The sequence below is a fragment of the Euleptes europaea genome, chromosome 7 (genome assembly GCF_029931775.1).
Source record: "Euleptes europaea isolate rEulEur1 chromosome 7, rEulEur1.hap1, whole genome shotgun sequence".
Lineage (NCBI taxonomy): Eukaryota > Metazoa > Chordata > Lepidosauria > Squamata > Sphaerodactylidae > Euleptes > Euleptes europaea.
This window is the reverse complement of record NC_079318.1, coordinates 67,881,837-68,430,093: the sequence shown is the minus strand read 5'-3', so window position 1 is coordinate 68,430,093 and position 548,257 is coordinate 67,881,837. Positions and strand designations below refer to the sequence as shown.

General features: G+C 43.6%; 4 protein-coding genes and 1 pseudogene across 11 annotated transcripts; 2 read left to right on the top strand and 3 right to left on the bottom strand.

Moving 5' to 3' along the window:
* Positions 1 to 3,633: 3,633 nt before the first annotated feature.
* Positions 3,634 to 23,134, top strand: CLHC1 (clathrin heavy chain linker domain containing 1). Its single transcript, XM_056853290.1, has 11 exons — positions 3,634 to 3,816; positions 4,989 to 5,176; positions 8,170 to 8,303; positions 9,434 to 9,635; positions 11,149 to 11,270; positions 12,403 to 12,490; positions 13,589 to 13,695; positions 14,279 to 14,453; positions 16,628 to 16,830; positions 18,798 to 18,977; positions 22,916 to 23,134. The coding sequence occupies exons 1-11, from the start codon at positions 3,634 to 3,636 to the stop codon at positions 23,110 to 23,112; spliced, it is 1,779 nt and encodes a 592-aa protein (XP_056709268.1). The 3' UTR covers positions 23,113 to 23,134.
* A 73,089-nt stretch (positions 23,135 to 96,223) lies between these two features.
* RTN4 (reticulon 4) lies at positions 96,224 to 152,519 on the top strand. 4 transcript variants are annotated; one of them, XM_056853919.1, is made up of 9 exons: positions 96,224 to 96,683; positions 111,243 to 111,299; positions 112,334 to 114,727; positions 138,542 to 138,749; positions 140,330 to 140,468; positions 145,604 to 145,673; positions 148,561 to 148,607; positions 150,147 to 150,205; positions 151,360 to 152,519. In XM_056853919.1, exons 1-9 carry the CDS (start codon positions 96,224 to 96,226, stop codon positions 151,400 to 151,402), a joined length of 3,477 nt encoding a protein of 1,158 aa, XP_056709897.1. In that variant the 3' UTR covers positions 151,403 to 152,519. The 4 variants fall into 4 exon arrangements, with proteins under 4 accessions (XP_056709897.1, XP_056709894.1, XP_056709895.1 ...); XM_056853916.1 differs by lacking the exons at positions 96,224 to 96,683; positions 111,243 to 111,299 and having other exon boundaries at positions 112,337 to 114,298; XM_056853917.1 differs by lacking the exons at positions 96,224 to 96,683; positions 111,243 to 111,299; positions 112,334 to 114,727 and adding an exon at positions 128,728 to 128,921.
* A 3,138-nt stretch (positions 152,520 to 155,657) lies between these two features.
* Positions 155,658 to 313,036, bottom strand: EML6 (EMAP like 6). 4 transcript variants are annotated; one of them, XM_056852697.1, is made up of 43 exons: positions 312,830 to 313,036; positions 268,102 to 268,261; positions 263,654 to 263,752; positions 262,104 to 262,172; positions 257,109 to 257,294; positions 253,933 to 254,068; positions 249,377 to 249,578; positions 246,918 to 247,055; positions 243,518 to 243,774; positions 241,055 to 241,267; positions 236,812 to 236,979; positions 235,282 to 235,388; positions 232,199 to 232,317; positions 229,721 to 229,907; positions 227,750 to 227,855; positions 225,304 to 225,397; positions 221,861 to 221,961; positions 217,531 to 217,733; positions 215,319 to 215,430; positions 214,468 to 214,595; positions 213,506 to 213,647; positions 212,401 to 212,553; positions 211,321 to 211,452; positions 209,944 to 210,032; positions 207,698 to 207,874; positions 207,152 to 207,353; positions 206,311 to 206,437; positions 194,014 to 194,139; positions 179,351 to 179,429; positions 178,471 to 178,600; positions 177,346 to 177,444; positions 175,375 to 175,395; positions 174,806 to 174,979; positions 173,494 to 173,702; positions 171,443 to 171,600; positions 169,726 to 169,840; positions 169,171 to 169,359; positions 167,463 to 167,635; positions 165,549 to 165,711; positions 162,599 to 162,702; positions 160,518 to 160,671; positions 160,207 to 160,307; positions 155,658 to 155,910 (listed from the first exon to the last, which is right to left on the bottom strand). In XM_056852697.1, the coding sequence occupies exons 1-43, from the start codon at positions 313,024 to 313,026 to the stop codon at positions 155,886 to 155,888; spliced, it is 6,024 nt and encodes a 2,007-aa protein (XP_056708675.1). In that variant the 5' UTR covers positions 313,027 to 313,036; the 3' UTR covers positions 155,658 to 155,885. The 4 variants fall into 4 exon arrangements, with proteins under 4 accessions (XP_056708675.1, XP_056708676.1, XP_056708677.1 ...); XM_056852698.1 differs by lacking the exon at positions 175,375 to 175,395; XM_056852699.1 differs by lacking the exon at positions 194,014 to 194,139.
* A 10,801-nt stretch (positions 313,037 to 323,837) lies between these two features.
* Positions 323,838 to 500,720, bottom strand: SPTBN1 (spectrin beta, non-erythrocytic 1). Of its 2 annotated transcripts, none has more exons than XM_056852636.1 (35): positions 500,525 to 500,720; positions 422,128 to 422,279; positions 399,316 to 399,489; positions 397,587 to 397,678; positions 396,093 to 396,173; positions 393,986 to 394,101; positions 392,439 to 392,551; positions 390,643 to 390,830; positions 389,505 to 389,622; positions 385,597 to 385,755; positions 379,911 to 380,213; positions 378,616 to 378,769; positions 375,261 to 376,131; positions 375,012 to 375,149; positions 373,621 to 374,377; positions 372,554 to 372,756; positions 369,382 to 369,472; positions 365,398 to 365,544; positions 363,202 to 363,465; positions 360,709 to 360,933; positions 360,257 to 360,346; positions 359,370 to 359,648; positions 357,197 to 357,327; positions 351,693 to 351,897; positions 350,462 to 350,836; positions 349,109 to 349,353; positions 346,115 to 346,253; positions 345,480 to 345,564; positions 343,269 to 343,465; positions 341,547 to 341,650; positions 338,922 to 338,985; positions 331,266 to 331,504; positions 329,272 to 329,445; positions 326,314 to 326,356; positions 323,838 to 324,377 (listed from the first exon to the last, which is right to left on the bottom strand). In XM_056852636.1, exons 1-35 carry the CDS (start codon positions 500,670 to 500,672, stop codon positions 324,165 to 324,167), a joined length of 7,077 nt encoding a protein of 2,358 aa, XP_056708614.1. In that variant the 5' UTR covers positions 500,673 to 500,720; the 3' UTR covers positions 323,838 to 324,164. The 2 variants fall into 2 exon arrangements, with proteins under 2 accessions (XP_056708614.1, XP_056708615.1); XM_056852637.1 differs by lacking the exon at positions 500,525 to 500,720 and adding an exon at positions 464,561 to 464,707.
* On the bottom strand, positions 432,165 to 432,605 carry LOC130480196 (fatty acid-binding protein, adipocyte-like; annotated as a pseudogene).
* Positions 500,721 to 548,257: the final 47,537 nt, after the last annotated feature.

The following is a 548,257-nucleotide window of genomic DNA, read 5'->3' as shown; positions in this document are numbered from 1 at the left end:
GAAAAGGCGGGGCCTTGAAGTCGGCGGCAGGACTACAACCTCCGGCGTGCATTGGCGCGAACGCTCATGGGAAGGCATGATGGGAGTGGTAGTTCTTCTAGGAGGCGACGCGCGCGGGCGGTGGACCACGCCCACGCCCGCCGGATAATGTTTGAAAGGCTCCTCGGGAGTTGTAGTCCGGCAAGGGACAAAAGAAGCAAGAAACCACATTTCCCACAAGGCACCGGCTCTGCCTCCCCACCCCCCCCATTGGCCTGATTCGTCTTGGTTACGACCAACAGCGACCCCCTGGGTGAGTCTACGGGGGAGGGAGAGGAGGGGGAGCTTCTCCGGTGGCCGCAAACTCTGGCGGGCTTTCGATTCAGAACCGATTTCCGGTGTCATGTCGAGGCCTCCTTTTTTTTCCTTCCGCACTCAGCCCGGTGTTGTTATACCCGATTGTTAGCGGCTCAGGCTAAACAGGCGATGCCCAGGATCATCCGTGTAGCAGCAAAAACCAACAGGCGTCTGGCAACGCCTGAAAGGCGAGCCAAACTTTATCTCCCGCATCAGCTTCAGTCCACAAGAAATCCGTTACTCTTGAAGGAGCCCCAAGACGCCCTTTTGTTTCTATAGAAAGCTACGGGGAAGAAGAAGCATCTCGCCATCTAGTCCAACCCGAGATAATTCACATTGGGTAGCTGTGTTAGTCTGTTTGCAGTAGTCAAAAAGGGCAAGAGTCCAGTAGCACCTTAAAGACTAACAAAAATATTTTCTGGTAGGGTAGGAGCTTTCGTGAGCCACGGCTCACGAAAGCTCATACCCTACCAGAAAATAATTTTGTTAGTCTTTAAGGTGCTACTGGACTCTTGCCCTTTCTGACTAGTCCAACCCGCTGCCTGAAGCATCGATTTACCCAAAGGCTTAGTTTTTCTGGGAGGGTAATTGAGAAGATGAGGAGAGGTCGGGGCCTTCTGGGCCAACGCTGTTGTTCTCTGTTTCTTGCATTCACAGCTCATGACCAATGCTGATTTCTCCACACCCATCTCTCCCCTGGACATCACAGACTCTTCTGTGTACCACACCTCATCCCATCACACCTGCTATTCACATTTACATACTGTTAACATTTACATACTAATGCTTGTCTGAATTCACTCTCCTCTACTTAGACAGATGGACTCACATTCTAGCTGTGTCTGAAGAAGTGAGCTGTGGCTCACGAAAGCTCATACACCTTACCAGGAAATATTGTTGTTAGTCTTTAAGGTGCTCCTGGACTCTTGCCCTTTTCTACTACTGCAGACAGACTAACACGGCTACCCACTGTGAGTTCTCTGTTCCTTACATTATTCCCTTTCAAGGCCAGAGAAGAAATTAGGGGAGGGAAGTAGATGGCTAATGCCAACTGGAGTGCCCGATATCCGCTCCCATGGATGCAACGTTGGGGCCTGGCACCACTGATCTGTCATCTGAAGTATTTCTGGCAATCCTAAACAGGTCTGCTTGGAAGTAAGTCCCATTATATTCAGCGGAGCTTACTCCCTGGAAAGGGTCTTCAGGACTTCCATCTGAATCTCTCATATTTATCCCATTTATCTCTCCTATACCCAAGTAGTACTGTTGCCATACCAAAGGCCTTTAATTCTAACTGTTTCTATGTAAGTAGTCACCTTATTGCTGTGTGCATATCTGCTTGGGAAAGTTATTTGTTTGTTTAATTTGGAAAATGTCTATGTCATGTCTGCAAGGAGTCTGCCCGGATTTAGTGACATTCCCTTACCAATGCTTAGCTCAAAATGGTTCTGATGCATTAACTCAGTAAGCTTTAATATAAGCATGTAAAGTAGGCCAGTATTATTATCTCCATAATTAGGACAGGGAATGTAAAATTCAGGATTCTGGGGGCATGTAGAATTTTTTTCTTCTTCATCTGACTCAGTCAAGGACCCAAACTTATTAAAACCTCTGTAGTATTGCTGTTACCTTAGGTCACTAGTCTGCTGAGGGTTTCTTGTTTTTTTAAAAAAAACAAAGAACACTATTATCTAAGAAAAATGACCGACACATGGCATGAGCAGGTGGAAGGTGCGATTTCTTAAAAAAAAAAACAGAATGAAAAGGTCAGAAGTGATTTATTATAAAAAGGAATTGGAATTTGCATGGCATTTGCCCAAAATTAAAAAGCGCATTAAAGAGCTTGATTATAACAGCACTACTTTTCGTTCTCGCCGCGTTTGTTCATCCCAGTTCTTCAGAATACCACCACCACATGGTTTGTCTGCTTATACATATTATTTGACAACTCATCTTTCTAGAGCCTTCTGTTTAGCGAGATTGAATGCTAACCCCTCTATGGTTATGCAGGGCAGAATTTTGAATATACCATATCCAGACAGGACCTGTCCTTGCTCTTCTGGCTCTATCGATTCACTAGCTCATGCCCTTTTGGAATGCCGCTTTTACGAGGAACTTCGATCACATTATATCTCCCCCCTTTTAACATACAAATCTAATGCCTCTGTGTCTGACATAATTCCTTTTCTACTAAGCGATAGGGATCCCAAGGCTACATTGTCAGTGGCAAGATTTGTTTCAGTCCTTATATCCCTCAAACACTAGATATATGCTGCTCAAGATCAATGGATCAAGGCGCTTCTAAGGGATAAAAGGAAAGGCATGGCATTTGCAGGTAAAAATCAGGAAACATGTACATCTGAAAGATTAAAATGCAAGTTCCCTACACAGTGACTGCTGCTGAATCTTAAAGTCTGACCAGGAACAAACTTTACATTCAGTTCTAGCCATTTTGAAAGCTCTCTCAGAACAAAGAAGTAAGAAACAGAAATTTATTCTACCTATGCTCAGGTCTAAATAATATAGAACATGTCTTCCTTCCAACACTGAAAAGCTACTGAAATCTCCAACTAGAGCTTGAGTCTAGGCTCTTTCCCTTGAGTGGGAATACAAGGTTTTGTGAGGGAAAGAATGACAGCTAGTTAGATGAAGTATCCAATGTTTAAATGTTTCAATCTGATGCAGATTAAAGCAGTTTTGAACACAGTCCCTTAGAAATGGTGCACCTTTATAAGCCACTTCACATTCCTTATGAAAGCATCTGGGCACACCTCGAGAAATTTTCAAACCTTTATCTTCTTAGCATACCATGGAGGAGGAGAGGAATTTAAAGCTTCTGCTAGACAAGAGGGAATTCTAAATTTTCACATTAGCAAGCTGAGACTAGAAGGGGAAATATAGTGCATAACAGACAAAATAGAGCTGTTCTGGTTAACTGCCCAAACTTTAAAAAAACTAAAACTAATAAAAGTTATGTCTCTGCACTGCCTCATTCCCCTGTGGGCTTCCTGAAGGCCATGTAATGGATTTATGGCAGTGCTGAGGTTTAACTCTTCCTAGTTTGTAGCATAGTCCATTATCCACTATTTTAACTAGCTCTCTTAATCTACATTGTATTCAATATGATTCTCCTAGAATAGAGCTGGAGAATTGCCTCCAACTATTTTGATGTTTCCAAATATCTTAACAGTGACATCTTTCTATTAGGCAATGACTGAAGTATTGCTTCCATTCAGAGGAGACTGACCGAGGCCTACACTTTCTGCCTGCAATGGAAACCTAGCTGGCTTCTCTACTATGTCGACAGCCAGCATCGGAGTGAGCAGGCATTCAGTACTGCCTCCCATCATCCCTGAGAGTGAGAAGGAGTTTCTGGAGAGCGTCCAGAGATATATCATTTCAGAAATTGGGAAAGTGGGCTGTACCGAGGCAGGGCCTGCTGAGGAGTATTACGTCATATACCGAAATGTGTTTGAAATGGTAACTGACCATTGCCGCAAATATTACACTTCTCTGAATTAATGGATGCAATCTTTGTGGCCCTGGGATACTAGTTTTGTTCTCGCTGAAACTTAAGGTTGATGTAGCATTCGAATGCGCAAAACTCTTTTCATAAGTGATATCATTAATCCTAATCCTGCAGAGTTGACTGCTATTGTTATCCCCACATTGCAGGCAGGGAGGCAAATCGCTTAAGGCCACCTAGTGGGGTCAGAACTGAGGCATAATTTGGGGAGGGGCTATGGCTCAGCAGTAGAGCATCTGCTTGGTGTGCAGAAGGTCCCAGGTTCAATCCCCGACATCTCCAGTAAGGAGCAGGTTGTAGGTGATACTAAAGTTCTCAGCCTGAGAGCCAGTGCCAGTCTGCCACTGCCAGTCTGAATAATGGCCGCTTTGGCAATTGGACTCTATGGCATTGAAGGCCCTCCCCAAACCCTGCCCTCCTCAGGCTCCGCCCCAAAAAATCTCCAGGTATTTCCCAACCTGGAGCTGGCAACTCTAACTATATAATGCTTGTGATTAGTACCATCAATGGTAAAGTAGGCAGTCTGTTTGAAGTGTGTCAATTTGAATGAGTTCGTTGTATTTGGGGTTAGATCCAGAGTAAATTGAATATTTCTACCCATTCCACCTACCTCCTGCAGACCCCCTCCATGTCATTACTCAGGAGCAGTATTTAATAGTGGACTGTAGTGGGAGGGGGGAGGCAGGAAAGTTTAATTCTGCCACTGGAAAATTTAGTCTGGGTCCAACTCTTTGTCTTTTATAAAATTTAAAATAAGGATAACTGTTGCTTTTAAAAAAATGAATGTGTAAACTTCCATGAAGTCTCCATGCAGTTAGAGGACTAGTGGAAGGCAGCAGTCCTAGGCATAATTATTTGGAAGTCAGACCCATTGAACAGTTAAGGCTTACTTCTGAGTAAACACGCATAGGATTGGGCAGCATTCATTTAACATACTAGGATTTACTTCTGACTAAATATGCATGGGGTTATGCTATTGGGCCCTTGGAGAGGTGAATTTTTGGTCTGCCCCTTCAAGAGTTTAGCATCTGCTCAGAGATTTTGGAATGGACAGTTTGTTATTTTGTTTCTGATGTTGTTATAAATCAGCACTGGCAAATATCCAGTCTCCCTGTTATCGACCCAGATAATTGAACACGTCAAGGCATATAAGAACATCCTGATTACAATCAAGCAGGAATACGATGCCTTTATAGAAGCAATAAAGAAAGGCCAGAGAACTGCATTCTATCTTCATGGGAAATTAAAAGTGCTAGCATGTGAATCTACAACTCTCATGTATTATATGAAGAGAATTACTCAACTGGAAGAGAAGTAAGGGACCCCTTCTCTTATTTTTAACTTTGAGAGACTTGTATTATATTTTATACTCATATGCAATATGTATACTCATATGCAATATGCATACTCATATGCAATATGTGATTATGATCAAATGGTACGATCGCCCCATGAACCTGGGAATAAAAGCGTCTTTTTATAAGTACTGTTTTAACTGCTGAAAGCCATTCATGTTTTATAAAGAAGGGCCGAATAGAAATATTTTAAATGAATCACAAAACATTTTGAAAGCACCACAGCTTAGTAGGGGAGTACCTTCTGTGCATGGAAAACTCCCCAGATCCCCCCTCCCCCATTTCCTATGAAAAAAGTTTTTGAGTAACAGGGCTGGAAAAGATCCTCTTACTTGGAGAACCATTGCCAGTCAGAGCAGACAGTCCTGCACTAGATGGACCCATGCATTGACTAACTGCGCAATCCTAAGAACACTTTCTTGGGAGTAAACCCCATTGAATGGACCTGAGCAGGATTCTGAGTATTGCTGTCTAAGGCAGCTTCATGTGTTCAAAGAGAAGGGCACTAGTGTTTCTTTACAGGGTGCTTTCACACAAGCTGAACAATGCACTTTTAACCCACTTTCAATGCATTTTGCAGTTGGATTTTACTGTGTGAAATGGCAAAATCCACTTGCAAATTATCATTAAAGTGCATTGAAGGTGCATTATTCAGTATGTGTGAAAGCACCCCCGAAATGACTTGGTATGTTTACGACTAGCATCAAAAAGATTAGAAAGATAACTTCTGTTTCCCTTAAGATAGTTTGGGGTATTGTTTATATTTTTAAATTTAATTTTGGTTGTATTTATTTTGCTTGCTTGGCTATTGTCAGCAGCCTTGAGCCACCCTTGTTGGTGAGAAAGGTGGGATATTAATGGTTTAATAGATAATTTCTTTAAACAACTAAATGCAGCTTTTCTGCTCCAAGGAGCATTTGTGGCAGCTTACAAAATATAAAAGGAAATAATTTATTTATGTAATTCATATGTATCTTGCCTTTCTCCCAATTGGGGACCCAAAGTGGCCTCTATCCTTCTAATCTTTCCATTTTATCCTCAACAATTGTGAGGTAGGTGAACTGTGAGAATGTAACTGGCCCAGAGCTTCCACGGCAGAAGTGGGGATTTGAACCCAGGTCTCCAAGAAACTAGTCCAACACTTTTAAGCTCTACACCATGCTGGCTCTCCAATTTATTTCTACAAGTTAGAAATTATGTACATGATAAGAACAGCAGCAATAAAAACTCCAGCTCGTAAAAACTACAGTGCTAGGAACATAAAACAACACAAGCCAACTAAATAAGCATATTGAATGTAGGCTTTGTGTTTTAAAAAGCACAGGATGACTGCCTGTGGAAAGATGCATACAGTTGTAGTGTCTGACTGGACTGGTTCTTCAAGAGAACTGTGAACTGCAGCTTTCCCAAATGGATTAACTGGGAAAGAAAAAGAAACAGACAGGATATTTTGTTGCTGCTGCTGAGAGTTTTATTTTTCCCCATTTGAAACACTAAAGTTACATTATACCATGCCTCTAATAGGTAGAGCGGTAACAACTTTTCAGATCTTTTTGCTCAGTTTAAAACAACACTCCCTTCCTTGTGAACCATAACTTCAGTGAATCAATTAAGTAAGAAACAACCCTTCCAATCCTATCCCCTTGAAGGATGTATTCATTAATACTCCCCTTCTGACCCAATATTTTAATTCCAAATGCCTAGTGAATGGTACCAAAAACTAAATAATCCCCATAAGAAATGCAAGGTTAAGAGACAGTGTGGTGTAGTGGTTAAGAACGATGGATTTATATACTTTTCTAAAACTGGAGAACCGGTTTTGAATTCCCACTCCTGCACATGAGCGGTGGACTCTAATCTGGAGAACCAGGTTTGATTCCACATGAAGCCTACTGGAAGCCTTGAGCCAGTCACAGTTCTCTCAGAACTCCCTCAGCCCCACCTTCCTCATATAAGAACATAAGAAAGGCCCTGCTGGATCAGACCAAGGCCCATCAAGTCCAGCAGTCTGTTCACACAGTGGCCAACCAGGTGCCTCTAGGAAGCCACAAACAAGACAAGCGCAGCAGCACCATCCTGCCTGTGTTCCACCACACCCAAAATAATAGGCATGCTCCTCTGATACTAAAGAGAATAGGTATGCAGCATGACCAGTATCCATTCTAACTAATAGCCATGAATACCCCTCTCCTCCGTGAATATGTCCACTCCCCTCTTAAAGCCCTCCAAGCTGGCAGCCATCACCACATCTTGGGGCAGGGAGCTCCACAATTTAACTATGTGTTGTGTGAAAAAATACTTCCTTTTATCTGTTTTGAATCTCTCACCCTCCAGCTTTAGCAGATGACCCCGTGTTCTAGTATAATTGGAGAGGGAGAAAAACTTCTCCCTGTCCACTCTCTCCAAACCGTGCATAATTTTATAGACCTCTATCATGTTTCCCCTCAGCCGCCTTCTTTCCAAGCTAAACAGCCCTAAGCGTCTTAACTGCTTCCCATAGGACAGTTGCTCTAGTCCCCTAATCATTTTGGTTGCTCTTTTCTGCACCTTCTCAAGCTCTGTAATATCCTTTTTTAGGTATGATGACCAGAACTGTACACAGTATTCCAAGTGTGGTCTCACCATAGATTTGTACGATATCAGCAGTTTTATTCTCTATTCCTCGTCTAATTATGGCCAGCATGGAATTTGCCTCTTTTACAGCAGCCACATGTTGTGAGAGGGAGGGAAAGGAAGGTGATTGTAAGCCTCTTTGAGGCTCCATATGGTAGAGAAAAGCGGGGTATAAAAACCACCTCTTCTTAAAATAAGAACAACTGCAAGAAACAAAGATATCAGAGCCCCTCACAAGCCCCCTACTTCAAAAGCCAGTCTCCTTAGGCACCCGCCTGCATGAGTGAGGCAGGATTATCCTGAAGCAATTCTAACTTTAAATAACTCTTCTTTTTTTAGGATAAGGACAATTCAGAGAAATTCTGAAAGAACTGAGAAGTTGATACGAAAAATAAGAACTTTGAGAACATCACCTGCTGCTGAAGCTCCTCGACCCCCACGCAAAAAATATGACCCTTCTAAGGCCATACCAGGTAGGTCCTCCATAATGGAACATTGATTTTGTCCGAGTTTAGATAAGGGCCATCCAGTCCGTCTTCCTGCTTCCCCGGCACCCAGCTCGTTGCCTGCAGGGAAGCTTGCAAGCAAGCAGAAGACAACCGTTCTCTCCTGCTTTTGTCTCCCAGCAAGTTGTATTCTGCAGAATTCTCTGAACATGGAGCATTAATTTAGGATGATCCTCATATAGCTAGACTGTAGCTTGGGGATAGTTCCTCTTTGGCTGCGGGGCCGTGCGTTGTTGTCTCAAGTAAAACTGTGGCAAGCCATTTTGAGGAAGCCCTGGGGGTGGGGGTAGAGATGGGGAGAAGCAAGTCAAACCTTTCCCGTTCTCAAGATAGCCTGCTGGTGTCACCTCTCAGCTCTCCTTCCCTACTTTCTTCCTTCTACACTCTCACCTGCTGTCTGTAATGCTGTTCTCTCATCCTACCCCTGCCTTTCTCCCCCATGTGGAGCCAAAGGGGCTTTCAGCATTCTCCCCTTCTTCATTTTATCCTCATAACCTTGTGAGAGGTAGGTTAGGCTGAGAGTGTGTGACTGGCCCACGGTCACCCAGAAAACTACCGTGGGAGAGCGGAGATTCAAACCTGTGTCTCCCAGATTCTAATCCAACAGTCTGTCACAGGGTTGCCGACTCTGGGTTGGGTGGAGCCTGGGGAGGGAAGGGACCTCAGCAGGATATAATGAAGAAGAAGAGTTGGTTTTTATACCCCACTTTTCTCTACCTTCAAGGATTCTCAAAGCAGCTTACAATCACCTTCCCTCCCCCCCCACAACAGACACCTTGTGAGGTAGGTGGGGCTGAGAGAGTTCTGAGAGAACTGTGACTACCCCATGTGTGAATGCTGAGCTGTTACATAGCATGTGCGATATGCCAGAAGACTGAGTATGTGAGCATGCCTTTCAGCATTGTGATATACTTGGGCTTTTCTCTTTAAGAAGCGGCAGGATCCTAGGATTACCTTCAATGTTGATAATAAAAGCTATTATGACTTTGGTTTTTATTTTAATCACAGTTTGTTCTCAGCTTGAATTCTCTAAAATAGCTGGTGTGCTGATTGCAGTCTCAAGTTTGCGGAAAGTTTTGCTCTCCCTTCCTCGATAGGTCTCAGCCATAAAGATTCCTTGGACATGGATGCCCTTGCTAAGCACCTTGCCCATCTGCAAAAGCGGGTGCGAGAGCTGAAAGATGACATGTTGACAAAATATGTCCCCATGGAGAACATGACTGTTATTGAAGAGAAGCTGAATCGTGCCCAGAGCCGGCGAGATACGTCTGAGGAAGAGAATGAGAAGCTGAAGCTTTGGTACAGTGATTCCATTTGCAACATACATTTGTAGGGTTGCCAACCTCCAGGTACCAGCTGACGATCGCCCGCTATTACAACTGATCTCCAGCCGATAGAGATCAGTTCACCTGGAGAAAATGGCCGCTTTGGCAATTGGACTCTATGGCATTGAATTCCCTCCCCAAACCCCACCCTCTGCAGGCTCCGCCCCAAAAATCTCCAGGTATTTCTCAACCCGGAGTTGGCAACCTTATACATTTGCCTTTTTTTAAGGTGGGCTCTGTGGGTATCCTCCCACCCACCCATGCTAGTGTATAACTTGAATTGCCATACTGATACAATTCTCTCTGCTTACGTGAGAAGAAGCCAAAGCGTAGTGGTGTCTGAAGTTCTGTGTTTAACCATTGGTACCTCAAATTAGAGAATCTCGTGAAGCCCAACTAGGGAAAGACTCTTGGCCAAGGCACTAGACAGATGGAATCCTCAGCAACCAGTGGTCTCACCCAGAACATAGTCACTTTTATTCAATGGGAAGGGCCCACAACTTAGTAGTAGAGCTTTCCTTTCATGAGTAAGGATTCAGTCCCCAGTCTGTCATGTTGAGAATGTTGTTGTTAGACAATACATTGCTGTGAAATTGCTTATTAGGTAGCAGTACTAGAAACCCCAAACTTTAGGGGATGTTTTAAAAGTTAACTCAGACAGGATAGTTTTACAGAAATTGTACCTATTCCCCCATCTTTATATTCAAGTTATATGAGTTTACTGATACATTTGTTTGATTAATCACCAACTGTCCTGTGGAATCTAGAATTCCTAGTCCAGTCTTGAAAAATGCTCTCCTTTCTCAGAGCCATAGATTCAGACATTTATTTGTTTTTTTGTTTGTTTAATTCGATTTATACCCTGCTCTCAATTCCCAGCCAAAACCGGGCTCCGGGCAGCTAACAACATGTAAAACCATACAAATTCATTTGAATACAATAAAAACAATCTCAATAAAATCACATACAAATTCAAAAATATTAAAACCAGTTAATTAACAATAGATGGCTCTAAATCTTAAGATTGCTGTGGCCCGCGGGCAACCAGGGCCCCAGTTCTGTCAATGGTACAACCACAGTACAAAAATAATGGGTGGGGGGGAGAGGAGCACTGATGTAAAACTGTAGCTAGTGTATCTCTGTATAGAAAAGGCTTGCAAATCTACCAGAACACAATAAATGAATTTATCCTGAGGCAATAAATTGTGAGTCCTTTGATGAATCAGGGCAGAGAAATTCAGTGGGAAAGTTTGTTGCACAGAAGATGTCCTTAAGGTTTGAAGACTGGAGCTTGGAGGGGGCAAAAAGAAATGGAACAAAATTCTAAGGATCAAGGAAGTCAGGAAGGCCAACGCCACAGTCCTAAACAGAGATGCACCCTAAGTCAGCGGACTTAGACGGGTGTAACTCTGTTTAGGATTTCACGGCAGGTCTTGTGAACAGTCGGATGAGCCAGCTTGTTCACCCAGTATTCCCTTTTTTTGTAGCTATTACCGAAAAGCACAGTTTGCGAATGCAGTGAATATGTGGGAGAATACAGACAGGAGTGTTGAAGCCCTGAAGCAAATAGTGGTTCAAATGAGAGAAAATGAACAAAGAGTTGGAGAAGGTAAAATTTTGTTTAGAATATCACTACTCCACAGCAGCCCCTCCCCCCCCATAACAGGCAAGCAGCTACGCAAAAATGTGCATTTGGTCAGGATTTATTCATATATGAATATATCTCCTCCCTTTCCTTTAGTCCTCAACACCTCTGTTCTACACCATCTCATTAATTGTAATTCATCTTGTTTTCAAAATTTACATCTCAGTGATTTTTGCCTGGGGCAGCTTCCACCCTGACTTCATATTTCCTGCTTCTCTGTTGCCAACTGACTCCACAATCCATCTCCATGACTTCTTTGCCAGTCCCTCTGCCTTCCTGTATGTTTGTACAGACCATAAACCCTCTGGGCAGGGGCAGCGTTGCTTGGTGCACAGTAGGTCATATGTTAACATATTTATTTATCTAAAATATTTATGGCCAGCCTCTGCGTATAAATATTTGGCTTTATTGCAATATGAATTCTAAAAACAGAAAAAACAATAAGATGATAAGATAAAAAAATGCAGCAAAAGCACCACAGGAAAAGGAGGCCTGAAAGTATAAAAGCATCTTTGCTTGGCTTGTACATTTATTACCACGCAAATCTTAGTGGGGAGGGAGTTCCAATGCTTTAGTGCCTAGGGTTGCCAACTTCCAGGTGATGGGTGGAGATCTCCCGCTATTACAATTGATCTCCAGGCATCAGAGATCAATTCCCCTGGAGAAAATGGCCGCTTTGGCAATTGGACTCTATGACATTGAAGTCCCTCCTGTCTCCAAACCCCGCTCTCCTCTGGCTCCACTCCCAAAATCTCCAGGTATTTCTCAACCTGGAGCTGGCAACCCTATTAGTGCCACCGCAGAAGAGGCCCTGCCTCTGGTGTTCACTCATGTAGTACAGCCATACAGAGCAGGGCCTATGATTTTTTTTTTAAGCAAAACTAATTGTCAAGAACCTAACTTTCCCCAGAGGACTCGAGGAACTACAGTTCTGCCCAGTGTGCTAGGCGTTTCTAACAGCGTTCTCAGCACCCTTAGCAAACGACCATCCCCAGATTGCTTTGGGGGAAGCCCAGTCTAAATTTATATTCTTCCATGGTTCCTAGTTTGGGTAACATTACTGTTGATTTTGTTTTCCAATTGACCAATCTTTCAGGTTCAGTTATCACCAGCAGCTCTTGCTTATTTGAACGTGATGCCAACCAAGCCAAAGAGGCGGCAGCCTTGCTTGAATATATTGAAAGGTAAGGTGAGCAGGTGCCCAGAGAGCCCTCTGGTCTGTGCTCCCTCATCTTCCCTTTTCTTCTCTGTGTGGGTGCATGAAGTGCCACCAAGTCGTAGTTGACTTATGGTGGCCCCAGCAAGGGGCTTTCAAGGCAAGTGAGAAGCAGAGGTGGTCTGCCATTGCCTTCCTCTGCAAAGTCTTCCTTGGAGGTCACCCTTTCCAAGTATTGACCCTGCTTAGCTTCCGAGATCTCATGAGATCGGCCTGTACCATGCCGCTTCCCACCCACCCCCGCAGACCTCTGTATTAGACACTCCATTTATTTATTAAAAATATGTCAAGACCTGTATTTTTCCTGTGGGGGCTGGCACCAACGACATCAATTCATACTGGGACCCAAGACAGGTAACAACATAAAAACAAAACAATAAATCATTGTGATACATTAAAGGCTTTGTTAACTGTAATCCATGGGAACTGGGATTGCTGGTTAACCAAATATGCTGGATAACCAAGCTTTTACTGAGCTTGCACCCAAGTCACTTAGCAAGTCCCCACTCAGTTAAGTGAGCTGCCCAGTTAGCCAGGTACCAGTTAGCAAAACTTTTACTGTATACTGTATTTAAAAGGAAAATGTAACCACAAACTATATAGCCAGCCAGTTTATAATTCTGGAATATACCCGGTATCAACAACTTCATCTGCAAAACACTGCTTTAAACCAAAACAATATTCAGCTTACCCCAAATGACCTCTTAAACAACACAGGGTGTTGGTCTGGTCTCTCTGATGCATCTATTGTACTGGTCAAATGGGGAAGCCTGCACAGAGGCGCAGAGCTCCCCTTCTCGTTTCCCTGCAACCTCACCGTCATTCCCACCCACTGACTAAGACACCTCAGGAAGATGTGATTTGCTTCCTACTGCAGCCAGCCTAATGAAGTCTGCTTCAAGTCAGGAACATGGAAGAAGATAGACTTTCCACATTGGAGTCTCCTCCTTGCTCTCTGCAATGTGGCTGCAAGGTCGGACCTAGCTAATGCGGCCCTGTTGCCAAAAATTCAGTTCTTGTATCTAGCCATTTCCACTTAAAATTGTGTGTACTTTAATTTGTCTAGATTCAATGAATTATTTTCCCGTGGCCAGTATGAATCTGCAGCAGTATTTGCAGCAAACTGCCCGAGAGGTGTTCTACGGAATGAAGAGACCATGGAGAAATTTAAGGGTATGGCGATCCTCAGACATGAGCGTTTCTCTTTTTAGCTTCTCTGATTGGCTGAGGCAGCACTGTCTAATATCATCCATTTGCCAGGTGAACATTACACGGAATGCGGAGGGATGTTCTTAGGGCTGCCACTCAAAGCTTGTAAATTCTTCAAAAGCATTTATCTGTGCCATGTTTCTAGTTTGTCTGCATTTTGCATTTGGACCTGTTGCTGCTGTTTTATCTCCTCTGTGCTTGGGCTGTCAGTAAATGTCCATAAATACTGTTTTTTTCAGTCCCCACTTCTCATTATTCCACTCACCCCTTTTCATCTTTTCACCCCATTTACATCTTTTATCTCCCAAACCTGCATCCCTTTCCATTAATGTCCAAATTCTTTGACTCTTCTGAACCGAAATAGTAATGTAAGGTAAGCAATTGCTTGCCCCTTCCCTGAATTTCAACAATTTACTCTGAAATCAGAATTGGGGCTCCTTTGATGGAATCCAAATTGGGAAGGAGGGAAGGTACAAACAGCCACAGGCAGAAGCGTGCTTTTTTTCAAGCTTTTCCTCTCCACCCCCTTCCCAACTTTTCTCTTTAGAGGTCAGAGGTGTTAAAGGGAAGATGCTCCCTCAGCTTATGTACTGTGAAGCTCTTGTAAGCACAAGCACAGCTGTCAAGCATCCTCTTCCTGAAAATTTGACAACAGAAGCCATCAAATGCGCCTTATCTGAGAAACGGTTAGATCTGGTGATGTACTGGATCACCCAGCAAAAGTAAGTGGTCCCTTGGGGCCATTCCTGATGATCCTTCAAAAAAAAAATGCCAAGTGTATTTCACTGGACAATAATTTTCAAAATGTGAAGTGCAGTTGCTCAGAAACCGAGGCAGCCTGGCTCTATCTGACTGGTTGCTATGAAAGTCAGGGCAGTGGAAGGTCAAGCAATAGAGAGAACAGCAAAGGCAATCTGTTAGCTGCACAAAGCAGCCAAGCCAAAACAGAATCGATCCTGGCATGGGTAGTAGTGAAAGCTCTGGACTGCACAAGAAGCATTCACAACATGACTCTCTTCCACTTTGGCACTGCCTCAGTTATAAGAACATAAGAAAAGCCATTCTGGACCAGACCAAGGCCCATCAAGTCCAGCAGTCTATTCACACAGTGGCCAAACAGGTGCCTCTGGGAAACCCACTAACAAGTCGACTGCAGCAGCATCCTGCCTGTGTTCCACATCACCTAATATAGTAGGCATGCTCCTCTGATCCTGGAGAGAATAGGTATGCATCATGACTAGTATTCATTTTGACTTGTAGCCATGGATAACCCTCTCCTCCATGAACATGTCCACTCCTCTCTTAAAGCCTTCCAAGCTGGCATGTATGAATGGACCCCTAGTTGCTCTGACCAGCAAGCATGCCCAACTGGCAGGCTTTGAACAGAATTAGGGGAGGGGTCCCCAATATTGTAGAGTCTGTGGGTGCTTTTGGAAATTTGAGAACATCAAGTGGGCAGGGCACCACCACAGAATGGCTTGATATGGGGGCTGGGGCTAATGACATCAATCCATACTGGGAGGTCCCAAGCATCTTGTTTCCAAACGGACGCTCTTTGCTGTCAGCAAGGTGATGCCTTCTGTGCTCTAGAGATGAAGGAAGGTCAGGGTTGACTCTTTGCTCTTGGGAAAGAGATGTTTGGGGGAAGAAGAAAACACCCCAGCAGATGCCATGACACCTATGAGCTCCCCTATTGGGAATCACTGGATTTGAGAATTCCTTGACCAGCCTTGGCCTATGGGTGTGACAAGGCTTCTGTGCAGATGTGGCGAGCCTTGCTGCAGTTTCCATCCTTTGACCAACAGTTGAGTGGTAGCAGGCAGGCTCAATTCCTGCAGGAGAGCACTTTCGTCCTGTGTGCCACCCCCTTCTTTGGACTCTGGCCAAAGGAGGGAGACTGCAGCAAGACCAGCCACAACTGCACAGAAGCCTTGCGGCGCGAATAGGTCAAGGTATTCTCAGGGCCAAGATTGCCAGTTCAACCTCCTGGGGGCTTCAATAATGAGTGGCTGGAGAGCTGAGAATAATATGGGCCCCAGCCCCCGAGAATACGTTCCCCAACCCACACGCACGTCTGCACCAATAAGCCCCCTTCTAACAGGAGCCTCTGGAGGGCTCAACAAGCCACTCACCAAACTCCGATGCAGCACAAGGGGTTGTCAGTAACCAGAGAAATCCCAGTGAGCGTAATTGAAAGAGTTCTCTGGATCACAGCCGTGGATCTCAGAGATGGGCAGGAGTGGGTATAACGAACAGAGAGTCTGGCATACACGCCCATGTGGGTGCTATCTTGTTGCGTGCTGACATGTGGAACTTTTCCAGGGTGTGTCCTTGGTTCCAGCTGACAGACTTGGTCTGGGACTTCCATGCTTTCTAGGCATGTGCGGACCCAACTTTGGATCAGGGCTGCAGCACACCCTGAGGAGCTGCCATTTGCCCTGCTGAAGAAAATTAACATGTAACTGGGGTTGCCAGCAGGCCTGGAGAAAAATGTCCTGCCTCTTTAATAGAGGCTTAATGTGTGAAAACGGCAGCTGAAGAGTATAGGGTTAGGTGGGCCTTTAGTTGGATCTAGCAGTGCTCTTCCTATTGTTCTGATGAATGTTTCATCTTAAATGAAATGAAAATGCATCCTAGAATGCACCCCTCAGTGTCTGTCCATTGTAGTGTACAGTAGTAATGGATAAAGTGTCTTGCAGGCAAGCTTGTCCACCAGAACTGACCTGCAAACTGAGGAACAATTGGTATGCTTCCAGAGAATCTCAACGTTCTCTGGAACACAGTTTGAAAAGGGCTTCTCCGAAACATAGAAATGCTAAGTGTTATTGTGTCCTTTGAAATTCTTCATAATGCCCCAAAGTCCAGCAGTTTATCATCCTGCCTTTGTTTCCTGTAGTCTGTCACTCAGCGAGGAAGCAGGTGATGCCATCTATGCCTATGGGGAGGAGGATAAACACAACACGTCCAAGTGTCTCGCTTTGGCTCAGATTGCCTACAGCCGGTGCAGGGCTCACAAGAAAGCTGCTCTGTGCTTGTGCAAGCAGGGCCAGGTCACTGGAGCCATGGACTACATCAACCAGCTCAAGAGCTTCTCCACAGGTAGATTCCAAAGGCTTATTCGTTGGTAATTTTTGCATTCTGCACGGTTAGCTTTCTCAAGGCAGTTGTCAGTCCCATTGATTGTATACTGTAATTTTAAACTAAAACAGCAATGATGCCCTAGATCAGTGGTTCTCAGATCTTAGCCATCAGAGGACTCCACTTTGCTTAAATTTTTTCATATGCACCCCCCACAAGCACTCTCCTCCTCTCTTGCCAGCACACATCAGATGCCAAGTGGCCTCTTTTCAGAGCATGTGCAACAAGTCACATATGCCCCATGGATGATTCCATCCTCAAAACAGTCCAGTAAGATGCTTTATCAGTTTCACTTTAGAAGTCAGCTGAAGAAAATGTTTTTATTTTCTATAATGGTGTAGTGGTTAAGAGCAGTGGACTCTAATCTGGAGAACCGGGTTTGATTCCCCACTCCTCCACAGGAGCAGTGGACTCTAATCTGGTGAACCGGGTTGGTTTCCCCACTCCTACACATGAAGCCAGCTGGGTGACCTTGGGCTAGTCACAGTTCTCAGTCTCACCTCCCTCACAAGATGTCTGTTGTGGGGAGAGGAAGGGAAGGAGATTGTAAGCCAGTTTGATTCTCCTTAAAAGGTAGAGAAAATTGGCATATAAAAACCAACTCTTCCTCTTCTTCTTTGTCTAAAGTCAGAGCTCTCTCTCCCTTCCTCCTTTCCCCCATGCATGGGTTGAGGAGCTACATTGGGGGAGGGAAGTTTTCCCCACTCCACTTTAGTTCACTGATTGGCATAGCTGTTACTCCACACAGGACTTCCTGGGGTCTAAAAAAAACTGCTGCAGGGAGGGGAACACACATGAACACATGAAGCTGCCTTATACTGAATCAGACCCTTAGTCCATCAAAGTCAGTATTGTCTACTCAGGCCGGCAGTGTCTCTCCAGCGTCTCAGGCAGGGGTCTTTCACATCACCTTCCTGCCTAGTCCCTTTAACTGGAGATGCCAGGGATTGAACCTGGGACCTTCTGCATGCCAGGCAGATGCTCTACCACTGAGCCAAAGCCCCTCCCAAAGCTGTGAAGATGTGCAACCATCAGCACCTTCTTCTGACAGATCACTGGATCCAGCTGCATAAGGACCGATCCTCTTTGGCACCACTCAACTCATTAGAGTTCCCGGGATTGAGGTATTGGTTCAACCGCAACCAATCAGCATATTTTCTAGCTAGCACTGAGGTCACCTGGAAACTAGGTGACTGGAGCGGGGAGGTAGTAGCTCTGTGAGCTGCTGCCCTTCAAAGAGGAGAAACTTGATTCCATCCCTTTCCCCTTGCGGCAGAGAGTTGCTGCTCCCATTCCTAAAAAAAAAACGTGGGGGGGGGATCTGTTTTCACATGACCTGGGAAGCGTAAGAAGGACTCATCCTCTGTCTGTACAAACTATTGCCAGACACCCTGGATTACCCTCACGGATCCCCAGGCGCCAAAACCCTCCCCCCAGTTCGCTGCTCTAGAGAAAATCAAGACTGCTGTGAAATGAATCATAGATTGTTCTGAAGAGGAAGCTCTTAAACAGACCCCCACCCCAAAGCCTGACAGGCCTCTTTGAGTAAGGAGTTCCACTAGGAGAGGTGCCACTGTTGAGGAGGCCCATTCCTTGTAGCTTCCTACTCTCTCACCAATAGCCTCAGCGATCTCAGTTCACAAGTTCACAAGGTTGGAAGAGACCACAAGGGCCATCCAGTCCAACCCCCTGTCATGCAGGATCCCACAATCAAAGCCATCCCGACAGATGGCCATCCAGCCTCTACTTAAAGACCTCCAAAGACGGAGACTCCACTACCCTCCGAAAAGGGTTAAAAGCTAGATGGAGAGGGGCAACGTATCTGCTTACCACATCTTAGAGATGGAGTACAAGAGACAGAGAGCACCATCCTGTTCTACTTGCATACTTCCTGGTTTTCAGATGTCCTTTCTGCTGCTTGGTTTCAGGTGATTATATCTACCTACTGAAGAACTGTCCTAGCATACAACTCATCCGCCACCTAACTCAAGGGTGGAATGGGAAACCGCCAGCCTTGTCCCTTGGGACAACAGTGCTCTTTCTCTCCAACATGGAAGAAAAACTGTATTGCATACGGGTATTGGAGGAAATTGCCAAGGAAGGCAAAGGTGAGTGCAGCCAGGGTTTGCGGATGTTTTCACTGGAAGGATAACAGTGTTTGCTCACACCGATCCCTTTTTACCTTTGTCCCTCTCATCCCACCCTCTGTCGTTTTGTTACCTGTCTCTCATGGGCATTTACAGAGAATAAGTTGCTCAATGGTTACTAGCTAAAAGGATCACATGGCAACCCAGCAGGAGTTCCGAAGCATCTGAGAGGCTTAGAAAACGTATTCTAGCATAAGTTTTCACAGGCCAATATACCTGAGTCGCAGATTCTGGGAAGAAACAATAGGGAGAGTCCGCACCCTGTTTTTGAACTGGAACATAGATAGAACTGTTGGCCCACCTAGCCGAGCACTGTCTGCTCTGACTGGCAGCGGCTGTTCCGGGCAATGGTCTTTCCCAGCTCTGTATCTGAGATCCTTTTAGCTGCCAATCTCACTGAGCAAGGGCCTGTCCCTGGAGCGTCCAGCTAATCTGTGTTGGAAGCAAAATACTGGACCAGTTGGGCCCTTTGGTCTGGCTCAGCAGGGCTCATCTTATACCTTTTTCTTTCCCGTTGGCACACTTTGGATTCTGAACTCCCTGGGGTGAGAATCAGGTGTTGTTTTTACTTAACTTCTTCTGTAAAGCACCATCCGCGTTGGTGGCATTCTTTGTTGTTTATAGTGAAGATAACAATGGTGATGACTAGGGCTTGTAGCCTATCCACACGAGATAGACTTTGCCATGGATTGTGCTTCCTAGTGGGCTAAAACCTCTGGTTGCACGTAGGCCCATTGAAAACCATTGGTCTTGCTCAAATGTAAGGTTTTGAGGAAGCACAATCTGTGACAGCATAGAACTTGTTTTCTTTCTTTCTTTCTTTCTTTCTTTCTTTCTTTCTTTCTTTCTTTCTTTCTTTCTTTCTTTCTTTCTTTCTTTCTTTCTTTCTTTCTTTCTTTCTTTCTTTCTTTCTTTCTTTCTTTCTTTCCCGCCCTCCCCCGCAATAGCAGGCCTCAGGGCAGTTTACAGCATGACATAAAAACATCAATCCATTGACACACTGAGCAATAATAAAACACAATCAGTGAATTGCATAAAAAGTCTAACCACGATGGTGTCTAAGGTTACATAATAGTTCCCGATATTAAAACAATCATAAGTTTAAGTGCAATAAAATTAGGAGGGAAAAATCTAACATACATTGCTTAATTGGTGGCTAGAGAGGAAGACTGGCGAGGGGTGGGGCTGGGGAGAGGAAGAAAGGAAGGGAGATTCGGGTCCAGGCCAGCAGATGTAACCGTCACAGATGGATAATCATCGCTGTCCTCAACCATTAGCCTGGCGGAACATCTCCGTCTTGCAGGCCCTTTGGAATTGTGCGAGATCTTTCAGGGGCCGGGTTTCCCTAGACAGAGAATTCCACCAGGCAGGGGCCACAGTCAAGAAGGCTCTGGCCCTGGTTGAGGACAGCCAGATGGTCTTTGGGCCAGGGATTACCAGGAGATTATCAGATGAAGAATGCAACGCTCTCTGGGGGATATATTGAAGGAGGTGGTCCCTTCAATTGGATCCAAGCCATTATTGCCAGCATCAAACTGTCATCAGAGGCAGAACAGTGGCACAGCACAGCAGAGCTAGTAACAAAGTGCCACACAAAGAATTTTGAAATGTGTGTGTTTCTGGATGAGGTAGCTATAAAACAGACTTCAGCAGATGTTTGTTCTGTGGCATTAATGCTCTGGCTATGTTTTCCCAGTTTGCAGAGATAACGTTCAGTAAAGCTCTGGAGGCGACACAAGGGAAGGGCCTTGGCCTCTGTGTGCTGTTTGTTGGCACTCCAGGGCAATTTCTTCTGGGCATGGAGTAGGGGTCACTGGAGTCATGGGGGTGGGGAGTAGTTGTGAATTTCCTGCATTGTGCAGGGGGTTGGACTAGATGACCCTTGAGGTCCCTTCCAACTCTATGATTCTTATTCTATGAACTAGCTGGTCACTGTGTGAAGCAGGGTGCTGAACTACATGGGCCAGGGCTCTTCTTATGGTCTTGATCGATAACTTACCAGCAAGCACCTGTTGAAAGTTCATTTTTATTGCAAACACATAGGAATTTTGAGTCAGGACAGCGAAAAGAGTTATTAGAACATAAGAAGAGCCTTGCTGGATCAGACCAGTGGTCCATCTAGTCCAGCATTCTGTTTTACACAATGGCCAACCAGTTCCTCTGGAGGTCCGGCAACAACAATAGAAGAAGAAGGGTTGGTTTTCATATGCTGATTTTCTCTACCACTTAAGGAAGAATCAAACTGGCTTACAATCACCTTCCCTTCCCCTCCCCATGACAGACACCCTGCGAGTTAGGTGGGGCTGAGAGAGTTCAGAGAGAACTGTGACTAGGCCAAGGTCATCCAGCTGGCTTCATATGTAGGATTGGGGAAACCAACCCAGTTCACCAGATTAGTATCCCCCGCTCATGTGGAGGAGTGGGGAATCAAACCCAGTTCTCTGGGTTAGAGTCCACTGCTCCAAACCACCCGCTGTTAACTACTACACCACGCTGGCTCTCAGGGCACAGAGGTTGAGGCCTTCTGCTAATGTTGCCTCCTGGCACTGGTATTCAGAGGTTTACTGCCTCTGAACGTGGAGGTTTCCTTTAGTCACCAAAGCATAAGAACACAAGAAGGGAATGGAGATCAAGAAGAGCAATCACAATAGGAACATATATTTTTGGTTTTAAAAAAGGGAAGTAGATTAGCTTGGGCTTGTTGAATATTCATCATAACAGGTTTCCACATCTGCGTAAAGTGCAGCAAGTTGTGTTTTGCTCCCACAAATGGTAGACAATTCTTCTGGTCAAGTTTTGAGGCCATTGGATGGCCTTAACACTTCTTCTCAGCACAGCACCAGCATGGTCCAAGAAGATGGGTGATAGCTAGGAATGCTTTTGGGATGTGTCCAGTGATGGAGTTTGAAGGTTGTGGCAGATCAGCAACAGATTTTTACGCAGGAAACATCCACTCCTCAAGAGAGGTTTATTTTTGCAGATACTGCCCACACTTTAGCCGGATACTTTTCCATGACTTTTTTTTAATCAGAAACCTGCCTCTCTAACATTATATCTGGAATTTCCAGACTGTTGCATTACAGCCCCATTTTTAAAGAGCCTCTTCTGTGGATCCTGAACTAGGGCCCCAATGGCACCCAATCCTGTCTGCCATGCTCTGCGCAGCCTCTGCAGATGACATGGGTCCATTGTGCTAATAGAGTGACATACATGAGGCCCATTTACAGACTTCATGGTTAAAACAGGATTTGAACTGGGGGGGTTTATTGGCTCATAAGAACGAGTGAGAGCTTTACTGGCCGTAAACCAGTTTAAAGTTGTTTGAGTTGAACAACTGATGGAATGTGTTTCTTTTATGCATGCTAAATGACCAGTTAATGGTCCCTTTCACAAGAGGCATTCTGACTAAACATCACTGTGCCTAGTCTGGGCATACCCATGACTTGATTTATGTTTTTATTCCTACTTTTATTCATTCTTGAAAAGTAACACAAACATTGATATCATTAGGGTTGCCAGGCCCTTCTTCGCCACCGGCAGGAGGTTTTTGGGGTGGAGCCTGAGGAGGGTGGGGTTTGGGGAGGGGAGGGACTTCAATGCCATAGAGGCCAATTGCCAAAGTGGCCATTTTCTCCAGGTGAACTGATCTCTATCAGCTGGAGATTAGGTGTAATAGCAGGAGATCTCCAGCTACTACCTGGAGGTTGGCAACCCTAGATATCATTATTCTAAAATTTTCTTTGCATGTTGCATGTCTATCTGTTGAGAATCTAGTAGTAGATTAATTATTCCTTCTTTTAACATTCACCAAAATCTATGTAAGCTTCTGTTTAAGATGGATCTCCAACCAGTAAGGTAATGCATTAAAATGTTGTTTCACTTTCTTTTTTCAAATTTAGGTGTGATGGAACAGATGATGATAAATGACTCTCACTGTGATGTGGAGGAGTGGAAAGAGATAGCCGAAATATGCTTCCAAAGCAGGAAAATAAAACTGGGCAAACTTCTCATCTCAATCCTGACTGCGCAGGCAGGAGTGGTTGAACTCCCTCCAGACGATGATGGTGCCAAGATAATGGAACATGTTTTCTTGTAATTTCCCTGCCAAGCGCGTGAGGGAGCTCTTTGCCCTCAGAATTGCTTCAGCTGGGTTGAATGAGCCACAAAAGGCTCTGTGGTTTTTCTCCCTTTTTGAAACCATAAAGTATTTAATACCTGAGTGTCTGTTTTAAATGGAAAATAGCAAGATGTGGCCATTGTACGTGAAGAACACTATCCGGGCATGAATATTTAACCACAGTAACCCTTGTCTCAGATAAAAGCTCTTTGTTTTGTTTTTCATCATAATGGAATTGGGTTGGTGCCGGCAATCTTTTTTCATTTTGCTTCTCTTTTCATTTCATATTTTTTCCTCCTGTTCCTGAAATGGTTTCTTTTCCCACAGTTTTGTTCCTCCTAAAAATTGCATGTTTTCTTTTAAAATGGAAAAATGCTGTATTATACAATTATACCTATGCGCTTAGGTGCAAAGGTAGGGATTTTGTCCCCTTCTCCAGAGCCCCAGTTTAAACTTGTGTGGTCGTCAATCTCCTCTCCCCAGGCAAACCTGGGAGCTGTAGTTCTCGGAGAGGGGTTAGCAACTTGCCATAGAATCCCTAGCACTCCAAACGGTCCAACTCCAAAGGGTCAGAAAGGGGTGGGTCATTTGCCTAGGAAGAGCCACAGAACAAACACTGTGTCTGCCCCTCTTCTCCTGCAAAGCATTTGTTCCCTTTTTCGAAGAACCTGGTTTTACATGACCAATGCAGGAAGTAGCTCCGGTCCCAGAATATGCTGGAAACTGGGCAGCTTCCTTGTGCAAAGACTAGCTACAGAGGGTGCAAAAAGCTACTGGTACAAACATGTTTATGGAGTTGGGGGTGGGAAGAGAAGAAGGCAATCCAATCCAGGCCTCTATTCCAAGACCAGATCATTCATCTATAATCCTCCTCGCTCTGGCTGGGGCCACTGGGTTTATTTCCACTCTTCGGTGCCACAGCTAACCTTCCTGTGATCTCCTGTTTTTTCTGTTACTAGTTTTTATATTATTTGAGACTGGGGTGTAATGTTAGAGGAAGAAAGAAAGATCTTCCAGGTGGAGGGTATGATCGTAAAAAGTGACTCCCACAACCACCCATTCATCCCACATCTGTTTTCTAAGCATTTCATGCAATGTGCCCACGTATGGGATGTATGTATTTTGTTTTGCATATAGCCATAAGGACCAAAAACGTGTGTTCGCTTGTTCGGTAAGTTGGCGCTCAGGTTTTGCAGCACTGGCCTATTGTTACATTTGTGACCAGGCACTTTCCTTTCCTCCTGTTTTCAACTATTCTCCCAGCTCTGGTTGAAATGAATATTGTCAGAGCTTCTTGTGCGGTGGGTCCCAGGGTATGGTTAAGCAGTCTTTCTGATGGTACTCAAGTATGTGTCTGGTTTGTGCCTAGAGGGGAGATTTCTTAGGAAATCTATGTTAAGTTGTCTTTTGTTCCTTGAAAAAAGAAAGTTGGCATATAAATGCAATAAATCATTTCATTAATCTCTACAAGAACCCTACAAGGCAGACCGGTATTATTATCCCCCCATTTTACAGAAGGGATTGGAGAAGGAAACCATCCAGGTGATTCACACTTGAGCAGAGGATTTGGACTGGGGGCTTATGGGTATGAGGTTTTTTGGTTCTGTCCCCCCGCCCAATTGTGCTAGACTAGTTCTCAGTTCAGCCTTAAAAGGACTCCATCAATACAGCCAACCCAGTGACATAGTGCCACTCTGAGGTCAAATATCAGTTAAACAGCATTGAATTTCATAGTGAGAGGGGATTTTTGTAAGAAAACACAGCCAAGGTCATTCATTTGTGAACAGGATGTTTGGTGGGTGGGTGTTTTTTTTTTAGCAGCCAAGTAAACTTAATATCTTTAGATCTATAAAGCCATCAAACTATAGCTGTCACTTGGCCAAAAACAAAGCTTGATAGTTGTTTCCTAAGGGCTTAAATCTGCTTTGGGACTCTATATATACAACTCCTACCTCTCCTCTACCCTACCCCTGAGACTTGCCAGTGGATATTTGAATTACAGCTTGTGAAGCAACTGTTGGCGTTTTGCTTGGCTGGCGTTGCCGGTTTACACACAAGGCGTTGCATCCTTGGGAACGAGAACATGCTCAGATACAAAGCCACTGGCCTCTGACAGATTTGGACATGCTCTGGCAGAATCTTCCAAAAGTGAGGGTGTGAGAGCGGGGAAAACACAATGCTAGCATGAACAGGAAATATCACAATACAGTTGATCAAAGTTAAATTGTGGAACTCCCTGCCCCAGGATATGGTGATGGCTGCCAACTTGGAAGGCTTTAAGAGGGGAGTGGACATGTTCATGGAGGAGAGGGATATTCATCACTACTAGTAAAAATGGATACTGGTCATGATGCATCCAGGATCAGATGAGCATGCCTATTATATTAGGTGGTTTAGAACACAGGCAGGATAATGCTGCCGCAGTTGTCTTGTTTGTGGGCTTCCCAGAGGCACCTGGTTGGCCACTGTGTGAACAGACTGCTGGACTTGATGGGCCTTCGTCTGATCCAGCATGGCGTTTCTTATGTTCTTATCAAGTAGGTTCAGAATACTGTCCATAAGCAGGTTCCTTTTTATGGCCGTAGGACACATCCTAAAGTCCTCAGTAGAATATAAGCTAATTCAATTGCCATGATTTTGTTAGGGCCAGGCGATGGCCATACCCAAATCTAGATGACTGGCATGTGTTCTCTCCAGGCCAGGATATTTGTTGTCAGTGGCTGGAGTTGGAAAACTGATGTTCAGCAGGAATAAAGTACTGCTTTCAGGAGAGCCCTGGCTCAGTGGTAGAGCACCTGCTTCACATCCAGAAGCCCCCAGGTTCATTCTCCAGCATCTGCAGTTAAAAAGATCAGGCAGTAGTTGATGTGAAAAACCCGAGGTCCTAGAGAACTGTCGCCAGTCAAAGCAGATAATACTGAAACAAGATAAACCAATGTAACAGAAAGTTACAGACATACAGCAGAACTAGCTAATCTTCCATCATATTCTTTTGCTGATTTAAAGGACACTGTTCTTGTACAAAGAAACAACAAAGGAAGAATCCAATATGAAACTGCTGAATTAGAATTCATTAATAAAGTCAAGACTATTCACAGTGGGTAGCCGTGTTAGTCTGTTTGCAGTAGTCAGAAAGGGCAAGAGTCCAGTAGCACCTTAAAGACTAACAAAAATATTTTCTGGTAGGGTATGAGCTTTCGTGAGCCACAGCTCACTTCTTCAGATACAGCTAGAATGTGAATCCATCGGTCTTTAAGTAGAGGAACAGTATGTAAATGTGAATAGCAGGCGTGATGGGATTAGGTGTGATATGCAGAAGAGTCTGTGATGTCCAGGGGAGAGATGGGTGTGGAGAAATCAGCATTGGTAATGGGCCATGAATGCAAGGTCTTTATTCAGCCCAGGTAAATGCATTGACTTTAGTTTGAATATCAACTGTAATTCAGCAGTTTCTCTTTCCAATCTCCCTTTAAAATTCCTTTGTAAGAGAACTGCTACTCTTAAATCTGCAACAGAATGTCCTGGAAGGTTGAAATGTTCTCCCACTGGTTTTTGAATATTGTAGTTTCTGATGTCAGACTTATGTCCATTTAATCTTTGTCTAAGAGACTGACCTGTTTGTCCAATGTAGATTGTGGAAGGGCATTGCTGGCATGTGATGGCATAAATCACATTAGAAGATGAGCAGGAATATGAACCTGAGATAGTATGGCTGACATTGGTGGGTCCAGAGATGGTGTTCCTAGAATCTATATGAGGGCAAAGTTGGCACCTTGGTTTGTTGTGCCAGAGTCCATGTTCTTGTTAAGTAGTTTATCATCATGGGTGAGAAGTTGTTTTAGGTTAGCCGGCTGTCTGTAAGCAAGAAAGGGACACCCCCCCCAGTGCTTCAGCGAGGGAAGTGTCACAATTCAGCATTGGTTGTAGGTCCTTAATAATACGTTGGACTGGTTTTAGTTGGGAGCTATAAGTGACAACCAGAGGTGTTCTGTTGTCATTCTCTCTGGGCTTATCTTGTAGTAAGTTGTGCCTGGGTATCATTCTGGCCTTCTCAATCATCTTTCACACCATATCTGCAGGATATTGTAGTTGCAAAAATGTTTGCTGTAGGTCTCTCAAGTGTGTATCTCTGAAGGATTGGAGCAGATGCGACTATAGCGTAGGGCTTGGCTATAGACAATGGATTGTCTGATATGGTTGGGGTGGTGGCTGGACGCATGTAGATACGTTTGCCGATCTGTCTGTTTCCGGTACAATGTGGTGCTTGTGTGTCCCCCATGGATCCGTACTGTGGTGTCTAGGAAGTTGATTTCTTGTTCGGAATAATTCATAGTTAGATTGATGGTGGGGTGGAAGTCATTGAAAGCCTGGTGAAATCTTTCAAGGGCTTCTTTGCCATGAGTCCAGACAAAGAAAATGTCATCAATGAATCTCAAGTAAAGGAGAGGTGCCAGTGGGTATGAGTTCAGAAAACGTTGTACTAGATCTGCCATGAAAATGTTGGCATATTGTGGAGCCATGCGAGTGCCCATGGCAGTGCCATTGATTTGAAGGTATAAGTCCTTACCAAACCGGAAGTAGTTGTGAGTGAGAACAAACCTGCAGAGTTGTGTAGCCAGATCTGCAGTGTTGTTGTCAGGGATAATTTGAACTGTACTATCATTAGGTCAAAATATTTATATACATAATCATTAAGTCAATGTATCCGTTTTACTTTTTCATCCTGCACTAGATTTTAATCCTATTTTCTCTGTCTAACAACAGTTGAGTGTGCTGCTTACTCACTGTGAGTTAACTTTTGCTTTAAACCATCTTCCTCCCACCTTTCTGTTGTGTATATAAATGTGTTAAACTAATGGGTTTAACATTTTGTGCATCTACTGAAGTGAGCTCACAAAAGCTTATGCTGGAATAAATTATGTTAGTCCATTTATTAAAATATTTATACTTCACCTTTCTTCTTGGCACAAGTGCTAGGAGATTGGTTGAATAACTATTTGCAAAGCAGATTCTGAAAAGAATTACAACTGATCTCCAGACTAGAGATAACTTCCCCTGGAGGAAAGAAATACAAGCTTTGAACAGCTGACTCTGGCTTCACATTCCTGCCGAGCTCCCTTTCCTTTCCCCAAACTCTAGCCTCCCCCCAGGTACCATCCACAAATCTCCAGCAATTTCCCAAGTTGGAGCTGGCAACTCTCGGTCGGAGTGTCAGGCTTTACAAGTTCCCAAATGCGTCACTATTTGAGGTTTACAATAATTGATCCCTCTTTGATTTGGATTTTAATTTTCAGTTTAAACTAGCAGTGCCAAACATAAGGTAGTTCATAAGCAAATACAGGGGGGAAAGCCTTATTTGGAAGAGTTGTTTACTGTGGACGTAAACAAGCACGTGTTTTACAAGGCTAAGTAAGCTGGGCGTTTTTTTTAAAGGATCAGCATGTTATCGGCGAAGGAGATTATACAGACATGCTTTACAGTCCTGCAATCTCTTAGGGCTGCCAATTCTGAGTTGGAAAATTCCTGGAGAGTTGGGGTGGAACCTGAGGAAGGCAGGTTTGGAGAAGATATGGACCTAAGTAGAGCATAATGCCATAGAGCCCACCCTCCCAAGCAGCCCTTTTCTCTGTTGTCTGGAGATCAGTTGTAATTCCAGGAGATCTCCAGGCTCCACCTTGAGGTTGGTAACCCTACTGGTAATCTGGAATCCTTTACTCATTTTTCTGATCTACTACATGCTGAGACTTCAGGGCAGACTCCAGTTCAAGAGCACACACAAGCCAAACATCAGAGGCAAGAAAATATAGAATAATAAACCAGACCTGTAAATCTTATTTTATTGTTTTATTTATACCCCACTTTTCTCCCCATGTGCGTCCCAAAGTGGCTTACGACACTGTTCCTTTCTCCATTTTATTCTCATAACAACCTTGTAAGGTAGGTTAGGCAGAGTGTGTGACTGGCGCAAGGTCACCCAGCCAGCTTCCATGGCAGAGTGGAAATCTGAACCTGGGTTTCCCACATCCCAGCCCAACATTATAATTACTACCCTACACCAGCTCCTACCAAGAGAAACATGGCCCATATACTGTTGCCTGCCAGGGCCATGGCATCTGAATTCTGCTCACCTAATATCCCCTCCCTAAGAATATTCCGTATTCATCGGTGTCATTTGTATTAGATGCTGATTCCTGTGAGCTGCTTGAGGGGAGAGTCAATGGTTGGCTGAAAAGTGAGATGAAAATATAATTGGGGTGTCAGAAAATGTGAGCACGAATTTCCAGTGCCAAACGAGACAAGCCATTCTGCTACTCCAGAGCTCTGCTTCCTGATTCCCAACTTATTCTGCTGTGTGTGAAGGTCCAGGTCTTCCTGAGGGTTATAACAGTGCAGGAGAAGGCAGAGGAATTAATACAGCTTTGTGTTGTGGCAACCCCTCTCTATCAGAAGATCCACAGTCACTTCCCATCGTGCTGGAAGTATACTCTTGGGGGGCAGGGTGCTTTCTTTTCTCTGCCTTGGTAATAACTATTGCAATGCAAAACACAGAATGAGCCAGCCAGAATTGTATGTGGTGGAAGATTAGGGTTGCCAACCTCCAGGTGATGGCTGGAGATCTGGTGTTAAAACTGATCTCCAGGCAACAGAGATCAGTTCGCCTGGAGAAAATGGCCACTGTGGAAGGTGGACTCTATGGCATTATACCCTGCTGAGGTCCCTCCCTTCCCCCAAACCCTCCCTTTTTCATAGGGTTGCCAACCTCCAGGAACTAGCTGGAGATCTCCTGCTATTACAACTGATCTCCAGCCAATAGACATCAGTTCACCTGGAGAAAATGGCTGCTTTGGCAATTGGACTCTATGGCATTGAGGTCCCTCTCCTACCAAACCCCACCCACGTCAGGCTTCTCCCAAAAAACCTCCAGGTATTTCCCAACCCAGAGCTGGCAACTCTATTTCTTCAAGATCCACCCCAAAAAACTTTCTCAACACGGAGCTGGCAACCCTAGGAAAATGGGACCTGCAAGTAGTCTGGGAAGAGGGCACCTTGTCATTGCTCAACAACAAAAAAGGGGTAATATACTATGGTGTAGTCATTTTGGTATCAGACTAAGATCTGGAAGACCAGATTCAAATCCTCACTCTTCCATGGAAGCTTGCTGAGTGACCTTGAGCCTGTCACACACACACACTCTCTCTCTCATCTTAACCTTCCTCATAGGCTGGTTGTAAGGGTAAAATGAGAGTATGGGCCTGGGCAATGATGTTATAAACCACTTTGACTTCCCATAGAAGAGCAAAGAAGAGTGTAGCTATCCAAATAAATATATTAAATTTTGTAAACAAATGAATGAAATGTAAACACTGATGCTAAGACACTGGGACAATTAACAAGCAACTAGGCACTTAATTGGGCAGAACAATGGTAGATGGGTAATCAATTGAGTAGAATGCTGTCTGCTTGATTTCTCTTATGTCTCCATGAATAATGGGGCTTGAAGTTTGGTTTTTTTTTTTTTTTTTTTTGAAAATGAAATTAAAAGGGAAGGGTCCTGTGATATATCTGAGGGGCCTGGCCTTTATGGAACCACTCACCCCCTATTTCCAGCCCATATCCACAGCCCTGTATAGAACATGAAGACAAGAACAGTAAAGCTGTCTTCTTTATTCGGAGGAACTGGGAGAATGTCTTCTCTGTTTTGCAACCTGTAACAGCTTTAGTAGGGGAAAAAGCTCCCCTCTGGGTACAGCAACCAATGAAAAAGCAGCCTCAGTTGTTACGCTGGCTCGGCTGATGTGTATACTGACTTTGCCACTGGCTAGGTCTAAATACAAGTCAATGTCTCAGAGTGATGATTTGAAATTAAGCTGCTCAGCCAAAAAGGGGGGGGGGGAGGAAGCCATAGCAACCGAAGGCAGACTGAAGTGTTTTAATCTCTGTCTTGTCTCTGTCAAGACTGAACTCGCCATTGAGTGCTCAGTTGCAGCAACGATTGTCTAAATCTTACAGCAGAAGAAAAGACTACCCAGTAAAACGCATGCTACTCTAAATGCAACCCATCAAGAAAGCCCCTAGTCCTGTGAAGCTGGTTTAGTTGTTTGCATTTGGCACAATATAGATTTGCAAAATTATAAATGGTACAATTATAAATGGTCTGGAGTAGAGAGAGAGAGAGAGAGAGATTTTTCTCCATCCTCAGTATTAGAACCTGGGATCCCCTAAGAGGAAATGGATTGGCAGTAGCATCATGACCGGCAAAGGAGGCATTTTCTTCACACCTCATGTAGTTAACTTGTGAAATTCAGCACCACCAGATGTGGCCACCACATACAGCTGGAGGCTGTTCTCCAAGTCCTGTCCTGTCCTTGCATCTGAAATGGGATAGAGAGACTTATGTGTGTGAATAAAGTGCCATCAAGTCGCAGCTGACTTATGGCGACCCCTTATGGGGTTTTCATGGCAAGAGACTAACAGAGGTGGTTTGCCAGTGCCTTCCTCTGCACAGCAACCCTGGTATTCCTTGGTGGTCTCCCATCCAAATACTAACCAGGGCTGACCCTGTTTAGCTTCCGAAATCTGACGAGATCGGGCTGTACCATGCTGCCTTCCCTCCTATAGACTTATACCATGGGTCTTATATCTTCCTATAACATATTGTCCTTCCACCTTCAAGGGCATAGACATGGTGTTTAGATTCCATTTGGTTTTACTGTCAGGCTGTTGCAGTGTCAAACTGATGAAAAACCATTCTAATAAAGTGTGTCAAAAAGCTTGACAATCAAACAGGCTGTTTGTGTTTTTGTTCTCTTCTGCAACGAGGGTAAAGTATTGCCATTTCTTGTTAGCTGTTTCACCCAGCGGGAGCCTTTTGATAATGTGACTGCCAAATCTATACGAACAAGAAGAGACTATTTGTCACCTGTTTTTGCTTCAAAGAAATGTGCTGACTGGACTTTCCCCCTCCTGATACTGTATTGATTTTCTTTTAAATTGGTGTCTTTCATTAGCCTGCATTCAGCATATTTCTTATTAATAAACAATATATTTTCTGAGAATCCTTTGAAATGTGCTGATACCCGAATTGCTCTGTGTGTGATCAGAAAAGGAGACTTTTATATTGTACATAAAATAAATTAGCACTCAGCATTTGGCAAGGCAGTCCATTGATTTAGCAAAGTCATTTTAAACCTAGCAGCTGCACAGAAATAGCAGTGATTTTTCTCTTTGATTCTCAGCCTTTTTAGTCACGAAACACCCATTTATAACTTCCTCCATGACCAGAGGTGTCAAATTGGTGAGAGGACCACATTATTCCCCATGCCCAAGGAGAGCATACATCATTTTTCACACATATACACTTTTTTTGTCATAGAATAACAGCCTCCGCGCTGCCTTGAGAGCATTGCTGATGAGACGAGCTATAAATATTTTTAATTTAAAAAATAAAAATCAGGCAGGGTAGGTGAGTGACTGAGATATAAATAAATCCAGTCTGCAGAAACAAAAGACAGCTTGAGCAAATACAGTAAGTATAGTAAAGTTTCAGAGCCTGAATACTTTGCTTTAGAAAATAATTGTGTGTTACCAAGAAATTATTCTTCTTTATGGCGTTTAATGATAATGTCCATTACTTTTGCCATCAGAAAAATCAGATCTGAACTGTTCCTGAGAATCTTAACTTGGAAAGGGTAGATAGAAGGAGAAACAAAGGCAGACCAAATCAGAATTCTCGTCATCAAGCAAGCTTAGACAGTTCGATTAAATTCTGTTTAATTATTATCTTCATAAAATCAGTAATTTCCCTCATTTATCTCTATGTCTAATTACTTCTTGTTCAAACAGTCATGAATTGCATCAAGCATCCCTAATCTGATTAAAAACCTAAAAAACCCTGAGAAATCTAGCAGGGAAAGGGGTCTATTCTACATAAATCTAGAGCCAACTTGATGGAAGGGCTGAAATACCAGCCACCTGTGGTCAGAACTCCGCTCAGACACAAACCTTCTTGGATGGCCTTGGGTCTATTATGAGAATAAAATGGAGGGAAACACCTGATATACCACCCTAAACTCCTTGGAGGAAGGATGAAATATCAATGTGATATGTATATACATTCTTCATAGCTTAAACTTGTCACAGAGTTAATGAGAACTAAGGCAGCTGCCTCACTAAAATAGATCTCATCTGCTAAATCTATGGCATACAAATCATGTCAATTGATACTGAGATGGCATGTGCCCTTATAGACCACACACATGGTCATTATGGCACACTTGGCATAATTCCTGTTTCGTTAAGGCTGCTGTATCCAGATGTTATGTTTGATGGACACACTGCCTACGTGCAGTATGTGAGCGGGGCTTTCCCCCTGGGCGTTGCGTTTGTGCAGAGCCAGCATTTGGAAGTCTCTCATCTGTACAGTTTATACACCAGAAAATCAGAGTATTGGGATTGCACATGTGGGACAATGGGGAAGATATACTCTTGCATTAGATTTCAGACATATCAGACAATGCAAAAATATCACAGAGAAGAACATCATAAATCCAAGAAACAAAAAGAAACATTCCTACAGGAGCAAGGCAATGGCTTAAACACAATGCAAGTCCCAATATATTTCAACAGTCTGTCTTTCTCTGGGGCGATTTTTTGAATTTGTCTTTTAGCTTGCTCCAGAAGGAGCTGTTAATACTCCTTCACTCTAAGTCAGCAATTGGTTGAAGCAAAGTTAGGGCATCTGTACCTGGGGCAGGATAGATGAGCTCTCCCAAGATGCACTGGCTCTCCCCATGAAATGTAACATCTGCAGAGGGAAAACCAATCTATCAGCATCCATTTCAGAGAACCAAAGTGTAAACAGTCATATATCTCTATCTAAATGAGCATTTTGGCCAGCTAAGTGGGGGAGGGCCATGGTGAGTGGTAGCACACCTGCTTTGCATGCAGAAGGTCCCAGGTTCAATTTGGGCTCCTCTATTAAAAAGGATCAGGTAGTGGGTGTCGATGCGGAAGACCCTGGAGAGCCCGTGCCAGTCCAAAATAGACACTTCTGGCCTTGACAGACAATGGTCCGACTCAATATTCGGCAGTTTCATATACTGAGGTCACAAGCATAGATGGCTTTTAAAAGGGGATTAGACAAATTCATAGATACTAGCTAGGGTTGCCAGCTCCGGGTTGGAAAATACCTGGAGATTTTGGGGGCAGAGCCTGAGGAGAGCAGGTTTGGGGAGTGGAGGGACTTCAATGCCATAGAGTCCAATTGCCAAAGCAGCCATTTTCTCCAGGTGAACTGATGTCTATTGGCTGGAGATCAGTTGTAGCAGGAGATCTCCAGCTAGTTACCTGGAGGGTGGCAACTACTAGCTGTGGTGATTAAAGGGAACCTCCTTGTAAAGAGGCAGCAAGCCTCTGAATACTAGTGCTAGCAAGCAACACCATGGGAAGGACTTGGTCTCTCTGACCAGTTGTTTGCCCTCTAGAGTAACTGGTTGGCTACTATGTGAAACAAGATGCTGGACTAGCTGGACCATTGGTCCAAGATGGCTTTTCTTAGGCATGCAAATAGCTAGCTGAAAAAGGCCTGACAAATCTGAATGAGGGATTAGCCGTAAAATGCCCTTTCTTGTCTCTTAGTCCTTCATTGCTTTAGTTTAACACAACACATGATTCATCAAGCTGAGCAAAAGCCAGAGGTGTCAGATTGCCAGAGGGTCAATTTTGCTACCTACCCAGAATTTCTGAAAACAGGAAAGTTGTTAAACTACTAGCATGCTCTGATATGTGGCTGGTACTTGGTTTGATATGATGGTCTCAAGTTGTTCAGGCCAGCTTTAGATAGGGGCACTGGGGATGCTCCCAGTGAATGAACTGGAAGTCATGTGGAGGGGTTTCAACAGCTGGAAGCCCACCAGTCCACTCCCACTCAGTTTGCTTTTCAAGCGTTTTGGTTAAATCATCGACAAATTCTAATCAACTGAGCCAAATGCAGCCCATTAACCACTGAGAACTCAGTACATGTTCTGGTTTTGCTGCCTGCCTGGTACTGAAAGCCAAAATCTTTGGCTGGCAGGCTGCATTTTTCTTGACGGATCCCAAGTAGTGCAGCCTTATTTTATGCAACCTGTGCACAAGAGCAGCTGAAGGATGTCTTGGGGACTAGCCCATAGGTGCCAATAAGCCTTTTGAACTCCAATGGCTGTGATACATGGATGTTGGTTGCATGGTGGAGGGATAAAAACACTACATATCACAGCCAATACCTGCACATGTGGAAGAATTGCTGATGGATCTGAAGGGTCATCAGAACTCACCTTCTGGATCACAGCCTGCCTTCTTTGTTAAGTACGACTGCCACCTTTCAAAATGGAGCTGTAGAGAGATTAATGGAAAATCAATGAATTACCAGTACAAACCTCTGTAACTAGGGTTGCCAACCTCCAAGTGATGGCAGGAAATCTCCTGCTATAACAACTGATCTCCAGCAGATAGAGATCAGTTCACCTGGAGAAAATGGCTACTTTGGCAATTGGAGCCTATGGCATTGAAGTCCCTCCCCTCTCCAAACCCCTCCCTCCTCAGGCTCCACCCCAAAAACCTCCCGCCGTGGCGATAAGGGACCTGGCAACCCTATCTATAACTGGCAGTTTATGAGCTCAAGTGCCTTTGTGTATTTTAGTAAGGATGAAGTGTTATAAGCACAGTTATAAGAAATAAGAACTGTTATAAGAAATAAGAACCATTATTTTTAAGAACCTTTTGCTCATTTATAATTAACACCTTTTTCAATAAGTAATTACCTCCTTCAGTTTTTCCGCTCAGCTTCTTTCAACATCCTTCTAGTCATAGTTGCTAGAAGGCAATTTCATTCTGGATCACCTTAATGAGATCAAAACAATGGTAATCTTTAAAATTCCCCCTGAACCAGAGGTAGTTTGGGATAAGCACAATTGGGTGGGCTGGGCAGATGCAGTCTTTCTGGAGCTCTATCATCTTTTCAGGGCACCACCTACCACTTATGTTTCTAAATGAGAGAGGTTCCTATCCTAAAAATCAGTTCTCCTTCTTTAAATGGAAGCATTAGATGCCGGTTTTTAAAAAAGTTATTTAAGTGGGGCTAACTGGTGCCTTGGGAGGGGTAATGCCCCCTACCACTCCTACGGTATCTGTGCTGTAGCTCTTTACGGACTCTGAATTATCACCATCGTCATTTTTTATAGATTTGTTTATTTATTGAATGGATTTATATCCCACTTTTCTTGCATTCCAGGATCCTAACTTCAATCAATTTTTAAAAATCCAGTAAAACAGCAAAGCAACAGTACATAAATATAAAAGCACTCAAAACTGAACCACATTTAAACCAGCCCAATTTAAAAAACAACACCTGATTAAGCACCAGCAGTTCAGAGACCTGTCCTAAAAGTTCATACTGCCCAAATCATTGATTTAACAGCAAACTGAAAAAAGGGAAAACCTTCAAAGTCCCTGCAAAAGCTCAGAAAATAATTTGCCTCTCTCTTCGGGGAAGTAATCCCACACTACTGACAGAGCTCTATTCCTTGGGCCCATTGACCTCAATCAATAGCGGGAAGATGCCAGAGGAGGATGACTTCCGTTCAGTGATCCTGTGGGCTCACCTGAAGTGATCTTTTAGTATGCATGATGCTTTGCAGCTTGACAGAAGGAGCTTGCATGTAACAACAGAATGGAAAAACAACAATGGAAAAACAAAAGAAAGGGGGAACAAAAGATAAATATGAATCAGTGGCGTTATAATGCAATTCATCACATAAACCAGAAAGCACTGTTACAAAAGAAAATACATTATGTTTGTGTAGGCTGATATAGAAAGTTGCATTTCCGCATATTCTGGCATTTCAACAAGAGTCTCTCAGTTTATAAGGGCAGGGCACTGTTCAAGGCACCCTGAATTATGTGTGTTCAATAATAGGAATGTACATTCATTCTAAGATATTGGGATACAAATCAGATGTCTCTGTCTAGAAAATCCCTTTATCAGATAGTTCCAAAAGGGCAACAAGAGTGCATTTAACCAAAGGATTTGTAAAGCATGACTAACTAGAAATGCCACACCAAAAGCCATTCATCATTGTGATGTGCTGTTTACTCAAAAGTCAGCTCTCTGCTCTGGTGCAGAAGGGCTACCTGTTATTATAGTGTTGTTAGGTAAACATTTGGCATATATGTCTGCAGGGATCTCACCAGCTCACATTTCTAGTTTTGGTCATATGTATTACCGTACAAACATAAGAAGTGCCATGTTGGAGACGGTCTAGAGATCAATTGAGTCCAATATTCTGTTTCCAACAGGAGTCAATCTGATGCCCTCAGGAAGCTCTCAAGCAAGGCAAGAACATGATGGCCAGATCCCATTTGCCTCTAGCATCTGGTATACTGCTCCTGAACATGGAGGTTTCATTTAGCTAACATGGAATATCATATAGTTACTAGTTGCTAAATGGGCTTGCAACAGTCAGTCACATGAAGCAGTGTTATATTGAGACCACTGGTTGATCATGGTCAGTATTGTCGATTCAGACTGTCAGTAAACAGGGATTGAACCTGGGGCTTTCTGCAGATTTTCCACCCCAAACCACAGACCCTCCCAAACTCAGTCAACTCATACCATTGATATGTGATGACTATTTATTTCTCACAGCCAATTTCATAAAGCCCAACTCTGTTCTGAGGCAGGCCACTATATAGCAAGATTCTTGCCACCCCTGACTTGCAACAGTTATCTGAGGTTTGAGTAGGGACAAAATGGCTGCTTTAGAAGGGGAATATATATCTAGCTGAGGTGTCTTCAAACCCCACCTTCCCTAGACTTAAACCCCTCATCTCCTAGAATTACCCAATCCAGAGTTAGCAACCCTAGGTCTGAGACTATAGGTTAACCCTGCTCCCCCATAATGTCTGATTTTGACAAGGTTCCTTTTCCTTGGTCATCCCTCAGACCAAAACACAGGACTTTATTGACATGAGTAGCCTATTCCACAAGAAAGATATGTACTGGAATTAAGGTTGCCAGCTCCAGGTTGGGAAAGACCTGGAGATTTTTGGGGTGGAGCCTGAGGAGGGTGGTGTTAACTCCGAGTGGGGAGGACACACGAGATCGAGACAGAGTTCCCAACAACAACGCTTTTATTGTGGTACAGACAGTAAAGAACTCTATAACCAGGTCCTGCTTAAATGCTCCCCTGGCCCCTGGTGGCTGCTCCCCCCCGATCCGTGATAGGGGAAAAACAACCCCCGGGTCACCAATGGCATGACCTGGCTTAGGGCCAATGGGATGCGTTGGCTTGACCAATAGCGCGAGCAGGTTTTAGGAGCCTTCGCCCGGGACTCAAGCTCCTAGGTTTTCCCTTGCCACGATCCTCGCTATTCACATACATTACAGGTGGGGTTTGGGGAGTGGAGGGACTTCAATGGGATACAGTGCCATTGAATCTACCTTCTGAAGTGGCCATTTTCTCCAGGTGAACTGATCTCTGTCAGCTGATCTCTATCAGTTGTAATAGCGGGAGATCTCCAGCAAGTACCTGAAGGATGGCAACCCTAACTGGAAATAGGTTTCCATGCATGGATCCTTTTAGTGGACTGTGTTCTGCATGTATGGGCTCAAGCGGTTTGTGTAGACCTGGGATTCCGTCTGGATCCCCACATCAGGCAACAGGGCTTGTGTGACGAAATGCTCCCTTCCATTAGCGTCTTGAGCCAGAATTAGGAAGACTGCAAATTGTCCTACAAGTAATGGATGGACTATTGACACATGGGATGTTCCTTAAAATAAGAGACATCCAGTAACCCCAGCAGGAGCTGGCATTCCTGAGTCATCTCCACACAGCAGTCGTGGGGACAACCCTGGTGCCAAGCGGTTACAAGTAGGTCTAATGTTCTGGGAATGCATTCAGTTGTGAGACACACACATATGGCAGGAGGTAATTAGCGGTGGATCATTACACTTAAAATAGGCTGCAGTTCAGCATACGCATCAGTGGAAGAAACAGAAACTCGGCTCCTCTATTGTGATGACATCAATTTATTTTAAACCTATCCTAGATACAACTAGTCAATACAATGCAGAGCTCCCCCTCCCCCAGCCGCGGCCTTTAAAAATCCTCGGTGGTTGGAGCAATCCATGTGTACCAACCTGGGGCGAAGCTGTGCTTTATGCAGCAAATACAATTGCTGTAGGTATCCTGATGTTACTTCAATATTTCTGTCAGCAACCAGGTTTGGATGACATTTGTACATTTTTAAATACCCATAGACACATGGTGAAGAGCATCAGTCCAACTGGGGGCTGGCAGGCATGTGAAGAAGAAGAGTTGGTTTTCATACCCATATTTTCTCTACCTTTAAGGAGTCTCAAACTGGCGTACAACCGTCTTCCCTTCCTCTCCCCACAATGGACACCTTGTGAGGTAGTTGGGGCTGGGAGAGTTCGGAGAGAACTGTGACTAGCTCACAGTCACCCAGCAGGCTTCATGTGGAGGAGCGGGGAACCAACCTGGTTCACCAAATTAGAACCCGCCGCTCATGTGGAGCAGTGGGGAATCAAACCCGGTTCTCCAGGTTAGAGCCCACTGCTCTTAACCATTCACCACGCTGTACACAACCTAAACCAGCTGCAGTCTAAAGCAAAAGATCCACATGGGAAAAAAGTTTTAGCCCTTTCCTTTCCGGTGTTGTCCCCACTAAAAATTACACACTTAACACATGCTGAGCTTTTTCTCCGTGGGTGTTAAGTCCGCGTGGGGAGGACACACGAAGTCGAGACGGAGTTCCAACAACAACCGCGTTTATTGAGAACGAGAACAGAACTAAGGAATACAGTGAACCGGCCCTGCTTATATGCCCCCCTGGCCGCCCGCGGCCACTCCCCCCCTGATCCGTGATAGCGGGGGAACAACCCCCGGGTCGCCAATGGCACGTGTTGGCTTAGGGCCAATGGCGCGTGAAGGTTTAGGAGCCTTCATTGGGGACTCAAGCTCCTAGGTTTTCCCCTGCTTACCGGCCTAACTATCTACATACATAACAGTGGGTATCTCGTATCTTTCCATTTGAAAAAGCACATGGAAAAGTGTATGTGTGTGTGTGGGGGGGGGGGGAGGAACCACTCCAGAGAGTATTAAGTGCTAAGGAGTCACATTCCTGTACAAGCCTCTGAAACGGAAGCCGTTTTTATCTTTCTAAAAGGAAAAAAAAATACTAAGATAGCACTACGTAACTACACAGCTACACAAAATACTACTACTTAAAAAAAACACTACATGTGACTGAGGCTGACGTGGGCCAAAACGCCACATCATGTTTCCTAAGAAGTTGGGTCCGGGTTCCCGCATGCCATGGTCCCAAGCTGAATCAGTCCCCGACTCCCCACAAGACCTTTAAAACCCTGATTGTGTAGTGTGGCCCTGATTCACACATGCAGGGGAATGAGGTGGCAAATGGACTTCACCAGACTATAGGGCGAGTTTTGGAATACTCCCCTGTTATAGTCAGTAAAAAACAGAAACAGAAAACCAGCACGGCAAGGAAAGCGCAGGATTAGAATCTGTCTGTCTGCTGTGCTAATTTCCTGTTTGCACGGTGTTTTGTATGCAAAGGAACACCCGGTGCTGGAATCTGCCACCTGCTGTCTGAAATCCATTCTACCACCTCTTCATATGTGACACTTTACATGCTTGTTGCAAGAAACAATGAGCGGCCGGCAACAAGAAGGCTAGCAGCCCACAGCGTCACCCTGCTGGCCTGAGCATGTAGATCCTGGCAAGGAGGGAACATGGGGACACCTCCTTTCTAGGGATACCCTCTCGGTCCTGGGAAATTTCTGGAGAACTCCAGGCCGCAGCTGGAGGTTGGCAACCGTATGACTTTTCCTCAAGCTAGTTCTCCATCAGGTGAGAGGTAATGCAAGCAGGCAGGGCCCTTTTCAAGGGCCATTTAGAAATGTTTCATTTTTACTTTTTAGATTTCTTGTAATATTATTCCTAGAAATGAAGCAAGTCTCAAAAACAGTGATGAGGAACTGCTAACGTGAAAGAAAAAAAATATTGAGTCCAGTAGGACAGGTGGGGATAGGCAATTTATTTAATAAATTTTTATCCCACAAAGGCATGCATAGTACCCCCTCCTTCTTTTTATTCTCAGAACACCCCTGTGAGGTAGGTAGGTAGCAAGCAACACATCAGAGTGTCTGACATTCTAACCATGATACCACACTGACTATTGTAAATATACAGACTAAAGCCTGCAATGTCAAAGTATTTAGACAGGTATACATAGTCTAACAATCAGTTGTAAATAGACCATATATATTTAGGTGGATCAGAGTCATCCCAACCTTTCACAGAAGGCCTTGGTAGAAAGGAGCAATTTTTTTCCTACAGAAAATTGTTATTCTAAAAACGACTTGCTGCTTGCTTGAGCCAAGAAAAAAAAATCCATTATTAATAATTTTCATTTTTTTTTTCATACCAACTTTGGGTGGAAGGAGGTTCTTTGTTTCTGCATCTTTTTGTTAACTGAAATTTCAGTGCTGCTAACAGATGAACTATCAGTTTGCTCTGAGTCTGGGAGATATAATTAGCATCCAGGCCAAATATACAAGTAGGACAGTTTTATACAGTCGTGAATGGTATATCTTGTATAAAGGTGATTTCAAGTATAATAGTAGTCAAATAGGAGGAACTGCTGAATGCCTCCCCCCACCAAAAAAAAACCCAACCCATTTGTCCCATCTATTTTCCTCACAGATGGGATCACTGCTAGTCTTGGAGATACCCAATCTGGAGGGAGAAAGAACCAGGGAGAGACAGTTTGGGAGGACAGCTGGGAGCAGAGAGACAATTTAACCGCTCCATCTACCCACTCCCAGTGAATGTTAACAGTGCAATTCTGAGCAGAGTTACACCCTTGTAAACCTATTTACTTCCAAGGACATAGAAGGGCATACCTCAACATAAGATTGCACTCTAAACCACCGCCTACATTTGCTACGTTATATTGATTCAATATTGGTTTAATTCTGATAGGCACCAGTCTCCATTATTTCTAGTTTTGACAGCATTTAATAGGAACTAATGGCCACCACAAACCTTATTTCTGATCAGCTTTATTTGCAGGAATATTTCCATTCAAGGCCTTGTCCCCTTGGGCTTGTTGACACAATACTTCTCTTATGCTGAATTAATTTTTAAAAACACACACACACAACGGCAGCTGATCTGTCATGGAAGTAGAAGGTGAGTTACGCTGCTAACGCATACGTGAATAGCCCTGTTCCATTTGAATAAGGAAGAGAGCGCCACAAACAGGGTGCCCTCTGTGCTCGCCAATTAAAAGTTTGTTGCTGTTTTCCGGCCCTCTCCTGTCACTTGTTCATTATAAAAAGTGGGGGAGGAAACTGTTTCTGTCCGGTTTTTTTAAGTTGCTAATGAAGGAGTTATGAATGAACTGATTGTGTTGCACTTTGCATAGGTTTCTCTCCCCCACCCCGCCCCCCTTTTCATTTGCATCCGTACCAGGCACGGATTCCAAGAGTCGGTTTTTTCCCTGGCCTTCATTGTCCTTTCTTCTCCCTGAGCTGACCCATGCTAGCACATTGATCATAGGCTTCAATAACAAAGAGCAATGCTTTTTTTATTCTCACTTTGTTTTGCAGAATAATACACTTTGAGGAGATGTCAGTCAGTGTCCCCTGATGGCAATAGCCAGTTTTGAACACAAAAGACATGGGTTCAAATGACCTGCCACCATTCATCCTCTTGGGCAAGTCCATTTCAGCCTCGGTCTTGGCCAAGTTAATCTTGGTCAAATCCATTTCAACCTCGGTTCTACCACAAGTGAAATGAGAACAATAACCCCTTACAACATGGTTGGAAAAGGCTGATCAAAATCATGTCTGTTGCATAATTACTTTTCACATAATATATTCAGTTTCACTGACTTACGTTTACAGACAATCTGGAATGTTGTGCCCAGAAAAAGTATTAAATAGTCTATGGAGGGCACAGAGATATTTTCACTGCCAAGAGGACTAGAAATTTTATTCACTGTAATATTAAACTAAGATTCATAGAATCATAGAGTTGGAAGGGACCCAGGAGTCATCTAGTCCAACCCCCGGCACAATGCAGGAATTTAACAACTACCTCCTCCACACTACCTCCCTCCTATGATGCTAAGTTGTAGAATTCCATACCAAACAGTTAATTTAATTGACCACAGTAACATTAGAAAATGATAGACATGATGCAGATTGCAGTGGGTTTGGGAACTGCTGACTGTCTTGTTTTCCAAAGTGATTTGATTTCTTTAAATCAGCCTTTAAACAAACACATGTGATGTTGTTGTTGTTGATGACAATATCATTCCCATCATCATCTTTAAAAGAAAATGTCTTCTGTATTCAGGGAAGAAATCTCACGTCTTTCAATGCCAGTGGGTGCCCCTTTGCCCTGCTTACATTCTTTTCTAGGGCTACAGCGCAAGTCGCTGCCATTGAACACTGTCAACATTGCCCGCTGCTATGCCAGCCGATGACTTCATCGTGACTCCGCATGTCAGCGCCAAGTCTTTCTTCCTCTTCTGTTAACGCACGGCTGTTCCACACTTTCCCAATTCAACAGCACAGGAACAACAGAGGCTCCCTTGGCATAAACAGAATCAGCTGCCTAAACCCACTCCAGGAGCATTCAGAATGGCAGGAATACAGTACTGTGAAAATCTGTTTTGGTCTACCTAACATTGGATGAACCCTAGGCGCCCTACCTAATTTCCTGAAATTGGAGAAACCAGCTCAAACATGCCCTAGAACTCTAGTTACTGCACCAGACATTGCAACCAAAACAAAATAGGTGCTCAGGCTGCATTAATCAGTTTGGGCTAGAAAAGTTGGAACTTTACCTCATATCCCAAACATACGACATGAGGAAAGCCCTTCTTGGTGTAGGACCACTGAGACAGTGACTAGAGGGACAAAATTCCAGGTTCCCTGGTCACTTTAGGGGGCCAATAGAGCTGGGTGAGTCATGTGATTCGTTTACATATCATGTGGGTTATGATAGGGGACCCACAGAAGGCCAACAGATAAGGCCAGGGAAACCTAATGTTGCCTCCTAGCACTGGTATTTATAGGCTTATAAACATGAATTGTGGTGGCTTCTTTTCTCTGGGTCTCCCAGACACTAGTCTAACACTCTAACCACTACACCACACTGGCTCCCAGCATCTGGTTTCAGGCTCAGTTCTGAAAAGAAGAAGAAGAAGAAGAAGAAGAAGAAGGTTTTTATATGCTGACTTTCTCTACCACTTAAGGGAGACTCAAACCGGCTTACAATCGCCTTCCCTTCCCCTCCCTACAACAGATACCCTGGCTGTTACCGCACTAGGTATTCCCAGCAATGTATTAAGAGTTTGGAAATGTTATAAAAAATACTGTTCGCACTTTCTATGTATTCCCACCGATGTATTAAGAGTTTGAAACTGTTATAAAAAATACTGTTCGCACTTTGTTTGGCCCCTTTAGCTGTGAAGACGTCTTCCAACCATTTTTTAACGGTGGCATCCAAAAACCCTTTTAAAGCGATGTTTTTTATAACATTTCCAAACTCTTGATACATCGCTGGGAATACCTAGTGTACCTCACTACCTCACAGGCCCTGTGAGGTAGGTGGGGCTGAGAGAGCTGTGACTAGCCCAAGGTCACCCAGCTGGCTTCGTGTGTAGGAGTGGGGAAACCAATCCGGTTCACCAGATTAGCCTCCGCTGCTCATGTGGAGGAGTGGGGAATCAAACCCAGTTCTCCAGATCAGACTCCACCGCTCCAAACCACCGCTCTTAACCACTATACCACGCTGGCTCCCATAACCACGCCAATCAATATCGAATTGCAATTCTGCCATCCTGCACATTACCATGCATGTGTGATTTCAATCTCAGTTTCTAAAAAACATGATAGGCGAGGCATCCATGGTGCTGCCAGGCGTGGGAAGCAGTTTCACAGCCATACCAGCCCAGGGAAGAGCAATTAGAATCTCAATCAAACCAGCTTAAGTTTTGCAACATGGGATTCGTTGTTTATGCTGGATGCTGAGGAGTTGGACATTTATTATGTAATAGGTTTTCCTCTGCATTTCTGAACATTACATCCAATCTGCAGGCTCTGGTTTATTTGTTCAATAACCTTATGCAGCCTGCTGAGGGCAAATGTCACTGTACATGCAGTTGCCTGCTTTTCTGCATGTTTCTTTTCCCAGACCCCTCTCTCTCCCTCTCTCTCTTGCTCCCTCCCTTTCCTACTCCCTCTGTCTTTTAACTGAAGAGCAATCAGTTTCAAGTAGGGTTGCCAGCTCCAAGTTGGGAAATATCTGGAGATTTTTGGGGCAGAGCCTGAGGAGGGCAGGGTTTGGGGAGGGGAGGGACTTCAACGCCATAGAGTCCAATTGCCAAAGCAGCCATTTTCTCCAGTTGAACTGATCTCTATGGGCTGGAGATCAGTTGTAATAGCAGGAGATGCCCAGGTAGTACCTGGAGATTGGCAACCCTAGCTTCAAGGGAACCAGTCTCTGCATTCTGGAGATCAGTTGTAACTCTGGGAGAGGCCCCCACCTTGAGGTGGCTCTCCTCCACCCATTATTATCTGTGAACTGAATATTGCAGCTCTTTTGTGTTTGGGGCTATTCATTCCCTGACCATCTGCTTAGTTATGGTTACCACCTGTAAGGTGGGGCCTGGAGTACTCCCAGAATTACAGCTGATGTCCAAAGATCAGTTCTCTTGGCAAAAATGTCAGCTTCAGAGGATAGATTCTATGATATCACATCCCTACTGAGCTTCCTCCCCACCTCAACCTCTGAGCTCCCTATGCTACACACCCAGATCTGCAGGAATTTCCCAACCTGGAGTTGGCAACCCTAAAATAAACCCTGAGATATCCTGTTTGGGATATACACTCTTCCATTTTGGGATTATGGTAAAGTATATCATAATTTATGCCAATTTAAACCGGAAAGGTACAGAATGTTAAGCTGATTTAACATATGTCAGCATTTGAAATCCCTCAGGGCATTTTCTGACATAATGTTTACTTCTATTGCAGGACTTTTGGATTATTCTCATGACAAAAGGTTCATTGGAACTAGGAACTAGCCATCCACACAGATATTTCTGGAATGACCTTGAGAACAAACTGACAGAAATCTTTCTTCCTGGTTTTCTCCCTTCTTGAGAAATCCATGTTGATGACACTTTTTAAGCTCTGAGTTATTAATCAAAGGAATGAACTATTATACCATATATCCATTTCCCTATGTGAATTATTCCAATCTACCACAATACGTTTTTGGCACACACAGTTCAATAACCTTTGAGTAGCTGTTTCAGCTTGGAATTGAAATTAGATTTATTTTTATATTACATTCTTATTAACCTTTTGTATCCAGACAGCTCTGGGCTTTCAACCAGAGTTCGGTACACAGTATAGTCCTAAACATACACCCTTCTGAAGTCAACAGGATTCGAAAAATATAAATTGGAACCCTCAAGGACTTGCAGGAGGCATCTCATTTCCCCCCTTCCCCACTATTTCCTCTTTCCCTTTCCTTAAATTCCCCATGGGTACTCACGTTTTCCTGGTTCTTTCCCTCCTTCTAGGGTGGGGAGGAAGACTGAATCTGGAAGAATCTTGTTAGCTTAATTAGCCAGTGGATGTGGGTTTACTTCAAAGAGAAGGTACAGAATTTCTGAGAATAGTTTCCATATACATTCAGAGCCCTGGGGAGCTCAGCTATTATCGCTATTCAGGAATTACATCAAGAATCTCTAGAAAATGAACATGCAGTGGGTGTGTGTAAAGTGCCTTCAAGTCGCAGCCGACTTATGGCGACCCCTTTTGGGGTTTTCATGGCAAGAGACTAACAGAGGTGGTTTGCCAGTGCCTTCCTCTGTATAGCAACCCTGGACTTCCTTGGTGGTCTCCCATCCAAATACTAACCAGGGCTGACCCTGCTTAGCTTCTGAGATCTGACGAGATCAGGCTAGCCTGGGCCATCCAGGTCAGGGCGAACATGCAGTACCTGCATGTTATTAATTCTGTTGCAATGTATAAAATTGAAATCCTGTGTATGTTTTCTTAGAAGTATGTCTCAACATGCTCAGTGGGGATTACTCCCAGGTGAGGGCACAGGATTATAATTTCAGAGTGAAACTGATTGGTTATGTTGGTCAAGAATGAGGGTTCATTTTGTGGAGATGATTTAATCCATCTCTGTATGTTAATTGTTGGTGCTACGTCTATCAAAATGGTGACAAGCCATTCCAGTGGCAAAACCATGAAAAAGAATCTTGAAGGGGGAAAGACACTTCACGGCAGGTACACAGAAGACACCCTTCTTCCAGATTCATTGTTAGAGACACAGCTAATAATGTTGGGGGGGAAATGTTGCCTCATACATTACAGATAAAGGAGACTGCCAACTCCATGACAGACTTGTACAATGTTCTTCAAAGGCAAGGACATTTTTACTGTAAGAGTCAAAGGTACTGGTAGGTACTTAATGCTAAGGCAGAACTGGAAACCTCTCCCCCATTGAATTCATTTCTTTAGGTCATATGTACACTACCTTTCCACAGATTCTGGGACACCACTGGGAGGAACAAAGATGTCCTGCTGACTCACATCGCCAACAATTCCTTCCTGAAGATGAGAAGGACCTGTCGGCCATCACAAGAGTGTAGTGTTGATGTTACAGTTGTTTGGAGCCAATGATCTTAATCCACATCTTCCTGGAGGACCAAAACCAAATTCTGGCTCCTCAGACACTGTCACACACAGCCATGGTGCAAAAAAGCAGTATACTCTCTTTGGCTTCAAGAAACTCCTGGTTTCCCAAAACAGTGATGGATGAAGTATCTTCTATGAACTCAAGTGTCACCCAGAATATGGCAATAGTGATAAAACCTGACAAGGCCTCCAAGGAGCAAGGTACAGACAGGGAGAAGAAGAATGTGCCATCATAGGTCTCTGTGGCTAGAGAAGAGGGAGTGCTTCCCCCCTCAGAATCCTAAATTTACTGATCTGCAGTTATAATTTAGCCCCTGTTGAAGTGGCTGTGGCTCAGTGGAAGAGCCTCTGCTTTGCATGCAGAAGGTTCCAGGTTCAATTTCTGGCATTTCCAGTTAAAAGGATTAGGCAGCAGGTGAGGTGAAAGGCCTCTATCTGGGATATTGCCAGTCTGAATAGATAGTACTGACCTTGATGGACCAATGGTCTGATTCAGTATAAGACAGCTTTGTGTGTGTTCAGATCTTGCTGCCCCTGCCCCCCACCACTAGAACTATGTCTGCATACACCCTTGTGCGCCATCATTCATTAAGTTAGAGCTGAACAAGTGGAGTTTGCCATAGTGGAGAGGTTCCACCTCCTTGTGGAATGAAGACACCTCTTCCACCAAAACTTAGTCACACCTGTTGCTGGAGCACTATCCATAAATAGACCTGGGGCCTGCCTGGAGGGGATTCTACTAAATCCTGAAATTTAAAGAACAGGACACTTCTGTGTTTTCAGGTGAATGATGGTAAAATACATGTTGATGGTTCCAAAACAAACTTAAAATATTGCACATGTCCCACCACTTGGCTTTTAATTCTTTGGGGGTTCATATGTGAAAGTCATCAGGGTTTGAGATTACTGGATATGTATTAACGTGCTACCGGTATTTGGATTTGAGCGGGAGGATGATTATTTTATTCGATGCTTATTGGAGTATGTCAGTCAATTCAAAGCCAGAGTTGTAGCAAATGTAGAAATGAGGTATCTCATGGAAAGAGGAGTTGGCACGTAGGGAAGAGGGTTATCAACCTCCAAGTGGGACCTGGAATTCTCCTAGAATTACAATAGATCTCCAAACCACAGAGATCAGTTCCCCAGGAGAAAATGGCAGCTTTGGAAGATAGACTCTATAGCCTCACATCCTTGTTGAGCTCCCTCCCCTCCCCAAACTCTGCCTTCCCCAGGCACCACCACCAAATTTGCAGAGGTTTCCCGAGCTGGAGTTGGCAACCCTAGTAGGGAGACAGGAGAGTTAAAAATGGTTTCATAGAAATGCTGAATCATTTCCCCCTCCCAACCCAGCAGCATTTTGGGAGCTGCTGTCAAAAACTGACCTCATCAGTGTCCCATGGCTGTCTAGCAGAATGGGAATGCTAGCAGCAAACTGTTCTATAAATATCTCAAAGAGATGAAGATATTGTAGGATGCGGTGGTTGTTTTTTTGCCTTGCATTGCACATTGATGAAACCTCTCCTACATCTGCTATTTTCCATTTGTTTAAAAGCCAAGATGGTGTTTGTTCTTTTGTTGAAAGATATATAATTTTAAAAACATAGTTGTCCACTAATACGTTGTCACAGTTCAAAATATAGACTGGCATCTGCAGTGTGTGAAATAAAATGCTGGGCTTTGCATGGCACCTTAGAGTTCATGTGAATATATGCCAGAGATAACATTTATCCTGTCCTGCACTTGGAGATTTAACTTCTAGACACGCTGGTGTCATGGCTTGTCCCTAGGGTTGCCAACCTCCAGGTTGCGCCTGTTGATCTCCCAGAATTTCAACTGATCTCCAGATGTCAGAGATCATAGAATCATACAGTTGGAAGGGACCACCAGAGTCATCTAGTCCAACCGCCTGCACAATACAGGAAATTCACAACTACCTCCCCCCCACCCACCCCAATGACCCCTACTCCATACCCAGAAGATGGGGGAAAACCCTCCAGGATCCCTGGGCAATCTGGCCTGGAGGAAAGTTGCTTCCTGGCGATCAGCATTACCCTGGGCATGTAAGAAAGGGATGTGATAGCCAAACACTGAAGCAACCCTTCCTGCCATCCCTCTCATGGTCTGCCTAAGTTCACAGAATCAGCATTGCTGTCAGATGGCCATCTAACCTCTGCTTAAAAACCTCCAAAAACCAGATCAGTTCATTTGGAGAAAATGGTTGTCCTCCCCAGGCTCCTCTCCCAAAATCTCCAGGAATTTCCCAACTCAGAGTTGGCAACCCTACTTGTCCCAGTTCCACTGAGGCAGACTCTTTGGATGACAGCAAGTCCCTCTCAGGCCCTGAGATCTCTGGGGCACAGCTCCCCCAAAACACTCTACAGATGGACCCCGTAAACCCCCCGCCCCCAGCAATCAGGTCTGGACTATGTCCCCAGAGAGCCAGCAGACCAAGAACCACTTGAGGAATCCTGAACCCCTTTGGCACCCTCCGACAACCATTGCAGGAGTCCCGTGGCCACAAAGTCTTCCCCAGAGCATCAGGATCAGAGATGGAGGAGGAGGACGGAGGCAGGAACCCACCGAAGGAACCTATGATGAACAGCCAAGGATCTGCCTCATTCCAGCCTCTCCCATGAAAGAGATGAGGTGCCGTAGTTCTTGACAAGAGCTGGGACTCTGTCACACTGGTGGGGATTCCAGCCACTTATATAAGCCTGCAGAAGTTTGGAAGCTTTGCTGTTGTTGCCTGGTTTGCTGGCCACAAAGCAGGACATCTGGGGAGAGAATAGAACCCTGAGGAATGATGGCATAAGAAACTCCCACTAGCAAAAATGTAACAAGGCAGCCCTCAAAGGCAAAAACAGGGTCAAAATATGTATGATGCCTTATCAGAGGGAAGTAACAAATGATTGGGATTGTCCCTAGTATGCAGAGACCATTGGAATATAGGAGCCACTTGAAGCTTTGTAACAATGGTGAAGGAAAGTGCAGTCAAGTCATAGCTGACTTATGGCCACCCTGTAGGGTTTTCAAGGCAAGAGATGTTCGGAGGTGGTTTGCCATTGCCTGCCTCCGCGTGGGCTGAGAGTTTGAGAGAACTGGTCACCCAGCAGGCTTCATGTGGAGGAGTGGGGGATCAAACCCGGTTCTCCAGATTAGAGTCCGCTGCTCTTAACCACTACACCACTCTGGTGTAGAATTAATAACAAGCTCCAAATCCAGGGGCTTCTGTCTGACAGGTGCCCCATCCATCCATCCATCCATCCTCCAAAGTATAGTTTCCACCCATGGATATGTGTCTGCATTTAGAATGACTATACACAAAAGAGCCCCTAAATGTCCAACATCTGTATAGAAAAGACAGAATTTGGGAAGGTGCACCTTAGAGCAGGGGGCCAGAAAAACTGCACCTATTTTCCTATGTAACTATTACAAATAAAGAAGACCTTTCTTCCTTTATACCTGGTCACCCTGTGTGTACAAGCTACATGGTTTTGTTCATTTATTTATTGAGAAAGCTTTTATGCCACCAATCCGGGAACTTGCCTGAGGTGGCTTTCAAAATAAAAATAATAAAAACAAAACATAATGGTCATTTATGCATGGCCGCTTTAACCTCCTTTATTCCCTGTTTCAGCCAGGATCAAATTTTTCAGTATGCACGTTACCTCATTCCTTGTCTGCTCAACCCTGTTTCAACGCAAAATGAACCCGGCTTTTCCCATTCCTCTTCTTGCTCGAATTAAACCATTCATCCTGGCTCATTCCGGAGTCACAGAGCGAGCATACAACTTTCTTAGGTTGAGTTCGCCCCACCCTTTCCCAAACCCCTCTTCAAGGCAGCATGCAGATAGCCAAACAAGGGAAGCACAGAAGATTGGCTTCTCTCACAGCCAATCACGAAGCAGTGTGTAAAGAGGAAGGGATTCAAGTGCTTACTGCTACCTCAGAGCTCTTTCTGAGCAAAAGAAAGGCTTTTTAAAAACGAGGCTTGGATTTCTCCCCCCACCCTTCTTTCAGATTGCTCCGTTTTTTGTTTTTTGTTCTTAAAATGCTTTTTTATGAGGCAGTTGGGTCTGGGGGGAAGGAAATCTTCTCTTGCAAGGTAAGCCAATTACAGACCAGCATTTAAAGGGGTGGGACTTGATTTGAACTTGTGAGACTGCTTTTCTGTATTCACGCCTCCATTAGCACACAGTTTTGTCCCTGATCATTCCAGCCAATACAAACAGTTTTCCCCAACCCGGGTTACTTTGATCCTGGCTGAAATGGGGAATAAAGGAGGTTAAAGCTACCATGCACAAATGACCCAAGAGATATTTATTAAAATTCAGCCAGCAATAGAGTTGCATTGTATTAAATGATTCACAAAGTTACTTAGAATAATTATTAGGAACTGTGGTCCTTACTACTATGTATAGCTTGCTGAAACTAGGATCCTACTATGGAATTTTACATAATTTAATGTGTCATGTTAATACTTACGCTTTGTTTCAGTTTTGGTTTTAGACTTCTGGTTGGCTCTACGACCCTAATCTGATCGCACTGTTTATTGAATGTCCCATCCATCATTTGTATTGACTCACTGTGTAATCTGCCTTGACTCCAAGTCAGAAAGGCAGACTATAAATTATGTAAATAAAATAAATAAAAATAAAAACCCAGCCCAGCATAAAAAACATAGGCCATTAAAACAGACCAGAGACAGCTTATAATAAATTTCCAGACTAACAAGAACATTTTAAAAATCTACCCCTTAATTACAAGCCTGGGTGAACAGCAGTGTTTTGGCCTGGCACTTAAAGAAAGTAACATAGGTGCCAAGCCAGCCTCAAGGGGAAGGGCATTACACAAGTGAGGAGCCACTACTGAAAAAGCCCTGTCTTTGGTCACCACCCACCTCACCCCTGAAGTCAGGGAGACAGAGAGCAGGGCTTGCGAGGCAAATCTTAACTGGTGGGCTGGACAATATGAGGGGAGGGTGTCCTTCAAGTACCCTGGCCTCAAGGCATTTAGGGCTTTGAAGGTAAGAACCATCACTTTGAATTGTGCCCAGAAACAGATGGACAGCTGACACAGATCTTTCAGCACTGAACTGATACAATCCCTGTATCCTGCCCCTGACAATTGCCTGGCTGCTGCATTTTGACCAGTTGAAGTATCAACACTGTATTCAAAGGCATCCTGACATAAAGCAAGCTGGATGTAATAGCTCCAAGCTGGATGTGATAGCTATGGCCAGATCCTGTTTTCCAAGTAACAGCCATAGCCGGTGTATCATCCAAATCTGTTAAAAGGCACTGTGTGCCACAGAGGAGATCTGGGCCTCCAACTGTAGGCCAGGCGCCAGTAGTACCCCCCAAGTACTCTCAAGTTACATCTCCACATAGTCACTGCACCTGAAGACTGGTCCATTCGTTTTCTCACCCTGTTGTGTGCTTTGCTCACCCACTAGTAATGGTCATCACAGCAGCTCAAGAGTAGAAATGTGAATGTTTTCCATTCCTTCACCGCATGCCTTTTGTGGTGGCACGGCTTTAAGAGTGCTCTGAGTGTGTGTCGTATGACATTAATACGTTTACCAGGGAATGAGGACGGATTGTTATGTGAGGAGCCTTGAGCCAGTTACTGGTTGAATGCACCCTTTCTCTCTCTTGCATCTACCTTCTGATGTTGCCTTTTTCAGCACAGATCGTTATCTATTGGCAAGCAGCAGGACTTCTAGGGAGTGTGGTGTAGGGTAACCAAGTGCAAAGGAGGACACAAATTGACTCACATTTTTTCAGGAGGAAGAGTCTGGGGGAAATGCAATACCCTTAGGGTTGCCAACCTCCAGATAGTAGCTGGGGATCTCCTGCTATTACAACTGATCTCCAGCCGATAGAGATCAGTTCCCCTGGAGAAAATGGCTGCTTTGGCAATTGGACTCTACGGCATTGAAGCTCCTCCCCTCCCCAACCCCGCCCTCCTCAGGCTCTGCCCCAAAAACCTCCCGCTGGTGGCGAAGAGGGACCTGGTAACCCTAAATACCTTTGCAATTTAATGGAAAACACATATGGCCAGGTCCAGCAGGAGAAAATACACAAGCACAAGGAGGCACCGCGGGATGTGTATCTCCCACTAGATATTTTACACAGCCTGACTGCCACTCTGCTCCTAGATCTGTGTTTTATCCCAGGAAAGCATGTACTGAGTACACTCTCTGAGTGCACATGTTTACATTCCAACAAACGCCCCACTGAAAACAGAACATCAACACTGTATGAAAAGGCACTAGGATGACAGTATAGATCTGGACTAGAAGAAGAAGAACGTGCTGTTGAGTGGCAACTGACTCATTCGGCTAGCACATTAAAGTCTTCGTATAATATAATCCTGGAAGAGTACTTGAACGCCCTGGGCATTCACCAAAGACATGTCTGCACCTTGTCATGAAACTTGCTAATAACAAAACAAAACAAAGTTGTTCATCATCATCATCATCATCATTATTCCTTTATTGGCATAAAAACATAATACAAAGAGGGTACAAAAGGAATGGAGATATTAAAAAATGCCCTTTATGGCATAGTTAAAAGACAGTTACATCAAATAGCGCTGTTTGTTGATACTGCCATCTAATTAACCGTTTGGTGGGCTATTAAAACAAACTTTAAAAACCGTGCCACCGTCTCCAATATATGGGGCGAACGACTGTTCAATAAATAGGAAATGTTAAAAGAATCTGAGACTTTCTGTCTATTAACCAACAGGGGGCTTAAAAGTTCGTCACAAGATTCTGTGTAGAAACTACAATAAAATAAGACATGAGCAACTGTTTCAGTACAATTGTTGCCACAAGGGCAAAGCCTGTCAGACAGAGGAATTTTCCGAAATCTGCCTTCAAGTAGCGCAGATGGCAAAACATTAAATCTGGCCAGAGAAATGGCTCTACATTGAGAAGGATCACACAGGTGAGATAAGTATGAGGGGGGCTGATAAACATCAAAAGGTACCCCTAAATTTGATGGGGAGCATGTTTTATTAGCAGCGCTGTCTAGGTCTTGAAGTCCTACATCTAAGAGTCTTCATTTTATCCTTTGAAAAGCTTCTGCCTTGGTAAGCATAAACAAGGATTCGAGGTTAAAGCCAGTAGATTTAATTTTGCTCTCAATATGTTGAAGCCACTTAGAAGCATGTGACTCCATGAGCATATAGTAGATAAGGGAAGAGGAATCTGCCTTAAAATGGAGGTGTAACCAGAATTTTACAGTCATGAGGCACGCTCTTGTTTCAAGTAGCATTTGGCCAGTTTCCAAGCACAATGTGGCATATGGGACACAACAGGGCATACCCATTATTTTTCTGAGGAATTTGGCTTGGGTGCGTTCCAGTGGATAACCTAGTGCACTAATCCAGACAGGAATACCATACAGCAATTGCGTGTTGACTTTGGCGTTAAAGACCTTAAGGGCAGCAGGAATATATTGATTTCCTCTATTGAAAAAAACCCAAATAATTGCTAATGAGCTAAGTTCTGCTGACTTAGTTGCAAATTGATAATGGGTTTTCCAAGATGGATTATGATGGAAATAAATGCCTAAATATTTAAAATATTTGACCTGCTCAAGTGAGTTGCCACCAATTATCCATTTAAGTGGTTTCCAGGACTTTGAGAATACCAGGACCTTAGATTTTGCATAGTTCCACATCAGACCATTTGTAGTACAGTACTCATGGCACCAGTTTAGTAATCTCTTTAAGCCAACCCTTGAATATGACAATAGCACAGCATCATCAGTGTAAAGTAACAGGGGAGTATGTATGGAGCTGAGTTTGGGACAATGGTCCTCAGCCTCTCTTAACGCAGTAGCCAGATCATTTAGGAAGTGGTTGAAAAGAGTCGGGGCCAGGATACAGCCCTGCTTAACTCCTTTATTGATGTTGATTTTCTGGGATAGTTTTCCTAGCGGTGTGCACTTGACTTGACAACTTGTGTTGGTATACAAACTTCTGATTAGGAATACTAATCTCTTGTCGAATACTAACCTCTTGTCGAGACAAAATTGTTAAAAACTGTGAATGAATAGCTAGCTCTAGCCCAAATTAGTTGTGATCCTTATATGTTCTTGGACCTCATGAAATTGACCCATCAGGGGAACTGCAGCAATGGCCATTTATGCAGGGCTGTTTCCCCACAGTCATCCCAACCGACTGCCTCTGGGCTTTCTTTTGATTATGCATGCCTTTCCCAACCATCAGAGGTCGCCTCGCGCTCCCCGCACATTTCCGCATGTTTTGCCTGTGTCTTCTGGATTCTGGCTAAAACAGCATCCGGAAAACACGGGCAAAACATGTGGAAATGCACAGGGAGAGAGAGGCAACACAGTTCACCAGTGAAACCCATGGGAATGAATAGGAAGCTGCGGGCAAACATTACCAATCATTTCAAAAGGGACTGTGCAGGAGATGTTCTGTTAGTGTCCTTCACCACACAAAAATATTTTGCAGTTGTAAATGTATTCCCCCACCCCTTCCCTATCTGGATTCTAGCCCTGACCTGGATGGCCCAGGCTAGCCTGATCTCGTCAGATCTCAGAAGCTAAGCAGGGTCAGCCCTGGTTAGTATTTGGATGGGAGACCACCAAGGAATACCAGGGTTGCTGTGCAGAGGAAGGGACTGGCAAACCACCTGTTAGTCGCTTGCCATGAAAACCCCAAAAGGGGTCGCCATAAGTCAGCTGCGACTTGAAGGCACTTTACACACACACACACATCCGGATTCCAGGGTTTGTTTGAACCAGGAACTTCATGTGCCATCCTCAGAGTTCAGTTCAATGAATTTAGGAGGCTATAACACTGATTATTAATTCATTAATAATTAACTCATTAATTCACAGGGACACCATTAGTCAGAAGTGATTTGACAGCACTTAACACGGGCACACACACAGCTCTTTTTAGGATGACATGGTGAGTCCAGTAAGCCATCTGGGATTTCAGGTGCTCTGTCCTCAACCCTCTTCAGGCTCCAAAAATAGTAGGGATGTACATTATTGGGCCCTGTGATTGCACATGCTATTAAATAGGGGCAATTTGTGTTTTCTGGAAGTCCCTGGTAAATTATGATCCCTATTTTGTCCTGATTTTTGTTTTTTGAGTAGGCACGGGGAGAGTAAGTCGACCTCTGTCGGGTGGAAAAGGCATCATCATCAAAAGGAAGCCCAGTCAGTGAAACGTCCCTGCATAAAAGGCCTTAGAGACCAACAAGATTTTCAGGGTATAGGTTTTCAAGAGTCAAAGCTCCCTTCATCAGACTGGTGACTGGAGAGGGTAAAAGTGAGGTGATGTAATAGGGAGGCCTTCGACCACTGCAGTCATTTCTCAGGTCTTGCCACATGAGGGTGTGTTGTTGAACTGCAGAGGCTGGGAATGGTAGCCATGCCTATGGATTAGCCTGGAATTGGGACAGATTCTGAAAACAATACAAGTTGCTTTCAAAGTCTGGGAAGACAACACTCTTCTGGCTTCATCATGAAGTGATAGTTCGACCAAGAATTTAGTTTGTGGCCATTTTTAAAAAAATTGCTGGATGTGTTCCTGGCCTTGCAGCAACAGCCTAATATGAAGACCTGAGCTAAATTCTCTGGGTTGGATCCAACCAGCTTTTCCACTGCTGAAAAGGGAAGGAAGTGGTCCCTTTGACCAGTGAAAATGCTATGCTGTTGATTGTGTGACCTACATGGGCAAAAGCCATGTGTGAGGTGGCTGTAAGAAGGAGGGGAATTAGATGAGACTGAATGGAAGAGTTGGCTGGATCCAACCTTCTGTGTTGAGCTGATGTTCAAAGCAGCAGAGCTAGAGTAAGAGCCCTGGCAATCCCAGAAAGGATACCAGTTTCTTGTTTCTAAGCTGCATGCATCCATCTGTGTATCAGCAGAGCTGGTATTTAGCAGTGGAGGGGGTTGTGTGTGTGTGTGTGTGTACATATGCACTACTTAACTTCAAAACAAGGAACATATTGCAAGACTGGTACAAAATGACATATTATGTGTATCACCCCACACATTGCTGGTACTTTTATTTAAGGTATGACAAGGAAGCTGTAAAGGTAAGGTAAAGGTCCCCTGTGCAAGCACCAGGTCCTTCCTGACCCATGGGGTGACATCACATCCCGACGTTTCCAAGGCAGACTTTGTTTGCAGGGTGGTTTGCCAGTGCCTTCCCCAGTCATCTTCCCTTTACCCCCAGCAAGCTGGGCACTCATTTTACCGACCTCGGAAGGATGGGAGGCTGAGTCGACCTTGAGCCGGCTACCTGAAAGCGACTTCCGTCGGGATCGAACTCAGGTCGTGAGCAGAGCTTTTGACTGCAGTACTGTAGCTTAACACTGCGCCACGGGGCTCCTCAAGGAAGCTGTATACTAATACAATTCCTTTGTGGCATAGTAGTGCATCATCAATGGTGTAAATATTATTGATTATATTTTTTATACTTCATAATGACTAGTGGTCTGAAACCCAGAACAATTCACCACCTTTTGCCTTTCTCTAAATGGGACTCCTAAATAGACACCTTTAACTTTTTTTTTTACTTCATGGGGGAACCCCCCCCCCCACACACACACAGTGGTAGAATTTCCAGTTTAGAAACATTGCCTTATATTTTACAGTATTAAGGAATTGGTAATTTGGTGACTTGCCCTAAGATCACATGACCATAGTTTCTTCTAGAACAAGGCTTAAAGCCTGCTGTGCAAACGGAAATACAACAGTATCTATTCGCTGACCTTGCCAGCCTTGATAATAAAACTCTACTCTGGCCAGGACTTTACTTATCTTATATTTAGAAACCTTCTCTCGATCTCTCTAATGCATTAGTCTCCCGCCCCCTTGAGCTGGTACACTTTAAAACATACAGATTGCCTCCAAGCTTTCATTGAATAGCTTATAAGGCGTACAGTTTTAAAATGGAGCTTCTGGCTCTAGCACACTGCAACTGCGCACTGCACTCATTCAATAAATGTGGCCAGCAGTGGGAATGCTGGCTTGTTACAAGGCTTTTTTATCTGTGCTGAGCATGACTGACAATCTCAGAACACTCCCGTATCTGGCTGGCTTGAATATTTGACCTCATTCCTGAAATATTAGCACTTCAACAGGACCTGTGCCTAAAAATAAAAATTAAAGCCCTGCAGGGTTTGCTCTCCTGCAGAAGGTATTCCAGAACCCCATGTCAAGAGCAAAATAAATTGCACCCTTATTGGGTGTTTTCACAGCCCTCGAAGTGATTGGTGGTATTTTGACGGCTATACCCAGTTTTTATAGCTTGTATTTGTTTTGAAGTCAGTTTCCTATTAATGTCCCCATGTTGTGCTGATGGGGGTTGTGGGAAAAGTCTGCTTTAAAGACATGGAAATGGACACTGTGACAGAAATGGTAAAGCACAGGATCAATCTGACTTAAAACCAGAATTGGCTGTTTCATGAAGCTGGCTTGATCACAAATAGCTAAACATGGGGACAATTGAAACTGAGCTAGATTTTTCGGGCAGAAACTGAAGTAGTTGGCACAAAGATAATACTTTAGAACAATCCAGAGGTATCTTGAAAATTCCAGAGACAAAATGTCCCCCCCTTAACTCCTCAACTAAATGGGAAAGAAAGAAAGAAAGAAAGAAAGAAAGAAAGAAAGAAAGAAAGAAAGAAAGAAAGAAAGAAAGAAAGAAAGAAAGAAAGAAAGAAAGAAAGAAAGAAAGAAAAGGGTTGGAAGCTAGTACATTCCTACAGTAGATTGTTGCAATATAACACTATATTGATCTAGCAATTCTGGGTTTATTTTAACCCATGGGAAGGAGATGGTGGCTGTGGGAACTGAGAAATGATGGTGAAGGGTTGCCAACTAGCCGGGATACATTTTAGAGGCTTAATATATGGAAATGGATGATTGAAGCTTTTCATGGCATGGAGCTAAGTAACATCACCTGATAAATAACATCCCATTAAGGCTCTATTAAAGGGACGGGACGTTTTCCTCCACCCCAGTTGGCAACCCTATGTGAGCAGGCCACGGAGGTTTATAAAATTATTCATTGGGGTGGAGAAATGAATAGAGAAAGCTTTTCTCCTTCTTCCATAATACCAGAACTCAAGGGCACACAGTGAAGTTGATGGGCAATAGGTTCAGGACTAAGGTTGCCAACTCTGAGTTGGGAAATACTTGCAGATTTTTGGGGCAGAGAATGGGAGGCAGGGTTTAGGGATGAGCAGAACCTCGGTGGGCTGTAATGCCATAGAGTCCAACCTGCAAAAGCTGCCATTTTCTCCAGGAGAACGGATCCCTGTTGCCTGATGTCTCTGGCTGTTCAACGGTGAACTGGCTGTGTACCATTGGACCAGCTCCTTCCTTTCCTGCCTCTCAATGCATCAGTGTTGCTACCTTCTGCAGTTCACTTTGGAAAGAATCAGTCGGCTGTGCTGTTGCCATCCTCCCACTTCTTGCCATTCTGCCTCTTGTACAAACACAGGTGCGAGACTTGCCTCTTCCACGTGTCTCTGGCAACCTTTCCAGAGGCTACTCCTCAACCATGGATGTACTTGAGTTTGAGGAATGCTCTGAAGGAGCGCAGTCTTCTGGTTCCATTTGTGCCACATACCCTCCATTTTCAGATTCAACGTGATCAGTTTCTGAGTCACTATTCAAGATCATTCTGAGAGCCTCTTCAGGATTCCAACGTGCACAATAGGTGGCACCTTTATCTTGCAATGCAAACATAACACCAGCTATAGACTGGAATACTGAGTGTTACTCTGTTCCCACATCCTCCCACCACCCATCTCAAAACAACTGCCCATTTGAAGGTATGCCACCCTTCTCTGTGCACACACAGAGCACCAACTCACAAACGCTGGGGTGGGGTGACAGTTGCCATGAAGCAACTAGCTCAGCAACTTCCAAAAAGTGCCCTGCAGATTTCTAATGTCCAAGAATTTCACATCCCTAAAACAATGTGATTTTCTTTTGAATTAGTGGGGGGATTTTTCCGATAGTCAAACATATACCAATGCAGTGGAGAGAAGCATATATTGAGGGGAATGTTTGACTGTGAGGATTTTGTTGCTCTTTCACATACTTAAATCAGCCGTGGGGGTTGGGTGGGGGATCCAGTAGTAACTAGAAATGTGTGTCGATACTTGCAGAATGCAAGCTTTATGTAGTTCCATAGATCAGTCTATCAGATCAGTTTAATACGGTGCTTAATTTATTAGTGACAAAAAATGCCCCGGGGTTAATTTTGCTTTGTTTCAGTTTTAGCAGCTCTTCCCTTCCTCGTTGTGATCTCAGCGCCATTTCTTCATGCCTATGCCTTGTTCCACCCAGCAGGCTTGCCTGAAAGCCAAATCTATCCTGCTGAGCAAGAGAAGGATTTAAGAAGCTTCATCTGCTGCTGCAGAAAGGGGATGCTGCCAGGATTCCTCTTGGCACCAGCTGCAGTGAGCACATAATTCCCTTCCCGGCTTAGTTACCCTGGACTGCCAGACAGTTTCCATATTAGCTTCAAGGTGCTTCCTCTTGACACACAAAGCCGGGTGGAATCTTGAGCTGAAACTGCCGCTTGAATGCTGCTGCAGCCCCAAGTACCAAAATTGCTTCTCCCATTGATACTTACGATCCTATAAAATATGTCATGTTGTTAAAATGATTAGTATTTTGGTGGCTGGATAAAAGAACCTGGCGTGGCACGTTGAGACAAATCCAGGGCACAGACAGCCTTTATTGCTGGGCAGCTGAAGGCCATTTTTTTGGCCTTTGCCCTTTATCTCTGGTTGCCAGCATGTCGTTACAGAAAGCATTTCAATGACAGATTGCTTTGAACAGTGCTCCAAAGTGACTCAGCATGGCCAAGTAAGTAGTGGCGCTGTCAGATCCTGTAAAATCAAAGACGTTTTAGGTATAAAGCAATCCTTCCCCATCAACACTGGTTTAATTCAGGTGCAACACTGAACCCAGGGTTGCCAGCCTCCAGGTGGGACCTGGAGATCTCCCAGAATTACAGTTGCTCTCCAAACTACAGAGATGAGTTGCCCTGGAGAAAATGACTGCTTTGATGGATGGACTATATGGCATTATACACCATTGAAGTCCCTACCCTCCCAAAACACTGCCGTGCCCAGGATCCACTCCAAATCTCTGAGAATTTTTGAACCTAGAATTGGCAACCCTAAATCAGCAGTACTGCACTAGCTTTGTGTACAGGTTCCCCTCTCCACTAATGATAGTTTGCCAGTTCAGATGTTGTGGCAAACTATAGCTTTCAAACCCTCTTGTTTACCAGGACATCTAAACTGGCAAACTATAGTTAGCGCCAAGCTCCAAACTTTCTTTAAACTATGGTTTCAGATCATGATTTGAAAGCAAAATGCTACTCATTGTCTGTCAAATCAGACATCAGGGCGAAGTATGGTTAGTGAAAACCAGGAAGCAGTGATGAGAACCACCTGACAGTGGATAGGCACATGAACCTATACGGAGATGCTACCTGTCTCTACACCACAGTTGGTATCATGTCTGAATTGAGCCAAAGTGCAGAACTCAGGGTTTATATATTTAGAAAATGTATATGCCACCTCTCCAGAGACCTGCTCAAGGCAGCTCACTAACTAAAAACAATACAATTATATCTAATTTTGTACTGGGCTTTAGAGAATGGATCAAAAATCCACACAGTCGGGTCAAAGACAGACAAGGGAGCTTTTTCTACAAACTTGTGGCAAGCAAGAAAAATCTGAAATCTAAAAAAAGGAGGTCATTATGGATAGCGGCTATTGATGGACCTTGTACAGACAGAATGCATCATTTAAAGGTTTTTCTTTATATTTACCAGTGTTAAGATAATGGTAATTTAAAAGAATAAGAAGAGTCCAGCTGGATCAGACCAGTGGGACATCTAGTCCAGTATCCTGCTGCACACAGTGGCCCATCAGTTGCCAGGGAAGGCCAACAACTTAGAGGTCTTCCCCTGATGATGCTCCCTAGCTGTGGTATTCTGAATTTTTTGCATTATGATGCAAAACATTTTGCATTATAAGCTCATACCCTGCCAGAAAATATTTTTGTTAGTCTTTAAGGTGCTACTGGACTCTTGCTCTTTTCTACTACTGGTATTCTGAATGTTCAGGTTCCTTTTAGTCACCACAGCTAGTAGTAACCATTGACAGACCTATCCTCAATCAGATTGTATAACCCTCATTTCACACCATAAATGCTGGTGTTCAACACTGTCCACTGCCAGCGAAGTCCACAATTTAATTACTCTTTGAGGGAAGAAGTCTTTCCTTTTGTCTGTCCTGAGAGAGCCACCATGGTGTAGTGGTTAGGCGCAGTGGACTTTAATCTGGAGAACCGGGTTTGATTCCCCACTGCTACACATGAGCAGCAGACGCTAATCTGGTGAAGCGGGTTGGTTTCCCCACTCCTCCACATGAAGCCAGCTGGGTGACCTTGGGCTAGTCACAGTTCTCTCTGAACTCTCTCAGCCTCACCTACCTCACAAGGTGTCTGTTGTGGGGAGAGGAAGGGAAGGAGATTGTAAGCCACTTTGAGACTCCTTAAAGGTAGAGAAAATTGGAGTATCAAAACTAACTCTTCTTCTTCAACTTCTGCTTCTGGCAAGGGTGTATCATGCATGTCATGAATCCCTGGAGGAAATGTGGATGCATCATAAGGGCGATTCTGCTTCAGAGTAATGATGAGCCTGGGGAGATTTCGTGCCATTACAAAGCACATGAGATTTCACAATAAACATAGAAGAGAGGAATGAAGAGCTGTGGATAAACTAGCTGCCTTCTGTGTCATCTAGACTATGTTTATCGATTAGCTTTCAAAGTGATACACACCAGGAATGGGCCTTACCATAGATGAGCAGGTGGTCAAGTTCAAAGGCCATTCTCCATTCAAGCAATATATGATAGGTAAACCTGACAAATATGGGCTAAAATATAGTGTTGTTGTAATGCTAAGACATTGTATCCTCTCAAAGGAGAAGTTTACCTGGGCAGGCAGCCTGAAACACTGTGTGAATCCCAGCTGTTGTAACATGTAGTAACAACACCGGTTGAACCTCGGAACCACAGGGGGAGAAATGTAACGGGGCACAATTTTTTCTCAAGTCTAGAGGTGGCAGGAGCTTTGTTAAGTAAAAACCTGGCATATGTTTGCACCCTAACAAGCCATACATCCTCCCTGAAATGCAGCCACATTTACCCAGAGACCCACTATGTGTACTGGTTTAGCAAAGCTAAACTTCTCCTGTACACCATGTCTCCATGACCTGGTTGAACAAGGGGAGAAAAGGAAACCAGACATAATTGCATATTATAATGGGGGGAAAAATGGGGTGGATAGTCTTGCCCACTTTGTTGCAAATTATACATGCATGAGTAAAATCATTGGGTGGCTGATGGTGCTGTTTTTCAGTGCTTTTGATGTTGCTACCATGGCCACTTACATTTTGTAAGTACCACTTACATTACTTGCTGCCATAGCCATTTACATATTCTATGTGCCACTTACATTACTTACCCAGCCTGACTGGGAGAAGGATTCAGGTCAGAAAAGGTGCATGTATACCATATCCAGAAGGATGGAAGAAATGCCAAGACTCATCCAGAGCAACAAGTCATCTCTAGTTTGTCTAGGATTGGGGTTGCCAACTTCCAGGTGGTGCCTGGAGATCTCCTACTATTACAACTGATCTCCAGGTGATCTTTAGCTCAGTTCACTTGGACAGACTGGTCACTTTGGAAGGTGGGCTTTATGGCATTATGCCCCATTTAAGTCCCTCCCCTCCCTAAACCCCACCCTCCTCAGTCTCCACCCCCCAAATCTCCAGGTATTTCCCAACCCAGAGCTGGCAACCCTATCTAGGATACATTGTACCACAAGTACCTGGAGAAGATCCTACATCAACAAATGGATGATATTTCACTTGTCCTAAGACAGCAGTTTATAAAGAAAGAAAGCAGAAAGTATGCCAGCTGTAGGAAATTGCTGCCATTAGCTTTACCAGGAAATGAAGTAAAGTGTCAGGATTGCCTGTAGGTTCGTACAGCCAAAGAGCTTTCAAATCTCTCATCACAGAAGGATATGCTAAATGGGGAGAAAAACACCCCAGATGGAAACATCGTTTTAAGGGTTAAAAAAAATGGTCCAGGGATTTTGAGACAAATGGATACAAACTAGGCAGAATTAGACATTTTTGTTAAAAAGAATTATGGCAGTTTGTGATGGCTTTCTAATAACTTAGTTTTTGTAAGCTCAAACTGAAAAGAAAAATGACAGGTTTATAAGGGAGCAAAACTGGTGTGAGTTATTCAGTATGCAAAAAAGTTGCAGTATATACCGAAAGGAAAAATTCTGCCCTGTATGAAATTGTTTTCAAGCGGTGGATATTTTGATGTTGTCAAATACAATGACGTCTGTTGCCACAACCATTGGTTTTGCAGGACATTTTGCACCCCAATATACACTGGGACTTGGCTTGGGGTGGAAATGACACCCCAAATGCAATATGCATTATTCTTTTTTATTTTGTTTTTTTACAAAATGTTTGAGGGTTAAACCATGGGAATCCTCACCTGCAGTCTTAAGTGACAGAGTTCAAAAACAGTTATACATGAGAATGGGTGAATGTAGTTTTGTGTAAAGTCGTTTTCAGATGAAGTGGGGGAAGAGGAAATAATGACTAGGATGTGTCAATAGAAGAATTCTATCCACAAAAGTATAGGAAAACATTGGTGTGTGCTACAATTTAGTGGTTGCATGAAATGCCCTGAGCATTTCAGGGACAGGTGGAGTACCAATGGTGTTAAACAAATATTTGATCCAGGGATTTTGAGACAAATGGATACAAACTAGGTATATCTTAAGCTCTCTCAAGATTCTGAGGACAGATAATAAATGCATGTGGGGGAGGGGAGCAGTGTAGTGTTGAGACAAAAAAGATGAAACCTGGTTTGCTTTTTAAACTATTACTCATGCTAGGAACTTTGATAATTTTATCATTCATCTTTACAGAGATTGTAGGGTTATTTTTTATTTTCTTGTATTTTCTTCTATCTTGTTTAATAAAGAAAATTATTCTTTTCTCAATAAAAGATAAAAGTTTCTACAGGCTTTCTGTTTGCTGGATAAAGTTCAAAGAAATGAACTCACCCCCTTATTCTTTTGAATTATCAGAATTAAAGGTTGATAATCATCCTTTAATGGATAAATGCTGGAGAACTGCTGCTAAATGGTTAACAGAGGCAAAGCCTTTGGGAAGTGTTTAGTTCAAATCCTCTAATTGGATGTGGGAGGGAATCTCTCAGTACAGCAGCTCTGCCCCCTATCCTATGGATATGCATGAAACCGCCTATGCACATACATGTATACGCATGTACAACCCTCTCCTGCTTCATGGATCCCTGGTTACACAGAGAGACCCTCTCTGTACAATAACTTGGATGCACGTAGAGTCTAGGCAAATGCTCCAAAAGTTATACATAAATCAGGGGTGGAGCTTCTTGTTGAGATCCAGCAAGTTCCTTTTCCCTCCTTAGAATAGTTAAAAAGGGCTTCAGATTCCACTGAATCTCTCCTGGTTTGTGTTAATTTGTCTCCCAAAGCTTCATGTTGCACATAGCTGGACATAACGTTCCAACCAGCTTTTAAATTGCACAAAGTAATAATGTTATCTTGCAGATTCTTGGATAGGAGACTTCTGCTGATGTATCTCAAAATAGCAATTTGCTTTGTTTTAGTACGGTAGCATCATTTAGCGTTTCACGAAGTAAGCATGAGTCAGCACTAATGATTCCCACCCTATTCTTCTTGGAGGTGCTGCTGCTTAGTCAGAAATTATGTGCAAGAGTGATGTTTTCATTTCATTTTTTTATAGAACTAGCAGTAGGTGCAGATCATTCTTCACCACAGACGGAACAGGAAAGTATTAGTCAGGAAAAACCCTCTTGAGCTACCATTTAAAATAGTAATTCCCAAACATGGTACCATGACTCCATGTGAGTCACTGCTGTGGAGATATCTCCAGCCAATAACTTCCTGCATTGATTGGCCATTTTGCTATATATTTGCATTGCAAGAGACAGACCGAAACAATTGCTTTGGATGCAGATATGGAGCAGAATCACCCATCTTCAGAGGATGTTACCATTTGAGTCTCTGTGTGAGTTATTAGGAACACCAAGATCTGTGATTCATACAGAACAATATTCTTATTCTTTAAAAAAAAACACAAAAGTAAACAATTTTTGTTTTAAGGATTAAGGGAGCCTCTGGTATTTTATTTATTGATGTTATTTATAGTCTGCAGGATTGGACAGACTGAGTCAATACAATCAACCGGATGAGACATTCAATGAACAATGAAATAGGATTTGGGTTGTAGAACCAGTCAGCAATCTAAAAAAAAACAGAACTGAGGCAAAGCATAAGTGTTAGCATGACACATGAAACGATGCAAAATTACATAGTAGGATCCAACTGACACAGTAGTATAGACCACAGTCCCAAATAATATGTCCAAGTAACTTTGTGAAGCACTTTGTGCAGTGCTACCCTATTGCCTGCATAGAAAAGCCCTCTTGAATAATTCAGTTTTGCATAGTTTGCGAACAGCCACGAGAGTGAGAGCCTTCTTGACCTCCTCAGGCAGGTAGGGGCCCCAACGGAGAAGGCACGTGTACGCGCAATTGTTGATTTTTCCTATTTGTAGGTTGGCACCTGCAGAAAGCCCTGCTCAGATGAGTGAAGCTACCGTATTAATGCTACCAGCGATTAGAAGTTGGGAGCATGGGTTTTCATGGTTTAAACGCTGCCCTTTTAATTTCGGCACATTTCACAGAACTACCTTTCGTCTGAATTCAACCATTGAATTCTCCTGGGTTGCTTTTGCAAGTTTCATGTCGTCCCTTCTATAAAAGATGGATTATTATGCCTCTTGCACAGGAACTGCATTAAGCATATTCACATCTTTTTCTTTCTTTCTTGTTTCTCTGTGTGCAACTGCAGGAGAAAATCTTGAAAGGCATTTGAGAACTCACAAAAGGGGGGGATTGTATTCTTTGAAGAGGATTGGTAGTGTCTCAGCTATGCCTCTGTAGGCATCTGTTGGATCACAGTACTACAAAAATGTGTATTGTTTGCAGAGGTGGGGGTGGAGGGATTACTTCTCAAATAGACACAGTTGGCTTTCCACCCGTCAGAGCCACTTAAGGTGGAAATCTTGGATAGAAGGCTTGGAAAGAAGGCGGTTAAAGGGAGACATGATAGAGGTCTATAAGATTATGCATAGTGTGACGAGGGTGAAGAGGGAGAATCCCTCTCATAATACTAGAAAGCGGGGTCATCTGCTGAAGCTGGAGGGTGACAGATTCAAAACAGATAAAAGGAAGTATTTCTTCACACAACACATAGTTAAATTGTGGAACTCCCTGCTCCAGGATGTGGGGATGGCTGCCAACTTGGAAGGCTTTAAGAAGGGAGTGAACATGTTCATGGAGGAGAGGGCTATTCATGGCTGCTAGTCAAAATGGCTACTAGTCATGATGCATACCTATTCTCTCCAGGATCAGATGAGCATGCCTATTATATTAGGAGCTGTGGAACACAGGCAGGATAATTCTGCTGCAGTTGTCTTGATTGTGGGCTTTCTAGAGGCATCTGGTTGGACACTGTGTGAACAGACTGCTGGACTTGATGGACCTTGGTCTGATCCAGCATGGCCTGTCTTATGTTCTTAAATCTTACCCAGTCTGACCATGTGGACATGATCCCCTGCACAGGAGCAACTGTGCATGAGAAAGGAGATTGGTACATGGCTCAGTGCAGTCCTCCCCCTCACTGCTCCCCCACAGCTAGCTATCCCCAATGCGCATGGAGAAGTCACATAAACACAATGGTATGCTCTTCATTGAGAGCCAGTGTGGTATAGTGGTTAAGGTGTTGGATTAAAACCTGGGAAACGCAGGTTCAAATCCCCACTCGCACCATGGACGTTTGCTGGGTGACCTTGGGCAAGACACACACTCTCAGCACTGACCCTGGCTAGTATTTGGATGGGAGACCTGCAAGGAATACTAGGGTCATGACGCGGAGGCAGGCAATGGCAAACCACCTCCAAAAGTCTCTTTCCTTGAAAACCCTACAGGGTTGCCATAAATCAGCTGTTATTTGATGGCAAAAAAAATGCCCTTCATTGGCTGGACCTGGATAGCCCAGGCTAGCCTGATCTCAGACGCTAAGTAGGGTCAGCCTGGGTTTGTATTTGGATGGGAGACCACCAAGGAACACTAGGGTCGCTACGCAGAGGCAGGCAATGGCAAACCACCTCTGTTAGTCTCTTGCCTTGAAACCCCCCCAGGATTGCCATGAGTCAGCTGGGACTTGACGGCCAAAAAAGGTCAGTGCTAGATAAGTGGGGGGTTTAAATCGAGTGACCTGTGCCAGTGTCATTATGTGCTCCCCACCTCCCCCATGAGTCTGATGTTCCAGGATCAAAGGTGCAGTTTTTAATTTCTTCTAGATGAGAGAACAAGGGATAGTGACAGCATCTTTGCAATATTTGCTCTCTTTACAAACATTAAAACAGTCAGGGACTACTGGAAGCAAGGAGATGCTTCAATTGAGGCAGTAGATCCCAGATGTGTCCCCCAATTTCAGCCAGATCCAGATAGAAACTCAGATCACTCTTTCTCTTTTCTCTCTCTCTCATGCACACACATATTCTGTTTTCTCCTATCCAACCTGCTGTTTCTTTCTCCTTCTCTCACCCACACATCCTGCAGAGCCCTCATCTCTAATTAGACACCATGCTTGGGAGATTCCGGTCAGCTCTTCCCAGCAAGCTTTTTCAAAAGCAAGTAATAGCCTGCTCTGGTTTGGATTGGGACCATAGGGCAGCGGGAAGAGAATCTTCACTGTTCTACACGTGGTTTCATACAGGGTTGGAGAAAAATGACCTGTACCTTGAATAGGGGCGTAGTGTGTGGAAGTAGGCAGCTGAAGCTTTTCATGGCATGGAGATAAGTAACATCACCTGATAAATAACATCTCAATAAGACCCCATTAAAGGGGTAGAAGCTCTTTCTCCAGACCTGTTGGCAACATCATGCAATTACGGACAACTGAATGTGTAAATGGACTTAATTGAAAAGTGTGTCTCGGACTGTGTGAACATTCTTCCACGGTGTTACATCTGTCCTAAATCTTACTGCTTCTGCAAAGGATGGATGTTATGGGATTCCAATAGTGATGTGGTCCATCAGTGGTCCAGCAAACACTTGATAGCTCCACGTTCTTGCTGGAGGCTTGCTTGGGAGCTCATATTAGCCACAGTCAATGACCAGCCATTTATGTAGAATTTTTCAGCTGCTGGTAAGAATGCAGCCTTGCTGGAGTTGAAAGTGTACCTTTAATGCACACAAGCTATTATAAAGAGCAATGTTGCTTGTATTGAAAAAATTCCATCGATCTCTTAGAACAATGCAAGTCTGTGCTGGACTGTAATGTGTTCTGTTTTTTGTTAAAGTGTTTTTGTGTGCGTATGAAGTGCCATGAAGTCATTTCTGACTTATGCATACATATGAATTAATGCCCTCCAAAACATCCTATCATTGGGGAGGGGTTATGGCTCAGTGGGAGCTTGGCATGCAGAAGGTCCCCAGTTCAATCCCCAGCATCTCCAGTTAAAGGGACTAGGAAAGTAGGTGATGTGAAAGGCCTCTACCTGAGACCCTGGAGAGCCACTGCTGGTCTGAGTAGACAATACTGACTTTGATGGACCAAGGGTCTGATTCAGTATAAGGCAGCTTCATATGTGTTCAGGTCTTGCAAACTGAGGGCCATAATGGCTGAATTTATTAAGTCAATCCATCTCATGTAGGGTCTTATTCGTTTCCTTCTGCCTTCAACTTTTCCTAGCCTTATTGTCTTTTCCAGTGAGTCTTGCCTTCTGATAATGTGACCGCAGTATGGTTAGCCTCAATTTAGTCATTTGCGCTTCTAGGGAGAGTTCAGACTTGATTTGATCTAGAACCCATTTATTTGTCTTTTTGGTGGTCCATGGTATCCGTTAAACTCTCCTCCAACACCTCATTTCAAATGAATCAACTTTCTTCCTATTTGTTTTCTTCATAGTCCAACTTTCACACCAATACATAGTACAGGGGAATACTTGAGTCTGAATTATTTTGATCTTGATTGCCAGCAACACAACCTTACACTTGATCTTTTATAGCTCTTTCACGGCTGCCCTTCCCAATCTCCTTCTGATTTCTTGTTTGCAGTCTCCCTTTTGGATGATGATTGAGCCAAGGAATAGAAATCTTGAACAATTTCAATTTCTTAATTGTCAACCTTGAAGTTGTGTAATTCCCCAGTAGTCTTCTTGATGTTCAGCTGTGATCCTGCTTTGGCACTTTCCGCTTTAACTTTCATCAGTAGTCATCTCAAGATATTGTTTATTTACTTAAACCATCTCTGTCCCATATCCAAGGCAGCAAACAATAATAAAAATACAATACCATAAAACTACAATATTAAAATACAAAAGCTGATTTTTAAAAATAGCAGCAAAAACAGATTGGGTAGTGTAGAAATGTGGATAACATAAAAACCAACATTTAAACTCTATGAGAGCAGTAAGGATAACTAATAACAGCAAATAACAGATGAAACCATTCATAGCCACAGGAATAAAGGTGTGTGCAGTGGTGTGTGTGTGATGGACAAATACAATACCATAAAACTACAATATTAAAATACAAAAGCTGATTTTTAAAAATAGCAGCAAAAACAGATTGGGTAGTGTAGAAATGTGGATAATATAAAAACCAACATTTAAACTCTATGAGAGCAGTAAGGATAACTCATAACAGCAAATAACAGATGAAACCATTCATAGCCGCAGGAATAAAGGTGTGTGCAGTGGTGTGTGTGTGATGGACAAATGCATCTCCATGGGTAATGTCACAGTCACACCAGGCAAAGATGGGCTGCAGTTGTCACATGGAAAGCACCCTACCTGGTCCTTGCATTGCATGCTGGCTCACCTATACATGTGCATTGTTAACTTTCACATTGCTTTGATGATGACTGGCTGAGCATATGAACTGATCCCACTGACAAATATTGCATCGGGTGGATAGGACCATTCTTAACTATTGTGGTGTATCGGTGTGGCTTGTTCGCACATTGGGCCTTGTCCCTTGATGATGCAGTCATCGTCTGACTGGAGTTCAAAAAGCTGTCAGCCACTATAAACCCTGGGCAAAAGGCTGCATCATGTGCTTGAAGTACTTAATGCGGAATCTGCTATTGCTAAGCTGCAGGGCTGGACTACTATAGGCATGTCGTCACTGGATCAAAATCAGGCAGTGCCTAATTCTGAGTCACAGCCAGGAATAACTAATGGGAAAACAGTAATATGGGAATGACATCCAAACTGCTATAGCTACACCTCAGTTCCTCTGTTTGTGCTGTTTGTAATCCTTATAAGCCAAAGGAGGATCTAGGATGGTTAATATGCAATTAAATAGTCACCTAAAACATCCAATTATTGTTTTACTCAGCCACAAATATACTCTGGGAGCTGAAAAGAAAAACAGGAATAAGGTCACTGCTTCTAGGCTACAGCAGTGATCTCATTTGGTCAGTGCACTTTGCAGGGGAAGAACTTGTTGTCAGATTTATTTCTAGGTCCAATTCAAAATGCTGGTATTGGCCATTAAAGCCTTCGTATCTTAGGCTCAAGGCAGTCCTCCCATAGGAGTAGGGTTGCCAGCCTCCTGGTGGGGTCTGGCGATCTCCCGGCATCACAGCTGATCTCCAAATGATGAGATCAGTTCTTCTGGAGAAAATGGCTTCTTCGAAGTGTGGACTCTAAGGCATTATACCCCACTGAGGTTCCTCCTCTCCCCAAACCCCATACTCTTTAGGTTAGGATGTACCCCAAATCGACAAGAATTTTCAACCATAGAGTTGGCAGCCCTAGGAGACTCCCTATGACCTAAGACTAGCTGTTGCTGCTTTGTTTCCCCACAATAACTGAGGAAACTCTGGTGGGCTCATGAGTGAGAGGGCTTTTTAGCTGTGGCCCCCAGGCTTTGGAACCCACTGCCCCGGGACACTCATCTTGCCCCCTTCCTGAAATCTCATCATCATCATCACCATTATTATTATATTATTAATAATAATAATATTTAAATGAGAGATACAAAGAATAGCAAAAATAAACAAAAATATAGATAACACTGCGATTTCTACTACACATGAAATTGATCTAATGCTTAAAACAAGATAACTAACTACCATCATCTATACAGTCATTGATGTAGTTAAGTCGTAGCATTGGAAAATATTTCATTTCGGGACAAATTATATATTAGATATTGTAATGCCTGAAATCATTATATTCTATGGGAAATGTATTAGAAATGGATTCTTTGATTTGAAATATATTCTTTGTAATCAATAAAGTATAATCTGCACTTATGAATATGCCAGACTCAGCATATAAGAGTTGGCATCCATTATAGTCACACCAAGCACACATATGTTAAAGGCCTTGAGTATAAGAGGCCCAGCTTTGCTTGTTAGAAGTTAATTAGAGAAACTATAGAAGATCTTAGTATGCTCTCATAAGCTGCCCCCCCCTTCCCTCTTCGGGCCAGCTAGGAACACTCCCTTAGTTAGCCTTGGCAAGTGCAAGGATCCAAGATAAGAACTTCAGTAGCTTAGGATCAAAACATAGCAGCACCTGACACTGAAAACTCTTCTTGCTCATTAGTGGACATGAGATCATAACTTTCTCTGCTTCAATGCTGTTATAGGCTATTCTAATTTAGAGGTCCCAAGTATTGGGCAGTTGGGTCTTACGTGTGTATTACGCCTCTGTAACCACCCATTATCGAAGTCTATATCCATGCTTGCAACCCTTTGATGTGTGTGGAAATTGCTCTGCGCTTTAGGCAATTTTCACCAGGCTTTTTGTGTATTGGCCAATAAAAACAAACTGCTTTGAATCATCAACTTCCGACTGTTTTATTGTGATTGAATATTGATACGATGAGACAGACATATCAATATATAAGCCATCATATTTCTGCAGTAATTTCTATATTTGACTCCTGTAATTTCTAGATAATCTATATCCAAAACCTTGAAATCTCTTTTGTTCAGCTGAACTGATCCCTTGATAAGGTGCTGGTGTTGTTTCTAGTAGTGTTTAGCTGCTGACTGCTTGTTTTTATTGCTTGGTCCTAATACACTCTCCCATGTTAATGTCGCATACTTTTAGTTTACATGCATAGGATTGGGCTTTACGGACAGTAGGCGGAGGACACAATATGACAGAAAGGTTTCCTGTCCAAGTCTCGTTGAAATGAATGGGAGTCGCCCACAGCATATTCTCTCATGACTCCCATTAATGTTAGTTGGACTAGGGTGGAACTGCGCATGAGGTAAACATCCCAGCCCTTTGTTTGCCCTGCAACATTTAACTGCAGGGACAAAGAAGCAATTTGGAGGAGGAGCGAACAGTCAGGGGTGTGTGTGTGTGTGTGTGTGTGTGTGCGCGGTGTGCGTGCTAACCTCTCTCCCACAGCTTGATATTTGCCCGCAAAAGCCTACCTCCGGGCCAAACCTCAGGACCTTAAGCAAAATTAGCAGGGGAAAGAAGGGGCGAAAACGCATGGTCGCTTTATCCTCCTTTAATCCCTGTTTTAGCCAGGATCGAATGCATTCGGTGAAACGCATGCATTCGATCCTGGCTGAATCCTGGCTGAAACAGGGATTAAAGGAGGATAAAGTGACCGTGCGTTTTCGCCTGAAGAGTCTGGAGTGGGGCACATTTGCAGGGGAAAGCTGTCAGCTGGGGAAGAGTTAAGTTCTTCAAGTACTGACTCCTCCCATATGCTTTTAACCCAACTTATATCATTCTCTGAGGTTCTGCTTCACATATCCATAATGGGAAGGATAGGAAACAGGGAATTTTCAGAGACTCGGTAATGCTCTACCTCATTCATGGTTGTTCTGTCTCCTGATTTCTCCCTTCCTGATGTCTGGTTAAGACTCCTCCTTCAAGAGGGTGTTGTGGGATGTGAGGGTTGCTGAGCTTGCTGCATTTCTTGAATCTTTTCTGCTGCTTTAGTTACTTCTATGTTAACATTGTGTCTATTTATTAATATCTGATGCTGCTGTTTTGCTATTCAGTAACTGATGATTCTGAACTGGTTTCTTGCTCATTTTATAATATTGCCACTTTAATGTTTTGTAAGCAAGTACTATTTATTTAAAGGACAGGCACTGTATATGTGTTCCAAATAAATAAAATAATGCCTGGGGCTCTTTATTTGGAAACAAAATTATTGTTAGGGACAAACACTAGTGCTAGGATCTTGGCAGAGAGGGAGGAGATTTTGGAAGGAAGAACTGCAGGCCCAAAAGGGATCCACTTTGAGTTTCACACCCAAGGTGCTGAGGCTGCTGGGACAGTGTAGCAGAACTATTATTACTAGGGTTGCCAGGTCCCTCTTTGCCACTGGCAGGAGGTTTTTGGGGTGTAGCCTGAGAAGGGCGGGGTTTGGGGAGGGGAGGGACTTCAATGCTATAGAGTCCAATTGCTAAAGCGGCCATTTTCTCCAGGTAAACTGATCTCTATCAGCTGGAGATCAGCTGTAATAGCAGGAGATCTCCAGCTAGTATCTGGAGGTTGGCAACCCTAATTATTACGGATGTTCACAGAACAGATTCTCAGCTATCCAGGAGTATTTAATTCAGCTCATTTAATATGGTGATATGTCTTTACAAACAGAAGCTGGGGAAATGGGCATCTCTTCAACAAACAGCACTGACTCTGTAGAGCAGCATCAGTTCCCAAAAGCAATAGCACATAATCCCTTAAGGCTGCTTCTTGGCAGCCAGCTTCAAGATTCAGGCTACATTTGAAACATCCCAGACTGGAATGATGAAGGCCTTGATCTTATCACTGCCCCAGTGTTAGGACATAACATCTTCCCACCCCACCTCATTGGCATGCCAGTGCCACTCCCAAATCCACTGTGGGTGTAATGTTTGAGCAGAGTGTACGCATGTGAAATCCAATCTCCATATGCATAGAGGGTAGGGTTGCCAGTCTTTCTTCACCACCAGCGAGAGGTATTTGGGGCGGAGCCTGAGGAGGGCGGGGTTTGGAGAGGGACTTCAATGCCATAGAGTCCAATGGCCAAAGCGGCCATTTTCTCCAGGTGACCTGATCTCTATTGGATGGAGATCAGTTGTAATAGCAGGAGATCTCCAGCTAGTACCTAGTGGTTGGCAACCCTAATGAAGGGAGTTATCAACATCTCACACAATCCCAGAAGTGATCACACTATTGGGGGCCTACACATGTTGAATTTCATATGCATATACACCACTGAAATGTGATACCCATGTGTGGAAGCCTGGGAGTGTTACTAGGGTTGTGAACATATAGTTTACAAGTTGCTTACTCAGGCTGGCTGATGTGTGATGTATTGCGGACCAAATAGGCTCCAAGCTTTTTCAGGAGACATGTCCAGATAGTAGGGTTGTCAGGTACCTCTTCGCTATCAGCGGGAGATTTTTGGGGCAGAGCCTGAGGAGGGTGGGGTTTGGGAAGGGGAGGGACAAGAGTCCAATTGGCAAAACGGCCATTTTCTCCAGGTGAACTGATCTCTATCGGCCGGAGATCAGTTGTAATAGCAGGAGACCTTCTGCTATTACCTGGAGGTTGGCAACCCTACCAGGTAGTGTTCTGTTATAAAACTACTGCAGTAATGGAGCTGCAATCAATCCAACTCTGTTGGGACTACAGATTCTGATAACTGACTCCATTGTACGTTTCATTTTATTGCTGTGTGAATTGTTTGGTGCCCCCCCCCTTCCCTGAGTGGTAGGAATTTTCAAGGCAATCTTCCACAGAACTTATTCCCTTTGGAGGAAAAATACTGGATTTCTATCATAGCTGTTTTATTTCTAAATATGCTAGGTGAACTAGGAGGAGCAGGCAGGCAGGCACCCAAACAGGTAATACTAGTTTTTGAAAAGCTGACAGTCCCACTCCCACCCTCCAAAACCAGCAGCACGTGCTTGCAGCTCCTCAAGACTGCTTCTTGCTGGTGGGCTCCAGAAATTCAAATCTGTTCATCTGCCTCTTCTGTTCCTTTTACCCTTTGCACACTTCCCAGTCAAAGCACCGGGCCCAACCCCACTTCGCTTTTGGCAAGTAGCTGTGACCTGCATTCCAGGGTGACTTTGGACTGGCTACTGATTAGCATCTATTGTTACTGGTCCAGCCCTTCAGCAGGAACTGAAGGATAGCACATTTCATTCTGGATCTCCTTGTACAATACAGACAACAATAATTATTCCAGGCCTTTGTCACACTCCCCGTAACAAGGGAGGGTGCTTTGCGAATGGGGCAAGAAATACTTCCCATCGTCTTCAGAAAGCACTTGTGTGGATTCAGAGTTGTTACATGAAGATCGGGTTTCAACAAAGAAACTGGGCAAATGCAAGATAAATGGCCGAGGCTGTTAGCGACCACAGAAACCTGATCTTGAAACAGCACACGGCTGTGGAAGGTTAGGTTACAGGCTGCATTCTCTGACAGGAGAGCGGCTTTTTTTTTTTTTTTTGTAGGCAGGAGATACAAATCAGAAATAGCTCATCTGATCTCTGGGAGAGCATCTGCATTCTTTCCAGCATGTGCTTATTTATTTTCAGGATAATGCTTTAAAGCTCCACCATGTAAGGGCCTGAATGCACATTGCATGTAAAGGTGTTTAAGGCAACAACTGGGTTTATTTTAAAGGAAAAGCACCCCTTTCCCTATTGAATTTGGTTCCCAGTTACCCTCTCCTGAAGATGCTCTTCCCTAAAAACAAACAGTCACAGAAGTTCTGTTACTTGCACTTGTGTGTAATATGTAGCTAGACTTTCCCCCTGGATAGAGATGCCAGCCTCCAGGAGGAACCTGGGGATCCTCCAGAATTACAGCTTATCTCGACACTATCTCGTTCACCTGGAGGATGGACTCTATGGCATTGTGACCCACTAAGGTCCCTGTAGGGGCCCCATGATGCAGAGTGGTAAGCTGCAGTACTGCAATCCAAGCTCTGCTCACGACCTGAGTTTGATCCCAACGGAAGTTGGTTTCAGGTAGCCGGCTCAAGGTTGACTCAGCCTTCCATCCTTCCGAGGTTAGTAAAATGAGTACCAAGCTTGCTGGGGGTAAAGGGAAAATGACTGGGGAAGGCACTGACAAACCACCCCATAAACAAAGTCTGCCTAGTAAACGTTAATTCTGCCCTTGGAGTCATAATAGAAACCTGGGTTTTTAAAATATGAATGAAACAGAGATACTCAAAATGCTTCAGCCAATATAAAATTATATATTTTTGTTGTGTGGAAGTGCATGCACAGGCACAGCTATGCTTACAAGCAGTGTCAGAGGATGGGATAGATTGGCCATTAAACTTACAGAGAAATTTCCTGGTGATCTGCTAGCGTAGCGAGCCACTGATGGGAAGGGCAAGCAGAGCCAAGCTGTAGGCATTCAGCCGGTGCCTCTGTTGGCAGAGTAATTAACACAGCAAAGGTGCACAACCTGATTAAAGTGTAGATAACGGTTTATTCAGAACTAACATACTTGATAGTAAAGAGGAGAAAGAGGGATGGGGTCCTAACTACATGACTAGCTAAGAGAGAGAGAGAGAGAGCAAGAGTGAGAATGTAACTTCCAAGGAGGATATTGCCCGAAGAGTAGCAATCTGGAGACAGACAAGGAAAGACACTTGGTGCTGACCTCACTATTCTACCTAGCAATGAGTAATTCCGAGTCTGGGGAGAAAGTATTGTTTTCATCTGGTGTCCAACAGTGTAATCCTAAAGTCACCCCCTTCTAAATCCAGGGTCTTAAAAGGGTTAGCTTTGCTCAGTATTGTGCTGTAAAGCTGAAGGGATGTATCTAAATGACTGTATGAAGCCATGTACCAAGCCATGTGCTTCTCTCATCACCTCTGTGTGCAGTACTAACCTCCTATAAGAGTACTGTCTTCTTTGGCTTTGCTTGTAGCTCTGGCTCTGTGGAATCGCATGCCAGAGGAGCTGAGAAGGGCATGGTCTTTAATGACTTTTTAGGAAGAAAAGCGAAACGGCATGGCTCAAACATGCATTTCTTGGATATTTTGACAGTGTTAATTATGGAATGCCAGGAGGTCTACCTGTTGGGCTGGTGAGTCACTATATATTCTGTTGTAAATGTGTTTGGTGTTAGCTTTTTAATAAAAAATACAAATTTAGTCTCTTTCGTATGCTGCCTTGAGTCCTTCTAAGTGAAAGGGGAAGATCTAAACATTTCAAATAAGTAAATAGAGGCTTGTTTCAGGAAAAACTGATACCTGAACAGAATTCTATTATTTAGGTACTACAGCAGGGGGGGGAAAAACCAACCCTGTATCTAGCACCTACTCAGCTTTCTTCAGACAGTGGGGGCCAGGGGATTTGTGGCAGGATCTCTATAAAGATTATCTTAGCAGTTGACGGACAGGTTCCTTTGTGGGGACCTTTTTGTCTTGTACACTTGCAAAGAAATATTTGCATCTGGTTGTTCTCTGTTGTGTGAACATGGCTTTGGGACTATCGGGACTACAAAATGAGACTTATAGGAGTGGTTAAACTCCCCTGCTTTATACCGGACCCTCTTTACTAGACGACTTTGTGGGATTATAGAAGCTTGCAGCCTGGAGAACGATATAGAGTTGCTAAAAAAAGGCCCAGCAACAGTAAGAATTGCATCACCTGTTGGAACTTTGTTGTTCATTTTCTTGGCATTTAACATTGTTGTTTGTTGGTTCACAATCCAGGGGACATGAAAGTAGAAGACCGGATACTTTTTCCTTTATTGTGTAGCTCATTCCTATTTAGATTCCAATCAGGCTGCCTCTCCCTTGATTGGAATCTGATCTTGCTGTGAATTCCTATTCATGTTTTTTTGCAAATTACTTCTTGAGTGACAGGCTGTGGTATTCTACGACTTTGGTATATGATTAAGCAGAAAGTGGTGTGTGTGTGTAGACACGCACCTTGTAGAAATATAAACATCTTTGATCCAGAAATGTTACATGAGTAGGGGGCAGGAAGCAGCTGCAGTGTACACTGTATCCCAAGTCAATGTAAAACACAACCCCCTAAACAGAAATAGTTTGAAATAATTAATTTAAAAAAAAGTCTATTCCACTTTTCTCCCTGATTGGGGATCCAGAGCAGCTTTCCCATTGCTATCACCTCTGCAATAATTGTGCAAGTAGCATGTCTGTGCAACTCAAAATTGAGGCAAGTGCTGAAGGCGCTTCAGGGCTAGCAACCTCTTCTCAACACTGGAGGATTCCAGCAACTGCACTAATACTTAACTGTACAAAACAGGAACTTTAATGTAGAAGCTAATCCAAAGGGGAAGTGGTGGAAATAGTAATTGGGATCTCTAAGTCCCTTTCAGTGCTTGCCAGACAACTAATGAGTGTTCACTGGTTCCTTCTTTCCAGGGCTCGCCTGACAGTGTCCAACAACAAGGTCTGTGCCTGGAGCTTCAGTCCTGCAGCAGGAATCCCTTTTTCCAGCTTTCCACCAGCCTGTTTCTCCTCGTTGGCCTGTTCACTGCCAGCCTGCTCCTGCCTGACTAGGCCCACTAGGGTTGCCAACCCCCAGGTAACAGCTGGAGATCTCCTGCTATTACAACTGAGCCGACAGAGATCAGATCACCTGGAGAAAATGGACGCTATGGCATTGAAGTCCTTCCCCTCCCCAAACCCCGCCCTCCTCAGGCTCCACCCCCAAAACCCTAAGGCCCACCAACCCCCTCTCTCCTCCCCTAGGGAAAAAGGAAGGCCAGACTCTTCAGAGCCAGGGCTGCTTAGAGATGTAGTCTCTCTGAAATCCCATTATGGTTCCTTCTAGGGTTGCCAGGTCCCTCTTTGCCACCGGTGGGAGGTTTTTGGGATGGAGCCTGAGGAGGACGGGGTTTGGGGAGGGGAGGGACTTCAATGCCATAGAGTCCAATTGCCAAAGCAGCCATTTTCTCCAGGTGAACTGATCCCTATTGGCTGGAGATCAGTTGTAATAGCAGTAGAGCCTCAGCTAGTACCTGGAGGTTGGCAACCCTACTACCTTCACTTAATCCTCAGAATAACAACCTTGTGAAGGTAGGTTAGGCTGAGAGACTGATGGCTTAAGATAGGGTTGCCCGGAGATGGGCCTGGAGATGTCCCAGAATTAGAATTGATTTCCAGGTAACAGAGATCAGTTCCTGCTTTGGATGGTGGACTCTAAGGCATTATACCCCATTGAGGTCCCATCCTCCCCAGACCTCTCACCATCAAGCTCCACCCCAAAATCTCCAGGAATTTCTTAACCCAGAGTTGACAAGGCCACCTGACAGGCTTCCATGGTTGTGCAAGGTATTTGAACCCAGTTATTGCAGGTTCTAGTCCCACACGCTAACCACTACTCCGAATTGTACCTCAATTTGTTTAATGGACTAAATATTGTAATTACAATTATGATTTATTGTACTGAAATTGTTCTTCTTTGTAATGTGCCCAAGTGCTTGTCAGTTATTCCAGTAGTGTACACTCACTGAAGGTGGGAGCAGGTAGATTACCTACTGAGCAGTTGGACTGAATCCCACCTACACAGAGAGGCAGAATATAAAGACACTGAATGAATGAATGTTTTCAGATCAGTTGCTCTAAAACTTTTTGGTATAGTGACCCACAAGTCCAAATTTACTTGGTATGGTGACTTGCTTAAAAAACAACCCAAGAGTATGCACAAATCAATAAAACTGCAAAAGACTGGGTCCCACTTTCAGAGGCTTTGTGACTTAGTTTTGGGTTGGGACCTTCAGGCTTGGAAATACTGCCTTAGATCCCCTAAGTAAAATATATTTTAAAAAAAAGGCCACAAACCATCATCACACGACTCCTTCCTACATTAAGAGGTTCATTCTTACATTAAGAGGTATGTATAAATATCCAGCCCTCCCTCCCCTCCTTGTGGCACCAAGCCCCAGAATTATTCGTGGCTAGAGCGCAATAACTTTTGAGCATGAAGCATGGGAAGAATGGAGACGGCTGAATGAGTACATGAGAAATGTGCACAGACTTCTCATTAAAAACCATAACCAGTACACTGTGATATGAGCATGCCCAAAGGCCAACTGGGGAACGGAGAGGGAGAAAAGAACACTCTTTGGGGCCCTATAACAATCCCTGCACATACGCTTGAGTAGGCATGGATCATGCTTTTAAGGTTTGGGTTGGTTTTTTTTAATTGATAAAAGCTGAATATTTAGAGAAGGACCCTGAAGAGGCCAGACACACTTCAGATCTTCCTGAGGCCACAACCTGCATTGAACTCTCCAAAGGAAGGAATTTAGTACGAATGGATGACAACGGGGACTAGCTGCATGCCTGCTTCTCTGAACTCAGTCCCTATTGCTGGCTATGAATTGGGCTGAATGTGCTTCATGCGTTTCTTTTTAAAGCTGCAACAAAATAATTTCAGCTGTTCATAATATAAGCTGTTTTTTTCTAGCCTGTATATATTAAGCAAATATTGTCTTTATGTGCATAAGATTTGCTTTCCATTAGTTAGGGTAGGGGTCCCCAACATGTTGCCCACGGTGCCCTTCTGCATGTAGGTAGGAAATGAGTCACAGTCTACTTTCTTAAACAGGAAAGAAGCTTTACTACTAAAGATTAAACTAAAGCACAAACATGGAAAATAGCTATCATAGTTAGGAGACACAGATCTAATGAAAATGAAAATAAACATGAGTCTCGCTAAGCTACAATACAAGATGGTTCCCTTAGATCACTGGTTCCCAACCGGGGGTCCATGGACCCCCAGGGGTCCGCGAGAACTAAATTAGGGTCTGTGAAACAAAGTTATAAACCCATAATAAATAAATATTTTCAATTAAATTAAATTCTCTATTATAAAATATATATTCAAATATTATTCTAATGTTTAACTAACAGTTATGATTAAAGTTTATTTTCAAATTCTCGGAATTTTTATTTTGAACCTTGGGGTCCCTGCACCGAACAAAAAAGTCCTAGTGGTCCCTGGTCAAAAAAAGGCTGGGAACCACTGCCTTAGATGGAGCAAACACCCCCTCAGCCTCCCTACTGCCCCCTTGATAGAGGAGGATGTGTCCCACAGGTCACAGCATTTGGGATAAGTGACTGAACCCAGAACAAAGGAAAACTCCACCTTTAAAAACTTCTGCCTGCTTAGGTGAATATAACCCCCTCCAACCCAGAGTTAGGACTCCTGCCCCTCGCAGGAGATACTCTAAGCTCTGCCAGTGAGGTCCCTTGGCACGTAGCCTGCGTCTCCCCCCTCCCCCAGATCAGGTTTTTATGATGTTCATTCTTCTCCTCCTTTGGCAGGTAGGCCAAATGGGCTGTTTTCCCACTGAAAACCAGTCCCAGTTTTCCCTGACTCTCCCTCTCTTGGGAAAAGAAACAGTTGCCATGGTTTCAGGGTTCCCAATCATAACAAGACTACCCTGGATAGATAAAAGAATACCATTATACCATACTATCTAGTGCACACCTGTACCTGATGTCTTCAAATCCTCGTTGCCACTTAGCAGGATGGCACAAATGAACAGGAGACCAATGTCTGTATACATGCTCCACCGAGCAAAGCCTTTTGAAGGAGCGAGGAAGGTGGAGAGGTCTGTGTGGTGGGGAGGGACCGGGGACCCACCCAGCCAAGGAGAATACCTGAAGCCTCTCTGCTCCAGCTTGTTTGTGGATGTTGTCTGTGTCCTCTTTAGGAAAACAGCCTCTCTTGACAAAGATGTACTACAGTCTACATTTCACAGTGGAGCAAACAAAGGCTAATAAATCCCCCCTCAACAGCCTGTATGCTAACATTGATCAACACACTCCGAAAATCAATTTGGGGACATCTGCATATGAAAGGTGCGCCAATTGTGTGCAGACCGCAATGGCAGCTTCATTCCACAACACGTTTACCCAACGTTGAGGCTGGACTTATTTGCATGTTGCAGGATTGCCAACTCTGGGTTCAGAATTACTGGAGATTTGAAGGTGGAGCCTGGGACGGTGGGCTTTAGGGAGGGGAGGGACCCCAGTGGGATAGAAAGCCACCTTCCAAAGCAGCCATTTTCTCCAGGAGAAGTGGAATAAATGTTTGAAATAAATAAATACAGTCTGGAAATCAGTTGTAATTCCAGGAGATCTCCAGCCCCCACCTGGAGACAAGGAAGGCAGAGATGACACACTCCCTCCCCCTGTGCATGCCAGTTATCTGACACCATCTTGCCCTCTTCTTAAAGCAAGCAGGGATTTTCTGACTTTCCAAGTTTTTAACTGCCGTGGCTCTTCCTCTACAGTCTTTAGCCGGTGATATTTATTTCTATACCATGCAGCTGATTTCTAGACATTAAGCAACAGCACAGGAGCTAGGATTCCCAGCAGGCCTGGAGAAAAATGCCCTGTCCTTTTAATGGGATGTTATTTTCCAGGTGATGCTATTTACTGACATGCCATGAAAACATTAGTCCATTTCTTTTAACAGGACAGGAAATTTTCCTTCAGGCCTGTCAGCAATATTAACAGAAGCACATCAGTTTACCAGCTGTCATTAAACAGATCCATAAACAGTCATGGGATTAGGTGATGCAAGATCCATGTGGGCTCGTTTTATTAATTTAGATGGATTGCCTACCCTTTCTTTCCTATTCATTATTCCAAGTACAACATGATCTAGGCAACTGGTCAAGGCAACATAGTTATCAGGACAAGGGCTTTGAACAATTCAGGAGCACACAAAGAATTTAATGACAATTTATATAGTTCTCCTTTCCTTCATTTTGTCCTCACAGTAACTTGCGGAGGTAGGTTAGGCTGAGAGTATATGGTCACCCTGCAAGGTCACCCAGCAAACTTCCATGGAAGATTTGGGATTTGAACTTGGGTCTCCCAGATCCTAGTCCAGCAGTCTAACCACTACCTCATGCTAGCAAGATCTATTCATGAATACCAAATACATTTCAGATATTTAAATAAGGAAACAGAAGTTTGCATTCTAACTAACAATATGACTTTAGCCTATATATTAAAATATTAAAAATAATGAGCCTATGCATATTTACTCAGACATCAACTTTACTGCAATCTGTGGGGCTTACTCTCAATTAAATGTGCCTAGGATTACAGGCCAATACATAACAGGGTTAGTCAGGCCTGTTAATTGCAATAGGGCTTTTCTCCAAGTAACTGAGATTAGAATTGTGACATGATCCTATGCATGTAAAGCTCATTCAGTGGGTCTTACTTCCCTGCAAGTGTATGCCTAGGATTGCAGGCTGTAATACTATGCATACTTACCCAGGAGTAATTCCCATTTAGCTCAGTGGGTCTTCTGAGTAAACATGTATAGAAGTGTGCAGTTAGTCTATCTCTGTCTTGGTTATCCCATTAACTAGATTCTTTTTGATGATAATGATTTCACAACAATAATTCTTAGAAAGCAAAGTTCTGTCTGTTTCAGCCCTGAAGAGTCTGGCAATAGTGTGTATCCATGGAAACAGGTCAGTCAAGTAGACAAAAGACTAGTCTGATTTAAAAAAACACACACAACCTTTTTATCAAGGGGGAAAACTCTTTGAAGTAGATGACATCTACAGATTCTTTTGAATTTCCCATTTATTCAGTGGTTGGTGAATTCAAGCTTACCTGGAGAGAGGAGATTACATTTTAGAAGTCCCCTTATTCATATTGGGCACAATCTGGACAAGATTGTTTCCCTCCTATTGATGTATATGGGTAACGTGCTTAAGCCTCTGTTAAGTAAACGAATGGGACTTCAGATGTGTTCAGCCTGACTGCAGCTTTCCCATAATTATGAAGTACGCCAATATAACACTGATAAGCAAGCACAGGGTTATATCAAGGGGAATGCAGAGAATAAGGCTGTATCTACATTATACACCGTTGTTTAATTTTTACAATATTTTTATCCCACTTTCCTCCTCACTGGAGACAGTGGCTTACCAAGGAACACATAAATATAATTTAAACAACCAACAAACCACAACAACAATACAGTTGCTCTCTCTGATTTCTACTGGTTTCTGTCCAAATTTCCGCCAAGGAATCCTGGCTACTGTAAGATGAGGATACTAAGAATTCTCTGTAAGAGATCACTAGTGACTTCAATCAGTTTAGAAGGGTGTATATCTGCTTAGGACAGCACTGTAAGGCTACACTGTTAACTATTCCTACCTGGAAGTAAACACCGTTGAAACCAGCAGGCTTTACTTCTGAGTAAATGTGCATAAGACTGGGCTGCATATTAGTATCAATGTGTGTGTGTGTATATGTGTATATGTGTATATATGTGTATATATATATATATATATATATATATATATATATATATATATATATATATTACACACACACACACACACACACACATATATATATATATATATATATATATATATATATATTACACACACACACAGATATATCAATGTATCTGATGGTCAACACAACCCCATCTGTGAATACCTAAATCTGCTTATTGGTGCCACGTTGACAGAAGGGAGATCGTTCTCCAAACGTGAGGGACCCCCCCCCACAACCAGGTTCTCAGAAAACTCTGAGATCTTTAAAAAAGTTTTTCCACAACCCCCCCCCCCCATTACATAGAGAATGTAGGTGAGGACGGCAACAGGGAATAGGATTGTCAAGTGTCAAGCTGCCTAGTAAGTGGCTTGCCTATGGGGGAGGGAAGTAATGGATCCCCTCTCCTGCAATTATTGCGGGTCCTCGCTTTTGTGTGTGTGTTTGCATATTCATATACATACATGTATATCTGCTGAAACCCCTTTTCTGCCAAATGTATTCTGTATTCATTTACTGTTGCTTCTGAAATGTTGGTATACAGACCATAAATGTTTTCTTTAAAAATATTAAAATGTTAAATATTCAGTTTGTGAATCTGGCTGTAGTTACAGAATAGCTACTGTTCAGATACATTCAGTATCATTCACTGGGTTGAATCCAATTAGTTTTGCTGATGAAAAAAGGAAGGAGACGACCTCTTTGACCACGTAAAAAGTCTATGCTGAAAATCATGGGAACTGCTGGCACACTAGCCATATGGGATGGGGCCTATAGCATGGAGGAGAACTGGGTGAGATTTGAGTGGAAAAGTTGGCTGGATCCACCCCAGTATCTAGAGAGGCAGTGTGGGTGGCTAGATTTAAATCTAGCTTAATCTTTCTCCTTTTTATGTGAGTAGATGTTCTTTTCATGTATAAATATATTTGGTTTACCTTAACGATGATTACCTTTAGAGAAATTGACCATGGTTTATCTTTAATGCTATTTCTTTCTTTACTCTCTTTCCCCCCCCCTCTCTCTCATGTTAGTGGCTGTCCATTATGTTTAAGAATATTTCCAATTGCTTCTTTATCAAGTAAAAATAGGATAGAAACCAATATTTTGGATCAATTGTAGCAAGTATAATCTTTGTATTACGTGTGTATATTATTGATTGAGATAACATTGTTTATTGCAAACGGATGCAAAACTTCCCCCTTCCCCTTTTTTCCTTTCTGTATTCCTTAAAAAACAATAAAAACTTAAAAAAAAAAAGAGAGAGAAGATGGGTGGGAAGCCATGAACTGGTCTTTTGTGTCATGTGCATGCCATTGCATGCATATACCCTGGAGTCAAGACACAGCTTCCCCACTCAGAGATCTGAGTTCTAGAAATGTGTTTGAAAGTAATGGAAATTGAAAAAATTCCATTGTATAGGTTTATGATTTTTAAAAGGCACCTTCAAAACCTCCTCAGTATAGGTTATTTACAAGGGGAAAGTACTGGAAAATAGGGAGTCCCTTTAGTAAATAAGGACAGCTGAAGGATATATTTCAAGCATTTAGCACAAAGGGCTACCTTCGTCTTGAAAGCACAACCTTTGATTCTAAGGGCTTTTTTTTAACAGTCAAACTGGTTTTAGAATTAATATACAAGCTAAGAATATTCTATTTCCATATATACACTTTCAACAACTCATTTTGAAAGAAGAAGGGAAGTCTAACAGCAGTGCTGCTGATCTGATTTTCAAGTGTGGTATTTGTCTGAAGGAAATGAACTTATCTGCAAAGGGAAGAAACAAATGCAGCCAAGAGAATCTGAAGGCCACTGTGTCTTTGCCAGACACTGACAAGCTGGTGCAGTTCTTCCATTACTTCTGGATGAAGTAATGACATAAAGAATTGCATCCCTTTATTTTCATTATGACGGCCTGCACTAAGTTTTATAAATAGTGGAATGAGGCAGTCACATGAATGACACCGCTAAAAAAATGTTCTCCTAGGGAAAGCATCACAATATCTCTGGCGACAAAGATTAGTATTATTATGTGTACCTCATTTTCCCGAGCGATGAGAAGATTCAGGGGTATGCTCACCTGGGATGCTTCCCTTTTGAGGAAAGAGCACAGGAGAGTTGGCGGAGTTTTTGTAGTGTTTGCTTTATTTACAAATATGCAGGGAGAGCACAGGGAAGAAGAGATACTCCTGCAAGAAAGCAGACCTGTCCCACATCCAATTCCCAGCAAGAGAGATCCTGCACCCCGAAGATGCTTCAATCAACTCACTGCAATGTCTGCTTCTCTCTGACACTTTCAGCATCTCAGCTGCTGTTTCTTCATACAGACACGCCTCTGCCTTCTCCCTTCAACTTTGACGGTGGTGTGGAATCAACTCTTCCAAGCTTTGATGAATTTTTAGCCAGAACTATTTCCTAACCCACTGTCCTCGAGTAATACTTCCATTCCTTTTATCATGAACTCTGTTATCTCTCAGGTATGCCACTTTAGGCCAAGCCTGTAGTGTAGACTGATTCCCAGGAGTCAGAATCCAAGGTACAGTCTCATAATCAAGATCAGTGATACTCAGTGACTCAGGAACCATATGTGGCACTTTGAAATGCCTCCTGTAGCTCTTCTGAGCACTGTTCCCCAGTGTTGGAAAAGTGGACAAGGCCCTTACCTGGTTGGCCTTGTGGTAGGCAGTTGGTTCCCACCTTGAAACAGCTGTTGCTAGAGCAATGGGTAAACTGCAAATAGGGTTGCCATGCCTCTTACCTCCTGCTGGCAGTGATGGTGGAAGAACCCCCCCGCCCCAAAGTGTCTGCATTCTGTGTGGCCCTATGTCATTCTAGGGAAAATATGAAGTGATCTAGGGTAGCTGTAGGAAGTGCTGAAACCTTTCATCCTTTTCTGAGGTTTCCCTGGAAGTGAAATAGTAGCACACAGGACATTGCCATCTCCCTGCCCCGGAACCTCTCACCAGTTGACAGGCACAGTCAGGCAACCCTAGCTGTGAGCCTCCGTAAGGTGCAGGCCTCATGCCAGGGACTGAAGTAAATGGGGCATTTTTTTACTGAGGATCATTGCTAATGTGACATCTTCAAGCCATGGAGTGAGCACCACTGATTTAGACATTTAAGAATTGGCCACAATATTATTTTGCTCCCTCAAAGCAGGAACACAACGGCCGCTTCTCTATCACTAGGTGGAGAAACAAACCCCCCCACTACCATAAAAAAAAATCCCCCCACATAAACATAAAGAAAACGTGTCACTCTCACTGGTTAACATGGAAGATCACGAACAAGAATGAGTTCTGTCAAACTGTTCCATCCCTCAATGAGAACTGGGTATGTTGAGGGAGGTGCCTACTTCATAGAAATATTACATTTTGGATGGGAGAATTGGTAGGTGATTCCTCCCTCTCATAGACAAAAGGAAGCGCTACTTACACAATGTAGAATCACTGCAATGAGATGTGGAGAGGATCACTGATAGAACAGGACCTCCAAGTGTAGAGACAAAATGCATCTGTGTCAGATGCTGGGGAGCAGTCAGTAGGTGCAGGGTACCACTGGCACCTGCCACAGGACTTCCCTGTGGCATCTGACTGGACACTGCTGGAAATGGGATGCTGGAGTAGATGGGCTGTTGGCCTTATCCAACATGGCTGCTTCTGTATGTTCTTACTTAACATACTTCCAGGGGTGGCTATGGGGGATGTTCACAGAGAGGGTAATATCTTGGGGAAAGAGTGAAAACACTATGCAAAAAACAGTTCTCTCTCTCTCTCTCTCTCTCTCTCTCTCTGTGTGTGTGTGTGTGTGTGAAATACGTTGCGTTGTATACCAGTATGAGTCTCTAAAACTAAATCTGTGTATATGAGGTGGGGCCAGAGGGTGTATGTTTTTAATATGTTGTAAAGGTTGTACCAAAGGTGATGAGGGGATTAATATCTGGGTGGAGGGTAGAGGAGTGTGTGTATAATGTGTGTGTGTGTGTTCAAAAATAACTGTGGGAAAAGGGAAGAAGACTCTAAAGTAAGGGGATTGGAGAAGACAATGGGAAAAAAGGACCCTTTCTAAAAGAGATAGAAAAGATGTAGATGAGTTTTAATTGCATATTTCAAAAGATTTATTTTAATAGTTTGAATAGTTTCATTGAAAAACATACATTTCTATCCTGCTTTTCAAACCAGAAGGATCCCTGAAATAACAAACATAAAAGGGCAGCAGCCTAAACTCTGAAGCCTTTACCGTTGCCACCACTGCATACAATGGCATGCTGTTATTCTGAAAGAGGTCAACACAATTAGCTGGACAGGCCATACTTAATAAAAACACATGTTCAAAAGAAGAGTACTGCTTCAAAGGTTCCTGCAGAGAGGTGCCCTCCACCTAGAGATCACATTTGTATTCCAATAACTGGAACTGTGCCAGAGCCCAGCTTCAGGTTTGTAACTGGCAAAGAGAAAAAGTACAGGAGATTAGTCATTAATCCCCCAAGTGCCAAGCACTCCAGTGCTTAGAAAGTCAAATGGCTCTGGCCAGAGTGAGCCAAAAGGCTTACCATCTAACTCCTCTACTAGAGTGTCACACCTAAAAGACAAAGAGTGAGAAAGCTAGCTGATATTTCTTCTTCTTGGGCCAGGAAGATCAGAACTGACCCCAGAAGGGGACAGACTCTCAAAGGGAGATTATTTATATAAATAAAGCTTTCTTTTCTTTAGTTGCCTTTCTTGGATGGGTGAAAGCCACAAAAAGTTAAGCCTTTACCTAGAGAATCCATCTTGCCCAGGTATCAAGGGACGGGAGAAGTCCCAACTCTGAGAACAAAGGTACTGATGGACTTTTAAATGCTGCAACCTCAAGAATCAGCCTATCCTAGCAACAACATTGGGGGGGGGGTTACCGCACTTGTATTCCCAGCGATGTATTAAGAGTTTGAAAACGTTATAAAAAATACTGTTCGCACTTTGTTTGGCCCCTTTAGCTGTGAAGACGTCTTCCAACCATTTATTAGCCGTGGTATCCAAAAACCCTTTTAAAGCGATGTTTTTTTTATAACATTTTCAAACTATTAATACGTTGCTGGGAATACAAAGTGCGGTAACCCCCACTGTTAGGATAACTATAGTGTTTAGAGGCCTGCATGTCTTCATTGTTTCTTTTTATCCTTGTTCAACTTGATACTTTACAGACCATGTGTCCTCTTTGTAGTTATTTATTAGCCTTTCTGGTACTTTGAATGAGAAGAGCCTGACCTCTTTAAACACATATGCCTTTTTGGTTCCATTTTTGAAAGAGTGATAAAGAAGAGGGGCAGTGGCTGGGCTCTCTATACCTAAAGTGCAAAATTGTGATAGATCATCCCCTTGCTATCCAATATAAGCGAAGCAGGAGGGGCGACAACTAAATGGAGCCTATAAATGGCAACACAGATACAGAGTGCTAAATGTACGCATCTGTCTAGCCGGAGATACTCTTTTAGATCTGTTGTTGGCAGTGGTCATTACCCAGAGAGAAGCTAGTAACCCCTGGAAGTAAGGGAAGAGTTGGGCTTGCTGGGCAGAGACCCGAGATGGCCGTGGGACTTGTCCGAGCTCCCACACCAAGAGGGAGCAGCACTTGTAAGACTGTTTTCTCACAGTCCCCTACTTTACAATACAGGTTTATAGGCCAATCAATCCCATAAAGATTTAAACCAAAATTCAAACTTTTCCTGAGCTGTGGATGCTGCCATGAGGAAATCAAGTGTAAACTGTTTTGAGTGTATGACAGAAAAACGATACATAAATATTTGAAACAATGCCTAAAGGAATATAAGCTGTGGCAGAAATAAACTTGGCATTTTCATTTCCAAATAAACTAGAATGAAATAGAGATGTCTAATGTGTGTATTTTCCTAGTAAATCTATGGCATGGAAGTGCACAGCTTATCGGTCTTTGTCTGTCAAAACAAGCTAGCCAAAAGGAATGTCTTGGGGCCAATCTAGATGTTATAGTGTCCATGGGTCAAGCGTGAGGACCCAACATCATGTTAGAAAAGAATTTGGCCAGGGGTAGCCAAGGGGGCAGCCAGACCAGGTGATCTTGCTTCTCACCTGTTCCTTTTCAAGTGCCAAAACGGAAAGGGGGGGGGAGCTGGTTCAGCACTTGAAAAAGCACACAGGGTGGGAACAAAACCAACTGGTCTTGCTGTGCTATTCAATGCTTGTAGCATTTTCAAATAGCCATGTTCTTCTCTAAAATAGCATCTGTGTCCATGGGCTGGACCCATGGTTGCTGTAAAGTCTAGTTTGGCCCTTAGTCAATAATGTTATGTTCTGTAGTAAATACAAGTAGGTTGTTGCTCCTCTTTATCTTCTAAATATTGTAATATTTATTTTTAAGAGCATGCATTTACAAACAACAACAAACAGCTGTTAGACAGAAGTACTGGAGGATAACCAACCGGAACATAAGCTTGTAGTCTCCAGTTAAAAATGCATACAAAGGAACAGAGACACGTCTGGAATTTACTAACAGTTCTCGTTAGGTAAGTTGATGGGGGTATATATGTTATCTAATGGACTTTTAGTACTACCTTAAGCAGTAATACCCTTCTGTCCATTGAAATAAAAGTCTTGAAATGAAGGGAAAATAAGTCTGAAGTGAGTCACTAAGCGGGGTGGGGGGAGACATCAAATGTACTATTAAAGATGAAATGAAGCAATAATTCATGTGGAGCAGTGGGTCCTGGCACGTATCTCACCATACCACTGAGCAAAACTATCACCTTCCCCCAACCTACGGAGCCTTCCTTCAACTTAAGTGGCTCTTCCTCCAATGGAAGAGCCACTTAAGTCAGAGGAAGTTTACTTAGGCTGGAGGAACTTTGTCCAGCATAAGGTAGGATACATGCCCTTATCTCTGGAATGTCCAAAACAAGGTGCCACGCCTGTCACAGAAAGCAAAGTCTCACCGGAAAAGGGAGGCTGAGTTGAGAAGAGCTTCAGATATTACGGATTAGCCCCTCATGGCTCCCGTTTTCCAAACGTAGCCTCACTTGAAATACAACTTTGTTGTCTCATCTCTAATAAACGAGTAGACAAACCCCAAGTAGGCCTATTAATGAAATAGCCACGGGCAAGTCATTGTCTCTCTCAGCCTAATCTAGCTATTACCGTAGTTGTGAGGAAGTCTGAAATGGGAGCATGACCAGATTGGAAGCAAGGACCATTTAAATTACTTCCAGGTAAATGCGGTTAGGACTGGTCTAACAATGAGACAAACAGTAATTTGCCTTATAGCATACAGCTCAATCCTGTGCATGTTTACTTAGAAGTAAGCAAGTCTCTGATTTCAATGTGGCTTCACTTTAGGCTGTAGAAGTTATTCATATTGATAATAAGGGATATCAAGCAAATATATTTGTTCCCCGCTCATACTTCATTGGTATGGTGAGCATTGCCAACATGTTGAAGAAGTATAGCAGTACACACCACTGTACCCAGGGGCTGGGTGCTAGGGCTATGACCATTCTTTATGACTATATGTGACTGATCCAAAGGAGATGTGGCTATATTGCTTTATGCCAACTCTGCCATGTGTTAGGATTATGCAGGCAGGGTTCCATTATCTTCCATTATCTTAGCTTTTCACTTGGAAGATACCTACAAGCTTTGACCACTTGAAGTTACACCTTGCATACTTCCTCATAGTTGGAACATTGGAAGGAAAAAGATTCAAAGACATGGGTCTTAGTTGCATAGCAGAGGGCTACAGAGTCCAGGATTCTATGCAGCTTCTTAGTTAAATTGAAGAACTCCCTGCCCCAGGATATGGTGATGGCTGCCAACTTGGAAGGCTTTAAGAGGAGAGTGGACATGTTCATGGAGGAGAGGGCTATTCATGCCTACTAGTCAAAATGGATACTAGTTATGACGCATATCTATTCTCCCCAGGATCAGAGGAGCATGCCTATTTTATTAGGTGCTGGGGAACACAGGCAGGATAATGCTGCCGCAGTCGTCTTGTTTGTGGGCTTCCTAGAGGCACCTGGTTGGCCACTGTGTGAACAGACTGCTGGACTCGATGGACCTTGGTTTTATCCAGCATGGCCTTTCTTATGTTTTTATGAAAAGGATGTGATGATAGCCATGCCCCTCCCCCAACCCAGGGGCTGGCTAGCAAGTACTGTTGCCACAAGCCTGGCTTTCCCCAGACCTTCCTTTCAGTTAGACTGGGAAGTGTCAGATGTGGCTCAGAGGGTTTGCAAATTAGCCTTTCAGAAGAGCCCTGCTGGATCAGATCAATGGCCCATCTAGTCCAGAGTCCTGGTTCTCACAGTGCCAAGGCCTTCCACCTGATGTTGCTACCTACCACTAGAATTCAGAGTGTACTGCTTCTGGATGTGGAAATTCCTTTAAGTCATTATGGCTAGTAGCCACTGATGAACCTATCCACCAAGAAACTGGCTATTTGCTGTCCTTGAGTCTAGGGTTGAGCCCTGATGAGATCTCTGCTCATCATTTATCTACCATTTTAAGGCTGCAATCTTAGACACTGGAGAATAAGTCCTACTGAGCCTGTGGTACTTCTGGGCAAACGTGCTTAATCAGCAAGGTTGCAATTCTCTTATATGGGAACAAGACTCATCTGAATTTAGCGAGAGTGGCTTATAAATGCTTAGGATAACACCACACATTTTAAACCAGTGTGGTGTAGTGGCTTGGGTGTTAGGCTAGGATCTGGGAGAGCCAGGTTCTAATCCCCACTCTGCCATTGAAGCTTGCTGGGTGACCTTGGCCAGTCACATCCTCTCAGCCTAACCTACCTCACAGGGTTGTTGTGAGGATAAAACGAAAGACGGGACAATGACGTAAGCGGCTTTGGGTCCCATTGAAGGTGGAGTATAAAGGAAGTCAATAAATAAAGGTTCTTTAGCTGTCCCTGCCGTGTTCACACCCACACGAACCCTGTTGATACTAACCATGCTTTCTCACACACGTCTGTCTACTCGCACCATCTCAATCAGGGCTCTCTCCTAAACAGGCTCGCAGTCTTGCACTCCTCCGCCAGGCCATGAAGCGGCGTCCTCGGGACTCGCCCAACGGCCGGCAACGGCGCCCGCAACATTCGAACCCAGAACTCTGCGAACCATCCAATAACAGGAGGCGCCCAGAAGCATTTGGGGAGGGGGGGCTGCTGTTCCTGCAGAGCTCTTTCCCGACCCCTCCCTTTCCACGCTGCCCGAACTTTCCCTTCCTCCCAACCCTCGCAGCTCAGCCAAGCGGCGACAGCCTAGCCGCAAAAACCCTCACCCGACCACGCCTTCTTCTTTGCCGGATAATAGGGAAGCGGGGCGGGGGGGGAGATTGTCCTCCACTGCTTCTTTCTAATTGGCAGCGCCCCCCTTCCTCCCCCGTCCTCATTGGACGCTTCCATGTCTCTCCGCTGCCGGACGCCAATCGCGAGGCCCGGCTCGGCTTCTGCCCGCCTCGCTTCAGCGGCAAGTTGCGCGGCGGCCTATCTGTGACTCAACAGGGCGTGGAGGAGGCGGCGGCGGCGGCTCCCCCCCCCCCCGCGGCATCACACCGGCTCCTCCAGCGGCGGCTGCAGCTGCGCAGCCTCCCTCCTCCTTTCTTGCCTGCCTCCTTCCCTCCCTCGCCTCCTGCTTCCCACCCGCCCCGCCCGCGCTAGCCGGCCAGCCCCAGCCTATCTGCTTTTTAATCGGCGGTCGCTCCCATTGTTCCTGCAGACGAGCTTCCAGCAGCAGCAGCAGTAGTTTGCCAGCCAGCCAGGGAGCGACCATGGACGACCCAGACCAATCGCCCCTGGTCTCTTCCTCCGCCGCGGAGCAGGACCGGTGGCAGCCGCCGCAGAAGCCCCTCTTCCAGTACCAGTTCGCGAGAGACCCCGACGAGGCGGAGGAAGAGGAGGAGGAGGAGGAGGAGGAGGAAGAAGTGGACGACGAGCGGCTGGAAGTGAGGGAGAGGAAGCCGGCCGCCCCGCCCCTGCTGGACCTGGGCGCCTCCGGGGAGCGGCCCCCGACGGCCTGGGCCGGCCCCCCCTTCGCCGCCGCCGCCGCCCAGCCCTCCCCGCCCAAGGAGGAGCCGCCCCGCAGCTCCCCGCTGCCGCCGCCCCCGGCCCCCCCGCACCGGGACGAGCCGCCCGCCATCCCCCCGCGCAGCGCCCCCCCGCCCCCCAAGAGGCAGCAGGAGCCCCCCGCCCCCGCCCACAAGGGCGCCGCCTCAGCCGCAGCCTCGCCTGGTGAGTGGGGAGGGGGAGGGGCGTGGTGGCCAGGCGTGGTGGCGCGGGAGGGGGGGCTGTGCGGGAAGGAGAGGGGCGGGGGGGGGAAGGCGTCCAAGTCTGGGGGGGGGCAAGAGAAGTGGGGGAGAAGGGCCGGGCAGGCGTCAATGGGGGAAAGAGGCCGAGTCTGTGGGGAGGAACAGGTGGCAGTAGGCATTTTGGAAGGGTGAGGGGGAATTCTGCAGTTTGGGGGTTTTGGGGCGGGGCTGAGTTTGGGGGGGTAGTTCTGGCAGGAATGGACCTGGAAGCAGGGATTTTGGGTGAGGGGGAATTCTGCAGTTCTGGGGCTCACTTGGGGCGGGGCTGAGTTGGGGAGTCCTGGCAGGAAGGGGCGTGAGGCATTCAGACGTGTTAATGGGGGGTGAGGATGCTGGGGTGAGGAGTTCCAGGGTGTCTGGGTGAGGAGAAGGGAGTGGCTGGCAGTGTGCCTGAGGGGAGGGGTCTTCTGGCGAGTCACTGCTCTGGTATGATGGACCGGGGCCACTTAAAGTGGGAGTGGCTTGATAGAGGTGTGGGGAGGTTGTAGGGGGATGTGTTGGAAATGTAGTGAGGAAGGGTAGGAGGGGGGGTCTTTGCAAGGGGGAAGATGGGAGTGGGGGGTACACATGTGCTTGGACTGAGTAGTTGGATGCAGGAGTGTGTAACTGACAGACACATTACATTCTCCGTTGCCCCATGCGCTGAACAATGGTGTGGTGTAAAGACAGAGTTTTGCCTTTGTGTGTGGAGATTGCCCCTCCCCATCTCGCCCTTGATACAGGCTGTCTGCAGGGTTTCAAATGCCAGCACAGTGGGAAAAAAACCCGAGGGTGTTAACAGGAATAGTTCTTGTCTGCCACAGTGGTGTGGTGCAGTAGGGAGCTCTGGGAGGAATTTCTGTGCTCACAGATGGTGGGGTGGGGTTGCTGCCATTTTTCCCCTCTTTGACTTTTTGATGCTGTCAGTTTCATTAGGCGGGGTTGTGAGAAACTGGTGCCTTTCATCATGTTCTCCTCTCTTTTTATGTACCGTTTCTTTTCTGCTCCTCCTTAAAAAAATTCTTTTCACCCTTTTGTTTAGTTTCCTAGCAGAAATAGTGATTCTTTAATATTAGCAAAAAGGGAATGAAAGGGTCTGGGTGGAGAACTCCCCTTTTTGCAGCTTGTCTCTTTTAAGCAGTGTAGCTCTACTACTCTTTTTTCTCTGCAGGCAGTTTTAAGCTTCACACACCCCACTAGTCTATTGTCACTGAGAGCCCGCCTTCTCTGTGCTCACACTGGATCAAGGATATATGAGTGATGGCTCTGGTCCTCCTACAGCAGCAGTATGTGAAATGAGGACCGCCTTTCCCCTGTACAGAGCTAGCAAACTGGCCCGGCCCTCTGCCACCACCCAGCTTCAACAACAGACGGACTATTATGCAGAATTTTTAAAAGCGTCTTTTAATATTTCTGTGCTGTCAGAAATTCCAAGGCAGCTAACAGAATCTGTAGAACATCAGTACAGATCAAGGCATACTGCATCATAAAAAAACAACTGTCAGGAACATCATGCTGCTCACTTAATCATCGTGAGACATGCTGAGCATTATCTTCTGAAGAATGATAGGGAGTCACATGAATTCAGCAAGAAATGGTAGCTACACAATAGTAATGAAACAAAATTTCCGCCAAGTTCCCTGCTGTTTTAAAGATTAGAAACAAGTATGAAACAGACGGAGCCTCTTAAGTGATATTTTCATGTCTCTTCATTTAACAGAGCCTTTATTATTGCAGAAAGAAGCATGTTGCTGTGTAAATAACTTCAGTTTATGTGTGTGTGGTGGGGAGGTTCCTGTGGTTATCAAAGCCTTATTTTCATACATAGCCTTGTATGTGTGTGTGGGGGATCGTAGTCTGGTGCATCAGGGAGGGGGGGAAGTAGATTGTATGCAGGAAGTGGCTCTGTTCTTTGGTAGTTGTGTATACCAAAAAATATGAAGCTTAATAATATGCTGTACTGAATGAGGACAAAAGGAGATGAACAGAAAGAGGTGGTAGAATAGAAATATCCTCATGAGATTAAGTGCTATTGTAAACATTATTTATCTTAAATAAAGTTATAATCTCGATACCTTCAGACATCGGGCACAAAAAGAACACATGAAAAAAGATCAAATAAGTAATGATTCACAACTCAATAAGTTGGAATACTTATGAGGCTGCTTGAAATAGCAGCTGGTTACAAACGGTTTGTGACATTTGATCTCATGTAAGTTGCCTTTGCTGTTTCTGTGGCTGGTATGCGCTCTACGTTTTTTAAAAGTTACTCTGTGGTCAACTTTGTCATCTGCCTTATTTTTCCTGCTTGCAAATCTGCTCATCTGTTTCTGCTTTACTGCTCCTTTCACTGGCTTCCTTTACTGCCTTATAGTTTCAGAGGGTAGCAGTGTTGGTCTGAAGTAGAACAGCTAGTTTCGAGTCCAGAAGCACCTTAGAGGCCAACAAGATTTTTTTGGGTACGAGCTTTTGAGAGTCAAAACTCCCTTTGTCAGATAGGGAGCTACTTTATGTTCTCCAACTAACACTTATTTCTGTTACCTTGTTTCCCCCCACTACTTTTCACTTGCTCTTCCACATCATCTTCACCAGTGAGTCTGCCACCAATTTTTTAATCCCAAAACTTGATCCTCTGCCTCTCCTTTCCTTTGTTGCCTGGTGTTATTGGAATGCCCTCTCTTCCCCTGACATCTACTTTACTCTGCCCATCATAATTTTCAGGAAGAGATAGACTCCTGTCTTTGCGTAGGCCATTCCTGTACTGATTTACTTCCTTCCTCTAGCCCAGGGGTGTTGGACTCATTTGTTATGAGGACCGGATATGACAAAAATGTCACTAAGGCCAGGCCATAAAATTTAATGTCAGGTACGGGAGATAACAAGCTTCATAGAAGACACAGGCAAAGCCAATTATTGATATTATTTTTTACTTTTTTTAGCTTAAAATGCAAACATGCTTAAAACAATAACACTGTTACAGTATTTTCTTTAACAAGCTTTGATAATTGACACTTTAGGATTGGGGGAGGTGGCTGCCTCAGCTGGTGAGCCCACAGTGGGCTTGCCTGCCCAGATCAGGGGTGTGTGTGATTGCCTCAGCTGGCTCGTGGGCCAGATAAGAGCCCACCAATGAGAGCTGTATATGGAAAAGGTAGTGGTGAGCTGAGGAGTGAAAACTCTAGGTACCATTTGATACTATAGATGTGGATGTATCCTTTCCAATGTCCCTGACTTCCCCTCCACCCGTGAGAAGCAGTTTGCATGTAGCCAATAAACACATCCAAATAGGTTATGCTAAACATGTCTTTCTGATGTAGTATTTCTGCCTCTAGGAATTATTTCAAATGGGGAAACTGAAAAAAAAAAAATTGACCCTGTACTTTAGCCTCAAGTGGTACAGTCTAGAATTCAACTTCCTTATTTGCACAGTATGTAGAATTAAACAGTATTTTCCCAGTAACCTGTGCATGTGTGGGCATGTGCACTAATAACTTCTGCAGATATTTTTCAAGTAGCTGTACTGTAGGAAAGCTTCATTTTTGACAAGATTAGCGCCAATATATAAAAATCAATGGGGTTGTAGGGATCAGCCTTTTCAAATTCTTTGTTCTCTCTAACAGGAAATTAAGGTCTTTTATTGCTTAAATGTGTTTCAGTATGTCTAATTTTACTGTGCTATGTTCATTCTTCTTGTTTGTCTGTGGTACATGTTCACTACTTAAAACTGACTGCTGCTTTTCCAAACATTTGCCTCTACATGAAGAATGAACATAGCACAATAAAATTAGACATATTTAAGCAATGAAGACCTTAATTTCTTGTTTGAGAGAACAAAGAATTTGAAAAGATTTGTCCTCTTCAGTAGAGTATTGTCTTACACACGCAGCTTTTGTGCAATGCATGATAGTTGGGCTTGAGTCAGATGTACTTGCCTGGCTGTGGTTGCTGCTGAAAATACTTTGGCTCTATTTGTGATATACGTGCATGGAGCAACATTTGAACTCTTTTGATCTTATACTCCAGTTCAGTCATGCTGACCATTTGACAAATAGCTGATGCTCGTGTACTAACGGCATGTGTTTGGACTGGTGCATGGAGATGAAAGGTTGGTCTCTGCACATGGATTGCCTTTACAGTCCAGGGTTCCTGCAGTATCCCCAGTGGGTGTTTGAATCAGCTTAACAGTCCTGAAATACTTCTGGCTGGAACTTGTACACCAAAAGCTGATGCTGAAATGGTTGTATCCCAGTCAACAGTGTTATATTAGAGCTATAGTTATCTTAGAATTAATAGGATCAAATTAGCGTCAAGCTCTAGGCATAATTAATAGGTGACTCTTGGTCTTGTGCTTCCTAATTGGCCAGTTGGAGAAGACCTTTAGTTTATTTTATATATTTAAAAAATTTCTATGTTCTGTATTTAGAACATTTCTATGCTCCCTTTCCATCCAGTTCATGTCCCCCCCCCACCAAGGCAGTGTGATGGTGAAGTGTAAACAATTAGGACAAAGTTGCAGTTATTCTGTGTTTTGTTTGTACTGTGCCAGAACTCAAGCAACCTAAGGAGACTATATAATTGTGAAGAGTTTTGCTAAAAGCTAGCTTGCTGTGGGTAAACACTGATGTTTGCATTTTTTAATTGGATGCTTTGGGGCTTGTGTTCATTTCTTTGACCTTGAGATTGTCTCCTAATATGTAACTAAGCTCTTCTTTTGAAAACAGTCATCCACCCTGTGACCTTAACTATGTGTCAGAAAATCCCGTATTCTGCATTTGGCAAAAAATTGTGCAAGTTAAGGGAGTCTGCATTTTTAGTGGTGTTGGGTCATTTTGCATTCAGCTATCAAAGTATTTGGAATGTTGTTACAAGAACTAAGGGAATAGCCGTGTGGGGAGGGACAAGTCACTAAAATATTCTTCATAGAAGCTCCAGCTGACTGCCTTTCATTGAGCTACCAGGGGAGGATCATAGCTCAGTGGCAGAGCACATGACATGCATACAGAAGATCCTAGATTCCGTCTCTGGCATCTCCAATTTAAAAAAGCTTTCTAGTAGCAGGTGCTGGGAAGAACGTCTGCCTTCTGCCAGTCTGAATCGGTAGTACTTAGCTAGAAGGGGTATCACTTGTTCTGCATATGGCAACTTCATATGTATATGCTTTGTGGGGTTCTACTCTGCTGGATCCTAGATTTTTGTAAGCGCATAGCTATCTAGGGAATAGATGGAGCACACCCAACCACAGATCAGGTTTTATAGTCCACAAAGTAGAATTGTCTCCCTGAATTGTACTAAAGTTTTCACTTTAGGAATGCAGCTTTCTTTATTTTGCTGATGGCATCTTAATTTGTAGTTCAAATATTAAACGAAGGTGTGGTTTTTCAGCACTTTGGCAGAATGTCCGGAAAATGCCACTGCTTTTATATGTGATTCCCAAGTGTTTACTATAGAGAATGTCACTAGAAATTATTCTGAAAGTCCTGTCAGCCGCTCCACTTCTTTAAGCTGTTGATTTAAGATTTTAAAAATGTTTGGCATTTGAAGGTGCCACTTTTGAACTTCTGGACACCTGGGATATCCTCTAAAGTACTATTAATTTATTTTAGACTTCTGTCTTGGCAGGATTCAGTTTCAACCTGTTCATCCTTAAGTAATTTAACCAAAGCAGTCAAGCAGAATTCAGGACTTCCACAGCATCACCAGGCGATTTTAATAAAGAAATATGAAACTGGATATCATCTGCGTAGTGGTGGCAGCCTACTCCAGAATCATAAATGATTTCCCTTAAGAGCTTTACATAGAGATTAACTAGCATAGGGGATAAGATTGACCTGTGCAGAACCTCACAGGACAATTTTTTTTATTATATTGAAGGACTGTCATATAGAGGAGGGGGCCGAGTTATTTTCTGTTGCCCCAGAAGGTCGGACCAGAACCAACGGGTTGAAATTAAATCAAAAGAGAACAAGTTAAACCAATGCAAAACCCATCCCTTAATCTCTGCTTCCAAAAGCCTCAGCCAGATGGCATGGTCTACAGTGTCCAAGGCAGCTGATAATTTCAGTAAGAGCAACAAAGAGGCATGGCCTTTGTCTAGATTCAAATTGAGATAATCAGTTAAAGCTATCAGCACCATCTCCATCCTGTAGGCCTGGCCTGAAGCCACACTGAAAGGGATCTAGAGCAGATGAGTTATCTGGGAAGACCTGAAGTTCTGCAACTGCTGTGTCATCTTACCCAGAAAGGGCAGATCAGAGACCTGGTGCTGTTTTTTTAAAAAGTAATGGACAGATGGCTGCATGTTTTAACGATTGAGGAAGGGCACTCTGAATCCGTGATTGATTTGTGATGGACATCAGAAACTCATTAATATGATCATTACATGAGTTCAGCAACCAAAGTATAAGTGGTGGCCTTGAAGGTTCTTTCTGATTTCCTCTGATAATCTGTTGCAGAGGGTCAAAAGAGTAGCTGAAAATACCCATGTAGCATGGATCAGTTAAAAAAAAAAATCAGCTGAATCTAGAAGGAAAGATATTTTCCACATATGACATTACTAAGGAAGTCACTCTTGCTATCTACATTAAAACTGCTTCTTTATGTGTTCAGTGATTGTATTCTGTACTAGCCTTCTGTGGCCTAACAGAGGAATAATTAAATATGCTCTAAAAGAAGTTAGCATGCATTCTGTGGGCCCCAAAGATCATACATTCAAGGGTGCTTAGAGAGGAAGAAAAAGATATGACTTGTAGAGTGCAAGCTGGTGCTATATTGTCCCCAAGACACTGTGTGGCCAATGGGATTGTAATAGAGCTGAGAATTAAAGTGTTCTTGTAGGTTATGTCAGACAACATGGTGGCTACAACGGTTAAAGCCCTGCAAGCAAGGGAAGGTCTAAAAGCATTGATTTCAGATTCTCATGGATTATTAATTACGTGTTGTCTGTTTTGAGCTTTTGGAATATGGAGCAATGCACGATGAATTGAAATTATTTTTAAAAGTACCCTTATGTATCCATTTTCAAAATAATTTTTTAGTGTTTCGTAAACGGTCATATAAGTTTATCAGTAGTAGAACTTTTATAGTTACACAGCTGGCTGGGAAGCTAAATGAGGTGGTGCTTGTCATATTTCCCAACATGCCAGGAATGTTTCTGGGTTAATGAAAAGGCTTCTTGGGTGCCAAAGATACGTGGATTGTGTGCCTTTAGAGGTCCATCGACTGGCTTGGAACTGCTATACGCATGCCAATGTTAATTTTTCCTTATGTTACCAAGCGCTTAAAGCACATTGCATCCATTACATCATAATACTTACAATGAACTTATAATGTTGACTATGGTAGTCCTCCTATTGCAGACATGGGACCAATATAATGTTTCTAAGTCCACTTGGCTTATGGTTAGGCTGAGCTGACTTTTGAACTAATAGCTTCCAGTCTGGCTGTTATCACTGTATAGGGATAATGTTAAATTATTCTAATTATGGGGAAATTTTTTAGAATAGTGGCCAAGTTAGCAATAGCAGCAGAGTTGTGGTACCTCAGACTAACATATTTATTGTGGCAAGAGCTAAGTGGATAATGAAGACATGCATCTGATGAAGTAGGCTATTTACATTTTCTTCCTTTTTTCGGGCCAGCAAGCTACTCATTAAAACAAGCCATGTGCATAGAAACATAATATAATCATTGCTGAGATCTACCATCTACTGTGCAGGGAGGGAATATTACACACGATTGCTCCTTTGCACATAGAAAACTATATACTGGGAGGAGATTCAGGATAGAATCTTCTTCCTGTCCTATTGCCTACAAAAACTCATACGACAATAAATGTATTAATCTTTAAGGGACCATAAGATTCTTTTAAAATTCAGGAACATTCAAACATGCAAGGTACCTGCGACTTTGCAACCTTTTATACTCTGTTTGAATTGACTGGTCTGTTTTTATCTGGTACCCAGAAGGGTTATCAGAATTGCTTTTCTGGAGGAAGGCATGATTTTGAGGTGTTTAATACAGTAGAAAGCTGAACAGCCATGAGGGAAGAGATTAATGTGGTTGAAAGAGAGGTGTAGAAGCATTTGACATACCATCTAGGCTTTTCTCCTGTTATGCTGGATATTTGGGAAAGATTCAGTGAAAATCTAGTTGGACTTCTTACAGTTTTGCTTGGTTTTAGGTATGTGACTTTTTGTGTGAAGTATCCCCATTGCTTAAAGATATGTAGGCAATAATTTCCTGATCTTTGGATCCATTAATAATAGATTAAAAAAAATATAAGGTTGTAACATGTAGTTTTTGACACTGTGCATTTTACCCATGGGTGTCAAGCTCATTTCTCCAAAGGCTATTTTTATGTTTTTGTTAATTCAGGGGTCATATTGCTGCACTAGCTGTGAAAAAAAATGCTTTTGGAATAACAAACCGTGTTTCTACCCTGTTCAGTTATTGCCTTTCCCCTTGTACTCCAGAGTGGGTGCTGTCTTCTTTTGATGCTCCACTACAGATTCTCTGTTAGCTCACCGTCTTTTTCTGCCTACAGCTTACAGTATTTTTTCTTCTTTGCATCCTCAAAGCATGATTATCTTCTGTGTACCCTGTAACGTATGTTTTCTGTGTCCCCACCTCAGGGATCTTTGCATCTGTCTTTTTTCTTCTAGTTTCTTTACCCCAAAGCTGCACCCCCAGTTTCACAGCAAGCCTGTTCTCCACCCCTGCTTCTGAGGCTGCAGCTATGCAGTAGATTGACATTTCCTAAATATGTCTGCCCTGTCAATTAATATGATTCCAAAGTCGAGGTGGGAGCCATTTGCAGTGGAGGATTGCTAGATGAGTTACGTGTGCACACATGCATGCTCTTATCCTTTCCTACACCTGCCAGTTTCCTCCCCAGTTGTTTTTTTCCTCAACAAAACCTCTGTCTGGTCTTGGAGCCTGCTGGGACAAATTTTTTTGTTAAAAGTCTGTGGGTGGTATTGCAGGAACAATCAGCTGGGGAAAGGGTTAAACTATTCCTTTCAGCCTGCTCATTTCCCCACCCTCTGGCAAATGTTTATCTCCATACTAGTGATGCAAGGGAAACATAAGTTGTGAACTCCCTTTGGGTGTAGAGACCCTCTTTCTCTGTGCACCTTCTGGGACTCTCTTCTCTTTGCACCACCCAACCTGGAAGGGTCCCTATATATCCTAATTTTTCTGCTTCTAGGTCTCCCAAGTTATCTCCTTATTTCTGTTTCCTCACCCACAAGCCTCTCTGTAGCCTCACCTGTTTCTGCAATCCCCTCTTCCAGCTACTCCCCTTCTCTTTCTGCATCTTTCCCCCCATTTGTTCTTCATAAGAACACAAGAAGAGCTCTGCTGGATCAGACCAGTGGTCCATCTAGCCCAGCATCCTATCTCACACAGTGGCCAACTAGTTCTTCTGGAGGTCCAACAACAGGGCATAGAGGCTGAGGCCTTCTCCTGATGTTGCCTCTGGCACTGGGATTCTGAGGATGACAGCCTCTGAATGTGGAGGTTCCCTTTTGTCACCATGGCTTGGTAGCCACTGATAGACCTATCCTTCATGAATCTGCCTAATCCCCTTTTAAAGCATCTATGCTTGTGAACATTACTACATTCTCTGGCAGCAAATCCCACATTTTAATCACTTGCCATGTGTTTCCTTTTGTCCGTCCTGAATCTGCTGCCCACGAGCTTCATTGGATGCCCTCAAGTTCTAGTATTTTGGAAAAGGGAGAAAAATTTCTTGCTCTACATTTTTCTGCTTTCCTCATATGCCTGTAAGTCCATAGGGAGGAGCAATACTGATGGAGTGACTCAGACATTATTGTGGTCCTGCTCACATTTTGTTGCGGTTGAACAGACCATAGATGTTCCCACAAAGAAAGAAGTGCAAATAATGAGCACAAACAATTACTCTACCGAGGGGGACAGGGACGATGACGACAACGACAAATAGATGAAGAAGGAACCACAGCTTTACTCTTGTGTAGGCCTGCTTGTAAGGTGACTGTGTTATAGTCAACACCATGTATACTTAATGCATAGTCAATAGATATTCAGATTGATTTACCATGTACTTCTGCTGCTTATGAGAATGGGTACTTTATGTGAATGGCATAACTCCTTCTGTAGTCTGTCATGAAAGAAGTTAATAGGAGTTGTGATGTTTTTATTTTTGGTTATAATAGATTTGTTTCCCACTTAGCCTTAATGATTTATGAATTACTTTTGGAAACTGGCTTTCTTCATGTGTATGTTTTAATATTTTTATTTTATGTATGTATTTTCTTCAGGAGATTTATGACTCTGAAGGGGTTAAGACATAATGTATAAATACAAGAAGGAAAAAAATACACAAACTCAAAGAGCATAAGTAAAAGTGTTAAGTCCTGTCCCTCACCAAATAAAAGGATTTTTAAGTACTCTTAAACATAGGCAAACAGGATGGATTTTGCCTGGTGCCCAAATGTTAACGAAGATAGCTTCAGGCAAACATTCTTAGGAAGAGGTTTCACAGTCGGGGTACCACCACAGATAAGGCCGATTCTTGGGTAGCAATCTTTCCCTCCCTAATGGAAGGGTCCACAAAGGGTATCTTCAACTGGTAGATGGCATCATATGAAAAGGAAGGTCCTTCAGGTATTCCAGCTCTACATTATTTAAGGCTTTAAAGGTTAATACCACTGCTTTTAATTGAGCCTGAAACTGGAATCTTCCTATGCTCTTGGGGTACTAACTGATACTAAAAGAAGTATGCAAAATTTGTAAAACTTTCTACTAAGCCCTTTGCTTACATGTAGACTGAATGCCTCCGATTTCAGTAATGCTTCCTTTCTTTTGAATAACTCTTCGCCCTATGTTCTGGAGAAGGTAGCACAATTTTTAAAGATTGCTATAGAACGCCGCAAATTATTTAAATAGACGGATGGGTTAGCTCACAACACTATCTTATGCAAGTGTCTTTTAACCATTTTGTAAGGTTATATCTCAAATATTTATATTTTTAAACGCTACCGTATGTACAGTGATTTTATGCCAATAAAGGATGATATGACTGACTGTAAAACTTGCTGTAACCAGTGTCACTGCATGTTCCATGTGTTTTACTACAGAACAGTCAAGAGATTAACTGTTACATGGTGTTTTCAGCAGTCACTCCTAATGTATTTGTGTGATGCTTTGTTTGAACTGGATCCCAGTTAAAATGAAATGCTGTGCATATAAAGTATCAGTGGATGCTTCAAATGACCCCCATCATTACAAAAATAATGGCTATTTTTGCAGGTGCTAAGATGTCAGGCAACCAGTTTTTAGGGGGGAGGGGGGTTAAAGCAAAAATAGGTCTGTGTGGTAGACCCAACAGGAATTAACATTGCGAGTCATTAGGCTCCAGATATCATCTTTGCGCTGTAACCGTAATCCTTAATTCCAGTTTGACTGACAAGTCGTTTCATGTTAACTAGATCTGGGTCTACATTGCCAAAATATCAAATTAGTAAAGTGCTTTTTACAAGCATAGGAGGGCTTTAAAAGTTAATTCAATTTCAAATATAATGGGTCCTCACTGAGAGTAATCTGTGTCTTTATCCAAGAATCTCCATGTGTTTGCTGGAAATAACACTGTCCTAAATTCAGAACTTCATTATCAAAGATCCTAGGGGAGAAACAATGTTCAAATATTCTTTTTTAAAAAACTAAATGCTTTGGCCCAGCTGAAAGCTAGACCCTTGTCTGTTCCTAGATGATAAATTTAGAGGGTGGCACTTAAGGAGAAATTCCTTTTTTATCAAAGGGTGTGCAGAACACATCAAATTACTATCCTCTTAAATTCTTCCTTTACCTGATTTCAGGAAGATTTGATGACTCCCCCCCCCCCGATTCCCTGACCACAGAAAGCTAGCATGTTGGGGGGGACGGACTTCTTTTTGACTTGCTTGCTTTCTGTGTACAGAAGTACATTTGATCATGTGAGCTCCCATCTTCAGGCTGTACCTCATCACACCAGACACATTTATTTTTTATATCTGCTGTTTATGAGAACTAGGCTTTAGTGTGCTTGGGATTTTTGGCATCTCTTTTAATACTATGGACAGTTTGTTACCATTATTGTGATTAACACATTCCTCCCTTTGGAAGTCTGCTCTCCTTAAAATGATTTCTTCCTCTAGCAACAAAGGGCTATATTATTTGATATTTCTTTACATTATTTATTGTCTGTCTTTCTCACTGAGACTCAAGGCAGGTTACGCCGAGTGAATCAAACACCATCAACAGGATAGTAAGATCATACTTACACAGTAAGATCATACTTACAGCAGCAGATGGTACATACTGCGTACACAGTACTTTATAGTACAGTGCACAGTCTCTATCCCTTTTTCGAAGCATCTTTATGTGATATTTTGACTTTATTTGAATTTTTTTACTAGATTGTCACACTGGTCAATTGACCAGTTAAATGGTGTCAGTTGGCTCTCCATAATATTGAAATTAGAAAAACAAACTTTACTGTGAAACAGTGAAATCCAGTGAAGAAGTGAGCTGTGACTCACAAAAGCTCAAACCCTGCCAGAAAATTTGTTAGTCTTTTAAGGAGCTACTAGACTCTTGCTGTTTTTTACTGCTATAAACAGACTAACACGGATACCCATTGTGATCTATCTTCACTTAAAATGTATATACATATACATACAGATGATATGTATATTAAAAATAAAATTGATGGTAACATTGGTTTGATAAGGTGTGTCTAACAAACGTGGTTCCAATATGTATAATTGATGCAATAGTTTAAACAGCATAGAGCCTTTTGGGGAAGCCATCAAGGACTAGATTCTCTTTTCCTTTCCTCTAGAAGATTCTTAGCTTTAAAAAAAGAGATCCATAGTTCGTTCTTTGTTTATAAGTTAGGCAACTGTTCCTGTTATATATTATCTAACTTTACACATCCCTAAGTAAGTTAAGAAATATTGACAATGTAGTGGGTATATCAAAGCAAGATCTAAACCAGCATCCTTCACTTTCAACTTAATGCTTAGTATAGAAGACTCATTAGTGTTCCTGCTTGGGGTAGATTTACACATAAATGAACACATAAAACTGCCATATAATGCACCAGATTATTGGTCAATCAAGTCTAAAGTGAAGGTCTTTCCCATCGCTTACTACTTGATCCTTTTAACTGGAGATATCAGGGATTGAACCTGGGACAATCTTTCTGCAAAATGGATGCTCTACCACACAGCCACATCCCCTCCCTAACACAGAACTATTCCATATGTGGTTGTTTCCATACAGACATTCATGCATTTAAGGTTATTTTGTCACTTTCAGCATGTCCATGTAGTTGGTATACCACTAAATGGAAGCCATGAAATGTTTTTTAGTAGTTTAACATTTGTACTTACGCTAGTGAAAGTGACCTCTTTGGACACATGCAGATTTGGGAGTCAAAGAGTAGGAGGAAAGAACCACACAGAATCCAGCCAGCTTAGGGCTGTAGGTGCATGTCCACATTAGGCATTAACATTCAGCTGTAATGCTTCTCGCCCATCTCTTCAGCAATTCTACACATGTTCTGGCTTGCTCACACTCCTGACTACTTTCCCACCATTAACAGTTTGCCTCATTAAAGAGCCTGTCATATTTCTCCTGCAGGGCTCAGGTTTCCCTTGCATTACACTTTTTCTTCCTGGATCAGTCAGGATATGTAGTGATTATCCTACTATTATACTCCTTAAATAATTGCTTTCCAGAGTTGGTTGCAAGATCTGAATCAGAAGTTATATAGTACTTGATTGGGGGTTCATAGTTAAATCAAGTCATTCATTTCTGTTTGTTCATTTTTACTAATTTTCACCTTAGCACTGGTTTGCTAATTGGTATTGGGATATTAGAAACATTGCCCTAAATTGCCCTAAATTGAGAATATGTGTATAGAAATCAATTTTTAACTTCCCAATCCCTGCATATTGAATTTCATAATGAAACTTCTGAGTTGATGCTCCATGTTTTTGAAAAGTTAATTTTAGTGATAAGTTTATCCTGCAGTAAGAATTTCTATAACAACACATTCAAGGGATAGATGATAAGAGAAGGTGGTAAAAATAGGGCTCTTAGTTCTCTTGGTGTAAGGGATGATGTGAACAGCCACAGGATAATCACTGCTCTGTAGAAGGGAGGGTAGAATTTTAGGCGGCGTGAGAATAGTAAGCGAGGATGTAGTGGCTGAAACACCTTGAGATTCTTTATCTGCTCTGTCCAGTTTCTGGGTGTCGTGTTCAGGTTTGGGTTGCTTCTGAGCTGGGGGAAGCTTAGCTCAAAGAAACCTTTTACAAAAAAATACATGTAATTTTTTTGGTAGATCCTTCGTTTTTTTACCTCTGGTTGTGAAATTGCTGTTTGTAAAATGAATACTCTTTTTCCCTCTGCCCCTCCCCTTTTAAACGTTCTTCTTCCTGTTTATTTCTGCTATGGTCATACTGTCTTTCTCTTTCAGATGAGACCCTTTTTGCTCTTCCTGTTGCATCTGACCCTCTGATGCATTCTTCTGCAGGCAAGTTATTCCAGCTAGCCCATTCACATTAGAATATGCCCTTTGTCTTTTGAGTATTCCCTTCCCACTAATCATTTCTAGATGTATTTACTAAAAGACGTCAAAGGTCCAAGAATAGCAAATTTTCTCAATTTAGAAGCTGTTTTATTGGCTCAAAATTTCCATCTTGAGCAATGTCAGTTTTTAACGCTTAAATTATGTTTGTGAATTCTTGGACCATCCTGTGTAGGAAACCTTGTAGCCACAATTAACAGCTAAACTGCTTACAATATAGTAGCTTTTACTGATATAGAAGAGGCTTTGATTTTTACTTAATTAATGCTGTGTGTTGATGTATTCCTTCATAATTGTAATTACTTTTAGGTGTTTTCACCTATCTGGTATTGATCAGTGCAGATTCAATACTGCTCATCTCTTAACCATGGTAAAGAGATTGGGCCATAGATTTCCTCTCTTCCCAGCATGAAATCCCACTCCCCTTCCTGCCTTAAACATGACTCTTCATTGGATGTGCTCTGGCGTCATCTGTGGCTAGTGCTAAACAGGATTCCTATTACAACCAGTGTTTGAAGGTGGATTGTGAGTGCTGGTTAAGAAGGAACTTTGTGTTAATCATAGGTAGCGATAGTGCCTATGTAACGTTAAATGATGGCTAAAGCTAGACAAAAAATCCATGTCAGAAAACGAGGGAGGGAGAAGTGCATTAGACCGTTGCCTTTCCCTGACCTCAGGCATGGTTAAGAGATCATCACCAAGATACCTACTTTTATATCTGCTTTGAGATCCAACATTCAAGTTTGTTTTTGTAAAACTTGGGTACATGGCCCTGGTTTGATGTTTTTTTTCTAACATGATTGGATTGCGCAAAGCATGCTGCTTCATTCACGTTCTCTTGCTAACTTAATGTATGCTTTTGCTGCTATCTTTCTAGCACTAAGGGTTGAACTTTGCTATTGTTTTGGAACCTGTCATTAAAACTTACCTTTCAGACCACTTGCACTCTTGCTAACTTTCCTTTCTGTCCACGGCCACAGACGAAGGTATGGACTCGCACGAGCAGCCTGGTCGTGTGCGCTCAGATGGCCACGAAGATTTTGCTGCTGTGCCTCTTGATGCTACTGCTTCTCTTCCCTCCCTTTCTCCTCTCTCAGCCAATCCCTTTAAAGAGTATACAGCCTTTGATACAATGTCCAGCGGACTTCCGGCAAAAGGCGGTTACAGCCACACTGAAATGGAGGCATTTAAAGCAACTACCAAAAATGCACGGAATCCATTCCTTGCAGAGGACGATGAAGCAAGCGTGGTCCCAGAAGTCAAACGTTTCGGAGTGGTGCCCCCATACCAAGAGTCAGAACCATTTTCTTTATTTCAGACTAAGGACTCAGTCGACAGTAAAGGATGGTCTGACACCAGCAAATTCTCAGCATACCAGCAGGACTCTTCCCCAGACTCACCTGTTGAGTTATTTGCAAAGTGTGAGAAAGATGGATCTCTTGAGGATGGGAAGTATGATATTGAGGGTCACGGTGAAAAAGTGGCTTTTGTAGACAACCACTCCATAAGGGAAGAATATGTGGATTTCAAACCTTTTGAACCAACGGGGGCTAGTAATGACAGCAGCAGTTTGAAAGATATAGGTAGGGATCAGGTAGACGGCAAATTAGACAGTGGCATAGATAAATATGATGCAGATAAGGCAAAGTTTCTGCCTGAACAAAAGGACTTTGAAAAAGAGAGTGAAAGCAGCAATGAAGACATTTCTTTCCCAAGTACTCCTGAAGCTAGAAAAGAGTCTCCGCAAGCTTACATTACTTGTGCCAAGTTTGAGTCAGCTGTGACAGTGGAGGGAGACGCTGCCAAATCTCTAGGAGAGGAACAAGCTTCTCAGAATAAAACAGACGAGAAAAAGATAGCAGAAATGAAGGCTCATTTTGGCACGGAGTCCAGCTCAACCCACACTGCGTCAGCAAGCAGCCCGGGCCAGACAGTTGCGTCTGATAAAGTGGAGAGCTTGCTGAAGATGCCCGTTGATGCAGCATCTGTGGCTGAAGGCCTCACTCCAGATTTAGTGCAGGAAGCATATGAAAGTGATTTGTTTGATTCAGTCTGCCCTAAACTTGCGTATGAAACAAAGATTGATTTGGTCCAAATGTCTGAGTCTTCGCAAGAACCTTTGAATGTGGCCGTACAGATCTGCCCCTCCTTCGAAGGAGGGTCTGAAGCAACTCCCTCCCCAGTCTTGCCAGATATTGTTATGGAGGCACCACTGAATGCAAGCAGCACTGCTGGGGTGGCTGGTCCTGCTGTGCCACTTGAAAGCTCCCCAGTGGAAATTTCTAATTCAGCTGCTGATGACTACGAGAATGTAATGCAGAAATCTGAGAAGCCTCCTTCCTATCAGGAGGCAATGAATGTACCAGCAACCCTGGCACAGGTGGCCAAGGTTGAAACTCCTGCTAAGGAATCTGACTACAAGAATGGTGCCGCTCTAGAAGACTTGGAGACTTCATATATATCCATCGCCTGTGACTTAGTTAAAGAAACAAAAGTCTCCAATGAATCTGCTTCTCCAGCTTTTACAGGCTATTCTAAGACTGCGTTGACAGAATGTGTTTCACAACCTGTGCCTGAGTATTCTGAGCATCTTGAGAAATCATCTGGAAAAAGTGACTTGTTTAGTAGGCAGCCAGAACTTGATCTTGCTCAGAAGAAGAGAGAACTTGTGAAAGAGAAACCACTTGAAACTATTGCCAAGGTCGTTACAGATGAAGGTCACGTGGAGAAACATGAGGATTTGCCATTTTCCCTTAGCAAGCCCTACTTGGAATCCTTCCAGCCTCAACTGGAATCTTCCAAAAATGTCCCCACAACCTGGTCTCTGGAAGTGGAGGCAGCAGACTTGACTAAGAAAGAAGAGACTCCCCAGCTACACATGGAAGAACTTGATACTTATTCAGATGATTTCCTCATTTCTAAGGAACCCAAAGTGGGAGACCAAGGTATGCCATCTGCAGAATCCTCTCCAGAGAGTGATGACTTCCCTGTTCTCTCTTATCAAGCTACTAAGTCAGTGATGGGAACTACCCAAATAGATGCATTAAAGGAAAATGGAAGTAGAGAGATCAGTGATACTATGAAAACAGAGTCAAGGCAATCTCCTTGCCAAGAGGTAGCCCAGGACTTGTCTTTAAAGGATATACATGTCAGAGCTGAAGAGCGAGGGCTTGTTTTGGAAAAACCCTTTGAGAAACTGGAGGGAGAAGTGTCTGAAGGAATTAAGGAGTCCTTCTCACCTGCTGACATTACGCCTTTCCCCAAAGAGAGAAAGGTAGTCAGAGTAGGAAAGGAAGCTGAGAGAGGAGTTGTTTCCATTAAAGAAAAGGAGAAATCTCCCCCTATATTATCATCACAGCTGAGTAAACCTTCAGGTAATCTGCTTTCACTTCCTTTGCATTTTACTAATCCAAGTTTCCTTCAGCATGCCATGATTTGTGTCTTTTAAAAGTGCCTCATTGAGTTCAGCTGTACCTCTCTGTGCCTTCATTAGCTCAAAAAGTGGCCATTTTGAATTTTCTTTCTCTTTCTGCCATCCCATTTATAAATTGCTTGAGATGAAACTTTTCCTTAAACATAGAAGGATGTGATGCAATGTTTGGTTCAAAACGATTACCAATAGGTCTTTTTGTGGAAGCCTTGGAATCAGATACAGAGTTAGCCTATGAGGCCAGAGCCATGTTTAGATGCCTCTGCCTTTTGTTATATTTTCTAAAGGGGCTACTCATCTGTATGCTGTGGCTACAATCCAATTTGATTTCTTCAGTTTATGGTGAATAGCTCAGTGGAAGTATCAGCTCTATATGCAACAGTAGCGGAAAAGGCAAGCTCCACGTTAGGAATTATTAGGAAAGGGGCTGAAAATGCAATCTCCAGTATGATATGTAACTGAGATAAATCTATTGGGTAGCCACATTTGGAATACTGTGCTTGGTAGCCTTGTGTCAAAAAGAATGCTGCAAAGTCTGAACAATGCGGAAGCAGCAGAGGATCCAAGGGTTGGGCTATCTTCCCTATGTGGAAAAGGCTAAAGTTATTTGAAGACCTCTGCGTTTGGAGAAAAACATAGATTAATGGATGGTGTGGAAAAAGTGGATGAGGAAATCCCCCCTCCCCCCCCATATCGTTAGCATCCATTATCAACTTATGGAATTTGCTGCCACAAGGTGAAGCCATGGCTACCAACTCAGGTGGGTTTAAAAGGAATTTAGACAGGTTCATAGTTTGGTTTACCGGTCTGTGTTCTGTTAGTTACGATAGCTAAATAGAGCCTCTTTGTTCAGAGGAAGTATGGCCTGAGTATCAGTTGCTGGCGGATAAGCAACTTATGAAGGATATTATTGCCATCACACCATGCTTCTGAGCTTCTCAGGAGCATCTGTGTAGTCACTGTGGGGATGGAATGTGGAGCTAGATGTCTTTCTAGTCAGATCCAACAGGGCCTGCTCTTAGTTTCCTATGCCTGTGTTGGATTGTAGCCCGTACTTTTTTTAATGGGGGAAGTTAAAGGCATTTTATGAACATTTTCAGGGTCGCATCCTTTGTTCTAGGAGCATGCTAAAAAGAGTTCCTGTGAGCCTAAAAGGAAGTCCGTGTGAGTGTGTGTGGAAAGAATCTTTGCCGTGAATAAGTATTGCTAGGCCTAAGCAAACTTAAGGAGACATTAGCTCTTCCAACTAAACATTGAGCGGCCACATCAGATCCACAGTTTCTCTCTGACTGACCTGTTTGCTTTCCCCTCCCTGTTCCCTCCCTCTCATGACCATTGCTATTCCTCCATCACAGATACTGTTGTCACCTTCTGGTACTGTGTGCATGCTCATGTGCTGTATCACCAAGAAACACAGTAACAAGGTCTCGGAATAGGTTGTGCATTGACAAGATGATGGCTTTTGGCTGGTTGTCAGAGCGGAGCTGGCCAGAGCAAACTCACTGTGCTTGGTAACATGAAAAACTACTCAACATAGAGTTAAGGCAGATTATCCACTATATAGAGAAATCAAAGTTCCTGTCACAGTTTTTCATAGCATTTTTGACTTATCAGTGGCATGCTGTTCAGGACTCTGTGGTCAGCATCACTTGTCTCCTGTCACCCAAACCAAGATCAGGCCCTCTGCGGGCTTACCATTCCCTTCTGTAGCCAGTGTCAGTCATTTGTCTTTAGCAAATTAACTTCTCCATGGTCTTGAGTGCCCCTCGCTTCATCTGCCCTCATCTCCTTAGTGCTTCAACTCTACCATCCTAAGCTGTTCAAAGGCTTCTTAAATAACTCCACCCCCTTCTACCTCGCTGTGCCTTGTGCTTGGTGGTCCTTCACAGAATACTTGTGTGGTACCACCTTTATTTTCTTCAATTCCCATCTTTTCAGTGAAGCCTTTGGCTTAAGCCTGGATCCTTACTGGGCGACATATTAACTACATTTGTATATGCTGATCCCCGTTGCCCTTGCTGCCCCCTCCTCATCTGAACATACCTTGTAAGCTCTTTGGGGCAAGGAGCTATGTTTTTGCTTATTTACTTGGCAAAGCACCATGTGCATTGAGGGAGCCACGTGAATAACTTTTCTACCACAGGAGTTAAACTGGTCTAGTGGGGTCTAGGAGACCAGGATCATCTTGGTCTGCTTGGAACTTCTCCCACAGAAGACCCAGTAAAATAAAGAGGAGAGGACAAAGAGGTTACTTTTGGTGCTTCTGTTGTACTTTGAGCTGCTTGTTTGCAGCTGTCTGCTTAGACAGTGAATAAGAAGAGTTGATTCCAAGTGAGTTTGGAAAAGCAACAGCATAAAGTTTCCATATTCAGTTGAGAAAACAAAACTAACCCTTTGGAAACTTAGTCTTGTTCTACAGCACTTACAGCCTGCAATAGAAACGTCTTGTGTAAGCAGTGCTGAGGTCACTCCCCTGCTGATGCTTCTGGGCAGGATCTTGTTCTTTTACTGCATCGAATTGTTCACCACATTCCAGTTGTGTGACTTTCTACTGCAGAACACTCTGGCCTTTGTTGGAAGACTCCTGTGAATTATGTATAAGCCTCTGACTCTGCGGAAAACTACTTCTGGCACAGATGCGGCCATTCTTTAGCCTTGATGTGGGTTACCTTTGAGAACTGCCCCATAGTGTTGACCCTTTTAACATTTGGTTTCTGTGTAATTATGATGAAAAAACAACATCTTGATTCTGTGGCTTGTGTGAAGGTGTCTTACTGTGTCACAAACTTCTGTCTCGAAGATGGCCTTTTTCGTAACGTGTCTCATGTTAAAATATCAGTAGTCACAAATTTTTATTTTTCCAAATGCCCATGCTCTTACTTCTACCTGTGTAGATCCTCTGATAATTACTACAGCAGGGCTTTTAGTCTGTACAACACTTCCATTGTGCTAAGTGCTTTAGGATTTTTGATTTTACCCCAACCCTCTGAGAATACGCCGGTGGGGTGGGGTGTTTTTTGACTCTCAGTTTTTGTTTCAAAACTGTCTTCATTTGTTAATTGGTTAAAACTCAGTAATTTAACTTCAGACTCCAAAGGTCATAGGAGAAAAACAAATAACATTATCTCTAATTAAAAGGAGCTATATGTTTTGAATTAAACCACATCTAACTGATTATCTGTTTGACAGTCTAGCTAAGTTTTACTGCAGCTAAGTATTGCAGGAGGGTATCGTATATTGGATCCAGTTTTGGGTTGTATTGACAAATGAGAAAGGGGAGTTTCTGGACAAGACCTCTCAGTGAGATGCATTGCTGAGCTGGGATTGAAATGTAGGACAAAGCCAAATAATTCTTTATCCTCTGGGTTTTTGAAAAGGCAAAGTACATTCCCTATGTGGCACATAAGTGTGCTTGATTTTCTCTGTCTTCCATTGGATAGCTGTAAAAATAACACTAATAAAATCCAGGAAGGTATTGCTGCCATGGGGCAAGAAATAAACTTAAAGAAACAGCACTTGTTGGTCAAATTGACCTTGAAATTCATATGATACACACTTAAAATGTCCCAGCTGTACTGGGTGTAACTTGAACAGGATCTCAAGATCCAGACTCTACCAGCCATTCCTCTTAAATACAGGCAAAAAGCAAAGCATTTCTTTTTAATCACAATTAACACAGGCTTTTTAGGCCTGAAATATCCTGGCTGCAGTTTTAAAAGACATCTTTTAATATTCTACTTATTTTAGGGACACCAGAATGCAAGAGTACATTATGTGGAATTGCTTTACATTGACTCAGTCTTGTGATTCATCTAGCACAGATGCTAGTCAGCTATGAGTAGTCTTAACTGGCAAAGGATTCCCACAGCCTTGCCACCCAATATTCTTAACTTTGGAGATGCTGAGGATGATTCTTTACTAGAAAAATGCATATCATGATGTATGGGAAGGGTGTGTGTATGTGTATTCCAATGATCTATCTCCATTGTGTATAAACACATATTCCCACCCATCCCCAAGATCCCTCTGGTGAAGGCTGATCTACCCTCACCAGGATGGGGTGAGGGCTTTCACAGTATGTTTCAAAATGTAAAGCTTTATTTATGCTGTTTTTATTATCTGGTTTTACCTAACATGGCAAGTGTTTTATGAATATCTCTTTTATGCAGCTGAATATTGTGTTAGGCTGTTTTTATCATTTGTTTTATTATTGTTAATACATATGTTGCTGTTTTATTATTGTTAAGACATATGTTGGTGTTTTTGTGATCTTATTGTATTTTTACATCGTGTGAGCAGGTCTCTATAGAGGCAGTATATAGATTTTCTACATAATAAAGCAAAGGTCCATTTTATCAAGGATCATTTCCATCAGTGGCCATTCAGATGCTTCTTGGGAGATGGCAAATATGGCATTTAGTTAATTTTTTTTTGAATACTTATATCCCATGTCTCAATTTTTAAAAAAGTCTTTGAGACAGCTTACAAATATTAAAAACAATATATTAAAATGTCCAATACATATCAGTTATGAAGGCGACAGGCCCTCTTGTTTGTCCCCCCCAAAAAACTGGTATTCTGAGTTGTACTTAGGGTTGCCAACCTCCAGGTGTAGCCTAGGGATCGGTTGTAATACCAGGAGATCTCCAAACTAGCCATCATTTCCCCTGGAGAAAAATGACTGCTTTGGAGGCTGGACACTCTGGCATTATATCTGCTGAGGTCCCTCCCCAGGCTCCACCCCCAAATCTCCAGGAATTTCCTAACCCGTTGTTGTACTGCCTTTGAACCTGAAGGTTTCACTTAACTATAATGGCTGATAGATTTCTCCTTTTCCAAAGCTATCAACTATCTAAAGTAGCCATTGTTATAGATTGCCCTATGAATTGTGTTAAGTTAATAAACCTCTGATTAACACTTGCAGGCCTGCTTATAGCCCAAATGCTTTATCCGCCTTTGGTATTTAGCTTTTCTATATTGCATAATTGCCTTTCTGACCTTTGGAGATAAAGGAGTGATAAAGAGGAAAAAAGATCGCTGCTTTCAAGTAGGAATTGCTCTGAAGACAAGCAGTCAGTTGTTTTTCTTTTCCATACAAGAAATGTTAGCCAGTCACATTTGTTTCAGTTCCAATGTATAATTTAGACCCTGCTTAATTAATATTTTAAAGCAGTGTTAAGTAGGTTCTAGGAAGAGAAGCATTCATATGTGCCTTAGGAGGGCTGCTTTACAAAGGTATATATTATTCCATGGAAGCCTCAGCTCTGTGATCAAAATACATTATGCTTGCTTTGTTTGGAGTTTGCGTGGTACTTTTGAAGCCTCTACTGAAATTTTGTGCAATTGGGAGAGTATTTGTATGTGGGGAGTGGGTGAGGGGAGAAGCCCTGTGCTAACTGGAGGAGGTACACAAGTTATAGGAAATGTGGCTGAAGGCTACAGGGAGACAGGGATCTTTGTAGGGGCCCAGAAACTCTTCTACCACTGTTTGCATTCTTTCAAGTAGATCTCCATAAGTATATGTGGGGACAGGTGACTGAAATGCTTCAAAAGACTCCTAGATCTTCATGTGGCTTCTGAATGAGTCAGACAAATCCCTCAGCAAATTCCACACATTTGCCATTGCAGGAAGCGTGTTTTTGTCTCCCTGTCCCTGCTAGTAGCAGCTAATGTGCCCCAAATTGAATTTTGCCTGTGTGCATTTTTCCAGTGTGTTGGCAGTTGTGGTCATTCCGCACAGCAGGTGGATATCCATGCTTACTCAGATGCAGATGAAAGAAAGCGCTGCTTGTGTCCCCTTCTGTTGGTTCATTGCTTTGACTTCTGCCACAGCCAGTCCCAGACCCAATAGTCCTTGTCCAGGAAGGTAGTTCTGACCTACAACTGGTGTGGTGTCACTTGCATTTTCTCTTTGGTGGCTAGTCCGTGTTCAGTATATAGACATTAGCGTTTTTGTCTAGCTTTTGTGGTAAATTAGTACTGCAAGCTAATTCCTACTGAGTAGAGGATCTGGTTTGCTGCTCTGTATCTGTGGAATTCGTTCCCTCCTGAAATCCACTCAGTCTGTCTCTGAAAAGGGTGCTGAAAATTCTTTATTTTTTGTACATTATCCATTTCTTCCATGGAACTCAAAGTTGTTTGCACTTGTTGCTTTTTATTTTTGTTTAAGTTAGAATGGTATTTCTTGGTGATCTTTTTGAAGAGCAGGGTGAAAATTCTGAAGCACTTTTACTCATAGATAAAAAATGGAGGACAAACTCACTTGCTTTTTTATAATTTTTTTTATCTTTATAACATAACACATAAAACAAAACAAACAAATACAATAATAAAAAATACAAAAAAGTATCAATAATATAATCTGCGTAATACATTCAAAATAGCAAAATTACAAAATTCAAAATATCCTTTTGACCCACCACCCACCATAAAAAGTGACCCATCACCAGACTTCCGGAGAAGTGTCTAAACAGTTTAAAGAATACACTGTTGATGGTAAGATAATAAAAAAGTTAAACTTATTTCTATAACTCATTAACTAAAATAGTAAAATCTATTTTTGCCAGTTTATCCCAATATGTGACGGCCTTCGCCCATGTTTTTTTAAATTCTTCCATATCGTTTCCATGTAGGAATTCTGTTAATTTGGCCATCCTCATATACATCCATAATTTCTCTCTCCAGTCACTAATTGAAGGTTTATTTACTTGCTTCCAAACTTTAGCTATTATAATTCTTGCAGCAGCAAAACTATATTGACAAATGACCCTGTCATTTCTATCCATTTTTTCTTGAGGAATACCCAATAAACAAAATGCAGGATTTCTTTTTACTCTCATATTAATCAAATTATTAGTTTCTCTTATTACTTTTTTCCAATTTTTAAATTTTTTTTACATATCCACCATGAATGCATAAAAGTTCCTCTCTCCTTTCCACATTTCCAGCATAGATCCATGTCTCCTTTTTTTATTTTACTTATTATCACGGGAGTTATATACCATCTATAAAACATTTTATATAAGTTCTCTCTAATTTCATTGGTTATTGTAAATTTGAATTCTTTCTTCCATAAGTTTTCCCATGTTACCAAATCAATATTATATCCTAACTCCTTCATCCATTTCACCATTACTGGTTTAATTCTTTCTTGTTCTAAATTTACTTCAATTAATAATCAATATATCCTTCCAATCAATTCTTTATTTCCATTTATTAATAAATTTTCTAATTTAGATTTATTATTAAATCCAACTTGCTTATCTTTGTTAAATATATCTTAATTTATAATACATAAACCAGTCTTTAATATTAAGTTCTTCTCTGCTTCTTAAAACCCAATCTCCTTCCTTATATATATCCATATCTAAATTTAATTCTATCCCTCTCTTCATAAATGCTTCTACTGGATTAATCCATCCCGGAGTTTTATTTTCTAAAAACCTTTTATATTTTTTCCAAATTTGAAATAAACCAAATCTAATAATGTGAATATTAAAATCTTTGTTTACCTTTTCCTTATCATACCACAAATATGCATGCCAACCAAAACGTAAATTAAAACCTATTTCCAATATTTTGGAATTCTCTAACAAAATCCAGGTCTTTAACCAATCAAAACAAGGTGCCTCATAATACATTCTCAAATCTGGTAACCCCAAACCTCCTGTTTCCTTTATTTCAATTAAATTATTATATGCTATTCTATGTCTTTCTTTGCCCCATAAAAAATTTAGAATATATTTTTTCCAAATTTTAAATATTTGAGACCCTTTTATAATTGGTAAGTTTTGATACAAAAAAAGCATTTTAGGTAATACCATCATTTTAATTACCGAAATTCTACCCCATAATGATAGGGGTATTTCCCCCCAATTTTTTAAACAATTTGTTTTTTATAACAATTTGTTGCCATAACTTAATATAATTGTTTTTAAATAAATTAAGATTGTTTGAAGTTGTCCAAATACCCAAGTATTTTATGTTCAATAGAGAAGCCTGTCCTTTTGGATAATTCTTGCTGCTGCAAATCAGCATAAGCTTTAACCTTAAAATGTTTTCTCCCAAATTGACATCCTATTATATCTGGGATATTTCTAATCTTACTCAATAAAACTTCTAACACTAAAATAAACAATAAAGGTGAAAGAGGGCAACCTTGTCTAGTGCCTTTTTGAATTTCAAATTGTGATGTCAAATTACCATTTATCAGCAATCTAGCTGATAAGTGTAAATATTTCCAATAGCTGACTTAAAATGACACTATTGGAGACTTCCGGATTGGGGGGGGGGGGGAATCGCCGCGGTCGCGTGACTGATCGCGGGCCAGCTTGAAGCTGCCGGGGGGCAGGGAAACCGCCCCCCCCCACCTGGCAAGTGGCACCCCTTGCGCAAGAGGGGATGCTGAACGGGACACCGGTGATCTCCCCGTCCTAGGAGCGGTCGTTGCTGCAGAAGCGGCGACGATCGCTCGGACGTTGAGCCGAGGAGTGGGCGCCATTACCATCTGGGAAGAGCGGCGGGGAGACCCTGATCTTTACACAGCAAGTTTTTTTCTACATTTCAACTATTACTAAAAATTTACACGACTGAGGTGTCTGACAGCGTATTTGTTTATAAAGGGAAAGCACTCTGGACTTTATCTAAAACTCACTAACAACTCCAAAGTGAAACTTGGCTTTTTGCCAGCTGTGGCAAAAAGTCTTGCCAGCTTAGCCAACCATCTTAAAGAGCTCAAATAAGATTTTGGTGGTGAAGAAAAGCTGGCAAATGACAGCAGACTGATGAAGCTGATGTGTTAAAGTGCTCTCTTGGGTCTGGACTATGAACTAAGTTTGATTTCCAGTTCTTTATGTGACTTTTAAACTGATGATTTAAACAACAAGTGCCACCCCCCCTCTCTGGATTACAAATTGCAGCCAATCTAGGCTTTTTCGAATGGGAGACAAAGACAAAAAAGATACAGAAAAACATCCTAAAGGACTCCTTAAAGAGACAAACTCTATTGCCATGACACTATTGGACAGGCATTCAAATCAGTTGTAGGGCAGCTTCCAGTTCACTAGCAGCTGATTCTTCATACTTGCAAATATACCCACACGTTTTCACTAGCCTGCTAATCCATATGTACCAGTGCCACCCATTGCCTAAAAGGTAAAACAAGTCAAAAGCCTCCCTGCTTGCCAGTCATTCTCTACTAATAGGTAAATCGCTTGGTTTAGTTCTGCAATTTTCTGTATGCAGAAAAGAAATGGTTTAGATTTTGTTGTATTGTAATTCTGATTTTTCATAACTTCCAATAGAAAGCTCATAGTACTTGCTTTTTTCATTTGGAAAGTCCAGTATATCTACAACCACAGTCTAATACAGGTGTTATGGCTGTTCGATAATGCCTCCATGCCAAATTCCAAGTCTGTCTCAGTCAAGAAGCATTCAAAATGCATCCTACAGCTGCTTTCGCTCCCACTTTCTACATCTGACTTAGATACAGTTCTCGTAAAGAAATATACACACGCCTACACTATGAGCACATGAAGCTGCCTTATATTGAATCAGACCCTTGGTCCATCAAAGTCAGGGTTGTCTACTCAGACTGGCAGTAGCTCTCCAGGATCTCAGGTAGAGGTCTTTCACATCACCTGTTTGCCTAGTCCCTTTTATTGGAGATGCTGGGGATTGAACCTGGGACCTTCTGCATGCCAAGCAGATGCTCGACCACTGAGCCACGGCCCCTCCCCACAACAGGGGTCAGCAGCCTTTTTATAATTGAAGAGCCAACCTTCATCAAAGTTCAGAGCAGAGGCCAACAAAAAGAACCCACTTGCATGACTGAAAATATTCAGCTTAACGCTGCTGATAATTGGCATGTTGATTAATAATCCATGAAGTTTCCACAGCAGTAAAACTGAGTTGGGAGTCTTTTATTAGGAAGTGGCACACATGAGGTCTCATAGTAAGTCATAAATCTATACACAAGCATTCTGTGATTGTTTTAGTGCACTGGCATACATTTGTGCCTGGCTGGCACTTGGATCACTGACCACTGTGTACTTCTATAATTTCTTTTTTGTAAAACATCTCCAGGAAGCTCTTTATTCTCCCCTCCCCCCAATCTTTGCCTGCTATTGCCTTCACATACTGGTTATTCTAGCACCCAATTTCACCCTCTAATGTACCTTAAAGATTTCATTTTCTTTTTTAAAGAGCTGCTTCTAAGTTTTGTGTTGAGCTCTAGGCTGCCTACCCCACTCAATCAGGTGAAGGGTGTCAAAAAATAAGAGGGTTTGGTGCCATCTAGTGTTTATAAATTGAAAATTCACCTACATAGTTTTTTCTGGCCTGCAAAATACATCCTTTGTAGTATCAAATATTCATCTTTTGGAGGCCTTTCTAAAAACCTTAAACATTATTAAATACCCAATATATATTTGGATAGCATGTGAAAGCCTATATTTTAAAAATTCACATTATTGTGATTGCAACCTTAGCTCAGATACAGTATTCTTTCCTGCGTGGGCAACTTGTCTAGAATAGTTGATTTTGGGGCTTTGGAAGATGATATCTTTGACTTACCAAAACTGCACAAAAGCAGAACTTGAAAAATTTCTCTTATCTACATGGGTAACAATTATGTGATTCAGCTTTATCATCCCTTTTTCTCATATGGGCTCAAGGCAGATTTTCTTTGTTTGGCAACCCTGTAGAGTTTTCAACAGAACTATAAAACAATGCAGTAAAGATCAGTATAGTAAACATCCAGTAAACAATGTAATGGGGGAGAGAAAACTGTCTACATTTTAATTAAATATTAAAAAGTACATGTTTCACTTCTGTAAAGCCAGCAGTTTGTAGTTTCACAGAGTAGCCTTGTTGGTAGAAGAGCTAGATTTGAGTCCAGTAGTACATTAGAGGTAGGGTTGCCAGGTCCCTTTTCGCCACCGGTGGGAGGTTTTTGGGGCAGAGCTTGAGGAGGGCGGGGTTTGGGGAGGGGAGGGACTTCAATGCCATAGATTCCCATTTCCAAAGCTGCCATTTTCTCCAGGGGAACTGATCTCTGTTGGCTGGAGATCAGTTGTAATAGCAGGAGATCTCCAGCTATTACCTGGAGGTTGGCAACCCTACTTAGAGGCCAACAAGATTTTCACGGTATATGCCTTTGGGAGTCAAAGCAGTCTTTGTCAGATACCAGTCTGTAGTGTAACACATGCGAAATACCAACTGCTCTCTCACCAGTTGTAATGTAACATTCGAATGAACATTCTTCACACACTCTTCTTTTGTTAGTGGCTGAATGGATGATTACATTTCCTTACTGTAAAGCTCTAGCTTAATTTTTTTTAAGTTGGACTTCTGACTCTGAACCTGAGGCACCTCTCTATAAACAGAGTCTGCTGAAGACTGAAAGGGCTGTAACTGATGCTGTATTGATAAGGAATACAGTATCTGAGTAAAAGCGCTCCTAGCTTTTGAGCCTGAACTGTCCCTAGGAGTTCAAATGACCAAACTGAGGCTATCGTAGTTTGGCCACATTATGAGTCACTGGAAAAGACAGTAATGCTAGGAAAAGTTGAGGCAGCAGGAAAAGAAGACCAACATGAGATGAAATGACTCTAAAGCAGTGGTTCCCAACCTTTTTTTGACCAGGGACCACTAGGACTTTTTTGTTCGGTGCAGGGACCCCAAGGTTCAAAATAAAAATTCCGAGAATTTGAAAATAATCTTTAATCATAACTGTTAGTTAAACATTAAACTTAGAATAATATTTGAATATATATTTTTATAATAGAGAACTTTTAATTGAAAATATTAATTTATTATGGGTTTATAACTTTGTTTCGTGGACCTTAATTTAGTTCTCGCGGACCCCTGGGGGTCCACGGACCCCTGGTTGGGAACCAGTGCTCTAAAGGAAGCCACGGCCCTCCTTTTGCAAGACCTGAGCAAGGCTGTTAAGGATAGGACATTGATTCACAGGGTTGCCATGAGTCGGAAGCAACTTGATAGTACTTAACACACACACACACACACACACACACACACACAGCTTTTGAGTCCATAGATCCTTCATTCAGAGTAAGGATTTATGGAGAAACTTTTAAATGGCCCCTGCCAAAATCTTAAGCCCAGGCCAGCATCTCTACAACCATGCAGCTATTCCAGGAGCCTAAATAGACATTTATTCCCCTCAAACAGCTGCTTCCTGGATCACTTGGCAGGGTCCTGAGAGGAGCTTCACAAGCAGTTTCTTATGGCATGTGGGCTAGCTTTTTCAAAGAAAAAAAGTCAAGATTCCACTAAGCTAGCACAAGCCCCTTGCGTGAAGTGAAGTAGCTCGTTGGCTTCCAGCCATGTTTAACGACTCTGCTTTAACCTGCATAGCCAGCTAACAACAGCTGATTCAGCTTCCCCCTCCCCTCTAAAATCAGAACTCAGTGAAACACCTGTGAATTAGCCAAGACTAATGAGATAGTGCCAATGGCTGTGTTGGCTGGCATTATTGCCGAATTTCAAAAGATCAACATTTTTGCATCTGTGGAACGTCTGCTCTGGAGGACTTATACCATTATTTATTTGAATGCCCTCTTATGTGTAGAACCCAGGGCTAAATTTCTTGCTAGGTTGGTTTCTGGCCTAAATGCTTGTCATGAAATTAGTATTTTTGTTAAAAGGCTCTGATGGGTTTGTTTCTTATAAAACCTTCCTGTATGCTCTGGCAGCCGAGAAAATGTACAATATGTTTGCTAAAAGAGCTGATCCTTCGAGTTGATTTTAATGGTTGCTAGGTCTCATTGGCCGATTGAGACACTGCTGCAATTTTTTGTTATTACTACTCTGTGTGCATTAATTTAGCATAGCTTTTCTTATGTATATTTATTATTAATCTAGCATTTTATTCTAGTATTTTTCCTTTTACTATGTAGTTCTGGCATCGTTGATATGTTTGTAATGGCCTAAGGCTATATGCAAATAAAACCACATTCAGTGAGATAGAGGATTTCACAAGCAAGCTCTCATAGGCCATTTATGCTTGGGGATTTTTGCCTTGGATTTGCCGCTCTGTAGATGCACATTTCCCCCCTCCAAGTTCTCAAAACTCAAAAACAAGCACCCATGGAGAGTTCTGAGAATTTGGATGGGAAAAACATGCATCTACAGTGGCAAATCCAAGGCAAACCACCCGTGCATAAATGACCTTAGTGTGTCAGGCCTGACAACTAAAACACCCTGATGGTGAGGTGTCCCAAAACTGCTTGAAGTGGGTGATCCATGATGCAGGTATGGTTCTCTGGAAGGCTGCAGGCTGAATACACACACACAAATAAGAGTGGACTGGGAGATGTCTGAGTCTTGTCAATCCTTAAATGGGTATAGACAAAGCCACATCTCTTATCTGCAACCCCTTCCCTTGTTCTGTCTCAAACACCAGGCTACCTGATAGGGTTGTTACACTGAGAGAATATACATTTGAAGTGCATTATACACTTGAAACTCACTGCTTAAATGTGTTTGCTAGCTCTGAGCTTTAATCTGCTTGCAGCAACACCACCTTTTATTGGCATATGTTTGCAATAATAATCCTCTTCGAATTTTTTAGGCTGCTTTAAACTACACTAGGTATTTGTCCTGGGCAAGCGTTTCATACAGTCTCTCTGCACTGGTTAAAATATATTATCCACCTTGCCGGAACTTCCCTAGCACTCTAGCAGCCCAGGAGCACTTGGCTGCAAGTCTATGGGAAAGTTCTGTGTGTCCCCTGAATTGCAGTTTCAGTCTTGCCTGTTTCCCCCCCACCCCACAGCATTGGTACCAGTAACAAGCAAACAGTTGCCTCGGTAAGCAGATTGAATTGAGGAATTAGCGCCGGGAGTATCGGTAGCTTAGTTACAGATTGCACTCACTGCGTCAGTCTTCTCCACACCCAGAAGACAAGTCAGGTGACTTAAGTTCTGCTGCAGTTGTGCAGCAGGCGAGAGACTGCAGACCTCTGCTGGGGGAAGCCTGATGTTTCATCGCTCCCGCGCCTTATTTCTCCCGCGGCAGCCTGTCTCTTGGTATGCATAATTGATCATCCCAGCCGGAGGGGCAGATCCTTCTTTGAAGAGAGATGGACAGTCAGCCGAGCTGTTGGAAGGATAAGGGTATTTTCTCTTTTGCCGTTTTTTTTTTTTTTAAGCTTTTAGGGATGCTGTGGGGTTGTCCTCTGCAACAAAAGAGGCTTACGTCGTGCATGTTGTAGTGGAATAAATTCTAGAGGTTGTGAATGGCAACAGAAGCGTGTGAGGAAATCATTTGAGGATCAGTGTTGCAAAATAGCTAATTTTAAGTAGAAGGGAATCTGCGGTAGGAGGGGGTAGTGTGTCTGAGACTGCAAATGGCTTAGTGGATTAAATCCTGCCATCTGACAGCACATAGCAGCTTGCCTTTGGCATTCTCTGCCTGTACAAATGTCAGGGCCCGCCTCCATTTAGCTGATGTGTTTGTTGCCTCTGAAAGAGGGTCGGCGTTTCCCCTTTAAGGACTGCTAATGGTTATTGCAATCTTATTGTCAAACAAATGGTCTTTTGCTTTTGGATACCATGCAGCCAGCCATCCTAGAACCTTATACAAAGCATAGGCAAAGTCCGGAAATACGGACCACTCACCCTTATTTCTACAGCTTCTGTCCTTCCTGAGTCCCCAAGCCTATTTTTAGATTGTCGTCTTTATGGATGTTTCTTGGGCTGTCCTTGATTTACAAAACTGTTTATCGCTAACCTTAACGGTAACTGGCACTCCTGTTCTAAAACAGTTAGTACAAATATCTGGCCAAAATTGCCAAGCTTTGTCCCTTCATCTCCTTATTCTCCTTAATCTCTGCTGCAAAAAAATGTAAGAAATTAAGTCTTTACTGCATATTTGAGCTTTGGATTGTACCAGCAGAACAAAACGGTTTTGTTCCAAGTTCTAATCGTCTGGCCCTTCTTAAAAGGGGTTGGGCATGTAATGGTGGGGAATCCCTGCCAGGCTGTTGAGGAGTCCAAAGTTCACAATCATGTGTTTCAAAACACGAGAAGCTTAAGTAGGTACGTCATTTTGGAATTTGCCTCCGTGGTTCTTTTCTCTCCACCTCTTGAAATGCTTCCAGTTCAGAAATGTGCCCATGCATAAGCACAACAGAAGGGGGTGGGAAAATAGAAGGAATCTAATATGAAGGTGACAAAAGTGTCCCTTTTTTTGGTGAAGAATGAAGCCCTGGTCTTGATCAGTAAGAATACTTTGGGTTGTAAATTAAATTGCACAAGACTGAGTGTGAAGTTCTGCTTTAAAAAAAATAGAAGGCAACTCCAGGTGGGGTTTATAGTGTTGGGCAGAGACGCAGGATTAGGGTCTGTGCGAGTGGCAAAGCCTGAGTGAGAGGTTGCCATGGGATTGTTGCATAAAATCCCATATATCCATCTTCCTTCCTTCCTTCCTTCCTTCCTTCCTTCCTTCCAGTACAGCTTCCCACTCATCTGGTTTAGTGCTAAATCTTACCAGCTGCCATCTGGACATGACCACACGCCGACCCAAAGCACTGTGCTGCTTCCTTTGTTTTACCTGTGGAAATTGCTGCATGGCCCACGTCACACTAGCAGGATAGAGAAGGAAGGTTGCAAAGTCCTTGCCAAGGAAATCAGTGGCTTGCTTCTAGAATAACATCGCTTCCTCAGATGCATGAGGGAAAGAAGGGACAAGGTCTACGAATGGATTAGTTTGCCACTGGGTAAACCTTAATGCAAAAACAAAGGGTGCAGTCCTTCTCTACGCTTTCTCACAAGAGAGCCTTGTGAGGATTAAGAGGATTTACTCACTAGCAGTTTGTGCAAGATGGCAGTCAGAATCAAACTTAATTATACAGGATTTTTTCCAACCTCAAAAAATTAGGTGGGGGGGAATTAATCTCTATAGCTGCAGTTTCCAGTCTCAGCTGGTGCAGGTGAACCCTTGTAGGCCTCGAACCTATTGACCTCAGTCGACTATGCTGCAGGATCAGGAGAAAGAAGGAGTTTCTTTCAAGTCTTCTCCCTGTGATGCCAGTGAAGACATGATAAAGTCTGAATAGGTGTTGTGTAAGCATCCCTTTGGAGCAGATACGCTACACTCCTAAGTCCATGTCTATTTTTATGAGGAGCCAGCACTCGGCCTTATCCTTCAGGAGATCTGTCCAAAGTTTGATGGTAAATGGGAACTTAATGACAGCTGCGGGTCTACAGTTCATGGTCTTCTAGCAACAGGTGGCTTCCCATCCTTCTCTGTCAGGAAGCGTTTCATGCGTGCATGGGCCTTACCTGTTGTGTGCACGCAGAGATTTCTTTCTTAGGTGAGAATGGGAAGATCCTGGGCATGCAGGGCACTGAGTAGCAATCTGTAGCTACAGTCTGGCCCTGCCAAATTGTAGTAGCTCATAGCTAAGCATTAACTCAACCATAGAGCATGTGCTTTGCATGCATTAAGGCCCCATGTTCGATCAGCAGGCCTTCCAGTTTTTTAAACAAGTGTTGTTGGAAATCTGCCAATTAGAATAGATAATACTGGCTACAAGGACTCTTCCTTTGCTTTGATATGCTTCATGTGAATGTATGTTCCACCTTTTCCCCGTTCCCTTGGCACGGCTGACATAGGAAGTTGATGGCTGGAGATTTCTTTCCTAACACTAAGTCCTGATGGGGCATAGTGGCAGTAAAATGGGGGTAGAAGAGCCACTTTTTTGCTATTTGCTCTTATGCAAAACAAGAGGCATTTCAAAAGCACTTCCAGATGTTTTCATCTCATATTTTATAAGCACTAATTGCAAGTTACTGTATTATTCTGCCACTCTTTTTCTTCTTATATAGTGTCCTGAACAAGGAATCTTTCGTAGTCCCTCTATCCCTGGTGCTCTATAAGGGTTTCCAAAGTAGATTTATCACTGACTGATATGGAAGGTGTTGGTGAATGTAAATTGAGTAGGAGGGCTTCTATAACTTGATGTTACAGATGTCTTTGTTTTGAAGGGGTGTGTTTGCGGATACTGATCAAGAAACATTGAATTGATTGGTCCTAAAAATGAATGCCGTTTGGGGTCCGATTTGCTTTTTTGAGGACTATAATGTGACATGGAGGTGATTCTGGAGCATGCGTCTTCTGCTTGTGGACAGTTGAGAACTGATTTGTATAATAGATGTTTGGTTTAGTTGGCTGACATTTTCCTAGAGCTGCACTAAGCCATTAGGTTTTACAGTTTCTTTGTTGCTATGCAAGAAGCTTCACATAAAGGCCTTTCTGGCACATGATAGGAATCCCTACGCAGGGTCAGAACAGTAGTCCATCTGGTTTGGCAGGCAGACTAGTTTGTCTGCCAGCATCTGAAATGCACATTTCCATCCCCTCTTATCTCCAGCATCGGTAATTGGGGGGACGCTCTGTGGGAACAAAGGAGGATACAGTGGTGGAGGTGGGATTATATCCACATCATGCTTCTTCCATTGTTCCCTCCTGACCTAGAAGAGGGAGAGGTGGACAGGTCTCTGAAGAATGTTTGCAGTTCTCTATACTTCCACCTGTTAGCTATTCATGAAACCTAGGTGCCTGCTCAACAGGCGAAATTACATTGCAAACGCTGTCAGTGCCAGGATGAGGTGTGTGAGATCCATTTCAGTCTTGGTGTCCTCTGATTAACAAATGTTAGCTTGCTTATTTCATGTTTGAGAGTTAGGAGAGGAGTGAGAGTGCTTGCCACGGGGCGGGGGCGTGCATTTGATAAAGCCAAGCTGGAGGGAAAAAGGCAACTCAAACGGTAAGCTGGCAAATCCCGATCTCAAAAAACCAGAAAAAATCGACTTTTGGGGGATCTTTTTGGGATTGCTGGCTACATCCTGGAAAAAGGGGGAAAACCCTGTAAAAAGGAAAAAACAGCTTCTGCACAGACACAGTGGGTTGCGGGGTTTTAAAGTTCAACCCCCCCCTTTGGCTCCATTACATCCTATGGGAAGTCCAGCATAGTCCAATGTTTCCAATGGAGGGTTAATGGGGGCTCTCTTTGGGGACCCATAAAATTGAAACCCCCCTCGACCCAAACTTTACCAAACTTGGGAGTTCTAAGGAGAGTCACCAGCGGCTATGTTGAAAATTTGGTGTCTCTAACTTTAAAAAACAGCCCCCCGAGCCCTGGAAAGATTTCCCACAGGCTATAATGGAGCCGAATTTTTTTGGATTCCCCAAAAAATCTGGAAAAAAACCCTTACCGGTATTGGAATTTTCGGGAATCCTGACATTTTTTTTGCTCCAATATAGCCAAATCCGAGTTAGTGAATAGTACATGTTTAAAATAACCACCTGTTCTGATCACTGACAGTGATGTTCATAAGTTTACTGGCAGTTGTGTATGTTTCTTGTAGTGTGATGTATGCATGTGTGCACAGACACACTTGTAGTTAAGCTCCGGAACGTGCTGATGCATGACTGTGATGGTGGATAGGGAGTTACATCATATAATGTTGTATCACTGTTGCAACCGTACCCATGGGTATTTAAGGCTTTCTGTACACTAGCCAGAGCTGTATGAGAGTACTCTGCAGGCGCCGAAGTGATGCTGAGATCTCTCAGCTTAATCTCATGCTCAGTTTTGTGTAGTGGCCTTTAAAGCCCCAGATATTGCCATCTGTACACCATCTGCAGTGCAGCACAGAATTCACTGTTCTGTAGATTTTTGGATTTTGCACCTTAAATGTCTAGCCTTTACAGACATACACTTAAGATGGGTGGACATAAGAGCAGGGAGTCCCCAGTATGGTGCCCGTGGGTGCCGTGGCGCCTGCCAACATTTTACCTGGTGCCCGCCAAGTGTTTTCAGAAAGTGGGTGGGAGTCTTATGCAGGAAATAATGATGCTTTGGTGGCAATGCTACTATAGTGTTGGTTTTTAGTCTCTTTTCTTTTCCTGGTGTATTTTTAAAATTACCTCTCTTCTTCCCTGCACTTGGACTTACTCTAGGAGTGTGTGTGGCTCCTCCTCCTGATGTGGCCATTTTGTGGTTGGCTCCACCTCTTGGGGCAGCCATTTTGTGGTTTCGCCCACCATTGTGTTTCAGAATTCCAAAGGTGCCCACAGGCTGAGAAAGGTTTGGGACCCCCAAATTAGAGGAAGTCTTGGAAGCTACCTGGGAGCAAACATGGCACTTTTGTGGTTGGGGGTGGCATATTACTCTGTACAATGCAGTTTCCTGTTTTTCCCCACAAGCTGTTGCTCCTATAGCTTCCTCGTTATCAGTATCTATTTCTAATGTTTTATGGATTTTGCAAGCACAGTATTTTAGTATTAGCTGTAGAACCCAGCAATAGATACCCAGACTGACTACAAAAAATATTAACTTTGCTGTGAGGAAAGTCTTTGAAAACATGTAGCTGTACTTCATAAAACCTGGAAAGCCTGGAAGAAAATGTGTGGCCTAAGCAAGGTGTTCACTAGGTCTGTAGTATCTTGTCCTTCCTCATGGTGAACTGTATTGCATAAATTATGAAAAATAAGAATATATATGCAGCTCTTGCATAATTTATTCTGGCTGCAAAATTTGTACCCTCTTAGTTACAGAATAGATTTGTTTCTAACACAGAGCACACAGCACTCTTTCTGCTTTTTTCAGTCTTTCCCCCAAACCTGCTGGACTAGATCAGGCTCTTGATCTCATCCAGTGTGACATTATGTTAACCTTCAAAATCTTTTTTCCGTTAAAAAAACTTATTGCTCCTGTATGTTATATGTTTGCAAGTTCTAAATATAGAATGTGTGTGTTATTGGTGTACAATAAAGTTACCTGATCACTAAATCTAGGGCTTTTGGATGTAGAATAAATTGATATTTTGCCATACTGTGGATCACGCAACTAAAGTAATGTGACAAACTCGCCCTGCAACTCAGACATAACACAAAATTATGGTTTTGTTTTCACTGTGGTTAGATTGTAAGTGCAGTCCTCTGAATAAGTTACTGGAAAGAAATCAATGCTTTTAAGTTTCCACTAGGAGGAGTGGATAGAAAATGGAGAGAATTTTTGGCTAATGACACTTGTGTTTCATGTTTCCTCTGAGAAGCTCATGGCAGCAGCACAGTGTCATTCCACTTCATCCTTCAAACAACTACAACCCTGTGAGGAAATTTAAGTTTAGAGGTGGTGACTAGTTCAGGGTTACCCAGTGAACTTCAGGGCAGAGCAAGTATTTGATCCTAGTCCCAAGTCTGATTCCAGGTGTATATTGCACTGTATCGTGCTATATCTCTATACTTTTACTGATGGTTATGGTAGTCCCAGGTTGGTCGGTTCAATGTTGTGCCACTTCAGAAACCATAACAAGGTAAATGCATTGTGTAGATATGGGAAATGAAAAGATGCCATCTAATTCTGAATTGGGCCCTATAGTGTGGATTAAAAAATCCACATAGTAAGGCTAGGGACAGGTAAGGATTTTTCTACAAACCCAAGAGAACCCCCAGGTTTGCAGAAAAATCTGAACACTAAAAAGGGGGGGCAGTTAACCCTTCCCCCAAAGTAACAACAACACTGAGATATTAGTGGCCTTAGGGGTAGGATAGCTTGCTCTGGGTTAGGAAATTCCTGGAGATTTTGGGGGTGGAGTCTGAGGAGGGCGAGATTCAGAGAGGGGAGGGTCTTCAATGCCACAGAGTCTAATTGCCAAAGTGGCAATTTTCTCCAGGTGAACTGATTTCTATTGCCTGGAGATAAGTTGTAAAAGCGGGAGATCTCCAGCCACCAGCTGGAGGTTGGCAACCCTACTTGGCGGGTTGCTAGGCAACCATAGCAGTATTGCTGAGCCTTCCAAAAACAAGTTTAAATAGTTTCATTAACTGCTTCCAAGAAAAGCCAAGGAAGCAGCTTCCCAATGGCCCCTCCTTTCCTTTCACTTGCATAGCACCAAGCACACACATTCCAATGTCTGATAAGGAACTCTCCGACGTTCCCCCCCTTCCCCCTTCAGTAACTTTCGCCTCACCCTGCAAAAGCACACTGAGAGCTTTCTCAAGGGGACAAGCTCCATTCATTAATGTAGCATTTGCTCACGCAGGCGCTATAGAAACTAATGACGTTGCATTGACAAGCTAACATCGAATGTTATTGGAATGTCAAATGTCTATAAAACCTCTTGCATTTCCCCTCCCTCGGTGTGACAGGGTCGCTGAGCTTTGTCTGGATCCTGGATCACCCGGTTATGTCTTCTTGGCCAATAGAGCAAGCTGTAATCATCCAACCTCCTCTTAATTGTCTTTCATTGGACTCTATGGACAATTTTGGAGCACATCATTGGTGCCCGCATTCTTTAAATGTTCAATTTTTCATAAAGTAGAAACAAAGTTGATGAACCTTTCAAATGTATGAACTTACAAATAGAACATTCCTGCATATTGCAAATATACAGGTGCCTGTTTTTTTAAAAAAATATGCAGAACATCAATTTTCTCACTCTGAGGTATTCCTGTTTTAATGCATACCAATAATTATAGAACTAATCCAAAAATAACGCCGTAAGTGCATTTCTAAATAAAATATTATCTTCTGTAAAACGGCATTCAGATAGTTGAACAAGTGCCTTCTAATTTAGATCCTCTCCAAATACACTTCTTCTGAACAGATCTTGACCTGGGATTGATGTCCTTCACTCTCTTTTTTAAAAAATTGGTTTCGTTTTCCTAAAACTCAGATATTGCACATCGATATAGCTGCAAATACATGTTTTGTATTCCAAGGAATGAATTTGGTGGAGAGGCTGTCATTGGATGACAGCTTAAAATACGCTGCATTAGTCTGGGCTTTTCTGATTTGTGCACTGGTGAGACAGCAGGCGGTTGTGTCTATCAGATGACCTGTGAGTGCCCTAACAGGAAGTGGAAAGGCTTGCTAGTCAGCTGTGTAAAATCCGTGCTTGCAGGAGCACTTGCAAGATGGATGCCAGAAGTGGTGAGTGTGCATGGGGTTCAGACTCGTGTGCTGCTAACTCTTGGTTTTTTTCCTCTGCACTCATTCTGTGCCTCAAAATGCAACTTTACTGTGGACCTGTTCTCTTAATTCTGTGAGGGGGGGAAATAGGATTCAGGATAGGTGGAAATGTTTTGTTTGGTGCAGCAGCAGCTGCAGTTGGAACTGCAAAGCTTTTTTGGAAGATATAATAGGAAGACTTTTACAGCTGTCATGCCGAGACACTTGCTTTAAAAGCAAAGGAAAAAAATGTAACTGGATGAGCTGTGAATGCAAGGCACCGTGCTAGCCCTGCTATTTTTAGAAATACCAAATGACAGTTCTAGCTTGCTTACCAAATGTAGCCTGCACTATTTGCTTTAAAATAAAGCTAGGGTTATCTTGCTTTATTTGATTTATTTTTGTCTGGCAAACATTGCTCATTCATGCCTTTGCAACAAAATAAATTTATTTCTAGGCCCTTTTGTTGCACCTGTCCCTATTTGTGGATACTTTATGTGCATTTTAAAGTGAAGGAGGAAAGTTTCATCTTGCAAGCAGTTTAAATTCTGTTAAGCAATAAATGTACCTTCTTGCTCAACATTATGTGAACTGAAAGATAACTATCTTGTAACTGTTTACATTGAGGCTAAAAAAAGCCCACCCATCCCCCAAATGTAAGTAGACACAACAAAACTTTATTTGGAGGATCTGAGTTGAGTGGGGGGGTTCATATGCAAGCAAAATGCAAGGTGCAAATAAAGTTTAAGCTGAAATAAAGCTACATTTATTTGATTAGGACTGAAAGTATTAGTTAGTCCCCTCCCTGGGGAGTGTGTATGGTTGGTTCACTCAGAGCTATTTCTCCTGTTCTGTTTTTTCTCCCCATGTCCATATTCCATATGCATAGAATGAAAAAAAGAAGAACTGCAACAAAGAGCAAAACCAAAAAATAAAAAGTTGCAGAGAAACAGTATGTATAAATATATTATCACAAATGTGTACAAGTTGTCTCTGTATACATAAAATACCAAAACAAATTGGAAATTTACAACCAAAATATAATAGATACCAATTATAACCATGTAAAATAAATCAGAAATACTTGACCAAATGGGTTTTGACCAAGTCTTCTTCAGTGGTCATTAACCCAATTAAAACATTGCTAGAATACAAAAAATACTAAATAAAGAGCCCGGGCTGTCAATACCGGTTTGGACATGTATTTCTGATTTGTTTTATATTTATTTACACGTACTGTTTCTCTGCAACTTTTTATTTCTTGGTCATATTCCATAAGCGTACATAATGGCATGGATCTTCTGCTCATGTGCTTTCCATGCACTATTGGTACATTCCTATCCAAGCACACTCATTGTGAGGAAATTGTACTAAAGGAAGTGGATCAGTTTTTTTGCATATTGAAGGATTTTAATTGCGCAATTACTTTGTGGCTCTGCCCTTTAACTGCTTTTGGGAGGTACTTAAGGTACTGTTGTTGCTTTCTATGTTCTGCTGAGTAGCAATGACCACACTGTAATTGACATCACTGCTACTATACCTTTTGAATTAAATTCTTGTTGAATTTGGTAGCTCAAGCATGAAACTCATTTTTTGTTTGTATATACGTGTGCATGTATATGTGTAAGCTGTGAAGTGGGGGTGGGAACCCCTCTCAAACACTTGTGGTTTTAAAAACTTAGGGCAACTTATTATTGTTGATGGATCAAGTGATGTTACATTGCAACACTAGCGGCCATGCCCTCTGATCTCTTTCCTTTTAAATCTTTCCAGTTGTCGACCTCCTTTACTGGCGAGATGTTAAGAAGACTGGCGTGGTGTTCGGTGCCAGCTTGTTCCTGCTGCTTTCTTTAACGGTATTCAGTATTGTGAGTGTTGTTGCTTACATTGCCTTGGGCCTCCTGACAGTGACCATCAGCTTTAGGATATACAAGGGAGTTATCCAAGCAATCCAGAAGTCTGATGATGGCCATCCATTTAGGTAGGTCTTTTTCCTACTTTTCAAGTAGCTTCTTTTGCAGAGATGAAGGGTTGTGTGGCTTTTGGGCTTTTTGTTTGTTGTGTGGTTGGTTAAGCCACCTTTTATAACCTTCACCTTGAAGGTGAAACTCGGATCCTACCCCAAATCTCTGCTGATAGAGGGATTTCTGTTGGTGGTGTGTGACTTCTCCACCTTCCTGCTGCATCCAGAAATGCCCCCTGAAATTTTGCATCTAGGAAAGACAGGACCCCAGGGAAAGTATGGAGGAGGAGTCTAGGTCAACTGCAGGAGGTGGGAATTGGTAGAAATCGCCCATCCCCTTTTCTCAGCATACATGATAGCTGGGATCCTACCCATAGTAATTTTTTCACAATCCTTGGTTCCTTTGTCACTGTCTTCTGAGCAATAAGATTTCTGATAGCCCCTGAGCGGAATCACTTGGAAGCAGAATACGGCCCATCTGTACAAAATCCCTTTGTAAGAGAAAAGGGAACAATTACGATGATGTGACTAAGTAGCACTGATGCTTGTCTTGGATTCTCCCAACTTTTTGTGGTTGGCAGCCATTTTATGGTGGCACCCACTTTTCTCAAAATTTGAAAATGCACGAGGTAGGGACCCCTGCTTTAAAACAACCTGGAAAGCACAAAAACCCTAGTTAAACTCTAGGGAACAAAAATAATATTACAAAATGGACACTATTGTGCTGACATAAGGATCCATTAAGGTGGTTTTCTAGATGGAGGCCTTTTCTGCAAAAATGACATAGGACAGATATAATGGAGCATAATGTTAGCTTTCTTCCTATGTCATTGTTAACCAAGGACATCTGAAAACTTTCTGAGGTGATAGAGCTGAAGATTGGATTACATGGCTTCCAAACAATTTTTGTAACTCCTAGACCAATACTGGGAAAGATTTTTTTATAAAAGGCCCAAATCTAGTCCTAAGGGGGAAAAATATCTGAAAAGTGAACAGTTTCATTTCTGTCTCAAAACTAGAAAGGGGTTTGCATTTCATGACTTGGGGGTGTAATGTCTTTGGCCATGGCAGGCAGGCGGTGTTTGGGATGGGGTGGTAAATGGATAGTGGAATGAAAGTACGGCATTGAAAGCTGAAGCTGTGGGGATGTGGAATGGCTCAATTTTTGTGGTCGGTTGAATGGCATAAGAGCTGATGACAATGGGCCAGACATTCTGCTAGAGGAGAGTGAGTGGTGTTAAAAAAGCTTCTCCAGTTGTATTTAAGACTTCAGTTGCCTAATTTTACTCGAACTTGTGGGAACTAGTCTTGTTTGTTTACTATTTGCTGGATGGCTTTAAATAGTCAGACGTTTCTGACAATAAAGACAGCTCAGTTAACTAACTGTGCCCATTCTTGTAAGCCACTAAGATTTCAAGTGTTCTTGAATGCGATGAATAATTTAGAAGAAGCCCAGCTCTTAAGTTTTGTCCGTCTATCCAGTATTAGGGCACCGTGACCTCTCCGTTCATTTTCATTGTGCTTTGATTGAGAACTCGGAGAGCTGGACAAGCTCTGGATGCCAAGAGTCTTATGGGTGGCACGTTTTTTTCTTCCAGGGCTTACTTGGATAAAGATGTTGCTGTGTCCGAAGAGCTTGTCCAGAAATATAGCCACGTTGTGCTTGGCCACTTCAACAATACAATTAAGGAGCTCAGGCGCCTCTTCCTAGTGGATGACTTGGTGGATTCTCTAAAGGTAAGAGTGGAAGCAGATACTGTAATGAGTTTGGTTATGTTAAATTGCATTCTAGTGGTCAGTACACCCAGCATATTTCATTGTGATACTTTCATCCGCTCATGATGTTTGGGGCTGCTGGATTTCTGAAGAGTGCAAGAATCGTGCACTTTCCTTTCCCATCAGCATGCGTTCAAGCGACTGTGAAGTTTAACATGCCCTTGTTTGGTAGTTCAATATGTTTAGCAAATCCAAGAAAGAGGCTGCATATATACTTTGTGTTAAATAACACATTCTTGGCAGGAGGGGTGGAACTGCATATGCCAGAGTCACAGAGTTTGTAGCACTATCGTTTTGGAGAGCAGGAGCTCCCCGGATTTCTAACCAGAAACTTTCCTTTACTTAAAAAAAAAAATTAAAGGGAAATATAATAAACTAAAAAGCCTGTTTGTTTTTTAGACCCATAGGGTAGGTGGGGCGATGTGCACACAGGCACCACCCTATCTGTGGCCTTGAGCTGTTTTGGTTCTGAGCTGTGAAGCGAGTTTTTCTGGTATTAGTATAGACAGTATTGGCAGCTTCAATAGCCATAGAATTCACAGAGATGAAAGATTAGCTGTGTTATCAGAGAGACTCACACGGTGCCTGACACTTGCCTAATGATTAACTGATGTCTGTTTTGCTTTATTGACTTACCACAGCTGCAGTTAGTTACTGGTTGGGTGAGCTGAGGGGGCTGAAATTTAGACCCCCTCCCCCGGCTTGATGCATTTGATGAAGGTTCTTCATCAGGACCAAGCCAGAGTCTTAGCATGCTCTGCTGGATGCTCTTTCCTGGTATGTGGATTAAGACACACAGGATGCTCTCTTTAAATATAACGGGAAATTCCCAGTACAGGTGACGATGAGCCTTAAAACAAATTGAAAGAAGGTATAATGTTTGGAATTTTCCACCATTATTTGAGGACTAAAAGCATAAAAGAGTTGCCCTGCTGGATCAGATTGACCCAAACACGTTAACCCTTTCCTCATAGGGTAGGTGATCCAACACATTGATCATTTTGGTTGCGCTTTTCTGTTCCTTTTCAGCTCCAATACCTTTTTTTGAGATGAGGCAGCTAGAACTGTAGGAACTATTCCAAAACAAGCTAAACTGTAGGTTTATTTTAATTGTGAGCATTTCTCTGTTAGTGATATCTAAAATGCCAGTTGCTGTTGCCATCAAGGCAAAGGGAGTAGAATAGTCCCAGCGGACCAGAGAATGCCAGTCCCTGTGCGTTACTTTCAGCAGCTGCCTGGAAAGCTGTACCAGCCGGCAAGATGATTTGGCTTCGAGCTGTGCTGAACTCTGCCAGACTTGGCATTGGAAACCACCCTGCATCCCTGTCTGTGAAGACCAGAGGTCTTGCTGACGTTACCGTACTGCTGGAAAGGGGGCTGGTTGCACTAGGATTTTGGCAAGACTCGTACAGCCCTTGCTAAACAACCAAAGTCTCTCAGACCCCTCTAAGACCCAACGCTTGTTTATATTCAATGCATATTATCTGCTTTTCCAGAATGGAACAGCCATTAGCCATTTGGCAGTTTTAGACACTTTTCACAGATGAGGCCGATCTTTGGGTGGTTCTTTCTAAGCCTTTGTTTTAAAAATAAGACCACACGCACAGTCTTAGGAGAGAAAAGAGTTGTTAATATGAGAGTTGTTAATATGAAAAGAATTGTTCCCCGCCCCGACGGCCAGCTGGGAAGCGGGCGGGGCAGCACAGAGCCGGCTGGGCGCGTGCACGTCGGGACGGCGTGGGACGGCGTTCCCCGCCCCGACGGCCAGCTGGGAGGCGGGCGGGGCCGCACAGAGCCGGCTGGGCACGTGCTCTGGCTCGCGCCGTCCCGACGCGCAGTCACCCAGCCGGCTCTGTGCAGCTCCGCCCGCCTCCCAGCTGGCCGTCGGGGCAGGGAACTCTGGCTCGCGCTGTCCCGACGCGCACGCACCCAGCCTGCATTCACTCCATAAGACAAGTTTTTAGAGGAGCAAAACAATATTTTTTCTTGTTTTCCTCCTCTAAAAACTGGGTGCGTCTTATGGTCAGGTGCGTCCTATGGAGCGAAAAATACAGTATATGATAGTTGTCATATTAACAACTCAGGAGATCGATTGTAATTGATGCACTAGATAAAGAGTCAGAGGAAGCCAAATGGGGAACTGTCACCTTAGTGGCTTTGGGGAGCAAGAAGCCCCATAAGCACAATCCTTCCAGGTGAAGGATCTCCTCTGTCAGTTAAATTCAGGTGTTTCCTAAACAAAGCTGAAGTTACCCACTTTGATACAAATCAAAAGGTCAAAACGAAAGCCATGCATTACTTTTTGGACGGCACGGATGGACTCATGTCTGAACTGACCCACAGTGGCTGTCTCTGAAATGATGCAATATCAGCCCTGAGTTGGCCCGGACTGCTCTGCTGTCTGCAGCCCTGTGGCTGGTTTCCAGTAGGTCTCCACTTGACATGTCTGCTGCCTCCAGAACGGTGACTGATTCCCCCCCCCCCTGCTTTAACCTATGAGGCTTTTAACAATGTGCTAAGCCATGAGTCAGAGGTATCGGAGGGTTCCATCTATTTTGAGGAAAAGGCAAGCTTATGCCTCCGAAGCGTTTAAATATAGGCTGAAAGCATACCTGGTCTAAGCCAGTGGCCCTCATCCTTGTTGGTATGGTGACCCTGAAGTTCATATTTACTTGCTATAGGGACCCACTTGAAAAAAAATACAGCATTCACAAATTATTAAAACTGCAGGAGCCTGGGACCCACTCGCAAAATTTCACGGCCCACAGGTTCTAGAACCATGCCTAAGCTTGTGCCTCTTAATGTGGTCTGCCTGCCTTCAGGGTTCTGTGTATTCTTATTGTTGCTAGATCTAGCTGCATATTGTGTTTTGAAAATAATAAGCAAGGTAGTTTCCTTAAAGTGTTGCGCTTTCTAGCTTGTACTAGCCTGACACACACGGCTGTTCTAATCTCTATTTTGTATTCCTTAAACCCAAGGCTAAGAGTACTTATGTGACTTGGAAAACCACTGCCGCCGCCACCTTCCTTGTCAATCTCTTAGCTAAGCTTTCTTGTGACTGCAGGCTGCCCCCTTCACAGCAATCATGTGATGACTGTTCTGTTTTATTAACAATTGTGCAAGCTCCCTCTGTGACTTTGTTTTGAGAGCCCTTCCCCCTCCCAAATTCCCCGCTGAATATTTTACCCTCATTCTAGCAGTAGGAAGTGGCAGCCTGATCACACAAGCTGATGAGTCAGCATTTCCCTCTTGCTTGATAACAGCAGCCTGGCACAGCTAATGTTTGGGCTAGGAGGGTGCCGTCTGCAGACCCCGCAGATTTCAAGACACGTGTTCATCTTCATTCCATCCAGGGTGTAGTCTGGTTCCTAACAAGGTGACCTTTTTTGTCAGTTCCATGTGGTTAATATTTCATGTTTGCAGGTAAACACTTGCTCAGTTGCTTTTAGGTAAACATGAGAATCTTAACACTTCAAAAGAGAACAAAGAGCTGATGATTCCTTAGATAAGAGGGAGAGAAGTTGATTGGAGGCCACAGGGCATGTGCTTTGCATGCAGAAGGTCCTGGATTAAATCCCTAGCTTCTTGCTTTAAAAGGATTGTGGCTGGAGAGATGGGAAAGCCCTCTGCTGAGATTCTGGAGAGCCAGTAGGCTAGGTGGACAAAAAGCCAGCCTTGGTGTGAAGCAGCTGCATGTAGTGACACCAAGAAATCAACCCCTTTAAGGCAGTTGTCTGTCATGGGTCTCTGACTGAGAGGTTGAGCAGAGCAGTTTGCCTCCCTTCTGGGGCTTAAAGCATCCCTTGTGCCATAGAGACCCAGCTTGCCACCCTCTGGTCCTGGGGCTTCTGGTCATCTGCTGAAAGGACACTGTCATATGATGACTTCTTTAGCTCCTGGGGCACAGATTTGAGGTTGTCTGAGAAGTGGAGAGGGGGAACAAAGCTGTGGATATGATGGTTTAAATCAGGGGTGTCAAACAGAAGGCCCAAGGGCCAGATCTGGCCCCTCGAGTGCTCTTATCCGGCCCGTGAGCCAGCCAAGACAGTCACCACCACCCCACTCTCAATCTGGGCTGGCGAGGCATGGCCCGGCCCGACCAGGTGACGTTTATGTCATATCTGGCCCTCGTAACAATTGAGTTTGCCACCCCTGGTGTAAATGTCTCCCTTTAAGGCACTTGGCGTCCCTTGTTGAAGTGCAGGATAAAGAGGGGGTGAGCAGTAGAGGCTCAGGCTAACGGGTGCAGACCCTGAACTTTATCTTTGTGAGGCTCCTGTAATGTCGCTGATTTGAGTGGGTGTTTGCCTCATGGCAGTAAGTGTAACTTTGGAGGTTGTGCCCTGGCTTGAGGCATACTTGCTCTTTCTCTAGGGAGAATAATGAAACATTTGCCATATGCCTGTTGAGGTGGTAAAGAATTTCTCATGGTGATCTTAACAACTTGTAGCACAAGTGTGGGACTCCAGTCCCACTGCAGAGGGGACACAGAGGTCATGCCTGCCTTGAATCTGCTTAGGTGGAATTGGGTTCTTGAACTTCAGGGACACAGAACAGTCCTGAAATACCGTGAGCCTTGAGTCATCCTTGACCTGGCCTGAATTCAGACGGGGGACTTCTCTGCAAAGGGCTGCAGATCCCGTTACCAGCCCTCTTGGCTATAATTATCTCTGACATACGGAGGTTGGAGGGTTGCCGTCCTGTTGCTTTCTGTCCACTCCACCTTCAAAGAAATTGTGTTAATGAAGGCTGTCTGAAGACTTGTTACGTGCATCGTAGTTGTAGTTGATGATGCCAAAAATGGTATCCTGACGGGTGTTCCACTTCTAACACTTTAGAATGTGCAAGGGATCCCAAAGCATGGGGAGTCTCCGTGCCCCCCAGCATCGGCAGCAGCTATGCATGGCGGCTTCTAAGACATGCTCTGACTTCATTTATTTATTTGGAGATTTGTAATATGCCTTTCCAGAATCCTGCTTCAGGCAGCTTACGATGAAATAATAAATTGTCTATACAGAAGCAAAAAGTCAATAAAACCAGCTTTCAGTTGAGCGTTCCAATGCCTGCACCCTCACTCTGCTCTCTTGTTCTTACAGTTTGCTGTGTTGATGTGGGTGTTCACCTATGTCGGTGCCTTGTTCAATGGGCTGACTTTGATGATAATGGGTAAGTTCTTTTCTGTTTCCCTAAATCATGTCCTTTACAATCTTAAAAATTATACAGAAGCAATTAAGGTGCCACAGGGGTCTGTCCTGGGACCGGTACTATTTAATATTTTTATAAATGACTTGGATGATGGGAGCATGCTAATCAAATTTGCAGATGACACCAAGTTAGGAGGGGTAGTTAATACCCCGGAGGATAGGGTCAGAGTTCAGAATGACTTTGATAGACTGGAGAGCTGGGGCATAAGTAATAAAATGGATTTCAGTAGGGAGAAGTGTAAGGTACTTCACCTAGGCAGAAACAACATAAGGCACAGGTACAGGATGGGAGAGAGTTGGCTTGACAACAGTACATGTGAAAGAGATCTGGGAGTCTTAGTGGACCACAAATTGAACATGAGCCAACAGTGTGATATGGCAGCTAAGAAGGCCAATGCAATTCTGGGCTGCATCAATAGGAGTATTGTGTCTAGATCAAGGGAAGTAATACAACCACTGTATTCTGCATTGGTCAGACCTCACTTGGAATACTGTGTCCAGTTTTGGGCTCCACAATTTAAGAAGGATGTCGACAAGTTGGAGCGTGCCCAGAGGAGGGCGACCAGAATGGTCAAAGGTCTGGAATCCATGCCGTATGAGCAGAGACTTAGGGAGTTGGAAATATTGTCAAAGGCTTTCACGGTCAGAGTTCATTGGTTCTTGTAGGTTCTCCGGGCTGTGTAACCGTGGTCTTGGAATTTTCTTTCCTGACGTTTCGCCAGCAACTGTGGCAGGCATCTTCAGAGTAGTAACACTGAAGGACAGTGTCTCTCAGTGTCAAATGTGTAGGAAGAGTAACATATAGTCAGAAAGAGGTTATGAAATTCATAAACATCAGCACAACTTTAACAGAAAAGAAGAGAGTTTAAGAATGAATAAGGCTTGGCTTCCTGTTCTGAAAACCTCCAGACTAACAAAGACAACAGCCAACAATAGCCATGCAGATTAGCTTTGGATTTCACACATTAACAGATCACTTCAGGATACAATGGTTCCATATTAACATACCACACCCTCATTAGCACATTATCTTGATACTTACAGGACAATGATTAGCACATTACTTTTGCAGGACAGTACTCAGCTCAAACCCAACCTCTTTCTGAATATATGTTACTCTTCCTACACATTTGACACTGAGAGACACTGTCCTTCAGTGTTACTACTCTGAAGATGCCTGCCACAGTTGCTGGCGAAACGTCAGGAAAGAAAATTCCAAGACCACGGTTAGGGAGTTGGGTTTGTTTAGTTTGGAGAAGAGAAGGTTGAGGGGAGACATGATAGCCATGCTTAAATATTTGAAGGGATGTCATGTTGATGAGGGAACTTGCTTGCTCTCTGTTGCTCCAGAGACTAGGATACAGAGTAATGGATTTAAACTAATAGAAAAGCGATTCCACCTAAACATTAGGAAGAACTTCCTGATGGTGAGGGCTGTTCGATGGTGGAATGCACTGCCTCGGAGGGTGGTGGAGTCCCAGTCTTTGGAGGTCTTTAAGCAGAGGCTGGATGGCCATCTGTCGGGAGTGCTTTGATTGTGGGATCCTGCATGGTGGGGGGAGGGTTGGGGTCACTGTGGCTGTGTGGGGGAGGTAGTTGTTAATTTCCTGCATTGGACAGGGGTTGGACTAGATGACCCTGGTGGTCCCTTCCAACTCTATGATTCTAAGTTCTAGGGTTTTTCAAGTATTCTTTATACAAGAATTGAACTGGGAAGACATGTCCAAGAAATTAGTGTGTTAAAACTCTGTTGGGGAAAGTCTGAAAACAGAAGTGATAGGAGAAAAGGCTGGGGACATAATGCCCTCTTGCTCTTTATTTAAACAAAGGGACAGTGGGCTTAAATTCAGGCAAACACAACAAAGACTGAGCCTTACAGACAATAGCAGAGCAGGCTGGCAGTGGTATCCATCCTCTTGGAAGTTTATTTTTGCTACTGGATGAGGAGCCCAAATTGTGTTTGAGGCATGACTTCCCCAAATTTAGAGTTCAGGATTTTTTTTTTTTTTTTTTTGGAAAGGACTGTGGTGACCCTGGAAGGAAGGCTGGGTCCTGCTGTAGTTCTTGCACACTTCCACTGTTTCCCTCATGTAAGGGAGAACCAAACCAGAGATGTGGGGAAGAGGAAGGCATGCATCTGTCCATCCCTTTAACTCATCTGGGGAGACTGTACTTCTCTTTTACAAGCTGCTTCTCATATCTCTGAAACTTGTTTTTGTGTAGGAGGTTTATTTGGGTGAGGAATGGATGGGGCACTTTGCTGGGGTCTCAAAATTATACCTCTGCGCTCCTCATCAGTCATGGGGTACTTTGTGATGCCAATAGTATACCAGGTATTCTAGGGCTGTTTGTAAGTATTAATGCTGGATTAGTGTTCTTGCAGGGTTGTACAATACAGGTAGTGGCCCACTCTACAGGAAGGCTCGACTTGCCCAGTGCCCCTTTCAGTTTAGGGTCACAGCTTGCTGCTGCAGCTGTTTCTATAATTTACCTAGGACATTTCTTATCCCTCTTTTCTTCCCAATGGGGACATCCCAAAGTGGCTTACACTAAACATCCTGGTCTGATCGGGTTTACAGAGAGGTCCATCAAGGCCTTTGGCTTGCCCCAGAAGGGTTGAGGCTTCAGCTTGCTCCCAGGCTTCAAGAACTGCAGCAAACACAAGTACAGCCTGGGTGATTCACTTGTATCGGTCAAGTCAGTCAAGATTCACTTGTATCGGTCAAGTCAGTCTCTTTTAACTGCATGCAGGCACCTTTCTTGATACGGGTTGTAAAAAAACTAGTAGTAGATCTTTCAGTGTCTGAATATCCGTAGACTGAAATCTGATGTGTTTTCCCCCCATCTAGCTGTGATTTCGCTCTTCAGTATTCCAGTTATTTATGAAAAGCACCAGGTGAGTATGTAGGATGACATGATTGCTAGCGTTCTGGCAGTAGTTGGGTGTAATTGGTTCCAATCATCAAAACATGTGAAAAGGGGATGGAGAATGCTGTGGGCTTAGATCAGTGATGGCGAACCTTTCAGAGACCGAGTGCCCAAACTGCAACCCAAAACCCACTTATTTATCGCCGAGTGCCAATGCGGCAATTTAACCTGAATACCACCCCCAGAGGGGGCCCAGAGGGAGAGGCTAGAGTTGCCATGTTCCTCTTTGTCATGAGTGGGAGGTTTTTGGGGTGGCGCCTGAGAAGGGCGGGGTTTGGGGAAGAACTTCAGTGCCATAGAGTCCAATTGCCAAAGTGGCAATTTTTTCCAGGGGAACTGATCTCTATTGGTTGGAGATCACTTGTAATAGCAGGAGATCTCCAGCTAGTACCTGGAGATTGGGAACTAGTTCCTTAGTGCTTTCTCTCTACATATCAAGACAAATGGAAAGGTGTTTGGAGGATGGCTTGTGGGCACTTCAAAGGTGGAAAAGGACTGCACGCCCCTCCGCCCGCACCGACCCAGAGGGCGCCGGAGAAGCCTCTGGAGGGAAAGAAGGAAGGAAGGAAAGAAGGAAGAAAGGGAAGGGAGGGGGAAAGGGAAGAAAGGGAGGGAGAGAAAGAAAGAAAAAGAGAAAGGGAGAAAGAAATGGAGCGAGGGAGAGAAAGAAAAATAGGGAAAGAAAAGGACGGAGGGAGACGGAGAAAGAAAGAGGCCACTCAAGTATGGGAAGTTTTGCCTTGGATTTGCCACTCTCCAGATGCACATTTTCCCCCATCCGGGGCAGGGCAGAGCCGGAATGGCCAGCGGCTTGGAGGAACCACGCGTGCCGGCAGAGAGGGCTACGCGTGCCGGAAGTGGCACCCGTGCCATAGGTTCGCCAACACGGGCTTAGATCCATCAGTCATTTTCACAGATGGAAGGCATTTTGATCTGCAGAGTGTGATTTCTATGTCCCCTCTTCGCTGCAGCCCAAAATGCACCCCCCAGGGAACACTCAGGAGCAGCATGTGGGGAGTCGGGGATCTGCTGCAATCATAGGGAACTAGCAAAAATAATAACCCCTTCTGTCTGTGGGAGTCCTCTACTGAATCCAAGCTCATCCTTCTTCCTGTTCTGTTGTTCCACTTAGCTATTTCACTTGGGGGTTTCAGATACTGAGCAGGGACTATAAGACTTAAGGGTACCCCCCTTAGACCACCTTGGCAGCTTTTGTACTTGCAACTCCAAACAACCTGCTTTAGAGATGGTGCAAAGTGTGGTGGGGGACACGGGACAGTTTCAGATCATGCACTAGCAAACCTGTGTAGCTGCTAATTAAATAGAAAGCAGTGCTTTCTGCTGCGCGTGATGGGCCTGCCTCCTCTCCCCCAGTTTTTGTTATACTGTAATTGGTAGGGACTGGGGTATAACTTTTGATACAGGCCACTTTTGATCACAGCTGGGTATAACACTTGATAAATGCCGAAGTTTAATTATAACTGTCAAAATATTATTTTCCTTTCAGGTTCAAATTGACCATTATCTGGGACTTGTGAACAAGAATGTCAAAGATGCCGTGACAAAGTGAGTATGCTGTATCTTCAAGCGGAGGGAAGTGAATGCTGATAGCCTGTAATGTAACAAAACACTTATTTACCTTAGTGAAAGAACGTTGGCCCAAGGAAAGAAAAACCTTTCTTACCAGTGTAGGGAAGGCATCTGCTGAAAAAAACCATTCTGGTAGAAATGAATTGAATTTTTTTGTAGAATTGGTTTAGAATGTACTGAATACTTGGGCTCATGGAACAATTGCTCTGTATAAAGTAAGGTGAAGGTAGTGTGAAATATAATTGGTGGGTGATACAGAAATTGCCACATTTGTCAGGATAATAGCAGCACTTGCAGCTCAAGTCTTTTGTAGTTGCTGAAAGCCCAGATTTACCTGTAAAAGATGACCATCTTGAATTACTGTGGTACTGACAGCCTGGGTGCCTTTAGACCTGATGGACTAATGCCTTCGCAGTCTTGCCTCTGGACTGTTTGAGGTGGCTTTGGACAAGAAGTATTCTTCTCCTTTTGTGCCTCTTAGATCATGGTTGAAATAGCAACTTCTACCAGCATGGCGTAGTGGTTATAATGTTGAGCTGGGATGTGGGAAACCCAAGTTCAAATCTCCACTGTACAATGAAGCTTGCTGTATGACCTCAGATCAGTTACTCTCTCAGCCTAACTTCTCTCACAGGGTTGTTTGGAGGAGAAAAGTGATGGGAGTCCCCTGGTCTCCTTGGGTAGGGCAGGAAAAGTGTACTCCGTAAACATGTACCATCTCCCTTGCCTATTAAACGTGTGCATTGCACCTGTCAGGAAGTGCAAACAGAGGGCATGTTTCCCTTGTAACTTCCAAAGCAGCCATCCTGTGGAATGGGCTTGGATCATGCTGGTTGCTGTATCTGAGGCCAGGAAGGAACAGTGCCTTAAAGCTGCCTTGGACTTGTCCCTTGGATACTCACACACTCCTCACTCTTGTTTTACTGTGGCCTGGATCTGCAAGCACTTTTTGGCAGGCATTTTCCTTGTCTTAGCCCTTCTAATTAGGATTGCCTTCATTGGTCTCTGGCTGGCATTGGATCAATGGGCAGGGATTGCCCCTCCCAACTCTTCCTTTTCTAACAGGTGGTAAATTCTTCCTTGCACATCTTTCTGTACATTAAAATAGCTTTTCTTGTTGTCGTTTACAGGATCCAAGATAAAATCCCTGGACTGAAGCGCAAAGCTGAATGAAAAGCCTGAAGCAACTTTTAATTAAATAGGAGTTCATCTTTTAAGCGGGGCGGGAGGTGTTGTTCGTTTGGTTTATGTGGGGAGGGTCAGGGAATAGCAGAACCTTGACATTGCAGTGCAGTTTCACAGATCTTTATTTTTTAGCAACACCGTGTTTTCAAGGAAAGAAAAATAACCTGTTCTTGACTGCCATGTGTGTTCATCATAAGTATTGTAAGCTGCTATGTATGGATTTAAACCTAATCCTCTTTGCATCTCCCATGTGCAGCACTGGTTAACATAACAGAATGGAGAGCTGTACATTTTATGCTTTGGCTGAGGTAGTCTTGCTGCGTTCTGAGAGATCCTAGTGCAGGTGGGGTGCAGGGAGAACACTTCCATTTTGCGCAGTCTCTGGTCTGTGTAGATTGTTGAGTGCAGATTTTCTAAAATGAGCTGTTTAGAAGAATATGCCATTGAAGCAAGCTTCGGAAGTCTTGCCCTTTTGGTATCGAGTGTAGCTGTATTGTGCTTTTTAATTTTACTGTTTTATCAATTGCCAATATAAAAAAATTATATATATATAGTGTTTCACAGCAGCTTAGGATGTCCAGCTCCTCCACAGTGCTTGAAATATCAAGAGAATTGAACCGGTTTGTTTTTTTCCTAGCTATATGGTATGTAAAGCTTAAATCTTCAGAAAACACTAGCATCTGTTAAATAAATAGAAATAAACTCTCTGCACATCACAACACAACTTCTGCCATAACCTTTGCTGCACAAACCTCCTTTAGTCTATTTTGAGTAAACAAGTTTACAAGTCTCTCTCAAACTCTGAATCTGTGGAAGGAATTTTGGAAGGTGTGATCCTAAGATCCTTGCAGGTAGAGCAATGAATCCCTAGCATGCTTGTTCTCCACTATGCTAGGAATCCTCAGCGGCTGAGCATGGATCTGCGGGTTGTGCCCCGATGCTGCAAATGTTGTTTGGAAATTTCGAACATTGTTAATGCAAGAAATTACAAATGAAAATGTATACACTTGCAGTTTAAGCTGTATTGAGCTAAGTCTGTGGAATGCATTGTGAAATGTAAAAATAAACCAACTCAAGTATCAATAAAGCGTATAGACTTAAAGGATCTTGTGGGGCTAGGAAATTTGTGTAGTGTATTGTGCGTGTTCCTCATTTGACTCCAAATCATCTCCATTGAACAGTATTGTGAGGGTAACACGGAGCCACTGGGAAGGCAGATTCATATGTGGAAGTCATTAGTGTTGCTAATTTGTATGTTTGTATTGTGCCCTCAAATAACTTCTGGCTTATGGCAACCCTATGAATTAATGATCTCCAGATGTCCTATCATTAACCGCCTTGCTCATGTCTTGCAAACTGAGGGCCATGGCTGCTTGATTGAATCAGTCCATCTCATGTTGGGTCTTACTGCTGCCTTCAACTGAGTCTAGTCTTCTCATAATGTGACCAATGTATGATAGTCTGTTATTTTACTTATAGAGTTCAGGCTTGATTTGATTTAGAATCCACTTGTCTTTCTAGCGGTCAACAGTTTTTTTGTAAAGCACTCCAACACATTTTAAATGAGAGAATACCATCATATGAAATATCTTGATCTTGGTCACCAGTGATACACCCTTACACTTAAGGATCATTCGTAGCTCCTTCATGGCTGCCCTTCCCAGTCTCCCTTTGATTTCTTGGTTGCAGTCTCCCTGTCAGTTGATCAGAGACCCAAGGAATAGAAAATCTTTAACATTGCTAGTATAGCATTGTCTTATTGCCAGCTTTGCTTTGTTTAGACATGGAGTAAATCCTAGGATTCCATATCTTGAAGATCACAGTACAGTGTGTGTTGTGACCTTTGGAAATGTGTATCTGCCAATTTGAAGTTGTGCTATTGAATGTGGCCAGTTTCCCTCAAGGTGACGAGAGGAAAGCAACGATTCGCTAATGTTCTTATGTTGGACTTCAGGCTCTCTGAGTGGAAGCAGCATGTTGCCTTGAGCAGCAGCACCCCAGCCCCTCTTCTCCTTCCATATATAGCTACAAAAAACATGGGAGGACGCCATCACGGTTGAGATTTCTCCACCCCTGCAAAGAGCAGCCAATGAAATGGAGTGTGTGTTTGTGTCTGGGGGGGACTAAGTGCAACAACATTTCATCCTGTGTGAGGAGGAGCAGCAGGACTTCTGCTTTTGCTGAAGATGTGGCCTGCTTTGCCCACTGATTGATATGCCACAAAAAGCTCATCACCGAAAGTGGGCAGTTGTGGCAGGCATCACCAGCCCCGCCCAAGGCCACTCCTTTTCCATAATAACAGTTATGACACACTGGGGATGATGTAGCCACTCGGGATGAAAGTTTACCGAGCTAGGCCTGCCTCTGACCAACAGCAGATGATGTCACATTGGTGACAGACTAAATTTTAAAATTCTGATTGACCAGAATGTGAACAAATTGACTCCATTTGACATCATTCTCCTCAAAAGCATTTGAAAGTAGGATCACCTTTTGTGATCTGAGATACACTGAATGTACTCAATGTAAAACTGACACTTGGCTCTTCTCAAATCATAAATCTTTACTTGATCATTTGAAAAATAAATTCATGCGTTATTTTCATTTACATTATAATACAGCATCTTGTCCATAATGTACCTAAATTCAAACCATATAAACAAATACAAATCTTTGTGATGCATACTATTGCTCTTAAATATTTTTGCACATTATCACCAAGTAGCAATTCATTCTGTCACAGATTTTTTTGTTAATTTTAAGATACAATCAATATGAAAGGCCAACATTACAACATAGGCAAACAAGGTGACCACCTGACATCACCAGCTTGATATGGTTACATCTAATACAAGAAACCTTCCTTACAAACAGAATGGGATTAAAACTGCATAGGGACTTGTGTGTCTAAAGAATCTATAGTGTAAGGCATTAATATATTCCATTGATTAAATAAGACTCAACAAATGATAGTCCATTGAGTTTAATGAAGCACTTTTGTGTTTATACATTGATTTTTCTTTTCTGTCTCATAAACCTGGAGTGAGTTCTTAAGCTCTTCCAGCAGCAAGGTAGTTGGCACTTTCAACCATGCTCCCCCATTTATCTTGGGGGGGGGGAGTGTCTGTTTTGCAGAATATTGCTTGCAGTGGAGGCTCTGTTGGCACCTTTTGAGCAGCTGCTAATAGTTCTTGCCTACCCAGTGACTAGGGTATAAGAAATGCCCTTCCTTCAATGATTATCTAAGCAGTAATTATTGAAAATGGCCTGGGGCAATGAATATTTTTTTCTCCCACCCACCCCAAACTCTCCAACTTCGCCTACTAATAACTGAACCTAGGACCTTCTATGAGTAAACTGCATGCTTCACCATTGCCCCTACAAGTTTCCTCTTGAGAAGGAGCAGAGTTTCCACAGTTATTGGTCGTCTGCAACTAGAAAGCCTGTGAATGGCTGCCATGTTGTCTGACACTGAACTCTGGAAAGGAAGAATGCCCTTGAAACACCTCCTGTTAGAAAGATGGCGGAGGGTTGGCTTTCCTTAAAGGAGTTCAAAGCACGGATCTTTGCTGTTACTGGCTTAATCAGGAAATGTGGAAGAACAATGTTCTGAGTGGGAAAAGATGGTTGAGGATAGCTTGTGTACTGCTGCTTCATTTTCTTCCCCTGTTCCCTTGTGGTTCCTTCAAGGCTCTCTCTCACATACAAACTGCTTGGTAAGTTTGTACTATTGGTCTTGCATCCCAGCCCTCCTTCCTTGGGTAGAGGAACCAGCCAAGGTTCAGTTAAAGTATCAAGACACAAGCAGAGTGTTAGTGAATGATGCATCATGAAAAGATGATGGTCAGCCCTCCTCAGTTGTGAAAGTTGTAGCACCATGAGTAGAAAGCAGACATTGGCAGGAGGCTGAGTTGTATCCTGCGGGACTGGAAAAAGCTTTCAAAAGGCACTTTATAGAAAACTGGCAAATGAAATTATTTCTAAACCTCTGAATGTTTTTTTAAAATGGTACTGTTAGAGTATAAAACCAGCCATGGCCTAGAGCTTTCTTTACCAACAATTTTTTCTTTTTCTAATAAGGTTTTGGAATGGCTGGCTTTAAAATGCTAATGTACTTGAGCATGTGATGTGAAAGTGTGAATTATTTGACTTAAAGGCTACTGAAGCAGAGTTTCTTCAGTGGGCAAAGCACTGTAGATAGGTGTATTCATGAGAGGTTTAGCATTAGCTGACCTGTACCATCTCTTCGGCTAAGAACTGGATCAATTGTGTTTGCTTCTTTCCCAGTGACAGCACAGTTGAGGTTCCTTGTAGCTCTTTCACCATAACTGTATGTAGGTTTCATAAAACCATAATCCAGGCACCATTTTATAACAGCCAGCTGCCGAGTTCTTGGGAGGCATTGTTGATCTCCACTGTTTGGCACTCACATGGCGGTGGTAGCACGTGTGGCACTGGGAAGAATTAGCGTTCAAAGACATTGCCATACAAAGACACTGGAGGAGGAGACAGAAAAAGAGACCAGGCGCTGGTAATAGCTAGCTTGGCTATGCGGCGTGGCTAAAAACAGTGGTGTCAACATCTCAACTAGCAACATGGGTCCATCCTTTAGTTTTCCCTCCCACACTGATTGCCCAGCGCTGCTCCTTTCTGAGGATTTTATCTCCCACGCTCAGTGCCTAAGCAAAATCTTGAGGGAGGCAGCTGTGCTGGCAGTGTGGGTGGTTAGTGGTGGGGAAAGAGCAGGGATTCTCAGGGAGAAGGCCAGCTTGTTCCAGAGGGAGTCATCCAGGAGCCCTAAGTGAACTAGATGGTCAGAAAATGGGCCACAAAAGCCCAGGTTTCTGAGCTCGGACAAAACTGGGAGGAACCCTGGATGATGCAGCTGCAAGTTCAGGACCCACCGCTTGGAGACCGGCAGCTTGAGAGGAAGAACAACAAATCCCAATACTTCCTGATGGCCAAGCCCAACCTGCAGGGATTGCACTGTACATTAGGGCACTGAGGGCTAATGCTATTGCTGGTTAAGTAGCTAATTTACATTGGGTCAAACTCAATCTTTCCACAAATGGAGTGAGTTTGTGGATCGAATCTGTTGTGCCCTCCCCCAGCCATTCCTGGGGGTCAGGGGACCCTGGAACAGCAAATAATTCCTCCCTACTGTTACATGAGCAGTGCAGAAACTTATGCAAGGAGGGAGACTATTTCTTCTGGCTTTCCCGTCTTACTACAGCCCTCCTGGCCTGCATCCCATGCTGTTTCTGAGGGTGGCAGAAAGTGCCACAAATCCCTTCCACTAACTCATTAATCTGGCCCTGTATATTCTTACCTTCTAAATAGTGGAGGAACACTGCAATGCTTGAGTGAAGGAAAACATAAACGTTTCTCCTCTGACCCTGAAAACGCCTTGTCCATTGATTCCACCCAGTGGGTGTCTATAACATGAACAGCTCGTCCAGCAACAAAACATATTAAAAATTATAGACCTTGACTCCTCTGAAATTGCTTTGCAGTAGCTACCATTTGTTTAGGGAAGAGTTATTACAGTCAAGCTATAGTGTGTGTACAAGTTGTTCGCTTTATGTCAGATTATTTTGCACCTCTCACTTCCTTCTAGTAGCACAGGACAGTGAGCTGAATTTTACTTGGAGGGCATAATGATTCATGGAGAAGGAAGCAAGGCAAGCTGTGTGTGCGCCTCCTTCTTAATTGGCTAATTTTATGTAGTGCTTCCAATACGGACAGCCTTTCAAAAGTGTTGCTCTTTTCATTCTTGCAACAACCTAACAAAGGAGGTGACCATTTTACAGTCAAGGCAATAGAAAGAATGCTTTGCCAGTTACCTGGGCCTCCACCAATCTTCAAGGAAGGGCAATTCCTGGAGGGTGAGGGTGGCACGTTTACCACCCATCAGTCCCTGAGTCAATCAGTGGCTCCCCCTACCCTGGAAGGAACATTTTGATACCAGAATAGTGGTATTAACTGCCAGGGACCACAAGAGACTGCCAGGCACATACCCAAATATCTCCAGCATTGTTCATTCTAATGACAAACTGTTTTGGGAGCTAGTCTTGGCTAAAATAAAGTAGGGTAGAAATTTGTCAATGAAAGTGAAGCAGTCTTTTCTGGCTCTGTGATGTCTGAAGCAAGCACGCTGCTGTTTCACCAGCGATTCACTGTCTGCATTCTGGGCTGCAAGGGGAGGTTCTACAACTATGACTTTTCCATTTATTATTTCTTTTAAAAAACCCTCCAAATACTTGTTTTGCAACTCCATTTCCACAGGCTTGCTTGATTTCTCCTCTCACTCTGAAGATGCCTTAGCCATCGGCTCCACCCAGTGGGTGCATATTTGGCTATATATCCTCTGACTGATACAGTCCTGATGCAGGCCATGCTAGTTGTACTGCAACTGCTCTGTTCTTCTGTGTAAGAACAGATGCAATAAAGACTACTGGAAACTGGTGATACTACTTGCAGACAAAGATAAATGGGTAACAATTGGGAAAGTTTGTGGTCCTGGTTATAAAGATACAGTCAAAACCCTCTGATGCAAGTTTGGCCGATGAATAGTTCACTACCTTTATGCTGGATCACACATTATTATAGGAATAGTAAGTTATTGCTAATTCTGGCTCTTTTAGCTTATCAAGGTTATGCTTTAAATGCTTATTGTTCTAATGGATATTTTGAGAGTCAGCGTGGTGCAGTGGTTAAGGTGTTGGACTAGGTTCAAATCACCACTCATGCCATGGAAACTTGTTGGGTGACCTTGGGCCAGTCACCCACTCTCAGCCCTGATCCTGGCTAGTATTTGGATGGGAGACCTTCAAGGAATACCAGGGTCATGACGCGGAGGCAGGCAATGGCAAACTAACTCCAATGTCTCTTGCCTTGAAAACCTCACCGTAAGTCAGCTGTGGGTGTCTATAACATGAACAGCTCATCCATAAGTCAGCTGTGACAAGGACAAAAAAAAAGGATATTTTATGGATTCTACTTGATATTGCCTTGTTGTTTGCTTTGTTTTGCTATGGCTTTGAGCTAATGCAATAAAATGAATCAATTGAAAGACAGCAGACACTACACAGCTTATTGTGGAGGCGGAATAAAGACTGGAATCTTATATTGTGTGTTTTGTGTTTTAAAAGAATGAGAATTGTTTCTCAAACGCAGGCAGGTAGCAGGAGGGAGAAAGTGGGCCTGCGCTTTTAAAGTGGCCAGTTATTTTTCTTGAGATATTTTATTCCTGAATGGTAGGCAATGGATGATTTTTAATTGACATACATATAAATTAATTTAAATAGAAATGTACACTGGGGCACTCAAAGTGACCAGGAAGTGACATGCTTGCGACGTGTCTTCTGGTACAGTTGGTAACTTCTGGGCGCAAGGCCCAAAGGGAACTTTACTACTAGAGAGAACCTGGAACTAGATAATGAGAGCAACACCCCCGAGGAGGAGCTCAAACCTCCCGTTTCTAAAGACTGTACAGAAATCAGTTTTCTCCTTTTTTATCACTCAAATAGACTCTGGTCAGCAAAATCAAAATACATACTATATAGCAGGTTACGCAGCAAGAATTAATGGGGCTGCTGGCTGAGTAGCCACTTTGACACTGCAGGCGGTTTGGGGATGCAAAGAAATCGGGGGGAGGGGCAAAAATGACTCATGTTTATACAACTTTTTATACAAAAGCAGAATCTGGTGGATGTTTGGAGATGATACCGTTTCAAGCAGCACATGCAGGTGGGATGGTGTATTTTGACTATTCCCATGCAAAACCAAAAACTAACTGAGGAAATTTTCTTGCACACAGACAATTAGCCTGAGACTGAGAAATATTTAATCTAGACTTCTGTGTTCAGGGAAGGTCTTTAAAAAAAAAAAAAACCTGTGGAAGAGCACTCAGCACATTCTTCTTCCTTGCAGATGGAAGCCGCCACTTGGTGAATCATCTGGGAAAATGCAAGGGCTGGCTTGGCCTTCTGCTGTGCCAGCTGCACAGTTAACAGTGCAGGAGGTGTCATGGTACAGAATGGCCAGGGAGGTGCACTGCCTGACTTTGCTTCTGTGTGGGCAATGGTAGGAGGAGGAGGAGGAGTTCGTTTTTATATGCCGACTTCCTCTACCGCTTAAGGGAGAATCAAACCGGCTTTCAATCACCTTCCCTTCCCCTCCCCACAACAGACACCCTGTGAGGTAGGTGGGGCCGAGGGAGTGTGATTAGCCCAAGGTCTCCCAGCTGGCTTCATGTGTAGGAGTGGGGAAACAAATCCAGTTCACCATATTAGCCTCTGCCGCTCATGTGGAGGAGTGGGGAATTACACCTGGTTCCCCAGATCAGAATCCACTGCTCTAAACTGGTTGCTGGATTCTCATGAGATGTACACAGACACGGGGATCTTATGTGTCACAGAGCCCAAACAATGTACTTTGTGAATTTTGTGATATGTGAGGCAGTCTTAATACAGGACATTTTAGGACACACTAGATCTGCTGGATACTAGGATCTGCTATCACAAACGATTGCCTACGTTTCCTCATCATAGCCTGTGTTAGTTTGTAGAATGTTAATATGTGCAGATTTGAGCTCTGTATTTTATGCCGTTATCCTGCCCCGCTTCCACAAAGATCATAGCAGCATTTTCTGTGAGGCAGGCTAGAGTAGGAGAGAGGACTTGCCCAAAGCTATCCAAGTGAGCAAAATGGAAACGTGAGATTGGAGTTCTTGCATCCAACTCTTACCCAAAACACCCACTGGCTCAAGGTTTGCGCACAATGTACGTTACCTGCAGTCATCGCCTCCGGTGCTGATCACATACTTGTCGTCATGAGAAAAGCGAATGTTGGTGACATGTGCAGAATGGCCAAAATAACGCTTGTGTTTGGCCTATTGGCAAAAACAAAAGCAAAAACCAAGAGATTTCTGGCAGTGAGTGCAATTTTGTACCACCCACCCCGAAAGTCACCTTTGTGGGTATCAGAATGCAAATAAACATTACATCGATAAGGGAAGTCTGGCAATTTCTGAGAAGTCTCAAAAAGGTGGGCCACAGCCACCCACCCTCCCCTCCTCCGCAAAGCTACAATGCTCACTTACAAATTTTTCAGTGCAGGGGAAATCAAAGAGTTTGACTAGTCCAAAATCATCTCCAGAGGCAATGTTTAGGCCAGCGTGACTCACACAAGCACAGTTGACATCGGCTTTATCTGCGTTTCGGGGCCAAATGCCGATGACTTCATCGCCAAGGATGCTGCTCCAAAAGAGGAAAGAGAAAAGAAGAAAACAGTTGAAGTGGCTGGGAAGAATTTGTGCCCTCCCTGAAGCTTCAAGGGAAGGCTGCAAACAGTTTTCTCCCCAGCTGGCCAGGGACCCTGGAGAGTCTGCCTGTTGGAAAGCCCAACTTGATATGAGAGAAGCTTTCTAGTCCTGTGCTGGGAAAGAAGAGTTGGTTTTTATACCCCACTTTTCTCTACCTTCAAGGAGACTCAAAGTGGCTTACAATCACCTTCCCTTCCTCTCCCCACAACATATACCTTGTGAGGTAGGTGGGGCTGAGATAGTGCAGAGAGAACTGTGACTAGCCCAGGGGTCGGCAAACTCATTAGTCAAAAGAGCCAAATATCAACAGTACAACGATTGAGATTTCTTTTGAGAGCCAAATTTCTTAAACTTAAACTATATAGGTAGGTACACTGTTTATTAACTTAATAAACTTTAATTAAAGTTTTAAGTCTTAATTAAACTACAGGTACACTGAATAAAACTTGATATCATACTTAATAGTGATCTTATTTATTGATAAAAATTAAATTGTAAGTCCCTGCCATTTCCCCCTCCCCGTCTGGAGTCCTCGTCTGGAGGCCTGGTCTACCGTCATAAAAGCCTATTGGTAGACCTGGCCTCCGGCTGAGTCCCATTGGGAGGCCAGGTCTACCCATTGGCTTTCTTGGCAGTAAACCTGGCCTCCGGAGGCCCATAGAAGCCAATTGGTAGACCTGGTCTCTGAAGGGGGACTTTTTCCCCTCCTCGGAGTCCAGGTCTACCGCCAAGAAAGCCAGTGGGTAGTCATGGCCTCCCAATGGGACTCAGCCGGAGGCCAGGTCTACCAAAGGAAGCCCGCCCTGCCCAACAGCTGATAGGCAGGCAGGGGAGGCAGGAACCGTCGAGCCGCCCTCCCAGCAATTGCGCGGCTAGAGGGGAGGGGAGGCTTTAGCCTCCCAACCATTGAGGGCAAGGGAAAGGGGGACCTGGCCATTCTCCACGGCAAGGGGAGGAGAGACAGCGCGCCCACTCGCCTGCTCTCTCTCGCGCGCGCTCTCTCTCTCTCTCTCTCAGGTGCGCAGCTCCGCAGCCCGGCTGCCGGCGCGAGCAGGCGTGACAGCAGGGGCTCCGAACCAAGTTCGGAGAGCCACACTCAACGGGCCAAAGAGCCGCATGCGGCTCGGGAGCCGCAGTTTGCAGACCCCTGGACTAGCCCAAGGTCACCCAGCAGGCTTCATGTGGAGGAGTGGGGAACCAACCCGGTGCTCCAGATTAGACTCCACTGCTCTTAACCACTACACCACGCTGGCTCACAAGGGGAGGGGGTTCCTTGTTACATTAAGGTTTGGACTGGGGAAACTCAGCAGCTCAATAAGAGGATATGGGGAAATTGAGTGGACTGGTGTGACTGCTAACCACAGCTGCCTTTTAAGCTTAACCAACATTGTTGGGCCCCTATTAGAACTGAAGGGTGTGTGTGTGAGAGAGAGAGAGAGAGAGACTTTCTGTCTCCCTTGCTGAGAAGGGAATGGAAAACCAGCACTGCTCTTGTCTATGAAAACTCATGCCTCATTAGTTTGGTCAGGTCTCCACGTGTACATTTCACAGGGTAGCCATGGGAAGCCTATTTCAGTCAAACCAGCACAGATTCTGGTAATACCTTACAAATGAACAAACATGTATTATTGAGGACTTTGGGCAACGTGAGTGTGTGGATTGTTGCCACTTTCCGTCCCCACCCCCCACCCACCCCATTCCCAGAAGCTTTTCTTTTCAGCCAAACTCTGCCTTCAGCAGTGGCAAGGAGCAAAGGCCTAGGAGAGAAGGGCTGTCAGGAGCAAGCAGAGGGAGGCCTCTCTTGTGCCTACGCCAAAGGAGTCGTGGAGAACCATTTGTAATCATCTGTGCTACATCACCTTGTCCAGGTGGCCCAGGTGATCTTGCCAATGAGCACAGTGTCAGTCACTTGCTTTCCTAATGGCACCTCATGAACCTGGCGTTTGTAGGCACCAGTTGACACCTGAGGAAGGAAAGAGGAGGTTGCATGGATGGTGATGAAGCCTTTACCCCCCTCCCCCAATTGCTAATATCTTCCCCAAATCTATCATGACTGCTGTTAAGGGCATCGTATGCTTGTGGCTCTCCTTGCACTAATAGCACTCTATATAACATCAAGAACTTTCTAGCCTCTGCATGTGCCTCTATGAGTCCTCTGTCTGCATTGACAAGTGCAGGTACTCTCAGTCAAAACTGGTGAAGCGTCTGTTTTGTCTCTATGAATGCTATAGTTATTGAAGCAAATCACAACCAAATAACTCATACCTGGAATTAGCTACCATCTTGATCCAAGCCGTTGCGTTTTCACCAAGACCACTCGATGAACAACAGTTACAGGCATGTGCCACTCTGTTTTGACAGCTCCCCCTTTCATCTGCACACCCTCCCCCCCTGAATGGATGTACACCCCCTGAATGGATGTACTAACACTGTGAGCAAGTCCCATGAGGTGCACGCAGAACATGGGGAGCCCTGCCACGTTTTGTGTCTCACAGGGGACCATGCAGCGGTGAACACAGCAGAGGATCCTGGGACAACAATCACAGCAACTGCTTCCAAGGAAGCCTTGTTGGGAGAAATCAGGGCATGCTGACAGCAATTACACCACACCAGGCAAGAAGACAAAGATGCCGGTTCCTGTATTGTCTTTTACATGATATGCAGTCACTGACCATTAACACAATTCGGACGTTAAGTGCCCCGTGACAGCCTGGAACCTTCGATGCAAAGCTTCCCGTTGTCCCCAAAGCTCCTGCCCAATTCATGACTCACCTTAATATCTCCAGCTTTTGTCATCCTGAATTATAATTCAATCAAACACTGACCTTCCTGGTGCCATTTAATCAGTTTAATCAGTAATCAGTTTTCTCTTGATTACTCTCAAGTATTCCTATATCCTCTGTCGTAATCTTTTGTTTCCTGAAAAGAACCCATTTTATGCTATGGGCCCCAAACTGTATAACGAACTGGACTTTAGAGCCAGGAAAGAGAGACTCTGATCCTGGATACCAGCTGAACTGCAACGGACTCCTAACACACACGGGATCCCTCCTTCTTCCATCTGATATCTTCGCAGAATAGTACAGGTAATCTTTGCTCTCTCCCTGATCTATCCCCCCACCCCTATTTTCCAAATCACGATTCCCCATTTTCCACACCTTTCACTCAAAAGATTAACTCCTGCTCCGGATTTGGAGTAGCTTTGCTGAATATTTGTAACTTGTTGCTATATTAACTGGGATAAGGAATGTGTTTGTGCCTTGGTTTAGTCCGGCTAGTATTTGCTTAGGATGAGCCCCCCCCACACAACCATGTTACCAAATCCTTCAATAAACTCTATAGCCCCTTTTAATTCAGGTCTCTGCCATCCCATTCCTACTAAAGACTTGCTACTCACAGCTACCTTTTTAGGTAAAAGATCCTGGTCTGCAGTGCCCTGCACAAACACGCAAGCTAATTCCCTATGTTGATCTGAATGTATGTTCACGTGTTTGTGGGGGTGTGATAACAATACCATAAGCAAGCAAGATATACAGCAGTTACGGAGAAGTATGTTCATAGGGTAAAAAAGATTTTATGCGCATCTATACTTCTGTCACTGAATGTATGGATCTTGGCTGCTTAGGAAGAAACAAAATTGGGGTTTTCCAACACCAGGGACCACCGGCAGCTCATCTGCTGATCATGGTTGTCCAGGAAAGAATATAATCTCTTTTCATAGTGGTAACTCTGAACCCATAGGATAGGACAGTCTTACAATGCAACTCCTGTGCAGAGTCCCTCCAGTCTAACTTTACTGAATTCAGTGGAAGTAGATTGGAGTAACTCTGCATAGGGCTGCTCTATAATAATGAACATAAGAAAGGCCATGCTGGATCAGACCAAGGCCATCAAGTCCACAGTCTGTTCACACAGTGGCCAACCAGGTGCCTCTAGGAATCCCCCAAACAAGACAACTGCAGCAGCACCATCCTGCCTGTGTTCCACAGCACCTAATATAATAGACATGCTCTTCTGATCCTGGAGAGAATAGGTATGCATCATGACCAGTATCCAACAAACAGTGGCTAAAACTTCAAGTCATTTCATTAAGGTCTAACATATTGTTTTACAATAAATGGAGAGCTTTTGAGTTAAAGTAGTCTGTATGTACATAAATACATATAACAAATTCTGCTGTGTTAGCTTGAAGCTGAACTAGTGTTATTACACCTCGGTGGGTATTTTCACCTTCATCTCCCTCCCCCAGTCCCCATTTATATCTCTTTCCCACTGTTCCTTCCTATAATGGGAATATCTGTGTCTCAAGCTTTATAACAGCAGCACTTAGACCTATGAAATTTAAGTCCCTCTATGTTCACATACTGCTTTCTTTACCTTCTCTCTTTCTTCCCATATCTTCTAGACTTTCAGCCTTTGAAAAAAAATTGATTTCTCTACAGAAATGTATTGCACTACAGAACATTATTATCCGCCTGGACCCTTCCAGTAAGCAGGTCTGTAAATCTTAGGAAAAAAATAAATCACGATTGGTAACCATGTTAGTCTTACTGTAGCAGTAGAAAAGAGCAAGAGTCCAGTAGCACCTTAAAGACTAACAGTATTTCTGGCAGGGTGTGAGCTTTCAGGAGTCACAGCTCACTTCTTCAGGTACAGCTAGATTCTAGCTTCAAATTCTAGCTGTATTTGAAGAAGTGAGCTGTGACTCATGAAAGCTCACACCCTGCCAGAAATTCTGTTAGTCTTTAAGGTGCTACTGGACTCTTGCTCTTTTCTACTGAAAACAATAAAATGCGCGTGCAAGCCTACCTGAATGTATTTGCTGTCTGCCGAAAAATCCATCTGAATGACAAAGCTTGGAATGTCTTTACAGTAGCCTATTCGGTTCAAGGTCGTGCCTTGGGTGAGGTCATAGAAGTCGACGGTATGCTCCTGGGAACCCACCGCCAAAAACCGGTTATCAGGGCTGATTCTAGACAGAAAAAAAAAAAAAACAGGAGGAGACTGTTAAGACAATGCTGGGATGTGAGCCACAAAGTGCAAGGAAGTTTCTCCACTTGGGAAAGTCCTCTTGGCTGAATGTTCCTGCCTTAAAGCAAACCTCTCCACTGTGATGGATACAGTCAGCCCCAAAGCAGGCAGATTTGTGAAGCTTTGAGGTGACCCCCTGAGAAAGCGTTTTTGTCCTTGATGAATCACTTGTCAATGGGGCTCATCTGGTGCAGAAAGCCATTTTGAAGCCAGATGTATGTCCTAGCTGAATCAGCTTTCTCGATCACATTGCAGGCATGAGGGAAAATGCTAAAATCCAACTTCCTCAGAAGAGTTGTTCTCTTTGGTCAGTTCTCATTTGCAGTGGTAAACCATAATAGATTACAACAGAACTTCTATGATGTAAGCTTTGAAAGCATATAGTTTAATCAACCCAATGTACTCTGTAATCTTGTCTGCTCTTTTAAGATTTTCCTACAGAGCTTAGATGTGCCCAAAGTTGACGGCCTCCCGACCTGGATGGGCCAGGCTAGCCCGATCTCATCAGATTTCAGAAGCTAAGCAGGGTTGGCCTGGGTAAGTATTTGGACGGGAGACCACCAAGGAATTCCGAGGTCGCTATGCAGAGAATGGCAATGGCAAACCACCTCTGTAAGCCTCTTGCCTTGAAAAAGCTATGGAGTTGCCATGAGTCAACTGTGACTTGATGGAACTTTATACACACACACTCAGTTGACAGGAGAAAGTTTTCCTCCAGCTGTCCTAAGGGTATTTCCCTTAACACCCCCCCATCTTTTTCTGAGGCACTGGGACCTGCTGTTGCTAAAAGAAGGGAGTTGATCAGCATGAAGTTTACACCTAATTACATTTTGTCACTACATGAACTATCTGAGAATGAGGAACACTTTATAGTCTGAGACCTGCATGTCTTCAAGGGCGCCCATATGGACTCACTCACCTGCTGCAGTGGGCCTGCTCTAGATTCCCTTGATTTGGGGACATCAGTAGGTTATAGAGCAAATCAAGCCTGAACTGACCCTAGAAGCTAAAATGACTAAACTGAGGCTGTCGTAATTTGGTCACATTATGAGAAGACAAGAGTCACTGGAAAAGACAATCATGCTAGGAAAAGTTGAGGGCAGCAGGAAAAGAGGAAGACCCAACAAGAGATGGATTGACTCAATCTAGGAAGCCACAGCCCTCAGTTTGCAAGATCTGAGCAAGGCTGTTAAAGATAGGACATTTTGGAGGACATTGATTCACAGGGTTGCCATGAGTTGGAAGCAATTTGACAGCACTTAACACACACATCCCTTCAATTGCAATGTCTTCCAGTTGCCTCTGTTTACCCATTCAACTGCAAGGGGTCAACTGTTCAGCAAGAAGGAATCAAATGACACGTGAATATGAGCAAATAACTCATCTCATAACTACCTTAGGGCTTCATTTATTCACTTCGTTTATAGCCTGCCTTTCTCCCCAGAGGGGACCCAAAGCACCTTACATTGCTCTCCTCGCCTCCATTTTAACCTCACAACAGCACTGTAAGGTAGGTTAGGATGGATGTGTGTGAATGGTTCAAGGACACCCAGCAAGCTTCCACAGCAGAGTGGTGATTCGAACTTGGGTCTCCCAGATCCGAGTCCAACACTCTAACCGCTCCACCCCACTGCTACTTTCCTCATCCACCTTGAATGCCGCTTCCCTGTTTTTCGGCTCTGGCCAAAGTACCTGATGTCCTGGATAGCAGACTTCCGGTCTCGTTTTTTACCCCAGACTTTAAGGCTGTTCACAAGCAAAATGATGAATTCACCATTCTTCATGCCAATAGCAACCATCTCGCCATCAGGGCTATAGGCAGCACATCTGGCGGCGTGGCCTAGATTCACCTTATTCAGCAGTTTCTGTACAACAAAGATGGTGGGACTTCGATATACTGATTTGTGTCACACTTCATACATTTTTGCATTGAACACATAAGCTCCCATTCAGCTACCCATGTACATGCAGCTCCTGTCAGCTGATTTGTGATAGAAATGAACTGCTGTTTGGACAGAGAAGGGAATGCAGGGGAGCAATCCAGCCCCCCCTTCCTCTCTCCTAAGCAGCACTACTGGCGATCTTTTGATGGGGCCTCAGCACATGCCATCCTGGCTCCTGCTCTGCGCAAAGCCCCCATTTGTGTGCATAGTTCCTCATCCCTCTCTACATGTCCCCTAGCTGGGGCTTAGATCAATTAACATAATGTGTCATTAAGAACAGCAGTGAATCAAATTCCCTTGTTAAATGTCATTCAGTTTTGCATGGGGGAAAAGGAGCCATCTTTCTCTAAATTTAAACAAAAACTGTTTTGGTTCTTTGCTGGTATTAATTGTGATTTATAGAGGTCTCCCAAGTGCATTATTGCATTAACATCTTTACAATTTGCTTGAAATACCTTTACAGTTGTTGGAGTATTCTGGGAGATTTGGGTTTAAGCAATACCTTCAACTGGCCTCCTGTACAGATCTCTGGGCATGATCCAGCCAATTTAGTTCCATGGAAATCAGATGAATTTGACTTAGATGACTTGTGTCTGGCCTCAGTTCCTCATCTTTAAAATGGGGATATTTTTGTAACCTATCTCATCGGGCTGTTTTAAGGTCAACTCAGGAAAGATTATAAAGTGGCTTGGAAATTAAAACTGGTAACTTCTAGCAGCCACAGCCAGTAATTCTTTAAGTGTCGTGCATGTCTTTCACACAGGGATGGGCTTGTGTGGTTTCCCCACTGCTGCTGTAGCTGTTGATATAAAACAGTGGCAGTGAGTCTTTCACAAGGCAGGTTTCTCCATATTTTCTCTACAATAGTGCCTTGTGGTAGCCATTCTCTCCATATAACACCAGCAGGCTTTTTCTTTTTAAAAAATCAGCAATTGACATATCATTATAGCATTACTCTGTCTATCAGACTCTCTGAATTCCCAGTTTTCAGTAAAAAAAACCCTGTCACGTCTTTTGTTACATAGATATAAGGGAAAAGGCAAATCTCCACAATAAAAGTGGCCAGAGACTGATTTAAAAGCAAGCAAGCAAGCTAGGAATTCAGAGGAACTAGTGAATAGATCATTATACCTCTGCAACAATATGTCAATTGTCAATGTTTTGTTTTAAACTCATCTGTGGCAGAAGAAGGTCACTGCAGGGGACTGGGGCAGGGGAAATGGTGCCAATGTGGGTGGGACAGGAAAGATCTAGACTTTCTCATCCACATGGGTGGCACCTTGGCTTTGCTGCAATCTTTTCCAAAACATCGCATCAAAGCAGTTTGGGGTACACAGAATATCCTGATACTACAGAGAAGTGGGGAAAAGCCTGCTTCCCAGTAGCATCAAGCAGGGCCAAACAACCCATGAATAAGTGAACTTGAAGGCATGTCTTTAAGTGCAAATGTCTCTTACTTTGTTGCAAAGGTCCCAGATCCTTGCAGTTCCATCATTACTAGCAGAGATAAAGATGTCTTTGGAGGGATGGGTAGCTAAGCCCCAAATCTCTCCTTCCATGTGGCTGTCAATCAGCAGGTTAGAAGCACCATTTTTCTCACCAACTTCAAGAATTTCCCCGTCCTTGGTACCCACCAAAATTTTGCCCTGTTGAAGTTTCAAACAAAGCCAAAATCTGTATTATAAGACACCACACACAGTAGGCAGATGTACACTACAAAGTGATACTGGTTTTGTACAAGGCTCCCAAAGACACAGCAACCCTGGACTTCCTTGGTGGTCTCCCATCCAAATACTAACCAGGGCTGACCCTGCTTAGCTTCTGAGATCTGATGAGATCAGGCTAGCCTGGGCCATCCAGGTCAGGGCATCAGCCTCTTACCCATCATAATTATCATTAGCTTCATCATACGCTTGTACGGGATCTTCAGCGACGTTCAGACTCTCCTGATTCATGTAATGCACAACATCAATAGCAAGCTTGTGAGGGGAGCAAATAAGCATCTCACGTACCTTCCCTCTGCACACTGAGCGCACACACTCCACAAGCTGCCCAGTCTCCAACTGAAATGCTCGGCAGCGCTTCATCTCCTGGTCCCACAATTTCACAGCTCCCCCTTCTTTTGTTCTGAAAAAGAGTCAGCCAGGATGTCACTGAAGACACAAACTGGCACATACTTGCCCAAGTCCCCATGATCGCACTACAGACTATGCCTTTTTCTGTATTGTCTGAAGGGCCTCCCATGTAGTAAACAAGCCCCTGGGACAAATGTTTCTCACATGTTTTCAGGCTCTCTCTCTCTCTCTCTCTCTCGAAGAGTTGGTTTTTATATGCCGAGTTTCTCTACCACTTAAGAAAGAATCAAACCGGCTTACAATCACCTTCCCTTCCCCTCCCCACGACAGACACCCTGTGAGGTAGGTTAGGCTGAGAGAGCTCGAAGAGAACTGTGACTAGCCCCTCCTCCCACCCATGCATCTGCGTTAACAAATCCTTCCCCCTTCCCCATTTGTGTGTGTCTGTGGGAAATGTTGGCACCTACCTCAACCACAATGAATGATAATCAGGCATCCTACTTAATCAGGATCTGAAAATGGTGTAGTGATGGATTCAGATCCTGGTTAAATAGAAAATGTTAACTACAGCTAAAGTAGGTGCTAATGTTTCCATTAATCGCAGTTCAGATGGGAATTTACTCCCAAGAGGGAAACTGCTGGGCGGAAGGAGTGTGTGTTCTGGAGCCTACCCTAGAAGGAAGCTAGAATCACATCTGTAGCAACTGTAAAGTGGCTGGCCATAGGCTTCGTGTAGGATTGTCCTTTGCGGCTGTTTCTCAGAAATGGTTGCTCCAGAGGAGCCTGACTGATGATCAGTGGCTTAACAAATGGATCTGAATTGTCCTGAATGGCCCAGAGTCTCTATCCAGAGTTTAGAAAGTAGCACCTGTCAGAGGTGGGCGAGGGGCAGTGAGACAGATAAAAGAAGTTAACACTTTGCACCTGGAGCCACAAAGACACGAAGAGCTGGGAGTTTTTAGCTGGATTTGGCTAAAACTGGGGTGCTGCCTTGGGAGACTACAAAAGGTACTCTTCTGTGTGAACAGACTGCTGGACTTGATGGGCCTTGGTCTGATCCAGCAGGGCCTTTCTTATGTTCTATGAATGGGTTGCAAGATTAACCGTTGCTCCATCTGCTTTAGCAGTGTTTTTGTTCCAAGATGCTGGGCTACAATGAAACAAACTGCAAATGGAGCAGGGTTAAGGAAGAGACCTCTGTTCATTCCAACGGCAGCCCCTCTATGCTCCCCCAAAAGCATGTAGGACTAGGATGCCTTCCTGCTACAGTCCCTTGTACTGCCTCCCATATTGTTCCCAAGGGCTTGCCATCCCGGAGGTTGCAGTGAAAAGAGGAAAGGGGCAAAGATCCCTTTCACAAGCTTGATCTGTATGTGGTTGATTGGATACAACAACTCTTTATTTATAAGTAAATAGATACTACATGGACCATGAACCTCTGCTGCTTTCCCCCCCTCTCTTGACTAACGAAAATGCAACATGCAGTACTGCCATTTAACCTAACTGCTCAAGAAGGCACAGTGTGCATAACAGTATTTTTCTTCATCCAGCTTGTCAGAATCCTTCACACTCCTAATCAGTTACTTGCATTTCTCTCTGAATCAGGAAGGGGTAGGTAGGCAACTGCTGACAGAAACAAATTATAGTTCCTTACGGTCTTTCCTTCCCTCCAGTAACAATGAGGCCATCTCGAAGAGTTGTGTACATTGTAAAGACAGGGCCTGTGTGGGCTTTTGCTACCAGCCTAATCAGAAAGTGATCCTTCCAGACATACACGTCTCCATTGATGGCACCAGTGAAAGTAAGATTGTTCTAAAAGAAAAAAAGAAAAGAAAAACAGTGGTCCTCCTTGCAAATGCCATTAACTGTATATCTCCATTATGTCTTGACTTAGTTAAGTGGGCCCTCTGCACCAGCGGGCAAGCTTCCGGACCAGAGATGGCAGGTTCTGTATTCCACAGGGCCATGCTTCTTCTCAGACTGAGGTCCAAAGCCCCGAAATGTATTTTGCCACAAAACTGTCTCCCCCCTTGAGGTATCAGATTCCATAATAGAGCTGTCTTATTGAATCAGTAAGGCATTTCTGTGGCATTAGGTATAGCCTTCCATATAAATAAGTTCATTAGCATTATAGGTATGTAAAAAAGAAAGCTTTGGTAGGAAAACAAGGAACATTTCTTATAACTTTTTCTTTTTTTATGGCCAATCTTATTTACCATACTTTGATACAAATTCAGTAGGGTTGGCAGAGATCAGATACAACTAGGGGTGTGCACCAACTTTCCCGTATTTTTCGGGTTTGGGTTTAGCAAACCCGGACATTTTCAAAAAATTCGGAAAAACAGATTTTTTGAAAACGTTCAGGTTTGATAAACCCAACCCCAAAAAATACAGAACCCCCACCCCCGGATCTGTAAGATGTGCCCCCCTGGGGTGGTGGATCTGACAGAAATCCAGCCCATGCTGCTGCTCTGAATTACTGTCAGAGGCAGGTAAGTAAGGAGGGAGGGAAGATGGAGGGAAGGGAGACGGGGGAAGGGAGGGGGATAAATGGTGGCGGGGCCAAAATGGCCTGAATAATGCCAAAAAATTTGGCATTATTTGGGATCTGCTTTTTTCAGCTCCCTTTATTGCTGCCGTTTTCACATCAGGATACCAATATGCACACCCCTAGATACAACTGTATAAGGACCAGTTTACCAGTATCACCTTTGAAGTCCTTCCAGCTCTTTGCTTCTATCTACAACCCCTCGTCTCATCTTGCTCCTTTCCTCCTTTCTTTACTCTGTCCAAGCTCTTATATTAGCAAGGCTGCCATTTCTGTCCTCCTAGTCTCACCATCTGAGCCTTACCCTTGCTATTTAATTTACTTCAACTTCAATAAGGTTCCCTGTGTGAAGTGGGCCACCAAACAGCAGACACACATGGGAATATTACTAATAATCTCACCTGACTGTTGTATGGATGAATAAGATGTTTAGGATTGGATCCAAAGAACCACAAGTAGACACCAAATAGCCACTAGCACTGTTCTGCAAAGGCCTGCACAAAAGCTTACATAAAAAGTTCATGCAGTACTGTAAGAAATACGTTCTAATAGGTTCTTACGCAGCACACTTGCTTGAGCTGTAAGTTGTCCAAGGGCTTGGACAAGTGGGAAAACATCTTTGGCTGTAGTTTCATGTCCCTTGGGCAACGGTCTAGCTCATGGTGTAACACAGTCTCTCTGTGAGCAGGCATCACCATCTTTAGGAGCAATGGGATCCAAGTCATATAAGGTCAAGAATTTTCTATTCCAAAATTGCTAAAGAAATTAGTAATAGTTTAAGGCCACAACTTTTATTTGGGTGTTTTCTCCCCATGCTGCTTGGCACCACTGGGGAAGCAATTTTACATGGTAGGAGGAACAAGGGGAAAAGATGATATGCGGATGCCCTTTTTGGCAGCCTCCCTGTATTGCACATAATGTAGAACTTAGCCTTCAGCTGGACACTCACTGGGATGTTAAGATTCCCTTATGCTTAATTATAGAACAATGTCAACTGGATTGGGAACATTGGTGCTCACCACAATACTTTCTTATAAACAAAGGCCACAAAAGCAGAACGTGTTATCATTCGTATGTCATTTGCACAAAAATGAACCGTTTCAGTAACTAAGAATTCCCCACCCACCCCAACTCCCTATGTAAAAATATGAACTCACAGCTCCAAAGGCCACAGAAAGCATGGTTTGCATTTTGGCATCTTCCAATGAACCAATTATTCCCTTTTTATAGAGCAAAGCGCTTCCAGCCAAAGTCCAAAATTTCATGTGTTTTACTCCAACAGATACAAACTGAGTATCTGAGTCTGGACGGAACTCCACAACAAAGATTCTTTCCAGGTGTCCTCCTCTGCTTGCAATTTTAGCTCCTGTGGATATCAGAAAGACTAATTTAATCTTCCATAAGTATGTTAATCATCATTCGGGACATATGTGAAAAGAACCACCAAACCCAGCCAATCCTGCTGGATGCAGGGTGGGGATGGGGGGAACGGGACAGGACAAGACAAAAGTGTGCCTACTATGAGCAACAAAGTTTTTATCATTCAATTATCTGAAAAAATATGGTCTGTCTACAGCCCTACAGACAGGCATGGTCTACACATGTGAAGAATGAGGTGGCAGAACAGCCCACACCACTTCAGACTGCAAGAGGGAAATCACATTCTCGAATGTTCCTCTACATAAATCCTCCTGCAAACAGAAAAGTGGAGACAAATGGCTATGCTAGACTCTCGGCCTGTGATGCACTGCTTTTCTTTTTGTAAGGAGTTTTTTTTTAAATGTAGGACAGGATTCAAAAGTGGCACCCACACACACACACACATGTAGTCTAAATCAGTAAATTCCCTTCAACCGCCTTAATCTTCTGCCTCCTCATTCCAGTGTGTGTAGATCCAGCCAAAATGGGGAGATAGAAGAAATCAGTCAAATATTGTTTGCTTCCATGTGTATGCACGTAAAATGCCGTCAAGTCACAGACGACTTACGACTTACGGCAACCCCTTATGGGGTTTTCAAGACAAGAGACTAACAGAGGTGGTTTGCCATTGCCGTCCTCTGCATAACAACCAAGGTATTCCTTGGTGGTCTCCCAGCCAAATACTAACCAGGGCTGACCCTGCTTAGCTTCTGAGATCTGATGAGATTGGGCTATATATCATGCTGCCTTCCCTCCTGGTGTTTTCTTCCTTAGCACATGTTAATTTTTATGTGAAACTTAATGTGAACATAATTTTCATATGTAAAACTTCATGAGGGGGAAGCTGCTGGAGTGGGGAAATGGCAGGTATGGAAAAGATTATCTACCTTTACTGCTTCTCTGCTGTCGATTGCCAGCTCCCAAATCATTTTTTTTAAGTTAAAAAGGGGCCTTGGGGCTATAGCTGCTCATATGTACATGTAACGTGTAGTTTTTTTTCTAAGTGTTTATGGCTCTTCCAATAAATAAGAACAAGAATTGTAAACCCACCTTCCTGCCACCTCCACACTGTGATTGTATGGTCAGGATCCACTCCTACAGACACCAGGAGTTTGCCAGTAGCACTGAAATTGACATAGTTCACCCCTTTGGAATGAAAGCAGCGCAGCATAGACAGCGTCTCCTTAGTCATTGCATCCCAGATGTGGATAGAAGGAGTTGTACCTGGATTTTTTTAAAAGGAGGAATCAAAAGGAAGCTATTTAAAGTTGTCCATGTTCCGAGACTGGTAAACTTTATCAAGAATAAGACAGGCGAACAGACAAATTAAAACATCGCCACCCCTCCCCAAGCATAAGAACCACATCGAATAGTAATACTATCTCATGGAACAAACATGGCAGGTTGGGGAGAAGTAGCGCAGTTTACAAAAGAAGACGAGTTCTAAAATAATAATGAAACATTTATGGAGAGGTTGACACACACACACATACACACACACACAAATTAATCTGTCAATGTTCAACTTGTGCTCGCAATTGACAAAGATACAGCAGGGGAGCATGAACAGTTCTGACGGGACTTTGTGGACTAGGACTCAAAGGAGAGAACTGCCTTACCTGGAAGTTCTGTCATATCACCTGCATGGTGTGGGCAATGGCAAATGAGAAAGCACCAAGGGAAAATAATAGCTAAAATAAGTTGTGTTTCTAATGCTGAAGTGCTCAGCATCAGCATCAGAAGGAAGCGCCAAATCAAAAAAACAAAATTCAACATGAGTATGGATTAAATAAATGAACAACAAAACAAAAGAGAGGTAGGAATATTGTTGAATTATATGGCTAACATCCTGATTTTTAACTCTCATAAATAGTAAATATTGGTCCAAATCCTATGAGTTTTTCTAACCACAAGATGTCTAGGGTGGACTGATGCAGGAATAATGGCGTCTTCCTCTTAACCATAGTCAAGAGAACAGGAGCCAGTGTCCAGAATGGCCAGGCCCTCCTCCTAGCACCATCTCCCCTCCGGAGAGACAGTTCCACCCACCAAGAGAAATTACAGCATTGGTCTTGACTACAGTCCACACTGGCCAAGGTTGCCATTTATCCAGGATCGGATTCTGAACACCACATTCACCTGGAGTATCAGAGCCTGGTCAAATGTTTGAACCATAAGATGCTGCCAAGACATCTTTAAGCACTGCTCTGCATTCAGAAATATGAGACTGTGGCTTCCTTTTCCCCCTCTAAGGAGCAGCTCTCTTTCTGACCAAATCACTAGCTCTGCACTTACAACGACTATTGCTATAATATAAATGAGCCTATGTATTGACAGTTGCTACAGATTGTGTGGAATTAAAAATAACTATCACAAAAACTCTTAAAATAAACGACTTTTTTGCAATTAAGCCATGAATATATCCCAGAATGGACCTTAAACTTTGCTAAGAAACTCCTCCTCCCCATGAAATGTCTTTGCCCCCTATCTGAAACCTGAAATTGCACTCGTGACTGAATCCAGCATTGATGCCCAATCTGATGCTCCGTACCTGCTCCTGACGTTTTCATTTGAATCAACCCAAAAAAACAGCCCAACCACAACTAAAAGGAAACTCCCAGCTCTCATGGCTGTGAATATATGTAAATATGTGTCAGGCTTCCCATACAAAGAAGAAGAAGAAGAGGAGTTGGTTTTTATATGCCGACTTTCTCTACCACTTAAGGAAGAATCAAACTAGCTTACAATCACCTTCCCCCTCCCCTCCCCACAACAAATACCATGAGATAGGTGGGGCTGAGAGAGTGTGACTAGCCCAAGGTCACCCAGCTGGCTTCATGTGTAGGAGTGGGGAATCAAACCCAGTTCTCCAGATTTCAGTCCACCGCTCCAAACCACCGCTCTTAACCACTACACCATGCTGGCTTGTCCCCTACCCCTACAGTTTTGTTCCTGTAGAACAGCAGACTTTAGCCCAAGGGATGTGACCCAAAGCTGGATCCTGGAACCACTGCTGTGTTACAAGCCCCTATAGATCCACCATTTCCTCTGCTGCCTTTTGGAAGGATTTGTTGTGTAGAAAGCAAGAGTGCCATGCTTCCTTCCTTTCTTTGCGTGCATCCCAAGGGAAGCAGCAGGATGATGAGGTGAGGTCACTTGTGCCAGAGAGGATGACTCCATGACTCATTGGTTACTATGATACACCTCCTGCTACCTGGCTTGTATTTCCTGACCCCAGTTCCTTTGGTCTGCTGCCCATGGGCGTGGCCTTGATGATGGTGGAGTCATCACTCTGGCTCTGCCTCTTCACATCACATGACTGATGTCACAAGACTTCTGGTCATGTTTGCAACTCAGTGAGTCCCACATAACGGACAGCTACTAATAAAAAGGATCACAGATAACCCAGTCCCTGGAGAGCTGCTGCATGTCACATTATCTGGTACTGGGCTAGATGGGATCTTTATATTGGTCTTAGAAATAAAGCTGGCAATCGAATAGCAGAAAAGGGTGATCTAGAGGGAATTGCACTGTCCGATTCCACAGAGAAGAACTGAAGTCCCTTTATTTTAACTTTACTATGAACCTACCAATCTGGCTGGTTGCCACAATGTTCTTATACTTTGGGTGCTGATTGACAGTCAGACAGAGGATGTCATCTGTATGTTCCAGGTAGAAAGTCTGGCTTCCTATGCAATTCCAAAAAAAAAAAAAAAAAAAAAACAGAGAGAGAGAGAGAGAGAGAGAGAGATTGATTTCAGAACAGTATCTAAACAGAGTTTGTATTGACTATACATTTTCAAATAATTCCATTCTACAAAAAAGAGCTCTTGTAGGGGGAAGGATGGGAAGGGAACTAGCCATTCCCATTATGACACAGCTGAAATTTGGAGTAAAAATAGTCTTAGATTATTTCAACTAACATCTGTTCAGCATTTGTGCTAAACCTGGTTATGCCATACTTTAACATGCTGTAATCGATGGTTTCCCATTGTTAACTCAAAATGCTTTGTATGCATAAGGCCCTGGCTTCAACCCCTGACATTTCCAGTTAAAGGATTTCCGGGAAAGACCCCTTCTCTGTTTCAGCTTCTTTAGTCATAGATCATACTGGGCTAGATGGACTAAAGGTCTGTCTGCTTCATTATTTTTCACCATCAAGTCACATCTGACTTATGGTGACCTCGTGGGGTTTTCAAGGCAAGATAATTTCAGAGGCGGTTTGCCATTGCCTGCCTCCACATCACAATCCTGGTATTCCTTTGAGGTCTCCCATCCAAATACTAGTCAGGGTCAGGGGGATGAGAGTGTGTGACCCAAGGTCACCCAACAAGCTTCCATGGCATGAGTGGGGATTTGAACTTGGGTTTTCCAGGTCCTAGTCCAACACCTTAACCACTATACCATGCCAGCATTCTGCATCTGCTTCAAAAGAACTGTTAAAAATGGGTCCATACATTTTCTACTTGGTCCAAGAAGGATATGCATATTGGTGCCTTTGATGCATGCCTCATGCTCCAATATAGGCACGGGTTGCTCTGGTGCCTTCTGTACCAGGAATGCACCCCAAGCACTGAAGTGAACAGGGAGGTCTGCTTGTGTGCATGCTCCATGAACGCAACGCAGCACACAGAGCTCAAAACTGGAACTTAAGTCAAGATACAGGAAGGCTGAAAAATAATCACGCTGTTTGGTTTTGTCGCTCTGTGAATTACCTGTGGAAAGGTTTTGTACTATGCACGCTGCAGCAGTATGGAAAATAATATCAGCACCATCATTGAGGTAATGAAGGTTGTTACGACAATCAAATCCACGGTACCCAAAAACATGATCTAAAGCCAACTCCTAGAAGGGAAAATGTCACAGAATAAAGTAGCGTACATCTTTTAGGCCAGACATTTTGCAGAAGTAATAAAGGTATAACTGCACAGTTTGACTCATAGGAGAATAGGGAACATGCTCCTATGTGGTGTTTGGTTGAAAAGAGGAGAGAATGCCCTATGCTGAAAGAATATGCATTCCAAAAACATTCTGAATCGGAGTGGAGTGGGGCAAACTCTGGCTGCCAATGTAATCAAATTACTGAATGGACTATCTAAGGTCACCTCTTTACACCAGCTGCAAATCATGGTGACTATTTGGAAAAGATGGAAATAACCAAGACTACTGCTGCTGACAATGTGAATCTCGCACAAAAACAAATTCGCACAATGAATGTGCAACCATTGCCCTTGTAGCTCTGCATAACAATTCAATATGACAGTGGCAAGACCATTAAAGAACACAATCAAATTTAAGTGTGTGCGTGGGTATGTGTGTGGAGTAATAAGATCAATGCGTATAATTTTGGAGGGGTAACCATGTCCATCTGTTACAGTGAAATTAAACAGAGGTACTTAAACACTAATAATATTTATTCCAGAATCAATGTTCGTGAGTCGTCTTCTGATGATGTGAGCTTTGACTCACGAAAGCTGAAGCTGGAATAACTTTTGTTAGTCTTTAAGGTGCTGCCGGACTCCTGTATAACTACAGTGAGACACAGGGTGTTAAAAGAGAATGAACAAAAATGAAAAGGGAATGATTAACTCTGACCTCAACCAGTTTCCTTTTTTTGTTGACATTATTCTTTTGCAGTTTCTCAGGTTGAGGAGCAGCTCTGCTAACTGGCGGCCTGAAAGAAGTGCAGTGAGACATAAATATTAGTGTGTGTGAAAGGAAAACAAAGACCTTCTACATGCTGACTGGAGCATGGTGCAATGAAGCCAGTTAGCCCGGAGGGTGTATGCGTGTGTTCATCTCTGCCAGTGTCAGGATTTGAGAGCTTTTGTCAAAATTATCTACAGCAGACAAAACTCAAAATAGCAGAAAGGCTGGGAGACTTAATTGCAACTGGGCCGTGTCATTTTAGAATTGCACCTGTGCAAATCAACAGTAACTCCATGGAAACTAGGGCCAGGATCCAAAGATGCCTGGAAAAGGTGTTACCTTTTAAGCTAAGCCCTTCATTCTCTGTGTGGTGTCCGGTTATAGCCCCTGGGCTAGCCTGTACTTTAGAGGGGGCCCTGTTCTTCAGGAGAGGCTTTTCAGGAGGCTCAGAGGGCTGTGATGGAAATATGGGGCTTGGAAAAGCCCCAGTGTACAGCCAGAACACCACGATTTTCTACTCTGGCCTTTTATGCATGGCTGTTTCCCTGGCCGTCACCCCTCTGATGACTTTGGGGCTTTGTTTTGATTATGTATGCTGTTTCCGACCATCAGAGTTTGCCTTGCTCTCCCCCTGGGTTTCCCCGCGTTTTCAAATTTGTGATAAAATGTGTCCCTGAAAATGTGGACAAAATGCGTGGAAACCAGAGGGGAGAGCGAGGCAACCTCTGATGGTTGGAAACGGCATGCATAACCAAAACAAAGACCCAAAGTCATTGGAGGGATGATGGCGAGGGAAACAGCCATGCATAAAAGGCTTCTATCATTCCAAGGTCCTACGCACATGCTTTTCCCACCCCTGCTACCTGAGAACCACTGAGCTGCAGATGCCAAGGATGGAACCTGGGACCATGTGCATGGAACACATGTGCTCTCCTGCGAAGCTATGACCCTTCCCTGAAAAGGGGCTGTGAGTGGATAGATTTCCCACAGACCCCTGTGGAAGGGGAAAACACGCTGTGAACAAGCACCTTTCCAGTTTCTTCTGTATATGTGAAAGTGTAGGATCCTCAGTTACCTCTCCTACAGTCTGCATTCTGATCTAACGTGAACCCTTCTGTCATATTTGGTGGCTTTTGTATCGATCTATTTCTCAGTATGAAAACAACCAAAATACTACCTTTGCAAACAACAGCTCAGTGTGAAATGAAGGAGGTACAGGTAGTTGTATTTTGTTCTGTCCCAAAACTGGATTATGCCTGTTAAGAGTCCATTGTCTTTTTTTTTTTACAGGGACTGTATACATTACTGGTGACATAAGTGGCTTCTGAGTTGTCTTAGAGCAGGGGTGGGGAACCTTTTTTCCTGCCAAGGGCCATTTGCACATTTATAACATCATTCGGGGGCCATACCAGGTGTAGATCTCCCGGTGGGGAGGGGGGAGAGGCTAGGGTTGCCAGGTCTCCAGACACCACCTGGAGGTTGGCAACCCTAGGAGAGGCTATACAGACGAGGGAAGGAGGGAAGGAAGGAAGGAAGGAAAGAGAGGGAGGAAGGGAAGCTTCCCCACACACACACACGCCTTGCCGGCTTCCTCCCCTACACACACACACCTTCCCGGCTTCCCCCCCCCTCCACACACACACACACACATGCACTCACCTGGCCACGCAAGCGGCCCGGCGATCGGGGGAAGCCTTCCCGGCTTTCCCCCCTCCTCCACATACACACACTCATCTGGCCGTGCAAGCGGCCTAGCGATCGGGGGAAGCCTTACCGGGTTCCCCCATGCACGCAAGTACACACGTGTGCAGCAATGGAGAGTCCACAGGAGACTCCACTGACCGCACCAAATAATGTCGCGGGCCTTAAACAGCCTGCAGGTCGGAGGTTCCCCACTCCTGTCTTAGAGCGTCAGTGTGCTTTCTGCAGACTGGTTTCCAGGCACAGGTGGCGCATTGCTAGCAAGGCCTCTGCTTTGTATGTTATTTATTGAGTGCTTAATTTAGGCCTCACTATTGTCCTGTGCTATCCTACCTTTGCTTCATTATGTGAATACATCAGTAACTCAGAATTCCTTGTCCCAAGTGCACCAGCAGTTAATGGTGGAAGAGCAAATTATAATTACACACTCCCAACTGGAAAAGACAAACACACAGCTGGGAACTGACCGAAACATCTCTAAATATTAGTAACTGTTAATGCTAATGGAACAGAAGGCTACATGGTACGGGTTTGGGAAACACATAAAATTCTGGTGTGTGGCAGCTACCTTAAATGTTACAGGAATGAAGATCAACCTGAATGTCCTTTCTCAATAAGGAGACCAAACTAGACAAAATGCAAGGAGCTGGGAGCAAGACTTTTAAAACTTTCCTGCTCATTAGGATTGCCAGCTCCGGGTTGGGAAATACCTGGAGATTTTTTGGGTGGAGCCTGAGGAGGGTGGGGTTTGGGGAGGGAGGGACTTCAATGAGGTATAATGCCATAAAATCCACTTTCCAACGTGTCCATTTTCTCCAGGTAAACTGATCTCTGTTGCCTTGAGCTCAGTTGTAGTAGTGGGAGATCTCCAGCCACCACCTGGAGGCTGGCAACCGTACCACTCATACTGTCTTCCTGATTCAAATCACACACACCGGGGACCCAGTATGGATTCTTGTATGTTTTCTCTCACATGGCAAACAGCGATTCCAGGTGAGGATGGGAATGCTCACAATTTGAACTGGGAAAATGGTATTGAAAAAAGTGTTGACTCCCTCCCCTCCCCTTCTACTGCACCGCGGTCCCGATCCAAACTGGGAGATCCATATGGCTACTTTAATCATTTACAGAAGTATATGAGATCCAGTCAAGGAGAAGCGCAGCTTGAACATCCTTCCCAGCTCTGATCTATTCAAGTCCTGATTTCTTGGTTTTCCAGAAATTACATAAGACCATCTTTTCAGAACATAACCTCCCCAAAATCCTGCTGGATCATATCAAAGGTCGGTCCAGTCCTGCACCTTGTTTCCAACAGTGGAGATCTTTTTCATTTAATTTATAAAGCGAGCTTATATATACTTGGATACTATACATTTTAGCTTCCTGATCCTTACAACAGACGTTACTTTGCTGAATCAAACATGTTTAAAACCATCCATATCTGCAGGGGCTCTTGGAAGAGGGACAATTTATAGAAATGGAAAGGCTGGCTGAAAAATGGGGCACCTCCATATTTTCTATATGTGAACAGCCTTGGGCTTGAGTTTCACAGGGAGGAAAGAGTAGATGAATCAGAAGTAGTGTATGCACTACAGGTGACTGTTACGGTGGCTGCAATTGTGGCAACCCTTTTTGGAGCTGCCATAATTGTGGGACTTGAAGGGTATTTAATAGTATCGCTAGATATAGGGCTATATCAAGCAAGCCTTAGGAATACTGGCCAGGACCCAAAGAGCAATTTCAGGTGCATCCAAGGCTTTTTCTCCTTTTTTCGTTTGAATGTCAGGCTCTCCCACCATCTCTTGGCTTCAAACGAGCGTTGATGTGTGGCTTCCTTGCAGGGCCGCTGTTTGAGAAGCACAGGTCCAAACTTTCTTGGGCGGGGGGGGGGGGGAGCCCAGAAATAGTCAGAACAGCTTTGCACCCAGGCCAGTATTATTTTAATAGCATCAATACTACCAGCACCGGGGGAAAAACGTATTTCAAATGTTAAAACAAAACCTTTGCTTTAAGATTTAGATTTTTTTTTTTTACTCGGAGTAGCTAACTGCTAATAGGAATAATGGAGGATGCAAACTGAAACCAATTCCGTTCAGAAAACAGATAAATTACATCATGATTATATTACTTACAGCAAAATAAATTGGGACAATAAATCCTTTGTACACTGAACAATTCTTCAAAACAGTTAGAAAAGTAATAATATTAAAGTACAAAACAATCTAGCAATGATCTTGGAGTTGCAGGCATGGTTTAAAATACAGCTTAATACAAGAGGTTAATAACAGCTAGTACATTTACTAATACATTTACTATAACATAATTTAACTATACTGTGGTACAAACAACTTGGCAAGGAAAACAGCAAACCAAACGAAATTAGGACAACTCAAGCACGTAAACGCAGTCACTTTAAAGATGGGTAAAACAAGACAACACTGAAAGAGTTACCTTGATCCCCTTGGAAGCAGCAAATAAAGCCAAGTGAGAAACTTAGTACAGTTCAAGAAAATAGACCCAGGCTATTATAGTCATTCATGCACAAGCCTCTGAGTGGTCATTCCCGTGTGGCACACACCCATGCTACTCAAGCATGCCAGCAAGAACTAAAACAGAAATCAAAAGAGTGCACCAATCTGCAAATTCAGAAAGGTCATACCCTGACATCTCGGGACAAAGTCTGCACTAAAGAGCCTATAGGACAGGAGAGAAAAAAGAACGGAAGCTTCATCAGTGCTTCCTGCATGCTCCACATAGCCCTGAAAAATACCCTTTCAGTGTGTCGTACAGAAAATGAAAAATTCAGAGTATACCAACAGCCTCAAACGATTTCTAAAGCCACTTCACACACGACACAGAGGTAAGTGTGCTCAGTGTACTGGGAGCTGCAGCCCACCATGGCTCCCACCGAGGGTTACTGTAGCACATGTCGGTTTGCAAACACATTTGTGCGTTCACACTTAACAAATATAGGTGTATACTTAAAACGTCTTAGGAGTACTGCTTCTGTCTGATGTGGCCCCTGGAACCCCAGATGCACGGCTGTAACGGAGGAGGGGAGCAGGGCAGGGAATGCTTCCGCTACATTGCACCAAACTGTCTGTAACTTTAATAACAAGGGTCAGTGGCGGGGGGGGGGGGGCAAGTGGAGGATGTTATTGCAAATCTAACATTGTGTTGCCTCTTCCATTCAGCCCCCTTGTTGTGCATCTGTAATAATAAGTATTTTCCACAAAACAAAGGACGTGGACTAATGCTCCCCCAACTTCACATACAATGCAGACAAGTCTGAAAAGTTGGGGTGGATATTTAATAAAGGTTCACATTAAAATTTAGCCGGATTAAGACCATTTATAATTAGGGTTGCCAGCTCCGTGTTGGGACATACCTGGAGATTTTGAGGGTGGAGTCTGAGGAGGGTGAGGTTTGGGGAGGGGAGGGGCTTCAGCATGTTATATTGCCATGGAGTCTACCTTCCCAAGTGGCCGTTTTCTTCAGGTGACCTGATCTCTGTTGCCTGGAGATCAGTTGTAATAGCGGGAGATCTCCAGCCACCACCTGGAGGTTGGCAACACTATTTATAATATACAACTGGCAGAACTAACAAAAAAACAGGCTATCATTAGTTGTACCTAAGGACTGATTCATATTTGAAGATACCCACTTCAAATACTTTCTCTGAGTGGAAAAACATGAACAGGTATTGTGCTAAAAGCAGTTGCTCAGGAAAGCCAGTTCCCAAGATGTCATCACATCCGAGTAGGATCAAGAAACAGAACCCAAAGAAGAACTATGCAGTCGAGGGATGCCCTTACATCTCAGTTTCTACCAAGGAACTCTGTGGGCGCTTTCACACATGCTGTATAATGCACTTTCAATCCACTTTCAGTGCACTTTCACAAAAATCACAAAATCACAAAAGGTTGGAAGAGACCCCAAGGGCCATCCAGTCCAACCCCCTGCCACGCAGGATCCCACAATCAAAGTACTCCCGACAGATGGCCATCCAACCTCTGCTTAAAGACCTCCAAAGACGGGGACTCCACCATTTTGCAGCTGGATTTTACTGTGTGAAATGCCAAAATCCATGTGCAAACAATCGTTAAAGTGCATTGAAAGTGGATTGAAAGTGCATTATTCAGCATGTGTGAAAGTGCATAGCAAACACACCATTGGAAGGAAGAGAACCTTTTTTAGGCACTGGGATCATTGGGAGTTGGGTCTAGCTCCCACTAGGCCCCTCAGCTGTCTCAGCCATGGAAAACAGCAAGGGGGAGAAGGTAGGAATTCCTCCTCCTCCTGCAGAGTTGCCATCAGGAACTAGCAGCTAGTTATCTTTGCAAGTACTTGTGGTGAATGTAATGGAACTTTTGTAGTTTGTGACGTCTAATTAGGCTCTTTACTTGCTTCCACACAATGAATGGCTACCATTTATTTCCAAGGAAAAGAGAAGCCCTTAGGGCTCAAACACAAGAAACAAAGATCACACATCTCTGTAAAATGCAAACGGCTCCTGAATCCTCAGGGCCAAATGGAAACACGGCGGGGCAGAGTTAATCCTTCAATCTCCATTCATTTTTTTTTATATCTGAATATTTTAAAACGTCTTTTAAAATTTTTGTTTTCTCCTTTAAAGTGCTAATAGCCAAACTAGACTGCCCTCAAGAGGGGAAGGAAGAGAATTGTTTTCATGCAGGTTTTTTTTTTCAGGCTTAAGAACAGCTGCTGAGGGTGGGGGATGACATGAAGAAGGGCCAAGGCACTGGGGAGGGGTTAAAGCCCTTCCTCTATGTCATTTCCTGACTTCTAGGGCCTCCCCAGAGTTACAGTGGACCAACAAGGGAAACATATCAATAACATATGGGCAATTCAAGTCCAGAAAGCGCAAGGAAAAGGGTTAACCTTTTCCTTGAGGCACTAGCCCTGATCCAGTTCCCCTCCACAACTGTTATGACTGAAAAGAAGTCTGCGGGAGCTCCATTCATGTATCTCCTAACATCACACCTGCTTTGACCTTTAAGGATAGTGTTGCAGTGAAGCCAAAATTTCCTCCAACCCTGACGCTGGATGGCCCCATAGGGAGGGGCAATACGCTTCCTCCCCTTCACCAGGTTTCAGGGTTATAGGGGGTGGGGGTGGGGAAGCAATATACTTCGAACCGTTCCCCTAGTGACCCAAAAAAGTTTCACACTCTTTTTTATTTCATTTATATTCCCGCCTTTCTCCCCAACGGGGATCCAGAGCGCCTTACATTGTTCTTATCTCCTCCATTTTATCCTCACAACAACCCTGTGAGTTAAATTAGGCTGAGAGTGTGTAAATGACCCAAGGTCATCCAGCAAACTTCCATGGGAGAGTGTAGATTTAAACCTGGGTCTTCCAGATCTTAGCTTGACAGTCTAACCACTACATTACCCTGGGTCTCACACTCTATGGACTTGTAAGAGACAAGGAGAAGCAGTTGCAATTAAGAATCACATTATTACAGTTATCAAGCTACATGGGGAAACTGGTTTTGTTTTTCGGGAATGATCAAATGCACAACCTTTGGCAAAAGAAATCAGGGTGTTGCAGTGGTTAATGTGTTAGACTAGCATCTAAATTCAAATCCCACTCTGCCATGAAACTTGCTGGGCGACCTTTGGCCAGTCACAATCTCTCAGAATAACTTGCTTCACAGGAATCAGATGGGGAAGGCAGAGCCATGTACACTGTTCTGAGTTCCATGGTGGGAGAGCAGGATAAAAATGTGATAGCTGGCTAGATAGCATTTGGACTCAGTATCACCGCTCTTCTTCATGCCCAAGGTACAAAGGAATTTTCACAACATAACTTCTGATAAGGAGAGGGGTTTCGCTCCTCTTTGCTTTGTAAACTGATAGGAACGATCATGAAAGCCTTCTGATCTTCAGCCCCCAATCACTCTTTGGAACAGTATGAGAAGCACTGGGTATAGTCCTCTGTGGTGCTTGTGGTTCTCTGGATCAGGGCAACAGACTAGTAACCACATGACATCCAATTATAGGGCCTTTGAGGTAGCAATTTAGAAAATACTCAATGGTTTGCTTGCATTCGTACTTTTCTTCTTTCTGTTTTAGTATTCCATGGAAATGAACCAATTATCACATCTCTTATCCTAAGAATGTCTGATAACGTTTATGGGGAAAGCAAGGCAGGATTTGTGAAGAAAGCAAAGGTGAAGACAGACTTAACATTTTAAGGTGTGGTGGAAATAGTTCGAACCCATTTGCACTGCCTCGAAAATACATATACAACCTTCTGTTCTAAAGTAAACTCTAAAAAAACTAATTCAGTGTTTCAGAGAACAGCTGTAGTTGCAGCAGCTGTCAGTTGGCTAGCATCTGTTACATCAACACCCCTCTCCTCTCCGTTTCCATCCCCAGAGTAGTTCCACAATTGCTTTTAAAGCATTTGAATTTTTGTTTGTGGGTGAGGGGATATTAAGTGAAGTTGAGATATATAAACAAATGTACTTATGGCACTTATAGTTGGTACAATATAGTTGGTCAGCCTGCCTTAAGCATGAGGAGAAGTACAAGACAGGAGCAGATCCAGTCTTTGACTTGAAAGACATGTCTGAGCGCAAGTTGTGAAGCCAATTTTACATATGAATTAATGTTACATCTGTCTTTACCCCTAGAGGACACTGTTCACTATGACATGGCCATATTGGATAAGAAACACAAGATATAGTTTGAAAATATATACACACATATATATTTTATATTTTTCTATTCACCACACACATATGTACAAATATTCTGCATATTCATATATACATATACATGTATATATAAAACATTATATGGTTTGTTAGCACTTAAACATCAGCTTAAGAAATGTGAAAATAATGCCACGTCACAATTCATGTAAGACCCCAGTAAGTCTGATGGAGATTAGGGAATGACTGTAACCAGTTTATTTTGAAAAGTGAAAAGCTAAAGATGCAAAATCCATATAGGGGCTTAAAGCACGGCCAATTTGTCTCGCTTTTGTGCCTTAATAGTAGCGAATCTCCATGGTCCACACGCACGACCGTCCAAGGGCTGCGCATCGGACCCACCTTAGTCGCGAATTAAGGCAAAAAAACCCGGGTTAATCAATCCCTGGTTTATAGCGATCTTTTCGGTTCTAATCCGCTACTTTTTTTTAATTCTGCTACATTACCGGAACGCCGACGTGTGTGTAATTACTCGGCTAGCTCGCTACTAATGCTCCTTACCGGTCTCCTCCGTCCCGCCCCCTTCCCTGCGCAAGCAATTGCCGCTTCCCGTCCCCCGTCCCGCCCCCTTTCCTGTGTGAGCAATTGCTGCTTCCGGTCTCCCGTCCCGCCTTTTTTTAATTGACAGGTTGAGACGATGGTATACCGGAACGCTGGCGTTCAAAGAAAAAAAAAGGGGGGAGAATCGCCCTTTGATTGGATAACTCCTCAGCCAATCCTTGGGCGATGTCACTCCCCTGCTATCCCGCATTGCGAACTATCCCACATTATATGGTTGGTTCAAACGCACGGGGAGCCTCCAGCAGCTACTTGTTTCAGACTTAATGTGGGATAGGCTGGCGTCATGCGTTTGATTATCCAGACTTAAATATTGTGGGATTAAAATATTGTGGGATAACAGAGGAGCGAACCAGGAACATTCTGCCCATGCGTTAATGCCCATAGTTGCAAGTAGAAGATACCCTTCATAATCTTTACCCTTCATAATCTTTACTGTATCAAGTGTGCACTCTAAGAAACTTGTGTCTTTTTTTCTTTCTTTTTGGATGTGGGTTATACTTACTTGACAATTCCCTGCCTCCAAAGGAAAGCAAGTTAAAACATAATACAAGTATTAACGGTTTCTTTCCAGTAAGTAACAAGAAAGTGTGAGTATGCTTGGAATGGCAGGAGTGGACATTGGAGAAAAGTATAGGCACTCTCTCTGTGTTGCCCACTAATGTTTGTATCTACACACTGTGTATCTTGACCTATAGATACTGTGGGATGAAAAAATGCTGACCACAGCCACTGTGGAATAATTTTAAATATCCAAGCTACTTATTACTTTCACATGTCACCATGCTTCAGCTTACAAACAAGAACAAGCAGAAAAGTAGATTAATTCAAGCTATAATCAGAGCTGAAGAGGATTTAGGGGACCTTTATTTTTAAGCCACCAGAGTTTTGGTGTCGGTCCTGGCAGCAGCAGATTGGTGAATGGCCTGCGTAAGCCGAGATGTTTGTTTCCTTCTTAAATGGTGATATGCACTGTAATTAGTATCCCTGCTATTTTAAGGACAATTGTTGTTCTCATTCCCCTTGGGGATTGTACTGAATTATTTGCAATGTGCAGGAGTTTAGCAAGTCCCAGAATTTACACTAATGAAGCCTGGGACAGATTTCAATGAGCCCAGTTTAGGTGATCAGGCTCGTGTTGTGCAGGTGGGGAAGGATTGCCCATTAGGAATGAATTATGAATATGTCATACTCATGGCTTGTTCAGGAGAAACAAAGGATCATTCTCATGATGATGGTGGGACATGAGCCCTCAAGGCCCAGCTCTGGCAGCCACTATGCAAAGGATATTATTGAGGATTTTAATATCTCAACCAGGCCATTGACTGGTATGAGACATCACCGAGTTTGATTGCCTCAATACACCTCTCCCTTGTCTCCAATTTGCCTTTAGTTTACAATTAAATTAAATTAATCTTCAGTTAAAATTAATTGAGGCACAGGGATTGGTCTGTAAGCACTTCACTGTAGTTCCATTTGCAGGTCAGGCTGTTAACTGGACAGGAAACTGCCGGGAAACCATGCTGCTCAGAGTTCCTTAGAGGTAGGATGAGATTCACAGGTAACAAATAACCTATTAACAAGGCTGAGGACACAACTGAGGCAATGGGGAGGCCAACAGCTGAGTTGGGAGAATGCACTCTTTGCAGACAGAATGAGCCCACTTCAGTCCTTGGCATCTCCACTTCAAATGGATTGGGTGAAGGACCCCTGTCTGATACACTGGAGAGCTGCCACCTGTCAGAATAGACAGCGATAGGCTACGTGTACTCAATCTAAGGTAGTGCCATGTGCCACAGGAAGTTCCAGTATGGACGATATACACTAGTCCAAGCGCAATAGAGACAGCATTAGGTTTGTTAGGCTGGATCTCATTTCAACAAGTCTCATGTGATGGGGAAATGCACAGCAGCACAGTGACATCACTTTACAAGAAGGGGAGCAAGAGAAATGGAGCAGCAATAGCTCTGTGTGTCTTGGGTAACATCTAGTTTGTTGACTGAGAAGGTGCCGTAACAAATGATGGCTGCTGTGTGATAGTTTTCCTTCGATGAGTGATTGCATGTTTCATCCAGTCCTATATAAAGGCTTCCATCTTTTTTTGTTGCTTGAGATAATGATTCAATGAAGATTTATGACAGACTATACAGAAAAAGAATAATTTCACTCCTTCAAGATTACAAGACATTAATGATTAAATACAACTAATAAACTACTTTACTAATCAAATAAAGAATGACTCAAAAGAGAGGATCCTGAATCCACTGGTTCCTGAAGGGTAAATATTCTGTGGAGGATGCAAATATTTCTACAAACATTTTGGGGATTCTACGGACAAATGGAACTGTTGGTAAAGTTCACTTGAAAACCTATACTGGTGAACACACAAAGGGTAACTGTTTTAGCTGTAGGTGCTGGATATGGGAATAAACTGCCTCAAGCAGGTTTCCTGGAGAGGTGGCATGGGAAATGTCCTAAATAAATAACATAGATAAATAACAACACTCTTTTTCAGATGTTACATCCACAGATACTGGGAGCAGCAACTGCTCCTGATACGTACGGTCACTATGTTGTCTGAACAGGGGCAGCACATATATTTTGCATATGCACACAGTTTCAGCAGACGTGATTCAAAAACCTGAAAAATCCAGCGTTCAATATTCATATGTACCAAAGCTGTACACCCAGGAAAAATATTTGCGCTGCCCATGTTCAAACAACATGGCAACCGTGAATCATGAGCATCCATACACAGTTGGGAGGCTCCCATACATGTGGATTCAATGGCTGAAAAGGTATATAACAAGAAAAAAAGAGTTCAGTTAAGAGTGAAGGCAGGTGTAAGTTTTAGAACACCGAGGCCCGTTTAGAAGTGCCCTCAATGTTCAGAACACACGCACATTTCTCTCTCTCGGGAAAGCTTTCAAAAAACAGTTCTGCACGTTTTCAGCCTGATCTGGGCTGGCATGAGATGAAAGCTAGCAGCGTACGACACTGATCGACTTGCTCTTAAGCAGTGACCAACCCTCAAATCTGCAGGAGCAGTGTTGCAATTGTGGTTTTTTTTTAATGGATATGGATGGAAATAAGTTGAATGACAGTTATATAAATGAACAAGGTAGGTTTGTAGCTTTAATTTTTTTTCCTTAAAAAAGAAGATATGGTAACCTGAATCGTGGTATGAGGAATGACGGCTAAATCAGAGCTCAGCTCATTTGTCCATCGTTCAAATTGCAAAGCCTAGCACAGAGGTGATGAACTCACTGTGACTGCTCTTACAGTGTTACGTCTGTCTTCATCTTGAAGCATTTACAGTAGATCCTCAAGGGTTAGTGTTGGAGCAGGCTGACCAAAACGGAGACTCATGAGCTCTACATATAATTTCCTGCCTGGATGTGCTGAGTGTTCTGCTAGGTCTGGCTGTTGTGAATTTATATTTGGCAAAGAATCCTCTTCCAATGTGCTATACAGGTAACATTTTATGAATGTAAAAAACAACACCAGATCAATAATATATGACTAGCCTGTGGCTGTATGTAGGCCCTGCAGTGAATCAGCAGCATACATTAGCTTCTTGTTTCTGTACAAGCAGATTTTGTATGTACACTCAAGTACAGATAGCGGGAGGTGGTGGAGAAAGAACATACAAATAGCAGACAGGCAGTCCCCTGAGCAATGGCGGGGGGGGGGGGGAAGCCATAGTCAGTTAGGCTCTATAAATACTCCACAGCATTATGTTCATTGCATGCACTGACAAGCTTTCTTTCTGTGCAAGAAAAGCCTTGACTACAGTAAAGCCACCACAAAAGGTAGGCTGGTGACAGTGTGTGCCTGTGTGTGTGGGGGATTTGAGATGCTAGTCCGATAGACGCTGAAAAGCAATGCAGTGTGTTCAGGCTTCTCAAACAAAAGGACCAGCTGATGTCGCTTTACGAAGAAGAAAGGGAAGGAGTGATTCAATGGCGTCCACAGAATAGTTCACAGTGAACTTAGAATCATCCCAGAAAAATCTGGAGCTTGCCTAAGTTTGACCACATTTCAGAATGCTTCGGTCGGCACTTGTCTCCGCTAATCAACATGGCTGACAGAAACTGGCATGCATTTAGCAGAGGCAATGGAGTCTGCAGGGCTCCCTGATGGGGAAGAACACTTTTGAGAAAAAGCTGTAGTGCACAATAATAATAAAATACAGTCTCATTTTCATCACACACACATTATCCTTTTAAGATTTCTTGATCAAAAAATTACATTCTTTTCTGAGGTAGTTTGGGTGCCATGGACATGCTGAATTCAAATAAATGGCATTCGCCCGGGTTCAATTCTTGCTTTCTTCTTTCAGTGTGAGGAAGTGGTATGTGATAGTCGAAGGCTTATACCAGGTTGAGATTCTTGGCTAGAGATTAACAATCAAGCAAGTCCATGACCTTAAAATTGCATACTGTGTCACCCAATTATCTTTTTCATATAAAGAAATATAGCAACAAAGCTCTCCCTCTTAGGGAGAGGGGTTTCACACAATACAAAAAACAAACAAACCCTGTGGTGGAGATTAGCAGATCAAAGACGGGACATGTGAGCAGTTAAAATAAAAGACTGGCAATGACAACATCATAGAGAGGCAGGATTTTTTTTTTAAGAGAGAGAACACTATAAACACCTTGTGAAAGCACCTTGTGTCTCTAGAGTTCACATACAAATGAACATGCCTTATACAAGGAAACGAGCCACAGCATTCAGATTGTGGAGGGAAGAAATTTAGTGGGAGCCATTCTGAAAGATCAGCCATATCAGGTCGCTGTTAGTATCAGAATAAATGACTTTTGAAAAGCAGGATATCCCTCTTAATGCAGCATCACACAAGGCAATAAATGAGATAAAGCATCTGGCAACATCTGATGATAATGTTTTTAAAAAGGGAAATGGTGGGCCTGTCTTCCATGAGTCGGACTAGTGCGAGGATAGCCAATGGGGTGCCATAACGGGAAAGGCAGTGGAAACGGATGGCCCCTCTGGGAGCACTACATGAAGGCCCGCAGGGCTGGCTACGACACAGAGCAAGGCCTGGTCTCCTGCCTGCCTCGCCCACCCTCCACTGCTCCCTGGCACAGTAGATGAGAGGCAAAGATACACAAAGACATGGAGGAGCTCACATATGCAGTGAGGGTCACATTAAGATGGCGATAACTTTGACTTGATTTGTGGCATATTTGCCCCCCCCCCCCAAAAAAAAGAGGTTGGCAAAGGCAGGCAAGTGTAATGAGAGAGAGAGAGCAGACAGTGTTTGAATTGCTTTCTGTACTGAGCCTTCTTTTTAAAGGTCACTACCACACTAGGTATTATAAGGGTTATTGATTCACCTAGTCATGCAAGTCAAACAGTCAAAATGCTGCAACAAGATATGCATCAGGTGTTAGTAAAAGGCAAAATGCAGCCCCTCTGAAAATACTTCCGCCCCATATTAGTAACATCAAACAACAGCAGAAGTATCATCAACATTCTAGCCCACTTAGTTAAAGCAATTCAGTTTAGGCACACACAAATCATTTCCCATCCAGCAAGACACCATTTGTTTGCATCGTCCTAAGCATGAGACTGTATGGCTTACAATTGTCCTGGATTGTCCGGGACAGTCCCGACACTGACCAAAAGGCCCCGTGGTGTGGGAGCACTTCTCTTAGGACTCCCACACCGCGAGACGGTTCCTGCGGCTCCTCTGATCGGTGCCCCGCTCCTAAATTACAGAGAAAGCAAGGGGGCGGAGAGCCAATCAGAGGAGCAAGAAAAAAAGAAAGAAAGGAGAAATAAGGAGATGCAAGGGAGGGAGATATGGGCGAAGGGAGAGAAGAAAAACAACAAGGATGGGGAGAGGAGAGAGAAACATCGATTAATTATCTCAACCGAACTTACGTACTAAGATAAGTGCAGGATTTATTTTGAAACAGAACCACCTTTCTAGTCATTATTACAGTGCAAATTTCCTGTTTCTTGTAGGACATGGGATTTTGTGGCTTTAGAAGAATATCTTGAACAGAAGAAGATCTAAAGCACTGAAGTAAACTATGAGGAAGAAGAAAGCAGGTACATGAGGTCTTAGATATGAATAAATGAAACCTTACTGACCAAGCCAATACAGCAGCCATTCAACAGTAAATTACATTCAAGCATGGAGGAGGGCTCAAAAAGGACAAAACTGCTAAACATGACTTACTGGAGTTAAATATACAGCCTCCCTTGACACTTATAAAATTAGAACATGTTATATCCTGGATACCACTTCTCACTGGCATGACCTTTTATCAAGGCTAGGTGAATTCAATATGGCCACAGACAAACTAAGTGGCGTTGAATATGAATATGGGTTTTCATTTTTTAAACATCAAACTTGTAGCCCGTGTGGGTTTCCACCTATAAAGAGCACCCTTTGCAATCAAACAGCGGCAGACAGCAGGTGGACCTTAATGGTGTCACAATAGGGTTGCCAACCTCCAGGTGGTTACTGGAGATCTCCCCCTATTATAACTGATCTCCAGGTGATAGAGATCAGTTCCCCTGGAGAAAATGGACGCTTTAGCAATTGGACTCTGCGGCACTGAAGTTCCTCCCCCCTCCAAACCCCGCCCTCCTCAGGCTCCATCCCCAAAATCTCCAGGTATATTTCCCAATCCAGAATTGGCAATCCTAGCCACCGAAGCATGCTCTGCAGTGGGCAGACAACGAGCTGTTCCTGTAGTTATGCCTACCTTTTGGAATACTTTATCCAGGAAAATCTGACTCTCGTCAGTTTTTGCAAGTATCCAGATTCCTTTATGAGGCATTTGTTTTTGTTTACATTCTCGTTTAAAGGTTTGCTGTAATATGACGGACCATTTGTAATTTATCAGAGTCTGATTTATTTATTATAACAATATTACTAGATATGGTCGATTTTTTTAGTTTTGTTGTAAGATTATATATTTAAAATCTTTTGCAATGATCTTACATTGTTAGCTGCTTTGAGAATATTGATGGGAAAGCAAAGTAGAAGTCTGAGAAAATTCTGCAAATACAAGCAACAATTTCTGAACTAGAATAAAAACAAATAAACAATGTAGGGCAATAGGCAGGGCTCCCAGCAGTCAGAGAATGGGGATTCTATGAAATACAAAATTCATAATTCCTTTGTTGTTTACAATTATTGCAACTACAGAATCCTTCCTTTTTTGACCTGCAATAGTCCTGGGGGTGCACTATTTAGCTCACTGGGGAAACCTACGTGTACACTTGTGGGTTTCCTCAACAGGCTAAATACTGCCCCCATGCAGATCATTTCAGGTCATGAAAATGATGTGTGGAGGAGAAGAAGTCCCCTTCTCCATGTGTGTTAAGGTTGCAACCTGAATTGGGCACTGCGTGCTCAGGAGCTGATCAAAACATGCGAGTCGTGTGGCTTACAGAGAACACAGGGAAGATCTTAGACACAACCTGTGTACTCGGTAATGTGTGAAGAGGCACGCATGCTCTGAGATACATGACCACCTTGTCAAACAAAACAAAAAACCCAATAAACAAACCCAATAAACAAATATAACCAGCAAAGAAGCCTTGTCAAAAGTGGAATTTTGGTTTACTGTGCAGCACTCAGAACGAGTGCAGTGTTTCTATCTCCTTTTCTGAATTTTGTTAATTATGTCTATAACAATTTTAAATTCTAAAAATCTAGGGGTGGGATAAAAACAGCTCCATCTATGTATGCACTTGCATATATTTTTCTGTAAAAAAAGAAAGAAAGAACAGGTCTGAGAAATTCTGTTTTAGATCCAGAAGGCAACTTTTCACACTCCTGGAAAAAGCCAAGGAGCCTGTATGAGACCCTCTGCACTCAACTTTGGCAACCTGTCCTATGGGCTACTCTGCAGAAGTCAGGGGTGCTTTTTTGTTTAAAAAGAGGTGCCGGTTCTCATATATAAGGCTGCACTGATTTTCACCAATTTTCCCCTCCAGACTTGGCCTTTTCAAATTGCCCAGGTACTTAGTACCAGTAAGTACCGCCACAAAAAAAGCTATGCTTGTCCATCAATCATGTGGCCCGCTGGGAACAGCTCAGACTGAAGCCACCAAAGGACTGCAGAGAATCAGATGTGTCAAAAATAAGGCTTTCAATTTCACCATGTTAGAGCCATCTGAATGCTTCCTTTGCTTACAGTAAGGAGGGAAAGGGAGGGAGGGAGGGAGGGAGGGGGAGGGAGAGAGGGAGAGGGAGAGAGAGAGAGAGAGAGAGAGACTTGCTTCTTATTCAGCTGGCAGGTCAGCATTTTAAAACCTCAGAGGACAATATGGAAGATACTTCTGGCAACCAGCCTGGTTGACTGCTGAAGGCAATGGCATTTATCTTGGAGAGCAGCTGCTGAGGTTTATGAGCACTAGCATATGCACCTTAGTGTAAATGGTATATCTAAATGCTGACTGGTAAAGAAGTGGTGCTAGTGTGATAATGTGGACAGCTTGTCAGTATGGAGACTTTTTGTTCAAATCCCAACTTCACAATGAATTTACTGTACTCTTTCAGCCTAGTCTACTTCACAAGGAAGTAATGATGAAAGATAAAGCAGAAATCGCCAAAGCAGGATTACGGCTGAACATCAAAAAGACAAAAGTAATAAGGGAATTACACAAGTTTAAGGTTGATGATAAAGAAATCGAAATTGTTCAAGATTTTCTATTGCTTGGCTCCATCATCAACCAAAAGGGACACTCCAACCAAGAAATCAGAAGGAGATTGAGACTGGGAAGGGCAGCCATGAAGGAGCTACGAAAGATCCTTAAGTATAAGGATGCGCTGCTGGGGACCAAGATCAAGATAATTCATAGTATTCCCTATTACTATGCATGGGTGTGAAAGTTGAACAATGAAGAAAGCTGACAAGAAGGAAGTTTATTCATTTGAAATGCAATGTTGGAGGAGAGTTTTATGGATACTGTGAACCACCAAAAAGACAAGTAAGTGGGTTCTAGATCAACTCTCCCTACAAGCTCTAATGACTAAACTGAGGCTATCATACTTTGACCACTTTATGAGAAGACAAGAGTCACTGGAAAAGTTAATAATGCTAGGAAAAGTTGAAGGCAGTAGGAAAAGAAGACCCAACATGAGATGACTCAATCAAGGAACCCACTTCCCTCAGTTTGTAAGACCTGAGGAAGGTGGTTAAAGATAGGACATTTTGGAGGTCATTAATTCATAACGTCGCCATAAGCTGGAAGTGACTTGATGGCACTTAACACACACACACACACTCATATTTAAGTGATGCAAGGACGGACCATGGGCAGGGATAGGATGGTACTTCGCATTGCCATTTACACCACCCTACTTCCACCATTGCCTTTCTCTACCATATTTGTGCAAAGGCCTTCCATGGTACAACTACATTTGTGCAACTTCACCCACCGTGATCTGCTGCAAAAATGCAACATGCAAGGGCTCTTTCACAACTTCCTGGCCTGTCACTGATACACATGGTGCTTTATAGAAAAACACGAGTTTAAAAAGATAAGATTCCCTACCCCCCCCCCCCCCAAGGAGCTTACAATCCAAATATGGACAAAGCAGGGTAGGGCAAGTGGAACAAGGAGCTTTTACTGGATGCAGAAGTGAATGGGAGTGGGACCGCCTCTCTTCCTATGCTCCCTCACGACAACTTCGCTCAAGTCATCAGGGGCTTCTGCAGGCACAACTGCCAGTGGGCAACATCAACAACTGCCCGAACACGTGCTTTCTCCATTGTGGCTCCCGGATTGTGGAACGGCCTGTCTGAGGTCAGGGAAGCTCACACTCTCCTGACTATGTGACACTGAACTATTCAAGGGGGCATTTCTGCACAGGTAATTGGGTTGCACTGCGCACAATGGTTTTACAAACTTGCTTGGATAAATGATTAGGGACCATGGTCTATACTGGTGTGTGCAGTTTACTGTAAGTAGGATCCTATTATGTAAATACCATAGCACTTAATGTTTTGCGTGAATACTTATGCTATGCTTCAGTTATTTCAAGTGGCTCCAGACTTCCAAAATCCTAATGCATTGGTTATTGAATGTTCCATTTTGTTGATTGAACTGGCTCACGATGTGTAATCTGCCTTGACAAAGGCGAACTATAAATAGCATAAATAAAAATTTAAAAATAGAGGGAGGGGGATTAGGCTATAACTGTCAGAGAAACTACTTCACCAAGAGGGGTGTTTTGAACATGGGAAAGCTAAACCCGTAGATCCAGTTTTCATGCTGTTCAAAGCATCCTGCTGTCACTGTCAGAATGCCTCTGCTGCCCCAGAGGGCTTTCTGTTCTAGATGATAGCTCTCCGGCCAGCAGCCACAGTATTTTTAATGCTGCTTTTTTGCTGGTAAAAAACAGGGAAGGTGTCAAAGTGAATAGAGGAACAGAGTTAGAGGCATATATTCAGAGAACACGGGTAAGCGCTTGTACTGCACACAGTGTGGTGGATTTTGTGGTCTTGCAAAACACTGCGGGTTAAATTCATGAGTGTGCTCTGGCTCCCTTGTGCTGTTGCAGCTAAGCTCATCATTCAAAGTGATTTACAGCTGCTCAGTAGCACTGAAACAGCAGAAAGCAGCCAAAGCATTCTGCCTAATCTACCAAATTTTTCGCTCCATAAGACGCACCTGACCATAAGACGCACCTAGTTTTTAGAGGAAGGAAAACAAGAAAAAATATTCTGCCGAATAAAGACCCCCGTCCGGTTTCCAGGGAGTCCCTAGAAGCCGGGCAGGGGTCTTTAAACTGCTCTGCGCTGCCTGCCTAGGCAGCGCAGAACAGTTTTACCTCCCCCCCCCCACTTCCCGGTCCGAGGGTCACCTGTTGGGCGGGGACCCGCTCGGCTTCTAGGGACTCCCTGGAAGCCGGGCGGGGGTGGGGGTGGGGGTCTTGAAAGGCCCCAGGTTCAATCTCCGGCATCTCCAGTTAAAGAGCCCGGGCAGGTAGGTGATGTGAAAGACCCTTGCCTGAGACCCTGGAGAGCTGCAGCCGGTCTGAGTAGACAATACTGAATTGGATGGACCGAGGGGGGGTCTGATTCATTAGAAAGCAGCTTCATGTGTTCATGTGTATTTTGGAGGGGGCTGTGAGCTCAGTGGCGGAGCCTCTGCTCAGCATGCAGGAGATCCCAGGTTCAATCCCCAGCGGCATCTCCAGTTAAAGGGACTGGGCAGGTAGGTGATGGGAAAGACCCTTTCTGCCTGAGACCCTGGAGAGCCATGGGGAGGGGGCTGTGAGCTCAGTGGTGGAGCCTCTGCTGGGCATGCAGGAGGTCCCAGGTTCAATCCCCAGTGGCATCTCCAGTTAAAGGGACTAGGCAAGTAGGTGATGGGAAAGACCCTTGCCTGAGACCCTGGAGAGCCATGGGGAGGGCGCTGTGAGCTCAGTGGTGGAGCCTCTGCTGGGCATGCAGGAGGTCCCAGGTTCAATCCCCAGCGGCATCTCCAGTTAAAGGGACCGGGCAGGTAGGCAATGGGTAAGATCTCAGCCTGAGACCCTGGAGAGCCATGGGGAGGGGGCTGTGAGCTCAGTGGCGGAGCCTCTGCTGGGCATGCAGGAGGTCCCAGGTTCAATCCCCAGCGGCATCTCCAATTAAAGGGACTAGGCAAGTAGGGGATGGGAAAGACCCTTGCCTGAGACCCTGGAGAGCCATGGGGAGGGAGCTGTGAGCTCAGTGGTGGAGCCTCTGCTGGGCATGCAGGAGGTCCCAGGTTCAATCCCCAGCGGCATCTCCAGTTAAAGGGACTAGGCAAGTAGGGGATGGGAAAGACCCTTGCCTGTGACCCTGGAGAGCCATGGGGAGGGGGCTGTGAGCTCAGTGATGGAGCCTCTGCTGGGCATGCAGGAGGTCCCAGGTTCAATCCCCAGCGGCATCTCCAGTTAAAGGGACTAGGCAAGTAGGGGATGGGAAAGACCCTTGCCTGTGACCCTGGAGAGCCATGGGGAGGGGGCTGTGAGCTCAGTGGTGGAGCCTCTGCTGGGCATGCAGGAGGTCCCAGGTTCAATCCCCAGCGGCATCTCCAGTTAAAGGGACTAGGCAAGTAGGGGATGGGAAAGACCTCAGCCTGAGACCCTGGAGAGCCGCTGCCGGTCTGAGTAGACCAATACTGACTTGGATGGACCGAGGGGGGGGGGTCTGGTTAAGCATAAGGCAGCTTCACAAGGAGGGGCCCGTGGCTCAATGGCAGAGCCTCTGCTTGGGCATAGCAGGAGGCCCCCGGTTCAGTCCCCGCGGGGCGCCTCCGCTCCCACCCGCCCCTGGCCCAGGCGAGCCCGGAGCTGCCCGGCCTCCGCCTCCCCCCCCCACTCGCTGCACGGAGGCCGGGTGGGGCGCGTGGAGAGCGAGGCTGGATCCGCCTGGTCCTCCCTCCTTCCCTTCCGCTCGCCCGGCCTCCGTGCAGCGGGGATCGCCGAGGGGGAAGTGGGAGAGGGGAAAAAGGAAGGCCGGGGGTGGGGGGGTAGGCCTGAGGGGGAGACGCTGCCTTCGTCCGCGGGGGGAGGGGAAGCCGGGGAGGGGGGAGGGGAAGCCGGGGAGGGGGGGAGCCCCTTCTGAGGAGACCCTCCTTCCTTCCCGGGCGGCGAAGGAAGCCAGGCCGCGGGTCTGCTTACCTCCAGCGCTGGCCGCCCAGGAGCCCAGCAGAAGAAGCCGCCCCAGCACCACCATCTTCGACCCCCGGCCCAGGCCTCCTTCTTGTGAGGACTCCCAGAAGGGGGGCGGTGGGGGTTTAAACCTCCCCCTCCCGCGCTTCCCGGCCCTGAAGCGCCCCCGCCCAAGCTGAGCGAAGGCTGAGCGAAGGCGGCGTCTCCCCCTCAGGCCTACCCCCACCCCACCCCCGGCCTTCCTTTTCCCCCTCTCCCACTTCCCCCTCGGCGATCCCCGCTGCACGGAGGCCGGGCGAGTGGAAGGGAAGGAGGGAGGGCCAGGCGGATCATCCCGGCGGTGGGATCCGGCCTCACTCTCCGCCCGCCCCGCCCGGCCTCCGTGCAGCGAGTGGGGGGGGGAGGCGGAGGCCGGGCAGCGCCGGGCTCGCCTGGGCCAGGGGCGGGTGGGAGCGGAGGCGCCCCGCGGGGACTGAACCGGGGGCCTACTGCTATGCCCAAGCAGAGGCTCTGCCACTGAGCCACGGGCCCCTCCTCGTGAAGCTGCCTTATGCTTAACCAGACCCCCCCCCCTCGGTCCATCCAAGTCAGTATTGGTCTACTCAGTACTGTTGTACTGAGTACAGTTCCTCAGTTCCTGAGGCTCAGGAACGGGAAGAGTGCGGGGGAGGGGAGGTTAAACTGCTCTGCGCTGCCTAGGCAGGCAGCGCAGAGCAGTTTAAATACCACGCCTCCCAGCTGGCCGTCCGGGCGGGGAACGCCGGCTGGCGGGAGGGGAAGGGGTCCACACCTTCGCTCCATAAGACGCACCGACATTTCCCCTCACTTTTGAGGAGGAAAAAAGTGCGTCTTATGGAGCAAAAAATACGGTAGTTTTTATTTATTTACTTATTAGACTTATAACCTGCCCTCCCCAGCAAACTGGCTCAGGGCAGGTAACATTATTTAAAAAATACAACAACATACAATATAAATATACAGTAAAATCCATAATAAACCCATCAATAAAATTCTAAAAACCTAACATGGTGGTGCACAAGTCTAAAAGCTGTACGGGACCGTACAGGTGCAAACCTTTGCTATTTGTTGTTCCCACTAAGGGGAAAAGCAGGGGGAGGCCAGTAGATGGTATAAATAATATGAGCAAATATAGGCGGCTGTCCTCAATTGTAGGCCTGGTGGAAAAGCTCTGTCTTGCAGGCCCTGTGGAAAACTTTCAGATCCCTCAAGGCCCTGATGTTACCAGGCAGAGCATTCCACCAGGCCGGAGCCAGGGCCGAAAAAGCCCTGGCTCTTATCGAGGACAGCCGCATGCTCTTAGGGCCAGGTACCACCAGTAAATTTTCATCGGACAATCTTAATGTCCTTCGGGGGGTATACCAGGAGAGGCGGTCCTGAAGATACGAGGGTCCCAGACCATGTAAGGCTTTAAAGGTCAAAATCAGCACCTTGAACCTGATCCGATACTCCAGTTGGAGCCAGTGCAGATGGTAAAGCACTGGCTTTATATGCTCTCGAGGCGAGGCTCCCGTTAGGAGCCTCGCCGCCACATTCTGAACCAGCTGGAGCTGTTGGGTCAGTCTCAAAGGCAGCCCTACATAGGGCGAGTTACAGTAATCCAGCCAGTTTTGCTGTTTTCTGGGTCCAACGTGGGTCCCTTGTGATGCTTCCGCCCCAGAGCCCAGCAGGCCACCCTGCTCAGGCAAACAGTATTGGAATATCTATCGTGGGGGGGGGGGATATTCCGATATTTAGCAGACTATATATTACTCTTCCTACACACTTGACACTGAGAGACACTGTCCTTCAGTGTTACTCCTCTGAAGATGCCTGCCACAGCTGCTGGCGAAACGTCAGGAAAGAAAATACCAAGACCACAGTCACACAGCCCGGATAACCTACAAGAACCAATAAAATACATTTATTGTTGAAATACACATTGGATAGGAAAGGACAAACAAGGGTTCACTATCCTGATCTACCTTGCTAATCCTCTAGGTATAAAAGGGTATCTGCCTTCCACTCCATCTTGGGGTGGGAAGGCCTGGACATGCGGAGCGCCCGGCTCCTAGATCTTGCTTGGATGATGGACGAAAAGGAAGAGAGAGAGAGGGGAAGTTTCCCTGAAAATACATCCTCTAAACATCAAAGGGGCAGGAAATGAGGGCAAGGTGTAACTAGAGATGACCTCCCCCTGTCCTGTCTATCTCTCTGACTTTGTGGTCAGTTCCCCCTCTCAATGTGCAGGCAAGTGACAGCGTCCTTGAAGGGCAGATTTTCCAACAAACAGCCCTCCAGGAAGTAAGTGAGGTCCACCACTGCTCAGAAGCTGGTGGGGGGGGGGGAGTGATTTTGGTGAGGGAAACCAAATCCCTCACTGCTCTCCAACTCCCTGTTAAGGGGGTTCAGAGCCTTTCCTTCGGTAGACTGCCCCACCTCCTTATCCCTGCCCTCTCACCAGTTTGGCACCAGGAAAGGCATCCAAATTGGATTGTTTTAGTAATGTGAGCCACAGAAAGGCACATAGGCAGAAATCAGGGCTATTGCTTTCTCTGAAACTAATACAAGTTTTACCGTGCATTCCTGAGAATCGGGGCAGGGGAACAGTGGGGAGAAGACGCAGTCGAACCGCCTCCTAAGCAGTTCCACCTACGTCAAGAAACTAAAAAAAAAAGCCTTTTCGCGGTTGTTTTTTTTTTGTTAAATGGGGCCTTTTTGCCCCATAGAGAACAGTGAGGCTGCGTCTGCTAAAAAGCAGGCGCAGCAACGCTGTTCTCGGTGCCGGCGTTACGGGGCGAAAGGGGAAAGGAATCCGCCTACCGGCAGCTCCTCCTCTCACCCTGCCCTGGGAACGCCCCCCACGCTGGCCCCGCAAGTCTCCACCGTGATCTGCGACACGGGGAGACTGCGCCAGCAGAGGAGCAGTGATTAGATGCACTTACGCTGGCAGCAAGGTCATGCCACCTCCTAAGGGTAATCGGCCCCCAACCTCAGGAATGCACAGCTATTCTACTGGAAAAACTCTAGAGAAAAATATATGTTACAGGACTAGGATGCAGATTAATGAAAGCCATGAAACAAGAGAAAGATTGCTACCTAACTTGGAGCTTACAAATCCTGGGCATCTGATCCCTCCTCCCCTGCTGTGAGATTCAAATGGGTGTCTGCATAAAGAAGATGATGTTTTTCCACATGGTCACTCTCCCCCACAGTCACACACATACACATAGAAAGGACAGCTCCTTTTTAGTTCTCTCACCCATGTGTTAAATAGGGTCTTACCCAATCTGGGTCTTGGATTCTGGCACCAACAGATTGCCACAACCTACTCAGCCAACAGAGAAGTGCTAGGATATCAAAGAGTCCCCATGTTTCATTCCTGGTTGCGAACACCATGCCTTTCTGGACAAGTTGAAAGTTTCCAGCCCTGCTGTCTTCACCAACTCCCATCAATCTCAATAAATGCCACTCCCTTCTGCTCTCATCCCTGACATCCTGAACACTGTCCAAAGTCAGGCAGCTGACTATGGCAGGAGACGTGGTCAGTGGATTCAGCCCAAGGTCAAGCACAGATAATTCCAGGTCCAAAGGGTCAAAGTAGGAGGGAGCAAATCCAAAAGGCGTGGTCAGGTCTGGTCTAGAAAAGTCAGGTTTGCAGAGCATGGCTACACAGGCAGGCATATGAGTGATGCGTTGCTCCCACATAAGGCTCCCTTCACTGGCTGTTAAAATAGGGAATTATCTTGCTGGGACAGATAAGCCAGCTGCAGTTAATTAAGTTGTTTCAGCATTCCCAGCCCGGTGTAAATCATCTGCCTCAATGCTGCTGTCAGGGATTGATCTCCGCTGAGCCAGCAATCTTGCGCTTCTTCGTCTCTCCTGAATTTCACATCCTAAACATCTCCTTCTCTGCTCCAGGGGCTCCAGTGACCCAAAAGGTGAGGCTGCCGGTTGGTGGGTCTCAGGCATGTCTTGAGTTCCTGAGCTGGAGGGCGGAGGGCATGGTGCCACTCCCCTGCTACAACTTCTGCCTGCTAGTTCTCCTCTGTCATCAGCCCTGGACAGGACTGACCTCCTCTACCTCCTCCTCGTCGGAGGTGTCAGCAGGCTGATCCACGACATATACCCTGCTGGCTTTTTCTCCTACCTCCTCTTATAATTCTCAATATTCAAAGAAAAATTAAGAGCCTACCTCTGTAATGAAGCCCCCAAATAGAAGTTTGGTAATATCGGAGCTTTTCTCCTTAATCTCTCAGTGAAATTTGAAAATCAAAGACATAATATGACAGATGTGCCATCTGCAAACTAGCCTGGGACTGTAGATTTCAAATGCTTTTAAGGCTCAGGTACTAAACTTGTGGATTCCAATGGAAGTCATATGCTTGAACTGTATGAGATATCATATTGCTCGCACATGGGCTGTGCTGTGTCAGTTTTTCTCAAGGAGGCCATTGGTCTGATAATACCACTGTGAGAAATTCAAGGCATTGATTTTGTCACAGAGAAAAGCTGTTTTCAAGCCTTCTCTTGAAATTCGTCCCTATATGATACTGACAAAGGGGAAGGGGGGGGGACAAACTCTTCACATGAGGAATGCATCTCCTCAGAAATACACATTTTAATCAGCCCCAAACTGACAATTTCAAGTTTTTTCAGAGCAATGGGGTTTGAGAACAGACTGGAAGAAAGGTTAAAAAACAGCAGAAAGGTTAAAAAAAAAGCTCTTTAAAATACCATTATAGGCGCAAACCATAACAGAAGGATGTTCACTTAAAAACAGAAAACAATAATACATATTAACATTCGGAAGCTGATACGAAATCCAATTTTATTGTTCCTAAATATTATTCTACCGCTTTGCAATATTTGAAATCTATTATTTCATCACAATATGTTTTAAAAAGATAGAATTAAGCCATGGTATCCAAAAGACAACTGATCTCTTTATAATTAAAAGGCAAAAACCCTAGTAATGCATTCCCAGGTCAAGAATCTGCAGTGACATTTTAAAGCATATGCAAATGTGTGCTTTAGAAACCAATAGTTACAGTCTAGCTTTTTGTACATGGCAGCCTGAAACAAGCACATAACTCTGATAAGAAAATGAACTGGCTCATGATTAATTTGGATTTCTCAGCATAGATTTTATGGTTTGTGCATAACACTGTCTGGAACACTGTGCTCTTTTAATGTGCAAATACATTTCTTTGCATGCAATAGCTTCTACACAGTAGAAGACATATCAGTGGACATCTCTCAGTGACATACCTTTCTTCCACTGAGACCTCCTTCAGTTGCTGGTGTGGTTTGGTACCTTCCATCTCTCGGATGCTCACTGCATAAATCTTTGTGGTATAGTCAATAGCTTTTTCTCTTGCAACATCACTGTCGTAACCTTACAGGAAAGTGCAATGGAAAATGATGCTTGTTTAAGTGTTTGCAATATTTGAATGTATAAATTATTGTACGTATTCATGATTAGTTATGGACAAAACACACAATAAATTGTTTCTGGATCACTTCAAAATGAAGAAATCCAAGGTCAATATCATGACATGTTACAAAACCCAAAAGTACGATGGATAGTGAAGAAAGGTTTTTCCACAATAACTCTGAAGCAAGCTTAATCATCTGGCACCAGCTAATCATTCTGTTCATATTTCTTGCTTAGGGCCAATCTACATTTTATACAGAATAAGTTGATACATACCATTACAGATTACAGGTGAGGAACAATTTTTAAAAAGCTTCCATGAATAAAAACCAACAAAAAGTCCCCATATATAGTAAATTATTCCTTTGTGCAGATAAATTTGGCATACACCTCTCCCTGATGTTCTAATTTGACATACCAGGGAAAGGGGGGGTATGAGGGAGCATTTGGAAGTATAACTCTTCTCCACCTGAATCTGTAATGACATAGTCCAGAACTCTATGACCTCAGGCCACCATCTTGTTCTGCATAATATGATTCTTCCAGAGAATCAAGGTCCTGAATTCACCTAATGAACGCAACCTGCTGTGTAGATGTTCTTCTGTATCTGTGTAGATTAATGGAATACTCTGAAAGAACAACAAATAAAGCATATGACCCATTGTAACCCTTTACCTCCATCTTCTTCTGCGTCAGTATCTGACTCCTCACTGTCCACTAGCTTGCTTTCTTGGGTGCCCACGAATTCTCGAGTCCAGATCATCAGTGCCGTGTCGGCTCCACCCACGGTCAGCAGCACAGAATCGTTATGTAGCCACCGGACGTTGGTGACATGAGCGCTGTGACCCACATACTTCTTGAATTTGGCATGCTGGCCCTGCAACACAAGCAATTGGCATGAGAGCCAGTGTAGTGTAATGGCTGGAGGGCTGGACTTTGATTGGGAGACACAGATTCAGATCTCTGCTCAGCCATGAAACTCACTGGGTGACCTTGGGCCAGTCACTGTCACCCAGCCTAATCCAGCTCATGCTTCTGTTAAAGGATAAAACAGGAGGAAGGAATTCTGTGTATGCATACTGTTGTAGGGTCGGTAGAATATACATTAAATAGACTGAAGTTCAATTAGTTACTTTCCCCACTGCCCCTAGTCACACACTTATTCCCCACTGGCCTGCTTTAGAAAAAATACTTCAAAAACTGTGTTACGTCGTACATTACCTTCACTGGATATTTAAACAGCTTCACAAAGCCAAAGTCATCTCCTGTAGCTAAAAGGGTACCATCTTTGGTAAGAGAGGCTGCATTTATAACTGTGACATCACTGTGCATTGGCCAAATTCCTTCACAGGTTGTACCAAGAACACATGTCCAGGAATCCCATTCAATCTTCTCAATCTGATAAGAACAGAAAGCAGTTCTAAACCATAAATGCATCAGGATTGACATTCTCCAGGGTACTAATTCCCAAACACCTGTCAGGTATCTCTAGTTGGCAGAAGAGCAGCCCAGTACAATGCTTGGGATCCCCAGATCTACAACAGGACTGCACACAAACACCCAAGTAGCTCAGTGATTCGTCTCCATGAACCTAGTAAAATATATTGGTGCAGGAAGTTAACAGGATGAGCTAATGTGCTGGGGACCAGGAAGGAGGACTGGAGGAACAGCTACTAGTGCACCACATATTTGGTCACTCTTTCAGGCTATGCCTTTGCAAGACACTGAGAGTGGGGAAAAGATCTGCAAAACCACTGATCTTCTATGAAGTCCTAGCCAGCTATTCCTTCTGTCTCTTGTACTTTTCTAGCTGGAGAATGTGTTGGCTCTTCATTTTCCCAATTGCCAATACAATCAATATTGTGCCTTTTGTAACCACCCAGCCTATTTTTCATAAGTTGTCACTCTAGCGTAGTCCCACCAGAAGAAATATGCACCGCATACCAAAAACATCTTCCACAAACATTTTCCAAGCCTGTGATGCATCACTCCATTTACTGCATACATTGAATACTTTTTTTTTATTGGCACATCACAGAAAATTAACTGGAAATGAGTATGAGGACAAAGGACACGGTGACAACAGAAAAGTGAGGGATGGGGGCAGCCTATTCCTAAGGGGGTATGCATTAGACAATGGGCAAGAGTGGCACTGCCACACCACCTCCTCAGAGGCCTCCTGGTCGCCGAAAAGAAATCTAACTGCTGAAAAAACAAAAAAATAGGAAAATGCCCCCATAGGCTTCAACGGGGCTATGCCGCTGTGGGAAGGGGAGTTCATGGGACAAAAAGGGTTAGAAAGCTGTCTGAAGGCAGCTCCGCCCCCAGGAACACCTCGCAGGACACCGGTGTGGGGACTTGTGCCACTGGAATGCTGCCAGGAGGCAGCGCCTGCACCTGAGCCCCAACGTGATGTCCCAGCGCCGGTATAGATGCCACCCATGATGGTGTAACTGCCCCTTATTATGGATTAAATGGACTCTTACTCCGGCACGAGGTCACGCTGGCTCTTTAGGAGCTTCCCCCCCTTCAGGCTTGCAGCCTTAGAGCAGACAAAGTTTTACAGCTGGTTGTAATCATCAGAAGGCCTTGCTGAGATCAAAAAGGATTTATTTTCAAGTAAACAGGCATTAAGATTGTAGTCAGTCAAAAAGGAGGGAATGTAAAAAGAGAGCGAGCAAAGCAAAAACAAGGAATGGCAGCCCCAGAGAGGGACTTCTCGGTTGTCGTGCCAAAATTATGGAACTCCCACCATGGGAATATTCATCTATCCCCTTCTATCACTGTCTTCTGCCAGTGGGTGAAGACTTTTTTTTTTGTTTTGTCTAGCATTCCCTCAGTGATCCCTCCTGCCTTTTGTTTTAATTTACCGTATTTTATTTTACACATGTATTTTTAGCTGTTTTACTTGGATTTATGCTATATTTTTATGCTGTTTTATTTGTCGGCTGCCTTGGTGGCCTGATTGTGAAGAACGGCAAGATATAAATGTAAATAAAATAAATAAGGAATGTCCCTATTGGCACTAAGGAATGAAACACTAAAAGGGAGAAGGAAGGGCAAGTGCAGCACCACATCTCATCCATGCCCCTTGTCTCGCCTGCCACAAATTGTCCCAACTTTGCCACTATCTTCTTATTATTCAAGACACCCTTTGGGAATGTTCTCTTTGCCTCATTCCAATCCCTTGGTCCTCTTCTTGCCACACCTACAAAAATGTACATATAGTTGCCTAAAGTATGAAATGCCAGTGTGCTGCCCCCAGTCTCCCACACAAGGGACAGCCAATGATATTAGCAGGGACAGCCTAGTATAAGACAGTTCAGAGGATCAAGAAATCAAACAGAGCATCCTTATGCATTAAGCAACTCTGTCAAAGAGTAAGAAAGTAATAATACTATATAAATGTCAAAAGTGTGGGTAGCAACGCTTGCAACCATTCAACAAACTGCTTCTTTCCTTCCTACCTCAGTGGGTCTTATTATATGCCTTTTTCCTCTTGGCGCTTCAAAAAATAATTGTTCTTTGGCACCAGAATTGACTTGCAATAGCTTCCCTTGATCATAAAGAAAAAGTGTATTACAACGAGGCTTAACAGACTGTACTAAATTCAGATATGTTATGACAAAGAAAGAACGAAATCCCTCCACAGTTAGTATTGACAAAAAACGCTGAAGCTTAGCTATTGAGCACTTACAAAGATCTTTGCCAAAAAAAGACTGTGTTTGGGCTTCCCTAAGGGTAAAGACAGAAATAGGGTTGGATCCAGCCAGCTTTCCCAGTCAATCTTGCTCAGTTCCTCTCCATACTACAGCTCCCATACCACATGACTTTTTAACATGAAGATCCCATGATTTTCAGCACAGACCTTTTTCGTAGTCAACCGGGGATCCCTCCTTCCTTTTTCACTCGCAGAAAAGCTGGTTAGATCCAACCCATGGTAAGGCTGATCTGGAAGCGCTTTCGCTATGTTCAGATTAAGCATAGTTTTTTCTTTTCCAAGACTAATTTTTTTGGGGGGTGGGGAACATAACTAATCTGTCAACTTCAGGCAGATGTTGGGTGAGCACAGTGCTGACTGCTAGTCCCTTGTGATCTAACCAAGAAACCTCTCTTTGTATTCCCAGAACAGTTCTGCACTTAAAAAAACATTTTCCTTGTAAAAATTACTATGTCACAATTATGGCATCATGCATAAACCCACAGTTGAAGAGGGTTCAGAGCTCAGTGGCAGAGTACAGGTATTGCATGCACTGGGTTCAATCTCTGGCATCTTAAAAGGTGTTCTAGATGGACCCTCTAGAGCTGCTGTTGGTCAGAGTAGACAGTACTGGACTGGAGGGTCCAAAGGTTTCATTCAGGCAATGTCGTATCTTCTTAAGAATAGTAAACCAGCAACCTCCGTGACATTATAAGGGAACTCGGGCAGCCCCGTCATAAGGGAACTTGGGCCAGTCCTGAACAGGATATAACTGAGACCCATACTTGTTCTGGAAGGAGAATGTTGCACAAGTCACAAAATATGCTTATATCTTGGGTCTGGACACCTTCCTGGCTTGAACTCGTGATATGTTGAAAGCATGCTTCAAATATTATAAAAACTACTTCTAACGATGAAAATCATTGGTTCACTTTCTCTGTAAATATAATTTTTGAAATTGTGTACTTATGACAGTTTTTAAAACTCCTACAAGAGAACTAGGAGCCCACAAATAAACATGCTCTTTTTCTCTGTCTTGCCATAATCACCAATCAGAGGTTATGCTTTTTAAACAATGTTTCAAAAACTTACAACTCTTGTTTGACCTAATTTCACAGGGAGACGGGTGTTCAAGGCTTTTTACCTCTTGAATCCCATTCAATATGTGTGATGTAGCTGGATGCCCCTTTGCAGATGCCAACTCTTTTGCTGGTTAGCACATTATAAATATCTACAAAATTATCATGGGAAGCCACTGCCAAATATTTTCCTGAATCTGCAAGAGACAGATACTCAAGCTATTCACCAGTAAACACAACATGACATTTGCTATTTTTTTCTCTTTATGTATGCCTTGAAAATTAATGATAAACACTTGAAATGATACAGTTGGAAGGGTCTTGTAGGCAATCTAGTCCAACCCCTGCTCAAGGTAGAAAACCCAAAGCTTGAGCATTCCCAACAGATAGATGTCCAACCTCTGCTTGAAAACCTACAGCAAGGGATAGTCCCTGTTCTGCAACAGATGGCATTGTTGAACTGCTCCTATCCATTAGGGAGTGTCTTCCACTTCTACTGAGTTAGAGAGTTACAATATGAGTCCTGGACTGACCCAGTTTTGTATGGTGAAAAAGCATCAAGTTCAAAGAAAGAGCCCAACAGAATAGTGCAGTGTCACTTAAAGTATGGAGTAAGGCCAACCCGCAGCCCGTTACTTGCTGGCTTGGTCGCCACATACCCTTGTAATATACATATGCAATAGTGTATTGCAAAATGGCAGCCTGAATAGCTGAATCTCAGCTATGAAGAGCAGAAAAAGGCATAAGGGTAATGGTAAAGAAAGCCACAGCTTTCAGTTTGCAAGACCCAAGCAAGGCTGTCAATGATAGGATGTTTTGGAGGTCATTAATTCATAGGGCCGCCTATGTTGGAAGCGACTTGATGGCACATAACACACACAATGGTGAGGAGAAAGGTCGAATTAGTGGTTGGATGTGGCTTATATTTCACCTACTGAGGGAATAGTGGGTGGATGTTTAAGCATTTCTACATATCAGGAAATGGTGGCAAGTGATGGGAGTTTATAAATGCACCCCCCCATCCAACATTAAACCATTTCAATTTATTCAAACAAATGTCTTTAGAGGTGAACTGCCAAAGGTCAGTTTTCTCCTTAATGTTTCATTTTAAGTCTTTCATTAAAAAAATCTTATTTCTTCTGCACCTCGAGAAAATTTAATGTCAGAAATCATTTCCTTTCTGTGATGGAAAGAGACCATATCTTCAACGGTATCAGCATTCACTACCAGAAAACTCCCGTCGTTCAGCCCCACAGCCAAGGCTTTCCCATCAGGGGAGAAGGCACAGCATCTTCCACCTAGAAAAGATATGAAAGCATTTCTGCTTAGAGCTTTGATGCCAAAGGAGAAAAGTCAGCGCAGATTAAAGGATCCTCCCACACAAATGTCCCGGAAATAACAATTTCTTTCTGTTAAAGCTGTGAAACAGACAGTTCATATATAATATTAAGAATGTAGAGGCAAACCACTATCAAGGCATTTCATTGATCTCATGCTTCTATTTTTACAAGTATTCAAACATTTAAACTAGTTACACTTATCTCTGCAAGCATTGTGCAACCCCTCTGAGCATAAATAAAACATCAGAAGGGATTGCATGTTTTCAAGTCTTCATGATTATGTCAGTGATGAGATAAGGAAATGCATGTTCAATTCCTTCTGCCACCAAGAATATATACTGTTTATGAGAACCAATTGAGGTCATAATGTGACATGAAATCTTCCTTAAGCTGGACCATCAAGATAAACATTGTGACGGGGGAAAACACAGTTGTTTCTGGCTGAGGGCAGGTTGTTGGCTGGCTTGTTGGGTGGTTTTAAAAGTTCGTGGTCCAGAAGAATTGTGGGGAAATGGTTCCATTTTCACTTTTCCAAGGACTGATTTAATCACCATGGAGAAATCACTGGTTTTAACCAAAGTCCTTATATTATAATATGATTCATATGAATCCCAGAGACTTTATCTGTCAATTTTTCTAAAGCAGGCCTGCACAACTCCTGACCTCACAAACCAATGCAACCCACTGGACCTATATTGAGGACTGCCAAGATATTCATAACCCATTGTTTTTTCACAGTTTCAGGAAGACAAGCTAACTGAGGTCTATCGAGGTCCTAATAATGACCATACACAGGTGATAGGCTACATTTCTGCATCACAAATTGGGCAGGCCTGCTGTAAGATGTACCTGGAAAAAGATTTAATTAAAATCTCTAAAATAACAGCTTATATTGTTAAATATGGGTTACCTTTCTTGAGTTTTCTTACAGCCAGCATACGGTGTTGGGAGGAAAGTTCCCAGATCCTTAGAGTTTTGTCATCACTCACTGTTGCACAGATAGGCAAGAGAGGGTGAGCTGCCAAACCCCAGACTTCCCCCTCCATATGACCCTGTTTGTACAGTAAGAAAGAGGTTTAGAGGGGAAATGTTTGTATAACCATGTCCCAATTCTAAGTCATTATACTTTCTAAGGAACATTTTCCCACTGTATTATTAATTCTTTCTTCCCTTCATTTATACCCTGCCTTTCCCTCAATGGGGACCCAAAGTGGTTCTCCTCTCCTCCAGTTTATCCTCACAACAGCTATATGAGATGGGTTAGGCTTAGAGTGAATGAGTGGCTCAAGGTCACCTAGCAAGCTTCCATGGTAGAGTGGAGATTCAAACCTGGGTCTCCCAGATCCAATTCCACACTCTAACTACTACACCACAAACTAAATATCAACAGGATCTCTAGTCTTCACTATTCCTTCTTATTCTCCCCCTTTCCCGCCTGTGTACTGAATAAATAATCTCTTTGGGAGTCATAATCTCATAAACCATATAGCACATTCTGCCTGAGTTCTGATTTCCAGCCAGAAGAGAACACAAGCAGCTCTGCTGGAAGCTGTGCTCTGACACCATCTTCTGCTAGACTGGAAGGCAAATGTGAGGCAAACCATTTTTAAGAGGGAAGAAATTGTGCCCCCCCTTTCCATCTTGGATCACCACGTTTACTTTGTCAATGTCTATTCTGTTATGACTTCTTACTTTTCAAGTTTGTAGATTTTGCAAACAGACTTGGATGCACAACTGTTCTTTTATAAAGGTAAAGAGGCAGGACAGAAATCAATCATATTAAAACTAATACAGAAGTGAGCAATCACAGAAATGCTGAGTGCCCTGGTTCTCTTTCAAGCATATCTTGGTATATAAGACAAACCATAGTACCTGCACAAGAAGAGTCATGGGGCCACTTTTATCAATTTCAAGAATCTCTCCATTTTTTGTTCCCACCAGTATATGACCATGTCCTAAAGTGATGGCCCGAATCGATGGATTGTCTTCCAGCAGCAATCCTGGATGATTGGGATGTAGGGGGAAGCACACCTTTATATGAATGTATTCATTTTCAACCAAAAGAAAAGCCTCATCATAAGCTACAATTTACAGACCAATCATTATAGAAGGGAACCTGCAGCAGGTAGAAGTCTGTTGTTGTCACTTTGCACATGGGCAATGCTAGTAGTGAAGAACGAGCATGCAGGAGAAGCTTGAAATAATGATTAAGCCCTGACCTGGCTAGCCTAGGCTAGCCCGAACTTGTCGGATCTCAGAATCTAAGCAGGGTCAGCCCTGGTTAGTATGTGGATGGGAGACCACTAAGAAAGTCCAGGGTTGCTACGCAGAGGCATATCTCTTGTCTTGAAAACCCTACAGGGTTGCCTAAGTCAGCTGTGACTTGACAGCAACATCAACACAAACCCTGATCAAGTGAAGAACTGTAGTCTCAGAAGTCTGACTTTAGTACAATTTTAAGACATTTTTAGTTAAGGCTTGCAGCATAACATAATAATATGGGCATTTGGCATTCAATAATGAAAAGCTAAGAGGTCATTTACATGCAAGGTTTAACTTCTGAGGCCAGAACTAGACGTTAACAGCACCTCTGTGTCTCGCCTCTTTTCTTCCTTATGGAAAACATTAGATCTAATGCCATCATGCTCTGAATGACCCTTCCTCTGCAAGCAGATTCCAACACAGTTACCCTCCCAAGCTCTTTTGGCTTGCTGAAATTATACCTTTAGACCCAGGTGACAGCGCTGCTCTTTTGATGGCATATGTCTTCAGGCACCTCTCAAATGTATCATCCCAAAGTGCCACCACACCATCCTTCCCACCTGTCACAAAGCCCTGGGGAAACACAAATTTTGAAATGTACTGAACACATTTACCTGAATATGGGCAGGCTGGCCATTATAGTGAGTGGGGAATCCCCCCCCCCCACACACACACACACATACTTGGGCTGGTCCAGCCCAGGGTAGATGGGTCGTGCGCAGCCTGGGGAAGACGGCTCCCAGTCCGGGCAAAAAGTGAGTGGACGTGCCAAGCCAGCAGAGCCAGGGGATGGCGGTGCCCAGGTCCAGCAGATTTGCAGGGGATGAGCTGTGCAAGGTGTGGGACTGTCTTGCTCTTTTTCCCTCCTTCCTTTGTAGGGGCGGGGCCTGGGAGGACCAGGGGCAGGACCCTTGTCCAGGGCCATTTTTTCCTCCATCCCTGCACCTTAAAGAGTTAACTTATAAAGAATAATGTGCCCGCGTGCCATTGAATTACACAATAAAATTTTTCATACGCTGTGAACAATTCCATTTCTGTTGGACCCAGGCTCACAAGTATCCATCGCCATGGGGCCATTTGAGAAGTGATGCACTTTGTTCAGTTAGATTTATAAGTGCTAAGACAACAGTGTGCAATGGAATATGTGGAGGAAGTGGCCATAATTTGGTAACAAACCAATATGTAATCATGACAGGGAAGATATCCTTGTCAGATTTGCTTAGGGACACACTAACAAAGTTGCCAGATGCCCTTGGGACAGGGTTCTTGTGTCTTTACTAAAAGGGAGAATTGGCATTCCTGCCATTTAGTTATGTTAGCCAGAGCAGCCAGGATCAAAGAACATAGGAAGGAGTACTAAAAGTCAAGACTGGAAGGTACTACGGATCATCCCAGTTGTCTTTACTAGGAACATCTATCAGGGACAATGCCTCTTCTAGCTGCAGTTAGAGCCAAACTGTCCCCTTCAATATATCTGTTCAGTTTCCATAGGCACTTTTCTGTCTTATGTCCTTCTACTATGAAGAGGTTCTGTGAATTTCCTATGTCTACAGGTGTGTTAAATTGCCTCAGTTCTATGGGTTTGATAATCCTCAAGAACAAGAATGTGGTTGCCTGATGCAAAGGTTACAAATCATGTAAGGTATGTAAACAGTCCTCTTTGTATACATGTATGCTCTAAAGACATGGGAAAGCAATAAAGAGGTTAAAGTTTTACTGTTAGGTGTGAAAATGAAATCCAGGGCCTTCAAGCTAGAATTTTCATAAATGCTATATGCCAAGAACCAGTGAGAATCCACTGGATGTAGTTAGAAGTATAGGTGGAATTCGGTGGGGAGGGGAGAAGACAAGCAGCTGTTGCCCCTCATCAAAAATCTGATTGCACGTATCTGAAGATATTAAAAAATAATCATGAGAGGAACCAAAGACAAAAAATGTAAATAATAGATTAACTCAATCACATTTGACTGGGTAAACGATACATGGATTGTGACAATGAGAAAAATTCTAGATACAATTATGCAGACCTGAAGAAAGTACAGGAAAGAGAAAATAACCATATGAAGAAATGTTATGGAACTTAGGACTGTTTAATTTAGGACAAACAGGCCAAAGTATGGTAGAGGTATGGAAAATTATGCACAAAGCAGAGAAAGTGAATGGAAATAAATTATGCAGTCTCCCAAAACACTGCAACTTATGGCCATCCAACAAAACTGACTGACTGGCTGTAGGTTCATGAAACCAAAAGGAAGTACTTCAAGACCTACTGCCATATAATGCTGTAATGGTTACCATCTTGGACTGTTTCTAAACTACATCAGACAAACTAATGGCGGATCAGACTATTGGTGGCCCTAAGCATGACAGCTAAGAAGGAAGAGTCCATGTTCAGTGCCTGTATAACTAAGTTTCAGATGCTGGAAACAGATGGTCACCCTCATTTTCTCCTGCTTTGGAGTTTCCTAGGAACATTTCACTGACACCTACTGGAGACAAAGTATTAGACTCAATAATTGACTCAGATACGACGTAACTAATAATCCTTGGACCTCTACCCTCTAAAATCTCTAAGCTCCAAGGATGAAAACACAGTCGTTAAAAGGCTGTGAAAAGAGACATGTATTGATAGTCTTATGAAATCCCAAAGCCAAACAAGTGGCATAACCATACCTTATCTAAGGCATGCATTGCAAATACAGGCCCATCATGAGCTTTTACAGTCTTAAGCAGCAAAATATCTTTCCAGATGTAAATGTCTCCAGTAGCAGAACCAGAGAAAACCAGATCCTCTATTCGTCCATAGGAAACACTCATCATAGTTTCTTGTTTCCCAATATTTCCAAAAATTCCACGTTTGGAGGTAAAACCACCACCTGTAGTTTAAGACAGAGAAAGCAGAAATATTGTAATATTGCTATCAGCCACTTAAATGAGTTGACCCCTATCCCCATTACACCCTGTAGAGGTGGAACACTGACATAAAATGAATTACATACAAACAAGCAGAATAGAAGACAAGGAATAATCTCCATCCCTCTGTAAGACAAGAGCTCTTTTCCTTATGACTTTATAATGTGTCAGGATTTTAGAGGTGAATGTCATAATCATTAACACTATGTTTTGAAGATTAGAAGGAAAGCCAATAATAAACCCATCCAAGTACCTCAATGAATGATTTAAGCAGATGCTTAAAATTTCTCCTAATGCCATTAATGGGATGGACAGGTGTGTTTACTCAGAAGGAAATCCCGTTAAATTAACTAGATTTGCTTCCTGCTAAGTGTCCATATCACATGGTATTCATCTGCCTGTCCTGCTGGCCTGCTATGCCAGTAATACTTAACATGTTTCGGGGCAGAGGATAAAGAATTTCACTAACAGCACATTCCTGAGATTCGGAGTACGGGCATTCCTGCCAGCGTTGGGGCCACTAATGCTGGCGTAAGTTGCCCGGATGCTGGTGCAGGGGCCCGGACGCCGGCGTAGGGCTGTCGATTCGGTTCGTCCCGAACCGAAAAACAGCCAAATTTCCCCTGATTCGGCAGTTTTTAGTTCGGATGGAACCGAACTCAAAAAAGGCGGGAAAACGGGGAGCCGAATTCAGCGAGTTCGGGGTGTTTGGCGAATAAATTCGGCAAGTTCGGGGTTCGGAGCAGCAGCATAACCGTCAGTTAGTAAGCAGCATTCTCCCACGGCCAATCGGTGGCCAAGCTGGGTCTTCTTCTGGCCAATCAGTCGCGATTGAGTGCATGAGCCCAGCTGCTGCGTGGCCCGGGGAGAGAAAGAAAGAGTATCTGTTTGTGTGTGTGAGAGAGATCCCCCTTGGGGTGTGTGTGCACATTTGAGCCATTCCGTGGCTGCAGGGGGTGCATTTTTGGGGGTAGAGCCCCCCAACTTTCAGCATAGCTTCAGAGGACCCTTCTTGCAAGAACCCCCAAGTTTTGTAAAGATTGGATCAGGGGGCGAAATATGGGCCCCGGAAGGGGTCGCCCCCTTAATATGCATTTTTATTCCATTTACAGAACACATTTGCACCATTCCGTGGCTGCAGGGGGCACATTTTTGGGGGTAGAGCCCCCAAACTTTCAGCATAGCTTCAGAGGACCCTTCTTGCAAGAACTCCCAAGTTTTGTAAAGATTGGATCAGGGTGGGGGCGAAATATGGGGCTGGGAAGGGGTCCCCCCCACCCTTAATGTGCATATCTGACAATGGGGGGTTTGCAATTAGCAGAGTTTGCCTCCCATGCCCAAAGCTCCCAGCCCCGACAAACAGCTGAGCTGCGGGGAGCAAGGGCGGGGCAGGTGCGAAGAAGATGGAACAAAAGACATCCACAGTAAGACCCATTTTGGGGCTTTTCTCTATAATGTTTCTCCTGTGTGTGTGTGTGGGGGGGAAGCAGAGTCTGTGTGTGTGTATGTGGGGAGGGAGCAGTTTCTGTGGGTGGGGGGGAAGCCAAATGGGGCTTTCACCCATTCTGCCTGGGGGTGTGTGCCCCCTGGAGTTTCTCTCTCCCTGGTTTGAGGGGGGGGGCTTCAGTTGTGTGTCCTCAGGTTTTCCCTCATTCATAAGATCGGTTAGGTCTATTTTGATGCTTGCTCAAAACTGGTTTTCAAATTGTGACTTAAAGAATGCATTTGCCTGGTCGTGAGTCCGATGCAAATGGGGAAATTCCACCCCCTCCTGCTCCTTATGCATAGCTAGCGTGCCTCTGTCCCTTTCCATGGTCTGCAAACTTCCAGGCGTCATGTGTTGCTTTGCATGGTTGCAAACGTGTTGCTTTGCATGATTTGCAAACTTCTTCGCACTTGCCCCGCTCTTGCTCCCCCCAGCTCAGCTGTTTGTCGGGGCTGGGAGCTTGGGGAGTGGGCGGCAAGCTCTGCTAATTGCAAACCCCCATTGTCAGAGATGCACATTAAGGAGGGGGACCCCTTTTGGGGCCCATATCTCAGCCCCCCCGACCCAATCTTCACAAAACTTGGGGGTTCTTGCAAGAAGGGTCCCCTCAAGCTACGCTGAAAGTTTGGGACCTCTACCCCCAAAAATACCCCCCGGAGCCGCGGAAAGGAGCGATTGTGTTTTTAATGGCTTTATTCGGCCGAATTTTTCCCCGAACTCCGGCTCTCGTGCCGAATTGCATGGACCCGAAGCGGGGGAGTTAGGACTTCGGCATTTCCCAAATAAAAATGGGCTGAATTTTGCCGAATCCGAATTTTACCGAATTTTTTTTTTAACAGCCCTACGCCGGCGCAGCACCTTCCTGGCCACCTAAGGGCTTTCACCCTTCAGGCTCAGGAATGCACTGTAAATGGCACATAAGTATATGTACTAATTAAGATTAATGAACTGCTGTTTGCATGTTACATATATGAGCAGAAAGCACCTTTGAATTATAAAAAGGGGTCTAAAATACAGAGTGAACCAATTCTGAGAGTTTAAGACAGTGTTTCCAAAATAATGATAGAGGCAGCATGTTTTTTTTCCAGTATTAAAATTAGGGGCACCATTATATTATTACACCACCCCCCCCAAAAGCTGACACTATGGCATGCTTTTATTTATGCATTTCATTTACACCTCACATTTCTTCCCAGTGGGGAACCAAAGCACCTTACATTGTTGTCCTCCCCTCTATTTATCCTCACAACATCCTCGTATTGCAGGTCAGGCTGAGAGGGTATGTAAATGGCCCAGGGTCACCCAGCAAGCTTCCATGACCAAATGCTGCTGGTGAGGCAATAACACTAACCTGTGGGCCTTGGCACTTATACAAGCATCTAATATAAAATGGGCAGCGATGCACAACAAGCCAGCACAACATCTACTTGGGGTATAGATCTCTGGTGTGACAACTAAGCAAGTATAGCTGCTATGCATTGGTGTTATAGCCCAACACCCCTATAGTCATCTAGTGCTCCATGATGGATGTAGGAAAAGAGTCATGCAAAAACACTTCAGACTCAAAGAAGAGATCCCAAAAGGCCAAGAGGGAGAAGCAGCATGGATCAGACTCTAACAGCTCAATCCTAATGGGAGAGTGAAAGGGGATAGGAGCCGGCGTGACTTCTGCGTTGGAATTAGTGCCATGTGCCAGATCTGGGGAGCCATGGGGTAGCGCCAGGCTCAGGTGCCGGCGCAGCCTTGCCGGCAGCATTTTCCCAATGTAGAGGCTTGCGCCAGAATCAAAAGGGGTGTTCCTGGGGGCGAAGCTTACTTTAGTCCACTCCCTAAGCCCTTTCGGTCTGCGAATGCCTCTTTTTGCAGGTGCTGAATTACTCCTGCACAAAGGCAGGAGTAACCCCATGAAACTCTATGGAGAGTTCCACAGGGTTTTCTTCAAAACTGGTACGGTTGCACTGTCCCTGGATGCCCTTTAACCACCCCCACCATTAGGATTGGGCTTCCTGCTCACAAAGAAATCAATGGTCAGCTAAAATGAGTTAAAATATAAAGCAAGACACCCTTTCGCAAGAAAATTTATCCTGAATGCAAACACTCTTGACTTTTCAGATTCCAGCCACATAAACAATGGTCAGTGATTGTGACAACAGAGGACAAATATTACAGAAGACTTAAAGGGATTCTTAAAACAGTGTCTAACACATCAAAAAGAGCAATCTGGTCTCCTCCCTGCGTTAACTATAAGGGCAAGAATTCATCTCCTAGACCTGAGCTTCAACACATCTGTAAGGTGATATTCATTCATTCTGTTCATCAGGCCCCAAACACAGCCTAAGCAAACGCACACTTGACTTCTTCATTGACTTCTCTTGACTCAAATTTTAGATTCGAAGGTTCTCATGGCAGGGATATAGGGAGCCAGTGGCTGCAGAGTGCTGGACTAAAATCTAGGAGATTTTATACCACATTTCTGTGCAGTTGAGATGTAGCTCCAATATTACATCCTGGGAACAACTTACAGTCTGAGGTTTATGGTATTTTGAACAGCATAAAATGGCCCTTGGTAAAAAAGAAAGTTAAAATCTTAATGTAACAGAATACCTGCTTGTTGCCAGAATTTAATGTGCTTCATTCCAACAGTCACCAGTTTATCAGCATGATGAGGATTGCATTTCACCACAAATATTTTATCTTTGTGACCCCTGGAATAAATTTAAAAATAAAAGGAGGCATGAGTACTCTGCCCTTCCTATGGTTGGAGATTTTGGAGCATTATTGAGTGGCAGGAGATTGAGGAAGGCAGATTTTATGTAGCAAAGAGGGAAAGGGGAAAGGGATTTGTCATTCTCCTTCCCCACCATTACAGTTTTCCAGCCTCCACTTCCTCTTTCTTTTCTCCCAACCAGGCTCTGGAAGTAGAAATAAACTCCATCAGAAGAGCAGGTAAGGGGAGGCAGATTTATGGAGGTAAGCATGGGTAGGGACCCCTCTTCCTACTCACCGGTTATTTGCTTTGCAATTATCCCACTCTTATTTATACTTGCTCGGTATAACACATGGGGTATGATGCCACCAAGTTTGGTCAGACTAGAAATTCTCACTCTTTTTGCACTTGCTCCCCAGCCCATCTGAACTTGCCCTACCTTCTGCCCCACCAACACAATATCAATCATCTGTTCTGCAGCTGAACATGCAAACTTTCTGAAGTGCAGTTGTGTGTAGATGCTTGTGAGAGTTGGGGCAATAACCCAGCATCCTTAGGACAAAGCAATAGCTCTTTCTGACTAAGGTCCTTTCTGAGATTCAAATCCATCTGGAAAGAAGGGGAGGGGGCGACCTCACAAATTTTATGTGGTTTAGTCAGTCGATGGAGGGGTCTGCTCACTCCTGTAGTAAGGAGTTACAAAGGAAAGCTACAGTCAAGAAAGAGATAATGCTTGGAGGAGAGGCTTCCTGGTGGTGTCTGGGAAGAAGACGCTGTTTTGTTACTAAGCCTGTTGAGTTCCTTCACAAGTTATTTGGGGAGCCTGGAAGATCTTCCTAAGTTCTCATTATAACATCTCCCACCTGTGCATAAGAACTATTGTCCAAACAGACCCTTGTTCCATTCATTCACTTATTCACAACATCATGATCACTAGAGAAAAATTATGTATCAACGAATAATTTCAGACCACAAAATTAGAGACATTTACTGGGGACTGAGTTTTCAAAGGCTTATACTGTAGGAACACTGCCGCAATTGATTTGGGGTGTAGAGCTGTCTTTCTACACAATTCTGGGAGAGCTCCAGGCCCCACCTGGAGGTTGGAAACTCTAAGGGGAATGGAGTTGTCCCTATTGGCTATCCTCCAATGCCTGCATGTTTAGCTGAATGTCAGCAGCAAGTCTCTACATGTAAATAAGTGTATGCAATAGGCTCCTTCATATGATTGGAAATGCTACAAAAAGCAGAGTCTCAATTACATGAAGGCTCCTACATACCTGTATGACTGCACATGTGTAAGAGCTCTCTGCAGATATTCAGATGGACACATAGAAATAATGGGAATGTTCAGGGAGTGGTATCCAGTTCCGCTCCACATTCATTCAGTGAACATGGGGCCGAACTTCTGAATGTGATATAGATTTCATTGACTGTAAAAAAAAAAAAAAGACCAGTCTGTCTTAACGTAGATAATGTGTTTGATTGTATGTTTGAGTTTGTAATTATATTAATGATCTCTGTTTGAATTGATTTTTGGTGTTTTTTCTAGTATTCTCCATGCAAGATAGAAAGCCTGTCCTTCCCACCCTTTCTGGACTATCACTTCCTGTACCTGTGCATTGGCCAGGCAAAAACGTTTCTGTATCTGACCTAAATATTAGAGGCATGCTTTTTGAAAACTAAAAATCTTCCCAAATTTAAGTATATATTAAAAACCTAGCCTGAGATAGCATACAGGGTCCAGAAAAGGGTTAAGAAGAAATTAATGACTGGAAAACAGCTGAATTTCAGCACATTCAAGACATAACATGAGAAAGGTCAAAGTAATTAAAGAAAGCTATAAAGGGTAATGTGTAAGCCACTGGGTAGATAAAGAAGCAGCTTTTAAATATTTAAGCAGTCTCAGAAGGAAGATATGTGATAAGTAATTGAACCACATTAGAAGGATAATTAGAAGGACAAAAATTAAACCAATATTTCAAATAACAGTTAAATCAACAGAAACAAGGTAGTTATTGATTAATGTATGGTGTCCTTTGCTCATTCCTGCAGTATTAAAAAGAGAATGTAGTTTAATAGGTGAGCTGAGATCACTTATTTTAAAAAGTCAGCACCTGGACAAGCTCATCCCCGATATTTTAGCTCTCCAGGCAGTTATAAAAGCTTCTTAAGGAGCAAGTCTACACGGGTCTACTCAGAAGTAAGTCCCATTTTATTCAAGAGGGCTTACTCCTGTAATGCCCAGATATAAGGGCTGGTATAGAACACTATGTATTCATACGCACACACATGGAAGCTTTGGGAACGTTGGCATCCACAACTATAAGAGGCCAACAAATTACATTGCTTGCCTGGTATGGCCTTTCACCAGTAGAGAGCTCTGAATTACCTCAAACCTCAGGAATGTGTTTTCTACTTCCTAGATCACAAGACCTAGCACTTGCTTAAAGACGCCTTCGGGCAATACCTATAGGCTATGCTAATTAATGTAAAGTAGACACCTAATGTGTATTGGAGCTTTTGTGTATCAATCTGCTTGTCAGCAGATTGGGACTGCTCCATCCGAATGCATAAATGATACTGAGCTTCCTTTGTTCTCTGGTGAGTAACTCTGCATCTTATTTGTGGGTTATTTCACCCCAGGTCTGTGTTTAGCTAAATAAAGAACTGTTGCTTTAACTTAACCTCCTCCTTGTTGTCTATCATTGGACTTTATAAGACAACCAGGCACTTCACTCCTAGGAAAGGATTGCATCCTTAGCACAAAGGATAGCAGCCTCAGTCACTGCTGGGTTAACAGCTAAGCTCTCAGCAAATGACAGGAAAACATATCTCTAGAAAACGTTGAATTGAATATGGGAGAGGGAAGATGAGAGTGGGGGCGAAACAGGTGGCCTGGCAGAAACAGGAGAGACCTGAAAATCTATTTATACCACATGAAGCCCACCACCTGCACAACAGATGTACTCAAGAGAGGGAATCTCCACTCCAGCACAGCAGGAAGGAAAATATCACTCATCGGATTCAAATGCTTTTCATTTTCAACCCTTCTATTCCTATTCCTTAGTTTAGAGGCACAGGCTGGGGGCTCATGTGCTCTCCCCTCCTGTTGCATGCTTTCACTCCCTCCTACTCTTCCCAAATTGTGCAAACTTATTTTGCTTCCAGACCAACCAAGATTTCAGTGCATCAACCTGAGGAATCCCCCTCTTACACGTTTTAACAAGAGGCACATGCATTTTAAAACCCTGGAATCCTGAATTTTGGCCAGAAAGTACATATTAAAGGATACATCTTAGGATGTCAGAAATCATGTCAGAGTGAGAATGTTCTTTACCTGGTTGCTGCCATTTTCTCGCCTTTCTTCCAGTCCCAGAGAACAATGGTATGATTATCATCTAACCCAATCGATGCCAAACATTTCCCATCAGCTACATAAAAGCAAATTGCAAAATCAAAAATTAATACTTCTTGAATTAAAATGTGATATTGGAATAGTATACTAAATCACATTCACCCTCAGACAAACCTGATTCTCTGTTTAACCACAGCATGGTCTGGACTAACTACCAAAGGTTCCCAAACCTTTTTGCAAAAAGGTGCATCTTTTCCCATTCAAGGCAAATCAGGAAATAGCATTACAGTACCATCCTAAGCAAAGTTACACTGCTGTAAGGCCACTGATTTCAGTGGATAGGGCAACTCCATTTAGGACTGCACTATTAAGCTATTAGTATAAAGGACCATTATTATTACCATATAATTATTATTCATAAAGCCACTACAACCAGCGTGCACTGTGCAAAAACTAAAAGGGAAATCGGTGCCTACAGGAAGAGAAGGAGGAAGAAGAACTGGTTTTTACATGCTGCCTTTCTCTACTACTTAAGGTAGAATCAAACTGTCTTACAATCACCTTCCTTTCCCCTCTCCACAACAGACACCCTGTGAGGTAGGTGAGGCTCAGAGAGTGTGACTAGCCCAAGGTCACCCAGGAGTGAGGAAACCAACCCAGTTCACCAGATTATCCTCCACTGGTCATATGAAGGAGTGGGGAATCAAACCTGGTTCTCCAGATCAGAGTCCACCGCTCCAAACCACTGCTCATAACCACTATACCTCGCTGGCTCTCTTAAAACAAAAGAACCATGTGGTTTTTACTTTCCTCTTGCTTTTAGATAGCTAGGCTTGCCAGCTGATGATCTCTTGCCAGCCTCCCCCCCACACACACACACACAAATGCTGGAGTGAGCCCTGTGTGTATGAATGATGAGGGAGTAAGAAGGGTGGTCTGCTGCATGACTCTCCCATCAGACTGAGATTCACCCTGTCATTTCCCCAAACAGGATACACAGAGAAATCCCTTACTTCAAATCCCTCTTAAAATCAGATGAGAATTCCCTAATACTGAGACAGCAGCCCTCAAAATGCTCCTGAAGGAGCCAAGGAAACCTTGGACGAGGCATTTCCGCATCCCTTGAAATATACTGAGAAACAAATGCAACATCAAATGGTGGGTGCCATTTGGCAGAAGCAAAGGTATGGATGAGAGTGCTTTTGATTAAAAGAAGTCAGCCTCCACATGAAACATTCTCTCTGTTTCCTCAGGTTCAGTTCAAGAGACATCCAATTAGCCACCAGAGGGCACACATTAATGTTTTATCAACACAAGTCAACAGTAATAGCATTCCAGAAGAGTAGTCCCCTGCAGCAAAAACAACCAGGTCTCCTGTGGTACTCAAGATTATGATACATTTATTGTGATGAAAGCTGGTAGATGGCGGGCACAGAGATAACTTTAATAAAATTAAAAACAAGTACCAACTGCCAGCCATTTGGAGCAGGTTTAATTCTTATTGAGCAACTGGCCAGACTACTGACTCGGTGCTTAGCATCCATATCTTCACAGAGAATAGAAATATATACTTTTTTAATGATGACATCATGCTATTGCACTTAACATTACAAGGAAAGGGGAAGGAAATGCACACACATAAATACACACACAGAGAGAGTTTGGCAGAAGCTCCTAATTTCTTATAATATTTACTTTTGCCCTTAGGCACACACACACCTAGCTCTGATAGACTGACAGCCCATTCCTGAGCCTTCGGTGGCTGGGGACGGCGTGGCCGAGGCGTGACAGTGGCATCTCCCGAGGTGTTTTCCATTTTTAAAAAGACTTTCGGAGGCTTTTTAATTTTTAAATGGGGCATTTTGCAAAAAAGCAGGTGCAGCAACACTGTTCACCCCGCTGGCATTCCAGGCCGAAAGGGGACAGGAAGCTGCCTACTGGCAGCTCCACCCCCCGGCATGCCCCGGGAATGCCCCCTGGGATGCTGGCACAGGGCTTTGCACTGGTAGGATGCCGGCGGAAGGTCCAGCCGGCGCCCCTGGGAGGCGTTGCCACAGCAGCGCAGGGAGGCCAGCGTCCGGGTTCCCCACCAGCATCCAAGCGCACCTGGACGGCGTACACCGGCACAGCCCCTTTTTGGTCTCCAAAGGACTTTCGTCGTTTGAGGTCCGGAATGGGCTGTGAGTTTATCAGGACTGATGCCTTGAGCTTGCCGGATCCCCAGATCCTGATTGACTGCTGCACCTCCATTTCATCTTGATTTGTGATGCTTTTTGTTTCCACATCAGAGGTCACTCTGAGGACAACGGACCTTGGGCATGTCTTGCTGAATTAGGCATCACTTGGAGGGAGCAAAAGATGCTCTTATATGGACAGAGAACATTTAATCGACTGACTGCTTTCCTTTCCCCTTCTAGTGGCTGCTTACCTGAGAAATCAAGTGTGCACACTCCTCTTTGGTGTTGGCCTTTTAGCAATGACAAACATTTAAGCGTCTGTGTATCCCAAACATGAATAGCAGCATCTCTTCCAACCTAAACAAGAGTACTGATCTTAGAAGCTATACAGGGAGACATGGCAGTATTTATATTTGTTTATTTTACTAAAATAGTACATCCAGGTTTTTGTTATAAAATACCCACCAAGCTGTTTATGTATCCTAATAAAACTTTTTTTTTGCATTGTGGAGAAAAAGAACTTCCTGATTTCTCCCAGTCTGCTATCTCTTACATGCTGTTTATCTTCGTTTCTCAAGAGCTGATCTAAGCTTCCTGACCACTATTTGATCTAATCCAAAGCCTTCTAATCTATCGGCCCTGCTTTCATGTTTAGAAGCATTTTCATCCCTGCTGCCCTCTTCTCCATTCCCATTCCACTCCCTCCATTCTTTGCCTCCTGTCTCCAAACGCAGCATGTGCCTATCAGCATTCCCATCATTCTCGTGTGTCTCTTTGGCCTTCCTCTGTGGCATGCCCCAGGGTCAAGTGTGCTTCTTACATAAAATTCATTTTCATGATTCTACTTCAGCAGCCCCCTGTGCCAATCAGCATTTGATAGCTCTAGCTGCGGTATTTTTTCCCCCTTTGAAGTCCAGCTTCACTTGTCTCTCTCCTCTTCTGATGTTCTTCCTGCCACTCTTACAATTTCGTCTTTCACATATTATTTTGGCTTTCGGCGATAGCTCCACTGAGCTTTAGCCTTTAAGCACTTCTTTCCTCCTTTCTACATTCTATTCTGGGGTCATCCTTTTGACCAGTATTATCGCGCTGAAGAGGATGGTACGTGAATCATCATTCCTATTTGCTTCTCCCTAGTCAAACTCTAACAAATGATTTCTATGATTAATGCTCTGAGACATCCAACCGTCAAATGACTCTAACATTCCCCAACCTGTATTTCCTTTGAGCCTTCGCCTGTCTGTTCCTCTCCTGTTGCAATAGATAACCATGCCCTCTATTATTTTTTATTTACAATATTCAGTTCAGAGAAATAAAAGCATAATCTATAAAAGTCAGCAACTAAAACTAAAATAAATCCAATACTCAGCAATGTAAACAGAAACTGCATGCAAAAATCAGATTGTAGTGTGAAAAAAAGTTTAAAATGTAGGTTAACAAGATGTTCTTCACCTTGTACCTAATGGTCAATAAAGCAGGATTCAGGCTGATGTCTCTCACAAGGGAATGTTAGCTACAGTGGAATACCAATCAGTGCTCATAGCATTTATAAGTAACGGACTTACTTGCATGCCACAGCCAAACATATATTTAAAGAAGATTTAAAAGCCCTTCACAGTGCTGTGAGTTTCTTTTTAAAAAACATTAGTAAGCAGTCTTAGAGGCCATTCCTGAAGTGGGGCAATGCTCATTTGGAGCAGTGTGACCTCGTGCCAGCATAGGTGCCACCTTATCATGGGGCCAAACATGCCAGTGCTCGGGCGCTGCCAGCCCCTGCCACCAGCGCAGCCATGCCAGCAGGGATTTCCTGGAAGGGAAAGCCCACACCGACGTGGGGGGGGTTGCTGATATTCCTGGGGGAGGAGCTGCCGTTAGGCAGCTTCCTTACCCCCTTTGCCCTGTGGTAGGCAATGGGGGATTTCCCCCCTTTTCCCTATTTTTATGTTTTTAAAAGCCTTTTTTTGCCTCTGTGGCAGCAGGGAAGCCTCTGAGGGGGTGGCGTGGCTGCACCACTCCCAGCCGCAGTAGATCTGCTCCCACCTTCAGGATTGGGCTGCAAATCACAAAAGAGGTAAGTTGCATTGCCTAAATTTTACAAAAGTTAGTTGCTAACATGAATATGTAGTTTCAACAATCAGAGATTTTCCTGTTCTTCCAAGGCACGCTGGAAAAGTCCATCTTTTCAGTCTGATTTGCCAGTATCATTGCTCGTAAATACACACCTGGCCAGTAGCAACATAGTCTTTCACTGGATGGATGGCTAGGCTGAGGATATCATCATCGTGACCAAGATACAGTCTTTGGGTATGTTGTTGTCTGTTGTACACAACAGCAACAGCAGCAATATGGTAAACCACCTCCCCAGTTTGTGTGTAGAACAAGTTGTTTCGACAGTCATAGCCTCTGTAACTGAAATGGATTTAAAAAATACCAACCGTTAATTATCTCAGCAAGTGCCCTTGTAACATTTTGAAACTTAAGACTATGATCCTGCCCTTATAATGAACAAGTTATGCTGAAAACAGTGACTAATGAAACAAAGTACTATACTTATTATGAAGGCTCCAAGAGATCAATATGAGAAGTGGTACATTAATAAAAAGGCCAGGATGAAAGCCTGTGATGAATGAAAAATACAAGCTGAAAAGTACCGTACCAGTTTAGTGACATTCATAATTATTAGTAACAAATGCATTTGTTAGATGGCTACACGTCTAACATCCTTGCTTCTGTCTGTTTTCCTTCCAATTTCACTATGAACCCTCATCTGATTTTTCAAATTCCACACATGGAAAAAAGGTATTTGTAGTCTGGTCTCCTATGTGTATAAATTCATATTCTGACAGGAAGCTGTAGATGGCTTCTACACAATACTAAGCAAAAATTGTTTGTGGTTTTTAGTTTTGTGTGAACTATCACACCAATTATAACAAAGCCCAATCAATGTTTCCAGCCAGTTAGAATAATCAGTGATTCAGAAATTAACTGAGAAACCCAACAAAGATATGAAGGTATACAAACACAATATTATTTAAGAGAACTGGGGTAGATACACTTTTGTCTTCTTCTAAGCGACAAATTACCCTCCTGTAGGGTGGTTAGAGTGTCAGACTAGAATGTAAGTTTGAATCCCTGCTCTGCCATAGAAAGTCACTGATGATGTTGGGTCAGTCACTTTCAACCTAAATGGAGGAGGGGAGAATAATGTTGTAAAATACTTTGGGTCCCCAGTGTGGAGAAAAAACATCTAAATATATGTATTAATAGATTTGCTTGGATCCACTGGAGTTTTTCCATGGGTCAAAGGATTTCCAAACCAAAGAGGTTGAGCTGAAAAATGCTAAAATTACAAATATATAAATTTTAATAAGGTGCACATTCAAGTTAAAAACATAGGCCTCTAGCATAGGCAAAACTTTCATATTCAGTGTATACAAACATGAACGCCTGCGATGTACAATCTTATACTGACCAAAATCCAAAAAAGGACCAGATGCGTTTCGGCTTAAGGCGGCCTTCCACAGTGGTCAGTAATATAGTTATAATTTAGCACATAGGACCTATTACACTGCTTGATGTATACACATCCTTAAGAGCCCGACATGCAACAGAAGGTGAGACATGGAAGCCACGTTCTAGTATATAAGAAATAAATAAACATTCAGGGAGCTTCACTGTACTAGAAGGGCTTTTATACATTTTTTACTGTTATGATATAATTATATTATCAGGATGTGAGCTAAATTGTAACTATATTACTGACCACTGAGGAAGGCCTTCTTAGGCCGAAACACGTCTGGTCTTTTTTGGATCCTACTTTGGTCAATATAAGATTGTACATCGCAGGTGTTCATGTTTGTATACACTGAATGTGAAGGTTTTGCCTATGCTAGAGGCCTATGTTTTTAACTTGAATGTGCACCTTATTAAAATTTATATATTTGTAATTTTAGCATTTTTCAGCTCAACCTCTTTGGTTTAGAATCAGTACTCTGGTTGAGTTCCATTTGGCTTCCCCCCCTCTTTTGTTGTTGTTTTTCAAAGGATTTCCACCCACAAAGCATAAATTCTGCAGTGTGTGTGTGTGGGGGGGAAATCAGCACAAGTTGCCCCCTTCCATTAGCAGAATTTTCCGTAACATCCAACCCATTATCTCTACCACATGGAAGAAGATGAAAGAGGCCTCCATGTGACAACTTCTCCATAGTGTCTTTATCACATGGTTCCTTCCTGTTTCAAGCCAGGAATACCAGCCACCTTCAGTGGCACGGAACTGTTCAAGCAAGCATCAGAATCACATGGTTAGCCATACTATAGGTGGAGGTGGCAGCATGGAAAGGGCCATTTCTATTTTCCTCCCTGTAATGAAGACAATATATAGAGTAGTCCTTGGACAATAACTACCTGTGGGAAACAGCTACCAGTTCTTTGGGCAGTAATAACAGATGTCCATAGTTAATCTATTGCTGACAGGGTGGTGGGGGAGAAAAGGAGGGTCCTAATCATAACCAAACAATCTGAAAGAGAATTCAGCTTCCTCCTAAGTACCGAATGTGTTTCTTAGTTTTATGATAACTCCAGCCATTGTTCTGAATCTAGATGCTCTTTCTGGTTTTCTAAGGCTGGATTACCTTTTGTTGTAATTTGCAGTCTATAAAAGTGAAAAGACAAGAGCAGTCACTACTGAAAAATTGTTATACCCATGTATAAACAGCAGCTTTAAACTGTCCTCGGGGGCTCGCTCTCTTTTAAGGAAGGGCACTGAATGGTTTTTCTCTTTACTTTGCTGTTTCAGCTGAGGTAGATCTTCTTTGTAAACCTAAAAGAATAACAGTTTTGCTTAATTACATATTCCAAGTTCAGTTTTTTATGTTGCTTATTGTTATTTGTGTTGCCAGCTTGCCCGACAGTTTGTAAGACCAGTATCACTATGCTGGAATGCGTGACAAAATCCGACTTTTCTGAGAAGCTTCCATTCTAATAACAGGCCAAGCTAACACCATTCAATTACCTCATGAAAAATGTGTGTGTGTGTTCTCCATTTTTTGCACCATCTTAATTCTGTTTTTTAATAACATGTAAATTGTCCATAGTTCTTGAACAAATTTCTTCACTGAGTTCTGACAGCATATATAATATATACAGGAAATTTAAGCGGTTTGTAAATGTCAAGAGGACCAGGAGACAGATTTTCTCTGCTAACATGTACCGCAGATATACGGTTATTAAACATGCTAATCTGTTCAAGAGATGGTTATGAAATGCACAGCTGCCGGCGCAGTATGAAACTAGGTGCTGTGACATCAATTTAATCAAGTAGAACACCGAAAAACAGCATCAGAATGCATCTTTTGGTGCATCTCTGCAGTCAGTGAGTGTCAAGATGCTAAAAAACACTGGAGACTTTTGCAACAACATCTCTGTGCTGGTATCATAAATTGGTAACATACAATGCAGATGTACAACTCTGTTATTTAAAGGGTCATAACCCTTTACTTATATTTTCCAACTAGACCTCCATGCTTTGGTATGTTCTCTTCCCGTTATCATTGCCCTCACATTTCTCTCTCTCTTTCTTACAGCAATTGACAGAACACAGGCCTCAGCCACCAACAGTGCAATCCCTATGAAGAGTTACTCCAGTCTAAGCCCACTGAAGGCAATATGCTTAGATTGGAGCAACTTTTCATAGGGATTGCACTGTAAGTTTATTGTAAGGTTCATGTACGCCTATGTGAACTTGCAAAGTATTATAAGGAAACACAGGCTTGGACTCAACCCTCCTCCCATACAAATGAAAAGCAGCTTAATTCACATAGTGGGTCCCATTTCCTGTCTTTCCCCTGCCTCAGACCCTTGTGCCCCTGAGAAGCCCTACTAGAAGTTCCTTCAGCTTTCAGAGGGAGCAGGGGAGCTCTGCTTGTAGGGGGAATGAGCAGAGAAGCCCATTAAATGAGGGAAGGCAACTTTATGCTATTTTGGATTCGAGCCACTGTACGCAAGAACAGGATCTCAGAACCTGGCATGAGCAACAGTTATGCAGAGTGACATTGGTACAGAAAGTTTATGTCTCTGCCCAGGTGCCTCAAGAATCCCTTTGTAAGATTTGTAGGAGGATACAACACACGAATCAGTATTTTTTTCTTCAATAATGACACTGAAAAGTAAACCATTTACACCCTATCATACATATATAGTATTTTAAAAAGTGTATAAGCCTTTAAAATAAAAATGAAAAAATAATTAACAGTAAATCAACAATTCAAGAGTGCACATACTAAAAAAAGCAGTAACAACAACAAAACAACTTAACATTTATCAAAAGAGAATAAAATAGTTTTCACTTGACACTGCAATTACATGTCAGTGCCCAGGGGTCATCCCTGGGGAAGGTGTTCCAAAGACATGGTACTACCACTAGGGCTGTGCATATCGATAAACCTGAACCAAAAACATACTGAACAAAAGCCATTTCAGTAAATTTCGGATTCGGGTTTACCGAGTCCCTAAAACTGGGGAGGATGGCAAAGCTGAATTTGCAAACTGAAAAAGCCGGTTAAATAGCCGGCTTTTTCGGGAAAAGGTTTCCGCAGCTCCTGGGGGAACTTTCCCATGGTTTAAAGCCCGTCTCCTCCATAGAGATACATAGTGAAGTTCCCACTAAAGAATCTGAATACAGCCACTTTGCTGTTTCTTTTCTATGGAGGAGGATTGGGGCGACCCCTTCCAGACCCCATATCTCTGGACCCCCTGACCCAATCTTCACCAAACTTGGGGGTTCTTGCAAGGAGAGTCCCTTGGAGCCACACTGAAAATTTGGGGGCTCTACCTGCAAAAATGCCCCCCAGGAGCTGTGGAAAGCCCCATAGACTTTACTGGACCCAGTTTTTCGGAAAACCTGGAAAAACGTTGAATTCCCATATTTATCGGTATGGGAATTTCGCTTATTTTATGTTTCCCCCAAAAAATTGGTTCCAATAAACCCAAGTCCGAAATTTACCAGATTTTTTTTTACACACCCCTAACTACCACCAAAAATGCCCAGCTACCACCTACCTGACTTCCACAAATAGCAGAAAAGACCCCAGACCTGGGCCCTGATGATCTTAGCTAGCAAGAAGCTACAGTTTTCCTCTCTAAAAAAATCTGCCAATAAATGTGCTTGCTTGCTCAAAGAATTTCAGATTAACTGAAGGTTCCCATGGTTAATATACATTGTGGTTTGTATTATTTTTGATCCCCCCTCCACTTGTTATAAGCTACCTTGATCTTTTGGAGAGGAAGGAAAAACATTTTTTACTTACTTCAGTTTGGATTCTTAAACATAATCTAAAATTTGAACATAATCTTATAGATTCATTTAAATCAATGGGTTTAGAAGGCTGCAACTTCCCTTGGGATTGTGATATCCACTTCTTACTTCAGACTGCCTAGTTCAGTTCTCTCACTTAACTTTTTCCTTTGTTAAAACTTAAAATCCCTCGGCTTAATGAATGCATTTATTTATTTCATATTTGTACCCCACTTTTCTCCCCAGTAGGGGCACAAACAGGTTTACAGCATTTGTTACCCCCTCCCCCATTTTATCCTCACAATAAATAACTCTGTGAAATATGTTAGGCTTAGAGTGTGTGACTGGCCCAAGGTCACACAGTGAGCCTCCATAGGATCCTGAGGATCTGAATCTGGGTATCCCAGATCCTAGTCCAACACTCTAACCACTATACCAGGCTCCACAGTATGCGGAGATATGTCTACAGCACTAGAAGTTCATGAAGCTCACCTGTCGGATATAGTTGATTTGAGCTTCCTGCTCAATATCTGAGTCTAACTCTGGCACATCAGATAAATCAGAATCAGATTCTTCGCTGTGTGAATCAATGCCACTTTCTGCATAAAGGAAAATACACCAAATGATGCTCATCATCAAAGGCCAATTAAAAACTAAAGCCCGGTTCCCAGGAATAATTAATGTGAAATCTCCAAACACTTTAAAGCACTGTGCTGGAAACCAAGAACATTTCCAGTTTTACAAAAAAACAAAACTAAAAAACCAAGGTACACCAAAGGGCCTGATAACCAAACACAGAATAGACTAAGCTCTCTGAAGCGGCCTACCACTGGAAGGCTAGCACATAGAAGACAGCAAAACTTGTTCTCTGATGCTCCAGAGGGCAAGACTAAATCCAATGGGCTTACGTTACAAAAGGGCAGCTTTCAGTTTAATATTAGAAGAAACCTTCTAACTGAAAGCAATTCAACAATGGGATTCATTACCTGGGATGAGGGGCCTCTCTGTTGCTGAGGATTTTCAAACACAGGCTAGATAGGCAATGCTTTTGGGAATGATCTAGCTTTGGATGTCCTGCAATGAACCACAGTTTGGAATAGACAACCTATAAGGCCCTTCCAACACTATGATTCTATTTCGCCTTCCCTCAGACACAGCAGCACCAATAGAGTGTGTACAAGTCAACTATGAATCAAAGCCACGGTGAGCAGGAAAAAATTATAAAACATAACATCTTTCCATACAAGAAAATTGCCATCTCATTTGTGTGTGTGTGTGTGTGTGTAAAGTGCAGTCAAGTTGCTGCTGACTTATGGCTATCCTTTATGGGCTTTTCAAGGCAAGAGGCTAACAGAGGTTTGCCAGTACCTTCCTCTGCATAGCACCCCTGGTATTCTATGTTGGTCTCCCATCCAAACACTGACCAGGGCTGACCCTGCTTAGCTTCCAAGATCTGATGAGATCGGGCTATACCATACTGCCTTCTCTCCTGCCACCTCATTTACATATATGTAAACTTCATTCCTTGATCTGAATGGACCAGGCTAGCCCGCCCTTGTCAGATCTCAGAAGCTAAGCTGTGTTGGCCTTGGTTATTACTTGGATGAGAGGCCGCCAAGGTCTGTACTCAGAAGCAGGCAATAGCAAAGCACCTCTGTTAATCTCTTGTCTTGAACACCCTACAGAGTTGGCATAAGTTGACTGAGGCTTGACAGTAAAAAAGAAACTTAGTGAAACACTTAGGCATGTTTCTGTTTGGCTTTACATATTTCTGCAGGTTTCTTCCAACTTAGATGAATATAACGTATGACTGATTTAATATGAGAGTAGTCCCTGCACAGCATGCATCTTGCCTGTGTACTATTTGAATTAAATGTGCCTGAGGCAAAGATGGGTCTGTATTAAAGTAAAAAAGCAATGAACATATTAGGTTCAAGTATTCTGCAGAGATAGTAATGAAAGGTTTCATTCAAAGTCTCCCTTTCTATATACTTGTGAAAACAGAAACTTGTGTTTTACTACCTTGGGGTGTTGTTTCAAGGATTCCATTTGTTATACCTTCTGGAATAAACCGCCACTGAAAAACAGAATGATCTGCGCCTCCGGTACTTATTACCCACTGAAAGTCATGTGACCAACGGACATTTGTGACATGTGCAGAGTGGCCAACATATTTTCTAAATTTGGCTCCTAGACATAAAAATAAAGAATTGAAAATGAAGCCTTTAATTAGAAATCTAAGCTGTAAGATCAGATACAAATTCCAAAATTCAAAATAGTTGAATGAGCCCTAGTAGTTAAAAAAGATGGGCATCTTGAAAAAGTACAAAAAAATAGCAAAGACCATTATTAGCAGAGCAAGTATTTTGCTATACATATACTTTATGCAATGGGGGGAAATTAATTCATTATATTGGATCTTAATACACCCTGAGTGAAAACTGGAGAAGCAAAAAGCCTGGGAATAGTGAGAAATATTTGGGGGTTACTCCTGCAATAAAACCAAAAAAATTATCTGTCTGCATTGTCATGTTTGAAAAAGTGAGCTGAGGACAATAAGGATATGGGGAAATCATGCATCGATGTTCTTCAGGCAGCCACTGATGCAGGTAATTTACAGTACAATCCTGTTATTAGTTTCTTTAGTCTAAATCCAATGGATTTAGACTGGGGTAACTCTGTACAGAATTGTACTGTGGAAGAGATCAAGTTGACAGGTCCTGAACAATGAACCAGGTAACATATATTTTGAGGACATTTAGCTACGTTTCTTACACTGTTGAGAAGTTTGAGGGATTTCCGCCCCCTTCCAAACACATTTGATTTGTAAATTCCTTGGAGCAGTGCCTGAAGATATTTTTATATCACTTATACAGCACTCTGGTGATATATAAACAATAATGCAAAAAGGAAAGTTCTTGCAAGACAACTATATACCCATAAGTCCTTTCTCCTCAAAATGATGAAGTCTACTTTGGAAAGTAATTGAAAAGACATTGATCGTAAAATGTTTTGAAAGCCAACAGAGCTCAGCACGGCAGAGGAAGCTCACAATCCCTGTACTCAGCAACTTGTAACAGTATCGTATTCCTGAGCAGCCAAGATAACAATTAAAACTGCCAGGATAATAATTAAAACAATGGATTGGTTCCTGAGCCTGAATGAATCTTGTGCTTGTGATTTTGCTTTGCAGTTCTGGTTTCCAAGTAACCTGTGGTTTGAGTAAACCCTAATTTGCCCAGTTTGCAGACAAGAGCAAACTATGGTTTGGCAAGAAAGAGGAAGATTGAATCCAAGTGCATGGAGAGGAAAGGAGGGAGGGCCCATGCAACAAATGGCCAAAGCATAATTTTCTGCAATGTGAATCAAGGTGAGAACAAATTTCTAATGATGTATTAGAATATATCTATATCTTTTAAAAGTTCAAAATATAACAGTGTGTAAGTATGTAAAAGAAAGCAGCAAACAGCTGAATCAGTGTTTTAGAGACAGTTAGCACTGGATAATGACTCCTGCAAAATAACTTTCAGGTCTGGAATCCATAGCTGATTGGTTGCTTGAAAGGCTCAATGAATGCTGAAGAGATTTTCTGTGCCTGCAGGACAAACCGGGCCTTAACCAACCCCCAGCCATCTTAGATCGGGCCTGCCAAAGGAGGTCAGGAAGTCTAGTTGCCACCTCTGAGATGGGAATTACCTGGAGATTTTTGGGATAGGGCCTGAGGAGGGCAGAGTTTGGGTAGGGACTTCAATGCCATAGAGTCCAATTGCCAAAGCAACCATTTTCTCCAGGTGAACTGATCTCTATTGGCTGGAGATCAATTATAATAGCAGGAGATCTCCAGTTAGTACCTGGAGGTTGGCAACCCTATCAGGAAGGCTCCCACACTTTTGGCTTTTCACAAGCTATGTAAAACAGAATCGTTCAGGACGGCATTTTTAAAAAGGAATAGGTCTTCATTATAACAGATGAATTCAGGAAGACATTTTAACAGAGGGAACAGGACTATAGACCCGTGTTGGCGAACCTATGGCACGCGTGCCGGACATGGCACGCGGAGCTCTCTCTGTGGGCACACGCCCGCCGCCCAGGTGGGCGGGGGGGGGGGCTTTCTAACGCGGGGGAGGTTGGGGGGCAGCAGGGCCAGGCGCCCGGGGGGGACGGGGGCCCCGTCCCGCATTTGTGCTCCGTCATTGGCGCCAGGCGCCCAGAGCTCGCGCCCCTGGGCCCCTCTGGGGAAAGCGGGACCGCCACCCGCAAAGCCAGCGCAGACTTCTGGCCCTCGGGGGGGATCCCAAGCCGCCGCCCACCACCCCCTGGCCTGAGCTGGGCGGGATGGCGCCTGCCCCCGCACCCCCCGGCCAGATGGCCCTTCCGCGGGGCCACAGCAGCAGCAGATGTGCGCTAGGGGAGGGGCGGCCGCTGGAGCCCGGCCAGCAAACCGGGAGGGAAAGGATCGGCCCGGCCACCCCCCCTCTCTCCCGTGCAACTTCTCACACACCCCCTCCGTGCTCGCTTCTCCTGGCCTCGCCGGGCTTCCGCACTCGAGCGCTCAGCTGACCAGGAGCCAGGGGCGGAACCAACTTCGCCCAGCCGCGGCTGCGGAAAGAGCAGCCCCGGAACGTGTGGGTGGAGCGCGGGAGGCGGCGGCCCCTACCCCCATCCCGCCCGGCTCTCTGCGTGGTGCGCGTGGAGGACGCCACCGGGGGAAGAAGAGGAGCAGTCGAAGGGCAGTCGGGGGGCATTGTGTCTCCTGGGCGAGTCAGCTGTGACTTGACAGCAGGGGGGCAGTCCAGCTGGGCGGTGGGCAGTCCAGGGAAGGGGGGGGCTTTGAACCGCGCCGCTCTGCCAGGCAGCGTGGCACGGTTCAAAGCCCCCCCTTCCTTGGACTGCCCGCTGCCCAGCTCAAAGCCCCCCTTCCCTGGACTGCCCGCCGCCCAGTTGGACTGATGCCCGCCCTGGACTGCCCCCCCTTCCCTGGACTGCCCGCAGGCCAGTTCAAAGCCCCCCCTTCCCTGGACTGCCCGCCACCCAGATGGACTGCCCCCCCTGGACTGCCCGGACTGCCCCCCTGGACTGCCCCCCCTTCCCTGGACTGCCCACGGCCCAGTTCAACCCCCCCTTCCCTGGACTGCCCACTGCCCAGCTGGGCGTGTTGGCACTTTGCGATAAATAAGTGGGTTTTGGGTTGCAGTTTGGGCACTCAGTCTCTAAAAGGTTCGCCATCACTGCTATAGACTGACCAACTAATACGTATTATCTGTTGCTGTATGTTTTTGTCTTGCACTCATTGCATTATATTTCTAACTATGTGGTACCATTTCTTGCACTGTTTAACATGTCTTGTTTAATACTTATGCCTTGTTTCAGATTTCTGCAAGCTCAGTCCTATTACATTGTTTACGAGATGTCCCCTCATCCTATTGATTGTACTAACTTATATCATGTAATTTGCCTTGAGTCTCAGTGAGAAAGGCAGACTATAAATAACACAAACGAACAAACAAATAACCCTTTCTGGGTCACGTCAAGCCTAAACTCGGACCTTTCTGTTGTTACGCACTCACCACGTCTCCAACTGATGAGTAATTTGGGGTGGGGCTGATAGTCTTAATATTTGAATTTCATTTCTCTTTGTTACCAGCTTTTTCCCTCATTTACACACAGTTTCATTAGCAGTCCCCCTTGCTGTACCAGTTCTTCAATGTTCCCCCCCACAGCCCCGACTCTCTCTGAATCCTGGGAGGAAACAATGCTGTAAAAAGGTAAAGGTCCCCTGTGCAAGCACAGGGTCATTCCTGACCCATGGGGTGACGTCACATCCCGACGTTTTCTAGGCAGATTTTGTTCGCGGGGTGGTTTGCCAGTGCCTTCCCCAGTCATCTTCCCTTTACCCCCAGCAAGCTGGGTCCTCATTTCACCGACCTCAGAAGGATGGAAGGCAGAGTCAACCTTGAGCCGGCTACCTGAAACCGACTTCCGTCGGGATCGAACTCAGGTTGTGAGCAGAGCTTTTGACTGCAGTACTACAGCTTAACACTCTGCGCCAAGGGGCTCAGCCCAGTCAGCTGCAAAACCCAGCTCTGTTTCCCCTTACTGACTACATTACAAATCTCCCAAACTTTCGCTCTTATTCCCACACAAATATGTAGGTGTGTCTCATCTCATACAAAAAAACCCTTTTTTAGCCACTGAGGAAGCATGAATAAACTGATCATCACCAACTTTAATCGAGCAATCAGATATAGGCAGGATGGTGACTTACCTTTCTTTAGGCAAGGAAATCGGAACAACTTAACCAAACCAAAGTCATCTCCCGTCACCAGAACTGCATTGTTGTAATTTCCATCCACAGAATTGATGTCAGTAACATTACTATACTTTGGCCAGATTCCATTCACTTCCGATCCCATAACACAAGTCCAGGAAGCCCAACGAATCCCTTTGATCTCATCTTTGCTTGTTAAATGCTTTCCAGCTGAAAACAATCAGGTCAATAAGCTATTTAACCATTTGTATTAACACATCACTTGGTGTTATCTCTGTGGCTTTCGAACTTTCTGATGTTGAAGGAACCTTTTCCATATTGACTTGTGAGGATCACTTGTATGTCTGCCACAGGACACACTGGTACAGAAATAAGCTAGTTTCAGAAAGTAACTGATTTTGAACATCTAAATCCAGATATTGACTAATTTTGGTGATTTAGGATCAGATCCTAGACCTTCCCAATTCTAATTTAGCTTCAAATATAGCCCCCCAACTCAAGAATTAAATGTGTATGCAAAAATGCAGAAACCCTGCCATAAATGTAACTACTTTCCTTATCTGACATTAAATTTTTTACATTTTAGTAAAACACAAGTGGGGACCTGCAAGAAACTTGCAGAAGCAGCCATCCCATTCCCTGCTTCTTTCTCTCCTCACCCCATCCTCTTTTCATTTTCCTTCCACCAAACACACAGTAACTCTTCGTCTCTCTGTATCTCCCTCCCAACACCTGCCAATCTTTCTCTTTCTCCTTCTCTCTCTTCAGCTGCTGTCACTGATTGTCTCTTTAGCTCTCTTTCTCCCCCCCAGTTCCTACTGTCACACTCTCTCACACACACTTTGTCTCTCTCTTCCTCCATCCAGCCTCCCATCATATTCTCTCTCTCACTCTCCTGCCTGCTGCTGACTACAATAGTTCTACCTCTCCCCGCCCCCAATCACACCACAGAGAGGTAGTGAATGTGGGTGATGATAGATACGCCCCTGGCAGCGGCTGAAAATTACACTGGTCAGTCAGGTGTCCAAGGGCAATCAAGCCCAGCCCGACCTGCAGCCATGGCCTCATCGTGGCATCCTCACCCCGGCACCACCATCTCGCCTAGCAGACCAGCTATTTTGCTGCCTCAATGGGGGTGGCAACTCTCCCGCCCACCTCCCTCCCAACACCTGGCAATTTTTCTTTCATTCTCCCCATCTCTAAGCTGCTGTCATGGATTCTCTTTAGCTCTCTCTCTCCCCCCTGGTTCCTACTGTCACACTCTCTCACACATGCTGTCTTTCTCTTTCTCCATCCACCCTCCCATCCCTCTTCCTCTGACTCGCTCTCGCTCTAACTCCCCTGCCAGTAGCTGGCTACAGCAGTGGCAGCAATGGCTTCACTGCCCACCCGGCCAGCCAATTCGCCCCATCAGTGGCAATAATAGCGGGGGGAATCACTCTCTCACCACTGCCACTGTCAGGCTCAGCTCCCATCCTCCGTCGCTGGGCCTGCTTCAGCGTCTCCCCCCCTCCTTTGCCATTTCTGCCACCCAGCTTCCTCATTTTCAGCTCAGCCAGGGACAGTGAGGACTACTGTGCCTCCCTATCTGATTCCCTGGGTTCCCCTGCACTATGGGGGTAAGGACCTCCCCCACCCCCACCCAACTTTGTTGCCAGTTCAATGAGCTGGTGGGGGGGCTTGCTGGCTTGGTGGAGGGGCAGCAAGTACTCCCACACATCCCTGTCTGACTTCTTTGTTGCTGGTGTGGTGGGTGGCTTTGCTGACACAACGGGAGGGCAGTGAGGACGCCTATGCGCCCCCCCCCGGTTGACTCCTTCCTCTCCAGCTCGGGGTGGGGGTGGTGGTGGTGGCAGCAAGGACTTCTTCCCCCTATTGCCACCAGCCCACACACAAAAACTGACGCTGGCGGAGTCTGGAAGACATGGTGGGTCCTGCAGCGGTAGCAGTTGCTGAGAGCCACTCCAGGCCTGGCTACAGCATCTTTCGGGCTCTGACGCACCTGCAGCTGGGCCCAGAGCAGCTCTTAACAACCACTGCTGCCACCAGGCTCCAGAGGGCACATGCACAGACAATGCTTTTTTAAAAAACTGGGGGAATTTAACCCCTTCCCCATGTTTCTTTCTTCAGATTTTTCGGACCCCAGGGGGGTCCTGAGTCTGCAGAAAAACCTGCTGGGGGGAAGTGTGCCCCCTATCTGCAGATTTAAGTATCCGCAGGCAGGGGGCACAGTTGAGAATTAGATATATAGATAATCCAGAGAATGTTATTCACACCTAAGTCCTATTGAAGTTAATAGGTCACGTTGCATAGGTCAAATCCATTAGAGTGGGACTTAGGCCCACCTGTCTCTGGATTGTAGTGATCAAACATTCAGATTGATAATTTTAAAATGACTTATTTGGGCTTATTGCAAACAAGACACTCGGGTACAGCAGATCAAGAGAAATGCTTACTTACATGGCATCCTGTAGAAGAAGCGTTCTCCCGAGCCATCATTCGTTTGCAAGAACTTACTGTCCAAAGACCAATCAATATGTGTGATAAAACTAGAAGACTTGCTGCATTCTCCTGTTTTTTTGTATCGCTGAGCAACTGCATAGATATCTACTGGACCATCATTGGAACCCACAGCAAGGAAGCAGCCATCTGGTGAAAACTTCATTTCATGAATCACTTCTTTCCGATCTTTAATATGAACTACCTCTGTCATATCTCTACAAAATCAAGATATACAAAATGACCAAAAAAAAAACAACAAATGAAATTTCAAGATTTAGAAGCAAGAGAAGTTAATGGCCATGCACATTCATTTGAAATAAAACCTAATAAAAACAGACTTATGCCTAAGCCGTGTCGTTTGTGCCTTGTGATTACATTACCATGATCTGCCTTGTCAAAGGATGCGTTTTGCAAGTTAATTGGCTCAGACAGTAAGGTGACACTTTTTGCTTGGTCTTATCTGTTTAGTATCTCTTGAAGGTTCTCTGAAACCTGAATGTAAACACACATGACAGCTCATCTAACTTAACACAGTTGCTGAAGGAAGACTCAAGATAATGCATCTAAAAGGCTTGAAATTTGACCCTCAAGTTACTTTACTGGGCTTAGAATGATGGACAGCAACTAAATTAGTGTAACTTGGTCTCCCCATCTATTTGGTCCTCAATGCATCCCGAGTGACCAGCACTGAAAACTGAACATGTGAGCCTGTACTGCATTCTAGTTTTCTTGTGACACTTCTGCCTCCTCCTCCTGGAGGGCCTGCTTTAGAGGCAGCAACTGCAGCAGTTAGAAGTTGGTGCGGCCCCACGTTAACATTAGGCAATCAAACAGATAAGACGCTGGAAGATCCATGAATGGATCTCCAGCATGTTTTAATGCTAATTAGCAGCAAGAAGCAAAGGGGAAATGGCAGCAGAGAGGGCAGTTTTAACCATTCCTCTATATGATTCTTGTAGGTTATCCGGGCTGTGTAACCGTGGTCTTGGTATACCAAGACCAAGACCAAGACCACGGTTACACAGCCCGGATAACCTACAAGAACCAACGAACTCTGACCGTGAAAGCCTTCGACAATACCTCTATATGATGTTTTATTGATATTGAACATGCACCCCATGTGGCTTTTTGCCCTGCTGGGGAAAACATACAAGTTGCCTTGTGTTGCCTACCTGTTCCTCCCAATGGAGTAAATAGTAGCTGCAGAGGGCCACCTGCATCCGGAAGAGTTAAGCCTCACTCCCCTTGTGCCACAGACCCAATTGGAATTTGGCCTCCCATAGCTGCTGTTTAGTAATTAAGAGGATGCTCCATCCTACAAGTAACCCAAACCCAACATCTGTCCCTTATGTACAGACCCTAATAAGGATGATTTCTTGCTTCCATATTCCTCCCACCCCTTTCCCATTCCAATGTTGGCTTAAAGAAAGGAGGGAAATACAACCAGGACCTCCAGTTCAGGACTTGCTACCTTTTGATGTCCCGCAGAGAAGGAGGGGCAAAACGCAAAGGCAAAATAATTCACTACTGGATCTTTGTGAAAAGCCCTAATGACATATACATTTTTAAACAATGTATGCAGTTAAAAGGTTTTTGCTAGTAATCAAATATGCCTGCACACTTCATTTGTTGTGGAGTTCTAAAGAATAAACTGTTGAACAGTTCAAACATATTAACTCAAAACATTTTTAAAGGGTTATCATTTTAGATAACTAGTATGATTTAAACATAAAGCAGAAATGAAAATATCTTGAAAATATTTTTCAAGGGAGAAAGATACACACAAATTATTGTTATTACAGTAGTGAATAAAATGAACTAGGAAAATCTATTTAACAAAGCCTAGGCTAAAACGCATCAAAGATTAGTCAAAGATTAATGAGCATTAAATGTACACTTAATGCGCAATAGAAAACTGGTGAAGTTTAAAAATACATTTACATAGACTTAAAAAAATAGGTTATGAAAACACCATAAAATCCTCCATATGTTGGCATATGTAGACACTAGCACTCATAGACTTCTACCTACAGGTCTGAAAAATCTGCACAGATTGACTGCATCAATATGGATAAGTACCAATGGAAAATAGATAGGTGCTGGAAAATGTGAATTGATTGCAGACATTTTGTATATTGACCCATTAATATACCTCTTCAGACCCCAAGCCCTCTGATTTAAGGCTGTATGCCCCTCCCTGAAACGAACCAATTTCCTCCCTTCTCCTTCTAATAAGGTTCAATCCCTCGCTGGTGTCTGGGTTTTGAATGCTTAGGGAATCAGTTCTCAGGAGCTTAGTGTAGGTTCTTTATATTTTTATTTTGTATACAATTTGTTTATTTTGTATACAATTTGTTTATTTGTTTGTGTTTACAATCACTTTTTCTCTCTCATTTCACAATTTTATTTTTGGGTATTCCTACCAAGATTCACCCTGGTATACACAGACTACAAGGTCTAGCATTATTCCTTTCTGGAATCTGTAATAAACTAATTTCTACTTCTTTGGGTCCAGTTCAGGTAACACTGTAATGCACTATATTAAATTATTTACAAAGTTACTTAAATTATTAGGAACTGTGGTCTATACTACTGTGTTTAGTTTACTGAAACCAAGATCCTACTATGTCATTTTTGTATCATTTAATGAGTCATGTTAAGACATGCTTTGCTCCAATTCTGCTTTCAGATTTCTGATTGGTACTACAACCCTAATCCTATGGTATTGTTTACTGAATACCCCATGCTGTTGAATGTATTCACTCACTCTGTTTAATCTGCCTTGTGTCCAAGTGAGGAAGCCGGTCTACAAATGATGTAAATATTAAACAAGCAAATAAAAATAATACACATAATCTCCATATACTGTTCCTACACTGCCTAGGCACCATGCACAATCACCAGCTGCAGACCATGGGCTAAATTCAGATGAAACTGCATCTTCCACCAATTCCCCTTTCCTACTGTAGACCCACTTCATTTCATTTGTCAGGTCCCCTATCCCCCAGGATCAGCATTTTGTGGAGATCAGTGGGATTCAGGTGAACGGGAAGAGACAGGAAAGTTCCATTCTGCCTCTAGAAAATTTAGTCTGGATCCAACCTTGTTATTTGTTGACCAGTCAATATACCTAATACATGGACATTGTCCAGTTGCACACATTTTCTAACATCACACTGTTGATCAGACTGTGTACAAAATCACACTGTCAGTTTGTGCATATTGTCCATACTTTCATGTCCAATATTTATGCGCATCATCCACTGAACTCATCATAGTATGTGATATAATTCTATTCAGAATCCACTCATCATTTCTTATAAAAGGGTTGCCAGTGCTGAAGTTTGCATTCTCCTACCTTACTCTCAGAACTATGAAAGAACCATCTTTCATTCCCAGGGCCAGCTGAGAGCCATCAGGACTAAAAGATACACTCCGCACGGCTTCCTCCATATTACAACGAGCAATCAAGGCATGGTCAGCAAGGCTCCATAAGCTACACAACATTAAGAACCAAAGAAAACTGTTTATCATTATAGAATGTGTCTTTTTTCGTGGTGAAGAACATTTTGTCTAGATTCTCCATGGGGATGTACCTTGTACCTTTTTATTGTACACTGCTGGTGTCGACTTTCTTATGGTCTTTCAGAACAGATTAGCCTAACACAAATCTATTGTGTGTCAGGGCTTAAAGAGAATTTGAATCTGGAGCTGAAGACAAATAATGTTTAAGAGAGTTCAAGGTGAAGTGACAAAACTAGCTTTTATCATATTGTACACATTGTTTTCTTTGTTCTACAATCATCTCTGGGTAAACAGGTTTTGCAGGTTTTAGAACACTAAAAAACATACCAAACCTGTACACAGAGATGGCTGTGGGATGGCTCTGTGCATCACAAGCAGCAACACTTCTGTGATGTTATTTTCAGCTTTCTGGGGAAACCCCACTATATTTCTCCAGCTTGAATCTTCAATTTTCCGCAACAAAAATCAACACACTACATCAGCCCTTCACAATGGTAGACCTATATTGATGGCTTTCCTCATTATAGCTAAATCCTGGGTTCCATGAAAGTTTAAAAAAAACAAAAACAGTGATATATATAAGGTTTGAATTAGAATATCTCAGGCATCTCACTCAATGAGGTAAGGCCAATATCCTGTTTAGCCATCAGAAACAGTATTTGAACAGTAATTGTTCAAGATTATTAGAAAGAGGCCAGTCTCCAAGAAAACTCTCTCCCTCTGTCCCAGTTCTATAACTGATGCAATTATATGAGATCAAATTGAAGTGACACAGTGATATTTTACGTAGATTAGGTTTAATTAAGGGAATTCAGTGAAAGAGTTGAGTTTCATTAAAAATTATGGCAGTAGGACAAATGTACAATCCAATCCCAGGAGGAGTTACACCCTTCTAAGATCATTGATGAAACTGCATTTAGAAGGGCTTAATTCTGCTCAGGATTGCACTGGTAATCCTGCTGTTACATTTGAATCTACAAAGAATAATTGGACCCCAGACTTCATCCTGATCAGCATCTAAAAATATGAGAAATATAAAGAAACATCACAGCAAAAGAAAGCCTACATATGTAAACACGTTAAAAAACCTTCGGTGTAAACATAAATCTCTGGTAGAAACTAGACATTTCAAAGATAGTGAGGCAGCTGCTGAAAACACCAGTCCGGCAACTCCTGTTCCTCCTCCTCCATTTCCTGGTAGTGTCTACTAAACCAAAATGCACGGCATGGCACCATGACTTTGTGAGTTGTCCTACCTCCACAAATGGCAGCCAATGAAATGAAACGGAGAGGGCAGGGAAAACTGTGATATGAGTATGCCACCTCACACTTTTTACTTTGCTAGATGTCATGGGAGAGAAAAGAAGAGGAGAGGCAGAATACTATTTTTGGCAGCAGTCACACGACCACGGTAATGTCTACTTTCAGCCTGAGAAGGTAAAGAAAGATATATTACTGCAGCTCAGAACCACTCCACATAACAGAGCTCAATTTCACAAGCCCCTTGACAATGGGCACACACCGCAGGGAAGTGTGGCTAATTAGGAGCTCCCTGGAGTGTTTATCCTTTCTGTACCTGTGTTCAATATGGGCATGTGTTGAGCACAAGCTCCTATTCCAAACTGCCTACGAATGGCTGCTGGATGTTGCAATATGAAGCTTCGGGCATTTGGCTTCATGTGGACAGTATGAAAATGTTTCTCAGGTTCTAGTCCAACACCTTAACCACTACACCACAAAGACATCTGAATATTCCAGCAAAAATTAGATTGGGTCATGATGTATTTGCTCAGGGGCTTGTTTGATCATGCATTGTGCAGGCCCATCCCACAACAGGTGTATCTGGAAAAAATGTGTTGTGAAACTGTGGCTGGGCTAATCAGGTGGATATAAATGCTAGTATGTAAATCATAGCCCTGACTTGGATAGCCCGATCTCGTCAGATCTCAGAAGCTAAGCAGGGTCAGCCCTGGCAAGTATTTTGATGGGAATCCACCAAGGAATATCAGGGTCGCTACGCAGAGGAAGGCAATGGCAAACCCCTCTGAATGTTTCTTGCCTTAAAAATCCCACCATGGGTTGCCATAAGTCAGATGTGACTTGACAACAACAAAAACGAAGACCATAAACAAACCAAAGTATCTAAACAAAAAATCTTCTGCCATCAGCAACCAACAGCTTGAATTTTAAAGCTGCATCAGAATCTTGCAAAGGACAAGAACTACCAAAAATAGCTGTTGTGGAAATTGATGAACAGTGAACATAAAGCTGCGAGAACACTTCTGGCCTTACCGCACGGATCGATCATCGCTGCCCGTGACAACTAATGGTTTCTTGGGATGCACCGCCAGAGCCCAGAGTTCTCCTTCACAGTGACCCTGCATTATCAGCATCGGCTTATCTCTTTCTCTCACAATCACCTCAAATATTTCACTGTCTTGGGTCCCTGCTAAAAGTCGATCTGCTTTCCAACACACACTTCGGATGGACAAGCCTGAGAAAAGAACAGCATAGCCTCAGAGCTGCAGTGGTAAGTAATTATCATTCTACAAAATGATCAAGCCACACTTTAGCACTTTTAACCCCTAATTTCAGTTAGACTTACAAGAGCTTTACTTTGGCAGGACTGGGCTCATAGTGTGCCCTCTCCAGGTACTTCATTTAAAAATAACAAATAAAATACATTCAAATAGATTTTAGGCAAAAAATAATACTGCTAAAGCTTGGATATTGAGATCTAATCTAAGCCTGGTCTTAGCTGGGGAGGGCAGGCTAGAAATGTAGTAGTAGTAGTAGTAGTAGTAGTAATAGTAGTAGTAGTAGTAGTAGTAATCATAATGACGACTAACCTTCCACTCACAAGGCAATGGCTTCAAGACAGTTTCAATCAAATACATACTTACCTGGAAGTAAGTCCCTACTGAACACAGGGCAATGGCTCAGGGGCACAGCATCTGCTTAGCATGCAGAAGGTCTCAGGTTCAGTCGGAGGCATCTTCCGTTAATAAAAGATCAGGTAGTAGGTGATGTGAAAAACCCTTTGCTTGAGATTTAGGACAGCCACTGATAGTACTGACCTTGACAGACCAATGGTATGACTCGGTATAAGGCAGTTTTGCAAATATTTCCTCATAAACAGGCACAGGACTGGACTGTGAACTGAAGTCACATGTGCACTGTAAGGAGCAAGAAGGCTGAGCTGCGACTTCTTGTATGGCTTGTAGACCAACCTTCTTGTATGGCTCTCAATTGATTCAGAAATCCAGCACAAGGGCATCAAAAACTGCCTTCTGTTTTTTTACAAGGAATCGCCAACAACAGAAGGGCTGGAACATGTTATGTTTGAATTCAGGTTAAGTGTTTTAGAGTTGGTCATTATGAAGAAGAGTCTGTAGCGACTTAATTTACTTTAATTAAACAGCATAGTATAGTGGTTAAGAGCAGTGGACTCTAATCTGGAAAACGGGGTTTGATTCCCTGCTCCTAAGCATGAAGCCAGCTAGATGACCGTGGGCTAGTCACAGTTCTCTGAACTCTCTCAGCCCCACCTACCTTCCAAGGTGTCTGTTGTGGGGAGAGGAAGGGAAGGAGATTGTAAACTGGTTTGATTCCCCTGAAAAGGTAGAGAAAGTTGGAATATAAAAACCAACTCTTCTTCTTCATTAGGCCATACTAAGTTAATCAATATTTATTTGGGAGAGGACACGGCTTGGTGGTAGAGCATCTGCTTGGCACACAAAAGGTCCCAATCCCTGGCATCTCCGGGTAAAAGAATCAGGTAAGTCGGTGATATAAAAGACCTCTGCCTGAGACCTTGGAGAGCCACTGCCAGTCTCAGTAGACAATACTGACTGTGATGGACCACAGGTCTGATTCAGTTTCAGTATGGGGCAGCTTTGTGTGTTCATTTCCTTGTAATCTCACACTTCCCTGGGTAGCTATATTGACCTCACAAATTCGCAAATGAATGTTGCAAATTTATTTCAATGTAACTGATTAATCAATCGAGTGGTTAGAAGGCAGATGATGGATCAATTAACATTCTTTACTTGGTTGACAGTCCTAGTGTAGGGAATGAGAGATTTAACAATGTATTTCTTATTCTAGTTCCCCAGCACCAATACTGAGGACAGGCTTGAAACTTCACACAGGCCACTAGCCCAATATAGTGGCTGATCAAAGGCTCAGTAAAGCTGATGTTTCCCCCCTGCCTACCTGGAACTGCAAAACTGAGAAGGATGTCAAGTACCTGGCCAAGGTACAGCACCTGCAAGTTTTGAAAATCTGATTTGGAATAATATCGGATGCCTATGTGACATGCATCTTTCGTTCTTGTTTTGGGCACGTGCCTCCACCTATTCACCACATACAATTTTTTCCTTGAGGAACAGTCAAAGGCACAATCCGCTCTCTGTTAAGAGTAGTAGCTGATGGATCTTCATTGGATAGGGAAATGAATATCTACCGGTATCTATATTTCTATGTTACCAGCAATGGCTATGTTCACGAAGTGCATATGGATAAACACTGCAGAACAGTTAATTCTCCCTGCTGGCGGGCTTGCAATCTGTTTCATCAGCTCAAGCACTCTTCTACTGTGTACTAAACAGATGTGTTAGTTTCTAAAAACAGGCAAACAAAACTGATTTTAATCTCAGTATTTCATCCGAGTCATAGGTTCTTATGGTTTATATCCATTCGCTGCATGGGATTGTTCTGAATTTTAAGACCTGGTTCAGACACTGTTAAAACCTTTCATGTAGGAACATAAAAAGGGTCTTGTGGGACCAAACCAAGGGCCAACCTAGCACTCCATCCTGTGTACAACAGCAGCCAGTCAATGCTTCCAAAAAGCCCATAAGTAGGACATGAAGGCAGTTCTTCCCCATGTTTGTTCCCAGCACTTGGTATTCAGGGGTATACTGCCTCTGAACCCGGAGATTCCATTTAGTTATCACAGCTAATAGTCATCAGCAGCGTTTTCCTCCATGAATAGCCCACCTCAATGAATGTGACAGCAGAAGTAGTGTCCAATCTTAGTGGTGATTTGCTTGAGGTTCATGTACATTGATGTTGGGAAGCTGCAGCTGTCAGTATGATCAGTCTGGGCCAGGCATTACTTTCTCAATGCCACTGTGTCCACAGGAATACTTGGTGTGGAGCATTTATCAGCATCACAACAAGGTCACAGTATTCACAGAACCAGTCCATTGTTTTTCTCCCAGGAAGTATATATCTACACATGCTACTTATCAAAGTGATGGCTGAGTGGAGATTCGAATGTGGTTCTCCTAACTTCTAGTACAACCCTCAAATTGTTACACTACATTGGCTCTCAATTGTGCAGATGCTGTAGCAGATGCTTCCATCAACACATGGAGGCCAGGTGTGTGGAAGGGATGGAATCTTCTGCCCCATTTATGACTCCCCTCACCAAGTGTACAAGAGGAACCACAGGAACATTTCTGCAATCCTCTGCAGATTGAATTCTGTCCTAATTAGCTAGTAAGAACTGATGATCTATAACTGTACACCCCTGCTGAAGTTTTCTTTAAACTTTTGTGCTTTTTCCCAGGTGTTTTCTAGAAGGTCAACAGATAATAAATGACACTAATTTGATGCACCCCTGATGAGAGCTTTCTTTCTTAAAGACTTAAATTCCTTTAAGACTGGAATGCATTTTAGACCCTCTGCCGGAGAAAAACTGACGGACCTTTGCAAATAGCACATTAAATTTAAATGGCATTTATAAATTAATGATGGCACCCTAAAGTGGCTTATCATTTTGAAGAGAACTGTTGCACTCCCACATACCATGGCAACCAATTTTGACTCTCCAGACCCTTACAAAATGTGTGGAACCTGGAACTAGTCCAACACAGTCCAAGGATTCTACTAGGTTATTTCCTAACCTAGAAATTAGTTACATGACTTATTCACTATTTATATACAAATAAGGGGGGGGAAAGTGCCCTCAGCCTTCGATAACGACTTCCATCCCTAAAAAGTGCTCCCCAATTGTGCCTGGCAGATTCCAGCTTTATGGCCTGGAAGTACTTGGAATTTACAAAGCTTTTTACCCTACAGTTTTGTTCACTACTTGGTTTTACTTTGACCTTGCAGGACTTTAAGAAAAGAAACAGTCATGGGAACCTTTCATGGCTATGTTTCAAATCCAGCTGTACAGGTGATTCAGCCTTGCCCCTCCCATCAAACAATTAAATCTGAATCAGAAATATATCCTGCAACACAGAGCTAAATCAACGCATTCTAAGCTTATCACAGGATAGATGTGCTGATACACAGGCAGAGTGCATGCTTTACTCTGTCAAGAGAAATGAAGAAGAATAAACCAGGTTAATCTAGGAGGAAAACCAAAACCCTGACATCTAACTATCAGACTCAAAGTCAGCTTGGGAGAACCCAGACCCTACACATGGTAACATATAGTTGGGACCCTAGGAACAAAACGAAGCTTGCAAAAAAAAAAAAAAAAAAGATCTCTCACGTGCCTATCAAGGAGAATCAAAAAATATTTTCTCAGCTTGCCAAAGGTGACCAGCTAATCCCATGTCACTCCAAAAAGGAATGGGTGGGAGGGTCAGCAGCATACAACAAATGACTGCTGTGGGGTGGCAGAGCCAGGCCTCCCATTGGCTCAGCCTGCCCTATGATGCATTGTGCCACTTTTGACTGACAGAGGCTGGCACAACTGCATACCTGGCTCAAGCCAAGTTAAACTGTGAGGAGAAGCAGCAAACAAATTCCATACTTTTAATTGTATTGAAATATAATGAAATTAATTACTGAAATGCAAAGTTCTTTTTAACAAGTGTTTCTTTAATTACCTTTGTATCCTTGTTCGGTCTCCCTGAGATCAATTTTAGTTATTGGCTTGAAATCAGTGTCCCATAGCCGAATACAACCATCTCTTCCACCAGTGGCAAAACCTTCCTCACATGCATACATGCTAAAAATTCCAGCCTGTTGATTAACAAACAATACATTCGGTTTGAATTTTTGTCATAAGTTATTTTAAAACACAAACACAAACTAGACTGCAAAGAGTTTAATGCCACACTGTTAGGGGCAGATTCCATCCCAGCTGTCACAGGCATGCCTTTTCCAGCAATTGAGGACAAAAGTACATAAAAGATGTGTGTGTGTCATGTGACTAGTCATGTGTCATTTCCTTGAGTGTTATTTCATGATTGGGAAGATGATGGAACATTTACTTATTTACTTACTTCATTTCTATTCACACCCTTCTCCCCGATGGGGTCTCAAAGTAGTTTACATAGTTCTCCTCTCCTCCATTTTATCCTCACAATAACCCTGTGAGATAGGTTAGGCTGAGTGTGTGTGAGTGGCTCATGGTCCCCCAGCAAGCTTCTATAGCAGAGTGGGGATTCAAACCTGAATCTACCACATCCTAGGTCTCCTAGCCTCCCAGATCCTCTAACCACTGGCATAAATTACCCAAAATAACCAACACCAACCAACTGAACAAGCAAGCAAAACTTATTCTTACTAACATCCTGGTAATCAAGACACTCTTTAATGAGAGGATTTCAGTCAGCACTCTGGATCTGACTGGAACTGAAAGAAAACGGACTGAACAGGAAGAATTTTTGTTGCAGATGAAGCTCCATTAAGCCACATTATTCTTTATTAAGCATTTCTTACAGCATATATTAGAATGACAGCTGTGGCCGATTCTGCTGGGAAACTCTCCTGAGATTTTCACAATGAGATGAAAGGGAGTTCCCAGAGCACAGCTTGTACAGAAAATAATTGTTAATTACATAGGTAGCACCAGAGAGAGGGTGAGTTCCCTCCAGACAAGTAGCTTGACCTGAGCCCCCTTCCATTGGTGGACTCTTGGCTTGTGCTTATTTGAAGGAAAGGTACTTTTCACAAACCCAGTGTGTTTTCCTATATTATCATCAACCAATATATATCAACAGAAATTTCCCATGGATTCATTTTCATCTGTCAGAGGCAGAACTCTGAAGAGAAGAAGATAATTTGTAATCTAGAAAGTAGCCAATAGGCTCCCTTCAAGCCAGTGATATTCCATTATCTGTAACCTTCTTCTTATCATAAGAATTTGTAGCATTGTTTCCTCATTACTGATCTTTGACTCTCACATCCCATCTGCTCACCTCCTTTATGGGCAAGGAGGTAATAAGGATTGAAGGTAGCTGTGGGATGGAGAGACGGAAATATTCCACCTTCCACTGTCTGCCACTGTAGAAGGAGAGAACGGTAATGATTGGATGCAGTGGCAGAGATGCTGCTGCCAGAGCTGAAGCACTGTGCTGGTGTGCAGTTTCTCAGTGGCAAGTGGAACCCAGTGTGAACACAGGATGATGATGTCATTTGCTGGCGCCAGATTCCAATAACCACCAAGAAGCTGGGCCCCAGTAGAATGCTGCAGTTGTGACCCCTGAACACCACCAGTACCTCCCATCACCCAGTAGTAAGGCAGGAGACTAGAATATTCCCTGGGCCCACCCCATCAGCTGTTGCTGAATGAGGGATGTGTAAATCCTAATCACAATATCATAGCTTGCTTTGTACATTTTGTAGTTTTAATGATGTAAAAGAAAGTTACCATTCTCATGCATGTTATAGGGTTGTCAGGTACCCCTGGCAACCAGCTGGGAAGGGGATGAGGGGTCTTACCAGGGGCAAAATGAGGCCCACGCCTCAACAGTGTTTAATGATGATGTCACTTTTGGAAGTGACGTCATCATGTCACTGCTGGCGAGGGAGACACTCTGGTATCTGGGCAAAAACTCTGTTGTGGAAGCTGTTTTTATGATAGAGTTTTGCCCAAATACCAGAGTGTCTCCCTTGTTGTTGGAGACGTGATGATGTCACTTCTGGAAGTAACATCATCACACCAACAATGTGGATGCCTAGGCCTCATTTTGTGCCTGGTAAGACCTCCACCAGCCAGCTGGACAGCACCATGGTGAGGGGGGCCAAAGTGAGAGATCACTCACCCCCGGAAGGGGTCTGGCAACTCATTAAATGCTTTCAATTGTTTGGTCAAAGATAGCTTGTTGCTAAAAGCTAAGAGTCAACCAAACCTTCACTCCAAAACCACTTCAGAAATCCAAACACCCAAATCCTTTTGCCTGGGGGACTTTGCCATTTAGACTGAGCTTTTCCACCTGCTCAGTCCCACCCCCTGCCTGCTCATGCCTTTAAAAGAAGCTGCTCTGTAAAGGTCCCGCCTTTTGCCGAGAGACTTTTTTAGTTAATAATTAATTATTTGATGTATCAAAGTAGGATTTAATATTTGTACTGTAATAGGATTTCATATTTGTTAGCTGCCTTGGATGTTCTTTAAAACAAGACGGTGGGATATAGGTGAAATGAAATGACTTGGTCACCTTGAACCTGAATCAGAATTCAGCCTCAAAACATAAAAGTAAGGGGCTTAATTATTAGGGGTACTTTTGAGAGCTCCTCTCTACTCCAGTACATTTGGGGACGCGTCTCTCAATGAACCACCTGAAAAGAGGAAGAAGAATAGAAGTGATTACTGGGACCTAGGGACTGATAGCCGTCCTGGACTCAAGCAGAGACTTTTGTCTACCCACAAGGCATCATTATAGCAAGAAATCCTCTTAAATAAGGTGGAACTACACATGACAGGTAGTTTCATGATCATTTTTCATTACATTTCAAAAACATTAACACTGGGACTTTGGTTCTAAGGAGGAGGCTAGCCCTGGAGGAAAGGAGCCATTTTCACTCACACTATCAGACTATAATTCTTGTTACCATTTGAATAAATGAGAGCAATCCTAAAGCGGTCTACTTTTAATCTTGGTCAGGTCTCCTCAATGCGCTTTACTCTTCGGAAAGTTTTCTTAGGGTTGTACTGTACAACTCCGTAAGAGCAGTTCAAGTATGACAGAGACCACACTCACTTAACTATCTCAATGGCATAACAGAGAAAGTTTGATGAAGATGCTTAGGTTTTAGTAGCATTAAGAAGGCAACTTACACTATGAGCTCCTTGAATTGTGCGGACTAAGGTTAGCCCTTTCCAGACATAGATGTCTCCGTTTAAAGCACCAGAGTATGTGACATCATCTTTCACACAGGACAAACAGAGGATAGTTTGTAGGTCTCCTGTCTTCCCAAATATTCCTCTTTTGGCTGTCAAGGCATTTCCACACAAGGTCCAAAACTATGGAATAAAAACAACATCTGAAATGCTGACCATACTTTCCCTCAACACAACTTGCACTTCTTAAAAATGGAGGGAGCTGCCATAGGTGCAAAGCACCACTAAAATGATGGAAAACTGCCAACTATGTAGGCTATATATATTTCAAACCAAAAGACCAACATTAAAAGGAAAAAAATGAAGAGATAACAACAACTGGCTCTGAAGAGACGCTGGAGGGTTATCAGAGAACTCTCCAAAAAGTTGACTGTGCTACAGACAAAAAGAAGCTGAGAAGGAAGGCACACTCCTCTCCATCGAGATGTGCACAGTCAGGGACATTGTTCCTGGAGTGGAGAGAGGTCTTCATGCCAAAAAAGCTAGTGTTAGAAATTTCCGAATTGTTCTTCTGAGCAGGTGCAAAGCCCATCAGTGTGATGCATGGAGATCATGAAGCAGTAAAATGGGATTTACTTCTGAGTAGGCCTCTTTAGGACTGCTCCCAAAGTGACTGAGAAATACCAGGTCCTTATTGAGGTCTAGGTCTTGTGGTTTGTGTGTGTGTGTTTTTTGGGGGGAGGGAGTTAAGGATCTCTGGTAGAGAATTCTCAGTACTCCTTCCTCCACTATAAATGTCCACAATTCTTTGGGGATGAGACCCATAAGAGTTAATTTGGGATAGTACCTGCCATTTCATATGCTGCAAATGATGAAATTATGTTTTTAAGTCTATCTTTAACCATATTAACATCCTCTTGGCCTTCAAATCAAAGCAGGCAGACTACTGAATAAAAAATAAAGCAAACAGAAAAGAGCCATGTCTCTTGATTGCATTTTATCCTGTTCTTCCTCCAAGGAGCTCAGGCATGGTATATGGTACTTTTCTCCTCTGTTTTATACTAGAAACAATAAATATTTCATAGTGAATGCAGGCAGGACGCTTGCATTGTGAAAACGGGGATATAGCAAGTGTGCAAGGTTGCCCCTATTTTCAACTGTGAAGTGATGGAGAATGTGCAGTCACAAGTGCTTAAACACAGGGCCGTATTCTCTTATTTTGTAGCTCAATTCTGCTTAGTGGTTAATGGCCTGTTGTTTTCACGTACTTCATTTGGGAAACCTGGATTTGCCACTGAAAATATAGTTGACAGGGAACCCCAGTATATCCTGGTTCCCTAATAACTGCATGTGCATGATACACACAACTACAAACCCAGAACTGTGCCCAATTTACTGCTCATGGTTATATTTGTGCAAAATTCCAACCCTGGATTCCATGGCAAGTTTAAGTGAGCAGTTCACTTCAAATAAGATGGTCACCTGGGCTTAGCCAATGAAAAACTTGAATGAAAGAAGGTAAAGAAAGAGAGCCCAGTTTGAAAGTTATTGTGACTATGAACAATAATATTTCAAGGTATAGCATTTCTACATAACAAAGTCATACAAAGGCAATGTAATTCTATCCCTACTAGACTGGATCAGTGGTTGTCTTCCACCAATATTAGTGCTTAACTGTGGGAAACTAATTTCTGGCAAGCCTTTGCTTACAGCTATGCATTTGGCATGACTGGTTGGGTTAATCAGGACAATTTCACAAAAGCCCATGTGCCAAAAAATGCACAAACAAAAAACAACAACAGGTGTTCACCTTCTTGAGGAAATACAATAAATGGCATCTTTCCTGACAAGACCTCTCTTCTGATCTGAACACAGTGTTCCATCAGGGGTGCAAGATTCTTGGCAGAAGGAATGGAGAGCAACTAGTTTTATGTCACTCCTGCTCCTGATAGCTGTACCCACTTAATTAAGGAAAAGTAATTGCAATCTGTTAGGCGCCGTGCTTCCGAATAGAGAAGCCAAAATAATGATGATGATAATAGTCTCCAAGAATTCTTAAACAATTTTTAAACAAAAACTCTGCACAGAGCAAGTTTTTAATTTCTACTTTTTTTTACAGTCATATGCCTGCTTAAATTTAGAATCAAATCGTAATGTATTAATAAAAACAGACTGCACAGAGAATCTGTAGCAGATGACAGATAAGCCATAAAGATCTCTATTTTGTTTAGTGCTATATTATACTGTTACATATGTGCTGTACTACTCCCATCTCCGAATCGGGCTTGCAGGGGAAGGATCCAGGGAGGAAGTGTTGCAGAGAGTAATGTGTCAGATGGGGAAAGGGTGAGAATTCCTCTCTTTCCCAACTGCTTCTCCTCTGCAAATGCTTCCCGAGCCTTTCTATGTTACAGGCAAACATTTTTTGCCATCTAACTTCTGTTCCATCTTTAAGGCAATGAGAGAAACTGGAAACTAGCGAAGGGCAGCACTAATGGAATCAGAAACACTTTATTAATGCTAGGAAAAGTTGAAGGCAGCAGGAAAAGAGGAGGATAAATTGACTCAGCAAAAGAATCCATGGCCCTCAGTTTGCAACGCCTGAGCAAGGCTATTAACAATAGGATGTTTTGAGGTCATTGATTCATAGGGTTGCCATGCGTTGGAAGTGACTTGATAGCACTTAACACACATATTGGGTTTGCAACTAATTTTGAAATTAAAACTAGGTTTTTGAAATTTAAAGGTTTTCTTTTCTTTTCAGAAGCCTGTTCAAAATACCATGTGCATGATCTAGCCAAGATTCAGAACATTTAAATTAACTGTTGAATTATTTGAAATCACTGTGACATAACTTCAGTCTGGCAAACTTTAGCAGACTTGTGTAACATATTAGTAGTACAGTATGAAATATATTGAGGCCAAAACAAATGGAACTGAATAAAATACTCTGACATTAAATATGCTAAAAAGTCTTAAAATTAAATAATGTCTTCCATCTGAATGTTGATACCATAGAAATATGGCACATATCATACGAGTTGGTGTACTGGAAGCTCTGCCATAGAGCTTCATACTTCAGAACATGTAAATGTGTAATTTATATTGCAAATCTAAAATTTATAAGCAGCTCAACCTATCCATGCATATCCACACAAAACAGAAGAAGAAGAAGAGTTGGTTTTTATATGCTGACTTTCTCTACCACTTCAGGAAGAATCAAACTGGCTTACAATCACCTTCCCCTCCTCTCCCCACAACAGACACCCTGTGAGGAAGGTGGGGCTGAGAGAGCTCTAAGAGAGCTGTGATTAGCCCAAGGTCACCCAGCTGGCTTCACGTGTAGGAGTGGGGAAACAAACCCGGTTCTCCAGATTAGCATCCGCTGCTCATGTGGAGGAGTGGGGAATCAAACCTGGTTCTCCAGATTAGAGTCCACCGCTCCAAACTGCTCTTCACCACTACACCATGCTGTAGCCCACCCAGCTCTTATAAAGAAATGTACAAATCCATTATGTAATCCAAGGATAGGCCAAAGTTCACTGGGGAGTGACCAGTCACTATCCAAGCAATTAAAAGTAGTTTTCTACCTCTCCTCCAATGATATTTGCCTCTTCTGGGGAAAACATAGAGGTAACTGTATATTTTCCCTCCATAAGCCGTTACAATTTGGATTGATGGTGGTGCTTGTTTGTTTTGGTACAACAGCAGTGGAAAGCCTTCCCTACTGGAGTACCACAGACCTCCTCTGAAATGCTATAATTTTTGTTCAAGCAGCTATTTTGTGACTGGATACACTCACCAAACTGACTTTTTGGGACTGATAAATCCCAAGGCCCTTGAAACAAAATTAAGGAGCTTCCCAAACCATAAAGTCTTCCCTCCACTGGTCTAAATAAATATTTTAAATCCAACCTAAAAGATCTCTTACCTACAGGAAAGATCTGTAGGTGAAGCATTCCTGTGTGATCAAGCATCATAACACTGCAATTGTCATAAAAGTGATTGGGATCTGCCCTCTGAGAGAATTATGAATCTCATTAGATTCCTATGTTACAAAGGTTTTTTCAGATGGCAGTTCCCCAAGCTCTGGGACACTGGAAGCATTCTGGGGAAAGGCAGGCATAATTTCACCTAGATTGTGCTGGCTACAGCCTACAAAACAAATATTAGCTATGTTGTCTAGCAGGGATGAACACTGGTTGAAGCATCCTTCTATTCTGAAATGAAAGGCTCAGAACAACTCAAACAACTTGTCCAAATCTCAATTTGTTCTATCTGGCTATACCCAAAGTCCTTTGGCATATTTTCTCTGCTAACATCTCAATTATAAATATTTATGACCCTACCTTATCATGGAAACTTATTTTCTAGGTCATGGAGAAACCTTTTAGTAAATTTATCAACATGTTCTTTCTCTATTTTCTAATAATATGCTTAGCTAGTAAAACTGGAAAAAATTGATCTACCCAATTACTTGTGCGCTCACAGGAGCAGGTTTTATTGAAAGCGGCAAACAAAATGGTAGATAGTATATAGCTCAGATGTAAATCAAAATGAAACACTGGTTATAACAGCTAATGGGAAAGTACTGTTGGGGGGAAAAACTGCAGCGTAAACAACAAATAAATAAATAAAATTGGTGATTACAGCTAGGCCTTTTCATTTAAAGTGCCAACTCAACTAAGGCTATCTTTATTCTAAACCAGTCAAAGCCTTGGATGAAAAGGTAAAAAATAGTATTATAAGCTTCCTTTGTGCATTGCTTGACACAAGTCTCTCATTACAATCACTTCATATCTGCCTTGTGTCCTGAGATGTTTGGGAGAAAGGTGGGCATATAAATGTTTTAAATAAATAAATACGTCTTTAACTGTACTGGAATATTATCTCACTACTCTGAGTTGGCTATGTAACATCTACAACTTAAAACAAGGTTAGACAAAGAAAATACAGCAAACAATTTATGCCAAAGTATGAAAACCAGTTTACCTTGATATGTTTCACACCACAGCTAGCTAATCTGTTGAGCTGATATGGATCCCAGGAAATATCAAAAATCTGTCAAAATATATTCAAAACTGCTACACTAAATTAGAAAACACATGGATTAAATATCAGAAATGTCATACATTCAATGCGCGTTTTCATGGTTTTGAACAAAGTCCCATTTGTTCTGTTACCAAAAATATAATATGTATGGCAATATAGTTAACTTTCCATAAGAATGGGAAATGCATTCAGAAAGCAGGCAGCATAATGAAGACCTTCCAGAACTGTTAGAAAATCTTTGCCTGAATTTCATTTACATCTTCATTTGTTAGTGTTAAGTAGGATCCGCGCATAGGAAGCAAAATTAACATGTAATAGAAAATTAAGGCAAAATGTAACCACAGATATGTAGGTACTGGGTGAACACTGAAACAAACAGCTTTGGTATTAAAGGGCAATCTTGGTTTAACAAATTAGAAACATTTTACACTGATTGTTAGCAGGCCTCACCATTATGCCTCCTCTGCTTATGCCAGCCTCCTGGAATTACAGCTGACCTCCAGACTACAGAAATCAGTCCCCCTGCAGAAAATGGCTGCTTTGGTGGGTGGACTGTACAGTATTATACCCCTCTGAGGTTCTTCCCCTCTCCAAACACTGCTCTCCCCAGGCTCCACCACCAAATCTCCAGGAATTTGGGAATCCGAAGTTGGCAACCCCAACTTGCATGCCTCTATTGCCACCAATGTCCCTACTATATCCAATCCTTCCAGCTATTTCACCACTAAAATCTCTGCCAAAAGTTCCAAATTCTGCAGATTCCCCATTTCTAGAAATAAATAGTGCATCTTGAATAAATGAATACAAATGTACTTGATTTGCATAATGTAACTGAGAGTAGAACATATGGTAACCAACACTCTTCTGTGCAGAGGAAGCTCAGTCTGGGCTGCCATTATTAATCTTTATTTATTTATTTAGATATACCATACTTTTCGCCCCAGTAGGGACCAAAAGCAGCGTACAACATCAGAACACCTACCACGAGGTAGATTACTCTAAAAGAGAGTGACTGGCCCAAGGTCACCCTGCGAGCTTCCCTGGCAGAGTGTGGATTCAAACCTGAGTCTCCCAGATCGGAGTTCAACACTCTAATTGCTACACCATGCTCACTTTCACTGAAGTAATTAAAAAAAACCAGAGTTTTTAAACTGGTGATCTAAATAACAACATATCCTTGATGCCGGAGGGAGACAATGCCTACAAAAAGAAATGAAAGTGTTTTGATCTCTACTTATGAATGAAGTACGTTCACCAGTCGATTCACAGTTAAACTTCCCCAAATATCTACTTGATATACTTTCAGTGATGTAATGCTGACTCTTCCATAATATTACCTTCACATAATAATTTTACAGACCAGTTTTAATGACTGGATTTTCAGAACATTAGATTAATAGAAAAAAGATAGTTTCATTGGATTAAAAATACTACAAGAAATAGATGAGAAATGAAAGGGAAAATATATAGCAAACTCTTTAGCTGATTACCCTATCCGAGTGGCCAGTAGCTGTTGCGAGCAATTTTCCTTTTTTCCAGTCCCAAATGCAGACTGTATTTTTGGCATCCAGTCCTACCGAAGCTAAGCGCTGAAAGAAAGAAAAAAGAATAGCCTCATTAACTGAAGAACAACTCATTACATCCAACCATGTGCACAAAGGATGCTGAAGATGCAAACAAGACGTTAAATGCTGATATAACATACCATATGCTTAAAACTCAAATGTTCCAGAATAGACTGCATTCGTAACAATGTATGAGATTTGTCCATTTGACCTTCAGAACTACTTTAAGTATATTCACAGGTTACAACAGTAAACATGATAATATCTAATTCTCGCCTTACCAGCACAATGGCTAAAAAGTTAATGCGAGGACTCAATTACTAACACTTTGCCTATCATGCATTACTGGATATGCTGGTGTCTTTTCACCATAACTATGCCGATGCACTTGGAAATGCAGTCAATCTGCCTACAGGTCATGCATGTATGTAGCTCTTGCGATTTTTCTTCATTTGATTGCTACTCACGAGCATACAAATGTGTAAACTGACTGAAAAATAATCGCATTACAGGTGATGTGAAACAATACAAAAGCTTGTTTCGGGTGGGTAGCCATGTTGGTCGGCAGTAAAAAGAGCAAGATTTGAGTCCAATAGCACCTTAAACACCAACAAGATTTCCAGGGTATGAGCTTTCAAGAGTTAAAGGAAGGGATGAAGGAAGTTTTGACTCAAAACGTATACCCTGGAAATCTTGTTGGTCTTCAAGGTGGTACTGGACTTGAAACCTGCTTTTCAATATGAAAGCTCCATCTGTGGTGCTAAATTTTTGATGGGCCTTTCAGATGCAGTGTAGCAAGTGATAAACATGCCCTTGGGATCGGACTCTAAATTAACCATGCTGGTTATCTATTTAATTTGTTAACACTGGCTGGAATGAAGCTCTGTGAAAACAAACTGAAGGCCATCAGAACCATTAATCTAAGCAAAATGCAGGGCTTTCTGTTTTAATAAAAGCTCCCTGCTCTCTGTGATAGTGGCAAACTCTTGCCTTCCAGTTTTGGGAAAGATAGCACTCCAGTTGGCCCCAGCATGCAAATTGTCCACTGCACTGCTTTTAAAGCTGTTCAATGCTTTGCCAACCACCAGTGATGCAAAATTAACAGGATCAGCTTAATTGACTTTGCTTATCAGACCTGAGCTTTCTGGCCAGTGAGTTATTCCTGCTAATTTCAGTGGGGTGATATGGCAAACCCATATGCCACTACAGAGGCCAAAATTGAAGCAATTACCCTAGGTGAAAAGGTTCCCCAAAAGTTATTCTGGATAAGGCACACAGAAAACTACAGTGCTGATCAAAGAATAAAGATGGTTATCTTCCAATATAGGAATTAGTTTTCTGTTTCTCTAGAAACCAGAAATAATATTGAGAAATGGTGACTGAGCATGGTTCTGCTTGCACATCCATTTATTATTCCCCATCCCTTGTGCCATGCCTCCAATTCCCCCATCATGCTGCTTCACAGTCCCCCAGGAGCAACATTTCAGAGGGGATTTTGGGTAGCAGAGGGGGGAAATAATGTTTTCATACAAGGAAGTTTTAGATGAGAGCCAGGCCAATACTATGATAGGAACTGGGTTGCCAACTCTGAGTTCAGAATTATCCCTGGAGATTTTAGTGGAGCCTGGGATAGTAGGGTTTAGGGAGAGAAGTGACCTTGGTAAGGTATAATGTCATGCAGTCAACCTTCCAAAGCAGCCATTTTCTCCAGAAGTGGAATAAATGTTTTAATTAATATGTTATTGGCGAGATCTCCAGCCCCCACCTGGAGGTTGGCAACCCTAGATAGGAATCTCAGCTCAGCATATTTCCTCACTCAAAGGACGCCCCTCTTGAAACTATTCTACCAAATGTCACTTCATGCTCCCTTCCAAAACAATGTAAATCCAGTCTTGAAAAGATCCTCTTGTCTCGAGGCTGCTTCAGTTTTCTTGTTATCTATATAGTGGCTGTAAAGGATTTTTTAGGGTAAAAAAAGATGTTAACAGGGCAAGTGTCAATTCATTCTCACATTCCTTTTACCATGCACCAGAGCTAGCCTCTGTCTGTAACCCACATGCACCTTAAGTCTTCTGTATAATGTATTAATTTCTTTCCTTCTTATGTTAAAGAATGAAAAATTAAGCCCTTCACACAATTCAGACAAGAAGAACCATAGAATCTTAGAATCGTAAGAGTTGGAAGGGACCACCACGGTCATTTATTCCAACCCCCTGCACAATGCAGGAAATTCACAACTACCTCCCCCACACACCCCCAGTGACCCCTACTGCATGCCCAGAAGATGGCCTAGATGAAGAAGATCAAGATCAAAATGAAAAAGAAGACGTAGAAGAAGTTGGTTTTTATATGCCGACTTTCTCTACCACTTAAGAGAGTCTCAAACCAGCTTACAATCACCTTCCCTTGCCCTCCCCACAACGGACACCCTGTGAGATAGGTGGGGCTGAGAGAGCTCTAAGAGAGCTGTAACTAGCCCAAGGTTACCCAGCTGGCTTCATGTGGAGGAGAGGGGAAACCAAACTGGTTCACCAGATTAGCGTCCACCGCTCATGTGGAGGAGTGGGTAATCAAACCTGTTTCTCCAGATCAGAGTCCACCGCTCCAAACCACCGCTCTTAACCACGACACCACGCTGGCTTTTCAACAATCCACAGTGAAATAATACTGAAAGCATATTTACACTCTCAACTTTTATACAAAAAAAGGTTATATACACATGCAATTCAATTAGTATGAGAACTAATTATCAAGTCTCACTTCCCCCATTTATGTCTATAAATATTTAAATACCCCTCCAAGATTTTTATACAACAAAACATCATGGCACCCCTGAAGAATTCTGCGAATACTCTGGTTAAACTGCTGAGAATTATCTGTTAAAAAATTGAGCTCCCTTTCTCACACTACCACAATTCCTGGGAAGAGGAATTACTTAAGAGTTTGAACTACAGTTTAGAGGTGCCCTTAGAGGTACCAATAGCCCTTGTCTCTTAATATTCCTGTTGAATTCTTCTTAGGCCTAAGCAACAACCATCAGCTATGTAAAAAAAATAATATTATGGAATACACTTCGAATTATTTACCCTGCTGGCTGCCTCTTTCATTTCCTGGCCTGTAACGAGTGATATACTGACAAGCAAATAAATCAGATTAGCCTTTAATTTCCTTCTTGTGGGCCCACATATGACAAGTGCTCAGGACAGAGATGAACAACAGAACTGAGTTTGTTCGTTGTCATAATCATATAAAAGGAAACATTTTGTTCACTTCAACAAAGATTAAAGGGGCAGAAGCCTGTTTCAGTGCAGAAGAGTTTGCATTGAGGAAATGTGCTAAGAATAGACAAATGGGCAGAATAAATACTGTAATTTGGTTTTTGATCAGCCAGCTGTGGCAACACGAGGTGCCCTCTTTCTCTGCCTTTTGCCCCAACAAAGAATGAAGAACCATTACTGATAGGCAGCTACAACTATGCCAGGTTTGTATGGAAGATAACACACAATGGCTCCTGGCTCATACAAACTCTGGCTTTCTGTGAATGCAAATGTCTTTAATTATTGAGTTGTGCATGAGGGGAAGAGGGTGGGAAAGGGGACAGACGGTGCACAAGCCCACACAGGGTTGTTATAAGGATAAAATGGATGAGAGGAGAATGATGTAAGTCACTTGGGCCGTAGTGGGGAGAAAGGCATGATATAAATAAAGCAAAAAAAACCCATAAATAAACAAACAAATAAACAAATCGACCACGCCAAGGATGTTCAATCATGATCAACTATGAGATGAAATAGGAGATGTCAGCCCATAGGGCCATGATTTTTGAGTTTACTCAGGTAAAGCAGCAGCTCAGAGGGAAAGAGATAAAAAGAGAAAGGAACACAGATGGATCTGTGGTTAAACAAAGCTAAGGGGGAAAGGGTGAGAAAGAGGGATTATTTATGGTTTAGTACAGGGGTGTCAAATATAAGGCCCGAGGGCCGGATCCGGCCACTTTTGAGTTCTTATCCAGCCCGTGAACCAGCCGAGGCAGCCACCCCTCCCCACTCTCAATCTGGGCGGGAGAGGTATGGCCCAGCCTGACCAAGTGACATTTATGTCATATCCAGCCCTTGTAACAATTGAGTTCAACACCCTTGGTTTAGTACATTTCCATTTTTTCACTATTGCAGTTTGATTTTGTTTTCATTTGAATGATGGGAAAACACATGACCCCCCCCCCATTCCACAACTGAAGTGATACTTTGAAGAAACAAGCCTGGATCCTCTGCAGCAGAGTAATTGCTATGTTTTTATTCTACTAATAAACCAATGAGGGAAATGTGTTTGTGGGTGTACATATGAGTGTGTGTGTGAGAGGGTACAATACATACCTGGCCATCTGAATCAAAAGCCAAGCAGGCAACTCCATGGGTATGTGCATCTTTCAGAATAGAAACAGTCTGCACATTGTAGGAATCCCAGATGCAAATGTAAGGGTCCTTCCCGACCTGTCCTGTGGCAACCAGGGTTTTATCCGAGTGCAAAGCGAGGCTGGAAAACAGTTTAAAAGTGAAGTTTTGTCATTTAATTCGGTAGCACGTGAATTTATTAGAAATGAACACATATTTTGATTTACAGATTTTCAGCAAGGCTCTTCATTTTCTTTCTTTTCTGTTCTGTTAATTTCATTAACCTATGGATTCACATTAATTTAAAATAAAATTGGAAATAGACTGTTCTTTATGGCTTTATTTTATTAGTACTTAAAACAACCCAGTAAGGTAGGTTATCTATTCCCACACTACAGCTAAGAAACTGAGGCTGACTTGCCAGCGGGAAGTTAGGTCACGGCCCAGAATGATGCAGCTGCGCCATCTACTGAGAGGCTTCTCGGCCGGAAAAAAAATGTTTTAAAAGCATTTTTTTAAAAAAATGCAAAACTTGCGCATTGAGTTTCAATGGGCTATGGCAGTTATTTTGCTGGCGTAGCTCCGTCGCAGTGACAAAGGGGTGTTCCCAGGCCAAAAGGGGTTTGGAAGCTGCCTAAAGGCAGCTCTGCCCCGGGGAACGCCCAGGAAGTGTCCCCTCTGACACTGGAGTGGGCATTCGCTTCTGGGAACATGACAGCGCCGGTGCTCAAGGCCCACACTGTTCCGTCCCTCCCTGGGGGTAGGCGTAAGTGCCCCTTTTTGGCATAGGTGCCACTTTGCATGGCACAAAGTGGTACGGTCGCCGACATAGGGGCCACATCGGCTCCTGTGCAGCTCTGGCTTCCCCATTCAGGATTGTACAGTTAGTCCATTATTAAGCTGGTATCAATGCTGAATTTCTCAACCAAGTATACTGTTGACATCTGCTATACTATAACAAACACAGTTTAATTTTAAAAATATTATGAAAATAAGTGCATTCCAGTACATGCTGAAGCCAACATAAAAACCATACAGAATAAGGATAAACAATTATACAACAAATACCTCAAAAAGGTTCAAGTCCAAAATGAGTTAAAGAAAAACAATCAAATTATGTAAATCAAGGCTGAACTGAAATCAGTTTAAAGTGAGCAATGTTTTACCATTTTTTTTTCTTTTCATTTCTTTCTTATCTGTACATATTCAGCAAATCTGGATAACAGTACAATTTTTCAAATATGATACGTCCTTTTTTAGTAAGAAACCCCCCAGAGTACTACCATTTCAAAGCTATTAATATGCACTAAAAGATTTTGAATTAAATTATGATGACACTATAGAATGTATATAGATGCTGAAACCAACAATTATTATGCTTTGCTATGCAGAGTTACTCATCTAAGCCCATTGAGATCTGTCATCTTAGCGTGAATTCATTTTAGAACTGATTGGAGCAGACTTTCTTTTCTGGCAGAACTCTGGCACCTTAACAAGTTGTAGCGCAGGAAAAAAAATAAACAGCAAATTTTTTTGCCAACATGGAAGTGCACTGACAAGGCAAAGTTTCACATCTTGAACTTCTGCCTGTTGTGCATCAGTTAAATACAAGAAAAAGGTAGAATGCTTACAAGTGGGGCACTGTAGGCAGAAGAGGACTTCCGCGTATAGAAGGGGGGCAATTTTTGCTGATTCCCTCCACCTACTGCAGCACCAATACCCCTGGAATGTTGCTCCTGGGGAATAGGGTACAACCAGGAACAACCAGAGTAGTGAATCAAAGGTCTGCAGCCAGGAGGAATCGCCACCCCCACCCCGTTTCATCTGTGGAAATGCTCTGCTGGATCTGACCCAGTAAATGGAACACTTTATTTTTACTATTTGCCTGTTGGGGGGTGTGCGGTTGTGTGTGTGCAGAGGCTGCAAAAAAAGAATGTGGGCCCCACTGTGATTGAAAAGCCCACTTTCCCCAAGAAGGACATAACAATAATTCTGTTGTTATATTTATCATTTATGGTAAGTTTTAAGCACATATAAATTGCAGAAGTACAATGGATAATCCCCAGTTAGTAGGGTCACCAGCAAAGACACTGAGTGCCCAAGGTTACTACCAGCATGGATGTTGCGTGGTAGGTATGGTCTGCAGGGGCTAGATAGCACATCACATTTGAACATGGGGACTGAAAGACAGCAAATTCTTAGTCATTGTTATGAAAACCCTGAATCCCACCAGGAGTATTTCTGTGTCCTGCTGGTGTACCACCAGTTAAGAATCACTGCCTTGGACATCAGGAAGAGTCTTAATGTTCTTCTTACTTCTGCATACAGCTACAGCAGCTACATGTGTGAAACGTAGCTTTCGAAAAGTCAGCAGTGCACCGGACTGCAATGTACTAAAAGTCCCAAGACTAACAAGTTTGCAAAAAATATCACTAAAATATTGCTTTGATCCACAAACTGCTTGATGAATAACCTACAAGGCAAGGTCTTGGCTCAAGTTCTGTCGTCTTTTGCTAATGAAGCTTAGTTATTGGGGACAGTGTCTTTTTTTAATCTTCCAGACAACGATGCTCATGATTTCTGTATCCAAGGAAATATCTGGCTCACTCATTCTTCGTTTAGAATAATTAAATATGTCAGTCATGTGTTCCAGCAGAGTCTGACTGAATACTCTACTAGAGTTATTAGTGGATCCATCTGGAGGGGGAGGGGGGTCTGTGCCAGATGGCCCAACTCTTACCACCTCCACAATTTCTGTTGCAGTACTCTGTCCCCAGGCCAGAATCTCTCATCTTTCTAAAACTCTACTTATAGAAATGTGGGAATATATACAGTTTTGTGTTGCTACTGGTATTTTTCCAATATATTTTCAAGTGCAGCAGCAAAGACAGGAAGTGATTCAACCTTCATAGGCAATGAATTAAAACAAAATATATTGTGCTACTAGGTATACTATCAACTGTAGTGCTGTAAAGGTAACCTGTGTTGTATTCTCCTATCATTCTACAGAATGTGAAAAATGAGACTGCTTAGGAGGGTATTGTATAAAGTAAATAATGTAGTTTGGTACACCATATCTCCTTTCCAAAAGTCCAGAGGGTAGAACATTAAATTGGGCCAAAGTAAACATTTTCCTATGTTTGTGACTACTAGCGTGGTGTAGTGGTTAAGATCAGTGGCTAGTAGTGGTGGACTCTAATCTGAAGAACCGGGTTTGATTCCCCACTCCTCCCCATGAGCAGAAGACTCTAATCTGGTGAACCGGGTTTGTTTCCCCACTCCTCCACATGAAGCCAGCTGGGTGACCTTGGGCTAGTCAGTTCTCTCTGAACTTTCTCAGCCCCACCTACCTCACAAGGTGTCTGTTGTGGGGAGGGGAAGGAAAGGTGATTGTAAACCGGTCTGATTCTTCCTTAAGCGGCAGAGAAAGTTGGCACATAAAAACCAGCCCTTCTCCTTCTACTAGTTTAGCTCTATGCGTTTACTGATTCAGTGGGTTTAGAAGGGTGTAACTCTATTTAGGATTGCACTGTACATTTCCAAGATTGCCCCAATACATGTTTGATCATATTCAGCAGCATGCACAATCACTACATGTGATCATACTGGAATTAGTTATACACATATTGAAAGATCAGGGATGATGCATGCCAGAGATACTATACTTTTATACTTATACTTCTGAAAATTTTGCAGGAAATATTGTTAAAAGACTAACGGTATAAATTCATGTTTACTGATGCAGTCCTTTCATGTTTCAGTCGTTCAGTGAAGACTACTATTTATCTTCATCAGGATCATATATACCTGAAACATATATAAATGTTTAGAATAGGGTTGCCAGCTCCAGGTTGGGAAATATCTGGAGAGTTTGGGGGTGGAGTCTGAGGAGGGTGGGGTTTGGAGAGGGGAGGGACTTCAATGCCATAGAGTCCAGTTGCCAAAGCGGCCATTTGCTCCAGGAGAACTGATTTCTATCACCTGGAGATCAGCTGTAATAACAGGAGATCTCCAGTCACCACCTGCAGGTTGGCAACCCGAGTTTAGAAACAGATATATATGTTTCTAAAGTTTTGTTAAAATGGAAAGGCTACCGATTATATCCTGTGAAATATACCATATGGCAGGCTAGTTTAGCAGTCGGGGAGGAAAGTATTCACATGCTGAAAGCACCCCTTTTGAACAGAACTGCTAGGGTGCTATTTATTTTCCCCTTTCTTTATGTTCCTAACAAAGAACTCCAGGTGGAAACATATATCACCCTTAGCAGAAACTCTATTTCATCCAGTAACTACACAGAATGGTAACAACCACCTCCTAGGAGGAGCATAGATCTCTCCAATGTGCTTTTTTCAATTGTACAAATGACAGTAGAGACCTAGCACAAGTAATATCTTATTTAACATGTCATTTTGAGATTTGCTATGATCCACTTAAATGGCTCCTCAACCGCCAAACAGGGAATGCCTACCAAATGAACTATTCAATCAGTCTGTCAAAATTATGACCATCATCGTCTTCTATTGTACAGCTCTGTGTTGTCAACTAATGGACAGTCTACCTGTTCAACAAAATGTACACGTATTGATCCAGTACCGATCAAAGGCAAGGCCTTTCTTTATATAATGGCTTCATTAGTGTGGTAAGATTCTAAAACTGCATGTAAATTAATCTACTCATTGCCTTTCTAGCTAACAACAAGCATCATGCAATGAAAGAAAGAATAAAGTCTCAGTTCACATCTAATAACAAACCATGGTTTGCCAGTCATAACCAAGTTTCCTATTCTTCTGCTCTCCTCGTTTCCACTTCCTGTCTTCTCATGCCCTTCCTCTCTCTCAGAGAACCATAACTTGAAGAAGAAGAAGAGTTGGTTTTTATACCCTGCTTTTTTCTACCTTTAAGGGGTCTCAAAGAGGCTTACAATTGCCTTCCCTTCCCCTCCCCACAACAGACATCTTGTGAGGTAGGTGGGGCTGAGAGAGTTCTGAGAGAAATATGGCTGGCCCCAGATCACCCAGCAGGCTTCATGTGGAGGAGTGGGGAAACAAACCCAGTTCACCAATTAATGGTCTGCTACTCTTAACCACTATGCCATGCTAGCTTGCCAGAACATCCAAACTAGGCAAACTATGTTTTGTTTGTTCACTCAACCAGAATTATACACCATGACAAAACCAGTCATGATTTGCATTCAAATTATGGCTTGGATCCACCAAATGATTTTCCTCATGTGCTACAGTCCTTTGTGCAAGCAGGAAAAAAAAAACCTCACACTAACCCTGTGCTCTAGTTAAATACAGCATATCCCAAACTGGTTTTCTGCTCACACAAGACATTAGACTGGATCCAGAGCAAAATTCCAGCTTGTGCCAAAGCTCCTGAGCAACCAGTAATACAACAAGAAGAAAAACTACTATGGCAGCCACTTGCACTAAGTCAAACTTATTGTAAAATCAAATACTTAAAAACATTGGAACTGATAAATCTGGTTGGGATAAGAGACTCCTGCAAAAAGAGGTAGAGTGAAGGACATACAGAGATCAGGAACTACCCATCACAACGGAGCACATCACACAGAGGCAGGCAACAGCCTCACAAGTATTCTCTACTATACAGTCTACAGACAATACAATCCAGCCGATACTTTTGGCAGATGGTGCAGTTCTCTTCCCCACAAGGAGGTAGCCAAGCTGGAAAAGATGTTCACCAGCTTTTCTAAAAGATTATATAACATCTGGTGGTCAAAAAGATGGAAAGGTTTAGCAGTTGAATGTTAGTAGGGCAGAATAATCACTGACAAGAAGTTGAAGCCTCATATAGTCTACCTGACCTTTTGCAGGGTATTACGGCATTCATTACAAAATTATACTGCTATAGGTTTATATGATGTGCTTCACTGTGCATTCTGTTATGCAGAAACTGGATGTGGCATTGACTGTTTAATCACTACTACCACTAGAGGGCACTGTGCAAAGGGATTAGGTCAGTAGTACTTTTAGAGTATGAGGAACCCTTTTTAACACCACATGATAGTAGTTTCCTATTAGTATTTGTTGCTTGAGAAAATACATAATGACGAAAAGCTACTATGAATTCAGTAATGCTTTTAAAATGAGTATGTATATTATTAATCACAACAGCATCTACATATATTTGAAAAATAGTAATACGTCTATGGGTGAGACATATTATTTATTAGGACTACAGAACAGAATTTCAGAAGAAAATCAGTTCGTGTTTTATAGATTACAACAAAGCTTTTGACTGAGTGGGTCATGAAAAGGTATGGATGTCTTTTCTTGTTTCTTTGTTTTTTAAAAAAGCAGCCAGTACGCATATGTAAGGTTGCACTGATTTCCACCAATTCCCCCTTCAGGACTTGAGAGAGCACTGAAAAAAGGTGCCGGTACTCAGTACCAGTGAGTACTGTCATGAAAAAAGCCCTGATTAAAGTGCAATATAAAATGTTCCTTGTAGAGAGAATTCTCAGTTGTGCTGGATCCAGGCATGATCAAGGGATGCCTGGCTGCTCTCCCACCCATAGCCTCAGCAAGGGCACTCAGGTTGTAGGGGCGGGGGCATCTCCAGAATTCACTGTTAGACCCTTGGGCACATGTGCTGAGCTGCAGGCCTTGCCCACAACTGATAATGTAGCCATTACTGATTTGGGTAGCAAAATAAATGAGAAGTGCAATGGCACCTCAACAAGTAACAAAACTTATTCCAGCATAAGTTTTCTTGAGTCAGAGCTCACTTCAGATACATGATCTATCTAGGGGTGACCCCTCCTGTCCCACCCTTATTGGGCTGCCCTGGAGTGGTTGAGAGGGATATGCCATGTCCTGGTGAAGCCTCTGACCCCTGACATCTGCCTGATGCAGCTCTGGGCCTTCCGGGGCTGGCAGAGACCTGGAAGTGGCCAGGGAAGCCAACTCATGGGCCCACATGGAAGCCACTGGCAGAACAGCAGCTTCTTAGAGGGCTGCAGCCCATTCAAGGCGTGGGTATTTCCAGATGGGAGGGGGTGGGCTCAAGCATCTCACCAGACACGGTTCTCCTCATGAGCAAGCAACAGCCCTCACAGGGCTGTTGTGCACTTGGGTGCCTCCAGCTGAGGAAGGCCCCGCGCCACCTATATGGATTGGGGCTCGGAGCAGGTTGACCCCATCGGGGAGGCATGTCTGCCCTGTAGCAAGATAGCTGGCGGATGAAGCCTAGCAAGCAACCACCACCACCCCGGTCCAAAATCAACCTATTTACCTGGCCTTTTTCTTTGCTTTGAACCAGTTTTAAAATAATGACGATCACTTGGGATCTCTGTGAGTAAGTGAGTGACATCAATACCCTTTTCAACAGCAATATCAATTACAAATTTTAGAAGGAAACAGATTTTGGATACCATCGGTTGTTTATTTTGTTTCCTGATATCGTACCAGAGAGATAATTTTTGTAGCTTGTAAGAAGACTGCAGAAAAAGCCTTCAGAGCATCTGGTTCCTGACATTTGAAAGGGAAGCATGGCATTCAGCTTTTCCAAAGAGACATTATGGCTCTTGGAACAAGTGCACTTCATACTCTTAAACAGTGTTGTGCAGCCAATCCTGTGCTTGTTGGCTCAGAAATAAGTCTCATTGTGTCCAATGGCGCTTACTCTAAAATAGACATGCATAGGATTGCAGTCTGAATCTAAGGGCTAGTTCTCACTGAGGGACGGGGCTGAGTTGACAATGTCCCTTCATACAGAACATTATAAGATGTGAAGCAGCCCTGATTAACAACTTCTGGATTTCACTGATCTGATGATGAATCAGAAGTGAATAATTCATTCAAGCATTTCAGCTGGAGAAAGAACCATGCCTTTCCCCCCAGGAAACTGAAGGTGGTTTGAAAGAGGGACCACACCTTCTTCCTTCGGTCAGCAAAGCTCCACACTGCAGCCCATCAACTTGTGAGGATATTACCCTTGAGTTACCCAACATGCTCCCCTGAATCACCATTCTCAGGGTCAGAAATGCCTGTTGTGGGAAGGCAAATGAGGGGAAGATCTGCAACGGTAAGCATGTTCTGCTGATGGATCTCTGGATCCAACCCATTGCCCCTCCCAAACTGATACCACCTCTCTTAAGTATTGTCTCCAGCTTGTTTGCCATGATTGTGGTTTCCACATCTCCAGTTATATTATAAATGAACCTTCCATGATTTCACTAGTTTTTTTAAAAAAGCAGAGCTACTGTTTTTCCATTGCATCCAACCTATTTATTCAACAAATCATGGTTGGATCCAGACTAAACTGGAAATTTCTACCAATTATCCCTTCCTGCTGCAGACCCTTCACGTAATTCCTCAGAGTCCCCTATTCCCAGGAAAAACATTTCATGGAGATCAGTGAGCTATATTGGAAGGAGGAAGGCAGCAAAGTTCCCTTCTGCCATTGGAAAATTTAGTCTGGCTCCAACCCCATATCTCCTTTCAATAAAGCTGCAAAGGGATTGGTTATTATAGTTATAGTTGAGTACAAATACCACTTTCTCCTCTAATATAAGACACAATGTCACACTGATGACTGTCATGTTACATTGCTTCTACTCCTAACAGAGTATTAGATCTGATGAGACTCTATGCAAACACATTATCCATTATTACAACTACCTGGAGAGCTTCAGACACAGAAAATCCTCTAAACCAGAACTTCATCTCTCTGCAAGTGACAAGTCAGCCTAAAAAGCAACAGAACTACTTAAACCTAAACTGAGGTAGACTCTGTGTGTGCTTCTGAGATCCCATATGTGTGATGCAGACGACAAAGAAAAACATGCAACCAACTAGGGTTGCCAGGTCCCTCTTCGCCATCGGCGGGAGGTTTTTGGGGTAGAGCCTGAGGAGGGTGGGGTTTGGGAAGGGGAGGGACTTCAATGCAACAGTCCAATCAGCAAAATGGCCATTTTCTCCAGGTGAACTGATCTCTATTGGCTGGAGATCAGTTGTAATAGCAAGAGGTCTTCGGCTAACACCTGGAGGTTGGCAACCCTACAACCAACAGTGAACAAGAATGAGCTATAAAACTAGACAGTAATGCATTAAAAAAGCTCATACAAATAATGTAACAGAGGTAAGCTTCCAAAGAATCTCTACTTTAATTTTTAAAATAGGTGTTTATAGCTGTTATGACTGAAAAGATATTCTTGACAGTGTATGGGCAATGCCTGGTGAAATCTCAGGCTGCACACTGTTATACATAGCTCCCTCCACCCTTCTAAGCTGGCTGTGCAGAATGCCGGATGGCTGACCGTGAAACCACCTCTTTCCCCCTCCCTAATTCTTCCTAACTGGCTGTGAAGAATGCTGAATGTCTGGCCTTTTTGACAGCTGCAAAGCTGCTTCTGCCCCTCCTTTTGTATTAAGAAGCCAAACACTGGCAGAGCCTGCTACTGAAAATTCATTTGGCTCGATAAACCCTCCCCAGATAGCTGCAAAAGCACTTGCTTTATACAAGAATAAAAAGGTGGGTTCAGGGTTCCCAATGTGAAATTTTATTATCGAGCTATTAAACTTCAGTTAATGACAGCAGTTGAAGCCATCCTCAGATGAAGGTTGAAAGGTTTTATGTGGTTTTCAAGAGAGGATTATGTAGTGTGATATTGTGTTTAGTTTCAGTGTGCTTATTGTTTGAGAGAGCCAGTGTGGTATAGTTAGGGTTGCCAGCTCTGGGTTGGGAAATACCTGGAGATTTTTGGGGTGGAGCCTGAGGAGGGTGGGGTTTGGGGAGGGACTTCAATGCCATAGGGTCCAATTGCCAAAGCGGCCATTTTTTCCAGGTGAACTGATCTCTATTGACTGGAGATCAGTTGTAATAGCGGGAGATCTCCAGCTAGCACCTGGAGGTTGACAACCCTAGGTATAGTGGTTAGAGTGTCAGACTAGGATCAGCAAGACCCGAGTTGAAATCTGTAGTCCGCTGGCATGCAGATTTCCCATATGCCACAGCACTGATCCCGTCCATACAATGGAGAAACGAAAACATTGTGATTGGTCTTATTAATGCAAATCCTTGTATAGTGTGTTTAGTCCACTTGAACTCTAGGGGGAGCTGTAGTATATTCTCACTACTCTTTAGAGCCTACTGAATACTGCTCTTGTTTTTCCTTTTGCTTGTTGTGCTTCTTCTTTGTCTGTTATGTTCTTGTATCCTGAGGGTCCCTCTGCTGTGGATTCTACAGTACAATTCATTAATACTTTTTTGCAAATCTTGTTGCAGTAAATTTTATTGAAAGCAACTCTGCATGTGGGGGACTGGATTATTTCCCCAGCGTTGTGATCACTATAAACTCTGCAACCCATGCAACCTCTGAAATGCGGACACGTTTTTCAGCGACAAGCAGCGGATCCCGCTGGGGGGGGGTGTCCGGGTTTGCGGACCCGCGGGGGGGGAGGAGCGGGGGAAAGGGGGCTGGTGCCCACTTACCAGCAGCCGCGGCTGATCCAGGCAGCGGTGCTGGTCCGGAGGCGGCACGGGGGCCAGGGGGAGGGCCCCAGCCAGCCCCCGCAGAGGGAGGGGGCGGCATGGGCCCTCCGTGCGGCGGCCGGGAGGGACAATGGTGGCCGCCGGCTCCCATCTGCCCCTGCGGCCGGCCGCCCCCTCACAATGTTCAGGCGGGCTCTGCCGGGGGTCACGGGGCCCACCCCGGCCCAATAGGACCCCACTCTAGCCAGCGGGCCGGGAAGGGGATAAAAGGCGGCCCCTCCCCTGGCCGCGGCCATTCTTTCCTCCACGCCGCTTGTCCCGCCCACCCTCCCTTTGTGCATGTGGTTTTTGCTGTATCTGTCACAACTAAAGGTTGGCGGTTTGGGCATGGGGCCGGATCCAGTTTGGGGGAAAGATGGCCTGCGTGCCCCGCTTCCCATTCTGGGGACTCTAATAAGGGGTTTTGGGGGAGGCCAGGAATGGTTAAGCCTGGCTTGGGGGGCTGCGGTTTGGCCTCCTCTCAAGTGGCAGTGGACCACACAGTTGGCTGCCCCCCACGTGGGTCCCAGCATACTTCCATCTCAGGCTGCGCCCAGCAGGCGGGTTGGGCGCAGGGTGTGATCAGCTGGCAGGCAGGTCAGCTGATCCCTGGATCCCGCCCTCCATGCTTGCCAATGCCTAACGCTGTAATCAAAAAAGTTGTGGACTGTTTTCTCCAGCTATCGAGTACTAGTCATTCTTGGTAAGATCACGCCTTTCCGTCACCGGGGGGGCAGTCCCTGGGATGGCCGGGATCCCCCCTTCCCCCCGTTCCGTTCCCCCCCCCATAAAGCTGGGGCCGCAACCACATTTCTGCTATAATGCATGAAAAGTCTTTGCAGCTTAGGTACAGCTAGGACTTGATCATCCTAGAGAAGAAACATGTTCACTTGTGTACATTATCCTGTGAAAGCCACATTAGTTTCTAACTTGCTCCTTGTACATGTTTGAAAGTTTTGACACGTTTGAAAGCTTTTATAAGCATTTCCCCCATGCTTCCAGTTCAAACTAAAGCCAGCAGAAATTCTCACAGTATGTAACTAAAAATATGACATTCTTGCCTTGCAGAAATCAGAAACTCAAGAACATAGGACCAAAGCAAGCCCACACAGTCCGATAGATCCAAGGATTCCCAACTGTCAAATATGACATATTCTTTTTAAAAATAATGATTTAGAGCAACAACTGTTCCACTCTGGTAAAACCTGCCTCCAGTTACAAATGTATCTTGGACAAAGAATAAATGAATCCATCTTGAGCTTTATGCTTGGGACTGAATCCTGACATAGTTATGTCCCATAGATCTGGCTCGTGCCAGCTTCAGGCAAATAAGAACATTATTTCCTCTGATTTGTCTATAAGCTATTCAAACCAAAATGTAGCTCACAGCCACTAGAAAGCTCCATATGACAAAGAACTCGAGTTATTTATGCCTGTGGGGAAATAACGGGAAAAAAGAGTGAAGTTGGGCATGCAAAATTAATCAAAATTAATGATATATTTTGGGCGCAATTTGAGGGCTTAGTTCATTGAGATAGTTACATAGCCGGTGAAAGATCCAGTTTCTGCAGCAGCCCAAATGAAAGTAAAAGCAATGGCAGGGATGAGGAAATTACATGAGTTGACGTATTAAAAAAGCACATCCATTAATTTTGGGATGTCATTGATTATGGAACAAGCAGCTAGAAGACACAAAGAGAAAGAAGGAGTTGTCACCTTGTGTTAAGCTAAGTCTTGTTGGTGCACAGGTGGAAACCCCTGGGGGTTGCAAAGCTCTTCTTCAGCCAGAAGTGGTTTTCTGACAGCATTAAATATTTCACCAGTTAAATACCGTTCTATCTTTCTTCTTGTTTCCTAGAACCATAGCAAGCTGAACACATGAAGCTGCATTTAGTGATCAGATCGTGGTCTATCAAGGGCAATATTGTCCACTCATACTGGCAGCGGCTCTCCATAGTCTCAAGCAGAGGTCTTTCAGATCATCTTTCACTACCTGATGTTTTTAACTGGAGATGCCAGGGATTGAATCTGGTACCTTGTGCATGCCACGCAGCTACTCTGCCACTGAACTTCATCTCTTAACAAAGCTCCAGGTCACTGTGGCTCACATATTTCAGTTCTTCAGACAGACCTTGGAATAGCAAGGTCAGTCATAATATTCTAAATCACTAAAGGCCAAACCTAAAAGAAGATGGGAAATGTGAATGAATCCCCTGCGAGTTTTTATTGACATGCATCCAGATTGGAGCTGATGCATAGGCAGAAAAGGGGTTAACTCTCTCCTCATGCCATGTTGCTAGGGGGGTGTATATCAATATGCCAATTTTTTTTTTAACCAGAAAACCTTTTCAGTATGGGGGGGGGGTAAGGGGGCTTACTGGCAAAAAATTGTGACAATAAATGGGAGCCAAAAAGGCAGACCTGAATAATGCTGAATTTATTTGGCATTATTCGGGCTGCTTTGGCCCCGACACCATTTCCCCTTCCATCCCCCCTCTTCCCTTACTTACCTGTTGGATGATGACATCCATGCCGCCCGCCTTCTCCAGGTTTCAGAGAAGGTGGGTGGCATGGATTGGAATGCCCCTGCCTTCCTGTCCACATTGCTTGCCAGGTCAGGCCTCATCCAGCAAGTAGTGTGGAGAGGAAGGGGGGGCATTCCTATCCCCACTGCCTGCGGGCTCCATGGAGTCAGAGCCGACAGGCAGTGGGGATAGGAATGCCGCTGCCCTCCTGTCTACGATAGTTGCCAGGTTGTGCCTCCACGTAAAGGCCTGATCCAGCAACTAGTGTGGAGAGGAAGGTAGGAGTGTCCTGTCCCCACTGCCTCTGGGCTCCATGGAATTGGAGGCCACAGGCAGCAGATATAGGGATGCCGCTGCCTTCTTGTCCACAGTACTTGCCGGGTCAGGCCTCCAAGTAGAGGCCCGATCCAGCAAGTAGCATGGACAGGAAGGGAGGGACATTTCTATCCCCACTGCTTATGTGCTCCATGGAATTGGAGCCTGCAGGCAGTGGGCACAGTACTTGCCGGGTCAGGCCTCCAAGTAGAGGCCCGATCCAGCAAGTAGCATGGACAGGAAGGGAGGGACATTTCTATCCCCACTGCTTATGTGCTCCATGGAATTGGAGCCTGCAGGCAGTGGGCACAGGAATACCCTCGCGTTCCGATTGCAGCAGGGACGCTAAACTAAAAGCTGGGATTGCTTGCAGTGGGTTTTTCGGATTTTTCAAAAAAATCCGGATTTAATAAACTTGAACCCAAAAATACTGAAAAAAATGGTGCACACCCCTACATATTGCCAACCTCGAACTTCTCTTAATGTTGAAATTTCCTCCCAGCTAAATTTCTGGCAATTCCAAGAGTGGTGTGATGTCACTTCTGGGTTTCCCCAGAAGTGACTTCAAACTGTTGTGCCACCAGTACCCGCCATGTCCTCCTCCCTGATTCCCACCAGGTACCATCCATTGTCATGAACACATGAAGCTGCCTTATACAGGTCTGCCTTATACCCTTGGTCCATCAAAGTCAGTGTTGTTTAGTCAGACCAGCAGCCGCTCTCCAGGGTCTCAGGCTGAGGTCTTTCACATCACCTACTTGCCTAATCCCTTTAACTGGAGATGCCAGGGATTGAACCTGGGACCTTCTGCATGCCAGGCAGATGCTCTACCACTGAGCCACGGCCCCTCCCCTTAACCATAGCTACAACCTGAGGAAAGAGCAAGTTGGCCATAGTGGAGGTAGTGGTTTTACTCACCTTCCCTCATAGCCAGTTGATCTTCCTCTGGGCGCCTTGACAATCCCATTCTCTCCCCTGACTTACTGTGTTTCATGCAGAGGAAAGAGCATGAATGCAAGGGGGGAAACCCTTCCCATTACTCTTGATACATAACAGCTGACTAAGGTTTACTAGTGATGAGGAGAAACAACCCTACATGTTCAGAGGTACCCTGCTACTTTTAAAAGGTTATAGTTACATACTTAATATATCAAATTATTGTACATGTGTGATTGGTGAGGTGGCACACAGGGTCAAGTGACTCTTTTGACTGCTAGTAATTGTTCATGTGGCTCTCTATGAGCTGCAGAGTATCACTGTGTTAGTTGTTCTGTGCCACCATCCCCCTAAATCAAGGACCAACATGACAAAACTGCTATAGAAGTAGCAGAAATATAAAAGGCCCATCAACATCCTGAACCACTTTTAGCTAACAGCACCTTGTGGGGTATGCAGATTGTTTCCTCAAGCGCCTGCATTCCCGCTAATGACCTGTCCTTTCTGGTAGTGGCTCTTCTTCAAGTAGCCATAGTTATTCCAGCAAAAACATCAATAAAGTTAATTCAGCTGCTCAATCTTCATGAAAGTTCTTGACAGAATAGGCCCACAGGGCTGCTACATGAACATACAGAAAGTGGAATTGGCAGCAACTGTGTAAAGGTTACACAGGGGACAGAGCAAAGCAGGCCAGAAAATAAAGGCCAAGGGAGTATAGTAAGATATTTCAAATTAATGAGCCTCCCAGGAGGAGGGGACCAAGGAAAAATGCCACAGTATATCATTTGGGGAATAGGTTTTCCAACATTAATTACAACTGGCCATGAATGTGAATAGATATAAATTAGTTATTTATATAACTAAATATATAGTTGTGAAAAATACAAATGTGTAATTCAGCTAAAATTTGTAATGAAAATATTTGGTGCCATTAGATTCAATAGGATCCATGAGTTTTAGCTGGGTAAAAACCATGGTACATTTACTATCCAATAATCAATCAAACAAATAAATAAAAGAGTTGCTGCTGGGGTAGCAGTGAATTCACTCCAATACTGAAAGATCTTTATTGGTTGCTAGTTTGTTCCTAGGCACAATTTAAGGTGCTGCTTTTATATCTGTACCCTAAATGGTCTAGAACCAGAGCATCCAAAGAATTACAGCAACATAAGAACTTACCTGAGAATTAAGATATCTCTGTAAAACCCAGCTCTGAGTGCTATTGCTTTCAGAGCTGAGGTGGTTGGCTACTGGAGACACAGCCCTTCTGTGATGGTTCCCCAGATTTAAAAGTCCTTCTCTATGGAGACTTGCTGGGCACCATTATTATCATTATTTAGGCACTAGTGCCAAGGCTCTCTTGTTCATGCAAGCTTTTAACATCAGCTCTTATGGATTTTATGGCTGCATATTGTTTTATATAATTTATTATTCTGTTTTTATTCTATTTTGCAGATAAATTATCAATATGATAAATTATCAGTATGATAAATATATATCATGATGGGTTGCCATGTTAGTCTTTCTGTAGCAATAAAAAGAGCAAGCGTCTGGTAGCACCTTAAAGACTAACAACAATTTCTGGCAGGTACAAGCTTTCATGAGTCACAGCTCACTTCTTCAGACAGGCATGGAGCTGGGGGAAGGAGCACATGGGGCTGGGGGGAGGGAGAGAGGGGGTGTCACGACGCACCCTGGAACCAGGGGCTGGTGGTTACAGGGGCGGTCGCCGTGACGGCTCCACGTGCTCACCCACCCCCTGGCCTCACATGCAGCTGCTGTAGACGTGGCTGGGTGCCAAGGAAGGGCAGGTGACTACATGCTGGGTGGCAGCACACGCACCAGTCAGGCCACGGGCGGGAAGCTGTGCTTGTGCCGGGGCAGTGCTCCTCTTCTCCATGCCCATACCTAGGCCAGTAGGCTCTGCCTTGGCTTTTTCTGTCTTGCTTCCACTGTTACCTAAATGACCCAGATATGCATATACCTTGACCAAAGGAGCGTCCTCCCTGTAAGGGGTCAGATATAGGAAAAAGCTAACATCACTAATACAGAATCATTTTATAGAAGCTTGTGGCATTCATGTAACCATATTCCATGCAGCTATTGCAACAACAATAGAAGCTGAAGTATCCTGTTTTATCAGGACTGTAACAAAAAAAGAAATATAGGTGAATTCATTGTAGGAAAAAGACCTCCATTCTAGAACTAGGCTGAAGCAGTAAGCAAGCAGTAATTAATTAAAAAGCAACAATGATATCAACAGTGAAAGGGGCCCTGGGGAATTGGCAGTGTAAAAGACAACAGGCAATGTGAGCAATAAAGTTACACTTATGCTAAAGGCATCACAAGGTAGATCTTCATGAGCGATTTGAAGTTAAAAGGCAGAATCACATATGTAATCAAGGAGGGATTTCTATGGTGTGGGCATGGTAGATAATCACATTTTAACAAGTTCATGTATCTTATGTACAAGATGATGAGTCAATTTGATGTTACAGTGAGATATGGGAAATTTGAAATAGCAACACAGAATAACCACAGAGACTGTGATTCCTATCTTTAAATTATTTAAATAGTTCAAATACTGGATAGACGACTGACAAGGAATAAATATGAAGAAGAGAAGGTTAGCGGTAGATGGTAGATGACAGCGTTCTCATGGAAGTGCCAAAGCAGTATTTTCTGGGAAATGAGTCAGTGCACTGAAATTACAGAAATGTAGACTAGTGAAAATTCACAGGGAGAGTTACGACAGCCCTTTAGGAGAGACTTGTATAAAATTCATATTTCCAGGTGGATAAAAATTATATCTATGGAAATGGAAACAATGGAAAAGTTACATTCACGTTTGCCTGCACCCTATTTGTACATAAAGGAAGTAAAAAATGGCCATAGATCATTAAAGTTAAGCACTTTCAAGTCCTATTAATTTCAGTGAATGTATGAATCTATCTTACCCAGCAACAGATCACTGGTTCATCTAGCCCAGTAGTCTTACTGGCATCAACTGTCCATCAGCCGTCTTCCCTTGACCTGCTACTTGAGATCCTTTAACCGGAGATGGTAGGGATTGAATCTGGATCCTGTGTGTATAAAGCATATGCTTTCCTACTCATCCATGCATCTGATGCTTACTGAGATGGGGACCTTCACTCTGACAGGAGAGTTAAGAAAATGCTTAACTGTCCCATAGAAATCAATGTGATTTAACCAAGCTTAACTTTGGCTGTATCACACCTCTAATGTTTCATAGATCTCCTGCTTTTGTAGATTTTGGTTCTTCCGCTTTCTTCATTGGAGAACAATACAGTTAACTATGACAGGAGAAAATTATGATACAGCAGGAAGACCCACCTTTGTGCTCTAAGAACATAAGAAAGGCCCTGCTGGATCAGACCAAGGCCCATCAAGTCCAGCAGTCTGTTCACACAGTGGCCAACCAGGTGCCTCTAGGTAGCCACTAACAAGACGAGTGCAGCAGCACCATCCTGCCTATGTTCCACCCCACCCAAAATAATAGGCATGCTCCTCTGATACTAGAGAGAATAGGTATGCAGCATGGCTAGTATCCATTCTAACTAACAGCCATGAATATCCCTCTCCTCCATGAATATGTCCACTCCCCTCTTAAAGCCCTCCAAGCTGGTAGCTCTAGAAAGTTTAGTTGCTGATGTTCCCAGTTGAATATGTGAGCAACATAGCTTCCTCTCTGGACTGTATCAAGCAATCCATTTCTCGGTGGTGGTAGAAGAAGATCCTAGCTTCAGCAAATGTTAGAGCTGCATACGGAATGCTGAACTACTAGTTGTTCCCAAAAGTGCTTATTTGAGCATAACTCAAGCCAAAACAAAACATAAACCCAAACCACAAACTGTTCAGCCTTAAAACCTCATGGCCATGATGAACTACAAATGCATGTGCAGTAATTAAATGCCCTTAGCATGATGTCAATCAAATTTCACTATCGTTTCTACTATGCTTGAAAGCACAGCTGAGGGTGACTTTTGCCCCCTAGGCTGAGTAAGTAATTAACTGCTTTGGGATTCCCTGAGCCTACTGTACTCTTTGTAAAATGAACACATCAGAGAATACAGTCCATATCCAGGCAAGACGAATCAAGTCACCAGGGAAAGCAGTACGAGACAAACAAAAACAAGAAGCAGATGCTGCAGCTTTTGAGTAAGCAGAAACAAGAGAAAATTAAAAGAGCAAGAAAGGGAAAGACAGATGAAGAAAAGGATTCAGACGATGAGGATGACTGTAAAATAGAGAAAATAAAGCAATAAATAAGAACACAGTAGCAAAAATGGGGGAAAGCAGATGCCCAGATGTTTCATATATTCACTTTGAATATATGGACAGGATTGAAAGAGCTGTGCAACCAGGTCCATACATGCAAGAGAAATTTGAGTTCTATTTCTCAAATGGAAAACGTTCTACTATCTCTGGTTTTAAAACTAAACAACTTTCAAAAGCATCTTGTTGTATGGCATCAAAATCTGCAGTTGAACTAAGAAAAACATTTTTAAAAATCTCACTGAGCATGCCCTGGCCCTTAGGCGCACATAAACTACTTTCTGGACCCTGACATTTAAAATTCCAATGCCATGACTGCAGTTGTATGCAGAGTTAAGACTAAGAAGAAAAAGACGAAGAAGACGAAGATGAGTTGGTTTTTACACCCCGATTTTCTCTACCTTTTAAAAGGAGACTGAAACCAGCTTATAATTAATTGCCTTCCATTCCTCTCCCCACAACAGACACCTTGGGAGGTAGAAGAGGCTGAGAAAGTTCTGAGAGAACTGTGACTAGTCCAAGGTCACCCAGCAGGTTTCACGTGGAGGAGTGGGGAATCAAACCCGGTTCTCCAGATTAAAGTCCACTGCTCTTAAACCCTAGGTTGATTTAGTGTGCCTAATTCTGCACACCAGTATTCTGCACTTTGGAGAGTGAATTTGTACATGAGTGAAAGGATTAATGTATTTGAAAAGATATTTTTGTATTTTCCACAGAGATAAAGCTGAAGAGGATTTTACGCCTTGCAAAGATGTCTTATTTCAGAATCTAAATCGTTCTTCTCAATATCATCCTACGAAACATTTGAGGTGTGAAATTTTTAATAGGAAGAGTTATGCAAAGAGTATTCTTTCATTTTTCTGCCCAACCAATTTCAAGTTGCATTTTTTAAAAGTACCATACGGCAGTGAAGGGAGAAGAGATTTCACTGGAGGCACAGAGCTCTGCAGCAAGGTTCCCAGGATAAATTGTCCCAAAATAATGAGAAGAGCATTTGTAGTAGTCCCTTTTTATACCTCCTAATAACCACAAATATAGGTGCTCCTGAGATTTAATCTCATCCAACTGCCTCTCTAATCTCCCTCATGGTATTAATTTGCATAAGCATGTCAAAAGGTGAAATGCATAGTTGCATATGCATAAAATATCATTTTGATTTTTAGAATTAATAACAGTAGCATTATTGAATAATGATTGAATCCTATAAGCTCCAAGCACAAGCCATTCATGGAGGTGGATCCTTCCATGCCCTCTCCTTCCCCAACAGCCCTTTAAGATTCCCAAAGAGCCAATGCTCATGGATAGCAGAGCCTCAGGAACAAAATGTAATGAAACATGGGACAACTTCAGTGAGATGAGGAATCAGGTGAAACCGCTTCCAAACTTCTTCTTCCACTAACAGAGGAAGCTCAACAGAGCAAGCTTCCCATTGGCACAAGAGGGGGGGGGGCAATTTTGACCAATTCACTCTCCTCATTGCAAGACTCCCTACGTTTTCTCCATGTGGCTCCCCCGGTCCCAGCATTGGCCTGCGGATGGGGTGGTTCTTACAAAACAGCTGAGGGAAGGGGAAAGATCTGCCACTGTGTCTTCCCCATGTGGTTTGCAGTCTATAGTTTGTGGTCTATAGTTTTGAAATGCTTACTCTAATCATGTAATAAACTATCAGGATCTCTCCAATGAGAATGGACCACTTCATAGTACAATCAGCCTCTTGATTTTCTAGCTACATATATCAAATGCCTGCCATGATTCTGTATTTTTAAACATGACTTCTCTACTGCACTAGAATATGAGTTTGTCACCCATTTTGACATGATTTTGTCTAGTCTATTTCCATTACTGTTCTCGGCAGGCTGCAAGGTTTCGCACACAAGAGAAGATGCCTTGGTATAACGAGGATATTTGTTTCCTCTTCTAATTAGCTAGCTAATGAGGATGGAAGTGCCTTGGCCTCTTCTTCTGTCCTGACATCATACACTACGCCATATGCATGGTAAGAATCACCAAGCTTGGAATAGAAGGGCAGGAAAGGAGGAAGCCAAGAAGAGATATGTCCATCTTCATTGTAATGTGATATGTCCTTTTTGAAGAGCTGCAGTCCCTTGAGAGACTGCAAAGGTTGGGCACCGCTGCCTAGGAGCAAATTATATTTTGATATTGTAGCCAGCACAAACCATGAAATCACCAATGAGAGAAACTGGTACAATAATTGTCCTATTTAGAACAATTATATGCCATTATTTTAATCTGCTCAATACAGAAATAATGGATTAGATCCAACCAGCTTTTACATTGAAGAAAAAGGACCACCAAAAAGGCTATGCTGGAGGGAATGAGGCCTGCATGAACAAAAGGCATGTACGACGGGGGGCGGTGAGGTAAGGAAGGGAATTAGGTGAAATCCAGTGGAAAAGACAGCAGAATCCAACCCAATGTGATCATTCTACACTGAACTCTCTGGCAACAATCATGAATATTTCTTGGAAAACTAATTTGTTTTTCATTCTGGGAAGAATAAATTAATGAAAAAGGAAGAAAAAGCACTGTTTATTAGTACTGCAGCTCCACTGGCCATTATGGTGGGGAAAAGAATCTAAGCCCATCTGCATTTGAAAGTCCATCAAAACTAAGCAGCAGCAGCAGTAGAAGAAATGAGCTTCAGAGATAACAATGAAAATGTCTGCTTTGTACCTTAATAATCACATAGTTTTGTACAATGACTTAAAATATAGTGTATAATCTAGCTGAAGCAGACCACTTTGAAGTTCCATTAGGTTCAGTGGGAAAGATTTACAATGCAATCCTAAGAACACATTCCTGGGAGTAAGACCCATTGAATAAAATAACACTTACTTCCAAGTAGATCTGCTTCAGCTTGCTCCTTCAAAAATGTGCTTAATTCTCCCACTGAAATTAAAAGTGTGTCAGTCTGGCTAGATGGTGTTTTAGCATTTATATTTGATATTATTGATTATATTGAAAGAATAAGTCCTTTATGCAGAGCTGAATAGAGTCTGCAGATATAGCTATATCACAGAGTTAGATGGCTGGAACTGTCACTCCTTTTCACCAGAAAATTTTTAGGGGCTGAAATTCTGTAAAGGAGTTGGGATTATCAAAGAGTTCTCAGCATCCCATCAAATTGATATAAGTTTGATATAAGACTGAAGAATGATTGGGCCCTATTGGGGTTATGATGTGAAAAGGATCATTTTATAAAACAGAAACCTGTCTACTTTTTGGACAGATGGAAGAGCACAGCAGAAGCTGTTGCCTTGTTGACCGGGACCTCTGACAAGATCTCCATGATTTGAGGAAATGGTTCTAGTACAGACAGAAATCATAACAAGGAGGGTATCAAAATTTATGTCCACAATATTGAATAAGATCCTAACCTGAACATATCCAAATTAGAAGATTAGGAAGCCTTCCTTTACACTTTGATTGCTTACCGGTTGTCACTAGAGGAAGGTCCAGAAGACTGGTGACTCACCTCCTGCAAAGGTCTTATGTTAAAGATTAGTAGGCTTTTGAGTTCATCCCTTGTGTTTGTCCATCTGATGTCTTCAGAGTCATCATGAGCTCCTTCAAACGGGCTCCTTGCCCTCCCTTCATTAATGAAGGACCACAGGAAGACTCTGTTGCTGCTTTGGTTGCTAGGGTTTCCAGCTCCGGGTTGGAAAATACCTGGAGATTTGGGGGCAGAGCCTGAGGTGGGCGGGGTCTGGAGAGGGGAGGGACTTCAATGCTATACAGTCCAATGGCCAATGCCATAGAGTCCAATTTTCTACAGGCGAACTGATCACTACCGGCTGGAGATCAGTTGTGATAGCAGGAGGCAGCAGGCAGACAGCGATTTAGGACCTCTACCAAATCACCAGATTTGGATAAATATATATATATATAGCTGTGTGTCGTCTGCATATTGGGGATGACAGCCAACCCCAAAACTACAAATGATTTGTCCTAAAGGCCTCGCGTAAAGACTGAAGAGCATGGGGGATAGGAGACATTCGGAGGTGGTTTGCCATTAGGGTTGCAAACCTCCAGGTATTAGCTGGATATCTCCTACTATTACAACTGATCTCCAGCCAATAGAGATCAGTTCACCTGGAGAAAATGTCTGCTTCGGCAGTTGGACTCTATGGCATTGAAGTCCCTCCCCTCCCAAACCCTCCTCAGGTTCTGCCTCAAAAACTTCCCACCGGTGGCGAAGAGGGACCTGGCAACCCTAATAATTAGTCATGGCTCAGTGGCATAGAACATTTCTGGATATAGGTTTAATTCTTGGCAAACCATCAGAGTAATAAGGGTTGAGACTTTGGAGAGACAATGCCAGTCAGAGTGGATAGTACTGGGCTAGATGGACGAATAGTCTGACTTTGTGAAGGCAGCTTCATATTTTCATAAATAAAATATTAACCCAGTACACGGAAGCAAGCAGCAAAGGTTTGAATTTTCCAAAATATACACTCATTTTTAGTTCTTTATGAGGGTGAGATATTCGTAATCAAAATGGAATAAGAAGAATAGAAGCATGAAACAATTTCTATCCAGTGCTCTGAACTGTCATTATCCTTTTCAATCTTTTCCCTAGATTTAACATCCATTGGCTATTCATCTGCCATTTCACACTTTAAAAAAGGGGGAAAAGATTAATTTTTTCTTGACACTATAAAGAGAAAAGTTGCTACATCTCACACAATTCACCGATGTACTTGATAGCAGATAATGCAGTATCTACTTCTCAGAAAGTGTCATTAGCTGTTTTATCCAGGGAGGAATATATTTATTTAGCGCAATATTATTTTGTGGACCTGCTAAAACAATGTGGGCTAGGGAGTCTACCTGATCCAGACAAAATGGACATTTGCATTCTTTTGCAATAATTTTATTGTACCTCCCTTGTGTCACAGCTGAGTCTAAGGCATTACACCTTGCCAATAAGAAAGCTCGTCTAAATTTATGGCTTTCTAACCAGAACTGTCATTATGTATAAATAATTCATGCCAACTTAACTGACAGGGTAAGAGGGCAGTTATCTTAAGGCAGTCGGAGTCCCACAGCTTCAAAGAGAAAACTGGAGGACGTCATGAAGAAAAAATTAAATGCAATATTACTTGACAAGAAAACACCAAATAATCACAAATGATAATTTTGTTGATATTCTTGCTTCATATGCCATTGTAGTATTATTTCTGATTTAAACATGACTGACCATACAAAGTCACCAATAAAAATTATTTCAATATTTATCTTCAAAGCCAACATGACCTCAAAAGAAAATTCCACTGGAAATCTTGTGTCTAATTATGAAAACCACAGTATTAAAGGGAGGCAGGAGATAGAAAGTCTTTTAAAGTCATACGTGCAAGAAAAACAATTCCTAAATCCAGTGGGCTATAGCTAAGTTATCAGAAAAAAAGAAGATAATGACATATACAAGGAAGGAGAGAGGCTTCTGGGATGCCTCCTGCTCTTTATCATGTGGCCCTTTAATGTGGCACAATCTGCTGAGTCACTGGAGCTCTTAGCTCCTGGACTATTGAAACAGGTGCTTGGGTTGAGGCATGAGCCTGTGGCAGCCTGTGGGCTAGCCAACATCAAACCCTGTGATGAGCTGCTGTGGATGGGAGAATCTTGCCTCCTGCATGTGAAGAGAAGCAGAGCACAGGCCTCCATTATTATACAGGAAGGAGGGTAGGAGTATGCCTTTCTGTTGTTTGTCATACCAGGTGAGAGCTGGTTGTCTCTGTGTTTTTGTTCTGTCCAGAGCCATCTGAGAACTGGACTCTGGTTGTGTTTGTCCTATCCAGATCTAAGTGGCAGCTGGTATCTGGACTGCTGTCTGTAAATTGGTTGTCATCTTGTCTCACTTGCTGTATCTGGGGGAACAGAATGTGGGGGGGATGATGCCACAATCAATAGGGTGTGGGGTACAGGGAGATATGGAAGTGGGAGAAAAAAAGGCCAAGCAAAGGGAAGGGACAGCAGACATTTGCAGGCCGTTGCCCCTTCTGGTTCTTGCTCCAGCTGGGGTGATGCTGGTGACCTTATCAACATGCTGCTGGGCTTTTATATCTTGCTTTTAAATGCCAGGTCAGTTACAAGTAAAGTGGCAGTCATTCACGATTTATTTCTGGATGAGGAGGCTGACCTGGTATGTATCACTGAGACCATGTTGAGGGACGGAGGAGGTTTTAACCTTTCCCAGCTATGCTCCCAGGGTACTCAGTGATGCATCAACATAGTCCTGGTGGGAGGGGAGGGGATGTCGCTGTAGTCTATCAGTATTCTATCCCCCTGGCGTGATACCCTGTCCAGGACTCTGCTTGGTTTGAGAGTGTGTATGTAGTGGTGTAAGTGTGAGACAGGATTAAGATTCTGTTGGTGTAACGTCCACTCCACTGCCCTACTGTCTTCTTGCCTGAGGTTGTGGAAGTGGTCTCGGACATGGTGTTGAGGACTCCCAGGTTAGTTGTTTTGGTGGACTTCAACATTCATGCCAAGGCTACCTTGTCAGGAGCAGCTCAGGATTTCATGGTCTCCATGATAACCATGGGCTTGTCTCAGGTAATAACAGGCCCTACATACTGTGCAGGTCATACTCTTGATCTGATGCTTTGTCTGGACAGGAAGAAGGTAATCTGAAGGTGGGGATATTGAAGGTGGTCCTCTTGTCATGGACAGATCACTACTTGCTGGGATTTAGATTTACACGGGTACCAAGACTCTGCATGGGTGGGGGATCAATTAAGACGATCCACCCCCATAGTCTGATGGATCCAATAGGTTTTCAGATGGCATTGAGAGATTTTCCTGTTGGTATGGTTGGCACTCCTGTCGTTGCCCTGGTTGATCTCAGGAATGGGGAAATGATCCGGGCAACTGACACGGTTACACCTAGGAGCCATCTCTTTTCTCAGTTCAAACAGACTGGACAGCCCCTTTATTTAGAGAAGGTTATGGCAGGTCAGGGCTCAAGCCTCAGTTGGCTGAAGCACCACACAGTCCTTGCATAGACTTATTTAGAAAAAATGCAGGCAGTCTCACACTGAACATTGGGGACAGTTAAGATCATTATAGAACTCTTTTATGGTAAGTGGGCCAAAATAATGTGGGTTAAAAAGGATTATAACATAACTGGGCATTAATAAAAAGGTGCAGACATACACACCCTTGCTCTAATCCAGCTAGTCAAATTGTGACTAAATCCCATTGGAATTGGTTCAATTGGTTTCAACGTGATTTAGATGTGACTCCATTTAAATGAAGTGGGGCTCTGCTTAGCATGCTTACCTATATCAATTATGAATAAAGGGTGGGGGAGGGTCAAAATGGATTACAGTAAGTGTCCTTAAAATGATACTGAAAGTATGTTGATTCTTACAGAAGTAAGCTCCCAACAGAGTTGAAAGTGTGTTTAGCTCTTCATCCTAAAAGGCAGAGTACCATCCAGTTGCAACCAACTTGTGTTGACCCTCACAGGGTTTTCAAGGCAAGAGATGAACAGAGGTGGTTTGCCACTGCGTCCCATCCAAGTACTGGTCCTGAGTAGCTTCTGACAAGATCATAATAGTCTGGGGGTATTAGGGTTGCATCTTAAGGGAAGTTTTATTGAGGCTACAGCCAATGTGTAGCAGTCATGCCAGATCGATATTACTTTGGAACAAAATAAAACGGTCTTGTGATAAACAGCCTTAACAAGCATATTGAAAGAACCTCTTCAGTTGCCAGTCAAGTGCTGCCATTCAACAATATTACTCTTTACTCTGCTAACGCGCCATGACCTTTCAACAAAATGTCAACACTAAACAGAGAACAACTGTCTCTGTCCTGTACCATCTGTTAGACAACATCTTTGCATTCTCAGAAAACAACATGACAATCTTTGTTATGTAAAGTTAAATTAAATTAAATTAAATATGAGAAAATAACTATGAAAAAGTGCACCTTTAGAAAAGAAAAAACACATTTCATCATCTTGCACCAATTCTAAAAACCCAGTTCTGTTATAGAAACTGGGTCCTCAGTCAGAAACAGCAATATTCCAGGTACTAGGAAAATTAGGCTGCATTAGGGTTGCCAACCTCCAGGTACTAGCTGGAGATCTCCTGTTATTACAACTGATCTCCAGCTGATAGAGATCAGTTCACCTGGAGAAAATGGCCACTTTGGCAATTGGACTCTATGGCGTTGAAGTCCCTCCCCTCCCTAAACCCCACCCTTCTCAGGCTCCACCTCAAAAATCTCCAGGTATTCCCCAACCCAGAGCTGGCAACCCTAGGCTGCATCTAACCAATGTTCCTCACGCAGTAGCCTGCTTCCTATAGATAATCTGCACACCGTTTGTGCAACAGTTTGCCGATCTCCATATGGGCCTGCACAAACTGCAGTTTGTTTTTGTTTGGCTCCTGGCCTTCTGGACTGTGGCCTGAATCTACCCGACTCTGTAACAATAGACAGGTTAACTGAATCTTAAACGGTAAAAAAGAACCCCTATTTGTTTAAATTATGAAGAAGAAAAACTATACAGATAAATGTGTCATCCCGCGCAGAAACCCTTCAGCATTCAAACAAGCTAACCTTCCATTAAAGTGAATTATGAACACAGTACAAAACATGCTGGCAAGACAGGCAACCAGTCTTCACTGCAAACCTTTTTTCAAGTTATGAAACTAACTAGTTTGAACAAATATGTTAATGAGGTATAACAGGCCAATTACCAATTAGGTATCCCTGTCCACTGACTAGTGGTAGGTAACAGAACCACAGACCTAATTACCATCCTGTGTATTATGAAAATCTCCTTCTTTAGTAACATCTGCAGGACCTTATTGTGGTGGGATAAGCTGCAGAAATATACAGTAATAAACATTTGATTTTAGTTATTGGCCTACTCTGGGGTAGAGAATAAAAATACTTTAAAAGATAAAAGGTTTTGGCAAGTCCTTTCACCTGCTTGCTCTGTTTTCTAAAAGTCAGATCAATCTTCAGCCAATTTAATCTAAGGTGTTCTGACTCGAGCTGGAAACCCAGGTTCCTCTGTGCATTAGACATCCCTAATAGTACTTTAATTTTCCTACAGAACTCTTTTCTTTCCATGTCTGTGGTAATGTTTTATAGCTTTTGAATGTGTGACATGCACTGACACACCATTAAGATTTGACCTCTGCAAGAAGGCAAGTACTCTAAATAAATGCATGCACAATGCTAAGTGAAAGACTGTATTAGTCATGTTTGCATCCTTCAGATCCCCCAGGAAAAAAGACCTATTACAACCATTTTCTCCATACCAAATGCTTCCCCCCACCAATCACATTTGCTCATACAGAGTCAGTAGTAGTCACTGAAGAAGTTATGTCCTGTTTTTCATACTGTCACTCAAGATGTCTCTAGCGTTATTTCATGTGGAAAAGGAAGGAAATATTCAGACACTGTCTTGGGACTATATACCTTAAAGCTGCCTTACAGGGTAAGTAACAATTTCTTTAGTGCCAGACCCACTTTTGCAACAATCATGTGACATATGAGAGAGAATAGGCAGCCTGGTAAAAACTGTAAGGGCTGATAATTATTTTTGCAACCATCTGAAAGACTTGGGTGCAATCCAAAATTGTCTCGTAGGCCCCATTAACGTTAGTGGGAGTGAGTCCAACACATGCTTAATTCTCCCACTGAAACCACTAAACTGTGACTCCATCATGCCCATTCTTCAGGTAGTGTGCCAGATTTCTGAGTGCTGGTACTGTGTTCTTGAGTGCTGTCCAAGAGTGAGGGTACTGAGTGAGGGTACTGTGTTCTTGAGTACTGTCCAAGAGTGAGCATGTAATGTACTCAACTGTGTCAAACATCACATCATGACATGTGGGGAGTCCAATTTCATTAGTACGTGCATGACAAAGTCAATTGTACTAATAATTCATACTTAATCCAATTAATGTTCTTCCCTGTGACTGTTAAAGACCCAGTTACCAATCTGCAATGAAAATAAAGAACAGGCTGCTTATCCTCCATGCTATTCAATCTCTATGTAAAGCCCTTCAGAGAAATCAGTTGTGGATCAAGGGTAGACTACCATCAATATTCTGATAATACCCAGGTCTATATTTCTTTGTCAAAATCACCTGACAATGCTAAACGAATAGTGGTGAACAAGTTGAAACTGAATCCGGATAAGGTGGAGGTAATACTGGTTGGGAAGGCTGAAATCTTGAGGAATATCATGGTCCCCAGCACTGTAGGGGTCCTGATGACATTCCCTGACTTAATTAAGAGCCTAGGGCTTATACAAGACCCAGCACTATTACAGGAGAAGCAATGCAGCTAGAAAGAAAGAAAGAAAGAAAGAAAGAAAGAGAGAGAGAAAGAAAGAAAGAAAGAGAGAAAGAAAGAGAGAAAGAAAGAGAGAAAGAAAGAAAGAAAGAAAGAAAGAAAGAGAGAGAGAGAGAGAGAGAGAGAGAGAGAGAGAGAGAGAGGGAGGGAGGGAGGGAGGAAGGAAGGAAGGAAGGAAGGAAGGAAGGAAGGAAGGAAGGAAGGAAGGAAGGAAGGAAGGAAGGAAGGAAGGAAGGAAGGAAGGAAGGAAGGAAGGAAGGAAAGAATTCCACCAGCTTATTTTAGGCCAGAAGATGGCCTCATCCCTTGACTAGGCAGATCTGGCCATGTGGATCCATGCTATGGTTTACCTTGAGGCTGGTATACTGTAACACACTCTAGATACATTGGTCTGCTCTTAAGACAACTTGGAACTCTAGTTAGTGCAGATCAATGCATCACGGTTACTATTGGTCACTAGGTGGAACAGACATGTCACACTCATTCTTCAGATACTCCACTGGTTACTGATCAGTTACCAAGTTCAATTCAGGGTTCTGGTTATCACCTACAAAGCCCTGAATGGCCTTGGAACCAAATACCAGCAGGACCACCTCTTCTGCTATGCTCTGCTGTGACAGCTTTGCTCGTCTGAGCAAAACTTCCTAAAATGGGTAAGATCAGCAGCTATCCACTCACATGCATTCTCAATGATGGCTCCCACCTTGTGGAATGGCCTGCCTAAAGAGGTCAGGAGCTTCCCACAATTCTATCATTCAGCAGAATGTGCCAAACCATAATGTTCAAGGGGTATTTTCAAGAACAGATTAAAACTGTAGTAGAATGAACAGCCCAGGAAGGCACGTTTATAATGGAATAGGACTGTGGTTCATGACGATGATTATTGTAGGTATCAACTGTTTTTACTGCATTGTCTTTACCTTGTAATTCACTTTCTGTATTGTAATTCATATTGTTTATAATATGCCTTGCCTTAGTTTGTTGTTCCCATTGTTCTCTAATTCTGTAATCCAAGTCCTATTGCATTGTTTATTTGTAGTCTTATTCCGTTTGATTGCACTGTTAATATCCTGACAAAGGGAGCTTTGACTCTTGAAAGCTTATACCCTGAAAATCTTGTTTGTCTTTATGGTGCTACTGGACTCAAATCTTGTTTATATCCTGTAATCCACCTTAAGCCTCAGCGAGAAAGGTGGCTATAAATGTAGTAAATAAATAAATATATATATTGGGTGCTCCTGCTTCTCTTCTTTCACAATCAGACTTTTCAGGACAAAGCTAAGCAGTAACTTCATACATCTAGTAGTGAGATAAAATGGAAGTACAATTAAGAAAGTATTCTGACCACCCCCTTTTGTGAGGTTCCTCCATTCAAACTGCACAGCTGGTGTGTGATGACACCCCACCTCCAGACCTAGAAACTAGAGACTTAAATGTCACACCCTAAAAACGTCTTTTGTTTGTTTTTATACTTTTATTTTTTTCTAATTGAGGCTTTGGGGAGTACTTCGTCTTCTCAGGGTACCACCCAGAATTTACTTGGCCTATTATGAGGGGATTATAGGCTTGAAGGAACCACATTGTAGGCTTGATGAAAACAACTAAGAAACAGGTTTATTTCGGTAGTATGTGTGGTTTGATTATTTCTTTGTTTTCCTTTTCTTCAGCCCTATCAGTATTACAGAAACAATGTTAACTGGAGAGCCGTAGCCTGATAAAAACATAACAGTAACAAATCAGGTTTCTTGTTTGACTGATCCAGACTTATAACATGGATCAGAAAGGCTTTTAACTGTTTTTGACAGGAACAGCACCCAACCCCTACCTATCTTCAAACTACCTAAAGTACTGAAGGAAATCCCTGCCAAACCAGCAGATGCCCTAACCCCTTTCTTACCAAAATCCAACCTCAACTCTGTCAGTTGGCCAGTAGTTGAACTGTTCAACTCTTCCTCCCCTCCCTGAATATTCCAATCCACCATTTGAAAGTGACTGTCTGATGCTCCTGGAGGGCAAAACTTGAAACCGTCTGTCACATACTGTTTATCCTGCCAAGTCAAACAATCAGTAATAAATGGTGAGTGATAGATGGGCATGAACAGTAAAAGATGGTCATGGGGTTATGTCATCTTCAGGGATGAATATCCCTAGCTCCCCTTTAAAATCATCACATACGCAAGGTTTTCTGAGAGACCCCAATGGTGCAGTTAGATCATCTTAGGTTTTCTGAGCAACCCCAACGGTGCAGTTAGATCATCCTAGGCAGAACACTACGTACACAACTGGAAAATGGAGCTCTTATGAATATTTAGACATACAATATATAATAGGCACACAGGTTACAAAACACACTTTAAAAGCAAAGCATTTTCCTTAGATGTGATTTAGAGACCATTATCCCATAAGTGTACACAGATAATTCTCCTTGATGTGCTTATCTGTAGAAGACTCTCTAGCTGGCTGAGTGAGGAGAAAAATCATGCTGGATTTAGCACAGAAAGAAAAACACAGTGAGAAAGACTCTTGCCTAAATGGGAGAAAGTGGTATTGTTATATAAATTAGAATATCCAAACAACACCTGTCTCGGTAACGGAAGGCTTAACAGTTTAAAGCAATGACACACAACAGCTGTAAAAGAAGTAGGATGCAACTGTAAAAACACTTTCCTGTATAAAATGGACCTTACTTCCAAGTAGACCTGATTAGGATTGCCCTTGTAATATCTACCTCCTTTCCTGCCAATTTCATTCCAGGCACTAAATAATACAAAATTAAAATTACATCACCACTTGATCACTCCGGACTGTTGGTTTTCAAACCTTAATGGAACACTATTCCATATTAAATCATCAGCCAAGAAACCCGTCTACAATTTTGAGCAAAGCAGGGGATTTGGGCGAAGTCTAGGGAGGAGTACACTGTATTTACACAGGCCACTAGCCAAACCTGCTCATCCTTCATGTACTAAGAACACCCACAACACAACCAATACTACCCTGGAAGGAAAGGCAGTATAAAAATCTAAGTGGGGGAAGATTGGCAGAGGTCAACAGACTGTCTTTCAGTGAAGTTTTGTTTGTTAGATTTTTGTATTGCCTTTCCTTCAAGGAGCTCAAAGTGGAATACAAAGCTCTCCCCTCCACATTTTATTCTAAACCTTTTGAGGCAGGAATGGGCACAACATTTTCTCTTTGGCTCCCTTTGGTAAAAAATTTGTTTGGAGTCTTTAATATCATTCTATCACGATTAATTTAGAAGTTGTTTCCATATGTTTCAGTGAGAAACATATCCACACACACACACCCAAATTAGGAGTGCACTCTGACTCAGGGGAGCTTTCTTTCCTAATTTCAGGTTGGCACAAAGCAACCTTCCTATTCTAGAGGCAATGAAATACACAGCATATTTCTATCTTTAACTCTGCACTCCCGCATCCAACTTGCTTAAAACCCTCAGGGATTACAGCCACACCTAAGAGATCATCAATTTCTAACTGCATCTCAGACACAGCAATTTTCAGCCCCTCTCCCCCCATGCTGGCCTTTTTGTTAATACGAAAAGTATTACACTGTAAAATATGAAAAAAGATAAAAGGGGATCACAGATCCACACATAATTCTGCCCTGAGAACCAAGCCTAAATTACCAGAGTCACATAAAGGAGAGTAGAGAGAAAAGGTAGAGGCAGATAAGGTTGGTATTGTCAGAAAGAAGCTGCAAGTTTTAGGCATTTAAATGGAGAAATCCTTCAATTGAAGGATCCAGGTGGATATCAGGACACAAACTTGGCAGAAGCAAGGAGAAAGGAGGCAGTAAATGGAGAAAGTAATTTTGGGTTTAGACAGGACATACCAAAAGGACATACAGACTGAGCAAAGGTATGGAGAGAGAAGCAAGTAGACAGGTACATTGGAGTAACAAAAGCCAAACATTTGACAGTTAATATACTGCAAGACAAAAGAGGGAGCCAATGCAGAAACTATAAAAGATGAGCAATAGGATCATAATGATGAGCAGAACTGATTGAGCTGAAAAATTCAAGACAGAAGAAAGAAGTTTGGCAGAATAGGGAGGAAGACTGAGCAAAAATAACTAGCACAGGATTTGTAACTGCAGTAGGGACTGCCACAACCTCTACCACCCTCTGAACTAGAGGCTGGGTCATGTCAGAGGAGAGGGAAATTATATGTGGGGATATGTTCCCCAGAGGCAGATTCAAGCACGTTTCTTTTCTCTATGACAGAAGACATTTCCCATCTCTTTCCGAATTGTGTTCCAATAGCTTAAGGCCAGAGTTGCGTTGACTCATGAAGGGTAAGCAATGACTTAGCACAGAGCATTCAGTCCAATTTTAGAATTTATTAGGCACTCAAGAGACAAAGCAAGAAACAGAGTATACCGTTTCAGGACAAAAAATAAAAACGGAGTTTCTAGCTAATCAAACATCCAAGGGTATTACTCCTGTACCTTGGTACAGATCAGAGTTTAGCTGGTATTCCATAGTGGACAAATTTCCTCGCACTTTTGAGAAATGAAAAGCAATGGGATTTAACCAATCAAAAAGAGTAAGATAGCAGCACTTCATCTGACTTAGAGAATCAAACAAAGAATCAAACTGAACAACAATTTTCCTCAGGATCAAGTACTTTTGGCCCTTTATGATGGTGAGCAAAACCTTGATTTCATCAGGGAGAGAGATGAAAAGGTGCTGGCTTGGATCAGTTGCATCTGGTCTGGGAATTAATTAACAATGGTTCATCCTATTGGCACTGGAGGATGAGTTAATAATTCTCATCTGAGATGAAAGACTGAAAATGGCCTGGACTTTACGGAGAGAGAAATGATGTGTGTAATGGAGTTTTTCTTTTTTTGGTGGGGGGCTTTTAGTCCTAAACAGAATAGCAGGAGAAAACACAATGGCAAGAAGGAGAGGCATCCCCATTACACAGTTTGAAAATAATGAGGGAAAACAAGCTTTTGTAGCACTGAAAGAAAGGGTGAATTTTATAAGTATTAGAAATACAAAACTGTCAAGATGTAGCGATTGAGTGAACGTATGTGGGAAGTAGAAGAAGAACTAAAGGTAACACTGGCTTAGATGGATTTAAGGTTGGAAAAATATATGGAGGATAGCTATAATGCTGGCTATTGGCCAAGATAACTGAAAGGGACCTTCTGGGTTCAAACAGAGAATGTCTGCTGTTGTCAGAAGCTGGGGAACAATCAGCAGTCTGAAGGCTTTTGCCAGCAGGGCCTGCCTGTGGGCTTCCCTGTGGCATTTGGCTGGCCATTGTTGGAAATGGGATGGAGTAGATGAACCACTGTGTTCCTTCCTTGTCAGCTTACCTAGTTTGAATATGAGCAGTTTCTTGTCTTTGGTGTTGCTGCTGGGCAGATAGAACAGAGTAAGGCAAGTTTGAATTTTTCTGCAAAAGAGCAGATGGGTTGGCGTGAGCGACTCAGCATGCCTGGACATTGAGGGGGGCAGGGGCACTAAATCACGCTAAGTGTGTATAAGTGTTATTTCCTTAAATGGGATCTCTGTCTCTTTTTGTCTTAACCTGAGAGCTGCCCTCTGACCCCTCCTCTCTCTGTGTGTCCTTTGTTCTTCCCCTTTCTCCTGATGGCTCTTCATGGAGTCACAAATCTCTACTGGTCTCTCTTGTAGAAACAATGCCCTCAAACCTCCACACACATGACGCTGGATTTAGCTGGCAACTTGTGATAGGGAAAGTACTCTTTAGATTAGACTTCTCTCTCCCCTTTTGACTGCAACCTGAATGTGAATGGAATCTACTTAAATAAACACAAGTTTTACTTTTGCAATATAATTCTTGGGAGATTTATTTTACTACACTCAATATCAAACTTCTATGACTGGGAAAATTCTGCTATATGAACCCAATAGGGGGATGGTGCAAGAACCCCTAAAACGTGGGGTATATTTATTTATTAAAACAAATATCCAATGTCTCAGTATGAATGGTTTTTATGGCAACTTGCGTTATTAATTTATGATATGTCATCTCCAATACTAGTTAAAAAAATCAACAGAAACAAAGTAACAGTTCAAAACAAATCAGTAGGATGACCACAAATGAAATAAGAGCTGAACTAGCATTAGATAAACCCACATACACACAGGCACACACAAGCCTGAATACACAATATTCTAAAATAATGCAATCTCTACTCCTGCAATGGAGCAGCCATGTATCCCAATGGTAGTTTTCCATGAGCGGAACACCACTTCCATCTGTGAAGGAATGGATGCAATTTTTATCAATTTCCCCTTCCCTCTGCAAATCCCCCACATCACATCCAGCATTGTTCCCGGGGGTGGGCCTGAGCCCTAAGATTTTAGCAGTAAAACAAAACCTTCTAACATACTGTACAGCAGAGAGAGACACAGGCTGAACCTTTGTACCTGTTTGGGGCTCTGAATAGTTGTGGCAGTGGCAACATTACCCATGATTTCCAGGATTACTACCCCTAAGAACTTATGGCATCTTGTATTTGAATCCAAATTATTTGCTTGTTCATACACAAGCCCCATGTGTACTGTCTACACTCAGAAGGATGCTGGAGGAAACCTAGGCTATGCTTTTAAAAGCCATTAATTCTTACAGATGTTACACAGAAAAGGCTGTGAGACCTTGCAATCTTGTTCATGTTCTTTATATAGAAGGGGAACAATAACAAAATAAGATGATATTATTTTATTAGTGCAGTCTCAGTTTTTGGATAATGGAAGGTATTCTCAGTAAGCACACAGTCTACCCTTCTGCAGGGGTCCCCATCTTTTTTGAGCCTGCAGGCACCTTTGGAATTCTGACACTGGATGGTAGAGGCAACCACAAAATGGCTGCCACAGGAGATGGAGCTAACCACAAAATGGCAGGGATCGAGGTCATGCATAACTCTAAGAGTAACTCTTCAGCATTTCGGTCAGAAGGTCTGTTTAACAGGATGCCTTTTAAAAGGAACATATAGTTTGAAAACATTTTCTTGTATACACATAGCTTATCTTCAGTCACACGCAGTCAAGATTCTTGTGTTGTGGTGGTAGCTGCTGCTGAAGCAACTTTTAAAAATTCTGCGCAGCCAATCAAACATTCAATGGCAATCAGAAGCCCTGCTGGGCAAAAGCCGCATCTGCCCCCACCCACTTTCTCAAAACATTTGGTGGGCACCAGGAAAAGCACTGGCAAGTGCCATGGTGCTCATAAGTGCCACGTTGGGAGTCCCTGCATCAAGTGTTGGGGAGAATCCAGGTGAAAAGCCCCTTTATGTGTATGAAGGCAGCCAGTCACTGGTTATGCCTTTATAATCACCCTGCCTACTTTACTGAACCCCATGGTGGGCACCTGAGAAAGTGTCTGCAGCTCCCAAGGAGCCTGTGAGCACCATGCTGGGGACCCTTGCAATCGAGAAATACTTTTTAGCTATGAGAAAGACAATATTTTATTTATAATGAGCTAACATACATTAACTAAACTGTCATTTCTTAGCCTTGGGGATCTTCCCTCCTAACATGTAATTGCTTTTTATGCATATGTTTTTGCAAAATTCAATATAATGAAAATGGACTTTCCAGCAAAAGTAATATTCATAAAATTATTAGAATAAGGAAATACAACTCAAATGGATATGGGTACTACTATTAATTAGTAGCTGTCATCAACTCACAATGATCTTGCCAGTCTTTTCATAATTTGTTAGACATGTCCTTTGAAAAAAAAAAGTATGGCCACTGTAAAAACTACATTGGTTTTGACCGTAAGCCAGAAACTGACATTCTAATTGCAGTTGGAGGTATCATCTCTTTCTTTGCAAGTGTAACTAGGTTATACGTGTACAAAAGAATCTTTCCCAGCAAATATTCTGACAACTTCCTGAACTGTGCTGATGCTTACAATGACTTATTCTTCAGTGACTTGTAAAACAGCCTCATCTTGCAAATTACCCTGTAATTAACATGCAGCATAGCCTTATTTGTGCAGGTAAGAGGTTAGTGAACTACACATTCAACAGCAGAATGGTGTTATACATAAGTAAACATATATGAGGTGGATAGAAAAATAGTTTGTCTGCATAGCTGATAGGCATTAAAAACAGTACAGTCTTAGGCAGAGTTAACCCCAATGGCCTTAGAAGGGTGTAATTCTGCTTAGGACTGCATTGTAAATACTTACTAAAAACAGGATTTACTCCTATTGACTTGTAGCAATGTTTAGTTTGTAACATTTTTGCTGTGAAGAAGAAGCCTGTTATCTCTGTAGTCATAAATTCACGGTTTTGAGAACGGTAAAAACAACTAAAACTAGATAGAAAAAATGCCTAAAATAATATTACAGAAACCTCTGGAATAGCATGACATTGTTAATGGATTAAGGGAATTCATTTACCAAAAAAATTAAACATTGCATGAATATACAGCCTCATGCTACATAATTAAAAACTAATCCTTATTTCATGATGAATAACCTTTAGACTATAATGTATCTTAAATAGAAAACTATCTTTAAATAGATTTTTCCTCAAAAAAAATTATTTTTAAAAATCCAATTTAAATAAAATTTGATTTAATTTAAAATATCCAATGTTTTATTTTTTAAAAAAATCATTTGTTTATTCACCCTTACAGCACAATTTACATTCAAGTATAAAATTAATATACAGAGACTGAAATTCATAACCTTTTTGTGCTTTAATAATTACACATAAAAATTATTAAAACGTTTGGAATCTCTGCTTTTTTATGGACAAGGTCTCAGCACAGAATCTGGCCACTTTAGAGGTGGTCACATTGGAGTGGACTGCAAGGAGGAGATATGTGTAGAATTTTCCAGATCTTCCTGGGAACTGAGATAGAATAGGGGTAAGATGTGTGGAACGGATGTCCTTATAATAGGGACAATGTAATAACACATATTCCAATGTTTCGACTGCGTTCAATTGGCAGGGACACAGACATTGAGAACAATGTGGTATTTGGGAATTTTAAAGCGTAAAGGTAGTTCGCTGGCACAAAATTTTGGCTATGATTCCCTACCGCCAGATAGTGGTGTCCCCGAGTTCTATCAGCCTGGACAGATAATTAATACCTTGCTGTCACATAATTTGCAAAACATGTCCTTTAAAAATATTTATAATGCAGTTGGTCTTAAAGCAGGGACAACTATGTGCAGTGGAGAGGGGTTACCTGCTTGCCACTTTGAAAAAAATAACAAGAGAGACATCTGGAAATTGCATGTTACAGAAAAACGCATAAACTGAGACATTCAAAAGATAAAAGCAAGTCCTTAGACTTTGGAGCTATTGGTTTCCCCTTTCAAAAAATATATTACATCATGTATCACATCTCCACAGAAATAACCGTTTGTGGACTCTAAAAGATGTGTCGTGTTAGGAGTAAGTTATATCTGACAATGTGAGCCTTCCGCATAGAAAAGATCTTTCTTCAAGCACCATATCCAGCTTGGAATTGTAGGAATGTTTATAATCCACCTTGAATTTGTAGAATGACATACTGCACAAATCCATAATGCCACAACAATTATCCAACAGAGATGGCTGGTATTAAGTCTTACACTGGGTGAAACTAGGTGGAATGCTATGCTCCCCCAGCATTAACATCCAGAGCATAACAATAGCAATGGAGGGCAGGGGCGGAAGCAGCAGCATTGTAACAACAGCAGCCAATCCCCAGTTTCCCTAGCAACTCCATTACTGCCTACAAATTGATGTTCCTGTTGATCAGGCATGCTTAAAACACACCAATCAGCATGCAGTGATGCCTGTACATTAGCTATGCATAGAATGCTACTAATCAAAATGGCAATGCCCTCCCAAACATGTACGGTAGTGAGCCTGCATGAGAAGGTCAGGAAGGTCCCATAGAGTCCAATCGCCAAAGTGGCCATTTTCTCCAGGTGAACTGATCTCTATCGGCTGGAGATCAGTTGTAACAGCAGTTCTCCAGCTAGTACCTGGAGGTTGGCAACCCTAATTGTGGTGTAGTGGTTCACAGCCCCACTTAACCACTGGGCCGTTGTCTCTCTCCGCCTAATCTAAGGGGAGACCCTTGAGTTTCTTGGAGGAAGGGTGGGATAAGAATGTGATTGCTAAATGTATATATGAGAGTAAGCCCCATTGGGCATATTAACGGTTTTCTTCCATGCACGATTGGACTTTATGGCATGTTTTTAACTATTTTATTTGTATTAAAGTACCTTGGGTACAGGACAGAGTAAGAACAAAATAAATTAAAAATTAAAATGGCTAGGGGAGCAAATGCAAAGTTGTGCCTGTTATCCCAAATATACTTTGTGAAGGTTTAAGCACCCTTCCTGGATAGTTTCACTGCTGAAACCAAAATATAAGAACTGATTGGAATTGGAGGTCAGTTTGTATGTAACAAGAATACTAATAGGAACATGAAAGTGGGCAATGTGTGGCATGCACAGCTTCTGTTCATGTGTATATGAGCTGTATATGTAAGGAAAATCCCCATTGCCCAATTCACATGAAAAGGTGGCCACACATCAGGTGTGTTTGCAGGGACTGCACACTCTTGATATGTGCAATTTGTAGACTCCCAGTTCACATCAATGTAATGTCTGAAGAGACCTTCTGCCTCATTACAAAGGTACTTGACACAGTCAGGCCATCAAAACAGTTTAACTCCATATTTTATTTGAAGCTTTCCCTGTGAAATTACTACTATGAACCCATCAAAATGTGACATTGCTTCGAGCACGGAGTTCCTTTCTCATAACTGTGTCAAGAGAGCAAAATGCAGACGCTCTCCAATATGGTTTCTGCCTGCTGAGATAGTGCAGCATCTGAAATGAAGCCTCACTGTACTCACGCAACCCTGAACTTCATTATCCTTGGAACATGAATACAAATACATTTTAAAAATCTCAGTTATTACCTGTTAGTACAGTGGAATGTATAACCCAACATGTTTAGGACAGGGTCAGTTTGCCAAAACCTACTTTATTGCAAAATTCCAGTTTTACCTGGTTGGTTATCAGGAATTAGTAAGCTTGCTTTGTAGTTTTTACATCCCTGATAAAGAATTCCACAATAAAGCTATAGTAAATGCAGTTGGACTTAAGCTCTGTCAACCAAAATTTATAGCAGCCCAAATAAAGACCTGCACTTACAGTTAATCCATTCTAGTATTATTATCACCATATCTTACTATATTAAACATGCCAGTGTAAACAAAGCTTGAAAATCAAACATGGCTTCTCAAATGGCAGTGACAAGCATGATTTATGAAATGCTTCACTAAGGTAGCAAGGCCAGTTATAAAACAATATTTTAACAACTGGCAAAGGTAAATAATACAAAGATGAATTAATAGTCCTCGCGCTATTCCAACTCGTATCTGCAGCTCTTTGGCTTTTTATCTTGGAATTGTAATCACATCTACAGGAAGTATGCATACCTCATTTTGCTCCTCACTTTAACCTTGGTAACCATGTGAACAGAAGCATAGATAAAAGAATAGAGGTCTACTAAAATAAATGCATGAATGTACCGAGAAAGAAAAAAATGGAAAGTAGGACCAATAAGAAGAAAGTTCAGAAGCAGACCTCAAAAGTGCTGGGAGAGTTTGTTGAAAGGAACTAGTGAAACAATTAATTTCAAAGAAGCACAAGAAATTTGCTTTATCAGAGGACTCTGTAAGTAAAATTGTGCTGGATATGGACTTGGATTCCCCAACACTACCTTCTGAGGCTGACCCCTTAGATAGAACTTGAACTAACATGGTGCCCCGTAGTCCCAGTGCTGAGAGGCAGCTCAGTAGGATACTATGGTTAATAGTATCCAAGGCCACTGAGAGATCCAGCAGAATTAGCAGGGTCACATTTCCCCTGTCTAGTTCTCAACAGAGGTGATCAACCAAGGCCACCAAAGCAGTCTCTGTTTCAAATCCTGGCCTGAAGCCAGATTGAAATGGGTCCAGAAAATGTCTCTGCCATGCTTTGGTCACATCAAGATTATTACCAGCACCCTATCATATTATCATCATCTATATACTAATAGAGAAGTTGACCAAATCTGAAGATACTTAAATCCAGTGAATGTGAAAGTTAAAAAAAACAAACATTGGGGTGTTTAAAACTACCCAAAATGACAAAATGAGCACCTGAAGCTTTAAGCCACAGATTCCCTCAGTGGCTGTTGCTAGGCAACCACAGTTTCCAGGCTTGGTTCTGTCAATAAAAGGCAGGGGGAGGGGCATGGCTCTTTCTATGGCTATTTTAGCCTTTGAGGGAGGACTCATTGGGGCTAGGCGTGGCTAGGTTGGCCAGTTCCAGGCTGGAAAATTCCTGGAGATTTTGTGGTTGAGGAAGGCAGCGTTTAGCAATGGGAGAGGAGGAGAATAACGACAGCTGCTTTGGTCCTCACTATGAAGAAAGGTGGGGTAAACATGAAGTAAATAAATAATAAATATAGTTGAAGTTGGGAGGTAGATAAAAGGTAGATTGATGAAAGGCTGAGGAGAGAATGAGGAAGGGAAAAAGGAAATAGTGTGTGAGGGGGAACAGAGGGGAAAATGAGGTGCCACCCCACAAGTCCTTGAGGGTTTCCTGCCATGTAAGTGGCATCGGACAACGGGGCCACAGTTTTCCTAGGTAGAGGCTGCCGGGGGGGGGGGGGAGCTGAAAACAGCAGGATAGGTTGGTTGAGTTGGAAGGAGATAGGGTTACCAACTCCAGGTTAGACAATACCTGAGGATTTGAGGGGGGCTGGGGAGGGGGGTTTGAGGAGGGGAGGGACCTCAGAAAAGTATAATGCTACAGACTCTACCCTCCATAGCAGCCATTTCCTCCATGGGAACTAGGGTTGCCAACTTCCAGGTGAATGCTCGTGATCACTCGGAATTACAACTGGTCTCCCAACCTGGAACTGACAACCCTAAAAAGAAAGCAAGAAAGGGGGAGAGACTATGGGGGCTTTCAGGAAAGGGAAATAGTGGGGGAGGGAGAAATGAAATGCCTCAAGCAAGTCCTTGTATATTCCACTCCCACTTGTATATTCCAATTCTCAACCTGGCCAAATTTGAGGATACTTAAATCAGGAGAATGTAGCCATCAATGAACAAGATACATCTTTCTACAAACCTGAAAAACACCCCAACATTGCAGAAAAATCTGAAATCTAAAAAATAATAATGGATTTAAAAAAACACAACCAATGACAAAAAGAGCACCTGTAGCTCTAAGAAATGGATGCCATCAGTGGCCATTGCTAGGCAACCATGACAGTTTTGCCAGCATTCCAGGTTTGGATTGGTTTGTGTCAGTAAAAGGCAGAGCAGGGGGAGAGGTCAGGCCCCTTTCTGGGGTTCAACAACAGTAACCCCAGAAAAGCCAGTGAAGAAGTAGCAGTTAGAACTTGAGACTAGGATCTGGGAAACCCCGGTTCAAATCCCTACTCTGCTGTGGAAGCTCACTGGGTGACTCTGAGCCAATCAAAGTCAATCTTCTACTCTCAGCCTAACCTACCTCACAGGGTTGTTGTGAGGATTAAATGGAGGACAGGAGAATGATGTAAATTGCTTTGGATCCCAATAGTGCAGAATGGTGTGATATAAATGAAGTAAAGTAATAATAAATATAGCTGAAGATGGGGTGGCAGATATTTGGTTGATTGGTGAGTGCAAAGGAAAGGAGGGAGCGTGGACTTGAAACAACTATAAGGTTGGATCCTTTTCACTCAATCTTGATTCTTTTTCACTCAATCTTGATTAATTCTCCTCCTTCCTATAAAGCCCATCACACATGGCTTTTGTCCAGTTTGGTCCTATGATCCCCAGCATAGGCTTTTTGTTGGTCAAAGTGGAACCTCCTTCCTTTTTCATCCTCAGGAAAGCTGGTCACATCCAACACACGGCCTTTTCTGTTGATGAGGGAAGAACTAAGGCAACTGTGGAATACTCTAGGCACAAGTCAATCTTGAGCCGACTACCTGAACCTGATTTCCGTCAGTATTGAACTCAGGTCTGAAACAGAGCTTGGACTGCAGTACAGCAGCTTACCACTCTGCGCCACGGGGCTCTTCATTTTTATTCTTACATCTTAATTATTTGTAATAGCTCTTCTATACCCTCAGTCACATCTTAAACATAGAATAAATACTAGTTTGCATGTACCCAAGATCCCCTTGCCCCTATCTCTAGTTTGAAGACAATTTGAGGAAGTAGGTGCAGGAAAATTCAAAGTATTCACTCAAATCAGAAGTCACGGTAGGGAAGCTAAGAAGAGAGAAAGTATGAGTTTGAGACTCTCATATCACACTGGAAAAGTGACATTTGACTAGAAACTTTGTCGGAAGCAAGGATTGTTAAACTCAGTAGAACTTGCCTCCAAGGAAACATTCTCAGAATAAGGGTTTAAAGAATAACCAAAATTGATTATCTGCACAGATATGAGAAATCATATGTTACACTCACTATATGTTTACTAGTTTCTCAAGAAAAAAGTGTATGAAAGAATTTTGCTGGGTAAATTCTCTACACTCTCTAGTGTCAAAGGTAGGTGAATCATATTACCCAAAGTAATGTAAATAAAGAATTAGTCTGATTGCATGGCTGAACTACAGATAGCTTTTTCCAGATGCACAAAAACCAACACAACTATCTGGATGCATGATGCTAAAACTAACTGAAGTAACTAACAGTAATAATACACTTCTGCTTGTCAGGAACGTACATACATGATGTCACAAAAACACAACTGAAATAACAGGTAGAATCCAAATCTGTTACAATATAATACCAAAACAATATTGAGATCCAACTTGTTGATGTTTTACTAGCAGAAAACCATAGTATTTTTAAAAGGCAAAGCTTCTGAATGGATGGATAAGTCTGAATGATTTTAACAAGAATCAAATGTAAGATTTAAGTTTTAATGCTGTTTCATTGGCAAGAGAGAAGAAAAAATGTTAAGGTACATTAGAGGCAACTTCAATATGCTGGCAGGGGGAAGCAAGAAAGAATCCAAAATGCTTTCCCAAATTACTTTTAGCAGACATAAAAGCTGTCTTAAGACTGATGCACATGTTTTAAAATGCACAGATATGAAATATCATTAAGTGTGGCGGACATGTCTGTTTGAGAGACCTGCAAAATTGAATTGTTTCTGAGAGCTCATCCTATTCAAGTATTCTCTCTTAAACAAACATATTATCTTTCTGACAATCTGTTGTCACACATCTAAGTCTTATTTCTCCTCAAAACCTGAAAAATCCAAGCCTAAATATATTCCATCAGAAGCAATTCTCTCATCTGTTTCAGGAGTACTTCCCAGTAAATACATTTAAAATGGGAACATGAGCTCTATTCAGGTAATTACATTTTGGGATCCGGGTGAAAACTGAGTAGAGTGGAACACTACTCGAATCACAGCTGCATGCATCAGAGTACAGATCTTCCTGATAGACCAGCATCTTCTCCACCTATATACTACTTAGGCATTGGCTAAGGGTGTTGGCAACTAAAAATAGTAATAAAATAAAAACCTCCAGTTTGGAGGAGGGATGATGCTTGCACTTCTAAATTTTGGGTGCAGTTAAACTTAAACTCTATCAAGATCCTAGGTTTTAGGCATGCACAAAAATATAAACAGAAAGGATCCAACTGCATCCAGTTTTCTCACATACATCTCCAGATATATTTGCTTATCTAAAATGCAAGCAGCATGTTAAACTATGAGAAGTTGTGGAGGGTTATTTTGCTGATCCTTCCCTATCCCACCCACACCCTTTCTTACCTGATAATGTCATCATTGTGCCCCAAGAAAAATTTCTGGCTGTGCTCTCTGGTATTATAAACCACTCCGACTCCAGCCACGAAGTAAACCACTTCCTTGCCTGCCGTGTAGTACAGGTTGTTGCGGCACTGGTGACCCCTATACCCATACACCCACTCCAGACGGAGCTGGCATCTAGGAGCTGTCCGATCCGCCATGATAATCAACCCCCCCCTGCCCACAAGCACACGAGAAAAACTGGTGCTGCCCCCCCCCCACGTCCGTTGCCTTTCCCAGTTCCCCCCTTTCCAAACGCTGTCAATTCCTGCTTGGCTGCCAGGTCTTCGGGCTGCACTTCCCGGTGCTGATTTTCAGTGGAAAATGCATCCAGAGTCCTGCTCTGCTGCTACAGCCACCACCGCTGCTGCTTTTGCTAGTGCTGAGCTGCCACCATAATCTTCTACTGCCAAAGATGAGCAGCTGCTGCTTTCCCGCTGTTTTGCAACCCGGACAACTTCAAGGGGGTGGGGGAGGCACACAGATACAGGAAATCAGTGCCATGCAAAACTGTGTGTGTCAATTCCATCCGAAGGAGAATGAGCTCGTTAGTGCTACAATAGCTGCCTGCAGAATGCCAGTGCTGTGCATCTCCCCCTTATTGCATCTTCCTAGCTTCTTGCAAAGGGAAAGTCCTTGTGTTCAGACATGCCTGTAGTTTTCAATGGTGTACAAAGTGCAGCTGATATGCAAAATTAGACCATTACATTAAAATACCACCAATAAGGTTGCGTTCATTCTGACACAGCTCTGACTATGGAACAACACAATCTTCTATTGGTTTTCATTGCAAGGCATTTTATCAGTGTGATGACAGGAGATTTCTGGAGGGAATAATGAAATACATTAGTATAATAAACCACCCCAAAAGTTTAATTGATATTACAAAAGTGGTCTCAGTCCTACCAACCTGCTCCTCAAAAATCAGGATTTCCCCCCACACAAACTATTTCTATATACAAGAGAACAATGAAATTTTAATGTGGCAAATAACATTTATTAAAATTTGCTAGATACATATTGTAAATCAAAACATTCCCCAGGCAAAGAATACACTTCCTGCTTCCCATTCTCTCCCCCTCCTCTAAATCCAAAATTGTTTTTTAGGCTTTTCTGGTCCTCCATACAGTTTTCCTTCATCCAGTCTTATCATAAAATCATCTTAAACTATCACAAATTTAGTCCCTCAGACCAAGCCAGTGTGGGGTAGTGGTTAAGAGTGGCACACTCTGATCTGGAGAACCAAGTTTGAATCCCCACTCCTCCACATGAAGCCTGCTGGGTGACCTTGGGCTAGTCACAGTTCCCTCAGAACTTTCTCAGCCTCACCTACTTCACAAGGTGCCTGTTGTGGGGAGGGGAAGGGAAAGTGATTGTAAGCCACTTTGAGACTCCTTAAAGGTAGAGAAAAGCAGGGTATAAAATCCAACTCTTCCACAAAAACTACAAAATTAGAGAGATACTGGGGGGTGGGGGAACTAGTATACAAGCCCAGCACAATACAATGCCCTATATATAGGAATGGATATCAAGAAGCAAGGCAAAACATAAGGAATTGGGGTGGGGTGGGGTGCTGTGTGCCTGCTTCTGTCCCAGAGTCTAGAGCAAAAAGACAAACAGGTGGCAGGCCAGTGGAGCTGCTATCAGAGGCAGGCCCAGAGTCAGCAACTCTCTTGTAGCCCAGGGTGGATCGCTGTTTAACTGAGAATCCTGCCACTTTACCACGTTTAGAATGGCAAGATGTTCTGAGATACATGAATTAAGGGGGGCAGGAGCTGGCTTCTCAGTCAGGAATGGGATTTTGGTGTACAAGCTGTTTGCAAAGAGTGAAGTGCTACTTCCTTCTCTGAATTTGGTTAATGATGAATTAATGTATAATAAAATTAAAATCTCAGCATCTATCATTGGGATCCCAAGATTCTGCATATGCACTGCGGCTGGGATTTTTCCTGCCAACTGCTGCTTCTCATGCTGCTCTTTGTATCCCACCCTTGATTGGGAGGATCAAAAAAATAATTTATCTGAGTTCAAAAGAGTTGAAACTCTTGCCAAAGTGTCGCTAATGCTGATGACAATAGTAATAAAGGTGGATGGGATCATAGGGCAGCATATTCTTCCACAGAGCAGGAGAGGCTAGCATCCTTTCCAAAGCACGGAACATCCCTAGAGGTAAGGAAAGGTTATCTATTCAAATTCCACAAACTAAACTAAATCTTTGGGAGTGTTTGAGGAATTGTGGTGATATTTCTATCTTCCAGCAACATACAAGGAGCATGCTTTCCCAATGGAAAAAAGGAGAGCTATGGTATCGGATGAGGTATTTCTGTGACTTGACCCCAATTCCCAAAGTGAAAGATAAGATTCTCTCATAGAACTACACAGTAGGGTACCAAAATTCTACTGCAATCCCTCAAACAAGATTCCTTTGCATGCACTGTACATCTAGAACAATGATCTAAGGATTATACTCCAAGTGATGCAGGAAGAGGGGTTTTTCACAGATGTTGAGGAAAAGGGCTGTGATCCACATTGGTTAAGTACTTGGATTTACCCTACAGAACTATGCCTACTTACTTGGGAATTATCCCCATTGAATTCAGTAGGATTTACTTCTAAGTAGATTGAACTGATTTTCAGCTAAATCACAAGCAAGTTTATCTGGAAACAAGTCACATCAAGTGCAACAGAAGTTATTTCTTTTAAGTATGCAATTGCATGTACACAGGATCAGACTATTATGTCTTAGAAGCCATTTAATGCCAGCCTGTCATATTTGCAGACAGCCAGTAACACAGGGTGAGATAACTTTCCTTCCTTCGGTTTCTTGCCAGATCCTTTTGCTCAAACTACTCTGAGTCAATGTGGATGAGCCAGCGGGGTATTTTATTTGCAAGGATGATATAAAGATGATTTTAGCCTTTTATTTTAAAAATAATGTTTTGTATAGCCTGGTGCAAAGAGGGGTTAATACATAAAGACCCATAATGCTTTGATTTTTGCAAACACTCCCCTCTACAGTCAACACAGAATAAACTCATCAAACATATGGCCCTCCTGGGGCCACAGAAACAATGAAGGATTTAAAAAATCCTGAGCAACTGCTAAATTTACCTATAGGACTGTGTATGGTAAAGAGGTTTAAAAGGCACGAAAAAATTACTAAGATACTATTGCCCCGTGAAATTAATGTTATATATTTCTTTATAAAATGTGACTCAAGCTTGTCCTTAGTCTTCCCTATTTCCAGATAGTTGTGATGAGACAAATGTACTTTATACATGCTCATGATCACTCTTTTACACCACATTACGGAGCTGACACTGGAGAGGACCCTGCCTCCTATGAACTTTGCTTCCTTCCTTCTTTCTTTTTTAATCCTTCATTGACAAAAACAGGGAACAACACTGGTTTTTCCTCAGGGCAGGGGCTTGTCTTTTTCGTTAATGTAACTCTGTAAAGCACCCTATGCATTAATGATGTTATATAAAAAAGGCTTACTAATATTTCACTACTTCACAAGTTCTATGGTTGAACAACTGTACTGAAAACAGATTCTGAAGCAAAGTAAAGGCAAGTCTTGGACTGTACCACTGGCATATTCTGGCCTTCCTCCAAGGAGTTCAGGACAGTGTACATCGGATCCTCCTGTTTCTTCTCATGACAACTCATTGTGGTGTACAAGAGTACATAACTAGCCCGAGGTGAGCCTCAGCCAGCCCCATGGCCAAGCAAGTACTTGAATCTGAACCCAGAGTTTAAATTCAACAAAGTGGCCTCACACATTAAGTTTTATGGGGCTGCAAGGTTTGAAGAGTTAAGGAGCAAACCCAGCACTTCAGTTCTACAAACAAAAGACACATCAGTCTCAAACTTAGTTTGCAACTATACTTTTTTACTGCACTCCCATGACACAAATTAACAGTGTAAGGTTGCCAATTAACCAGAGAGAAGTGCCATCCAGCTCTTGTGCTTTTAAAAGTGGCTTTATCTGCCACCTTGAGCCATGAAAAAGGCAGAATATAAACATTTTAATCAAACTAATTAATTGCTTTATTATTTTATTTATTTAAACCCCACTTTTCTCCCCAATGGGGATGGGAAATGAGTTACAACATCCCCCCAAGTATCTATTTTATGCTCAAAACAACCCTGTGAGTTAGGTAAGGCTGAGAGTGACTGACCCAAGGTCACCTAGCAAGCTTCCAGGATTCAAATTTGGGGTTTTTCCCAGACAGCCTTACTGTTTGAGTTCCATTTCTCTTTGTTACCATTCTTTCCCCACTTTTCCACACGGCTTCCTTAGCAATCCCTTGCTGTCCTTGTTTTTCAAAGTTCCCCCCGGTTTCTTTCTGAAACCCTCAGATCATAGACTGACACAGCAACCACTACAACAGGCTGACTCTAACAAACGAGTAACATAAGCAAATAATGCACAGAAATGAACATGAGCCCTAGCTGTATCACACCAAAATCCATCTAGTCAGCAACCAGTTACCTCTGACAGCAGGGCAGAAGCCAAGGCCTTCCCCCTCTTGTTATCCCCCCCCAACAACTAGTATTTACAGATACACTGTCTTTGAATATAGAGGTTCCATTGAGTCTTTGTGGCTAATTGGCATTGATGGACCATTCTTTCTTGCATACACCAGTATGGAATAGGGATTTAATATCAGACCATGTTCAAATCCATCCCCCCCCACCCCCCAGTGAAGGTCTTTGGGTAATGTCCAGTCACACTCTCAGCTTGCACGACTGCACAAGATAATACAGAGAAGCGAGAAACAAGTATGCTTGCCCCCAGGGCTTCCCGGGGAAAGGGTGGAATGAAAATGCTCTAGATAGAGCATATGTCTAATGCCTTTCTAAAGGCACCTAAGCAAGTGGCCTCGGCTAGGTCGTGCAAGCAGTGAAGTCCCACGGCCGAACGAAGCTCTTGCAGAACTACATGTCCAGCGCCTGCTGAAAGGCACAGCAACAGGGGCTGCTCAGAAAGTTGGCAACCCTAAGAGAAGGGGTAGAAAAGGGCAAGAGTCCAGGAGCACCTTAAAGACTAACAAAAATGTTTTCTGGCAGGGTGTGAGCTTTCGTGAGCCACAGCTCACTTCTTCAGATACAGCTAGAATGATACAGTTAGAATTCTAGCTATATCTGAAGAAGTGAGCTGTGGCTCACGGACGCTCACACCCTGACAGAAAACATTTTTGTTAGTCTTTGAGGTGCTCCTGGACTCTTGCCCTTTTCTACTACTGCAGACTAACACGGCGACCCACTGTGAATTATCTTCTAAGAGAAGGGGGGCGGGGGTGGGAACAGCCGGGGCTGTTACTTAACATCAACCCCTCACGCCGAACAGGGCTTCCTTCCTCCCACCCCCAGGCAGTGATTTTGACCGTCACCTGTGAGCAGCAGAAGCGACGCCTGCAGACGGCAGCTTGAAGAGGAGGAGGAGGTGGAGGAGGCAGGCTGGGCTGCCTGGAGACGAATGAGTGGCGTCCCCTCCTCCTCCTCCTCCTCCTCAAGCGCATCGCCTCCCCTCAGCCGCCCAGCCCGTTTCCTAGGCAGCGCGCACAAGGAAAAAAGCCGCCTCATTCGACAAGGGGGGGGGGTTTCTGGAAAGCAAAGCTGCGTCAACGCCCCACCGCTTTGGTGAATCCCCGCAACCGACGGCGCCCTCACAGCCCAAACCCCGCCTGGGAAGAGGGTCATGGGGAATGCAGTTCGAAAGGCCGCTGGGCCTGTCGCGGCCCGCGTCTCCAGGAAACTACGACTCCCAGGATGCCATGCGCACCGGCATGCCCGCGTCTTGGCCCGCACTTTTTTTTTTCCCCCCCACGCCGCTCCGCCCTCCTCCGGCGTTGCTGTGGAGCCGGCTTGTCTCGAGCGGCTTAGGGTGGTTTCTAAGGGGAGGATGCAGGTCAAGGGATACTGTGGCAGGCGGGTCAAAGGCATGAAACTGTGCTTTCTGCAAGCTCTTTTGACGCTGAGGGCTGTGTGGCACGCTGCACTGGAGAGAGCCTTAGAGCCTTGATCGGATGTCTGTTTTTGAAGGGAGGTGTGCTGAATTCAGTGGGATTGGTTTTCACAAATAGCGCTTCGAATAAGTCACAGTGGGTAGGCATGTTAGTCTGTCTGCAGTAGTAGAAAAGGGCAAGAGTCCAGGAGCATGCAAGATCAGATCTTAATACCATGGCCCGAAGAATTTGCTGTCAGAATTTCATATTTTACCAAAGCAATCTGATGCTGAACACTGGGGAAGCATTTTTGGCATCTACATACTTGCCTCAGTAATGTATGAATTGGGGTTAAGGTTAATGAAACCAGCTGTAAAGGAAAAACAAGCTTGGTAAATAGGGTGGGTCCTAATATGTGAAAGAAGAGCTTAAAGGTCTTCACTGCTGCACTGACAAATGTCAACAGCCTGTTTCATAGAATGTCTGAAGAATTTATATACAGCTGCTCTTGCAACATTTTTACTAGGAGTAGTTAATCCTAGGCAGGAATATTGAGGGCCAAACCTGATGCTGTTTGTAGAGGATGTAAAGTACAGGACACAAGTGCTCCACTGCTGGACAGTCCGAATCCCAAGGTAATTTTTGGAAATGACTGAACAGGCTATTGAGCCAAAAGATCCTGGAATATAAAACACAGTTCTCTGAAAGGAAAGCATACTGGCCTCACATTTTTTCCTTGCTCCATGAACACACAAAGGTGCCTTATGTGAAGTCAGACCATGGGTCCATCTTGTCTGTTCTGAATGGCAATAGCTCTCTAGGTTATTGGATAGCGAAAGGTCTTTCCTAAAACCTGTTACCTGTTTTAAAAGGATAAGTGAGGGGGTTGAACCTACATGCAAAACACAAGCTCTTCCAATGACTTCAGGATCTAAATTGTGTTCTCATGTTCTCACAAAACTACACTGTTATGGCAAAACTGCAAATGCTGTATTTTAGATGGGTACTGTAGTAAGCATCATAAAATTTCACCCATACAGAAAATCTTTAGTTTCTTATTAGATATTTCATTGCTTACATTGGTCAAAGGTATATAAATTAAGCCTTATTCTTGTTCCTATCCTGTTTGAGCGTCTTCATTTAGCCTTTATACCTAACCAGTGTTAAATTATCTGATTATCCTATTTGTCAGGATGCTCCCCCCCGCCCGCCCCACAAGCTTCTATTGCACTGATGGGGTCTGATTTGATTCCATGAGACTAAATGGGGGGTACGGGCAGCTTCGGAAACCCAAAGCACTGATTTGATTTCATGGCATTTGAAGTTCTATTTTATACAGCTCAGCTGTTGAAATATGGAGGATGGAGGATTTAACTGAGGAATTGCTTTTCCAGTACAGTTCTCAGGCAGGCAAAGTCTGCTGGGACTTTCTTGCTTTTGGTTGCTATGTTTGAGCTTTCCATAAACACCAAAAGAAAAAAATGCTCTTCAGATGCCTTTTCTGGTCACATGCCAGAAAGTAGCACTGGGAGATGAATACAAAACTTGAAGCCTTATTTATTATACAGATTGTATAAAACAGACGGATGCTTCTTTATAAAAGCCACAGGGCTATACTCTTTTCCAGTGTTTTATTGCATTATTTATCCTGCTCTGATGGCATCATCGTCTACTTTTGTAATTCCATTTTCTTCACTGTTTGATATCTCATCTGATACCTTTATCTTTTGTATTTTTTCCCCTGATTTTTGTAATCTACACTTGATCTTAGCCAAAAGGCCGAGAAGCGAATCATAGTCCTATTGGATGTCTTACGCTGTCTGATTACAGTCTCAGCAAGAAAAGTGTGCTATAAAATAAATACATACATAAAAGAATGGATGTGAAGTGTCATTCTTTTACATACATCTAAGTAGGTCTGTGAAGCCTGAATACAGTGTTCAAATTCTTCCTTCTTTTTTGGGAGCAGCATAGTTAGGCAACAACATAGCCAACCTGCCTCATTAGGAGGGGCTGCAACATTGCCAGATAGGACTGGGGTCCCCAATGTGCTGCTGGTAGGTGCCATGGTACCTGCCAGCAGCTTTTCTGGCACCCACCAAGTGTTTTTAGGAAGTGGGTGGTACCAAGTAGGTCTTTTGCCCAGCAAGGCTTCTGATTGACTATTGGAGATTTGATTGGCTGTGCAGATTTTTTAAAAATGTTGCTTTGGCAGCAGCTGCCAGCATAGCACAAGGATCTACACCATGTTACCAAAGTTAAGCTGTGGCAATCATTTTGTAGCTAGTTGCGCCTCCTGTGGCAGCCATTTGTGGCAGCCGTTTTGTTGCTGCACCCACCATGCCATATCAGAATTCCAGATATGCCCACAGTCTCAAAAAGGTTGAGGACCCCTGAACTAGAATCCTTCTCAGTCAATTTGGGTGAGTGGGAGCAATGACACAATGGCTGGGACAGTCCACAAACATCTTGGCCAGGGACATCTGAACACCCAAGATGAAAAAGTTGGCCATTGGTGCTTTAAGTTACTTCTTCCTTCTTCAAGCTTCTTGCCATTCTCCTACCTAGTCACTGAAAGGGACTTTTTTTTAAACCAGAAATTTACCTGAAAACAAGTTCCCATTTTTTTAAATGGAAACAGTCATGACACAAAAGCTGTTTTTAAAAAGTCTTAAGTGGAATGAAACATGGCTCCACGTGGTGCATTATATCTCCTGGCCCAGAAATAATATTCCAAATGTTCAGGAACTAGCATTAGAATTACAGGTACCAACCCTGCACCAGAATAGAAGAATGTTTAAATATTCATAGGTACAAGCGTCAAATGTTTAGGTGCTTGGGTGATCAAGCACCTGGATCCTTCCAGTGCTGAACATTTATTTGTTAAAATATTGATATTCTGCCTTTCTCTTGTGGATCAAGTCAGCTTACAATTCCAAATTAAAACCATACAGAATATACAATAAAACCACATGCACCCCTGTGCCCAAGAAAATTGCCTCCGGTTTAAACCCCATTAGAAGCCCTGACAAATAAAATGGCTTTACGCTACCCCCTGAAGACTTATAAGGACTGTGTCTCCCTCCTCCAGAAGTCTGTTCCACAAGATGGTAGCGACTATTGAAAAGGACAGGGTTCTAGTAGATGAAACTATATTATTGAGCAGGATTGAGGGGAAGGGTTGCTATTGATGCTGCTAAGTTCATGACTAAGGTTACTAACAGTTTTGACAGCATCCTTTAGCTAATGTGGATGGTACATGAACTGTTTTACAAAATGAATATTGGAAGGCAGATAGTGGTTTGACTGCAAGGCAGTAATTGTACAAATCAATAGTGCAGAATGCCTTCAGTTGGTGATATAAATAGCACATTAGATTAGATTTAGAGGGGCTTTTAAAAAATGAATATAAACATAAGAAACTGCTAGGTGTTTCTGGGGGTACAATCCAGTGGTGTGCCAGATGGTGGTTTTATACACATAAAGGTAAGAATTTAATGCATTCAACTTTAACAAAAGTGTCTGCAACTTCAAAGCCAGATATGGAGAACAGTTTATGGCACTTACAGCAAGCAGATATACTGAGGGCAAATAACGGGAGTTTGGGCCTTCATGCCTTGCTAGAAGGCTTCCAAGAGACATTTCACTAACCACTGTTAGAAAAAAGAAAAAATAGGTTCAGGCTCAGCAGGAATCAAATGAAAGCACAGAATAGCTATTTAGTTTACAGTTTCCTCCCCCATCAGATAAATTTCCTCAAGTAGAGGCTACAGTTTTAAAAAACCTCTGGGATGGTAAGAATTTTGCCCCCAGTACGCTGATATTTGTCCACCCTTGTCCCTGGCTCACCTGTTGAGGTGTTTTGGAATACAGACAAACGCAACAGTCATTTACAGTAATACAGTATGAATTTCCAATTTGAAAAACCATTTTTAGGCCTCTATAGGGCCAAGGAAGGTGTTGTGTGAAAGGGAGAAAATTATTTAAAAGATGTGATTGCTCAGATGGTTTGAGACTAGGAACCCTGCACAGACTTCTTTGGTTATTTCCATGCCACATCAAGGATATGTCAAGGAGAAGAGAAAAACTGTATAAAATAAGTTTTTTTGTTTTCTTTCAAAATCAGTAATTGACATATTTAATGAGAAGGGTTGATATTGGGTGGGGAGGGAAGAAGGAATCAGGGTTAGTTTTAAAAGCATTTAATGACATAGCATATATTTAACAGATAGGGTAAAAGTCTAAAGGTACAGTTCCATACAACCGAAAGCCAGTTCCAGTACTATCCTGACTACAGGCCCAGTCACTGAAAATTCATTCCTATTAAATGTAAATTTTGTTTTTTGATTGTGCAGTAAGATGAAAATTGTTCATTACAATAGTTACAGTGACAGAGAAATGCACACTATGTATCAAAGAGCAAAGGTAATGTAGCAAAATTATAACAGTGTAGCAGCAGACAAGCAAGTAACCATTGGAGTAACATTACTTTTTTTCCAGTAAATGCTTCAGTTCCACTTTTACACTTAATCAATGATTCTAAAGGTTTTTTTTTATTATACATCTAGTCTTATTATACTTTTTACTAGAATTATCTGAAACATACAATATAATGTATTTCAGCAAAAAAGAGAGAGAGAGAGAGCTGAAATTACAGATTATTTAAAACCGTTATCAGTATGCTAAGTCTTTCGTTGTCCATACCAACATTCTTAACTGTCGTTGCCAGATGCAGGAAAAAAGCGTCACGATCGTGTTAATAATAAACAGATGCCTGGATACAAATGATTTTGGTCTGCAAGTTAATGCGGGGCTGCACTCTGTTACGGCAAAAGAGAATACGCCACCCATTTCATTAAAGGTTAGATTCGCAGTGGGGAGAATCAACTCGTCAAGACTCAGTGCAACCACTTTAGATGAAGTGGAAAAAAGTGTACATTTGTCTCCGATGGGCGTGTTAACTTTGTAAGCACTGCTGCCTTGCATATCAATGACATTAAGGTATGGGGGGAGGGGGTTGATTTCCAAGACAGCCTCACAAAATTGAGGAACAGTTTAAATAGTAAGATCTAATCTACATTAACTTCGTTTTTTAAAAAAAAAAAAAGAGAGAAAAGAAAAAAAAAGAAAACTGGTTCTCTCTTACACAGAAGCTGCCCAATGCACCTCAGACATTTGTAACTTTAGGATCTTTTTTGTGTTTTTTTTTTTAAATGCTCTATAAATAAAAAAAATTAAATCACGTTGAGGAACATTAGGCACGGAGAGTAATGTATTGGTTCTGAGCTTGCATGCTGGATTTCCACTGGAACGGTCGGAGAAGTGCAGCGTGTTGGAGAGGTGGGAGTTCACTTCTTTTTCCCAAAAAGGCTGAATCTCTTCTCTTTGTCTTTCTCTTTGTCTTTCTCCCGCTTGCCGGGACTGGATTCGCTGGTTATTGTAACGCTGGCTGGCAGGGTCTGGGCACGGCTCGTAGCTGGGGTGCTCTGTGTGCTTGCGGACACATCGATTTTGTCCGAGATTGCAGAGGTGATGGCCTGGATCCATGTGTTCATATCCTCCTGCAAGAAGCATTCATGTTAATATATACACAGGGAGAGAACACTCTAGGGCTCCATCAGCTTCCCTGCATTTTTTTAAAAAATTGATGTTTTATACATATATATTTTAAAAATTCCTGTTCAGAAATTCAAATGCCTATGTGCCAAAGCACTTGGGCAAACCAAAAACAAATCCCAAATTATTAAATATTTAAATGAATGAATGAATGTTCAATTACCGTGTTTAGATAATACATACAAGCGCCTAATTTTAAGAGCAGAAAGAATAAATTTAACTACAGAGAGTGTAACTCTCTTATTGCTATCAGTCAAGAGAAAAAAAAAGTGACAATCATATCAGCAGATAGGAAACTTAGCAACAAGAGGTGTTATAAAGCAAGCCCTTTGAGTGGAATATAAACCACAACTGAAGAAAAAATGAGTTAATGATTCGGTGTCTGTTCTTCCAAGCTAGAGGGACTCCAGCACAACTGTTTCTGACAAAGGTAATGCATTTACCCGGGCTAAAAAGAAAAGCTGATGATAGACTGGGACTGTAGGAAAGTTAAAATATTGTTGCTGGATAGGAAATAAAGGGCTAGAAAAGTCCCAATAAAGTGCAGAGTGTAGTCTTTTAGCATCCTGGTTAATTCAATCTAGATCAAAATTCCTTAACAATTTAATATTTATAAAAACAATATTTATAAATAGATTTTCAGATAGAAAATTTGTAGAAAAGAGCTAACGAAAAAGAGCTGACGAGCTGAAGAAAACAAAAATGGCAAGATTGTTTAAATGAAGGGCTCTTCTGAGTGGTCCCTGAGGTCTGCAGTCAGGAGACATTGCTTGCAGCTGGAGACCTGGTGAAAGGATCTTTCCTTTTCTCCCTATGTTCTTGTGCGCCCAAAGGGGAGAACATGGGGAACCTCCTCAATCAGGGTGGGCAACTTTTCTTCAGCCTCAAAAAAAATGTATAGCTATTCTGAGAAACGCCACAGACATGCCTGGGACATGTATTTATTTCATGTATACCCGACCTTTCTCCCTAATAGGATGAAACTGGCTTTCATCGTTGTGCTCTCTTCCATTTTATCATCACACCAGCCTTGTGAGGTAGCTTAGGCTGAGACTATGTGACTGCCCCAAAGTCACCCTGCTAGCTTCAGTGGTACAGTGGAGATTCAGCCTCTGGTCTCCTAGATCCCAGTCCAACACTCTAGCCTCTACACCACACTGGCTCTTTGTCCTGAAGAGCCTGCAAACTCAGCTTAAAATAGTATCACGATGTCATGATGTTCACTGGTGTTGAAGCTGGCATATGCTTCCCGCTGCCATAAGCTAAGAATTTTTGCAGGCCGAAAGTATGTAGCACATGGGATAAGATAAGCCAACAGCCTTCCAGTTCCTGCCCCCTGAGCATAATGGTGTTGTAACACAGGCACTGTGACTGGAGCCTTTTGCTCACCAGAAAGGTTGGTGCTGAGTTGTTTTCTGTTGCCCCAGAAGGTCGGACCAGAACCAGTGGGTTGAAATTAAATCAAAAGAGTTTCCATCTAGACATTAGGAAGAATTTTCTAACAGTTAGAGCGGTTCCTCAGTGGAACAGGCTTCTTCGGGAGGTGGTAAGCTCTCCTTCCCTGGAGGTTTTTAAGCCGAGGCTAGATGGCCATCTGTCAGCAATGCTGATTCTATGACATTAGGATGATGATGAGAGGAAGGGCATCTTGGCCATCTAGTAGGGGTCACTGTGTGTGTGTGTGTGGGGGGGGAGTAGTTGTGAATTTCTTGCATTGTGCAGGGGGCTGGACCCTGGTGGTCCCATCCAACTCTATGATTCTATGAAAATAATGTGTTCCTTAATACAGAATACAAAGAATACCACAGCGACAATGGGACACTAGTAGCACTGACACTGTTTAAAAAAAAGCGAACAACAGAAACAGAGGCAGACACTTACATCATCTTTGGCCTGGAAGAGGTACTCATTACCATCGGTTAGCCTGTAATTCAGAACAAGAAGTTCGTAGCAGATTACAACATGGCTGTTCCTAACACTCCAGTAGGCGCAACAGTGACTACAATCTTTGGTCTTTTCGGGTCACTGAGCCTCGTCCAGACTCAGTGTTTGTGTAAGTGCCACCTATACCACCCCGTTCCTCATTTTAGAGGTATCATATACATTCTGACTGTCATCCCAATAGTGCAAACATATGCTAATTTGAGGTCTGGGCTAGCCAGCTCTCCTGCCACAGCATTACGGAGAGCCATGGTCCGACACAGCCTTGGGATTCTGAGGCAGAGACAGACGTCCAGGGATGTAGTTATTTATTCAGGACATTTTTATGCCACCTCTTCAGAGTTTTGCTCAGGGAAGACTTACTGCATGCTTCTTATGCTGCAATCTAAATCTAAGAAAGTTCTGCAAGTCACTCCCATCTATAACATTATAGGCTGGGGATGGTTTTCCATGCTCATGTATCCCTAAGAAAACCATAGTATGAAAAGCCGCTTCTGGATTATCAGCACATCGACATATTCCCGCCAATCAATTATGCAAAGAAGACCTGCCTTGTAAACATGACTTCTGGTATATCACATTTTGCATCAGCACAGAACCCCCCCACCACCACCAGAATGAGGTTCTAAGCATAGAATTTGGCTTCCTGAAATTCTCTGCTTTCATTTTAACTGAGGGGGTCCCAGAACTACAGGGGGAGGGGGTTTAACATTTCACACTCTCAACCTCCCCCCCCCCCAAGTTCTGTCCTGGAAAGGTGTATTTTCCCCAGATGGATGGTAGCGGATGAGTTTACAAAAATGGCTTGGGGGAAAAGGGTTAAACCCCTCCTCTCATTATGTCAGTGATACAAATCAGGATCTCCTGAAGCCAGTACTTACCTTTATGTAAACAGAGGGATCTCCCCTCATCATCTCCCTCTCCTCAAAATGCTGCTTCACTTAATCTGTTACAGATATATCTGGGTCCCACACTATAAACTAGGAAGGTCTGCTGAGATTATTTTGTCTCCCTCTGAGTCATCTGGATGTGGGAAGGATGCACATTTTCTCAGTGCAAGGCCACATTTGACTGCTATTAATAATGCATAGAGATAATAAAAAAGAATACAAAAATGTGGAAAAATGTGGAAAATCACCAGTGAATCACATTGCTGGAGGCTTTGGCTTCACTGAGGGATAGACAGATCTCTCCAAAGCATTAATTTTCTCCTATCAGTGGGCTGGGCTCTCTCAATCTCTCTACTATTTTAAGAAGATAAATAATCCCTCAATTCCTTTCTCTGTGTCCAATAAGCTACTTAGACTTTGTTACTTTGCTTTGCATAGTCCCATCTACAGCTAATGTAACGCTGAACCACTTTTTGCAAGGTAATTGGAGGATTCATTTTTAACCTTTGAAACACTTCTTATGGACCTTTGAAAAATGATCTGATTGCATTGCCACTTGAAGATAAAGGGGCAGGGAGGAAGAACTGAAAGTGAGTGTGAAAGGTTGAATGCACATAATAAACTCCTGGGCAAAAAAGGGACTGTTGGAGGTGTCTTATTCCTCTAAGACCAACTTCAGTGGCCCAGTGTGACAGATGGTTTCAGGTTCTGCCTTCCAAGAGCCTCCTCAGCCAATCACTTTCAGTTGGTCGACTGGAATGTTAAGAAGGGGGGGGGGCGGATTTGTCGGTTTAACTGCTGGCCAACTGATAGAATTGGGGGTTATTGAATTTTGGTGGGAGACAGTCTGTTGATTAGGCAGGGATTTCTTTTGGGACTTTATGTATTTTGAAGACAGGTAGTTTTGGGGTACTTGTTCTTGCAAAAATCAGTTAAATGTCTTTCTGTTCCATGTTATAAGTCTGAGTCAGTCAAACAAGAAACCTGTTTTGTTTCTCAGGCCCCAGCTCTCCAGTAAGTCTGTCACTGTAATACTGAGAGGCTTGAAGAAAAGGAAAACAAAGAAACAACCAAACCACACGTAACAACTGAAATAAACCTGTCTCTTGGTTGTTTGCACCAAGCATACTGTGTGGCTCCTTGAAGCCTATAACGAACAGGTGAATGCCTACTCAAGTGAATGCTGTGTGGCACCCTGAGGCCAGGCATTGCCCTCACTGAGGATTAGAAGACCAAGTGGTTCCAAAAAGCCTCAATTTTTAAAATTATAAATATGATTACAAATTATAAAATTATGAAAAGAAAAAAAGAAGTCTGTAGGGTGTGAAATTTAAGTCCCTAGTTTCTAAGTCTGGAGAGGGGGTACTGTTACATTGAGCACCTATCAGAAAGAGAGCAAAACGGGGCCACTCAGAGAAGGTAGTGGTTTTTGAAAACTTGGGGTACTCCCTAGGTATGGACATACATTCCTAAGTAAACATTTTAAAAAAGACTTTTCCTTCCCATTGAAGAATGACCATGCTCTAAGATGCATGGAATGTTACCAGCAGTTGAGGATCAGTTAAAATAAAAATAAAAGGAAAACAAAGGGGGATGGGAAAACTGGCCTGTTCAATCCCCTAGGAGCGAATAGTATGGGTTCGTGGGAAATGTCTCAATGATTTATCCCCTCTTATGGTTCCTTGGGGTCCTGAACTTGTGATGCTGTAACACTCCTCAGAAAGACAGGGGTACAGAGAATTACAGGTGAGTTCCTGTTAACAGAAAACTGGAAACAGTGAGGCTCAACAGTGCCCCAGACCATGAATTCAGTGGGCTGGTTCTTGATTCTCTGTCCCCTGCAACACACAGTTTATTCCATCATAAAGGCACTGAGGTTTCTTGATAGACAAAATTGATGTGGACAAGGTTGACAAGCAATGATATAGGGGGAATCTGTACCATCTCTATCAGGAAAGGAGGCCATTTCCATACAACCTCCTCCCCCAAAGATATGCCAAGGCCTTACCTTAGCTTGAACACATGCTTTTTCTTCTTGTATTCAACTGCAATTTCACAGGTGGCTTCTTTCAGACTCACAGGAATCTCGCTGTGGTAGGGGATGCCTGAGGAAGCAGCTTTTGCATCTTTGTAAAAGCCCATCTCTTGGTTGTTAATAACGCAATACACATTATGCCAGGATCTTTGACACAAACAACAGGATGAGAGTAAGATCAGTCATGAATAAGCTAAACATATCTTCAGCTTTTGTTATATCTGTAGTTTTAAACAAGCAACTAAAAGCAGCTGGCTGGGAGAAGGGAAACAGGTTTATATTTAGGAATGATGGGTTCCACATCTGCCCAGAGAAGCTCTGTTGTAACAACAACAACAATAATCAACATATCAAACTCTGTGGATACTGAAATGCTGAAAGTGAAGTCGTGAACTAGGGTTGCCAGCTCTGGGTTGGGAAATACCTGTAGATTTCTAGGGCAGAGCCTAAGGAGGGCGGGGTTTGGGGAGGAGAGGGAGTCCAATTGCCATAGAATCCAATTGCCAAAGCGGCCATTTTCTCCAGGTGAACTGATCTCTATCGGCTGGAGATCAGTTGTAACAGCAGGAGATCTCTAGCTACTACCTTGAGGTTGGCAACCCAGGTCATGAACAGACAAGACAGATCTTTCTACAAACCTGAAAAATGTTCCAGGTTTCCAGAAAAATCAGAAATCTAAAAAAAAATTAAAAATTAAAAAAAAGTAAATGGGGGGATTAACTTTTTCAATAATAAAAGCAGGGCCTATAGCTTTAAGAAATGAATGCTGTTGCTAGGCAACCATATAGTATTGGCCAAGCTTTGTTTTTTGTCAGTAAAAAAAGGGGGAGCAGGGCCCTTTCTATGGCTGTATTGGCCTTTGAGGGAGGACTCAACAGGGCCAGCCCCTCCAGCAACCATGGGGCGACTTGCTACCATATAACTCACTCAGGCCAGCTGCTTGCTACTATTCAACAGCAGCCACCCCACTAAAAGCAGTGTAGTATAGTGGTTAGAATTTGAGACTAGGATCTGGGAGACCTAGTTTCAAATCACCACTCTGTCAGGGAAGTTCACTGGGTGAGCTTGGGCAGTTACACATTTTCAGCTTAACTTACCTCACAGGGTTATTGTGAGGATAAAATGAAGGACAGGAGAATGATGTAAGCTGCCTTGGGTCCCCATTGTGGAGAAAGGTGAGATATGAATGAAATAATAAATATAGCTGAAGATAAGGGGGCAGATAAAAGGTAGGTTGGTTGGTAGTGGGAAGGAGTGAAAGAAGAGAAAGGTGATACAGGGTTTGGCAGGAGGAAGGAAAGAAAAAATAGCGTGGGGAAGGGGATATGGGAAAAATGAGCCCCTCCCCTGCAAGTTCCCCAGACAGACAGTGCATTCCTAAGCCTGGGGTCCAAATAGGCTTAGGAGGCACCCACATCCCAATGCCGGGGTCCGTGCCACTGGTACCATGCAAACTGACACAAACGCTGGCGTTTTGCCACTTGCATCGGCCCCGCTGGACTGCAGCAGCAGCGTGCCCCTCGGACGCCGGCTCAGCTTCCTGCCGGTATCCTATCAGTGCAAATCCTGACACTGATGTCCCGGGAGGTGTTCCTATGCCTTCTCAGTGGCTGGTGTTAAGATTCTGCAAGCCATCCTACGCTGACAGGCAGTGGCCCATCCCACTCTTTCTGCTTGAGATCCTTCTAACTGAAGATAACTGGGGCTGAGCTTTGGGCTTTGTGAAGGCAAAGGAGGACATGAAGATTTGAAGCAACAACCCCAAGGGCATAAAGCTATTACAAGTACCATACACAAGCCAGCTAGTGAGGGATATATGCCCAATTCCTGTTGCCCATCTCACAATGCACTGTGTCCAGGGTTGGACAGGACAGGGGATTCACCGTAGTATATTTCTAATGAGATTCAACAGGCTCAAAACTTTTATTTATGAACTGACTGCCCCATTTCCATGCAAACTACATTACCTGTTCGATGCTTTCTTGCTGTGTGACTCCCATTCATGTTTGCGATGCAAGAAGCCCTCCATCTGAGCAGAAGGGATCTCTTGCGTTTTGGCTGGGAGTGTGGCGGCAGTTTGAGCCTGGAGTCCCGCCTTGGCCTTGCGATCTGCGGTTGGGGAAGGAAGTGGACTCGTCTCTTTGGAACTTGTCCGCTGATCTGTAGCGCCGTTGACCATTTCATTGGCTTCCCTGGTTTCTCCCATCTAAGAAAGAGGAGAAAAAACAGCCTACGTTCAGTAATGAGGGATTGAAAAGCTATTTTTTAGATAAAAGAAAATCTTAATGTGCATTTGCAAATCTTGCACACTGTGTGCAGAGCAAGGTAGCCAGGTAAAACTACTCTAATACCCCACTGGGTGGGGGGGAGGGCCAAAGGAATTAGAAAGTATCAGTAAATTAGTACCCAATTTATAGAGGTGAAGAAACTGGAGCAGGAGAGGAGATAAAACCACCTGTGAGAGTTTTACCATACTTGGCTCTGCTAGACAAATCCATAATAAGCCATGACCCAGCAAACACAATCCATACATGCAACAAGGATTTCTCCATTAATCGCGATGGAGAATTCCAGTGCCCCATGAGTATGGGACTTTGCCACTCTGTAACTGGCAATGAAAAACTTTGCATGTAGACGTCCCCAGACTGTGGCCATATTCTTTAATTGTGAGCATATTTTATTGCTCATATATTGCAACAGTAAGAATCTCACTTTTTTTAGTGCAGAAAGAAAAAAAGGCATTTACTCACATCAGCCCTCTTCCATACATTTATTAAAATTACCGCTGTCGAATCTAAGCAATAACTTTAACAATGTATTAATCCAGTGAAAAGTAAAACCATGATTGGCCCCAAAACTCCAGATCAGATTCTGCAAATGCTATTTCTTCCTTACTGCCTATCCCATCCCCAGCATAACAACATAATCAGAAGACAACATGCAGGTGTTAGGAAGAAAGAGGGCAACATGCTTTTCCATCCTGCCCATCACCCTAGTTAAGAACTTGGATCTTCAAAGGCAGGCAAAGTTAAAGGGGAGAGGTAGATTAGAATGCAATAGGGCAAAGGTCAAACTGTCAATTTCTTTCAAAGTCTCTAATGAACTTTGGAATTGGGCGGATCAGATTGTGTGTTAAAGGAACTGGGAAAACACTACAACCACTCAACATCACACGTCTATTTACCCCCAAACAAAGACAGAACCAAGCCTTTGGCCATCACTCGCTTTGTCGGTCGCGTTGCCCGTTGTACTGTAACTGAGATGCCTAGAGGGGGCAGCTCTGACCGGTCACATTCTTGACGTCTTCAGCAGCCATTTCACCCCCAAATCATTTAAAATCGGAATCCTGAAAGCTTTAATCTTTCGCAACGCCAGCTTACTCCCAGTCGGGATCAATACATTTATCAGCGGATTTTGGCTTTTAACTCTGTGCCAAGGAAAAGCCACTGGTAGCACCCCTTGAAGGGTTACACAACTGGAGAGTGAGGTTATGATTAGCGAGTTACTAAAGCCCAGCGCTGCTTAGTGCTTTAGTAGGAGATTACAAACATATTGTGCCGTTTTTACATGGAGAACAAGCAGGGACTTGTAAAGGGCACGGACATTAAAAGACATTTCCACTGCTCTGACCAACTGAAAAGCAGCACAATTATTATTTAGGAAGCTGCAAATTTGTCTTTTGTTTTTGCAAGTATTATTTGTGTCTGACCATCCTGAATATCTCCCTTCCTGTAGCTTATTAGTACATTTGCCAACCTCTAGACATGCAGAATTCCACCAGCCTCCCTCATTCCTTGCCCATACCAATGAATAACAGAAGCCAATTCAAAAAGTCTGTGTTTTCAATCAGAATATAGGCCAATTATCATGTATACAAGTCACACTACTTTGCATAATTTATTCCAGAACTTGAGGAGTTTATCCATAGGATGCCTGGTCTAAATATGTGAGTAATCTAAAGTTCAATATACCTGCACTTGACTTAGAGGCTAACAGTGCATTCCTAAGGAGAGTTACTCCAGAATGGGCTTAGACTGGAGTAACTCTCTTTAGGAATGCATTGAAAATCAGCTTAAATCCAAATTCTGAAGCTCAGTTAGGTTGTGTCGCCCCTCCCACCCACACACACTTTAGTTTCTATCCTGCACTGGAACAAAATGTCTCTCTGTATTTCCCCCCCTAAAATCCATTCAATTTTATAATCAGCCAATGTGCAATTTCTGAGAGGGCTGTCAGTTCTGGAACCCTTACCAGGCTCTCCTGCTGGTGTTTACCTCCCAGCCTGCTCATGAAATTTCTTAATAACTCAGAAGACAACCCAAATGTTCAGCTGATCAGAAATTCTGATAAGTGGCAGCGCTTTTTCTGAACTGGATGGGTGGGAGTGGGATATGAAAGGACACTATGGGAATGTCGGCTTAGGTCAAGAACCAGGGAAACATTTCCAAAACCAATTTAAGAGCAGTTAAGCATTGCAAACGAAAGGTTCCAGGAAACAGTGAGAGCTTGCTGAATCTCCTTTCTTGAAGATCTGCAGTGAAAGATTGGGTGGCCAGATGTCACAGATCGCATCAGGCTGGAAAATGTTTAGGGAGACCTGTGGGATGATTTCCCCCTAAATTTCTTTGTTTGCATTCTGTAAACTGGATGTATGAGTCTTTTGCATGGAGAATGTATTGTGGATGCAAACTCTGGGCCCAATACACAGATGTTTTGAGCTGGGCTCTCATGCCCTCCTCCACTGGAGGAGCACTCAGGCAGTCATACCCCATGTAAGCCAGGCACACAGCCATGGAACGAGGACTGGTGCTTCCCGGAGAACAAAAAATTCAGGGCCTGAAACTACTGAGTAGCCCAGGGTTTGGTTGCCTGTGCTGCTACAGGAGGAGGTTGTACCAGCACAGCACAAGATGGCTCTTACTGTTGCTAACATCCTATCAAACAGCGAATATGCCTGTAGCTTGTTTTTAACAGGTGTTTCCCAACAACAAACATAAAAAAGAAAAACAAATATGTATGCAAATAATGCATGATGACACGCTAAAAAAAAAAAAGTACGAAGAGCTAAATAAACTTTAATGTAAACATGCTTTGAGCATGCAGAGACAACACCATGGGTGACAATTGTTAATAACAAACAACAGATAAACACAAGCACATTATGGATACACATTTCGTCATTGGGAGATTAACTGCAAGTCAATTTAGTGGCTATTCTTGAGGTATTTAAATCCTGACCATAACATGCAACACGGCAGCGGAGAATGTGACTTGAAATACCCCTTTGCTTTTCAAAGTGCATGAATCAATCCTACGTTCAGTTTATTCCCTGGAGCCTCTTCACTATAGGATGAGGAACTGAGGAGGCCCGTGGAAAGAAATCGCAGCCTATCCATTGCTTGCAAGATAACAATTTGGAGATAAAAAAAAATTTGGAACACAAATGTAGGCTATGATCAATAAAGGAGAGTACTGTAGTGCCTCATTATCTAAGACTTCATACATTGTTCTAATTTTTGCATTGAATGCTAGCTCTATGAAGCCAATATCAGAGAATCCAAAATCTCTTAGGTATTCATGGTTTTGAGACAGAACAGATCAGAATGCTCCCTTTACTATTCAAATGTCAAAAAGGCACTTCTGGGATTCCTGCATGTTAATGCACTTTGAGGGGCAGAGACCCAACAACTTGCTGTGGAGGAAGCACCAAAACATGTAAATACATTGATAGGGAGAAATATAAAAAAAGCATTAAGATGCTATCTGCTGATATCCTGACAAGAGAGAAAAAGAGAAACATGCATGATGATGGAGAAAGACAAGTTTGCAAAGTAAGTATAAATGCTAGCTCTCATTTCTGATCTCATAAATTTTGTTAAGGTATGTTTTGTAAATCTGAGCTTTGATAGCTAGTACACCCTTATAGACATAACAGAGGAAGCCAGATTTATTACATGTGGCTTTGGTAAAGTATAGGCTAAGAACTGATCCTGGAGCAGGTGATGATCACAATGCAAATACATTCAGGAAAGAAACATGGCTATAAAACAAAATGCACATACATCCAGAGAAACCTCACTCAGTGCTGATTTATGTCAATATTCTTTGGGTAAATGGAAAATAATCATACTTTTACCTCTGATTGTGAAAGCAAGAAGATAATTAAAGGGTCAAACAATTTATATTGGGACATTTAAGTGCAAGATTACTTAACGTGAATTAGTAACCCCATCTTTCAGTGTGTGTTTATATGTGGATTGATGGTTCTCATTTACATGTAGCCACTGGATAACAGTGTGCCACCTGTACTCATGGTGGACAGGGCATACAACCTTCCCTTCAGTTTTCTCCTCCTTTTGGATGTGTCTACATTACAAACTTTTATCAGTCTTAAAGTAGTTGAAATGTCAACTGAGTGTTCTCTCACTGAGATACTGAAAATCCCAGACCACAAATTTCACAGGATTCTCTGGGAAGAAAAAACAGCTTTTCAATAGTGGCTGTAGTGTTAGGTTTGGATGAGTGAAAACTAACAGTGCAATCCTTAACACGAGCTATACCATTCTAAATCCATTGAGGCCAATGGGCTTAAACTAGAAAGGTGTAACTTAAAAGAATCATATCCCTGTTCAACCATAAAACATACTGAATGGTCTTGGTCAAGTGACTTCCTCTCAACCTAACCTCTCTCACAGGTTTGTTGTGAGGAGAAAATTAGGTAAACCCCCCCCCCCATATGCTGCCTTGATAACACCACCCTCACCTTGCCATTGTGGGATGGAAAAATGGCACCTGGGGAAGGCAGGACTCTGTCCTCATCCTGTACCATTGTGGTACTGCTGTGAAGTGGGCTCATGCAGCACTCTTGAACACTTTTCTTGGGCACTAGACAATGGAGGTGTGTCCCTGGGGTGAACCCAGGCACAGTGTTGCATCTAGCTGTGCCCCTACATAGCTATTTTGAACAGGTTGCAGCACATTTTAAATGAGGTGCTGATCCTATGAAAAAAGTCACATGGAGGAAGCTGTTTCACTTACCAACATTACATTTAAATTGCGCCATAGAGTCAATGATCAGAGATTTCAATCAGGCACTATAAAGCAGTCCTGAAAATGGAAGCTTACGTATGCTCCATTAAGTGTTCTTGTGAACTATACCTCTAATGACCCTCAATGATGGACTCCTTTGCAGAAGAGAGTTCATCTTTCTTTCTCCCACAGCTTTCTACACATGCCTACCTGTCCCATTCTCTTTGAACAAGAAGAAGAGTTGGTCTTTATATGCCGACTTTCTCTACTGCTTAAGGAAGAATCAAACTGGCTTACAATCATCTTCCCTTCCTCTCCCAGCGGGAGGTGTAGTGGTTAAAAACAGTGGTTTGGAGCGGTGGAGTCTGATCTGGAGAACCGGGTTTGATTCTCCACTCCTCCACATGAGCGGCAGAGGCTAATCTGGTGAACTGGATTTGTTTCCCCCTTCCTACACATGAAACCAGCTGGGTGACCTTGGGCAAGTCATTCTTTCTGAGCCTCACCTACCTCACAGGGTGTCTGTTGTGGGGAGGGGAAGGGAAGGTGATTGTAAGCCGGTTTGATTCTCCCTTAATCAAAGTCGGCATATAAAAACCAAAGTCGGCATATAAAAACCAACTCTTCTTCTTCCTCACAACAGACACCCTGTGAGGTAGGTGGGGCTGAGAGAGTTCTAAGAGTGCAGTGACTAGCCCAAGGTCACCTAGCTGGCTTCATGTGTAGGAGTGGGGAAACCAACCCAGTTCACCAGATTAGCATTCGCCACTCATGTGGAGGAGTGGGGAATCAAACCCGGTTCTCCAGATCAGAGTCCACCACTCCAAACCACCGCTCTTAACCACTACACCATGCTGGTTCTTTGGGTGCAACTCCTGTTTCCCTTTGGTAACTTTGTCACTAATACATAATTCTATTTTCTTCTCTCCTCCACAGTTTTCATCTTACACTTACACTTGAGGAGGGAGAAGGGAAGGACTGAAACCACTCCTTTGCTGGAAAAAAAAAAAACCAACCAACCGAAGGATGGCATCAAGGTGGTCCTCCAGTCCTTGTGTCCCTCAGTGGTATTTTCTCCTACACACCATCACAGATGTTTCCCCCTCCCCTGGCCACTGTGTGGGGAAGAGGATGCACGAAAATGTATATGATGTGTGAGCAGGTGAAAGCATGGGGAGAGGCATTTCTCTTTTCTTTCTCAGCATGCACAGACAAATGTGGTGGAGGCAACACAAAAAGTGAAGAGGAACGCAGATGTTCAAGATCTCTTCTGGCTTAATTTACTTGGCACAATGGAAGAACAGCAACTGAGTGGTTTCCCATAATATAAATAGGTGTGTGTATTGTCTGGGAATTTAAAACATTTTTAAATGCACAGTTTTGGTGCTCTTAATTTCATTTACATTTGCATCATTTCCGAAATGGCAGTACACCAGTTGCCCTTGCTATAGTAATTATTGCTCGGGTGCAGATTCTATGTTCTCACTGTGACTGTTTAGCCTCACTCAATCTTCTTGGACCATCCAGACACAAATCCCATTGATTTCAATCATGTGGGGGTATGTGCTTCTAACCCCAGAGAACTGCTTCCAGTCAGAGTAGACAATACTGACCTTGATAGACCAAAGATCTGAAGGCAGCTTCATGGGTTCATGTGTGTGTATTCAATAGGACAGATGACTGAATCCTATATCTGCATGTGTTCAATAGGATGGATGATTGAATCCTATATCTGCTTGCTGGTACAAATTAGTGTTCTCTCCCTATCAATCTACTGAGTTGTTATGGTATGCTATGAGAATAGCTGAACTCAGTGAGAGGCACACTTGCAAAGATAACAAGAAACCAAAGATCAAGCTGACTGCTCATTTTTGGAGCATCCCTGCTATTTAGCTTTATTGTTGGCTTGCGGGTTCATTTTGCCTGGAATGTTAAACAATTTGGTAACCTCTAGGCTTTTTTAACTCTAGATACAGATGCTTCTCGGCCTCCCTGCATTGTACCCTCCCTCTCCCCAATCCCTTCTGCCAGACTCCCCTTTTATCTGCAAGCTGTGATCATGCTGATAATGCTGCTGGCTCACTAGCATGGCTACACTTCAACCTGTTAGTATAGCTTGAAGCGTCATACCTGTCAGGCTCTACTTCTCATCTTCCTGGTGATGAAATCTGATTACCTTTCAATCTACCCACATAAAGGGGGACGGCTTTTGCTGCAAAAATCTATTAATGCAATGAAAAACTCACAACCGAGAGCATGACACTCAAACGTTGTCCCAGTGCAACTGAAAATATTCAAAGGAGCAAGTATTAAAATCGAGCGATATACAGTTGTTTTAAAAAGTGGATTGTTGGGTGTGAGTGCATGTGATGGCTGTTAAATAAAAGTTGAATGAATGAGGCGGGGATGGCCGGGGAGGAGAAACAGTAAAGGGAATTTTGCAGGCAAACAAATCAAGGAGAAACCAAAAGAAAAGCAGCAAGCGGCCTGCAAGTGACTGTGTGGTTTCAGAGTCCAGACCGAGGACGATCACTAGAAGTCCATCTGCTATTAAAGTTTTTGTAGTTTTGGTAGGTTTGGGAGCGGTAACTAACCCGGGGAGATTCCTGGTCTGGTGGCAAACCATTCTGGGAGACCTGTTCTCCTTTTGTGCCATCCCTGTGGAGAGAGAGAAGGGGGGAAAAACACAACAGCAGTACATTAGACCAGTTTTCACACACCAACTCATTGGCAGCTAATCTAGCAAAGAACCCCTGCACATTGCAGAAGACTCAACTCTGGGGCATGCTCAATTCACACGTGACACTGGTCAGAACTTCATACCTGGCGAGGATTAACTGAGGATGTTGTTTAGCACACAAACAGCCAACCCTCTCATGGGGCTGCACTCTGAAGGGGGAAAATCGGTAGTGGCAAGCCAGTTATCTCTCAGGAAAGCTCATCTGCAATTACTGACCTTCTCATTTGAAGAAAAAACCCCAGGGGGTTCCCTGAAACACAGGTTGAAAACCACTGCACTGGATTCTATAAAGGCAATTTTCCTGCTTAGCTTTTACCAAGGTCACTGCCTGCCCAAGTTCTGAGCCTGAAAATTCTTTATCTACCAAGATGGATCTCAACAGATGAGACACATTTCCTCAGGGAGAACCAGACCCTTGCAAGCTAAGGCACAAAGTTCTTTTTATTATCCATTCCTGTTGTATGGCTCCAGACTGTATAGACAGCAGGGAGCCAAACTCCACCTCTCCTCAGTTCAGTGCCCTCCTGCGGCAATCCTCTCCCTTCTATGTAGAATTCTGCTGCCAAAATAATTTTTTCCCTCCAGTTGATGTGACGCCCCACCTCAGATTCCTTCACTGGCTTTTCCGCCCCTTCAATATTCACCAGAAAATCCTTGTCCTTACCTGCAAAGAGCTCCACAGGCTGCCTTGCTTTTATTTTATGTCTTGACACATTTTTGTTCATGGCTTTCCTGCCTTCGATTCTACCAACTCTCAACCACTCACAAATCTCTTGTTCCCTTAAATGGTTCTAGTCTCTCATGCTGTCTCTTATGCTTGAAACTCTTTCCCAAAACACTGGGGTGGTGTCCTGTCCCTTTCTTTTTTTCCAAACCCACAATATGCATCTCTATTGACAAGACTTTGACATGCAGCCCATTCCTGAAGGGGGGCGCGAAACTCCTTTGGAGTTTCCTTTGGAGTTTAATCACAGATTAAGGTGGCACTTACACCAGTGCGGGGGCAAACACACCAGCATCCAGGTGGTGCTGGGCGCTGCTACCAGCCCAGTCATGCCGGCAGGGCTTTCCCAGAAGGGAAAGCCCATGCTGGCATGGGGGGAGGGTGTTCCCGGGCAGCTTCCACAGCCCTTTCACCCTGGGAACGCCCCCTTGAGCGACGGTGGGACTGCACCACCATTTTTGGTGGCGCGGCCTTGCTGTCTTCAATGGGGTATTTCCCCCTTTTTTCTTATTTGAAAAAAAATCTTTTTAAAGCTCCGCAGTGGCTGGGAAGCCTTTGAAGAGGGGGTGAGGCTCAGCCACTCCTGGCTGCCGCGGATCTACCCCTTCAGGATTGCACTCTTTACTTCTTGTCCCGGGTCGCCCTCCCACCCGGGCTCCTGGGACGGCCCGAGAACCCCGCCCCCAGCCACAACCCGCGAGAGGGGGGAGAAAACCCCAAGGAAACCCCACTCACTGGGGAAGGAGCCAGGAGGGGCGACCAGCAGAGGTAGGCCCGAACCTCTCACACACACCCTGGCGAACGGAGTGGAGGCCCCTGCAGCCGCTAACAGCCCCGCTTGTCAGCTGGTGAGCGGGGAGAGGCGGGGGCGGACCCAGCCCGGCAAGCGGGGCCCAGCGTCTGTGGCGGCGTTGCAGGGCGCCCGGGCCGGGGGGCGAGCCGGGGCCCCAGGAGGACGCCAGAGATCCAGCCCATCGGCTGGCAGGAGGGAGAGAGACCACAGAGGCCAGGGGCACCCGGGCAGCAGGCGAGCCAACGTGGCTCCCACCCCAGCGACCGAGGAAAGGTCGCGGAGGGGATGGGGGACGGGCGGAAGAGCTTGCGCCGTGCAGAGGCAGGGCCCACGCCCACAGGCGGGATTCCCAGGACAGGGGAAGACAGAGAAGAGGGAGGGGTTAGATAAAGCCTTGGATGGAGGCGAATGGGGAAGCACCGGTGGTGGCGGGGTATAAAAACAGTATGGGTGGAGGCCAATGATGATGGCTGGCAAATCACGCTCTCGGCTGCGGGAGAGAGAGCAAGCTGGCCAGCTCAGGGAAGGAAGGTTCGTCCTCCTCCGCTGAGTGGTCTGAGGCCAAGGAAACCCTATCTGTAAAGGGTTGGGTTCATTCAGGTGGAGCAGCAAAAGGGACAGTCCCGCCTGACGGTGCAGGGGCCCCGGCTGGGACGCAACACTTCCACTCAAAGACAACGCAGGTACATCTATCCGCACTTCACCCCGGTTACCCTTGCTACTTCTTCTCTTCACTCCTTGGCCATCTCTCCCATGGCTGATATTTAGTCTGTAATCTCCTCAAAGCAGGGAGAACTCCCTTTTACTTATACTAGTTTGCAAAGGGCTTTGGATCGGGGGTAGGCAACTAGAAGGCAATTTATTTGTCCCCTTTCAAAGGGCTTCCAGGTTTGCACTTCAATCACTTCGCGGAATAAACCCTTCTTTTTCTGTTGCCTGGTCCAGACAACCCACACACTTACCATTGCTGCGTCTCCTCTCCAGTCTTGGGGCTTGGCTCTGGAGAAGGAGGCTGCCTCTTCCGCTCTTCCTCCTCTTGCTGTCTACGTACTTCTAACAATTCCAACTGCAAGGATTAATAAAAGAGAGAAGCCATTTTAAAATACACACTCCAACTTCCCCTCATCACTGAGGCCAGTGCTTTTGGCCAAAGCAGTAACCCAGCCAAGAGCAGAAGGAGAAGACAGTAGTGAAGACATGCGATCAGTTGGGAGCACCTGGTGGAGGCAACACCAGAAGTGATGGAATGTGTGTGTGTGTGTGTTTACCAATATGTCTGTCACCCAGAAAGGGGGCACACAGACCTAGCTCCTTTCTGAGGGCTACGGGAGAAGCAGATAGGCTCACTCTGAGCAGGGAAGAAGTAAGTATTTTAAAGCCAGGAACATTTTAACAGTGTAGGAAAAATCCTCGCATGTAAAGCAACTTCTCAGATTTAAAAATGCACCAGTTGATGTTGGGGCTCTAGAAATACTTATCACTCAAATAAAAGCTTGATGGTTGATTGTTGATCAAGTGGGGCAGTGAAATGCGGTGAACCACAGACAAGGTAGGTGTTTTTGAATAGTCAGGAAGCTCTATAGGTATACAGAAAAATATTCAGTTTGTGAATTAAAAAAAAGGAAAGAAAGCCCCCTATCTAACCCCATATCCCCCAAGGTCCCAGCATGCTTTAGAAGATACAGAATGGAGAAGGAAGTTGACCAGTGGTGAAAAGGGAGTGGGGTGGTGGTGCAGAACCTATAGTATCCTGGAAAGGAAGAAATTTCCCACATTGATTCCTCCTGAGATTCCTCAAGTGTCTTCTAACATGAAGTTATAAAAAACCATTCCTAGCATGTTTATAATATAGCAGGGGTCCTCAACCTTTTTGAGACTGCGGGTACCTTTGGAATTCTTACACAGGGCAGTGGGCACAATCACAAAATGGAGGCCACAGGAGGTGGAGCAATTCACAAAATGGCTACCACAGGAGGCAGAGCCAATCACAAAATGTCAGAGAGTGAGATTACATATAACTCTAATAGTACCTCTTCAATAGTTCAGGTAGAAGCTATTTAATAGGATGCCTTTTAATGTGCACAATCCATCAGAAGCCCTGTTGGGCAAAAGCCCCACCCACTTTCTAAAAGCACTTCGGGGGCACCAGAAAAGGTGTCAGCGGGTACCATGGTGCTCATGGGCATCACAATGAGGACTCCTGAAATACAGCTTGCATGTTCAATGTGCTTCAGAAACATTATTTCAGAATTCCTTGCAGCAACTTAGTTAAGTTGGTCAGTTTTATTCACATCCCATATTGCGGGGGGAGAGGCTGTGAGACAGTGGCTTGCCTTAAGACCACCTAGTGAGATTGTCATGGAAGTGAGACTTGAAATGGTGACTTCTCAGCTCACCATCTCTGTCACTGTACTGTGCCAGCTCTCAGTTTAGAATTTCACAGAATCAATAAGAGGAAAGTCACTTGGAGGTGTGGGGGGGAAACACAATCCAAGAAAAAACACAAATGGTTGCCTCACCACACATGAGAAAACAGATAAAACATTCTATGGAAACTGCACCTTGTGAGTACTTCAGTGTCATCCACATAATGGAGAAACCACATCACACATTGTCTCCAAGCATCATGGGACACATGAAAATAGACCACATTGAATTAAAGGAAAAGGCTCCTTGTGGCTCACCGTAGTAAGTCTTTCAAGTGCTGCAAATCTCTCGTCCCAAGTAGCTGCCGACTTCTCAAAGGCTTCATGCCTCTTGATGAGCTTTTCCACCTCATCCACGCTTTGCCCGATCTCGCGACTCGACAGGTAGGGCTCCTGCCCTAGCAGCCAGGCCTCGGCGACACTGGCATCCCTTGAAAACTGGTGTACCTCCAAAACTAAGTGAATGCAAGGGGGGGAAATCAATGCTTAGGCCAGTAAATGCTACGTAATTGTGTTTCTATTTCTCATGGTAGTCGGTGCTCTCTTAAAAATTCCAGCTTCTTTGTTCTGAGTGTTGCATCTTTCCCAAGATGGTGATTTCTTCAGCTACTGGTTTACCAGGGCAGGCCACCATTAGACATTTGAAATATCCTGGGCAATCTCAGGTAACTTTATCACAAGGCTATTCCCAGGTAAGCACAGGAAATCAGCTATGCTGATTATACTGCCTGCACTAGTTCCTGCTAGACAAAGCTCCCAGCAGCAACTGATATGAGTGAGGCCATGTATGGATCAGCAGTGCTGAAAAAGTCCACACAGACACCTGATACTACATGAACTAAATCACACCATGGGTGCTTCATTTAGAAAACCTTCCACCCTGCCTTTTTGCCCAATTTTTCTATGGGATATTTATCTTTCTTCTTGGCTACATATATAGAGCCCTGTGGAGCAGAGTGGTAAGTTGCAGTACTGTAAAGCTCTGCTCATGACCTGAGTTCAATCCCGACAGAAGTCGGTTTCTGGTAGCCGGCTCAAGGTTGACTCAGCCTTCCATCCTTCCGAGCTCGGTAAAATGAGGACCCAGCTTGCTGGGGGTTAAGTGTAGAAGACTGGGGGAGGCAATGGCAAACCACCCCGTAAACATAGTCTGCCTAGTTAAACGTGATGTGACGTCACCCCATGGGTCACTAATGATCCGGCGCTTGCGCAGGGGACTACCTTTACCTTGGCTACATAAATGTTTGTTGTGTATGTTACAGTACCAGTCCAAAGACTGTCAATGTTCGCAGATGAATCAAGACCTTTTTGCAACATCCATCACTACCTTTTGATGACTGTTGCCATCACTGGTGTATCTCACCACCACTGGTGTGTCTCATTGGTTACCTAGCCATTTGGGACATTTTCAGGGGCTGTCAGAGCTTGTCAGCATTCATGAGTGATGGTGGATATCCACGTGTATTATACCATTTGATACATACGAATAATCACTGCTATGTCCCTTTAAAAAAACGTGAAATGATTTTGGACAAACATTGACAGGTGGGGAAAAAATAGCCATATGTAAAGGTTGACAAACACCAGTCTCTTACTTTCACTGCAGAATGTGTCTGCAAGCATGAATGCATGTGTGCAAATGCACACACAAACATATTTTGCATTTCTCTGTAGAAAAAGAGCCAATTTTGAGGATATTAAGCCATGTTATTTTGCTTGTTACTGCTCTGCATTTTTGTTTTCATACTATTTTTGGTTCATATGTTTCTACTTCATCTTTGGATTTGAGTCCAGTAGCACTTGAGACCATCAAGATTTTCGAGGTATGAGCTTTCGAGAGTCAAAGCTCCTTCCGTCAGAGCTTCGACTCTCGAAAGCTCATACCCCCCAAAATCTTATTGGTCTCCAAGGTGCTACTGGACTCAAATCTAGCTGTCTGCAGACCAACACACTACCCTCTGAATCTCCTTCATCTCTGTGTTCAAATTTGTTTTATACATTTTGCACTCCTCTTTTTCATCTTTTAAATAATAGTCATAAACTTTACTAATAGCTGAAATCCAATTCACATGTGGGGATGGCTCACGAGACATACCCATTTGTGCAAATAATTTAATGAATGGGCTGGACATGGCACACCTTCCATGTTATCACAAAAATGTGTATAAGGCCTTTTGCTACATAGGAAAATTAGCAATCTAAAAGATAAGCTCTAACATGCAACGTGGGGCAGTGGTTAGACTGTCGGACTAGGATCTGGGCGATCCAGGTTCGAATCCCCACTCTGCTAAGGAAGCTCACTGGGGCAGTCACACATGCTCAGCCTAACCTATCACACAAAGTTGTTGAGAAGATAAAATGGAAGAGAGGAGAATGATAGTAATCCACTTTTGGATCCTGGCTAGGGAGAAAGGCAGGGTATAAAGATAAATAATAAATAGACCAAAAAAGTTTAAAAAGAATTCTTACTCAGTCTCAGCCACTCCCATCTGTCTTCCCACTTGTCAATCATTTCTTTTCTCTTCTCTGTCAGTTGTAATAGCTTTTCTTTGATCTGAAGAGCAAAAGGATGGAAGGTTAGCCTTTGTTCTGTGCTTCTTACTGGCACTGATCAGAGTGGCTTTTCTTTGCACTCCTGGACTCTGACATCATCACCAGGAGACAACTTCTACCTTTTAGTAACTGGAAAAGTTACATCTCCAGGCTTCCTTCTCTGCAGACCTTCGCACTTAAAGTGACCATAAAAGCCACAGCAAACATTAAAAGAAACCAGACTTAGTTTTTCAATCACAAAGGGTGCCTCTTGCTTATTCTGTTGTTGCCAGAGGCTCAGCAGTAATGTGAAAATGTGATTTGGCCAATATTAAGAATTAAAAAAAGGCTCTGCCATGCTTATTACTGCCTTTTGTAAATGGGGAGCAAGAACAAAGAGAATAATGTTTTTAAAAAACAAGGCTTATGTCGCAAGATCTTTAGAGGACAATGTAAAACAGCTTGGTGAAGGAAAAAGGAGATTCAGTTAACACAGATGGACCTGACACAACATAGCAATCCTGATGTACTTCTAAGCTGCATCTCTCATGCAGACACAGAAATCACCAAACCTCTTCTGATGCGTAGTGTTTCCGCGCCAGCAAAGATTTGCCCAGCTCAATGCAGGTCGTAAAACTGTCGTTTCGGGCATCTATTTCTGCTTTGATCCCCTGGTGATTGTTCATCAGCAGTTCCACAGACGAAACATCCCTACAACAGGCCAAATTCATAGTCATACACACAGTTACAGGTATACTGCTTTAACAAACGCTTCTCAGAATTGGTGTCCAACAGAGGAACAATTTGGGAATCTTGTCAAGCTAGTTGATGACTGTTAAGTTATGGTTAAAAAATGATCAGTTGTATTACTTGCAGTTAAATTTCCTCTGCTAGCAGACACTGAGGCCTGGCTTATGTATGATACTGGTGGTACGAAAAACTTCCTTGTCTGATCTTGCATGAACCCATTGTCTTGTTCAAACTGCTCTTCTACACGTGCAATGCTGATATGCACACAATGTCAGCATGAGACTGCAGTGGCCACAAAGGCCACGGAACTCTAGCCCGCTGCACCTGCATGCAAAGATTTAAAAGACACACTAGGTGCATGAAGGATTGCAAGAGTCAGACCTTCTTAACTGCCAGCACTGTTTTAAAAAATCAGTCCTGCCTGACACCTTGTTCTCCCTGAGATGGTAAATCTGAATACTATTGATTTGGTCTGTAGGTGGGGCCATTCTACACATTGAAAACTGGCATACCAGAGACAAAGCTAGGTTGGAATCCTTCTCCCTGACATCTAGTTTTTTTGTGTGCAGAGAATTTTGTTGGGTTTGGAGAAGCAACCAATAACATGAGCCCCAACCTGGCAGTGTGACATAGTACAGTCAAGGCACAAGCTAACCAACTCATTAAAAACTATACCTCAGATGCTGACAGACCTCACCTGGAGTAAAGCTCTCCCCTCTTTGCAGAAGAATGTGAACAGCATTCGCTTAGGAGGAATTTTACTCTTGCTCTGGCATGGCACTGCTGAATGGGAAGAAGCTGGGTATGTAAAAATCTCTCCCCTCTTCACTGTGTCACTCAAGACTATAAGGACAACTGCTCACCTAACCCCAAACTTCAGCAGTCAGTACAAGAGGGCAATTCTGCTACAGTGCTAGGCTACTGAAGCTAAGGACTAGGGTTTATGAATGGATTTCCTGTGCACTAGTCTGTGCCATGGAGCACACTTCTGTTTGTGCAGATTCTTCACAGAACCCCCAGTTCGTTCTGTGCAATTCCATTCTAACGCACTCTTTCATGGGATAGACTGACATAAGCTCACGGTTTACCACTATGGGGAAGGGAACCCTATGTGCACCTAAAACCCTGATGCCATGAGCTGGTGCGCAGTCAGAAGAGCAAGATGTAACAAGTCATTATTATCAATCATTTACAGCCAATATACAAAATGCATTCGTGTTTAATCAGGCAGTTTTCATAATACTCCAGGTCATTCGTCTGTATCCATTCAAAGGCAAGTAGCCAAGCCAATTACTATGTGAGGCTTCATCATGATTGCCCCCGCCATCGCCACTGCAAAATCCACTTGAGCCCAACAGTATGCATGTTTACTGACAATTAAGTGCCACTGAGTTTATTAATATTTTGAAGGTTCAGCTTTTTAAAAAAAAAACAAAAAAACGCCCAATGAAGTTGAACAGGACCTATCCAACTCAGCCTAACCCGGAAAGTGCCCCCCCCCCGATACAGTCGATCTGGCCCCCTGCGTCCAGGCCATGGTAACATAGAAACTAACGCATTGTGCATTGGTCTCCCCTCAATATCAACTTGGAAACTCCAGTTGGTGCAGAACGCCATGGCTCGGCTGTTATTAAGAGCTAGCAGAGTATTTAGATATTTGCTTGTTTATTAAAACATTTATATCCTCATGGCTCAAGGCGGCTTACAATAATAATAAAATAACAAACCCCAAATCTCTCCCCCCCCTTCCCCTTAAAAGATGCCTGCCAATTCAGACTCCCTCAAAAGCCTGCCAAACAGTACACATACTACTCCCATTCTGCAGACATTCCATTGGCTGCCCGTTAGTTAATGGGCTCAATTTAAGGTATTGACTATCACATACACAGCTCTTCATGGCCTTGGACCCTCATATCTGCAAGATCTCCCACCTGTGTCCCACTGTGACTACTTCGTTCATTTGAGAAGGGCCTCCTGCAGGTGTCACCCTGCAAATGGGCAAAATCAACAACCTCCCCCACACCTGCATTCTCTTATGTGGTCCCCACCTTGTGGAATGGCCTGCCAGGAAGGCTCCCACTCTCCCGGTTTCCCCAAGCTATGTAAAGTGAATGATTCAGAAGGGTTTTCTTTTACACAGGTAATAGGTCTGTGCCCTGACCCGGATGGCCCAGGCTAGTCTGACCTCATCAGATCTCAGAAGCTAAGCAGGTTCGGCCCTGGTTAGTACCTGGATGGGAGACCACCAAGGAATACCAGGGTCTCTATGCAGAGGAAGACAATGACAAAACCACCTCTGCTAGTTTCTTGCCTTGAAAACCCTTTGGGGTTGCCATAAGTTGGCTGTGACTTGACAGCACTTTACAACACAATAAGGCTGTTCTGTAGCAAAATGCCTTAGAAAGACACCTTGGTAAAGAGTTAGGGACTGTGGATTATACTATTGTGTATACTACATACTGTCTGTTGCTGTAAGTATGATCCCAACTATGTACTTTCAGCATCATTTCATGTGTAATGTTAATGCTTATGCTTTGTTTCAGCTCTCTCATGATTGTAGTAACTTACACTGGGTAATCTGCCTTGATTCTCAGTGACAAAGACAGCCTATAAATATAGGAAATAAATAAGTAAATAGTCCCAATGAAGCCTGCATAAAATTGCAGCCAGGTAGCACAATTCTACACATATGTCTTTGAAATGAAACCGTACCGCGTTCAAGGGAACTTATTCCCAAGGAAGTGTTCATGGGATTGCAGCATTAGTACATTACAACCCTGATAGCTCCCCTGCCTTACACTAGATGTCCCCATTACCTTGGCTTCTCCTGGGCTTCAATCTGACGAATGACATCTTCCATCCATAGCATGAGATCACGGACCATGCTGAAAAAGCGGAACTTGTCCCCTGTGTCTACTAGCCGGACCCTGCGTCCCTCGCAGGCGTCGAGCAAGGCCTTCCAGGCTTCCAAAACTTCATTTTCGCGCCGCTGGATGTCATCGGCCTTGTCTCCAGCATAGGCCGACTGAAGGCGGGCAGCATCCTCTTGCAGCTGTCTCACCTAGTGTCAGCAAAAGAGAAAGCTCTTAGCCAAAGCTATTTCATTGGTCTGCCACCTGAGATTGCTCATGCACTGTGCCAGCATGTTTTACTGCGACAGCAGCCTATCCAATGCTGTGCTAATGCCACAAACCCCTGGGAGCATGGAAAAGCCACAGGATGTGGTAGTGGACAGAGAAGTCAGCTCCTTGAGAATCGTGGTATCTCATTTAAAACGACTCCATGTTTTTTTAGCTTTTATGGATACAGATATTCTTGAGTATGAGCAGCACTAGCTGAAATCTCTGAAGCAGAAGGTTTGCTAAATGTTTCCAGAGATTAAGAGGGAAGTTTCAGTGCTCAATATAGCTCCTTTCCTCCTTCCATGACTAGTGGAAGAAGAATAAATTATGTAAAATAAGAGAAGTCATGCAAATTTGCTCAGTATGAACAGACAGCAGAACTGGGTGTGAAATTTTTAAGAAGCATTTAGAGAACCTTGACCGTAACTGGTTCTTGTAGGTTATCCGGGCTGTGTGACCGTGGTCTTGGTATTTTCTTTCCTGACGTTTCGCCAGCAGCTGTGGCAGGCAGCTGGCGAAAAGTCAGGAAAGAAAATACCAAGACCACGGTCACACAGCCCGGATAACCTACAAAAACCAATGAACTCTGACCGTGAAAGCCTTCGACAATATCTTGACCGTAATGTTACATTTGGAGATCCAGGCAAGTGTTTCCACTGCATCACTCAAACATTATCTTATATGTCAGGGCATATGCTCAGATCATTTTCAATGGGCAGGCCACTGGGGTTCAGGTTTTTCATGGTCAAACCTTAGATTCCCTTTTCTCAAACTGCAGCAAGCAATGGTTCACAATTTCCACTTTTTATCGGAAAGATGTCAGCATCAGGCTCTTGAAACTTCAGCAAAATGTTAAGAGAATATGCAAGAAAATAAGGGAAAACACCAGCAAATCGGAGAAATAAAAAAATACTTTTCTCTTCACCGCCCAGTACTGTGCAGTTTCCTGCTTTTGGGTGACTGTGATAAACTGTGATATAAGTTAACATTTGTAATGTTTTATCTTTATCCATATATCTTTATCCATGTGATAAAACAACTGCACACCTGTGTTCCTAAGGCCTGGATGTCATGTTCAAAGGTCGTATGCATCCTCTGTAAGGTCTCAACCGTGTTCTGATCTCTCCCAAGCTCCTCAGGCAACTTCTTGTGTTTGTCCTGTATCCTCCCAAAGATCTCCTTGGCATCGTGATAAAATTTGTGCAGTTCATAAGAGGCTGCTAGGATCTGTGTTCTCGTGTCAATGAGTTCCAGGAGGTCAGCCCAGGCCTCATTCAGACCATCCTTCCATTCGGCAATGGTGGCAGCATCCGAATGTCCAGAATTGATGAGCTCGTCTGCCATGTGGTTGACGGTATCCACGCGCTCCTGTCCAATGTTCCCAGTGTCTCGAGCAAACTCACGGAAGCGCTCTTGCAACATCTAGAAAGAGAAAGGAGTGGTAAACTGAGCGAAGAGTTCGACAAAGAATTACACTGTCACACGTTGAAAAGGAGTCAAACACACAGTATGTATTACTGGAGAGTGTATATGCATTTGTAATGTTATATCTTTACCTATATCCCCAATTGTGTCTCATTACGATATTCATTACTATGGTGCGAGTGTAGGTTAGGTCCACAACAGCTAAAGCGGCGCTCAGTCCCCGGCTGATAACAGAACTGCTGCTACTGCCAAACACAACCTTAATCCTAGCAATTTAAAGCCATTTCAGATAAGGAGGAGTGCTTGAGAAAAAATGCTCCCAATTATGGAATGGTCACGAAATATGCTTTTGGGTGTGTTCACTCTCTAATGGCAATGCATAATATATAGTAATATGGTACTCCCTGGCAATATTGGCAAACAATATGTAGAAGATGCTTTCATACGACAGGGTTGAAATTGCTCAGGGTAAAAGTATAATAGGGTTGCCAACCTCCAAGTACTAGCTGGAGATCTCCTGCTATTACAACTGATCTCCAGCCGATAGAGATCAGTTCCCCTGGAGAAAATGCCACTTTGGCAATTGGACTCTATGGCATTGAAGTCCCTCCCCTCCCCAAACCCCTCCCTCTTCAGGCTCTGCCCCAAAAACCTCCCACCCGTGGCGAAGAGGGACCTGACAACCCTATTAATAGTGCGGACTGCAAGGCTTGGTTTGGGTTTCTGGTTTTGGCCAGGAGGTTACAGGAAGCTACTTGAGCCACAGGCATGATAAAAGTTGTGATTTGCTTGAGTGTATACACAAAAAAGTGAAAGGAACAAAAAGTGAAACCAGAAAGTGGAGATATCTTACTGTCACATGCTCATAATCCTGTCCCAGCTCGTGGGACCCGGCCACCACTTCCCTTTCCGCGATCCACTGCTCCAAGTCATCCACCTCACGGTTCAACTGGAATAGCCGGTGTCTCTCATCCAGCTTGCCCCTCCTCTCCTCTGCCAGGTCTTTCAGGCCTGCATAGAGCTTGTCCACCTTGGACTGCCGCATGCTGATACGCTCGCTAAGGAGAAGGGAAGAGAAAGAGGGTCAAAACCAGTCCTGTGTGTTTACTTAATGTACAAAAAAAGGGGGGAGAGAATGGTCAGAGCAAAATTAAATGAACTCTAATGAAAAGTGTCACTTTAAGTGTATTCACTCAATCTTTGAAATCTGTTGAAACTGAAAAGGAGTGGGAGGTGAAAAAGATCCTCTAGAGGTTGCTATAGCTACACTTACTTCAGCACCTCATGTTATTTAGTGGGTATGGATGTCATGTTTCTTTCGGTAAGTTCTAATCAGCAGAACGAGTCTCTGATCCCCGTAAAATGCATAATAGTGACTCCAACACAGTAGTTTTGTTATTTATGTGTTTCTCTATGTTATCATTAATGTATTACGTTTGTCCCCCTTTCTTCCTCCAAGGAACACAGGGTAGGATACCCTGTCACCTTCCCAGTATCCTCACAACAACACTGGGAGATTGGGGAGACTGAGCAACAGCAGCTGGCCCACAGGCACCGAGTGAGCTCGAAGCCTGGCCTTCCTTGACTGAGTCCACCTCTCTGGCCACAACACCACGCTGCTTCTGACACACTAATCCACTGGTAGGCAACTTCTTTTGTGACTGGAGCCACTTCACTCTCCCCATATTCAGGGACGAGTGGTGTGTCCACAGGGTTTGTGTGTGTGGGATATTTGGGCCCTATACATTTCTGGCGGCAAGCCCTACCGAGTTTGGGTCTTTGTAAAAAAACACCATATTGGCTGGGGCTTCCCAAAGTTGAATAATGGGAAATACAAATGCCTCATAAATTACCAACTCCTTTGCTGTATTAAGAGTAATATATGTATGAAGAATTCTGCCTGGCTCAATGCAGGTTAACAATCAAGAAATTACAGTTTTCTTCTTTTACCTGATATCTAGGTACAAACCTTTTGACTAAAATGAACCCTGTCTTGTTTAAAACTGGGGTGGGAAGTACTGGGCCTACAAACAATTTATCTTTAACCGTTACTCGCATGAAATCATGACTGTTGTGGGTCTTCTCAGTCCAATTTGATACTTTATGAACACTATTTCTTACAGCTTGAAAAACATTTGATATTCTCCTTATCAAGAAAACAACAGTGGGCAACATTTTGACCATATTGGAGGCTTGATAAATTTGATAAATTTTCTCCACAGGCTGGATCAGGACTGTGGGTGCTTGTGGGCTTCCCCGATCTAAGTAATCGATTCTAAGAAAGCTATGTCAATGTAGGCTGCTGTTAACTTGAAAGACTGCCACTGACTTTGCGAAAGCATGCACAAAGTTCACCAAATCTGACAGTTACAAGTCTATGGTTCCCCCCCCCCCCATTAAAAAGTCAAGACAGGGTCATGTGTTAAGATACCTTCCACTTCTAACAATCTAACTTTATGAGTTTTCTCATGATCCAGAGGAAGGATGTGAACTTGGCTCAGAAAGTCAGGATATCCGCCAGTACTGAATGCTATTGATAAACAGATAATCCAAATCACTAAAAGGCTTCTTCTGGTCTATGAGTTACAATTTCCATAGGAAACCATTTTCTACTGATGCATCTCGTATTTCCTGTCCACCAAACAACAGTTTATGAGCTCATATATTTGGCAGATGTTGCCAACAGAATACATGTATACAACTCAAATAGTGCACACACACACACCCTGCTATCTTTGCTCTACGGATTCTGGCATCATCTGCCCACTCTGTGATCTCAAATTATTTCCATTTCTGCTTGCCTTCTATTTACATTTTGCTTTTTATCTTTTTGGTGCTTCTGCCACCAACCCCCTTGGTATTTTTCAGGGGACAGGATTGCACAGGGGTATACCGTATATACTTGAGTATAAGCCGAGTTTTTTAGCCATGATTTTTGGCTTTAAAAACCCACCTCGGCTTATACTCCGGTCAATTCGCCTGCCGGGCCTTCTCCCAGTGTGCTCTCGCCGGCCAGCTGATGGGCGGGCTGTCCCGTCTTCTCCCCCCACCCCACCCAATTGCGCCTTCTGCGCGGCGGTGGCGGCGGCGGTTTCTTCCCCCCCAGCCCCCCCCGATCGCGCCTTCTGCGCAGCGGCGGCGGTTTCTTCCCCCACCCACCCCACCCGATCGCGCCTTTCGCACGGCAGTTTCTTCACCCCCCCACCCCGCCTTCTGCTGGGCGGTAGCGGTTTCTTCCTTCCCACCCCCCCACCCACCCCGGGCCAGTCCTCCCGCTTGCCAGCTGACCCTGCGGGGCCTCCTGCACGCAGGGAGGGAGCCGCTGCCGCCTGCCTGCGCACCTGGAGCCCGGTCAGGTAAGCCAGCGGGGGGGGGGAGGTTGCATTTCCCCCTCGGCTTATACGTGGGTGCCTCATTTTTCCCCATTTTTGGGGTGAAATTAGGCACCTCGGCTTATACTCGGGTCGGCTTATACCCGAGTATGTACGGTAAGTATCTTTATTAGGGCCCGCCTGAGAACATCCCTAAGGCAGCTGCCCCAGTATAGAGGCTCTGAATTCAACATTGTTTTTGTTTGAGAATACCCCTCTTTGCCTCAATCTACAATGCAATCCTAAGTAGAGTTACACCCTTCTCAGTAACTTCAATGAAAACAGACGGGTTTAACTCTGTTTCAGATTGCACTGTTATTCATCGCACGACATTCAATACTTGTCTCATTGTTGTTAAGGTGTGAAAGGACTCTCTGACCAAGAGTCTGACTCTGTCACTGTTCAAGAATTGACCTCTAGCTGTGCTTTGCAACACCATCCTCCTACATGAAGTCAGCTGAGTTCTTACCTTGGTCTAAGCCTGGTGTTTGTGTGACAGCTGGAGCCCATACGGGTTCAGTGAGTCTCAGGGACTGCCTACAGTCAACTTGGTGGACTATATCCTAATCTACCAACCGATAAGACGATTGTTCATCTACTAATCTGTATATGTAAATCACTAAAGTCAACCAATGTACCAGAAGGCTGGAAAGTAGCAAATGTTACACTGATTTTTAAACAGGGGTCCATAGAAGAACCAAGAAACTATAGGCCAGTTAGCCTAACATCTGTTACAGGCAAATCAGTAGAAACTGTAAGCAAAGACAAAATTATTAGCCACACAGAGGAACAAAGCCCGCTGAGGGGAAAAATGCATGGCTTCTGCAAAGGGAAGTCCTACTCTCACCAACCTTTTGGAGTTCTTTAAGAAAGTAAAACACACATGAAGATAACGGTGACCAAGTACAATATCCAGCCCTTACCTGGATGGCCCAGGCTAGCCTGATCTTGTCAGATCTCAGAAGCTAAGCAGGGTCAGCCCTGGTTAGTATTTGGATGGGGGACCACCAAGGAATACCAGGGTTGCTGTGCAGAGGAAGGCACTGGCAAACCCCCTCTGTTAGTCTCTTGCCATGAAAACCCCAAAAAGGGGTTGCCATAAGTCAGCTACGACTTGACGGCACTTTACACACACACAAGTACAATATATACTTGGACTTTCAGAAGGCTTTTGACAAGGTACCTAACCAAAGTCTTCTGAGTGAGCTTAGCAGTCATGAGATAAGAGGGCAGGTTCTTTTATGGATTAAAAACTGGTTAGACAACAAGGAGCAAAGAGTAGGAATAAATGGATGGTTCTCGCCATTGGAGGGAAATAAGCAATGGGGACCCACATGGATTGGTATTAGGGCCGATGCTATTTAATTTGTTCATAAATGATCTGGAAGTAGGACTGAGCAGTGTAATGGCCAAGTCTGCAGATGACACAAAATTATGCAGGATGGTAAAAACCAAGGATGCCTGTGAAGAGCTCCAGGAGGATCTCCACAAATTCATTGTGTGGCAGCAATGGAGCAAATGAAGTTCAATGTAGGCAAGTGTTCAGTGATGCAAATGGGAACAAAAAGTCCCAAATTCAAGTATATGTTAAGGGGTCTGAATTTGTTGAGACTGAGAGGGAAAGAGAACTGTGGCTGTCACACCAGGCCATCGAGGCCTGAGAAGCCTTAGCAGCATCAGGAAACTTCAGTCAGCCTGACTGGAAGACAAGTCAGCTAGGCTGTCAAGGGTGAAGCGACACCAGCAGGGGGGCAGAACCCGGATGGCTGAGCCGCACATTTAAAAGAAGGCAAGGAACAGATGAGTTGGGGGGGAGCTGAGATGATATCAGCAGATGCTCAGGAGCCCACAGGTGGCTAGGAGAGCAGAGAAACAGCGGGGATTGGCAAAGCAGCTCCCAGTTGCAGGCTGCGGAACTGGAGGCAGCTACAGCAAGAAACACCTTGTGAAGCGAGAGAGTCACGGCACTAGTCACTGGAGGTGACAGAGTTCACTCAGAGAAGGCCAGACAGGCAAAGGTGAGAAGGCCTGGGACGGAAGCGCAGTGGAAAGGCTGAGGAGGACACCCTGGGGAGTGGAGCCCAGGTTTAAAGGGCCAGCTCCCAGTCTGAGGCCACAGCACATTTGTTACAGACACTTTGGGGTCATAGTGAGTAACTCAATGAAAGTGTCAACCCAGTGTGCCACAGCAGTGACAAAGGCAAAACTCTATGCTGGGGATTATTAGGAAAGGGTTTGAAAATAAATTGGCTAATATTATAATGCCCCTGTATAGATCTATGGTGTGACCTCACTTGGAACACTGCATGCAGTTCCAATCACTGTATCTCAGAGATGGGAAAAGTACAGAAGAGGGCAACAAAGGTGATTAAGGGGGAGGAGCACCTTTCCTATGAGGATGAAGAGTTTGGGACTTTTCCACTTAGAAAAGAGATGACTAAGGGAGGACATGGCAGAGGTTTATAAAATTATGTACGGGATGGAGAGAATGGATTTTTTTCTCCCTCTCCCAAAATACTGGATCTAGAGGACATCCCATGAAGCTGATGGGAAGTAGGCTCAGGACGGACAATAGTAAATACTTCTTTATACAATGAGTGATTAAAATGTGGAATTTGCTCCCAGAGGATGTATTGATGGCCACAGGTATAGACAGCTTTAAAGAATTAGTCACATTAATGAAGGATAGGTCTATCACTAGCTACTAGTCTTGGTGACTAAAGAGAACCTCCATATTCAGAGGCAGTAAACCTTTGAATTCCAGTACCAGGAGGCAACATCAGGGAAGGCCTCACCGCTATGCCCTGTCGTTGGCCCTCCAGAGGAACTGGTTGTCCACTGTGTGAGATGGGAGCTGGACTAGATGGACCACTGGTCTGATCCTGCAGGGCTCTTCTTATGTTCTTATCCAGACTAGCAGTTCCTATGTCTCTGTGAGGAAAAGGCAGGCTGCAAATGTAAAAGAATGAACAATGGCTACAATTACCTTTCCGGATGATTGTCTGCTACCAAAGTCCTGCTGGTCTTGGAAAGCTGGTGCACTGTCTCTGCGTAGTCTTCCACGGCTTGTTCCAAAATCTGGTGTTTCTTCAGCATAGAAACGGCACTTTGTTCATCCTGAGGTGGCAAAAGAGAACAACATCATACTTCTCATACTGCATAGAGGCGATGGAGGAATTCACCTTGAAGCTGAAGCCAAAGATGTATGAAAACAAAGATGTAAAGGGAAACAGTGCTATCTACTGACTGGAGTGGTAGCTTGATTTACTTCCTAGTCTTCTCTCACCTTCACTTCCACAGCACAACATTCTAACCACTACACCATGCTGGCTCTCCAATGTCTCTCCTATGCAACTGTTGCCTCAGTAAAGTACAGGCAAGTACAGGCAAGGAGGGAGAAGGTTTGCATATGTACTCATATAAGCACAGGAGTAGCATTACCAGATTCTTTGGCTTGACCTGTGGCACACAAAAACGTTGTTTAAATTTGCAAGTCATTTCATACATACGATTGTCAGAGAAATATCAGCAAAATGGATAGATTTTGAACATCAATGTTTTAGACTAGGATACCAATGACCCTTTCTGAATTTGCAACTGAAAATTTCAGGAGAACATACCAAACAAAATGAACGAATGTTCCAGGAAAACAAAAAGGCCAAGACAAACATAAGGAATATATTCAAATTGAAAGATAAATTGTGATTAGCTGATTATTCCAAGATAGAGCACAGGGTCCTCTGTCATAAATGTATCTAGACTCGAGGAGGATGAGATAAAATAAACCAAGCAGAATGGCATACAGGGAAGCCAAACATAAGCAAATCTAAATATTTTTTATTATTTGAAATGCAGTTCACACACTGGGGAAAAAATCCCTTTTCCTGTTCAGCTCTAAAAATGCCTGTAGAATCCACACCGGATGATGCATTAATGAAAGGGCAACAGGGGAAACAAGGGGATTGATTTCCCTTAAGTGATATGATCATGTTCCAAATATGACTTCAGCAAGAGCTTAGTAGCAAGCACAAGAATTTGGGAAGAGCAGGATAGGTACACGCTGGTTTGTTCTGACTTCCTTGTGCAGCTGGACTATTTGGAGTAGCTGTATAACAGGACATTTCTAAAACACACAGAGCTTTGAAACACTCTGGTCATATCTGGGTGGCAGCTGTTGTCCAGAACTTCTGTGCCACTAACACACATCTAGTTAGGCTTTATTACAGAAAAATAAAAGTAGAAAAAGCAGAACCACTGAACTGGACCAGTAAAAATAAAAAGAGGCACTACTGCATGGCAGGGACGTTTGCTACATTGATCACCGATGCTTATCACCTGTTACAGTTCTCAGGCAAGCTGTCAAGCTCATTCTATTTTTGTCAGGCATCAAACAAATTATTCTGAGAATCTGAAGTTGTGTGGTTTCTGCCAGACAGAAGTTGGTATGGCAAATGTTATACATTTATTTCACTTAACTCTGGACTAGTTTGGATGATGTACTCACCTACTTCAATCTCTGATATGTGCATCCTTGTCAATGCCATATGATGTCTACATGTAGGCATAATGTTCAAAAAAGCAGCACATGTGTGAATTCCAGGTCACAGGTGTAGGTCCAGACTGTGCAGTCAATTTCTTGCTAATAATTTTGAATATCTGTCACATGTAGATTCTACCATGGACTGAACATGTGGGTGCCTTTTCAAACATTTCATCCATGTGTGGACAGTCAATGATGGGGATAGAATGTGTGCTTTTGCCTCCCACTCCCCACTACATAAAGGAGGGTGATCCAGTAATGTTACCATTGGATCTGGCCCTCTGTAACATTCTGGGACGAATATAAAAATAGACAAGTTAGCATCTGTAGTTCTGTGAAGGAGCTCAGAATATTTAATAAATCTCAGCACCCTCACAAATCTAGAATTCTGAAGAGTCCTTGGGCTGAAGACCTGACTGACAAGAATAATTTCAAAGAGGTACAAACTGATGTGCTCTTACTCCTGTCCAGCTGGAAATGAAAGACTGAGAGGGGATATGATAACCATCTTCAAGTACTTGAAAGGCTGTCATATAGTTGTGAATGTCCTGCATTATGCAGGGGGTTGGACTAGATGACCCTGGTGATCCCAACTCTATGATTCTATGATTCTACCCACCTTGGCCTTCTCTTCTGACATCATGTAGAGCTCCTGTTCACTCATCCAGGCTTCGGCCTCTGCTGCGTCAAAATAGTACTGCTGGGCTTTGTGAGATTCCTCGAGGCGCTTGTGGCGTTTCTCTGTCTCCTCTATCAGGAGGTTCCACAGCTGCTGCAAGTCTGCAAGCCGCTGCTGAATTGCTTCGGCGTTAAGGCTCTTGTCTGTTATGATGTTTTGGCTCCTCTCAAAAATATCGTCAATGCGAGGCTGGTGTCCCTGAATTTCTTTCTGAAGTGTCTAATGTGGGGAAATTCAACACTCACGTTGGAAATAGCTTATCGAACAAATACTTCAAAAGAAAGACAATGAGATGTCATCCAAGAAAAAAAACTTCCAGAATGAACTACAGAAATCTGAGAGGTGCGTTTTCTGACAGGAACAGCACTTTCATTCCTTCTTAGTGCAGTGATATACATTTCAAGGGGCCAAAGGACTCATTGTTAGGGAGAGGCATCTAACAATGCCATCCTAAGCAGGTTTACTCAGAATCCTACTCAGGTCTATTCAGTAGGGCTTATTCCCAGGGAAGTGTTCTTGGGATAAAAACAATGGATCAACCCTGGCTTTATTATAAACTTCTTGCTTGAAATCTTGGTGATGTCTCTGTCACCTAGTACAATGGGCACAACTTTGCCACATCTGATCATACCATACATTCAGGTCTAGGAGACTGCCAGATATGGCTGGAATGTGACTCCAAATAAGATACGCATGCATTTTGTGCTACCTTTGTATAACTGTAGTTCAGTCTGTTGCCAGAGGTATCCTGCAGGGGTGAGCCTTGACTCTTTGCCTACTTGGGCATCACAGCTTAACAAAAGATCTAGGAAACATTAGCAACTTACCTGATTCTTCTTAATTAACAACTGGACGGTCTGGAGGTTGTGCCCATGATCTGTGGATGTGGCAATAGGCATCCTCTCTCCAACCCACAACTAGAAATAAAATTGCAAAAACAAAATGAAGTTGTGTTTGTAAGAAAGGAGTCATAACAAAAATTGAGGGATGCAATGACAGCACCATGAGTTGGAGCCAGTCAGCTTTTTCGATCGATCTTGCCACATTTTCCTCTTTAATATAGCCAGCCCTTGTCCCACCTGCCTTCTGTCCATGGGATGGGTGGGTCTCATGATCTCCATCAGTCTTTTGGGGACGTAAAAGGAGACCCCTCCTCCCTTTTCTACCAGCAGAAAAGCCTGTTAGATTCAACCCAGTGTGCTAGTGGAAGAGGTCCTGAGAAGAAGAACCTGCAAAGCAGGTAGGAGGTGTTTTCTTTTAGAGCTACTTTGAAACTCACAATTTCGTCCTCCACATCCCGGTTGAACTGATGGATCTCCTTGGAAGCCAACAAGTGGGACTTCCTGTCATTCAAGGGTGCCAACAGCTCCACGAACTTCTTCTCCACAATAATGCGTTGGCCATCAACTTCGTCGGTACTCTTGCCCTCTTGGCTCAGTGCCTGTGCCTGACTCTGAAGCTCCTCTACCTCCTTCTTCCGAACATCCATTTGGTTCTCAAGCATCTAAAATGGTAAGGAGGAGGAAAACAAGGACAATCTCAAATAAAATCCTCTTCAAAAGTACTACTCCTGAATGAAGAAAGTGAATAAGATTAAAGGGCAAGGAGGCTCAAACCTTCCTGTGACATCTATCATTCTGCTATTTATTTATTTATTTATTTATTTATTTATTTATTTACCCATTTCTATCCAGCCCTCCCCAGCCAAAGCAAGGCTCAGGGCGGGTAACAACATTAAAAGAAGAGTTGGTTTTTATATGCTGACTTTCTTCACTTAAGAGAGAATCAAGCCAGCTTACAATCACCTTTCATTCCCCTCCCTACAACAGACACCCTGTGAGGTAGGTGGGACTGAGAGAGTGTGACTAGGCCAAGTTCACCCTGCTGGCTTCATGTGTAGGAGTAGGGAAACCAACCCGATTCACCAGATTAGCACCTATTGTTCATGTGGAGGAGTGGGGAATCAAACCCTGTTCTCCAGATCAGAGTCCACCGCTCCAAACCACTGCTCTTAACCACTACACCACACTGGCTCTCACAGCTTACAGGCACAATACATATTCGTTAAACTCTAAAATTAATCATATGTTTAGCCTGAAGAGAAGAAGACGAGAGGGATATGATAACCATCTTCAAGTACTTGAAGGGCTGTCACACTGAGGAGGGTGCTGAGTTGTTTTCTGTTGCGCCAGAAGGTCGGACAGGAAAAAACGGGTTGAAATTAAATAAAAGAGTTTCCGTCTAGACATTAGGAAGAATTTTCTAACAGTTAGAGCGGTTCCTCAGTGGAACAGGCTTCCTCGGGAGGTGGTAAGCTCTCCTTTCCTGGAAGTTTTTAAGAAGAGGTTAGATGGCCATCTGTCAGCAATGCTGATTCTATAACCTTGAGCAGATGATGAGAGGGAGGGCATCTTGGCCATCTTCTGGGCATGTAGTGGGGGGTCACTGGGGGTGTGGGGGGACGTGGTTGTGAATTTCCTGCATTGTGCAGGGGGTTGGACTAGATGACCCTGGTGGTCCCCTCCAACTCTATGATTCTATAAAAAATATTAAAGCAGATGACGCAAAGAAGATCATTACTGCTAAAAAAGCATTGCAGCCAGGAATTCCCCCTATAGATCATAAACTTAACTAAAACACAATGGGGGGAAAGGTAGGGAGGCCAGCACGGATGACATCGCAGCTGTCCTCAGTTGTAGGTCTGGTGGAACAATTCCGTTTTACAAGCCCTGCAGAACCCTTTAAGGTCCCGCAAGGCTCTGATGTTACTAGGGAGAGTCTTCCACCAGGCCGGAGCCAGGGCCAAAAAAGCCCTGGCTCTTGTCGAAGACAGATGCATACCCTTAGGGCGGGGATAACCAGTAAGTTATTATCCGAAGAACATAATGTTATTTGAGGGGTTACCAGAAGAGGATTGTCTCGATGAATTGTTGTACTATTTTCATGAAATGCAGAGAGCCTTTCTGTACAGAGCAATTCATTGTAAAAGAAGTATAATATTGAGTAGTCTAGCTGAACATAAAGAGTGTGGCAAGGTATAGACGAAGATGGCTCAACTTCTGGTTTTAAACAACAGGAGAAAAGCTCTTTTTTAGTTAGATTGGCTTCTGGAAACTCAGGATGTTAACTGCTGCTCAGCTTGATATTTTTGTTTAAAAAACCATTGGATCTAATTAACAGTATAAAATAAAATTAAATAGGTTACAAATTGACACTATGAACTCTGGTAATGCTCAATTCTCCCCTCGCACACAGCTCAGATATTGAAAGTTTCTGATACACCATAGCTCGATATGACATCCAACTTGGACAAAACCAGTAACTGAGGTTGGTTCTCTTACCTACAAACCAGGATTAAACCATGGTTTGTTCATCCCATAGAGACACAGCCAAAATAGCGAGAGGAAATGCATTTGTTTGGACTTTTCAGAGACATGATGCAGCAGAGATTCTACATGTAAAATGTAGGAGAACAAGATGGTCACTGAATTTGCTTTAGTATTAGGATTCTGGGTTTACTGAACATGACAGGAAAGCTTATCGTCTGACACACTTTCCCAAACTATCTAGCCACGGCCATTGTTTTAGTATCTTATATGGTGCTTGAAATTGTCTTATTATGACTTCACAGGATAAATCAATAGAAATGTTTTATTATCATCGAATGAACAGTTGATATGAGCTACTTTGATTGTCATATGTCTGGATAAGCAACCACCTGTGTATCTCCCACCCCACTCCAAAAGTAGAATTGCTGGTCCAATCATTTTACCTGTTGTTTCTTCAACAAAATGTTGACGCTGGTGAGGTCTTTGCCATAGTCATCTGACTGTATCTGGTTTTCCAAGCCCTTTAGCCATTTATCCAAATCAGCACAGCTCTGGGTGAACAACTCAGCCTTGTTGGCATCGAAAAGCCGCTGAGCTTTGGTCTGGGTGGTGCTTTCAAGTTCCTCCCACATTTGGTGCAGGCTTGTCAGCTTCTCTTTCACCACGGACTCAGTTTCAGGTTTCTCAGCGATAAGTTGCATCCCTTCCTGCAAACAAATTGAAAATGCCAACCAGGAAAATATAAGTTTTCTGGGATATATCTGTCTGGTCAGTAGAACTTCTGAACTTCAGAGCACTTCTGAATGTTTGGAGGAAACAGTATAAAAGGGAAGTCATTAAAAAAAAATAGTCATTTTTTAAAAATTAAGTCCAAATGAAAAGAGACTGTCAGTAGGACCAGGGAAAAGACAAAAAGCTTGGAGGGAACATCTAGGAATGGAGTCTCTAAAACTCTGCTGCTCTCTAAATTGAATAATAATGTGCAATAAGTAATAAGCATTTTTCAGATATTCAAAGGAATCACATACACTAGTTCACTTCACACAATCTTGACTATCTAGCAGTTGCTACTGGCTTTTGTGTTCCCCCTCCCCTCTTTCTTGCCAGTTCCCTCCTCTATTTTGGGGTTTCCAATTAGGCACCATGATTAGTTCCCAAAACTTGGTTTACAACCCCACTTAAATAACTATTTCATAATTTTTCAGTTTGTAGGCTAATCCCGGCTTGCCTGCTTTGACCATCATGGCAAACGATGGTCAGAGGAATCCCAGAAATGTATGAGCCCATCCTGCTACCCACCATTTGAGAGAAGAGAAAGGGGTGTACAAACCCCCAACACATTCTTGATCCTCAACACTATTATTTTAGTATAGAACCTTCACAAAGTAGACCAGATTATAATTATTAAAGGGAGCTGAGGCTGGGAAAATAGTCACTTGCCTGAGGTGAATGGATAAATTTGTGACTGAGGTGGAATTTGGAACACCAACGCTGCATCTCACAGCTCACATTCTTTTTGTACTGAATCCCCACTCCCAGGAACCTAACACTGGCTATGCCAGCTTTACTTCTATACAAATGAACACCCATTTCTCTTTTCTGTCTCTAACAACCTCCCTCCCCTAACCTCAGGCACATTTCTAGTCCTTGGTTCCCCAGTACTACATGGAAATCTCAAATGTTAACTCACAAAAGTGAGGATCAATGAGATGAAGACTGTAGAACACTTTGTAGATGCATACAGGCTAATTGTGTGTGTGTGTGCGTGTGTTAAGTGCCGTCAAGTCGCTTCCGACTCATGGCGACCCTATGAATGAAAGTCCTCCAGAATGTCCTATCTTTGACAGCCTTGCTCAGATCCTGCAAATTTAAGGCTGTGACTTCCTTTATTGAGTCAATCCATCTCTTGTTGGGTCTTCCTCTTTTCCTGTTGCCCTCAACTTTTCCTAGCATGACTGTCTTTTCCAGTGACTCTTGTCGTCTCATGACGTGACCTAAATACGATAGCCTCAGTTTAGTCATTTTAGCTTCTAGGGTCAGTTCAGGCTTGATTTGATCTATAACCCACTGATTTATTTGGCAGTCCACGGAATCCGTAACACTCTCCTCCAACACCACATTTCAAAGGAATCTATTTTCTTCCTATCAGCTTTCTTCACTGTCCAGCTTTCACACCCATACATAGTAATAGGGAATACGATGGCATGAATTAACTTAATCTTGGTGGCCAGTGACATATCCTTACACTTCAAAATCTTTTCTAGCTCCTTCATGGCTGCCCTTCCCAGTCTCAATCTCCTTCTGATTTCTTGGCTGCAGTCTCCCTTTTGGTTGATGGTGGAGCCAAGGAATAGAAAGTCTTGAACAATTTCAATTTCCTCATTGTCATTGTCAATACAGGCTAATTACAAACCCACAATACCATCTATGTACATTAGGAAGGAATTCATTTGGCACATAAAACTAGTGTCAGCCTATAAGGACTGGCAACCAAAATGTCTCTCAACGTGGGTCCAAAGCCAGGTCCTCCAAATGACCCTCTTAATAAGAGAAACAATTTTTTTCAAGACCAACAGCAGTAGATGCTGAGCAAACCCATGTCCACATCCCCATTTTGTCCTCATTGACATTCCACCTACATTTTCAATTTTGTCAAGCCATTCTTTGTTGGACCCAAGCTCGGCCATGAATGCTTGGTGTTTCAGCCATTTGCTGTGCAGGTTTCTGGCTTCGTCGTAAGACATGTCCTGTGCTGTAAGCATCTTCTCATTAACCCACAAAGACAGCTGAAAAACAAGGAGGAAGATAAGATGTTGGCTTTGTGTAGCTGCTGCGGTTATTTAAAAAAAACGAGATGTGGAATTCTTATGCAGGGAGATAAGGAAGGAAAGGATAAGATTGAATCAATAGCTTCTAAACTCTCATCCAAATAAGTTGTTAAGGCTGCAGATCAGGGCCATAAAAGTGCTGTAAAGAGACAAGGTCAATGGCTGAGGGATGGGAAAGGTGGATGGGAAAGTGTGCCCTTTCCCCTAAGCCGTTTCTCTTATAACAAGGCTCACAGCCCAGAAAGGACCCCCCCCCAAAAAAAAAAGTTGGGGGAAGAACAGGGAGCAGCACAAAAGTCAGAAATTGCCCCTGACACCTCACACCATCACATCTGTTCAGTGCAGTCTGCTTTCTAAGAGATGGGTTCTTATAATAACATGCAGCTTAGAGCTTGGTTTATACAAACTCTGGGTGGGGGGGTTTCTCTGAATTAAACAGATGACTCACGGGGACTAGGGGTGTGTACATCAAAATCTGTTGGATTTGGGGAGGGCGTGTTATTCATTATCCTGAATTTTCAGGACTCTCCTTACTGTTTTGGAATTTTTTCAGGTTTTCTTTTTTTTTGGTCCTGAAAATTCAGGAGTATTTTAGCAATTGCCCCCATTTTTCCACCCCACCCCAAAGGAAGCAGGAACATGGCTAGAGGAGGAGGAGGAGGAAAAAGAAGAGTTGGTTTTTATATGCTGACTTTCTCTAACACTTAAGGGAGAATCAAACTGGCTTACATGTTCCCTTCCCCTCCCCACAACAGACACCCTGTGAGGTAGGTGAGGCTGAGAGAGCGTGAGTTGCCTAAGGTCACCCAGCTGGCTTCATGTGTAGGAGTGGAGAAACGAAACCAGTTCACCAGATTAGCCTCTGCCACTCATGTGGAGGAGTGGGGAATCAAACCCAGTTCTCCAGATCAGACCCCACCACTCCAAACCACTGCTCTTAACCACTTCACCACGCTGGCTAGAAAAGAAAGGATGCTGGTCTCACTGAATAGCTGTTTGGGGCAATTATTTCCTATGGGAGACCTGGCCACTCTAATGCCCATAGGAAATAATTATTATTTCCTATGGGCATTAGAGTGGCCAGGTCTCCCATAGGAAATAATTGCCCCAAACAGCTATATTATTATTACATAATAATTAGTATTTCCTATGGGTATAATTATAATTATTATAATTATAATAAAATAATTATTATTTCCTATGGGTAGTTGATCTAGCATCTGAGGCCAGGTCTACCCAGGGCCATAACGGGGTGAGGAGGGGTGAGGAGGGCAGCCGCCGCCCCTGTGACATGCAGAGAGGGCAGGAGAACTGCCACTCCTTCTGGCCCATTCCTCCTGTTGGAGAGGCAGTTCTGCTGCATGCTCTGCTTACCATGCCCTCCTCACACACACACACCCCAGCTCCAGCCCTGGTTCTACCTATCAGCTGATAACCTGGGTCTACAGCTCCTTTAAATTTTAAAGAGCCATTCTTTTCTTTGGGGGTACAGCTGGCCTCCAATTTGGCCTCATCTATTAATGTATTAACCCCCTGTGCTATGTACTACACAAAACAGAGAAATGACTAAGGATTTGCCCAAAGGTCTTATAGTCCAAGGATGAATGCTAAAAAATCTTCCTATTGTCAAGCAATCTCTTCTAACTCAGGCTGAAATAGCTCAATCCCCCCTTCCCTATAAAACAATCAGAAGGTTAAGGAAACAACATTTATAGAAGCCTTCCAGAAGCTGCACACGTTGCATCTTTTCAGCCAGCTTTCTGAGAGGAAAGCCTATAAAGAGAGCTGAGCTTCATTACTTGCCATGCCCACCCTCCTACAGATAAAAGCTCAGCCAGGCAACGGGAGTGGAGGAGGGGGCAATTTGCCCATTCACCCCTCTTTCTGGCCAACAAAGGCCACTCTTCATTCATGAACATTTTCAAAGGTCATTTTATAAAAGGCTCGTTAAAAGCGGCAATAAAAGGAAAATATGTAATTGCAGGAATTAGAGGAATCCGCCTCTCAGAGTAACAGAACAAAGCAGTTGTTCATGGGCTGAGGGAAGGTTCTTGCCAGTGCTTCAGCCCTACAGTGGCTGGCTGGCTCCCTGGGCAGCACCATCTTCCCTCTGGTGACACGTTATCCTGACCCACAGAGGAATGAGTTCTCAGGCTTCTGTAATGGAACACAATGGCAGTGGGTTGGGAGGAAAGGGATAACTCTGTTACCAGAAGAAGTCCCACAGTGGCCTAACACAGCGGGAAGGGAAGGGCGGCCACAAGCCACCATTTCATCTATCTGTTCCCTGTTTATTGTATTTGTATCTCATCCTTTCTCCAAGGTACTCAGGGGTTTCCCTTTCTCTATTTTATCCTCACATCAACCCTTTGAGAGAGGTTAGGGTAAGAAAGGGGACTGTCCCTGCGCCACTGAATAAGTTTTATGTGGCAGAGTGGGGATTTGAACCCAAATCTTCTAGTCAGACACTTTAACTCCTATGTCATACTGGTTCTCGATTGCTTACTGAAATAATAGAATGCATTAACATTAACTGCATTGTAATATTATTTCCTTTAAAATCTAATTATTTTAAACACCCCTTAAAAGTAATCAGATTTTTAAAAAATCTGATTTAAAATGTAACCTGAATTTCCCATAACCAAACATGCTAAACTCTATACCCATAATCTCAATGGAAACCCAAACTCTCTATACCTTGCTCTGAATTAAAACCTCTTTATCTATGCAGAACAATTAGAGGCAAAAATAACTTCTCTTGGGAGTCAAGCATTATGATAGGATACAATCAGTGATAGGTGCCTGGCTATGTTTTGCTCACTTATTTACTCTGTAGTACACAATGGAGGAAATATTAGATCTGAAAGCAAGGAAAGATGCTGAGGCAACCCTGTCACTGTGTCGAATGCCCTGGTAACATCTACTGCAATGCACTCTGAATGGGACTGCCCTTGAAAACTGTCTGGAAGCTACAGTTGGTACAGAATGCTGCAGCCAGAATGTTGATTGGAGTGAGTCAAGGGCACCATATTGCTCCAGTCTGGTTCCAATTTGCTTCCAGGCCCAATTGAAGCTGCTGGGATTGACCTTTAAAACCCCTATATGGCTTGCATATCTTAAAGATCACCTTCTCCCACATGAACCTCTCTGTCCAGTCATCTTCAAAGGCCCTGCTTTGGGTGCCTGCAGCATCTGAGGCTAGACAGGTGACAACCCAAGAAAGGACCTCCTTGGTCGTGTCTCCAAAACTTTGGAACTCTCTCCCCAGGGAGATTCGTCTGTCTTTCTCTATCATTGTCTTTCACTGATAGGTGAAGATTCTTGTTGTGTTTTGTGTACCCCCAGTAACTGATATTGGGCCCCCTCTCTTATTGTGTTCTGTGCATGTATGTTTATATGTTTTCACTGAATTATGTTATGTATACTTTATTTTAAATACTGTTTTAATGTTGAAATGTTTTAATTGGGATCCTATTTGGCATAGAAATGTTTTAAGTAAGTAAGTAAATAAATCTTCTACACACACACACCCAAAAAAACAACAACACCACGGGTAAAGAAAGCCTTTGGTAGCAATCTTAAGAACACTGTTCTGGGAGTTACCCTTATTGAATAACACTGGACTTACTTCTGAATAGAGCTTCTTAGGATTGTGCCCTAAGATGCTTAAGGGATAATTCCTATTATCTGTTACGGATTAATGAGCCTGAGACAAAAGACACACATGTAGATATTCCAAATACGTTTTTTTGGTAAAGAAGGCATGGATCCATTGATTTTTTTAAAAAAACTTACTTCTTGGCAATCCTGAAGAAACTTCTGAAGATCTCTGTTGTCTTTTAACCTCATCAGAAGCTCACTAGCAGCCTCACGATTCTTCTTATGCCTGTTTAAATTGACGAACAAGAAATTTTTTAACATGGGAAGTCTGAGGACACTGTGGTTTTTATTATTATTTGCGGCTTGAATAGAAGCTCTGTTATACTGCAGTGTATCTCTCTCTCAATCTCTGGAGTCTAAAATGTCCTCTAATTAGGGACAAAACTCCTTGATGTGAAGGTCCTCAAGCTCCCGTTTCACAACAAAATGAGCAAAACATTATGGGCAGCGGCAGACCTCTTTGCCAGACGATGGTGGGGGCTCAGCAGAGAAAAAAAAGGTCTAAAGGAGAGTCCAAAGGTACCGAACCTCCACCAGCCCGCAACAAGATAATGGATACGCAAAGGCATGGTTGCACTAAGAATTCTCCATATGAGAATTCTCCATGTGAGTAATTCTTCATAATGGATACATAGCAGGAAAACCAACAGTACCCCCTGATTCTCTATTTGGAATTGTGAGCAGTTTCACAAAGCGGCCACTTTGCAAAAGCAAGTACCACCCACCCACCTGATTTGGCCCAGTTTGTATCACTTAGAGCCCAATGCCACCCAGCAAGTGAGGATTTAAAACGAGCACTCTCTTGCCCAAACCCTATCTACTAAACCACACCAGTCCTCAAATTCTAGAAATAAATTAAGAGGTATGTGTGTTGGCAGCTCTCTGCGCATTTTTAGTTTAAGTTGGAAGATAGTATTAGATATTAAAACCATGCTGGTTACAGACAGTGGTAATTTCATTTCCTGTGCATCATTTGAGCTATATTAGATTTGGCCGAAGACGCTGTTCCCTAAGTCCATGAGCATTTCCTTGCCATAATACACGACAAAGTTGGCCAATTTTTTTTTTAATGGAAACCACATGAAAGTTAAACTGCTTTGACAGTGCTTTAACCTATACATGATTCTATTCCATCTGGCTAGGCTTTTCCCACACAACACACATTTCCTCAAGCCTAGGCTATGACTCAGAAGCCTTTAAACTGGCTTTCACCAAGGCTCGCTCCAGTGGTTTCTGTGATTCCAAGTAAAGTAACAGACTTAAGAGAACTTTGCTGGTGGTTACACCTAGGTGATTCCAGAAGTAGGAAGGGGAAATTCCCCCATATCTTTCAAAACTCTTAAGTATTATTTCCTGGAAAGGTTCCATGAAGAGCAAAGATGATTCAGAAATAAGCAAAACATACTGTGTTGATTCTGGTTAAACATTTAACTCATCAAGTGTTCCTGGTGATGATAGCCATTGTCTCTTTTCACCTTTATCACAGGGTTGTGAGCAGAGTAAGCGAATGAGAATCAAGCATTTTTCGTAAGAAAATGGTCAAACTGGAAGTCAATGGCAGCCTAAAACACACTAAATACACTGGCACAATCTGAAGTGTCATCATGAATCCATGGTCCTGATGTGCCTCTCTCACATGCTCAATTGGCAGTGGTTACAATCAGGCTGAATGGGTGTGTAGGCCCCTTTGCAGCTAACCACTTAAGTCTAGACAGGCTTGGCAGGGAAGCCAACTGAGGAGATGTGTTGAATACATATTATGAGATGGTGCTGATAGTGGCTGTCATCACCTTCCCTTACTACAAACAGTCCTGGAGCTGTCTATCAGCTGGGAAGGTCTGCTGACTTTGCTGAGCCATATGAGCCCTCAAGTTGAGTTGAATTGTTGCTCTCAGAGCCAAAGCTTCCTGGAAGCAGCCAACAACCCTTCTAAGAGGAGGCACTGAGCACCAATTCAGGAGACTTATAACTGGCCCTAACCGTCTGGTTGGATTCAAAGCACTTTACAGCTGAAATGGTGATTTAATAGCTAAATTCTTATAGCCAGATCAGTGTCCTATTTGGGATGTGGATTGTAATGTTTATCTCTTTATCTTTCTGTGCACTGAACATTGACCTGGCAACTGCTTTGCCAGGTGGTCGATTGTGAAGTACCCCGAATCTGTTGTGCATTCAGGGATCATTTTATGTTCTGAAAATTTATTTTACTTGTTTTAAAAATGTATACTCTGCTTTCCCTCCATCTCCAGGCAACTTCTAACAACTAAATTTAAGGACACAACAATCAAAATAAGTGACAGCAATGCAAAATTACAAAGTTGCCCTTACATAAACAGGCACTAACTTGAACAAAAAAGCCCTAAGAAAGAAGCCTGTCTTCCAATCCCTCCTAAAGGTCCACAGGTTTGGGGCCTGGGAAACATCCTCAGGCAAACTAGTCCACAGCTGTGAGGTAATACTAGAAAAAGCTCAATATCAAACAGGATGTGTGCATTAGCAGCAAAGATGGAACAGTCAGGAAGACTGGCTGGGTGTATCTAAGTAGACACATGAATTTGTAGCAGGAGAAGCAGTCCTTCAAGTACGTGGATCCCAGGTTGTGAAGAGCTTTAATGGTAAGAACCAGCACCCTGAATTGAACAAAGAAGCATACAAGCAGCCTATGCAGTTGCCTGAAACAGGTGTAATATATCCACATTGCCCATCCCTATCAGTAGGCAACCTACAGTAGCTGAAGCTTCTGAGTTGTCTTCAAGGGAAGCCCCACATAGATCACAATGCAGTTATCCAATCCAGTTACAGTAGCACAGATCAGCATAGTCACGATTGGTCCTACTGCACGGCAGAGAAAGGGCCAAATGGTCTACCTAGATGTGATAAACACAGGGCTAACACTGAAAATGCCACTCACACTTCTATTTCCTCCCCATAAAAACCAGTAGACATTAGCTCAGGTTGTAATATGATAACATCCTACATTTATCCTCATCACTGGATGGAGGGGAAAATGGAATGTAATAATACGGTGGGGAAAACAGGCAGTGAGCTTATTTTCATGTCCAGTTTGGCCCTCGGTTATCCAAATTTACTGTCTTTCCTTTCATAGCAGATAGCTCAATGGATCCCCCCTCTGTAAACAGAATTTCTGGTTATTCATACCTGGAGATTTTGCTTGCCACCCAGCCATTCAGATCCTTGAGGTGGCACCATATTTAATTTTGCATTGTACAAAGTATGCACCATGTATATTACAGCTGATAGTAGGCCTGGTTCTTAAGATTTTCTAAACGTTCTGAGCAAAGTGTACCTGTCATCAATGGAGTCCACCTTCTCTTGGATCCTGTCAGAGTTAATGTTCCCATCACTAACCAGTCGCCTTCCAGTCTCCACAACGGCATTAATCTTCTCCTCATTGGCATCCATTGTGGTCATGAAATCCTCCTGCTTTTTGATAGCAGCTTCTGCCCCTTCCAAAGTGGTGGGCATTTCAGTATGCGCCAAAACATATTCCTATAATTTAAAACAAAAGTGAGAAACACTTTAAAAAACTACATGTATGAACATATTTAAAGAACTGGATCAACAGCCTATCTAGCTCAATACCCTTTTTCAAATAAGGTCCAGTAAAAAATGGTTTGGTATCAATGCGGTACAGATAAATTCTGTGACAATTTATGGCTCACCACTATTTACACAAGACATGTGTAATACTCCCTGGGTTGATATATTGTTATCAGGCACAGTAACAGATTGAAGACTGATGCGCAACTCGTTTTGTGTCATGATAATGCTGTGAAGCCACTGCAAGAGGACTGTGTTGAGACACAGCCCATTTCATGAAGTTCTTAGGCATGCTTCCAACACGAGATGAGGTAGCAGAAAACATATCACCTCCTGGAAAGCCTTTCAAACATGGGTAGAGCCACCAGTGATATTGATGTTTGTGAGATACAATGGCACATTGACAAGACCATACCACAGATCAGCATCAACTTTGGGAAGCTTCACTGTGTAACCACCTTGTGAGAAGACTGTTCTGTGAAGCAGAATCACAGAACCACTTCTCGAGTGGGCTGACCCCAACACCACAGGCCAGGATCCCAATTTAGTCTGCCAGTACAAAAAAATATATGTATGTGTTACTATGAAAAAGATCATTTACAGAGTGCGATGCTAAATCTGGGGACTCGCCCTTTCTCCGCCAGATGGCTTTACCACCTCCACATGGAATCCACAATGAGGAGGGGAAATAAAGAGATGCTGTGAACGGAAGACTTAAAAACTATGTTAATTAGTCCTCAGTCTTACACTGTCTTGTCCCCTAGCTGGCTGGACAGGCTGAAATCTTGTGTGCCAAGTATGCTGCCTGCTCACCTGGTTATTAAGAAAGGCTTCTGCTTGCTTTGTGTCTCTGAGGAAGAGCTGGTAGGCATGGGACTGGGAGAGGAGATTCTGCCGGTTTTCCCACATTTTGTGAAGCTCGTTCCATCCAGTGTCCAAGGCCTGTAGCCGCTGGTGTAAGAACATGTACTGAGCATCCGTCTGCCCTTGTGTCACCATCTCGCCCATATCCCTCATCTTCTGATAGTCTTCCTCGTAGTTGTTGATTTCGTTCTTAATGTTCTCGTGCTGCGTGAGCAGCTTCTCGGCCTCTGCCAGCGTGTTCGGCATGTCTTCCGAGGCAATGGCAGTCTGGGTTCGGGACAGCCAGGACTGGAAGTCATCCAGGTCACGCAAGAACTGCTGTAGCTTGCTTGCCTCTCCAAGAGACTCTTCGCGGTTCTTCAAGGTTGTTTTCATTTCTTCCCAGACGTCATTGATTTCAGCAAGCCTGGAGAGGATGGCCCGAGCTTGATCAGGATGCTCTGATTCTAACTTCTCGGCCTCTTTCTGGAGGTCGCTTAACTTGGCCTCGATAGCTACCAAGTCGCGTTCCATTCCTGTCAGCTTTCTCTGAAGGGCCATGACACCAGCCAGGTCATTGCCAAGTTCTTGGGTGGATTCAATAACTTTAGTCTTCTCCCTGATCCAAGATTTAGTTTCATTACATTCAAGGTGGTAGTTCTGGATACTGAGCGCTGAGATAAGAGCATCTTTCTTTATGTCCACGAGTTCCCTGAACTGGCTCCACCTAGAACAAACAACCAGAAAGGAAAAAATGGAGAAACATTGCAGATATTCATCAGTGCTCCTTCTTTCTAACTTTTGGAATGTGCTTAATGGACATTTTTTAAACAGTTCTCCAGCAAGTGGTTTTACAGGGTCCACTATTTGTTCCCCCTTTTGTGTCTCCCTCTCTTCCTCTTTCATTTATAAAGAATGTTTTAGTATTGTGCATGACCAAAACGTCCCACTGTATTATGTGAAGTTCCCAAAAGACAAATGGCGGAGGTTGCAGAGGAGCACTGATTTCCATTGTAAATCAAGTTGCTATGAATGATGACAACACATAGCTACTAAAATGTCTGAATGAAGAAAACAGCTGGAAATAATGGCATTTTCTCAGTATGATCCTTTTCTTCCCTTATTTTTGGCACTTTGCCCCACAACCTTAAAGGATGTGATTCTAAACAAGCAGGTGTGGTTGGAGTCCATCCATATTCTGCAAGAGCTATTCCAGTGAGTGCATTCAGTAAAACCAGTGAAGCAAATCTAATGTTGTCATTAGATTTATATGGATCCAAGTCTTATGGTGCCCATGCAGAAGATGAAGATGTGCATAAGTGACAAAGGTTGGTCAATATTTTGTACATTTCTGAACCCACCTTGTGTTGAGCTTATCTTGCTGTGCCTTGATCTCCTTCTCACTTGGATGACCGCTGTGCATCAGTTGCCTAGCAACCTGGTTAACCACAGCAACACGCGATGCCTGATTATTCATCTCTGGTTCTAAACTTTCAAACCTAGACAGTGAAGAAAAGAGCACAGCAGCATTAGTGGAAAGCACACAGCTCAACATCGCCAAGAACTGAACTGGAAGATCCAGCAAGGCAAATCTCTCTGCTGAGTCTCACCTGTGCTGGATCACTTCCAGATCTTCCAGTTTTTCAGGGATCACCATGTTGTTCAGCCATTGCTCCTTTTCATCAATCCAAAGCTCACACGCATCCGCTTCACTGGACATCTTGTACAGAGCCAAGGTGTCTTGCAGTGCCTGCTTACGAAGCCGTGTCAGTTCAGCAACCTCTTTATACCTTTCCTCTATTCCAGATAATCTACTTTGTACATCTGTGGACTCCGCGTGTTCCTGCGGCAAACCTCTGGCTTGTTCATGCAATGAATCAATGGTCAACCTGTAGCTCGCGATCTCTTCAGCGACATCTTTGTGTTTTTTAACCAAGGACTGGGTGGAATATTCATCATGGCCAACATCACTGCTAGAGACTATCTTAAGGATGTCCAACATCCATGTGTCAATGTCATCTGCATCAGCTTGGAACTGGTGAAGGAGGGAAGCTTGCTCAAGGCGCTTCTTCCTGATGGCAGAGAGCTGCTCCAAGTTAGCCCACTGATTCTGGATATCATTAATCCTCTCTCTGATCTTCTCAGATCCAAAGTGGTCCTCAGCAATCATACCTTCCCCTTCCTTGACTGCCTGCTGGAAATGGCTGCTCCGACCACTCATCTCATCTTCAAAGGCCTTGTGCTTGCTAAGGAGCCTGACAACGCTAGTTAAGTCTTTCCCATAATCATCTGATGACAAAATTTTTTCCTTTTCCCTTATCCATCCTTCCTCTTCTGCCATTTCCCAGAAGAACTTCCAAAGGCGCCGGGACTCTTCCAGGCGAGCTCGGCGTTCAGATGCTAATTGACAAAGCTCCTGGTAACAGAACTCCATGTGGGCCACACGGTCTCTGATAACCTGTGGGTCACAGGGCTTGTAACCTAGAGAGAGAGAGAGAATTATACCGCACAACAGGTAAACTTATCTCCAGTGAATGAAGCTGAGAGAATCCTGATTTCTTAGAACTAGTTAATTAACTCTATAAACCAATTGTATTCAACTTAACCGATGCAATCTTCTGAGGTATCTTACTGAGGCATGTCAGGGCAGCCCTTGCTGGAACGTGTTCTTAGATGTTCTGAGACCCCTCTCCGCTCTTTTCTGTCAGCACTTACATAGATATACACAAACAGGTTATCTCACCCACCCATATGACACTGCATTTGGAATCAGCTGCAAGGTATCCTGCTCTTCAGACAGGTGGTTTTTAAATTCTCCCACATCTGCTGCTTTCCTCTTTCATGAGAGAACACCCACCGGAAGCAGTGGGAAATTCTGAAGGAGCCACATGGAAGGTAGGGGATATGTCTGTTGTCCATAAAAGGAAGTTTCTAAATAAGTCCTTCACAGCATGTTTCCCAATTTAACTGGTATCTGGTACTATGTGAGATGCTAGCTAAATCTCCTGTAATCACACAGTATTTCAACACGCAGCCACAAAAATTCCTTTTGTTATTTTTATAAATTATTTTTCTTATGCTCACATAGACAAGTACTTCCAGTTCACAGAATCATCATTGTAAACAAAGTAACCTTATAATATTATGACTAACAAAAGCTTATCAAGTAACTATAAAGAGACAGGATCAAATCACTGTTCATCAGAGTCACACAAGTCTCTACAGCAACACATTCACTATGTGAGACGCGACATAATGGACGTGACAGCCAGGAATTCATGGAATAAGGAAGGGAAATGGTGAAAGTTTATAAAACTATGCCTTCTAATTAGTAATAGGAAATGCTGGATATAGAGAAAAAACAAGTGGTAAAAAAAAAAATAGGCCAAATACTCTATACAAACAACAGCGAGTCCAAAAAAATCAAAGCTAAGTTCGTTTAATTCAGAGGTGCAGAACTTAATTAGATATATACTGTTACAATACAGTTCATTTCAACAGAAGAAAAATCCTGTAAACTTCAGGAGTATAACTGGGTCATCTTTAGCATTAAAGCCATTGCTGCAGCAGCAGCAAAAAAAGACAAAATCTAAGTTAGGGATTATAAAGAAAGGGATTGAAAATAAAATGACCAATATTAATGCCCCTGTATAGATCTATGGTATGGCCTCATTTGGAATACTGTGTATAGTGCTGGTCACCGTATTTCAAAAAGGACATTGCAGAGCTGGAAAAAGTACAGAAGAGGACAACCAAGATGATTAGGGGGTTGGAGCACCTTCCCTATGAGGAGAGGCTGAAGAGTCTGAACTTTTCCGTTTAGAATAGAGTCGACTAAGGGGGGACACAATAGAGGTTTATAAAATTATGAACGGGGTGGAGAGAGTTGACAAAGAGAACTTTTTCTGCTCTCTCCCAAAATACTAGAACTCCAGGGCATCCAATGAAGCTGATGGGCAGTAGATTCAGGATGGACAATGAGTGATTAAAATATGGTGAGTGATTAAAATGTGGAATTTGCTGTCAGAGGATGTAGTGATGGCCAGAGGCATAGACAGCTTTAAACGGGGATTAGACAGATTCATGGAGGAGAGGTCTATCAGTGGGTACTAGCCATGCTTACTAAAGGAAACCTCCACGTTTAGAGGCAGTAAACCTCTGAATCCCAGTGCCAGGAGGCAACGTCAGCGGAAGACCTTGACCTCAATGCCCTGTCGTTGGCCCTCCAGAGGAGCTGGTTGGCCACTGTGCAAGACAGGAGCTGGACTAGATAGACCACTGGTCTGATCCAGCAAGGCTCTTCTGATGTTCTTATGTCATACAAACTTCTGACTGGGTAGAGTGCTTGTGCAACAACAAACACTAACTCATACTTGACCTCCATACTTTGAAGATAATATTCAAACAGGGCAGGCACATAAGCACTCCATTAAACATACACCTGTTCTTTGCAGCCCTTGCCTTTGAAGCCAGTGAATAAGGACTGTGCAGAGGGCTACTGGTACTAGAGTTTACCAGTGCTCGGTTTGGATCCAAACTAGATGTTTCTGTGGGTACAAGGATTTCCATCCATTCAGCATGCTCTTCCTGCCTCCCCTCTCTCACAGCATCCCAAAACGACTCTAGACATCCTGTTCTTGGGGGAAAGGAGACCCCCAGGAACAGGATTTGGGGGGCGATTTCAGCCTGCTGTGGAAGGGGGAGGTAGGAAAATCATGGTCCATGGGCAGAAATCCTTGCACTCATAGAAACATTATTCTGGATCCATTTCCAATTTTCAATGGCTGGAAATGTCTGAGGCAAGTATGATCCCATTCCCTGTGGGAGGCTACTGTGAATAGGGCACTTGTCCACTGTGTCTGCAAGTGTTTGGCAAACATCTGGCCAAAGATGATGTCCCTTCAAAGGTCAAGTACACAAGTAAGTGCTAATCAAAGTTGCCGTGCTTTTTTTTTTTAATCATACCTTCTCCATCAGTGGCAAATTTCTGAGCCGATGCATTGACTCCTCGCACTCTCTCAGCCTGAATGGCAATGTCAGCCTCAACAAGTGCGTGTTTCTGCAATAGGTCTTCTACCCCCAGGAGATGCTTGCCATAGTCTTGAGACAGCAGCAACACCTGTTTGCATAAAACCATCCAGTCAAAGCATCGTACACCACTGCTTACATTCCTGAGGAAAGTCTGTTTTTGTGACTAACACACAAAAAATCCATCTGGGCTTTCACCTCCTTGTTTTTTGTACCCATTAACAACCCACAGGAATGCCCCATTAAGTAGGTAAAACTTGTTAGAATATAGTTAAATGTATCTTACACCTCCTTGATTCTCTACATGGACACAGACTTGTTGCTTGGTGGAAGACGAAGAGTTGGTTTTTATATGCCGACTTTCTCTATCTTTTAAGGAGAATCAAACTAGCTTACAATCTCCTTCCCTTCTTCTCCCCACAACAGACACCCTGTGAGGTAGGTGGGGCTGAGAGAGCTCTAAGAGAACTGTGACTAGCCCAAGATCACCCAGCAGGCCTCATGTGTAGGAGTGGGGAAACCAACCTGGTTCACCAGATTAGCCTCCACCACTCATGTGAAGGAATGGGGAATCAATCCAGTTCTCCAGATTAGAGTCCACTGCTCCCAACCACTACACCACACTGGCTCACGCTGGCTGGAGCTTAGGTATATTTGGTGCTCAATATGACTGTTCCAGCACAAAAAGGAAATCAGCCCTCAATGAGATGGGCACCGACACCATTTCACAGAACATGCACCGATGACAATGTAACGGGATGAAAAATCCAAGATGCTTGGATGGGACGCATCCTTGTTTGTGCTAAAGGGGATCAAACCCTGCAAGCCTTCGGGCCACATGAAGTCCTCTGAGAAGCCCTTGTTCCCCCTCCCCACCCCCAAGTTGCCAGCTAAGACTAAAAAGGAGAGCATGTAAGGAAAGGTGGCTGTGGCAACATGACCTGTAAGTGCCCCTTTATAGAGGCCCTGACCCACCACCCTTCCTCTGTACCATTCCCAAATCATTCATCCCCTAAAATTAGTTGCTCCTATCCCTCTGTGGCATTTGCCTGAATACTACATTCCATTGGAATCGTGCAAATGAAGGTGCATTTACCTTTGTTTGCCAAATACTTATAATTTGGTCTAAGCCTGTGTGTCCTTTGTACAAAATTACATTGAGACGTCTTTTGTGCTGAGGAATGGCCTGATAAACTTTCCTACACCCCATTCATTTCCACCTCCGTGCTGACCTTCATTTCATCCATCCAGTCCATGATGTACAGCATCTCCTGGAATATCTTCTGCAGACCAAGGTTCATTTCCAGTCGTTGCCTGCGAGCCCTGAGCAGCTCCAGGAGGTACTCCCACAGGCGGATCACATTATCTTTCCTTGCAGTGATGCGTTTGATATCATGATAATTCTCAGCCTCAAGCTCCTTGGCAACAGCAACCACTGCCTGGACTCGTTCTTCATAGGCTGCAATGTCTGTCTCGATGGCTTCATGCTTCTTTGTAGCAGCCTCTACAGCTGGAAGGTCAAACCCGAAGTTGTCCTGTAAAGAGAGCACAGCCTAATTCAGGGGTTCCCAACTTTTTTTGAGCCCGTGGGCACCTTTGTAATTCTGATACATTGTAGTGGCTGCAACCACAAAAATGGCTGCCACAGGAGGCTGAGCCACCCTCAAAATGGCTGCTGCAGCTTACCGTCAGCCACACAGTCAAGATACTTGTGCTGTGGCAGTATGGGTTTGAGGACTCTCCATCTCCATCCTCTTTGGGTATGCAAAAGGAACATGCACTCATTTGGGGGTTGTCTGGCGTGTCATCCAGACAGCCTTCATGTTCCAGTTTTATTTCCCTTTGTCACCGGTTCTTTTCCTCCTTTCTGCACAGCTTTGTTAGCAATCCCTTGCTGTCCCAGTTAAGCCTTGCCGGGCTACATCATGGTATATTATCTACAGCACATTTGAGCACTGTGCCAGGGCTCCATTTTCAAATTCTGTGCAGGGTATGGGTAGACGAGCTGAGGTGGCAGCGAGGAAGCAGGCAGCCCTACGAGCCCCTTGCAGGCGAGTGAGCTGAGGCCGCAGTGAGGGATCCAGCAGCCTGACAAGCACTGGGCAGGCGGGCAAACCAAGACTGCAGCCCCAATTTCCCCTAGCCAGAAGAGGTGCCTGTGCAGTGTACAGTTCACACACATGCACACACTTTCTGTGAACCAAATCAGTGCACAGTAATAACGAATGGAGCATAAACCCGCCCTGAGCCTGGCTGGGCTGGGGATTGAGGGCAGGCTAGAAATAATAATAATAATAATAATAATAATAATAATAATAATAATAATAATAATAATTTCTTTACTGATTAACAGAAGAGGACCAGTGTAAGCGTGGTTTGAAGAATAACCTTCCAAAGCAATATTCCCTTAGTCCTGCAATCAGCCATAATCGTAGCTGTGCTGAATTCTTTAGCAACAGTCTGTAATCCAAAAAGGGATGGAAGGGCAGCACAGCCAATCGAATCAATCAGTCTAAGGCGGGAAAGCAGCTAGCCAATCAAAAGGGTAGGCAAGACATGATTTGCTGGTGGGCTTTGGGGGCAGTAACTGCATAAGCCAGTGGACCCCAAAATGGGCATTAAATTGCCCCATCGCTCCAGTGCAACAGCAGAAATGCGAACAAAAACAACAAAACTGCCAAAAATGGAACAATCTGTAAATGGGGGGAAGTTCCACATGAAAACAGGCACAGTGGAATGATCACCCCAATAGCACTGTCGTCAGAAGTGCCCCAGAGGTGAGGGAAATCCAGATCAGGGCTGCAGTCTGGAAGACACCCTGGTCAACTTCTACTGAGTGTTTCCAAGTTCAGATGGCCGGATGGTGGTGCTGCGGCCAGGCACTTTGACAGCCCTATGTTGGTGGTTTCTCTTTAGGCTGGTGATTGAGGGACAGGCCACACATTCCAGCTCCCAAACCTGTTATGGTATTTCCTGGATATTATATATGGGCCCTAGCCAAAAGTGGGACACGTTTTATGTTGTACTATGTGTGATGATGACATCTACAGAATGAACTACAAGTGGCCCTTTCCATCAGATTGGGATCCAAAGCCCCATAATTTGAGTGCACATCTTCTTTCCCGGTCTTGCAACGCAGGGGATACAGACTGAAATTGTGTAAGTCAATTGACTCATACTCTCTGTAAGGTGGTGCTTATACATCGCTCACAGTTCTAAAGACCTTTTAGGAGAGCTCTGTTTCAGGTGATGGACCTGTCAAATTTATCATTATGGGAACTATTAGCCATGTTAGTTGGTCACAGCAAACAGAAGAGGCCATTTTGGAATTGCTGAACTAACATTTATGAGCAAATTTGATCATATTGAATTCAGACTTAATCTGGATTATGGTTTTAATTTCCAACTACATCGGTAAATAAGCACACTGTAGCTAGAAAGACAGAATTATCACCTATGACTACTGCTGTGAAAGGGTCAATCTATACTTGTATACAGGACTTTGTATAGAAATGTCACAGATTTACTGGATCACTTAAATTGCACACCCTGCTAGCTCATTTCCATTTTCTCTCTGTATACCTGTGTCTCTACTGGGTTGAGTCATGCCTAAAATTTTCACATGTGACTCTTGCCAATCCCCCCCCGCCCCGCGGTAGACCTCCAACCTCCCCACCAAAATTGTTTCTAGGGGTCCCCTATCCCCAGGAGCAGCATACTGAGAGTAATTACAGGTTGCAGTAGTAAAAGTTGCCCTTCTCTAGATAGAAATCCTTCCATCTGCAGTTACTGTCCACAGTTTCCAATCCCTAATAACCAAATGGGGTCAAACAACTCTTCCTTACAAGAAGGGAAGGATAATCTACTAGATAGACAGGACAGCTCTTCTTGCATCTGATGAAGTGGATTCTAGTGCATAGAAGCTTATCCCAGAAGAAAACTGTATGTCTTTGTGGTGCCACAAAACTCTGCTGTTTTGGTGTGAGACATGAAGCCGACACACCTTTTATCATTAATGTCAGTGAGTCAGAGTTCCCCCAGGGCACTTCTATAGCATGCATGTAATTGCATCAAGTATCAGCTTGGCAGCTAATATTTTGATCAGCTAAACTGTCTGGCACAATGTTCAGCTATAAAACTGTTTTCATTGTGCTCCCATCCCTCTCCCCAAGGATAACTTTATAATATGGCAAAAGATGGGATGAGATAGGGAAGTTCTGTACTTAAGTTTTAATATTCCAGAATGTAGCCAGTAGTGCTTGCTTGCCTGCAGCAGAGTGAGAAGACAACTCAGTGATTCTGGAAGGTTTATCTGCAGCATACAAAATGTTTCCCATAGTATTGTCTTCAATTGTACAAGATGTCATACTGCATTAGAAATTCAGCTTATAGGACTTAAGTATAAGGCTGTGTAGCTTTTTTCAATTTAATATTTAATAAACCTGGAATTTTTCAAAAAAAATCTGAAAAGCCGAATATAATGGATTTGGCTTTTTGAATAATTCAGAAATTTTCAGGTTTATTAAACCCGAACACGAAAAAATATGTGGCTCAGAGCCCTGTGGAGCCCAGTGCAGGTCTGCACCACTGGGGGGTTCAGATCCCCACTGCTTGCCAGATCCCGCCTCCATGAGGAGGCAGGAGCCAAAAGGCAGCGTAAATCTGATCCTCTTCACCCAGGGCTTCTGCGAAGTCTGTGGACTCCACAGAGGCCAGGCACTGGCGATCTGACTCAGCCAGCAGGTAAGTAAAAGGGAAGAGGGAAGAGGGAAGAGGGGAGGGAGGGGGAAATGGTGGCAGGACCCAAACAGCCCCAAATAATGCCAGGAAAAATTGGTATTATTCCTGATCCACTTTTTCGCCTCGCTTTTATTGCTGCCATTTTTTTAATGGTTAAAAAAAAAAAACCTGAAAATACCAAAAAAGTATTTTTCAGGTTTTTCCCCGGTTTGGCTTTAGCCAAAGGCACACCCTACTTAAGGATGAAGAATAGGAAGGCACTACCCTATGTGAGGCATTTACTTCAGAGAACTGCCATCTGCTCTCTGCTAAGCTAAACCAAAGCTGCAATCAGCCTCTGGTAGCATTGCTTAACTTCTAGCCATTGCTTAAAGGATGGCTTGGAAGCTCCTTAGATGTAATGCAGACAAGAAGCATAAAGGTGGAAAGGGCTGCAGTACCATTTAGTCTAACAACCTGCTTTGAGGCAGGATGGTTCATCCTCCTCTCAATAATACACAGCACAATGAACCATTTAGCAAAGAATAGAAAGGGGAAAAACAGAAGGAAAAACTTAAGAAGTCTCACACAAACCACAGCCTCTGACCAATCCTCCAAGGGCTGAATTGCATTTTATGCATAGCTGTGATTGTTTTTCTCATTTTTTTAAAAAAAAAATGAAGAACAGCTGTGGCTTCAGGTTGAGCAGGATTAGTAAGGGAGGGAAATGGAAGAAAGGGCTAACAGTCTTCCTCAGCTAGTCATCTGCTTATTCAAAATTGTCCCCTCATCTGTTTTTGTCCCTGAGAATGAAAAAATACAGGAATTTCACATGGGACAAGAAAGGCATTGTGGGGAGTGAAAGTGATTTTGAGCAGACAAATTGATGGCTGGGAAGGAGTTAAAATACCCCTCCTTTGTTTACACTTCCCTCTATTCTGCTCAGCCTGAAGTCAGAGCTGCTTTGACCTTAAAACCCCCCATAATCCACTGGGGGGGGAAATCACACAACAAAGATAAAATAATACTATGACATTATGATAGATACAATTTGAATTCAGAGAGGAACTCCATCCTGCCCATGGATTAGGTCATAGTGTCACAAAGTATTTCAGTTGGAAGGGACCTTAAAGGTCATCTGTTCCAACCCTCCTACTCAATGCAGGAATACTCAACTACTGTGTCCCCAACAGATGGGCACCCAGCCTCTGCTTGGAGGCCTCCAGTGTCCACCACCTCCCAAGGCAGTCTGGGCCGCTGTTGAACAGCTCTTCCCATTAGGCTACCTTCACAAGGCACAAGTCCAGGTTATTCAACACCCAGCAACATACTGATACCACAGGAAGTGAGGGAAGAAAACACAGGGAGGCTGAGGAAAGTATGAGATTTAGCAGCCTGAATAGCCCAGACTAGCCTAGAGCTTGTCAGAGCTTAGAAGCTAAGCAGGTCCGCCCATGCTCAGTATTTGGATGGGAGACCACCAAGAAAGGCCAAGGTTGTTACACAGAGGCACACTACGGCAAACCACCTCTGAACATCTCTTGCTTTGAAAACCCCATGAGGGGCTGGCATGAATCAGTTATGACTTGATGCCACATTATTATTATGTAAAGTTACCTGATTCAATTTTAAAGCAGTTGCCTCTTGAAAGATGGCAGAGGTCTTGGAAGTCTTTCAGGACACATTTAATGTTTAAGGAGAAATTTTGCATACTATTCCCCTGATCCCATCATCCCTCATGGCGACAATGTTGAGCACAGGTGGGGAAACACATGGCATGATGAAGTGAAAGAGGGGGGAACTTATCACAGGCTGACATTCCTGGCAGCCACGTGCCAATGGTTTGCTACTAATTCCAGACTTGGAACACAACTGAGCATGCTGGTTTCCTCTGGACTGCACCGCTGTGTTTCAGTCACTTTCTGTAAAGGGGGAGGGGTCAGGGGTCAGTGACAGAGCATCTGCTTTGTATACAGAAGGTCCCAGGTTCAGTCACTGGTATCTCCAGTTGAGGGGACCAGGTACTGAAAGACCTCTTGCCTGAGACCCTGGAGAACCACTGCCAGTCAGAGTAGAGAATACTGATCTTGACAGACCAATGGTCTGACTCAGCATCAAGCAGCTTTAGGCGTGTATGTGTGTTCACAAGTTCAATCCAGAGAGGTTTGGTCATCCAAACAAACCTAAAAAAAACCTCACCTGAGAAACCAGGCGCTGGTTTTCGCTCAGCCAAGTCTCCCTCATAGCTGCCTTTCGGTCAAATCTGCGGGCAAGTTGTTCCAGTTTCTCCTGTCGTATGAGCTCATTACGCAGTGCCAGTTCTCTTTCGTGTTCAGCTTTTTCCAGTCTCTCCCAGGCCTTTGAAAATGAAGGGAAAATATATATAAAGAAATAGTCTACAAGACAGTCCGAAGTCTAGATTGCAAAATGAATTTAAAAGGGAATAACTGGACCGTCAGTGCTAGCTGAAGCATGCAAGGCCTAATCCCCGAGCCTAACATTTGGGCCTTTTCACAGAAATGCAATGGCCGGTTTATCCTTCTGCAAAACAGGCACAAAACCAGGCTTCTTTACCTGGGCCACAGTCTTCTGAGGTTTCTGGGAATCTACACGGCCGTAAAATATGCCAAATCATAAGAAGCTCACCTTGGTGGCTGTCTGTTTGAAGGATGAGAGTTTTGTATTTTTAAGATCATGTTTCTAAATCTCATGACTGCAGTGAGACAAGAAGCTGCCGAGCAAAATTAAAGGACCAAAGGATTTAAAGCTTGTTTAGTCAGAGAAGTCCTAACTGGCTGTCTAAACCGGTCAAGATACAAACCCTGATGAATATCAGAATTCCATAAACACGGGCCAACATCAAAAATGCTCTAGCTGTTTATCTGTGATAAGAATCGCACCCACAGTGAAGTCTTCTTATTGGACCCCAAAGAGCAGGGAGGAACAAATATTCATGGTATAAGCTTTTGTCACTCAAAGCTCACTTTGTGGACTCACGAAAGCTGATATCCTGGAAATGTTGTTGGTCTCTATGGTACTACAGGAGTTGAGTTTTGTTTTGCTACTACAGATTAACACAACTACCCTGCTGAAGCTATGTATTTGCTGTTTTAAAGTTGCTGTTTTAAGCGGCTCTTTTAAAATTTAAATGTAAAAAAGAGTTGCTTTTATGAGCTGATTTTGCTGTTAACTGGTTCCTGGTTCCTTAACATGCATTTTGTAAGCTGTCCCTAAAAATCAAGTTTGGCGAAACGGCAGGGCAACATTATTTTGAAACAGAAAAATAAACTAACAATTGCTTTGGTTTTTTGTTTTTTTTTTTTTTTGCTGCTGCAGTTGTGTCTTCTGTTTAAACAATTAAAACTTGAAAGCCTGAAAACACAGCATATAAGAACTTGTATGAAAAATAAATCCCTTTCCCCATTCCCACATTAGCATTCAGAAAAAAATGTTAAGAGCAGGGCAGGATAGTGCACAGGGTACTGTTCCTTTTGCAAAATGTAAAACTCTGCCCCTCAGCACGTTTAGTTGGAGGTATACTTCTGACACCTGCAACTAGGGGTATGCATATCAATATTCCAAACCAAAAAAACCCAAAAAATATCTTTTAGGTATTTTTCGGGGGGGGGGGTGGATGTTCCAAAAAAAATTGCGGCAATTAAAGGGAGCTGAAAAACAGCTCGAGTGATGCTGCTTTGGCCCCACTGTAATTTTTTTCTAAAAAGCCCTCTCCCTTCTTCCCTCACTTACCTCTTGCTGGCTGGCATCAGGAGCAGCACCATCTTCCGTTCTTCCACCCCCCAGCCAAACTCCATGTGGTGTTCAGTTGGGGCAGGGACGAAAAACTGAAGACAGCACTGGCTCCCGCAATCTTCAGTTTTCTCCCCCCTTCAGCAGGGATCAGAATGCCCCTGCCTTCCTCTTCAGGCTGCATGCCAGTCGGGCCTCCAGATGGAGGCCTGATCCAGCATGCAGGCTGGAGAAGAAGGCAGGGGCATCCTTCATATCCCTGCTGCCTTTGTGCCGAGCCTGGATCACAGCTCTGCACAGGCCACGGCCTCCGGGCTCCACATGGGGCCAGCCCGCCGCCAAGGAGCCTGCCGCTGCCTCTGAGGAGTCTGCCTCCACCACCGCATGGGGTCTACATGGGCCTTGGAGGCAGTTCTGCGCTTGCTGGCTGCAGCACCCTGGAGTATATGTAAGCGGTGGGGGGGGGGGCGAGGGGATTGGGGAGGGAAGGTAAAATTTTGATTTGGGTGTAATAGACCCAAATTTATTTTGGAAATCCGGATATTCCCGATATGTAGGTTTGGGAATATCCGGGCTTACTGAAAAAAAATTCAGGTTTATTAGACCCGAATCCAAATTGTACCATATATTTTTTTTGCTTACCCCTACCCGCAACACGAAAATCCTGTGTTGCTAAAAATCAAGCCAATTCAGATCCTTCCTGAGAACAGGTTTTCAGTTAGCCTCATGCTATTCAGGATTCTTCTAAACCTTGCCAGACAGAAAAGAGCACAAGAGCTTAACAGGCAAATAGGAAAATAGTACACTTCACAATTCTATGAGGTACAAAGCAAACTCCAGGCTTCGAGCAGCAGCTGCCTTGGGAATTTCAGCCCTGACAAAAATAAAAGTACATTAGGAAGGCTTATCCTGCTTTAATGCATGCTGTTATCCCCCAGGGATCTTGCCAGGCAAGTTGTTGTTCATCTGGTTGAACAAGTACAGCAGCTTGTTGGCTTCTTCCCTAGCATCTTGGTTGTGCTCCAATGAGATTCCTCACAAGGTTTTCCCAGGGTACGTGCCTAGAAGGCACATAATACAGTGACCTGGCTGAAGCTAAGCAGGTTTGGGTCCAATTAGTGTGAATTCTTCACCACCAGATGTCTAAAAAAATGCATCCCTTGTGAGGAGAAAAAGAATAACCATGTGGAATTCAAACAGAGCGTCAGCAACCACCACTCTTGAGCTGAAGGCCTTGTGTGCTTAATGCAAGAGTTCACTGCAGTGAGCCATCTAGGCCAGGGGTCAAACATAAGGCCCGGGGGCTGGATTCGGCCCCTTGAGAGCTCTTATCTGGCCCACGAGCCAGCTGAGATGCATCCCCCCCCACTCCTGATCTGGGCTGGCGAGCCCACAGCAGGTTCCCCAGCCGAGGCAGCCACCCCCCTCCCAGTCCTGAGGTGTCAATGGTCAAAGACTGTTAAATAAAAGAAAATACTGTAAGAGTGTTATTGTGTTAAGCATGTTTGTATTTTAAGTAAAAAATAAGGTAAAAAAAATATCATTAATTGGCTTTGCCTGTGTCTTCTGTTAACGTTTGTATCTCTAGCACCTGGCATTAAATTTTACATTTATGTCATACCAGGCCCTTGTAACAAGTAAGTTCGACACCCCTGATCTAGGCTGCTGACTGTACCAAAAGGTGACTGCTGCAAAGGCTCACCCAAGAACTCTGACCTTGCACTATGAGAAGGGCCATGGCTCAGTGGTAGAGCACCTGCTTGGCATGCAGGAGATCCCAGGTTCAATCCCCACCATATCCAGTTGAAAGGATTAGGCAGTAGGTGATTGGACAGACCGTTCCCTGAGACCCTGGAGAGCTGGGGCCATTCAGAGTAGACAAAACTGACTCGGTATAAGGCAACTTCATGTGCTTACTTGAGAGTCCTTGGCAACACTGCCTAAGTGTACGAACGTCCAGGCTGACTCACTTCTGCGCTCTTGCCCCTGTACTTCAGGGTTCCTCTCCTCTCTTCCTCTGCCACCTTGGCCAACCCTTGAGATCCCACATTTTGTTATAACAGCTTCCACTATCCTTGCTCTCTATTTACCTTGCAGGGGGAGCAAGATCTTTTTGGCAGGGACCTGAGCTGTGTTTTATACTAAGCTGCTGGATTGCATTTGTAACCTGGCTTCCGCCCGCCTGTCTACTTCTGACCTTGCATTGCCAAGACCCTACTGTTGGTATATGCCATTAATGCTATTGCTGATCCAGTTAGGTCTCTCTACCTCCAATCTGGATTCCATCGTGTGTGTCTGAAGTTCAGCTGCTGATACTTGGGCGGGTGGGGGGGAGAATGAGGAGTTTGTACAGTTACCTTGTTGATATCTGAGATGAGTTTCCCTTCCCTGGGCATGTACACTTTCTGATTGTTCGCCCTCATTTTGCTTTGAATGGTGAAGAGCAGCACCTCCAGGTTTCCTTTTTCTGTGAATCTACCAAAAAAAGTGAGGGGGGGGGGGAGAGAATCACAGAAAAACATTATTTCTCCGAAGAAACTATAGGATGTTTCCATCCAAAGGTAAATTTTATACATACATTTTAAATTCTACCCCTCCCTTATACTGCTGTGTGAGAACCACATGCACTCAGCTATAAACAGCTGGTTCAGATGTCACAGTCCAGATGAGGTCAACCGACTATTTGCATTTGGCTCCCAGCAGATGAAAGAAACCAGCCGATTTTTCATTATCTTTTCTCGCACTGTCTGTTTTGTGTTTAGGTTGCTGACTGAGGAATTTGGCTGCATAACTGCTGCAGCCTGTGGCAAAACCTCCAATTACTATCCATTGGAGGAACAGGGCTTTTTGAATTTCAGCCAGGAACTAGCATAAGCAAGCTTTCAAGATTCACAGAGCACCTCTTCAGGTAAAAAGAACAATTCTGTGCAACTCAAAATTCAGCCACCTTACCATCCTCAAAGTAATAACAGACATTATTAAGAAGAGTGTTTATAATGCTATTATTTCTAATTATAGAGAGTCAGTATTTACCCAGTAAAAGGTATTCTGAGAACTATTTTGGGCTGTAAATGTTGATGGACAGCAGTGAATTGCTGCTCCCTGCAAACAGAGCTCTTTTCCTCTGCTTTGTGGTATTTGCATGTGCTTCCACCCCAATGGGCATGTTTATGGCTTGCTTCCTATCATGCTTGCCTCCAGCTTGTAATAATGTTCATGGCTCAAACCACTCAAAGTCCTGTGGTGGCAACAATTTGGTAGAGAGAAACCACAGAATCAAGTATTACATGGACACAGTAGTTTAAACAACTGGGTAAATGTCAGGAGGCATCTAAGCATGACCCAAACAGAGTATGTGAACAAACACACCACCAACTATCCCAATGGTCCTTTATCAGTAATCAGAAACTGCCTAAGTGATTCCCAACTGTTTTAATAAGATGGGATTTATAGAGGGAAGGGGGAAAAAGAAAGAACATAGTGGATGACTCCTACTTGGGTGGTTTCTCCACTGTGCGGTACGTGTTGAATGCCTGTAGTTGTTGCTGCACACCAATGAGCGAGTTGGCAAATTTACGGTTGTTCAAGATGATAATGGTTTGCTCAATCCACTCAAGGAGGTCAGAAGCCAGCGATTCATACTTCTCTATCATCTTCTCAGTTTCAATTGCATTGTCCAGCACCTACAATGAGCAATTTCCAAACAAACAGTTGAGGTCCACGGCCAGGCTTCCCAAGACAAGCGTATAGAAGATGGTGCTAGCAAAGAAGTTTATGAAGCAAACCATTTGACTTCGGCAAATGCATGGCAGTAAATAAAAACACTAGAAGAGGAGGGGATATGTTAAGATGGAATGAATAAAAATGTTCATGATCCCAGGCCACCAGGAGGGATTATGATGGATGGGGGCTTCCTGCATAAGAAAATGTTTCCCTTTTGACAAAATGACCACCACAGACTGACAAAAACACAGCATGCAACTAAATAAAGGGACAAATCCTTGGATACTGAGGGAAAGATAGCATCTGCATTTGAAACTTAAAGAAAACAGCAACTATTGTACATTCAAAATAATTGTATTTTGTGGAAAGCTTAAGTTTTCACTGACATTGTTACTAATGTCTGTATAGTACAAGTTCACACAGCTACCCGTGAATGTGCTCAAGATGATAAGAAGAACACCTGAGGTTGTAGCAGGTAGTAATTCTGCTAAAAACAACTGTAGAAAACCCCTTTCCTCCTGATCACAGTCTAAGAAAAAAGCCAATCACTAACACAGTCAGCTGTAAGTCAGCAGGTGGGTGGACAGTGCTGAAAGAGGACAGAAAAGTCAGCAGCTGGAGCAGCTGTCAGGACTGCCAGATGTTATGTGGGGACGGGGGAGTCCCTCTGCCTTAATAGAGGCATAGGGCAAGGGGAATTGATGGCAATTGACTCATGGACATTAATGTTTCTTTATCTGGGTGAAACTAAAACATCGTATTTCAAATTCTGAGCCTTGTTATTAAAATTAAGCATGGGTTTTGTGAACAACAGGTAAGTGCCCAGTTAGTTTTTCATGTGTATTTTTGCTTTTTTTTGCAGTTTTTATGCCCCTTTCATGTGTTTTTAGCGCCCCCCTCCCGCCTTAGACTCAGTGTGCATTAAAATCTCATCTATAAATAAAACCTAAATAAAAATTAGCAAAAAATTGCACATACCGGTTAATGGCTCAGATCCTAAGCAATGTAAGTAGAGACTCTCTAAAGGAAAGTGACTTTTCTGCCTCCTCTCTTTCCCTGCAGCCTTGTCTTCCCCTCCCCCCATCTCCACCCTGATATAATGCTCCTTTGGGTCAGTGGACTCTCGAAGGAACAGTGTGGAGGAGCAGGGAGGGAGGAGTCATCAAGAATCCCCCCCAATGGAAAACCCATTCCCTCTGAGAAACTACTGCTGTACCAACAGAACGGCACCACAGTATCCGAGAATATATGCTCAAATTATATATTTCAGATTTTGGAGCTTAAAAGGGGGGGAAACAGGAAGTGAACAGGAAAGGGGGGGACAATGGCTAGTATGATCACATACATAAAAAGTCAAAACAAAAGCCAGAGCTAAATTAATGATTTTTAGAATGGAATCAATGCAGTCTCCACAGTTAATATAGCTTGCCCAAATCCACAGTGAAAAGCAAAAAAAAAAAATCTTATCAAAGTTTCATCAAAAAGTATGCATACTATGGGACTGAGGAGGTCGTCAGAAAAGGAGATTTAAACAGGCTGCATGACATATAAAACCTTAGCTTGCAAACCTTTCCAATACGCTTCCCTTCAACAGCTAAAGCTTTCATCTTAGAAAAGTAGTGGTAATAGGTCACCACATAGGTGATGATGGATTTTTCATCAGGATGGTCAACACTGATATCTGAAAAACCAAACAAGAATTATGTTAGTACAGAATTCGGCTGTGTGTGATTTCAAGGATTCATACAATACTGACAATCCTGTATTCAAAACTCCAAAATTAAGTAGGGTTGCCAACAGGTCTGGGGAGGATATGTCCTATCTCTTTAATAGAGGGCTAATGTGTGGAAATAGGCAGCTGAAGCTTTTCATAGCATGGAGGTGAACAACATCCCCTAGGAAATAACATTCCATTAAACCTCTATTAAAGGGACAGAACATTTTTCCCCCAAGCAGTGAGCAACTCTGGAATTAAGCTAGGACAAGACATTACTCTGTCTAAATATTCAAGCCAGCATGATCTAGTGGTTAGGGTGTTATACTAGAACTAGGCAGATATAGGTTTAGATCCCTTCTTAATCATGAAAACTGCTGAATGACCTTGGGCCAGTCATGCTCTCTCAGACTAACTTATCTCACAGTGTTGTTGTGAGGATAAAATGGAGGTGAGGAGAACTGTGTATGCCTCCTTGATTTTTCTTTAAAGAAAGGGGGGGGGATAAACTGCAATATGTTTTTTGTAATCCTGCTCTTCCTTCAGATAAGCTCAAGGCAGCATAAGTGGTTGTCCACTCCTTAATTTTGTCCTCACATCAACTCTGTGAGGTGAATTAGGTTGAGAGAGAGTGACTGGACCAAGGTCACCAAATGAGTTCCTGGATGAGCAGGTGTTTCAGCCTGTGTCTTCCTCATCAGTCAGACCCTAAAACTGAAAATAGCAATAGCTCCTCCCTCCTTCTCCAGAGCATCTAACACAAAATCACATGATACTCTCTTTCTCTATTCCATGTAACTAGCTGCCATTGGTGGGAGGAAGGGGAACATGGACCGCTGTCATGGCATGAGGCAATTCTACCCGAAGAAAAAGGGGGAGGGTTGTATTCACCAACAGAGGTGTGTTTAATATGATGTCCTAGCTCCAGCTTAAGTCAGGGCTCCAGAACTGGGGTCTTCAAATAAAAACACATGTCACTAACCCTGCCTGAAATTCAATCACAACAGACAGAAACACTTTCCAATAAATGTTCATGTGTGTTCTTTGGGGATATTACACTACAGCAACAAAGTAAGAACTATGGATTCTAAGAGAATCCAAGAGTAATTTGATGAGCATTCCTATGCTAACAATTTAACATCTATGCAAGTCAGTTCATGTCCTTGTGAACTGGATTTGTCTTGTGTCCCTGACTTACTGCCTCAACTGCCTAGGGGAAAAAACCCACCTTGGATTACTCTTTGCTGAGCACTCTCTGCTACTTGCCATCTTTTTGGTGCATGGGCTATGCTAACTAATAAACAGAAAAATCGGGGCTCTTTCTGAGCCTTTCAAACATAGATCAAGGCACTGTGTTTGGGACAGGGAGTATACAGAAGAATCATTCCCAGAAATTCTTACCTTCTGGGTCCAATAGTTTAGTAAGGCCAAGGTGCTGTTCTGCCAGGTTAAAAGCATTCTGCAGATTGTAGTGCGCATTTGATTTCTTCAGCTTATCAAAGTCAATTAGATCAGGCCTAAGAAAGGAATGAAAGAAAAACAAATTAACTTGGATTTCTTCAGTCACAAGCCCATTTCCCCATAACATGAATGAATGAAAACCAGGTCTGGAATGTTGACAGACATAGAAACTAGAAATGAATGCATAGGATGGATGCTCCCATGTGTGACTGTGCTATAAAAACAAAAAGGAATCTTGTGGCATCTTAAAAGACTAACAGACTGATCACAGCCTAAACTTTCATGGGCTACAGCTAGTGCTTGTCCAGCCCCTGCTTAAAGACTGCCATTACATCATTTCTGGAGGAAACCTGGAAGTTACGTAGGGTAGCTCAAGAAATCACTGGAAACTCTATGGTTTTAAACACCCCCACCCCACCCCACACACACATAGTTGCCAGGCATGGCTTGGTAACCCTAGCTACAGCCCACTTCTTCAGATGCACAGTGAAACCTGAGTCATGAGGCTGATGGTTTTTCACTTTGAGGTCTTTTCTATTTTTGCTGTAACAATCCTACACAGCTACCCCACTGGGATGATTGCACTGTGCAGTTTTTCAGCTTTCAGGCAGAGATTGCTCAGTTATCAATACTGAATTGTCCTTGTGACAATCAAGCCTTACCAGCAACAGCATATGATTCGGGTGGCGGGGCATAAAGAGTCAGAAATGAGGAGAAAGGACAGAAAGAATGGAAGGGAGAATGACCACGGAAACAGAGTCATATGTGCACAACAGGGGGGATACAAGCAAAAGGAAGAGAGCATGTATCAGGGATGGGTAGAGGGACACAAAGGTGGGGAAAAGAGTCTATCATGGTGAGCTGCTTTGGTAGCTGCAGGAGGGAGAGGATTGTTCATATCGGAATTTTCCAAGTGAAATTGTTGGTTGCAGGCCTCTAGTTTCATTCAGATTGCCTTAGAGATAGATACAGCAGGTAAATACATTTCTTGATAAAGGCCAGGCTACAAATAGAAGAAGGGGGAATTATTCTCAATGCCAAAGAGGCAGGCAACTCCTTAGATGGATTAGTGACTTGTTTTTTTTCAGAGGAGGCAATAACTCTGAGGGAAAACAAATCAAGTCCCAACCATGGACATTTCTCTCTTGTACATGTACATCCTCGCTTTGAGTCTTTATTGCATGAATGATCACTAGGATAATGTTTGGAAATCCTGTTTGAGGACACAGAAAAAAAAGTCAATAAGCAGAATGTAGCCATGGGAGCCATAGTTTAAATCAAGAAATCAACTATTGTTTGTTTTCACATGCAATCTTTCAAATTCTCACAAGAACACAGGAAACTGCCTTATCCTGAGTCAGACCACTGGCAGAAGCTCCCTGGGGTCTCAGGCAGAGATCTTTCCCATCACCTGCTACCTGATCCTTTTAACTGGAGAAGATGGAGATTGAACCTAGGACCGGCTGCATGCAAAGCAGATGCTCTACCACTGAGCCACAGCCCCTCCCTCTGGCAGTGATGACTTTTCTTCAACAGTTGTACCGGGTGTCCTTTAACATGTCTGCAGTTGTATGAGGTCAGATTACAGTTATTTATTATTGTTTATTCATGTAACACTGTCAATGTACACGGTGCTTTACAGTGTAATGTGAGCAAAAGACAAGTCCCTTCTCCAAGAGTGGGATCCAACCAGCTTTTCCACTCCATCTCACCCAGTTCTCCTCCTTAATACAGGCCTATCACACACAGTTTTTGTCTGTGCTGGTCCTATGGTCCCCAGCATAGCCACTCATCTTTGTGGTCAAAGGGGACCTCTCCTTCCTTTTTCACCAGCAGAAATGCTGGTTGGATTGAACCCTTAAACGCTGCTTCACACGTGGATGAGGACAATGGGAGTAAACCAAAGGGATTTTTTTTTTGCATTGGTGTCTGAAGGGGGAAATGTTAAGAGAGGGAGTTCCAGGCCTGCTGTTATGACAGGATTGTGAATCAGCATCTGACGGTCCAATGCTTAAAAAATCTCACTAAGATTTTGAGAAGTGCCCACCTGTGTTTATGGATTAGCGCGTTGAAAGCCATGCCGTCCCTCCAGCTGGTGGTGAAGTTGTGAATGTTGACGTTAGGATAACTGACATAACAAAAGAACCAAAAAAAGAGAGAGAGACCTCAATCAATATAGGATTAATGCTCTGAGACATGAATAATGATTGGTGTCAACCAGTTGCTCAACTTAGCAAAAGAAAAAAGCCTTTCAGCTATCTGTAGCCCACTGTCAACTATAGCACTAAGAGGGAAAACAGGATATGACCTGTCACAAAACCCACTTTTTAGAAATATATACTCTGATGTGGGACTGATAATGAACTTATTGACTGCTGAAAAGATGGAGATGGAAGTCCTCTGAAGCCCCAACAATGCACAATTGGATATTAAGAGGGGATAAGTGCAGGGTCTTTCCAGGAGGTGGGATGGGTGAGGAAAGAAGCCTACAGGGAATAGCAAAAAAAGGGGAACCTTTCAGCACACTGCGCAGAAGAGTACAAGCAAGCATATGGTGAGACCAAAGCTCAAGTGAGAGATACCACTCTTGGGCAACCCAGCCAGACAACCAGTCTCTGCAGTACAAAAGGGAAAGAGCAGCTCATTTTTCTCCTTTTCTCTGCAGCCCAAGCCAACTACTAGGGTTGGGCATAAGAGAAGGGAAATCAGCTGGGCTTCTTATCACCCCAGCCCTCCAAATGCCCTGCATCTCAGCAAGTTTGGGAGGCAGTAAAGTTTCCAGGATAGGCAATCAGAAGAACCCAATTAGTTGGAAGTCAGCTCTCCATCCCCCTGCCCTCCTAAAAAACGTTGGGTACAGAGCAAAATTTCCACAGAAGGAGATCAGAAGTCAACTTCCAGCTGATCCCTCATCAGCTGGGAGTCGGCTTTTAATGGCTGCAAACAGCCTGGTTTTAAACAAACAGGTTTTATTCAGCTGAACAGCCTGTCGATTAATTGGCTGCCTGATCACCATTGGTGAGTGAGAAGTGAGCTGATGTAGCAGGTGTCCGGGCATCCTTAAGACTCTAGAAGTCAACATTGAGATGAATTCATGTATCTGATCCATCCCAGAGTCTTCTGGGAAGATGACATTTGAAACATAAGTTGGTTCCACAAAATATCCAGATCAACAGGCATTGCTAGCAGAACACTCAGAACATAAGAAAAACCCTGCTGGATCAGACCAAGGTCCATCAAGTCCAGCAGTCTGTTCACACAGGCCAACCAGGTGCCTCTAGGAAGCCCACAAAACAAGACGACTGCAGCAGCATTATCCTGCCTATGTTCCACAGCACTAATATAATAGGCATCATGACATTCTGACGTTGTGCTGCAGCAGGAAGTCTTGTGTACTTCAGCACAGTTATTTGCTTGGCATTAATTGAATCCACTTAAAGAAAGACATAGTGCTGCACATATTTAATGTGTTTCAGTGGCCACTCATCTCTGCCGCAGAATGTTGCAAGGAGACTTTTCCAGATAACCACTTAAGACTCACCCAGCTGTCTTCATCTGGCACCACAACAGCAGTGCATCCTTTGCAGACTTCTTCTCTTTGTTGTCTTCTGTTTCAACACTGATATCCTGGATCTGCAGTGCCATAGATCATTGTTAGCAGCAATTTCTCAGCCAATTTATATTCTACAGTTGCCATACTTGCGAGAAAACAATACAAGCAACCAACAGTGGGGGAAACAGACAACTTGAAGAAAACATTTACAGCTGAAGTAACATGTCAACACCTGACTTTGCTTTCAAAAGATTCAGGCAAATTTGAGCATATTTATAATTGACATTGATTTCAACTTCAGAATTAAAAATCTGCCACTATTATATATTCGCTCTTGTGCAGATATGGTTATAAGTCTGTCAGGAATCAGGAGACAAAATAAATTATGCTAAACTATGTAAATGCATAGATGCACTAAATCTGCATTATTCTCAAAAGTCTTAAAATTTACAAAGAACACAGTCAGTACTATATAATTCTCTTATCATGCAAGTAAGCTATACCTTTACTATACAAAAATATGAGATTGTTGTTCTTTTTTATCAATTTCCCTTGCTTTCTTGAAACTTACAGGATACATTCAGGTGTCATGATAAAATGGCAAGCCTATTATGAAAATGAACAGTGACATCTGGGCAAGCCAGACATCATAATCCATAACTAATAAGTCCAACAAAATTTATTCAGAGAAAGAATAAAACCAACAGGTCTCTTTTGAAGAGACATTCCAGCAGCCTGCAGTGGTCAGGGTGAGGCAACCAGTCTTGTTCAATGTGGCATGGAAATCCAAGCCTACAGAAGCCTTGGATCTGCCTAAAATGAACAGCTAGATTTGCTAGCTCTTGGTCCCTGAGACCATAATGGTTGCTTTAACTTTGGGTCAGAGAAGGAGCATTTGGGAAGGACATTTTGACACAGAGAAGGGAAAAACTGTTCTCAACCAAATCCGTTAAAAAAGTCAGTTTTCAGGCCAAAGCTGGCAACTCTATGGATAACATAGTAGAAACCTGTTCCAATAGTAGGGTTGCCAACCTCCAGGTGGTAACTGAAGATCTCCGGCTATTACAACTGACCTTCAGGTGACAGAGATCAGTTCACCTGGAGAAAATGGCCACTTTGGAAGGTGGACTCTATGGCATTATTCCCCAATGAAGTCCTTCTCCTCCCCGAATCCCGTCCTCCTCAGACTCCACCCCCAAAATGTCCAGGTATTTCCCAACAAGGATCTGGCAACCCTATGCAATAGACAAGGATGACAAAAGGAGAAAATAGGGTTGCCAGGTCCCCCCTGGTCACAGGTGGCAGGAGGAGGGTAGGGTTGCCAGATCCAGGTTTGGAAACTCTTGGGGATTTGGGGGTGGAGCCTGGGGAGGACAGGCACCTCAATACCATAGAGTCCACCCTTCAAAGCATCCGTTTTCTCCAGGGAACTGATCTCTGTAGTCTGGAGATGAGCTGTAATTCCAGGGGATCCCCAGGTCCCACCTGGAGGCTGGCATCCCCAGGAGAAGAATAGCAAGAAAATTTGGATAGAATCCCAAGAAAGAATCTGACTAATTATTTACTGCAACAAAGAAAGAATCAAGAAAGCTTTCCCTAGTCTTAACTCATAGGGGAAGAAAAAATATCTTGGAGATCACTGCCTAGGGCAAGGCAAACACTGAAGAACAAGCTGTAGACCAACACTGGCAGAAGAGAGATGAATTTTGTTTGTTACCTGGAATCTCAATATAATAGTCCAAATGAGACCAAGCGTTAGTCTGTGATTCCCATCCACAATATCATGGGATCCCATGTTCTCAAGATGCACTCGCTGTTCTTTCAGGAACTGGAGGGCTTTGTCAACGTTCTCCAAACAGTGGATGCGCATCCTTCCCTTCGTTGGCTTGGGCTTTTTTTTTTTTTTTTTTAATAAGAAAGAAAAGACAGGAAAAGAAATGTTACTGAAAAGGCAATTCAGGATTTAAGCATTCTAAATAACCAACTTATTTTCAATGTTCAGGCTGTTACGTTTTCTAGTCCTTACGTTAGTGGACAAAAAGTGGGAGAGTATAAAAGCTGAAACATCACATTTATCATATTTGTCTCTAGTATATCCAGCAAAGAACTCAGAATGGCATATAGGAGATAACATAGCAGAATGACATATATGGCCCGAGGAGTGTCCGGCTGGCTTCAACCAGGGCCAGGCCATTCTCTACCCTGGCCCCTGCCTAGTGGAATAGCCTCTCTGAGACCAGGGCCCTACGGGACCTTAAAGAGTTCTGCAGGGCCTGTAAAATGGAGCTATTTCACCAGGCCTATGGTTGAGGCCAGCTATAGTTCCCTTATAAATAAATGCTGGCCTCCCTGACCTCCACTGCTGCTACTCTCTCCCTTATTCAATCGGGTTTTTATCCATCTGCTTGCCTGGATACAGTGTTATGCTAACACGCTGGAGGCGCCTTTAGATAAACTAAAACATCATTTTATATGATTGTTTTATAGGGCGATTTTAATTGTTGTTTTAAGGTTTTTATTTATGTAATAGGATGTTTATTCCTTTGTAAGCCACTCTGAGCCTGGCCTTGGGCCGGGGAGAACGAGCCTTGGATACTCACTGTGAAGGCTCCTTCTGCTCTGGAATACGGAGGTCATCTGTAAAGTGGTGTTTCCGTTCCTCTTGCTTCTGGGAGGCAGGACTAAAAACTTTAACTTCCTGTCTCTGGGGAAACGCCCCCTCATTTCCAGTTTGAAAACTTTCCGAGCTATAGGGCACAAGAACACTTAGATTCCACCCCCTTATTTTTTTTATTTTATTTTATTATTATTTTTGGAACAGGAAGGTGTAAATAGAAAGAACAACAGTAACTGTGAGAAGAAACAACAAGTGTTAGTAACAGCAACTCAATTGAGCCATGGCTCCGTTGTGGATAAGGCAGGAATTTGCTAGATCCCCAAACGAACTAGCTAATCCCGAACAAATGCTAAATTCCTGAGAGGTGGGCCAGATGACCTCCGTATTCCAGAGCAGAAGGAGCCTTCACAGTGAGTATCCAAGGCTCGTTCTCGCTCTGGAAGAGGAGGTCATCTGTAAAGTGGGACTTACAAGAGCTGTCCCTGGCCTGGGTGGGTTAAGAATTTTGCAGAACGCTCTGGAGGACTGTAGCCAAAGGCCGCGTCCGCAGAAGCGAACAGATTCAATTTATAATGATGGACAAAGGTGGAGACGGAAGACCAGGTCGCCGCCTTGCAGATTTCCTCTAGGGAAGCCTGTCGGTGGAGGGCTGCTGTGGTAGCAGCACTCCTGACAGAATGGGCCATGATGCCTTGTGGCACGACCAACTTGCTGGAGCTATAGGCCTGGGAAATGCAAGATCTGATGGTGCGGCTTATTGCCGTGCGAGACATGGGCTTGCCTTTATTCGGGGCTGACAAATTGATAAACAAGGCTTCAGAGGTCCTGATGCCCTTGGTGCGTGAGATGTAGATCTTGAGAGCCCTCCTGAGGTCTAAAGTGTGCCATTCTCTCTCCTTGGGATGCTGTGGGTTGGGGCAGAAGGAGGGGAGCACGAATTCCTGGTCCCTATGGAATTTGGTGTTAACCTTAGGGAGGAAGGACGGGTCTGGGCGGAGGACTACCTTATCCCTGTGAAAGGTACATAGTTCTGGTCTGACCGAAAGGACCCCCAACTCTGAGACCCTTCGAGCCGAGGTAACGGCCGTTAGGAACAAAACCTTCATTCTCAGGTGTCTTAGGTCGGTAGAGCGTAAAGGTTCGAAAGGTGCCTTGGTGAGGGCGGACAAAACTGTATGGAGACTCCATGTGGGGAATCTATGGGCTGCTGGGGAGGAAAGACTGACCCCTCTAAGGAAGGCCTTTATATGAGGATGTTTAGTTATCTGGAAGCCTGAGATCTTTGGGACCAAGGTGGCTATTGCGGCAAGTTGTCGGCGAAGGGTGGCTGGCTTGAGACCCTTGAGTCGTCCATCCTGGAGAAAGGACAGCAGGTGAGAAACTCGAGGTTTTAACGGGTTCATGTGTTTGTGGGTGCACCACCTCACGAAGGTCTTCCAGGTCGTGCCGTAGATGCGACGCGTGGAAGGGCGCCGGGACGCAACGATGGTGTCCGCGATGTCTGGATTGTAGCCTAAGGCTAAGAGCCGGTCCCTTTCAACAGCCATGCGGTCAAGCGGTACCACCCCGGGTCTGGGTGGCAAATAGGGCCCTGTTTGAGTAGATCGTGTCGCACTGGGAATCTCCAGGGATCGCAGATTGACATCTCCACCAGGGTTGGAAACCAGGGGCGTCTCGGCCAAAAAGGTGCGATTAGAATGATTGACGCTTTCAGGGTCCTTACCCGTCTCAGAACTCTGGGGATGAGTGGAAGAGGAGGGAAGGCGTAGAGAAGAACCTTCGGCCACGGAGACAGTAAGGAGTCCGTCATTTCCGCCTGAGGATGATGGTAACGGGTAAAGAATCTTGGGAGCAGGTGGTTTGAAGCTGACGCGAAAAGGTCTACCTGCGGGAAGCCCAGGTGCTGGGAGAGGAGAAGGAAGGTTTCCGGATGTAGGGACCATTCTGACTCGTCCAGAGTCCGCCTGCTCAGCCAGTCCGCTTGTGTGTTGACTGTCCCCTGTATGTGTTCCGCTGAAATGGAGGCGAGATGGATCTCCGCCCATGACAGAATGAGCTTGGCCTCTCTGTGCAGGTTCAAGGACCGAGAACCCCCCTGTTTGTTGATGTGCGCTTTCGCTGCCACATTGTTGGTCCTGATGAGAAGGTGTTGGTTTCTGAGAGAGGTTGCTGGGACAGGCCCACCATCGAAGGCTCGACTTGACGGTCTTGGGTAAAATCAGGCGTTTGCGAGACCTGAGGGAGATCTCCCTCTGATATGGGCGAAGGAACCACTGCAAGGTCCTGGCATGAAGTCTGGCCCACCGTACTGCTGGAATGGTGGAGATCATGAGGCCCTGGAGTTTTGCTAGGTTGAAGATCTGAGCTGACTTGGAGAGAAGAGTGAACTTGGCCAAGGAGGAGATCTTGGTTACCTTGTCCTCTGGCAGAGACAGAGTGTTGGAGACTGTGTCTATGTGGACGCCCAAGTGAAGCAGATGTTGGGAAGGGGAAAGATGACTCTTTTCCTTGTTTATGAGGAAACCGTGGGCTTCCAAAAGCTCCAAGACTATCCTGGTGTGGTTGAGGCACAGATCCCTTGATGACGCACAGATCAGGATGTCGTCTAAGTAGGGGTGCAGTCGAATTCCCTTCTGCCGTGCCCGGGCTATCAAGGTAACAAGCACCTTCGTGAAGACCCGGGGGGCGGATGACAGGCCGAAGGGAAGCGCCCGGAACTGGAAGTGTCTGTGTTGGAAGCGGAAACGGAGGAATTTTTGATGGAGGGGATGGATCATGACGTGCAGGTAGGCTTCTTTTAAGTCGATGGATGTGAGGAAGTCCTGTGGTCGTAGAGCCTCTGTGATTGAACGCAGAGTTTCCATCCTGAAGCGTCTTCTGAGGATGTGTCTGTTGAGGAACTTGAGGTCGAGGATAGCCCTCCAATCTCCGTTTCTCTTTGGCACTGTAAAGAAATAGGAGTAGACTCCCGATGAGTGCTCCTGTGGATTGACTGCTTTGATGGCTTGGATGTCGAGTAGGTGGCGGATGCTTCTGCTGTTCTGAACTGCTTTTCTTTGTTTAAGGGGCGAGTTGATGCTACCAGACGGTCTGGGGGAGTGGAAACCAGTTCCAGCTGGTAGCCCTGATGGATGATGTTCAATACCCAGGCATCTGGATGGGAGGTTTTCCACCGGTGGCGGAATTGAGTCAGCCTGCCCCCCACAGGCTGGGTGGGAGCGTCATTGTTTTGCTGGACGGAAGGATTTGTCGTTTCTTTCTCCCTGGAAGTTGGTGAAGCGAGAGGGTTTGGAAAAACGGCCCCCTCTCCTAAAGGAACCCCTTGAGGAGCTCCAATGACCTCTTCTTTGTTCCGGTCTGTACCTGGAAAGGGTGTGGGAGGTGCGAAAGGAACCCTGGGAGGAAAAGCTTTTTTTTTTGTTCTTTACTGAAGACCTTGGGTAAGGCCTTCTTCTTATCTTTGGTTTCAACCAATATCTCTTCCAGCTTTTCCCCAAAAAGCTTCTTTCCCTGAAAGGGGAACCCCATTAAAACTGTTTTGGATCTGTGCTGTACTTGCCAGGGGCGGATCCATAGTGCTCTTCTGGCCGCCGCCGTGGTCGCCATGGCTCTAGCCGCGAAAGTCATCGTGTCTAGGGAGGAGTCTGCTAGAAAGGACACGGCTTTTAGAATTCTAGAGGCCCCCTCCAAGGCGTTCCTGTCGTCCTCTGGAATAAGTTGACCCAGTTTTCTGGTCCAGACTATTGCCGCACGAGCAACAAGGGCTGAAGTGATGGAAGCTTGGATGGCCCAGGCTGCTGCATCGTGGGACTTTTTGCAGGCCAAGTCGGCTTTGCGGTCAACGGGATCCCTAATGAGGCCCTGGCCCTCCTCTGTGACTAGGTCAGAGGTATGGAGAGCAGTAACTGCAGGTTCCACTAGGGGGACCTTGAATATATCAGCAGAGCTATTGGCCATGTTATAAAGCTTCTTAACTACTGCTGGAGGTTGGCGAGAAGCCAGGGGTTTATCCCACTCTGCATTAATAAGGGTTAAAAAATAATCAGGGACGGGGGCGACACGTGGGGTAGCGTGGTGCATATGGAAGAACTCTTTGGTCCCTAACTGCTTTTCTTGAGGCTGGGAGTCAGGGGCTGCATTCAAGTCAAGGGCTGCTAGGGTCTTGGAAAGTAGTGATTGATAGTCATCGGGACTAAACAACCTGAGTTGCTTTTCCTCTGGAGCGAGGTCCTCTCCTTCGGAGGAGAACTCGCCTTCTTCCCTCTCATCATCAGAGGAGGCAGGGGAAAAGGTGACCGTGGTGGTGACTGACTTGGTCGGAGGGGCCTTAAGGGCTGCCTTGGTAGGCCACTGGCTCCCTCCGTCCCTTTGGGGTGGTTGGGAACTGGGGCCCTCCCCCGGGTCGCTAAGTTCTGAGGAACCATGGACTGAGGAGGTAGGGGAAGCGAGCTGCACCGCCCTGATGCCTTCTGCAAAGGCCTCCTTAATTAGTGCCGAGAGTTCCGCCTTAAGAGAAAGCAGTCCCATCGCTTCTATGGCGGCTAGGGGAGGGGGCGCGTTACCCTCCGAGGAGGGAGTCGGCGCCTTACCATCTGGAGGGTTCTCCGAGGTTGTGGCTTGTGGCGCGGGGGTAGCCGTCTGGTTTTCCGTCCCTGTCGCCGCGGGCGGGAGCCTGCGCGGCGCGGCAAGAGAGCGAGGAACAGAAGTTGCGCGAGCCCTTTTGTTACCTTTAACATGGGCCGCATCGGTTCCCTTCCTCTTAATGGAACCGTCTCCCCGCTTCTTCTTGCTCTTCCCCTTAGAACCACCGGAGTGGCTGCCAGGGGTTTTTAGTTGGGCTTGCGGGGCTGGAACAAGCAAGCCGGGGTCCAAATCTTCCTGCGCGATAAAGGAATCAGGAGGGGCGTCCGCCATTTTGATTTGGCGGGAAAGCCACAACCTGACTAAAAAAGGGTCTATACTGTGCAGCAGGAGGACAGAAAGAGAAATAGTATAGATTAGAAAATGGACCTGAGAAAAGAAAGAGCAAGAAAAGTTAGAAAACTAGCCTTCTAAGAAGAGTTAGCAGAGAGCTGCTGATAAAGCCTGCTCTCCCAAAGCGAGGCAGGAAAGAACTGGGAATGAGGGGGCGTTTCCCCAGAGACAGGAAGTTAAAGTTTTTAGTCCTGCCTCCCAGAAGCAAGAGGAACGGAAACACCACTTTACAGATGACCTCCTCTTCCAGAGCGAGAACGGGATAGTAAGTTGAAATAATAAATATAAATATACATGGGTTCTCCTTTTTTATCTTCACAACCACACAGGGATAGTCCAAGGTCACCCTAATAAACTTCAAGCCTGAGACGGGATCTGAACTGATCGGATCTATTAAACAGACCCAATCCATCTGTATGAAGATGTCAGAAAATGTAGGATGTTCAGTGTGGAGGAAGCAGGACTTCTGCACTTCACATGCCCCTCAAGTTCCTCTCCCCCTTGCCTGTGAATTTACATTGCGCTTACAGAATCCTTTTCTTAAATCCCACCTTTCCACCACACACACAATTCCCAGATCTGCACAAACGTAGAACATGTCATCAGAACAGATTATGTACGATTAATAAAAAATATGCAAGCTCGCAACAAATATCTAGCTTCTCATACAGAAATCTAAGCCCTTGACAATAAATCATTTGTGACACAGTTAAGACCCTAGAGGTTTCTCCTAATGATGCTACACATTTTATTTTGCTTTCCTGCAGAATATTCTGCCACCCATTCTTCATGTACACGTACTTGGCCAAAGTTTTTCTCCCTTGGTTTGCCTAGAGTTGAGTTTTATAATACAGAGCATTCATGATGTTGGTTAAGCTTCCGCCGAAACACCCTTATTCTTGTGATTCCGTGCACACATTCCTTGCAGTGGTGGGAAAGTGCTAAACAAGCAAATAAAGCTCTGCGTGCACACAGTAATGAGAACTGGTAAGAATCCAGGGAACACTGTCTGCCAACATGTAAACGCTTTTTAAAGGGTGATCAGAGTTGGGGCCACAAGCTGACTGAAGAGACCTCATGAGAAGGGAGCTTTACTAACTCTATTGGGGTCTTTAAACAAAAATAAGATAGATGATAGGAAGAAGGAATTTGTTCCAGCTAGCTTCCATAAAAGAACAAGAAGTCATTCAACAATGCTACAGCAAGTCGTTTTAAGACAAGACGCAAATTGTACAAAAACACACATTAAGAGCAATTGTAAAGTTGCTGCATTAAATAGCCTCTGTGCAGCTCATAAAAGTGAGCTGTCTCCTATTGCAATATATAACACTGGGACTCATTGTGATGCACAGGACTGCCTTGTAAGGAACAGTAGAGAAAGGACTGTTTTCCAGAGTTCATCTAGTCCAACCCCTGGAATCATGCAGGGTTTTCCCATCACTATACACCTCCGACAACCACTCCAACCTTAAAGACTTCCGCAGGGCCTGCAAGACGGAGTTGTTCCACCAGGTCTACAATTGAGGGCAGCCACAGTTTGTCATCTGTGCTGGCCTCCCTACCCATCCCCCTACTTCTTCGGAGCTGTGATTATATGGGGGACACTGACTGCTCCATCGGTTTTCTCAGCATCTGGTATGCTCTGAATGAGCGCCATCTTGTTGTATCTGTTGTACTTATTAATTTTGTTTGTACTTTTAAAAGTTTGATGTAGATGTAATGTAGTTTATGATTGTATTACATGTATGCTGTTAAATTTTGTTGTTACCCGCCCTGAGCCCGGCTTTGGCCAGGGATTGAGGGTGGGATAGAAATCGAATAAAATAAAAAAGTAAATAAAATAAACTTTGGAGACAGATGTTCTAGGCCGAGAGCCATTTAACACAACTCTCCTTTTTTGCAAGAAAGTGGACCAATCCCATGCAGACTGTCTTTGTGCTCGTGTTAAGGTGGTTGTCTGAGTGGCTCATCTCATGAACTCAGGCCAGCAGTTTTGACCCACTCCTGGAGCATATACCACAAATGGAGCTTGTACCACTCATCATGAGCAAAACAATATCTTTGCATGCTTCAGCCCACTCCTAATGAGCCACAGGTGGGGTGAGAATTGGTCTGGGTGCCCCAAGTATATTCCACATTCTGCTTGGTCCTCAACCAACTATGGTAGCAATAGAAAATCTTTACCATGCGCTTTCAGTGTTTAAAGTGCTTCACATATATTACTGCAGTAATCTTTTAATAAGTCCTAATAAGGTAGATCAGGGGTGTCAAACATAAAGCCCAGGACCAGATACGGCCCCTTGAAAGCTCTTATCCAGCCCGTGAGCCAGCCATGGCAGCCACCCCCACCCCGACTTTCGATCTGGGCTGGCTCCACCCCATAACTACCATACTCTGCTTCCCTTCTCAGGGGACCTGGTAACTAGCACTTAGACTGAGGATGGGGCTTGCTTAGGTTTAGCAGGTGCCCGCTAATGGCAGGCAAACTCCTGGTAATTGCTGTCAATGCCTGCTGATGCTCATCTGGTCAGTGGACGGAAGCAGGTTGGCAAAACAGGGAGGGGTGATCTTTGTTGCTGTCTTACAATCTAAAACTGGACACAGCAGAAGCAATGAAGGAACAGAAAGTCAAAAAATAAACTTGAGCAGAGGATGTGTTCAGTTCGCTTGTAGAGCAATACCATTTGCCAGTCTTAAAGCAATTCACATGGAAATAAGAAATCTTGATGTTGATGAAATTGCTTTCCAGCAAGTACTTGCAGCAAGTACTTACAGCAAGTACTTACAAATTACTTACAGAATGATCTGATGTACACTGACTTGGAAAGAAGTTCAATGGACTTTGCTGCCTAGTAAGTGTGCTTAGGTCTAAAGACTTAGAATCAGAAACTTTAACATATTGTTCCTTCGATAGAAAGTTGTAAAACATCTGGTAAAATGGACCTCCTTGGGGAATGACTGAATCAGCAACTAGGGTATTCAGCCAAAATGTTAGTAATGGGTTTTCATTGAATGCATATTAAATAAATGTAAGTTAACTGGTCACAAACATAGCTGTGAAAAAAACCAGAAGTTTTAAAGCTGTGTTATGTATCCTAAGGAAACTTGATGTCAACATATGGTATAAACATAACCTTTTGCCAGGATTGCCCCTTTCTGATACCAGTGAGTCAGCAGAAACTATTTCCACTTCCATGTTGCAAGGGGTGTTGCAGAGAAGGCGTGTGTCGGCTCTAACCAAGAACATAAAAGAGGACAGATCTCATGAGTCTTACTCAGTGTTGGCTTTCTAAGTCACAACTCAGAGAACTATCATGGCAACCAGGAGTAAGCAGAGCCAAGCTCGAGTTTTCCAGCACTGCAGGGACCACTCGGCTCAGCCAGTTGGTGGCGGTCCAAGATGAAGAAGAAGAGTTGGTTTTTATATGCCGACTTTCTCTACCACTTAAGGCAGAATCAAACCAGCTTACAATCACCTTCCCTTACCCTCCCCACAACAGACACCCTGTGAGGTAGGTGGGGCTAAGAGAGTGTGACCAGCCCAAGGTCACCCAGCTGGCTTCATGTGTGGGAGTGGGGAAACAAATCCAGTTCACCAGATTAGCCTCAGCCACTCATGTGGAGGAGCGGGGAATCAAAACCAGTTCTCCAGATCAAGAGTCCACCGATCCAAACCACCGCTCTCAACGACTACACCACTCTGGCTCCCACTACACCACGCTGGCTCCCAGATGCAGTGATGGGTGAACACACCCATTGTTGACCAGGTCTAAGGGGTGGGGTGCCTGCCTGGCTTGTTCTTGGACATTTTAATTTCCCAAACTGCCCGTGGATAGCTTCTCCTGCCCTGTTCCATTCGTTGTCTGGTGTCCCACCATCCCCTTCTGTTTGCTCAATCAGCAAGAGGGGAGAAGGAGACCACGAAAGGAATAACCGGAAAAGCTGCTGTGGCATCTGCTTTTGCAGCTACAGGGTTGTATGAAACAAGATTGTTCTCTAGATTACAAAATTTGTGTCAGCAACTACTGTTATAGCTTGACTCTAAGGTAAAAAGGCAGTTTCGTGAGAAACTTGACTTTTCCCAGTCATGCTTTCCTTGACTGGATCAGGAGTCAGGGCCAAAATGAACATCAGTACTGCCAGTGTCTTTGCACATGGCCTCTCATATATAGTACTCTTGCCACACTGAAGTGGTCCATTCATGAGCAGCACTCACAAACTGGCAATCAGTTATGATATAGGCAAGCGAAGTCTACACATGAGAACCAGGTTCGATTCTCCGCTCCTCCACATGAAGCCTGCTGGGTGACCTTAGGCCGGTCACAGTTCTCTCAGAACTCTCTCAGCCCACACAGAGGCAGGCAGCAGCAAACCACTTCTGAACGTCTCTTGCCTTTAACACCCTTTGGGGTCACCATAAGTCAGCTGTGACTTAATGGCACTTTCCTCCACCACCAAGTCTACACATGAATGGGCCAACTCACTGCAAGAAGTTTACACTTACACATGCAAGCTACCCTCACATCTTTTTCAGCCCTCAGTATGGTGCCCAGCATTCCCTTTTTCATCTGATAAACAAAAGTGTGAGTACAGAGAGTGTATTCTTCCTCACTGCAACATCTTGTGTCAATTAATAACAGTGGAGCCCAAAGGACTCACACATTCTTTTATTGTGGATCTTTGTGACTAACAGTCCTTTCCTTTGATCTGGAGAGTCAATACGCTGTAGTGGTTCACTCTCCCTCAGATTAATTTACCTCTCAGGCTTCTTGTTGTGAGGGGGAAAAAATGGAAGAGGGAAGAATGACGTTGTAAGCTGCATTGGATGTACCATTTGTGGCACAACATCCTGTTCTCAAAAAAGAGCTGAAAGGGATAATCCTCTTTTGAAATTCCCTTCTATTTAAAAGGAAACACTGACCGTACTGTATGGTGAAGTTATGTTTGACAAACTCAAGGGGGAGGCTACGACCATTCTGCTGTCATTTTTGCCCCTTATGCCCATTTCACTGTGCAAAAAGTAAGCAACAACAAAATGTACCTTGGAGTAACATTCTTCTTCTACTCTTGAAGGTGGTGTCAGAGTTCAAGTATTCCCGATTCACTGAGTAAGGAACAGCACTGAAGGGGGGAAACCTCAATTCAGACATAGTGCCAATCTACGATTTAGCTATGATTTGGTACAATGTCTGAACTGACCAACCACAGTTTTCAAATAGAACTGGAAGCCATGTGCTGAAGAGGTTTGCAAACAATGCTTTGTGCTGGCTACGGTTTGGCATGACATTTGAATTGACAGCCCATAGTTACAGCCCTGGCTCCAGTGTACAACAGAAACAGAACTGCTGATTAGAAGTAAAAGGCCCCAAGCAGCATTAAACAGTGGTAACCTGTATGTTTGGAATCACGGTTTGCGTTTTAAAGTACGGTTAAAGCAAACTGTGGTTTCCCATCTGGATTCGGTGGGAAATATCTCAGGGGGTGCCGCCTATTGAGGAGAACAGGACAAAGACAGGACAAAGGCTAGCTGGTTTTCAGCTAGCAACGAAAGCAGCCTGTCTGCTGAGCCAACAAGACTTAATTATCACTTTTGAAATCTAGCCAGTGGTAATTAGGATCTGTGGGCTGTAGAAATCTTCACTTGGATGCCAGACAGCCAATGTGTGGTAAGGATAGCACCATTAACCAGGGAGATGCTTTTTGCCTTTCAGCATGACAATGCAACACTGCATGTACTACCTCTGATAATGACTATTATGAAGCATTTTTGCGCAATATTCTTTATAAAAACAGGAATTAAAAAAATCTCATCTCCTGATGTTACTCAAAGGATTATCTGTGCACATATAGCATTACATTTTTTCAGCTGCAAACTCACAAAAAACAATTCTCTAGATGTATGCATTGCTCCATCAAAGTTTTTTTTAAGGTTAATTATGAATTCTGATCTTTCTTTCCAATGCACTAGGAAAAATGGGTATTTGGAAAAAAGATGCAAATTGAATCTAAGATGGAAAAAACATTTTGAAGAAAAACATGTTTGAAAACCACCACTTTGACTACAAAACTGGAGTGAATAAGGACTGTGTTTACCATTTTACACCTGGGAAGACCAGGCGCAATAGATGTCAGGATTCCTGTTCCTTTGACAGCTGTGTAAAGCAGGGAATTTTGACACATGCAACTTTTCTCATATTTGCCATGCTGCAAGAATTAAAGCTGCCTGTAAAAATTCCGTTATTTACATCAGTGGTTTCTAAACTATGTACCAGGAGGTTCCTTGGAAGCTTTCTGGGGGTTCCTCACTGAGATAATTAACGGCAGAGAAAATTCCTTGAAAGATGCTCTGATCTCTAACAGTGTTCTCCTACAATAAGCAGCCACAGGAGGGTGTTCAGTATGCTTTACGGCGCTCTCCCAAACCATGTGGGCCACTGAGAAGCTACACTGAATAAATTAATGCAGCTCCCAGAAAACATCCCAGAATCCTTTGCAATATGCAGGGTTCTGTAGAAGGCTAGATGATGTGAAAAGGTCCCCTGAAGGCAGAAAATGTGAAAGCCACTACTGTACACATTAATGTATACAGGGACTTTGTCCTAGTCTATTACATCTGACCACGTGTTTAGGTTCAGTGTCAACTGTAGACATTAGCCATCAAAAGTGCACAGGATTTCACCATGGGAGCTTGATCCTGCAAACGCTTATATAGAACTATTTTCTTAATCAGTATTAACTCTTTTTTGAACCTGGAGATCTGATGTGATCTGGAGGCTAGACCCAGGGTTGGCGTGGTTGGGCAGCTACCAATCCTTGAGTGCTGAGGCACAAGCACCAATCGCAGTCCCCCAATTATTTGGGTGACTTAAGAAGTTTCCCTCAACTCCTTTCTCCTAGTTATCCCTCCCACCTGAGAGATCACCCCAGAGGCCTTTTCAATGTCATAGGGATTGCTAAGGTGATCTCCCATTCTCGCTCTAGGTAAGAAGGGCGTCTTCATTCTGGGTTATTTTCCTTTATTTGCTAGGGAAGGCAGGATTCAACAAAAATGTAGGCCTTCCGGTTCCCCGGGGGAAATGACCCCCTCCCATCGGAATGCCTCAGTTTTGTTTCCTGCCTTTGTCAGGGAAGCAGGTTTGTGGCGGTGCTCCGCCATTTTTTCTAAAATCTTTTAAAATACTCCTATCTCTAAAGTCTTTCCCCTTCGTGTTTCCCCCCCTTCTTCTCTTCTTACCTTTGTTGCATTCTGTCTTTGTCCATTATCTGTCTCCTTGTCGTGTCTTGTGTGGGGCCCGGAGGGTTGGAGTCGTCCTTTCCCGCCAAAACAAAATGGCGGCTTCTAGCCAGGACGAATATATTTCTCCCACTGACTTGGACCCGGGTCTCTTTGTTGCAGCAGCCCCGAGCTGCCGGGATTCCTCTAGTCCCCCTAAAGGGATGAATCCCAAGCGAAAGAGGAAGACAGACCCAAAAGAGGAGACAAGGAAGAAGAAGAAGAGAGACTCGGGCGCGGCTGCTAGCCAGCCGCCTTCCGCTCCTGCCGCTACGTCCGTGGCGGAGCGCGTGAAGCTAGGCGCGGCTGCTAGCCGGACGCCAGGCGCGGCTGCTAGCCGGACGCCAATTAACTCGGAGGATGCCGTCCGCTCCGCGGACCCGTTGGAGCCGGCCGGGCCCTCCATGTCCACCGCGGCTGCTAGCCAGGTCCCTTTCAGCGGCAGTGAGGCTTCCCATGGATCGATGGCTGCACAGCAAGGGACTGCTTCTGGTAATGTACCAGCGTTCGCGGGGGCTTCCAGCGGAGGGGGGCTAGCTGCCTTAAGAGCGGAGCTCACGGAGCTCATTAGAAGTGTCTTTGTAGATGGGCTGCAGGCGGCTCAGGCTACCCCCACCCCCTCTGTTAGAGGTGCGGAGGACTACCAGGACCCTCTAGAGGGACCCAGTTCCCTTCACAGGCATAAGGGGCATGGGAATGAGAAAACTACTGCCCAAGCCTATGGCCAGACCAGAGGGAGAGTAATCGTTCAGCCCCAGTCTCCCCCAGATTCCTCAGAGGAGGACAATGGGGAGGAGGAGGAGGAGGAGGATTCCTCCCCAGAGGGGGACCCTCCAAAACCAGAAGAAAAGCAGCTGAGGCTCTTTCCTCAGGAGGATTTCCCCTCCCTCTTAGTAAAGACTCTAGAAGCTTTGGACCTGTCTGAGACACAGGAACCCCAAGCCTCTGATTCTCTGAAAGGATCAAAAGAATTCTTTCACAGACATAACAACCCTTCTCGTGCGATCCCGGTTCCAGACTACTTCACATCCCTAATCACTGCAGAATGGGAAAAACCATTAGCAAATAGACAGGCACCGGCTATAGCTAAGAAGTTCTATGATCTAGCACCCACCTCGGCTCAATTGCTTAAGCCTCCGGTGGTGGAAGCTCCTATCTGTGCCTTGCATTCCAACGACGTAGTGGCCAGGGATGGCATGGGTTCTATCAGAGATCCTCTTGATAGGAAGGCAGAGATCTCCCTCAAGAGGGCACACGAAGCCTCTGCCTTAGCCATCAGCGCCTCTATCACATCGGCCTTAGTGTCCAGAGTAGCTATAGTCTGGACACGCAAACTACGTCAACTCATTCCAGAAAGGAATAAGAAAGCCCAGGAGGGAGTGTCCAGGATCCTACGGGCAGTCTCCTTTCTGGCAGACTCTTCCTTAGATACCCTTTCCTTCTCAGCCAGAGCCATCGCCACTCAACTGGCTTCTAGGAGGGCCCTTTGGCTTAGGCCTTGGCAAGTGGACCATCATTCCAAATCCGATCTAATGGGTTTTCCATACCAAGGTAAGAAGCTCTTTGGTGACCAGCTTGACCCTATCTTAGTCGAGACTAGGGATAAAAAGAAAGCTCTTCCCAAGAGCTATAGGAGAGATCAAAAAACCTTCTCTCGTCCCTTTCGTTCCTCCCACACCCTACAGAGATTTCGTGGTGAACAGCGGAGAGGTTCTTGGAACTCTTACAAGGGTTCCTTTCGTAGGGGAGGACGTTATTCCAGATCCCCTCGTTCCGCCCAGCCCACTGACAGAGCTGGGTATGGAACTCAACAATCCAAGTAATGACGTCCCCATCGGTCCGGTGGGGGGCCGTCTCACCCGCTTTATGGCGGCCTGGCAGTCATCCCAGACGGATCACTGGGTATCCTCCATCATCTCTCAGGGATACCTGATAGAGTTCCGCACGACCCCACCTCCAAGATTCATATCCAAGACAAAACCACTAGGCCAAGACAAACTTCTTCGAACACAAGAAGCTATTCGCCACCTCTTAGACATTCAGGCAATAGAGCCCGTCGAGTACTCAGAGCGCTACTCGGGGGTGTATTCCGTGTTTTTCACGGTGCCAAAGAAAAACGGGGACTGGAGAGCCATCCTGAACCTCAAGTGGGTGAACAAGTTCGTCATCTACAAAAGGTTCAGGATGGAAACCCTAAAGTCCATCTCAGAGTCGCTGACTCCTCGAGCCTTCCTGACCTCGGTGGACCTCACCGAGGCATATCTCCACGTCCCCATTCACCGGGAACACAGGAAGTTTCTACGCTTCTCCTGCCAGGACGACCACTACCAGTTTCGGGCCCTACCATTCGGCTTAACATCTGCCCCGAGGGTGTTCACAAAGATCCTAGTGACCCTCATGGTGGAGGCCCGCAAACTGGGAGTCCAGGTACATCCGTACCTGGACGACATCCTCATTTGTTCCCCTACGCAGGAGCTGAGTCGGACTCACACCAACATCGTGATCACGATTTTGCAGAAACACGGATTCCTGATCAATTGGAGCAAAAGTCTACTGATACCTTCACAGAGGCTGACTCATCTAGGTGTAGTCATCGACACCACGTCCAGCTCCTTCATCCTCACAACAGAGAAGGTGGAATCCATCTCTTCACTGGCCAAACAAGCAGCATCTGCCCAACTTTTCGGCTCATGGCAATGGCCAAGCTTCAAGGGCACATGATCTCATGCATCCCTTCGGTACCATGGGCTCGATTTCGGGCGAGACCGTTGCAATGGTTCCTCTGCCCTTTCCAGAAGGACATTGCCAAGAAAAGACACCAGCTCCTCAGCCTCTCGGCCTCCGTCCTGGTGGATGGTTCCCGACAATCTATCTCGGGGACTACAATACATTCACGAAGCTCCCGTCCAGCTGTTCACGGATGCCAGTCTGGCGGGATGGGGAGCGACTCTACACGGTCAGCCAGCTCAAGGTCTCTGGGAGCCCAGTCATCTCAAGAAAAGCATCAACTTCCTAGAGATCACAGCTATTTGGAAAGCCATCTTACACTTTGGTCCTCAACTAGTGGGAACACACCTTCTCATCAGGACGGACAACATAGTCGCGAAAGCCCATATAAACAAGCAGGGGGGCTCCAAGTTATCCTCCCTACACAAGCAGGCCTCCAAGATCTTAGAGTGGGCAGAGTCCCACTTGGCTTCAATATCTGCCGAGCACATACAGGGAGTCCAGAACGTTCAAGCCGACTGGCTCAGCAGGCAACACCTCGACGAGGCCGAATGGTCCCTGCACCCAGAAATCTTCCATCAGATCACCATCAGATTCGGGATCCCACAGGTGGATTTGTTTGCATCTCCAGCCAACTCCCAGCTCAAGAGGTTTTACTCCAGGTATCACCAGGTCGGAGCGGAGAAAACAGATGCCCTCCTGTCCCCGTGGCCGACAGGACTGCTGTATGCGTTTCCACCTCTGCCTCTTATTCCCAGGGTGATCAGACGCATTCGGACTCTTCAAGCCACGGTACTACTAGTAGTTCCGGACTGGCCAAGACGGCCTTGGTATCTGGCATTACAACAGATGTCCGTCCAACCTCCTTGGCGACTCCCATTCAGACAAGATCTCTTAACCCAAGGACCGATTTGCCACCCGGACCCGGGTGGTATCGACTAACCGTATGGCACTTGAAAGGACAGAACTCTTAGGTCAAGGCTACAATTCAGGCATTGTAGATACCATCTTGGCTTCTAGGAAACCAGCCACTCTACGAATATACGGGGCTACCTGGAAGGTTTTCGCTACGTGGTGCCACCGTAATGCCAAAGATCCTCTGAAACCAAGGGCGGCGGACATTTTGGCCTTTCTTCAAGATGGAAGAAAGCTTGGCCTTAAAGTTTCCACCATGAGACGCCAGCTGGCCGCAATAGCCACCCTAGTTCCTCGAGTGGCCGGTTATCCTTTGTCAAAACACCCTCATATCTGTGCCTTTCTTAGAGGGGTTAAACTGTCTTCTCCGGCGGTGGTTCACAGGTTCCCCTCCTGGAGTTTGCGCACGGTATTACAAGCCCTGACTAAGTCACCTTTTGAGCCTCTCAGAGCTGTCGACCTCAAGTGGGTCCGCATGAAGGCTCTTTTCCTTACCGCCGTCACATCGGCAAGACGGGTATCAGAGCTCGGGGCTCTCTCTGTAAGGCCAGAGTTGTGTGTGTTCCATAAGAACAGGGTGGTCCTTCGGACAGATCCCTCTTTTATACCAAAGGTTCACACACGTTTTCATCTCGAGCAGGAGGTAGTTCTCCCTACCTTTTTCCCAAACCCTTCCAACCAAAGGGAAAAAGAGTGGCACTCTTTAGATGTTAAAAGAGCCTTACGCATCTACATAAGAAGAACTCAACAGATTAGAAAATCAGAGCGCCTCTTTATTTCCTTGACAGCGCCTAATAAAGGCGGAGCTATGTCCCGGGCGGCTATTAGCAGTACCATAAAGGCCTGCATTTTCCAAGCCTATAAAAACTCTGGCATGCTAACTCCATCCACCATTACGGCACACTCTGTAAGGAGTGCAGCCACCACCATGGCCTTTAGGCATAGGGTGTCGCTGGAACAAATATGCAATGCCGCTACTTGGTCTTCCTTGTCCACCTTTTCTAGACACTACAAGGTAGACACTTTCTCTAGAGATTCCTCCGCATTTGGCCTGGGAGTGCTTCAGGCAGTACAGGAGGTCTAACTTCCCACCCTAATTCTGTAACAGCTCTGGTAGGTCCCAGAATGAAGACGCCCTTCTTACCTAGAGCGAGAAAGAGCCTTGGTTCACTTACCGTGAAGGCTTCTTCTGCTCGTAGGTAAGAAGGGTGTCTTCCCCTCCCTAATTCCTGCCAGAAGCACATTAAAAAAAAAAAGAGAGAGAGAGAGAAATTTTGGGAGGGTGTCTTGAGTGAAGTCGTTCATTTTAACCTTAAGGTGTTTTGTCGTCACCTGTTGTTAACTTCCTTGTTACCTAGTTTATCGAAGGGGAAAAAAGATGTTTTTTCCAGTATTAAATTGTACTAGTTTTTTCAATGTATAATGTTTAAGCTTTTCAACTACTGAGGCATTCTGATGGGAGGGGGTCATTTCCCCCGGGGAACCAGAAGGCCTACATTTTTGTTGAATCCTGCCTTCCCTAGCAAATAAAGGAAAATAACCCAGAATGAAGACGCCCTTCTTACCTACGAGCAGAAGAAGCCTTCACGGTAAGTGAACCAAGGCTCTTTCCCAACTGAGTGGGGCTTGTAGACCGCAAGTGTGGACTCAAAAGGTTAGAATTCTGTTCCCTGCTCTGTTATTGCACCTGCTCCACTCTATGATTCTATTCTATGAATTCTATGATTCTAGGATCCTGCATTGAGCAGGAGGTTGGACTAGATGGCCAGTATGGCCCCTTCCAACTCTATGATTCTGTGATTTACCGCAAGATACTTACTCTGTGTCCAGACTCCTCATCCCATGTCTTTCATTTGGTAGTGCGGTTTAAATAATAATAAACTCATTTCCTCCTCTTTTGAGCCTTTCAACGAGACTGCCAAATAGAGGAAGTAGGATGCGGAGGCTGGACAACGAGGAAAGCAAACTGGCTTCCTTACTTGCAGTGTTTATATTTATTTAAGAATTTCAGTTATGTGTTGGGCACACATATGCAAGACAACCTTAATTCCCTCTAATCTTCCCCCCTTAGTACAATAAAAGGCAAAATTCACCAGCGAGAATCTGTTTATGCGAGGTGACCTTTGGGCTTTCAGAAATTATAAAGAAATTATTGTTAAAGGAAAGGACGACTGAAGTGCTTTTTTATATAACAAAGTCTCTTGTGTTCCCCCCCTCCTCCACAATGTAGAATAAGGAAGGCACCCAAAACACTGCCACTCACTGGATTCTTTACCATTCTGCCTCTAGGAAAATAATATGTTTGGCTGTGCCTTTTAAATTTCCTGGTTTACTGACCTTTAGGAAGTCTTCACTGAAAACCTGCTAATTTCTTCTAATACCTGTATAGGGTAAGCGTGATCTCTCTTACTTTTCCTTGTTCCCTCAAATATTCAGTGTTTTCAGACTTCTACAGCATGTAAAAGAAAAAAGGCCACAGAAACATGAAATACCTTTTAGAAAAAAATAAAGATTAATTTTCCTGAATCCAACTAGTAGTATGGGCTCGGTACATTGCATAAATGTTTGTAAATTAAAATAAAAAGGAATACTTAGGTAAATTATTTTCTGTATTCTCCTCATCAGTAAGGATCCCAAGCAGCAAATACTTAGGCCCCCTGTAACATTATATTTCCCTTCATATTTCTGATGAAACAGGATCTTGCCTACGAATGCTTAGAGGCCACAAACCTCTTAAATTGCCACAAGAATCCCTGCTGTTTCACAACAGACTAACGTGGCTACTCTTCTATTTTATTCCTTTTTTAAAACAAACAAACAAAAAACTATGATGGGAATTGGCTAAAGTGAGCTAGCTCGTCTTTGTAATGTATAAAGAAGTGTGAGGAACTTGAGCACAAGAAACAGAATACAACAGCAGCTCATTCTGGGACCTTCTGAAACTGTGTGTCTTTATGGTTATGGCCTGCCCATTCTGGCGGTCTGAAGACACAAGTGTTCAGCCATTTTGTGGCGGCTTCCCTTGATGATCCCCCCCAAATGCAAGTAGGAATGCTGTCACGCTGGAAAATGGCTCTCAGTAGAGTCTAAATTCTGGGTTGTAAAATCTGGGAAGAGGTCTTAGGCTTCAGATAGGATAATACTGTATGGCATTGGATTCTCTACTGGTGTGCTAACCCAAAATAAATTAGCAAGTGCAAAGAATAACAAACATAAGCAGAAGAGCCTCGGCAAATGGGATTTAAAAGCTAATCCTGCTAACACACTCTGGAATGCATGTAATTATGTCAGGGTTTTCACAAACTGCCTTATCTAGATGCTTGTTTATAGTGGAAGGAGGGATAGAATGTGTTCTTTAACCACAGATCGCTGAAGTGATATTCATTCTAAGGCTTGGGTAACCAGGAAGATAAATATCTGTTTTATAAAGAAAGTCATGCAGCTTCTAGGACTTTCTCACAGATTCGTTGCTTGATACTCAAAAGGCACTTTTGGCAGTATTATTGCAAGTGAAATAAAATAAATGTTTTGCACATGGAAGCTCAAAGAAGGGACGGCCTGCTAGATCCATCTTAACACCTGGATCCTAATTTCAAATCCAAATACATGGCTTCAATGCTTCCCACTGCACAATCCAGATATGCCTCCTATGGAAGAATGGGACAAATACAGGATAAATAAGGGGCATTTAGTCCACACACAACTCTCTTCCTGCACAGAAGATGGGTTTCCGGGACAAATAAGCACCTCCTGCTCCCTACAACAATTCCCACCATCTCAGTTTTGATCTGTAGGCATCAGATGGAAGCCCATGAATGCTATTCTCTAGTTGATGCCCTGGACATAAACTAAACACTTTCACAGCCCTGGGATTCCTACTGTATGCTGAGACGGTGTTGGAAATAAAACAAGTGGGAACCCGCGACAATAACAGAGAAAGGAATCCCTTCTCCCTCTTAGCCACAGGTCCCCTCCTCTGCCATCACAGGAAATCACCGCAGCTACCCCCCCATCACCTTCATTGCTGGCAAGCCTGGCACAGCTTAGGCTCCCCCCACTGCATACGCCCCCTGGGAGCCCAGCATGGCTTCCTGTCTTTGCACCAACTCCCCCCTCCCCCAATCACCTCCATCAGCTGCAAGCCTGGTGCAGCTTTGGTTCCCCCAAGAGACTCTGCTCCCAGCAAGTCCAGCACAGCTTTCGGCCTCTGCTGTCTGGCCTGCCACATCTCCCAACCTCCCCCCAGCCTCCATTCCTGGCAAGCCTGGAATGGCTCTGGGTCTCAGATGCCTAGCCCGCCATGGCAGCCATCAGCACCAATGTTGGAGCCACCAGAGAAGGCAGGGTCATTGTCTGCAAATCCCCCAAGGAATTTTTTTCCAATTTTTTCTGCAAACCTAGGGAGTCCCCCAAGTTTGCAGAACTATCTGTTTCAGGTAAGTGTGGCCCCAATCTGCAGATTTAGACATCCACAGATGGGGGCCATACTTGAGAAATATATAGATCTGCCTCAGCACCCAATTATATTACATTCAGGCATGCATGCATGTAAGCCAATTCCAGTGCAATCCTAAGCAGCTGTACCGTTTGGACTTCACTGGACTTAGAAGGGTGTAACTGTTCTTACATTGCACTGTTTCTCTCCTTACAAAGAAAATCAGACACTTATTTTCTTATCTCGTGTACAGGGTTTTGGTTTGTTCACAAGATGAACCCTACTGGGTCAATCCATGGGTCCATCTACTCCAGCAACTTGCTTCCAATATAGTGAACCAATTTGTACTTAATCACCTGCCCCTCTGCCTATTTTGAGTGGTGAAATAACTGGATCAGACAACTTTGCTGGCATGACATTGAAGTCTGAGGTTCTGAAACTGTTTATGAAATGCAATAGACCCTAAATACATGTTGATACCTAAATGTGGCTTTTGGAGCACAGGGAAACATATATTGTAGGACTGATAGATTAGAGCTGGAGTCTGCAACAAGTAGCTTGCGAGCTACCAGTCACTCACTGACTGCTGCAGGGTAGCGTGTGCACCCCCAAGAAGACCTAGGAAAAGATCGCAAAAAGATCTGCCCTAGGCTTTAAAAACAAAGCTTTCATCTCATTGGATCTTTTTCTATGCTGCTTTGCTGGTAGCTTCCTTTCTGTTTTTAGAACAAAATAAAACACAGTAGCATGTGGGGGGAGGGAATAGCTCAGAATGTTTTTTTATTACTCAGAAGTAGTTCTCATTAAAGGAAAGGTTAGCAACTCCTGGCATAGAAAGTCTTCAGAAGTGCATGCCACCAAGGCTTCTTAGTCTTTAATAACTGTGTTGCTTGTTACCACAATTATTTTTCTCAGGCGCTAAGGATGACATGTTAGGAGGAAAGAACATGCTTTTCTGTAGCTAATTTGTAAAAAAAATTTGCTTAGCTGCTTGTTTTGAACTTTCATGAAGTTTTTATTTCTCTTCTCCTGAACTTCTGGCTAAAGTAAAAATTAAGAAACTTTTTAAAAAACACAATCAACCCACCCTTCTAAACACATGTTACCATTTGGTACGATTAAAAGCAATGGAGAGTGATGATGAATATTATCTACTAATGGGGGTGGGAGGAGCAGAAGCACTCCCAGAAGCTACATGGATAAATTTCTTCACATCACCCAATTATCCACAGTTTATTAATCTTTATTTGATCAATCACAAAGAAAAGAAAGCCTGCCCAAACTCATGTAAACTGCTGAACATGACTCAGTTAACATTACAGTAAAATTGCATGAGATGAAGGGTGATTTGCAAGTTTCAATTGTGCCTAATTAATAACATCCAAAACTATGACTAGGTTATGCATTCAATTGTCCTACAACCACAGTAGGTTATTTTATATTCATTGATTAAACAGCCCCCTTCTACCCCCAAAAAAGGACCAAAATCAGAAATTTTCTGTGATTTGACGGCACACACACACACACACACACACACACACACACACACAGACTAGACAACATGAGGACTTCTGGAATGGGAACTTACAAGCCTCTCTCCTGAAAGAACTTCCAACAGTTTGATAAGCATCCGTCCATCACGAAGATCGGTGTACAAGTCTGTAATTCTACAGGATACACGTGCCAAGTGAGAGTTAACCCACTTAGTGAAGGTCTTCTTCTGGACTGCTTCTCGTTCATCTAGAGAGAGAGAAAAACGTAACCATTACAAACTTCATATAGGATTCAAGGAAGCAATGTCCTGATTAGGCATTTTCTTGAACATATGAGATTGCTTTGAATGGAGCCAGATCATTGGTCCATTAAGATGAGTATCATCTACTTTTACTGGTAACGGATCCCCAAGATCTTGGTCCTTCCCATCGCTATCACTGAAGATGTTTAAGTCTTCCTTGGCTGCCTCCCATCCAAATCAGCTATAATGGAGGACCTGAATCAGACAATTTAAAGCAAAAGGTGGGCCCTATTTAAACTATCCTCAGCTAGTGAGACTAAGTGGATAGGAGGAAGGGTCTTTTGGGCAAAAAAAAAGTTCTGGAATGAATTTCCTAATGAAGTGCATTGCGGTGTCTTTTTGTTATGATTTAGGAATCTTTCCCAAGCTCACCTTTAGAACAGGTATTTGGCAATTAAATCTCTTGATGTTTGTATGGATCTAACTGCTGCTTGTTACTACATTGCTTTGATGCGGTTTGATTTTGTTTTTGTTGCTTTATGTTTGTCGAAGTTTATTTTTGCTAGATTGTAAATTTCATCTGTAAGTCACCTTGAGCTGTGGGACAGTTGAGATAAGCAGGTTGTAGATAAATGGGGTTGAATAACGTTATCTTGTAGATTTTTATCTTACCCTTCCTCCAAGGAGCTCAGGGTAACATACATGATTCTCCCTTTCCCAATTAATCCTCACAAAATGCTATGTTAGGCAGAGTCAGAGAGACAGAACGAGACAGACAGAAAGTGGCTGGCCCAAGATCATCCAGTGAGTGTCATTGCAGTGTGGGATTTGAACCTGAATCTTTCAGATCCTAGTCTGACACTAACTACTGTACCACTCTGGCTCTCAAAAGCATAATGCTGATGACGGGTCTGTGTAGTCTTCTGGAAAAAGTGTGCCTTCATCACACTAGTCTAGAGTGCTCCAATATAAATTGTGGGAAGCTCCTATATTAACAGATGTTATCAAATTCAGAGTGCATTTGAAAGACTCGCTTCTAAAAAAGGAAATGTATATATAACATACCCCATGGGCCCACCTTAACTTAGTGTTTGAAACCAAGGAACTATAATTCAAACTGACAAGACTAACTTTGACACAGCTGTTGCCAAAAAAGAATTCTGCCCAATGCCTTTTTTGTTAATTTAACAGAAAAAATGGGGCTGGGGTAGAAATCTCTTAGTGGGTCTGAATTGTTCCAAAGCACTATCATGACTGAAGTTAGTCTGGATTTGCAGCAAGCCCAAGACAAACAGAGTCTGTCTTTGGCTTACAGAGTCTGTCTTTGGCTTAGTCCTACGGAACACTTTCACAACTGTTTGTACAGCCAACTGTTGGAAAGACACCATTTGTTTGCCGTTGCCCGCTGACGACCACTCCAGACAAGCCACTGGCTGGCCTTGCGTTGACCTTTCATTAAAAAAGAAGGTCACTTCAAGTCATGAAGGATGCTTGTCATGTGGAGTGGCCAGAGCTCAGTGACAGAGCACACGTCTTTGCATGCAGTAGGTTCCCAGTCAACCCCCAGCATCTCAGAACACCAAATACTTGGGTACATGAACCAATGGTCTGGTTTAAAATAAAGGGAGACTTAGTAAAATCTCAAAGCCCACACCAATCTTGGACTCATTCAAAGGTGAACTGCCAAAAATGCAATATATTCTTTCAAGATTTTGTAGTAATGTTTTAAAACTTATAAGTAAGCAATATTAGCAATGAGAAGCAGTCACTTTGTGGGGAGGGAAAGGGATTCTTGCAGAGCAGCTATACTGCCTGGTCACTGGATTTTGATCCTTGAGGTTAATTCAGTTTTTAAACAAGTTTCATAATTCATCAAATATAAAGCGAAGGGAAAGTCAATCTGTTTATATGACATGAAATAACATTCCTTTGGGTTGGCAGTGCCTTCTCATAATAAAGAAATAAACCCTCGGAATTATGATGTTGTAACTTTTGGAGTCATTTATAACAATTTGATCTCCATGTAACTTGCTGTCTGTGGAGAGCTGCTACCAGTTAGAGAAAGCAATAGCAGAGTAAGTAGATTAACAGTTTGACTTAGCATAAGGTATATCAGTATAAGCTTTATAACTTTAGGACTGCCCATCAAACACCTCCACGGTCCTCTTAAGAAGAGGCAGATTTCCATGGGCCAGCACAGGGCTCCTGCATGTGCATTCACAACATACAGCCTTCACAACGCACCCGAGCCTATTTTATTTCAAATGCAGCCAGTACCCCAAGAAAAGTCTTAGTATGCAGGGGTGCACTCTGACATTCATGGCATTTATTTCACTGCATTTTAGCTCTGTACCCTCTAATATGGCAACTGGCAAGAAGGATGAGGAGGAGGAAGAGTTGGTTTTTACGAGCCGACTTTCTCTACCACTTAAGGGAGAATCAAACCGGCTTACAAACCATACAAGATGAAATTACATTATAAAACCACTAAAATCAATCCCCCTCCCAAACACATATCATCAAAACAATTATTAAAAGTATTAAAAAAAAAACAGAGTTAAACTACATACAAAACAGTTAAAACACATACAAAACATAAAAAACATTGGTTAGGAAGGAGGGATAATGGAGGGAATGCCAAACGAAACAAAAAAGTCTTCACCACTGGCAGAAGACGGCTTAAAAAGGGAACAGAGAAATCTACCTGGGGAGAGAGTTCCGGAACTTTGGTGCCATGACCAAAAAGGCCCTCTTCAAGGGTTGCCACCTGCTTGATCTCAGAAGGCAGGGGTACCAGAAGCAGGACCTCTGAAGATGACTATAATGGTCAGGTGGGTTCATAAGGGGTTAAGCAGTCCTTCAAGTATGTTAGTCCCGAACCATATAAAGCTTTGAAGGTCAAAAATAGCATCTTGAAATGTGCCTGGGAACAGATTGGGAGCCAATGTAGATGGCCCAAGACTGGAATGTAGGCCCTACAACCCACTCTAGTCTACATATTAGCTGCAAAGTTCTGTATCGACTTGGACATTTCCAAACATTTTCAAGGTCAGCCCTACATAAAGCGCACTGCAGTAATCTAATCTAGTACCTGGAAAACCATGCCGTTTCAATCACACATTCACCTGTACATATGTTGAATGTAACATGAGAATTGCTCAACACGTATAAAGAAAAATCGAGCGTGCACGGATTGTCCATGCATTCACTGTAACTTGTGAACAGAGCTAGGCTGTATACCATAATTTATGAATAGGGCTTATATTATATGCCTGGGAGAAGGGAAAATTCCTTCCACCATGCCAGTTCCATTGCTGGCCCAGTAAGCATTTAACATTTTCCTAAACCCATGGACTTTAAAACTCCATGGACCATGCTCCTGGTGGCTACAGCAAAAGACTGGATTCTGTGCTTTAATATGAGCAGATTAAAGGAAAGGCTCTAGCTCTGCATGCAAATTCAATCCCTGGTATCTCCAGCTAAAAACTAGGCCTGGTGCCAGATACAGAGAACATCTTTACCTGTGAGCAGATAAACTGCTGCCAAACAGGGTAGACAATACTGGGCTGTGAGGGCCAAGAGTCTGACTTAGTATATGGCTTCGTAGATGGCTGCTTAGTACGGAAGTAGTTGTGAATTTTCTGCAGTGTGCAGGGGGTTGGACTAGATGACCCTGGTGGTCCCTTCCAACTCTATGATTCTATGATTCATTTGTTTGTGTGTTCCAAAGGAATCAAGGTCTCAACACTCTTTCAACTGTTAATGGGACACAGCCCTAAGATTTACAATAAGCAAATTTAAGCAGCTAGTTGAGATGACGAGGGCACAACTGTTATATATTAATTCATTTATTTGGCATGCTGACTGTTCTGTGTGAATTCGGTATGTCACCAATACAAGGCTATGGCACAATGTTCCTTTAAAAATGACATTTCGACCGGGCTAGGAGGCACTATATGGCAACTTTGCCACACGTCAGTGATGAATCAGAACATTCATGCGAATAATCACGCCTAAAATTCATCATGGATGCTATCCCTTCAGTTATCTGCTCAGCTATTAGAGCTAGAGCAGCACTTATGAATGTTGTGTATCTCCCACAATTCATACAAAGCAACAGAGACAGCTGCAGTGGTCTGATATACCCATTCAGTACTTGTAGACATTCCTGTCAAGGGCAATTTCCCGTGAGGCAAGCACCCTTCTGGCAACCATATGCTTCCACCTCTTAAAACAGTGCCTTGAGTGTATCATTTATTTTCTAGTTTCCTCTGCATGAACTTAAATGCATGAACTATCAACTCAATTATTTTCATACTACTTTATTTCCACATGGCTTTATTTTCACATTTCCAGGTTTCATACAAAAAATCAAAAGCTCGGGGACTTTCAGTTGACCTGCTTGAAGGAAACGCACAGGAATTGCTGGCTCTATATAGAAAAGGTTCATCTGTTCACACAACAAAATGGAGAATCTTCTAGATGCACTTTGATTGCAATCACAGCATACAATGAGCACATTCCAAAAGCAAAGATGAGTAATCTTAAGACATCTATGCTGCATATCATCACACTATGCTTTGGCAATAAATTCCATCAATTATGTGTTGTACGGAGACATGTTCTTTGGCTTGTCTCAATAACAATATTTGAGAGGTTCAGAAAACAGACCGCAACCGAAGTTTACAGACAGAACTATACCTAACTGATGTATTGAATAGGTTAGTCCAATCTTATCAGATCTCAGAAGCTAAGCAGGGTCGGGCCTGGTTAGTACTTGGATGGGAGACCACCAAGAAATACCAGGGCCGCTACTCAGAGGCAGGAAACAGCAAACCACCTCTGAATGTCTCTTGCCTTGAAAACTTTACAGGGTCACCATGAGCCAGCTACAACTTGACGGCAAAAAAAAAAGCATGAAAAGTGGCATATGAGGTTAAAAAAACACATTTTAAAGAACATCCACACAACACAGTGGCAGATTTTCTCAAACCTTTGAGAACAGAGGCACCCTGATTAAAACCTGAGACACGAGGCTTCTTCACTAAAATGTTAATGTTTAGACTGTAAAGCAGTTAGGACTGCTTGCTCACAGATAGGAAGGAGCAAAGCCTCCAGAGCAGCGACTCACACACATACCACAAGGCACCTCTCATACAGGCAAATGATTCTGCTGTGCCTCTGTGTTGGGAGTGGCTGAACGATACAACCATTCCAGTGTCAATGAACACATGAAGCTGCCTTCTACAGAATCTGACCCCTGGTCCATCAAAGTCAGTATTGTCTACTCAGACCGGCAGCGGCTCTCCAGGGTCTCAGGCAGGGGTCTTCACATCACCTACCTGCCTAGTCCCTTTAAATGGAGATGCTGAGGATTGAACCTGGGACCTTCTGCATGCCAAGCAGATGCTCTCCCACTGAGCCACAGCCCCTAGCCACTCCTTGGCTGACTGGAAAGAGGCAAAGCCAGAGTATTTATCATGAAGACATAGCAGGCCGCCTCTGTGCGAGTGAGCTCAAAGGGACCTTTCGCAGTTCTCATATGGCACACTAATATGCCCAGAATACATTTTGGATTATTACGTTTACATCCTGTCTTTCTGGTACTATCTGAGCACATGGGGTTCCGGACCAGACAGCAAATCCCCCAGATCAGCTCAAGCTCAGCAAACCTTCTTCACAGTCTGCCTTTCACCTGGATCATATTAGTTTAGGGTCTCTATTAATAAACACATTACTAAGGACCAATGTTTAGTTACTGATAATAAATTAACTAGACATGATATCTAAGGCTATGGTAACAATGGGGTTGTTCTTCAGGGGAGGGGGGTCAGAGACTCTGAAGATTTCTAATTATAGCAAGCGGATATGGGTGGAACAGCAAACGTCCGAGAGTTTGCAATAACATTTGCTTCCCTGGGTGAGGGGAGGGGGCAGCAGGGAGGGAGAGAGAATGAGCATCATGCAAAACACATGCGGCAGGAAAAGGGAAGTAGTGCTCTGAGTCTGCACTGATAACACAGAATCCAACTTATCTCCAAGCAACACTAAGGAGAGATGTTTCCGCTGGACGGAAACTCCCACCGGACAATTTTATCAGAATAAAGGGTTGGTACCTAGGGATTAATGGTAAGGATTTACAAGGAGTCATCATTTACAGAAGGCTGGTAAACAAATAAAGCAGAATACACTCAATAGAGAATAAATGTGTTTTAGGGAACAATGAGATCCCCTTATCCATGGGAGACCTGGCTAAATTTTAAGGTCTCCGTGTCTTTCTCTGCTACAGACTGATGTTGCCTTAGACAGGTCACACTCTCTCAGGGTTGGATTCAGCGATGTGCGAGTAGAAAGGAAAATGTACTTTGCACAGTGCAAGCAATAGAGCAAGGGCAGCAGCAAGCAACACATAGCACTTCAGTATAATTTTTAATAAAATAACTATATACACCTGGGAGCAGCAGAATATGCACTAGATGATTTGCAAGATTTTATTCAATGAGTTTTGAAATTGTGTCAGAAGAAATGCTTGGCTCTAAGTCTTGTACATGCAGAGATGAAAGCAGGGATACAATCACTTTGACACAGTGCAAGGCAACAGAGAGGGGTGATTTTTGCTAGTCTGAATTGTGACTATATGAGACGCTTTCTGTCCAAGCAATCTTTTATTTACTTCAAAACCTGTGTTTTCTATTTTCAACTTTTATTTTTTCCTACCTCTCAGATGATGAAAACAAAGATATACGTGTGCTAAGCTAGCACAGGCGCAGCCCTGTAAGCTAGCACAGGTGCAGCCCTCTCTTTCTCTCTAATATTCTCTGTGTTCATTACTTTTCAATTTTAGAAATATGTCAAGAAGTACATTGCTATTTGCTGTGACAATGCATTTTATGCTATTAAAGCAGTAAAAAAAGTTTAGGTTTGATTTTAAAAGAAACAATTGCATATAATTTAATTTCCCCCAAAATGTCTTGAGTTTCCCCCCCCTTGGAGCTTTTTTTCGGGGGGGGGGGAATCAGAAGAAAAAACATTTTTTCCCACATTGTTTCAAAATGTCCAGAATTTTTTATAGCTCTGTGTCACTAAAACAGAGTGCAGGCATATATTTTCATGTATGTATCAAGTGGGATAAATAGTGTTGTGTTTCAAATGAAGGTAACGAGGATAAAATCATGAATCAAATTTGGTTCTCTTATACTAAAGCAGTTGGTGGACTTTAGTCTTGTGTTATTAGGCTGTTGAAAAGATTTATGGTTCAAACACCTTTGAACTTTGATCTGAAGTGACTTATGGAAGTGGCTTTAGGTGGTAAAATTATTATCCTACAGGAATACTCAAGTGAATCAGCTTTCCTAACCTGTAATCATAATCAAGTACTTGGCACATTTATCTTGCAAAGTATTTTACAACCTCTTATCTTAATTCACCTTCCCACAACTACATGAGGTAGGACACATTTCAGTTTCGGTGGTGGGAGTGAAGCTAAAAGAGTCTCACTGATGAACAAATGAAGCTGCTTTATACTGAGTCAAACAACTGGTTTTAACAAGGTCAGTATTGTCTACTCTGACCGGCAGCAATTCTCCAAGGCGTCAGGAAAGGATCTTTCCCAATGTCTATTACCCAATCCATTTTCCTGGAGGTGTCAGGGATTGAACCTGGAACATCCTGAATATAAAGCAGATGCTCTATCACTGAACCACAGTCTCTGCCCCTACAGCTCAAAGTAGGGTTGCCAATTTGGAAATTCCTACAGAGTTGGGAGTGGAGCCATGGGTGGGCAGGGTTTGCATAGGGGATGGGCCTCAACAGGCTATAATGCCATAGAGTCTACCCTCCAAAACAAACATTTTCTCCAAGACAATTGATCTCTGAAGTCTGGAGATAAGTTGTAATTCTGGGATATCTTCAGGCCCTACTAAGATGTTGGCTACGCTCGCTCAAAGCCAGTCAGTGGTTTCATGCCCAAGTAATAAGGAACCCAAGTCCTAATCCACTTGTCTGTGCATTATTCCATGCTGGATCCCACTGGAGAATTCAAAAGAACTGACTTCTAAAACCCTTTCACTGGGGAAAGGACCTAAGCAGGAACTGACTCAGGAGTACACTTACAAATATCAGTCTTCCACGGGGGCTATCAAAATCAACAGGATTCCCCAGAATAATGTGGTCAGTGACTCATTCCTGCAGAATTATAAAAAATCAGGTCAACAGTGCAAAGAGGAAGATACAACAACAGGCACGTTACTGTCAGAAGTTCAGGACACAAGATGTTAATTTGGGACTCATGCTTTCTCAAGAAGAAAGCGGTGGAAGTAAGCCTTCAGATTCCATACACAGCTTCAAATTCCAGCAAGTCCTTGAAAATATACTTCCAATGTCCTTGAAAATATACTGCCCCACAAGCATCAATAGCTTCTCCTGCTCCCTTTGAAACAATTGCTAAATGCAGAAGCTTTAAACAAAAGATGATTAAATGCTAGCTAAGGGATAGGTTTTGCTAGCAACCAGACCTGCTGATTAGGAAGTCCAGAATGAACCAAAGCTGAGCTTTCTATTTTATGATAACCCCATAAGGTTTTCAAGGTAAGTGATTAAGCAGGAGTGGTTTGCCAGTGCCTTACTTGGTGGTCTCCCATCCAAGTACCGACCCTGCTTAGCTTCTGAGATCTGAAAAGATTGATTGGGCTATACCATACCATTTCACATTCCATTTCTATTTTATACCTATATACAATACTTGGATTGTGCAAACTTCAGCCTCATCTTGGATGTATTATTTTTCTAAGCGTAGGGAAATTCACACACACCACAAGCATACACCAAGAACATACAAGCATGCACACCCATTTTAAGCATGAAGTGGCAATGTCTCAGGAAAGCTTTATCATTTGATTTTCTGATTGTATAAAAGAACCTTCAGTAACTAACCGCAGGAGAAACACACAGTTTAAAAAAAAACACCCTTATTTTGAAGCTTCACAGCATCATTTACAACTGACCAACTAAATAATCAATCTGATAAGCATTTATGGTAACAGGAGGGCACCTTCCTTCCTAGCTCTCACTCAGCAAAGAGATATACCGGTAGATTAATGTCACCCATATTGCATGCTGGGGGGTGGAGGGAATACAAGAAAATACAACTCAAATTTAAAAACTTCAGTCTGTGAGCCACATCAGAAGAAACACAGGCAACATTTTGCCTGTCAGCTACAATTTGGGGAGCATAATACTTGGGGATACCAACATGTCAGCCAAGGAACAGGTGGAAGATGGGATTTTAATGGCATTATATTGCATGTTGATTTTAAGCGTTCATGTGATCTCTGCTTTTTAGTATAACAACCAACACCAAGCTCTTAGCATAGCAGAGCCTAAACATTTGAATAAATACATAGAGCACTTGCATAAAAACCAAAGGACACGGCTAGTTAAATATTCTGATTTGTTAAAGGAACTATAATTAAGGTAACTGTTATGAAATCAACAGGAATAAGTTCGCCCTAGAGCTATTGGCTTGAAGATCCAAAGACACAGCAATACCTTTTAGTAGTAGCCATTACAATATTACAAGTAGTGGACAAGCTTCCAAGTTCTCCAGAACTCTTCAAAAGGCTGAATGATAAGCAAAAAATTTTTTAAAAAAAGGATGGGTGAGCAAAAGATGTTGATGGTAAAGCACCATCGTCTTTAGCTTTTAACACAATATGTCTGCTTGTGTTGTCTTTTTTTTTATTCCCAAAGGTGAGCATTTTATTGAATAACCACAATACTTCAGACGATACAAGGCTACTCTGGAGCTGGCCAATAAATAAGTCAGTTCTTAGAAGCAATTAGCCTTGCAGGGTTGTTGCTCTGTGAACCGAGATTTATCTTCTGCCTCAAGGTCCTATCCATCAGGTGGCAAGAGACCTCATGCCTTTTCATGTATTCTGGTGGAGACAACATTGCTCATTGTGAACTCCACAGTCAGCTTTCCATCAGCTATCTTTCTTTTAATCATGGTCTGTTTCCCATCCCATTTCTGCACGTGATTGAGACATCCATTGTCTAGTGTCACAAGACTCTACTTTCCTATCATCTGCTGTTGTCTCATCAAACTCTTCTCCCAGCTTGAAGCTAATCTCCGTGTTCTTGGAAAGTGCTTTCTGTTCTGATGGTTATGAGATCCCCGTTGCAACTGATTGTGACATTAGGCTTGGCAACACCAGCAATCTTCCTAGTAGCAAAGCCCACACCAAGTTCTTTCATGTAATCATCAAAGTTCTCACTAGAAACCAACTTCCATGTTCCCCAAAACTGCTTACACATTGTGGCTGATTAACTAAGCTCCTAAATGCTTCAGGAAAACACCAGCATTGCTTGTGTTGTCTTTTTGATATATTTTAAACAGTTTGTCAAAATGCTTTGAACTCCAAGAAATCAGTACAATTTTTTCTAATAAATAAATATTGTCGTTGAGTGCAGAAGCTTCCAAATGCAGCTACTGGAAACAATCAAAACATAGTTCCAGTAATAGTTCCAGAGGACGCTCAGGATTGGGCATCTTCAGAAGACATGTTCCTTAGGTATGAGGAAGCTGCTAAACTGATATCAGAATCACTATGATATTAATCCTGATGATAATCCTGGGGCACCAATTCGGAGCCAAATGTAACACAAATTATGCATCTGCTGAGCCGTTATTTTTACTTTATTTACTTTAGTTGGTTTCAGGTAGCCGGCTCAAGGTTGACTCAGCCTTCCGCCCTTCCAAGGTCAGTAAAATGAGTACCCAGCTTGCTGGGGGTAAAGGGAAGATGGCTGGGGAAGGCACTGGCAAACCACTCCGTAAACAAAGTCTGCCTAGGAAACGTCGGGATGTGACGTCACCCCATGGGTCAGGAATGACCCGGTGCTTGCACAGGGGACTGTTACCTTTTACTTTATTTATACTCTGACTCAATCTGACTGAAGGCTGATTACAACTTAAATGCAATAGCAGTATAAACCATATAATAAACATTGTAAGAATTATGTATTTGTATACTTTGTTTGCCCTGACCTGGATGGCCCAGGCTAGTCTGATCTCGTTAGATCTCAGAAGCTAAGCAGGGTCAGCCCTGGTTAGTATTTGGATGGGAGACCACCAAGGAATACCAGGGTTGCTGTGCAGAGGAAGGCACTGGCAAACCACCGCTGATAGTCTCTTGCCATGAAAACCCCCAAAAGGGGTCGCCATAAGTTGGCTGCGACTTGACAGCGCTTTACACACACACACATACTTTGTTTATTCATGCAATGCATTCTGTTTCTACTTATCATGAAAAGGAGCAGAGGGTTCCACAGCATACCTAAGCTCTATACCATGATCCTTGGAAATCCTGTTTCAGCTATCAAGAAAGGAAGAGCGAGAGAGTTTTTTTTTCCAGGTTCCCGAATTCTACACACGCCACCAATTCCTGCATGTGTGGCACTTTGTCAGAGAATCACACAGCACTTGGAAGCAGATCACTGTTACTCTTATTTTGCAGATGGGGAAACAGAGGCTTTGGCGACTCACTGCTGAGATTAACACTGAGATTCTAGAGTTTTTGAACTGGTCAGGAAAATGTAAAAACGGGTGAAGCTTTAGAATGTAATCAGTGGCCACAACAATCCTGTTCCTTCTTCCTTGATTCCACTTAAGCCTCCCAGATCTGAGAACATTACATAAAAAAGAATCTGCAACAGCCCACCAAATTAGCAATAGTAGCTACTTGACAGTAACAGCCCTCCCTCTTCTACGCAGGGATGCTGGTGGTTTGATGCCCTGATACAGCAGGAGGCCATGAGAAAATCAGCCATCTGGGAAAGGCACCGAGGCGTCCCATACCAATGCATACACCATAAAAGTCATCTGAGGTTATCACAGTAAAACCGTCAGATTGAAAAACTGTAGCTATTTTTATTCAGAAGTGAATGAATTACAACTCCAGGTCTTTTTACAGAGTGGAATGTGCTGTGAACTTTGAGTGTCCCCTCCTAGAACAAACTGTTGAATTAAATGACAAAGATCACAAACCATGTTAAGCAAAGACTGCCAACACCACAGGATGGGATCCATATTAAACATGACTTGCAGGCAACGGTAACAGATCCCAAAATCAATTATGTGTTATACAAATATTTCTTCTTCAAGAACTAACTTCCAACCAATTGCAGTTTGCTCAAGGGTGTCCAGCAAAACCCACTGCCGAGGTAGGATTATAATACCCAGATACCTCTGCCTGACAACTACTAAAACTTTCAATTTAGAGCGCCTAATAAGAGCTGGATACCTGAAAGGAGAGAGCTATTTCTTCACAGACAACTTCACACCAATGCCTGAAGGTTAGCCAGGCAGGCTGTATATTGGCCACATTGCCCTTGGAGCAGAGCAGAGCAGAGCAGAGGGGTTACGAAGAGTCTACTTGAAGTACGAGGAGGAAAGGAATTATTCTCCTGGTTCCCAGATCAAATTTTAATGATCCAAGGCTTATTCCAACCCCGCTTTTCCTGACAAATGCGTTAGAATTCTCTACAGAAAGAAAATGGAAGATGAGGCAGCAAATCACTTATTTGCTAGGATAGGATTTGAGCCTTGACTTCCTGGGGACCAAGGCTATAAAAGGAACCAGCAAACACCAAACACTCCTTAACTATGGGTTGTACGCATGCGCACTAAAAGCAAGTCCTTTCAAAAAGCTGCTCAAAAATGGCAGCTCTTATAGGGACTTGTGATCCAGCAGGTAGGGCCTCATGACACACCTGAGGTTCCAGCTCCTGGGCTGAAGACCTCTGATATAGAGGAAGTGCAGCCGAAGCGATTTAAGAACTAAGATGTTGCTGCATGTAACCAGCTAACACAATGGCCAGTAATTTAGTGACACGGGAGCTGGCGTAGCATAGAGAAAGGACTGTGATCTTGCCACTGCCATGAACTCACAAGGTAGTTTTCGACAAGACACTGTCCCGGACCACAAAAGAGAAAAGATTAGGCCTACAGACCTGGATAAAGTACACTGCAATGTAGGCCTTTAGGCTGATCACGATGGCAATGAGTTCTGTAATTTTCTACATTCACTTGTACTTTACATTGTTTTGTCAACGAGTCGCCTCTGAACTGAAGTCTGGGGACGAATGCTTCAGGCCGAAATTCTCCTTGCCAAGTAGTTACACACACACAATGGTAAACTCAATGATCACCTGGAAACACCACGAGGGCACCTTCGTATCTGCTTAGCGACCGTTTTACTTTGGCTCTGTCTGCATGCTAAAACTGGGCAGCTGGACTATGGAGTGGAGGATGACATGAAATTTTGAGTGCTGTAAAATCTGGTGTCTATTTTATTGAGCGCACAAAGTTTTCCAAGAAAACATTCTTAGGGCACAACTAGATGTGATGGCAAAATTACCCTGAATCTATAAAAATGGGGGGGGGGAGCGAGAAGAGGCATAAAGGTTTAGCAAGAGCAGGAGGAGGAAGTTAAACCCTTCACTGTCCACCCCACCCTTTACCTTAAAGCTGTTTTTCTCCCATTTCAGTTCTATGACCAGGAGTATTCCATGGTAGGAGAAGAACAGCTTCTTAAAAAGCTGTACTAGGGTAGGAAAAGGTGGAAGCGTAAAACTGTCCTACACACCCATTCTATTTTTAAACATCCCACAAGCCACTCCTTGCTTTATCAGAATTTGGCTACAATCCAGCCCCAATTCATGGATCTGCTGCTATCATGCCTAGTTTAGCCCTTAAGTAAGATGTGCAGTTGAATTATGCAGTCTTCAGAGCTAGACTCGGTTTTTTTAAACAAACTGAGAAAAAGTATTTGAATAACCCTGTGTCAGCTAGATGTTATGAGTTTTTCTGTCCTAATAGATTGGATTCATATCCGTGATGAACAGTTTGTTCTTATAGAAACAGAACAGAAAATATAATCTGCATCTTGGTAATGACCAGCGAAAGTAGAAAGGGGAGCTACACAATTTGGTGAGAGCTCTACAGAAATTTGGCAATCCTTGCAGATGTTAACATACGTTGACATCTCCTTTTTCAAAGTGCATCTAATTATTCAGTGGGTTATAGTAAATAACTGCTTCTACTGGCTGAAGTTCTCATTTGAGAACTTTTCGCATGACGCTATTTTTTTTAACAAAGAGGTTTTTAATATAATGATATGTGATGAGATTTGGTGTCAAAATGGAGCTCATTTAATTCACATAGCTCAAGGCTAGCAGAATTAAGCTCATTATCTGGTAGCACGTTTAAAGGAAACTCCAGAGAAATGTTTAAATCTACATGTAAGGCACAATTACAACACAAATTACAGAGCAGACACTGTCTCCTGTTCTGTACAGCCTGCATGCAAAAACTAATGGGATAATTAATTCATGAATCTTTCCCTGCCTTTCCTGTTTTTGTTTGTTTTGCTTTCCCCCCTGAAAGAACTGCCTTAACAACTTTCCATATCTTTTCAGGAAAGCCTACCTTGTACTTTCAGATTCTTAAGGATTTTTTTTAATTCAGATTTCTAGTTCTCTTGGGAAAAACCCCTAGAGATCTCAGCTAAAGGATTAGTAACTGGCCAAAGTTCAAAAGGGGGCTGTATTGACCCATATTGACAGGACAGGTCATGTATGCATGTTTCCCAGTCCCTCCCTTCCTCTCTATGGTTCTCAGCTCCTCTACTTGGTGTGGTGGTGGAAAGTGCTGTCAAGTAACAGCTGGCTTATGGTGACCCTGTTGGGTTTTCAAGGCAAGAGACTTTCAAAGGTGGCTTGCCATTGCCTGCCTCGACATCACGACCCTGGTATTTCTTGGAGGTCTCCTATCCAAACACTAGCCAAGGCCGACCCTGCTTAGCTTCCAGGACCTGATGAGACTGGGCTAACCTGGGCTATCCAGGTCAGGGCACCTCTACTTGGTAAACAACAGCTATTAGCCATTATTAGTAAAACCCACAAGTTAATGTTACTGAATACCTCTTGAGGGGGGAAAGCAAGGGAGGGCTGCTGCCTTCTTATCCATCTTTTGGGTTTCTTAGAGACATTTGGTTGGCCACTGTGAGAAAAGGATGCTGGATTAAATGGAACCTTTGGGTAAGCAGGACATGTGAAGCTGCCTTACAAGGAGTCAGACCACTGATCTATCAAAGTCAGTGTTGTCTACTATGCCTGGCAGCAACTCTCTGGGGTCTCCAGCTGAGGTCTTTCACATCCTACCTGATCTTCTACTGGAGATGTCAAAGAATGAACCCAGGACCTTCTACAGGCAAAGAAGATGCTGCATTGTTGAATTACGCCCCCTCCCCATTACATGTACGTAAGGAGCACTCGTCTCCTGTTCATGTAATGGGATACCACCAAATGCTGAACACGCTGAATAGAAAGAGATTTAAATAGTAACTTTTGTCTGAGAAACATGCTTATCAGTTGCATGGATAGCCGAATGTCAATGGAATTTCAGATTGGTGAGATGCATGTCCATTTCAGGGGAGAAACCAGCAGTTGTGGAAATGGTAAACATCTTCTGGTACAAGTCTGTCTCAGCATTTAAAAGAGACATACATCTAATGATTAAAACTGGCATCATATAAAAATTAACTGGAAGTGATCAAGAAGAACATACTATTTAACATTTGCACAATGTATGCCAAGAGTTTCGAGCACCTCCCACACATGCTGTCTCTCATACTTACAACCAACATGGAAGAAAGGTTCAGCTGAAATTTACTTGCCCAAGGACATTTAGCAAGTTTACGGCACAGGTGAGATCTGAACCAGGGAGTTCTTGGCTCACAACTAAATCTCTAGAGACTGCAGTACACTAGTGTTCAAAGACCAGGGAACTTCGAACAAGTCTAATAACCATTCTAACTTACCAACGACAAGTTGAAAGGTCCAAAGTTCAACATGCCTTTAGATGCTGGCATTTCTGAACCATCTCCTATTTACTCATGGCTAGGTTTCAATTTGCATACCCAAATGAGTTGTTACTTAAGCTAAATGGCACTGAAAGGGCAGTCATGACTTCAGCTAAAGACGCAATCACTTTAATCATACTGCCAAGGTTAAAAAGAAAAGACAAACCAACAAAGTGCTGTGCGGGACACACCCTGTGCAGTAATTACTTTTCCTTTAGTGGAACTTTCTGGCTTCCATTGCTCTTGAATTTAATGCACCCCATTGTTACTGGAAGTTATTGTCCTCTCCAGGTGAGACAGCAGGCAAGAGCTGACTGCACGTAACAAGACTCTCATTAGCAGCACAATAATTTTTGTAACAGAGCACTTTCTATTTTTACCATAAAAGTGTGTACTATACAAGATTATCCTTTGGTACAAAATGCATGGACCGAGGACTTGTGTTCACATAATTTGTCATGGCATTTACTCTGTGCTAGTAATGATTTTTTATTTATTTTTTACAGAATTTCTTTTGGCTAACTGTACCCATTTGGTCCGACTGACCTCTCTGTACAGGGCTGTTGTATGGCTTATGGAGCTAGCAGTGCCATCCTAAGCACGGTTATACTGTTCTGAGTCCACTGAAAGCAACGGGGTTAAAAGGATGCTTAGGATGGCACTGTAATATACCCAAACTGCTTCGAACACTCTAAAGCACTATAGAAATGCCACTTATTCTTTCTACTGTCAATAATTCATGCCTTGGTAATGTCTAAAGTAAACCACTGCAACGTGCTCTATGCAGGGATGCTCGTGAAGACCATTTGGAAACTGCAATCAGGTCCAAAATATTGCTGCTCAGTTGTTGTCAGATGTAAGCAGAAGGAAATACAATAATTTCCAGGAACTTCACGGGCTACTTTATATTTCTGGGTACAATCCCAGAGTACCTTAAGAAGTATCTACTGTCATATAAACTTTTAAGATCCAACCATGTGGTCCTGCTCAGGAGTAGGACCTTTTAAATGGTCACCTATACAGTTGACAAGTCATTACCCCTCAAGGGAAACTGTAATGTTAGTGAACGTATATTTACACCCTGTAACAAACAAACAACAGATAAGGATATACAATAGGAGGACAGTCTAGATGCTTAATGTACTCAGAAACTGCACATCTGAATGGGTTATTGCACACACACATATGAGCTCTAAATCATATTATAATTGTGCACATGTGGAGAATATTGACACAACGCAATGCAAGAACATTGGAAAAGAAAACATTCCAGCTCCCTCCATTTTGATAAAGTTTACTGTTTATGTCTCAATCATAGTACTCATTTTGCAATGACTTTAGGCTTCAGTATCTCTCTTAGACTAAAACTTTCCCGTAAAGAGTGTGTTTAAGAAATGACAACCCAACTGTACCAATGAGGTTTCATTTGTTTGGCAGATGACTAGCAGAGAAACTCTTAATCTCCATATAACCTAGCAATGTTGATTTTTATGTCTTGCTTTTAAACCAATGTGGGTACAGTGTCTCTCAGTTGCCATTTTACACTTGATAAACTTTGTACTTTACCACACTACTGGCGCTCATTTTTGCAATATGACCACTTGCAGATCAGTTTTCTTGCTTGCTCAATAGACCTGCAAGGCATTAGCAGCTCCTCTCTGATATAGCAAACGGAACTTGTCCCTATCCAAGATCCTCTCTCTCTCTCTCTCTGGGTGGTCTCTGTGGATAGGAATGGTGGACTTTGGCAAATACTCAGGTCAAATCCAAACAATTAAATCCCTACTACTTTCTCTTTCTATAAATTAGAATTCTAACATTCTCTGCATATCAAAATAAACATCCATCTACTATTCTATATACATGAAATAGGATATACAAAAGGTGTTTGGCTTTGAAAGATTAGATAAATTCATGGAGGATAGTTCAACAATGGCTACCAGACACAGTGACTAAAGGAAACCTCCACATTCAGAGGAAGAAAATCTCTGAATACCAGCTGCTAGGAGGCAACATTGGGCCAAGGATTTCCAGACCACATTCGTTGGCACTCCAGGGCAACTTGTCGGCCACTGTCTGACACAGGATGCTGGACCACTGATCTGATTCAGCAGGACTCTTAAGCGTGCAGGTTTTGTTTAATCTTGACCCTGTACTTGTGTTTTTTAAAGTTTGGATAGCTGAGACACATTCCTCCCACCTACTCAAAGTTAAAATTTAAAGTACTTTTCCACTCAAAAGGTTATATACTCTAGAAGAACTACCTGTGTGTACAGAGGAGTTCACCGTGTCTCTGGGAGCTACTATTCTGGATATGCCTCCTTCCAGACAAAAGGCATGCCCACAATAGTGACCTGTGCAGAGATGCAACATGCTGACCTAAACACAGCAGTAGGGCAAAACAGAAGGGAAAATGACCCATCCTAAAAACATAGTTGGGTACCCAAAAGGTTAGGTGAAATAAAATTCAATTAAACAAAGAAATGTATTTTTTACAAAGTGCTCATGCATATATTTTTAAAAAGCCCTTAGGGCAACAAATCCAACTTTGTATTTGTTGCCCTAAGGGCTTGATTTTAATATATGCATGAGTGAATTTTATTTCACCCATCCTTTTGGGTACCCAATTAAACACAGCAGTACCATCACTGCTGTGGGCCAGAGGCCCAGCAAGGATCGGGGAACTTGAGGAATCCAAAGGGTTCCGAATGGCCTTATATAACAGCCAACTCTGGCCGGGCTCCTCACTGAGCGATTCATCACTCCATGGAGACTGGCCTGCTCACAGCCCTGACTGAATTTTTTCTGAGCCACTCACTAGCCTACATAAGAGCCTTTAGTTATTGAGTTTATTCCTCACAGCAATTCTAGTTGTTCAGCACAGACCAGCTCTGCCCGCTGGTTATGAGGGGGAGGATGTCTATGTTGAGAAATTAATGTAGCTCCTAACCTTTTTTGTTTAGCTTCTTCCAAATATGGTATGAGCTCTTGTGACTGTATCATCTAGGGGTGGAGCTTCTAAGGACCCTGTTGCAATCCTCCTGGTCCCCCTGCTTGTTGCCCACCAGCTGACATCGTAACATCACTTCTAGTGGCTCAATGCTCTAGGATTTGGACAAAACTCTATGGTTTGACCACTTTGAGGTATTAGCTTGGAGTGACGTTGTGACAAGTGACATCATCCCCCCTGTTCCTGCCCGCTCCCTCTCCTGCTGGTTGCTAGATGATTGCTGGCAACACTAGGCCTAATTCACAGGGTACTCTCTGGGCCCACAATGATGGGATCTGGCTCCCAAAGCAGAGCCAGAAATGATTGGGTCATAATAGCCAGAGTTCCTTTATTACATCACAATTAACCAACACACAACAGCCTCAAAACAAATGATCCTAGTACTTTATGCAGGCTTTTGGCAAAGACTTTATGAGTTCTACTGTCTAAGATCCCTTCTTGCCAAAGAGTTCAGAGATCCAGGACCCATTTGGGGCCAATGTCCATTTCAGCACTGAGCTGTCAACCTGGTTTTACAAACAAGAGTTGAGAAGATTCCAGATTTCACAAAAAAAAACCAGAAACAGCATATATGCCACAAATTGAGGACATACCGTATATACTCATGTATAAGCCGACCCGCGTATAAGCCGAGGTGCCTAATTTTACCCCAAAAATGGGGGGAAATTAGGCACCCTTGTATAAGCCGAGGGCCGGCTTACACAATGCCCCTGCCCCAGGTCGCCCTCCCGCCCGGCCTCCCGGGCCCTCCAGACCCACCCCGACCCCAGTGCCACCCCCTCCCGGGCCCTCCACACCCACCCTGACCCCAGCGCCACCCTAGGGGGGAGGGAGAAGAGCCCCTGAACCCCTTACTCACCGGGAGGACGAGGCCTGCTGATCAGCTGGAGGTGGCGGCAGGGAAGGCACGCAGGCCGGAGGGGGCAGCGGGGCCCTGCCTGAGCGCAGGCAGGCCCTGCAGGCCTCAAAAAAGGCGCGGGGGGGGGCTGGGGGGGCGGCGGGGCCTGCCTGCACTCAGGCAGGCCCTGCAGGCCTCTCCCAGGCCGCAGAGAAGGCGCGGGGGGGCGGCGGGGGGGGGCGGCGGTGCCTGCCTGCACTCAGGCAGGCCCTGCAGGCCTCTCCCAGGCCGCAGAGAAGGCGCGGGGGGGGCGGCGGGGGGGGGGGGCGGGGCCTGCCTGCACTCAGGCAGGCCCTGCAGGCCTCTCCCAGGCCGCAGAGAAGGCGCGGGGGGGGGCGGCGGGGCCTGCCTGCACTCAGGCAGGCCCTGCAGGCCTCTCCCAGGCCGCAGAGAAGGCGTGTGGGATGGCGGCGGCAGCGGCGGTAAGTTCCCCCTCCCTCTATCCCTCCTCCCCCCTCCCCCCTCCCCCCGCCTACCGTATTGACCCGCGTATAAGCCGAGTTGGCTTTTTTCAGCCCTTTTTTTGGGTTGAAAAACTCTGCTTATACGCAAGTATATACGGTACGCAAGTGCCTGCACATACAAATTATTACACAACAATGTTGATGGCCGTAAAATTAATTATGGTATTTCATTTCTTACACAGTTTAAGGAAGTCCATAAAATTCAGCCAAGTTTGGGTAATAACTGTGGCAATGGACTCTGCTCATCTTTTATGAATTTTTAAAAAACAAAACAGATCTGAATGAACAATGGATCCTGTAGATTCCCAATTACATCATTTTAGGGTTTTTTTTTTTAAAGTTAACACAATAATGCTAGCAATTTCACAGGATCTCTTTCCTGTGCCATAATTACTATATGCTCCTTTGTACTATACCATTCCACTTGGAAACTGAAGGACCTTTTAGTACAACTTTTTTTTTCCCTCTAAGAGGGTAAAACAGTGGGGCATTCAGGCTGTCTGTGGAGACTGGTTAATATTAGTTTGGCTACAGTCGTTTTCTTTCACAAAGGACGCTCTCAGCTTGGGGTTGCTGAGTTCCAGGAGGGACTGTACAAGGCCCTTTGTGCTGGCACGGATTCCCACCCGCCATTGTGACCTTAGATTCTACATCAAAAGTCACAAGCATGAGAGATCATCATCCATCTAACATGCTTTCAGCGCAGCAAAACAAGAGGCCCTGGTATACGCTCCTTCAGAATCAATGAAGGGTTCTTTTGTGGGGAGCAGTATATTTAGAGTTAACTTCTTTTAAGGCCACATACACTGGAAAGGTTAATAATGTCATCGTATAAACCTTGGCATTTACAAAGCAGTTTTAGAGTGTTCATGCCTCAATCACTCTTACAAGTCTTGTAAAGTTGGTCACTATTATTATCTCAAATGTGTTTGGGGCCAGGGGGATAAGAGAATAATGTCTTTCCCCAGGCCACCCAGTGAATTCACGGCCACAGCAAGATTTGAATCAGGCATCTGTGATCCTTGACTCACATTCACCAGAGGGCTGGCGTTGCATAGGGGTTAGAGTGTTGGACTAGGGCCTAGGAAAACTGGATTCAAATCCTCACACTTCCATGGAAGCTCCCTGAGTGACCATCACAGTATCTCAGCCTAATCTACCACCACCTTGGATCCCAATCAGGGAGAGAAAAAAAGGATATAAATAAACAAATACACAGGATTAGCTACTAAACTACAGCACTCAATATTTTTTATTAATGGTACATGATGAATATTGAAAATCAAATTTGTCCTAGATTCAAAAAAGATGTTGTTAAATATTTTGCCAGACAATGTGCCAAAAATATACAATGAATTATTTAAATATATGGTGACAGCGGCAAGAGTGGAGTTTGCAAGAAAGTGGAAAGCAGAATATTACCCAGATGTAACTGAATGGACAAACAGAATATGCAACTATGGCTCCATTAACGTCTCTAGTGAATAATAGATCAACCTCTGATTTTTATGAAAAATGGAAAATATTTCTTGAGTATATAGTTGTTAACTGATAAAAAATAATAGAATGTTAAAATACTTCACTGAATATGCAACTATAACATTCAAAGAAGGTATAATACAATAACTCATCTTAAAAGACCGTTCTTTCCTTGGCAAGAGAAGAGGGCTAGACATGAGTTCAAATGCCAAATCAATATTTACCAGTTGGTATTTGCAAAAATTATCTCTTCTCAACTTCTGTTCTCTAGTTTGTAAAGTGGGGCTATTACTATGGGTTTCAAGTCATCCTTCAGTCTGAAGGTTCATAATTATAACTGACATACGGATCAAGTATCACAAATGCCAGAGAAATTACTGGTTGTTTTTTTTTTTTTTTTTTTGCTATCAAGTCACAGCTGACTTATGGTGACCCTGTAGGGTTTACAAGGCAATATACACTCTGAGGTGGCCTTCGATTGCCTGCCTCTGCATTGTGCCCCTGGTATTTCTTGGAGGTCTCCCATCCAATACTAGTCAGGGTCACAGCTGAGAGTGTATGACTGGCCCAAGGTCACCCAGCAAGCTTCCATGGCAGGAGTGGGGATTTAAACTTGGGTTTCTCAGGTCCTAGTCCGACACCTTAACCACTATACCATGGTGGCTCTCTGTTGTGAATAATAATAAGCTATAATTTCAGCCTCATAGATTTGTTGTAAAACAGAGCAGTGTTAAAATAATTATGATTTTGTACAAGAGAAGATTACTTTATTTTAAATGAAACATTCCGATTCAAATCTATCCTAAAATTAACATGTATTTCAAATATTAGCTTAATTGAAACCACACTTGGCCAGTCAAACAGATCTGGTATTAACAGAAGTTATTCTCCCTTTCTTCTCTATCTCATAGGACGTACAATATGAGAAACAAATAAAAATTATGTGAGTGGCAGAGTTTCAGTCTACAGAATGCCCTCTGTTTCTTGTCTGTCTGTCCCAAAGGCCTGACTCATTTCAGAAGGGTTTACATAAGAATGGTGAATACAGAACCACATTAATAAGAAGAAGAGTTGGTTTTTATATGCCAACTTTCTCTACCTTTTTAAGGAGAATCAAACCAGCTCTACCTTTTTAAGGAGAATCAAACCAGCTTACAATCTCCTTCCCTTCCTCTCTCCACAACAGACATTTTGTGAGGTAGGTGGGGCTGAGAGAGTTCTGAGGGAACTGTGACTAGCCCAAGGTCACCCAGCAGGCTTCATGTGGAGGAGCGGAAACAAACCCAGTTCACCAGATTAGAGTCCACTGCTCTTAACCACTACACCACGCTGGCTCTCACGACTTGACTATGGATTTCCGAATGTTTCCTTTTCCTCATCTTTTCATGGGTCACATTCATCGGGGGGATATATTTGTGGGGACCAATCCTGTGTTTGCCAACCTCCAGGTGGGGCCTGAAGTTCTCCTGGTTTTACAACTGATTTGGTCTGATTTCCGGACTAGAGACCAGTTCCCCCAGAGGAAATCCAGCTTCGGAGGGTGAAGTCTACAGCATCACATACCCACTCAGTTCCAGTCCCTCCACAAACTCCATACTCCCAAGACACCATCTCCAGATCTTCAGGAATTTCCATGCCAGACAGCTTCCCCCTGGTTGGAAATAGGATACAGCATCCTTGAGGTGCTCATCCATCCACCAGTTTATTGTGAATTTGAACATTTTATTGTAAATTGCCTTAAGTTTCAGAAAGATGAGGCAGGAATGTTTTCAATCACTGGCACTCTCTCACACACCAGTCCAAGAGGAGATGTTCCTTTCCTGCCCAAGAGGGAGGATTCCTTGCAGGGGTGTATGTAGAACATGTGGCGCCCATGGGCACCTTTCCTGGAGCCTGCCAAGTGTTTTTAGAAAGTGAGCACGTCCAGGGCTTCTGATTGGCCATCCGAGATTTTATTGGCTATGCATAATTTAAAAAAATGCTTCAGCAGCATCTGCCACCACAGCAGAAGAATTTTCACTGTGTAACTTGAAAGTAAACTGTGTGTACGCAAAACTTTTTTTGTAAAAAATGTGTTCATTTTAAAAGGCACTCTGATAAGCAGAGTTTCTGCCTGAAATGTTGATGAATTACTATAAGAGTTCACGACCTGAGTTCGATCCCGACGGAAGTCGGTTTCAGGTAGCCGGCTCAAGGTTGACTCAGCCTTCCATCCTTCCGAGGTCGGTAAAAGGAGTACCCAGCTTGCTGGGGGTAAAGGGAAGATGACTGGGGAAGGCACTGGCAAACCACCCCACAAACAAAGACTGCCTTGGAAACGTCGGGATGTGACGTCACCCCATGGGTCAGGAATGACCCGGTGCTAGCACAGGGGACCTTTTACCTTTAATGTATAAAGTCACTCTCTGACAGTTTTTGGTCGGCTCCATCTCCTGTGGCAACCATTTTGTGGTGGCATCCCCCACCATGTGTCAGCGTTCCAAAGGTGCATGCAGGCTCAAAAAGGTTTGGGACCCCCACTGTAGAAAATACAGGAATTGATGAATTCATGTACATCCCCCTCCCCATTCACCCCTTTGGCATCATACCGTTCCCCTATCCCCATTTCGATGTTTCCAAGTTGAGAACTTCCTAATGGGCCTTGAATAGAAAACCCAGCTGCAGGCTACAATATATAAAGTCAGCTTGAGGGGCAGAGACTAAGGAATAACTACATGTGTTTACATACTATTTCCTATTTTTGTTTCTGCTGTGTTGAATTTCAGGCTTGTTAGTAATGAGTGATTAGCTCCGTAATGCAGCATAATCCTCAAGCTTCTAATTCTTCTTGAAAATGGCCTTTAACCTCAAACCTTTGGAAGACAATCCTGGGGTGGGAGGGCAGCTTTTCTTCTGAGACCCATTTAACGACCTCGCGTCTAGAAGCCAATAAACCAGCCAGATTAAACTGTGATGCCATGGCATGGCCTGTCAACCCAGCTCTCCTGCTCCACCGCTCTGCTCAAGATTGCGTCCTGTCTTAAAACCTTACCTAACTGCTCCTTTTTATGACTCTTTTCATCAGCTAGAATTGATCGCCTAGAATTGCCCTCAATTCAGGACACTTTGCTGTGCGGCACTGCTGGCTGGAAGTGCTTGGCTGAGGTATCAGATCTGCTATTAGTGTTGCACAAGTTGAAAACACGTGAAGCACAATCTAAAGGAAATAATGGCCTGTATCCTACCACTCCACTCAGCAAAATTTGAAAGCTTCCTTGACCCAAACACGCTTTTCTGGAAGCAGAAAAGCTGCTTAAATTGGAAGAAGGCTCCTTAAGATTGGACGAAGCAGAGTGGTAGGATATAGGCCACTATGACCCAAATCCAGTTGTAAGCAATAGGTCCCAGGTGCTGGGTTAAGATTTTATTGACTCTTCGTAGCCAACTTGAAAAAAGGACTGCCATGTTTTTTTCATGATCTTCAGACTCTCAATTATGGTCTTATTTCCCCAACAGTTTTAAACTAAAGCTACCAACTCAGTTTTCCAACAAACTCTGGCACACTGCCCTGCTGTTGAGAATACGTCCGCTCATCTCATCAAAATTCACGGCTGACCCCATCTTGCAAAACCTTCAGAAATTTAATTAAGTCAGGCACACCATGAGATCCACATGTCCCAGAACATGTTCTCCCATAATAAAAGAACTCAGGGACACCCAATGAAATTGCTGGGAAAGAGTTTCAGGACAAACAAAAGAAAATACTTTTTTTTCTGAAGAAGTAATTAAACTTGTTGGAGGTAGTGATGGCCATGAGCATAGACAGATTTAAAAGGGAGCTAGACAGATTCATGGAGGAGAGGGCCATCGATGGCTACTAGCCATGGTGACTAAAAGAAGCCTCCATATACAGAGGCAGCAGCAGCGGCCTCTACGCCCTGATCGTTTGGCCCTCCAGGACAACAGGCTGGCTGCCGTGTGAAACAGTATGGTGGATTGGATGGGCCACTGATCTGATCCAGCAGGTTGTTGGTCTGGTTTCCCACATTCTCACAAAAGGATGGCTCTGGCACATAAAAATGGTTGTGGCATAGCGACAGCAATGATATCACTCCTTTTTCTTGCTGAGTGTGCAAGTTGACTGAGAATTCACACTCTTTGCAACTGGACTCTGATGCTACATTCACTTTGGACAGTTAGTTGAAGCAGATACAGGAAAAAAGTTAGATTAATTGCTTTTTAATAGAGGTAAAGAATTGAGATTGGCCTTATCGTGCTATATCAGATGTATCTCATATGCACCTGCTAACTGGCTTATTTGCACATGTTGCTTATCTCATGCTTAGTTATAACCAATCAGATACCTAGACATAACCAAATGATTGTAATAGATCAGATTTAGAGAAAGGTTAAGATTGATATTTTTCTATAAATATACATTCTTGTGACAAGCAAATCAGATTTCTCTGTCTGGAAGTCGCAGAAGAAGAATAGTTGAGATCACCAGGTGAGAATTTTGGGAAGTTTGGGCTTTTCTGATAATCCCTAAAAGCAGTGAGAAAAAATCTGAAACCAGATTTGCTTTTTAAAACCATTACTTGCTATAATACGATTAAACAATGCCTGGAACTCTAATAATTTTAACATTTATCTTCACAGCAGTTGTAGGGTTAATTTTTTCATGCCTATATTTTTACTGTCTTGCTCAATATAAAGAATATTTTCTTTTCTCAATAAAAGATAAAAGTTTATACAGGTATTCTGTCTGATTTAATGGTTAATAGTTCGGAGAACTGAACCTTACTCCCAACTCTTTTGTATTATCAGACATAAAGGTCCTAAATTACCTTTAATAAGATAAATCCTGGAGAACTCTGCTGCTAATCAATTTTCCACAGGCAAAGCCTTGAAAATTGTTTAGTACAGATACTCTCATAGGATGCAGGAGGGAATCTCTCGTTACAGTGGGAATAATGAGTAAACTCATTTAATGAATAAACTCATTAAATTTGCAGATGACACCAAATTGGGAGTAGTAGTGAAGATAGAGATATAATTCAGCGAGATCTGAACACTGGAAAAATGGGCGGATGTCAACAAGATGCAATTCAACAAGGACAAGTGCCAAGTTCTACATCCGGGTAACAAAAATGAGGGACACACATACTGGATGGGGGATACACATCTGGGTAACACTGTGTGTGAATAAGATCTAGGGGTACGGGTGGACTGTAAGCTGAAAGTGAGCAGTCAGTGTGAAGCAGCGGCAAAAAAGATTAGTTGGGGTGTATCAACAGGAGCATAACATCCAAATCACAAGATGTCAAAGTCCCCCTGTACACCACATTGGTCAGGCTGCACCTGGAGCAGTGTGCACAGTTCTGGAGGCCTCACTTCAAGAAGGATGTGGACAGAATGGAGCAGCTACAGAGGAAAGCGACGAGGATGATCAGGGGCCTGGAGAACAAGCCCTATGAGGAAAACAGAGGGAGTTGGGAATGTTCAGTCTGGAGAATTAATCCGTCTGGCACATGATTGTTCTCTTTAAGTATTAGAAAAACTGTCACTTAGAGGAGGGCAGGGAGCTGTTCCTGTTGGCAGCAGAGGATAGGACTCACAATAATGGATATAAATTACAGGTAGAAAGGTACCGGCTGGACATTAGGAAAAAAATGTTTACCATGAAAGTAGCTCAGCAGTGGAACTGGCTGCCTAGGGAGGTGGTGAGCTACCCCTCACTAGAAGTCTTCAAGCAGCAGCTGGACAAACACTTGTCAGGGGTGCTCTAGGCTGATCCTGCATTGAGCAGTGGGTTGGACTGGATGGCCCCTTCCAACTCTATGATTCTAATCTCTACCACTGTGTAAACAATGTTATATAGTTAACAGTGCAAATGTCTTTGGAGCCCTCGTGACCCCAGTGCTGGCGTTAGTGTACTTGTGCTGGCTAAGTGGGCACTAATGCCACTACCACCACGCAGGGCCACTTATGCCGGTGATAGGAAGCCGTACAGCAGCACCACACGCGGGTGCTGCCGCAGCAACGTTTCCCCCACGCAAGGGCTCATGCCAGCGCCAAAGGAGGCATTCTTGGGGGCGAGGCTGACTTTAGCCAGCTCCCTGAGCCCTTTCACTCCAGGAACGCCCCCTTTTGCCAGTGCAAACTTACGCTGGCAAAAAGGGAGGCATAGCCCTGTGAAACTGCATGGAGCAGTTTCATAGGGTTTCTACAAAATTACATTTTTGTTTTCCTTTTTCAGGCCAGCAAGCCACTCAGGCGGGGGCACGGCTGCGCTGTCCCTGCCCCCTCAACTACCCCCCCTCAGGATTGTGCTGTTAGACTACTACCATGCGTATGTGTGAGTACAAGGGGAAGAAAGCTGAAAAGCATGACCAGTGGCCTCACGTTTATCCGTTTATTTATACACTGCCTATCCAGAGAACAGTGTAAAAACAATATCATAAAATCATAAAACCAACATTAAAACAAGCCATAATATAACCGTTGCTGGGATCTACCATCTACTGTGCAGGGAGGGAATATTACATGTGCTTGCTCCTAGGCACATAGAATACTATATACTGGGAGGAAATTTAAGCTGGGATCCTCTTCCACAGTACTCTAATTTTGTTTTTGTAGAGATTTTTTAAAAATGAGGAGTGCATTAAAACCAGGGATACTTAGAGATTATAATTTGTTCAGAAACTGTCACTAGCATCTCCCTCCCCCCCAAACAATGTTTTCTGAATGTTCACAATTGGATGGAAACTACCCTCCACCTGCAAGCTTTCACACTGCTATTCCCATCCATCATCTTTGTTACATGTTAAAAAATCAATTAAAAAAAAGATTACAAATGCTTTGTCTTGGCTGGCTCCCTTGCCCATATATTTGCCCAATACACCTCTCAAGAAGGAAAACAAATCTCATGTAAGAGGTGGTTTCCTTGGCCATCTCATTCCTGCTGGGGTGGGGCGGGGCTGAGTGGAGTGATGGAAGCTGCACAGTTTGCTCCAGCTGCGCCCGGTTCGCCTTCCTGCCCGATTCCCAAAGCCAAGCATGTTTGCCTGTGCTAAACGGATTTCTGTGATCTTCCACTGCTGCGTGGGAACTGCAGTTGGATCCAGGTAGTTCTTACCACATGCCACACAAGAGGAAGGCTGCCGGCTGATTAATGCGACTGACTGTGCAGGTACAGAAGCAGCACAGATTCTCTTAGCACAGCTAATTTTAAATTGGTGCATGACCTGACCGTAATGACCCTAAGGCACATGTAATCCAAGGAAGTCAGTAAATTCTGAGCATGCATTAGTAGTGGCCAACCAGCCAGTGGCTTGAAATACTGTTTGTTTTGAAAAGTAGTCAATACGAGCTGTTCAACTTAACACAAATTGGACATTATGAACAAGAGAAGTTCAAACGTCAGTCAGTCACTTTTTTGGGTGGGTTGCCCAAAGAGGTCGAGATAGGTTACTTGATGTTAATGTTCTCATCAGTGGTTCTATCCTGTATACAGTGCCAAGAATAGCATGAACCACATTTACAAGTGTGAAGCATACATTTTAACCACTTGATTACTTTTTCAGTACATTCGTTTCAGAGGCCTCTTCCTTCGTTGTTCCTACTTTGAAATTTAGATGGCCAAAATAAACCCCTCAGATAATATTTACTGTAGATTTTCTCATTTAAAAAACGATTATCTGAATCACCTGAAATGTGTTTGTTTCGTCATCTAATCATAGCAATTCTTCTTGTCGTTAGAATTTCAGGCAGTTAAGGCATGACGGGATATTTTATGAGCTGTTCTGATACATCAAAGAAACACTGAATACAAGAATCTTTTGTTCGTCCAAGGAAGGGAAAGGGCAGAAAAAAAGGAAGATCTGTTTTGACAGTTTTTTTAAACCGACATTTTATTAGTAGCTTGTTGGATATGAGACAAGTGTCTTTCTTTATGTTGGCTGAACAGTGTCAACATCCTATACTGAAACTACGCTACGGACATTTAATCCTTTCCAATTCAATTTTAAATGGGAACCAAAGAAAGGAGACAAAACCTCTTTGAAGGAAGTGCAGTAATCAAATACCTGCATTATATCCTTTCTCAGATGTGGCAGAGGGCAAGAGCAGGACAAAGGTACACCATCGCTATACTTAGAATTCAGACTGAACATTTGAGCAATGCACAAATTTATATTCAAGAAACTGTCAAAAGGGCAACAGAAAGGCAGATCCATGCAGGAAGCAGTTTCGGTGAATCATGTCGCAGCACTGTAATTTTCTCTTCCCTAACACTCCTCCAGTGCCTTAAATTAGACATATTTTAATTGTGTTCAAGGAACGATGTTGAGAATCAAAACACACTTACAAAAAAGGGGGGGTCATCAAACTTGATGCAAAATTGGTAACATGCTAACATTTGATTGTGCATAAGCATTTTGAGTCAATAGGATGGTTATGGCAACCAGGAAAGGGCACCTCTAAAGCTTGGCACATCTTTTAAAGTGTACTTTCAGGCTGAAAATTCTGTATAGAGTCAATGAGTTGAATCCAAAGGTATTTTCCCACCACTAGAAGCCTCCCCCACCCTGGATTTTTGTAGGTTCCCCCCTCTCACTGTTCCTTAAGGTTCCCTGCCCCCCAGGAACATTTTAGAAAGCTTTTGGGGCTACAGGAGAGAACAGGTAAGAAAGTTTACTTCCACTGGTGGAATCCTATCAATAAAAAAATAATGTAAAAAGATATAAAAATCGACAAGTGTAAAAAGAGTACGTGGTTTAGATAATCACATGGGGGGGGGAAATGAGTTGGTGGAACAAAGACCTTACTTTCTTCCTGAAAGGGCCTGGGCCTGGTAGATCTCCCTAGGAAGGTGTTTCAAAAGGTGCCCCAACAAAAAGGTATTACTGTACGCAGCCACCAACCAAAGCCTCTTATCTTGAAGGTTTCCCCTGAATGACCAAGGAAGAAGGCACTCCCTAAGATAAATGGGTAAGCCATTCAGAATATGAGGAAATATTCCAGTAAAACAGCAGAATCTTACAAGGCAGCTAAAAATAGCTTTGCAGCCTGTCTTTTCTCCATGTCCCTTGGGCATCACACCTTAGTGTGAAGTCGACAAGGAGCTACACATGAATGCCAAAACATCTTTCTTTCACTCATTTGAAACAAATACATGACAACCCAGCAACGAGCCCCAGCAGGTGTTCTGCTATTAAAATGAGGTGTAATTAAGAACTCTGATGCTCAGGCAACACCACGTAATTTCCTCTGAATTGAACCTCCAAATTAGACTGTTTGCTAAGTGATAAGATTTCCCCCTCCTTCAAATGCCTCTTTCAACATTTAGTCATGTCAGTATTTTCCAATCATTTCCTAACCACAACATTTATTCAATGGTGCTTAACTTGAAGCTCTTTCTAAAAAGCTTCATTTTAGCACATCTAAGTCCACACTTAAAGGTGCTGACAACATTACTTTCGTTCTTGTGGAAGGGCTAGCATCCCTTTGTCCTGCCATGAATGCCCTTCATGATTAGTATCCGCACCCTACGTATGTTTGCTTAGAAGGGACCTGCATCAAGTGAAATAGTAAGTGTAGAATTGTATCCCTTAATAACAAAGTCACTTGTGAATACCAGAAGGTGTTTTCTGGCATCATCAATATACATAGTGCTTTACAGTGGCTGCGATAAACAAAGAAGGAAGGTATTCATGAATGAAGAAAACACACAAGAGGAGAACACAAGATAGTGTAGAAAAAGATACACAGCAGTTTAATGTGCTTTAGCACTCCAGTTTCAGGTGGCTCATGGATCACAGGTTAACCTCTGCTTTGAAATGTCATGTTTATCCTCTGTTGGTTGCTGTGAAAAGGCAACATGACATATGTTTACCATTTACAGAATTCTAACAGTTTAAGTTGTGGTAGGTGCCTCTGAGAAAACAACCATAAATGTTACTACATTTCTCTCCGCTAAACCATTACTCAACTAGACCTCCATAATTAACTGCAAAACCAAGCATACAACCGCAGAGGGCAAAAATGTAAGGCATTCGGGTCTCACTGCCTCCCTTGGAGACCATACTTCACATATTATGGTTCTCATCAGGCTAATATTTGGACTCTGCCTCAAAGCTCCAATTGGCTACGCAGACCTACAATTTCTCAATTCAATTTAGGTTAGGTTCTCAGTTTATTTCTGCTGCCTCACCCCTCTCTTTCCCATCTTATTACACCAGCCTCCACCAATATGCCTAACCTGCACGATGGCCGCAGCTTAGCTTGCTACTTACTAATACAGCCAATGAATGGACTCTCAAAATCTAAACCTGATCTGTTTCCTGGTCCTGAGGTCTGTCCCTAAACACATGCAGGTTCATCCAAGTTGTAACATTTACTTGAACATATGAAGCTGCCTTATAGCAAGTCAGGCAACTGGTCCATCTAGCTCAGTACAGCCTACTCTTAATTGACAGCAGCACTCCAGAATCAAGCAGAGACTACCCTAAGCACCCTAAGATCCTTTTCACTGGAGATGCCAGGGGTAAAACCTGGGGCCTCCTATGTGCAAAGTGTGTGCTATTCCACTGAGCCACAGCTCCTGCTTCTCACTATGCTTTGTAAGACTATGGGAGCAATCCTAAACAAGTCTTCTTGAAAATAGGTCCCATGCTATTCAATAGGATTTACTCCCAGAAAAAGGGTCCTTAGAATTGCAGTCAATGTCTACATCTTCTAGAGAGAAGGGTGGAGCCATTCTTCTCTTTCTGCAGCAAGAGCAGTCACTTTGCAATGGCTCATGACCTCCTCGATATCCCACGGATGAAGTTGATTTGGGGATAGATGTCTAAAACTAGGCTAACAGTCCCATGTGGTGAGAAGTCTATGAGCTACCCAGTGGTGTTGGCATCAACATGTTTGGAGAGTGTTATGTGTCTGTGTGAAAAAAATATATTGTGACTGGGTTACAAAAATATAGCTGTATTTTATTGCAGTGTCAAGACTCAGCAGCCTGGACAGTTTTATAGCATTTTCTTATCCCGTCCATTATAGACAGAATTGCTCACAGCTGGGTCTATACTGCTGTTTTGCAGAAATACAGAAACACTACAGAATGCAGTACTGGCTATCGTCATAAAAATCTTAGGTTCTTTTTCTTTTCTTTTTTAACAAAAAGCAGATTTCTATATTGTGGATATGCTAGGAATGGCTTGCAAAGCTCAGAAGAATTGATGAAGAAGATTCCTGGCAATCAGTGTGGAGTTTCAGCGACCCGTAACACCCCTTCCCATAACTAGCAGGAGGAGAATACTTTTTGCTGTGGTTAATTCACATAGGCAAACCTGCATAAAGGGTATAATTGTTGCAGAACATGCTATCGTTGCACTGCTTTTTATTTCCACAGCATCAAGCAACCTCACACAGCAACAGAAGGAAGAGTAGATTAATAGACTTGTGATGATGTTAAAATGCTGAATATTGGAATTAAAGGCTATATTGTTTCGTCATCAGGCAGGATTTGCACAGAAAGAGGTAAATATTAAGGAGGTCTTTTTAGACTGAAACTAATATTGGACGTTTGGTGCATATCGATTTCTCATTGTTTCAGGCAAATGGGCAACATTTAAAACTAAACCAAACAATAATCTAAAATGATTCAACCCACTTCAGAGAGAGCAGCCCCTGGGGAAAAGCAGGACCCCAAGCAAGCACTGTGGAGCGGAAGGCCTCCCATGAGAAGCCTCCCATGTCCCTCTTATGATTCTGCAACTATTTTATCGTGTTTCATTTCTGCATGCACTTTTTGGCCCACAGCTTCAGACCAAACTAAACATGGCAGCAAACTCATGGCCACCTAGAGGACACCATCTCCATTTTAAAGTGATTTTAAAATGCTGCGCTCCGGCCCGCAGCATGGAGCTCTTTTTTTTGGCGCCCGGCTAGAAGCCGCGCCACTTCCCTGTCGCCGTGCTATAGATTGTGAGGAGCGCTTGGCTTTCTTCGCCCCCTTGTCGTTCTTAAAAGGCGCCTTGCTGTGCTTCTTCTCCTTAGCAGGAGACCATGTTGGCTCGCCAGTCAAAAGCCCCCCTGCAACAGCTTCCCTGCTGCTGTAAGAAGTCTAAGTCCTTGGACAAAATATATTATTTTAAAGGCGCGAAAAAATTAACGAGCACCTAAAAGGTGTGGGAGCCGACAGACAAGGGGGAGGGACATACAAGGGGGAGAAAACTAGTCACTATAATCTAATTCTAATCTAAGACAAACAGTTTCCCTTTCTTTAAGCATAAACGGCAGCGAGGCGCTGCCAAACACTGCTTCCCTATTGAAGGCAGGAAACAAAACTGGAGCTTTCAGGAAGGAGGGGGTCATTTCCCCCGGGAGACAGGAAGGCCTAGTGAGTTTTTGTTCCTGCCTCCCTAGCAATGAACGGTAAATAACCCGAGCTGAAGACGCCCTCCTGCCTCAGAGCGAGAAAGGAACCCCAGCCTCAACCACTGCTCTACTCACCTGTGCTAGTCTCACTACCACCTACAGTGGCCTTGCAGTACACGTGTTCTCTTACTTCTAGCCTCAAAGATCTACCTAAGTTTAAAGTAGCACAGTGCTATGGAATTTGCAAATTCAGCTGCCCGGGGAGGAAGGAAGAGTAGAACCTGTCCAGTTTTCTCACACTGTTCAAGGTCTGTCTTTGCCTTTTTGAAGCCCCACTGGTACGGACGACAGATATGCAGCAACAGAGAGAAAGGCAAATGAAACAGACCAGTGTCAGAAACACCGAGCAAATGGACATTTCTAGAATGTGGAAATGCCTGCTAATCCTTGACCTTGTTCAGGCGGAGCAAACAAAATCCATATGTTTGACACTATTCAATTAAGGCATGTGGTTTCTGCTAACTTCACACCTTCTTGCATGGATATATTTAGCAACTAATGAACATGTTTAGGTTCTTTTCTAATCCACTAACTTAATGACATTATCTTGGAATCAGCAGTCTCTTTCTCATAGAAGCACACACACCCCTATATGTACTATCTACATACTCATCTGCTTCACAAAACCACCCCAGCAATTTAAAGATACAATGAAGTTAGCCAATCTCACAACCATTGCGCAACCCAGCATTCTGAAACGACCACTATAATTATGTGTTGCATAAACTGGTAACAGTTCCACTATAAATTCTGAAAACTCATGCTGCTGAACATTAGAACATTCAGTTACTGTGGCACCTGCCCATATCATTAATCATGCCACACCAATGTGCATGGCACAGAGAAATTTTCTTCTAGATATTTCCCAGCAGTGCACTACTATCTCAGATCAACAACCTCAATCTTATTAGCAAGCTATAGAACCTCAATTGCAACATTTTGCATTACTTCCTTTGAAATGTGTTGGATGACCTGGCAACAGATTGCAGGGAAAAGACTCTGGTATATCTGTATCCATACATATAACAGTCTGTGAAATTGAGTCTGTTTTCACTGCATTGTTCGTTGTATATATTGTACTATTTTTTATTGCATTATTCCAGTGGTTCTCAACCTTGTTGAGCCTGTGGGCACTTTTAGAATTCTGACACAAGTTGGTGGGTGCAACCACAAAATGCCTACCACAGGAGGAGGTAAAAAAAAGGTAAAGGTCCCCTGTGCAAGCACCGGGTCATTCCTGACCCATAGGGCGACGTCACATCCCGACGTTTTTTAGGCAGACTTTGTTTGCGGGGTGGTTTGCCAGTGCCTTCCCCAGTCATCTTCCCTTTACCCCCAGCGAGCTGGGTACTCATTTTACCAACCTCGGAAGGATGGAAGGCTGAGTCAACCTTGAGCCGGCTACCTGAAACCAACTTCCGCTGGGATCGAACTGAGGTCATGAGCAGAGCTTCGACTGCAGTACTGCAGCTTTACCACTCTGCGCCACGGGGTACCAACCACAAAATGGCTTTTACTGGAGGTAGAGCCCCCCTGCCACTCAGGAAGCTCAAGCGCAGGGGACAAGAGTAGCAATTTTAAAAGAATATGCAAGGAAAGAGGAGAGAGAGACAAGAAAGCTAACACTCTGGTGGCTAGGGTTGCCAGGTCCCCCTTCGCCACCGGCGGGAGGTTTTTGGGGTGCAACCTGAGGAGGGTGGGGTTTGGGGAGGGGAGGGACTTCAATGCCATAGAGTCCAATTGCCAAAGCGGCCATTTTCTCCAGGGGAATTGATCTCTATCGGCTGGAGATCAGTTGTAATAGCAGATCTCCAGCTAGTACCTGGAGGCTGGCAACCTTACTGGTGGTAGCAGCAAGCCCTGCTGGGCAGGAGCCCTACCTGGCCCCATCCACTTTCTAAAAATGCTTGGCAGGCACCAGGATGTCAGTGGGCATCATGGGACTTTGCATTATTCTCTAGCCTTGTAATCTGGCTATATCCCATTATTTGTTGCATACAATATACTGTTTTACTGCACTGTTCCCTATCTTGTAACTCTGCTTTATTAAGGTTATCAATCCCTACGTGGGGTGTGGAGTTCTCCAGGAATTACAATTGTTCTCCAGACCAGAATACAGAGATTAGTTCCCCTGGAAGAAATAGCAGCTTTGGAGGGCAGACTCTATGGTACACCACAGAGTCTAGAAGAAATGGAAGGCCTATAGTGGCTACAGCCAGTGGATGCTGTAAGACTTCTGCTGCTCCAGTGGTATACCTCACAGACTAGGAGACACTGATTGCCTGTCATCTGTAAAGACTTTAAAGGTGACAGGCAATCAGTTTCTCCTAGTCTGGCCAGAAGCCAGTTGGGGATTGAAAGAGACATGGGACTTTTGTTGGCTGGTGTCCTCCTATGGGTCTTCAGAGTGGGTTCTGTTCCTCAAATCTGAGAAAACCCTGAACAGGATTTTGAGACTTTTTTCATTTGAATGCAACATAACAGATTGCCAGTTATACCAAACAAATATTTAGGATCAAAGGGTTAGTATGGCATGCAGAACAGATGCATACAGACACCTACAAGTGATGTAAAGTGAGAGAGAAAAGGCAGGAAAATTAAATTTTGGTGGGAGGAACTGACCTCATGGGAAGGAAAGGAGTTGGAGGGGTTGACCTTTGACCTGGATGTGACACCACAGGGCACAGCCTCACAGGATACAATATCCCTGTGGAGCTCCTTCCCTTCCAATGCCCACTCCAGGCACAGCCCCCAAATCTCCAGGAATTCCCCAAGCCAGAGTGGGCAGCACTACATTTTGTTGTATGTACTACACTGTTTCAATGCTGCCTTGTTCTCTAAGTTTGTCATTTCGTTTTACTACATAGTTTATTGTATGTATTGTACTATTCTTATTCTGTTGTTTTTAACTGTGCAATCCACTTTAAATCTCAATGAGAAAGGAACAAGTAAACAAAACAAACAAACCCATCCTCATTTGCCAGTGGCAATTTGTCTGTGCTTGGCTTTTCAAGGAAATTCCCAGCTCAATCCAGTGAACATGCATCAACTGCTGTTCACCGTAAGCACAGTTCATGGGAACCAGCTTTCCAAATAAGCCACAAGTGCTTTTTTACAGGAAAGCCCCAGAGAACCATAAATTCTTTATGAATGCATATCAGGGTTGTGCATAGGTGGGGAGAGGCATATGCTAAAATGAAAAACTTTGCAAGCATGTGAAAAGAAAGTACAAGGCCAATTGAAAAAACAGCAGCACTGATACGGTGTGAAGAAAACTGGTGGAAAACCTATGCTGTTTTAAAAGTAGAGTCTGTTTGAACTGAATTGTGTTCCACAGCAGAGTCAATACCCAATCTCTATGGACACACTGGGTGCATTCACAACATATGTGATTGTAGCATGGTTATAGTAGGTTTGCACTCAATCATGTTGGCAAATTCTACGCTGCACAATGACATTGTATAATTAGCACTGAAAAGATGTATCTTTTAAAAATGCAAGTTCTGTCCACTTTAAAAATGCTACAAAAATCAAAACCATTGCACAAACTACTATAAAATATTATTTCAAATGCAGCAATACATAAGGTGTTACCTAACCTTTAAGGCATTAGGGCACACAGGTTCACATGATCTCCAAACCAAGGAATTGTTGCTATTTTAGAAGAAGAGATTGTCAGTTCGCAGTAAAGGCTGGTACATTTTTTAAATTGAGATTTTCCTGGCTTCACAGCACCCAGGTTGCTAGGGAAACAGCAGCACAAGATCTGTATTACAATTACTCCATACGGTTCTTCCTCTGTTCAGTGCCATGAAACCTAAAATTAACTGAATGGGTCAGCATTCCTGCACGTAAACAAAGGGCAATGCTGTAGTTACTCTGAGGTTTCAAAAGAAATGTTCCAAAAAGCACTGTACATTTATTTATTTATTTATTTAAAACCTTTCTATGCCACTTTACCTCCTCAGACTCAAAGCAACAGCTAACATACAGTGTTGGATTTGAACCAGGAAGAGTTGGGTTTAAGACTCTGGCCAGATTACTGGGTCATCTGTTTTTGTCCTGCCGTTCCTTCAAGGCGCTCAGGCTGGCATAAACAGCCCCCCCCCCACTCCATTTTATCCTCACAACAACCTTGCAAGGTAAATTAGGCTGAAAACAACTGACTGGCCCAAAGTCACTTAGTATTGAGTCACAGTAGCTTCCCGAGAGGTCTTCTTCAACTTGTTTGATACCAAGGTGGATTAGAAACCAAGTGGAAGACACTTCATAGCTTATCATGTGAGGAGGTAGACATATGTAGCCTCTAAACATGTGGTTAAGCCCAATTAGGGTTGCCAATCTCCAGGTGGCGGCTGGAGATCTCCTGGGACTGCAACTGATCTCCAACTGATCATTTTGCCTGGAGAAAATGGCTGCTTTGGAGGGTGGACTCTATGGCGTTATAACCCATTGAAGTCCTTCCCCTCCCCAAACCCCACCCTCCTCAGGCTCCGCCCCCCCAAATCACCTGGTATTTCCCAACCCAGAGCCAGCAACCCTAAACCCAATGCTCTTTCATAAATCTTGGGAAGGTAGTAGCATTAGGCTTAATTGAACTGTCAGAGGCTGCAGAGAACTACCATAAAACACTGTTAGCAGTACAGTGTAGTAAACTAAGCTGTTAAGAAGCTGCCACAACATTCCTAGTTGTTTGACTGTATGTAGATTTGGCGCGGGGGGGGGGAGTTGTGTAAATAATCTGCACCCAATTTAGGATCAAGAGGGCCATTTTACCTTCCTTTGGGAGTGTTAGCTACTTATCATGATCTGAGGATAAAGAAACATACCCCATCCTGAGCCACAAATCTAACGCAAAACTAAATTATTCAGAAGGGCTTTTCTACACATATAATAGAGCTGAAGTGTTAACAAAATGGTTCTGAAAGACACTTCGGTAGGGACTGTGGTCTATATTACTGTGTATAGTTTGTACTGTCTGTTGCTGTAAATTGGATCCTACTATGTAAACTCTGCATCCTTTTAACACGTCTTGTTAATAATTATGCTTTGCTTCAAGTTCTGTTTCGGATTTCTGATTGGCTCCAGATTTCGCCAATGTAAACGCTATTGCATTGTTTGTTGGACGTGCCATCCTGTTGATTGTATTGACTTACTCTGTGGAATCTGCCTTGAGTCCCAGAGAAAAGGGCAGACTATAAATTACGCAAATAAAAGAAATAAGTCAACAAATGCTAAAGCAATGGGACTTAGGAAAACTCCACAAACAGATGCATTCAGATGCATCTGAATTCCAAACTCCAATTAAACCAACACACGCCTTGCTGCAGTACTCCCACCTAAGGTGCACCTCATACCTCCTCTTCCCTTCTCTTGGGAGGGAAGGATTAAGCATTTTGGTTGGAAACAAACTCCAGTGATGTACCAATGCAGGTGCTAGCTTGTTTATTTGCCACAAATCAGGATTCAACTGGGCTTCACACTCCCATTTTCTGGGGAGGCTGACAAACGCACCCAGCCAACTGCATTCATACAGCAAGGGGGCAACCAAAGCGAAATTTGGTTCACACTACGAATCGCCAATCATGCTCCATGCATGAAGGGAGACAGGAGGAGGGGAGTCTATGTAAGAACAGCAACAAGCCATGTTAATATTATTATCTAAGTTTAGTGGGAGCTTAGCTGAATACAGCTAGAGTATCAGCAGACGGTTTGCAAAACAAGACAGTTTATCCTGATCGTTGGCTTTCTGTGTAGATTTTAAAACATTTCCTGTGCTCAAATCCCACCCCAAACAATAGCTTTCAGTGCTATTTTCCCCAACCCTAATTCCCCTCCACTGTGAATAAACAGGCCTTTGTGATACAGTACTGCTGCAAATCCCCTCCATCCCATCTATTTTCAAATTCTCTTGGGTTTTTGGGATGGAATTTAATTCAGCCATCTTTATAAAAACCAGCCCTGGGGGAAGGGGGCATTCTGGCAAGAGTCAGTTGATACCAGGAACATTCAAGCCACATGCAGAGTCAACTTGCCTCTCCCAATGGGATACACCCAAGTCCCACGTAAATTCTTGAAGCAGTGAAAGTGATTAAACTGGTCCTGATAACAAGAATCACTACATGCTGTAAGGGTTTATATTCATCTTACTTTGCCAGTTCAGCACCACTTCGGAATGATCCACACCCACTCAGTTTGAGTCTCTTACAGTTCTTTCCTAAAGAGAGTTACTCCAGTCTAAGCCCATTGAAATTGGACTGCAGTAACTCTCTTTAGGAATGGGCTTAAAAAGGTAACTCTCCTTAGGAATGCACTATTACTCTTTGGACTGGACCTTGTTTTCATTTGTGTTCTGCATAATAATGTCTAACAGTGCAATCCTAAACAGAGTTACTCCAGTCTAAGCCCACTGAAATGAATGGGCTCAGACTGGAGTAGCTCTGTTTAGGAATGTATTGTATGTGTTGGATTGCTGTACCAGCTTTTGTAAATAACAGCACCTAAAGATAGGTATTTCTGCTAACACTCTGTGTACCTGAGGGAGCTGTAGCTCATGAAAGCTTACGCACCAATAAACACTTTAATCTTAAGATGCCACAAGACCATTTATTGTTTCAGCAGTAGCCTAAAAGTCCAAAGGCAAAAGAACAAGACAACTACAAGCAATTTCATATATCCAAGGGGTCTTTGGCTTTGTGCTTTTCAAAACAGCCCACCTTCGCCCCATGGAAATCCAGTTTTGAAATCAGAGGGATTTTCAAAAATGGGTAGTGCCGTAGCTTAGAGACCTTCAGTTCGGGGGGGGGGGGACCCTGCTACTCACACTGGACATGACCTTAAATATGCCTAATTATGGATCCCAGGTCATACTCTGCAGCAAAAGTGTTCATCTATTCCTTATTGTGTGCATTTGGAACCCACATTCTTAATGCTTAGCCCAACCAATATGCTTTTTATTTGGTTAGTTTTTATTCATTGGTATCCAGTATGAAATCATTTCTGTGAGTTGTTCTACAAAATTTAGCAAACTGCAATGAATGAAGACGGAAAAGAGAAAGGGGGGAAAAGCCAACACACAGCCATCAAACTGGAGGCTTGGAAGGTAACCAAACCAAAGGCAACATTCTCTAGGCTAACAAAGATCATTTCTGACAGGAACTGCAGCACCCCATCTGTGGGATAGCTGACAGAAACAATAAGAAATATATACAGTGCGGTTTGAACTTCTGACTGCTCAGTGTAGATTGACTAATGATATGCGAATCGGGAAACGTGTGCCTATATGGTGGTTTTATTTTTAACATGGAGCCATTTCAAGTTCCATTTTTAACTCACGATTTGACCTACAATTCGTTTCATTCAGACCAGACGTCTGCCATGGGTAACACGCCTGGCTAACTCCGCCTCTTACCTACACCCCCTGTCTGATTCTAAAATTCACCAAGAATAACCTGGATCCATCAAGTGCTTTTTGACGCTGCCCCCAGAATTATTGTTTCACATGCAAGTGACAAACAAAAGGCCTCTGTAAGAATCATTGGAAGACCCTTTTCCAGTCCCACTCCCCTGATAACAATCATAGTCAGTGGAATGCAAGGAATGGAACTGCCTGGAGGTAATGCAATACCTCCTGGCATTAGATGAATTGCTTGAAGCTATACATTGGGAAGGCAAATGACCTGCGAGGGGAAAGATTCCTTTCTTTCTTTGCTGCCCAAGGATCAGAGGGAACCCTGCTCAACACCTGAAGACTGTCAATAGCCAGAGGGGATTTCAGACAAAAAGGCCACTCCCTCTTCCCTGTTTCCTTGTCCTATTGTTCGAAATGACAGGGTCTGGGATTCCCACCACCACCACCCCTTTATCACTTTGGAAGGCTGAATCTACGGGAGGCAACGTACCTTAACACAGGGCCACAAGGAAAACCGACCCTCAAGGGCCAGCGGAAAAAACCAATCTATTCTTTGGAAATCGATGGGTTCTCTGAACCACCAATTTTCACAGGCACATCAGAATTGCCCCGTCTTGTTTATGAGCTTCATCTCCTAGCAATGCTCTTTTTAAAAGGAAAGAAAGAAAAACGCCGCACTGGGCTTACCTTGCAACTGCTTGAATCTTCCTTCTAATTGATTATAATTATATGGCACTGGAGCAGCGCAGCCAGGGGATAAGGGCCCTGGCATGCTGGCTGAGTTCTGTAATTCCATTTAGGAGGGACGCGGTGCGATGCTAAATTGCAGCATGCAATAAAAGTAACGTAGATATATAGCAAGCCCGCAGGTCGCTCCAACATAAATCCAGGCAGACTCAAGTTTCCTCAGAAGCGTAGCAACTCCCCTCCCTTCCAATTCCCAGGACTTCTTAAAATCTGCTTAATCGGTTCCAGTTTGAATAACCAGCTTCGATTGCTTTCTTTAAAAAAAAAAAAAAATCCAGCTGCAGGCAGTAACTCATGCAAACTTAAGCCAGCGTGGTTTGGACTGTGAGCGCCAGGCTTGGAAGTTGACTTCGGATGCCAGCCTTAATCTCGTGCAATTACCTAACCACCCCCGGGTCGCCAGCCAGAGTCAAAGGCAGCGCCGGGGAAGCATGGAGCCATCCGCTGCCCTCCTGCCTCCCTTCCCCAAGCCTTCCAGTAGCAGGCACACACCTCAGACCTTTCTGCTGGCTTGTAATATCATCAGTAGCCACTCGCTGCGTGTTTAGTTATGATGTCACTCGATTAGCATAAAGCATTGTGGAGGAAACCAAGACTGAACCAAAGGAGGGAGGCCGGGAGGGGTGGAAAGCCCGGGCGAGGGATCCCAGGCGCCTTCGCCACGCCGGACAGTTTTGGGGAATCCGAAGCATCCGTCCGGAGGGAAAGGTTCCGCTTCCAACCAGGATTTTGCTTCTGGCCGCTTTTTAGGAAAGGAAAAGGCCCGGGGGGGGGGGGGAACACCTATGCAGACACAGGGCAGAAAAGGCAATGGAACCTTCCTAAACAAAGCTGGTGGAATTACACTCTTTTGTTAAGAGCCTCATGTAACGGAAAAGTCTCAGATTACTATCACATGAAAAGGAGGGCACTTTTCTTTCTTTCGAAGCTGTACACTTGGGGGGGGAGAAATAGGGGGGGAAGAAATGAAAGTAACTAACTTTCACACAGCCCAAATAATGCACTTTCAACGCACCTTGAATGTGGATTTTACTGTGTGAACTGGCAAAATCCACTTGCAAACGATCGTTTAAGATGCACTGAAAGTGGATTGAAAGTGCATTATTTGGGCTGCGTAAAAGTGCCTCTCGGGACAGAATGCTCGTTCAGTTTTTTGCATCAGGCGTGTGTGCTCACAACCCCCTAGAAACGTACACTTTGCCCAGAATTGGAGGCTAATGAGACTTTGAAAGGGGTGGGGGAGCTCTTCCCCCAGCAATTTCCCTCGATTCGGGTTAATTGGTGGGCTAAATATTTTGACATTTGGAATGGGGGAGGGGGGCGTGCCCCTCTCCATCCGTGCCTGGTGATTATACAGAAATGGCTCTCCACGGATGGCACTAGGAACATAATACAGCTTGTGTTTATCTGTGAGTCTGTGCGTTGGTCAATTAAAATAAGGACATTTTGTTCGCAGAAGGGCTTGGATCTTAAATTGAGCCATTTGGTACAAAGGCACTGTGAATGAAGAAGAAGAAGAGTTGGTTTTTATATGCTGACTTTCTCTACCACTTAAGGAAGCATCAAACCGGCTTCCAATCACCTTCCCCTCCCAACCACAGACACCCTGTGAGGTAAGTGGGGCTGAGAGAGCTCTAAGAGAAAGGTGACTGGCCCAAGGTTACCTAGCTGGCTTCATGTTGTAGGAGAGGGGAATCAAACCTGGTTCTCCAGATAAGAGTCCACTGCTCCAAACCACAGCTCTTAACCACTACACCACGCTGGCTCTCAGAAATTAAGACTCAATTATGTGCGAACATGGCTGTGCTAAGACGATCCCTCCATTCTCTAACAAGCAGCCTTTAGGAGCTTTATGTGGACACATCCGGAATTCAAAACATAAGGAGTAGGTTCAAATTGCAATGATGTGGAATGGGGCATGGCACTCGATCAGCTCCTGGGGAAGAGCAGAGGAAGCCACGACCCTCAGTCTGCATGACCTGAGCAAGGCTATTAACTATAGGACTTTTTGGAGAACATTGATTCAAAGGGTCGCCATGAGTTGGAAGTGACTTGACGGCACTTAACACACAAGCATGGGGGTGGGATCCAGTTCTGTTGGTTTTAATCAGCAACAAGCACTGTGGGAAGTTATTTGCATGGGTATCTGGATTGCTATTCCACACTTGACGATGAGCCCTTGTGAAACTACTGAAAAGCACTGTGAGGTGAGGTGAAAGTTCTTTCAGTTACATTTTGATCTGCTATTGCTCATTCAGGCACTCAAGCCAACACTTCATGCAGCAGTCTGGTGATAAGCATGAGCATGCATATGTGCGAACACGCTCTGGTAAACTGTGTGGGTGCTGCTCCACATTATGTGCTGCTCCACATTATCCCCTCTATTGTGTGGGTGCTGCTCCACATTATCCCCTCTATTGTGGACTAGCTTCTGCTGTCTGGTTTGCCTCCATGAGGCCTATGACCTGCTACCAGGAATGTTCAGGGATGGTGGAGAGTCACAGCGGACAGGACTAAGAGCCCTAAGAGTTCGCATGAACACATGAAGCTGCCTTATACTGAATCAGACCCTTGGTCAATCAAAGTCAGTATTGTCTACTCAGACTGGCAGCGGCTCTCCAGGGTCTCAGGCAGGGGTCTCTCACATCACCTACCTGCCTAGTCCCTTTAACTGGAGATGCCGGGGATTGAACCTGGGACCTGCTGCATGCCAAGCAGATGCTCTACCACTGAGCCACAGCCCCTCCCCAATGTGTATTTCATCGCTGGGAGACTGCAACAGGAGATGGTGGCTTGCATGTGGTGAAGCTGTTATATGATAGAAGAAACCAGAAACCAAGTTTTGACATCCCTCCAGGCATATGATGTTCGTGGACTGTTCAGGCGCTCAAGCTGCAAGAGACCCATCAGACAGTGCTGCGCTAAGCATAATGACACCTTTATAAGACCATTGGTTTCAGTGGGCTTAGATAGGGTGTAACTGTGTTTAGGATTGTGGCATGTGATTAGGCACACACAATGGACCATTCCATGTGTCAGATGAAATAAACTGTTACTCATCAAAGCTAATGCAGCAATAAACTAGTTATGGTTCATACATTTAGCCTCTATCTCAAAGTGGCTTGTGGCACTTTGGAGTGAAACAATCTCTTTTAAGGGCACACAACAGAAACACATGATTTCTGTACAACAAACTTTGCCAATTTTAAAATTGTAAAGGTTTTTCACTAGAGGCATATGCAGTGCAATCCAAAGCAGAGTCGTACTTGTCTCATTCCTCTGAAGTCAATGGAGAGTCAACTACCCCTGTTCACTTTAATGTATCCACACTGACTCAGAACTAGTATTTTACTGCTGCAGTACAGCTGGAGTAAACAGCAGTTTGAGAAGATAAGTGCAAATACGTACCCTCTGTATTAACAAATAAAAGAAAGGAAAAGGTGGGGCATTCCTGAAGGGAGCAGGAACTCTTGGCTTTGTGCTGAACTTCTTTTATCTTTTTAGAGGAACGCATGAATGCTTTTGCATTAAAGTTGTACTGCAGGGGACCTCTCAGAGCCTAGAGCAGCAAGACAATAATATACTTCAAAAATCTTTGCCAAATGGCCAGGGGCAGGGAAATATTTCATTTGTCAGCAACAGTGATGTCAGCAACATTGTCCCACAAATGTTTGTGGCACATATACAACTACGTCCCACACAGCTAAGGCCAAAAGAGAATGGGAGGAAATCCGTACAAGCATCTCCCAGAGGCTTTAAAAGGCAGCTGCTGTGGGTGGGGGTGAGGAGATTCAGATAGGGCTGCAATCCGGGTAAATTTAAAAATGGAGTTGTCCCTTTCAGTGAAAGGTGCTGGGCATTTCACCATAGAGAGATTAATTCCAAAAATGACAGCTTTCACCAGAATGTATTCTAGTAAGTTTATCAGGGCCACCTCATCCAAACATCTGAGAATTTTAATTTAAACCAATCAGGAGCACTTGTTAAATTATTTCCCCCCAGTGTTCAGATGTTTGCAGAAACCAAATACTATAATTCCTTCCTCCACACTGGCTACTGTCCCCCTCAAAATATAATAGGAATGCAACCTGGAAATTGCTAACACTGCAGCTGTTTAGTAATGCAGCTTTACAAAACAATCTGATTACCTTCAAGACCTGCAAATAAACCTTCCTTCCTTAGGCTTCATTTTCACTACTGCATTTATTTTGTACATGTCTATCTGCTTCCAGTGTTAACGGAAAGTTGCATCTAAAGAATCAGCTACATGCCTCTGCTGAGGACAAGAAAGTACATTTGGTGGAACAGTGTTCTGATCGCAGTTTAGCAAATCCGTTTTTTCACTAAAGCCCTTTGCTGATAATCTTTACCAGCTGTCTCCAAAACAGACAGAATGCCGCACAGCATTCCATCAATATATTTTAAAACAAAACAAAAATGCTCCATGCTCCCATACCAACAGGAGAGTTATGAGAATATACATTCTACATCTACTCCAACAGGAACAGGATATTATTAATAAATGGTTACCATACGACTTGTTGTTCTTATTTCCTCCCATGATTAAGAGCATAAGAGGAATTCTAGCAGATCTAGCCATCCTCTCTAGCATCCAAGAGTGGCCAGCCAAAAGCCTCCAGAAAACCCACCACTGGGGCTTAAAGGCCTTTACCCTGCCAGCTGTCTCTAAAACTGACAGAATGCTGCACAGCATCCCCTCGGCTCTATGTTTCATGCTCCTAGCACCTGCTTTTCAAAGGTATACTGTTTATGAAAAATGGAAGCTCCATTTAGCTATCATAGCCATTGACAGGTCTTCAGTCCATGAACTGGTTTATTTCCCCCCTTTCCATCCATCTAAACCACTGGCCATTACCAGATGTCGCGACAGTGAATTCCATAAATGAATGATGCGTTATGTGAAAAAGTCATTTATTTGCCGGACCTGAATCCATTGCCCATCACTCACACTGGGTAACCCCGAGTTCTAGTACTATAAGAAAGAGTGAACAAGCTTCTCCCACGTCGCCACTTGTAATCTTATAAACCTTTAAACTGGGTTGTTCCTTTCTAGATGTCTGTTCGGGATTTGCTGTGCAATCCTAAACAGAATTACATCCTTTGAAGTCCATTGAAGTCAATGGGCTTAGAAGGGGGTAGATCTGTTCAGGATTATATCAGCGGGTTTCAGCTGTACTGGGTATCAGAGGCTTGAGCAAAATTCCAGTAAACTCAAGAAAAGTTCATACATGGTAAGGGAATGCTGACCTAGCCATAAAGGTAGGTTCTTTTGCTAACCATTCAAAGTTACTGACCCCTTCAGGTGCTTTCCGTTGTGGGTACTGTTACATTTCATTTACGCTATACTGAATCAACATCTCCAGGTATGCACATAACACCTATAGGCATATCCATTCAATTGTCAGTGCCCCACCCTTGGCAAACAGGTGTTGCTATGAAAGTCTTCTCTGTGTAACTCCAAAGTGCAGGCGAACGAGCACAGTGAGGATTAAAACAGTGACTCCAGTCTCTGACCAAGGCCATAAATCATTAAAAACAGATCTTAGGACTGCAACCTGAGCAAGACAGACAGATGAGCTGGTTAAAGGTTTAGGGCAAGGAGAAGCCCTATAGCTCAGTGGCTGAAGATGTGCTTTGCATGCAGGAAGTCCCACCTTCAACCGCTGACGTCTCTAGTCAAAAGTACCCCAAGGAGAAGACTGAGAAAGATTTGGGCCCAAGACCTTGGAGAACTGCAGTTAGCTGGAACAGGCAATACTGGGCTAAATAGGTCAATGGTCTGACAGTAAAAGATAGCTTTGCATGCTCATATTGAAAAGGTCAACAACATAAGGCCTGCAGCTGTATCCAGTCCCCCTGCTGACTGCTGCATGGCAGGATTCGGAACATGGGGCTGATGGAAAATACATGGTTTATTTCACTTTTGGGACTTCTGCCAGCTTATGTTTGAGGGTAGGGGCAAAAGAAGTGTTGCCGGAACAAACTCTAGAACAGTTTATTCAGTCCAAAACTGCTGCAAGCCTTAGGCTTGTTTTTGCTTTTAGTTGTTCAGCAAAGCCTCTGTATGGTCATGAGGTACTCATATGTCCCAAATTTCTTGCTTTTCTGTTTTCAGACTTCACATCAGTTCTTTGTTTTTGCTGAATAAGTATCTCAAATAATGTCTTATGGCTAAGAATTAATGCCCCTGTGATTGTTAGGCCTGCTGTCAAAGCAAAAGGATAATTTTATTTATCACTAGGCTTGTCAACCTCCATGTAGTGACTGGAGATCTCCTGTCTTTTATACTTCTATACTTTTTGTCAGTTTAAGACTACTTTTATCTTATGCACTACTATTTTATATTTTATTAATATTAGAGTTTTATTAATTTTTGTAATTTGATTCAGTTTTACAGTTTTATCAAGTTAGACAATGTGATGTACTAATTTCTGGCTGGTCAAATAGACCGTATTAATAAACTTGACTTGAGCCCATGATCTCGGTGACACATGAATCCAGATAAGATCACTTGTAGTCTACATGAACTCCACAGTGTTGAAAGGCTGAAGCATCCCATTCAGGGTGGGGCAAAGTAATTCAGTATTTAACAATTAATATCATCAGAGTAACGACACATATACATGTACACATATACCAGAACACACCCTTATGTGCATTTGTAAAGTGCCACTAAGGCACAGCCAACCTATGGTGCCGCCAAAAGGTTTTCAACGAAAGAAACAATCAGAACTGGTTTGCCATCGCCTGCCTCCGCGTAGCTCGTAAATAAGCTCCAAGAGGGTGAAGGAAATATATTTTTCAAGCATCACTTCCTCTGTTCTTTTAACCTGAAACTGCATTTCACACTGTTCCATTAATGCAGCAATTGTACAGCCACATGGGAGGACCAAGATAAAGTGGGAAGAACAAATGCTGATGCTACCCCCACCTCTGATCTGGGAACCGCAGGGATCTTCCCATATGATCCTGCCCTTCCCATATAATTTCCAGATTCATGAATTAACAGAGTGGCAAAGGACGGAGCCACAGGAAACTGTAACCACCCCATTCCTGTAAGTAAGATAAGACTCAGGCCTGATTGTATATCAACACGGCTAAAGAGTGCTTAGAGCTAATTAAGTGATATTAAGTGATCTTGCGGATATGTTCTAAGATATTTAACCCATAAGTCTGAGACAGAGAATTTCTCCAGCCTTGAGAGGTACATCAAAAATATATGCACATCAAAATAAATACATTAATAATATCTATCTATTAGTATTGTCATTAAATATTTTTCCCCTTTTGCTAATAGTGTATTTTTAAATGTTCATTATGAGGGTTATTGTTAGTCATATGATACATCTGTAGAAAATATTAGAAAAAAGAATACACACATAAACACACAGACAGAGAACTATTACTAGTATGTCAATGTACTTGCATGAAATCAACATAATTTGCCAAACAGCTAAATTTAGAAAACCCAAACTACCATCGGTGAGCACGTTGCAGTGTTTTTAGTCCTAAGTTATAATATTTCCTATTATGGAATGGTTAAATGTGACTGAGCTGTAGGAAAGAAAACACATATAGGAGACCACGAGTATTGAAAAAAACAATACATTTAAGTTTTGACTTCTGACCATCTAAAAGACATTACTTTGAAATGTTGCACTGTGGCCTAACAAAAATATTAAAAAATGCTCTTTTCAAGACTCCTACTGCATTTTGTAGAACAGAAATGTCTTGTGGTTGAATGTTTGTGCAGTGAAAAGTTGATTCAGTTTTTTTCTTAAACTATCTCACATTTCCTTTTTGCGATTACTACTGATCTCCAGCCGATAGAGACCAGTTCACCTGGAGAAAATGGCTACTTGGGCAATTGGACTCTATGGCATTGAAGTCCCTCCCCAAACCCTCCTCTCCTCAGGGTCCATCCCAAAAACCTCCTGCCAGTGGCGAAGAGGGACCTGGCAACCCTATGTACAGCCAATTAGTGGCTCTACTACTTTCATTTTGTGTAGGTACCTGCCCTGTGTTGCAATCAGTCTTGCTAAACTGGCTTTCATCTCAGTGATCTACAGATTTGAAGGAACACATAAACATTCCAAGGGAGCCTGTGAGTTTCATACGGTTTCAAGACAAAGGGTTAGGAATAGAAAACTGGTGGGAGGAGATTCATGGGGAAATAGCTGTGAAATCTTTTGACAAATGTAGCTGGGGGATTAACTTTCCACTAATATCGGTCCAAGTTGCGCCCTGCTTGCCATTTCCCCCTGAGAACATTGCCAGTCTCCAAAAGAAGTCATGCACTAAGATTACTTCTGCTACAACATGGAACTGGAGAAGCCAAGATGCTTGCTGAGAAAACCAGGAAGGCAGAAATCATGAAACACTGCCCTCAAGCCCCCCCCCCTAGTTTGTGCCATCTTTGTATGGGTATGCACGTGATAATAGCACAGAATTACACTCTTGGTTAGGATTTCCAGGCCTCCTGAGGCTTAGAACATGAGAATCAGCAGGTCTCCTTCAGAAGCCTAAGAGCTTGGAAACCAGGGAGTGTTTTTGGTTTCTAAAAAAAGGTTTCAAGTGCAAGACTGTGGCTAGGGCTGCCAGGTCCCTCTTCGCCACTGGTGGGAGGTTTTTGGGGTAGAGCCTGAAGAGGGCAAGGTTTGGGATGGGGAGGGACTTCAATGCAATAGAGGCCAATTGCCAAAGCAGCCATTTTCTCCAGGTGAACTGGTGTCTATTGGCTGGAGATCAGTTGTAATAGCAGGAGATCTCCAGCTAGTACCTGGAGACTGGCAACCCTAACTGTGGCCCTTTTTCCTATGTATTTTAAAATACATTTATTGTGCTTTTCTTGGCGTCTACCTCTCAGCTGCTTTCCCCCACAGAAAAGACAGCAAGATAGTGACAATGGAAAGATGTGGTACACAAAGGACAGTGATGGCGAACCATTTAGAGACCGAGTGCCCAAACTGCAACCCAAAACCCACTTATTTATCACAAAGTGCCAACATGGCAATTTAACCTGAATACGGTTGCTAACTCCAGGCCGGGAAATTCCTGGAGATCTGGGGTACAGCAGAGTTTGGGGAGAAATTTAAGCGGGGTATAATGCCATAGAGTCCACCCTCCAAAGCTGCCATTTTCTCCAGGGGAACTGATCTGTGTAGAGCGGTGGTCAGTTGTAATCCCAGGAGATTCCCAGGCCCCAACTGGAGGTTGGCAATCGTGTGTGTGTGTTAAGTGCCTATGAATCAAAGTCCTCCAAAAAGTCCTATCTTTGGCAATCGTACCAGCGGAGGAATCCCTGCGACGGCGGGAAAGCAAGGCGATGTCGCTGTGTTACCTCAGGATCGCCCACTTACTGCAGCCTCGGGGAAGTTGGCCAGGCCGCGCAAGCAGCAGCAGTTTTGGGTGAGAAGCGAGGGTGGAGGTTGCCCCGGCGGGACTCCTCCTCCGAGGGCAGGGCCGGGGGCGGTGCAGGCAGCCGGAGCCAGCTCCAGTCTTGCCACTGCTCGCGCCGTGCGGGACAGACGCTGGCAGCGCAAAGCAGGAGTGGCGTGACGGCTCCTGCTCGAGAAGAGCCCGGACACGCCGCCAGCCATCTGGGCCTGTCCTGGCGCCTGGGGGGCGGCCGCAGCAAGATCACCCTGCACCGCCGAGGGGGAGAGAGAGGGAAGCTCGCAGGCGCCCCGGAGACGGTGAGAGGACCCGGGGAGCTCAACTTTCTCCCCCTCATCCCTCCCCTTGTGGCTGCCAAAAGAAGGAGAGGAGAGAGGCTGCCCGGTGCAAGAGCCAGGGCTGCGGGCAGGGGTCGCCACCATGAGGCGGCTGGGGGAATCCCTCCCGCCACCTCTCCTGCTGCTGGGGCTGCTTTTCTGTGCTGGGCGACGGCGCGCGTGCCCACATAGAGGGCTCTGAGTGCCCCCTCTGGCACGTGTACCATAGGTTCGCCACCACTGACATAGGAGAAGGTAAATTTAGAAAGATGGCTGGGAAATTACCCTGTGCAAAATAGTTTGCTTCTGCCTCCTTAACCTGGCATTTAATTCCTCTCTTCCCCACTCCCCCGAAACCTTGAGTCAACCCATAAAACTTCAGGTCTACCCTGGGACTTGACAACCCCTACACATGTTGCAAAATTTGCTTTTGAGCAAGTTTCCCTTAACGCCTCTCCAATATCCCAAATAATAGTTGTGGAGAAATAGTTCAAGCTGTGTAGAAATGTGTATCTATGGAAGGGCAAACATTCCTGTGGCTAGGTCTTATCATCCTTTGAGTCTTCAAAATAATTCTATGGTTGACCTTGGCAACCATTTAGACCCTAGCGATGGCTGCCAGAAATCCAAGAAGCTGTTCAGGACAGATTACATGCTTAGCACCGCCATTCTGTCTGGATGTTACATCACAAGTCTGCACTGACACGGCACTTAATGCTGGTTGAAATATTGGAGGAAAGGGACCAAATAAACTAATATGTTTGAATGTTTTCAATCCCAAATGCAAAACCCTCCCTCCCAAACTTGCTTCTAATGCCAAAATGGATGAAATACACATTTCCTAACCACGGCAGTCCACCCACACACTTCTCTGTATTTGTGGTTTGGGAATTGCCGATAAATGCAAACCTGCAGGATGCCTAACAAGAAGCAGCAAGTACATTTCACAGGACTGGACATATCCCAGGCACCTGAGCGACCTGGCACCTACAGATCAGATGCAGGCACCTCGGTGTCTAGCCATTTGTTCCCCTCCCTCTAGAATTCTGACAAGGAAAGTCATTTGAAAACGGAAGGACTCGAAATGCACTGAGAAAAGTTATAAACAAGCCCAGGGACAGGCTGCAATGAAGCAGACAAGACCAGCACAACCATTTTTTTTGGGGGGGGGCTTCTTTCTCAAAGGGGGGGTGTTACTAACATTGCTGGCAACTTGTCTACTAGGATGTAGCACCTTTCTTGCATTTCTACACGCAGGTAGCTTTAACGTTATTGAGGAGAAAGAATAAAGGAAGACTGAGGTAAGGAGAGGAGCAAGAAGAACGGTGGTCCTAGATCTTATGTGAGTGGCTTATGTGAGGCCTAGTCTGCGCATGAGACGGTAACGAGATGGGAAGGTTCTTGAAACGATAGAATGAACTATACTATGTTAGAAGGACATTTCTCAAAGTTCCTCTAATCATTCCCTGGATGGGGAAAACTAACACAGCGTGCAAAATGCTGGGTGGAACCTCTCTACCGGATATGCTAATTTTTAATTTGCAGGAGGTTTTTCATGTGGGCGGGATAATTAAGCATATGAGACCCTCTTAAGCGGTCCTGCCCATTCTAGCACCTCAGAATTCTACTACCCAATTGACTGCATATGTAGATAAACCAGTTACAATGTGCTCCTAGAGCTCTGAAGCTTTCTTACCTGTCAATTTTTTAAAAATAGATTGCTTGTATACCCCAAGCCATATCCATAAGAAGTAGAAAAAAAGACAGAGTTTGTCAATATTCCTTTTTCTAATTGTTACAGGCAGAGTTTGTCAATATTTCGGTATTTCTGGGTCACTCTCATGTGGCTCAGTGGTAGAGCCTCGGCATGCAGAAGGTCCCAGGTTCAATCCCCGGCACCTCAGTTAAAGGGACTAGGCAAGTAGGTGATGTGAAAGACCTTTGCCTGAGACCCTGGAGAGCCACTGCCGGTCTGAGTAGACAATACTGGCTTTGATGGATCAAGGGTCTGATTCAGCATAAGGCAGCTTAATGTGTTCATGTGTTTAATAAAGTCCTAATGGGCCGCATTAAATCACAGATCAATGATGGCTATCATTTACTGTTATGACATTTGTAATCCTGCTCTTCTTTCAAGAATCTGAAACTGGCAATGGTAGGTATAATTTCACAACACAACACAAGCTTTTATTGGCATATAGGTATAATTTCATTATATCCTCACAACAATTCTGTGGGGTAGATTAGGTTGAGAGGCAGTGATTGGGCCATCATTGTCCCTGAGTTTTGTTGTTGAGATGGTTTTAAGCTCAAGTCTACTGAGGTCCAAGTCAGATGTTTCATCCACCACACTATATTGGCAATGCTGATTCTATGACCTTAGGCAGACCATGAGAGGGAGGGCATCTTGGCCATCTTCTAGGCATGGAGTAGGGGTCACTGGGGTGTGTGTGGGGGAGGTAGTTGTGAATTTCCTGCATTGTGCAGGGGGTTGGACTAGATGACCCTGGTGGTCCCTTCCAACTCTATGATTCTATGATCTAGGAGAATGAGGTAGTATGTTCTTCCAGTTTCAGTACTCTCTTTCTGTGCAAGGTTAGGGTTGCCAGCCCTGTGCGAGCAAGCCCTGGGAGCTTTTGAGGGGTGAAGGCTGGGGTGCTCTGTACACCCTGAAGTGATGTCATAGCCCCCACCCCCCCACCCCCGCTCTAGGAATTCACCCAATCTACGTGGTAAAGATAATTGAGATTAGGGAAATTCCTACAGCATCATGGACAGTTGTCCAAAAGTGATGTCGCAGTACTTGTGATGTCCTGCCCCCATTTTTCTCCCACTGCTTGGCCAAGCACGAGAAGGCCACAGAGTGCAGTGGGGGGAGCTCGCCTGCTGCGGATGGGCATCTGGCAACTCTATACAAGGCTGACAGAGAACTGAACATCAGTAAAGGCACGCTAAACGTATTTTGCTAACCTGTGGGGAAAGCGGGCAAAAATTATGCACGGAAAGAACATATGAAGAAGACCATTGGTTTGGTTAGCCCAGCATCGTCTACTCAGGCTGGCAGTGGCCAAGGCCTCAGGTCATGGGTCTTTCCCAGCCCTGCTACCTTTTTAAACTAGAGTAGCAACTGAATTTGGGGGAAATCTTCATGCAAATTTGGGGAAAATCTTCTTGCCCTGTGGCTCTTAGCCTGTGGATCGAGCCTGGGGATCTATAGGGTGAGTATAAAATCTTGTTATCGTGGCAGAGTAATTATCTCCATCCAGTTGGAGTACCAAGCAACTTGAATATCTATGTGAATTAGCATCAGATAGCGGCAGGGCAAGGAATTTCAGAACTCAATTCTTATTTGGTACAGGAAGAGTGCAAGAGAGTAAAAAACAGGGTTACAACACCAAATAATAATATAATAATTAATTAAATAAATACCAGTTATGAAGGTAGAAAGCCAGCAGGGGTCGGGGGGCTATCCAGTGTGCTGCATGGAGTGTCACATGTGTGATTATCTGCCTGATGTTTGCTTGGTGCAGGGATCTCCTGGTTCTCAGGAAGTGAGTTCGCTTCCTTGAGGCCAAGGTAGCTCAACTGGATGAGGTGAGGCAGGCAGAGAGAGAGGTGACTAAGGACTCTGGGGATGAAATAGTCACATCCCAGTCCCAAGGTGATGGCAACCTGCCGGTCATGGATGATGGAGCCCCTGGGGAAGGAGGCCATCTCACTGAGGTAAGGGGATGTGGTACCTTAGAAGGGACCTCTTCCTTGGTGGATGAACAGATATCCTCTCGTACCAAGGATATGCCTCAGAGGGGAGGGGGGCTTCTTGTAGTGGGGGTTTCAATCCTTAGGAATGTAGATAGCTGGGTTTCTGGCGGCAGCATGGACCGCATGGTGACTTGCCTGCCTGGTGCGAAGGCTGCGGACATTACCCATCATATAGATAGTCTGGTAGATAGTGCTGGGGAGGAGCCAGTTATTGTGGTGCATGTTGGCACCAACGACGTGGGGAAATGTAGTCCGGAGGTCTTGGAATCCAAATTTAGGTTGCTAGGCAGGAGACTAAAAGCCAGGACCTCCAAGGTAACTTTCTCAGAAATGCTACCTGTTCCACGTGCAGGACCAGCTAGGCAGGCACAGTTGGTGAGTCTCAATGCGTGGATGAGACGGTGGTGCAGGGAAGAGGACTTAAGGAACTGGGCAACATTTTGGGACAAGCCGGGCCTATACGAAAGGGATGGGCTCCACTTAGACCAGGATGGAACCGGACTGCTGGCGTGTAATATAAAAAAGGTGGCAGAGCAGCTTTTAAACTGAACCTGGGGGGAAAGCCAACAGGAGCTGAGAAGCACCTGGTTCGGGCAAACTCAGTGCACACAGACAAAGGGAAAATTGCTTCAGATTGCCCACATAGAAATTACTTAAGACATGAAAGGGAATGAAAAAAAAAAGATGGATAGCCACTTAAAGATGCCCAAAGGCACATGCCAGGGAAGTCGAAAGAGAGAAACAGTGTGGAGGTGTTTCTATGCTAATGCTAGAAGCCTCCAAGCAAAAATGGGGGAATTAGAGTGCATGGTTTTAAGAGAAAACATAGATATAGTGAGCATTACAGAAACCTGGTGGAGGGGAGAGAACCAGTGGGATACAGTCATCCTTGGTTACAAACTATAGAAATGACAGGGAAGGGCGTATTGGAGGGGGTGTTGCTATGTATATCAAGGAAAGCATAGTGCCTAATAAGCTAGAGACCATAAAAAGGGCAGACTCGTCCACAGAATCCTTATCGGTGACAATTCTGGGCCCCAAAGGAGATTTAATACTGGGGACGTTCTATCGGCCCCCTGACCAAATGGCTCAGGGTGATCTTGAGATGGAGAATGAAATTAGGGAAGCATGTAAAGGTAATGAAGTAGTAATAATGGGAGACTTCAACTTCCCTCATATTGATTGGATAAATGTATGCTCCAGTCAAGCCAAAGAGATAAAAATTTTAGACATCCTAAATGACTGTGCCCTCGAACAGTTGGTCATAGACCCAACCAGAGGGGAGGCGATCCTGGATTTAATTCTCTGTGGTGCTGCCAGTGACTTAGTGCGGGATGTGGATGTAGTTGAGCCAGTTGGCAATAGTGATCACAATGGCATCAAATTTAATTTATATGTAAGTGGGAAAGTGACTGGGAAATCTCACACAATTACCTTTGACTTTAAAAGAGGGAACTTCTCTAAAATGAGAAAACTGGTAAAGAGGAAGTTGAAAGGAACAGTTAGGAGGGTTAAATCGCTTGAAAAGGCTTGGGGGTTACTCAAGTCCACATTACTAGAGGCTCAGCTAGCTTGTATACCGCAGGTCAGGAAAGGTAGTAATAAGTCCAAGAGGTCACCACCATGGCTAACGGGTAAGGTGAAGGAAGCAATTAGAGAAAAAAAGTCTTCCTTCAGAGACTGGAAGGTTTGCCCAAACGAGGCGAACAGAAGCAAACACAGATTTGCACAAAGGAAATGCAAGCAGATGATTAGAGATGCAAAAAAAGATTTTGAGGGCATATTGCTAAACACATCAAAACAAACAATAAGAAATTCTTTAAGTATATTAGGAGTAGGAAACCAGCTAGGGAAGCAGTTGGACCATTGGATGACAATGGGAGTAAAGGAACTCTAAGGGAGGATAAAGCGATTGCTGAAAAACTAAATGAATTCCTCTCATCTGTCTACAACGTTGAAGATACAGGGCAGATTCCTTCTCCTGAACAGAGGTTTTGGAGAGGGGAAAATGAGGAACCGAGGCAAATAGTGGTAACAAAGCAGGAAGTCCTAGAACGTCTAGACAAACTGCAAACTAACAAGTCACAGGGACCAGACGGTATTCATCCTAGAGTTCTTCAAGAACTCAAATGGGTACTTGCTGAACTTCTAACAAAGATATGTAATATGTCCCTTCGATCAGCCTCTGTACCAGAGGACTGGAGAATGGCCAATGTAACACCCATTTATAAAAAAGGTTCCAGGAGGGACCCAGGAAATTACAGGCCAGTTAGCTTAACGTCTGTTCCGGGTAAATTGGTGGAAAGCATTATTAAAGATAGAATTGTCAAGAATATAGAAGGGCAAGGTCTGCTGGGCAAAACCCAACATGGCTTCTGTAAGGGTAGGTCCTGTCTCACTAACCTATTAGAGTTTTTTGAAAGCGTCAATAAGCATGTGGACAGGAATGAGCCTGTGGATATAGTGTATTTGGATTTCCAAAATGCTTTTGACAAAGTCCCCCACCAAAGACTGCTAAGCAAACTTCATAGTCATGGGATAAGAGAACAAGTTCTCTTATGAACTGAGAGCTGGCTGAAAAATAGTAAGCAGAGAGTAGGAATCAATGGTCAGTTCTCACAATGGCGGGATGTGAGCAGTGGGGTGCCTCAGGGATCTGTTTTGGGACCGGTGCTTTTCAACCTATTCATCAATGACCTGGAGTTGGGGTTAAACAGTGAAGTAGCCAAGTTTGCAGATGACACCAAATTATTTAGGGTGGTTAAAACAAAATCAGACTGTGAAGAGCTCCAGAAGGATCTCTACATACTGGAAGAATGGGCATTAAAATGGCAAATGAGATACAATGTGAGTAAGTGTAAAGTGATGCATATTGGGGCAAAAAATCCCAACTTCACATATGCACTGATGGGATCAATGCTGGCAGCGACAGACCAAGAAAAAGATCTTGGGGTGGTAGTGGATAGCTCAATGAAGATGTCAACCCAGTGTGCGGCTGCTGTAAAAAAGGCAAATTCCATGCTGGCCATAATTAGACGAGGAATAGAGAATAAAACTGCTGATATCATACTGCCCTTGTATAAATCTATGGTGAGACCACACTTGGAACACTGTGTACAGTTCTGGTCACCACACCTCAAAAAGGATATTACAGAGCTTGAGAAGGTGCAGAAAAGAGCAACCAAAATGATTAGGGGACTAGAGCAACTGTCCTATGAGGAGTGGTTAAGACGCTTAGGGCTGTTTAGCTTGGAAAGAAGGCGGCTAAGGGGAGACATGATAGAGGTCTATAAAATTATGCATGGTTTGGAGAGAGTGGACAGGGAGAGGTTTTTTCCCCTCTCCCATAATACTAGAACACGGGGTCATCTGCTAAAGCTGGAGGGTGAAAGATTCAGAACAGATAAAAGGAAGTATTTTTTCACACAACGCATAGTTAAATTGTGGAACTCCCTGCCCCAGAATGTGGTGATGGCTGCCAGCTTGGAGGGCTTTAAGAGGGGAGTGGACATATTCATGGAGGAAAGGGGTATGCATGGCTGTTAGTTAGAATGGATATTAGTCATGCTGCTTACCTATTCTCTCTAGTATCAGAGGAGCATGTCTGTTATTTTGGGTGCGGTGGAAACAGGCAGGATGGTGCTGCTGCAGTCGTCTTGTTTGTGGCTTCCTAACGGCACCTGTTTGGGCACTGTGTGAACAGACTGCTGGACTTGATGGGCCTTGGTCTGATCCAGCAGGGCCTTTCTTATGTTCAAAACATGTGCTCTACTACTGAGCTATGGCTCAGTACCTTCAGGCTATGTGCATAAGGTGTATATAAAACATAAGTAAATTTCGTGTTTAGACTTGGGCCCTATCACCAAGATATCTCATTATGTATATGCAAATATTCCAAAATCCGAAAAAAAATCTGAAATCCGAAACGCTTCTGGTTGCAAGCATTTCGGATAAGGGATACTCAACCCGTACTGCTTTTTGTGCATCCCAAAAGCATCAAGGGTCCCCAACCTTTCAAAGTCTGTGGATACTTTTAAAAATTCTGATACGGGGGATGGGCCCAACTACAAAATGGCTGCCACACGAGATGGAACCAATCACAAAATGCCAGAGAGTGAGTTCGCGCCTAACACTAATAGTACGCCAGGCAGAAGCTCTGGTCATCAGAATAGCTTTTAAAACTCAACACGTTGTTTAAACGTGTGGATCGGTGACGATCCTTGTGCTGTGGTGGCAGCCACTGCCAAATATATTAAAAAAAATTCAGAGTCTGCACAGCCAATGAGATCTCCAGGGGTCAATCAGAAGCCTGCCGGGCAACAGCCCCACCTGGCCCCACCCACTTTTTCAAAACACTTGGTGGGTGCCAAGTAAGGTGTTGGCAGGCATTAAGGTGCCCAAGGACATCGCATTGAGGACACCTCACATACATTATCTCAATAATCTTACAACAACCCTGATAGGGCAGTGTTATTATCACCTATTGCAGACTGGGAAGGAGAAGTTGAGAGTAACTTGCCTCAGGCCACCTGGTGATTTCATGGCAGAGGCAGGATTAAGTACCTGATCCAGGGTTCAGTTCCCTAGCTACCACACTACATCAGTTAATCTCCCGCTAAAGCAGGTTCAGAATTAACAAAAAGATACTCTTCTAATTTCATTCTGGAATAGATTCAGGCAGTAATTAGACTACTCTGACACCGTATCCAGGCAACAAGAGAACGAGAGGGACGAAGGGGGAATCAGAGAACAATTTTTGCTCAATAACTACAAAAGCCTTTTCAGTGGAACACTAAGAATCAAAGATGGCAGGACATTCCCTTCTTGAGACACACCCATTGTGTAGGCACTTAAACTTTAAATCACATACTTGTGATAATAGCTTTTGTAAAATACATTCAATGACAGCAGTGTAATGAAGTGGAGTGGAGGGCATCCATTTTTTAAAGAAGCGTGAGCAAAGGCCATTTCCTCTTAATGCCGCTAACACTTGCCCTTCAACACCTTCCACAACCCTCAGTCAGAGGGAATTCATGCAGCCCCTTTTGTGGTTTATCTCTCAAATGAAGTATAGCTTTTTTTTTTTTTTTTTTTTTTTGCCTAATCAGGTGAAGGTATCTATGCATATCAGAAGATGTCATGATGCATCTGAAAGCAGCTGGGAGTGTACCTGTGGGGTATGAAGTACAAGTCGGATTGCCAACTGCCTGGAGACAAAAATGCCCTGCCTCCTTAACAAAGGCTTGTGTGTGTGTAAAGTGCTGTCAAGTCGCAGCCAACTTATAGCGACCCCTTTTGGGGTTTTCATGGCAAGAGACTAACAGAGGTGGTTTTGCCAGTGCTTCCTCTGCATAGCAACCCTGGTATTCCTTGGTGGTCTCCCATCCAAATACTAACCAGGGCCAACCCTGCTTAGCTTCTGAGATCTGACGAGATCAGGCTAGCCTGGGCCATCCAGGTCAGGGCACAAAGGCTTAATCATGGGATGTTATTTGCCAGGTAATGTTCTTTTTCTCCATGCCATGAAAAGTTTAAACTGGCCATTTCCATACAATAAGCATCTAATACAAGGACAGGACATTTTTCTCCAGGCTTTTAAAAATATATATCTTAATTACCCCAATGGAAATAAATAAAAAAATATAACAAAGTATAACAACAATGATGGCAAGTCTATATGCCTCTGTTTTCCAAATATCTAAATATATGTCCAAATGAGACCAAAAATGTTTTAACAAATATTTGATGTCAATTAATAAATGTGATATGCAAAGACTCCGGAATGAATGGAATAAGGAGCTAGATCGCCCTGTTTTGCCAAAGCAATGGGACATGGATCTAAATGTTATACCTGTTGTTTCTATGGACTTAAACTGTGACCTATGCAGCAAAAAATTATGTTTAGAATTCACTGGACACCACAGCGCCTTTTTAGTAAGTACTAATTGTTGGCTCTTAAAGATATGCTTTGGGCCTGTTCAGTTAATTCAGTTTTTTGGAAGGAAGTAGATTACTCATATAAATTTTGTATTAGAATATTATGTACATTTGAACTATCTGCCTGACTCCTTGAGACTGACTGATGGTCAATGAAAATTAGGGTCGTCAGCTCTGGGTTGGGAAATTCCTGGAGATGTTGGGGGTGGAGCCTGAGGGGGGCAGGGTACAGACAGGTTTGGGGCCTCAGCAGACTATAATGCCATTTTCTCCAGGGGAACTGATTTTGGTTGTTTGCAAATCAATTGTAATAGTGGGAGATCTCCAGGTACCACCTGGAGGTTGACAACCCTAATGAAAATGGACTCACTTTGCCCAACTGTTGCTAAAAGACTTATGTTACAACACTGGAAAGATAAAACCCAACCTCCAGTAATCCACTGGACCTTACAATTTTATCAACATTTGAAGATATGGCATATAGACAATATTTCTCCAAGCCTGTTGCCAACTTTATATAAAACAGTATACATCAGAATGGCACAGTATTTCATATTTAGGCTCGACTTACAGCACAGTTATTTACAGCACAGTCCATTTATTTATTTTATTTTACAAAATTTATACCGCTCCTTTCTGTCCTTAGAAGGGCCACCAAGCCGGCTAATAAATTTAAAACACACATAATAAAACCCCATCTTAAAAACATTTTAAAAGATTCTTAAGAACAGCTCCCTAACTATGGAACTTCCAGAGCTAAAACACCAACCAGAGCTAAAATAAATACATAATAAAGCATAAAAACAAGATTTTAAAACAATGAGAAGGAAGGAGGGATCACTGAGGGGATTCAAACAAGACCCCCCAAAAAAGTCTCCACCTGCTGGTGGAAGAAGGCAACAGAGGGGGCAGACAAGTTTCCCCGGGGAGAGAGTTCCAGGGTTCAGGTGCCACTGCCAAGCAGTGGCATTCTTTTGGGTTGTCGCCTTCCCAATCTGAGAAGTCTTTCAGTCCTAAGGCAATCCTTGCTTTAGTGTCTGACCTTGCCAACTGTTTGCTACATTATTTATATCTGAGAAGCCCTGATGGGAGTCCAAGCTTCATCCGTTCCCCTGTTCCATTCTGTGCTCTATTTCTAGCAACGATCGAAAAATTAGTGCCTCATTAAACAGGGCTCTAACCACTGTGCAATATCCTTTATGTTTGTTTGAATTCTTAATATTGAGCCGGTCTCCTAGAGCTACTCATTTACATTGTTTTAGTCTATAAATTCGATGGTGCAAGTCCCACCAACAGGCACCTTGGCGAAACTAGGCTAGCAGGTGGTCACTTTCTCACCAAGGCAACTAACAATTTATTCGGGATGAATGGCATGCAATGTCAATTTCACATCGAATCACATCAGCAACCAAATTGCCACAGAAAACCACCCTGGTGTGGAAACAGCCTAGACCTCGCCATTTAAAGCACCCTGTAAAATAGGGTTGCCAGCCTCCAGGTGGGACCTGGGGATCCCCCAGAATTACAACTAATCTCCAGACTAAAGAGATCGGTTCCCCTGGAGAAAATGGATGCTTTGGAGGGTGGTCTCTATGGCCTTGTACATCGCTCAGGTCCTTGTCCTTCCCTAGGTTCCATCCCCAAATCTCCATGAGTTTCCCAACTTGGATCTGGCAAGCCTATTGCCCCATCCCCTTGCCAGTGGCCAAAGGAGACCTGGCAACCCTACTGTGAACACATAATCATGAGTATCTGCAAGACTGGGTTAAGCCTTCATGGAGTAAGTAATATTAAAAAAGAATCTAGTGGCACTTTAAAGACTAACAAATTTTATTCCAGCCTAGACTGAGCTCACTTAATCAGATGCATAGTTTTGTAACATCTGACTCACGAAAGCTTCGGCTAGAATAAATTTTGATAGTCTTTCAGATATCACTGGATTCCTGTTTTGTTTTGCTGCTACGGTCAAACACATCTATAAGTGTAGCCATAAACGACCTCTATTTTATTGGATATATATTGGTTTCATTTGAGTTGAAGAGTTATTGCCTGCCTTGGGAATTGGGGGGAGGAGGGGCGAGAAATTCTAAATAAAAGGGAAAATAATAATATAAATCTATTATTAGGAGGGCTATTGAAACCTGCTACGGCTTCTGAAGACAAACATTTTTTTTTTAAGGCTTCACACACCTTAAGGATAAAGCACAACAAAAAAAGACATCGAATCAAAACATATTTTGGAAAACCTGGATTAACCATAGGAGGACAGAATGCGAACCCTTTTTTAAAAAATCCATTTGCTTTCAGAAGGCAAAGTAGGCTAAAGCACCCTTGAAAGGGGGACCTTAATCCCTTCTTTCTGGTTTCTCAGTTGCTCTTTGCCTCTCCCTTTGGCCACATGACCACATCCAATAGTTCACTGTGTCCCTTGCTGAAACCACAGAAGCATGCAGTTCATTTCTTTGTTTGTTTGAAGGCTTTGGCATGCAGGGAGATCCTGCCAGGACGCTGGGGCGGCGAAGGCAGTTCCTGCAATGTACAGTACTCAGACCAAGGAAGGCAGAGAATGAGAAATACAGGCCATTTATCCTTCTGTAGACAACCTTCAGCTTCTTTTCTCCTGAATGCATCTCTCACAATGCGTCCACTCGGCTCCCGAAATCGCTGCCAGCAAAGGCATAAAATGGCTACGTAACTTCAGAATTTCCAGAGCGAGCAGCCAGCGCCTTCTTCGTTCTCTGTTCCACTCATGAATTGTTTTAATGAGCTCAATGTCTACTCTCCGCATTTCATTTATTAGAACCTGGGCAATCCATATATGCATCCGCGTATTGACTCACTCACCCACAACCTCTCCGCCCCCGTCGACCAGTTAGTTGCCCATCATACACCTCTCCTGTAAACAAAATCACAGTATGTGAACTGAGCTAGTAAAAGCTGTGCCCTCTTCCACCCTCACAGCCGTTACTGGTTTTATTGCAACTGGGAATGTACACATATGTTCTTGTCGCTCTTTATATACGTGCTGTTAAGAGTTAAAAGAAGCAGGACTTCCGCTAGGGACGCTGAACTGAGCACCACGTCTCTTGGGGGCTCCCAAGGGAACCACGATTCATTCGAATCTGGAGTGTAATCCTGCACCCCTACCCGATCCTAAATAGTGGATTGGGAAACAGGATCTCTCCTGCTGCCCACGAAGTGTGGTTTGACCCCCAGTTTGGCTGAGAGAGTCATCGGAAGACTCTTGGAAACCTGGATGAGGTCCCGCCTGGCCTGAGGGGAAACCATTGCCGCGAACATCTCTCTGGAATTAGGCTCAGCTCTCCCCTACCTATTACCATCTAAGCAACGATACATAAGCAAGAATACCTACTCTTCTAAAATCTGAGTAAGTAACAAGAACTAAATCTAGTGCACTTCTTAAAAAGCGTGTTCTGCGCCATAGCCGCACTGCGGCGAAGAACGATTTTTTTTAATTGAAGAATTGAAGACAAAAAACTCATGAATAACGACAACGAAGCTGGAGAAGAACCTTTTCCACAGGCGGCAGAAAAAGGACAGGGGGCGCCGCCCTCCTACGTCGCGTAGCTTGGGCGGGAAAGCTAGCGCATGCGCGAAGGAGGCGGCGCCCCCTATCTATCATATAGAAGCTAAGAGAGATCTTTCCGATAGCTGGCCTGCGCGTGCGCAGGCCCCAATGTGGGACTGCACAGAAGACCGAAGACGAACTCTTTTACCTGGAATTGGAAGTCCCGAAGGAGTGGAAAAAATATCTACAGAATCCTTATCTCCCCATCTGAGATTTGGATGACTCTTTGACATTTAAAAATATTGGATAAGCCGGCAGAATCTTAATCAAATTGATCGGTGGATAGACATAACAATTGGGACATTCTGAATGACATTACAGCCACCAATCAGAAATTTAGAAGTGTAAAGGGGAGGGACGAGCAGATTCCCCCCCCCCACTTCCGGGAGGAGGCTTTTCTGAGTAAACAAATTTTCAAGCCACGTCTTATCCGGAAGTATCAGCTATCGTCTGCCATCGTGAGAATACTACGGGATTTGAGACCGGATGTGTGGCACCACTGTGTAACTGGCAAATACTTCCCAAGTTCCTAGGCAAAAGGAAGGAACGGCAGGTGTGCGACCTTATATCATGCCCCCCATAACACCACTTTACAACTCACAACGTATACCTGTCCGGATTTTACAAATTAAATCTCAACAAACTACCAGAAGTAGCAACCATGGAAAGTGAGACTAAATTTATGGATCGACTAGTCTCTCTGACAGACAATATCTATGAACTTGTCAATTGGAAACTGGATGTAATTACGGGAGATCTCAAGGATATAAAAGACCAAATTATGACAATGAGATCAGAGATGAGAGAAGGAAGCTCCCCAAATGACAAACCATTAAAAGACAAATTAAATTCTGCAAAGGAGATGGAGAGTTATGAAGGACCACCAAAGGATATACATCTACAAGAAGAAATTGAACCAACCCAATTGACAAACATGGATATGAATGTAAGAGATTTTGACTTTTGTTCGTATGATTTACCTGATGAACTTTTCAAAGTCAACTGGGAGAATTTAAAAGGGCAAAAAGCTGGAAATACCGGGATTTTTCTTCTCGCCTTAGGGATGGAAGAAAACATCCTGCAGATTTACTATCCCCCATCAATTTTCACAGAGGGAATTGCACTAACAACCTCCATGGATGCGCTTCGACGTTTAAAGCTACTGGGAAAAAGAGGAAGATGCTGGAAATTTAAGATAAAGAGACTGGGTCAAAGGGTTTAGTCTTTCTTGGGATTTAATTAAAAAGGACTGATTAAATGGCTTGGCTTTGACAAAAACAGAATAATTAATGGCATTAATATAACTGATAATTATTAGATATGTGGGAGAAATGGAGGAATCATAATGATATTTAAAGGAAGTTAAAAATAATACTTATTACCTAATCCATTTTTTATTATAAAAATAGTGCTTTTTATTTCTGTTGTTCTTTCTTTTTTTTTCTTTCTCTTTTTTTGAATATAGACAAATGAAATAGCAAATACTTAGATTATGAGTAATGTTAATTAAACAAAATAAAAAAATATCTTATAAACGTTTGTAATAATATTAGGATTAGAGCCTTAAACAAAGGAGAGTACAAATAAATGACAAGACTGAGGGAGGTGTAGAGGAAGTCTTTACATTTTATCTTTTATCTATATATGTATGTACTTTCAACAATTGTTTATTAGAATTTATACTTTGATGTTTAAAAAAAAGTGTTAAAAGAAGCAGATGGCAGGGGATGCAAAGGGAGGTAAGCTGGAGAGATGTCCAATACTATATATGCACCTAGGATTTAGAGCCCTTTTCAAGCCCCTCAGGGAACAGAGATTCTTAAAACCAACCCCTTTGATAGACAGGCAGTAAGAAACTTCCCAACTGGCCAAGCCAGGCATGATTACAAGAAACCCGCCTTTTGCTAGGGGCTTGGTCAACACAACTGTAATTCTTGCTTACTGTTCTCAACATTTCCAGTTCGAACTAGCCTGCAATAGGATTTCTTCTCTCCCTGAATCCTTACCTTCCCCTTGTTCTGCCTACTTTCTCCTCCCAGATTCTGGGCTGTCTTTTTGGCAACTGTTTGTATTATGGCTTTCACCTCTGCCTCTTTACTCTGATTTGGCACTGCACTTCTTGGTCTGTTTTCCACAACCAGGTCCAACTTTCCCCCCTGAGATCGCCTGCAGTAGCCTTGAGTTCCACCAAATATACTCCCTGACCAGGGGAGACATGAGTTCAAATTCCTAATCAGCCATGAATTTCACCAGGTGACCCTGGGCCAGACTAATTTATCTCACAGAGCTGTTGTGAGGCTAAAGGAGGGAAAGATCTATGTACACTACTCTGAACTTCTTGAAGGAAGGGCTAGATTAAAATGTTAATGACAGATAGAAAGACCTCCACTGCAGGTAAAGTAACTCCTGCCCTTAGTTTTTGATAATACTGACCTACTCAAGCAAACTTCATTGATACAATTCTACCCACCAGACTAAGACCACCAGGTTTCCAGGCTGCCAGATCATTGCTAAACTGAGTGACTGGGTTTTCGACAAGGGGTGGAGAAAGTTTCCGATTATTTCTCACTGGTCAGTGTGCCTCTTTTTCTCTGTTAAATGACAGAAATGTGTAGCGTAGAGCTGCCAGTTGAACAAGGGGGGGGGGGGAAACCTAGATTAGCTTTTTTTTTTAAATGACAACCTGCAGACTAGTCGGCATATTTTTAAAATGCAAAAGCCAATCCTTTGAGCTAGTTACCAAAAGTCTTGGAGTATATCTCAAATACTCAAGAGTAAAGAGGCATTTTCACTTACTGGGCGTGCTTGAGTTGTGTAGCCTGCGCCTGTGCTCTGAAGTGCCAGGTTGTTAAACTCAATCCCACTGCTGAGTGTGGTATAGGGCCGCAGCACACCTCTGGGCAGATCCTCAACCAGCAGCCCCACCCCAGCGACATCCTTTGTGCCTACAAGCGCCAGCTGCAGGGGCAATCAGAAAGATTTAACTCTCCGCCCGATTCCTTGGCGTTTGTCCTGTTCCACCTCCCGGTCCTGTCCAGACAGCCAGAAATCAGGCAACCCTGCCGCAGTGGCAACTCAACAGCATTCTCCTGTGTGCAATTTTGTGGGCACTGGAACTACTAGCAGTCCAATGCCAGATTCATACACGAGCCAATGCCGCACCAGATGCTTTTGCAGCAGCTCTGATTTAAAATAGCTGCAAGTTCAGTCTCACCTTGAAAAGGAAGATGCTGTTGGAGCTGGAGTAGCCCTGAGGATTCCAGCTGACAGCGGAACAAGAACGACCTGCAAACCAGGTGCTTTGGGTTTTAAGTTTCCGTCTAGTACTGAACAAATCCCTCTAATGTCCTTTGCGCACTTGACCTCTAGTTTTCTCTGCAACCTCAAACTCTTCTACATTTATTTGGAAGTCTTCCTCTACCATTAAAGTGAAATCCCCCTTAAACAAATACTGCAGCCGTGTGGGGTTATGGCTTTAAGATGTGTGTATATGTGTGTGTGTGTGTGTGTGTGTGTGTGTGTGTGTGAGAGAGAGAGAGAGAGAGAGAGAGAGAGAGAGAGAGAGAGAGAGAGAGAGAGAGATCTCCCAGAACATACCAAACAAATGGAGCAATCTCTACCTCTCCTGTGACTTACTGTTCATATGAAACTTTATTTCTAAAGCTCTTAACGGGGAATTTAAAAGCAGCTTTGGCACTGGAATATTGGCCCTTTCTTCCCTCGCTCCAAGGAAGAAGTAAACCCTCACTTCTCTTTTCTTCACTTACAACTAATCTAGATTGGGGGGGGAGTTTCCTGGAGTTTGGAGGGAGGTACCTGGGACCTCCTCAAACTCTGCTCTCCCCAAGCGCCTCCCCCGAATCCCCAGGAATTTCCCACACTGGAGTTGGCAACCCTATCTCAGGGGAAGATCAGCAGGGGGAGGGGATATGATGTCACAGAATCCACACCCCAAAGCTGCCATTTCCTCCCTGGGAACAGATCTCTACAGTCCAGAGATCAAATGTAATTCCAGAACAGGGCCCATCTGGATGTTAACAACCCTGACTAGAGATGGTCCAATACATTTAGGTGCCAAATGGCCTCCTATGACGGCAAAAAAAAATATACAAGGATAAACTAGATTAATATTCTTCCCTTAAAAGAATGCTCAAATCAGCATCCCTCACACCTTGCCTAATAGTCAGGCTGGCTGTTGACACTTAATAGTAGCAGTAGCAGTGGTCATTGCAGTTGAAAACACAAGGATGGGGGATGCTGACATCTGAAATGACAAGAAGATGCTTGTTCATTTCTAAAGCACTACCCCAGGAGATTTAAAAAAAAATTAGTGGCAGGAAAGGGCTCAATAATTCAGCAAGCCAAAATGGATTTGAACTTCAGGCCAAGGGAAGCTTCCATCTCAATAATAACATTAAAACGCAAATAGAAAACCTAAAATCAATAAAACCTACTCTGAAGTTACATATTTTCTGAGTTGGAAAAGATCCCTAGGTTGCGAAGCAATGAAGACAAATGAAGAGAAGAATTATTTCCTGCAGAGAACTACACAATCATTTTTTTAAAAACTTATTTCACATACTGTGTATGTTATATCCAAACTCCTGTGAAATCCACCTCTGGAGGTGCATGTCTCACTGGTGATTTGCTCATGCCAACAAAGCAAGGACAGAGGTAGCATGTATGTATGTGTGTTGTCAAGTCACAGCTGACTCATGACAACCCTTTATGGGGTTTTCAAGGCAAGAGACTAACAGAGGTGATTTGCCATTGCCTTCCTCTGGATAGCAACACTGGTATTCCTTGGTGGTCTCCCATCCAAATAGTAACCAGAGGTGACCCTGCTTAGCTTCCGAGATGCAAGGAGATTGGGCTAGCCTGGGCCATCCAGAGGCAGTGTAGATAACTTCATTTCCAGATCCCATCAGAAGGGGTGAGATATATATGCTGTTGAGGAAATGTGCATTCTCCCAAAGTGGGAGCAGAATGTACATCCATTCATTATGGTAGATTGTGGAACTCCCTGCCCCAGGATGTGGTGATGGCTGCCAACTTGGAAGGCATCAAGAGGGGAGTGGACATGTTCATAGAGGATAGGGCTATTCATGGCCACTAGTCAAAATGGATACTAGTCATGATGCATACTTATTCTCTCCAGGATCAGAGGAGCATGCCTATTATATTGGGTGCTGTGGAACATAGGCAGGATAATGTTGCTGCAGTTGTTTGTGGGCTTCCTAGAGGCACCTGGTTGGCTACTGTGTGAACAGACTGCTGGACTTGTTGGACTTTGGTCTGATCCAGAATGGCTTTTCTTATGTAATTGTAATTTATTGTTACGGCCATGGGCCAGCATTTTTTCTCATGTTCTTATGTTATTATCTCCCATCTTCAGAAGGACATGGTGGGATAGAGAGTGTAAGGTAAGCATATTTCCTCTCTTACTGTGTTTTTTTTTTGGGGGGGGGACTCTCTCAGGATAGATGTTAGAAGGAACATGAAGCTTCCACCACTGTTTATCTCATGGTCCCCAATGTTCGTGCCCACTATTGTGTTTCCTAGTACCCGGTTCCTTCCTCCCCAAAGCAAAGCCACAATCCCAGCTTCCCTTCATCTCAGTGGAACAGGGCATACAGCAGAAAAGCCCAGGAGCAGTTTTACCTTTGTGTCTGCCTGGAGTGCCCATTTGGAAGCTGCTGCCTCCATCATAGGAAGATGCTACCTGTGGTAGCCAGTTTGACTGGCCATGCCCCCCAAGGCAGGCATTTTTGGTGGTGCCAGCTACCCTTTTCAAAATTCCCAAAGTGTCCGCAGGTTTAATAAGGTTGGGAACTTTACATCACACTGGTGGTAAGAGCTGGGGGGTGGGGGGGGTGACCACATACCTTTCCCCTTTCTTTCCTCCTTTCCCCCTTCCCCTAAACAGAAGTATTTCCCATTTGTAACATTTGAAGCAGGCCTAAATATAGCACCATATCAAATCTACAGCAAGCTTCTGAAAGCACTGAAATGGGTGCCTCTTTTAGACTAGCTGAATAATTTAATTGTGCGTGTTGTATTAGATGTCCCTTAAGTGATTGTTTCATGTGTATTATTTATTGCTCACCTAGAGTGTGAAGCAGTATCTAGAGTCAATGCAGCCTTCTAACTGCCTTTAATAGGATCCCTGCTAAACTCACTATCCTTTGTATTAAATCACTATGATCCTTAGCTGGATAAAAGGAAAGGGTTGTTAGTCTTTTGAGACCACACCCCCTAATAAAACCTGGCACAAAATCAATTAACATCTAAATTTTACTGTCATGACTGATTTGGCATCATCTACAGACTTGGGGGCACAGTCCAGTTAGAAGTTCCCCTGCAGAACCCCGGTCAAAATGAACAGGAGATGTACAAGAGCATTACAGTGTCTCTTTAAGAGCCGCCCCGGCAAAAGAGCTCTAGACAGAAAACAACATTGTCAAATCTGTGATTAGTAATTATGAGCACTGGGAAGATGCTTCCATTCCCATTGATCATATGCTGGTCAAACAACCAATAGAGAGTGGTGCAGGATTAGTCTATATGCAGAGGTAACTGATGGAGGCTAATGGATACTAATGGGGAGTTTGGCGGCTCACTGTCTATAGGTATTAACTTTCAGTCACATACATTACGATGGGAAGCTGTGTTAGTCTGTCTGTAGCAGTTGAAAAGAGAAATAGTTAGTAGCACCTTAAAGACTAACAAAATTTCTGGCAGGGTATGAGCTTTTGTGAGTCACAGCTCACTTCTTCAGGTACAGAACTGAGCTGTGACTCACAAACGCTCATACCCAGCCAGAAATTTTGTTAGTCCTTAAGGTGCTACCAGACTCTTGCTGTTTTCTACAGTCACATACAATGTCAGAACAGCCAAAAGCTGAAACTACTTGCCTAGTTCATATCTGAACATTTTTTGTGTGAAAAGGGGAGAATGCCGTAAGATGCACTGGGTTCCCACTGGGAAGAAAGGTGAGGTATAAATGAAAATAAACAATAGGGCCAATCTGACATGGGTGGGGGTAAGAGGAAACTAGAAGAAAAATGCTTCCAAAAACACAGCACAATGAAGTAAGGCAGGGGAAAGTTTAGCTCCTCTCATCTGCAAGCTCCATTTTCTGTGTAAAAACAAGCTTCAACCCTCTGTTTTACACATGAACAGGCAGATCTGTGAATAAATACAAAAGGATTCCCCCCTATCTGGTTTGGCCCTTATTGGGTATCCTTAGGTAACTAAGCTAAGAAGGTGGTTATGTATGTATACGTATGCATTATTTGTACCCTGCCTTTCTTTTGTCACTCAAATTCAAATTTAAAACATATGCGGCATAACAAACAACCCCCCTCCCTCACAAAATGCCTGCAAAAATGAGAAGTTCCATTTGAACTCTCCTGAGCTCTTTAGATGAAGGGCTGAATAAAAAGAAGACTGTATGGATGGACTTCTTTAGTCCCTTCTGTAACTAAAGAGGGTTTAGGGATTTGAGCACATATACTACTCAAACAGAAAGCCCTGTAGCGCAGAGTGGTAAGCTGCAGTACCGCAGTTAAAAGCTCTGCTCACGACCTGAGTTCAATCCCAACAGAAGTCGGTTTCAGGTAGCCGGCTCAAGGTTGACTCAGCCCTCCATCCCTCTGAGGTTGGCAAAATGAGTACCCAGCTTGCTGGGGGTAAAGTGTAGACGACTGGGGAAGGCAATGACAAACCACCCAGTAAACATAGTCTGCCTAGTAAACGTCGGGATGTGACGTCACCCCGTGGGCCAGCAGTGCTTGCACAGGGGACCTTTACCTTTTACCTACTACTCAAACAGCTGCTTCGTTTGGGTCCCTGTCTGTCACCTGACTTTCCTAATGGATATGGTTTTGCTCACTAGGATCTTTGAGCACAGTTTCTCCCTTGCTTTCCAACAAGAGTGGCCTCTTTCACTTGCCAAGGTCAGAGTGTGTGGATTTGGTAGTTGCTGCTGGGAGCGTGAAGCTGCATTTGACACTATGGCACCTTTCAAACTGCCCTTATAATCTGGTTGAACAGCAGGTTGCTAACAGATTTTTTGTGTCTATTCAAGCTCAAATGGTTTGGCTCCTGGCTGCTAATAGATTATTTTTACCTGTTCGGACAAAGCCATTTGCATCCTGTTGGCACTGTGGGCCTCTGCCGTTTTTTATGAAAACTGCTTTCTCCCATTTTCAGTTCTTCCTTGCACTTCTGAATTGCTTCAGTGTTCTGTTTGAACAGTCTGGAGCACTTCCGAAAGGACTGCTATTGTTTTCCCACCATTTTTGGTGTGGCACATTCTTTTTCGGCTTTTAAAAAAATGTTCTAAGAGTTGCGCTAAAGCATTATAGTGCTATAACGTTATAGCAGCACCACTGACATGCCTGTTGCTGTAGATGGAAAAGAATGGGCTATCAAAAAAGATGGCAAAACAATAGTGGTGCTGTTTGAACTGGCCAGAGCACTTTAGAAACGGCTCATAGACGATCTGAAATGTGCTGTATGAACACCCATCTCTGTGTTGCTTTACTCGGAAACGGGCCAACAACTGATGAAATCTGGTTTAGAACAGTAATCTGAAAGGGGCCTATGTCTCTTGCAAACAGGCTGGGAGAGCCACTGTGCCTTTTGAGCTGGCACAGCCCCACCTCGCAATATGGCCCACGCCGCTGAGACATTTTGTTCAGAGGTCAGGAATGTTGGCATGCTACCATGAGATTTGGGAAATCATTTACAGAGTGAGTTGAAATGACGATGCAGGGCATTGCCCCAGAGCAGCAAAAGGAAGCTGACAGAACAGATATCCTTTTACTACACAAGCAATACTTGGATCACTTGTTGCCTGTTTCAAGTGACCAACAAAATGCCTCAACAAGGCAAGGTAGATAATGGGCATAGTAACAATGAGGAACATGGCCAACGGAGACCAATGAGCTTATTTCATTATTAAAGAACAAAACTCAATGATTTGGTTCCCCCCACCACCACCAGTTTGAGAAGGTGGTAACTGCTGCCAAGATAATGGATTATGACGTGGGGCTATGTTGCCTTCTATAGAAGGCTATGTTGCCTTCTATATCCCATAGGATTCTGAAATTAATGTTACTGGCATTGAAACCGGATGGCTGCTTCCAAATGATACAAAATGACTAGATGTCACAGATGGGGTTTAAAAACTGAGAGTCCGCAACTGATTTATGCATCTGAAGGTGTTTTGGAGACATATATCCTGTAGCAAGCGAATCAAAATATTACTTTAACCCAGAGTCATAAGCTGAGAAGGGCGCTCGCACCTGCACATTGGGGCCACTGACCTTGTGATACATTTAAAACTCCTATAGGTACATTTGCAGGATTTGGGGGTTTGCAACTCTGCAAATGCAAGCATTTTTACAAAGCAGTGCCAATGAAGGAGGATGGGTCCAGCCTTTCTGGGATGTGGTGGCAGCATGAAAGGAGCAGGTTTGCGGTGTGAAAGTGGTTAAACCCATCCCAGCAGATAGATATTGAAGTTTCCGCTGGCAATGCTTATAGCACTGGTCATGCTTTGACTGGTACATAGGGTTGCCAACCTTCAGGTGGCAGCTGGAGATCTCATGGAATTACAACTATTCTCCAGACTACAGAGCTCAGTTTGCCTGGAGATAATGGCAGCTTTGGAAGGTAGACTCTATGGCACTGTACCCTTAAACCCCACCCTCCCCAGGATGTACCTTCAAATCTCCAGGAATGTTCCAGTCTGGAGTTGGCAACCCTACTGGTGCACCTACCTTTAGAAGTGTGGCTTGGTCATGCCTATCCATGCTCTGATCACCTCTAGATTACATTATTCAACATGCTCTATGCGTGACTGCCTCTGAAGACAGTTTAGAAACTTCCATTAATCCACAGTGCAGTGGCAAATCTGTTAGCAACCATTTGCACAGAAAACATATCTTGCCAGTGCTCAAAGGCCTTTGCTGCCTGCCAGAACATTTCCAAGCACAATTCAAAATCGCAGTTGTTTAAAAGCCCTGAATGCTCTGGGGCTGGAGTATCTAAAGGACTGCCTAGTCCCAAGTGAGGCTGCTCAGGAGTTATGCTCATCACCTGAATCCCTGTTCCTTGTTCCTCCACCTTCAGCAGTGCAGTGGATGGCCACTAAAACCAGGGCCTTTTTCTGTTGTGGCATCTGGCCAATGTGCCAGCTTCAACTTTTTTTCCTGTTTCATTGTTTTCTGTTTCTGCTTTCATTGGGGAGGGGCTGTGGCTCAGTGGTAGAGCATCTGCTTGGCATGCAGAAGGTCCCAGGTTCAATCCCCGGCATCTTCACTTAAAGGGGCTAGGCAAGCAGGTGATGTGAAAGACCCCTGCCTGAGACCCTGGAGAGCCGCTGCCAGTCTGAGTGGACAATACTGACTTTGATGGACCAAGGATCTGATTCAGTATAAGGCAGCTTCGTGTGTGAATTGCTGATGTTGCGGCCATTGTGTTGAAGTGATGGATGTCTTTGTTTGATGTCAGTTGCATTTTATATGATATGCCCCAATAATTTTGTTTTTTATTACCATTCTGTGGGGTTCTAGCTAATCGTTTTAGGGCTTTTAGGACTGGTGTTTTAGTTTGATTTTAATGCAGCTGTTATGGTTTGGTTTTCATTGTGTTTTACTGTATTCCTAGCGTTGGACTCCATACAAAGCTGCCACTTGAAGTAGAGCTGTTCTGCGAGCAGAAATGCAAGAAAAAGACCACATTAGTCACTTGCACTCAGTCAAACTTATTGTATCCTCCTCACTTGCACAAGATTTTATGCAACTGATTTTTGGTCACTATAATACTCAGGGAGGAAATGCTAGGTGTCGGCACAAGATCTTGTGCAAGTGGAACTGCAATAAGTCCGTTTATATTTCCACTCGTGCATGACTGAATCCAAGCCTTAGTGTTTTACATCCCAGAAATCTCCTCAAGAATTTTGATCAGGAGAGAGGTATAGAAATGTATTAATCAAACAAACCAAACTTGCCAGTTATGAGACAATGCCCACAAGGGCTAACTCCTACAGGACCAGAGACCTGGACCCTTACGTGTCAGAATTTAGTTGCAGCCTAAGCCCCTTAAGCGTTTCCCATTAAGTTTCCTTCAGTGAACATACCAGTTTAATGAACTGCCTTTTAGATTCTGCCTTTTCAGCTCCATTCTTTCCGGTTCACCTCTCACCATGCCACACTGGATCATAACAAAAATAAAAGATCTGAGAGAATATAAGAAGAATGCTGCTGAATCCGATTGCTGGTCCACGTACTCCAGCATCTTTTCCCCACACTAGACATCCAGATGCCTCCAAGAAGCATACAAGCAGGACATATGAAGCCCCTGGCTGCATCCACACAGTAAAGATTCTCCATTTCCCTGTCATCACTGACACAAAGGCAGAGGCATTCACACAGGCAATCGCCATATCAAATCACACTGAAAATGAGCCAGGAATCCTTGAGACCATGTACACCCTATCCTCCCTCCTCCTTTCACACATGCCATACAGATTTTGGGACAAAATGCAGTTACTGACATCTGATTTGGGAGATACAATAAACTATGATTTCTCTTGCCTACAAAGCAAGATTCTCTAAAGCACGGATTCAATCCTGGCTTAGAATTCTAGTTTATAGACAAAAGAATAAACTATAGGTTGTTGTTTTGCCCATTCAGACGTCGTAACAAATTGTAGTTTATTCCATACCAGAATATCTTCACTCTCCTTTAAGTGCAGTAGTGGAGTGGCGGACACTCGGGCCAAGGACCTAGTGATTTATCCTCATGGCTTCAGACTGCAGCATTTGTGACAGCTTTACTACATCCAAAAGGAATACATGGCTAAGCCCTAATGAAAGTGATGACAAGCTCCCAAGTGATATCGTATTACAATTACCTTCCATAATATCAACTCCATTATAATATCGACTCCCATTTGCTTACATTCTGCAAATGCTGTGCTGAAAAGAAACTTGTTTCTTCATATTATCTGTCAGAAAAAGTAACACCTAATAGAGGAACGCTTAGCTTTAAAATGCATGATTGTCTTGAGAGGTTTTCCCCATACTTGAACCTTATTTTGGCTGGCCTGGCAACTCTCAAGGCATAAACAACAATTATGGACCTTTCCAAAGAACACAGCACAGAGAAACCAAACACGTAGTACCTGTTAACTCATTTTCTGGAGACTAACATCTCAGCAGGCTTTCTAGTGTATAAGAAGAAAGGAGTAAATTGCAAAACACATTTTCCTATCCTATATAAACGGGTATACATTGAACTCCTCTGTATTTTGCTCCTCTTTAAGGAGCACTACTGATAGGGTTGCCAACTGCCAGGTAGTAGCAGGAGATCTCCTGCTAATACAACTGATCTCCAGCCGATAGCAATCAGTTCACCGGGAGAAAAATGGCCGCTTTGGCAATTGGACTCTATGGCATTGAAGTCCCTCCCCAAACCCCGCCCTCATCTGACTCTGCCCCAAAAATCTCCCGCCAGTGGCGAAGAGGGACCTGGCAACCCTAACTACTGATAAAAGGAAAATCAATAGCTCTGCTTCCCAATCGAATTTACCTAGCATCTATATTGTCCCAGGCATGCATAGTGAAAATGAATAATGGCAACAATGCCTTATGATGTTTATTGATTAAAATATATCTACCCTGATTCAAAAGCAGTTGACAACATATGAATTAAAATAGTAAAAAACCAAAACCAACAGAAGAACTGTCAGTAAGTGAAGACAATAAGCGGTCAGATTTGCGCAACAGGTGTTAAATTACAGGAAAGGGTAAAAATCAAACCATCTTGCCCACTTGGAAAACCTTCTTAAAGGGGTAGTGAACTGCCTACCTGCTAAGGCTTTGATGCGAGACCTCTCGAACAGCCGTGCAGAGCTGTTCTCGTTGTCCCAGTCGTCAACATCCCAGCGGTTGTTCACATCACTGTATTGCTGTTGGATTTCAATATTGTCATAGTCTGTTGCTACAGTGGTCGTCATCTTGAACCTTCTCAAGCTAGCCTGGGCATCAGCAGCTCCTTAGAAAGATCTTCTGTACGGAAAGAAAAAGAATGACCAGTGTGACTAAAAGGTTTTTTTGTTTTTGTTTTTTAATTGTTTATTATTTTGTAGGGAATACAGAAAGGAAAGACGGGGAAGGGGAAAAGTTTGCATCTGTTTGCAATAAACGACATTGTCTCAATCATTGATATACACACATAGATTGTACTTAATACCTAAATTATGTTATACTTATTGTATTTATTACTGCTGATTCAAAATGTTAATTTCTATTCTATTTTTACTCGATAAAAGGTAATCATGTATATTTTTGTGCATAATAAGCAGCCGGTAATATTACTAAGATAATATTACCTGTGACTAAAAGGTTTCCATGTTTCCACTCACAAACTTGTATACACATGCACACACACACACCTTTCGGTGGGTGGAAGGTTTCTGCTCATGGAGAACTCATGGGGAGGGGTTGTGGCTCAATGGCAGAATATTTGCTTGGCATGCAGAAGGTCCCAGGTTCAATCCCCGACATCTCCAGTTAAAGGGACTAGGCAAGTAGGTGATGGAAAGACCTCTGCCTGAGACCCTGGAGAGCCGCTGCCGGTCTGAGTAGACAATACTGGCTTTGATGGACCAAAGGTCTGATTCAGGATAAGGCAGCTTCATGTGTTCATGTGTTCACTGCTTCCTCACTTCCCCTCTTCCTGCTGCAGTCCCAAATGCCCCCCCATGCTGATCCTAGGGGATCTACATACGCAGCAGAGTAAGGTGGAAATGACTCCTCAGACGGTAAAATGGGCTGTATCGCTTCAGACTGCAGTTGTTTGATCAAGCTGTTGAATGCTCATCTTACATACATGTAAAAAAACAATTGGGGAGGGGCCATAGCTCAGTGGTAGAGCATCTGCTCGGCATGCAGAAGGTCTCAGCTTCCATACCCAGCACCTCCAGTTAAAGGGTTTGGTAGCAGGTGATGCAAAACACCTCTGCTCAAGACTCTAGATCGGGGGTGTCAAACTCATTTGTTACAAGGGCCAGATATAACATAAATGTCACTTGGTTGGGCCAGGCCGTGCCTCGCCAGCCCAGATCAGAACTGGGTGTGTGTGGCTACCTTGACTGGCTTGCGGTCCAGATAAGAGCTCTCAAGGGGCTGGATCTGGCCCTCGGGCCATATGTTTGACACCCCTGCCCCAGGTGTTCTTTGGCAAGGTACTCTGTCCACTTCCCATCTGCAATAAGGACGTAATAATACTGGCCTACCTTCCTGGGTTGTGAAAAGAATGACTGAAATGTGGATCGCTTTGAACACTCGAAATGCCAAGTATTATTATCTGAGGTCCCACTCTATGCCAGTATAAATGTTTAGAGAGCCACTGCCAGTGTGGGTAGACAATACTGACCTACAACTAGACATGCCATTTTAGAGTCTAATGCAAGCAATTTTTAAAAAAATGCTGTGAGGGCCCAACCCTGACTGGGCCCACAGTGCAGCAGGAAGAGGCCCTATTGTTCCTCCCCATGCCTTTTCAAGTACCTAAATGGCCACACTCCCCCCTCCCCCTCCGAAAAGGCACGTGGAAGGGAAACGAGTGCTTGGTTCCCCCATGCTCTTGACCTTTGTCCCTCCCCACATGCTATTTCAATAGGGTTGCCAGGTCCCTCTTCACCACTGGCAGGAGATTTTTGGGGCGGGCCTCAGGAGGGTAGGGTTTGGGGAGGGGAGGGACTTCAACGCCATAGAGTCCAATTGCAAAAGCGGCCATTTTCTCTAGGTGAACTGGTCTCTATTGGCTGGAGATCAGTTGTAATAGCAGGAGATCTCCAGCTAGTACCTGGAGGTTGGCAACCCTATATTTCAAGGGCCAAAACAGCCACGGTGGGGAAGGCCATGGGATGACAAGTGCACCTGTCCCCACTGCACTGCAGTGCCTAATGAGGATCAAGCCCTCACAGCTCTTTTAAATCACCTGCGTTAGGCTCTAAAATGGTCTAACCTGTGGACGCCATCACGTCTAGTTGTGCCCCTCGATAGACAAATGGTCTGATCCAGTGTAGGGCAGCTTCATCTGTTAATATAACCCCAAGTTCCCTGAAAACAGAAAACTAGCACAGAAATAATTGGGATGAATGGCAAGAACCATTCTTTCTGATGTCCTAGTTTCTTGCTTGCATAGATTTTGAAATAAAGGTAGGGCTCGAAAATAACGTCCCCTGCCAGCAGTTTGTGGTGGTTCGGTCTTCTCCGGCTCTTCAGGACCCTACCATCCCATTCTCTTGTAGGAATAAATCCAGCCTGTGCTATTTGCCTTTTCTGCTTGCGCAGTCAATTGTCATTCCACGCTTATTGTCATGTAGCATGATAACCATGAGTGCAATGGTTGAAAACTGCAGACAGCGATTAACGCAGAAAACAAAATCCCCTCAAACAATTGAGTGTTGCAACACAAACAGCTGTAGACAGCATTTCTCTTTGGATTGCCAATTGTGCTGTTTTCCCCCCCGAGATAGTCTAGAAATTCACACTCGTGTCCAGAATTTTTTTTAAAAATCCATTTCAGAATAGGGAGATGCTCTGATCTGTTAAGTTACATACAAGGGGGTGGGAGGAAAAACGTAAAGAAATAAGCAATATCTAAAGATGGCACACTCTTTTATCCTTATGTATAACTCTTCTTCCTAGAATACTGGCATGGTACCATTTCCCTCTTGCCCTCCGAATCTTCCTCAATACCCCTCTATGCTGAAGACTTTGGTTTAATTCCTTATAGCTCAATCCTAGCAATGCTTACTTGGATACGTCCCACTGGAATCAGTAGAAGTTACACCCACGCAGAAGCAGTATTAGTGATTCTGGGGCCCTGGGCAAAAATCCAGCATGGGGGCCCAGAATCATTGCCCCCACTCACCAGCACCCTACTGGGTAGGGTTGCCAGGTCCCCCCAGTCACTGGTAGGGGATGGGGGGGTAGGGTAGCCAGATCCAGGTTGGGAAACTCCTGGAGATTTGGGGATGGAGCCTAGGGAGGACAGGCGCCTCAGTGGGGCACAACATCATAGAATCTACCCTCCAAAACATCAATTTTCTTCAGAGGAACTGATGTCTGTTGTCTGGAGATGAGATTCCCAGGTTCACCTGGAGGCTGGCATCCCTACCACTGGGGCCAAGCAAGGGCCGGACCTCACCCAGTGCAAGACGGATGAGGGCCACTGCTGACGAGCCTCCCTCTTATTCTTTCCTCCCTTCTTCTTTCCTCCCTTCCCTTACCTTGATGGTAAGGGCTGCCTCTACAGTGGGGCCTAAGGAAGCTGCCCATGTGGGCCATTGGCTAAGACCACTCCTGAGGCTGTAGCCCTATTCCTTAAACACAGCTGTGTTCACATTAGCTGGGTTACACACAACTGTGTTTGATAGGGTTGCCAACCTCCAGGTATAGCTGGAGCTCTCCTGCTATTACAACAGATTTCCAGCCGATAGAAATCAGTTCACCTGAAGAAAAAGGCCACTTTGGCAATTGGACTCTAAGGCATTGAAGTCCCTCCCCAAACCCCACCCGCTTCAGGTTCCACCCCAAAAATCTCCCATCAGTAGCCAAGAGGGACCTGGCAACCCTAGCGCTTGAACACATTCATGCCCTACTGCCCACACATATCAGAGGCCTGGCAACCACATGTAAATCCTCCCAATAAACATGGTCATCGTGTTATCTAAAAAAAAAGAGTAACACAGATTTTCAGCTTTGGTACAAGCAAACCAGAACCCTGAAAAATCAGCATGTACAGAGGCTGAACATGTATGCAAAATTCACCCATTGCCCCTTTCAAACAACATGGGTTCTATGCATATTGGAAGGGTCATGGGCAACGTGCACTCCCAAGATACACGGTCGGCAGGCTCCTGGTACACACGATCATGACAATCTGAAAATGATAATGACACTATTAACGTAATTTATATCCTATCCAACTATGTACAACTTAAAGAATTATGTAAAACATACAGCAACAGGAACAAAGATTTGCTCCAGAGGAGTTATATGACTCAGTTTAAGGTAGCATCATATTTTCAAATCTCATTGCAATAGGGCGGTGTGGGAACACTGGCTTTGTGTGTATCTTGCTCAGGGACAGATTGGTCATTACAGGGAATGTTCCTGGAGGGCTAGCAGCCAGGAGCAAGCAGAGCCAAGCTCCAGTAGCTTGGCCACCACCACAGGGACCACTTGGTTCGGACCCTTCAGCAGAGCTATGATCAGCGTTGGCCCACTGGTTGCCTCTTACTGTGCTGCTGCCAGCTGGTGGCAGTAGGGAAGGAGGCAATGGTGGGCCATATTAACTTCCTAGTCTGCAATTCCACCAATGCCTTGTTCCTCCAGTTAATCTGAGGCCTTTTATGTATCTGAGGCCTGTTTCCCTCCAATGACTTCGGGTCTTTGGATTATGCATGCCATTTCCGACTGTCAGAAGTCGCCCCACTCTCCCCTGTGTTTTGCCTGCGTTTTCAGATACCTGTTTTTTCTCAAATTTGAAAACGTGGGCAAAACGCCGGAAAACGCAGGGGGAGAGCAAGGTGACCTGTGGCGGTCGGAAATGGCACGCATAACCAACTCAACGATCCGAAGCGGTAGGAGAGGTGGCGGCGAGTGAAACAGCCATGCATAAAAGACCTGAGAGCTAGATTATCCACTCAGCAGAATCAAGTGGTAAAGCTATACATGTGGTCTGTACTACCAAGCAGCAGGTCCCTGCATTACTTATTTGAATATTCGCTCATAAACACACAAAGTATGCCATAGAAAACTAGCAAAGAGAAAGGCTAGAAGGAATCCTTCTACCTGGCATGCTAATGTTTCATACGCATAGGAGAGAATGCTAGCCCCACCCCTACTGCCTGCAGTCTAAAGTGCTACAGTCCAGATACAGTTTTGCCATTTGAGAGTCCTAATGATTTAATTATGATCTCCGGTGTCAGAGCAGGGGAATACTTCTTCCTGAGACTCCAGCTAGCTGGTACACATTCAGGGAAGGCAGCACATTAGGTCAAGAATCTAAAGTAAGGCAGAGGCTTAGACAGACCTGTAAGAGACGTTTGTCTTCTAACATCCTGCTTTTCCCCACCCTTTCACTATTATTATCCACTGATGCAGGATTTGGGAAGGTTTGACATACCAAAATTCTGTCTCTTTCTCTTTCATTTGCTCTAGCTAACTGATGCCACCTACTGACAAAGGAAATTATTTTTCCATTTTCTCAATAGCCATAGTAAAGCTTTTGTGTGTTTGTGTGTGTGTAAGTTTTCCTGTGAGCAATTCAAGTTCTGAACTAAATTGGAATACAAATCAGGTGAGATGCCACTTCGTCCCCCCGCCACCAAAAGTATGGTTTAATGGCTTCAGCATTGTAAAACTGGGCATCTCTTAAAAAGCATTTTAACTCTTGTTGGTGTGCTTCCCTGCCCCCCATCTGATTGGCTTTTCAAATAATGGGTCTACGATAAAAAGTCACTGGACTTTCACCTGCCCTTACCTATAAAGCAAACCATTTTATGTAGCACAGAGATGATTAGAAGGAGTCTCAAATTCTACTATATAAAGAGAGCCGGGATCTGGGAGACCCAGGTTTGAATCCCCACTCTGCTATGGAACCTTGCTCGGTGGCCTCAGGCCAGTCACACATTCTCAACCTAACCAACCTCACAGGGCTGTTGTGAGGATAAAATGGAGAAGAATGTTGTAAGACGCTTTGGGTTTCCATTGGGGGGCCAGTGGGATATAAGTGAAGTTTAAAAAGTAAAACAAATAAGTTGTTGGTTCTTGTAGGTTGTCCGGGCTGTGTGACCATGGTCTTGGTATTTTATTTCCTGACGTTTCGCCAGCAGCTGTGGCAGGCATCTGCAGAGGAGTAACACTGAAGGACAGTGTCTCTCAGTGTCAAGTGTGTAGGAAGAGTAATATATAGTCAGAAAGGGGTTGGGTTTGAGCTGAATCATTGTCAAGAACCAATGAACTCTGACAGTGAAAGCCTTCGACAAAATAAGTTGATGTTATTTAGGACCCAGCAGCTCATCTAACCTGCAGATCTCTTTATACAAGTACCAAAATGAATGGGCTGTGTGACCGTGGTCTTGGTATTTTCTTTCCTGAAAGGAAAGAAAATACCAAGACCACGGTCACACAGCCCGGATAACCTACAAGAACCAATGAACTCTGCCTGTGAAAGCCTTCGACAATATTTTAAACCAAAATGAAGCTCCTGTTCTAAAACTGCTGATTTTGCACATTTCCCCTGAGGAGATACCTTCCCTCTCATCTTCTTTAGCCTGCTTTCTATGATTTGGCTGATAAACAGCACACAATGGGAGAGGATTATGCAACTGAGATTAAGCCACCTGATAAGAATGTTGCTAGAGCAACGCCAGTGATTTCAATGAACATTGTGCCTAGAGCCTGGTTGCAAAGCTGACTGGTCTGCAGGGTTTCCTGTGACTGCATAAGAATGTTTTTGGCCAAAAACCAGGCCTAAATCCACTGGAGTCCATATATGCAAGGGCAGCACATTAACCATGCAATTTGACGACAAGCAATAAGCCCTTGTTCAATTACAGGCTTGATGACATGAACAGTTATCTCAATTTAACAACCCTTGTCACATGTTGGCTCCCTGTTCTTTACGTACTGATATAATTGCCAAAAATGCTCCCCCCCCCCACAACCACCATTTGTTCAGTGTTGCCCTGGTAATGTATGCAGCTCTGTAAACCACATTATTCCTCCTTATGCCAACAGTGCCCTCCATATCCTGATGCCGGAATGGAAAGGGTTGCATTCAATGTGACCCCGAGTGATTCAGAGATTCACACATTTGTTGAGGTAACACGGGACTGAACCCCAAGGAAGTAACTGTTGACCAGTAAAAAGGCAGTTTGATTGTGCTAAAAATGTATTCACTAAGGCAAATGTTCTCCTTTGTATCTATCAGGTGTGAATGATACAGGGATTAAAAATACCCTATGAAACTACTAGAAAACATCAAATGGTACCTGATTCATGTTAACACAGCCTTTAATTAGATCCGAATTCTTTTTGGAAGCTTTGTAGAATTGCTTATGAAGCTATTATCGTTCACTAGCAGAGCACATGCTTTGCTCGCAGAAGCTCCTAGACTACAACTCCAGCATTTCCATTTAAAAGGCTCTCAAGTTGAAGGGCTGGAGCCTCTGCCTGAGGTCATCGAGAGCTATTACTTAGAACAGATCCCATGAGATGGACCAATGGTCTGATCTGATACAAGGAAACCTCTTATGTCTCCGTTTAGTATCATGTAGCTAGAAGAGATGGTTCATGTACTGCATTGTGAGGGATGTAAGAGAAATCAAACACCCCTGATATTTAGGCAAGCACTCTCAGATCTAACAAAAAGAATCTCCCTAGGCAACTAGCCAACCGTTTGTCAATTTTGACATTTTTAACCTGCTTGTTTAACATACAGGCTCTTGCAGCGGCCTATAGAATTTTTTAAAAAAACCAGTTAAAACAGTTAACAAAGTAAAGCAAACAAAATTGAAAGCAAGATGAAATGCCAAGATACACCGGATTTAAGGATGGCCGCAAAGAGGAGTTGGGCAGTGCAAGATGGGCACAACATGTGTGCCTGAGAACGAGAGAAGCGGCTATGAGAGCAGCATGTGATAGGCGGGGGAACTAAGGTGGCTTCGTCAAGGGAGTGCAGAAACTGCCCTGAGGAAGCCCTGCCTGCTGTCACCTTGGTGAATAAAAGTTTATTGCTGCAACCTGCTCCACATCCATGGTGCCTGTCCCCAGGGACCAGAGGGTGGTCCTCGCCCAAGCTTCCTAAAGCCACCTGCTTTAGCCTTGCAAGCAGGGCATGGGAGCCTGGAGTGAGACCCAGCGACTACACCCTCAAAAAACCCAGCACGCAATTCCTTCAAATGTAAATTCATTTAAACCTGTGCAGTAGCAACCTAAAAACACACATTATCAATCGTGATTTGGATCGACTTGTTTGTAAAGTTGTTACTGCATTGGAAACGGATCTTGTCACATTTATTTTCTATGAGTGTTATTTGGTTTTAATTTGTTGTTCTTTAATATCCTGCTGTGTGTATTCTGCTGATGTTATGCCACCTACGGTTGAAACCAGTACATGAATCTGAAGTCTCTACAAATGGTCTAGCATTGGGAGTGAGTTTGGGCAACAGTCCAACTACTGTGCTGTTAATTTTATACTTGCGTGTTAAAAAGTTAAGATATGCAAATGATGTAAGGACTCTTATGGCTTAACAAAATTAAACCAATGCGATAACAGGAAAACCTAGATAATAATGCTCAGAAAACTTCAAACTGAAGCAATATTGTAAATGAGTTTGCCACTGTCCGTTTAGTTTTATTTTACTATTTGTTTTTTGTTGTTGCTTTACTTTTGGTGCTTTGTCTGAGGAAGTGGCATAAAAATATTTTAAATATATCACTTTAATAAACAAAATAACAGATGGAAATAAATCCTAATTTAAAAACTATCCAAGTGGCCACACTTTTTTCCTTGGGGAAAATGTTCAATTTATTATTTTTCTATGTCTTCAGACCCATTAAAAAAATTAAATGGGGATGCTCCGTCTCCCTCCTCCATTCCCTCTTCTAATTCTATGGGCCACATTCATCTCAAATTTGGCCCAAGATCATACGCTCTTCATGAAGAATGTGAAGTTCTGCAATCCTCCCAAGAGGCTGCTGTCCAAAATGGGTTCTTCTAAAGAAATGTTCATGGCTGTGACTGGCATAATAACCGCATTATTATGGAAGGATAGAGTCAGTACCATGGAGTCAGGCAGATCAGAAGGCGAAGGAGAGACACTGAAGAAACACAATAGTAAAGCACTTCTATTAAGTAAAACGCAATGAAGAGCTTCTAAGGAATTCATATTGGTCTGTTCGTAGCTCCTCTGGGCTTTAGTAAAATATGACAGATTTTTTAAAAGGCAAATGTGAGCCTTGATGCTTCTAAAATCTTTGTGACTAACAATTTTTGTGACTAAAAACTATTTGCGTAAATTATTCTGCTGAGGGATGGAGGGTCTACATACAGCACTGAAGCCCCGTTCTTGACCAATGGAAAAATTCAGCAATTCCTCTGACCACTTATATCATCAGGCATTCACTCACACTTTTCAAACAGATTTTCTCACATGCCGGAGCTAGGAATTGGCTTTTTTAAAGAATGAGAGCTAGAAGCTAAATTCTGTAGCCAGTACCACATTTTGGTCTCTCCCCCCTCCCCCGTGCTTCCATAGAATCACAGCTGATAGCTGTCCATAATCTTCTCCGACTATATAAAGGATTGGTTCTTGTAGGTTATCCGGGCTGTGTAACCGTGGTCTTGGAATTTTCTTTCCTGACGTTTCGCCAGCAACTGTGGCAGGCATCTTCAGAGTAGTAACACTGAAGGACAGTGTCTCTCCTGTCCTTCAGTGTTACTACTCTGAAGATGCCTGCCACAGTTGCTGGCGAAACGTCAGGAAAGAAAATTCCAAGACCACGGTTACACAGCCCGGATAACCTACAAGAACCAATGAACTCTGACCGTGAAAGCCTTCGACAATATATAAAGGATGTTCACAGGAAGCTGAATAGAGAAAACCATATTCATTAGCATCATATTACCTTAGCCGAAGGTCTGAGCTCACTCAGTGACTTTTCCACTTGCGCAGAGTCCAACCTGATGATTTCAGCAAGTGCTTTGTAGGAACAGAGCGGCTTTGATCAACCACCAAGTCAGCACAAAGCAGGAAACAGTTATATTGTCTGCTCATCTGCTTACAGCAGCGCTTCGCTGTTGTTTGGACAGAGCCTATTTAAAAAAGATTTGCAACAAATATGCTATATAGCAAAGGCTGTTCAACATATATGGGCCTGCTTTCAAGTGGTCAAAATGGATTTATCCTCTCGTATAATATCATTCTGCGAGGGAGGTCCTTACGACTCCTGTTACAGAGTCGGCCTATAAGGGCTGCATGAGGCAGGGTTTGAGGGCTGCATTGGACGATGTGCCCCATTTATTTATTTATTTAAATGTTTATACCCTGCCTTTCCTCGAAGCGGCTTACAAGTAATAATTAAAGCATTACAAATAAAAAGTTAAAAACCTAATACCTCTCTTGATGATGACAAAGGATATACAATCCAGGGGCCAATTCGCACAATCCTTTTGGTGGTTCGGAGTTGTCCCTGCCTGTTCTCAGAAACATAAAGTTGCAGAAACAGATTGTGTGCAACCTTTGAGCAGTGACAGGGCTGAGCAACCTGCTGACAGCTAGATTGTGATCATTCTGCTCATGTTTCTGCCGTGGGAAGGGTTGCCAACTTACAGGTGGTGGCTGGAGATCTCCTGTTATTACAACTGATCTCCAGGAGACAGATCAGTTCCCCTGGCGAAAATGGCTGCTTTGGCAATTGGCCTCCATGGCATTGCTCTGCAAACCCCGTCCTCCTCAGGCCCCAACCCCAAAATCTCCAGGTATTTCCCCTGGCGAAAATGGCCGCTTTAGCAATTGGACTCTATGGCATTGAAGTCCCTCCCCTCTGCAAACCCCGCCATCCTCAGGCCCCACCCCCAAAATCTCCAGGTATTTCCCAACCCAGAGCTGGCAACCCTAGCCATGGGGTCTGCAGCAATAAAGCCTCTTCCCTATAGTGTCTCCCTCGGTTGCCATGGAAACATTTTGACGCCTGATAGGGGCGGAGCTAGTTTCCACACATGCTCAATCATCTCTCAGCCAGAACCTGCTTAACTGCCTTGACCAGCCCATGTGGGTTGGGGTTTCCAAATATTATCACAGTGATGTGGGAATCAGGGAAGTAGTAGCTATGCCTTTACAAGACAAACTTCTATGGGCGTCATGTGAGTGTGTATGCAGGGATGACTGAGACTGTAGGGGTGGGTGGGGTAAATCAGACTTCTATAGAACGTAGGGAATTCACTACCACAATATGTGTTGACTGATGGCCATTGGCTTCAAAGAGGAATGAGACAAATTCATGGCCTGTCAAGGGCTGTTATCCATTACAGCTAAATGGAATGTCTGTGTTCAGAAGCGCCATGCCTCGAATACCAGATTTGGAGAGGCAAATGGGTAGGGATAAAACGGTGGCCTTCTTGCTTTGCTCGTAAGCGTTGCCAACACCTCTGGTAGGGTTGCCAACTCTGGGCTGGGAAGTTCCTAGAGATTTGGGGGAGTAGAGCCCTGGAGCCTGGGAAGGCAGGGCTTGGAGAGGGGAAAGACTTCAGCAGGGTATAATGCTCTATAGTCCACCCTCCAAAGCAACCATTTTTTCCAGGGAAACCGATTTCTGAGATCAGTTGTAATTTGGGGAGATCTCCAGGCCCCACCTGGAGGTTGGCAATCCACACCTGTGGAAGGCCGCTGTTGGAAACAGAAAGCTGGAATAGATGGCTCCCAGGTCTGATCCAGCAGTGTCCTTGTGTTTTTTTATGATTTTGACAACACTGTAACCCACCCCTCCAACGCGCAATTTCACTGTGATCTTGAAGATCATGATATACTTCTCAACGGTGAACCAGTTCAGCAGTTTGTGTCCAACCAAGTCATGGCATCGATCAAACATTACACTGTGGGATATCGTGTAACCTTAACCAGAGAAAGTTCATGAGAAAGCTGTATACTTCAAAGCCCACTTCGAATATTTAGAGGGTCTCATTTCCTTTGGCATCTTCTTCAAAAACCAAAAAGCGAGAGAAAGGATAAATAGTTTATAAAAAGAGATTGAGAGCAACATTTCTTTTGCATGGCTTTGAAAGGCAATTTCTAAAGGGCAGGGCATGTGTATTTACTTCCATAAATAAACCGGATTTCAGTGTATTTATCAGATAAGAAAAAAAAAATAAGCAATCTGATCTAAACCATCTGAGGGAAGAATTCACGTTCCTGTTTGAAAAAATAAAGACACACAAAAAAACCGCACCCTCACTGGTTAACTTTGGTGAATCAAGTGGCTGGCGTTTAAACAGGAAAAGGTTATAGTTGCCGTAATCCTGTCTCAACCACATCTGGATTTACTTCACAATGCTCCATACTATCTTGACACAATAATATTTGCTTTAAGGAGTTATTATTCCTTTGTAATATACCGTACCCTCTAGTCAGTTTCAGGTTACTGGTAGAGCCAGAGGATTATCAAGGGGTTTTCGGAGGCTGTGGATCAGCCAGCTAACTGTTGAGTGGCAATCCCAAAGGGCCTCATTTCCATGCAAATGATCTTCTCTCTGACTAATCCACTGCTCCGCCAATTGTGCTCTGCTGAGAGTCTTACAATAAATAATCTGTTGGACTGCAAGGGCCAGAGGACAGAGGAACTCCCATCTACCCACAGGCAACTTATGAGGAGACTTGGCCAAGGTTATCGGGAGTCCAAAGTAAGGACACATGGAGCTGACTTGATATTAAGACAGGCCAATGATCCATCTGCTTACTAAATAATGTCTTATTTTGCTAAGGTCCACTCTTTACTAACGGTTCTTCATGAACTTCTCTTTTAATGTAGGAATTTCTGAGACTTGTAGCATGTAATGAGGAATAATAATATGTCCAAGTGTTACCATTCTGTGTACATTGGGCAAAGTGTGATTATCCATGCACGTATAGCTTTCATACATGCCAACCATGGTTCTGGTCATGTATGGAAAATCCATAGATGATGAAACCCAATTCAAATGAAATGGCAACCTCTCATATCCTATCGAGTACATATTATGGACCATGCACTCCTGATTCGCATGGTTGACAGAATCCCAGTTTGTGAGGACATCAGCATCTGAAGAGGTCTATTGTTTCACTCCCATACATTTTTCTATGATAGGAATTTCCAAGACCACTTTTTTCAAAGTAGGTTTCCTTGCAAGGAGAGATCACCAGCAATTTCTGGTATTTTGGAGGGAGCAGAAAAGCACCCAGATAGACAGCGCCAATCTCCAAAGCATCATCACTTTCCCCAAGATGCTCTTGGAGTACCCCAGCCTGTGCAAGGCATTATCTTGGCAGGGTGCTACAAAAACACCAGACCTCTTTAGTTTTTTTCTGCCTATATTCCAGCTGAAATATTTCCATTCAGCCTCAGTCCAGGCAGCACAGCTGTGCCCATCTGGTGGACATCAGGCATCAACAGACATAAAAAATGCTATCCATTCTTATTTTAACGGATACCTTCTAGCTCTCAGTTTCACGTGGGTTGGCTTGGAGAGTTCCACCCCCTATGAACCTCCATAATAATGTGACATAGGATCACTTGACCAGTTTGTCTTTGTGATGAAACACTCAGAAAGACAATCTGAGGTGGATAATAGGTGTATGGGTAATGTGTATGGAGCCGGTGCATCAGAAATAAATTGCAAGGCAATCATAAGATATTGGAGAATCTCTTCATTTTGGTCATAATTTTATAAAATATTTGGAGCTAAGCTTCCACGAGAGCCCCGTGGCGCAGAGCAGTAAGCTGCAGTACTGCAGTCAAAAGCTCTGCTCATGGCCTGAGTTCAATCCCCACGGAAGTCGGTTTCAGGTAGCCGGCTCAAGGTTGACTCAGCCTTCCATCCTTCTGAGGTTGGTAAAATGAGTACCCGGCTTGCTGGGGGTAAAGTGTAGATGACTGGGGAAGGCAATGGCAAACCACCCTGTAAACATAGCCTGCCTAGTAAATGTCGGGATGTGACATCACCCCATGGGTCAGTAATGATCTTTAAGCTTCCAGGAAGGAAGGAAGGAAGGAAGGAAGGAAGGAAGGAAGGAAGGAAGGAAGGAAGGAAGGAAGGAAGGAAGGAAGGAAGGAAGGAAGGAAGGAAGGAAGGAAGGAAGGAAGGAAGGAAGGAAGAAGGAAGGATTTTACTAGAGAAACTACAGTATAGAAAAGAAGATTTAAAGATATTTAAAGTATGGAAATAGTTGATTTAAGGGCATAGCTTTTATTCCTTGCACCCTAGTCAAATTCCTAGGAACGTCTGATCTGGTAACTATTACCTCCTTCCTGCAGGGACCCTGCCAAATAAACAGGCCAGGAATTTCTGTATTTCTAGAGGATATTCTCCCCCTCCTGAATTCTTACCCTCTCCCCTCCCTAATCTTGTTAGGAAGTTTTCTTCCAACCTCTTCTTTGATGGTTAGTAAACTGGACAGCCAGCTGTGTGGCTAAATTGATCATGAAAAATGGGTTTTCAGAGCAAGAAAGCCATCTGTACACAGGGGTGTGGAGTATAGTAGCAACCAGAACTTAGTGCTACTTTTTGTATCCGAGATTGGCATAGGCAACATTCAGCCCCCAAGAAACTTTTGGACACTGGAATACTGCCATCCACTGCCAGGCCTATTTCGCTTGTTTGTCAGTCACAGTGCAGCAATGGTGGAAACAAATACATTGGATAATGCTACAGAAATAAGGCTCTACGTCTCATGATTAGAGAGGCTTCGGTTATATTCTTTAAGGCCTTTTAAGATCATTTTGATGGATGGTATGCTCTTACACATGATTTTAAATGTCAGGGCTTGTAAACAGCTGCTGGATTTAAAAGATATTTTCTTTCTAACAGAAAAGTAATTTTTACTTCTTTGTTTTAATTCTTTGTTTTATGTTTTGGGGATTTGAGAGTGACTTCTAACTTTCAGAAATAAAGAAATTCATAAATCAGAAACAAGTCTTTAAAATGCTCTGAAAACACATTTTGGAGCATACTGCATTTTATTTATGTATGGGTGCAAATAGGGTTGCCAGCTCTGGGGTGGGAAATACCTGGAGATTTGGGGGGGTGGAGCCTGGAGAGAGTAGGATTAGGGGAGGAGAAGTACCTCAGCAGGGTATAATGCCATACAGTCCACTCTCCAAAGCAGCCATTTCCTCCAGGGGGACTGATCTTGGTTGTCTGTAGATCAATTGTAATAGCAGGAGATCTCCAGGTGCCACCTGGAGGTTGGCAACCCAAAGTGCGAAGGTGTCTACAAGGGACAACATAGCCTACAAGAGCAAATTTTTTAAGTTGCCATTTAAAAACGTAACATAGCGATGAATGAGTGTGTGTGCAACACTGTTCAAAAACAAAAAGACAAGCTAGACAGCTGGCCTGATACGAGCAGGGAGCGTCTCAAGACTCACAGCTCAGCCATTTGGGAAACCAGGCTTGAAGAGCAGCTCAAGAATTCACTCTGAATTCTGTTTTTACTTTGCATCTGTCTGCATAGTAAAAACACGCACCAATGTACAGGGCAATATGAGCAACAAAAATTAACATAAAGCTGAGTGGCAGGAGTTTCCTAGTATCCCTGCCTTTGTTACATCCGATTTTTGAGGATCAAACCATTTAAAATGTCTGTATTTTAACTATTCCCTTAGATTGATAAATTAATCATGTATAGGAAAAATCAATCGAGTGACCTTTAAAAGTGCAGTTTTATTCTCAGGGTAGATCAGCAGCTTTCTGCATGGAGATATTAGAAAGTTAGATTGGGCCTTCGATTATTTCCCCATCCCTTTATTCCCCTCAAAAGGAGAACTGTTGCAGTTCTTATTTCTTCTCAGTCCCTTGTACATGATGCTAAGGGGTGGGGGAGATGTTTCAGAAGGACCCTCTTATGTTACAGCTCAACCATCTTTCTAGATGGGAAGGAGGTCAGGTGAAATCAGAACGGCCAGCTCTCTTTGCCTGGTTGCCACTGCTCTTAATGGGCATCAGCTGCCCCCCATTCCATTCTGCGTGCTTTACATTTTTTCCCCCAGCCAACTCCCATCAAAGCTATCAGAAACTTCTCTCCATCTTCCAGCTTCTATCTGTTGCAGAGATAATACAGGTCTGATCAGTTAAAGAAATAGGGAGGAAAGATATAGTGCCATAGCCTTTTGTATAAGATGCATAGACATGGGTCCTTAATGCTGCAATCCTCCAATTCATTGATGGGGGTGGGAGTTAAGAAGATTTGTGCACTTGTAGTGGCACTTGTGTTTCAGGATCTGGAGAAATGTTTCCATCACATCTCCTTCATCTGGATCCTAACAGTACAGGTGTACATGGTACAGCTTTTTGGATTCCACACACCTGGTGGAAAGGGCTTGGTTCTCATCCTCTTGGCTTATCAAGAGGTTCTCATCATCTTGGCTTATCATGAAATAGTGCAATGGGGAAAGCTGCTGGATATAATAAATTAGCATCGGATATTTCTTTGCTGGGAGCAGGGAGGGACCCGATGTTATCCCTCAAGGAAGCACTTCTATCACAAGGATATTGCATTTCCCCAGCACTGAGACCCATAGGGCGAAAACGCATGGTCATTTAGTCTCCTTTATTCCCTGTTTCAGCCAGGATTCAGCCAGGATCGAACACATGCATTTTCACCGAACATGCGTTCGGTGAAATAAAGCAATCATCCATTTTTGACCGTAATTGTTTTTGCTGCAGAGGAAAACACGATTCCTCCTCTAGTTGCCATGATCAGTGCTACCATGAATGTCAAGTGGATTCTAACTGTGTGATGGAAGCAGACACCTGTGAGAGAATACTTGGCAAGTACGCAAACTGTGCCCCCACCCTCGATTGCTCACACTTATTTTGAACACCTTTCTTGTTTATCATTTTTCAGTTCTTTGTTGAATAACCTCTACCCTGCTTTACAATTCATCAAGCAATTTTTAAAAATAGGGGAAGTTGAATGATTCCATTATTGGTGTCGGAATGCAACCACTTCATTCCCTTCCCTGACTCCTCCCCCCTCCCCAGTTGGCTCCATCACTTTTAGGATTCATTAAGCTTTCCCAATTTCCCCTTCAGCTTTCACCAGGAAATGTGCACTTCCTCTGTGTTGCAATGAAACACACAACCATCCAGGCTGAAAAAGGCAGGGTGGAAAGCCCTCCTAAAATAAGATTATATCACATACACCCCCAAAAAAGATCCAGGTGGTGCTGGAGGGCTGCTACTTGGCCCCATGGTATTATCCTATGGTGTCCTGCAGAGTTCCACCTTGACCCTGTGCTGTTTAAGATCTACATGAAATCGCTGGCAAAGATCATCAGGGGATTTGGAGTAAGGTGCCACTAATATGCAGATGACACCCAGCTAGTGTTGTCAACCTCTAGGTAGGACCTGGAGATCTCCCAGTATTACAATTGATCTCCAGACGATCAAGATCAGTTCCCCTGCTTTGTAGGGTGGACTCTATGACGTTATACCCTGTTGAAGTCCCTCCCCTCTCCAAATCTCGCCCTTCCCAGGCTCCACCCCAAAATCTCCAGGTATTTCTCATCCCAGAGCTGGCAACCCTACACCCAGGTCTACTCCTCTGGAAATTTCAGCTCATCCAAAATGCAGCAGGCAGTTGTCAGGGGCGGGATACAGGGATCCTATCACCACAGTGTTAAAAGATCTACACTAACTGCCCATTTGTTTCTGAGTACAATTCAAAGTGCTGGTTCTGTTAAAGCCCTAAATGGCTTGGGGCCTGGGTACTTGAGGGACCACCTTCTCCCATACAGTCCAGCCTGCCAATTAAGATCTTCCTCATGAGCTCTGTTCTCTGTGCCCATCTTCAGAGGTGAGGCAGGTGGCAACCAGAGACAGTAGTCACACTTCACTTGTGGAATGCCCTACCCCTTGAAGCTTGCTTGGCACTAAGGCATCCAGGTGCCCGCTAATGGTGGGCAATCTCCCGCTGATTACTGCCACTGACCGCCAACACTCACCTAATTGGTGGGCAGAAGCAAACAGGCTGGCTGAAAAGGGGGGAAGTGACCAGCATATGTGTGTGATGACATCACTTCTGCACGATGCGGAAACCATAGAGTTTTGGGGGCAAGTTAAGTGTCTTCGTGGTGTGATGCCGGTGCTTCCACACCGCACAGAGAGTGAGGCCATTGTGCACACACACTGATCGCTGCCCCCCTGTACCCACTCCCCAGATCTCCCACCAGTTGCCAGGAGGGACCTGGCAACCCTACTTGGCACCCATATTGCTTTCTTTTGAGCACCAGGTCACAACATTTGTTTACCCAGATTTTTAATTAAGGAACTGATTTTTTTAACTCTATTTTAGCCTGGAAGCCATTATTTGAAACTGTCAATTGTCTGCTTATATGACAGTGGTGGCGAACCTATGGCACGCGTGCCAGAGGCAGCACGCAGAGCCCTTTCTGTGGGCATGCGCGCCTTCGCCCCAGCACATCTAGAGAGTTGCAAATCCAAGGCAAAACCTCCCGTGCGTTTTGGCCATTTGGTCCCTCCCCTCACCCGCCGGCCACACTAAGACCCTGCGGGATCCGCCCGGGCCTGCCTCCCGCCTTCCTTTCCCCCCTGCTTCCCGGAGCCTCCCGATGGGCCTCTGAGCGGCTCCGGAGCAGCAGCAGCAGCAGCAGCAGGCGGCGGTGGGGCGGGCATGGAGCGGCAAAGCCGGGGGCTGATGCTGCCTCTGCTGCTGGCCGCCCTGGCCGGCACGCAGTATGAGAAGTACAGCTTCCGTGGCTTCCTGGCGGCCAAGCTGATGCTGCTGCAGCGCGCCTACGCGCTGGAGCAGTATAAGGGTGAGGGCTGGAAGGAGAGCGTTCCCGCCCTGGAGGCCAGCCTGCGCCTCCCCCGCCTGCTGCACAACAGCGAGGCGCACTGCCACCAGGAGTGCGCCGCCAGCAGCGGCGAGGCGCCAGGGGAGCCCTGGCTCGGGGAGTGGGCCTTTGGAGAGTCGGGCCCCGATGCCGCGCCAGACAAGGGGCTGGCTGAGCTGGAGCTCTTTGGGCGAGTCCTGCATGACTTCCAGCAACACACCCCTTACCTGTACCTGTACTACGCGCTCTATAAGGTGAGGGGCGCGTCCCCCGGAGACCGTCCGGCCGCGCGATCCTGTGCAGAGCAACTCCGCTAGCATGGGATGAAGTGGGGATGTTAATGTATGAGTTGTTTTTTCTAAACTAAAACCTCAGTATTCAGGTTAAATTGCCGTGTTGGCACTTTGCGATAAATAAGTGGGTTTTGGGTTGCAGTTTGGGCACTCAGTCTCTAAAAGGTTCGCCATCACTGTTATATGATGTATATTTTTATGCTGGGCTGGGGTCCTTTTAATGCTGGATTTTAATTAGTAACTTTTAATGTTTTGTTTTTATTATTTTTATTTAGTAAGCTGCCTCGGGCAGGTTCCTGAAGAGGAGGCATTAAAATGTTCTAAATAAATAAGTACTCACCTACAGTTTTGCAGACTGGTTATTGTATATTCTCTCTGAGAGGACTTGAAGGTGATGTAACATTGAGAGAGAAATGTTACTGGAGCATACACTGATTAATCATATCCTAAAACCTCAAGCTTACTGCTCACAAAACCATAAATCCACAACCAATTGTACTGTTCCATCTCCCCACAAGCTTCCCACCCTGGTGGCTTGGAGATTACCTTTTCTAGCTATTGGCACCCCGCAAGTGGCTGTTATTATCTGAGGCAACTTTTCCCTTACATGGACTACTACGATGACTATTATTAGCTACAAGAGTATAACAAAAGCACCAATTGGCCACGATAGCTTAATGGAGTTTTTGTGTTCAAAGGCAATAGATTTCTAGACATGTGGTAAGGAGGGGAAATTTTTAAAGCGTATTTTTTTATCCTGTCTTTCCTTCATGGAGTTCACGGATGCATACACATTTATCCCTTCTGCATTTCATCCTCACATCTATCTATCCTCTGCGAGGCAGATTAAGCTGAGAAAGAATTAATGGAGCAAGGTTACCCAACAAGCTTCATGGGAGAGTCGGGATTTTCAAACTCAGATCTTGAAGACCCAAGTTTAACACTCTAACCACTACACCACACTGTCTCCCATATCAACTCACTGTATACATTTATTTATGTACTTAAAATATATGTTATACAACCCACTGAATCAAGATTCTGAGGCAGCTTCCCGATGATCCTGCTGCTCTTTTGTTGGAGACAGTTCTAAATGTTGTTTCTAGTTTTTTAAATGAGTTTTACATTTTAATATTTACTGAATTTTAAAATTTACTGTTCATCTTTTTATGAGCCACCTTGAAAAGGCAAGACTGTACAACTCCGTTAAATCAGCAAACACCAATACAAACACAAAGCAGACTTAAAATCAGAAGCTATAAAATAATTCTGAAAACACTGAGCAACAGCAGTTAAACCAACCCAAAAGAGTGGCAACAGCCCAAGCGACAGGTTTAAAAGGACGCACACACACATGCAATCCAGTAAATCAAACATCTAGGGTTAATCCAGGATTGCGAACTCCAGGTTGGGAAACTCCTGGAGATTTGGGGGGCAGAATCTGGGGAGGACAAGGTTTGTGGAGGGAAAAGGAGCTCAGCAGGGTATAAAGTCATACAGCCCACCTTCCAAAGTGGTGATTTTCTCCAACTGAACGGATCTCTATCTGCTAGAGACCTATTACAATTCCAGGAGATCTCTAGACTCCTGGAGGCTGGCAATCCTAGGGTTCTGGTCTCCAGGTTGGGCCTGGAGCTCTCACAAAATTAAAATGGCTCCAGATTATAGAGACCAGTTCACCGGGAGATAGGGTTGCCAACCTCCAGGTACTAGCTGGATATCTCCTGCTATTACAACTGATCTCCAGCCGATAGAGATCAGTTCACCTGGAGAAAATGGCCACTTTGGCAATTGGACTCTATGGCATTAAAGTCCCTCCCCTCCCCAAACCTCACCCTCTTCGGGCTCTGCCCCATAAACCTCCTGCCAGTGGCGAGAGGGACCTGGCAACCCAACCTGGAGAAAATGGCAGCTTTGGAGAAACTAAATTCCCTACCCCAGGCACCTCCCCCAAATCTCTAACCCAACTAGTATAAAACTACATTCAAAAGTAAACAGACAGAAAACAAAGTACCAGCAACAATTAAAAAGAAAAATAAAGATTAGTAAAATCAATTATCAGCCATGTATGGAGGGTAATAGAAACATTACCATAAACATACATGACTTCAAAAGAGTGGGCTGATTCTCACTGGATCATCTATTACCACTGCATTCGTACTACTGCAGATAATATCCAGAGGGGCATACAAAGAGCCTGAACTCTCCCTAGAAGATAAAATGACTAAACTGAGGCTATTGTACTGCGGTCACATTATGAGAAGACAAGAGTCGCTAGAAAAGACAACAAGGATAGGAAAAGTGGAAGACAGCAGGAAAAGAAGAAGATTCAACATCAGATGGATTTACTCTATAAAGGAAGGCCCTTAGTTTGCAAGACCTGAACAAAGCTGTTAACGATAGGATGTTTCGGAGGACATTAAGTCATAGGGTCGCCATAAGTCGTAAGCAACTTGACAGCACTTAACACATGCGCACACATACAAAGAGCAACAGAACCGTCTTGTTTATGCATGCACTCTGCCTAACAATGGGGGTTTGGCTGCCTTCTCTAGTCATGCCATCCTTAGTCCTTTAAAAAAACAGACAAGCAAAGAAAAGAACAATAAACATCTTCTTTAAAAACTCCAGCTGCTGGGTTTCTTGATCAATTCTTGGGTGCTTTAACATAAACAGCTATGGCCACAAACAACTACATCACAATTTTCTAACAATGACTGCCTTCACTTAATAAAAAGATTAAATGGATTATCCAATTTACTTTGGGAGGGTTCGACAGAGGGGGAGACAAAACGATTCCTGTGACATCTTAATAAACCATGCTGTTTTTAATTATGTTATAACATTTAGATCTTAAAAAAAAAAAACAGAAGCAGCACATATTCCAACCAAAGCTATGTTGTACAGGAAAACCTCAGTAGATAAAAGAAGTGTCCAAAGTAGATTTATGTATCTTTTTTTATGTTTGTGTGTGTGGATGGGGGGAGATGTGTAGAAATAGTAAATGAATCTGGAAGTTCTCCCCACCCACTCCAATGTTCCTTCTTGTCAAGTCCGGTTAATAAGAAGTGCACCAGAGATCACAGCAAAACCTTCTGATTGTAAATCCTGTAAAGCCAAAACATTGAACTTAGTGCAAACGCCAGGCAACACAAATGTCCGAGATGCAACATTTCTGATCATTAGTTCTGCTTTTAGGGGAGGGTGTTTGGGGGTCGGGGCAAGAGCTCAGAGTTCTGCAAAAAACAGAAAGAAAAGTTTTCCTCCTTGGAATGTGCCTGGTTCAACAGCTGCATTGCTTTGCATCTTCCACAAGCACTCTCAGAGTTAGCCAAAACGTCTATTTGCACTGGCTGACATCCAAGGTTTTATTGTTATGTACTATTACTTCGTAGTGAGAAATGTGAGCTAAAAAGAAAAACACACCCGTAGAGGCTTCATAATTGAGGACATATGTTCCAATTTCTGGAGCCTTATAATCACATATCATTTTGATCACCTGTTTGTATTTCCAGGGTGCCCCCCCCATTTTTTAATAAGTTAACTATGCATAGTATGCTTAGGGAGTATCCTAGAATGTCTTGTTCAATAAATAAAGAAATCACTTTGGATCGCCTATCCCCCCTGCCAAGCCTGGTACTCTAATTAGAATGCAGTTTTCAGTTCCTGAGCACAGATTTCATTTACACGCACATGTAAACATGGGGGGGCATGCCTTAAGTACAGGAGTTTTGTTTAAATAAATTAGTTTCAGCAAATGTCCTTCCTGTCCTTTCAGTATTGTTTTCCTGGCCAGATGTCACTGAGAAATACCGGTGATGGATAAGTTAAGGGAATTGTTTCTCCTTACATTCAGTTACAGGGCAGAAAGCTGGAAGTAATAAATGCTCACAATATTTTCATTCTGTCTCACTATAGGAATATCTAGATAGAGCTGGAAATAATTCCTTGATTTAATTCACATGTCCAGCTAAGGATTATTGAGTACATATGTACACATGCACATAGAGACACATACACTATACTGCTATGTTCTCCAGCTTATCTTTGTGGGTCACTTAACCAGTCATAGGTTTCCATGGTATGAGAGAAAGAAGATATCAAAATGTGTTGGGAACTGTTCTTTATAACTGGCTTCTTTTTGTGTGTGCGTGGTGGAGAGGTCTAGCATGAACTGGCCCATGCTTTGCTTGAACCGAGTGCGAACCTACAACAACATGCCCCCAGATCCTTAGCAACATGAGAGATCTCATGGGAAATGAGCAGGGGTTTGTCAGTTGACAAGTTGAGATTAAAAAGTATACCCTAAAAGTCGAAAGCTGGAAAACTTATGGGATACAACTTGAATCTTGTCAAAATTTAACAGGCAACAGAGATCAGTTCACCTGGAGAAAATGGCCACTTTGGAAGGTGGATTCTATGGCATTATATCTAATTGAAGTTCCTCCCCTCCCCAAACCTTGCTCTCCTCAGGCTCCACCCTCAAAATCACGTATTTCCCAACCCCCAGCTGGCAACCCTGGTCCGAAACCTTGGCTTCTTAGAGGCCAGAAAGGGTTGGATCCTCCAAAATATTTGTGTAACAGTCCTAGCGCAAGATGTAAAATTACATCTTGCTGCCTGCTTGTGCTAAGTGAAAGTGACTGTATCCCCACTACCTTTTCTGTTTGTGCAAGACTCAGCACAAGGTATTTATTGACACATTTTCAAAAGGAAATTAAACACAATAACGTGAGCCTTCTGTTGTACGTTCCATGGCTCCATATGCATGTTACTTCTTTAAGAATTATACAGAAGTTCTGTGTATTACTGCAACCCTCATGTTACCACTTGCACAAGCAGAACTGTACTTTTCTGCTTGTGCATCACTGGATCTTCCTTTCTGCGCACACAACACTGGATCCATATTTTTTTAATAATACAAATTTGCATTATTTATTTATACTGTCATCCTAAGCAGAGTTACGCCCTTCAAAGTTCACTGAAGTCCATGGGTTTAGAAGTGTGTTTGTATCTCTGTTTAGGGTGATACTGTCATTTACTTGTGGGTGTGTGCCGTCAAATCACAGCTGAAATATGGCGGAGGTGGTTTGCCATTGCCTGCCTCCGCATGGGCTGAGAGAGTTCCGAGAGAACTGTGACTGGCCCAAGGTCCCCCAGCACACTTCACGTACTGAAGTGGAGAACTGAATCGGGTTCTTGAGATTAGAGCCTCACTGCTCTTAACCACTACACCACGCTGGCTCTCTATAAGTGTAGTAAGTTATTTACTTACTAAATTGATATCCCACTTTTCAATTTTAAAGTCTTCAGAGTAGTTTACAGTATGTTAAAAGATATAGCTATGTATATGGCATCTTAGAATGTTCAAAATACTTCAGGTCCAGTATCTCATTAATCCTGACAAAGAGCCTTGTAAGGTAAGTCAACATTGTCCCTATACAGCTGATAGGAAGCAACATGGCTTACGCTAGCCATGTACACTTAGATCCCTCTGTGTGTTGACTGAACATGAGGAAAGGGAGAACGGCATGAGCTCCACCCCTGCCTCCATGCAATTGCCATCTTGTGAGCACAGTGCCTACCCATGGAGAAAGTGTCCATGCATATTGTTCCTCCCTGTGACTGGCAACGTTGGAAAGCAGCCCTGTGCCTGCTGCCCCTCCTCATGTGTACAGTCAATGCACGGAAGGGTCGTGTGTGGAGAGCTCCTGCCTAGTGTGTTTGTGACCCTGGAGAGATTTAAAAGTAGGAACTTACGCGCAACCTTGTTTTCAGCGCCTGCTTAGGACTGCAGAAACTTATGCACAGCACAGTCTGTTGTGTGTGTTAAATGCCGTCAAGTTGCTTCCAACTCATGGCAACTCTATGAATCAGTGTCCTACAAAACATCCTATCATTAACAGCTTCGCTCAGGTCTTGCAAACTGAGGGCTGTGGCTTCCTTTATAGAGTCGCTCCATGGCCCTCTGCACACTCTGTTCGTGCGACACTAAGCAGATCTTGGCATATGGGAAAACGCCTTGAAAATTATGCTCTTCTTGGAATGGGATAATCAAGCAGCTCAAGTCTAGTTTCCTCTCACAACAGACTCCGTGCTTCTCCTGTGTCCTTATCATTATACAGGACTTTTATTACCAGAAATGTGGATGCTCATTATTCTAAAAAGAAACTGGGGAGGGGCAATCCAAGCAGAATCGGCTTTTGCCAAACAGGATGCGATTTAGACTACATGATGGCACAGGTCCATTTCAAAATGATGTCAAGACAACTTGGAAGGTGCAAATATTAAATATTTTTTCCAGCAGATCCCTGTCAACTGAGTTGTCCTTTTACATGTCTGGCACTTCATGAGTTCCTCCTTGCCCCCACACACGCCACTGTCAGAGACAGGCCTTGGATGAAAAGAAACCTCAGGAGGACGGATGTTCTACTGGCAACCTTATCAGGGTTTCAGCATTTTATATGTTTGTTTTAGTGTTTCCTGCATACAAGAAATTAACCTTTTCGATCTGTCAATAAGAGGGCAATGGAAAATACTAAATTATGAGTCACAGGGGCTCTGTGATGAACTATGTTCTGGGGCCCCCACACCTCTCTGACTCATACATCAAGTTCCTTCCTCTGTTTGAAGTCATACAAACATATAAAGGAAGCATACAGCCATTAGCAAATTCCCATAATTTAATGTCTTAATCCGAGCCAAGACTCAACACACAACTTTGCACTGCTTTGATGCCAGGACTCACTCAAGGGAAATAGGAAGCGATGACACTGATGGGTAGAAGTTTTGAATCACATTTCCACTACCTTTTCTCTATAAAACCCACGTCCCAACATACTGTCTCTTTGTCAAACTCCAATCATGACTAAAACAAATGAAACTCAAGGCAGAACTATGCAGATGATGAGGCGGAGCTATGCAAATAGGAGCTGAAGGGACTTGACTTCTACCCCAATCCTGTCCCTCAGTGCACACTTTTACCTTTGTCCATAGGAGTGAATGGGAGAAAGCACTGTACTTGGAAAACCCGTGGCGACTGTGAAACCTGTCTCCTATCTCTGTGATGTGGGTCAGCTGCTTCTGAGAGTGATCCCATGTGAATGGCAATGTGCCTCTGTGCAAGCTCTCTGAAAAATACGGACATGACAGTACGCATCTGCATATAGCTTCTGAGAGCCAGCTCCAGTGAAAGATTCAGGCACTCAAGAGCAACCATCCCAAAGTGTGTCAATCAATACTGGAATGGAATCAACAGGATCCATTTTTAACCAGGCAGTCGGCAATTAAAACAATGTTTGCAAGTCAGTCAACGGAGGCTTGTCTACTACAAAATCGCTGGATCAGTGCATCATCTTTTGAAAAGGAATAAACAGACCGTTTCACTTTGCAAAATATCCCAATCAATCCATTGAGAACATCTAGCTAGTTAGTCTGGATGGTAAGAAGACAGATGTTCAGCTTAAAACTATGTCTGTGCTCCAAATTATTTTTTCCTACTTAGCATGAGATTGTCTAATTGCATTTCTATCTTGCTATCTGTTTCTTTCAGACACCTATGAATTTATCTTCCTAGCAACAAAGGAATGTGGAGGAGCCTGAAACCGGTTCTCAACATACAGACTCAACTCTGTGTATACTGCATCATGCTGGCTCCTAATAGAGAAGGCATTTGCTGCTTTGATCATCTTGCTCAGTAGGGCAATCAAAAACCAACGCATGGAACAATTCAGAGCTGAGTTATACAGTACAATGATGTGATGCAGTCCTGTTGGGATTGTACAACTCTGAAAAATGGGTGGAGGGGGATTTGCAGGATTGAATACTCCTACTTGTTAAGAAAATGCTCCCTATGCATAGAAAGCTCGTGGCATGGATTCATGCCTTCCTCCAAGGAGCCTTCCTCCAGCCTAAGGAACCTTAATTCAACTTGTGGCTCTTCTGTTGGAGGAAGAACCATTTAAATTGGAGGAAGACTCCTTAGGCCAGAGGAAGACTTCAAACTTTGCTCAGTGGAGCTGTAAAATGGGGTAGTATCCACCTAGTAGGGTTCCCAGATTGCCTGCCACAGCATTCCGATCTACGAAAGCCACTAAATGGGCAGGGGGAGAAAAAATTGGGGGATCAACATCATGTGGTACCATGATGTCACTTTCAATAGCGGAAATGATGTCATGGCATCATACAGTACTCTAGGAATTTCCAAAATCTCTATGATTTTTACCACAGAGATTGGGGGAGTTCTGAGAGTGTTGCTGACGTTGTGACATTCCTTCTGGTTACAAAACTGGAAGTGAAGTCACGGTGTTACACCACAGTATCTCCCACAGTTTCTGCTGCCTCCAATGCTCTTGGGAATTGTCAGCAGAGCATTGGTAACTCTATATCTATCCCAGTATATCAAAAAGAAATTTTAGCAAGGAACTTTCTCACAGCAAGGTTACATTTCCATAAAAAGGTAAAGGGAGTCCTCTGTGCAAGAACTGGGTCATTACTGACCCATTTCCATGCTCAGGGAATATATGCCATGGGTGAATGTTTAATGATAGAATTTCTGCATTTTGAAGTGGTGCTTTGTGAGATTTTTGCCACTTAAATCTTCAAAATGTGTAAATCAGCCCTCAGGCACAGGACATGACAATACAGGGCCTGGTGCAAGTGTTCCCCACAGCTTAAGGGCTGTGATCTGGACCTTCAGAGGGCCATTTAGTTCCTATGGCCAGTTATGTCAGATGGCACACAGGGAAGTAGGTCATTTGTCCACCATTGCCAACAAAGGGAACATAAGAACAGAAGATTACAAGAAAAGCCATTCTGGACCAGACCAAGGTCCATCAAGTAAAGCAGTCTGTTCACAAAGTGGCCAACCAGGAAGCCCACAAACAGGATGACTGCAGCAGCATCCTGCCTGTGTCTCACAGCATCCAAATGGGGAGCACCCCATTTATATGTCAGAAGCTCCATTACAGATTCAAGACTATACCAGAAAGAAATTCAAATATTAACTATTCTTGGTCCATTCTTGTGCCCAGATACCTACCGCTACAACCACATCGCTGAAAAAAATGTTTCATGGAACAAGAATTAATCATGCAAAGTATATATTAGAACTGTTAAGCTGTTTAATCAGTTTGGTAGATTTAAAACATTTTGAAGGAGCCTCTGATTAATTGGACAGCACTTTTTAAAAAAAAAGTTGTTATTTTAACACAAGATATAATAAAAATGTGTGGCAGGCACCAGCTTACAAAAGGCATTTCCACTATTTCTCATAGGCCAGGGAATGCTCCTTCTCAGCTCGTACATGCTAAGACACATGCAAATTTTCTCCAGAAAAAAGAAACGGATGCTTTTTTCTACAATAATATTCTTTTAGACACATGCAAACATATGAAGATTTAACTGCTTCATTCATAAACCATTTAATCCATAAATTTTAATCCATTAAAACTCATGATCAATCCATTTAAGATTTCTCCAATTAGGTGGCAACTATCTATTTTTATCCCATTGTTCGTCCAAGGGGTCAGGGAGGCATGCATGGATTTCCTTTCCCCATTGTCTTCTCACAACAGCCCTGTGAACCAGGTTAGGCCGAGAGAGAGTGGCTGGCGGACGATCACCCAGCCAGCTTTATAGAAGAGTGAGGATTTGAAGCCAGGTCTCCCACACTGAAATCCAGCACTCTCCCCACTACCCCACACCTGCTCTCTAACATACATTCCTGTTTAACTTTCCCTGTTTTGTCCTTGGCTCAGAATGTGGATTATTGAAATGCATGCAGACTATTGATGTTTTGGAGATTAACAGTGAAGGTGCCACTGAATCTTGGGTTTATCTGCTTACACAGAATACAGAAATATTTTTTCTTCACTACATCCATCTGTTTGGATATCTGACGGATTGTTTGGTTGTTTTATTGGGAAGAAGAGCATTCTGTGATTTTCATACTATTATATTTCATATTACTGGCAAACTAGTGTTATTCTTTTTTTAATCTGTAATTCCCCCAACATTCAGGAAAAATTGTTTACAGCTATAACAGACTACTAAAAGATGAACAGAGCAATCCTGGGAACTGCAGTGGCTGGGGGTGTGGGGGAAAAGGGGTTTAAATTTAAAAAAACCCTAAAATGGGGGGAAAGGCACCATTGCAAACAGTGATGCTGTGCCACTAGGGTTCTCAGGTCCCTCTTTGCCACTGGCGGGAGGTTTTGGGGCGCAGCCTGAGGAGGGCGGGGTTTAGGGGGGGAGGGACTTCAATACCATAGAGTCCAATTGCCAACACGGCCATTTTCTTTTTGCATGGAGCAAGTGGCACGGACACTGGCATAGGGGTCACGCCGGCTCCTAAGAGTATTTCTCCCCCCCCCTTTCAGGATTGCACAGAAAGACATTTCCTTTCGATGTGTATTTCTAAAGGTCCCACAACTGATATAAATCCTAGGTAGGGAGCAGAGGATTTGCAGGTTATTGGAAGAATAGCATAAATAGAAGCTTCAGGCAATAACTGGACTTACACAATTTGTTTTGCAACTTATTATTCCAGTTTCTAGAAGATTCATTCACTTCACATTGCACGACGCTTTCTAACTGTTACAAAGGTGCTGCAGCTGGAAAGGCAGCACAGTTAAGAAGAGCAAAAGATGCGTCAGTTGCTGCCTTTGGCTTTCGTTGATGCATACTTACAACCTGAGGAATGAATTTCTTAGTCAAGTTACTGAAAACAAAGGGGAGACAATCAGGATTTAGGAAAGTGTCCAGCTGGATCCACCCAAAGGAACAAGCCAAGAAAAAAGAATAGTAGAAAAGGAGCAGTATTCCAAAAAGATGATCAGTGGGTGTTACACCAGATGTTTCCATGGCACGAAGTTCTCATGGCTGATTTACGTAAGAAGATGGGAAGCAGACAATGATAGCAAAAATGCAGCAGAATTTTTTCCAAATGGTCCTGGAGACAATCTGAATGTCAAAATGGTCAGACAACCTAAGGGCTACTTATTCAAGATTACTCCGATGGGAAGTTAACCAGTAGATCAGGATAGTCAAGGGAAGAGTTGGGACTGAGAGAAAAGATGATGGAAGGGTTTCCGTGCGCATTTAGGATTTTCATATTTTGGAGAAGGAGTTGATTGGGGAAGTAAGGAAATTTGAGAGTGAGGAGAGAAGTTGGTTTAGCAATATGTGGGAAGAGACCATGGCTTCCAGGAGGTACCAGGAAGTGGTGGAAAGTGCCATCAGGTCACAATTGACTTATGGCGACCCTGTAGGGTTTCCAAGGCAAGAGATGTTCAGAGGTGGTTTGCTATTGCCTGCCTCCATGTGGGTTGAGAGAGTTCTGAGAGAGCTGTGACTGGCCCAAGGTCACCCGGCAGACTTCATGTGGAGGAGTGGGGAATTGAACCCGGTTCTCAGACTTCCGGTAGAGCGCTGGCCCAAGCACCATGTCTCTTGGGGATCTCCCCGAGGGAATCCAAGAAAAGTTCAAACTTTAATGATAATTTTTGAAAATAACCTTTCTACTATTATTTTAAGTAAAAAAATATGTAACTGTTATATCTATTATAGTGATAGAAAACAGAATTGAAATTACAGTTTGGAATATCCTAGTAGGATTAGAATTTTAAATACAAAAGAGTGTATAAATTTATAGCAAGACGAAGGAAGATGAAGGGGAAGTCTTTTTATTACATTATATCTTCTTAATGATGAAAGAGCTTTTCGACAATATTGTTAAATTTCTTCTTATGCTGCCTATTCATAAAATGTATATGTTGTTGAAAAGTATTCCTTTACAGTATAATATTTTTGGGGGGAAATTATATATATATAAAAAAATGAACCCGGTTCTCCAGATTAGAGTCCACCACTCTTAACCACTATACCACGTGATATTAAAAACCCTGGAGAGCTTCTGCCAATCGAAGTAGACAATACTGACATTGGTATTTATTAATTAAATAAAATATTTCTATCCCACCTTTCCTCACAGCTCGAGGTGGCCGACAACACAAAATTAAAGCATCAGTACAAGGCAGCTTCATATGGCCAGTATAAAATGTGCTCAGTTTAAGAGCCAAACTAGATAGAACTTGGAAACACTTACTATGCCCCATAGGGGGAAACATGCTGGAATGTTACTGGGTGGGGGGAGAACAGCTCCAGGGGGGTAACGTGCCCCCTCTGGAAAATGGCACTGGGGAAAAGATTGAGTATTCCTTCTCTCAGCACTGGCCCAGTCAATCTGACCCCTGCACACCTGCTTTTTTTAGTCTTTTAAAAAAAGTGGGCCAGCCCGACCCCAGGTCACATCTAGTTTGGCTCAGGTGAGCTAACTGATCAAAGGACAGCTGTTTAAGAGCCCAAGGAGGGCTCTTAAACAGAGAAGATATGGAGAAACAGGAAAGGAAAGAAAAAGAACGAACTATCCAGGCTAGTTGGGCATCTTTAAGTCTCACTGGCTTCAACTGGAGAGAGTTTTGTGCATACTTGACTGATTTCCCATTGAAACAAATAGGCCCTCAACATTTTTCCTATACTTTTTCCTGTAACGCAGCCACGCCCTCTGTTTTCTTAAATCTGCGTGCTTGAAAATTATTGCAGCTTGCTCAAACCTTCTGGGATGGAGTAAACTGACAGTAAACCCATCTAAACAAAAATAAGGACAGAGCAGGTCAACAGTCAGGGCTTTGCGACTTGTCGGGCACGAGCCATTTATTGGGACCCTCCATCAACTTGACTAGCCTTGTTTCTGGAGTCCTAGACAGGCAACCAAATGAACGGGAAGGATAATGTCCCTGGAACAGGTGCAGGAGTTAATGACCTCAGTGGGTTCAGCACGGACTTGGACAGCAATGTGAGGGATATCTTCTCAGTCTCATGATTTCCTTAAGGTTTATATGTGGGCTCAGAATGGACCTAACAGGTCTTACTAAGTAATTATCTTTCAAAGTTCCTTGATCGTAGGGACAGTGGAATACAGCAACATTTTGCATCACTTGCTTAAGCAACCTGAGGCTACTTGCCCTGCTGTTATTGTTTTGTGATGTAATTATCTTTGAATATGTTGGATTTGTGTGGGTTTGTTAGAGAGGGCAAGTGCTTTTGGCGGGGTGGGGGTGGCAACCTAGATAATTTTCCTCTTTAGCAGCCAGTACAGACATAGGCTTCTCTCTCCAGCGGGAGAGAGAAGGGGGTGGGGTGGGAGGATCACACCAACTGAATACCACTGAATACCAGGAAGTGATGTCACATGTCTGGCGTGATGTCAATGCAATGCTTTAGGGTTTGGACAAAGCTGTATAGTAAAATCATAGAGCTCTGAATGAATCCTAGAACATCATGTTGCCATCACGCCAGCAACGTGATGTCACCTCTGGGTATTTCTGGGCACTTCTGGGTGCCACTGATTTCCTAAGTATGTAGTCAGTGTTTCACAGTGGTTAGAGCGCTGGCCTTTCCCTAGCCTACTGCACAGGGCTACTGTTGTAAGAATAGAAGAACTGTTATCCACTTCAGGTTTCCATTGAAAAGCAAAGCGGGGTACAGATAATCAAGTTTAAGCAAAGGGGAGTGAGACCTGGGATCATGCAACCCCCCTCCTTTCTGGAGCGTGAATTACTTTAGCCAGGCTGTACCTCAGTTAACCCTTATGCCTGCATAATAATAAATGCAGTTAGAGCTAACTAGAATTTGTACCTGAGGCAGGATGTGGAACCAGATTCAAATTGTGGTTGCAGATCCTGGCTCAAGCGAGACTCCTGGCTGGAACCAACCAGATTGAAATACAGCTTTAATTTAAAAAAAAAATACACTTTTTTATAAAGTCGTGAGCTTTTGGAGAAAGGGCAGGATCAGAAAGTATGATTCAAAAAAGCAGGACCCACAGCGTCCCTTCCCACCATTTCAATTTCACGACAATCCTGAGAGGGAGGTTAGCCTGACAGATAGCAACCCGAACCTCCTAAATACCACAGCTGAACAAGCCTTTGAATCCAGGTCTCTCTGACCAGAATCCAGCATGCAAGCCATTACTCTATGCTGTCAATGCCATCGAGGGATCTGAAACAAACAAAGGGAATGCAGCGCAAAATAACTTTCATTTCATGTTTCTTTACTTCCTAGCTGCTCACACATTTTTAAGCAATAAGAGAGGCTCAAAATGGTTTAAACATCCAGCCAAATTAAGTGGGAATAAAGAGACTGGGCTCTCAAGGCATTTTTAAATGGCCAAATTATTCCCTAAAATAGAGTCAGCGTACATGTTGCCGAGCCTGTGGACACCATAGTATCTAGTTTGGCCCCCAGACAAACACTATCACCGGCAAACACATAAATCTTGAGCCAACAGCCAATCCAAATGGTTGCCTTCCACTGATGCTCCGGCTCCATGGAGAAAAAAAGGGCGAAGGGAATCTCATCCGCAATGTCACACCGATCTTTGGGAGTGTTCTGGGCACCACCGAGATCCACTATGATAGTGGTGGGTGGGACCCTCCTCTCCTTCCCCACTTGCTGCTGGTGCTGGGACAGCTTACCCCTTCTTGCTCAAGCTTGGAGATGCTCAGAAAGCAGTGAGGAATCTCACAGCTTGCCATGCCTATCTGAGGGCTCAGCCTGATGTCAGAGAGCCCTTGTCTTTCCCCAGGTTTTGAAGCCCGATTTCTTTTTTAAAAACAGGTGCTCAGCAATGTCAACCTGGTAACAGCATTTGCGTAACGGCTGCAGGGGCAGATCCAATCCTGAAATAATTCTGGGAATCGAAACATGTTCCAGTCACAGCCTCTCCTTCCAAACCCATACATGACTTTAATTTGAACCAGGCCTTCGCTCAGAATGTTGGTTACCTCTTGTGGTAAGCATGACAGGAACCAACGGATTATCGTGGGACAAATTTCATCCCTACAGAAATCTTACTATCTACAGTCGGGAGGGGGAGTAAACCTCACACCACAGCTGCACATGGCCTCTTCTCCTTTGGAAAACAGGGTGATTTACGGCAGAGAAGGGATGAGTTTAACCCTGCACATGGACACATGAAGCTTCCTTACTCTGAGACCATTGGTTTATCAAAGTCAGTACTAGCATCAGCTCTCCAGGATCTCAGGTCAAAATTTTCACATCCCCTACTACCTGATCCTTTTAACTAGAGATATGCCAGGGAATAAACCTGGACATTTCAGCAAAGCAGTTTCTCGGCCACTGAGCCATGAATAAGCCCTGCCCGTAAGAACATGAACACACAAAGCTGCCTCTTACTGAATCAGACCATCAAGGTTAGTATTGCCAACTTTAACTGGCATCAGCTCTCTGGAATCTCAGGGATTCCAGGCAGAGATCTTTAATATCTCTGCTACCTGATCTTTTTAACTGGAGATGCTGGGGGCTGAACCCAGGACGTTCTGCATGCAAAGCAGATGCTCTACCACTGAGCCACGTCCCTTCCAAAATCCATGCCCCCTACCTTTGTCAGCATACCCTCGAAACAGCTTTAATCCCCATGGGGTTCCAGATCCATCTTTGCAAATCTGGCAATGCTAATATCGACAGGAGCAGCTTTGTATGTGCTGGAGGTGCGAGCTTCACTGAAAAAGCAACTGGTAGGATTAAGAACTCCCTTTGGTCCTGTCCGTTTGCCCAAGCAAATCAGGATGGCATTCTGCTAGGGAAAAGGGCTAGTGGGGGGGGGGCTTCAGGACTCATGGCCGCCATGTAGCACACCGTTTGCCCTTTTCACCTGAAATGAATCTGAGCTGCTCTGATGAGCCTTCTCGTGTAACAGTGTAGACAAGGCAAGTGTTTTTACCCTGGCTGGCTGAAGCCAGGACAGACAAGTGGATGAGGGTGTTGGTTACAGAAAGCTAAAGAGATCCAGGAGCTGGAGGAAATTACAGAACAGCTCAGCTATTCGCAAGAATTCCTTCTCCAAGGAGAGCTGCCAAACAAAGCCATAACTCTTTATCAAGTCCAAGAAGCCAGATAACGGGAATTGAGATTTTTGGGAGGCAACAAAAAAAAATAATCTCCTTTAATTGACTTTCCCTTTTGTTCCAAAACAGGCCTTCAGCCCTGAGAAAGTCTGGACTGGCATTTAAGTGGTATCAGGGTCAAGTTACTCAAAGCAAACTTTAAAAAAAGAAGTCAGTGCGACTCTTTTGACAGGAATGGAAATACCATTTCTCACCTTACAGCTCCCATTAGTCTAGGTGGATTCAACTGCCCATTCTATTCATACCACACAGATATGTCTCTTTTTGGCACCCTGTAATATGTTCCATGAGGAACTGGACTGCTGGAAGGGTTGAAGATGGGTTTCTGGTCAGGGGACACTATGAATTGATCAGGCCTCACGATAAATCTTTGTTTGTGTTTCCTCACTGTGACTGGAGCCCATTGGCCTCTTTCTGCAAATTTTATTTCCTTTTGCTCAATAGATATCAGACAAGCTGAAGGGTTAAAGCCAGGTATCCAAAAAGTATTAACACTGATAGAAATAAGTGTCAGCTTATATGGGATTGAGGCAGCTATGTTTTGTTACCACACGTCTGCCCCATGCAGTTACAAATGTTTACCTTACAAAGAAAGTATGTATGAGGGGATCTGAGTTCCTCTCCTGTCACTCACCCCTGGACCTTACCACCCTGCGTTCTTGAGTTTCGTGTACTTTTCTCCCTGTTCAACTTCAATACTAGAAGTGAGCCAGCCTGAGGAGAAAAATGCTGGGTGTCATAATGTACTAAACTAAGCAGGTTTTCTCAAAATCTTCCTCAGGTCTCTTCAATGAGGTTTACTCCCAGGAAAGTGTTTTTAGGATTGCACTGAGAGCGTGGAGAGGTTAGACAAAGAAGGCAGTGTTCATGTTCTTAATGGAGGTGGCACAACAAAGCAATAACGTTCATAAGCCATTCAGAATTGCTTTTGTCAGGCTAGGTCTGAACCTGTGGATGTTAACAAATCCCCTGAACATCCAGCTTGTGTGACTATACGTGTCTGTGTATACACACACACACACACACACACACACGCATATATGTGTGTGTGTCCTGCAGCCATCTACACTGAATGGCTTCTGCACAGTAGGAAGAAGTCAAAGTGGAGTCAGCGTTGAGTTAAAGCATGTAATATTATTCCTGTCAAAATAGGAACCATATGTTACATTCCGTTTCTTCTCATTTCTGCATAAAAAGGTGACTTGGAATTTATTTATTTATACTCTGCTTTTTTAATATTCGAAGTGGCTAACAAGTAATAACAATGTAAAAATGACATATGAAGAAAATATAAATATATTATTCTTTTAAAAAATATTTTCATTTCATTTCATAGAAGTTAAATATAATATTCTGAAGTCTTAAGATAAAAAAAACTAAAATTATCATTAATCTCAAATTACAAACCATTACAGGAGGCATAGGTATCAAAATGTTTTATCGTTTTCCCACACAAAGACAGTTCTGGAGGCTCCACTAAAGCAAGGTGAGCAGAAAATGTCAACCCAACAATGGAGAAGCCTACTTTGTCCCCAACCAAACCATAACTCTTGCACTGAATTAAGAGAATATTAAATTGGTTCTGGCACTGTGGAAACTCTAAAGCTGTATTCAGACATCATGAACAATCTTCTGGTTGTTTATGACAGGCACATATCTGCTTACAGGCTATACTAACTTGATTCCCATCCCGTCTCATCTGTGGCACCTACACTATGACAAGACAACTTGTTGGGTCGAGTTGAAGGTTTCCCTCAACCATCAATCATGTTCATGCTCACCATAAACAAACAGGGGTTGGTTGGTGATATCTGAATAGATCGGGGGGGGGCTTCCCACAGACCTCAGTGGGCAGAAAGGGGCATATATGGGGCAAAGTTGCTCTCACACATGCATGCAAGAACTGGACTGTAGAGTTTTGCACTTTGCATTGTGCTCAGAAGCAAACTGGTATAGCAAGACCAATTGCTGAAAATCAGTATATGTTTATGCCTCTGACTGACTGTCGAGTTCTATGTCTTATCTATTTAGAAAACCTCCCCTAGCCATACCTTTTCATACCTAGCATGAAAAGATGTGACTTTGGTTCAGAAAAAACAAACAAACCCTGCAGCTCACAATCCACTTATACTATGGTTGTTGCTACTGGTTCTATCAGGATTGCTATGACTAATAACGAGTTGAATATATTTTTTGGCTGGCATCTCTAGTATTAATCTAATACAGTTGTTGTAAGGATGAATGAGGTAATGAATATGAAGCAAATTCTAAAATGCTTTATTCTTATTGCTGTCTCTAAGCAGCTGGCTGCTCAGCCCCTTAAACAACTCACATCTCAGTTTTCCATGCAGCTGTTCTAGACTAAATAGTACGGAGATTACGCTGGAAACCTGAAGGAAGACAGCATCTTTTAAAACATTTCCTTGAGCATCCAGCCTGAGGAAGAGGTTTATGTGATCTGCAAGCTTGCATACTGAACACTAGTTGATGCTCATAAAAGGGATTACTCCACTGACCGTGAAACGTTTCTGAAACCAAATGCCTGTTATCATTTCCTTCTTTAGTGCTTTGCAGTTTCCACTAATCTTTGTTAAACTGTGTTTGGCTTGCAAATATCAGAAATAAGCTATGTGTATCTGTAAACAAGGGGGAATTGAGGGAGGGAAGCTAGAAAAAGGAAACATCCACTCCCACCCACCCCGCCCCCCCGTTTCTGGAGAACCTATTTGGATTTCTCTGTCAAGTATCATTCTGTGTGTGTGTGTTCAGTACTGTCAAGTCACTTCTGATTCAAGGCAACCCTATGAGTCAATGTCCTCCGAAACATCTTATTGTTAACAGGCCTTGCAAACTGAGGGCCATAGCTTCCTTTATAGAGTCAATCCTTCTCATGTTGGTTTCTCCTCTTTTCCTGCTGCTTTCAACTTTTCCTAGCGTTATTGTTTTTTCCAGTGAGTCTTGTCTTTTCATGATAGTATCATTCTAGACCAACATTAGACAATAAGTGGGGGCTTTAAAACACTGCTAGTTATGCTAACTACTAAAGACAGCTTCAGTGTTTCAGATGCATATGGATGCTTCAGATGCACATGGATACATATTTCAGAAAATAAATTCATTTACAGTTTAATCTGATGCCAAGTTTCTCCAGTCTACTCTAAATTCTTTAGTTTAGATGGACTTAGAATGGCATAACTCCATTCAGGATTGCGCCGTTAGAGCCAACTGTGTTCAACATCAGCGTAGTGAGAATCTGTCAGCGTAGTGAGACAATTAACCCTTTCTCTGGACAATGGCAACTCTTTCGCCTTATTGCTCTCCTATGACTCTTCTTCCAATGCAACATGAACAGCCTGATATCTGTACAAGCTGAGCAGAGGGGAATCCTTGCTATGAGGAAGGGGGAGGCTATTTGCTCTGTTTCCCTAATTTCTTACGGTAATCATTTCCCCTAGTCTCAGATTTCCAAAATTGACTAGACCAGGTTGAGGGCAGAGTCTGATCCAGTCATCTTCATACTTCAAATGCAATTTTGCATTCCTTCCCCATCACTCCCCCCCCAATTTAAAGTGTTCCAAAAGCACATCGTATGCTGTTTCACACACTAACGAAATGTTTAAACACCTTAAAAATAGCTTCCGAAATAACCTGAGAATTGTACGTGGAATGTGCTGTTTAACTAAAACTGGGATCACCCATCTCTCCCAACTTGTGTGTGTGTGTGGGGGGGGTATGTGCATCTCTTCCAAAGCAACCTCAGTTTTGGGCTCTCTATATAAGTACAGGGGGAGGGAAGGCAGTATGGTATAGCCCGATCTCGTCAGATCTCAGAAGCTAAGCAGGGTTAGCCCTGGTTAGTATTTGAATCGGAGACCACCAAGGAATACCAGGGTTGCTGTGCAGAGGAAGGCACTGGCAAACCACCTCTTTCCTTGAAAACCCCATAAGGGGTCGCCATACGTCTACAAGTGCAGGGGGAGCAGGAGGAATGATGAACTCATGAGGGGGGAGGAAACCAGAATGCAAAGAAGCTTAGCCAGGGAAGAGGCAGACCATCAGGGTCACAATTAATACCGAACCAGCAGGCAGCATAAAGACATATGGGCTGCTTTCACACACCCTGGATAATGCACTTCCAATGCAATGTGTGAAAACAGCTTTGCAGTTTGGTGCAAGGGAGCTTAATTAATACCCCCGTTGGGTTAAGAAATATTTATATCTTGCTTATTTCCCCAATCAAAGGCTATCATCCACCCACAATTTTTTTAAAAATGTATTTCTTTATTTAATACATTTCTACCCTGCCTAATATCCTCATTTTCAGGGTGCTAACAATGAATGCAACATCAGGCTGCATTATGGTTGCCAAGAACTCAAAGGGGGTGGGGGGAACGTCCTGTCCCCTAAACCAAGGCTTAATGGGATGTGATTTACCAGGTTTATGTTCTTTATCTCTACGCCACGAAAAGCTTCGGATGCAGACTTCCACACATTCACAGTGCATTCCTAAGGAGAGTTACTCCAGTCTAAGCCCACTGAAATGAATGGGCTTAGTTTGGAATAACTCTCCTTAGGAATGCACTGTAAGCTTCTATTAAAGAAGCAGGACATTTTTTCTCTCCAGGATGTTGGCAACCCTAGTGCAAGAATACAAAACAGGAAAGAAAAACAATTTACATTAGCTGCTTACTCCCCCCCACTCCCGCCCAAAAGCAGCCATTTATCCAGGGGAACTGATGTTTGTCATCTCTAGAGCTGTTGTAATTCCAGGAGATCCCCACCTGCAAGTTGGCAATTCTAGAGTGGGGACGATTTAACAGAAAAACAATGAGTGGTAGGTTGCTGGGGTGTGGGGGATGTTTCTTGGGCTGCCAATTAAAAAGGGAAAAAATCCTTTTCATAGTAAATAATAAAGGAACCATGTTGGGTTCTTTCCAGATTATCTTATTTTCATACAAGGATTAAACTATGGTCACTTAGATCTACTTTATGTTGGCTCTGGGCTTTTGGAGACTATTCATTTTTTAATTTACTTTATTTATATGTTGCCTTTCCTGCTGAGACTCAAGGCGGATTATATAGTATAAGTCATTGCAATCAATTGGATGAAACATTTAATAATTAAGGCAATAGGACTAGGATTACAGAAATGTGAAAAAGTATAAAGCAGAAAATGGCATTACACAAGTAGGAAACAATGCAGTAAGAGCAGGATAATACGTACAGCCAACAGATCATCCATATTATACTCATTGGTGCAGTCCAAAGGCCCATTCTCTTTATAAAAGCACTTTCCTAAACCATTCTGCTATAATACAGCTCTACTACCTTTATAGAAGAACTCTGTTTCCCATAGTTTGAGGAATGACAGAAATGTGGGAACCTTCCTGACCTCCTCAGGCAAACAATTCCACAAGGTGGGGTTCACAGTAGAGAACGAATGTGCAGTTATTGATCTTAACCTTTTGTATGGTCCCACCCTTCAAAGGCCCTGCTCAAATAAGCAAAGCTGTTGTGGTGCAGCATAAGAGAGGCGGTCCTGTAGATATGTGGGTCCAAGGCCTTTAAGTACGGTTGCCAGGTCCCTCTTCGCCACTGGCGGGAAGTTTTGGGGGTGGAGCCTGAGGAGGGCGGGGTTTGAGGGAGGGGAGGGACTTCAATGCCATAGAGTCCAATTCCCAAAGCAGCCATTTTCTCCAGGTGAACTGATTTATATCGGCTGGAGATCAGTTGTAATAGCAGGAGATTTTCAGCTACTACCTGGAGGTTGGCAACTCTACCTTTAAGGGCGTTGTATGTGATAGCCCGGGGGTGCAAACATAAGGCCTGGGGGCTGGATCCGGGCCCTTGAAAGCTCTTATGCGGCCCGTGAGCCAGCCGAGGAAGCCACCCTCCGCACTCTCGATCTAGGCTGAAGAGGCATGGCTGGCCCAACCAAGAGACATTTATGTAATATCTGGCCCTCGTAACAATTGAGTTCAACACCCATTTGATGGCCAGTACCTTGAACTGAGCCTGGTAACTGATGGGCAGCCAACAGAGTGATTGCAGAATAGGTGTAATGTGCATGCTCCACCTAGCTCCTGATTTAATTTATACAAAAACTCATAACTCAATAAAACACTTCAAGGGACCAGAGCACTTCTTGGCTTTCAGACAGCTTCGTGATCTCTGAAAGAGCCATAGTTTATGGAGAAGATTAATCTTATCCAGCCATTATTTGAAAGCAGCAGAAATCATCCATAAAAGCCACACAGTAGGCACAGTTAAGGTGATAAACAAAATACTTTTAGGAGAAAATGGAAATCCACCCATCCTGAAGATGACTTCATCTAGAAATTCAAGGCAGCTAAAAAGAATTTCCAGTATTTTCTATTTGGCAGCTAAAGGCAGTATTCAAAAATAAAAAGATGAAGCAAAGATTCATTGCTACAAATGGCCATACCCCCCTCCCCAAACTCCACCGTTTCCAGGTTCCACCCCCAAATCTCCAGGAATTTTCCAACCTGAAGTTGACATCCCTAGTTGTTGATAGGGGAGGTCAATGCTGTAATCCACTTTGGGTCCTCCATTGGAGAAAGAAATAGGGTATAAATATATAAGAGAGCCAGTGTAGTGTCGTGGTTAAGGAGCTGGATCTGGGAAACACAGTTTAAATCCTCACTCTGCCATGAAAACTTGCTGGGTGACCTTGGGCCAGTCACACACTCTCAGCCTGGACCCTGGCAAGGATAAGGATGGGAGAGCTCCAGGAAATACCAAGGGCATGACGTGGAGACAGGCAATGACAAACCATCTCTGAACATCCCTTCCCTTGAAAACCCTACAGGTTCACCAGAAGTCAGTTGTGACTTAACAGCAAAAACAAACAAATACATTCCTAATCCAATTACAAAGTTTTATATCAGGAGAGATCAAACTGTACTATTTCAAGATCAGGCCTATTGGTGACCAAAGCAAGGCAAATACATAAATCACCTTTTCAAAAGGGCAGTTCGTGGATTTTAAAAATGAGTAATCCCTAACAAACTGTAGCCATTCATAAAAGCCTGTAAAGTTGAAAGCAGTTCTTAACCTCCCTGGAACAAATGCCTTAACAGACACCTGCAAATCAAGGGAGGGGGAAACGCAGCCTCAAGCCATCAAATCTATTGTCGAGAAAGCATTTGTGCCTGGAATGAGGTAAGCGACAACTTTCCAGCCCTTTGTCAGCCAGGCCTGGTACTATTTTAAGGTACACCACAACTGCGTTCGGGGTTGCTGAAGAGGTTCGTTTCCATCCCCTGGCTTGGCTCCAGGCACATTCCAGTTTTTAATGCACAACTTTGCTCGGGATTTGGTCACGCATATCTCTGGGACATACTGACTACGAGAGTTTCCCACATTATAAGGCGACCCACCCTTTCCTAGCATGAGGTCACTTTGTACGAATCTCTGCCTGCAAATGAGAAAAACAGTTGGAACCAGCTCGGCTGCGTGTCCAGGTCACAGAGGGAGCAATTAAACAAAACTTCCACTTTTTAACAAATTAAAAAAAAAATCCTCATTAGCTCTTCCAGAGAGCTGGAAGAAATGTTCCTGTAAAGTGTACTTAGTGTGGCAATGAAATATTGTGCCTTCATAGCAGTTACAGTGGATCGCTGAGGTGGTAAGGATTCAGTTATAAGACAAGAAGGTTACCATGGAATTATCTGAAACCATTCGCTTCCCACAATACTTTGGCAAGTAAATTTCGCGTCATCTGAACCAAGCAGGATATTTATGCCAAAAATCCCAAGAAAACAAAAACAAATGTAAATGAAATAAATCAGTCTAGTCCAGAGACAGCCCAATGAGTGGTCCGTTGCTCCTTTACTGGGCCCCTCAACATGCGATAAAAAGTGTGGTTACTTGAACAGAGAAGAAGAAATGTGTTCTCAGTACCTGTGCTGCGTACCTATGAAGTTCTTACAAGCCAGTATAGTATAGTGGCTAGAGTGTCAGACCAGGATTAAGTTTGAATCCCCACTCTGCCACGGAAGCTTGCTGGGTGACCTTGGGTCAGTCGTTCTCAGCCTAATGTACCACACAGGGCTGTTGAGAAGAAAAATGGGAAGACAGAAAGATTTTGTAAGCTGCTTTGTGTCAACACTGTGCAGACAAGTGGATTATAAATATCTAGGGTTGCCAGGTCCCTCTTTGTCACCGGTCGGAGTTTTTTGGGGGGCGGAGCCTGAGGAGGGCGGAGTTTGGGGAGGGGAGGGACTTTAATGCCATGAAGTCCAATTGCCAAAGCGGCCATTTTCTCCAGGTGAACTGATCTCTATCAGCTGGAGATCAGTTGTATTAGCAGATCTCTAGCTAGTACCTGGAGGTTGACAACCCTAATATATCTCTAAATAAATAAATTACTGTCGGGCCATGACACCTCTACCACTTCCCCTTAAAAGGGCCTGCATGTTTTCATACAGTAGCCCCCTTCCTCAAAAAAAATCTGGGGAGACAATGCCAGGACGGAGGGAGCAGGTTCACACCCGTCGGCCCTGCCTGACCTCCACATGTTCATCTGAATACTGGAATAGAACAACTACGGCAAAGATACTCAATGACTGGTGCAGGAGTCAGAACAAACAAGCTAGCTGCCCTTCCAAAGTCATCACAACCATTAGCTTACAAGGTTATGGCTTTAGCCTCCTTCAAGAGCCAACCAATACAGCTAACCTTATGCTGCATTCCATTGGCGCTATAAATGCATGCTTAATTAGAATGCCTGATCCCCAAGCTACACACAGCTGTGCACCACATTCCTTCTGCCAGGAATGGCTCCAGATCATCTTGAAATACTTTAATTAGATATTTGTTTATTGAAAGAAAAGTCGGAGAAAGTGTTTGGGGTGGGGAGGCACTTTGCAGAGACAGTAGGCTCAGCTGTAAACAATCAACAAGCTCAGATCCTGATGTTTAACCCGCATTACGCCTTTGGTTTATCCCCCAAAAACGAACAAGTCGGTCATTTCTTTGAGGGCAACCACAAAAGGGGAGGGGGAAATACTACTTCCCAAACTCAGTGACGAAATTCTCATAATGTGTGGCTGTGTGCTAATAAACTTGATATGTGACAGCTGGAGGAGGAAACGAAATCAACATTTGGTGATAAAACAGAGGTCCCCATTGGAAATGAAGTAAATAAATAAATAAAGCCACTTAATCTTTTTTGTGGTTCTTTCCCCCTAATACCCTTTCTTTTTTTTTACTGTAGGCTGTTGCAATCAATGGCTCTTTAATTTCAGCAATATTATTTATTTGCTTAATTTATACGCCAGTTTCCTCTCCAACAGGGACCCAGTGGCTTGCAACATTCTCCCCTTCTCTGTTTTATCCTGTGAGGTAGGTTACGCTAAGAGTATGACTGGGTCAAGATCACCGAGCAAGCTTCCATGGAAGAATGGGGATTCAAACCTAGTTCTCCCAGATCCTAGTCAACTAGAATCTGGCACACATGATTTTTATTATTTATGATTTAAATTTATTATTATTGTATGCTTCTCCAGACCAAGCCTCTCCCCGCACGACAAAGAGATTCACCTACAATTGCAAAGAGAGAGAGACTTTTTAGGAATCACCAGAAACTCTAAGTAAAACCATAGAAGTTTGTGGAATTCCTAGAGAAGACTGATGTCACTTCCAGGTAGGGATGCCAGGTCCCTCTTCGCCAGGTTTTTGGGGCAGAGCCTGAGCAGGGCAGGATTTGTGGAGGGGAGGGACTTCAATGCCATAGAGTCCAGTTGCCAAAGCAGCCATTTTCTCCAGGTGAACTGATCTCTATTGGCTGGAGAAGCATATAGGGGAAACACAGAAATGATGTCACTGAAAACCAATATGGTTTTACCAGTTTCCAACGATCCCTAGAGAGGTGCAACTTCTGGGTTTTTCCCAAAAACTACATCACACCATAGGCCCAATAGCCATGTTTTTTATTTTTCTCCTGCCACTACTCACAGCAGCAACAGGAAACAGGAGTTGGGGGCTCCCCTGACCCCACTTGGCAACAGGCAACCTTAGGTGATGTGCATCCTCCAGGCCCATTGCATGATTTTCCAATGTGAATTTCCATAGGCTCCAACTTGTTCTATCTCAGCAAAATGCTCTTTATAACTTAGGCTGTTACCGCAGTAGGTATTCCCAGCGATTTATTAAGAGTTTGAAAATGTTATAAAAAACACTGTTCGCACTTTCTATGTATTCCCATCGATGTATTAAGAGTTTGAAACTGTTATCAAAAATACTGTTCGCACTTTGTTTGGCCCCTTTAGCTGTGAAGGTGTCTTCCAACCATTTTTTAGCCATGGCATCCAAAAACCCTTTTAAAGCAATGTTTTTTATAACATTTTCAAACTCTTAATACGTTACTGGGAATACCTAGTGCGGTAACAGCCTTAGAGAGCCTTTCTCAATAACTCTCCAACCTTAGTTTGCCCTTGGGCAAAGGAAACACAACTATTAACTTTGTGCCAAGTTTACAGGTGACTGCTGAACTATTTTCCATCTTAGTCATTAAAACCCTATATATAAATCCATCTCTTTTATGGCAACCAAAACTCCTACATCACTTTAGCAAAGGAAAAATGAGCCATACACAACACAGCCATGGGAAGGAAGCAGAGAAGCCCAGATTTCTTTCAATGTCAGCTTCCTTTTATTAATGCTGTTAAACAGAGATGCACTATCACTATGAATACATGTGGATTCTCATTGTGATGTGATAACTTCTCTTATAAATGTAATATATACTTTTCTCCATTTTATATTTTTCTTCATTTTATATTTATCTATTTACTTAATGTACAATCCAACTGGAACCCAAAGTGGTTTACTCTGTTCTCATCTCCTCCATTTTATCCTCACAACAACCTGTGAGGTAGGCTAGGCTTGGCTTAGACTTAGAGGATGTGACTGGCCCAAGGTCACCCAGCAAGCTTCCATGGCTATGTGGGGAGTCCAACCTAAGTCTCCCAGATCCCAGTCAACACTCTAACCACTACACTGACTCCTGTGATTAATAGCTTTAAGTTTTAAGCTTGTAAATTCAAAGTTCATAGTAACAAAAAGCATAAAGAAGTTATGTGTTTATTTTAAACACTTCTGTCCCACTACTCTTGCTCTTGAGGAAGGTCACAATGAAGTTTAAAATGTACATGGTGAAATAAAACATCAGTAAGCAGCAGGACACAGGGAGGGGAGGTGGCACGGTACAGCCTGATCTCTTCAGATCTCAGAAGCTGAGCAGGGTCAGTTCTTGGAAGGGAGACCACCAAGGAAGACTCTGCAGAGGAAGGCAACGGCCAACCACCTCTGCTTCTCAATTTCCTTGAAACCCTCTTGCTGGCATCACCATAAGTCAGTTGCAACTTGATGGCACTTACGTACATACCTAAGCTAGGTTTGCCAGGTGGGTTGGGAAACACCTGGAGGTTTGGGGGTGAAGCCTGAGGGTGAGGTTTGGGGAGGGGAGGGACTTCTGTTGGGCATAATGCCATAGACTCTACCTTCCAAAGCAACCTTTTTCTCCATGCGAACTGATCTTCGTCACCTGGAGATCAGTTGTATACCCAATAGATTTCCAGCTACCATCTGGAGGTTGGCAACCCTAGGCTTGGGGGAGGCAGTAGCACCAGGGCTTTTCCAGAGTTTTATTAGAACTTATGTAACATATAAAATTGTAGTACTGGGCACAATTATGAAATTTAAAAATTTAAATGCTCTAGGATTACACAAATAAAATTAAGAATATACCCAATACCCAAGAGAGAGCTGCAGGCTAGGCGACCTTAGTTTTTGCCATCTGAGAGGTAGCTGTAGAACAAAAGAAGTTTAAACTATAAGACACACACTTTGTAGTAAACAAAAGAAAGTGTATGATTTTGTACAGATTCATTGTATATAATCCTAACAGAACTAGAAGTGGATTTATATTTTGGGTTAAACTTTGTTAACACTGGAAAACACTGAACTTTTCATCATGCACAATACAGCATATTAACTGTGGACAAAATTAGTCATGTTTAAAGAATATAAATATCCTTGAAAATACTGTATAGGTCTACAGTATACAGAGGAATTATCACTATCTAATTCTTCAAACTGACTTAAATAAAAAATCTTCATGCTACATATTTTGAGTGAATAAAACCTTGTCTTTAAAAAGCATTTCACTCATTCTAGAAGAAGCAATATTTCACAGGGGTGAAAAATCAATCCTAAATTTTCCACACCTTCACATCTCTAGCCTGGAGAAAGTCTCATTTGGCCTCTCTTCTCTGAGAAATACTTCCAATCAGGAGCGATTCCCCAGCTTCATCAGGTGTGAGGCATATCCCCGGGTTTGTCCCATCATGAACCCTCCACCCTGGCTCAAGCTGGACCTGTACAAGCTTCAGCAGCCTCAGAATGGGCAGGAGGAACAAAAGCCACTCCGCTCTGTACCACAGATCCTCCCCAGCCCATCTCCGTGGCCTTGGCTGTGGTCCTCATTTAAAGGGAAGTTGCTCCACCCGCTTTGCCCCTTCACCAATGGACCTACTCCTCCCATAATCCTTCTTCCCCCAGAGGAGGAACTTTCACCCCACTCAACCAATTCCTAGTCGTGTCCTACCTTGCTGTCTGTCCTTACTCCCTGGATTCTACCTTGAAAAATGTTCCCCTGATGCC

Bases quoted from the DNA above. Each gene is read 5' to 3' on its own strand.
- CLHC1 (XM_056853290.1), top strand. From the start codon at position 3,634: ATGTCGACAGCCAGCATCGGAGTGAGCAGGCATTCAGTACTGCCTCCC. The intron at 5,177-8,169 runs GTAAGGGACCCC...TTCTTTTTTTAG, and splicing joins ATTACTCAACTGGAAGAGAA to GATAAGGACAATTCAGAGAA. The intron at 18,978-22,915 runs GTGAGTGCAGCC...TTTCAAATTTAG, and splicing joins AATTGCCAAGGAAGGCAAAG to GTGTGATGGAACAGATGATG.
- RTN4 (XM_056853919.1), top strand. From the start codon at position 96,224: ATGGACGACCCAGACCAATCGCCCCTGGTCTCTTCCTCCGCCGCGGAG. The intron at 148,608-150,146 runs GTGAGTATGTAG...TTTTCCTTTCAG, and splicing joins TTATTTATGAAAAGCACCAG to GTTCAAATTGACCATTATCT. The intron at 150,206-151,359 runs GTGAGTATGCTG...TGTCGTTTACAG, and splicing joins GTCAAAGATGCCGTGACAAA to GATCCAAGATAAAATCCCTG.
- EML6 (XM_056852697.1), bottom strand. From the start codon at position 313,026: ATGGCGGATCGGACAGCTCCTAGATGCCAGCTCCGTCTGGAGTGGGTG. The intron at 169,841-171,442 runs GTAAGGAACTAT...ACTCTTTTTCAG, and splicing joins ACTGGAGGGAAGGAAAGACC to AACAAAAGAAGGGGGAGCTG. The intron at 169,360-169,725 runs GTACGTGAGATG...AAACTTCAACAG, and splicing joins GCTCAGTGTGCAGAGGGAAG to GGCAAAATTTTGGTGGGTAC.
- SPTBN1 (XM_056852636.1), bottom strand. From the start codon at position 500,672: ATGACGACCACTGTAGCAACAGACTATGACAATATTGAAATCCAACAG. The intron at 399,490-422,127 runs GTAAGTTCCCAT...AAAAAAAAAAAG, and splicing joins TTCTTTCAGGAGAGAGGCTT to CCCAAGCCAACGAAGGGAAG. The intron at 390,831-392,438 runs GTTTGCAAGCTA...TGCTCATTGTAG, and splicing joins AAGGGAAGCGTATTGGAAAG to GTGCTGGACAATGCAATTGA.